At 43.3% G+C, this 575,724-nt stretch overlaps 6 protein-coding genes and 1 long non-coding RNA gene across 10 annotated transcripts; 6 read left to right on the top strand and 1 right to left on the bottom strand.

The window, feature by feature from the left end:
- Window positions 1-65,454: 65,454 nt before the first annotated feature.
- On the top strand, window positions 65,455-125,656 carry cdk4 (cyclin dependent kinase 4). Of its 2 annotated transcripts, none has more exons than XM_059956374.1 (8): window positions 65,455-65,612; window positions 108,052-108,308; window positions 109,260-109,395; window positions 114,098-114,265; window positions 117,310-117,419; window positions 118,820-118,870; window positions 123,239-123,374; window positions 124,218-125,656. In XM_059956374.1, the coding sequence occupies exons 1-8, from the start codon at window positions 65,553-65,555 to the stop codon at window positions 124,305-124,307; spliced, it is 1,008 nt and encodes a 335-aa protein (XP_059812357.1). In that variant the 5' UTR covers window positions 65,455-65,552; the 3' UTR covers window positions 124,308-125,656. The 2 variants fall into 2 exon arrangements, with proteins under 2 accessions (XP_059812357.1, XP_059812358.1); XM_059956375.1 differs by lacking the exon at window positions 65,455-65,612 and adding an exon at window positions 90,327-90,472.
- Window positions 125,519-144,501, bottom strand: LOC132384821 (tetraspanin-31-A-like). The gene is made up of 6 exons (XM_059956376.1): window positions 144,139-144,501; window positions 139,048-139,215; window positions 136,293-136,373; window positions 134,211-134,348; window positions 133,391-133,501; window positions 125,519-130,898 (listed from the first exon to the last, which is right to left on the bottom strand). The coding sequence occupies exons 1-6, from the start codon at window positions 144,334-144,336 to the stop codon at window positions 130,824-130,826; spliced, it is 771 nt and encodes a 256-aa protein (XP_059812359.1). The 5' UTR covers window positions 144,337-144,501; the 3' UTR covers window positions 125,519-130,823.
- A 38-nt stretch (window positions 144,502-144,539) lies between these two features.
- LOC132384822 (uncharacterized) lies at window positions 144,540-166,533 on the top strand. The gene is made up of 4 exons (XR_009509011.1): window positions 144,540-144,639; window positions 155,417-155,617; window positions 163,776-163,816; window positions 164,520-166,533. It is a non-coding gene; the product is annotated as an uncharacterized LOC132384822 (long non-coding RNA).
- Window positions 166,534-174,613: 8,080 nt separating this feature from the next.
- LOC132384818 (arf-GAP with GTPase, ANK repeat and PH domain-containing protein 1-like) lies at window positions 174,614-384,659 on the top strand. 2 transcript variants are annotated; one of them, XM_059956371.1, is made up of 23 exons: window positions 229,140-230,427; window positions 261,727-261,785; window positions 265,748-265,835; window positions 280,917-281,002; window positions 284,623-284,764; window positions 291,013-291,147; window positions 297,908-298,032; window positions 304,937-305,089; window positions 309,704-309,790; window positions 313,904-314,008; window positions 314,794-314,941; window positions 318,081-318,218; window positions 325,016-325,156; window positions 337,114-337,173; window positions 338,352-338,506; window positions 340,714-340,804; window positions 342,678-342,900; window positions 343,798-344,053; window positions 350,293-364,511; window positions 366,817-366,904; window positions 376,100-376,151; window positions 377,746-377,820; window positions 383,695-384,659. In XM_059956371.1, exons 1-19 carry the CDS (start codon window positions 229,140-229,142, stop codon window positions 350,488-350,490), a joined length of 3,678 nt encoding a protein of 1,225 aa, XP_059812354.1. In that variant the 3' UTR covers window positions 350,491-364,511; window positions 366,817-366,904; window positions 376,100-376,151; window positions 377,746-377,820; window positions 383,695-384,659. The 2 variants fall into 2 exon arrangements, with proteins under 2 accessions (XP_059812355.1, XP_059812354.1); XM_059956372.1 differs by lacking the exons at window positions 229,140-230,427; window positions 337,114-337,173 and adding an exon at window positions 174,614-175,024 and having other exon boundaries at window positions 350,293-366,904.
- LOC132384819 (zinc finger and BTB domain-containing protein 39-like) lies at window positions 377,847-398,024 on the top strand. Its single transcript, XM_059956373.1, has 2 exons — window positions 377,847-383,821; window positions 386,915-398,024. Exon 2 carries the CDS (start codon window positions 387,000-387,002, stop codon window positions 389,133-389,135), a length of 2,136 nt encoding a protein of 711 aa, XP_059812356.1. The 5' UTR covers window positions 377,847-383,821; window positions 386,915-386,999; the 3' UTR covers window positions 389,136-398,024.
- Window positions 398,025-417,997: 19,973 nt separating this feature from the next.
- LOC132384477 (G-protein coupled receptor 182-like) lies at window positions 417,998-423,255 on the top strand. Its single transcript, XM_059955629.1, has 3 exons — window positions 417,998-418,048; window positions 418,722-418,775; window positions 420,933-423,255. Exon 3 carries the CDS (start codon window positions 420,940-420,942, stop codon window positions 421,960-421,962), a length of 1,023 nt encoding a protein of 340 aa, XP_059811612.1. The 5' UTR covers window positions 417,998-418,048; window positions 418,722-418,775; window positions 420,933-420,939; the 3' UTR covers window positions 421,963-423,255.
- Window positions 423,256-491,437: 68,182 nt separating this feature from the next.
- LOC132384823 (transcription factor CP2-like) lies at window positions 491,438-559,867 on the top strand. 2 transcript variants are annotated; one of them, XM_059956378.1, is made up of 15 exons: window positions 491,438-491,580; window positions 502,569-502,720; window positions 509,524-509,600; window positions 511,685-511,790; window positions 527,350-527,456; window positions 530,440-530,592; window positions 534,553-534,663; window positions 534,744-534,844; window positions 537,336-537,390; window positions 542,180-542,273; window positions 545,960-546,050; window positions 551,740-551,837; window positions 553,703-553,845; window positions 558,087-558,138; window positions 559,009-559,867. In XM_059956378.1, exons 1-15 carry the CDS (start codon window positions 491,495-491,497, stop codon window positions 559,044-559,046), a joined length of 1,464 nt encoding a protein of 487 aa, XP_059812361.1. In that variant the 5' UTR covers window positions 491,438-491,494; the 3' UTR covers window positions 559,047-559,867. The 2 variants fall into 2 exon arrangements, with proteins under 2 accessions (XP_059812361.1, XP_059812362.1); XM_059956379.1 differs by lacking the exon at window positions 502,569-502,720.
- The last annotated feature ends 15,857 nt before the right edge of the window (window positions 559,868-575,724 follow it).

A 575,724-nucleotide genomic window follows, 5' to 3' on the forward strand; every position in this document is an offset into this window, starting at 1 on the left:
AGGTAGTAAGAGATTTGAAAGTAGGAGGAGGGGGAAATGCGGAATGATAGGAGAAAACCGGAGGGGTGGGATGAAGCAACCACCGACTGCGACTCCTGCCTTGAACTCCAGGCCGGGTCTTCACAAGCTGCGATTGTGTCTCCCGTCTCCCCTTCCCCCACCACCACTCTGCAATCCCCTCTCCTTCAGATCCCATCGTCAGCTCCTGGGCCCTCAGGGGCTCCATCTTCCTCTCACCCCAACCCTCCCCTCTCCACCGACAAAACCAGCCTCCCTCCCCCCTCTGATCCCATCTCTCATCCGTGCTGGGTCTTCACCATTCCCTCCGACCTTCAACTCTCTGAGGCAGAGTGCTCTGTCCTCATCAAGGGCCTCACCTTTGTCCCCCTTCACCCACACCTCAGCGAGTTCTGTGTACGCCATGACGCTGAACTCTTCTTCCGCCAGCTCCGTCTCCGAGCTTACTTCTTTGGCAAGGACTTTCCCACCCCCACCGATGACCCCCTCTCCTGTCTTCAACCCTCCTCCTCTTCACGGACACCCCGCTCTGGTCTTCTGCCTGCTCTGGATCTCTTTATTGCTAATTGCCGACAGGACATCAACCGTCTTGACTTCACCACACCCTGTTCCAATTCCAATCTCACTCCTTCCGAACGCTCTGCTCTCCGCTCCCTCCGCACCAATCCCAACCTCACTATAAAACTTGCTGATAAGGGGGGAGCTGTTGTTGTCTGGTGTACTGACCTGGCCGAGGCACAGCGACAATTCTCTGATACCTCCTCTTATTTACCCCTTGATCATGACCCCACTAAGGAGCACCAGGCCATTGTCTCCTATACCATCACCAACCTTATCAGCTCTGGGGATCTCCCATCCACTGCCACCAACCTCATAGTTCCCACACCCCGCACTTCCCATTTCTACCTCCTACCCAAGATCCACAAACCTGCCTGTCCAGGTAGACCCATTGTCTCAGCTTGCTCCTGCCCCACTGAACTCATTTCTGCATACCTTGACACTGTCTTATCCCCCCTTGTTCAATCTCTTCCCACCTATGCTCGTGACACTTCTCATGCTTTGAATTTTTTCAATGATTTTAAGTTCCCTGGCCCCCACCGCCTTATTTTCACCATGGACGTCCAGTCCCTATTTAGCTCCATCCCCCACCGAGATGGTCTCGAAGCTCTTCACTTTTTTTTGGATTCCAGACCTAATCAATTCCCCTCTACCACCACTCTCCTCAGTCTAGCGGAATTAGTTCTTATTCTCAATAATTTCTCCTTTGGCTCCTCCCACTTCCTTCAAACCAAGGGTGTAGCCATGGGCACCAGTATGGGTCCCAGTTATGCCTGCCTTTTTGTTGGCTTTGTGCAACAGTCCATGTTCCAAGTCTATACCGGTATCCATCCCCCCTCTTTTCCTTCGCTACATCGACGACTGCATTGGCGCTGCCTCCTGCACGCATGCTGTGCTCGTTGACTTCATTAACTTTGCCTTCAACTTTCACCCTGCCCTCAAATTTACCTGGTCCATTTCCGACACCTCCCTCCCCTTTCTTGATCTTTCTGTCTCCATCTCTGGAGATGGCCTATCTACTGATATCTACTATAAGCCTACAGACTCTCACAGCTACCTAGACTATTCCTCTTCCCACCCTGTCTCTTGCAAAAATGCTATCCCCTTCTCACAATTTCTCTGTCTCCGCCGCATCTGCTCTCAGGATGAGGCTTTTCATTCCAGGACGAAGGAGATGTCTTCCTTTTTTAAACAAAGGGGCTTCCCTTCCTCCACCATCAACTCTGCTCTCAAACGCATCTCTCCCATTTCCCGCACATCTGCCCTCACCCCATCCACCTTCCACCCCACTCAGGATAGGGTTCCCCTTGTCCTCACCAACCACCCCACCAGCCTCCAGGTCCAACGTATAATTCTCTGTAACTTCCGCCACCTCCAACGGGATCCCACTACCAAGCACATCTTTCCCTTCCCCCCCCCCTTTCTGCTTTTCGCAGGGATCGCTCCCTACGCGATTCCCTTGTCCACTCGTCCCCCCCATCCCTTCCCACCAATCTCCCTCCTGGCACTTATCCTTGTAAGCGGAACAAGTGCTACACCTGCCCTTACACTTCCTCCCTCACCACCATTCAGGGCCCCAGACAGTCCTTCCAGGTGAGGCGACACTTCACCTGTGAGTCGGCTGGTGTGGTATACTGTGTCTGGTGCTCCCGGTGTGGCCTTTTATATATTGGTGAGACCCGATGCAGACTGGGAGACCGTTTCACTGAACATCTGTGCTCAGTCCGCCAGAGAAAGCAGGATCTCCCAGTGGCCACACATTTTAATTCCACGTCCCATTCCCATTCCGATATGTCTATCCATGGCCTCCTCTACTGTCAAAATGAATCCAAACTCAGGTTGGAGGAACAACACTTTATATACCGGCTGGGTAGCCTCCAACCTGATGGCATGAACATTGACTTCTCTAACTTCCATTAATGCCCCTCCTCCCCTTCTTACCCCATCCCTGACATATTTAGTTGTTCGCCTGTTCTCCATCTCCCTCTGGTGCTACCCCCCACCCCTTTCTTTCTCCTGAGGCCTCCCGTCCCATGATCCTTTCCCTTCTCCAGCTCTGTATCACTTTCGCCAATCACCTTTCCAGCTCTTAGCTTCATCCCACCCCCTCCCGTCTTCTCCTATCATTTTGCATTTCCCCCTCCCACTTTCAAATCTCTTACTATCTTTCCTTTCAGTTAGTCCTGACGAAGGGTCTCGGCCTGAAACGTCGACAGCGCTTCTCCCTATAGATGCTGCCTGGCCTGCTGTGTTCCACCAGCATTTTGTGTGTGTTGTTGTTTGAATTTCCAGCATCTGCAGATTTCCTCGTGTTTGCAAACTAATATGAAAGCTACCTTGTTTTCTCGCTTTCCCAGTTTTGGTGAAGAGTCTCCAACCAGAAGCATTAACTGTATCTCCCTCTGCAGATGCTGCACGACTTGCTGTGTCTAACATTTCCATTCTTTTCCCCCCCAGTTTCCAGCTTCTGCAGGTTTTTAATTCTAACATACCAGAGAAAGATTTCCTCTCAGACTAAGGGTGTGGTCACCTCTTGAAATATCTTCTTTTTGGGTCAGTGTCAATTTTTGTCTGATTACAAATTTATTAAGCGCTTTGAACGTTTTACTGCGGTGAAGGTATGGTGAAAACTTGCATTCAAAATTCAAAGTAAATTTATTATCAAAATACATTTATTTCACCATATACAGCCCTGACATTTATCGTCTTGTGGGCATACTCAATAAATCCATAATAGATTCAATGAAAGACCGCACCAACTTGGACATTCAACCAGTGTGCAAAAGACAACCAACTGCAAATACAAAAAGAAAGAAATAATAATAGTAAATAAATAAGCAATAAATATCGAGAACATGAGATGAAGGGCCCTTGAAAGTGAGTCTATCTGTTGTGGGAACAGTTCAGTGAAGAGGTGAGTGAAGTTGAGTGAAGTTATCCCCTTTGGTTCAGGAGCCTGATGGTTGGGGGGTAATAACTGTTCCTGAACCTGGTGGTGTGAGCCCTGAGGCTCCTGTACCTTCTTCTTGAGGGCAGCAGTGAGAAGAGAGCATGGCCTGGGTGGTGGGGGTCCCTGATGATCACTGCCAGCTCCAACACATCAATACAGATTTAAAAAAAATAAACCTTACTCCCAATCCCTCCAATCTATCACCAGGTGGAATGGATTAAAATTGGCCCCTGTAATTTGTCATTTTTTGGAAAGGTTAGGAGAGATTTAAAAAACAAAATACAAAGTGCTTTACAAACTGAGTCTGTACCATATTTCACCAATTCCTTTTTGAAGAAAGGATCACCTGGATGAAAATTTGCTGGTTGTGGCTAGTGACATTTATTACAATGCATCTGTCTAACCATCTTTCTCTCAATGATATAAAAGAAAATAGAAAAATAATAAGTAATATCATTTCTCGCTTTTAATAATGGAAAACAAAGAAACAAATATCCAAAATAACTACGCATTCTCAGTGCATGCTGAAGATGCTGGAAATTGAAAACAAAAAATTGAAAATGTTGGAAACAGGTAGCGTCTGTGGAGAGAGAAATGGAGTTAAAATTTTCAGGTCAACAATCTTTCAGAATAATGCTTTATTAAAAATAACCTACCAACTGATAAGCTGTGTGGGTTCTCTTATAGAGAAGTAGGTTGGGAGATAATGTAATAGAGGTCTTTAAACCAATAGGAAGCTTTAAGAGTGGATACAGAGAGAACATACACTCAGTGGCCACTTTATTGGGCACCTCCTGTATGTTTGGGTCTTCTGTTGCTGTAGCCCAGCCATTTCAAGGTTCGATGTGCTGTCCATTCAGAGATGCTCTTCTGCACACCACAGTTGTAACATGTGGTTATTTGAGTTACTGTCACCTTCCTGTCAGCTTGAACCAGTCTGGCCAAGTTTTTTTTAAATTTTTCATACCATTCTCTATAAAATCCCAGGATATCAGGTAGTTTCTGAGATTCTCAAACCACCCTGTCAAGCACCAGCAATCATTCAACCCATGGTCAAAGCACCTACATCACATTTCTTCCTTATTCTGATGTTTCATCTGAACAGCAACTGAACCTCTTGACCATGTCTGCGTGCTTTTATGCACTGAGTTGCTACCGCATGATTAACTGATTAGATATTTGCATTAACAAGCAGATGTACAGGTGTGCCTAATAAAGTGGCCACTGAGCAGATCTACTTGTGGAAACTGTTGAAACTTTAAACAGTTTAAAGAATGGTGAGAATGTGGAACATACTCCACGCAGAGTGGATGAAGTGAAGTTAACAAGTATATCAGGGAGAAGGAATAGAGGGTCACAATGATGGATTTGAATCATGAATGAGGAGACTTGAGTGATCAGGATTGTCTGGACCAAATGGTCTGTTTTGTTGCCTATATCTCGTATAATCCAATGTAAGTAGCATGCCCTATTACCACACAGCTTCCACCACCCAAGGATTATTTACAACATGATCACATAATACAACTCTTAAAGTGATGTGCTGTGATCAATATTACCTTTGAGATTTATATTATTTCCCTCCTTTAATAATTAAAAACAAAAATAAAACAAACATCCACGATAACCATCCATTCTCTGTGCATGCCAATTTACCATAAAAATATCCAATACTTGCGATGATCTGCCCTCCTCTACCTGATGCTTTGATACGAATATATTCCTCCATCATGATCTCATATGATCCAGGCATGCTATGTGTTGAGTTACCATTAACATCTGTCAGCTCTGGCATTTATCTGATATGGTTTTATCCTCACTGTCTCCAGCCTTCAGCTGTGCCAGGGCAGAACTGTCTCTTTTGACTGCTTCCAGTTGTCTTCCTGCACCTTTATGTACTTCTGGTTTTGTCTGACCATGAATAATATCTGCGTATTCATCTGTGCCTTGCTTGTGTTAAAGCAGTCTTCATGATCTTGTCATTGTGTCTTCTGCTGTGCTGTAATGCAGTACCAGTGTGACATCTTTGTAGACCACTTGGATGAAATCCACATCATAGCTCTCCTGATTCTTGATCTAGCCAACCTTCCTTCCACAGAATTGACCTTGTTCGGTACCAAAGTAAGTTGTTTTTATCTGGTACTCTGAATCTGACCCTGTCCCAACACAGCTCACCTTGCCCACTCCACAGACTTTTGATGACCTCTTCATTATTCACTCAGGTTGCCATCCGTGATACTTGTGGCATTCAAGCAACCTTTTATTCTGTCTTTTGTCACATTGCTATATTTCCTTCCATTATTCTTCCAACATGTTTAGCCTTGCTTTGGATAGTTCTGCAGCTTTGACAGAGTGGAAGTGGTTGCCTGGAGTTAACTCTGTCCAGCACAGTAGATATTCCCTAGGGATAGACTCTTGGATTCCAGGAATAATCTCCTTCAAGTCTGCGAAACTTCTATTACTGCTGACAGTCTTCAGTTCTTTGTGAAAGTGCAAAGGATTCCCTCTGCTCCTGTTTATCCATAAAGAACAAGTAAATAGTCGGCTTTTTTCATTCCTAGGCAGATTGCAATGTGTTTGTAATGCATTAAATGCATTCTCCATGGTGTCATTTGGTACAATTCTCTTCCCTTGTTACCAATGAGATTCAGTAATATCATAACTTTGGAGACCCAGGAGACTGCAGATGCTGGAATCAGGAGTGAAAAAAACAAGCCACTGGAAGAACCTGCATCAAAGGAGGAAGGGGATGGTTGATATTTCGGGTTGAGGCTCTGGATCGGGGCTGAGAGTGTACAGAGAAAATAGAAGTGAAAGGGAGGGTAGGTGATAGGGGGAACCAGTGGGAAAGGGTAAAGGGCAGCTGGGGCCAGGTGGGGGAGGGGTGATGAGTTCAGAATGAGGCTGGTAGGTGATAGGTTGTAAATGATTAAAAAGATGGCAGATAGAGCTGGATGGGGGACAATAGGGAGAAGGGTAGAGCCAGAAGCTTGTAGGTGATAGGTGGAAACAGAAAAGGGATGGATGATGGGAAGATAGCACCAGGTAGCAGAGGGGATAGGAGAGGTGAACCAAAAGAGAAGAAATTTAAGTAGATAGTATGTAAGTGGTAGATAGACGGAGTTGGGGGTGGGGAGGTAGTAGGTGAGAGGATGACTAGCCTTGCTGATGCTGAGCCAGTGGGGGAGGGGTGGTGGGAAGCAAACGATGAAGATTGGTCCCTGTCCCTGCCACTCAGAGACTTGGACAAATATTATTCTGGGACTTTACGTGCTAGAACATAACTACATGTCCTGTGTGTGACTGTATGTATTGTGTTTTACACCTTGGTCCCAGGAATGATGTTTCATTTAGCTGTATACATGTGTATGTTGAATGACGATAAACGTGAAATTGAACTTGAAAAGCAGAACAAAGGGAACGAGACCCTGGTGGAAGTGGGTTACATGAAACTGAAAAATTTAATGTTCATACCATTGGGCTTTTGATTACGCAAACAGAACATTTCTCTAATTTGCATTTGTCTCTTCCTGGAGGTAGAGAAGGCCAAGGACTGGCAGGGCAGTGTAGGAATGGAAAGAGGAGTTGAAATGACAAGCAAGTGGAAACTCGAGATGTCTATTGCAGACAGAGAGCAGGAGCTCAGCAAAACGATCACTTGGTCTACACTTGCTCCTGTCAGTGTAGCTGGGAACCACATAGTGAGTACAGTACCAAATGCAACAGGCCACGTGGAAGGGTTGTCTGGGTCCCTGGATGGTGACGAGGAAGCTCATTGTTACACCTACCTGAGGACAGGGGAAGCGCCTGAGGACGGGTAATAGTGGAAAGGAGGAGATGAGTGGACCAGTAATGACTGGTCCCTGGATCCCTGTGAAAAGCAGAAAGGAGGGAATGGTGGAGAGAGGAAGACACAGCTGGTGCTAGGATCCTTTTGGAGCTGGTGGAAGTGACAAATCATGATATGCTGAATATGGAAGCTAGTGGAGTGAAAGGAGGGGACCAGGGAAATTCTATCCCTGTTCTGTCTGGGAGAGGGTGCATAAGAGCAGATGTGTGATAAATGGGGGAGCTTTGGGTGAGGGCTCCATCAGCTGTGGCAGAGGAGAAGCTGTGTTTCCTGAAAAAGGACATATCAGAAATCCTAGAGTGGAAGGCTGTATCCTGAGATCAAATCCAGGAGACAGAGTGGGAGGTTATGTAGTCAAGATAACTCTGGAAGGTTTATACTAGATATCAGTGGATTGTTTGTTTCTTGAGATGCAGCTGTTAAGGTAACAGAGAAAGAAACCCAGAGTAGGTTTGCAATAGGGACTGCTCCACATAGCCAATGAAAAGACAGGCATAGCTGGAAACTGTGGTTACCCTTTTGATTTGAAGGAAGTGGGAGGAGTTAAAGAAGAATTCATCTTAACTTTCCTCTGTTCTTGTTTATCTGCCATAACCAGTTCAATATATAATGTAGACTCTTCCCTCCATTGTCCCTATTCTTTTCTTTCTTGGAGATCTGGTGACAGGGGTATATTTATTTGTTCCATGGTGTACTAAATCATTTGAATCACAACTCACTGTCTGTTAGCGCACATCCATGTGTTAGCTCAATTATTCTATTCAAACACAGTCTAAATTAGATTGTTTCATCAACCAGCAATTCTGACATCATTGACTTCATTCTATCACAAAGAAACTGAACTAAGCCAAGCTAGCGACGTGCTTTATTTAAAAAAAAATTAACTTACAAAAATCTAAGCAGCATTTCTCTATTGTGTGCCTTTTACCACCCAGACAGGGAGTTCCTCCCCAGGGATAGACAAGAGACCCCTTGAGAAACATCAATGCTAAATACTGTTGCAATAATAAAGATCTGTTGGTCACGTAGGGCAATGCTAAAGGGGTACGTAAGCCACATTTGTTACTCAAATTGACTTACTGTACAAATTGACTCAATGACTTTTAAATATACACAGTACATTGTCCGAGCCTCGCCAGCAGCTCTAAGTGAAATGCAACATTTTACTTCACAGCACATATAAAAGACCTTAAGGCTTTATAAAATGATTATAAAATGTCTTATTGTCATAACAACTATTTTATTTAACAGCATTTCCAACTGAACAATACAGTCAATAATAAATAATTCAAAAGAACAATGTGCATTTCTATAGCACACTTCACTCTTGATCCAAGTAATGTAGTAACAAATCTGCACACATTAAGATCCCACAATCAGCAATGCAATAATAAAAGGTTAAAGAGAAAGAATAGCTTTAAGGTCGCGCGTAGATCGAAACATACAGTGAAATACATCATTTGTGTTAGCAACCAACACAGTCCGAGGATGTGCTGGGGGCAGCCCATAAGTGTTTCCAGCGCCAACATTAATTAATTTATTTATTGGAATACAGTACAGAATAAGCCCTTCCAGTCCTTCAAGTTGCACCACCCACAATGACCAATTATCCTACCAACCAGTACGTCTTTGGAATGTGGGAGGAAACCAGAGCACCCGGAGGAAACGCATGCGGCCACCGGGAGAACAATGTACAAGTTCCTTACAGACAGCGGCGGGAATTGAACCCTGATCCTCCAATCACCAGTGCTGTAAAATGTTACGCTAACCTCTACACTACCATGCTGTGAAGATATGATGAATTTCATATCCTCAATAATGATCAGATAGTAATGTTTAGTGGCATTGGCTGAAGGATGGATATTGCATTACCGAGTTGTACAGCAGAGAAATGGGCACTTCAGCATGTCACATCTATGCCCACTATTTTACCCATATACACTAATCTTATTTGCCCAATCTGTCCTCTGCCTTGACAATTTATGTGTCAGTCTAAATGTCTCTTAAATTTAATAATTGTATCTGATTCTATCACCTCCTCTGGCAGCAAGATCCAGATATCAACTGTTCTTTGTATATTTTTTCATCTCAGATCCTCTTTAAAACTGTTACCTTAAACTTGTAATGTCTTATTTTTGATACCCTTACCATGAGAAAGAGGTTTTGACTATCTACCCAGCTTTGCCTCAGACATTTACATATCTCAAGCTCAAGTTCAGTTCACTGTCATTCAACCATACACATGTACACTGTCAACTGAAGCAACATTCCTCCGGACCAAGGTGCACAATACCGTACATATAACTCACACACAACACATAAAGTAAGATTACCATGAATAATAAGGTGCATTTATGACATACCAGAGGTCAGTACACTTTTAATGGTGCTCCTGCAAAAATTGGTTAGGATGGTGGGGGTGGGGGGGCTCACTCACCTCAATCTCCTCAGGGATTAGAGATGCTGCTGTGGCTTTCTTGGCTAAAGAGTTGGTGTTGAGGGGCCAGGTGAGACCATCCATTACGTGCACTCCCAGAAACTTGGCATTCCTCACCCTCTCCGCGGAGGAGACATTGACGTGCAGGGAAGAGTGGTCAGCCTGCACCTTCCTAAAGTCCACTTTGAGACTCCAGTTGCTGTGCTTGCACTATTCTACCAACTGCTCTACCCCCTCTCTATATGCTGTCTCGTCGTTGTTGTTGATGAGGCCAACCACTGTTGCATCATCAGCGAGCATGATGATTTGGTTTGAGCTGGATCTAGGAGCACAGTCATGCGTCAGCAGCAGGCTGAATATGCAGCTCTGGGGGTTAGTGGGGGGAACACCGCTGCTCAGCATGATAGAGCAAGAGATGTTACTGCCAATGCGGACTGAATGTGGTCTTTCTGTCAAGATCCAGTTGCAGACAGAGCTGTTGAGACCTAATGAGGACAGTCTACCCACCAGCTTCTGAGGGATGATTGTATTCAATGCTGAGCTGAAGTTGATAAAGAACATCCTGGCGTATGAGGCACCATTTTTCAAGTGGAACTGATATCTCTGGTCTGATCACCCTCTCATCCTCCTTTGCTGTAGAGAAAATGAGCTTAGGCTTCCCGATCTTTCCCTGTAATGAAACTCCTTCAATTTAAGACTTATCTAAGACCATAAGTCCAAACGAGCAAAATTAGACCATTCTGCCCTACATTCTGCTCCACCATTCAATCATGATTGATCTATTTTCCCTCTCAACCCTGCCATCACCCAGAACCTTTGATGCCCTGCCTTATCAAGAACACATCAACCTCCGCTCTAAATATACCAAAGACTTGGCCTTCACAGCTGCCTGTGGCAACGAATCACCACCCTCTGGCTAAAGAAATTCTTCCTCATTTTTGTTCTACAGGGACATCCTTCTATGCTGAGGCTGTGCCCTCTGGTCCTAGACTCCCCATTAATCTTCTTCATGTTTACAATATCTAGCTTCTCAATACTTGGCATAGATATCTATACACAGTCATCCTTGCTATCCCACAACACCATCAACGTTCATGTCATCCAAGAACTTACTAATCATACTTTCTGCATTCACATCCAAGTTGTTATATACACATATCACAATTAGCAAACGTCCCAGTACTAATCCCTACAGCACGCCACTGGCCACAGACTTCCAATCAGACAAACATCCTTCCACCAACCCCCTCTGCTTTCTGACATCAAGCCAACTTTAGATCCAATTAGCCAGCTTATCTTGGATCCCACATGTCTTAACCTTCTGGATCTACCTATCATGCAGAATCTCGACGGGCATCCATATAAACAATGCCCTGCCTTCATCAATCTCCTCAAAAATCTCCATCAAATTTGTGTGACAAGATTTCCTCAGCAAAAAGCCATAATGATTATTCCTAATCAGACCCTGGCTTTCCAAATGTATAAATCCTGTCGCAGGAAAGCAGCATCCATCATCAGGGACCCCCATCGACCTGGTCATGCTCGCTTCTCACTGCTGCCATGAGGAAGGTGGTACAGGAATCTCACGACCCATGCCATCAGGTTCAGGAACAGTTATTACCCCTCAAACATCAGGCTCCTGAACCAGTGGGGATAACCTCACTCACCTTCACTCACCCCATCACTGAAATGTTCCCACGACCTATGGAATCACTTTCAAGGACTCCTCATCTCATGTTCTCGATATTCATTGATTATTTATTTACTATCAGTATTTCCTTCTTTTTGTATTTGCACAGTTTGTTGTCTTTAGTACACCGGTATGGTGCCGTTTTCCGTTGATCTCTTGGCCTTGATATGACTCCAGACCATGAATGTAGTCAACTCTTAACAGTCCTTTGCCACTGCCATGCATACCTGAGGAACCTAAACTCAAAACTTAATGATTAGATTATAAGGTATATACCCATTTTAAAGACTTAGTTGGTTATGTTACTACTAATGTTTCTGCCTCCAATTTTATCACAATATTTAAGGAGGAATTAGAACAATATTTTAATGAAATACAAGGAACGCAGAGTTCAGGCCAGGTCATCGTAAAGGAAGGGCAGTTTTAATGGAGCATTTTAACTTACATTGGGATCAGCAGATCAACTTAAGTCTGAAAGATATTGAAATTTTGGAGGATGGTCAGGAATATTTTTCTCATTGATGTGTCCCAGAAACAACAAGGGAACACAATGCATTAAAATTAATATGGAACAATGATAGATTTAATTAACTGCCTAACAGGAAATATTTATCTAATAGGGATCATTATATCATCAAGCTCAATACTGCAGCTCAAACGGTGAAAAGCAAAACAGCCACTAACATTTTAGATTTAGTCTGAACTATCCGAGAGAGGAAGGATTTCAGCTATGAAGTGAGATGGGAGGAACTGGAATAGGGGATTCTTCTTGGAGCAAAGAAAGCTGAGAGACTTGACTTGATGGATAAGATCAAGATTGGATTTTACAGGGTAGTAGTGCGTTCCCTCGGGTTGAGTTTGATGTTCTATCGGTGGCTGATCTGGGATCCACGTACTCTGGTACAGTGTGGGCTTTCTGCCCCCTTCCCCACATGCCGATTGCCGTGGACTTAATCCGGGATGTTAGGGTATATTCCCTTAATGGAGAACATCTGTGCGTGATTTTGTTTAGCCTGGGGAGGCAGATGCATGGCCCTTGACAGATCAGTGGCATGGAGTGCAAGATGCCTAGAAATGCCTTCACTGCTTTATGATGTGTCATCATCTTCTGTCATTGAGGTCTTGTTTGGATTGTTCTTTGTCTGGAACCTCCCTCTTGATCTTACTGCTATGGGTAACCCTTCCAGGAGCATCGCTCTCGGGATCTCAGCAGCTCTCTGCCGCGACAAGGTGACAATCCTCAGAGAAGTGTACAGAGTAAATCGAGGGAGACAATGCCCATTGGCAAGTGGTCTGAGAACCAAGGGATAAAGACTTAATGTGATGGGCTAAAGATACAGTGCAGATATGAAGAATCACTGTTAATTCCAAGAGTGCTTATGGTGTGGAAATCACCAGATCTATGGGGGGGGGGAATTTTTAAAAAACTGCACATTTTGGACATCGAATTAGAAACAGAAAATGCTAGAAAAAGCTGGTCAGAGAAATAGTTAACGTTTCAGGTGTTAGACCCTTCATCAAAGCTGGAAAAAAGAGAAAACATATTTGTTTTCATTAGCAGGTGGGGAGTGGGGGGATGGATTGGATAAAGGGAATATTCTGATTGGATGAAACCAAATGCCTTAATGTAACAGTGGAAGTTCATTATACTTATTTCTGTGTTGCAAATAGCAGTGATTCATTTCTAGACTAATGTTCTACATTCAAAGTTCACAATATGGTCTCTTTTGTATTAGAGAAACCAAATACAGATGTGCGTGATCATTTGCACAACGCAGACACAAGATTCTGCAGATGTTGGAAATCTTGAGCAACGCACACAAAATGCTTCAGGAACTCAGCAAGTCAGGCAGCATGTACAGGGGGAAATTAACAGTCAACATTTTGGGCCTAAACCCATCATTAGAACTGAAAAGTCCTTATTTTGCTAAAACATCTTAACCCAAAGGCTTAAATGTTGCTAAAATGTCTTTACCCAAATGGCTCTTTGTTCTAAACCTTTCAACCTGACCAAACATCCTCCCTGCATGCAGTCTGTTGATCCCTATTAAAATCCTGTATGTTTCAATGAGATTTCCTCTTATTCTTCTAAACTCTAGTGTATACAGGCCTAGGCAACCCATTTCCTCCTCAAAGGACAGTCCTATCATCTCAGGAATCAGTTTGATAAGCCTTCACAATGCACCCACTATGCCAAGTATAATCATTCTTAGATAGGACATAAGAACTGGACACAAAACCCTGTACAACTGTAATAAACTTTACTGCTCCTGTCCTTCTAACCTCTTGGAACAAAGGCAAATATGTCTCTATAATGAAAAGGAGGGACTGACTGGTGGCACAGGTACGATTGGACTCATTCTATGCTCAAGTGATTTAATGATCTGGGGAAAAGCTTGTTTTATATGATGAATTAGAGACTGTCCTTAGGAAACAGGAAAAACCTGCTAAACGATTAAATTAGGGTAGAGGAATAGATGCATGGTGGTGTAACAGACTAGTAAAACAACTGCAACTCGGGTTCAATTCTCACCACAGTCTGTAAGGAGTTTGTATGTTCTCCCTGTGACCATGTGGGTTTCCTCTGGGTGCTCCAGTTTTCACCCACAGTCCAAAGACATAAGGATTGGTAGATTGTGGGTATGCTATGTTGGCGGCAGAGGCACGGTGACACTTGTCGTCTGCTCCCAGTACCCTCGAACTATGTTGGTTGTGAACCAAACAAAGCGTTTCACTTAATGTTTTGATATATATATGACAAATAAAGCTAATATTTAATATTTCAAGCTTTGAATAATGGAAAATGTTCAAAGAAACTACAATGCCTATAAAAGGTATTCACCACCCGCCCCCAGAAGTTTTCCTGGTTTATTGTTTTACAAAATTGAATCACAGTAGATTGAATTTGGGTTTTTTTTTTGGCACTAAACAGTAAAAGACTCTTTCGTGTCAAAGTGAAAACAGATCTTTGCAAAGTGATCTAAGTTAATTGCAAATATAAAATACAAAATAATTGATTGCATAAGTATTTACCCCCCAAATCATCACTAGTGCAGCCAATTGGTTTTAGAAGTCACAAAATTAGTTAAATGGAGATCACCTGTGTGCAGTCAAGGTGTTTTAATTGATTGTAGTAAAATACACCTGTGTCTGAAAGGTCCAACTGCTGGTGAGTCAGTATCCTGGCAAAAACTACACCATGAAGACAAAAGAACACTCCAAGCAACTCTGCGAAAAGGTTATTGAAAAGCACAAGCCAGGAGATGGATACAAGAATATTTCCAAGTCACTGAATATCCCTTGGAGAACAATTAAGTCAGTCATATAACCATATAACAATTACAGCACGGAAACAGGCCATCTCAGCTCTTCTAGTCCATGCCGAACACTTACTCTCACCTAGTCCCACCGACCTGCATCAGCCCATAACCCTCCACTCCTTTCCTGTCCATATACCGATCCAATTTTACTTTAAATGACAATACCGAACCTGCCTCTACCACTTCTACTGGAAACTCGTTCCACACAGCTACCACTCTCTGAGTAAAGAACTACCCCTCCTGTTACCTTTAAACTTTTGCCCCCTAACTCTCAACTCATGTTCTCTTGTTTGAATCTCCCCTACTCTCAATGGAAAAAGCCTATCCACGTCAACTCTATCTATCCCCCTAATAATTTTAAATACCTCTGTCAAGTCCTCCCTCAACCTTCTACACTCCAAAGAATAAAGACCTAACTTGTTCAACCTTTCTCTGTAACTTAGGTGCTGAAACCCAGGTAACATTCTAGTAAATCTTCTCTGTACTCTCTCTATTTTGTTGACATCTTTCCTATAATTCAGTGACCAGAATTGTACACAATACTCCAAATTTGGCCTTACCAATGCTTTGTACAATTTTAACATTACATCCCAACTCCTATACTCAATACTCTGATTTATAAAGGCCACATACCAAAAGCTTTCTTCACCACCCTATCCACATGAGATTCCACCTTCAAGGAACTATGTACCATTATTCCTAGATCACTCTTTCTACTGCATTCTTCAATACCCTACCATTTACCCTGTATGTCCTATTTTGATTAGTCCTACAAAAATGTAACACCTCACACTTATCAGCATTAAACTCCATCTGCCATTTTTCAGCCCACTTTTCTAACTAGCCTAAATCTCTCTGCAAGCTTTGAAAATCTACTTCATTATCCATAATGCCACCTATCTTAGTATCATCTGCATACTTACTAATCCAATTTATCACCCCATCATCCAGATCATTAATGTATATGATAAACAACTTTGGACCCAGTACAGATCCCTGAGGCACATCACTAGTCACTGGCCTTCAACCTGACAAACAGTTATCCACCACTGCTCTTTAGCATCTCCCATCCAGCCACTGTTGAATCCATTTTACTACATTAATATTAATACCTAATGATTGAACCTTCCTAACTAACCTTCCATGTGGAACCTTGTCAAAAGCCTTACTGAAGTCCATATAGACAACATCCACCCCTTTACCCTTGTAAACTTTCCTAGTAACCTCTTCAAAAAATTCAATAAGGTTTGTCAAACATGACCTTCCATGCACAAATCCATGTTGACTGCTCTTAATCAGACCCTGTCTATCCAGGTAATTATATATACCATCTCTAAGAATACTTTCCATTAATTTACCCACCACTGACGTCAAACTTACAGGCCTATAATTGCTAGGTTTACTCTTAGAACCCTTTTTAAACAATGGAACAACATGAGCAATACGCCAATCCTCTGGCACCATCCCCGTTTCTAATGACATTTGAAATATTTCTGTCGGAGCCCCTGCTATTTCTACACTAGCCTCTCTCAAGGTCCTAGGGAATATCAAGGTCCCGGAGACTTATCCACATTTATATTCCTTAAAAGCGCCAGTATTTCCTCCTCTTTAATCATTATAGTTTCCATAACTTCCCTACTTGTTTCCCTCACCTTACACAATTCAATATCCTTCTCCTTAGTGGATACCGAAGAAAAGAAATTGTTCAAAATCTCCCCCATCTCTTTTGGCTCCACACATAGCTGTCCACTCTGATTCTCTAAGGGACCAATTTTATCCCTCACTATCCTTTTGCTATTAATATAACTGCAGAAACCCTTTGGATTTATTTTCACCTTACTTGCCAAAGCAACCTCATATCTTCTTTTAGCTTTTCTAATTTTTTTTGTGATTCTTTTTACATTCTTTATATTCCTCAAACACCTCATTTACTCCATGCTGCCTATATTTATTGTAGATATCTCTTTTTCCGAACCAAGTTTCCAATATCCCTTGTAAACCAAACTCTCAAACTTTTAACCTTTCCATTCAACCTAACAGGAACATAAAGATTCTGTACCCTCAAAATTTCACCTTTAAGTGACTGCCATTTCTCTATTACATCCTTCCCATAAAACAAATTGTCCCAATCCACTCCTTCCAAATCCTTTCACATCTCCTCAAAGTTAGCCTTTCTCCAGTCAAAAATCTGAACCTTGGGTCCAGACCTATCCTTCTCCATAATTATATAGAAACTAATGGCATTGTGATCACTGGACCCGAAGTGGTCCCCAACACATACCTCCGTCACCTGACCTATCTCATTCCCTAACAGGAGATCCAACACTGCCCCTTCTCTAGTTGGTGCCTCTATGTATTGCTGCAAAAAACTATCCTGCACACATTTTACAAACTCCAAAACATCCAGCTCTTTTACAGTATGGGCTTCCCAGTGTATGTGTGAAAAATTAAAATCTCCCACTATCACAACCCTGTGTTTACTACAAATATCTGCTATCTCCTTGCAAATTTGCTCCTCCAATTCTCGCTCCCCATTAGGTGGTCTATAATACACCCCTATAAGTGTTACTACACCTTTCCCATTCTTCAATTCCACCCAAATAGTCTCCCTAGACAAGCCCTCTAATCTATCCTGCCAGAGCACCACAGTAATATTTTCTCTGACAAGCAATGCAACACCTCCCCCTCTTGTCCCTCTAATTCTATCAAACCTGAAGCAACAAAATCCAGGAATATTTAGTTGCCAATCACACCCCTCCTGCAACCATGTTTCACTAATAGCTACAACATCATATTTCCAGGTATCAATCCATGCTCTAAACTCATCCATCTTTCTTACAATGCTCCTAGTATTAAAATAAATGCATTTAAGAAATTCTCCACCTCTTACTTTCTGTTTATCACTAACAGTGCAAACAACTTTACTATCTTCTTTTTCTTCCTTCTCCCATACACTCTGGTTCCCCTCCCCACTTGTATCTAGTTTAAATCCACTGGAGCCTCTCTAGTAAACCTTCCTGCAAGAATATTTGTCCCCCTCCAGTTCAGATGTAAACCATCCCATCAGAACAGGTCCCACCTTCCGTGGAAAATTGCACAATTATCTGTAAATCTGAAGCCCTTCCTCCTGCACCATGTCTTCAGCCACATGTTAATCTGCGCTATCTTACTATTTCTAAACCCACCTGCACGTGGCACTGGTAGCAATCCTGAGATTGCTATCCTGGAGGTCCTGTCCTTTAACTTGGCACCTAACTCCCTAAGCTCACCTTTCAGGACCTCCTCTCTCTTCCTACCCACGTCATTGGTCCCTACATGGACCATGACATCTGGCTGCTCGCCCCCCCCTTCTTGAGAATACTGAGAATTTGATCCGAGATATCGCAGACCCTGGCACCAGGAAGGCAACAGACCATCCAGGATTCTTGATCTCTTCCACAGAACCTCTTATCTGTCCCCCTAACTATCGAATCCCTTATCATTATGCTCTCCTTTTTTCCCTCCTTCCCTTCTGAGCTGAGGGTCCAGTCTCGGTGCCAGAGATGCAACCACTGCAACTTGTCCCTGGTAGGTCGTCCTCACCAACATACTTATTGGTATACTTATTGTTGATGGGAACGGCCACAGGGGTGCTCTGCTCAATCTGTCAATTCCCCTTCCCTCTCCTGACAGTCACCCAGCTCTTAGGGGTGACTATCTCCCTGTAACTCCTGTCTATTTCTGCCTCTGCCTCCCAAATGATCCGAAGTTCATCCAGCTCCAGCTCCAGTTCCCTAACTTGGTTTGTCAGGAGCTGCAGCTGGACGCACCTTTTGCAGGTGTCGTCATCAGGGACAATTGTGCTCACCCTGACTTCCCACATACTGCAAACGGAGCACTCAACTGCCCTAACTGCTGCCTCCATTACCTACTCCTAAGGTAATTAAATTAATTAAGGAGCTTACCCGGCCTTACCTCACTTGGAGTGAAACTCATCCTCAGCCTCTGCTCACCGAGGCCTCTCGAGCCAAAGCCTTCCTACTTGGTCTCCCACTGCTCCGTCGCCCGCTCTGTTAATCTGCCCGCTTTTTAAACTCTCCCGCTGCCTCACGGGCCGACTTTCATGTGCTTGCGCAGTCTTGCCCCGTTCAAACTGCTGAAGAAATGACCCTTTCAACAAGAGATGGAAAGAATATGGCACAGCTGTAAATCTACCTAGGGCAGGCTGTCCTCAGAAACTGAGTGACTGTGCAAGAAGGGGACTAGTGAGGGAGGCCACCAAGAGACCGATGAAACTCTGGAGGAGTTACAAGCTTCAGTGGCTGAGATGGGAGAGACTGCACATACAACCACTGTTGCCCGGGTGCTTCACCAGTCACAGCTTTATGGGAGAGTGGCTGTTGAAAAAAAATATTCACATGAAATCTTGGCTAGAGTTTGCCAGAAGGCATGTGAGAGACTTTGAAGTCAGCTGGAAAAATGTTCTATGGTCTGATGAAATGAAAATTGAACTTTTTGGCCATCAGACTAAACACTATATTTGGCCCTCAGCCAAACACCGCATATGATCAAAAATACACCATCCCTACCGTGAAGCATGGTGGTAGCTGCATCATGCTGTGGGGATGCTTCACTGCAGCAGACTCTGGAAGGCTTGTGAAGGTAGAGGGTAAAATGAATGCAGCAAAATACAGGGAAATCCTGGAGGAAAACTGACGCAGTCTGCAAGAGAACTCCAACTTGGAAGAAGATTTGGTTTCCAGCAAGACAATGACCCCAAGCATAAAGCCAAAGCTACACAGGAATGGCTTAAAAACAAGAAGAATAATGTCCTGAAGTGACCAAGTCAGAGTCCAGACTTCAATCCAATTGAGAATTTACGGCTGGACTTGAAAAGGACTCACAATCTTATGCAATCAATTATTTTGTGTTTTATATTTGTAATTAATTTAGATCACTTTATAGAGATCTGTTTTCACTTTGACACAGAAGTCTTTTTCTGTTGATCAGTGTTTTTTAAAAAAAAGCGAAATTAAATCCATTGTGATTCAATGTTGTAAAACAATAAAACATGAAAACTTCCAAATGGGATGAATTCTTCTTGTAGGCAATGTACAACGGGATATTGAAACAGATTATGGCCCTAAGGACTTGAGTCATCAAAATTAAACGGGGAAGTTTAAATAATAAACAGAAGAGATTCTGCAGATGCTGGAAATCCAGAGTAACATGCACAAAATGGTGGAGGAACTCAGCAGGTCAGGTCCTGATGAAGGGTCTCAGCCCAAAGTGTCGGCTCTTTACTGCTCTCCATAGATGCTGCCTGACCTGCTGAGTTCCTCCAGCGTTTTGTGTGTGTCACTCAAGTTTGAGTAAAGAGGTTAGGGACAACATAACAACAAAAAATCTACCATAAATCCTGTTGATTGAGCAACATGTAAAACAGTCAAAGTTAACAAAATGGATAGCAAATAGGAAAAATTTGCAAGAGGTATTTAAATCAACACCACATGTTATGCATTCATATTTTGATAAAAGGGTTGATCAGCATTATTGTGTGTCCTTAAAAAAGGAATAATAGTGATATAATTAATGAAAAAAGGTAACCATGGAAATGTTAAATAAGTAGAGGAAGAGGATTGCATCCTGGATGCCCCAGCAAAAGTAACACTGAAACCAAATTAACGCAAACAGAATAATAATGACGAAGCAACTAATGTCAGTAAAGAGCGATAAATCCCATGACCAGGTGATTTCCATCCTGATTTTAAATATAGTAAAGTTTTCAGATACTTGCAAACTGTATTTTTTTCAAAATTCTCTCAATTTGGGAACAAGTGATTGAACACCTTGGAAATTTCCAACTGATCAGAGAGAGTGGATTAAAGAGGATATATTGTTCCTATCCCATCCAATTATTTTTAAAGGAGGGACTAGGAAAATGTTTGGAGATAGAAAAGGAAAAATTGCAGGTGCTGAAAATCTGAAATAAAAACAGAAAGATCTGATAACGTTCCCAAGGAGAGGTTGCTAGCTAATGTTTGAGCTCAGGAAAATCAACAAGAAACAGAGCAAAGAGAATGGACAGGTACTCAGATTGGGTGGGTGTGACCAGGGCGATTTTGGAGGGACCTGTGTTAGGGCTGGAAAATTAAACTGATATAAATGTTCAGATGAAAAGCCACATTCTCACATTGCAATTTACACAAAATCTAGATTAATAGATTGAACAAATCTTTGGGAGATGGATTTCAAAACAGATGATCCAATTTGGACCCACAAATGATCAGACAGAGAATTTTTTAATGGTGACGATCCAGAGATGGTGAAAATGCAAAGAAATTTTGGTGAGGTGTATGTAGATTGTTGAAATGTCACAGACTGATACAGAATATAGATTAAAAGTTTAATAGAGTATTGGATTTTATATCCAGAATATTGGAATGCAAGATGGTAGGAATTATTTTACATTTGGACCACACTTGGAACACTGCTCCTCTCTGGGCTCCACATCTGTGGCCTCTCTAACCACAGGCATGCTCCAGGAGGGTTGGCAAGTAGCTAATGTTGTTCCATTAAATCAAGAGGGAAATGGGGTAGTCCTGGAAACTATAGATCAGTAAATCTTATGTCGGTGGTAGGGAGGTTACTGTAGGGATAGGATCAGAATCAGAATCAGATTATTATTACTAACATATGTCATGAAATTTGTTGGTTTTGTGGTAAAATACGATGCAAGACATAAAATTACTATAAATTAGAAAAATAAATAAATTCTACAAAAGAGGAATAATGAGGTAGTGTTCATAGGTTTATGAACTGTTCAGAAATCTGATGGTGGGGGGGGAAGGAGCTGTTCCTGAATCATTGAGTGTGGGTCCTCAGGCTCCTGTACCTCCTCGCTGAAGGTAGTAATGAGAAGAGGGCATGTCCTGGATGGTGAGGGTCCTTAATGATGGACACCGCCTTCCTGATGTTCTCGATGTTGGGGAGGGTTGTTCCCATGATGGAACTGGCTGGGTCTCCAACCCTCTGCAGCCTCTTTTGATCCTGTGCATTGGAACCTCCACACCAGGCAGTGATGCAACCAGTCAGCTTGTTCTCCACTGTACATCTGAAGCAGAGCTGCTGACATGCCTGCTTTGTGATGCATCAAGATATTGGGCCCAATATAGATCCTTAGAGATGTTAAACCCAGGAACCTAAAGCCACTCATCCTTTCCACTACAAACCCTTCAATGAGGACTGGTGTAGGTTCCCTTTCCTGAAATCCACTATCACCTCCTTGGTATTGTAGACATTGAGTAAGAGGTTGTTGCAAAACCATTCAAACCGCTAATCTATCTCACTCCTGTACACCTTGTTGTTGCTATCTGAGATTCTGTCAGCAACCTATGGCCTAATTAGGGACAGTCTGCATGGCTTTGCATGGGGCAAGTCATGGCTTACTAATGTGACTGTTTTTTGACGATATGACGAGAGTGATTCATGAAGTTAGAACTGTGGATGTTGCCTACATGGATTTTATTAAGGCATTTGACACAGTCCCTCATGGGAGGCTTATCCAGAAGATTAAGATGCACGGGATCCATGGTGAATTGGCCGTTTGGATTCAGAACTGGCTTGCTCTTGGAAGACAGAGGGTAGTGGTTGAAGGGACTGGAGGTCTGTCATTAGTGGTGATCCACAGGGATCTGCACTGGGACCTCAGCTGTTTGTGATGGATATGAATGACCTGGATGAAAATGTAGGTGGGTGGGTTAGTAAATTTTCAGACGATACAAAGATTGGTATGCTGTGAGTAGTGCCTGTGGATTGGCAAAGGATACAAAAGGATAAGTTGCAGACATTGACAGAGATTGACAGATGGAATTTCACCTGGCCAAATGTGAAATGTTGCACTTTGGGAGGTCAAATGTAAAGGGACAGTACATTGTTAATATCAGGACCCTTAACAGTATGGATTTGCAGAGGGTCCAAGCTCTTAGCTCCCTGAAAGTGGCTGCAAAGTGTGGTTAAGAAGGCATATGGCATGCTTGCCTTCATTAGTCAAGGAGCTGAATTCAGAAGTCGAGAAGTTATGTTACAGCTTTATAAAAGTCTAGTTAGGCTGCATCACCATCTGTTATGGGGGGCACTGCACAGGATTAAAATAAGCTGCAGAAAGTTGTAAACTCAGCCTCCCCAGCGTCCAGGACATCTTCAAAGAGCAATGCCTCAAAAAGGTGGCATCCATCATTAAGGATGCCCCATCACTCAGGACAAGCCCTTTTCTCATTGTTACCATTAGGGAGGAGATATAGGAGCCTGAAGACACACACTGAACAATTCAAGAAAGCTTCTTCCCCTCTGCCGTCAGGTTTCTGAAAGGACAATAAACCCATGAATGCTATCTCACCAATTTTCTTCCTCTTTTTGCACTACTTATTTAATTTAACTTTTCACACACACACACACACACACGTATTTACTGTAATTTACAGTTTTTATTATTATGTATAGTAATGTAGCCGTGCTGCATAAAAACACATTTCATGACATATACCAGTGATATTAACCCTGATTCTGATTCTGGAGTATTGCACTCAGTTCTAATCACTCCACTATAGGAAGGATATTGAGGCTTTGGAGAGGATGCAGAGGGGGTTCACCAGGATACAGCCTGGATTAGAGGGCATGTGCAAAAAGGAGAGGCTGGACAAACTTGTTTGTTTTCACTGGAGCGGCCGATGCATCACAACTCTCTGCTTTCTATTGGTTAACCGACCCTCTATCCATGTTGATACATCATCCCCAACTCTTTGCATCGTTATCTTATGGATAAGTCTTTTATGTGGCACCTTATCGAAAGCCTCTGGAAATCCAAGTAATTAACATCCATCTGTTCCCCTCTATCCACTGTGCTTGTTATATCCTCAAAGAACTCCAGTGTTTGTTAAACAGGACCTTTCACCCATTTCACCTTTTACCTTAAACCATGATCTCTAGTTGTAGTCTCACCTGACCTCGGTGGAAATAAAACACAAGAAAATCTGCAGATGTTAGAAATACAAGCAACACACACAAACAGCTGGAGGAACTCAGCAGATCAGGCAGCATGTATGGAAAAGAGTAAACAGTCGGCATTTCAGGCTAAGTCCCTTCATCAAGACCCGATGAAGACCTATAACTCGGGTCCTCAAGTCTAACAACATCATTGTAAATTTTCTCTGCATTCTTTCAATCTTATTTACATCTTTCCTATAGGTAGGTGAATAAAACTGCACACAACACTCCTCCAATCCTCCGGCACCTCACCCATGGCTAAGAATGTTTTAAATATCTCTGCTAGGGCCCCTAAAATTTCTGCACTAGCCTCCCACAAAGCCAGAGGGAACAGCTTCCCAGGCCCTGGGGATTTATCCACCCAAAACTGCATCATGATAGCAAACACTTCCTCCTCGGTAATCTGTCGGACACAGAGTCCATTTGGGTAGAACCCAGCAATAGGAAGGGGGCACCAAACTGATGGGATTGTACTGCAGACCTTCTAATAGCCACCGGGGCATTGAGAAACAGATATGTAAACAGATTATGGAAATGTGTAAAAATAATGGGGTCATTGTCATGGGGGATTTCAACTTCTCTAATTTAAAGCTGGGACCTTCGGAGTGCTGGGGGTTTAGATGGGCAGAATTAGGATGCATAGGGTACATGGCGAATTGGCTGTTTGGACTCAGAACTGGGTTGTGTATAGAACACAGAGAGTAGTGTTGAAGGGACTGGAGGTCTATGATTAGTGGTGTTCCACAGGGATCTGTACTGGGACCTCAGCTTGATGTTCCGTATATAAATAACCTGAATGAAAATTTAACTGGAGGGACTTATTTGAGCTGGAGGTTTGTAATTAGTGATGATCTGTGCTGGGACCTCTGCTGTTTGTGATGTATATAAATGACCTGGATGAAAATGTAGGTGGGTGGGTTAGTAAGTTTGCAGATGATATCAAGATTGGTGGAGTTGTGGATAGTGTAGAAGACTGGCAAAGAATACAAAGCAATATAGATCAGCTCCATATATGGGCAGAGAAATGGCAGATGGAGTTTAACCTAGATAAATGTGAGGTGTGGCACCTTGGTAGGGAAAATGCAAGGGCAAGATCCTTAACAGTGTTGCTGAGCAGGGAGACCTTTGGATCCAAGTTCATAGCTCCCTGAATAGCTACATGGATCGAGGTGAAAACTTAGTCAGTTCCACCATGGGTACTAGCCTTCATAGTATCCAGGACATTTTCAAGGAGTGGTGCCTCAACAGGTTGGCATCCATCATTAAGGACCCCAGTCACCGAGGACATGCACTCTTCTCACGATTCAGGACCAGCTTCTTTCCCTCTGCATCCGATTTCTGAATGGACACTGAAACTATGAACGCTGCCTCATTTTTTACTTCTGTTTTTGCACTGCTTATTTAATTTAACTATTTAATATACATATATATATATACTTACTGTATTTTCCTATATCATTATGTATTGCATTGTACTGCTGCTGCAAAATTAACAAATTCATGACATATGTCAGTGATAATAAACCTGATTCTGATACAGGTTAATAGGGTGGTTAAGGCTTATGGAATGCTTGCTTTTATTAGTCGAGGCACTGAGTTCAAAAATCAAGAGGTTATGTTGCAACTTTTATAGGGCTCTGGTTAGGCCACATTTGGAGTATTACGTACAATTCTGGTTGCCCCACTATAGGAAGGACGTTGTGGTTTTGGAGAGGGTACAGAAGGGGTTTACCAGGATGCTGCCTGGTTTAGAGGGCATGTGCTATCATCTGATAGAGGTATATAAAATTATGAGGGGCATAGACAGAGTAGATGGGCAGTATCATTTTCCAGGTTGGAAGTATCTAATACTACAGGGCATGCGTTGAAGGTGAGAAGGGGGGGGGTTGGTTCAAAGGGGATGTGAGGGGTAAGTTTTCTACTCAGAGAGTGGTGGATACCTAGAATGCGCTGTCTGGTATGGTGTAGAGGCAAATACCTTGGAGGCTTTTAAGAGACGTTTGGATAGGCACATGGATGTGAGGAAGATGGAGGGATATGGACACGGTATAGGTAGGAGGATTCGTGTTTGGGTGTTTTTGATTTGTTTTTTAGCTGGTTCAGCACAGCATTGTGGGCTGAATGGCCTGTTCCTGTGCTGTACTATTCTGTGTTCTATGTATAGGATTCATAGCCTCGCTGCTGCGTTGTCTCACATCTATAGACTCTCTGTCCATCTCTCAATAAATACAGATGCAAAATATCCATTTAAGGTTTCCCTCATCATTTTTGGCTCCATGCATAGATTACTATTCTGATCTTCCAGAGAACCAATTTTGTCCCTTGCTATCCTTTTGGTCTTAACATTTCTACGGTGCTTCATGTCTGAGGCCCTGGCCTGTGGGCAGTACACTAGTGTGGCAGTTAGCGTAACGTTTTACAATGCCAGCGATCGGAGTTCAATTCTCGCTGCTGTCTGTAAGGAGTTTGTATGTTCTTACCATACCGCATGTGTTGCTGCAGTTTCGATGTTTCTATATACATATGACAAATAAAGCTAACCTTAGCCTTAATCTTAATCCGAAACGCAACTAGGAGCAATCACAAAGGGAAGCACAAAATCCCGTTGTGTTGTCCATACACAGACTTCTGACTGGTGCTCAATCCTGAGAGTCATTGATTTGGATGCCAGAACTGATGTCCTTGTGGTCAAGTCTGCAGATGATACAAAGTCAGGTGGAGGGAAGCAGAGAGTCTGCAGAAGGGCTTGGACAGGTTAGGAGACTAGGCAAAGAAGTGACAGATGGAATACAGTGTTGGTAAATGTATGGAAATGCAATTTGACAGAGGAATTAAAGCATAGACTATTTTCTAAGGCTAATTTGCAGGTTAAGTCAATAATAGGGAAGGTCAAATGCAATGATAGCATTCATTTCAAGAGGACTGGAATATAAAAGCAAAGAGGTAATGCCAAGGCTTTAAGGCACTGGTCAGACCATATTTGGAGTATTATGAGCAGTTCTGGGCTCCTTATCCGAGAAAGGATGTGCTGGCATTGGAGAGGGTTCAGAGGAGGTTCACGAGAATAATCCCAGGATTGAAAGGGTTAACAGGTGTTGAGTGTTTGATAGCTCTGGGCCTGTACTCAATAGAGTTTAGAAGAATGAGAGGGAATCTTATGGGCAAGGCATCCCAATCTCACGGAATTGGTGGGACCAAAGTCATATACACCCTAGATGTACGAAGCCTGTGAAAGATACACAGATACCTGTTAGCAAGGGGCAAATAAGCCACATTTCCAGAGATGCCCGTAAAAGGGGGTTTCATTGGGGGTATCATCCTGGGATTGAATTCATTGGACGCTGTGTGATTGCCCTAAGAATTAATTTAGTGGTTTTGCATTTAAGCCTGTGTTAAACTATTGTTCAGGAAAGTGATTAAGACACGTGGTTATGTATGCTGCAGTGGTTAAGTGTTGGTACAGTTGAAAAAGATCACCCATAACTAATGCTTGTGTTCTGAGCAGGGTGGATATCCACAGCTCAGATGAATTGTTGATTAGGATCGAAGCACTGTTAAAGCATCCGGGAGAGTTACAACCATGGAGCGACAGCTTGACCGAAAGGAGGGGAAGAATGAAGTGTTAGTTCGGACTAGCGCTGACACAACAGGAGTGGATCTGCCTGGTACCATTGGAGTTACCCAGGGAGGTGGGGCCATGGGCCGCCCATGAGAAGAGAGGAGTGTAAGCAAGGGTGCCAGATTGGAAGCCGAGTTTACCATAGCTGAGGCAGGAGCCTTTAAAGACAAGCTGCTCTTGTTTCTGTGGAGCAAGGGGAAGGAGTGGTCTGATGTGGAAGGTCTAATGGGCCCTCCAGCCGAGGGGTGAAAATTCTGAGTTGGTATCAGCCCTTACGTCCCTGGTGGATAAATGGCAAAGTGGACCGGCAGAGATTCAGAGTTATCGTAGGCTGAGAACGTTCTTGGGAGTGCAGCCCACCCCCGAGGGGGAGGAGGAATATGAGACCTGGGGGGAGCAGATGCTGGATGAGTGGCTGTGCTCTGATAAAGTGAAAAAGCAGTGACAGGTGGACAGTCTAAAAGGTCCGGCTGCTGAGGTGGTGAGCTCCTTGAAGGCAGAGAACCCTTTGCTACTTCCTTGGGCTACATGCAAGCACTAGAAAACATTTTTTGGCACGACAGGAAGCCCATCGGAGCTCATGACAGGGTTTAGGAGCATGTTTCGGGAGAAGGCGGAGAAACTTTCTGCCTACATTTTTCAGCTAGAGAGACAGCTGAGTTGCTTGCAGTGCAGAGGGAGCATTCGGATGGCTGAGGTGAATCAGTTAAGGATGGACCAAGTGGCGAAAGGCACACAGTCACAGGACCTGATCGCTTGCAGCCTCCCAATGTCTCGTAAGACATGCCCCCCACCCTCCCTTGTTTGTTGAGCTGATCAGAGAAGTGAGAGAGGAAGCGAATGCGATGGAGGAGCAGGAGGGTACAATCTTTGGTAGTAGCCTCTTTTGAACACCTTCCAATCAATGTATCAAGGAAAACACTAAAGTGCAAATCCCTATTTCTGAAGGCTTAGTGGGACCAAGCTCCAGTGTATCGCTGCGGATAGAGAGTATTTATGCTAGAGCCAATCTGGATACCGGTTCTCAGGTTACTCTACTGTACAGATCCTTCTACAACTGGTATTTGACACATAGAACTCTGGGGCCTTAGTACTGATGATTATCCATACGATGGTTACTTGTCGTTGAAGCTGGAATTTTCGGAGGTAGATATGGAGTAGCTGAGGTCCTCGATACGTTACTGTTGGTTTACCTGGACCTGGTCGAGAAGAGTGTAGCTTCAATTTTTGTGGGAACAAATACTCCTATCGTGAGGAGGCTAGTGGAAGCATGCAAGAAGAGAGTTGGAGAGAGCTTTCTGAAAACCTTGTCCATTCACCCGATGTTCAGAGCTGATTTTGAGGAAGTGCAAGTCCATCTTAGGCCGAATGAGGAGCACAAATGAGGGACTGTGTGGTACACCCAGTCCAACCCCGTCGTGTTACAACCTGAGGAGGAAGCTAGAGTGATGGGAAACCCTAAATTTCCTGGAATGTTTGATGCCAAGGCTCTCATGGTGGATGTTCCAGAAGACCACGAAGAGAAGTCACGGTTCCCTGCTGGGGTACCGTTGAGGCCCAAACTGCAGAAGCCCTCAGTTGTGCAGGTGACCAGGGTGACAGTGATTGTCAGGAACACCTTGGAGAGGGAGGTCACCTTCAAGTGGGGGATGCCAATGGCTCACCTCTTTCCTGTGACGGTAATGTCTAGTGACCCTGTGAGACAAGCAGTGGAGAAACTGATTCCAGGAAAGGGAAAGTTGACAGCCAACTTTGGTGACTCCTCAGTACCTGGAGATTGGAAGAGGAGATTGAAAGAGAAGATATTGAAGTTCAAAGGTGTCTTTTCTACCGGCGAGTTTAATGTGGATTGCTCCAAAAGAGTACTTGCCACACCATCTGAGTGACCGAGGACACCCATTTACAAGAAAGATCTCGGCGACTGGCCCCTGCAGAGGTGGAAGATGTTTGGCAGCATTTGTGTCAGTTGAAGGAAGCTGGGATCATCACCGAGTTCAGAAGCCGCTATTCGTCTCCAGTAGTAGTGGCCAGGAAGAAGAATGGGAAGATACGGATATGTGTGGACTTTAGGACTCTGAACAGGCATGCCATCCCTGACCAGAGAATGGTCCCAAGGATCAAAGATGCACTGGCCTGCCTGAGTGGTGCGAAGTGGGCTTGAGGAGTGGATATTACCAGATCCCCATGAGTGAGGCTGACAAAGAAAATACGTCATTTATATGTCCACTGGGATTCTTCCAGTTTAATAGGATGCCCAAGAGCATATCGGGAGCCCCAGCAACCTTCCAGCGTGTCATGGAGAAGACGGTGGGGGATATGAACTTGCTTGAGGTATTGGTGTATCTGGATGACATCATAGTGTTTGGGTCCACCTTGGAGGAACATGAAGCGAGGCTACTGAAGGTTTTAGCCCACCTGAAAGCTGACGGGTTAAAACTTTTCCTGGACAAGTGCCAGTTCTGCAAGACGTCTGTCAACTATGTCTCATGGAATGGAGTAACTATTGATCCGTCAGAGTTAGAAGCGGTGACCACATGGCCAAGGCTCCAGACTGTGAGTGCCTCGTGCTCGTTCCTTGGATTCTGTGGGTACTCTCAGAGGTTCGTGAAGGACTACTCTAAAGTGAGTCATCCTTTGAATCAGCTTCTGTGCAGTTACCCTCCCTTGAGGAAGAACAGGAGGTGGGTGAAAAGAGAAGGTGGTAAAGATTATATTAGCCCTTCAGAGCCTTTTGGAGTGAGATGGGATGCAAAATGTGAAGTGGCCTTTCAATTTAATCATGAAGCCTCTTGTTGCCACTAGGATACCTTTCCAATGGTATCAAAATCCGACATAACTTTGAACACCTCTTGAAACTCTTAACTCCAATTTCTTCAGTCTGTCTTTATTGATTGAAGTCTTCTGTTCCCCTAGGACCACAGTGGTTGAACTCCTTCCCCCACCCCAACAACTCCTTCCCCAGGGCCTTGACCTTTCTGAAGAATTGAACATTAATTTGCTTGTCCGTGACAAAGATTTCACATAGCTTCCTTTATCTTGTACTTCATCTTGTACTTGATTCTTCAGATGAAGGGGAAGTCATACAAGGAGCAGATGCAATTTACAAGAGTGAGGGGTGATCTTAGTGAAAGATTTGAGCACTGACAGGATGGCTATTGAATGAATGTTTCCCCTTCTAGGGGAATCCAGAACGGGAGAGTCATAAGTCCATAAGATATAGGAGCAGAATTAGGCCATTTGGCCCATTGAGTCTGCTCCACCATTTCATCATGGCTGATCCAATTGTGGCTCAGCCACAATCTCCTGCCTTCTCCCCATATCCCTTCTTGCCCCGACCAATCAAGAATCTGTCATCCTCTGCCTTAAATGTACTTAAAGGCTTGGCTTCCACAGCTGCCTGTGGCCACAAATTCCACAGTTTCACCACATTCTGGCCAAAGAAATTCCTCCTCATCTCCATTGTAAAAGGATGCCCTTCTATTCTGAGGCAGTGTCCTCTGGTCCTAGACTCTCCATCATAGGAAACAACCTCTCCACATCCACTCTATCTAGACCTTTCACCATTTAATAGGTTTCAATTGGATCATCCCTCATTCTTCTGAAGTTTAGGGAATACAGGCCCAGAGCCATCAAACTCTCTCCATGTGCAAAGCTGTTCAAACCTGGAATCATTTTCATGAAATTCCTTTGAACCATCTCCAGTGTCAGCACATCCTTTCTAAGAAAAAGGCCCAAACTCTTGGAATGAATGCTAACATTGCATTTGCCTTCCTCACCACTCACTCAACCTGAGAATTAACCTTTAGGGAATCCTGCACAAGAACTCCCAAATCCCTTTGTGCCTCAGAATTTTGTACTTTCTCTCCATTTAGAAAATAGTCTACCCTTTTTATTCCTTCTACTAAAGCACATAACCATACACTTCCCGACACTGTATTCCATCCACCACTTCTTTGCCCTTTCTTCTAATCGGTCCACCATTTATCCCCTGTGGAATACCTCTAGTCACAAGTAGCCAACAAGAAAAGGATCCTTTTATTCCCATTCTTTGCCTCCTGCCAATCAGCCACTGCTTTATCCATGCTAGAATCTTTCCTGTAATACCATGGGCTGTTAACTTGTTAGGCAGCCTCATGGGCGGCACCTTGCCAAAGGCCTTCTGAAAATCCAAGTACACAACATCACACATCCTTTGTTTATCCTGCTTGTTATTTCTTCAAAGAATTCCAACAAACTTGTCAGACAAGATTTCCCCTTAAAGAAACCATGCTGACTTTGGCCTATTTTATCAAGTGCCTCCAAGTACCCTAAAACATCATCTTTCATAATAAACTCCAACATCTTCCCCACCACTGAGATCAGACTAACTGGCTTATAGTTTCCTCTCTTCTGCCTCTCTCCCTTCTTGAAGAGTGGGATGACATTAGCAATTTTCCAGACTTTTGGAACCATTTCAGAATTTAGTGATTCTTGAAAGATCATTACTAATGCCTCCACAATCTCTTCAGCCACCTCCTTCCGAACCCTGGCATGTGCACCTTCTGTTCCAGGTGACTTATCTACCTTCAGACCTTTCAGTTTCCCAAGCACCCTCTCTCTAGTAATGGTAACTTCACAGACCTCATGACCCCTGACACCTGGAACTTCCACCATATTGCTAGTGTCTTCCACAACGAAGGCTGATGAAAAATATTTATGAAGTTCGTCTATCATTTCCTTGCCCCCCATTACTACCCCTCCAACATTGTTTTGAAGCGGTCAAATATCAACTCTTGCCTTTCTTTTACACTTTGTGTATTTGAAGAAACTTTTGGTATCCTCTTTAATATTATTGGCTAGCTTACTTCCATATTCCATCTTTTACTTCTTATTTTAGATTAAGTGGTTGCCCATTTTAAGGCAAAGATGAGGAATTTCTTCTCTCAAAGGGTTGTCAGTTTTTGGAATTCTCTACCCCAGAGAGCTATGGAGCCTGAATCATATAAGGCTGAAATGGATATGTTTTTGGTCTCCAGGGAAGTCTAGGGTTATGTGAAGCAGACAGGAAGTGGCGTTGAGGCTAATATCAGACCAGCTAAAATATTATTGTATGGTGGAGCAGGTTCAAGGGACCGAATACTCCTATTCCTATTTCATATAGTCTATGCCTCGATTAAGAAAGCCTCATGATAATTAAGCAGCCTTTGCAACTTGCTCAGCTGGAGTGAATTAGACCTTCCCCCAGACATTCCTTCAAGACACAGGAGTTTATACATCACTCTCGACTAGGAAAGCACAGGATGACAGATGTGGGTTAGGATGAAGGGAATGTCCATGCGGAGTGAGGTCAAATGTCTGAAAGATGATCCGTTGGAGAAAGGAGGCAGGGAGAAACTAGTAAAAGCTGACAAAGTGTGTGAAACCTATCACCCCCATTGCTGGCACACGACTGATTCAGGATTGGCAGCGGTGTCAGGCCTTGACAACCAGCTATAATCTCTAGTGCCAGTATAAAGACAGAGCCAATTTGCATTTGTGAGCTGACCCTTTAATTATTCCTTATTCTGTGTATTGTGCAGAAAAAAAACAAACAGAAATCACCTGCAACTGCAGCACAATTACAGTAATTAGTTATAAAATGTTATTTGTTGCTTCTGTACATTTATTTTAAGCTCTGTAAATGAAGTGGTGATAAGTGCACTGGAGTCTAGACGTTGTACCTCTGCTGTGCATAATCTGCTTAATTACAACATGTGTTGTACAGCTGTCTCCAAGAACGTGGGTGGAAATGTATTGCTGCGTCCCTCCTTTTGAGAGTGTCCGACTCGAGATTAATGTTCAGAATGCCCATGCACCAGTTCATTAGGAAGGTGAAGGAATGGCTGCTTCAGCAGCTATCATGACCAGATGGTGGAGAATTTTAAATGCGTGCTCGATCCCTCATGGTTTAAATGGAGGGTACACTGCCTCGTCTTAAGGTGAATCACTTCCAATTACTGCCCATGTGCCCACTGAACCCTAATTCTGGCAAAGTCTCAAGTTTACCGTTTTAATCTTTTTAAATACTCTGCATGGCCTTGTTCCTAGCTGCTTCTGTAATCGTTGCCTCCATAAGCCTCCACGGTCCGTGTGTGCCTCTGACTCCAACCTCCCATTCACCTTTCTCCGTCAGGCAACCATGCCTTCAGCTGCCTGGGTCCTGAGTTCCAGGATTCTCTCCTCAAAGTCCACTGCCTCTCTTTCCCTTCATTGAAACTCCCTTTTGATCTGCCCTAAAAACCTCCTTGTGCGATTGTTTCTGTTTCTAACTCTCTCAGTGGAAGCTGCTGTTTTGGACTGGGGGCGGGGAGGAGCAAGCATGGATGGTCAAGTCAGAGCAGAACTGTCCTCAGCTACCATGCCCATTCCCTCTCTAATCAGCCACTCCGTGGCCAACTGGCCTGCCACACATCTGTGACCATTGAATTAACTGGGGGCTAAACTGGTAGGAGCCATCTGTAGTACTTCACCCCAGTTTGGGTAAATGGATGGAAGAGTGGTGGGGAAGTCGAGTGTGAGAGAGAAGAAAGCAGTAAATGGCACATTCTGACTGCAGACTTCCGACATCAGAGAGCAACATCCTGTCATTACCCTTAATTACCAAAAAGAACTGCTCCCCTATGTAATTTACATGCTGAAAGACAGGAGCTATCTATAGCACAACCTTTCCGAATCAAGGCTGCATTATTTACCATTTCTCTGGAAATGGCCTTCTGGCAGAGCACTACCTTTGATAGAAGCAGCACCTGTCTTAAAGCCGGCCTGACTGTGTGCAAACCGCACTGATCCACTTTAATAAGTTAGATGGTTATTAGTTTACATTTCCTTCTCTCCCCATGTTGTGGGAATGATGTTTCAGTGGGTCAACAACATCAATGTATTGGCTTCTTTTTACCCGTAGTTCTCCTGGCTAAATCCCATCCCGAGCAATAACCCACCAGGCAACTACAGTTGGCTCGGGAGACTGTCATCACAATGCCCCCTCACCCCTGTCGATTCCCAACCCACAAGTAGAAGCAGAGAATATTCCACCATCCATCTCTCTGGATCCATCCGTCTGCAAATACCCGGCTTTTAGCCCAGCTCCATTACCACAACTGTAACAAGGCTCACGGTCCACAGCCACCGAATACAAGAGATTCCACAGATGCGCGTAAAATGCTGGAGGAATTCAGCAGGTCAGGCAACACCCACAGGTAGAAATGAATGGCTGATGTTTCCGCTGGAGACCCTTCATCAGGATTCCTTGGTTCCTCTCGCATTTTGTGTAAGCAGTCCTGATGAAGGGACTTGGTCTGAAATGTTGACTGGTTATTCCCCTCCATAGAAGCTTTCTGACCTGCTGAGCTCCTGTGTGTGTTACACAGCCATTGGAGCAGATTTTTGAAATGTAACATTGATAGTCAGATTGCGCACAGCAAGCTTTTGCAAACGGTAAGGTGATGGTGAATAGGTGATTTAATTGCTTGAGGAATAGGATGGATAAGTCATAGGATCATAAGAGATACTGCAACAAGTCCTTTGGCCAACTATGTCTACACCAACCATCTGGCACCCAGGTTGACACTAGCCCTACCCCAGCCCATGTTATTCACCCTGCATCCCCATTAACTCTCCCCTCCCACCCAGATTCTACCACTCATCTACGTCCGAGAGGCAATTTACAATGTAACCTACCAAGCTGCACAGTTTTGGGAAACGAGAGGAAAGCGGATCGCTCAGGGGAAGTCGTACGCTCACAGGGAATCTGTGCAAGCTCCACATGGATAGCATCCAAGTTTAGGATAGAACCTGGGATTGATTGAGCTGCGAGACAGTAGCCCTATTTGCTGTGCATGTGCCATCCAAGTTTTATCCAAAACTCAGCGCTCTCAGTACCACACTGGGAGTGCTGCTTATGGATCAAAGAACAGGCAGGCTAAGTGGAGTCAGTTTGGCCCAACCTGCTCGTCCATATGTGGCTCCAGAACTACTGGTGAAATAGCTGAACAAGTCATCAAGTGTACTTTGGACTGGACTGTCATTGATGTCCATGAGTACATTCAATTCTGACAAGACTCTCCAAGATGGATGCCAAGAGACCATTTCACCTCCGCCAGAGAGTTTAGAATTGGGGACGCAGTCTCACTTGGTCCTTTACAAGTGAGATGAAGAGAAATTCCTCCACTGGAAAGTTTGTGAACCATCAAGATTCTCTCTTTCAAATGGATGTAGATATTCAGTCGTTGAGAATATTCAAGGAGGTGTTTTGAAAATTAAGGCCTTGGGTAGGAAAACAAGGTGCAGAGTCATTCATGATCTTAGTCATAGAGTCATGGAAACAGGCCTCTCAGCCCATCAAATTTGTGCTAACTATTAAGCACTCAATTACACCAATCCTGTTGTGTTCTGTTCTGCCCATATTCCCATCAACTCCCCACACATTACAGGCAACTTGCAATGGCCAATTAACCTACCGACGTGCCTACCTGGGATGTGGGAAAGCCCAGCCGTCACAAGGAGGATGTGCAAACTCCACACAAACAGTGCCCAAGGCCAGAAACAAATAAAGATCCCTGCAGCTGTCAGATGAGACCTCTACTAGCTGTGCTGCTGAGCCACGAAAAAACAAGAAACAAGAACTTGTAAATTGTAATTCATCCTCTACTTCATCACTATTTTCTTGTACTAATCTGATATGGAATCATGGAAAGATGGTCCGCCATCAGTATCAACTATCAACTCCCATCCACTCTTGCACTTTATTAATCACAATTTACTAAATAATGGACTAAGCCTTAAGGGGCTGAATGGTCTCCTCCTGCTTTTCTGTTTCTGACAGCTGAAGTACAGGACAAGGCCAGCTGTCCCCACCCTCTACCCTCATTGGCATGTTTCCCTCACATGGGAGAGAGCAGGGGCCTCTGTTGGGTGTGCTGGAACCCTTATAGGGTTGGGGCTTGCCCTTCCCATCGGTGCTGCTCTCCAGTGTTTGCTCAGTGCTGCCTTCGGTGTTCACTTAGTGGAAAAACAAGCTGGACCAGGACAATCTACAGTCATGCCACTTCAGGGGCTTGACCTTTTTTTTTCTTTGTAACTGTACGTTTTTCTGAAATTGTAACCATGTGTGCTATTTGTGCAATGTGCTGATGGTAATGCGCTTTGCACCTTGGCCCTGAAGAGACGCTGTTTCGTTTGGCTATATTCATGTATGGTTGAATGATAATTAAATTTAAACTTGAACTCAACCCAGCTCCTGTTGGCAGAATGGCCAACAACTGCTGGGACAGATGGCTTTACTCGCAGTTGATCATTACCAGAGCCTTCGAATTCCTCATGGTACCGCTCAGTGGGAGCAACCAAAAATTCCAAGACTCTGAAACCAAATCAGATCCAAAGTCAATATCCAGCTGAGCATAAGAAGGTTGGGGGGGGGGAGTGTGAGGTGATTTAAAAGTGGGCCTTCTTCTGCAAGTAACGTTTCTGTTTATATTCAATTACAACACAGTACAGGCAATTTGACCCACGATTTTGTATCGACCCTTTTGCCTACTCTAACATCAATCTAACCTGTCCCTCCTATATAACCCTCCATTTTTCTATCATCCATGTGCTTATCTAAGAGTTCACTAAATGCCCCAAATGTATCTGCCTCTACCACCAGCCGTGGATGGGCTTTCCATGCACCCACGACTCTCTGGGTAAAGAACTTTCCTTTGGCATTTGACATTCCCCCCCCCCCCCCCACCCGCTTTATATTTTCTTCCAATCACCTTAAAATTATGCTCCTTGTACTAGCTGTGTCCACCCTGGGAAAAATGTCTCTGGCTATTGTTGTGGTTTCTCATGCCCCACAAACGACCAGGAGATGCAGAAGATTCTTCAAGAAGTATTAAACTTTAATTTGCAAATCAAAGCTGAGACAGTCAGTGAGCTAGTCGCCGATTGCCCACCGATCCTTGGACATAGCATTTTTTATAGCAGTCTCCTGGTTTAGTTGCATTAGCATATGCAATCAGTCTATAGTTGCGTATCACAAGTACATCCGCCACTATTGTTTCTACCCATTGACTTAATCATGTTCTATTCTACATCTCTTAGCTACCTCTCATTAACACACCATTGTCTTCTACATTCTTAAGATTTCATTCTCCTACTAAATTGGATACATGCATAGCAAATAGGAAGCTCAAAGCTGACTACATAGTTTTGGTTACACAGCAAACAATGCAACTTTTATACTCCAATAAGTATCCACTCGATCAATGCCTCTTATCATCTATCAAGTCAACTCTCATCTCTTTCTAATCACCTAACCACTTCCTACAGACTAAATTGTTTTCCATACAACCACCTTGCATCTTTAGCCCAGAATTTCAAATCTGTGCTCCTTGGTTTGTGAACCATCTGTTAATGGGAGTAGCTTCTCTGTTTATCCCGTGTAACCCAAAACCAAAAGCTATTCTCACTCCGACAAGCACTGAGAAGGCTGGCTTTACTCACAGTTGCTCCTCACCAGAGACTTCGAGTTCCACACTGAGAGCAGACCAATTGCCAAGCTTGTTGTCTTCTCTCGAGGAACTCAAATCCCTGTTTTGGTTGTCTAGATATAGCTTCAGTGGGATCTTGTTGCTGGAAGTGCTTACGCTTTAAAAAAGAAACCCGAACAGCAACAACACGTAGAGCCTTTAACGCAGTTGAAAACCTCCCAAAACTCTAACCAATATAACATTTGAAATTCGCCCAGCATAGGAGATAGTGGAGCAGGTGACCAATATCTTGGCCCAAGAGACTGGTACCTAAAAGGTGGGAAAGAATTGTGGAGAGGCTTTATGGAGGGAATTCCCCAGCTGAAGGCTCAGCTAACTGAGAGGAACGAAATCACAGATGAGAAAGATGAGAAGCGTCAAGCTTGCCTACCTGATCCAAGCCCGATGGGACTCAACTATATAAGAATTAAGAGCAGGAGAGACCGTTTGACATTTTCAGTGTGCACCCATTCATCAAGATCACATCTGACCTCAGTGCCATCTTTCTTGTCTAATCCCATATTGGGCACTTTGCAATCCTCTGGCATTTTCCCACATATGGAACGTAAGAGAAATAAGAAAAGGATAGCCCATTTGGCCCCTCAATCTGCTTTGTTATTTGATAAGATTATGGTTGATCTACCTTAAATGCTCTTTTATTACCCCTATCCCTGTATCCCTTGATTTCATTATCAAGAAATCTATCCATAAGACCATAAGACATAGGAGCAGGATTAGGCCATTCAGCCCATTGAGTCTGCTCCGCCATTCCATCATGGCTGATTTATTTTCCCTCTAAATCCTATTCTCCCGCCCTCTCCCTGTAACATTTAACACCCTGACTAATCAAGAACCTATCAACCTCTGCTTTAAATATACCAAGTGACCTGGCCTCCACATGCGCCATGGCAATGGATTCCACAGATTCACCACACTCTGCCTAAAGAAATTCTTCTTCATCTCTGTTATAAAGAGACATCCTTCTATTCTGAGGCTGTGCCCTCAGGTCCTGGACTCCCCCACTATTGGAAACAAGGGTGAAAAGACTCTGATGGGAGTTGTTTACAAAGCCCAAACAGTAGTAAGGATGTTGCCTACAAATTATAGTGGGAGATAGAAAAGGCATGCCAAAAGGGCAATGTTACAGTAGTCACATTTCGATTTTGATATGCAGGTAGATTAGGAAAATCAGGTTGGTGCAGGATTACAGGAGGGTAGACTTCTGGAGCACCTACAAGATGGCTTTTTTGAACATCTCATGGCTGAGCCTACTAGAGGATCAACTAGTTTGGTTTGAGCATTGTACAAGGAACCAGAACTGATTAGAGAGCTTAAGGTAAGAGAACCCTTAAGGGCAAGTGATAATAATATAATTGAATCCACTCTGAAATTTGACAAGGAGAAACTGAAGTCAGATGTATCAGTATTACAGTGGAGTAAAGAGAATTACAGAGGCATGAGACAGGAGTTGGCCAGAATTTATTGGAAAAGAACACTGGCAGGGAAGACAGCAGAACAGCAATGGCTGGAATTTCTGGAAGAAATTGGGAAGGCACAGAATATATACATCCCAAAGAGGAAGAAGTGTTCTAAAGGAAAGATGACACAACCATGGCTAACAAGAGAAGTCAACACCAACATAAAAGTCAAAAGAGAGGGAATATAATAAGATTAGTGGGAAGTTAGAGGATTGGGAAGCTTTTAAAAACCAACAGAAGGTAACTAAAAAAGTCATTAAGAAGGTAAAGATGGAATACAAAAGTAAGCTAGACAATAATATTAAAGAGGATACCAATAGTTTTTTTTGGATACATAAAGTGTAAAAGAGAGGTGAGAGTGGATATCGGACCGTTGGGAAACGACGCTGGAGAGGTTGTAATGGGGGACAATGAAATAGCAGACAAACTGAATAAATATTTTTCATCAGTTTTCACTGTGGAAGACCCTAGCAGGGGACATGATGTGTGTGAAGTTACCATAACTAGAGAGTCAGTTCTTAGGAAAATAAAAGGTCTAAAGGTAGATAGGTCACTAAGACCAGATGGTGTACAGCCCAGTGTTCGGAAAGACGTGGCTGAAGAGATCGTGGAGGCATTAGTAGTGATCTTTCAAGAATGACTAGATTCTGGAATGGTTCTGGACAACTGGGAAATTGCAAATATCACTTGACTCTTTAAGAAGGTAGGGAGGCAAAAGAAAGGAAACTTTAGGCCAGTTAGTCTGACCTCAGTGGTGGGGAAGATGTTGGAGTTGATTATTATAAGGTTTCAGGGTACTTGGAGGCAAATGATAAAATAGGCTGTAGTCAGCATGGTATCCTCATGGAAAACTCTTGCCTGACAAATCTGTTGGAATTCTTTGAAGAAGTAACAAGCAGGATAGACAAAGGAGAATCAGTGGATGTTGTGTCCTTTGACAAGGTGCTACACATGAGGCTGCTTAACAAGCTACGAGCCCATGGTATTACAGGAAAGATTCTAGCCTGGATAAAGCAGTGGCTGATTGGCAGAAGGCAAAGAGTGGGAATAAAAGGAAACCTTTTCTGATTGGTTGTCAGTGACTAGTAGTGTTCCACAGGTGTCGGTGTTGGGACCAACTCTTTTTACGTTATATGTCAATGATTTGGATGACAGAATTGATGGCTTTATTGCAAAGTTTGCAGACAATATGAAGATAGGTGGAGGGACAGGCAGTTCTGAGGATGTAGAGAGGCTACAGAAGGACTTAGACAGATTAGGAGAATGGGCAAAGAAATGGCAGATGAAAAATAGCGTAGTGAAGTGTCAAGTTATGCACTTTGGTAGAAGAAATGAAAAGGTTGACTATTTTCTAAATGGAGAGAAAAAATACAAAAAATTGAGGTGCAAAGGGACTTGGAAGTCCTTGTGCAGGATTTCCTAACGGTTAATTTGAAGGTTGAGTCTGTGGTGAGGAAGGCAAATGTAGTGTTAGCATTCATATCAAGAGGACTAGAATTTAAAAGCAAGGATGTAATGTTGAAATGTAATAAAGCCTCACTTGGAGTATTGGAAGCAGGCTTGGGTCCCTTATTTTAAAAAGGAAATTGAAACTTATTGAATGGTGAAAGGCCTTGATAGAGTGGATAATGCCTCCAGAATCTCTTCAGCTACCTTTTTCAGAACCTGGGGTGTAGTCCAACTGATCCAGGCGGTTTATCCGCCTTCAGACCTTACAGAATCAGAATCAGGTTTTATACCACAGACTATATCATGAAATTTGTTGTCTTTGCAGCAGCAGTACAATGCAATACAGAATAATAGAAAAAAACGTGAATTAAAGTAAAGAACAGGGCATGTCCTGGGTGATGGATGATCCCCCCCAGCTATGTGGAGTACTTCACCATGTCTTCAACCTGAGCCTGAGTCTCCAGAGGGTTCCTGTGCTGTGGAAGACGTCCTGCCTCGTCCCTGTACCGAAGACGCCACACCCCAGTGGCTCCAATGACTACGGACCGGTGGCATTGACCTCCCACATCATGAAGACTTGTTCTAGAGCAGCTCCGGCCTATGGTTAGGCTGCACTTAGACCCCCTCCAGTTCGCCTCCCATCCCCGACTAGGAGTTGAGGATGCCATCGTTTACCTACTGAACCGTGTCTACGCCCACCTGGACAAGCCATCGAGTACCGTGAGGGTCATGTTTTTCGACTTCTCCAGTGCATTCAACACCATCCGCCCTGCTCTGACTGGCAGACCACAGTACATGCGCTTGCAACACTGTGTGTCAGACAGAGTGGTCAGCAGCACTGGGGCTCCACAGGGGACTGTCCTGTCTCCCTTTCTCTTCACCATCTACACCTCGGACTTCAACTACTGCACAGAGTCTTGCCATCTTCAGAAGTTTTCTGATGACTCTGCCATAGTTGGATGCATCAGCAAGGGAGATGAGGCTGAGTACAGGGCTACGGTGAGAAACTTTGTCACATGGTGTGAGCAGAATCATCTGCAGCTTAATGTGAAAAAGACTAAGGAGCTGGTGGTGGACCTGAGGAGGGCTAAGGCACCGGTGACCTGTTTCCATCCAAGGGGTCAGTGTGGACATGGTGGAGGATTACAAATACCTGGGGATACGAATGGACAATAAACTGGACTGGTCAAAAAACACTGAGGCTGTCTACAAGAAGGGTCAGAGTCATCTCTATTTTCTGAGGAGATTGAGGTCTTTTAACATCTGCCAGACGATGCTGAGGATGTTCTCCGAGTCTGTGGTGGCCAGTGCTATCATGTTTGCTGTTGTGTGCTGGGGCAGCAGGCTGAGGGTAGCAGACACCAACAGAATCAACAAGCTCATTTGTAAGGCCAGTGATGTTGTGGGGGTGGAACTGGACTCTCTGACGGTGGTGTCTGAAAAGAGGATGCTGTCCAAGTTGCATGCCATCTTGGACAAAGACTCCCATCCACTCCATAATGTACTGGTTAGGCACAGGAGTACATTCAGCCAGAGACTCATTCCACCGAGATGCAACACTGAGCATCATAGGAAGTCATTCCTGCCTGTGGCCATCAAACCTTACAACTCCTCCCTCGGAGTGTCAGACACCCTGAGCTAATAGGCTGGTCCTGGACTTATTTCCACTTGGCATGATTAACTTATTTTTATTTAATTATTTATGGTTTTATATTGCTATATTTCCTCACTATTCTTGGTTGGTGTGACTGTAACGAAACCCAATTTCCCTCGGGATCAATAAAGTATGTCTGTCTGTCTGTCTGTAATGATGGATGCCGCATTTTTGAGGCATCACACCTTGAAGATGTCCCAGATACTATGAAGGCTAGTGCCCATGATGGAGCTGACTGAGTTTACATGTCTCTGCGGCTTATTTCGATCCTGTGCAGTAGCCACCCCCTCCTCCCACCATACCAGGCGGTTATGCAGCCCGTTAGAACACTCTTCACGGTACATCTGTAGAAATTTGCAAGTGTCTACAGTGACATTTCAAACCTCCTCAAAATCCAAATGAAATATAGCCACTGTTGTGCCTTCTTTATAGCTGCATCGATATGTTGGGTTCAGGATAGATCCTCAGAGATATTGACACCGAAGATCTTGAAATTGCTCACCACTTCCACTTCTGATTCCCCTATGAAGACTGGCGTGTGTTCCATCATCTTACCCTTTCTGAAGTCCACAATCAGTTTTTTGGTCTTGCTGACACTGAGTGCAAGGTTGTTGCTGTGACACCACACAGCCAACTGATCTACCTCACTCCTCATCACCATCTGAAATTCTGCCAACAATAGTTGTGTCATCAGCAAATTTATAGGTCGCATTTGAGCTGTGCCTAGCCACACAGTTATGGGTGTAGAGAGAGTAGAGCAGTGGGTAAGCATACACTCTTGTGGCGCACCAGTGTTGACTAACAGCGAGTTGGTGATATTTCCAATCCGCACAGATTGTGGTCTTCCAGTTAGGAAGTCAAGGAACCAATTGCAGAGGGAGGTACAGAGGCCCAGGTTCTGGAGATTTTCATTCAGAACTGTGGGTATGATTGTGATAAACACTGAGCTGTAGTCAATAAACAGCATCCTGTATTGTCCAGGTGATGATCCAAAGCTGCATGAAAAGATGATGAGATCACTTCCACCATAGACCTATTGTGGCGATAGGCAAATTGCAGTGGGTCCAGGTCCCTGCTGAGACAGGAGTTCATTTAGCCATAGCCAACCTCTCTCTCTCAAAGCACTTAATCACTTTAGATGTGAGTACTACTGGACGATAGTCATTAAGGCAGCTCACCCTGCTCTTCTCAGACACTGATGTGACTGTTACCCTTTTGAAGCAGGTGGGAACTTTTGACTACAGCAATGGAGATTGAAAGTGTCTTCGAACACTCCTGCCAGTTGGTTGACACAGGTTTTCAGAGCCCTAGCAGGTACTGCATCGGTGCCTGGTGCCTCCAGAGGGTTCACCCTCCTGAAATACAGCCTGACATCGGCCTCCGAGGGTGTGTTGCCTTTATGGCATTTGTTTCGTTTATTATATTTTCACTTTAGTAATTCGTTTGTTATCATTTTCTAGTTAAAGTTAAGATTGTTTAAAGTAAATTTGTTGTCTGTGATATATCGCAGCATGCAATGACGTCACACCCGGTTTCGCCGCGTCTTGTGGGAAAATACTGGTTTGGAGAAACGGGAAGGAGGGGGCTCACATGTGCAGGATCAGCGCGAGAGAAGTTTTCTTTCTACGTACTAGAAACATCAGTGAAGCAACGCCGTAAGTTCATGAGATAATCGATATGTTGAATTAAAAATGTTAACGCTGATTCTGTTAAAAGTAATGACAGTTTGATAAGGTTTATGTTTTTGTTATTTAAAGAGTTGTGGATAGTTTGTGTTGAAGTGTATTTAAAGCAGTCAATGGCGTAGGTAGATTCTGACTGTATGTTGCACTTTAATGTAATATAGTTGTTGTAGTTTTACTTTTGCAAGTATTTACGATGTAAATGTGATATCAAGAAGGAAACAAATACTGTATATATTTTGTATTGTTTTATCAACAGTTTTCACCATACGTTAATGTGGAAGAGTGAACAGTAAACGGTTAATCTTACTGCGATCCTGTCTTCATTGACTACGGTTTACCTCGGTGTTTAGTTCAGAGTTCTTTTACACCTGTGCGAGAACACTACAGCCTCCTGAGGGTTCACCCTCCTGAAATACAGCCTGACATTGGCCTCCGAGACAGAGATCACAGGGTCACTGGGTGCTGCAGGGATCTTCACAGCAGTAATTTTATTCTCTCTTTCAAAGTGTGTATAAAAGGCATTGAGCTCAACTGGGAGTGAAGCATCACAGCCATTCGTAATGTTAGGTTTAGCTTTGTAGAATTACTGGCCTGAAAACTCTGCCAGAATCAACGTACATCCAATTCCATCTCCAAGCTCTTTTGGAATTGCTCTTGAGATAGCTGTCTGAAAGGCATACCTGGTTTTCTTGTATAGTCCTGGGTCTCCAGACTTGAATGCCACAGATCTAGCCCTCAGCTTCCCAAGTATTTTTTCCTTACTAATAGTGACTGCATGCACGTCTGCCCCGACTTTCTTGAATTTATCACAATGAAAACTGATGCAAAATACTTATTCGGTTTTTCTGCCAGTTCTTTGTCCCCCATCACTACCTCTCTAGTGTAACTTTTCAGCAGTCCAATATCCACTCTCACCTCTCTTTTACTCTTTATATACCTGACAAAATATTTTGGTATCTTCTTTTATATTATTGGCTAGCTTACCTTCATATTTCATCTTTCCTCTCCTTGCCGCTTTTTGATTGCCTTCTGTTGATTGTTAAAGGTTTCCCAATCATTTAGCTTCACACGATTTTTTGTTACATTATATGCCTTCTCATTTGCTTTTGTGCTATCTTTGACTTCCCTTGTCAGCCACAGTTGCCTCAAACACCCTTTAGAATGCTTCTTTTTTGATATGAAGTGATCCTGCATCTTCCAAATTGCTCCCAGAAACTCCAGCCATTGCTGCTCTGCCATCATCTCTGCTAGTGTTCCCTTCCAATCAACATTGGTTTGGTACATCTGATCATAGCTCCTCCCTCTCAGGTTGTAGGGTGAATTCTATCATATTATGATCACTACCTCTACCTTAATTTCCCTAAGAGCTCCTTCACCTTAAGCTCCCTAATCAAAACTGTTTCATTGCACTACACCAATCCGGAATTGCCATTCCCCCAGTGGTCTCAATCACAAGCTGCTCTAAAATGCCATTTTGGAGGCATTCTACTAATTGTTTCTCTTGGGATCCAGCACCAACCTGATTTTCTCGATCTATCTGCAAAGAGAAATCCCCCATAACAGTGGCATTTTGAAATGCCTTTTCTATCTCCTGTTGTAACTGTAACCCACATCCAGGTTGCTATTTGGAGGCCTATATATAACTCCTATCAGGGTCTTTTTGCCCTTATAGTTTCTTAACTCTAAGCACAAAGGACTCTTCATCTTCTGATCCTATGTCATTTCTCTCTAAGGATTTAACTTCATTTTTTACCAACACAGCCACCTCACTTCCTCTGCCCACCTATCTGTCTTTCCATTATAATTTGTATCATTGGTTGTTAATCTTCCAACTATGATTTTCTGTCAGCCACGATTCAGTGATGCCATCACATCATACCTGAGAATCTCTAGCTGTGCTACAAGATCATCTACTTTATTTTGTGTTCTGTGTATATTCAAATATAACACCTTCAGTTCTGTATTTATCACCCTTTTCAATTTTGTCTCCATGTTACCTGAAGTTAAATTCTTATCCCTTTCTAAATTGTCTGTCTTTTTCTTTACTCCAGAGACCTCTATAACTTCTCCTGCACTCCTCTTCCCTTTTCCTTTATTCTTATTTTTCCAAGCGTCGAACCCCACCTCCCTCCATTATTTAGTTTAAAGCCCTATCCACAACCGTAGTTATGTAATTGGCCCCAGTGTGTTCAGGTGAAGTCCGTCCCATTGGAACAGATTCCTCTTTCCCCAAAACTGTTGCCAAAATCCCAATAATTCAAACTGACTTCTCCCACACCCGCCTTTGAGCCATGTACTGTATTTACTAGTTCTCTGATCTTATTAACATTGTGCCAATATGCACGTGCTCAGGTAAAAATCCCAAGCTTATTACCTGCCGATCTCTATTTTGAATGCAGCCGATGGAATTTGAATACAGTCTCCACAGTGCTCTAGGACAGATAATTCCAAAGACTGACTGTCCTCAGATTTGGTCAGTAGATGTGAGCAGATGTGAGAGGCCAGAATTGAAGGAGTGCAGGGTTGTTGTTTGGAGATTATGGAGGCAAGGGTCGGAAGAATTTGAAAATAAGGACTAGAATCTCACATCCACAATATCTGACTGAATTGATATGCAGCACAGCAGTAGAATTGCTTTAGCAGCCCATGCTGGAATCTGTGCAACAGCCTTCACACCAAGCAAATGTGTCTTAACACATGGACTGTTACTTCCATGTGATGGTGAGGCACAGAGGAAATTGTTGGCAGACTTGAAGTTCCCCTGTGTCTTTTATATTTTAGTTCTGATTCTCATTAATCAACATCAAATTTCATTTGAATTTTTTTTTGTACACTGTCGAAAACACAAAGCAATGCAACTTAATAATGCGTCATGTACAAGAATTATCTGCTAAGTAATACTACTGTGGTCCTAATTAACCTTATCTCTCCAGCTCCTATCACCTACGACCCAGCAACAAGGAAGGGAGGAGAGCTTGCTGCATAGACTTGTCTCTTAAACCATCGTAGGGATGGTTTTGGGGACAGAGATGGGAGATCAGAGTTAAACTTAGGGACAGGGTTATGGAGCTGATGTAATTTAGTCAGGATCCACAGGATGAGAAGGTTGAAGACTGTTTTTCTCTCATTTTCTGAGGGGATGTCAGACAGTTGCCATTTTCGATTCAGGCTGAGCTCTAGATTTGCCGTCTCACTGGCTCTCATGCCTCCTGTTCACATGACATCCGATCCCGGGGTCCACTGACCCAAGACGGCCCGACATCCACAGAAGTCCTTTGTCACCTGTCCACATTGCTGGCCTTCGAGCAAGGAGTGGAGGCTCAGACTGTGGATGTCCTTCATCACCCATTCATGTCAAATGTGGAGCACAGAGCGGAGGCTGAGCTCTAACTCCTCCATATCCCTGTCCCTAAGCTTTACTCTGATCTCTGACTCCCGTCTCTGTCCCCAAAACCATCCCTACGATGGTTTAAGAGACAAGTCTTTATTTGCAAACTTTTGACACATAAGAGTTTTAATTTCAGTGCAAGGAGTCCCACATACCTGTGTCAATATTTACAAAAGCATTACAATGAGCATCTGAAGTGAACCCAAGTGTAGGACACAGGCACGGAGATTGAGTTTGGATGTTTTACATGGGCGTAAACACTGAGCAGTAAACAGGAGGGATCCTGACACAGAGCCGTGACTCAGAGAGACGGAGTCTCATAGGTAAACCTTGAAACTGGAGCTAAACTTAGAACAAACGGTTCTAAGCGGTCAGGAAACGTAGTTACCTCACAGGAAAAAGACCGACGATCTGGCGACTGGTGGCTGTGATGCCGGGGTTCTTGTACTGCAGTTCTTGACGGAAATCAGGTGTGCCGACATCAAAGTGAATTAGAAGCAAATGGGAAATTAACGGTCAGAACTGTGGCACAATCAACGGAAATTAGGAGCAAGATAGAGAATTAACAATCGGGACCACGACAGTATCCTCCCCCCAGGCGATCCACCAGGCTTGTCCGGATTATCTCGATGGAAATCACGGATGAGGGAAGGGTCCAGGATGAAGGAGGGGGAATCCAGGAGCGTTCCTCAAGGCCGTATTCCTCCCAATCAACCAGGTACTGGAGGCCCCTGCCTCGGCGGCGCACATCCAGTATTTGCCGGATGGTGTACGCTGGGTGGTTGTCAGTGATCCAGGCAAGTGGAAGGAGTTCAGCAGGAGGGCACAAAGGGCTGACAGATTGGCAGACGTGGAACGTGGGACCAATGTGCATGGATCGGGGCAGTTTGAGTCTGACAACCGAGGGGTTGATGATGCTCTCAATTTTGAATGGTCCGAGGTAGCGAGGGGTGAGTTTCTTGGGTTCATTCTTGAGGGGATGTCTTTAGCAGAGAGCCAAACCTTCTGCCCAGGCCGATAATTTGGTGCAGGAATTGGACAGTGATTGGCAATCCTCCGGTTGCAGTCAGCTGAGCAGAGTAGGGCGGTGTGTGCTTCCTTCCAGATCTTGAGGTACTGGCGGTGATGGGCCTGAACTGAAGGCATAGTGATGTCAGCTTCATGGGCAGGAAACCGAGGGGGTTGGAAACTGAGGGGGTTGGAAACTGAGGGGGTTGGTAACCGAGGGAGCATTTGAAGGGAGTCATTCCGGTGGCAGTGCTGACCAGAGAGTTGAGGGCATACTCTACCCAAGTGAGATGGGTGCTCCAGGATGATGGGTTGTTGGTGGATTTGCAGCACAGGAATGCTTTCAAATCATGGTTTGCTTGTTCTGTTTGACCGTTAGTCTGCAAATGGAAGCCGGAAGATGGGCTTCCTGAGGCTCCAAGGGCTTGACAAAAGGATCCCCAGACATGAGAGATGAATTGGGGACCCCGGTCAGAAATGATGTCAGAGGGTATTCCATGAAGGCAGAAGACGTGATGGACGAGAAGGTCGGATGTTTCCTGAGCTGTAGGCAGTTTGGGAAGGGCTACGAAGTGCACGGCTTTGGAGAAGCGGTCCACCGCGGTGAGTATGGCAGTGTTCCCATGTGAAGGGGTAGTCCTGTAACGTAATTGAGTGCAATGCGAGACCAAGGGTGGCTAGGGACAGGTAGAGGATGAAGTAGTCCAGCAGGTAATCGGTAGGAGGCTTTTCCACCAGCACAAACAGAACAGGCACAAAGAGGCGATTGGAGGGTCCGTTGCCTGGGTCAGGGTGGGTCTGTTGGGCCTCTTTAACTATGGCCTCAATCTCCCAGGTGAGGGCAGCCACCACACAGGAAGGCTGGTCCTGGGGTTGGGAAGGCCCTCCTCGGAAATGTATTGACGGGAGACGGCATCGGGCTTCCTGTTCTTGGACCCCAGACGGTAGGTGAGTGTAAACCTGAACCAGCCAAAAAATAATGCCCAACGGGCTTGGTAGGAATTCAGGCATTTGGCGGTTTGGATACACGCGAGGTTCTTCTGATTGGTCCAGATGATAAATGGATGTTCCACTTCCTCCAGCCAGTGCCTCCACTCCTCCAAATCGAGTTTGACCCCAGTAACTCCCAGTTCCCAACATCGTAGTTCCGTTTGGTGGGGGATAGCCGGCAAGAAAAGGAGGCACAGGGATGAAGTTTTTGGTCAGGGCCTAAACATTGGGAGAGGACTGCTCCCACCCCAGAATCAGAGGCATCGACCTCCACAATGAATTGACAAGAGGGGTCCGGTTGGACCAGGATGGCAGCAGAGGTGAAACACTCCTTCAGCTCCAAGAAGGCCGAGTCCGCCTCGGGGTCCCAGTGAAAGTGGGTCTTAGGAGAGGTGAGTCGAGTAAGGGGCGCTGCCGCCCGGCTGTAATCCCTGATGAAGCAACAATAAAAGTTTGCAAACCCTAGAAATCGCAGGTGTTGCTTGAGTGTCGTGGGTCTTGGCCACTCTGTGCCACTGCCCAGATCTTTTCGGGATCTACCTTCACTTGCCCGCTCTCGATGATGTACCCCAGGAAACTGACAGAAGGGATATGAAGCTCGCACTTCTCAGCCCTAACGAATAGTTTGTTCTCCCAAAGCCTCTGCAGAACCTGACGGACATGGTGGGTGTGTTCCTGAAAACTGCTGGAGAAGATTAAGATGTCATCCAAATAAACAAACATGAAGCGGTTAATAAAATCTCTAAGGACATCGTTTATCAGGGCTTGGAAAACAGTGGGGGCATTAGTGAGGCTGAATGGCATGACCAGGTATTCAAAGTGACCAAGAGGGGTGTTAAACGCTGTTTTCCACTCATCTCCTTCTCTTATCCTGACCAGATGACAGGCACTTCGTAGGTCCAACTCGGAGAAGATGGTGGCTTCGTGAAGTGGTTCGAAAGCAGAGTTGAGAAGGGGCAGTGGATATTTGTTTTTTACAGTTATGCTATTTAGGCCTCGGTAGTCAATGCAGGGACGCAGAGAAACATCTTTCTTCCCCACAAAGAAGAAACCTGCACCGACAGGGGAGGATGAGGGTTGGATAATGCCCGCCGCGAGAGAGTAATTTAGATAAGCCTCCATTGCTTCCTCTTCTGGCCGGGACAGGTTGTACAGCCGACTGGTGGGTAGAGGAACTCCGGGGAGAAGGTCAATAGCACAATCACAAGGGTGGCATGGAGGCAGGGAAAGAGCCCATTGTTTACTGAACACCTTCGCCAGATCGTGGCACTCTGCTGGAACCTTGGATAAGTCAGGGGTTTCAGCAGCCGACGAGGTCGCGGTGACTTCCACTGGGGAAAGGGCCGATTATGGACAAGTGGAGTCACAGAACGGACTCTAGCTGGCTGTCTTCCTGGTGGACCAGTCGATGTGGGGATAATGGCTTAACCAGGGGTACCCAAGAACTATAAGAGCTTGAGGAGAAGAAATTAGGTTAAATTGTGCTTGTTCCCGAAGGTTCCCAGAGAGAATAAGAGACAGGGGTGGTGTGCAGTGAGTGACTTGGGCCAGAAGTAAACTGTCCAGTGCCTGGGCTTCCAGAGGGGTACTCAACAGATCCCGAGGAATTCCAGCCTGGGAAGCTATGTCTTCATTCAACAGGTTTCCCTCAGCACCGGAGTCCACGAGAGCTGACAGAGGCAGGGACTGTTGGTTGTAATGTAAAGGAGCTGGGATCTACATCCGGGTTCGGGGGATGGAAGGGAATGTTGTCTGGCTCACCAGGGTCCCCCTTTCTACCGGTGAGCCTTCCCTTTTTGGCCGAAGGGGACAGGTAGCACGGAAGTGGCAGTCTGGCCGCAATAGAGACGCTCCCCCGCTCTCAGTCTCTGGAGCCGCTCTGTGGGAGAAAGACGGTTCTGTCCCAGCTGTATGGGTTCCTCTCCCGGGGCAGTGGAAATGGCCGGGCTGGGAGCTACTCCAGGAGCAGGAGGAGAAGAGAGGCTTGTTCTGGCGGGAGACAGAAATGAGTGCCCTGGAGTGGTTAAAGGGGGTGGACGACCAGTTCTCTTCCTATGGCGTTCTCGAAGGTGATTTTTCTAACCTGTTGGCTAGGGGGATCAAGGAATCCAGGCTGTTGGTGGTATCTCTTGCCACCAACTTGTCTTTCACTATGTCGCTGAAATACCCCTTGGAGTGTCTCATCGTTCCACCCCAAGTTGGCCTCTAACATCGGGAACTCCACGGAATATTCGGCGACACTGCGTGAGCCCTGACAGAGAGTGAGTAGACACTTAGCAGCATCTTCACCACGGACGGGGTGGTCAAAGACCTTTCTCATTTCCGGAATAAAGGTGGCAAAAGAAGAGCAGATATCTGGTTGATTATCCCAGACAGCTGTAGCCCACGCTAAGGCACTTCCCCGCAACAACCCCATGATGTAAGCAATCTTTGACTTCTCCGTGGAGTACGTGGGTGACTGGTGTTCGAACACCAAGGAGCACTGAAGAAGGAAGGCCCAGCACTTCCCCAAATCCCCAGCGTAGTGCTCCGGTTCCGGTATGTGGGGCTCATTTGGCGGGAGTGTTGCTGACACATAGAAGGTTGCCACTACAGACTGGTTTGACAGAGTTCCAGGAGAGGATGGAGTAAGATTAGTGGATACACAGTCCACCTGGTCACCGAGCTTCGTTACGTTAGCAGACAGGGAACGGAGGTTCTCCATGACATTCCGGAGAAGTTGATCGTGCAGACCCAGTAGGGAGCCCTGGCTGGCGAGGGCTTGTTGCAGGGTCTGCGTGTCTGCTGGGTCCATTTTTGGCCAGTTTGTTCTGTTACAATGAGCAACTGAAGTGAACCCAAGTGCAGGACACAGGCACGGAGATTGAGTTTGGATGTTTTACACGGGTGTAAACACTGAGCAGTAAACAGGAGGGATCCTGACACGGAGCCGTGACTCAGAGAGACGGAGTCTCATGGGTAAACCTTGAAACTGGAGCTAAACTTAGAACAAACGGTTCTAAGCGGTCAGGAAACGTAGTTACCTCACAGGAAAAAGACCGACGATCTGGCGACTGGTGGCTGTGATGCCGGGGTTCTTGTACTGCAGTTCTTGACGGAAATCAGGTGTGCCGACATCAAAGCGAATTAGAAGCAAATGGGAAATTAATGGTCAGAACTGTGGCACAATCAACGGAAATTAGGAGCAAGATAGAGAATTAACAATCGGGACCACGACAAAAAGAGGGAGAGAATTTCTTCAAGAGTGTATCGCTGGGAAGTTTGCTAGTACTTACAGGCAATCCCCAGGAATGTGCCAATACTACAGGGAATTGGAATTGGTTTATTATTGTCTCATGTACTGAGATACAGTGAAAAGCTTGTCTTGTGTATTGTTCATACAGATCAGTTCATTACACTGTGTATTGAGGTAGGACAAGGTCAAACAACAACAGAATGCAGAATAAAGTGTCACAGTTACAGAGGAAGTGCAATACCAGTAAACAATGAGGAGCAAAGTCATAACAAGGTAAATTATTAGGTCAAGAGTCTAACTTATCATACTAGGGAACTATCTAATCGTCTTATCACAATGTGATAGAAGCTGTCCTTGAGCCTGGTGGTGGTGTTACGTGCTTTCAGGGTTTTGTATCTTCTGCCTGACCGGAGAGGGGAGAAGAGCGGACGTCCAGTATCTATATTTTACTTGTATATCTCACCCTCTATAGATTAACGCTCAGGGTCGACCATAGATGTTGCATCCCAGCTGTCTACATGATATGCAAGCCAGAACACAAACCAGGGCAGCATGGAATAGAGAGCACATAGCAGGCTCCCCCTCTCCACGCAGCTGATGAACTGAAAGGAACTGCAGAGGCCGAGAGGCCGATACAGTTTGGCACCAGCAGCATTGCAGGAGTTGCCAGTCAGCACTGAACTCAACATAGACTGCCTTAGGGACTCCAGCTCTGGATTTTTCCTTGGGGTTTACTCACAAAGCCTTTCCCACTAGTAGGTATAGCAGCTGTCAACCACGGCTGACAAGCCCCATCTGCCCCGAGAGACTGATCTTAAGGCGCCAGTAACCCACCTTTGCCCCTTCTCCTGTCAGTAGAAACAGTTCCGGTGGGCTTAGTGGGCCAGGAGCTGGATTTGGTTGTCAGAGGCTATTTGAGATGCACACCATTGGAAGCATTTAATAGTGGGAGTTTATCCCATTGCCATTGTAATGATGCAATTTGTGGAAATGTACATAATTCACAGCCACTGACATTGAGTTTGGTTTATTTTAAGAGGCTGGTCTGACATCATGACAGGAGTTCTGTTACCACACTTTGTGTTCAGTGTTTGGTACAATAAATGAGTTGTTATGGGTTTTCTTAAACATAAAATGCCTCTGCTGTTTTTAATTTGTGGAAACCAACTTTGGTGACCCTGCTGCTCGAGGACGATTCCAGAGTTATTGAACATGTCAGCCAATGCTGTCACTTTGAAACTGCTTGGTTTGTACAAGCCGAGGCCCAGTTTGCTCTGTGAGAAATCTCTGCTGACGCCACCAAATATTTGGTGGTGGTAGTGTCACTCAGCAACTCCACGGCTGTGAGAGTGGTGAATCTACCAGGACACCCACTTGAACACGATAAATACCGATCACTGAAAACTTGCCTTTTACAGACTTTCAGAGTCTGACACGCCAAACAGTTGCTCTGCCTACGGTCTCGATGCTGGTAACCTATCGGAGCTAATGGACCGCATGCCGTCTCTTCTGGGAAATCACCATCCTTGTTTTATTTTTAAACAACTCTTCATGCAGCAAATGCCTGATCAAGTTCACATAGACTTCGCTAGTGCACCCGTGATGGACGATAGGGAGCTTGCTAAAATGGCCGACAGTCTACACTCACCCAATGCATCATTTCTCATCCTTTCTCCACCTCAATAATCCCGGTCAACAAGGCCCCCAACATAAGGACGCCTGCGGCTGTGAAACAGAGGGAGCCGGGCCAGTGTTTTCACCCTACTCGCTTTGGTACGAGCGCCAGCAAGTGCCGACCGCCTTGCAGTTTGGACAGTGCCAGCACATCGGGACATCAGAGGTCTGTGAACACCGTGGGTTCCAGCTTCCAGGGTCGTCTGCTGTTCATTACAGACACTCTCTCAGTGCATCGCTTCCTGGGTGACACGGGTGTTCAAGTGAGTGTGCGTGCTGCCAGCATCACCTGGTAGTGAGAAGGCAAAGAGTGACGAAACCTCGCTGGAGGCCACCAACGGAAACAAGATCCAGACTTATGGGACAGGATGGGTGACCCTCTGCTTCAGTGGGCAACGTTACACATTGGCCTGGCTAAAGTGGATAGACCTCTGCTCGGTGCAGATATCCTGTGTGCACAAGGACTATCAATCAACCTTAAGGCTTGTGGATATCAAGGACTTGGGGCCATTACCCTGCTGCCCCAGTAAGTTCCCACATCGACTCTGTCAAGCGCATGGACCACCACGTGTTTACTCGACTGCTGAGTGAATTCCCAAACCTCACCAAGCCCACATTCTCCACGACAGTCACAGAACAGGGGGTTGAGCACCACATTCCCACAACTGGCCCGCCAGTCCGTGCCTGTGTGCATAGACTGGACCCAGAATAGCTGGCAACTGTGAAGGCTGAGTTTGCCGCCATGGAAAGTCCTGGCTTTGTACGTCATTTTGAATAGTCCCTCGGCTTCACCCTCCATATGGTCTCTAAGTGTGATGGTGGTTGCTATCCATGTGGTGATTGCCAACGCCTTAATGGGGCTACCACACACGATCAATACCCAAACCCACACGTCCAAGTCACGGTGCGCTTAGCCAGAAAGCTAATTCTTTCTGAAGCTGATCAGGTTAGGGTCTACCATCAGGTACCTGTGTGCTCAGAGGACATTTCCAAAATGGCTGTGATAATTCTGTTTGCCCTCGGAGTTTCTGCGCATTTTCCAACGGCTGATTGACTCTGTATTAAAAGACTTAGATTGTCCTTTCGTTTACCTTGATGACACACCTGTCACCAGTGTATCCAAATCTGAACACATATTTCATCTACACACACTTTTCAAGCACTTAAGCCCAACATGGGTTGATTATTAACCCTGCTAAATGCCAGTTTAGGTTGTCAAATATTGACTTTCTCGGCCATCGCATCTCCACAGAAGGCGCGAAACCCCTTGTATCAAAAGTAGCTGCTATTATGGATATTACCCCCTTCCCCCCGCACTACTACTAAAAAACAACAGAAGTTTTTAGGCATGGTGAATTTCTATCATCATTTCATTCTGAAAGCTGCTGAACTTATACTCCCCTGTACTATTGCTTAAAGGCAATACCCCTAATCACGTGCTTGACTGGTCAGCAGACAGGACCAGGGCATTTGACGACACCAAACAAGCTCTAACTTGTCCCTACTGGTGCACCCGCTCCTCACTGATGCCTCAGACTATACACTAACAATTGGCGTGGCAGCCGCTCACCTTCTTCAGCTGCCAGCTCCGTCCCTCTGAAAGGAAGTACAGCACATTTGACTGTTAGCTTCTCGGTCTCTGTTTTCTTCTAGAGGGTCGCCATTTCTCAGCGTTTGTTGACCATAAACCCCTTGTGCACACGATGGGCAAAATATCAGACCCTTGGTCTGCATGTCAGCAAAGTCAACTGGCCTACATATCCAAGTTCACAACTGATATACAACATATCAAGGAGAAAAAATCAAGGAGTGGCTGATTGCCTCTCACAGCCAGCCGTTGAGACCATACACCTGGGGGTTGACTATGCTGTCATGGGAGCTGACCCAGAGGTCCAGGCTTACCGAATAGCTGTTGATGGCTGACATTAAGTTTGGGAAAGCTAGGGTTTTCCTCCGGTGCAATGTTTCAACCGGTTATGCCCGCAAACTGGAGATGGACTGTTTTTGACTGCATACACATCCTCATGCATCTGGGCCAAAAGGCCTCACAGAAACTTGTTACACTAAAGTTTGTTCGGCACAGCCTTAGGAAGGACGTGCGTGACTGGACTGTAGCCTTTGTGGAGCGCCAGTGGGCAAAAATTAACCATTATGTTCAGGTGCCACTGGCATGTTTTGAGGTCCCTGAGTGACGGTTTGACCACGTCACTGTGGACCTTGCTGATCCTCTTCCCCCTCCCACGGTTCCACACAGCTCCTTACCACCAGGTTCCCGCTTCGACGATGGCCACAGACGTGGCTCGGGTGTTCATCAGCACCTGCACCGCTCGGTTTGGCACCCCCTCTGATAATTCCTCTGACAGCGGTCCCCAATTCACATCAGACCTCTGGGCTGCGATGGCCCAGAACCTCGGTGTTAGGCCTCATCACACCACAGCGTATCACCCGCAGTCCAACGGACTATGTGAACGTTTTCACCATTCCTTAAAGCATCTTCTAAGGGCTTCCTTGACCGATGAGTGTTGGCATGATCGTCTCCCGTGGGTCCTGCTGGGGCTCAGAACAGCTCCAAGAGAAGACCTGCAATTGTTCATGTTGCAATGAGTGATTGAAGTGAACCCAAGTGCAGGACACAGGCACAGATACTGAGTTTGGATGTTTTACACGGGCGTAAATGCCAAACAGCAAACAGGAGGGATCTTGACACAGAGCTCTGATATGGAACCTTGACTCAGAGAGACGGAGTCTCATAGGTAACCTTTGAAACTGGAGCTAAACTTAGAACAAACAGTTCTAAGCAGTTAGGAAACATAGTTTACTCACAGGAAAAAGACCCAACAAACTGGCGACTAGTGGTTGTAATGTAGGGGTTTTTATACTGAGTCTTTGATGGAAACCAGGTGAGCCATCATCATAGAGAATTGGAAGCAATTAGGGAATTAACGATCGAAACCGTGACAGTTCACTGCTGAGTTGGCATATGGGCACCGTTACGGGTGGCAGTTGACTTCATTCCTGACTCAACGACCGTCTGGTCGGCCTCTCAACAGCGTTCCACCCTCCTCAGTAAATTCAATTCCTTTTCACCTACTCCTACCTCCTATCACAGAACTCCTGGGTTCCTGTTGGCCTACATTCTGCCCCGTTTGTTTTTGACCGCCATGATGCACATCAACGTCCCCTTAGGCCCCCTTACGATGGCCTGTCCTACATTTTGGAATGGGGAGAAAAGACTTATCGTGGATAAGCGGGGTAAACCTTCACGTATTTCAGTCGATCGCTCACCAAGATTTGGAGGATTCTGCTACCATGCCCCCACCATCGTGACCATGAGTGTGTCAACACACTCCTGGATGACCCAGAGGCACTTGCTGTTTGTTACTTCACCCATGGAACATAGAACTTGAGCCTGGCAGCTCATCTGAGCTCTGGCAGTTTTAGTGAATTCTTGGGGGTGGGGGGGCTTGTGTAGGGTAACGTAATTGGTGGAAACATTCATAATCCACAACCACCAACACTGAGTAGGGGTTCGTTTTAAGATAAGATGATGTAATATGTAAAGTACTTTTACTGCTCTTTGTGTTTAGTGTTTGGAGATCAACAAATGAGTTGTTACGGTTTTTCTTAAACATAAAATACCTCCGCAGTTTCTAATTGTGAAAACTACACCACCCCTGGCTATACAATCTTAAGGATCCCTTACTGAATTGTATCTGATTGCATCACCTCCTCTGGCAGCAAGATCCAGATATCAACCACTCTCTGTATGAGAAAATGTTACTCCACAGATCCCCTTTAAAGTTCCTACCTCTGACCTTAATCTCTCACTATTTGTTAAAGGTATTCCCAGGATTAGAAATTTTTTCTCTCCAAACTGTGGGATTCTCAACCTACTTCTGTGGTTCTCTCACCTCATTTGAAACACCCCTCAATACCTCTCTCTGTGACCAAGATTTTGAAAATCTCTTTTTTGATATTTTCTCCCGTGAGCTGTATTTCAAAAGCAAAGCTTATGCTAAGTATTGGAATGTGGAGCAGCACACTGTTGGGAGGCCAGTGCTTGGGGAACACCACAGTGAAGGAAGCTTGGTGCGGATGGAATGTGCTGACTGAGAGGCAGTGTTGAAAGAATGCTATACTGTGGCTGAGGCACCATAGCAAATCTGCACTGAGCCTGTTAGCTGAGATCTTGTCTTCAGAATGGGACTTGCACCCAGAAGCTTAAGCACTGAATTAATTTGTCACTTATTTACCAACCTGTCTCTTTTAAACTAGAAAATGCTGGAGAAACTCAGCAGGCCGGGCAGCTTCAATGGAAAAAAAGTACAGTTGACATTTTGGGCCGAGACCCTTTGGCAGGACTGGAGTAAACAAGATGAGGAGTAGAGTTAAACGGTGGCGGGGCGGTGGGGGGGGGGGGGTGCGGAGGAAGAAACACAGGATGATAGGTGAAACCAGGAGGGGGAGGGGGGTGCTGTAAAGAGCTGGGAAGTTGATAGGTGAAAGAGTACAGGGCTGGAGAAGGGGGAGTCTGATAGTAGAGAGGACAGAAGGCCATGGAAGAAAGAAAAGCGGGGAGGGGAGGAGCACCAGAGGGAGGCGATGGGCGGGCAAGGAGATAAGGTGAGAAGGAAAGGGGGATGGGGAATGGTGAAGTGTGGGGGGGGTGGGGAGGAAGCATTACCAGAAGTTTGAGAAATTGATGTTCATGCCATCAAGTTGGAGGCCACCCAAATAGAGTATAAGCTGTTGTTCCTCCAATCTCAGTGCGGCCTCATCACGACAGCAGAGGACTCTATGAATTGACATGTCGGAATGGGAATAGGAAGTGGAATTAAAATGGGTGGCCACTGGAAGATCTCGCTTCTTCTGGCGGATGGAGCGTATGTGCTCGGCGAAGAGGTCTCCCAATCTATGCTGGATCTCACCGATATGCAGAACGCCACACCAGGAGCACTGAACACAGTAGGTGACCCCAACAGACTTACAGGTGAAGTGTCGCCTCACCTGGAAGGACTGTTTGAGGCCCTGATTGGTATTGAGGGAGGAGGTGTAGGGGCAGGTGTACTTTCTGTACCTTGCAAGGAAGAAGAGTCAGGAAAGATAGTTTCTACAGACTTTGAACAAGATAAAGATTAGGAAGATGTTTTAAATTATCAGCTTTGTCACATGTACATTGAAAAATCAAAACATACAGTTCAGTGAAATGTGTTGTTTGCATCAATGACCAACATAATCCAAGGATATACTGGGGGCAGCCCATGAGTGCTTCCAGCGCCAGCAGAGCATGCCCACAAAACCTAATCCACGTGTCTTTGGACTGTGGGAGGAAACCAGAGCACGTGGAGGAAACCCATGCTATCATGGGGAGAATGCACAAATTCCTTACAAATGGCGGCAGGAATTGAGCCATGATCACTGGTGCTGTAAAGCGATTCTGCTAACCGTTACACTACCGTTGCTCCAAAGAAAGGGAAGGCTTAAACACTTACTGCATATTTTTAGATTCATTTATTTATTGCATGTACATGAAAACATGCACTGAAACGGGTTGTTTGCGTTAACAACCAACACAACTTAAGGATGTGCTGAGGGCAGCCAGCAAGTGTCCCCACACATCCTTGTTTCAGCATAGCCTGTCCACCATCTTCAGTGGAACAACACAAGGAACAACAACAGTAACAAAGCAAACCCCTTTCCCACCCGCACACTGACACATCGATATGCCTCCATTCCCCAGGACAGGCCACCTCTGCAGTCCTTGGACCCGGACTCTAAACACACAGACATTGGGCCCACAACTTCCATTCCCTGGCCCACACCCAAAGACTTGCAGACATCAGGCCACCAACATCTGGACGTGCCTGACAGGGATGTGTGCTTACAGCCCAAGTGCAGAGGGAGACACACTGAAGCAGATGAATCTTAACAACTGTGCAGAACAAAAGGGAAAAAATAAACATTAGGCCGTCTGGGACCAAAAGTTTGCAAATCCCATGAAGTGCCTCACCTGCTTGACCATAGATAGTTTGGGCCACTCTGTGACTGTTACACGGGTCTGTTTGAACACTGGAAGGGGTGAGGATATAGCCGAAGAACACACCTGCTCTTAGTGGAACTCACACTTCTCTGGCTTGGCATAAAGGTTGTTCTCGAGGAGCCATCTGAGTACTTCCCGGACATACTGGACGTGTTCCTGATGAGAACAGGTATAGATGAGAATGCAATCCAAATACATGAAAGCAAACTGATTCAACACGTCCCAGAGAACATCATTGACCAGCGCCCGAAAAACAGCAGGGGTGTTGGCCAGACCTAAAGGTAACACGAGGTATTCACAGCGGCTAGTGGAGGCGTTGAATTTTGTCTTCCACTCATCCACTTCTCGGATGCAAACCAGGTTCTAAGTATTCCACTGATCTATCTTGGAGAATATAGTTGCTCTCTGGAGGTGTTTGAATGCAGAAGCAAGCTGGGTAGCGGTTCTTCATGGTGATATTGTTTAAGGTCTGATAATCAATGCAGGGACAGGGCATGCCATCCTTCTTGTCCCCACTCTTGGAGTGTCTTTAGGGACCAATCGATCCATGGGTTGTGTTGAGAAAGCCAGGAAAGGCCAAGCACTAGCAGCATTTCAGGGGAATCAACCAGATAGGAGAGCTGTTCCCTATGATTGCCTTCCAGAACAAGCTGGAGGGGTTCTGTGGAAAGGTGGATCTTGCCGGTGGCCAGAGGCCAACCATCCAGAGCACTGATGTCAATATTTTTCTCAATTGTCGAGTCAGAACTGTCCATCTTTGATCCAGAGAGATATCCACAAGGTTGCTGGCTGCCCCAGAGTCAATAAATGCCTGAATCTCATGGGTCTGAGACCCACACAACAAGGAAGCTGGGAGCTTCACAGGATTAGAAGAAGATGGTTGCAGGGAGAATCAATCTGTCAGAATTCCCCGTCCTGCTGATGGGTAATCCTCTTTTACTGGACGCATGGCAAATGATGCCCAGAAGTGTCCTGGAGAGCCAGAGTGCTAGGCGATGAGGTAGAGGGTGAAGACGGACAGTGATCTAAAGAGTATGAAGATCGGGGCATTCTTTCCCTACACCACCTATTTGCCTGGGTGTCATTTAGAATGACCAGGTTTATCAGGTCATCCAGGCTGTCCTGCTCATCATGCTGAATGAACCCTTGTGTCCAACCCATGCTGGAAAGATCTCTGGTTCCTCCCCATCTGAACCGCAAGCATGCAGAACTTTACTGCACAGTCCCTCACTGTCCCTTTCCTTAGCGCCTCCTGACCCAGTACTAGAAGATCAAACACTCTCTTGAACTCAACCACGAATTGTTGGGAAGTTTGGGCTGCTGGGGAACCTTGTTCTCGTAGGGCATTGAACAGGCTGATCCTTACCTATCTGTCCAGACGTTCACCAAAGAAGTCAGTTTACTGAACTGACCAGGCCGGTTTTGGAAAGTCAGCACACAATGGGTGATAAAGTTCCTGCAGCCATCAGGACCACCAAAGTGTCTGCCTGGTGGAGGAATACTCATTCCTGATCCAGAAATTGCTAAGGGAATCAAGGCATTAGTGGCTGAGGCGGATGCGACTGTTACAGAGGAAGATGTGGGAGTGGGACTGTCCTGGCTGAAGGTTGCTGCAGCAGTGAGAGTGGTAGTGGCTGCCACCTGATCCTGCGGTGAGTTGGTGAGCCATTGCTTCATCTGTTTCTGACTGGGCTTGCCGCTCTGAGTGGCTGCTGCATTGCTTGAGCTGCTCTGCCATCCCAGCCTCTACTGACTTTAGCTTCTCTCTTACCTGCCGAATAAAAGTTAGGGGTGAGATCAGCTGTTCTATCTCCACTGGGTCCATTTTTGGTGGTCGAAGCTTGCTGACACAAGTGTGAGGTTATGGCCCAAGTATGGAGGACGAGACACTGAAGCAGATGAACAGTTCACTGAACTTTAATGAGAACTGTACAGAACAAATGGAAAAAAAACAATAAATGCCAGGCCAACTGTGTTGTTAACTAAACCTCTCAAAATGAAAGCTAATTCCAACGCCACGGCTCTGAAGCAGTAACTTAATACTAAATAAATACCTGCCGAAGAGTTGACTGTACTTTTTTTCCATAGATGCTGCCTGGCCTGCTGAGTTCCTCCAGAATTTTGTATGTGTTAACTAAATTAATACTGCTCCTTTTAGCAGCAATCTAAACAGAAGTCTTCTCCCCCAGGACAAGGACAAACATTGACGTTCCTGTGGTTTTGGTCAAGATGCAAGACTGAAATGAGAGGAAGGGAGTTTAACACTAATTGGTTGGAACACACTTACTCAAGAGCATGATTGCCAACTCCATTCAGCAGTCCACCTGCAAAGGCGCCCAGACTCCATGGCAGAGTCCCTGGTTGTGATAATGCTGACTCATGGGCTTCAACATTCAGGCCTCGACCTCCAGACTCACCGATTTTGGTCTTTGAACTCTGGACTGCTGCACAAGAGCAGCCATGGCCCTCATTAGTGAGGGTGTGGCATTGTCCACGAACATCAGTGTTAATTGAAGTCACTTCTTTGCTCTTCAAGAACAGATCCACAATGCTAAACATGATACAGGGACTCGTGAGTTCCTGCGCATTTCCATTTTTCAGTGCGCACGGATTCACGAGCCACTTTTCTGTCTGAATGTTGTGGTCACAATGTTCAGGTTTCCCAGCCAGGTCACTGAAGATTCATCTACTTTCGTTCACAATGTGGGGAGGGTGGTGTTAAAGCAGAAAGCTTTGGTATGGACCAGAAGACCATAAGACTTGGGAGCAGAATGAGGCCATTCAGCCCAGAGTCTGTTCAGTAATTCTATCAGGACTGATTTTTATCTCTCTCAACCCCATTCTCTGCTTTCTCACTGTAACTTCGATGCCCTTTCTAATCAAGAACCTATCAACCTCCACTTTAAATATACACAATGACTTGGCCTCCATAGCCGTCTGTGGCAGTGAATTCCACAGATTCATGCCTATTCCTACCTATCTCTGTTCTAAAGGCACACTCCACTAATCTGAGGCTGTGTCTTCTGGTCCTAGACACCCCCACTTTAGGAAACATCCTCTCTTCATACACTTTATCTCGGCCTTTCAATATTTGATAGGATTCGATGAGGTCTTCCCTCATTCTTATAAACTCCTGTGAGTACAGGCCTAGAGCCACCAAACACTCCTCATACACATGCGTATACTCAGCAGGCTAGGCAGCAACTTGGTCAACAAAACGCAGAGAATTGTTCCTGCATCATTCTGAGCTCTCTCCACTCCTTCACTTTGGATTTGAACCACTGTTGGTCCACAGGTCCATTAAACTGACGAATTATCGTTGTCAAGGGATCTGGATAACCAACAAGAAAGCTGATGGGTGTCAGAGTCTGGCTTTGACGAAAACGCAGTTGGATGTTTTAAGTTGATTAATGGTGGACTGTTTCGAGTTCTTGGAGACCCAGGAGATTGCAGATGCTGGAATCTGGAGCAACACACAGTCTGCTGGAGGAATTCTCAATGTTTTGAGTGGAAATCCTGCATCAGATGCTGCTCCACCAACTGAGTCCCTCTGGCAGATTGTGTATCTCAGATTTAAAATAATTTCTCATTTTCCTTTACTGGATGAATTGGCTAAACCTCACAACCACACAGAAAACACTTTTGTCACTGCTCCTGTTCACTTCGATATTCTCTGCTTAATAAAGTTGTTTGGCACCCAATCAATCACATTCAGTGGAGTGCTGCCTGTCCTACCCTCTCAACTGGCAAAAAGACAGGAAGTGTTCATGTGAAAGTGCTGTGTAAAATCTGGAGCCCACTGTGTACCAATCTGGTTCTCGAGTCAGAAAGGTTGTGGGTTTTAGTTCCACTCATGAAGCACAATCCCACATTCTGGCTTGATACTCCCAGTGTAATGATTCCAGGACTCCATATCTAAGAAAGGATGTCCTGGCATTGGAAAGGGTTCAGAGGAGGTTCATGAGTATAATCCTGGGAATGAAAGGATTAACATATGAATACCGTTTGATGGTTCTGGTCCTGTACTCACTTGTTGGCCAGAAGAAACTACAGTCTGATCAAGGACGGGGGAAGCAGACAAACCAGTTGTCTTTGTTTCCTCCATTTTGTGGACACTGAACTGATTCTTGCTCTGGGATAATTTAATCAGAGCAATTGAATGTGGACACAAGGAGCTTCAGATAATAACTTGCTGAACCTGAGACTATTTTCAGACAAGTATGTGTTATGTAAAGGGTGGGGACTCTGAACCGGTTCTTGCTCTGGGATAATCTAATCAGAGAAAGTGAATGTGAACAAGAGGAGCTTCAGGTAATGACCTGCTAAACCCGAGACCATTTTCAGACAAGTAGTTACTTATTATGTAAAGGGTGTGGACTCTGAACTAATTCTTGCTCTGGGATAATCTAATCAGAGAAAGTGAATGTGGACACAAGGAGCTTCAGGTAATGAATGACCTGCCAAACCCGAGATCATTTTCAGACAAGTAGCTACTGATTATGTAAAGGTGTGGACTCTGAACTGATTCTTGCTCTGGGATCATCTAAACAGAACAAGTGAATGTGAACACAAGGAGCTTCAGGTAATGAATGACCTGCCAAACCCGAGACCATTTTCAGACAAGTAGTTACTTATTATGTAAAATGCCCAACCTACCAAAGAAGCAATCTGTAATCTCATTAAACTCTGTCTGGGTTGCCTCATTTAACTGGTTTGGACCAGTCAGGGTTGAAATACACGAGGCTGGGGTGGGCAGAGCCATGAAACAATGTAGGCTGTAACCCTGTACAATGACCAGTAAGAAGGAGACCCAAGTAGGTCAGGTGACCTTGAGCCAATGGGATGGAGATCCAATGGTTCAACTGATGAGGAACAGTATAAGACTCAGGAGCTCCAAATACACAGTGACGATAACTCTCCAGCAGCCAGAGACCAACCATCACAGACAAGGAGGACCCCATGGACACGTGGAAATCGGGATCACAAGGAATGCCTGGCCAGCGTAGACTCTTTTCCCAGGTAATATCCTTTTCTCTTCATTGACTGTTAGGGAATTCTAGTAGGGTGTGTGCAGGTAGTTAGTTTGTGAACCCACGTGCTTTTTAGTTGAGACAATAAAAGTTACTTATCGGTAAATACAGATTTTTTGTGTCTCATTGATCATTATTACAAGAGGTGATTCTTGTAACACATTAGAGTTTAGAAGAATGCCTTAATTAAACCCATAGATCAGTGTCCACATGCTCAGATGAATATAAAAGAATAATGCCTCAACCCCAGTGGCCTTGCCTGTGTAGGCTGTGGTGCACCTGCTCTCACTAACCCAGGCATTATTTCAGGACGCCCCAAACTGTCCCTCGGGTCTTTTGTGGCTGTTCTGCTGTCTACAAACCGATTTAACAGTGTGAGTGAAAATAAATGAATGTCTGTGTCTGGAATCCTTATTTTTATGAGTTATAAACTAGTAGAGCACATTAACTGAAGGGATTGTTTTGATTAGCCAAAATTGTTTTACAGTTGGCATATGTAAATGGCTGGGGGAACTAGAGCAGGGACAGAACGAGGAGGGCTGACTAACTGAGCAAAGGGGCAAGGTTAGCGGGAGAATTAGCATTGCCAACCTGTTCTGTCACAGTGGTGAATCTGATAATTTGTTGGCCCAGGCAGCCGTAGAGGCCATGTCATTGGGTATATTTAAAGAGGAGGTTGATTGGTTCTTGATTAGTCAGGGTGTCAAAGGTTACAGCGAGAAAGCAGGAGATTGGGGTTGAGAAGGGTAATTAATCGGTGGTGATGGAATGGCGGAGCAGACTTGATGGACTGAATGGCCTGATTCTGTCCCTATGTCTTATGATCTGATGCTGAGGGAGGTCTGCGCTGTGGGAGTGGCAGTGCCGAACCCTTTGAAGGAGCACCACCCTGTCAGACATTGTTGGAACACTACAGTACTAGAGGGACAGTGCTAATGTAGGGCATGCAGTACCAAAGAAGCATCATACTGGGTGGCAGGCAGCTGAGGGCATGAAAGAAGACAGTGTCAACTGGCACCAGTGAGGTGCTCCAGGACCATTAGTCACCCTAGAGGATAAATTGCATCCTCGATGAGTTGGCAATGTAGCATTGACAGAGAGTGGCATTGCTGATGGACCAGAACACTGTTGGAGAGAAACCGCTAAGCGAGTGCTGTACTGTCAGAGAGGCAGCGGGAGGAGTAGTGATGAGGGAGTATGACTTTTCAGATGTGATAATCAACAGAGGCCTTGCCTTCTGTGTTAGAAAAGATCACAGACGCTCTTGAAAAAACAAAATGGGTGACTCTTCCGGGTATAAAAACAGAAAATGCAGGGAACACTCAGCTGGTACTTGTAGAAAGAGAAACAGAGTTACCGTTTCAGGCCAAAGACAGTACACCACAAGATAATTTCTCCAGTACTCTGAGGCCAATGTTTGCCCCTCAATGTGGTCACTAACACAATGCTGAGAAAGTGCCACGCTGGTGCAGGATTAGAGCTGATGGAGTGCTGGCCTTTATCACATTGTTTTGGGGGTATGTTGTGTGCAACTGTAAAATGGGGTCCTCGAGCCCTGTGGTTGATACTGAGGTTTGAAGACTGAATGAGACTGGAAATCGAGGTCCAATGGCTGAAGCCCTGGGTCTGGAGTCTGCAAGTCCACTGGGGGCTGGAGGCCTGGAGATGGCCTACCCTGGGGTTGGAGAACTGTTTGTGTGTGTGATTTGGAGGGAAATAGGGGGCTTGTTTTGATCCATCGTTGTTGCTGTTTGAGTTGTTCTATTGAACATTGTGAGTATGCTTGTAATATAAGGAGCATTTGATGGTTCTGGGCCTGTATTCACTGGAATTCAGCAATGTACCAGGGAACCCCCGAAAGCGAAAGGCCCAATTCCTGAAAGCTTTGTGGGGCCATGCCCAGTGTATCACTACAGATCGAGGGTATTTATGCTAAAGCCATACTCGACAACGGGTCACAGATCACATTGTTTTACACCCGGTATCTGAAGCATTTACCATTGACCCCATTCACAGCACTAGAGATCTGGGGGCTTAGTGCCGGTGATTATCCATACGACGGTTATTTGTCAGTGAAACTGGAGTTCTCGGAGGCCAATGTGGGGGTGTCTGAGGTCCTTGATACATTAGTGCTGGTTTGTCTGGACCCTGTTGGGATGGGCGGCGTTTCTATTCTGGTGGGGACCAACACCCCTCCTGTGCGGAGGCTCATGGGGGCCTGCAAGGAGAAGGCGGGTGAGAGCTTTTTGGGAACATTGTCCATGCACCCGGTGTTTCAAGCTGCTTCTGAGGAAGTGCGTGGCTGCACTAGGCTGGGTACCGAATTTAAATGAGAGACTGTGTGGTGCACCCAGTCAAAGCCAATGGTGGTATGGCCTGGAGAAGTAGCGAGAGTGTTGGGGACCCCCAAATTTCCTGGAGTGCTTGAGGGTGAAGCCCTCTTAGTGGACAAGGGGCACAAGGGGGAGTAGGATTTCCTGCTGGGGTACTGTGAGGCCCGAATTGCTGAAGCCCTCGGTTGTACAGGTGAGCAGGATAGCAGTAATTGTCAGGAACACTATGAAGAGGGAGGTCACATTCAAGTGGGGGATGCCCCTGGCGCACCTGATCCCGATGACGGTAAAACCTAGTGTCCCTGTGAGACAAGCCGGGGAGAAACGATCGGAAAAGCGGTAAAGTTGACTGCTGAGTCATTCAACTTCGGGGACTCCCCGGTTACTGTGGGTTGGAAGAGGAGGTTGTAGAGAAGATGTTAAAACTGGAAGGTATCTTTTCCACTGATGAGTTTGATGTGGGTTGTTCCAAGAGCACTTGTCACACTATCTGGGTGACTGAGGATACCCTGTTCAGAGCAAGGTCGCAGTTGACTGGCCCCTGCAGAGGTGAGGATGGACAACAACCCCCTAACTTATATCCTGACCTCGGCGAAATTGGATGCCATAGGCCATCAGTGGTTGGCAGCGTTGTCTGCCTATGATCTCAGCCTGATTTACCAGCCGGGAAGCAGGAACATTGATGCTGATGCTTTGTCCCGACGTGTGCATGATGAGGAGTGGGAGAGTGTTCCTGCCCCGGGGGTGAAGGCCATGTGTCAGTTTGCCATCACTGTGAAGGCAGAGGAAAAGGAGAGGCAGGTTCGAGCGGTAGATCAATTGAGGGCTTCTAATGACGCCAATCCCCAAGTTTACTGTAACCTGACTGCTCTGAAGACAAATCAGCTGCCAGAATTGAGTTCTGGGGAAGTGGCAGCTGCTCAGCGAGGTGATCCAGGCATCGGTACCATTTGGGTCGAAAGGGAGACGTGGCTCAGGCGGAGAAGATGAAACATGCGTCAGTGCCTCCATTACTGAGAGAATGGCCTCGGTTGGAGTTGTGGAACCAGATCCTATACCGGGTCACGTCACCCCCGGACCGACCCCCACATTGCCAGCTGGTTCTGGCGGAGAAGTATTGGAAGATTGCGTTGACGTCACTTCATGATGATTCTGGACATTTGGGGGTGGAGAAGACCCATAGGTTGCTCAGAGACCAGTTTTACCGGCCCCGAATGAAGCTGGAGGTTGAAGAATACTGCAAGTCGTGCATTCAATGCATACGGCGGAAGACACTGCCTACGCGGGCAGCTCCCTTGCCCCACTTGCAGAGTGTGGGGCCCCTGGACCTGGTGTGTATGGATTTCCTGTCAATAGAACCCGATGCCAGCAACACGGTGAATGTCTTAGTCATCACGGACCACTGCACCAGATATGCTCAGGCTCTTCCTACCAAGGACCAGAGGGCGTCCACGGTGGCCAAAGTGTTATGGGAGAAGTATTTTGTTTATTATGGCCTCCCCAGGTGGATACACAGTGATCAGGGACGGGATTTCGAGAGCAGACTCATCCATGAGTTACTGAGCATGCTTGGAGTCAAAAAGTCGAGGACCACGCCCTATCACCCTCAGGGCGATCCCCAGCCCGAGAAGGTCTGTATCAGGATCAGGGCACCGGGTTGGGCTCATTGCATTTGTCAGCCAGAGTCTGTCGCCCTCCAAGAGAAACTATCCCGCACACAAGTTGGAGTTTCTGGTGTAGAAATGGGCGTGGTGGATAAGCTGAGTGACTACCTCTATAGGACCAAGTTTGTGGTTAAGCCGGCCCCCACCCCTGAGAGGGATACTGATTTGGAGGATGAGGACATGGATGTGTGGTATATGCTGCCTTTCACTAACTCTCCATTGATTGAGGAAGAGACTCCTGGCCCTTCTCCCACTGTCAGGTGAAGTGGGAGGGCTACCTGTGGGCAGCCTGGGTTGCAGTGGGACTCCGCAGGGAAGAAGCAGGGCTTGGCCACAGGACAGAGGGGTCTGCTTTGCAGGTGGGCTCATGTGGTAGACTGGAAGTATCCCCAGTAATGTCTGAACCTGAAGAGCTAGGTGAGGGGGTGCGGCAGTCTCAGAGAATTAGGAGACCACATAGCACCAGGGGAATACAGTGTGACTCCCTACCATGTTGAGGAGCTATGTCACTGCCTTTTACACCTAGGTTGGACTTTGTGTTTTGCAGGAAGGGTTGGCAAATTATATCAATGTCATGAGGATATGACTGAATTTGGTGGGGGGGAGAGCGTAACACGTTGTAAGGTTTCACTGCTAATGTAATGGTTCCTCTGTAATGTTGCACTCCTGAGGTAATGACTTCTCTGTAGCAGCAGTGTCTGGGTTATGACTGGAGATAACGGGGCATGTTAGCTGATGAGCAGGGTATTGTTCTTTCTTGTATGTCTGGGGGCCAGCATTTCGCAGTCTTTTGCCGGGGAGAGGTAGGAGAGAAGACACGAATGGAGAGAGTTGGTAGACTGCCGGATGAAGTGGACCTGGAGTGAGGGTCCGAAGGTCAGCGACGATCGGAGGAAGTCAATGGAGGACGACCGGCTTATCAGTGAGCTCCAACATTGTGCATTAGACTGTTTCGTGAGAATGGGCCCTTTTTTTTTGTTTCATTACTAACCATATAGTCAAATTAAGAATTATAAAACTCAATCATTTAATCACATATTATGTACTGTTTGTTATTTCGGGGTACTGGTTTGTAACAGGGGACACATCGCGCAGCATCCACCCAAACGAGATTTCTTAAGATTGGCCAGGCCGGGGGCTATCATCCCCTATATTAAGCCGCTAGCTGAACCGAGAGTTACAAATGAATTATCTGAAATTGACTGCAGCATTTCCTACTTTACCATTGTGACTACATTTCAAAATTAGCTCATTATCTATTGAGCACATTGAGACATTTTGAGAGGGATATGAATGGAGATGTGGAAATGGAAGTCATTCTTCTCTCAGTCCCAGGACATGCTTTAGTTATACCTAAGATATCTGGACAAGACATTCATGCAGAGGGCAAATAAATACCTTATGTTATAAAGTGATTATGAAAAACTAACAGTCTGCATTGCCTACAGATTCACTCGAGACAATGTGATTAATGTCTCATTGAATTCACTTGTCACTGGAGAATGATCTATTGATAATAACAAGGGCAGCTCCACACAACATGGGAAAGATTAAAAGCGTGGTCAGATGTGAAGGATGCATCATGCAGAAGTGACCTTCCCTCCTGAACAGCTTAGACACACAGAATGCAGCTGCTCGGCTTCACTTTCCCTGTAGTGACTTGGGATGGGAAATCAATGCTGGCCTTGCCAGTAGTGACCTAGTCCCATGGAAGAATGAAAGGAAACAGGGAGGGGCACCAACAGTGAACAAAGTAGCTGCTCAGAGAAATAGGTTAGCATTTCAGCCCAATGATCTATAATGAAACCGCAACCTGAAACAGTAACGCCATTTCCTGCTTCACAGACGCTTCCTGACGAGCTGAATGCTTTGAACGTTATATTTATTTCAGATTTTCATCATCTTCAATTTGTGTATGAAATCACTGGCTAGCCCTAGAGGCATAAGGAAATACAATTTGATTAAAAGAACAACTTCAAGACGACAAAGCTGACTGCCAAACCCTGCAGTGAAAGAATGATGTATGGTCAGTTAAACTTAACGAACTATATCAACCATCAGCTTTGCTAATGTGACGCAGACTTATTAAGCCAAAATAATTTGTGAAGGATTTCCAGTGAAGGAGTAACACTGGATGAATTATTTTGCAGCAATGCACAAGGAAATTGATTTGAATGTGGATCATTGTGAGAACATGGTGAGTCATGGTTTGAAGTCACTTTACTGAAACTTCCACTGTCATGGGCATTTTGAACTCTCCCAAGAGGGGGGCTGCATCACCAACTACTTTAGAATTAAATTTTGCAGAGCTTATAAAATCAGTCTACAGAAAATCTTGGCCACATGCAGAATCTGACAGGTAGAAAAAAACACTAGTGATGTGCTGGAATTGACACGTGATATATTTTCAGTGTTTTGACTTCATTGCTTTTCAGGAATACGCTAATGATGGCACCAGCTTTAAATTTGGGTCATTTATACGCCAAGTGCTCATTAGAATTTTCCAGGCTGAAATCTCACATGATCTAGGCTGGAATAATGAAAAGATAGTTGGCAGGGGAGGGTGGTTGGGGTTGAGGTGGCTTGATTAAGATTTCATCTATTTGGTGTTTTTTTTGTGGTTTACAACAGCACCTTGCATTTTCTTTTAATGTCCCAAGGTGCTTCATTAACGAACAATAATTCACACCAGGCTTCCTACAAATAACTTATGACTGATGGGAAGAAGTTTATACAGAGGACACCTTGAAAAGTGGGAAAAGAGGCAAAGAAGGGAAATAATTTGGGGATGGGACTTTGGAGCTTAGCATGGCCACTAACGGTGATTACATTTAGAGAATGATCAAAGAGCTCAAAGCAGAAGAGTTCAAAGGTTCAAAGGTACAATTTAATGTCAGAGAAATGTATACAATATACATCCTGAAATGCTTTTTCTTCGCAAACATCCACGAAAACAGAGGAGTGCCCCAAAGAATGAATGATGTTAAATGTTAGAACCCCAAAGCCCCCCCAGCTCCCCTCCCTCCCGTGCATAGCGGCAGCGAGCAACAATCCCCCCTCACCCCACCAACAAAAAAAAAGCATCGGCACCGCCACTGAGCACTCAAGTGGGAGCAAAGCAACAGCAAAGACACAGACTTGCAGTTACCCCAAAGACTTTGCGTTTCACCCGGTATTCAATATAACACAGGCTCTCTCTCCCTAATAAGGGAGAAAGAGATGTCTCCGTTTCACAGGGAGAGGGGAGACATAACAAACAACTCACTGGTTTACGATGTTGAAAGTCCGTTGTGTTGCTTTTTCCGAGCTCTGTGCCCAACGATCTTGGGTCTCGGGGCACACAGCCTTAGATCTTCCATCTCCTCGATCTCTTGCCCGGACACCGAACTCCAATCCCCCCATCTCCAGAGCCACAAGATCTCGGTCCTCTGAAGGCAAGTGAAGCTCTTAGGCTGAGCCCTTGGTGTGCCAAATAACGGCCATTCATGAAACCCCAAGAGTGGGTCGCAAAGAACCATAGTCAGCGTGTAACTCCAGGTCAGGGTCTTCAAAAGAACCCTGAAAGGGAAAAATAGAGATATTTAAGATGGAAATAGAGCTGATTCTGAAGATGCAAGCAAAGGAGTCGCTGTTTGGCACCATTAATCCTCCTAAGCTCCTCTCCGTTAGACCATAAGACCATAGGACATAGGAACAGAATTAGGCCATTGAGACTGTTCTGCCATTCCATCATGGCTGATTTATTTAATTCCGACATCCAAATCGATGACATACAATTTGAAAAGAAGTGGTCCCAACATCAATCCCTGCAGAACACCACTAATTACTGCAGCCAACCATAAAAGACCCGCATTTATTGTCACGCTTTGCCTTCTGCTGGTCAGCCAATCTTATCATATCCATGCTAGTACCTTTCCTGTAGTACCATGGGTTTAATCTTGTTCAGCAGCCTCATGTGCGGCACCTTGTCAAAGGCTCTCTGAAAATCCAAGTACACAACATCCATTGAATCTCCTGTCAGGTATTTCCTCAAGGAATTTCAGAAAGGTCTATCATGCTGCAGACTATTTTATGACATGCATAAGGCTATTGATAAAACCATATAAGATACGTCAGACAAGATTTCCCATTAAAGAAACCATGCTGACTTTAGCCTATTTATCATGTGCCTCCTAGTACTCCAATTTGAGAGGGAGAAGATAAAGTCAGATGTGTCTCCATTTTCCCAGCAAGAAGGGAGACATAACAAACAATTCGCTGGTTTACGATGGGTCTTTGCGATCCTGGGTCTCCAGGCACACAACTGCAGATATCCCGACTCCCCTGACGACACACGGGTCTCCTGTAGTGACACCGACCCTCAATCTGCCCATCTCCAGAGCCCCAAGATCTTAGGCTTCCGAATTCGAGTTGGACTCTCAGGCCGAGCCTTTAGCGTGCTGAACAATGGCCAGTTATGGAACCCTAAGAGTGAGTCCCATTCCCGCAAAGAACTGTAGTCAGTGTGTAACTCCAGGTCAGGATCTTCAAAAGAACTCTGAAAGGGAAAAATAGAGATTTTAAAGATGGAAATAGAGCTGTTTTCAAAGATGCAAGCAAAGGAGTCGTTGTTAGGTGTGTTATGCCTGCAGCCCCCTCCTTTGTGAGAATCGCAAGGTCACTGTTGGGTTGGGTCAGGGGACCCAGGAAATGAGAGAGAGACGTGCAGAATGTCGAATGTCTCGTTTCCCCGGCAATGTAACAATGTAAAGCTACGGGACATGGCCATTGTCTCTGGAAGGAGAATTTGTTGATTGGAGACTGTACTACGTGGAAGCCCTCAGGCAAATTGGGCTGGTTGAGGGAGAGATTGCATCACCCCCAACCTGATTGACTTCTCCCTGCGAGTCAGGATAAAAGAGGGTCTGTAGGAATAGTCCCTCAGATGCACCAGAAGAAACGCTAGCACTCCCGTAATAGCAGGAAGCCATTTGAAGGAGGCCACGTGCGTTCAGTTCCATTGCCTGGGACTGGTGGCTTGTATCACGGAAAACGGCTTTTAGCTAACAACGGGGAAACCAACTCCCCGACTCAAAGGATTGGCATCATATAAGACCTGGGCAAGTTTAAACCGTCTCTCTCTAAAACCCCAAAACGCTGCCGCTTGAACGAACTAACAGTGACTTTTATATTTCCATCGGACAATACATTATCCACGAGACAACGATAGAGCTATTTCATATTGGTTATTGTGATACCCGTGCTTTTAGATTTAGTATTGATAATGTATGTTATCTGTATGTTTGCATTAATCTTATTTTTGTGCCCTTTTGTCAATAAATATTTTTAATTAACCCTCATAAGCAGAGGTTTCAAAGGGTTCTTGGATTGGACAAAAGTCAAGTGAGAGATGAAGGTGAGAGGAACTTTAAAGCAATAAGAAGTTTCAAATGGAAGCCAGTACATTGATAGAATCAGGAGCAAGAGTAGGTCATTTAGCCACTCAAGACCTCCACCACTTAATATGATCGTGGATGATCTGACTATTGTCTCAACAGTAGAGGCGACTGAATGTAGGGTAACAGCTGAATGGGACCTGGTGCTGGCTGAGTTCTGCATGACCTTTATTTTATAGAGGGCAGATCAACAGAGGCCAGCCAGCAGTGTGCTGAATCAGGAGACGACAACGGCATGAGAAAGGTGTTCCTCAGCAGATGTACTGTTGTTGGAGTCAGGCAATGTCACAGAGGGGAAAATTATGTGCTCTCTTCCTGCAGCTTGGAAACTCATCCCAGCATCGGATGTGACATCAAATTTGCAAATAGAATCAAACAAAGAATGTGGAAAATCTGTGGGCTGAGGAACAGACAATATTTCATTTTGGAGACCCTTCATCAGAACTGGGGAGGAGGCAATGTAAAACAGAAGCTGCGATGAAGGTAGTAGGGGTGGGGTAGAAAGACACTTTATTGATTCCAAAGGAAATTACAGTGTCTCAGTAGCATTACAAGTGCACATATAACCATATAACAATTACAGCAGGGAAACAGGCCACCTCGGCCCTTCTAGTCTGTGCCAAACGCTTACTCTCACCTAGTCCCACTGACCCGCACTCAGCCCATAACCCTCCATTCCTTTCCTGTCCATATACCTATCCAATTTTACTTTAAATGACAATATCGAACCTGCCTCTACCACTTCTACTGGAAGCTCGTTCCACACAGCTACCACTCTCTAAGTAAAGAAGTTTCCCCTTATGTTACCCCTAAACTTTTGCCCTTTAACTCTTAACTCATGTCCTCTTGTTTGAATCTCCCCTACTCTCAATGGAAAAAGCCTATCCACATCAACTCTATCTATCCCCCTCATTATTTTAAATACCTCTATCAAGTCCCCCCTCAACCTTCTACACTCCAAAGAATAAAGACCTAAAGATAAAGAATAAAAATAAAGACAAAGAATAAGGATATACAAATATTAGAAGAGAAGTAAGAAAGAATAAAAAAATAAGTTACTTCAAACAGTCTAACAGGAGGGGAGAGGATCATCACTTCCCTGGCTATAGGCTCACTCATTATAGAACCTAATCAATAAAGTATCTATCTATCTACCCTAAGCTCTGGAGTCCCATCCCCAAATTATTCCCCTTCCTTCCCTCTCTTGTGTAAACAAGCTTATCTGGTCAGTGAGTGAATGGAAACAGACAGTGAGAGGAATGTGAGAGTTATGAAATGTCGAGTTGGAAAACAAACCTGGCAGCTTAGGCTGAGCATGTTCTGACAGAGGGAAAAAAGGGATAGAAAACAACAAACAAGTTGAACCAATATTGGAACTGGTTTATTATTGTCACATGTACCAAGATACAGTGGAAAAGCTTGTCTTACACACTGTTCATACAGATCAAATCATTACACAGTCTATTGAGGTAGAACAAGGTAAAATAACAACTAAGTGCTGAATTAAGTGTAAATGCTACAGAAAGGATACAGTGCAAGATCATAATGAGGTATTGTAGATTGTGAGACCAAGAGGTCTTATTGTACAAGAGGTCTGTTCAAGAGGCTTATAAAAGTGGAATAGAAGGTGTCCTTGAGCCTGTTTGGCTTTTGTATCTTCTGCCCGATGGGAGAGGGGAGAAGAGCGAATGTCTGGGGGTGGGGTCTTTGATGATGCTGGCTGCTTTACTGAGACAGTGGGAAGAGTAGACAGAGTCCATGGAGGGGGGGCTGGTTTCTGTGCCATGCTGAGCTGTGTCCACAACTCTCTGCGGTTTCTACCGGTCACGGGCAGAGCTGAGCAGTTGCTATACCAAAGTCACTATGCTTCCATACAGAATGCTTTCTATGGTGAATTGATGAAAACTGGTAAGAGTCAGCAGGGACATGGTCAATTTCTTACATGTGGAACATTTTGTTTAGAAGTGTTGCTGTCTCTCCTTACTGATCACAGATGGGCAACTGATCCAGACACATATCAAGTTGCCGTAGTAGAATCCAGTATTCAGTCCAGAAGGCTGAAATGCCCCCAGACAGACAATGAGTGTCTGTTCCTCCAGCTTGCACTGGGCTTCACTGTAACAGTGCAGGAGCTCGGAGCCCGATAGGTCAGACAGGAGTGGGACAGGGAATTAACGTGGCAGACAATGGGGAGCTCAGGGTTTCCGCTGAGGACTGAGCTCCAGTGTTTTATAAAGTGATCCCCCAATCTGTGTTTGGTTTCTTCGGTGTAGAGGAGGCCACACGATGAATACTGAATGCAGTACACATGACTGGAAGAAATGTGAGAACTGCTTTGCCTGGAAAGACTTTTCTGACTCCCTGGATGGTGGGCAGAATCCTGGAAAATCTCCTCTGCACCTTCTTTATAATGTCCACACCCTTCCTATACTGAGGTGACCAGAAATGAACACAATATTCCAAGTGCGGTTTAACTAGGGTTTTACAGAGCTGCAACGTCACCTCTCGTGGCCCTTGAACTGAATCTCCCAACTCATGGAGGCCAACACAAGCATTATGTCGTCTTAACCACCCTATCAACTTGCAGAGCAACTTTGAGGGATCTATGGTTGTGGACTCCTCTGTTCCTCCACACTGCTCCAAATCCTACCCTTAATGCTGTATCCTGCCTTCAAATTCGTCCTTACAGATTGAATCACTTCACAATTTTCTGGATTAAACTCCCACTCCCATCAGGGAGGAGGCTATGTAGCATCCAAAACAGGACCACCAGACTCAAAAACAGTTACTTTCCCCAAGCAGTGAGGCTGATCAACACCTCCTCCCAGTAACCCACCCTTCCACGCACCCAACCATCACTACTTTATCACTTTGTGTAAGAATCACCTTATGTATAGGCACTCCTGTGTTTAGCATCATTTTGTGGACATACTATACATTCAATCTACAGTATGCACATAAGTTATCTTCTGTATTTATATTTATTGTGCTTTTATCATTGTTCAATGTTCAAGAGTAAATTTATTATCAAAGTACATATATGTCACCATATACAACTCTTGAGTTTCATCTTCTTCCAGGCATACTCAATAAATCCATAAACATAACAAAATCAACGAAAAACCGCACCAACTTGGGCGCCAAATCGGTGTACAAAAGCCAACAAACTGTGCAAATACAAAAAGAAGGAAATATTGATAGTAAATAATAAAGCAATAAATATCGAGAACATGAGATGAGGAGTCCTTGAAAGTGAGTCTATCTGTTGTGGGTACAGTTCAGTGATGGGGTGAGTGAAGTTGAGTGAAGTTATCCCCGCTGGTTCAAGAGCCTGATGTTTGAGGGGTAATAGCTGTTTCCGAACCTGGTGGCGTGGGTCGTGAGACTCCTGTACCACCTTTCTGATGACAGCAGCAAGAAGAGAGCATGTCCTGGGTGGTGAGAGTCCTCAGTGATAGATCCTGCTTTCCTGTGACAACGCTCCATGTAGATGTGCTCAATGGTTGGGAGGGCTTTACCCAAAGTAAGAATTATTTCATTCTCCTTTACACTTGTGTACAGAAATGACATTGAACAATTGTAAGCAATCTTGAACCTGTGACTTCACAGCCCAGGTCTGCATCCTTGACCCCTTTCAACCCTCCACACGATTCACATCTCCACTAACCTTCATGCTATATGCAAACTTACTAACCCACCTTACCACTTCCTCATCAGTTATTTATAAAAATCACAAAGAACACAGATCCTGGAATAGAACAGACTGGTTCAACACACACAAGATGCTGGAGGAACTCAGCAGGCCAGGCAGCATCCATGGAAAGGAGTAAACAGTCGACGTTTCGGGCCGAGACCCTCCCCCCCACCTTTTAAATCCATTTCTCAGCTTTTTTTCTCCATTCCTGCCAAAGGGTCTCAGCCAAGAACGTCAACTGTACTTTTTCCAATAGATGCTGCCTGGCATGCTGAGTTTCTCCAGCATTTTGCGTGCGTTGCTTGGATTTCCAGCATTTGCAGATTTCCTCTTGTTTTAGACTGGTTTAACCGTAGTTATCAGGGAGTGTCTGCTTATAAAAGGTCATCAACCTGAAATGTTAATACCGTTTCTCTCCAGATATTGTGCCAAACCTCTGGAGTATATCCAGCATTTTTCATTTCTAGTTATTGTTGAAGTTGCTGGTGAGGAATGATCTCTGGTGGCATATCTATTGACTGCTAGTGTTAGTTCTCAGGGCAACAGCATAACGTGATTTATAGATGTAGTAATCTTCAACCCAAAAGCTATTATTAAATCTCAAAGAAAACAAAATATTTTCTCTTTGTATTGCAGCAGGATTAATGAGTGAAATAGCACTGCTCAAGTCCTTGGAATGTTGCAAAACATTTCACAGTTAATTAACTCCCTTTGTGATATGGACAATCTTTGAATTCCATGAAAGTGGGGAGGGAGAGGGGAGGCGCGGGTGGGACAGTGGCTGTATTGTAGGACGGTGTTGCTTTCTGAAAGCTTCTTTGAAGAGTCAAGATTTGTCATTTGTACATTAGAACGCATCAGTGACCAACACAGTCCGAGGATGTGCTGGGGGCAGCGCGCGAGCGTCGCCAGCTTCAGCGCCGATATAGCATGCCCACAACTCACTGACCCTAAGCCGTATTTGTTTGGAATGTGAGAGGAAACCGGAACGGAGAGGATGTACAGACAGCAGTGGAAATTGAACGCAGATCACTGCCGATGTAAAGCGTTACGCTAACTGCTACGTCCTGAAGCTAGTCTTCATGAATTAAAGAGCTCTTCAGGGAGCTGAACACCTTTGTCAGTTACTTCCTTGTTCTGGGGGCTCCCCACAACACCCCTCCCCCAACCCACCGTGAGCACTCTCAAACTGCATTATGCTCCCACGCTGCACTTGAGCTCGCCAGCAATGCAACAGCCTCACGCTGAGCAACCTCACCCTGTATAGACTGCTACCGGCCACTCTGCACCCTGACCCATGCTGCAACCCCCTCACTGCTCCCTCAACGTAGTCTTCTGGCTTCGTCACCTGACACATACAGAGCATCACCCCCACACAACGTCTCTGCCGGCCGCTCTGCATTCCTCCGCCCACACAGCAGGTCGCCATGCTGCATCTCTCCAATGCAGCCCCACACAGTGAATGGTATTCTTATTGCAGCCCTGCTCCTGTACTGCATAACAACAGCACAGAAACAGGCCCTTTGGCCAATCTAATCCATGCTAACGCCAAACATCTATACTCCAAACATAAACACGTGGCAAAACTTCAGCACAGGAGATCTAATAGAGGTAGAAAAAATTGTGAGGGTCTGCTCTCCTTTCCTATCAGATTCCTTCTTCACTAGCTCGTGACCTTTTCAGCACTTGCACACTGCACCCAGCGCTGCTACCCCCTCCCACTGAAACTCCTGCATTGCAATGCCTGATACACCAATAGCCACACCGTAGTGCATCCTCCCCCCTCCCACACACACCTTGCAACTCATGCACACAGCAACGCCCCCGTACACAACGTCGTATCTTTGCACTGGAGCCCCACGCCCACCAAATGTAACATTGCCACACCACAGCCTATGCTCTCAAGTGCAATCTTTCACAGTGTAACCGTGCTCCCCTCCTCACAATGCACTTTAGTCACTGCAATGCTGCATGCACATTGGAAACAGTGCATTGAAACGCTTTCACACCGTACCCATCATCCACATTAAACCCTCTTCACACGTACTGCACCCACCATAGCTCATCGCTGCCCTGGCAACACCGGGCCTCACAGCTGGAAGCAGCCACAATGCATATACCCTCCCATCCCCACCCCCTTCGCTCCCCCATCACATTCATTCTCTTCAAGCTCCCATGCAGCCTTCCATGGCCATTGTCCTCCCCAAAACTGTTAATCATCATCTCCAGCATCGCCCCATCTACGGTAATGTATGGCTCCTCTATCAACATCCTAACCAGATAGGTCAAATCTAGTACTTAATCTTCCCTTCCACATGGGGCATAATCTTAAGGTTTTTGGAGGAAAGCATTTGGGGGATGCCAGGGGTACACAGGGAGTGGTAGGTGTGTAGGAAGCGCAGCCAGGGGTGTTGGAAGAGGCAGGCACGTTAGGTACATTTAAGAAACTCTTAGATAGGCACATGGATGAAAGCAAGACATCGAGGGAAGGGTCAGATTGATTTTAGAATAGATTACAGGGTCAGCACAATTTCATGGGATGAAGGGCCTGTACTGACTGTAATGTTCTAAAGGAATACAAAGTGAATCTGTGCAATCTGCCCTCATAATTTCTCAGGATAATTTTGATAATTTTCAAAAATAATGCAGACTTTTAATAATTTTTGGGACATTCAGTTGCCAGAGAATGACTGATAACCTCATGTGATTCAGGAAGAACTGAGCAAGAAGGAGTGTGTCTCTTTGATCAGCTGCCTCAGTTGCACCAATCAGTGCAGAAGCTGTCAGCTCCAGGTTGTATATTTTTGTACACAGTTGCTTGGCTTCCATAATACGTGCTGAGGTCCAGACTCGCTCAGTTGAAGGTTGTTGTATTTTGCATTTGCAATTGACGGATGCAAGATGTCATAATAGCAGCTAATGGCTCAGTTTACATTGAGAACAATGTGTGTTCTGACACGTCACATCTTCTATTCTGGTTGATAGATTTAAGCAGCAAGTGGTGAATTTAAATCCAGTAAAGCTTGCACTAATCAGCTTAACCCTGCGAGTTTAAGGTTCTTTTTTGAATGACATTTGATAAGAAAACAGGAGCAGCAGTTGGCCACTTGGCCCCGCCATTCAATATTATTTTTTATTAGTTCCAGTAACAGACCCTTCTGAACCAACGACCTGGCACTGCCCAATTAAACCAATTACACTAACCTGTACATCTTTGGAAAATGGGAGGGAATTGGAGCGCCTGGAGGAAAACCACGCAGTCACATGCAGAACATACAAACTCCTTAGAGACAGCAGGGGAATGAAACTCAGGTCGCTGGCACAGGAGTTACATTCAATACGATCATGGCTGACCTGTCCCAGCTCTCATCTTCCCTTCTGTACCAGATCCCCGCAGCTTTAATATGTTAAAGATGTAACATTAATGTACAAGGCATGATAGTGTGGTGACTAAATTACTGCAATACTATCCAAATGCTTGAACAAATCGTTTGAGACATTAAGATTGAATGCCACCACAGCAGCTGAAGAATTAAACACATGAAATTAAATAACTCTGGCAAAATCTGTTGGAGAGGTAGTCCCCAGGGAACGCTGCACTGTCAGAGAGGTAGTATCAGGGGAATGTTGCACTTATGAAACAAATTTTTATTTCCTTAATTGTAACAAATGTTTCATGGCAATTATTCAAAGGGATAAAAGTCGATGTATTATAATAATCATACAGTCTTGCATTTTGTTCTCTTCTTGTTTCTTTTCTACAGCCACAGAAGCAGTGTGATCTCCTCTCCTCCTCCAGCACCAGCACCAACACTAGTTAACCTTCTCCTGGGGCTTGCTAAGATTTCTATCTGTGCGTCCTGGACAGGGGAACAGAATGTTCCTCCCAAGCTGGCTGCCTGGAAATGTTTTGAGTTTCTGTCCATGCCGGACAGCTGTGGGAGAAAAAAATACATGGCCTCCATGGGTAATAGAAAAGTGCTTCGGGACTTTTGGGCACTACAGGAAATAAACTACTGTACATCTTTGATCAGGAATGATCAAAGCTGATTGTCGACTTCAGGAAGGGTAGGATGAAGGAACACATACAATCCTCATTGAGGAATCAGATGCGGAGAGAGTGAGCAGTTTCAAGTTCCTGGGTGTCAAGATCTCTGAGGATCTAACCTGGTCCCAACATATCAATGTAGTTATAAAGCAGGCAAGACAGCGGCTATACTTTATTAGGAGCTTGAAGAGATTTAGCATGTCAACAAATACTGCACACTCAAAAACTTCTATAGTTGTACCGTGGAGAGCATTCTGACAGGCTGCATCACTGTCTGGTATGGGGAGGGGGGGCTACTGCACAGGACTGAAAGAAGCCGCAGAGGGTTGTAAATTTAGTCAGCTCCATCTTGGGTACTAGCCTACAAAGTACCCAGGACATCTTAAAGGAGCAGCGTCTCAGAAAGGCAGTGTCCATTATTAAGGACCTCCAGCAGCCAGGGCATGCCCTTTTCTCACAGTTACCATCAGGTAGGAGATACAGAAGCCTGAAGGCTCACACTCAGCAATTCAGGAACAGCTTCTTCCCCTCTGCCATCCGATTCCTAAATGGAAATTGAACCTTTCGACACTACCTCACTTTTTTAATACATTATTTCTGGTTTTTTTTGCATGATTTTAGTCTATTCAATATACGTATACTATAATTGATCTATTTATTTTCACTTTTTTTCTTCTATATTATGTATTATATTGAACTGCTGCTGCTAAGTTAACAAATTTCACAGCACATGCCGGTGATAATAAACCTGATTCTGATTCTGATAGGAATGTGTTTGTTTAGTCTACATTAGTCATGATTTGTCTGTTTTTTTTTGTAATGTGATAGTATTGTTGTGGTTTGAATTTATAATAAATGTATTTTTCTTGGGAAAAAAAGCACCCACCATCACTGTTAATCAGACAATACCTGCTAAAGGGTGTCAATGTCTGTTACAGTGTTAGCAAAAAACTGGGCCAGAAAATCTCAGCAGTAATTCGCACTGTCCTGATGAGGCCTTCAGTCGCGATGACCTCATCACTGTGCAGGAGGAGAGCGCTGTAGATGTAGGTGAGCTAAGACATGGGTGCTGTGGAGGGTAGGGTGGCTTGAATGTGGCCTTAGCTTTGTCTGAAGGACTGAGCACTTTGGAACAGTACTGAGGGAATGTTGCAGCTTTGGAGAGGCTGTCCTGAGTGATTTGTTACATAAGCCTGAATTTTCTGATAGGAATATTTCTCAAATGTAAAGGAAGCCTGGGAGTATGGAACTTGCTCCTGATTCACCGTGCCTATGAAGGATGTTATTGGCTCCTGTAAATTCTAGCTTTATGACATTTTGCTTTACTATATTGCTTTTGCCGCCTTCGGGTGTAGACTAAAGATGAACCCAATTGCTTCAAGTCTCTTCTCTCAACAAAGGACTGCTGAAAACCATCAGTCCCAAGGCACATGAAGTCCATTGGGAGGTGTGTACAGCTTGTCGAAAGCCCCTGGACAGGCTATGAACAGTTTCCTATCTGACTGGCTTCCGTGGCTCAGTTTCTCTTGATCAATCAAATCAACACCACAGATATAAACGTGGTCAAAAACCTACGCAAAGTTTGCCATTTGGAGAGCCCTTGCTAATGTTCGGCGTGGAAGACCTCTTGTTCACTGCTCCACTATCTGCATCTGTGCTATTAGATTTGCAGCCTCTCTCTTCTCCTCTAAAGTGCTTCTTAAAGCCCATCTCGTCAGCTGAGCTTTGAGCCAAAACGTCATCCAGCACAGAAGCAAGTACTTCAGACCATCACAGTTCAAAGTCAATTTATTACCAAAATACTTACATGTCACCATATACTTCCTTGAAATTTATTTGCTTGTGGACATTCACGATAGGACGGAGAAATATAATAGAATCAATGAAAATCTACACTCAAGGACTGACCAATGTGCAAAAGAAGGCAAATTGTGTAAATAAATGAATGAATGAATGAATAGTATTGAGAACGTTAGTCATAGAGTCCTTGAAGGCGAGTCCATAGGTTGTGGAATCATTTTGGAGTTGAGGTGAGTGAAGTTATGTCCTTGGGTTCAGAAGCCAATCAGCCATCTACATTATCCATCAAGCACTCATTTGCACCAATTGTACATTTTCTCTGACGTCAATTTTAACTGCCTCCCACATCTTTCACCCTGTTCTCCTGCTGCCCGCTTAGACTGGGGGCAATGTGCAGTGGCTAACTAATCCAGCAATGTTCATATCTTTAGCATGTGGGAGGAAACAGGATTTCACAGAGGAAACCTACATGGTCAGAATCAGAATCAAGTTTATCATCGCTGAGATTTGTCGTGAAATTTGTTGTTTACTGGCAAGTGTACAGTGCAAGGCATAAAAAAAAACTACAAGTTACAATATAAGCAACTAAATAGCATAAAAGAAGAATAGTGAGATAATGTTTGTGAATCATTTCAGAAAGCTGTTGGTGGAGGGGAAGAAGCTTTTCTAAAAAAAAGCATTAATGTATGTCTTCAGGCTCATGTACCACTGCCCTGATGGTAGCAATGAGAACAGGGCAGGTCCCAGGTGGTGAGGTTCCTTAATGATGGACGCCACCTTCTGAAGGCATTGTCTTTTGAAAATGTCCTCGAGGATGGGGAGGGTTGTGCCTGTGATGGAGCAGGCTGAGACTACTACAACCCTCTGCAGTCTCTTGTGATCCTCTGCATTGGCAGATCAAAGGAAACCAGCATTAAGCCTATTTTTTCAGAGTGGTGAGCCACAGGCACCTGTCCTAATATTTCCTCCATAGGTGACTCAATATCAATTTTTGTCTAAGTACATTCCTGTGAAACACTTCAAACGCTTTGTTGAAGTTGCCACATAAATGGAGGTGGTTGTTGTTGTTAATGCCTCATTTGCTTGTCGAGGAAAGGCACCTCACCCCAGGAATCCGAGCTTAGGCCAAGAAGTCAGCATAGGGGGAGTTAACCAGATAAACAATCTGTCTGCCACACAGCTTGAAAGAGCCTTGCAAGCACATACCCTGCTGAAGTGATACGGTTTAATTTATCTAGCAGGAGTGTTTTATGAAGGAAAACTTCAGTATTACCACCCCCCATCCTCATCACATTCTACGGGGGTTGTATTGAGAGCATCCTGAGCAACTGCAGCACTGCCTGGTTCGGAAATTGCACTATCTCGGATCACAAGACCCTGCAGCGGATGGTGAGGTCAGCTGAGAAGATCATCGGGGTCTCTCTTCCTGCCATCACGGACATTTACACCACATGGTGCATCCGCAAAGGAAACAGCATTATGAAGGACCCCATCCACCCCTCATACAAACTCTTCTCCCTCCTGCCATCTGGGAAAAGGCTCTGAAGCATTTGGGCTCTCGCGACCAGACTATATAGCAGTTTCTTCCCCCAAGCTATCAGACTCCTCAATATCCGAAGCCTGGACTGACACCTTGCCCTACTGCCCTGTTTATTATTTATTGTAATGCCTGCACTGTTTTTGTGCACTTTATGCAGTCCAGTGTAGGTCTGTAGTCTAGTGTAGCTTTCTCTGTGTTGTTTTTATTACGTAGTTCAGTCTAGTTTTTTTGTACTGTGTCATGTAACACCATGGTCCTGAAAAACGTTGTCTCATTTTTACTATGCACTGTACCAGCAGTTATAGTTGAAATGACAATAAAAGTTGACTTGACTTGACTTGACTTGACAGAAGGAAATGTTTGAGTTTGTGTCATTAAGAAAATACCAGGTAAAATATTTGTATCAAGGGGTAAAAAAGGATTTGTGGCCTAATGACCATAAAATTATTATAAGATTGCTTGGTAGCATAGCAACTAGTGTAATGCTTTACAGCACCTGCGATTGGGGTTCAGTTCTCACACTTGTCTGTAAGGATATCAAGCAGTAGTAAATCAAGGCAACTGGACTTGCTGTGTTGTCTAAAAGATGTTTCACCACTCATCCGAGAGGCTTCTTCTGTTCTGATCCATGGTGGGTAGCTTTCTAGCTTATAAACTCTGTGAGTTGTTTAGTCTGGTACCTTTCCCAAATGTCTGAAGAACAGCTGTGCAGTGTTGATACCATATGTCTAAAGTACAATGACCTGGATGATGGAGGAACTTCATAGACATTAAGGAGTTTGTACATTCTCCCTGTGACCACATGGGTTTCCTCCGCATGCCCTGGTTTCCTCCCACATTCCAAAGTCATGTGGGCACTGGAACCGCGGCTACTCCTGTGGGCTGACCCCAGCACATATCTCAGACTCTGTTGGTCATTGATGCAAATGGTGCTTTTCACTCATTGTTTCAATGTTCTGACATACATGTGACAAAGTTAATCTTTAAGTGCAGGGATGAAATCTTTATAAAGGAGATAAATCATTAGAATTTGTTCAGACAGTAACCCTTTGTTCCAGATTCAGAATGTTGCATCTTCGAACCCAGTGACCAGGACAACACTCCAGCCCAGCACTGAGGAAGTGCTGAACGAAGCATCGAGGGAGCTCTGTACTTAGAGGGGCTCAATGTTGGAGAGATGATGCTGAGGGAGTGTTGCACTGTCAAAGAGGAAGCTCTGAAGGAACAGATTTAAGATTAATTTACTTATGAGGGGTGATTGACAAGTTTGTGGCCTAAGGTAGAAGGAGTCAATTTTAGAAAACATAGCACGTTTATTTTTCAACATAGTCCCCTCCTACATTTACACACTTAGTCCAGCGGTCGTGGAGCATACGGATCTTGGACCTCCAGAAAGTGTCCACAGATGAGTTTGTGGCCTAAGGTCGAAGGAGATGAGTTATTAACTTCAAACTTTCTGCATAATCACTCAAAGAGTTGAGCTGCATGTGCATGTGACGAGAGCTGTATAACTCATCACCTTCGACCTTGGGCCACAAACTTATCAATCACCCATCCGTGGACACTTTCTGCAGGTCCAAGATCCGTATGCTCCACGACCGCTGGACTAAGTGTGTAAATGTAGGAGGGGACTATGTTGAAAAATAAATGTGCTAGGATTTCTAAAATTGACTCCTTGTACTTTAAGCCACGAACATATCAATCACCCCTTGAATCACATGTACACTGAAACATATGGCAAAATGCGTTGTTTGCATTAGCAACCAACAGACTCTGAGGATGTGTTGGGGGCAGCCCGCAAGAGCCGCCACACATTCCAGTGGCAACAAAGCATGCCCACAACATTCAGCAGAACAACACAAACAGCAACAGCAAAACAATCCCCTCTCCTCCCGCTCACACAAACTAACAGGCCTCCAAACCCAGGACAGCCTGCCTCCAGAGCCTCAGACTCACAGACTTTGAGCCTCTGATATCTGGTCACAGCAACTCAGGGTCTTTGGGGCCTCAACTTCCAGACTTACTGTCTTTGGCCTTCGACCTCTGGTATCGACCCCAGGCCTCACAGGGTCTTGAGTTCAGACCTGTGACCTGGGGACTTGCCAATCTAGACTATTGGAGAGGCAGTGCTGCACTGACAGAGCAATTGCTGCGCAGTGCTGCATTGTTGGGATGATGCTAAGAGTGCACCATACAGTTGGGGAAGCAGTGCATAACGGAGAGGTAGTGCTAAGACAAGATTGTACTGTTAGAGGCAAGGATTGCATTGACTCAGTAGACTGAGGTCTAGTTTAACCACTTGGCAATGTTTCAAAGAACAGCAGGGACATTCTCCCTGGTATCTTGGGACCAGTGTTTATCCCAAAACCAATATGACAAAAAGAATAACAAGTGGATTAATATCGTCCTGGGACCTTGATGTGATTAGATGAGTTGATTATTCTCCATAAAATGCAATGTGAGTCAATGTATGCATTGTTTCGTGTGGCCTATTTGTCAGTCTATAAATTACATATGTTTATTTTAAAGATAAAAGAAAACTCTCTAATGCTGACAAAAATGAGATTGACAAAAATTAGAATAAAGCCAGAATATTGGAAGAACTCAGCAAGCCAAGAAGGCAAAAGGAGCAAGTTGACATTTTGGGAAAAGACCCTGCATTAGGACTGAGCGGGGACAGGAAAGATTGCACTATGAAGGTGAGGGGGACAGTACAACAGACACAAAGTGCTGGAGGAACTCAACAGATCAGGCAGCATTTACGTAATGAATAAACAGTCGACGTTTTGGGCTGGGACCCTTCTTGAGGATTGGAAAGGAAGGGGGAAGATGCCAGGATAAAGAGGTGGGTGGAGGGGAAGGAAGATAGCTGGAGGGTGATAGGTGAAGCCAGGTGAGTGAGAAAGGTCAAGGGCTGGAGAGGAAGGAATCTGATAGGAGAGTGGACCATAGGAAGAAAGGAAGGAGGAGGAGATCCAAGGGAGGTGATAGGCAGGTGAGAAGAGGAAGAAAGGAAGGAGGAGGAGATCCAAGGGAGGTGATAGGCAGGTGAGAAGAGGTAAGACGCCAGAGTAGGGAATAGATGGAGGGGAGTCAGAGGTATTTTTTTACCAGAAGGAGAAATCGATATTCTTGCTAGAATATCAATTCTGTGGGATAAAGGCTGGTAGGCAATAGATGGGACCAGAAGATGAGGGGAATGATGTGTGGATGGAACTAGGCTTGGTGAGGGGATGGGAGGGATGAACAAAGGAAGGAAAAAACAGGTGGATAAGCAGATGAAAAATTTGATATACATACCGTTGGGTTGTAAGGTACCCGAGTGGACTATGAGAGGTAATTTCTCCAATTTGAGTTTGGCGCCTCCATAGTACCAGAGAAGGCAGAGGACAGTGTGGGCGAGGGATGGAATTTTTTTTATTAACAGAATATACTTTATTCAGAGTGTGCATGGATTGCTGCTTCACCCAGAAGAGCCGTTTAACCCTTTAATTGGTGGTGAGTTATAAGTGTTGCATTTCCTAACATTGCAGGGGAAAGTGTCAGGAGATGGAAAGGTGTAGGTGGGAGGGATGAGTGGATTAGGGAGACTATCCTCTTGGGTAGCCTACATTGTAGGCCCTATGACCTAATGGTATGAGTATTGAATTTTCTAATTTCAGGTTACAACCACCCTCCCACACATACTCACCTCCCACCTAGTTCTCTCCCTTTGTTCATTCCTCCTATCCCCTACCACGCCTGGCGCCAACTGCACATAATCTCCTCCCCATATGGCTCCGTCTACCAGCTACCAGCCTCAGATACCTCCTCCTCAATTCCCATACATCTCTCCTTCCTCCTCATACATACTGACACATCTTTGCTGTTCCCTCTCAGTCCTGATGCCTTTTACCCCCACAGATGATGCTTGATCCTCTGAGTTGTTCCGGATTTCAGCCTCATGTTTTGATATTTTAAAAAATAACCCTAGAGCCAACAAAAAGCGCAGAACGAGACAGTAAAAATAGCGGCAAACTCCTTTCACCCTCCCCCAACTGGGCAGATCACCGATTGCAATCCACCAATAGGGACATGCAGAAGGGAGTCAATCATGGCAGCGGAAGGACAATACTCAGTGAATGACTTCATGTCCTAACTTGTAAACTGGTCAGTTTTTTAGTGCGAGCTTTCAACTTCACATTTAACTTCGAAATATCCAATTTAAATACTTATCAATTGCAAATCGTAACTGAAGCAATTGCTTGGAGACGGTCTCTGAGTCGGCGGAGGACAATGAGTTTGTCTCGTGTTTGATTTTCTCTCGGAAATCCAGGGATCTTCATTGAAAGTTTTGTGAGTAGTATTGTTGGCTTTTCTCGATTACCTTGCATTCGATTGCGAAGCAAAACTCTGGTGGAAAAGAAGTGGGAACAGTTTGCGATCGCGTTGGCAAATTCTCAATGGCTAAATAAACTAGCCTGCGCCTGCGAGAGGGAAGGTTGTTGGTTGATTTTCATAATGGTATATGTGTCGGTGTGTGAGTGTGAGAAACATGATTTTCATAATGGTATATGTGTCGGTGTGTGTGTGTTTGAGAAACAAGGCTTTCAATATACATATATATATATATATATATATATATAGAAGCCTTTGTGGTGCACGTGTGTGCATTTGGTTTTAGTGGGGTCTTCAGTGGAAACTTTGGCCCTGTTTGGAGGCTGATGAAATGATTACTTAATGCTGCCACGTTTAGCGTTTATTTAACCTGCATCGAAGATCTCATAGTTTTCAAAAAAAAAGTAGATATTTACAGTTTCAGTCCAATTGGCAGGAGACGAAGTGAATGTTCTTTCTTTACACCTCCTAAACATTTAAAACTTAATTGAACTGTTTAAACCTTTGCGATTAGTGTTGGGTATGGAAGAACACGAGGCCTTTCTCTTTGGGGTCTAATCATTCACCATGTAATGATTCAGAATTCGGTCATTCCAGTTATGAAGCTTAGGGATTTTAGTTTAAGAATTAAACGCTAGGGATTGATGTGATAGTGTTCTGCGTCTCCTTAGCAGATAATCCAGCCCTTCTGCTCTATACTATTGTTTCTACTGCAAAATAGCTTTCCTATCTCTCATCTTCCGTACCATTGCCACATCCCCGTACTTCCACTCCCCTTTTTGCATTTATCTAGCTTCCCATACGACATAGGAGCAGAATTAGACCATTCGGTTCATCGAGCTTGCTCCGTGGTTTGATAGTGACTGATTTTGTTTTCCCGCTCAACCCCATTCTCCTGTTTTCCATCGCTGCTGCTTACCTCAACCACTTTCTGTGGGAGCGAGTTCCACATTCTTGTATTGCAAACAAAGGCAAATGAATACAATTAAAGCTACTGGCTTTTGTCCCATTGGTACTGATGTGGGATGCAAATAATCTTCTGGTTTCTTGAGTTAATATTTTTCATTGATAATTGCCCTTTGAATCTGTCGTGATCTCAAACATCAGCAATGCTTTTGAAGGCTATAGTGGTGCATGTTATATATCTCAAAGATTGCTGCTGGTTTACTTTACTGTAGAGCTCTAGAATAATGGGCAGAAGGAGGGGGAGCAGGAAGGCAGGCCAGAGAGACTGGTCTAGGCGTGAGGTTCAGGTTGGTGAGTAACCAGTGGAATGAAGAGTGGCTGGTGGGTCTGGGTTGGAGAATGAGGATTAATGAGAGAATTCAATTGACTTTATTTCTTACATCCTTCACATGCATGAGGAGTAAAAAATCTTTACATTACGTCTCTGTCTAAATGTGCAATTTATAGTCATTTTTAATAAATAGTATATACACCAGGACAGTCAATATAACATAGAAATACAGTTGTGTCAGTGGGAGTTAATCAGTCTGATGGCCTGGTGGAAGAAGCTGTCCTGGAGCCTGTTGTTTCTGGCTTTTATGTTGCAGTACCATTTCCCAGATGGTAGCAGCTGGAATAATTTGTGGTTGGGGTGACTTGGGTCCTCAATGATCCTTGGGGCCTTTTTTACACACCTGTCTTTGTAAATGTCCTGAATAGTGGGAAGTTCACATCTACAGATGCGCCGGGCTGTCCACACCACTCCTTGCAGAGCCCTACAATTGAGGGAAGTACAGTTCCCATACCAGGCAGTGATGCAGCCGGTCAGGATGCTCTCAATTATGCCCCTGTAGAAAGTTCTTAGGATTTGGGGGCCCACACCAAACTTCAACCATCTGAGGTGAAAGAGGCGCTGTTGTGCCTTTTTCACCACACCGCTGGTGTGTACAGACCACGTGAGGTCCTCAGTGATGTGGATGCTGAGGAACTTAAAGCTGTTCACCCTCTCAACCCCAGATCCATTGATATCAATAGAGGTTAGCCCATCTCCGTTCCTCCTGTAATCCACAGCCAGTGAAGGAAGTGATATAATTTCCAAGATAATGGGACTGTTTGCAGTCAATTGGCTGGAGGTGAATGTTGGATCAGAACTATTTGGGGCCACGTGAAAGTGGCAGAAAGTTAAGTGTGTCACTGAATGGAGGAAGCAGGAGTTAGCTTTTCTCAGGGGCCATTTGTCAGTGGGAAAGGGATTTTATAAAATGTGGAGCAAAATGGTTAGAGCAGGGGTTCCCAAACTTTTTATTACATGGACCTCTACCATTAACTGAAGGGTCCATGGACCCCAGGTTGGGAACCCCTGGTTTAGAGCATGTCAGTTTTGGAGACTTGGAGTTGTGGAAAATAAGACTGAAGGTGATGAAGAGAGTGAGAAGCTGTGATTTTAGGTGGATGTTAAAATCACCAAAACACCAGTGTTGTTGCAAATAAGACATAGGAGCAGAATTAGTCCATTTGGCCCATCGAGTCTGCTCCACCATTCCATCATGGCTGATTTGTTATCCCTCTCAATCCCATTCTCCCTCCTTCTGCTCATAACCTTTGATTCCCTCACTAATCAAGAACTTAGCAATCTCTGTTTTAAATACACTCAATGAATTGGCCTCCACAGCTTTCTGTGGCAATGAATTCCACAGATTCACCATCCTCTGGCTAAAGAAATTCCTCTTTATCTCATGTTCTAAAAGGATGTCCTTCTGTTGAGGCTGTGCTCTCTGGTCCTAGACTCCCCTGTATCAGAAACATCCACTCCACATCCACTCTATCTAGGCCTTTCAATATTCAATAGGTTTCAATGAGATTCCCTTTCTTTCCTCCCCCCCCCCCCCATTCTTCTAAACTCCAGTGAGTACTGTCCAGAGCCACCAAAAGCTCCTCTTACAGTATGTTGAAGATTCAAGATTGTTTAATGTCATTTCCAGTACACAAATGTAAAGGAGAATGAAATAATTGTTACTCTGGATCCAATGTAGAACCAAAAACAATAACACTATGACAAAGAGATTAAAAAAAGATTAAATATAAATACATAAGATAGCTTATATACATTGTACAGCATGCCCACAAAGTGACACTAGGCACCTGTATATAAAGTGATTCTGGCTGGAAATGATAAAGTAATAATGATGAGATAGTGGGTGGAGGTGTTGATCATCCTTACTGCTTGGGAAATGTAACTGTTTTCAAGTCTGGTGGTCCTGGTGTGGATGCTATGCCACCTCCTGGTGGGAACAGGATCTTTTGTGTTATTGCTGGCCTTTTTCTGGCACACTTCTGTATACATGTCCTTGATGGCAGGTAGGCAGGTGTCAGTGATGATGCATTAGACTGTTTTGACTACCCATTGTAAAGTCCGCTGCAGAGCAGTTTCTGTATCATGCAGTGATGCAGCATGTTAGGAAGCTCTCCACTGCGCATCTGTGCAAGGACGTGAGTATTGATACGCATAATCCTGCTCTCTTCAGCCTTCCCAGAAAGTAGAGGCATTAGTGAACTTTCCTCATTGTGTATAGTGTGTTCTGGGGCCATGAGAGGTTGTGCAACATGTGCACTCCCAGGAGTTTGAAATTGCTCACAGTTTCCACTGCTGTTTTGCCAACGTAAAGAAGGGTGTGAGTGGTGCGAGTTCTCTTGAAGTAACTCTTTCATTCCTGGGATGATTCTCGTGAACCTATTCTGGATCTGCTGGCATTGCAGAGGATCCTTTCTTGGATAAGGAGCCAAAACTGCTTACGATACTCCAATTGCAGTCTGGCCAGTGCCTTAAAGCCTCAGCATTACATCCTTGCTTTTAAATTCTAGTCCTGTGGAAATGAATGCTAACATTGCATTTGCCTTCCTCAACATTGACTCAACTTGCAAGTTACCCTTTAGGGAATCCTGCACAAGGGCTCCCAAGTCCCTCTGATTTCTGAATTTGCTCAGTTTAGAAGGAATAAAGGTGTAGACTAGTTTCTATCAAAGTGCATAGCCACACACTGTACACCATCTGCCACTTCTTTGCCTATTCTCCTAATCTGTCTAAGTCCTTCTGCAGACTCCCTGCTTCCTCCAGACTACCTGCCCCTCCACCTATCTTTGTATCATCTGCAAACTTGGCTGACAAGCCATCAATTCCATCATTCAAGTCATTGACGTATAATGTGAAAAGTGATCCTCAGCACCGACCCCTGTGAGCACCACTAGTCATCAGCAGCAAATCTTCAAAACATGCTAGTATCTTTCCTGTAATATCATGGGCTCTTATCTTGTTAAGCAGCCTCATGTGTGGCACCTTGTCAAAGGCCTTCTGAAAATCCAAATAAACAACATCCACTGACTCTCCATTGTTTATCCTGCCTGTTATTTCCTCAAAGAATTCTAACAGATTTGTCAGGGAGGGTTTCCTGTTAAAAGCAACCATGCTGACTTTGGCCTATTTTATCATGTGCCTCCAAGTACCCCGAAACCTCTTCCCTAATAAATGAAGAGCAGATTGAAGAGGTGTTCCTCACTCTGACTCATAAGGCCATTGCTTCAACCTCTAATACTTGTAACAAATTGCTTCAAACTGACTGAAATGAACAAGTGATGTAAAATGGCCGACCTGATAACAAAAGCTAACTGCTTAATAATGGAATAATGAGCAATCAACAACAGCTGTGAATCCACAAGGAAGCAGTGAGATCTCATCATTAGATACACACCAGGGAAGACATAACACTCCTTGGCTGCTATCTGTAAAAGATACCACCAACTGAACTCATAACTTTCATGAAAAAAACATTAAACATATTACAGTCAATGCTCCTGATCAATTGAATAGCACAGTCAAATACTAAAGAATAATAAGACTATCAAAATACAGGAGTAAAATTCTGTCCTTCAAGCAGGATCAATAACCCAAACTTTAAAATAAGTCCGTTAGATTGTATCAAATATACAACAGAGAATCCATCCTATGTTCTATGGTTCAAATCTAGAATCTGTACAAACTCAAAATACTGACTTTGGTTTTACAGATTTGTAACCATAGTTCACATTTCAACCATTTTCTGACAGTCTTATTTTTCCATTCATGCTGGGTTTTTTTTCTAAGTAACTTCAGGACGTTTCTCGAGCATATGTGTAAGTGAAGAAAAGTGGCTGCTTGCTTTGGGGGTGTTGGGGACTAAGAAAGGGTCGCAGTGCCACCCAACTGTTTTGAGTTGCTATCCATCATCCTCAGGAAAGTAAGGTCATCCAGTGAAGGAGCTGGTTTGTAGACATCCTTTGTATGGACAAAGTTAGATTCACTCATGCTTAATGTGTTGCTTGTCAAACCTCTTTGTTGCGAGGTCAAGGCAGGAGAGACGGGAGGCTGGCAGGACTGGCCGAAGCTCTCCTTGAGACTGGGGTGTTCGCTTTCTCAAAAGCTAGTTCTAAAGACGTTCTTGGGTGAAGGTTTGTGTGTGCTCCCTTGGCATTTTCCTACTATGACCCAACCCAGTGCTGACCTCTGTGCAAAGGGAGAATTTGGGGGCTCAGTACATTGCTCAAGTACCTTGTGTACGTCTATGACAGTGGTCTCCAACTTCTGGGCCGCGAACCGATACTGGGCCGCAAAGCATCCAAGAGTGCAGCGGTAGGCAGAATGCACCCAGCACATTTTTAAGAAAAAAGCCGAAATAAGCTAATTAATTACGTGCTGCCCAGATAAGTGTCGGCCCAGATCAGAGACAATTGGGTGGCACCTAATTAATTAGCTTGTTTATTTCGGCTTTTCTCTTAAAGATGTGCTGGGTGTGTTCCACCTACCGCCACACCCTTGCATGCTTCGCGGCCCAGTATCAGTCCACGGCCCGGAGGTTTGGGACCACTATGATGTCTCCAGGCAGGAGTAAGATCTTGGCTTTTGGGTTGAGTGACAGTATCTAGCTGGCTAGGGACTTGAGGGTGGTGAGTCGCTGCTTCTGGAATGGGGATTTTCTTCCTTTTGTCCAGAGGTTTGTCACACTCAGTGAACGTGGGGAGAGCTAAATGAGCCTTTTCATCGACAGATTCGACAACAAAGTCTCTTGCTCTTCGCCCAACTGTCTGTGACACACCTACACATGTCTTAAGTGTGTAAAGTGAGGCATCCACCATTGGTTATGTGGAAGACTTTGAAGAAAGATGATTTGGCTGGAGATGTTCATCCGATCATTTAAGACAACATATATCCTCATCTTATTCTCACGGTGGCCTTCTGGCTAAAGACAGATCTTTGAGCATAACGTACTAGCGGAGTTTTCCCCACAGACCTCAGTATAGGAAGAGGAGGCAACTGGAAAGGGAGAGGATACATCTCCTTCCCTGCCATGCTGTAAGGAGGTACTTGTGTTGTTCTTCACAGACCAGGGAGGTGGCCAACATGAAGAGCTGCATGTGTTTGTCAGTGTTGCATTCAGAGCACTGGATGATAGCATTACAGTCCATCGCCCGGTGGCTGGTTGAAGAACAGTAGCGGAAACTTATGGAGTGCTCTTCGATGAAGGCCCTTTGCTCCTAGAGATTTGCCCCTGAAACCTCTGCACTGGAGAGGGTGTAGCTTTTGATGTAGAGGGCACTGTTTGTTAGCATCTTCCTTTTGGGCAGCGTTGCCCACCTCAGTTTTCTGCACTCTGACAGGACCTGTAACAGGTTTCTCTGATTTAAGTGGTGCTGAGCTAGAGGTGGTGATAATGGAGTTGGGGTTGTTCTTCATTTTGGCTTCTTCTTGGATGAAACTAGAAAAGAAGGAAACTGGTGGGAGCTTGAGGTCTTCAGTGGCATCGGAGAAAAAGGACTTCAAATCCCAGTAATTTTCTGGCTTATCAAATTTGGCAAGTCCGGCCATCTGCTCGTCATGATGGGCTAGGAGAATCTTGCAAGATCAGACACACTGATTAGGTTCAGTTCGTTGAGACTGCAGTGCAGCCTTAAGCATGTGAGGGAGATGGTCTCTGTTCTGTCCCGTTTGGTTAAAAGGTGTTAAGTTGTGGGATGTTATCCCCCCCCCCTTTAGTCTTGATTGGCTGGCCTGAGTCTTCAGTGTCTGCTGGTGGGAGGATATAATCATAAGCAGACTGGGCTTGAACAAACTTCATGGTCCCCTCAGCTGAATGACATGGTGAGTTTGATCTGAAATCATTATTGTCAGCTAGCTGCTCCATGCTCCCCTCAAAGACTGGTCTCAGCTAAAGCTGCCTTTTTTCATGCGGAAGGGCCTCAAATGAGGCTTCCAGGAGGGTCTCCTCTCCTTGTAATTCAGGCTGTCTCACTTTAACATCAATTTCTCTTTCTGCAAATGATGCCCTGGCTAGTGCTGCCTCGGCCCTCGCACGGGCTTCTAGCGCCACCATGCTTGCTGCAGATCTGTTAAGACTGTCTAGGTCAGGGGTCGGCAACGTTTACCACTGAAAGAGCCAATATGGACCCATTTCCCACAGAAAAGAAAACACTGGGAGCCACAAAACCCGTTTGATATTTAAAATGAAATAATATTGCATACAACGGTTTTTTTTTGCCTTTATGCTATGTATAAACAAACTATAATGTGTTGCATTTATGAAATTGATGAACTCCTGCAGAGAAAACGAAATTACATTTCTGCATGCAACAAAAACATTTTGAACTCCGAAAAAAAGACGTTGGGTTGAAGGTTACTCCATAGTTAGCCTACCTTGGATCGAAGAATTAAAAGAAAGCGCGCACTGGCGGGTGTCAGGCATTGGCAGTGGTGATGTATATTAATAGCGATAAAAAACACGTTGTAGCGGTGTAGCGCTACACGCAGCGCTAAAATAAAGACACTGCAGTCAAAGGTAGCTTTATTCGAACTAAACAGCCTTGCTTTAAAGCCTCCCTCAACCCGTCCCCGTGGGCACGGATGCTCCAAAAGACACGTACTCACAAACCCCCGTAGGCTATCTCCCTTAGCCGGAACGGTGGCTAATTGTGCGCCAGGAAATGGGGTCTCCACAAAGTTTTTAGATTGTACAAGATCACCATAATCTTCAAATTTCGAATTACATTTCAAAAACTAACAAACCACGGGGAGCCGCAGCACAGAGATGAAAGAGCCGCAGGTTGCCGACCTCTGGTCTAGTGGAGTCACCATTGAGAGTGTCTTTTTAATATTCTGCCCTCCCTCAAGAGTTTTCCCCATTTTCTCAAGCTAGACAGATAACTCCAGTCCTGGTGTAGCTGTTGTTGAGGCAGGTTTATAATTCACCAATGTGTTACCATACGCAAGGAGCTGGTGTAAAAAGACAGTATTCTTGGCGTTCTAATGAAAGGTAGTTTCAAATATTGATTGAAATTCCTTCAACTTTGAACAAAATGCTTCAAACTGACTGAAATGAACAAGTGATGTAAAATGGCCAATCTGCTAACAAAAGCTAACTGCTTAACAATGGGATAATGAGCAATCAACAACAGCTGTGAATCCACAAGGAAGCAGTGAGATCTCAACATTAGATACACACCAGGGAAGACATAGCAATCATATTGCGAGAAAGGATAATGGAAGGTACGTGGAGCGAGAGAGTAAGAGGTGTCTTCTGGGTAATGAATGAGTCTGTACCTGACTACAGCTCTGACTTTTGTGATAACTTTGTACATGATGCAACAAGAATGAGTTTGTGAGGCAAGAGTTGGCAGTGCCTCAGAATGTGATTGTGGCACAAAGTCAATGCTCACAGGCTTTATTTCCTTATTGTGGGTGAGCTTGGCATCCTTGATACATGCTAAGTAGTTGGCATTTGGGAATTCCCTGTTAGTGGTGAAGTTGTATCAATTTCAAGGAATCTGGGACACATACAAAAGTTTAAAAAAAAAGTTGTCCTGCCCAGTGCAAAGCCCTGGACTGCGATGTGGGTGGATATTGAGGTTCTGTGTTTTTGTTCACAGATTTCTTTGAAATTGGTAAATGCTTCTATGTAAGCGATTGGGTTCCTGCACATTTAAACCTCAAATTCTCTCTTCTTCCCACTGTGCTTACTTTCAACAGCATTTGAAACTGGAAAGCTCAGCTGTTTTGTTCTGTGGATTAATCCCATTGAGTACTTTGAGGGGATTGAGGACGGTATTGTTAGTGAGTGCGGTTAATTTTTTCTTTGGTCTCTTTTGAGAAGCAGCTCAGAAGAGTTGGAATCTCTCCAGAACTCTGGACACTGCCGGGTCCAAGTTGTTGCTAGATCAGGAGTTCGAGGCAAATCAGGAGTGAAGTAAACCAGACCTTAAAAGGGGTAGCTGGGTAGTAGGCATGAACCTCTGTCAAAATAAAAGGCAAACCTGGAAATGCTCAGTATTGTGGACCGCAATTGAAAGAGAGAACTGAGTGACATTTTTCAACAGAATTGCCTCCTCCACTTCCCCCTCCCTGCCTGTGTCTCTGCCTGTCCTCTCCAGCTCCCCTCCTGCATCCTGCCCCTTCCCCCTCCTACTCCCTGTCCATGCCTCCCTCTGCACCTGTGCATCCCCTCTTCCCCTGCCTGTGCCTCGTCCACACCCTCTTTTCTTTTCTGGCAGCAGTGCTGTTTTATTTTCTCGCACGTGCTCACTGGAGTGCAGACAGGGTGCAGCCATCATGTCCTGAAAACAGAACCTCCCTCCGCTCCGCTTCCTCTGACAGATCGGCGCCTCTCTGGGGTGGAATTCCACTTGTACTGGGTGATTGCCACAGCTTCTCCAGCATGATTGAACCCACGTTCTGCAGATCTGTGCGTGTGATCCCCTCCAAGTTACCAGATGTCGGAGCTTTAAGTTTCCTTGCCGTATAACCTGTGCCGTGTTTCCCCTCCTCCCTGGTTGTAAGCATTTTGCGTGTTGAATGTGGCAGTGACAGCTGGTCTATGCCTGCCTGTCTGCTTCGAGCACTTGGACTCACAGCAAGGTGCATGCAAGCTCTTAAACTGAGCTGATCTTGAGGACTAACCTATATGGGTCTGCAGTGGAATGCAATTGATTAAAAGCCCAGAGAAGTCATTGCATTTGAACAGTGCTGTTTTTTTTTAGTCTGTTTCCCTCAACTATCACTGCATCATCTTCTTCCTCTCTCCTTCATACATTTACGTAGCTTCCCCTGAAACGTGTCTCTGCTGTTCATCTCAAATACTCCCTGTGTAAACATGTCCTATGTTCCTCCACTCTGAATTCCTGATATTTCTTAGTCTTATACTGCTGATCCAAACTCTCCAGCTCTCCTGAGCCCATTGAAAGTCTTCATGAGTTTAAGGGTTCTGACGGCAGTAGCTTCTCCATTCACAGACTCTTACTAGAAGCATTATCAGACAAAGTACAACACCCACTGATGCCGGAAGATACTAGGGAGTTGACCAGCTGCCTGGTCAAAGGGAGCGGTTTGAAGGGAAGTGACTTAAAGGAGCATTGTGAGAGCTGGGATGTTTCAGAAGGAAATTTCAGAACTTAGGGCTCAGTTGCTGATGGAAGTTGGGACCAGAGTTGGAGGAAAGCAGAAATCATTGGATCTGGGTGAGGTTACAGAGACTGGGTGGAGGGATGAGGACAGAGGTAGGTTTGAGGCAAAGGGGAATTTTGAATAGAAGGATGAGAATTTTCTAGTTGACTTGCTGGAACAATTTGTTTCAGGAGAAGGAAATTATGTTGCCAAGTTTGATAAGAGTTCTTTAAGGATGGATTTAAAAATAAAGTGGATGTGTGCTTGCATTTCCAGAAGCCTCTTTATAGGGTGTCACATGAAAAAGTTACTACACAAGAGATATGGTGTTGGACCAGTATGTTGGCAAATTTGGGGATTAGCTAACTAATAGAAAACAGTTGGGATGAATGGGATATTTTAAAATTGCCTTTCAATAACAATCAAGGTGCCACATAGATCATTGCTGCAGCCTCAACTATTCTATATTAACTGGTATACACTCAGTGGCCACTTTATTAGGTACAGGGATGGAACCCAGCATAGCCACCTTCTCCTGTAGCCCAGCCACTCCAAGGTTTGATGTGTTCTGCATTCAGAGATGCTCTTCTGCACACCACTGTTGTAATGTGTGGTTATTTGAGTTACTGTCACCTTCCTGTCGGCTTGTCTCCTGACTTCTCTCATTAACAAGGCATTTTCACCCACAGAAATGTCGCTTACTGGATGGTTTCTGTTTCTCGCACCATCCTCTGTAAACTCTAGAGACTGTTGGCCGATTTCCTGGAATATTCACGCACTCAATCCACCGCATCTGGCACCAACAGTCATTCCATGGTCAAAGTCACTGAGATCACACTTTTCCATTGGCCTGAACAACAACTGAACCTCTTCTTCTGTCTTTTAATGGCAGTCCAACTTAAAGGTGCATTACTACCACCAACTGGATTGTGCCGTCCTTGTATCTTCCAAACATAAAATGAATCCAGCGTCACTAAATGCTTCAAGAACTTCTCGCACTTTAAAGTAGTGCTGAACCAAGAGGATGTCCTGTAATTCCTTGCCAGCCCAAAAACAGCAGCAATGATTGGAGTGCTCCCTCCATCTCTCCAGCCTACAGAACTCCCAGACCACGTTCCAACATAAAGCCTCCAATCACTTCCAGGATTACCGTGCACACGAGTGTTGCTCTCTAAAGCTAGCACCTGGATTCCAAACTCTTTTCATGATTAAGAAAATGGAGGGATTCATAAGGACAACAATATTCCAGCATTGATTGGCTATCACTGAGTTACTGACCAGGTCAAGATAATCCAAGTGAATAGGTTAAACAATGTCAGGAAAAAGCTCCAAGTGAATACCCTGATGTGTTGGAAGCCAGCTGTAGCCAAAAACCCTTTTCTGCCACTCACTTTAAACAAGTAGACATCACTTTCTCCTTGGTGTCCATTTCAAACCAACTAACAGGGTCATTTCAGTTACTGTATCTCTCCCTTCAACAAAACCTCTCGACTATGTCTGCATGTTTTTTATGCATTGAGTTGCTGCCCTATGATTGGCTGATTAGATATTTGCATTAGTGATCTGGTGTACCAATGAGAATGGACACTGAATTGAATTGGGGTCTAATCTCTTGCCACATTTACTGCTGCTAACCCACCTATATTTGCATCAAGTTTGAGGTGAGCCTGCAAAGGGAGATACAATAGATAGGTTAAGAAAGGATTTGGGAAGTGGAATATACACATAGAAAAATATGAAGTTATTTGCTTTAGAAGGGAAAATTGAAAAAGCAAATTGTTGTTTGCATGGAGTGAGGCTACACAATGTGTGTGAAACACTAAGCTGGAAAGGCTAATAAAATATTGGCTTTTCCTGCAAGGACTATAAGCGTAAAATGGATCTTGTCCTGACACATTGACTGTTTATTCCTTTTCACGGATACTGACTTGCTGAGTTCCTCCAGCAGTCTGTATGTGTTCAAGTATAAAAGTGGAGGAGTTTTGATATGACTGTACAGGGTGCTAATGCGAATACACCCAGCTGCAGTTTTAGTCTCTGATTAAAGAATTGTGTGCTTGCGTGGAGAAGGTTCAGGAGGTTGATTTTCTGGCATGAAGGAAGATCGTATTGGCTGAGCTGATGGTTATTAGAGTTGAGGCAACAGAGGTAATCTCATTTGAGTTGGGGGAGTGGGGTTTGACAGTGTGGATGCTCAATGGGGAATCTCGAACTGGGAGTGGGATGTAAATACAGAGCAGGAAGTTGTCCATTTAAGATAAAGGTGAGAAGGAATTTATTTTCCAAGCTCATGACTCATTAGAGTTCTATGTGGAGATGTAGTGATTGAATCCATTCTGACAGACACTTGCACAACTTGGGAGTTGAGGGGTATGAGGGCTGAGCAAGGGTAGTGGTTGAAGGGACTTAATTGAGCTGGAGGTCTGTAATTAGTGGTGTTCTGCAGGGATCTATACTGGGACCTCTGCTGTATGTGATGTATATAGATCAGTTGCAGAGAAATGGCAGATGGAGTTTAACCTAGATAAATGTGAGGTGTTTTATTTGGGGTCCAAATCCATAGCTCCTTGAAAGTGGCTACTTAGCTGGGCCGAAAGGCCTGTTCCTGTGCTGTTCTGTCTCCCATCTGTGCACTGAGTTAGCATGAGACTGTCTAACAAGGAGGATAACAGCTGATCTGTTGCTTACTGGGACTCTGGAGGATGAAGGTTGTACTTTCAAAATACAATGGGGTCTTAACTTCCTGGTTTTGCTTCAACATTTGCTTAGCAGTAGCTCAGAATACATGTTCAGCCATTTTGGAGGAATGTATGCTTTGGGTGACACAGCTGGGTGTGACCTAGGTTCAATCCCAACCTCCAACATTGCGTGGAATTTGCACTCTCTCCCTGTGACTTTTTTTTCCCCTGAATGCTCTGGTTTCCTCCTACATCCCAAAGCCCACATGTATGTTAATGAGCTACTGTAAATTGTTCCTAGTATAAGTGTGGGCAGCAGGAGAATTTGGTGGAGTTGATGATTTGGGAGGGAGAATGGGTGGAGAAGAATGGGGCCAATGGGATCGCTCAAAGCTGGCATCAATTTGATGAGCCCAGTGGCTAACTCCTGTGTTGTGTGGAAAAAAAAGAGAAATAAGGCAGTTATACAGTCAGGAGAGCTTCTGAAAATATTCACTTGCTTTTGAGGGAAGGGGAGGAAGTAAAAGAAGGGAATTAAATGGATTGCCAGAGTCTCGTTGCCTGAGGCAGTGTGCTGTGGATAGCAGCGGACAGAACTGTTGCTATGGTAATAGCATCGGCAAACAACCCATAAACCCATTTTCCCCAAAACAAACCCCTAATATGTAGTGGACTTTTAAATTTAACAAAAAGTGCTTTTTTGTGACACATTTTTCAGCAGCAAATTTTCCAACACAACTTTTACACAGCAACACACTGCATTTTGCTGTCTGAATATTCTAGCACTTGAAATGTGGAAGTTTTTCCAGGACCGCTGACTTATCACAGTTGTTTTATTTGTCACATGACTTGTTTGCAAACTATTACAGAAGTCAAAAGTTGCTGCATTTGCCTAAACTTTTTTTATGACAGAAAACACATTTTTGATGAACAGCCACTCAAGAATGGCCTTGAGCTGAAGCAGAAGTTCTGTAAAAATTGAGGTCTGACAAACAGGCCAGATGTGGCAGATGTCTTTCCCCGAAGCACATGTGCTTGGGTTTTATACAAGACTTTCAGAAGCAGGAGCAGGCCACGTGGGCCCTTGTGCCTGTTCTACCATTCAATGGGATTGCTGTGAATCTTTCTTAGTAACATTTTGTGCTTGCTTTTACTGATGCTAATTTTTAAATTCCAGGTCACTTGACTTTAAATTACTTGGCTGCCAAGGCATCAGTTGATCTTCAGTCTAGTCTTTGTCCTGAAGAACTGTTTTTTCTCTCTTCACAGATGCTGCCTGACCTGTTGATTGTTTCCAGTATTTTCAGTTTTTATTTGAAACTTCAAGCCGCTATAGTTTTTTTTTCATTTGATCAATAATTTGACGACTGCTACTTCATGGTGTTGTGAGAAGGAAAACTTTGCAGATGGGGAATGAGACTATTTTGTATTTGAGTGTTCTGACCAATCTCATGTGATCATCTAGTACAAAATTTGAGTGTAAGCTCCATTCCTGAGCTTCCAGCTTGCACCACCAGTAATGCCCTCCTTCCGACCTTGCTCCCACTTGCCTTCAAGATGGGTAGCTGTGAGATCTTTTGCATTTGCCTCAGATGGCAGTGGGAGACAACAGCTAAATGTGCTGTGAATGACGCTCGTCCTGTGGCCTGGCACTCCATTGGTGCTGACCCTCTTGTGTTATACACAACTTCCTTTGCTGGTTATTTGAAGCCTCAGCCAAGATTTCTCTGCTAGACTCGTAGGAATGTGAATTTGGGAGCTTCTGAGGGAGGTGCTAGTGCAGGCCCCCGAGCCTCTGAAGCACAGGAGGGAGAGCTGGCCAACACTTGGACATTAAGAATGAGAAAAGATGCTAGGAAATCTGGCCTTCCTTTGTACAACTTGGCCATTGCATTTACTGAGAGAATTGACTGAGAGCTGTTAACATCCTTGACAACGTGAAGCATGAAGGGACATAGAGGATGTGAGAACTGCTACTGGAAAACTTTATTTTCTTTGCTTTCTTTCTCTGTGCCTCTCCCTTCCTTTGACTCTTTCCAGAGATGGGATTTTTTTTGTTTCTGATCATTGTTTTCTGCATTACAGTAGAGGCTATGGTGCAGGAATGGGTTTGAAGCTCCCAGGGGATAGGTGCTGAGTAAACATAGTTATGGAGCACTACAGCACAGATACAGGCCATTTGGCCCATCCAGTCTGTGCCAAAATGTTGTTCTGCCTAGTCCCATCGACCTGCACATGGACCACAGCCCTCCATAACCTTCCCATCCATGTATTTATCCAAATTTCTCTTTAATGTTGAAATCGAACCCACATCCTCCAATTCCGCTGGTAGCTCATTCTACACTCACCATCCTCTGAGTGAAGAGGTTCCCCATAAACATTTCACCTTCAAACTCTGAACCTGTGACACTTGGTTCTGGCCTCACCCAACCTGAGTGGAAAAAACATTTACCCTATCTATACCCCTCATAATTTTATCAAATCTCCCCCTCATTCTCCTATGCTGTCGTCCTAACCTGTTCAACCTTTCCCTTTGACTCTTCCAATTCCTGGCAACATCTTTGTAAATTTTCTCTGTGCTCTTGCAATCTTTGAGCCAGAAAATTAGACCTCACCAACATCTTGGTACAACTTCAACATAACATCCCATCTCCTGTACTCAATATACTTGTCTTTGTTCGTTCGGCAGGGCAGTACCATGTGCTAGTATCAGTTGCAGCTGTGTATGTGGGGGTTGTTGGCACAGCAGGCATTTAATGTCTATCCCTATTTGCCCTTTCAAGATTGCGCCCAAGGTGGTGATGGTGGCTCCAGACACTAGTTGCTAGGAGGGAGATTTTACTTTATATGATTTAGAGATACAGCATCGTAAGAGGCCCTTCGGTCTACCCAGTTATACCCATGTGATCAATTAACCTGCAAACTTGTACATCTTGGCAGATGGAATTGTTTTTGGAAATGTATGATAATACATTTTGGTAAAAGGAACAATAATGCGGATTGTTATCTAAATGGGGAGAGAATTCAAACATACGAGGGTCTTGGGAGTCCTTGTGCAAAACTCCCAGAAGGTTAATTTGCAGGTTGAGTCTGTGGTAAAGAAGGCAAATGCAATGTTGGCATTCATTTCAAGGGGGATAGAATATAAAAACAAGGAGATAATGCTGAGCCTTTATAGGACACTAGTCAGGCTGCACTTGGAGTACTGTTAACAATTTTGGCCCTTATCTCAGAAAGGATATATTGCCATTGGAGAGAGTCCAGAGGAAGTTCATGAGGATGATTCTGAGAATGAAGGGATTAACATATGAGGAATGTTTAGCAGCTTCTTGCCTGTATTGACTGGAATTTAGAAGAATGCGGGGGGATCTCATTGAAACCTACCGAATATTGAAAGGACTAGATAGGGTGGATGTGGAGAGGGTGTTTCCTATTGTGGGAAAGTCCAGAACTAGAGGGCACAGTCTCAAAATTGAGGGGCAATCCTTTAGAACAGAGACAAGGAGGAATTTTTTTAGCCAGAGAGTGGTGAATCTGTGGAATGCTCTGCCACAGACTGCGGTGGAGGTCAAGTCTGTGGGTATATTCAAGGTGGAAGTTGATAATTTCCTGATCGGTCAGGACATCAAAGGTTATGGCAAGAAGGCAGGTGTGTGGGGTTGAGTGGGATCTGGGATCAGCCATGGTGGAATGGTGGAGCAGTGCCAATGGGCTGAGTGTCCTAATTCTGCTCCTATGTCTTGTGGTCTTCGGAATGTGGGAGGAAAGTAGAGCACCCGGAGGAAATGCATGAGGTCATGGACAGAATGTACAAATTCCTTACAGACAATGGCAGAATTGAGCTCTGGTCGCTGATGCTGTAATAGTGTTATGCTACCACACTACCCCAAGCTCTGGGGTTTATGTGCAGCAATGTTTACATGATGTATATGTGAGTGTGACTTAGAGAGGAAAGTCGAACTAGTGTCATTCCCATCTGCAAGCAGCCTTGTAGAAATAAAAAGCCTTCTAGCCCAATCAGTCTGTGCCGACCGACCATCACTTCTCACCCACACTCTGGGGGCAACTTACAGCAGCTGATCATCGCATGGGCCCTGCAAGCCATTGGGTCATGGGAGGGAACTGGAGCAGCTGAAGGAAGCCCACCCGGTCACAGAGAGAGTGTGTGTGAAGTTTGCACTGAGTGGGCCAGAAGTTGGAATTGAACCTGGGTCACTGGCACTGTGAGATAGCATATTTATCAGCTGTGCCACAGTGCTGCCTCCTTCCAAGTGTTAATGGATTTGTGAAGTGCGGTTGAAGCTACAATGCTCTGTGGTAAAATATGTGACCCTCAGTGTTTTGGCCCAGACACTAGTGGGGATTTTGTGCCCTTCTTTGGCGAAGGGCTGCTGGAGGTAAAGAGGAAGACCAAGAGGTGGCTCATTGCACTTTTCCTGTTGAATTCCTTCCAGGTGCCAGTCAGCAGGTTGGAGGTTTTCAGGGACTGTGAGATGGAGCAGAATCCCATGACTCAGTATGAGCCTGTGGCAGAGATTGGAGGAGGGGCCTATGGCACTGTCTACAAGGCCCGAGACTTGCGGAGTGGCAAGTTTGTAGCTCTAAAAAACGTGAGGGTGCACAGAGACGAAGAGGGCCTCCCCGCCTCCACTGTCAGGGAGGTGGCACTGCTGAAGCGGCTTGAGCAGTTTGACCACCCCAATATCGTCAGGTAATTCTGTGGGGAGGGATGTGGGGGTGGGTCTGCTGCTTGTGTACGCTAGTTTGGTGGGGGAATGTGGGGGATCCTGTTAGGGGGAGAGTGCTGCACAGGGGTTTTTTCTCCATTTGAAATCATTTTCTTTTAAGTGTTTCCTGCTCTGAGCTTGCAGCACCTTCACCATGCGGGACAAAACCAGTTCAACGCCATCTTCCTGAGCAGCCAGGGTGGGTGGTGAATGCTGTCCTTGCTAGTGGCAACATTTCACGGTTTGCATTGTCACCTGCCAGTGACTCGGCCGGCATCACGGTCACTTGATTTGGTCTCCACTCTGTCACAAACATTCCCTTTGTACGTGCTATATTCCCCACCCCCTCTCTGCAACTTAATTTTGAACTTTTCCCAGTTCTTTGACCTGAAACACTACAGCAAAGGTCCTTCAGCCCATGATAATGTGCCGACCTCTTAACCTACTCTGTCAACCTAGCCCTTCCCCCATTTCTCTCCATTTTTCTATCATCCATGTGCCTGCCTAAGAGTCTGTTAAGTGTCCCCAATGTATCTGCCTCTACCACCACCCCCTCACAGTATGTTCCATGCACCCATAGCTCACTGCATAAAAGTCCCCTTTCCCTCTCCCCCACCCCCCCATACTTTCCTCTTTATTACCTTAAAATTATTCCCTGTCGTATTAACCATTTAATTCCTGGGGTAAAAGGCTTTTGCTGTCCACTCTATCTATGCCTCTTATCTTGTACACCTGTCATCCTCCTTCACTCCAAAGAGAATGCCCGAGCTCACTCAACCTATCCTCATAAGACATGCTCTCTTACCCAGCCAGCATCCTGGTAAATCTTTGCCAGCAAGGACATGGTGGGCCGAAGGGCATGCTTTTGTATGATGTGACTCGATGACGCTGGGTCTTGTGCAGTCACGGTGATCCACCTGTGTGCATTGCTGCAGGTTGTTCGATGTGTGTGCCACCATGAGAGCAGATCGAGAAACCAAGGTCACCCTGGTGTTTGAGCATGTTGACCAGGATTTGAAAACCTACCTGGAAAAGGCCCCGGCACCTGGACTGCCACCAGAGACGATAAAGGTAATGGACAGGGTGATTGCTGGGGTCGCTTTCATTGTTCTGCTGCTGCTCGCTAATTCTTGAGCGGAAAGGAGGGTGATGTTTGTGATCCACAGCTTTAACCCACCCTCCCTCAGTAAATTCCTCTGCTTTTTTTTTTGATTGGGGTGGGGATTCCATTGACAGTGAAACCAACAATTGAGGTGCCTGCATGTGCCTTCCGTGTTCAGGCTTTGGGCTGGACTCCTGCTGGACAGGGCTGGCTTGCTGTGGAGCACAGTGAAGACTATCTATCTGATGCTCTGTTGGAGCAAGCTTCCTGCAGTGGCACACTGTTAACGGGTCAGTGTTGAGGGAGCACCACAATATTCTTGTAATTTCTTGGGATGATGCCTTAATCTGGGTGTAACATGAGTGACATGGGCTCATTGGGCCAGAAAAGATTGTTACTATGCTGTATCTCTTTTTTAAAAAAAAACATCGTCTCCGTTTGGTGTAAAAGGTCCTCTGAGCTTTTCCCATTGAATTGGGTCCAATAGTCATAGAACACCACAACACAGAATGGGACCTTTGGCCCATCTAGTCCATGCTGACCCATTAATCAAGACTAATCCCATTGATGTGCACCCGGACCATAGTCCTCCGTGTCCGTCCCTCCCATCCAATCCATGTATCTATCCAAATTTCTTTTAAATGTTGAAATCAAAGCTGCATCCACTGGCAGCTCGTTCCACACTCTCACCACCCTCTGAGGGAAAACGTTCCTCCCTCATGTTCTCCTTAAATATTCCACATCTCACCATTCACCTGTGACCTCTAGTCTCCCTCAACCTCAGGGCAAATGCAGTCAGGCTTTTTCCACTATCTACACCCCTCATAATTTTGTAAATCTCCACTTCCTCTTCTAAATTCTAGGGAATAAAGCCCTAACCTATTCGACGTTTATAACTCAGGTCAAGTTCCGGCAACATCCTTGTAAATTTTCTTGGCACTCCTTTAATCTTAATAACATTTAATGTAGGTATGCGATCAAAACAGCAGGCAGTACTCCAAATTGGGCCTCTGCAGCATCTTAACTTCAACTGGACATCTCAACTCCTGTACTCAATACATTGATTGATGAAGGCCTACGTGCCAAAAACCTCTATGTACCTGTGACACCACTTAACGAATTATGGACCTGTACCTCCAGATCCCTTTGTTCTACTCTATTCCTCAGTGGTCTACCATTCACTGCAAGTCCTACCTTGGTTTATCCTCCCAAAGTGCAACACCTCACACTTGTCTGCATTGAAGTCCATTTTTCCAGCTGGTCCAGTTCCCTCTGCAAACTCTGATAGCCTTCCTCACTGTTCACTGCACCCCTAATCTTGGTGTCATCTGCAGATTTGCTGATCCAGTTCACCACATTATCACTCGGTTAGTCATAGGCCTCCCATTAGAGAGGCAACCATCCGCTACCGCTCTCTGGCTCCTTCAGCTTGTCTGCTCTTCTTTTGGTCCTCCTGATTTCCTTGTGTCCTCTTGCATTTCTTGTACTCCTTGGGTACCTCATTCGTTCCTGCCTGCGTATACCTGCTTTTCTTAACCTGGGCTTCAATGTCTCGAAAACCAAGGCTCCATAAATCTCTTGTCCTTGCCTTTTATTGTTGATGAACGCACTAACTCAGTACTCTCAAATTTTCCCTTTTGAAAGCCTCCCACTTACCAAGTACACCTTTGCCAGAAAACAAACTGTCCCAGTTCATACATGCCAGATCCTTTCTGATACCATCAAAATTGGTCTTTCTCCAATTTAGAATCTCAACCAGAAGACCAGACCTATCCTTCCCCCTATTATGTTGCATCTAGTGACCATAATGCGATCAGTTTTAAAGGCGTTCCCCTACACAAACATCTGTCACCTGTCCTGTCTCATTCCCTAATAGATCCAGTATCACACTCTGTAGTTGGGACTTCTATGCACTGAATAAGGAAACTTTCCTTAACAAATTTCTCAAACACTTTCCTATCCAGTTTTTATACTATAGGAATCCCAGTCAATATGTGGAAAGTTAAAGTCACCTATCGCAACCTTGTGTGTTTCCGCTCTTCTAAATCTCGTGGACTGTTGGGTGGTTTATAATATAAGCCCATTAACGTTTCTTATTCCTCAGTCTACCTGTAAAGCCTCACTAGATGACCTGACTGAACACTGCCGTGACATTTTCCCTGACTAGTAACACTACCTCTCCTTTAATCACTCTGTCACGTCTAAAGCAACGGAACCCCAGAACATGGAGCTGCCAGTCCTGACCCTCCTGCAACCAAGTCTCACTAATGGCTACAGTTATAATTCCATGTGCTGATCCATGCCCGGAGCTCATTTGCCTTTCCTAGAATACTACTTGCATTGAAATATACACAGCTGAGAACATTAGTCTCATCATGCTCAACTTTTTGATTCCTGACTTTGTATGTAGGCTTAACACCATCTGTCTCCACAACCACTCCACTGTCTGTTTTGGTGCTGTGGTTCCCATTCCCCTGCAACTCTTAGTTTAAACTGCAACCCCACCCCTTCCCCCATGCCCCATGTGCAGCACCAGAACTTCCTGCTAGGATATTAGCCCCCCCTGTAGTTTAGGTACAAACTGTCCCTTCTGTACAGGTCCCACCTACCCTGGAAAAGAACCCAATGATCCAAAATTCTGAAGCCCTCCCTCTGCACCATCTCCTTCACCACATGTTAAGCTGTATGATCTTCCCATTTCTGGCCTCACTAGCAATGGCACAGGTAGGAATCCTGAGATTACAATCCCTGGAGGTCCTGTCTTTAACTTTGCACCTAGCTCCCTGAACTCCACGTTGTCATTGAACTCATTTCCTACCCATGTCATTGGTACTGACATAAGCAACCACTGGCTGCTCCCTCTCCCACATAAAGAGACTTGATCTGGGATGTCCCTGATCGAGGCAATGAGGCATTTGGCAATCTCCTTTTGGGCAGATCCTCCTTTCTGTTCCACTAACTGGTGAATACCCTGTCACTACAGCTCGCCTCTTCTCACCCCTTTCCTTCTGAGCCACAGAGCCAGACTGAGTGCCAAAGACCTGTTAGTTATGGCTTCTCCCTGGAAGGTCATCCCCCTCCAACAGTCTCCAAAGTGATGTACTTATTATTGAGCACAGAACTACTCTGGACTGACTGGCTATTCCCTTTCCTTTTCCAGACAATCACCCAGCTACCTGCCTCCTGCAACTTGAGGGTGACTACCTCCCTGTAGTTCCTGTCACCTCCTCATTTCCTCCATATGAGCTGATGGTCATTGAACTGCAGCTAAGGAGCTGCAGCTCGATGCACTTCATTTAGATATAGTTATCAAGGGATTTGGAGGTCTCCAAAAGTTCCCACATCTTACAAGGAACCTACCAGTAACTCGACCCATTCTCACCCTGCAGAACAAAAGACTTGCTGAAAACTTCTTGGAGCCTGCATCTGTGCTTGCGCAAGCCTGTTGTGCCAAAGCCAGACCACTTGCTCGAACAATGGCTGCTCTACTTGCACCTTTTTTCTTTTTATAGGCTCAAACAATGAGTCTCTCCCAGTGAGACTTGCAGTTTTCAAATGGCACCTGCCATGCAAGGTGTTGCTCTCTCACTGGCTACTTCAAACAGTAGGGATAATGGGAACAAAGGATAATGATATTTATTCTTCCTTAATTGTGGAATCTTGCTGTATGCAAGTTGACACAGTGCAACCATATCTGCACTTCAGAACCCTTTCAGTGACTGTGGACACTTGCTACAAAATTGTGAATCTAGACCATAGAACAATACAGCACAGTTCAGGCTGTTTGGCCCACAATGTTGTGCTGACCTTCTAACCTACTCCAAGATTAATCTAATCCGTCCCTCCATCCCTCCATTTTCCTATCATCCGTGTGCCTATCTAAAAATCTCTTAAGTATCCGTAATAGATCTGCGCTTACCACCACCGCTGGCAGTGCACTCTTTGGGGTGGAGAAAACTGCCTCTGATATCACCCCCCCCCTCACATATTTTCCTTCAATCACCTTAAAATTATGCCCCCTCATATTAGCCATTTCCTCCCTGGGGAAAAAAGACTTTGGCTGTTCACTCTATCTATGCCACTTGTACACCTCTATGAAGTCACCTCTCATCCTCCTTCACTCTAAAGAGCAGCATTTTCATTTATATTTATCATTATTATTGTTATGAGCAGAGAGACAACATCTGCTGGAAGTAAATTCCTTGTATGTGCACAGGTACTTGGCGATTAAAGTCTGATTCTGATTCTGATCATAGCTCACTCAACTTTTCTTAATGAGACATGCTCTCTAACCTAGGCACTATCCAGGACAAGCCCTCTTCTCATTGCTACCATCAAGGAGGAGATACAGGAACCTGAAAGCATACTTATTGTCTTAGGATCAGCTTCTTCCCCCCCCCCCCCCCATCAGATTTCTGAACAGATGGTGAACATGACCTCACTATTTTGTTCTTTACTTGCACTAATTTATTTTTTATGTATTATTATAACATGTAGTAATTTGTATTGCACCATACTGCTGCTGCTGCAAAACAACAAATTTCACAATGTTTATAAGTGATGATAAACCTGATTCTGAATGTGAGGGGATTGAGGAGGGCTTGGTGATGGGGAGAGGTAGGAGATCACCAATGACTGAAGTCTCTTGTAATAAAATTGTTGTTTGGACAGGATCTAATGAAGCAGTTGCTGAATGGCCTGGCATTCCTGCATTCTCACAATGTGGTGCACCGGGATCTGAAGCCAGAGGACATCCTAGTGACCAGCCGGGGCCAAGTGAAGCTGGCGGACTTTGGCTTGGCTCGCATCTACAGGTTCCAAATGGCTCTGACTCCGGTGGTAAGCAAGAATCGCCAGGCACTTACCGAGCTTGGTTGAGGGGTTTGCTCAGGGAAAGTATAAAATTATTACAGTTTGAGCATCCCTTATCTGAAATGCCAAAAACCTCCCCAAATCGGATTTTTTTTTGAGTGCTGACATGATGTCACAAATGGAAAATTCCACAATGCGCTGGAAAAGTTCCCACAAGTACAGCACCTATAAAAAGTATTCAACCCCCTTGGAAGTTTTCATGTTTTATTATTTTACAACATTGAATCACAGTAAATTTAATTTGGCTCTTTTTTTTGACATTGATCAACAGAAAATTACTCTTCCGTATCAAAGTGAAAATGGATCTCTACAAAGTGATTGAAATTAATTACAAAATTATATAAGCATTCCCCTTTAAAATAACACACCAAATCATCACTGATGCAGCCAATTGGTTTAAGAAGTCACATAATTAGTTAAATGGAGATCACCTGTGTGCGGTCAAGGTATTTTAATTGATTGTGGTAAAAATACTCCTGTATCTGGAAGGTCCAACTGCTGGTGAGTCAGTATCCTGGCAAAAACTACACCATAAAGACAAAAGAACAGTCCAAGCAACTCTGCAAAAAGTTTATTGAAAAGCACAAGTCAGGAGTTAGAAAATTTCCAGGTCACTGAATATCACTTTGAGTATAGTTGAGTCTAGAAGTGGAAAGAATAGGGCATAGCTGTAAATCTGCAGGGAGCAGGCTGTCCTTAAAAACTGAGTGACTATGCAAGAAGGGGACTAGTTAGGGAGGCCACCAAGAGACCATGCAGAACAGTTGCATCAGTACATATGTGTGATGAACAAGTGCAAGACGAAGACTGCTTACCAGTAGCACACAAATTCAGAGTTGTGAATGGTGGTGTTGCCAAACTCACTATCCACTTGGGCGGCCGAGGTAGTGAGAGCTTACCTTTTTAATTGTTCAATGTACACAATATTGTTTCATGCACAAAATTAGTAAAAATATTGTATAAAACTACCTTCAAGGTATATGTACGGGATGTACAAAGTTTGTATATAAGTAAAGCAAACAGATTTTGTGTTTAGACTTGTGACCCATCCCAAGCTATCTCGTTACATATATGCAAATATTCCAACATCCAAAAAAGTCTGAAACACTTCCAGCCCCAACCATTTTGGATAAGGGGTGTTCAAGTTGTATTTTAGTTTGTGTTTAAAGGTTAATATTTTAGTTTTAATGTTACAAGGTTAATGGCAGGATTCTTAACAGCTTAGAGGAACGGGGATCTTGGGGTCCACGTCCATAGGCCACTCAAAGTTGCCACACAGATTGATAAGGTTGCTAAGAAGGCCTATGGTGTATTGCCCTTTGTCCTTCATTAGTTGGGGAATTGAGTTCAAGAACTGAGTTCTATACAACCCTGATTAGGCCACTCTTGAAATATTGTGTTCAGTTTTGGTCGCCTCATTATAGGAAGGATGTGGAAGCTTTAGAGGGTGCAGACGAGATTTATCAGAATGCTGCCTGGATTAGAAGGTGTGTCTTATGAGGAAAGTTGAATGAGCTTGGGCTTTTCAGTTTGGAGTGTAGGAAGATGAGACAGAAATTGACAGCATTGAAAGAGATGTATAAAAGGCATTGATAGAGTGGACAGGCAGTGCCTTTTACTCAGGAGAGAAATGGTCAAATCGTGGGGGCATAATTTTAATGTGATTGGATGAAAGTCTAGAGGGGAATGTCAGAGGTAAGTTCTTTACAGAGAGTGGTGGGTGCATGGAACACCCTGCCAGGGTGGTGATAGAGGCAGATGCATTAGGGACATTTAAGAAACTCTTAGATAAGCACATAGATGACAGAAAAATGGAGGGCTATGCAGGAGGGCAGGGTTAGATTGATCTTGGAGTAAGTTGAGCAATTGACATATAGTGGGCAGAAGGGCTTGTACTCTGCTATTATGTTCTCTGTTATGTTTATGCTATTTTTTCATCTTCCAATATTTTGTGTATTTATTTCCACTCTGCAAAATGTTTAAAACGTCAGTTCTGCTTTTAGCTTTCCGATCAGTGACTCATGAGAAATCGTCGATATTGATTGGCTGCTCAGACTTGATTACGTCCTAACTGCTGAAGGGTGGGGAATCCCCCAGAATACACACTCACACCATAGAGATCATTAGATCAATGGCAAATGCATTGCTTGTGAATGGATTACATAATTAGAGTTTCCTATTATAGATTGACTTGCGCACTGTTGATTGATTATCTGATGTAGAATTTCATCAATTTAAACAGCATGGAAGCGGGCCCAGTTCATCCGTGCTGACAGAGGGGGCCAGTTCCATTTTCTGTATTAGACCCTTCTAAACTTTTCCTATCCATGTACCTATCCAGATTTATTTTAAAAAAATTGGTTGTAATTGTATCTGCTTCCACCACCACCACTCGCAGTTAGACCTGTTCCTTGGGTCCCCTTCTCATCTTTTTTTAAAAAAAAGCCCTCTAATTTTAGACTCCTCTAACCTGGGAAAAGGGCTGTGACTATCAACATGGTCTATATCCCTCATAATTCTATAAATCTCTTTATCAAATTACCCCTCAGTCTCTTTGCTCCCAGCCTATCCAATCTCCCCTAATAACTTGAGCCTTGCAGTCCAGGCAACAACCTTGTGACTCTTTCCTGCATCCTCTCTAACTTAATCACATCCTTATAGCATTATATGACAAATAAGCCTGGCCATGTTGGTCTTGAGCAGTCCCATTGGCTCTGAGAAGATTGGGGAAAGGCGTTCTCTTCTACCAAAGTTCCAAAGCAGTCCAACACTTTGCTTTCCATAAACAGAAGAGATTTTGCAGACGCTGGAAATCTTTAGCAATGCGTGTGTGCGCACACAACACTGGAGGAACTCAGCAAGTCTGGCAATAACTGTATGGGAATAAACGGCTGCTGGTTGAAGGGGTCTCAACCCCTCTGTAGATGCTGCCTGAACTGCTGATAGCCTCCAGCACTCTGGGTGTTACTCAACACTTTGCTTTGCCCTCATTTTGTGTTTGACCTAACCAGGTGGTGACATTGTGGTACCGTGCACCCGAAGTACTGCTTCAATCAACATATGCCACCCCTGTTGACTTGTGGAGCACAGGCTGCATCTTTGCTGAGATGATTTGCAGAAGGTCAGTGTGGGAGTACAGCTTAAAATTGCTTTTGAAAAGGGAGGAGCCAGAGCTTCCTGGGGACACTGTAAACTGTTTTGAAGGATGTGGTGGATTAGTTTGTGACTGTTTCTTATTTGATAGGACAAGTGTAGGTTGTAGCTTGGGGTTGCCCTTGCCTCTGGGGCAGATGGTCTGTGAGCTCTGTCTCACTGTAGAGACTCGAGCAGAAAATTCCAGGCTGATTCCAAATGCAGAACAACATTTGCCCATCTTCCCAAATAGTTAAAACCATATTTGTCACATGTACTTTGAAACATCAAGGATGTGCTAGGGGCAGCCTATATGTGTCACTATGCTTCCAGTGCCAACATAGCATGCCCATAACCTATTGGCATAACCTTAACCTTTGGACTGTGGGAGGAAACTGGAGCATCAGAGAGAAACCCACGCAGTCATGGGGAGTATGTCCAAACTCCTTACAGACAGTGATGGGAATTGAATTCTGATAGCTGGCGCTGTGAAGTGTTCAGTTTATGCAGACACAGACCAGGCATTCACTGAAGTTTGTGAGAATGTTACTCTTCTTTTCCCTCAAAGGCCTGTAAGAGGCAGCAGCTTCTCAATCCTCCTGGAATTTTTTATATATTTCTTTTTTCCAATGGAATTCTGAAATCGTTGAGTGTGTGTCTTCAGGCTCCTGTACCTCCCCCTCGATGGTAGTAATGAGAAGAGGGCATGCCCTGGGTGGTGAGGGTCCTTAATAATGGTTGCCACCTTCTTGAGGCCTAGTTGTTTGAACGTATCCTTGATGGTGAGGAGGCTGATGTCCACAATATCTGCAGGGGGAAAGAGACCTGATGCAGGTTCTTAGCCTGATAATTTGATAATTCCTCTCTCTCTCTCTCTCTCTCTCTCTCTCTCTCTCTCCCCCCCCTCCCCCACCTCAAGAAGATGCTGCCCAACCCACTGAGCTCCTCCAGCAGGTTGTTCCTTCCTCATTTGTGATGACTGCCATTAGGCTTGTGGGTGAGGTGGGCCACCATTGAAGCTGGTTGAGCATGATCTTGCATTGGCCTGGGAGAGAAGTGTTGACATCAGTTTGGCTGTTTCATCGTTAGCTTTGGAGGGTTTTGCAGGGATATCATTGGTGGAACCTCTCCTGTACTAACCCCGTGGGAGCAGCTTCACCATATGAAGCGCAGTGGCTTGTCACTGCTTTCTCGTGGTGTTGGGAATGGATAGTGAATATTAATGATGTTACCTGTGAACTGAAAAGTGGGAAGCAGGGAGGTGGAGCGATGAGGAGGTAGTTGGGTGGGGGACGGGCTCTTATCTCTTGGTGGTGTTGTATGTTGAGCCAATGGGCTTTCAGTATCCATTTGCGTGTAAGTGATTTGTTCTGTTTTTCTTATTTGCAGGCCCTTGTTTTGTGGGAAATCAGAAGTTGATCAATTAGGAAAAATTTTTGAGTAAGTGCAATTGATATATTCCAGCAGGGCTCAGGGCCAGGCTGAATGGGAGGCTAGTGAGTTAATTCTTTTTTTAACTGAAGTATGTTTATTGCAACTTCTACATTATTACAAAACACTAGAGGCAATAACAATGCCAACAAAAATTAAATTAAAATGTTCCTATCTCTGTCAGGAATGGCATATATTCCCAGTGGTGCCATATAACAATTACAGCACAGAAACAGGCCATCTCAGCCCTTCTAGTCCGTGCCGAATGGTCCCGGAACACCTACATTGTACCCATGGATATTGCATGTTCGCTCTCCCTGGCACAGACACCCCCTCCCCCAGAACATCGTTAGGCAGTCCTCCCAGGCGGAACCTCTGCTCGGCTTCCAGGACCATCTTCGCTAGCTCCAGGAGCAAGCTTACTGGGCATCCTCCTCCCTCCTTACTGGAAATAGGGTGGGGCTAAAGTGCAGCCAGAAGGCCAGGAGCAGCCCCTGCAGACAGGTGAATCGGGACTGCAGCCTCGCACACTCCAGCCCTCAGAAGTGACAGGCAGCTGGGGGTCCATGTATAAAATGATGAATTTGTAATGGGGCACTGCTCTGTTCAGCAATCTCTACCAGGTCCCCGATGGACATGGAAAGGACATCCTAGAAAAGGGACTTCCACCAGGGACCCCCCTCTCTCTCAACTGCCACGGTGTTAGAACATAGAGCAGTACAGCACAGCCCCTTGGCCCACAATGTTGTGCCAAACCAATTAAGTTAGTAATCAAATGGCTAACTTTGTTAGCCCATCTACTGACACAATGTCCTTATTCTTCCATTTCTTTCACAGTTGTGTGCCAGTCTAAATGTCTCTAATAAGGGAGAGGAGGTGTTGGAGTTGTTAAAATACATTAGGACAGATAAGTCCCCGGGGCCTGACAGAGTATTCCCCAGACTGCTCCACGAGGCAAGGGAAGAGATTGCTGAGCCCCTGGCTAGGATCTTTATGTCCTCGTTGTCCACAGGAATGGTACCAGAAGATTGGAGGGAGGCGAATGTTGTCCCCTTGTTCAAAAAAGGTAGCAAGTATAGTCCGGGTAATTATAGACCAGTGAGCCTTACGTCTGTGGTGGGAAAGCTGTTGGAAAAGATTCTTAGAGATAGGATCTATGGGCATTTAGAGAATCATAGTCTGATCAGGGACAGTCAGCATGGCTTTGTGAAGGGCAGATTGTGCCTAACAAGCCTGATAGAGTTCTTTGAGGAGGTGACCAGGCATATAGATGAGGGTAGTGCAGTGAATGTGATCTACATGGATTTTAGTAAGGCATTTGACAAGGTTCCACACAGTAGGCTTATTCAGAAAGTCAGAAGGCATGGGATCCAGGGAAGTTTGGCCAGGTGGATTCAGAATTGGCTTGCCTGCAGAAGGCAGAGGGTCATGGTGGAGGGAGTACATTCAGATTGGAGGGTTGTGACTAGTGGTATCCCACAAGGATCTGTTCTGGGACCTCTACTTTTTGTGATTTTTATTAAAATGGGGGGTAGAAGGGTGGGCTGGCAAGTTTGCAGACGACACGAAGATTGGTGGTGGTGTAGATAGTGTAGAGGATTGTCGAAGATTGCAGAGAGACATTGATAGGATGCAGAAGTGGGCTGAGAAGTGGCAGATGGAGTTCAACCCGGAGAAGTGTGAGGTGGTACACTTTGGAAGGACAAACTCCAAGGCAGAGTACAGAGTAAATGGCAGTATACTTGGTAGTGTGGAGGAGCAGAGGGATCTGGGGGTACATGTCCACAGATCCCTGAAAGTTGCCTCACAGGTAGATAGGGTAATTAAGAAAGCATATGGGGTGTTAGCTTTCATAAGTCAAGGGATAGAGTTTAAGAGTCGCAATGTAATGATGCAACTGTATAAAACTCTAGTTAGGCCACACTTGGAGTACTGTGTCCAGTTCTGGTCGCCTCAGTATAGGAAGGATGTGGAAGCATTGGAAAGGGTACAGAGGAGATTTACCAGGATGCTGCCTGGTTTAGAGAGTATGGATTATGATCAGAGACTAAGGGAGCTAGGGCTTTACTCTTTGGAGAGAAGGAGGATGAGAGGAGACATGATATACAAGATATTAAGAGGAATAGATAGAGTGGACAGCCAGCGCCTCTTCCCCAGGGCACCACTGCTCAGTACAAGAGGACATGGCGCTTTAAGGTAAGGGGTTCAAGGGGGATATTAGAGGAAGGTTTTTCACTCAGAGAGTGGTTGGTACGTGGAATGCACTGCCTGGGTCAGTGGTGGAAGCAGATACGCTAGTGAAGTTTAAGAGACTACTAGACAGGTATATGGAGGAATTTAAGGTGGGGGGGTTATATGGGAGGCAGGGTTTGAGGGTCGGCACAACATTGTGGGCTGAAGGGTCTGTAATGTGCTGTACTATTCTATGTTCTCTAACGTTTCTGCCTCTACCACCATTCAAGGCAGTGCATGTCAGGCACCCACAACTGTGTGGGAGGGGACAGAAACTTGCAGGGGGCAGGGCGAGAGGAGGATCTCCACCTGGACCTGGCCAAGATGGCCATTCAAGGGTCTTGGCGACGGAAGGTGGAGGGCGCTGACTGGGCTGACTGCCTGCTCCTTTTCCGAGTATACATCCATATCCGGTTGTCATTGGAGGGGGAGCATGTGGTTGCGATGGGCACATTGGGGGATTTCTGTGAGCACTGGTTCCCCTGTGGTATAGACTTTTATAGATGGTACTAACCATATAGTAATTTGAGTGTAGCTACTGTCTTTTAAATATTGTCTGTGTCTATGTGTTGTAAATAAACTTTTATACTTTTGATTTTAAAAATAGGGGGAAATCTTGTCCCTCACATCTCCTTTGAAATTGCTCCCTGTCACCTTAAATGCATGCCCTCTGGTATTAGGCATTTGAATCCTTGGGGAAAAAGATATTGTCTACCTGTCCCTCTCATAATCTTATAAACCTCTATCAGATCTCCCCTCAGTCTCTTGCCACTCCAGAGAAAACGGCCCAAGTTTGTCCAAGCTCTCCTTAAAGCTCTTGCCCTCCAGGCAGCATCCTGGTAAACCTCTTCTGCTCTCTCTCGAAAGCTTTGACATGCTTCCTACAATGGGGTGACCAGAACTGTGTGCAATACCCCAGATGAGGCCTAAATAGAGTTTTATGAAGCTGCAACGTAACTTCCTGAGTTTAGAACTCATTGCCTCGACTAATGAAGACAACCATGCCATAATCCGCCTTAACCACCCTATCAATCTGTTTAACCACTTTCAGGGAGCTATGAACTTGGACCCAAGGTCCCTCTGCTCATCAACACTGTTAAAGATCTTGCATTTAACGGTCTCTTTACATTTGGTTTACCAAAATCCAACACTTTACATTTGTCTGGGTTAAATTCCATCTGCCATTTCTCTGCCTATATCTGCAATTGATCTATATCCCACTGTATTCTTCGCCAGTCACCTACACTATCCACACCACCACCAATCTTTGTATCATCTGCAAACTTGCTAACCCACCCATCTACATTTTCATTCAGGTCATTTATATACATCACAAACAGCAGAGGTCCCAGTACAGATCCCTATGGAACACCACTAATCAGACCTCCAGCGAGAATAATTCTCTTCAACCGCTACCCTCTGTATTCGATGTGCAAGCCAGTTCTGAATCCAAATGACCAATTTAGCATGGAACCCATGCATCTTAATCTTCCGGATAAGCTTCACATGAGGGACCTTGTCAAATGCCTTACTAAGATCCATGTAGACTACATCCACAGGTCAACCTTCATCGATCTCTCTCTCGTCACCTTGCTAAAAAACTCAATTAAGTTAGTAAAATCCAACTGGGGCAACTTGGAGAGGAAATGAGAGATCCAGGTTATATTGAGCACAGCACTACCTCTGGCCTAAAGGAAGGGTTGAGATGTCTAACTGGCTTGGAGTTTACGACATTTTGGTGATTAGCGATTTTGCCCAATTACAGTTCACTAAACATCTTGCTGATGAAGGGTGTCTGACCATTGAAATCTGTGAAAACTGGCCTGTTGCTTTGTGTCATTGTACAAATATCTTGCAACTAAAACTTCAAATTGTTCCTGGTTTTAGCAAGGTGATAATCTAGTGTATTGGTCAGTATTCGTGTCTCAAACAACTTTCTGATGATCTGGGCATTGCTCCATCGCTGTCTGGAGCTTACTGCGCGCATATTGGCTGCTGTATTTTTTTTTTGCATTGCAATAGTGGCAGTGTTTCAGAAATGGCTCCCTGGCTGTGAAACACTTTGGGATGTCATGAATGGAGTGTAAGTCATGCTATGGAAATTAGTCATTTTATTTCTTTTATTGGAAACTTCTCTGCTTTCAGCATGACAGGGCTCCCAGCAGAGGAGGACTGGCCGAAGGACGTGACCCTGCCGCGAAGTGCCTTCACCAACCGGCCTCCACAGTCGGTCAAGAACTTTATACCCGAAATCGATGACTTGGGGGCAAGTCTGCTGCTGGTGAGAAGCACACTAGGAAATGGCCAGTTTAAAATGGAATGCCAGGATCTGAAGTGTGGGCACCCAAGTGATTTTTATTCTGGCTTAATATCTTAAGAAGGGCACTGTGGGAGGTGTGATATCCTTAATGGATATGATGCCTGTGAACTTAGTTGGGTGCAGGGGCTGCCCATGGCTGCTTTAGAAGCCACATGAGCAGTTAAGGGTGCATCTCTTTTGTCCCCCACATGGCACTACTTGGCTTCTGCACACAATTCTTCCTGGCAGGGATTCACTGGAACCCTGCCATCCAGTGAGCTGAATGGTAATGCAATTTTGGGTAATGCAAGTTCTAAGGCCTTTGTATGCCGGTCAACTGTACTCTCACTGCTCCCAACCCCTTTAAACCTGCCTAGAAAGTTTAGCACTTTGAGGCTGTGCTTCTGTTACCGAGGGAAGCAGAGTTCAAATATTGTAGCTGAGAAGCTTTGAAGAAGTTTTTAACTGTTTGAAGCCAGTGGCTCTATTAAAAGAAACTGAAGCTGGTTGATGTATTGTGCCAGGCTCGTATTTAGCCCTCCAGGGCTATCACTCCCAAATAGTTTATCCTGTCATTAAGACACTGCTGTTTCTGGGAGCTGGCTGCGCGCAAATCTGCTGTCACTTTTCCCGCATTTGTAACTTCAGGCTGAAATGTGCTTTAAGACATCCTGCAAGGCGCTACAGAAATGCAAGTCAGCCTTGCTGCTTGTAGCCAGAGAGCATCTGGATTATTTTGTGAAATAAAAATGAGCTGTGTTTGATTGGCGGCTGCAATGACCACGTGAGGGTGCACCTGACATATTACTTTATTCTCTGTTCCAGGAACTGCTGACATTCAGCCCGATGAAAAGAATCTCTGCCTTCAAGGCCCTGCAACATCCTTATTTCCTAGGTCAAAACCTTAAGGTTTAAGCCAACCAATTGTGCCCCATAGAAAGGAAACTGTAAAGAGCTTTGTCTGCTTGTCCACACTTGGGTGTTACAGCAGTTTACTGCTGGAGGGGGATTGGGGATGGGGTGGGTTTGGGTATAGGGGGGTGGGGGAGGATGGGGAGAAGGAAATTGAGCTTTAACCATTTGAGGATTTCCCTAGTTTCTGTTCTGCTGTTGATCTGTGAAGCTGGTTTCTTTGCCCAAAGCCACCAGGTGGCAGTGTGACACTGGTCTGAGGAGCTTGAAATTTGTCAGCTTTGCACCTGGCATTGTTCTCTTGCATTTGTCGACGTGCCAATCTTTTGGTGCTGTTCACACTGTGCATGAAGGCTGGGAATTTAGTGCTTCTTTTTCTTCCCCCCCCCCCCCAAAAAAAAACACACAAACTCCTTGAAGTTAACCCATACATTCCCACCTTGAATCAACTTTGGCCCTCTAATTGGGATGCTGAACCCTCTCCAGGAAGGTATATGGGTGCTGTAACAGTGTGACCCTGTGCTGCTGTAACCTGGCTTGGAACTGAGGGGAAAATGAAGGGAGGAGGAAAAGTAACTTTTTTCCTCTCTCCAAACAGCTAGCTGTTGCTGTATTTGAGTGTATTGAACTTTCTAAAGGAACCAAAGCCCATTTTCCTGATTAACATCGGCAGATTATTTTGCCTGGTGGCTTGTTTTTCAGGCTAAGATCCAGCTCCTTAGAATAATGTCTGGGTATCTTTATTTGACTTGGCAGCATCCATAATTTAGGGGATTAGGAGTGCAGGGAGGATAGGTTTGAGCCCTGTATGTAATCCAAACCTAATCTGGGGAGGGGAAAAGGAGGGATGACGACTTCAAGCTACAGCCCAGTTGGCTTGGACAGTAAACACCAGTGTTACTAGCACCTTCCACATTCTGTGAAGAGAAATGTAAATTTGGTCAGTATTTATCTCTCCTTGAACACATTGCAGATTACTGGGTCACTATCACAGTCCTTCTGGGATCTTGCTGTCCTTAAATTGAACGGTGCTATAGGAATGGCAAGTTGGCTTTCCAAGTACCAGTTCCCTGGCAAAAATAAATAAATGGTGGAGTCTGTCTGCTGCCAGAGACCAACTGCCTTGCATGTTGTGAAGTTGTTGGTTATTCCTCTGCCACTTTCAAACCTCAGACTTCCTAATCATACCCACCTAGAATTTTGGACTTTTCTTAAAATGGCCTCTAATTGTCTTTTGTCTCTGACAAAGAAATCCTCAAAATTCCACCTTTCCACCAGTTCTAGGATGGGTCAATATAGCTGATGGTCTTTGGACTTCCCTGGATTAAACTTGTGAATGCTGTTAAACTTCACTACCAAGTGCCTCACCTTGTGTTAGTCTGGTGCAATTTGGATCTGGCAGAGGGAAATCAGCCATTTGGGCTGTGACACCCCTCTCCAAAGGTCAGTTATCCTGTTACAAGAGGAAGCTGCTGTTCAGCCCCTCAAGCTTGTCGTGTTTTACAATTAGATCAGAATTGATCTGTACCTTGATTCCATTTATTGTGATTCTTACAAACTGTGTACATTCCAAAGTGTCTTGTCCAGTGGGTATTGTTGTATGGTCAGTGTTGTAATGACCAGTTAATCAAGTTAGTGACTGTAAGGGATAAATTATAATTGGATATTTAGGATTAAATAGCACAATAGGAGCAATACTGCAAATTCTCAGTAGGCCAGCCAATATCTGTGGTGAGAGAAACAATGTTTAGAGCTGATGCTGTAGTGTTTTGTTTCTATCTGCCAAACTCGAAAAGAGGGACTTGCTTTTAGTAGCTATGTGGAGGGAGGAAGTTGCACATCACCACCCCTCTGGTGAATGCTTTGTGGTTTGAAATTTAGTTATTCCTCTTTGATTGAGGCTAGCAATAGCTCACAGATGGGCCACTGAGGTATACCTATTGTCAGTGGATCCTTGTATCCTCACCTTCAGGAGTGGCAGAATGATGATACACTTCATGACTTGGAAGTGGATTGGTATCATGACAGCCATGCATAATAGAAAGCCACAAGTATTTTAAACCTTTAGTCAGTATTCATTGTATGTTGTCTTCTTCTTGGGCCCTTAGCTCCCAGTGGAGCATAGGCCATCCTGTCTCCATCCTATTTAGAGTCAACTTGGAGGTTGAATCAGGAGTTTTCTAATTTCAGCCTCAGGTATTCTCCATGTGTTCTTTGGATGTCTCTCTTCTTCTCTTCTCCCTCCCCCCTTGGGGATTCAATATTAAAGGCTGCCTGGACATGATATTGGTTAACTTCATTTCTGTACTTATGTATTCCTGGTTGGTTACTTTGGATCCTTCCCAGACACTGGTTGATGAAAGCCTAGTTTTTGTAGTGTCATCTTTGTTGTTCTTGCATGGTTCACATTCCAGGTACCCACAGTAGATATGGACTTTGACAAGAGTTGTAAGCTGTGTAGGATCCTGTTCTTTCAAAATTCAGTGGTATGGTTGGAGCTCAATGTTTCTGTAATCCATTGTATCCATAGTACAGGGGATTGACCTGTACAGGTTGAAACAGCATTTCTGGTAGCCTTAAGTTTGTCATTCATGTGATCCAATTCTGTATACGTGTTTCCAATAGCCTTTTGGTTAACAAATCCTTAATTTCATTGGGATGACTTGAGGTTTACAAAAACAGGTTCCAGATTTCTATCACTGTGTGCGCAGAGTTTCCTGATTTTGTTCTTGAGTTTGGGTCATGAGTGGCCCAGGAGTCCTTTTGTACTACGTGTTTGTGCTGGGTGGTACATTAAGTGGTTATTGCATACTGAAGGTCATGGGAATGAGAGGGGAAAAAAACAGGATTGCTGAGAGCATGGCTTAAGATGTCCCCTAAATCCCAATGGAAATAGTTTTATTTAAATCAAACCTATTACATAAAACTATGATCATACCCTTCTGCTGAATTAAACCACGGAATGGTAGAAATCTGGATCTGTACTGCAAACAATGGATCTTTCCTCTTTCTCTCTCCTCCCCCCCCACCCCCAAAATAACACTCATTTGTCACCCACCCTGCCCCCCCAAAGGGTTTTCACTGACTAATTCTACAAAGTACTGACAAATGTTTGAATTAGTAAAGCATTTATTACAGGAAAAGGTGTCTTTACTTATTTTGCAGTAAATTGTTATTTTCTGCATTTTTGAAATCCAAATCATGTTCACACAATATCCAGCCAACCTTTATGGAGCAAGCAATGGTCATGGACACTCAGATTCAGACAATGCTAGAAATCTTCAATAGGCCTAATTTAGCAACAAATGAATGGTTTAGCATCTCCTACATCAAGTGTTATTTCATTCCCTTGCACAGGAAAACATCGATGCCCTGGGCTGTGGAAAGCTGTGGCCAACTTGCTACTTGTTTAGTAGTAATTCTTGGGTTTGATCAAGTAGGGGAAACAAACCTGAACCTACAGCACAAGCCAAGCATCACCAAACATTACTAAACATTACTCCAGAATCTTTTTCCCAACCAAAAATATCTTAATTCTTTAACATCCACAACATGAAACAACCTCCATAATGCTCACTAGTTTAACCAGTGCCATTAAAAGGCCTCAACACTTGGAGCAGGTACACAAATGCTGTTCTGTTGGTCAAGTCTGCAGCCATTAAGTGCAAACTCCAGCATGTTACTGCAAACATTTTCATAACCACTATGCAGAGTGTAAATTAAGTTTCAAACTGTGTAGAACAAAAGCCTGTGCCTAATTCCTGTCATTGCGTCAGAAAAGCCTTGGGTCACTTTACTCAATACATAGAATGTTTATCATACACTTGCTTGAGAATGGCACCCATAAATGGCAAGCTGCCACAAGGATCTTTCCCATCTTCACATTGGGATAAACATTAACTGATTTCATTGACATCTTGGATTCTTTCTCCCCCCCCCCCCCCCCCCAATCTCAGAATAAAGGCCACAGTTCTCAAAATTCACTAATAACAATTAAATTTTGCCATCTCAAATATTGCAACCCCTGCCTTTGTGCATGCTGGATTCTCTTCAGGATCTTTGCCCCTTGTGAAAGTGTGTGTTTTATTGGGGGTGGAGGTTGAGGGGGAAAATGGGACAGCCACCTAAATAATCTACCACATTACTCTACAAAAATATCTTGATTACATGAAATACTTAATGAACATTTTTCACATTGAGGATCAAGCCATCAGGGAATATTCTCTGAAGATTGTTCAAACTTAATTTAACCCATGTAATGGTATTAAATCAATACAATTTCTAGGAAAATCAATAGTGGTGAGCACTGTAGGAATTTCATGCACAACCTCAGGAGGGGGAAAAAGTTAATTGATTTATTACCCATTCCCAAATGAGCTGAGTGGTAAAGAGCTGCTACATGTAATTTTTGCACAACAGGACCTTCTAAGCCAGTGCAAAGTCAATTTCTCAGCCTAACTGTATAATGGGGGAGGGAGGTTAGAGACCTCAAGTTATTTTACTCCATTAGGATTATGCTTAATTTAATTAATTGATTCATTCCTTTTCATTTCCATCTTAATGTTTTTCTTAATTGACAAAAAGGATCTTAGTAAGAAACTGAAAGGTTTTTAAAAATCAACATGTGGAAATGTACAATTGGCAAGCATACACCTAATTAACATACAAAATCCTTGCCTGAATCTGGCTCTCAATACAGTTGTTTACACTACTTGTGTGCTATAAGTTGTTCAGACATAATAATTAACAATTTAGGTCAGTATGCATTGACAATGTTGGCACATTACTATAGATTATGCTGTTAAATTCCTTTAATAGGTATTGTACGTTAATTCTTGGGCTGCTTTCTCACTTCACTGATAACCTGAAGAGGCCAGCAAGCCATCAGAATGCAATGTCTGAAATTATTCCCAACAAACCTTACATTCTGGTCCAAAAGCCTAGTGGAAAAGCCTTGGTTTAAAAAAAAGTAGAATTACACTTGTTAGGAAATCACACTGGTCTTGCTCTCCTCTATTTAAGTCTGTATACTACACTTAAACAAAGCAGTGACACAGTGAGTTAAAGCCATACACATCAAGATTTGACAAAACTAATTGATTGCATTTATTAGATTAACTTACAAATTCAGCCCCTAAAATACTGACATTTCACTTTGTTCTTAGCTCAAAAGACATACTTGTGGTATTCAACCTGACAAGTCTTCTGTATTAAAGATACAGTACAAAATGTTACTATACACTAAATAGCTGACAGTCTTCTAGAAAGATTACTTAATGGTGTTGTGGAGTAAGACATGGTGTTTGAGATTTGTGGAGAATACTGCTAACAGCCCTCAACTTTGTATGCAAGATACCCCAACAAATTAACTGTGGCTCCAAACACGTTTCGAATGCTCCCTCAATTACAAAGTGAGAAAACAATTTCAGTAGTATTGGTATACATTAAACATTGACATTATGACAACCAGGATTTGGAAAATAAAAGTCTTGAAGTTGGTTATTCACATTTACTCAATTTCCATTCACCACTGAGTTACAGCTGCCGGTCTGAGGGATCACAAATCAGTAATGAGAATTTGTCATACCTCTTGGGTCAGGCATCATAGAGGATGCAACAAGCTACTGAGTCAGCTTTCACTTTGAGCAACAGAATAGATCTAGATTATAGACAGGCTAAATACAAGCAGGCTTCTTCCACTGAAGTTGGGTGGGACTACAACCAGTGTGGAGTGAGCTGCCAGCACAAGTGGTCCATCTGAGCTCGATTTCAACATTTAAGAGCAGTTTGGATAAATACATGGTAGGGATATAGTCCAGGCACAGGTCATTGGGAGTAGGCAGTTTAAATAGTTTTGGCATGGACTAAAGCCAAAAGGGCCTGTTTGTGCTATACTATGACTCTGGTGTGGCTTCACTGGCATAGCCTGATAAAGCCCAAAGCTAAACCTGACCCCACAGAAGGAATTTGAAATCAGTATGGCTGGTTTTGCTGGCAAATTAAAAGTTACTGTTAAGCTTAAACTGATGTGTTGCTCATAAACATGCTGTACTATTTTAAAAAAGGCTTTGAATCAAAATGGTTATGAGAGGATAGACTGAATTCTTGCCTCCTCTCAACTCCATTGCCCTCTGTTAAAGAACTGGCCAAGCATCAATGGTAGCTGTAATTATGCCAAGTCTGTATTTATAGCTGCATTATAAAGAAACAGAAGCTCCATATCAATTTCAAAAATTTCCAACACTGTGCACTTTTTTTCAAGTCATAGTCTTGTACCATGGTATATATTGCAAGAACTTCACATCAGGGATGGTGGGTTTGGGTAACAGAGCTCAAATTTCACCAAGTCTAGTCCATGGCACCGAGATAATCCATGCAGTGTGATCATGTTCCATCCAATCATGCATTATGAAGGCTCTTCTGTTTTAAAGAATCAAAGGGTTTTGATGAAAATAATCCCTGGGAAAGATAACTTTCAGCAGCTACAAGATACAACTGTCACAAGAATAGAGAAGGATCCTACAAAAAGGCACGAGGATTTGCTCGGGGATCTTTCTGGTTCCTAAAACGCATTGCAAGCCAAACTCCAAGAATCTGGTGGAAGAGGAGAAAACAAAGCATGTTATCTTTTTCACTCTTCTGACAAGTTATTCTACAACATTTATGTGCAGGGGTGGCATGTGTGAATATGACATCATCCATAATCAAAGGTTCTGACTACATCATGACAAAAAGGACATTGACCCAAGGGCAAGTCTTCAGCTTAGAATGACACTCTGTTGTTCAGACCAAACATCAGAATGGAAAAAATGTGTGACCCAAGTGACAGATTGTGAAATGATTGTCAGTACCTGATGGAGTGGTTGGAGTATCCCAGAACTGCTGTTTCCTGAAATTTTCACTCTAGAATTAACAGAGAATGGTGTGGAAAAACATATATATACCCAATGAGCAGCAGTTCTGTGGGTGAAAACACCTTATTAATGAAGGAGGTCAGGAGAATAGACAGACTGGTTCAAGCTGACAGGAAGGAGACAGTAACTCAAATAACCACACGTCACAACAGTGGTGTGCAGAAGCGCATCTCTGAATGCATATATCAATCTTTGAGGAGGATGTGCTACAGCAAATGACTGGAGGCATATACTCAGTGGCCATTTTATTAGTTACAGGAGTTATCTAATAAAGTGACCAATGAGTGTATTGATCAGTTATTATGTTGGGCCATAGGTACAAAGCCAAAGATGCCCAAAGGCAAGAAAGAGGATTGGGAAGGCAGCATACAGTTGTCTGCCTTAGCTATGGAATAAACCAAGAGAGGATAATATAACATTGGTTAAATATTGTGTGCAATTCATAGGAAGGACAAGATTGCACTGAGGATGATGCAGTGGAAATTCACCAGGATGTTGCCAGGGATGGAATATGAAGTTGAGTAACTGTTTAGGCTGGGTTTGTTTTCTCTGGAACAGCAGAGGCTGAAGGGGGTATATAGAATTATTAAATAAGTAAATAGTAAGCGATTTCCCCAAGGAAGTCATGTCCAAGACCAGCTAATTAATACAGGTTTCTGGGTACCATAATTTGCCTTAACTGGACAGCATCTACTAGTCTTGCATTCTAACTGTGCCATCTTCAGTTTTCCAACATAACTTATCAAAACTTGTGGACATAGACCAATTCAAAATCTTTTAAAAATCATGTCACAACAAAAGCACTTATTGCCCACCCCTAACTGCCCTTGAGAAGGTGGTGGTGAGCTTCTGGTGAAGGAAAATGTTCTCCATTAGGGAGAACACTTGAAGATGTAGAACTCTTGCATTTTCATGTTAGGATAGTGTACAAGTTGGAAGCGAACCCGCAAGGGGTGGCATTTTCACACATATGACAACCCCATCCATGGTGATAGTGCTGAAGGGTTTAGGATGTTGAGAGTAGCAGAGGGGAGTGACTGCAGCGCATTTTGTAGATTACATACACCTGGAATGTCAAAGAACAGAGTCGGGGTCTGTTTTTAATTTCAGATATACTGAAAAAAAAAATCAAAACATGAGCTTTAGTAGCTCAAGTTTTGGTTTTGCACCAAAATGAAGGACTACAATGACTCAATAGCAATGTTGAGAAATTCCTTTTATAAAATTTACCTCCATACATTATAGAACAAGAATAGTACAGTACAATGCAAGTCCTTCAGCCCATGATGTTATACTGACCTTTTAACCTACTCCAAGATCATCTAGTCCTTCCCTCTTTTTTCTTAATTTCCCCTAACATATCTACCATTTACCACCAGCCTTGGCAGCACATTCCACACACCCACCACTCTCAAAACTTGTGACACACCCATATACTTTTCTCTAATTACAGTACCTTAAAATTATGATCCTCATATTAGCTATTTCCACCCCAGTAAAAGTCTGACTGTCCAGTCTATATATGGCTCCATTTTGTACATCTCTTTTCAAATCACCTCTCATCCTGCTTCGCTCCAAAGAGAAAAGCCCTAGCTCACTCAACCCATCCTCAGACATGCTCTTTAGTTCAGGCAGTACCCTGGAATCATCTTTGCACCCCCTCTAAAGCTTCCACATCCTTCCTATAATGAGGTGACTAGAAATGAAAATACTGTACTCCAAGTGTGGTCTAATCAGGATTTTAAGAGAGCTGTAACATTACCTCACAGCTCTTGAACTCAATTCCCTGACTAAGACCAACAGATCATAAACTTGAACAACACTTTCAACTTGCACGGCAACTTTGAGGGATCCAAGGATGGGGACTCCAAGATCCCATTGTTCTTCCACACTTAATACTGACAACAACCTTGTATTCTGCCCTCAAATTCAACCTTCTAAAAGTGAATCACTTCATACTTCTCCAGGCTGAAATGTATCTGCCACTTCTCAGCCCAGTTCTGCATCCTGTTGATGTCTCATTGTTATCTACAACCTTTTACACTAATCCCAACTCCACCAACCTTCTCGTCATTTGCAAACTTACTAACCCACCTTTCCACTTCACCAGTCATTTATAAAATTCAGAGCTTTGAAGAGGCAAATATAACGTTACAAGACAACAAATCTTACCTCAGTAAAGCTGAAGAAAAGGCCCACACCTCCTAGGATCCTCAAAGCCTCACCAGCATGTGTCAGCATGACATCACCACAAGTTTCACAATGTGCAGTGGATTTGCAGGACTGTTAAAGAAATATAGACATTTAAAATCTGAGCACTTCCTGCAAGGATTACACAAGTATAGTTTAAAAATAATACCTTCAGAGGTCACCATCCATCATAGATGCTCAGCAGCTAAAGAGGATTCCTTTCAATCATTTAATGCCACTATTATACTTGGTTTGTGACCATTTCACTGAACAGCATAGGGGAAGATTTACATAATGTAACTAATTTTAACTTTGGTTTCAGGCAGGGAAGATTGTGAAACTTTAATCCTCTTATTTCTCCATGTAAAAATACTTGCAGTTACTCAATCTCAAGAACCTTCTTAAGGAGGTCCTGAAGTATTTACAGGCAATTTTGAAGTGCAGTCATTTGTGACCTAAACAGTCTTATCCAATATCTGACAACAGGCCATTATCAATACCTGTGGTCAGCTGGGATTGTTCTTCCCTCCATTCTCTCACTTTCCTCAACCACCACAGCCATAAGTGCAGTTCAAACCTTCCTTCATTGCAATGAGGGAAGTGATCAGTTTATTTCCATTTCAAATAAAATAAAAGCCATTTCAGTGGATGAACAGAAGCTCAATGTGACATTTCTGATCATAAAGACTAATGGAATGGGGATGTAGTGAAAATATATTTCCTAAAACATGAATGCAAATCATATTACTCTTATCAAATCTTTACAAGAACATCAATAAAATCCAGCACGAAAAATACTCACTGCTTCACATATCAAACAATCCATCTCATATGTGGCACTTTCTGTATCATTCATAAATCCACAGCAGTTGAGTTGGTTTTCAAGATCTTTCCTGGTTGTATTTGACATTCTGTCCCAAGTCAGTCTTAGCAAATGTTCCTAGACAAAAAAAAGTTTCACTGCACACCAACTCCAAATTACAGCCATTTCTGAAGTGCATCACTACATGTCTAAAGCAAGCATCATTCTGAGTGGGCGAGGTAGTTATGTGGTTGACACAAGTTCCAGATTGAAGGTAGGATCAAAGATCACCTTTATTCACCATACACATTTACATGTATTAGGGATTTGCTATGGTGTTGGCACTAACATGCAAAAATAAACTCAATTATAAAAAATGTATAAAAATAAGTTGGAGGTTAAGGTACAGATGAGGAATAAAATGTGCATAAACACAAAACCAACATTTTACAATGCAGATACCTTTATAAAAAGTGGTTTAAAGTATTGCAGTTTGTGACTGAGTTAATAGGGGGGGTGGGGAACTAATTAAATGGTTGATCAGATTTAGTTGTGGGGGGGGGAGGAGTCACTTTTAAAATGGCACTAAGTTTTTAAAAAACCTTTAATAGCCATACAGCACTTTAAAGAAGGGAGCTTTGGGAAAAGGCAGTTTGCAGGGTGGGTAATATCTGCAGGACTAATTGCTCGCTTCTTTCCCCTGGACACATACAAGCCCTGCTGTGATAAGTAAACTGCAGCCATGACTTTTTCAACTGACCCAATAGCTCACTGTAGTTTTCATTTATTGAGAGGATGCTGCATCAAATCAGACAGTAACAGCTAATGCAAGGATACTCTCCATGCTAGCAGGTATATTCTGGAGAAGACTGAATTTTTACCAACTATGCAAGTAGTACATCCTCTGCTGAGCCTTTTTGTTAATGAAGGACATATGGTTCTTCCACATGAGGTCCTGTGAATTAATGATGCCCAGGAACCCAAATGTTGAAACAGTTATAACTGTAGAGTTGTTGATAAAGAATGTGTGGAGAGGAAACATTTCTCCTGACGTTGATAAGCATCTCATTTTTTGAAGGCATTCAGCTCCAAGTTGTGATTGCACCAGGACACTAGCTTGTTTAATACCTGATGGTACTTGGATTTGTTGCCTCTGGTGATCTGTCCAATGACAGTGGTGTCATCCATAAACTATCAATTTAACTGATGATCACTGGAGAAATTATGAGAGGGAAGAAAATACAACCCTGTGGCACACCATTGCTAAATGAGTGGGCTATGGAGACTGCAGCTCACTGGCAAGTTAAGCTTGGAGAGTTTCTCTTACCGTATCTCAAGGACAATGGTATTGAACACTGAACTGAAATCAAAGAATTTTGACATACAGAAAGATGAATGATAGTGTATACAGTATATGACACATGTAAAAAACAATTGTATACAAAATCATTCATCAGGCCGGACAGATTATTTAGAGATTAGACATTCTCCTCCTAATTCTGGTCCACATTCGATTTCATTGGATTGCAACTCTAGTTCTGTGGTTGAAAGATTTGGCTAATATGCTACCTAACACAGAATCATGCAATTTTTTCCCCACCTGGCTCACTGCATCCACTTAAAAGCAATACTTTTGATTGCACGAAAGACCAAAAGCCACAGCTTTGAAAACAGTAGTATAGCCCACATTGAGTTTAGCCATTTAACCTTAAGGTAAATCTCAACTACACGGGGACTACTCCAGAAAAGTTATGAGCATTGGATACAAGTTCAAATTAAAGAATAATTTTACTTTAAAAGAAAGTACATTTAGACGCTGAGGCATACTAGAGAATGTTTAAGAAAAACAAAATGACTGACAACATAAAGCAGGGTTTGCTGTGATTTAAGTCAATTAAAAACAGGCCACTAATAATTTGAACTATTTAGAACAATACAAAGGAAAAACTAATGATCAGATGAAGGGAGTAGACCTTTTGAGTTTCCTACACCATATGCATCTGTAAAGCTAATGTACAATCAATCATCAAAAGTGAAGCATAAAACTAAATACTTCAGAGCAATGCATAGTGTGAAACTTACCTGTTGACCTCTGTTCAGTGCCAGACATGAACAAGAAACTCCAAACTGAATCACAAAGACGAGGAATAAAATAACCATGTACTGCAATGAAAGTCAAAGAAGCATAGGAGGAATAATTGATGGAAAATAAATACTGAAAGGTCAGCCCCAAAGCTGTCAATACAAAACTAGCAAGGCCAGCTAACATTTAATAATATCAGTTGCAACTCATTAGCAATTTTCACCCCATGTCTACAGCAAGTGCCCTCATGCAAGAAAGATTACAGCTTAAATGCAAAGCTTTCATGACATTCGAGCTTAAAGGTAACTGGAAATACATTAAAGCTGCCCAAAATGAACCATCACTGCTCCCATGTAGTAGGAGCAAATTTAATGATAGATGATACCAGTGTGCAAAACCCATCAAAGTCTTTGTTATCAGAGCAATTAAATATCTAGCATTCTGTTTAGATAAACCTAACATTTTAATAGAGGCAGTTTCTCATTCTATCTACAATTTACAAGAAAAGTAGCTTTAAAATAAATACAACTATTGAGTCATTGCCTAATCCTTAAATTGGGCCAACATAGTTGCTCTCTAGACATAGATCTGCAAGATTAAATTGTTCACCCATACACTGCACCACATTGGATCTAGTGCACGTGATTATGTTGTGGGAATCCAAAGATGAACAAGCTCAAATCCCAAACTGAGTTAATGCCAAACTGGTCACATGACTACTGCTCTACTATAGTACTGCTGCTAAATTACTTTATTTGTAATTCAGAGAGTTGGACAAACAAATTAGAGGCAAGAGTTTAAATACTCTGGAATTTAAATTGTTAATAATTGGTAAAATAACAGCACTATATTGGATTGCCATAAAAGCTAACCTGGTTCCTGAAAAAAAGCTTTAAGGAAAGCCTTTTAGAAAAAGGTCTCAGCTTGACTTGTGTATGACTTCAGATTTACAGCAATGTACTCTGAAATGGCTCAGCAAGCCAGTCCATTCAAATGCAATAATGCTAGCCTGCAATGCCCACATTCCAAAAACAATTATTGTTAAAGTACCAATAACAAAACCAAGATAACTGTTGCATCACAAATATACTTTGTTCCACAGGATTTCCTTAATATTGATAGAATATCCTTGACAAGGGATTAAGTAGTGAGAGTGGCTTATTTTCTGCTGAAAGATGTGGCTTAGAAAAGCTGCAGCTAATATTGTGCCAGGGATTACTGTAATCAGTCCGATTTTAAAGAACATCTTTGCCAGAAAGTCGAAGCAAGATTCTGAGCAATATTTTTATATCTGAAGTATTTGCCCATCGCACAATAGGTCTACACCAGATACAATTGTACTAGCTCTCCACTTGCCCTTGGATCACCTGGACAATAACAATACCTACATCATGCTGCTGTTTATTGATTACAGCTCAGCGTTCAACACAATCATAACCTCCGTTCTAATCAAAAAGCTCCAAAATCTCTACCTCTGTACCTCCTTCTGCAACTGGATCCTTGACTTCCTCACCAGGAGATCACAATCAGTGCCAAATTGTAAATAACATCTCCTCCTAGCTGACAACACTGGTGCACCTCAGGGATATGAGGCTGCTTACCTCACTGCTCTAATCTCTACACCCATGACTATGTGGCTACACAGTTCAAACTCCATCTACAAATTTGCTGATGACAGCTATTGTTGGCAGAATTTCAAATGATGAGGTGGCGTACAGGAGCAAGATATGCCAGCAGGTTGAGTGGTGTTGCAACAAACAACCTTGCACTTAATGTCAGTAAGACGAAGGAATCAATTGCGGACTTCAGGAAAGGCAAATCGAGGGAACACACACCTGTCCTCATTGAGGGATTTCCAGTGGAAAGGGTGAGCAGTTTCTGGTTTCTGGGCGTCAACATTTCTGAATTGGCTACATTTCATTAAGAGTTTGAGGATGCTTGGTATGACACCAAAGACTGACAATTTAAAAAAAAAATAAAACAAATGTACCATGGAGAGCATTCTGTTTGCTTCACTGTCTGGTATGAAGGCGGGCATTGCACAGGATTGGAAAAAGTTGTGAACTCAGCCAGCTCATCACAGGTGCTAGCCTCCTCAGCAGCACAGTCACCTTCAGAAGGCAGCATCCATCACTAAGGAACCCCATCACCCAGGACATGACCTCTTCTCATTACTACTGTTGAGGAGCAGGTACAGGGGAATGAAAACAAACTAAACATTTCAGGAACAGCTTCTTTCCCTCTGCCAGATATCTATACTACCTCACTATTTTTTTTTGCTCTTTTTGCACCAATTTAAAGACATACACATACACACCACCCATCAGGGGTTTAAAAATATATATTATAATTTGTAGTTCTCTTTTAATTATGTATGGCAATGTATTGCTGCCACAAAACAAATAACGACATATGCCAGAGATATTAAACCCAATTCTAAATTATTTTCTCACACCCCTCAAACAGAAACCAAAATTGTACATTTCATCACAGCCTGGTAAGCCAGGCACTTCCATGCATATCATAAATGTCTTTGAGGATCACTTTTACTAACCTTCAGTGGGCATTTTCATATTGTCTCAAAAAGTAGAGCATCAAACATACTACACAAATATAATAGCTTGGGTGTAGAGGAAAAGAAGATTGAGAACAAGTCCAGCTCAGATCTGGTTGGGGGGTGGGGTAGGGGAAAGAAGATTAACAGCAAATACAGCAAGTATACTCAATTCAGTGTTAAGACCAATGAAAGGATACAAAGAACAGCATGACCTGATGGTGATTCAGTGCTCCAGCAAGACCCACAACAGCAATGAGAAGAAGGAACACTCCCACAGCAATGACTCCACCAATGACATTTATACTGGAAACTATGCCATAGCTTTTCCCCCATCCTGCCACTCCAATAAGCAGCAGCCCGACTAACTGAAAGAGGAAAAAAGAATAATTAAAAATCACATTCACCCACTGGCAACACACATCACACTGGGATACCAGCAACTGAAGTGCTGGCATCCTCTACATTTCCTCCAGCAATTTATGATCAGGACCAACATTTTACAGTGCATACTGGATCTGTAGACAAACTGGTAAAATAGATAGCATTTCAATAAGTTTGATAGATTTTTTTAAAGACCAGAGGCTTCCAAAGGCAGAATTTTACAAAGTATATTAATATCAAAAATATGCATCTAAATGTGAAAAGATTTTCTTCTCACTCCCTACTCTCCCACCACCAACTTTATCTGGAACAGATTAAGTGAAACTTTTTCTTTTAAAATTAAAATAATCATTGGTTCCCTGACAAGATTGCTTCCAAATTCTTTGAGACCATATTAAGAGGATGGTATACAACTGCTAACATCTGTAGAACCATAGAACACTACAGGACAGTACAGGACCTTCAGCCCTCCATGTTGTGCCGACCCATATAATCCTTAAAAAAAAGTACCAAACCCACACTACCCCGTAACACTCTATTTTTCTTTCATCCATGTGCCTGTCCAAGAGGCTCTTAAATACCCCTAATGTTTTAACCTCCACCACCAGCCCTGGCAAGTCATTCCAGGCACTCACAACCGTCTGTGTAAAAAAACTCACCCCTGATGTCTCCCCTAAACTTCCCTCCCTTAATTTTGTATATATGCCCTCTGGTGTTTGCTATTGGTGCCCTGGAAAACAGGTACTGACTATCCACCCTATCTATGCTTCTCATAATCTTGTAGACCTCAGTCAAGTCCCCTCTCATTCTTCTACGCTGCAAAGAGAAAAATCCCAGCTCTGCTAACCTTGCTTCATATGACTTGTTCTCCAATCCAGGCAACATCCTGGTAAATCTCCTCTGCACCCTCTCCATAGCTTCCATATCCTTCCTAAAATGAGGTGACCAGAATTGAACACAATACTCTAAGTGCAGTCTCACCAGAGATTTGTAGAGTGGCAACATGACCTCTCTACTCTTGAACTCAATCCCCCCCCCCCATTAATGAGGCCTAGCATCCCATAAGCCTTCTTAACTACCTGCACAGCGACCTTGAGGGATGTATGGATTTGAACCCCAAGGTCCCTTTGTTCATCCACACTCTTAAGTAACTGACCATTAATTAGTCTTCTGGTTTGTCCTTCCAAAATGCATCACCTCACACTTATCTGGATTGAACTCCATCTGCCATTTTTCTGCTCAACTCTGCAGCCTGTCTATATCCTCTTGTAGCCTTCAACAGCCTGCAGCTCCTTCCACAATTCCTTCAATCTTCGTGTCATCTGCAAACTTACTCACCCATCCTTCCACCTCTACATCCAGGTCATTTATAAAAATCTACCTATTTATAATGTCTATCTGGACATTAACATTCATTTTGCCCTTTTGTGCAATAAAACCAACATTCATCAATTCTGCTCATCTTTCCTCCATATAAAGTCATCACCTTGAGGTATTTAGGTTAAAGGCATTAACATCAATGAAGACTGCAGCATCAGAGCATGCTGTCAGCTAACAAGGTACAAACTTCAAAGATTATCACATTCTATTAAGTGATTATACAAAGGTTAATGCTTAATTTGCTGTTAAACATGTGAACTTAATAGTTGTGTTGGTACATGTTAGAGACCACTCAGAAGTTAGTTATTATTGCTAATTAGACCTACTCCCCTTCTGATTACTTTTTGATGAAGGCTTCTTTGCAAAGAATTGCAATCCCTAAGTTTGAGGGCAGAGATTGGTTGGGCCCTGAGGATGAAGGCCAGTGACCCCTGGGGGGGGGGGGAGAAGAGAGAGAAGGAGGATGGAGTTTGCTTTGCTGTTGTATGTTGGCTGTGTCTTTTTGCTGAACACTGGACATGCCATATTGGCACCAGAAGTGTAGCAACATTGTGGGGTGCCCCCAACACATCATTTTAGCGCATATGACGGATTTCACTGCGTATTTCAATGTACACGTGACTATTAAATCTAATCTACCCATAACCATGACAAACCTTCAGCAGCCTCTGCAGTATTCAGTCAACACCCCTCTCTCCTTTATCTTCTAATGATACTCCCATCTCTTCCCTAGTAACCACAACTGTCGTTGTTTCCTCATTGCCTCAACTTTGGCCTCTAAAAAGCATGGTTTGTCCACAGCAAGGCTACATTAATGTCAGTTTGCAGTGACCAATTCCTCTCCCAAATTTAAAAGAGTTCTGGAGGCCTTAACAGATTTCTTTGCATGGATCCAGTCATTCTAAACTGATGTGACAAATCTTGCCAAAGTCATTTTTCCTCAACATCACAATGCATTCTCTAAAAGTTCACAAAAGAAACAAATTTTTAAGCACATTACATTCATATGATCCACACAAACTTTTCAGTTGCCTCTCTTCTTTACCTACAACCATCTTCTCAACACAACCATCATCTTTTCTCAAATGTGAAGCAATTAAAAGAGGACATACAAAGCACATTAAGAAATCTATGCTACTTTATTTGTTTATAGGGTAATGGCAATATTATTATTTATGTTCAATCACTAATTGTTTGGGACCTTAAGGGCTCGCCTTATTGTTGAGTTTGGAATCACAGATCAAATAGGGTAGGAACAATAACATTTAGTGAATCAAATGGGCTTAAATAAACACTCACCTGATAGTTTCATGATTATTTTTGCCAAGATGAATTTAAAAAAAGGCCACTATCAGATCAGAGTGAAAATGGGATCGGGAATTAAAATGGAAGACAACAGGAAGCTCAGGGTCACTGTGTGGACTGAATCCAGATGCTCCACAAAACAACCTGTGTTTGGTTTCTCTAAAACAGAGACCACCTGGTAAACACTAAATACAGCAAATTAGATAGTAAAACCAATTAAAATCACTGCTTCACCCTGAATGGTGAGCATGGGAGAGGTGGAAGAAGTGCTTCATCACTTGTAGTTACGGGGAAAATGCTGGTGGTTGGTGTGAATCACAGAACAGACCAAGGAGTCATAAAAGATAGTACCCATGCTCTATATTCTTTAATGCTTATTGATTTCTAATTGTACAAATTTAAGCCCCAATTGCCATTTTCAGAAAACAGTTCCAAACTTCTACACCCTTTACTTGGAGAAGCACTCCCAACTTCTTTTTTATTCTCTTACAGTGGGGAGAAGTTTCTCTCTCATCATCCACACAATTCCCTTTAATATCTGGAGGGGGTGGGAGGGAAAGGAATCATAAATGTGAGAAAATCTGTAGATGCTGAAAATCTAAGGCAAAACACAAACTGCTGGAGGAACACAGCAAGCCAGGCAGCATCTATGGAAATGAATAACCAGTCAATGTCAAGACCCTTCTTCAGGACTGTTGATTTTCCTTGATTAATTCATCCAATTGCCCAAAAAGGCAAGCAGGAACCAAGCATCTAAAAGGGTGTCACATCACACTTTCACTATCAACATAAAGCAATATTTAATCTGCTTATTCAAATAAACTGAATTCAATATTTATGGGTACAGGAAATGTGAACCAGATGATGTCACAAGGCAACAATTATTACCAGCAGATTTTCTTTTTGCATTTCAAGAGCAGAGAGACTTGTTCATCTACAGCTAGAAGCATACCACCCAACAACATCTTAGAACATTTTTACTAAACCATATTACCAATGATTGATTGCAGAATAGTGGAATCACAGGCCACGCTGTAATTGCAACATAGGTTAGTAGACTAGCTACCCACTTTAGCCCTTTTTAAGGCTACGTTCAGTGTCAGACCCATGTATTCACTGTTGAAGCAACTTTTGCCCCAGTACCTCAGCACAAATCAGGGCCAGAACCATTACTCAAGAGTAATCTTTGAATTCGCTGCCCTACCCACCCCCAAGAGTCGTGGAAATCAGATCATGTGCATTTGAGATGATGCTGAATAAATTTGAAAGTAGAAATCAGCCATGATTACATTAAATGGTAGGCAAAAGGGGTTCTTTGCCTGCTCCTACTTCTATTTTCTTGCATTCTTGTGTGACAAAATCATGGAGAGCACAAGTTCCACAGATGATTAAATTATTTTCTCTACGTCAGAAGAGTCCACGATCTTTGAAATAAAAAGACACTACCCACTACTTTAGCTGGTGAACTGAAAAACTCAATTAGTCACAGAGCTGAACAGTACGAAAACAAACCCTTCAGCCCAATTAGTCCGTGCCGACCAACTAATCTTATTTCTCGACATTTCGCCCATATTCCACTAAACATTTCCTATCCATTTAACTGTAAAAATAACACTTATTAAACAAAATTGCACAATCTATCCAGAGTTATCAAGGACTCCCAGCACCCAGGGCATGTCCTTTTCTTACTGTTACTGTCAGGAAGGAAGCACTCAGGAACAGCTTCTTTCCCTCTGCCACCCGATTCCTAAATGGCCATTGAACCCTTGAACAATACCCCACTACTTTTAAACATATTAATTGTTTTTGCACGATTTGTATTTTATTCAATATACATATACCGTAATTGATTTACTTATTTATTTTTTCTTCTTTCTAGATTATGTATTGAATTGAACTGCAGCTGCTATCAAATTTCACGACATAGACCGGTGATAATAAACCTATTTCGGATTCTGAGCATAAAATGCTAAAACAAACAAGAACATAAACACGGAAAAAAGTACACTAAGTTTACAATTTGAAAAGTTAGCACTCGCAGAAACGGCTAAACGTCCTAACCAGTTCAGCAAACGGACTGGCTTCTTGCTGTCAGCTGGTAAGGAGGTGCGTGCTACGCATGCTCCGAAAGTCGGGCCCGAGATTGTCCGTTGCAACCGCTACACCGGACCCATGGTAACCCTCACTTCCATATGCTCATTCCCAGCTCCGGCCTCACTTACTATATACACCACGTTTAAAGCGATGAGAGCGTTCTTCGAGCAGGTAAAGCCACCACAAACCATTCTGACCACCCTCAAGTTCTCCTCTCTCAACAAGTCGCAATTCCTATCGGGCTGACTACAATGACAATGGCGACCGCACCCAGATTCCGTTTCTAGTAGCTGATTGGTGCTGCTGGACGCACTCTGTATATACATGTTTTCATTGGTCTATAATACTGACAGTCAATCCCCTTGTCCGGCCTTTACGTTCAAAGTCTTTCGCTGATTGGTTGAAAGGCATATGATCACTATTATGACTTCATTTTTACAGTGACAAACCCGGAAGAAGTGCAAGTCAACATGGCCTATCATTGGTTTGCCTGTCTGCCAGTCATATGATTGTCGTCCTATGATGACGTCATATCCACTCGTCAATGGTAGGCGGGACAATAAAGGAAAAGTTCTTCGCTTCTCAGAGTATCACAAATTTTAACGGGTTTTGTTAACTTACATTATCAGGTACAGTGATGTTGTCTATCGTAAGCATTAAGTTGATATTTCTCAACTCAGCAGTTTGTATTTTCTTACTTATCCTCTTCAGAAAGTACCCCTTATTCCAGCAAAAGTATCTTAAACCTTTTTTTCCCTAAATCTTTGCCCATCACCGTGAGAACTGGCAAACGTTACAAAAATGAAGGGTCTTGCCCTGAAAAATCGACTGTTCATTCACCTTCATAAATACTGCCTGACTTGCTGACTTCCTCCAGCGTTGTGTGTGTGTGTTCTAAGATTTCCAGCATCTAGAATTTCCCCTGCTTAAACCTTTCAAAGAGAATTGCAAGATAGCAGTAGTCCCTTGGACGATGTGATTGGGAAATTAGTAATGGGAAGTAGAAAAGTGGCAGCGATTCTAAATAGTAATTTTTGACCAGCCTTTGCAGTAGAATACACTAAAAATATCCACAAATAGATTATCCACTATTCATGCCACCTACATTCTTATTCAAATTGTTAATATATGTGATGAACAATAGTGGACCCAGCACCAATCCCTATGGCACATTACTGGTCACATGTCTCCAAACTGTAAAATAACCCTCCACCATTGTCCTCTGACTTCTATCACTAAACCAATTTTTGTGACCACATGCGTTCTAATCTTCCAGATCAGCCTGCCATTTGGGACCTTGTTAAAGGCTTTGCTAAAGTACTTGTAGGCAACATCTACCACCCTGTCCTCAGGATAGATGAAGGATCTTGACCCGGAACATTGACTGTTTATTCCTCTCCATAGATGCTTCCTGAACTACTGAGTTCCTCCAGCATCTGTACAATGATTTAAGAATAGCTTCATATCGTCTGCCATCAGATTTCTGAACAGTCCATGAACACTACCTCATTATTCCTCTTTTTACACCATTTACTTATTTTTATTGTAATTTATAGTAGTTTGTTCTGCCTACACTATACTGCCACAAAACAACAAATTTAGTAGGTTTAGAAGTGACCTGATTGAGGTTATTGAGCGATTTTAATAAAGTAGACGTGAGGAGACCAGAACTTGAAACTATGAAAGCAACAAGAACTTAATTTTACATTGTCCTTGAATGCAGTAAAATGTACCAAGATTGTCAGAGAATTATAAACAAAAATTGAAGCTGAGCCACTTAAGGCAGGAGGACAAAGTAGGCATTAGGGAGGAGAGATGGAGCTGTTTGGTCTAAACAAACGAAAGCATGGCAGCCAGTGGTGGACCTATCGTGTTTGCGATTCACAAGGAGCCAAACTGAGAGGAATGCAGGAATTCTTTAATGCCTGCTTGTGACTGGATTCAAATTCGAGATGCCTCATGTTATTTGCCAAAGCCAATGGTTTATACTCACTCTGGGAGTTTAAAAAATCTGTACTTTGGGAATACCTCCCAATAATTCCATTTAAAAAGGTAATCATGCTATCTGCAGCTGATGTTTCCTCCGTATACATACCACAGACATTAATATTGCCAATCCAGCAATACATTTACTGCTGTAGATGGTGCTGTTGTACTAGGTACACTCAACTTTAAGGATGCTACACATTGTGTGGGACATAGCAGTTGCTGCACTATTTTGTGGTCTAATACTGGAAGGATATAATTTAATTGTAGGGTTCCTAAAAAATACGCGAACTATTTTTTGAATTATTTTCCTGCCCACCAGTTTTGGTCAATGATTGATATTTCAGATACCCAAAATTAAGGCTAAAGCAAATAATTTTAAAGAAAGAAATATAATTAATAGATTTTGTAACAATGTGACTAAGTTTATGCTTCAAGTAGTCTTTTCACAAGAAAATAGGAGCAGAATATTTGGTGCCTCAAACCTGCCTAACCATTTAAAATTATCATGGCTGATCGAACCCAGGCTCAACTCTCAGTTCCCCATTGCCTTTAATTCTCTGATCTTTCTAAGCTATAGCTACCTCCACTTTAAGCACCTTTAATGATCCAGCCTCCACTACTCACTGGGGCAGAGATTTTCCTGAGGTTCACCACCATTCGTGAGGAAAATTTTCATACCTTGCTTTTGAATGATAGTCCCCTAATCTTGTATCTACATCTTGTTTAAGACTCTTCCACTAGTGGAAACATCCTTACATCTACCTTATCATCTTTTTCTAAACTTCAAAGAATACTGTTTAGCCTCACTTAACAGGGCAGTCTGCTCAGCCCAGGAATTAGTTGATTGAATCTCTTTTGGACTGTTTCAAATGCTGATAAAACCCTCATTGGGTGTGTCCTCAACAGAACCCTATCTGTAATTTCCTGATTTCTGAACTCCAACCCCTTTGCAATAAAGTCCAACATATCATTTGCCTTCTTAATTACTTGCTGCACCTGCATATTAGCATTTTGTGATTCATGCATGAGAACAAGATCTGTTTTATTTGCATTAGACATAATCTACCTTTTTATTCCACTTATTGAAGTGCCTCCCTCCATAAACTCCATTTTCCAAGTTTTCACCCATTCTCTCTGTCTATCTAAATCCCATTGCAGAGTCACAATAAATCCGTCATGATTTGCCCTTCCGCTCATTTTCATGCCAGCGCATCTTCATTAAGGATTATAATGAAGTTTAAATGTGGAATTTTGATTGTTCCTGAAAATCAGATGCTGGAAATGTTAATTAAAAACAGAAACTGCTAGAAAGACTCAGAAGGAGACAACATCTGCGGAGAGACAGAGGGAGGCAAAAACCTTTTCATCAGAACTGGGAAAGCATTAATTTTAAGTTGTCAACAGAATGAGGGAAAGGACATATCTGTGTTAGGATTGCCATGGAAATGAGACAATCTAGTTAATGAATTAATGAGAGGGAAAAGTCAGAGAAGAAAGGGATATGTAACTGCTGTGAAATGTGGCTCAAAGCTATGGGGAGTACTCAGCAGATCAGGAAGTATCAGTTGAGAGAGAAAAACTAACTTATTACACTCACAGCAAAGATTTTGCTTCCTGAATACTTTTGGCTGTATCTTATTTATTTGGGGCTGCTGATCATGAATGTCACCACGACATTTCCCTATCATACACCATCTTTATGTAATTGCCTATATTTGTTATTTTAATGCATAATTCAAGACAGTTAAAATGTTACCTACAATGTAAGCTGGAAAGTTTTCTATTTTGTCCAGGTGTTCCTATGCAGGGTGGATGCTGCATGGCAGGACAGGTTTTAGAAAGGCTACAAAAGCATCACACACGCACTGTTCTGTGTATTGTGTTTACATTTGAATCAGTTTGTGATCACATTGATGCACATGCTCTACGCTCATAGCATATTGCGTGGGCTCATTTTAAAAAAGTAATTGTATTTTCAGGAGTATTTGTGATAGCAAAATGTCTCACCAATGTTCCAATAGCTTCAATACTTTCTGCATATATTTGTAGTGAGCATACGCTTAACTCTCAAAGACAGTTAAGACTCCTCATATTAAGAAACCGTATGAGCTCTAACTTGGGTATAAAAATTGGGGTCCAAGACAAAGCCTGGGCTCCTCACATTTGTTGTGCAACATGTGCTGTTGATCTTAGACCTTGGCTCAAAGGTACTCGGAAATCAATGTCGTTCACTGTCCTGATGATATGACAGACTGCTACTTCTCTCTGACCAGGTGACCATGGTTCCTCTGCTAAAAACAAGAAATCCACCGAATACCCCAATCTCCCTTCATCCATGAGACCCGTGCCACATGATGATAATCTTCTAGTACCAAAGTCACCAGAGACATGGGGTCTAGAGGAGATAGACAAAGATGTCATGATGCATGAGCCAGGAATGGAAATAACAGATACTGGTACAGATTTTGAACCCTTTATGTTGAGTGAGCCTCATCTGATAACTCAATCTGAGTTAAATGACCTGGTCAGAGACTTGGGTTTGTCAAAGGCAGAAGCAGAATTACTGGGTTCAAGACTGCAACGATGGGATCTGCTGTCACCAGGCACAAAAATTTCCATGAAGGATTTTGATATTTGAGACAGACGTTTCCCAGAATAACTGATGCCAAGATTATGGAAGGCATTTTTGTTGGCCCACAAATCAAACAGGTCATCAATGGCAAGCAATTTGAAGAACTTCTAGTGGGACTGGAGAAAATTGCATGGGAGGCATTCAAGGATGTTGTTGAAAATTTTCTTGTAACTACAGAGCACCAAACTACGTGCAGCTGGTTGACAACATGCTTCAAGCATACAAAACCATGAGGTGTAACATGTCACTAAAGATTCATTTTCTGCATTCCCATTTAGATTTAAAAATCTTGGCGCTATCAGTTTCCCCAGGACATTGTGGTCATGGAGAAACAGTATCAGGGCAACAGGAATCCATCAGTGCTGGCTGATTATTGTTGGACATTTAAGCGAGAAGCCTCAGACACTGAGTACAAACAAAAATCATCAATAAGCCATTTTAACTTAGTTAAGCTATTGCAAAGCATCAGCACTGTTATGCAATTAAGCACATTATATTCAATAAAGTTAATTTCTTGTTTCTCCAAATTCCTACGTGATACAAGTAGTCTGAAATTATATTTGTGTTCAGCTTCAAACCAGTCTATCATAAACAAATAAAAAGCTCTGAGGAAGCAACACTTTTGAAAAAATTTGTTGTCCTGTGTAACCCAAGAGCAGTTCTGATACTAACAGAGAAAAGGAGTGATCCAAAGTTGTTGAATTCATATGTGCTCCAAAGATCCTGACAGAAGATGAAGTGCTGCTCCTCAAGCTTATGTTAGGGTTTGTTGGAACAGGGCTATGAGAAGGGGTGGGTATTGGCCACGTTCAAGCAACACCTTATATTCTGTCTGAGTTGTCTTCAACCTGATGATATAGAAGCATAGAAAACCTACAGCACAATACAGGCCCTTCTGCCCACAAAGTTGTGCCAAACATGTCCTTACCTCAGAAATTACTAGGGTTACCTATATGAATGTTGATTTCTCGAACTTCTGATAATTGCCACCCCCTTTTACCATTCCCCACCCCCTTTTCCCTCCCTCACCTTATCTCCTTACCTGCCCATCACCTCCCTCTGGTGCTCCTCCCCCTTCCCTTTCTACCATGGTCTTCTGTCATCTCTGATCAGTTTCTCCCTTCTCTAGCCCTGTATCCCTTTCACCAATCAACTTCCCAGCTCTTTACTTCACCCGCTCCCGGTTTCACCTATCACCTGCCACCTTGTACTTCCTCCCCTCCCCCACCTTCTTATCCTGACTTCTCCTCTTGCTTTCCAATCTTGATGATGGATTTCAGCCCAAATCATTGACTGTTTATTCTTTTCCATAGATGCTGCTTGGCCTGCTGAGGTTAGAGCCTGATACTCTGTTCCCATATCAGAGCTTAGAATAGAGTATACATTTGGGAGACAATTGGTAGTATCATTATTTGTATGGCTTCATGGAGCCAACATAAAATAGAGATTGGAAAAGGTCATTGTGCCTCTATACAATCCAAATCTATGTTTTAAAATACGGAGCAGTTCTCTGACTACTGTGACGAGGTAGATGACAGAGACCCTAGTAATAGCTTTCCCTGTAGCAAAAAGTGGGGAGACACCATGGGAAGTCTCTTTCCTTGAAGACAGTCTCTGGGGTCCTCTGGTGTAGCTTCCTCTTCTCAGATGCAGACTATGAGGTTGTGGGATTGTGACTTTGTAGAGCTTTGGGATCTCAGTGGAGAATCCATTTACTCCTGAGACCTTGTTATTTTTGATCTGGAATAAGGGTTTCTTAACTTCTTGCTGTTTAGGGTGGTGGCTCAAATAAGTTGTGGGGTGGAGTCAAGGGGTCTTACCATTAGGGACAGGGTCATGGTTGAGGAGGCGTTCATTCCAGTGGATCTTGACTGCCTATCTGGCCCTGGTGGGTTCACAAGTGTTCTTGGCTCTCAGTGATGTGGGGCATTAAGTGTTTAGGCCATTGATGTTTTTTAGAGCATGGCAATCTGTCCATCTCCATCCTGTGCTCTCTCCATCCCACCATCTGTTCTTTAGGCCCCAGGTTTTCTGCTCTGACTTCAGAGATGGTATGTGCTAGAATCAAACTAGTTCTGGCAATTTTTGAGTTTTATTTTGAAGTAAGTTGTATCCGGGATGCTAGAATGAGAAGTGGGTGTTGATTTAGTTTCTAAGCTTAAATAATTCACATAAAGGTCCACCTACCTTTAATCCAAGCCCTGAAAATCGATTATTGCTTTATAAGTAACCACGAATAAGAATTAGAAACATTCTGCTATTGGTTAGTTTGACTATCCCCTGACCTGAATAACAGTTTCAATAACATTGTGTAAATGTGGTTGCACAAAAGAATCGGAAGTCAAGCTGATGTTCCTTAAGTTTCTGAAATCTCATTTTTCCCTTTTACTTCTACCACAATCAAAGGTAAGGTTCCCACATTCTATCTCCTCCTTACAAAATGGACTTGTGGTTTTCCTTTCGCGTTAACTTTGTTTTTAAGAATAGTATGACTTTGTGCTGTAACAATGGTTTCAAGCTTCTTTATGGATTATGACTTCTTAAGGTTTGACAAGGTTTTTGTCCTTTCTCTTGGATGCTGCTTCACCATGGAAAAATTGTTAGTTGAACGTACCATACTTGGTGTCTGTTGAATGACCTAGTCTTGGCAGAAATTTCCAGTTGCCATTTAGAATAAGAAAAGCTGAAAATTGCTTTTAAATGAAAATAAAGTATGTTGAAATTCCAAATATGTAGAATCTCATCCTTTTGTGCTTAACTTTAGGAAAAAACGAGAAAAGGAAAAGTTACATGAAAGCTACTTGTTTATAGCTTGCATTTCATTCTGCTAAATTTTCCCCAAGCCCAAGCAGGATGAAGGAAGGAGGGTTCAAGGAGGACACCCTTTGAGCGCCAGGGTAGTGTAGTGGTTAGTGCAATGCTATTACAGCTCGGGGCATTCTGGAGTTTGGAGTTCAATTCCTGCGTTCTTCTGTAAGGAGTCTCTGTCCGTCCTCCCCGTGAATGCATGGGTTTCCCAGGGTGCTCTGATCTCCTCCCACAGTCCAAACACGTACCAGATCAGTTAAATGGTCTTTGGAAATTGTCCGGATTAGATTAGGGTTAGTTGAGTTTGTTGGGGGTTGTGTGACTCGAAGGGCCGGAACGGTCTACTCCGCGTAGTATTGCTAAAATTAAAAAAAATTAAAGAGGTAGGGGAGCATTGTGCTTAAGTGCTCAACTAGCATTTAGAGGATTGAACAGTTGATCTGGATATCTGAATTTGAATCCCTGCGTAAACTTAAATTCAATTAATGAGATAGATCTGGATTTTAAAAACTAATCTGTCATGATAACCATTGTTGTAAACACCTACCTGGTTTACTAATGGCCTTTGTGAAATGGCCCTGCAAGCCCTTGATAAATTTGCATTCCTTTTTATTTCTTCATTCAATATCTGGGTGTCACTTCCCATCCCTAATCGCCCTTGAGATGGTGGTGGTGAACCGTGGTAACCCTTCAGGTGAAAGTGCTCCCACATTGCTGTTGGGGCGAGAGTTCCAGAAAGGTGGGCCTAGCAATATGTTTGCAAGTCAGGAGGAGAGCTTTCAGGTGGTGGTCTTCCCATGCACCTTCTGCTCTTGTCTTTCTAGGTGGTCAAAGCTCTATGTCTAGGAGGTGTTGCTGGAATAGTTCCAAATCTGAGTTGTGAATGTGACAGCATTTTATTGGACTAGCATTTTTTTCATATTTATGGTATAACTCAGAATGATTTTGCTGAGTACGTTCTTGCCTGGTCTGAACGGCAGCATTGCAACTAAAGCAAGAATAGTAGTAGCAAGAATGTCAGCAATTCAAAGTTATAAATACTAAGACAAAGAATGATTCTATCCCCTATGGCATCCAAAGAAAGAATAGCCTTCTAGGCATACAATTTGTATATAGAATCATTATATTATTATACAGCTTGAGGCAATTTGGTCCATCCTATACGTGATTTCCCTCAAGTGCTGTCCACTTCCCTTTTTGAAAACCACAAATGACTTTATTTCCATCACCCTCATAGACAATAGGTTCTAGATCACGACCACTCTGCAAAATAAGATTTTTTTTCTCATATTTCAGTATATCATTTACCCTTCACATTAAATCAGTGTTCCCATTTCTTAATTCCCGGGATGGTGGGACTGTCATATGTTGAAAGATTGGAGCGACTGGGCTTGTATACACTGGAATTTAGAAGGATGAGAGGAGATCTGATTGAAACATATAAGATTATTAAGGGATTGGACACGCTAGAGGTAGGAAACATGTTCCCGATATTGGGGGATTCCAGAACCAGAGGCCACAGTTTAAGAATAAGGGGTAGGCCATTTAGACTGGAGGTGAGGAAAAACTTTTTCACCCAGAGAGTTGTGGATCTGTGGAATGCTCTGCCTCAGAAGGCAGTGGAGGCCATTTCTCTGGATGCTTTCAAGAAAAAGTTAGATAGAGCTCTTAAAGATAGCGGAGTCAAGGGATATGGGGAGAAGGCAGGAACGGGGTACTGATTGTGGATGATCAGCCATGATCACAGTGAATGGCGGTGCTGACTCGAAGGGCCGAATAGCCTACTCCTGCACCTATTGTCTATTAAGGCACTTACTAATGAGAACAGTTTCCCTTTCTTTATCCTAACTAAACCATCATCATGATCTTGTTCACCTTTGTCAATTTTTTTTTATTTGCTCTAAAGAATCAGGCAATATTTGCAGACAATTCTAATGATAATAGTGGGGCTTCTGCAAAGCTCTTGAGATTCTGCTTAAAAAGTCAAATCTATGCTGGTCAGAGACGTTAACCTGTCTTCTCTCTCTTCAGATGCTGACATACCTGCAGTATATGTCCCAGCACTTCCTGACATTGATCTGAAGTTTTAAGGTTTAGTTGGGCCTCATGATCTCTTTTTGAAAGAATCAGATAGTCAACATGATTTTTACCCTTACCTTTACTCTTATCCCATGTAATTTTGGCTAAAGAGGTCTGGCTGAAACTATTACTCTTTCATGTCGATTGTTCTATTTTACTGTTTTGACCTTCAATTTAGTATTAGGTTTGTCAGTTCAATAAAAACTTACAGTTGCTCTGCTCACTTTGTACCTATGACTATATGGCTAAGCACAGCTCCAATGCCATATTTAAGTTTGTTAATGACACCAGTGTTGTTAGCCAACTCAAAGGTGGTGATGAATTAGCACATAGGAGGGAGATTCAAAGTCTGGCTGAGTGATGCCACAGCAACAACCTCTCACTCAACATCAGCAAAACCAAAGAGATGATGATCAACTTCAGGAAGAAGAAATTGGAGGTCCATGAACCAGTCCTTATCAGGGGATTGGAGGTGGAAAGCGTCAGTAACTTTAAATTTCTTGGCATTATCAAATTGAGGACCTGTTCTAGATCTAGAACATAAATGCCACCACAGAAAAAGCATGACAGCACCTCTACTTTCTTAGAGATTTTTGTAGATTTGGTATAACACCAAAAACTGTCACAAACATATATAAATGAGCATGGGAGAGTATCTTAGTTAATTGCATCACAACCTGATATGGAAACACCAATGTCCAGGAATGGAAAAGTTCACAGAAAATAGTGGATACAGCCCAGTCCATCACAAGCAAAGCCCTCCCCACCAATAAGCACATTTATAAGGAGTGCTGCCATCTTCTTGCTATTACCATTGGGCAAGAGGTACAGAAGCCTGAGGTCCCACACCTCCAGCTTCAGGAACAGTTACTACCCTACACCTACCAAGCTCCTGAACTGGCAATTTGAACAGTTTGTCTTCTTTTGCACATTGGTTGTTTATTAGTCTTTGCTTATCTACAGTTTTTCATAAATTCTATTGTATTTCTTTATTTTCCTGTAAATGTAAGAAAATGAATCTTATGGTGACATATACATACTTTGACAATAGGTTTACTTTGACTTTTGAGTTTTGGTTTGTTTTTACATATAATGCACAACTAATTAAATTTAAAGGCAATCATTGCTTTGTTTTACTGTTCAATATCACTAGTTGCTTGACTTGAATTGTGTCCATGAACTCTCAGTCATGCTGTGGAACCTGTATACTCTAATTAGCTGAGAAGAACAATTTCCCAAGGCTAGTTTTTGAAGCATTTACCATCAGGGTTTATTGATATTTAGTAGCATCTCAACTTTATTCTTCCTTCCCATATTACTAAAACATATATCAGAGCAGTGATAACCACGAATTTGACAGAGCAGTAGAAGTAGGTTGTGTAGTGTCTCTCACTTATGATGAGTGGCAAAAGAAAAAAAAAGTACAATAGATTCTGGTTAATTGAAACAGCCACTTATTTGGGACAATTCTTAAAGAAAATAAATTGAGAAAGTAGCCGAGATTCCCTTTGTTTATTTGGGGCACTCTGCCACTTAATTGGGGCAGGAGATGGTCAGTCATTTGCATTTGTATGGCCATTAGATGCTACACAGTGCTTAGAGCGAATATTTTCGTCAAATAAAAACACAAAATGCTGACAGAACTCAGCAGGCCAGACAGCATCTGTGTGAGGAGGTAGTAATTATGTTTTGGGCCGAAACCCTTCATCAGGAGTGTACTGACGAATTTGACGAACTGACCAACACACAACTGACAAATATTTTTGTCAGTTGTGTGTGCTTGTGTTATGCTATCCATTCAGATTGATGGATGCTGATTTTAAAAGCAGTGAATTTTCATCATTTTGGTTTTTTAAAAATTTGACTTTAATTTTTTTTAAATCTCTCGCCATGAACAGATTTGACACTAGCTGAACAAATTACCTTTCTGGACAAAATTAAAAGCCACCCACCTAAGCCCACTGATCGTCAGCAGGCAGAGATAACTAGAGTGCCGAAATCTACAACTGCACGCTTGATACATCAGCAAGATAATTTACGAGAAGAATGGGCATTATGTGAGGGACAACAGGGGATGTCCCAAAAATGAAAGTGTGAAGGTAAGAATCCAGAGGTTGAAGAGGCCCTCAAATCAATGGTTTTCCATTGTAGCTGGACAAGGCGTGTGTGTTCAATGGACCAGTATTTAAAAAATCAAGTCAGAGAAACTAGCTAAGAAGCTAGGTCACAAAAATTTCAAAGCAACAGATGGTTGCTCCAGAGATGTTTCAAGAATTTTGTGCAGATGGTATTTACAATGCCAATGAAACAGGCCTTTTTTTTAATCATGCTACGCTGGATGGTTCCCTTTGCTACAAACACACAACATTTTCAGGTTCAGAGATAGCAATGGATCACATTCAAGTATGCCAGGAACTGATAAGAAGAAATTGTTGGTTATTGGGATCAGTGTTAAACCTCAATGTTTTAAGGGGATAGTTTACCAATCAAGTACAATGTCAGAGTACACTTGATGAATTCCTCCTTTACTAACCATTACAAACTAATACATAGTCTTATAGTAAAATTAGTAGTGTTCTAATTGGTTCTGCATTTCATTTAAATACATAATTTGTTACTCAGTTCAATGGTAGGTTGTCTTTTTTATACCTTTTTAACTATTTCCATGAAATTTTGCATAATTGGAGCAGCTGTGCTCCAATTGTCCTGATGTGTCCCAATGAACTGGAATCTGCTGTATATCCTGTTTGGAAAATAAAAGTAAAATTTTGTTCACCTTTACACTCCTGTACTGAAAAGTAACAATATACAATCTCAATCTTGAATTTTGATTGTTTATATCAGATAATGGTACTCTGCCGCCCTCTAGGGCTCAATGTTAGAAACACTAGTGTTATGATTCTCTGCCAAAATTGAGGCTCTGCATCCTCTTTCTATCCTGTTCTAGTATTCTTATTCTCCCTTCTGTACTTTTTCCTTCCAACAATCTATAAGTGTTTATTACCTACTTTTTGGTGTTCCCTAAGCCATTTCTTCTGTTTTCTTTCCTATTCTTTTCAGCCTCTGTAATGTCCTGAAATATCAGCCATGGCTCTTTCCCCATGTTTTGAATTGGCAAGGACTGCGGCTGAGTCGGCCAGAATCATCTTGTCTGTTTCTAGGATACTTGCACAAGGTCACTGAGCCAGATAGCACAACCATTACTTCATTAGCTTATCCTAAAATCAGATTTGGCACAAAATGGACAGCGAGGGGCAATTGCCATGGGTAAAAGGAAAATGAAGGAATAGTTTTGCCTTAATCAAATATTAAAATTGAATGTGGATGTAAAATTGACTATTGATGAGGATATGGTGCTTATAAATATGTGAGAAATTAAGTATATCAAAGGATAATATTCCAAGCTCTACATTATCAGAATTAGCTTTAATATCACTAGCATTATGTTGTGAAATTTGCCATTTTGCATTAGTAGTGCAGTGCAATACATAATAAAAACACTATAAATTAAATTACCTGAATAGTGCAACAAGGGAGGAAGAAATAGTGAGATGGTGTTCATTGTCCATTCAGAACTCTGATGGCAGGGGGAAGAAGCTGTTCCTAAACTGCAGAAGGTGTGTCTTCACACCTCTGTACCTCCTCCTGGATGGCAGCAATGAGAAGAAAGCTTGTCTTAGGTGATGGGGGTCCTTAATGATGGATGCCACCTTTTTAAGGCACTGCCTTTTAACAATGTCCTCGATATTGGGGAGGCTGGTGCCCATGATGGAGCTGGCTGTGTTTGACACCTTCTGCAACATTTTCTGAATCTTTGTAGTGGTCCCTCCATATGAGATGGTGATTCAACAGTTTAGAGCACTCTGCATGGAACATCAGTAGAAATTTGTGAGTGTCTTTGGTGACATAGCAAGTCTCCTCAAACTCTGAATGAAATATAGCCATTGTCGTGCCTTCTTTGTAATTCCATCAATATGTTGGGCCTAGGATAGATCTTCAGAGTTTTGACACCCAGGAACTTGAAACAGCTCACCCTTTCAACTGCTGATTCCTCAATGACGACTGGAGTGTGTTCTCATGACTCATCCTTCCTGAAGTCTGCAATCAATTCCATGTTCATACTGAACATGGAGGGTAGAGTGGTGGGCTAACCATGCATCCTTGAGTTGCGCCAGCGTTGATTGTTAGCAAGGAGGAGATGTTATTTCTGATCCACACAGATTGTGGTCTCCCGGTGTGGAAGTCAAGGATCCAGTTGCAGAAAGAGGTACGGAGGTCCAGGCTTTGGAGCTTGTTGGTTAGTACTGAGGATATGATTGTGTTGAAAGCTGAGCTATAATCAATAAACAGCATTATGACGTAGGTATTACTGTTGTCCAGGTGATCCAAGGGCAAGTGGAGAGCCGGAGAGATTGCATCCTATTGTGGCGATAGGCAAATTGCAGCAGGTCCAGGTCCTTGCTTAGGCAGGAGTTAATTCTAGCCACGACCAACCTGTCAAAGCACTTTGTCACAGTAGATGTGAGTGCAATTGGGTGATATGAGGATATACAGACACCTATTATGTCCAATGACTAAATTTTTTTATTCCATATGATCATAAGATATAGGAGCACCATTAGGCCATTTTGGCCCATTGAGTCTGCACCACCATTTCATCATGGCTAATCCAATTTTCCTCTCTGCCCCAATCTCCTGTCTTCCCCCATCTCCTGCCTTCCTCTCCGTATCCCTTCATATCCTGACCAGTCAAGAATCTTATCAACCTCTCCATTAAATATACAAAAAGACTTGGCCTCTACGGCTGCTTGTGGCAAAGAATTCCACAAATTCACTACTCTCTGAAGAAATTCCTCCTCATCTCTGTTCTGAAAGGACACCCGTCTATTCTGAGACTGCATCCTCTGGTCTTAGACTCTCCCACCATAGGAAACATCCTCTCAACATCCACTCTTTCAAGACCTTTCATCATTCTATAGGTTTCAATGAGGTCACCCCTCTTTCTTTCTGAATTCTAGTGAATACAAGCCCAGAGCCATCAAACGACAAGCCATTCAATTCTGGAATAATTTTTGTGAACATCCTTTGAACCCTCTCCAGTTTCTATACATCCTTTCTAAGATAAAGGGCCGAAAACTGCTCACAATACTCCAAGTGAGGCCTCACCAGTGCCTTATAAAGCCTCAACATTACATCCTTGCTTTTATATTCTAGTCTTCTTGAAATGAACTCTATCATCACATTTGCCTGCCTCACCACAGACTCAACCTGCAAATTAATCTTTAAGGAATCCTGCACAAGGACTCCCAAGTCCCTTTGTGCCTCAGTTTTTGTATTTTCTTCATTTAGAAAATAGTCAATCTTTTCATTTCTTCTACAAAAGTGCATGACCATACATTTCCTGAACCTGCATTCCACCTGCCACTTTTTTACCCATTCTCCCAATCTGTCTAAGTTCTTCTGTAGCCTCTACTTCCTCAAAACTACCTGATCCTCCACCTATCTTCATGTCGTCTACAAACTTTGCAAAAAAGCTATCAATTCCATCATCCAAATCACCGACATATAATGTAAAAAGAATCAGTCCGAACACAGAACCCTGTGGAAAACCATTAATCACTGGCAGCCAACCAGAAAAGGCTCCCTGTTTACCTCCTGGTGATCAGCCACTACTTTGTCCAAGCTAGAATCTTCCTTGTAATATCGTGGGATCATAGCTTGTTAAGCAGCCTCATGTGTGGCACTGTGTCTCCACCACATAAGACCATAAGATATAGGAGCAGAAGTAGGCCATTTGGCCCATCGCCCTGCTATTCAATCACGGGCTGATCCAATTCTTCCAGTCATCCCAACTCCCCTGCCTTCTCCCCATACCCTTTGATGCTCTGGCTAATCAAAAACCTATCTATCTCTGCCTTAAATGCACCCAATGACATGGCCTCCATAGCTGCTCATGGTAACAAATTCCACAGATTTACCTAAAGTAATTTCTCTGCATCTCTGTTCTAAATGGACATCTTTCAATCCTGAAGTCATGCCCTCTTGTCCTGAACTCCCCAATTGTGGGAAATAACTTTGCCATATCTAATCTGTTCAAGCCTTTTAACATTTGGAATGTTTCTATGAGATTCCCCATCATTCTCCTGAACTCCAGGGAATACAGTCCAAGAGCTGCCAGACGTTCCTCATACGGTAACCCTTTCATTCCTGGAATCATTGTCATGAATCCTGTCTGAGCCCTCTCCAATGTCAGCATATCATTTCTAAAATAAGGAGCCCAAAACTGCACACAATACTCCAAGTGTGGTCTCACGAGCGCCTTATAGAGCCTGAACATCACATCCCTGCTCTTATATTCTATATCTCTGGAAATTAATGCCAACATTACATTTGCCTTCCGCACCACCGACTCAACCTGGAAGTTAACCTTCAGGATATCTTGAACAAGGACTCCCAAATCCCTTTGCATTTCTGCATTTTCAATTTTCTCCCCATCTAAATAATAGTCTGTCAGTTTATTTCTTCCACCAAAGTGCATGACCATACACTTTCCAGCATTGTATTTCATTTGCCACTTCTTTGCCTATTCCCCTAAACTATCTAAGTCTCTCTGCAGGCTCTCTGTTTCCTCAACACTATCCGCTCCTCCACCTATCTTTGTGTCATCGGCAAACTTAGCCATAAATCCATTAATTCCGTAGTCCAAATCACTGACATACATCGTAAAAAGCAGCAGTCCCAACACCGACCCCTGTGTCAAAGGCCTTCTGAAAATCTAAATACACAGCATTAACCAATTCTCCTTTGTCTATCCTGCTTGTTATTTCTTCAAGGGATTCCAACAGATTTGTCAGTCAAGATTTTCCCTTAAGGAAACCATGCTGACCACAGCCTGTTTTATCAAGTGTCTTCAAGTTTTCTGAAACCACATCCTTAACAATTGACTCCAACATCTTTCCACCCACCGAGATCAGGGTAGCCTATATTTACCTTCCTTCTGCCTCTCTCCCTTCTTGAAGAGTGGGGTGACATTTGTGATTTTCCAGTCTTCCGGAACCATTCCAGAATCAAGTGATTCTTAAAAAATCATTACTAATGCCTCCATAATATCTTCAGCCACTTCTTTCAGAACCCTGGGGCGTAGTACATCTGGTCCATCTTATCTACTTTAAGACTTTTCAGTTTCCTTCAGTTTTCAGATCCTTCTCTCTAGTAATGGTAACTTCACACCTTCATGACCCCGACACCTGGAATTTCCATCATACTGCTAGTGCCTTCCACAGTGAGGACTGACGTAAAATACCTATTCAGTCTGTCCTCTATTACAATCTCTCCAGCATTGTTTTCCAGCAGTCCAATATCCACTTTCACCTCTCTTTTACACTTCATGTATCCGAAGAAACTATTGGTATCCTCTTTAATGTTATTGGCTAGCTTATCTTTGTATTCCATCTTTACCTTCTTAATGACTGTTTTAGTTGCCTTCTGTTGGTTTTTAAAAGCTTCCCAATCCTCTAACTTCACACTGATTTTTACTCTATTATGTGCCCTTTGTTCTGCTTTTATGTTGGCTTTGACTTCTCTTGTTAGCTATGGTTGTTTCATTTTGCCTTTAGAATACTTCTTCCTCTTTGGGATGTATCTATCCTGTGCTTTCCGAATTGCTTCCAGAAATTCCAACCATTGCTGCTCTGCCATAATTCTTGCCAGTATTCTTCTCCAATCATTTCTGGCCAACTCCTTTCTCGTGCCTTTTTGACCATAATACTGATACATCTGACTTTAGCTTCTTATCGGATTTCAGGGTGAATTTGATCATGTTATGATCACCTACCCCTAAGGGTTCTTTTACCTTATTCGCTTGTGACTAGAGAGATTAGGGGTTTGGTGCTTGACTCTTTGAGTTGTGCTTGCACACGCTCATTCACTTTCCAGCTGCACTGTCAAAAACAATAGGCTAGAGCAAAAAGTATCAATTATGGTTGACATTCAGAGAATGAACTGCATGTGGAATTAATGGGTTCTTGAAAGCTGGTTAACTGACAACTTCAAATGGAGATTGTCAGGCCCACTTAAAGTGCAGCTAAGTTCAAAATCAGGATCAGTGCCAGAGCGTGCTGGGACCTTGCACTGAAAGCATGTCAGTATCTGAAGAGAGAGAAGACAGCTTAACATTTCTGGTTAAGATTGGTATTCCATTTTTTAATTGTTTTCAGGATGCAATGTCATGTAAATCATAGCTGGGCCCGAAGTATTATTGGCAAACCACCATCATCATGTCAAGTAGCAGAAACATGGAAGGCCAGGCCAGGACTGAGTGGAACGGCAAGTCAGAAGCCTTGGCATTTATTTCATACGTTTATTAACTATCTCTGTCTAAGATGCGTAAAGTGCTTTGGAATGTAGATTATGCTACTTATCTTAACATTTTATCTTTGAAATGCACCTTTTTTGTGCAAGTTATAGTAGGCAGAATTATGTAAGCTGTAGTGCATCCATCAGTGCTGTTTTTCCACTGTGCACTGTTTCAGTGGAAAAAGGAACTTGTGGTTAAATGGTGCTTTCCTAATGCTTATCAGGAATTCCCAAAGCACCTCACATATAATGAATTACATTATATAGTTACATTGAGTAAACAGCACACCGTCCCACACAGAGACTGGACCACCTCCCTCCAGTATCCTACCTACCTTCATCCCCTTGCCACTCCGAATGGAGCTAAGCTAGCGAGAGTTTACAGTACAAGAGTTCCTATAGACGCTTCCATCAGCTGCAGAACTCAGAAAGTGAAAGCATTGAGCAGAGAAAATGGAGAAGGCACAAACTGAGAATGACACCAAGAGAAAATAGAAGTTTCCCAGGCTGCCATGTTAAGATTTGAGGTGAATAAGTGTACCAATGTTAACAGAGAAAGAGGGAGAAAGAAGAGAGTTACAGGATGAACTAGAGTGTGAGGAGAGACTGTCACTTTGGCAGACGAAGAGCACCAGTTTAAACTAAGGCGAGTGAGGCTTGGTGTAAAATTAGTATTAGTTTGAGTCATTGGTGTGGGAGCGAAGTCTGAGACTGAAATAAGAGGTAAGTGAGAATCTGTTCAGGGTGGCACATGTCCTGTGGGAAACATGGGTGGTCCTTGGGGTTTATTATCTGTTAGCTGGAAATGGTAGTACGAAGCATTCCAAAAATATTTGTCTGGGGGGAGGGGAGTAGAGAAATTCCTCATCCCAATTTTTCTGTACTCGTAGGAAGGCATCTGATCTAACAACAGAGATTATACTTACTTCTACATATTTCTACATAAATTCTACATAAAACATAACACTGTAGAGATTAGAAATTTGAAATAGAATAGAAAAACAAACAACACATTTCCAGCATCTGCAGATTTCCTCATGTTTGCTGGAGAAAGAGAGTCGCTTGACATTTCAGGATGATGAACTTTCATCACATCTGTTAAATTCAACATCTAGGCCATCAACCTGAAACATTACTCCTGTTTCTCTCTCCACAGATGCTTTCTGATTTGTTGAGAACCTAACTGTGCACAAAGTGCTGGAGGAACTCAGCAGACCAGACAGCATTTATGGAAAAGACACGACCTGATGGAGGATCTTGGCTTGAAACGTCGACTGTACTCTTTTCCATAGATGTGGCCTGACCTGCTGAGTTCCTCCATGTTGCTTGGATTTCCAGCATCTGCAGATTTTCTCACCCTTGTTGAGAATCTTCAATGTTTCCTCTTAAGTCTACCTGACTACCTGATCCATATGGCAACCTGATCCCCTGTGCAAACTGGCTATCTTTATATTTCTTTCTATGTTGCTGTTCATTTGTATCTCTTTTGAAGGCAGGCATCAAGTTCCATGTGTATTCCAATGAACCCCAATTCTACCCACCTCCCTACCCAGCTTTGGTGTTGTTAGATTGTGGAAAATCCAGTTCAATATTACTGAGAATAAACCTATTATCTTTAGCTCTCGTCACAATATCTGTTACCAAGCTATCAGTTCTATCCTCTTTCTTTGGTGTCCAAGCCCACATCCTCTCCATCCCAAAGACCATCTATTTTCATGTTTGTAAAGTGACCACACCACACCAGCGACTGAAATCCCCAATCATGTTTTAAGTGTAAGCTTGACTATACTGATCCCCTCTTGACAGACTGCTCATCTGCCTCCTTTCATGAATGTGAACCTTAATGCATGTTTTTTACTGTTTAGTGATTAGCTGTTCACTTTTTTTGTTCATGTTTTTCAGGGTGGATGAGGTGATGTCATGAAGTGGTTGAAGTGTTCCATGTAAGCATCTTGTAACTTACTTGCATTGTGAAAGAAAGGGAAAAAATCATTATCAGTGTAAAGTATCAATGGATTATGGTTGCATGGTAGCCCAGTAGGTAGAGCTGCTGTCTCACAACTCCAGTGAGCTGAGTTCAATTTTCACTTCTCATATGGTCTGTGTGTATGGAGTTGGTACATCCTCCCTGTGACCACGTGGGTTTCTTCTGGGTACTTAAGTTTCTTCTTACATGCTAAAGATGTTTAGGCTGGTAGGTAAATCAGCTACTGTAAGTTGCCTCTAGTGTGTAGAAGAGTAATAGAACATGGCAGGCATTGATAGGAATGCGGGGAGAAGAAAATAGAATTAGTGTAACTGGATTATTGATGGTCAGCATGGACTCAGTGGGCTGAAAGGTCTGTTTTTCTGTTGCATGATTCTGTAACCTTATCTATCTATGACTGAATTAATCCAAAACTCTGCTGTCTATGTCCTGACTTGCATGAATTCCCATTCACCCACCTCCACCTTTATATTAGATCCCAGATAAGCAACAGCTCAATTTTAACATTCTCCTCTGTATGTTCAGATCTGTCCAGGGAGTAGCCCCTCCCTAGCTCTACAACCTCCTCTATTCTTTTAATGCTTTGAGAACTCTGCTTTCACTTATGCCTGCCCTCTTTGAAAGGGAGAATAACAGTACACCTGTCTGAATCCCCACAGCATCTAGCAACCCTGTGATCTCTGTCTTGGAGGCCACTGTCAGAACATCTTTCAAGAGGGAGAACACTCACAAGCTGGCAAGGCATTGAAAACATGTGCCAACCAACTGGCTGGAACGTTCAAGGACATCTTCAGTTTCTCACTGCTGCTTCCAAAGGGCAGCAGTCGTTTCAGCTTCAACAGCTATTGACTGTAGCACTCACATCTACCATAATGTGGTGCTTTGATAGGTTGGTCGTAGTTGAAATTAATTCCTGCCTGAACAAGGACCTGCTGCAATTTGCCTACAGCAGACACAATGTCACTGGCTTTCCACTCTGCTTTGGAGTACCTAGACACCAACAAAACGAATGTCAGATTGCTGTTTATCAATTACAACTCAGTGTTCAATACCATCACCCCCTCAGTTTTTACATCTAGGCCTTATTACCTCCCTCGGCAACTGGATCCTTAATTTCCTTATCAGGAGACCACAGTAAGTACAGATCAGTAATAACATCTCCTCCTCATTGACAATCAATATACAGTAGATGAACCTCAGGGACGTGTGCTCAGACCACTGCTATACTCTCACTACACTCATGACTGTGTGTCTAAGCACAGCTCAAACAGCATCTATAAGTTTGCAGATGTCACCACTGGTGTTGGTAAAATCTCAGATGATGAGTGTGATAGGAGTGTGATAGATCGGCTGGTTGAGTGACGTCGCAACAACAACTTTGCACTCAACATCAGCAAGACCACGGAGTTGATTGTGGACTTCAGGAAGAGGAAATCAGGGGAACATGCAACAGTCCTCATTGAAGGGTCACCGGTGGAAAGGATGAGCACCTTCAAGATTCTAGGTGTTAACATCTCTGAAGATCTGTCCTGGGCTCAACATATTGATGCATTCAGGAAGAAGGCACACCAGCAGCTTTACTTAGGAGTATGAGGAATTTGGTATGTCACTAAGCAAGCTTGCAAGTTTCTATAGATGTAAGGTGGAGTGCATTCTGACTGCTTATATCGCAGCCCGATATGGAAGCTTCAATGCACAGGATCATAAGAAGCTGCAGAGAGTTATAGACTCAGCCAGCTCCATCACAGAACCTGTTATTGATGAGATCTTCAAAAGGCAGAGCCCCAAAGAAGACAGGGTCCATCACTAAGAACCCACACCATCCAGGACATGCCTTCTTCTTGTTACTACTGTCAGGGAAGAGGTACAGAAGCCTGAAGACCCACACTCAGTGGTTTAGAAGCAGCTTTCCCCCCTCTGCCATCAGATTTCTGAATGGTCCATGAACATTACCTCATTATTCTTTTATTTTGCATTATTTATTTTGTAATTTATTGTATTTTTTTAAGACTTTGCACTTTATTGCTGCCACACAACAAGAATTTCACATCATGTAAGACAGTGATAGTAAACCTGATTCTGATTTTTGTGTATCCTTCACTTGATTCACCCCACCATTGCCAGTTAAGCCTCCTGCTGTCTGGGTAATAAGGTCTGATTCTCTTCCCTAATTGCTTTGATTCTGCCTTATTCCCTCATAAGCTGTTTAATACCGAATCCTTTGGAATTGGGCCATGTGACTTTATATTTCCACCTATAACTTGATGTCAGTTTTTGTCTGATAAGCATATCCTGTGAAGTGCTACACTTCTGCTACATTAAAGATGTTGGATAAATGCAGGTTGTTACTCTCTATGAGTCTTAAGTCTCCCTCTCTTATATGTTTGGATTCTGATGGTATAAGTATCTGCAGATGTCAGTAAATCATAAGGTAGCTTAGTCTCCCGTCACTTTAACCTAGGGAACAGCTGATAATGGATTACAATATCTTCATATTATTTCCAAATGCTTTTGGAAGTGTTGTACCTGTTTTGACTATTAAAACCACTCCTTCCCACTCATCTATATGTGACTATTTTAATTTTGTGATTCAAATGCACTTTCTGTACTGAAGCTATGGAAATGTTGCTGCTATTTATGTGTCCATTAATCCAGAATTTTTTTTATTATATATCCAAGACATTGTGTTTAATAAAAGAAGACTTAAGACATACAGATCATGCTTTGAAGGATTAATCTCACATTATGTTGCTTGTATTTACCAGTGAAAGTGCGGTCTATAAAATAGTAAGTTGATTTTTGTAGGTAATTTTATGCAAATAGGAAGAATCTTAAATAAGTCCAAAAAAAATTGGAAATAAATACATGATATAAGAGTTGGAATGTTATGGTGAGGTTGTATAAGGCATTGGTGAGGCTGAATTTGGAGTATTGTGTTCAGTTTTTGTCACCGAATTACAGGAAGGATATTAATGAGGTTGAAAGAGTGCAGGGAAGGTTTACAAGGATGTGGCCGGGACTTGAGAAACTGAGCTACAGAGAAAGGTTGAATAGGTTAGGACTTTATTCCCTGGAGCATAGAAGAATGAGGGGAGATTTGATAGGGGTATATAAAATTATGATGGGTATAAATAGAGTGAATGCAAGCAGGCTTTTTCCACTGAGGCTAGGGGAGAAAAAAACCAGAGGACATGGGTTAAGGGTGAAGGGGGAAATGTTTAAAGGGAACATTGGGGGGGGGGGCTTCTTCACACAGAGAGTGGTGGAAGTGTGGAATGAGCTGCCAGATGAAGTGGTAAATGCTGGCTCACTTTTAACACTTAAGAAAAAATTGGACAGGTACATGGATGTGAGGGGTATGGAGGGATGGGCCAGGTGCAGGCCAGTGGGACTAGGCAGAAAAATGGTTCGGCACAGCCAAGAAGGGTCAAAGGGCCTGTTTCTGTGCTGTAATGTTCTATGGTTCTATGATAGGTTTGGCAGACTAAATTGAAAAATCAAGAAGTGAGAAGTATGACCTTCTGTGACCTGATGTGAGTTTCTGGTCAGAAGTCATGCTCTTGAAAGTGGCCAAGTTTAACTTGGGGACCAAGCAAATGCTTGTTTGCCATTATACAGCCTTCTTTGACATTTGATTTGGTACAATTTCCTGAATAGCTAGTGTACAGGGAGTAGGTTTGCATTTTGCGCCTTTCTTCCCCTATTCACTTTGGTGGCTGAGCCTTTAGTCAGAATGTCAGCAGACCAGATTGTTCTCATCAGTGAAGGCCATTACAGATCTTGTTCAAGAAAAAGTTATTCTTTGAACCTCGTGACCATATTGGTATCACCAATGGATCAGTGGACACCACACAAATGTTTCTGAATCAGCTCACGAGTCTGAGGCCCAGTCCAGGACCTTGAATACATAATGCTTGTTGACATTCTGAGTGCAGGACTGAGGGAGCGCTGCACTGCCAGGGGTGCTGGCTTTCTGATGAGATAGACCAAGTTCCAGGATGGCCTCTTGGAAATGTAATTATCTCACAATCACAGTACTGTTCAAAGAGAAGGAACAGCCTCTTGTATTTACTGTACCTTTCAACTACAGGCTCCTCTCTTTGGGGTGATTGCTATCTTAAAACTGGAAATGTGCAAAGCCATTTCAAAAGTATTGCATTATACAGCACTCTTTGAATTATCTTGAGATTGTGAAAGGTGCGATATAAAAACAAGTTCTTTCTTCTGTTCAATTTTTAAACATTTCATCTCATACTATTCCGTACTATTATTAAATGTAAAATGTATCATTTATTGTGGACTCCACTACATGGAGCATTGACATCGAGGAGAGGCACAGAACACTTTCCCCTTCTCAATGTTGAATAACTCACTGGTCAAATTCGGTTTGACAAATGAGTGATGTACCAGACAGACGCTAGTAACCATTCCAGAGCTAGCTGTGGTGGGACTGAGACCAACATAGAGTCAGAGAGCACTACCACATAGAAACAGGCCCTTCAACCCATCTAGTCTGTGCCAAATTAGTATTCTGCCTTGTCCCATTGACCTGCACCTGGACCACATCGCTCCATACCCTCTCCATTCATTTCTCTTAAATGTTGCAATCAAACCTGCATCCATCACTTCCACTGGCAGCTCATTCCATGCTTGCAGCACTCTCTGAATAAAAAAGTTTCCTCTCAGGTTCCCCTGAAATATTTAATCTTGCACTCTTAACCTATCTCCTCTAGTCTAGTCTCACCCATCCCCAGTGGAAAGAGCCTGCTCGCATTCACCCTATCTATACTCCTCATAATTTTGCATACTTCTATCAAATCTCCTCTCATTCTCCTACGCTCCAGGGAACTAAACCTTAACCTATTGTATATGTTGTCTGTACTCTTTCAATCTTACTGATGTCTTTCCTGTAGGTATCCCCCTATCTCTGGAATGTATGTTTCCTTCAAACATCTGGAAGGAAAGGTCGTGGTTCATTGTAAACAACTGTGTATCACAGGGCTCCACACAGGCTGTTCCCAGGGATACATCTTAGTGCTAACCAGCCTAGTGATCATTTATTACATTGCTTTTGGGCTGCCAGTCTGAATACTCACAGGAAAGTATGTTCTTTGTTTTAAAACGATATTCACTCATGCCTAGTGCAGACCCCTGCTCTGCCGACACTCAGCGATGAATTAATGAATTGTTCACTGATTGGTGTGGAGGGTCTGGTGTTGGGTGGTCTGGAACAAGCTATGTGTTGAGACATGGTGCTGAGGAGTGCACCCTGGTCAGCTCAAAAATCCAGTTATTGCAGGGACTGGCCGCACCTGCTCTGGGTGTTGACAGGAGGCCTGAATCCTACAGACCATAAGACATAGGAACAGAATTAGGCCATTTGACCCATTGAGTCTGCTTCACCATTCGATCATGGCTGACTTATTATCCCTCTCCACTCTATTCTCCTACCTTCTCCCTGTAACCTTTTTACAGCCTCATGAATCAAGGACCTATCAGCACCCGCTTTAAATATACCTAATGACTTGGTCTCCACCCTCTGACTAAACAAATTCCTCCTCATCTCTGTTTTAAAGATTCATCCTACTCCGAGGTAGTGCCCTCTGGTCCTAGGCTCACCCACTATAGGAAACATCCTCTCCACCTTCACACTATTAGGCCTTTTAATATTCAATAGATTTCAATAAGTTCCCCCCTCATTCTTCAAAACTTCAGTGAGTATAGGTCCAGTGCCATCAAACACTCCTCATACATATTGTACATTAGCCCATTATTCCTGGGGTCATTTTTGTGAACCTCCTCTGGACCCTCTCCAAAGGCGGCACATCCTTCTTAGATAAGTGGCCCCAAACCACACACAATACTCCTATTCACTGTCTGTTGGGCGTGATTGAAGCGTTGATTCCCCCTCTTTTGTTGGCTGCACAGCTCTCTCCAGCCCTGTGATTTCTCTGAACATTGGGCACAGAGAAATCTTTGGGCTAGAAACAGCTGAGCAGACAAACAAGGAGAAAAGGAGGCAATGAGGGAGACCGTGCAGTCAACATGAGGAGCAGGTGCAGTCATTCCTCAGCAGTGGCAACACTCACTGTGCTGTTCAGCTCTACAAATTAGCACTGAGTGTCTGCACATCTTGCTCCAGCCCACCCAACATCAGCCCTCACAGGCAGTCTCTCCATTGGGCAATTCATTGCTACATGAGCACAAGCGAGTGCAGAATTTACACTAGATCCTCTGCTAGGTAACACAGATATATTTATATTAATTGGATAATGACCTCTTTTAGTGCTGATTCCATCAGCACACCCGTTCAGTGAGCACATCATGAGCATGAAGGAAGGGAGATACCAGTGTATTAATGAAAGCTGCGATTGGGATTATCATCCATCTCCTGGACCGTGTGAAGGTCTGGACAGGGTTGCAGTAGTCTTTGTCAAGGCTAATCAGGACTTGTGCTCTGTGGGCTGTTTGCTGTACCCACAGTGAGACAAGCTTCAATTGCTGCTGAAAGGTCATCGATTCGTTGATGGGTGTGCCTGAAACTCACTGGTCTTCCAGCGCAAGGATCTGTCCGCAGCTGACTGGCACTGTCCAAGGATCAGGACTACCTGCTGGAGTAATCTGTTGAGACTTTGTTCAGCCACTGCAAAGTCTCCATGGGACAGACCACAGCATTAGGTCCTTTCACCATTTCACACTGAGGGACTGGATCCTATGTCATAAAAATACCTCTGACGTAGCTCATGGAATGTGTACTTGGGAAAAATTGACTTAACATTGCTGGAATGTAAATTTTGTATATAAATAGAATTCTCTTGTATACTGTGAATGGTAACATATGAGATGTAACTGTTATATATTGGGATGCCACGGTCACGTTCTGAGCACGACACTAGCTCAAGCATCAGAATTCAATTCTGGCATCTTCTGGGGGAAGTTTATATGTTCTCCCCCTGGGTTTCCGACAGGTGCTCCAATTTCTTCCCATAGTCCAAAGACGTACCAGTTAGTAGGTTAATTAGTCATTGTAAATTGTCTTCTGATTAGGCTGTTAAATAGGTGGGTTGCTGGGTGGTGCTTGTTGGGCCGGAAGGGCCAGCTCCACGTTGTATCTCTAAATAAATAGATACTGATAACTTTTTGAATAAAGTGCATTCATCAACTGTAGTCTTGGTGAATGACACAGCAGAGTTTGATGAGCCAAGTGACCCACTCCTACTATCCCTTTATTGTTATGTTCTTATTTGGAAAAAAAGAAAGTTGCTTTCACTTGTGTTGTTTTTCAATCTTTTCAGCACTCTGGGCCCAATCTTAACTTTCAACTTTAACAAAAAGAAAACTGCATGCTGTATTTTTATTATTACTTGTAATCCTCCTGTGGTGTTGCTTGTGGGAAGGAGCACAACTGCTGATTAGTGAAGCCCCTGCTCAGGGTATGTCCTGGGGGGAAGCAATTGATAATGGTAGCTGCCTATGTATTTTTGGCCTGAAGTCAGAAAAACTGTCTCTCTCCCTTGGGAGTGCTCCCACGAGTTAGAAGTGGGAGGAATAGAAATTTGATCTCCTTGTTTCCTTCAATGTCTAGAGCTACATAAGTACACTTTATCTTCACAAGAATAGGGAGAAAGGTTGGGGTGGGGAGGGGAGGAGAAGTCATAACTTGGAATTTAAAAAGGATCACTGGAATGTCATATGGAAACCTTGAGGGGTTTAAGGATTTCTTTCATCATGAATACGAAGTAATATATTTCTTTTCCCTGATTGTCCTTCGCTGTCAGTTTTTATATATTAACCTTTCAGTGGGTGAGCAGTTAAGAAAAAGTGACCACAACTCCTTAACTTCAAGATAGCTATAGATAGGATAGGTATGGTCCTTAAATTGGAGTAGGGAAAATTATGAGGAATTTTAGGCAGGAACTAAGAAGAGTTAACTGGGAATTCCTTTTTTCTGGCAAGTCCACATCAGACATGTGGACAGAGTACAGAGAAGATACATTCCTGTTAGAAGGAAGGATGGGGATGGAAAGATAAGAGAACTTTGGATGTCCAGAGAACTGATGAATTTAGTCAAGGTGAAAAAGGAGAAGTATGTAAAACTTTGGAAGTTAGGATCAAACAAATCTCATGAGGAAAATTAAAGGAGCGAGAAAAGAACTAAAGAAGGGAATTAGGAAAGCCAGGAAGGGCCATGAAAAGCCGTATGTAAGTACGATTATTGTGAATCCCAAGGCGTTCTATACATTCATTAAGAGCAAAAGGATAACGAGGGAGAGGGTGGGACCACTCAAGGATAAATGGGGGAACATTTGCTTGCGTGAGGAGAATGTGAGTGAAGTACTTAATGAGTACTCTGCTTCAGTATTTACAAAGGAAAAGGAGGTGGAGGACCAGGAGATCAGTGCTAAGTGTATAAATATGTTAGGGTGTTTGGAGGTTAAGAAGGAGGAAATGTTGGGCCTCCTAATGAGTATTAAGGTGAATAAGTTCCCAGGGTCTGACAGGATTTACCCCAGGTTATTGAAGGAGGCAAGAGATGAGAATGCTGGGGCCTTGACCAGGATCTTTGTGTCCTCTCTAGCTCCGGCAAGCTCCCAGAGGACTGGCAAGTGGCTAATGTTGTATCTCTATTTAAAAAGGAAACAAGGGAAAATCATGGGAACTGTAGACAGATGAGTCTCATGTTATTTGTAAGGAAATTGTGGAGAAAATTCTTAATGATAGGATATATGAGCACTTGGAAACCCATGACCTAAATAGGGAGTGCCAGCACAGCTTTGTGCGGGGCAGGTCGTTCCTTACCAACTTGATTGAGATCTTTGACAAGGTGACGAGAGATTCATGAGGGTAGAGCAGTGGATGTTGTCTACATGGATTTTAGTAAGGCGTTTGACAAAGTCTCTCATGGGAGGCTAATCCAGAAGATTAGGATACATGGGGTTTGCAGCGAATTGGCTATTTGGATTCAGAACTGAGTTGTGTATAGAACACAGAGGGGTAGTGGTGGAAGGGACCTGTTTGAGCTGGAGGTTTGTAATTAGTGATGATCTGTGCTGGGACCTCAGCTGTTTGTGATGTATATAAATGACCTGGATGAAAATGTAGGTGGGTGGGTTAGTAAGTTTGCAGATGATATCAAGATTGGTGGAGTTGTGGATAGTGTAGAAGACTGGCAAAGAATACAAAGCAATATAGATCAGCTCCATATATGGGCAGAGAAATGGCAGATGGAGTTTAAGCTAGATAAATGTTAGATGTTGCACCTTGGTAAATGCAAGGAGGCAGTACAAGACCCTTAACAGTGTTGGTGAGCAGAGAGATCTTGGAGTCCAAGTTCATAGCTCCATGAAAGTGGCAATACAGGTTAATAGGGTGGTTAAGGCTTATGGAATGCTTGCTTTTATTAGTCGAGGCACTGAGTTCAAAAATCAAGAGGTTATGTTGCAACTTTTATAGGGCTCTGGTTAGGCCACATCTGAAGTATTACATACTGTTCTGGTTGCCCCACTATAGGAAGGATGTTGAGGCTTTGGAGAGGGTGCAGAAGGGGGTTACCAGGATGCTGCCCGGTTTAGAGGGCATGTGCTATCATGAGAGGCTGGACAAACTTGGATTGCTTTCTTTGGAGCAGTGGAGGCTGAAGGGAGATCTGATAGAGGTTTATAAGATTATGAGAGGCATAAATAGAGTAGACAGGGAGTATCGTTTTCCTAGAGTAGAAATGTCTAATACCAGAGAGCATGCATTGAAGTTGAGAGGGGGTAGGTTCAAAGGGGGTGTGAGGGTTACGATTTTTACTCAGAGAGTGGTGGATGCCTGGAATGCACTGCCTGGTGTTGTAGAGGCTTTTAAGAGGTTTTTAAGAGCTGTTTAGATAGGCACATGAATATAAGCAAGATGGAGGTACATGGACATTGTGTAGGTGGGAGGGATTAGTTTTTGTTTTTTTTAAAATTTATTTTTTAACCAATGCAGCACAACATTGTGGGTTCCTGTGCTGTGCTGTACTGTTCTTTCTTCTATGTTCTATATAGTGTGCTCATATCTTACTATCCCAGTGACGTTAAAATTGTTCCCTTTGTTCTCAGATACCTCACTCTGTCACCTCCTCAGCCCCCATATCTTGCCAGCGTTAGGCCTCTTCATCCTTTCTAATCTGTGTCATTGGTGGCTTCAATTTCCTGGGCTTGGAGCTCTGAATTCTCTCTTAATATTTCCGCCTCGCTAATTAGAGGTCTATTAAACTTTGATTTGTATTTTAAACTGAAATTTTGGTTATTTGCCCAAATATCTGCACCTGAGGCTCGGTGTTATTACTTTTGGTAACACTTCTGCGAAGCGCGAGTAAAATTTCTGCTTGCTTGGATTTCCAGCATTTGCAGACTTTTCTCTTGTATATAAATACAGTTGTTGCTTCGGACTTTTACTTCAATTCAAACGCGTTAATTACATGTAAACATCAGGCAGCAACAGTAAGTAACATGACACTCCGCGCAATTCAACATTGTAGATAATGGAAAGAGTTTTTCTGTGCACAGTTGGTAAATAAAACGCAAACCCTCTCGCACGGCTGTTTCGACACTGTGCAAGCTGTTAATGCGTTTTGGGGCTGTATTTTTTTGACGGAATTGTTTGGATAATGTACAACCGACCCTGTTCAGAGATTCTAACTATTGGAGCGCAATTGAAGTTTGCTGATTTGTTGCACTCTTCAAAACTTTGTACCTAACCGACAGCCTGACGTCAGTGCATTGAATGTCAGGATCAGGTAGTGAAACTGACACAGGTTGTGAGTCGCGGAAGTGCTCTCCGCACGAGTTGCGAGCGAAGCAGAATTTTCTTGTTATTTTTGATTTTTTTTTAAAAGTCACTCTCATTCAAACGTTTTATTTATTTTTATTGGTGGGGGCTTGGGGCTGGAGCGTTTTGATGAAGCAGTACGTGGGAGATCTGTGCCCCCGCAGGGACATAAACAACGCACAGAGTAACACTGCACAGGAGAAGATGAGTTATCAAAAACAGTTGACCCACTCCATGGCCATCCGTAGCGAGATCCAGAGGTTTGAGAGCGTGCAGCCCAATGTATACAACGTCTATAAGTTGCTGCACCGCGTGGCCGATCCCTCACTACGGAACACCATCCAAGAACTTGTTACGCGTCTTGAAGGTGAGCAGGTGCATCTGCCCTTGAGATTATTTCCGAAAACATGCCGGCAGCTTCGAGTCTTGTGAGGGAAATTGTCCTTTTCAGACTTTTAACGGTCCCTATTTAGCGGAACGTGCCCTGCCTTTCGGGAAATGTTTCGAGTTATACCGTGAATGCGTGGTTAACTTGGAAAGTTTATTTGAAATTCCTTTATTCGCCTTCATATTACGAGCTGTCTCCGTAGGCTTCACCGATCAAAAGAGATTCTATCAACTGAGTGTAAATTTAATCTTGGGTACATGCTTAATTCTATTAACCGGTAGGTTATATTGGCCATTAAACGTTGCCCTGTATATTCTGTAGAAGGTGCTGTAATTTAGCGAAGAGCCCCTGTCTGTGTAAGAAACGGTTTGTCGGGAAGGTCTCCAAAAGGCGCCAGTTTTCTTTGGATTATTTGTCAGTATAATTGCGATTGTGACATTTCCCGATGCTATTTTCAAAAAGTAAAACAAGATAAAAGAACTCACTTCTTGTGTTCTGGCGAAAGTCTGCTTGGTTGTTGAGTGCTGAGATATGATCATATACAGAATATGCAGCATATGCTCACATACATGAATGTGTTATGTTTTGTATGTTTACTACTGACCCCATCGTTCTACTTAAATCTGACCACACAGCGAAACGCTACTGGCCGTGATTTTAATTAAAAAGGACATTCTGTGTTTTGACATATATTTAAAATAGAATATTATGTGTTGCTAATTTTGCTTTTTTTTGAAGTCGGAAGAAAACGGGCCTTGAATTTGGTGTCTGTAATTTGGAGGTTACTAACTTGCACGAGGTTTCGTATGAAGGGTTCACTTGAAGTCTTGAAAAGTTTAATTTCATGTTAAAATTTAAAACGCACAAAGCAGGCAAAATAAATCCGAACGCAGTAATAGGTAAAGAAAATACGTTACGAAATTAATCGAAGAATATGCAGCACGTTGATTTAAGTAACAACTCTGCAAATGCTCGGTGGAATAATGATTGCGTGCACTGAAAAGTTGGGATTGACATGGGGCGGGAGAGATAAATTCTCAATGTTTTGCCCCTTTATGAGCATAACATCAACAGAAACCCCAGAAAATGGTGAGCCTGTCAAACTTATTTTAACATTGACAGAGTGCTTTGTTCAGGAATGTCCTTTATTTATTGTGAGGTATAGTTACTTTAAAATAACTAATTTTCTCATTGTAAGGTTCTGATGAACAATAAGGTGAAGAATAATCATCAAACTATTTTTAATCATTACTTGTCTCTCAGTGCCTCCCCCTTAACTCTGCAGTCTCCCCTCTTGAGTATCCTTCCATTTCCAACAACTCACTATTGGAGCCTGTTGTTCAGTAGTCTAAGCCCCAATGTGGAATTACCTCCTCTAAATATGTCTTCAACTCTCTCTTTAGAAGTCTACCCCCCACCCAACCACCTTAAAATCTACTTCTCTCATCAAGCTTATGATATTGAAATGGGGAACTGGCACAGGAGAGTTGTTGAGGTCAATATAGGTCAGCCATGATTGTGTTAACTGGTTGTACAGCTGTCTATCAAATATTGTTTGATTACACTCTAGTGAAGCACCTTGGGATGTTAGAGTTGCTATATAAATGAAAGTTAGTGCTCTTTGATATTTCTTTATTATTATGTAATGAACATAATTTTTCTATCGACAAGACTCTGAAACCCCTTTAGTTTTAGATAGAATGAGTTGGGGAGGGAGGCAGTGAGGCATTTTCACTCCCATTGGATGTCAGTACTCAACTGAATGGCAGCACAGTACAGAAGGTCACAGGAACAGTGTGGATACTGGATCGATAAACGCTTGTACTCCATTCTACAGCTCTAACATCCTTCAGTTTGATCAGCACAATCCAACTTTCTGTGCTGAACAGGAAGCAGAGTGATATCTGATTAAAGCTTTCTCCTGAGCTGTGAACATTCTTCAGCATATACAGTACATGAAAGCATTAGATTGATGAGTTGGAATTTTCTTTATAAACCTCACAGAGCAAATAATGACAGTACACCCGTGTGGAATATTATAACGGGGAGTTATGGTCTCATAAGACCATAAGACATCAGAAGGGAATTGGGCCATTCAGCCTGTCGAGTCTGCTCCACCATTCAATTATGGCTGATTTATTTTCTCTTTTAATCCAGTTCTCCTACCGTCCCCCTGTAACCTTTGAAGACTTTACTAATCATGAACCTATCAACCTCCACTTTAAATTTACCCAATCATTTGGCTTCCACAGCCATCTGTAGCAGATTTGCCACCCTCTCAGGCAAAAGAAAAATCCTCTTTATCTCTGTTCTAAAGCGATCTCCTCCTATTCTGAGGTTGCGCTCTCTAGTCCTAGACTTACTCACTATTGGAAACATTCTCTTCGTGCCCACTCTAAATAGGCCTTTCAATATTTGGTGGGTTCCTATGAGATCTCCCCTCATTCATCTGAACTCCAGTGAAAACAGGCCTAGAGTCATCAAATGCTCCTCATATATTAACCCTTTTATGAACCTCCCCTTGACCCTCTCCAGTGCTAGCACATCCTTTCTTAGATAAGGGGCACAAAACTGCTCACAACCCTCCAAGTGTGGTCTGACAAATGCCTTATAAAGCCTCAGCATTACTGCCTGTCCTGGCAGATTGATTAGCAACATGAGACTTGTCCGTGAATTTTCTATTGGGTTCTAGAAATCCACTAGCATTCTTCGTCCTGAGCACTGATTCCTTTTGGAAGGTGTATGCATGTTTGCATGCTTAACAAGCACAGGGGTGGGCTTGGGCTTCATGCTACTGATAGTCACTGGAGTTACAGAAAATTGCAGCATTGATGAGGCTTTTCAGCCCATCATCTTCATCCTACTTGACTTATAAACCATAGTCTCAATTCTTAGCTCTTGGCCACTAGCTCTTCAAGTACACCTTTAAGCCCTTTTTAAATGTAGGGAGGGGTTTCTGCCTCCACCACTCTTTCAGTGGGGTCCAGACCCTCATCACCCTCTGGGGGAGAAATGTTTTCCCTAACTCCCTCCAAACCTATTAACTTAAGCCTATGCCCTCTAGTTAGTGACATCTCACCAATGGAAATAGTTTCTACCCATTTGCCTTGTCCAAGGGCTCTTGTAACATAATGTATCAGTTAAACTTCTCCTTCACCTCATTTGTATCAAAGCAAGCCACATCAAGTCAACCTATCTTTCCGTGTAGTTAAGATTCTTCAGCACCATAGATTTTCTCTATATCTTCTCAATGCCATCTCAGCCTTGCTATAATGTAGTGACTGTGCATTGCTTTGGCTGCAAACTGGTATTTTATACAGAAGACCAGGTATAAGGTTCTTGCTCAGGTACAGTGGCATTGGACGGTGACTAGGACCCATGCCACTGTATCTAAGTAAGAAGTCAATTTCATCACCAAGCAAGGTAGAATTGTGAAATATATAATTACTGAGTAGCCATTCTTACAGTGGTTTATGCAATGGTTTTGGCAGTGACAAATGAATGCCTTGACTTGTTTGGCCCAAGACCGGAGTCAACAATGAGGCTATCACTAAGATTTTGTACAAATATGGGTCTCTGTGCTCTGTGCCCTGTAAAATTCACCATAACAAAAACATTGCAAACAGCCATTCAAAATATTTAAAAGGAATGGCAGTGCCTGTGTTTTAATGGTTCGAGGGTGGGGAATGAGGATCAGAGTGTAGAAGAAGTATTGTTTCTTACTGTCAAAAGCCTTAAGCAGAAGCTGTACACAGGATTTTTAGAGGGGTACATGAAACAAATACACATTACAGGCAGATGTCCAAATACTTGAGCAATACACACTAAATGCTTGAGAAACTTCCTGATGAAGGGTCTCAGCCCAAAATGTCGAGGTCCTGATGAAAGGTCTCAGCCTGAAATGTCAATTGTTGATTCCCTTCCATAAATGCTGCTGAGTTTCTCCAGCATTTTGTGTGTATTGCACAATATTTACAGCATCTGTAGAATTTCTTGTGTTTGTGCAAATCCTTAATGTACTTTCAGTTCATTTGGAGGGAGAGGCTGTCTTCCCTCCCCCCCCCCCCCCCCACCTCACCTTCCTATATCCATGGTCTCAAGAATTCTTAATCTGGATCCATGACTAGTCAGTGTAAGTATCATGGGTGTGGTTTTCACCCACTTCAGTGAAGTGTACTATAAAAACCAGTGTACAACTCAATAAAATTATTGCTTTTATAAGTGCACAGAACAAGAGAGAGACAGTTAAGATATGAATTGTTACAAATATGATAGACTGCGGATGTGGCTGGTGGGCGGGGACAGGAAACAGAATAAAAGGTTGAATTTCAAACTGGGTGGTTTTGTGGTTCACTGGCATTTTTCTTTGAAAGATGGTTTTAAACAGAAGGGAGATTGGTAAAATATTTTTTCCACAAATGGAACATTATAATTTCTTCTCTGTTTAGTACTAAGGATGTGGAAGCATTTGCCAGTTTTTGTTACAAGATTTGAATTAAATGATCCTTAGGAAAGCCGCCTCGTGTAAATATTTAATCAGTATCTTGTATTCTTGTCTAAGGCTGGCATTGGTTAAAACTAGGGTGGCTGTATATACATGCAGTGGTGAATAGTACCTAGTCACTGTGTTTTGCTGAGCAGCTTGTAGCTTGTACTGAGTTGGTGGTAATATTACTTACACACTTAAGGTTTTCTTTTTCTGTGTTCACTAATGCTGCGTAATTACTATTTTTTAGAGAAGGAAAGGACAATTCCAGCATATTTGTGGAGGGGAATGGGATGAAGACTTGCTCTTTATTATCACTTTCTAATTCTTTGCTCTTATCTATTCTTCCTTTTGCTAACATCACACCCTACAGACTACATTCTAATGTACGCCTGGGTATTGAAAATTGGAACCCTATTATTAACACTGGTGTTTGCAATTTAGCACAAATATGTAGAGAATAAAACTCTTTTCCATAATGCCATCCTGCCTCAGTAGACAGCACAGTTACCTTGGATTTGAAAGCTTGTGAGTTCAATTCCCACTCCCAAAAACTTGAGCAGAAAATCTTAGGTGAATTTTTATGTGCCACTTGTGGGAGTGCTACACTGTCAGAGTTGCTTTCTTTGAATGAAATGTTGAACTGAAGCTCCATTTGCTTTCTCAAGTGGACATGAAAGGTCCCAATGATACCAAGTTGGAAATAGGAGTTATCCCCAATGTTTATGTCAATGGCCATCATTTATTACTCAACCAACATTAGTTGTTATCATATTGCTGTTGTAGGAGCTTGCTGTACACAAATTGGCTGCTGCATTTCCTGCATTGCAACTTTGACCACCCTTCATGTGAAAGCACGATGGAAAGTTACTGCACAAATGCAAGCCTTTCTTTTTAAAGTTTCTTCATGCAGACATCTAAACATGAGGCAATGGTTAGCAGAAATAAAAATCTTTACCTTCAACTCTCTTCCCCCAACCCTCACTCCCTGGTTGCTCATAAAAACAAACGTTAATGTTTCACTTGAACTGCCATCTGTTATGATTAACTAACCAAGCACAGACCATGAATCAAGCTTAGGAATGCTTTAGTCACTGTAGGATGTTAACAACATTGGATATGTATTCATTTACTATACCAGAAAGAATAGGATTACTTAAAAATCTTATCAAAAGCCTAAAGTTACTCTGTCATAATGTAAACACAGGAGGAATTGGGTATAAATGTTGAAATGTGGCTGGACTTTCATTGATCAGTGCAATCCATTACCAGTTGTCTCTTACAAGGATGGCCAAGAAGAGTAGAAGGTTGAGGTTTCCATTTCTGCTGTCTATTGGATGGCTACAAGAATGAGTATTAAAATAGGCTTCCATTTGCCTTTGCTTATGGAAATATCTACCTCATTTTGCTGCTCTCTCCCTGTCTGCATTATCTTTATATTTATGTGTTGCCCCTCCCCCACCAGACTCTCAAGATGACTTTTATCTCTGCCCTGGTTTGTTCTGGTCAGAAACTGAACACAAAGTAGTATTTATAAATTCATAAGCATTGGCATTTTGTGCAAGGAGCTCAAATCAACAATTCTGTGTTTTTAAAGAGGAATATTGGGCTTGTGTACAATCAGAAATGTGCAAACCCACTTCCTGGCCTTCACTCAGCAACCTTACAACAGGTAAGACATCTGCTGAATATATTGGCGGATGTTGAAGTACATAAGAGAGAGATCACATTCTGAAAGTACCTCATTGCAGCACTCATTTCACATCCTGTTTATTTAGCAGAAGTAATGGTAATGCTTGAACTTAATAAGCTAATGAAATGCTGGGGAAAGTCAGGCATTGACTGTGTTAGGAAAATGCTGACCCCCCCCCCCCCACCCCTTCATTGCTTGCAGCTTATCATTTGACGTTTTCACATTTATGTTTTTCTAGTGTATTACCAGTTAAGTCTTTTGAGTATTTATTGTTTTAATTCAAAATCCGGCTTACTGTATATGGAAGCAGAATCTGCATCCATTGCCTAAAGGTTTCTATTGCTGAACCTCTAATACTGTCTCCTCTCGTCTCTTGTGACGTAAACAGACAAGTATTCCTGTCATGTTTATTCATCAGATACACCATTGAATGATGAACAGCATCATATAGGCAATATGATCTTGGGCAGAGCTATACAGACAACAGTGCAGGTGTGTATTAGATTGCATAAATTGAACAATACAGACCTTCATTGACAGCACATTGATGTCAGCATTTATGCTCAATACAAGGCTTCTATTTCCCTCCTTCATCTCACCCTATCAGCACATCCTTTTAACACACACAAAATACCAGAGGAACTCAGCATATCCTTTTGTTTTTTTCCTGCTTTATTAGTTTCCCAATTAATGCATGCTTACTTTATTTTATGCCTACGTTGAGATGAGATTAATAATAATGAAGAGCTTCTCCCCCCCCCCCCCCCACCCCGTTTGCATGTCTGGTTGTATCCAAGGGAATCCGTAATGGCTGCTGGTGGAAAATGGCCAGACTGAGTGTTCTGGTCATGATGCTAAGGACTGCGATATAAACTTGTGCCCGAAAGTATAGTACTATGCCAAAGTCTTAGGCACCTTAGATTTTCCATATGGCTTTAGATGGTGTAGCTTCCACAGAGTCTTGATCACAACATCATCAAGATTGTCTGGGATTACCTGGCGAGACAGAAGCAAGCAAGGCAACCAAAATCTGTAGGAACAACCTACCAACCGATCTTATAAATTGCACACCAGTATACTTAAGAGAATTGATGCAGCTTTAAAGGAAAAGGCAGTCACGCCGAATATTGATTAATTTAGTTTTTTACTGTTTACTGCTCTTTATTATGATCTTTTTGATATTTAAAAACTTTTCCATTCATTATTCTTGAAAACTTCTTTGCTTTATGGATTTTTTTACATGTGCCTAGGACTTTTGCGTGGTACTGTACCGCCAATAACTGTTTCAGACATTAGGGGAAATCTGATTTATCTCGTCCATCTATCCTGGGTTTTTTTGAATAACCCCGGCGATAGTTTGTTGAGGGCAATAGGTGGAGGAGGGTGTATGATGTTGAAAGACCCGAAACACCCGATGATTCCAGGAACATCACTGAAGATGTGTCCAGAGGCATCAGTAGATGTATGTACTCAACAGTTTAGTTACTTCAACTAAGTTGTGGAATGTGTATCATTGAACTTTCAACTGCATTCATGTCTATTCCTAAAAGGATTCCCTATCAGTCCCATTCATTCTTATGTGAACAAAATGAAGTAATTTAGCCACCCCAAGCTTATTTAGTGACCATGGCTGATCTGTGCTCTAAGTCTATATACCTTCTTTCCCTCAGCATTGTTGATGAGCTTTTGATAACTAACCTCAGATTTAAAAGTAACAATTGACTTGGCACCTATTGCCGTTTTGTGGGAGGGAGTTACAATTTTCTATACGTTCAAGTGTTTCACTAACTTCACTCCCAGAATGCTAGCTGTCAGTGTTAGACTCTTCCTGCAGACTTTCTGACCTAGTGGGTAAATAGTTCCTCTCATCCACCCTATCTGTTTGCTTTAATCGTTCGAAAACTTAATTCAAATTGTCATGTCATCTAATTTAAATTCCAGAGAATAAAAGCCACTCCTTTGTAATTTCTCCTTGTACTTTAACATTTAATATACATGTATCATTATGGTAAATCCTCGCTCCACTCCATCCATAGCCAATGTATCTTTGTTTTTCCCTTTTTCCACCAGCATGGTCCGCATGGACTTGTTGCGCTGAAGGGCCTATATCTACGACCAATATTTGCAGCTGGGGTTTGGCCAAAGTCTCCCTTCCTCAGCCAGTGCCTCCATGCATGCTGCTTTACATGGCAGTGGGCAGCTTGCTGCAGCTTCACGCGTTATTCTACTTTGCATGAATGTGATCACCCTACTTTGGCATTTGGCTTGAGCAGTAAAAGCAATTATACCATGACCGATCTTCTTTAACAAACACAGATAACTTTTAGTGCAACTTTTTAATTAAAAAAAACTCTCACTACTTTATGGACTATGACTATTTGAAAAATGAGAGATGTTGTCATAATATCACTGCATATAACTATTGCAAGAAATATCTGCAGATCTGAAGAAGGCTGCCTGTAACTTGTTGATACATCAGCTGGTGATAGTCTTCAGTTGTAGTCCTGAATGTCAATGCTAGGGTTTGATTTTCTCACCAGTTATGTCTCTTTGGCTATCTTTTCTTCATCGATAGTGCCAGTTCCAACATGCAGCGACTCCAGAGTACTGGTAATCTGCACCCTGCTGTGTTTCAGTGGATGGCACACTCTGTTCAAGTCTGTACAATGTGCATTCTATCCTGACTTTGGAGAGCTCACATCACCTCCCTCACACTGCCTCACCCCCAGTCCGTTAGACTGCCCCTCACCCTTCCCTCACACCCACCTTTCCATCACTTCCCTCATTCTGTCACCCTCACACCCTACTAACCCCTCTTCTTCCTCTCACACCACCTCTCCCCCCACACCCCCCTCTTCACACACCCTTCTCTCACCCACACCCCTCCCTTCCCTACAATCTTCTCCCCCCCACACCCAATCTCTCCTCCCCCATCTCTCACCCCACACCCCTCCTTCCCCCGTCTCCCCAACACCCCTTCTCCCTCCATGCCCTTCCCTGCCCTGCAACCTTCTCTTCCCCAACAACTTGCCCCTCTCTCTCCATGCCCCTTTCTCCCCCTAAAGCCTCTCTCTCCCCCATGCCCCTCTCTTCCCCCACACCCACCCCTCCCCCTTCCACATCCCTCCCTCCCCCTTCCACATCCCTCCTTCCTCCCTCCCCACTCCTCTGTCACCCCTCCCCCCAAACCCACTCAGGTTCATCACCCTCTCTCTGCCTCAACACCCCTCTCCCTTTACCTCTCCCTCCCTCCCGTCTTCCCCTTTCTTGACATTTAAGCACTAATTACACATGGCTGAGGGCCGTGAAGTTGATATTTTGTTTAGCTCAAATGACTTTTCTTTAGCCAACACAAACACAACAGATGAATGCCCTCATCTACCATTACTTTCTCTGATTTATTTTTTTTCTTCTCTCAGTCTGACCTTTGTCACCAACAGCTGCAAGTGAACTGGTGCATATTTTGTACATCTTTTATTTCCTTACTGAGGACAATGGCAGGTAAAATAGTATCAGAGCTGAGCCTGCTCCAGCAGCACTGGGGTTTTATGTTTGTGCCCTTTCCATGAATCTCTCCTCCTTGCTTTCTGGGGTTTTTATCAGTGACCTTTGTGAGGACCCTGCTTCACTGGGCCTAGTGGTGTCAGCCCTTTCAACAGATTGTATTTGTTAACAGAGAGAAGCAGGAAAATGTTGGTATTTGCCTTTTTCTAATCTCCCTTCCCAGGTGCTTTGTGGATTCCCTCTGGCACAGTAACACCAGTTTAGATACTGGAATTCACGCCCTGAGCACTGTTCTAGGAAAGTAATATTTTATCTACGTTTCTTTTAAAATTCATTTACAGCATGTGTTCGTTGCTGGCAAGGACAGCATTTATTGCCAATTTTGGTTTGCCTTTGAATTGCTTGACTGTTAATTATCAACCACATGGCTGTGGAGATGCATGTAGGCCAGACCGTGAAGGATATTACTGAACCAGTGCCACTTAATGATGATCTAATAGTTTAATGGTTGCCATAACGGATACAAGCTTCTTTTCTAGATTTAGTTTATGAACTCAGTTTAAGATCTTCAGCTACAGTGCTGGGATCTGAACATATGTAATTAGTCTGAGCAGTCAGTGAACCACAAAGTTGTTTTTGCTTCTAGTACACTTGTAATACTGTGTTATGAAAGGTGCTGATTTTTTTTTCCTTCTCAAGTTGATCATCTATCACATGTTGTCTAAACTGAAGGAGGAAGTCAGCATGAAAGCATAAATGTCCATCATTTGAGCCAACATAAACATACATTAAACCCTCAAAAAACCTCCTGTTACTTGGTTAGCTTATTCTTTATTTACTAAACGGAAAGCAGGAGACAGCTGGTGAGAGATGAATTGATGCTTTCTCAACAAAAATAGCAATGAGAATTGATGCCACCTGTAATGGTACGTGTTCACCACATTGCAGGAAAAAAATCATGGCTTTTTTGCATTTTAGCTGATCTTTAGATCTCCCAGACCCTAGGCTCCACCTGTAACTCAAATTCTTTTGCACCTTTTCATAACTTAGCATCAAATATGGATAGCACTTACTTCCATTTGAAGCTGTAGTTTCAGCCACCCCTGTGAAACTGTTGACCTCTACATTCCCTCACAATAAATCTTGCCATATGTTCAAATCCATACAGCCAAGCCATAACTTGATGTGAGGAGCCAGTAGAACTGCTGTCTAACAGCACCAGGGATACAGGTTCAATCCTGACCTTCAGACTTGTATGTTCTCCCTGTGACAGCATGGGTGCTTTAGCTTCCTTCCACCTTCCAGCAACATGCATGCTGGTAGTTTAATTACAAGTAGGTAAATGTTGGAAAAGAGCATAGAGATGGATGGTAGGTTCTGGCCAATGGGAGTTGATGGGAATATATTGGTTTATTATTGTCACATGTACCAAGATACAGTGAAGAGCTTGTCTTGCCTACTGTTCTACTGTATGCCTTCTACAGATCAAAGCATTACACAGTACACAGAGCTAGAATAAGGAAAAACAACAAGAATGCAGAATAAAATATAAAAGGTACTGAAAAACTACAGTGCAGGTAAACAATAAAGTGCAAGGTCATAATGAGGTAGATTTTGAAGTCGAGTCCATCTTACAAAGGTACATCTGTTTGTCCCATTCCCATCAGGGAGGAGGCTATGTAGCATCCGTGCCAGGACTACCAGACTCAAAACCAGTGGCAAGGCTGATCAATATCGCCATACCCTCCACCTCCTACTTTATCAGTCACCTTTGGTTCAGATTCTCCTGTGCCTAGCATCACTTTATGGACATACAATCAATCTATGTTTATAAGCTATCTTATGCATTTATATTTATTGAATTTTTTAAATTATTGTGTTCTTTGTCTTACTGTTTCTTTTGTGCTTATTTTGGATCCAGCATAATGGAAATGACATTAAAGAAATTTGAATTATGAAGAGGTCTGTTCAAGAGTGTGTTAACAGTGGTATAGAGCTGTCCTTGAGCCTGGTGGTATGGGGAGGGGGAGAAGACAGAATACTTTCAATAAAAATTGAAAGATCAATAAAAATTGTAAGAGTCGACAGGGACATGACAAGTTTCTTTAGCCTCCTGAGGAAGTAGAGGTGTTGGTGAGTTTCCTGGGCCATGACTTAAATGTAGTTGGAGCAGAACAGGCTATTAGTGATGTTCACACCCAGAAAGTGAAGCTCTTAACCCTGAAAGCCTCAAAACCGTTGATGTAAACTGGAGCATGCACACTGCCCACCTTTCTGAAGTTAACGATCTCAGCTCTTTTGTTTTAGTTGATATGGAGGGAAAAGTTGTTGTCTTGACATCATGTCATTAAGCTCTTCGTCTTCTTCCTGTGATGAGAATGGGTTACAGGGAAAAATTAAATGTAGAAATGGGATTACTCTATTTATTTAGAGATACAATGTGGAATTAAGGAACAGGCCCTTCTGGTCCTTTGAGCCGCACTACCAGCAACCCACCGATTCAACCCTAGACTAATCATGGGACAACTTACAATAACCAGTTAACCTACCAACCAGTACGTCTTTGGACTGGAAGGAAACCAGAGCACTAAGAGGGAACCCATGCATTCCACGGGGAGGACATACAAACTTCTTACAGTACCAAGTACCAAGGCTTAGGGATCACCCCAAGGAAGTTCTCAGACAAAGCTTTCTGACATTACAAGTCTCATAATAAGGCTTCTCAGGATGCAGGAAGTAGAAAGCGGCTGTCATACAGAGCAGTGAGGGCCTGGGTCCCATTTCTGTTGTGAACTGAGTTAGCCAGTCTATATTAGCTGCTATTGTGGTTTAGACATGGTTCCACTTCCAGCCATGGTTAAGTAGGCTCTGACAGGAAACCTGCCCACTTGGAAGGCTTCCAGAAGTGTGCTTGGTACTAGTTGAATTATTCATGTGGTGATGTGAAAAGATCACTAAGATAAATGTTGAAGAAAGATCTTGATAGTTTATAGATTATAGGTAGTGAACTTAGTAAGATGTTTATTATCAGCCATTTTCACTGAGATGTAGCCTGCAGCTGTTTATTACAGCAAGCATTTTCCTGTATGCAGCCAGGCCCTAGAACGTAGTAGTGTTAACCAACAGGAATGGTTTATTTCAACCAAGGTCTTCTGGATGACCACGCTTTCAGTAATATTTGGTAATAGTGCCCTTGGTTCTGCTCTCCACTTACTTGAGGTCCTCACTCTTACTAAATTCTGTTCACTCATCACTTCTGTGCTTGATGGCTTGCACTGATTCCCAGTTCATTTAAAAATTCTAACCCATGTGTTCAATTCCCCCAAGGGTCCTGCCCTTCCCTGTCTGTAATTTCCTCTTCGTTCTAGCCTTGTGGTGATCCCTGAGTTTAGTTAATTCTCGTAAAAGACTTGTTTTTCCTGTGCATGCCTAGACAAGGAAGCCAACACTTTTCCAATTGGTATTATTTAGTATTTAAATGCAAGCTGTCATCCATCTATGAGAAACATTAGTTCAAACAAAATCTGGCAATTTGACTCTGAGAGGCATTGGAATGAGCCTGATACTATTTTGCCACTAGCTTCCTTGTAGCAGATTTCATTGGACTGGTTGGCTGCAAACCTTTCCATATATTTGTCTTTATCCAAGCTCAAGGATGCTTGTGGTTATTTGCAGGGTTTGTGTGAGAGAGCTCGGACTGAGCTGGGCACTTTCCTGGGCTAAATGAATTAGGGTCAGCTTCCAATTGATGATTTTAGCACCACCCACCAGTTTCATGCTGATCTTGATTTTAACAAACCGTGTAGCCGGCAGCAAAAGTACGATCTGAAGCTGACTGCATCCTTCTTCAAATCTGCAACCAGTGCTTATACTAGGCATTTGAATGTTGCCAAGAACCATCTTCACAGAACAGAGGGATATAAAATCTTTTGTTTTTGGTAAGCCAGGTTGCTGAACCATCTGTAATCAAGTCTTTAATGCAATTTTAACTCTGACCTGAATAGAGAAGTCATTCTGAGTTACCTATCAGAGCTAGATGATAGCATGTTCAAGAATGGTTGTTTTCCTTGTAGTGCCAGGGGGAGCAGGAATTTGTCTGCAGATTTTGCACAGAGAAATCTCCGAGAAGCCCCCGTTTTTGCCATTGGCACCTCCAATGATGGAAGTTCAGTTGACCGTTTGTTACTGCCTGCTCACCTTGAGTGCGAAACTGACTAGCAGAGTTTGGGCAGTGTGGGCACTTGAAACCACTTGGGCTCAAGCTGCTTATCTTAGGGATTATCTGCTCTCCCAGTCTTCCATGCCTCCACCTGCCAATCACTCCCAGTTCAAGATTAAAGACCTTAAAGATTAGCTTTAGTTGTCACACGTACATCAAAACATAAAGTGAAATGTGTCGTTTGTGTCAAATCAAATCAGTGAGGATTGCGCTGGGTCGCCTGCATGTGTCGCCATGCTTTTGGTGCCAGCATAGCTTGTCCACAACTTACAAACCCTAACCTGTACAGCTTTGGAATGTGGGAGGAAACCTGAGCATCTGGAGGAAACCCACGTTGTCGTACAAACTCCTTTCAGGCAGCGTCAGGAATTGAACTCCAAATGGCGATCACTGGCATTGTAAAGGGATGTGCTAAATGCTACACTATGAAAGCAATTTTTGATATTCCTCGCCAATAATCATCACTTCAGAGCATTCTTTAAAATTCCAAGAATTTCCCATCTGATCTCAGTGGTGGATTTCATCAATAAACAACGTCTGCTTGAACCCTAGACAAGGACAGACAGTCCAGCACAGTGTTTAATTGGATCAGTGCAGGAGGCAGTCAGCTCTACTACTGATACCCAGCATTTGAAAATCGGAGATAATCATTTCCACTGAATAGAGAGACATAAGGTCTTTTGCTTTCAGTCAACCAGGTAACTGAACCATCTGGAATACTCCCATTCCCAGACTCTCAATAAAAAGGAGCCTGTTAAACACAAGATGTAGGTTCCAGTGTTGTTTCAGATACCTGGCTGAGCAGATAAAAATAGTCTGTGATCTCATGTGCCTTAGTCTGTGCCACAAGGTGTCAGGATTTTGCACACACTGAGAAATGTCCCTCTGAATAGTTGCCAGTTTCCGTACTTGCCTTAATACAACAGTGATGAATTGAGAGTGGAGCTCAGGAAGCCCAAACATCTTCCCATTTGTATCTGTACTTTGGAGCCCTGCAGCTGCATCGAGCCTGGTGTCAGCGTGGTACAGTGAGTGGAACCTTTACCCTGGGTCCACATCCCTCTCGAGATACTTGCTACTCCCACTACCTTGTTCAGGGAATGCAACACTGAAAGAGTTGTCTTTCCAGGTGGGTCTCTGAAGTAGTCACTATTTCAACAAGTTACAGGGCAGTACCTCAGGGATTCTGCTAGTATTAGATTATTATCACATAGCCAGTTAGGAGAGCTTGGTCTTTGCCATTTTTCTTGCAGGAGGGGTAGTGGTGATGGCTTGCTATGCTTTTGGGAGGGACACAGTATTGGGAGAATCAGTGCTGCAGGAGTGTTGTAGTATTGGTGTCGAGGGGCAATCTTGGGAAGACCTGGAAGGGATGTGACAGGTGCTTTCAAGCTGCAAATCCTTCTTTTAAAAACTTGCTCAAACTTAGTTTTAAGGACAATGGCTCCTTTGCCATTTCTGCCGACTCAACACCTGTAATAAATTTGATGCTAAAAAAACATCCTGCTCTCCACAAGATGCAACTAACTGTTGAGTAACACACAAAATGCTGGAGGAGCTCAGCAAGTCAGGCAGCATCTGTGGAGGGGAATGAACATTGATTTTTCTAACTTCCAGTAATTAGGCCTCCTCACCCCTTCTCTCTTTGACCATTCCCCATTCCGACTCCCCTCTCACTCCTTCTCTGCTTCCACCTGCTTATCACCTCCCTTTGGTTCCCATCCTCCTTCCCTTTCTTCCATGGTCCACTGTCCTCTCCTATTAGACTCCTTCTTTTTCGGCACTTTAACTCTTCCACCTATCACCTCCCAGCTTCTTACTCCATCCCGCCTCACCTGGTCACATCTAGCTAAGTGATGAAATTGAGAGAGAGAGAAGATTGAGGCTCCAGGTGACTGAAGGATCAGGGGACCAGTCATCCTTCTGTTCTGACAAGCTCCAGCGGTTCTCAGTTAGTCCGTTAAGCCTCGATGCGTTGATAGATAGTTTGGTTTGGGTTCTGAAAGTAATCATGGTTCAGCATTTCATACCGCAGCATGTTTTCTGCTTTAAAGTAATATAGTCTTGAGTTTGTATGCAAGAATTATTAGATACTTCCAATGGAGATCAAAGTTAGCACTTGAGCTTTGAATATGATGTATTGTTTAGTCTGGTCATGGAGTTGAAGTAATTTTAGTGACTCGCTTTCAAAATATATTTCAAACTGCTAGAAAGAAATAACAAAGGTTATAGGTGTTGGCACAAGTACCTTTAATGGGAAGTCTGTAACAGCTAGGAAATTTGTTCTTGCGATTTAAGAATTCTAGAAGAGCAGTTTGCACAATAGAGGATCAGAATGACTGTTGGTTTAGATAAGGGGGAAATGGTTACCATAGCAGTGACAAACCAACAGAACTAATTTCTTTAAAGTGGCGCAAGACCCTTGACTAGGTCAGTGAAGGGCATGGCTGCTTTAATCTATGTTTTAACCCTTCTTTAAAATGTAGATTTCAAAGCTCTGCAAACTGAAACACTAGAATGTGCTGTCTGTTTTGTCAGGCCAACTTTCTCCAAATTCCTGCCCCTTCTTTGGTAGGTGATCATTCTTGATAGTGTATGGGTTCCACAAAATCTCATCCGGCTCATTGTGTGTGAGGTTTTCAAATTAGATAGGCCATGCCATGAAATAAACTTTCAAAAAAGCATATAACTTATTTGACTCAATTTTCATGTTTCTCTGTGATCTTGCTCTACCCACCAACCCAAAATTTCTGCAACCTCTTCCAAATCTATAGGTCGCTTCAATCTGTGGACATTTTCAGATCTGGTCTCTTGCACAATCTCCGGTTTTCTTTGCCACTGACAGCCTTGCCTTCAGTGATTTGGGCACTGGGCACTGAGCTCTGGAATTCTCTTCCTCAATCTTTCTATTTCACTCTCTCTTCCTTTAAGAAGATGCTTAAATCTACCGGTGTATTTGAGTTTTTCTATTGTGATTCATTATCAAATGTTAGATTAAAACTCTTGTAATGCACCTTGGGGTGATCCTTTTTGTGAGGGGTTTTGTGTAAGTGCTTAAGTGTTACTGTATTCTTGAAGATGCTTTTTATTTTGTCCAGTTTTGCCAGTGAACATGGGGACAAACCTTAAGCATGTTGCAGCTGCTTTCCTTCCACAAGCTTTGATATAATTTGAGAAAAAATAGTATTACCAGCAGGGAATCACTAAACAGTAAGAAGGAACGTTATTCATTAACTTTATACCCAAAGGCCACAACTCCTTGCATTTCCATACCTCCATTTTAACCCTAATTATCCAAAAATGCTTCAGAAGCATTGACAGATAGATTCAAATTCAAGATAATTTAATGTCATTTCCAGTACACAAGTGAAAGGAGAATGAAATAATTGCTTTTCTGGGTCTGATGCAGCACAGAAAAGACAGTAAGATAAAGAACACCACAATAAAAATATCACAATAAGTATAAATGCAAAAGATAACTTGTATACATAGATTGTATGTTCATAAAGTGACACTAGGCACAGGAGTGTCTGTACACAAGGTACTGACAGGAAATGATAAGGTAGTGGGGGTGGTGTGATAGAGTGGGTTACTGGGTGGAGATATTGGTCAGCCTCACTGGTTGGGGAAAGTAACTGTTTTTGAGCCTGGTGGTCCTGGTGTGGATGCTACGTAGTCTCCTCCCTGATGGGAGTGGAACAAGCAGTCCACGAGCAGGGTGGGTGGGATCCTTCATGATGTTACTGCCCTTTTCCGGCACCTTTCTGTATATATGTCCTTGATGGGGGTAGGCTGGTGCTGGAGATGTGTTGGGCAGTTTTGACTACTACCCGTTGTAGAGCCTTCGTGTCCACCGCAGAGCAGTTTCTGTACCAAACACAGATGCAGCTCATTAGAAGAATGATGCAAATATAGGTGCACATAATCCAGCTCTCTTCAGCCTCCTCAAAACATTAGATAGCAAGCAACGTATTGTATTGAGATTTTAGGCTAGTTGGGCAAAAGTATGAACAAAGCAGTTGGATTTAAGGACCACCTGAAGGGAGAGAGGGAGGCAGTGATATTTGGGAAGATTTCGGAGCTTTAGGACCTTGGAGGCTGAACCTTTGCCACCAATGAGGGGAGCAATGAAACTTGGGAATGAACAAGAGGCCAGAATTGGAGAAGAATTGGTAGAACCAGAGGTATTGGATCAGATGAGATTTGCTGAGGATAACTAGACACCTTGGCTGATTATGAAAAAAACCATGCACAAGACAGAGCTTGAACCTGGAATCTTCCTGGATGTTGTGGTGCAGTGCCATATATGATAACTAACAGGAAATTCCAAAATGTTCAAGACTCTGAACCTTTGTTGACATCCACCCTGAAGCTCCCTGGTTCCAACCCTGCTTGTTATTCGCTCTGTAAGCCCAGAGATTCTGGAAGAAGTAGAGAAAGCGAAATGCTGCCCAGCTGGTAAAGGGAGGGGTACCACCTGTTTATTTATTACTGGAACTCACTTCACAGTAACAAATTTTGATTTAACCTTACTTAAAGCACTCAGTAGATTTGTTGTTCCTTTTCACTTTTAGTACTCACCTGAGTACATTGTGTTTTATGAAGCCTCTTTTATAATAATCTGCGGCTGGCACACTAGGTTCTACACAATAAAAAGTGGAGACAGTCTTTGGTTGTATTGGAGTACCTCAGAGTCAATTATGTCTTTTCAATACATTGTCATTGTTGGAGAAAACATGGCAGTCAACTTAAGGCACAGCAAGCTCCCACAAACCATGTGAAAACGACCAGCTAATCTATTTTTCCTGTGATATTTGATTGAAATATTGGCCCAAAACAATGTATATAGCTCCCTCATTGTTCAAAGTAATGCTCTCTGTTCTTCTGGGTCCACCTGAGGACCAAATAGTTTAACCTGAGAGTTACTGACTCTCTTCAGCTTTTCTCATAGCATGCTGGTGTCATTGTCAAGGCCAGTATTTATTGGCCATAACAACAAAATGCTGGAAGCACTCAGTGGGTCAGGGGGCAGGTGTTTCCAACACTTTCTCTGTTTTACTTCTGATTTCCAGCATCTGCAGTTTTTTGGATTTTCATTTATCACCTTTGAAAAAGGCTTTGCAAATAAGTGCAGTGTGTTTTGGAGATAGTACGCACTACAGCATTCATGGGTGATGGGGATGGGGAAGTGAATGTTTGGAACAGTGCATGAGGTGCCAATCACACAGGCTTCTTGTGTGTTGTTGATGCAACTTTGCAAGTGGAGAGAAAAAATGCTTTCAATTGGCTTTACTTCTCACATGTGCATTGAAACATCGCCACATACATATTTATGTGGCTGTTCTGGTTGAATTTCTAGTCAGCGGTGGCCCCCAGGATGTTGGTGGGAGACTTGGCGATGGTAGGTGGTTAGGTGAATTTTGCAGACGGTTTTTGCTCAGCAGTTGTTTGGCATGGATGAAGTAATGTCAGGTGTCTCTCTTGTACATGTTGTCCAGATCAGGTTGCATGCACACATAGGTGACTTCATTTTCTGAAGTGTTGCAGAACATGAAACATTTTCTATCTGTTGGAAACACCTGTGCATCTTGGCCTTGTGAGGAATATGCCCGAGGGCCGAGGTCATTTAGCAAAGCTCATGATGACATGCTGTTTGTCAAAATTGTGACTGGTTTGCTGTGAGGCAGAAAGTGGGCTGGGCTTGTCAAGGGGGTATGGAACAGCAGATCAGTCTGAGCAGTTTGTCTTCCTTGTTGGTTCCTGTGCTGCACAATTGAGGTTGAGCTGTGCAGTCCCTTGCATGACTGAGGTGACAATATCGTCACCAAACCACTGCCTTCTGCTTCCCTCTTCATGCTGCTGAGTGACTTCCTTTAACTACCAGGTCTGTTTTGTCAGCCTATAAAGCCAGATGGAACTGAAGATAATGAGTGCAAATTTTCCTTCAAGCTCAACCCCCTCTCTTGCCAATCAGTCTGCAGTGAGACAGAGTTTGGGAGTGTGGGATGGGTGGTGAGGAGTCTTGGCCACTTGGGAGTTTGGTGGTGTTTATAATTTTTAAACACTATCACCAATTAGACTTGAATCTGAACCAAAAGGCATTCAAATGTTTGTAGGAACTGCCGTTCTGCAGGAGTGTTGCTGCTTGTGATCTGAGCCCCAGTGGTCTGCGCTTATGTCAAGTGCCAGAACGACTTGGGAATCCAGTGTAGAAGTGTGGGTCAGCAGTTGCCGGTAAGGAGGACAAGTGAATGGAGATCTGGCTATGTAATCAAAAACACACACACACGTCTGGCGTGACAAGTATTTCCTGTGCTAGATGGAAGTTGGTAATTTTGAGAGTTTTGATCAGCTCTTTTCATCTTGCTTGATGAACAAGAGAGGTCGAAGGGCATGTATCCCAAGAGGTTGGTTGTAACAGTAAATTTTTTATCTGTGGACTCTCCACTTAACAAGGAAAATGGGAGCCTCGAGACCAATAACCATAAAAATTGCAGGCACTCATAAAACCTCAGTCATGTTACCAGGGAGCAGTGTTCCTCATTGCTTCAGCAGAGAGAATTCAATTGAAAATGTAGTCATCTGCTTTCAATTAAACAGAAATATCAGATTGAAAGGTTCAGTCATTTTCTCACTGCAGATGTTTATTGTGAAATAACCTTTCTAATTTTTTTATTCCTGAATGTAGCCAAAGCACTGCAGCTACATTTATATTGTCTAATTCATTCTCAAAACCACTTCCCCTTTCTTCCTACTCTTCTCACCCTTAAGGTCTTCCCTAAAAATATGTCTGAGTACACACTTTTGGGTATCTGCAGGAGGTGCAGGAGCTGGAGGAAGTTAGAGACACAAGAGAAGGTCTAGAGTCTGAAGGGGGTTACAATGATAACCTAGGGTTGAGGTGGGACTACAGAGATAGGGATGGCTAAAGGGGCTGCGGAGGGTTGGGAGGGTTGTTGGAATAGATAACGGTGTGGGGGCTGGAGGAATAAGTAGAGATAGGAAAGGCTGAGATCATTCAAGGATTTATAAATAAGAATGAGTGCTAAAACGGAGACAGTGCATAATTTGATATTATCAGTAGCTCAGCATGCAGAGGCTTAATGGATAATGGATATCATTGAATTAGTGCTCAGGCAGCACAGTCTTGGCTGAGCTCGGGTTTACAAGAAAGGCAGGCCAGGTATACATGGGAATAATGAGGCCTGTATGTTCTGGATAATGGCTAAGGATTTCAGCAGCAGTGGAAGAGGCAGAGATTACTGGGTAATACTGTAGAGATGAAATTGGTGAGTCTGAGTAATGGCACAGCTGAGTGTTCCTGAACTCATCACAAGTCCAAAGATGCAAAGGATTTAGTTTAGGGTCTATCCAAGAGAGGCATTGAGACAATGATAATGGAATGGACTGTACAGGCAATGTGTTAGGTCTTGCTGTTTTAAATTAGAAGCAATATCTGGTTCCTCAGTAAAATTTTAGAGAGCATGGAGGGAGGTTATTCTGAGGCAGAGCTTGGCATTGTTAGCTTATATGTGAGAAATAGTGTTTTGTTTTCAGGTGATATTAGAAAGGTATTCTGGGGGAACTATAGGTAGGTGAGTCTTTCCTTTAAGTATTGTTATACTATAGGTCCCTCAGCACCATGCCAGTGTTTGCAATGGGGTCTCTGGGGAATGGTGGTGTCCACACTGGCTTTGCTGAGTGAGCACCAGTGTCTCCAGGACAATACCTGCATCTGCATTTGGGGCCTCTCAGCGTGTACCTGCATTGGGCTTTCCAGGTATGTGCTGGTGTCTGCACTGGAGTGTCTGTGAGTGTGCCTGTACCTGCGATTGGGCTTCTCAGGAGCGTGCTTTTATCTGCGTTAGAATTTCCAAGACTGTGCTGGTGTCTGCAACACCGTTCCACCATCAGGCACGCTCCTCCTTTCGATCTGTCAAGGACTTTTGAGAGATCCCTTCTCATTTTTCTATTATACAAGCCTAACTGGTCTACACTTTCCTCATATGTATATCAGCTCTGCCTTCCTTCCTCAGACAAGGACACCAAATCTGCACACAGTGCTCCAGATGAGGTCTTACCCAGACTCTGTTGGTGCTCCAAAGCAGCACAACATCCTTGCTCCTGTACTCAAAGCCTCTTACAGTGAAACCTAGACACCATTAACTATCCTAGCTACTTGCTGCACCTGAACACTTGTATTCAGCCGCTGGTGTACATCCAATTCTAGCAATGTGGCACCCCCTGCCTCTGCCCCACCCAGCAGTGCACCATTCTTCCAGTTCAAAGATTTCAGTTCCCATGTTTGGTGTTGCCATTCAAACTTCATTGCAATTCTTAATCAGAGTCCTGATGAAGGGCCTTGGCCCAAAATGTTGACTCTTTATTCCTCTCCATACATGCAGCCTGACCTGCTGAGTTCCTTTGGCAACTTCAAGGAGAAAACAGGCAGTTGGCACAATGGAATGATTGAGCCCCAACAAGACTTAAAATGAAATAGAGTTCATATACAAGTCTTTCATGTCCAAAGGCACTTCATAGCCGATGTACTTTTGAAGTGTAATAAAACCAGGCATCACAGCTGTGGAGAGAGAAATTGTTAATGCTTCACATCAGGACCATTTCTCAGAGCAGGTGGATGAGCAGATTAATTCTGATGTGAAAGTTGAGACATTAATTCTTTCTCTCTCCGCAGATGCTATCCCGACTGCCAATTACTTCCGGCATTCTCTGTATGTAGTTTGGGTTTCCAGCATCTGCAAGAAAGTACTTTTGAAGTGTAGTCACTGATGTGATGTAGAAAGTATGTCAAAAGTGACTTCCAATACCCTGTTTATTAATACATGGTACCACAAACATTTCTACCTGGTGAAATTACAGGGACTAACTGGAAAGTTGACCAGCTAAGCCAATGAAGAGTTATGGTTAAACTAACTTTAATCTGTCTGCCTAGAGGCAGAGATTTGTATTGTGGATCACAGGATTTTTCAGTTTCTATGTTGGTAGTGTGTGCCAAATGGGATACACCAATGACAGTCTGCTTTGACCATAATATCCTGAGCTATCTGTTGCCCTTTGTGCTTTTATCTTTCAGTGAAAGGAAAGCTTCCAGGAGAATTATTACATAGCGTAGCTACCTCAGAATGGTTTTAAAAGCAACCAGCAGTAGGAATGAAAGATCCCTTTGGAAACAAAGATGGGCAAGAAATAGCATAGTGATTGTACCTTAAGGTCTTTCCTGGCTACAGTGCACTTTGCGAATTGAACTATCACTCCATAATGTGGCCTCCTGTTACCTTAAAGTAGAGATTTTTGAAATTATAGACATTTTGAGACCAAGAGATTTTTGTCCCTCTCTACCACACCCCTCCCACTACCCCATCCTGCCATAAGTAATTTTATGTCTCCTCTTTCAATAATTTAGTTAACTTTTAGAAAGTGCTAATTTTGCTGTTCTTAAATCCATGCAATATTGCATTTAAAACATCTTCTTGAGTTACAGTAAATGATTTAGAAACCCTCTCAAAATTGCAAATGCCTCAGGTGCATAGTGAAGCTGGGACTTGAGGTGAACCATTTCTCTGTTCTCACTCCCTTTCACCCTTGCAATGCAATTACCTCTGAAACCAGCCATGCATCTTGAATGCCCAGGTATGAATTTTCAGCAGAGGCTGTGATGGCAGGTTTTATCCACCTGGCCATCAATTTGAACTTCTCTAATCTGATGCTGCTTTTAACTGTTGAATGGGTAGTGAGTTTCAATCATCAACTTTTCTGTCTTGAGTTTTTTTTAGTGCAAATAAATTATTATGAAGCCTTGAAGTGCTTGATATGTACTAAACAGGCAGCATGATGAAAATGTTATGAGTTTATCTTCTCTAACAGTTGCCGCCAACAAGCTTTCTGTACCAACCAGCCAGGAGTTATTGAGCTGGATGGTCCAGATTCATCCAGCTCCAATCCATTATCAAGGGACATGTTGTATGAATCATATCTTACTGATGTAGTAGCCCTAATTTCAATGCAGCCCCTTACATCCAATTATGTCATATTCTGATACAGTGGATTCCAGTTAACTGGGACACATTGAGACCAGTACATTTTGTCCCTATTAAACAGCTGCCCCAATTAGTGGAAGTTTCATAGAAATAGTTAAAAAGGTATAAAAATTGTGTAATAAATTATGTATTTAAATGAAATACAGAACAAAATAGAACACTATCAACACTACTGCAGTACTATAAAACTGTGAATTAGTTCCTAATAGTTATTGACGGAGGAATTAAATTTGCTGATGATACAACTATTGTTGGCAGAATTTCAGACCAAAGAGTTGATTGTGGACTTCAGAAAGGGTAAGATGAGGGAACGCAAACTAATCCTCATAGAGAGATCAGAAGTGTAGAGAGTGAGCACTTTTAAATTCCTGGGTGGCAATATCTCTGCAGATGTAACCTGGATGTAACATATTGATGCATCTATAAAGAAGGCAAGACAATGGCTATATTTCATTAGGAGTTTGAGGAGATTTGGTTTGTCAACTAAAACACTCAATAACTTCTACAAGTATGCTGTGGAAAGCATTCTGACGTGCTGCATCACCATCTGGTACGGGGAGTGGGGGTGTGGTTCTACTGCACAGGACTGAAATAAGTTACAGAAACTTGTAAATTTAGTCAGCTCTATCATGGGTACCAGCTTCCATAGTATTTAGGACATCTTCAAGTTGCGGTGTGTTAGGAAGGCAGTGTCCATCATTAAGGATCCCCACCACCCAGGACATGTCCTCTTCACAACGTTACCATTGGGAAGGAGGTGCAGAAGCCGAAGGCTCACACTCAGTGATTCAGGAACAGCTTCTTCCCTCTGCCATCCGATTCCTAAATGGACATTGAACCCATGAACACCACCTCATCACTTTTTATTTCTGTTATTTTGCACTACTCATTTTAACTTAACTATTTAATAGATATATATATATATATATATACACACACACTTAATGTAACTCAGCTTTTTTCTCTATTTTTATTTATCATGTATTTCATTGTAGTGCTGCCACGAAGTTAACAAATTTCATGACATATGCCGGTGATATTAGAATCTGATTCTGATTCTTTTGATTGACTGTAAATGAACAACATCAGTGCAGACACCTGGTGTAGATAATAGGCTGCCTTCATACAATGCTTTTGATGATTGCATCCTCCAAATCTTCATTTTCATTGTAACATTCAAGGTCTTTGTTGATACCTTTAAATTCTTCATAAGTTCTAACTTGTTGAAATAGTGGAACATAGTAGTTTCATTTTCACTCCTGGGTGTTTTTAGCAGCAGTGAGCAAAACAGTTATGAATTGTCTTACTGCTTATTTCTCAGCAACTATTAGTGACAAAAATCACATGCATGCAACTGGCACTATTTTAAAACTGTTTGCTATGGTACAGTGTAACGGCAACACATGCACATGACTGATGCTAGTTAAAAACTGTTCAGCAACCATCTACTGCCCCAATTAAGTGGTATGGTGTCCCAATAAATGAAGGGAATCCCAACTATTTTCTCGATTAGGTTTTGTTCTGTAAGAGTTGGATCAAATAAATGGCTGCCCTGATTAACTGATGGGCCAATTAACCTGTATCCACTGTACTTTATTTTAAATCAAGCTGAGGTTATAGAAACCCAAAAGCTTCCAGAGTAGGGAGAGCCAGATGGAGTACTGCACTATCAGAGCACCTGTAATACTGTGTTTGAAGGGTAGTCCTCAGAGACCACCTGACTGTCAGGGTTGTCATGTTGCTCTCTACCTTCTCAAGCCCTGTAAGAATTTCATATATTTCAATGAGATCACCTCTTCCTTCTAAAACTAAGAGAACACAGGCCCAGTCTGCTTAACCTCTCCTGATACAATGAACCCACTATCCCAGGGATCAATCTGTTGAACCTTTGCTGCATTCCTCTATTCCATTTATTTCTCTAATGCTCTTATTTTCACCACTACTAATTTCTTTGAACTGTGTGTTCACTAGAGCCCTGTAGACCTCCACACTGTTGAAGAGGTTATCTGTTTTATGCTCCACTGTGCCGTTATAGACAATAGACAGTAGGTGCAGGAGTAGGCCATTTGGCCCTTCTAGCCAGCACCGCCATTCACTGTGATCATGGCTGATCATACATAATCAGTACCCCGTTCCTGCCCTCTCCCCATATCCCTTGACCCCGCTATCTATAAGAGCTCTATCTAACTCTCTCTTGAATGCATCCAGAGACTTGGCCTCCACTGCCTTCCGGGGCAGAGCATTCCACATATCCACCACTCTCTGGGTGAAAAAGTTTTTCCTCAACTCTGTTCTAAATGGCCTACCCCTTATTCTTAAACTGTGGTCTCTGGTTCTGGACTCACCCATCAGCGGGAACATGCTTCCTGCCTCCAGTGTGTCCAATCCCTTAATAATCTTACATGTTTCAATCAGATCCCCTCTCACCCTTCTAAATTCCAGTGTATGCAAGCCCAGTCGCTCCAATCTTTCAACATATGACAGTCCCACCATTCCGGGAATTAACCTTGTGAACCTACGCTGCACTCCCTCAATAGCAAGAATGTCCTTCCTCAAATTTGGAGACCAAAACTGCACACAATACTCCAGGTGTGGTTTCACCAGGGCCCTGTACAGCTGTAGAAGGACCTCTTTACTCCTATACTCAATTCCTCTTGTTATAAAAGCCAGCATGCTATTAGCTTTCTTCACTGCATGCTGTACCTGCGTGCTTGCTTTCATTGACTGATGTACAAGAACACCTAGATCTTGTTGTACTTCCCCTTTTCCTAACTTGACTCCATTTAGATAGTAATCTGCCTTCCTGTTCTTGCCACCAAAGTGGATAACCTCACATTTATCCACATTAAACTGCATCTGCCATACATTTACCCACTCGCCCAACCTGTCCAAGTCACCCTGCATTCTTTTAACATCCTCCTGACATTTTACACTGCCACCCAGCTTTGTGTCATCAGCAAATTTGCTGATGTTACTTTTAATCCCTTCATCTAAATCATTAATGTATATTGTAAACAGCTGCGGTCCCAGCACCGAACCTTGCGGTACCCCACTGGTCACAGCCTGCCATTCCGAAAGGGACTCGTTAATCACAATTCTTTGTTTCCTGTCAGCCAGCCAATTTTCAATCCATGTCAGTACTCTGCCCCCAATACCATGTGCCCTAATTTTTCCCACTAATCTCCTATGTGGGACTTTATCAAAAGCTTTCTGGAAGTCCAGGTACACTACATCCACCGGCTCTCCCTTGTCCATTTTCATAGTTACATCCTCAAAAAACTCCAGAAGATTAGTCAAGCAGGATTTTCCCTTCGTAAATCCATGCTGACTTAGACTGATCCTTCTACTGCTATCCAAATGTGTTGTAATTTTATAATTGACTCCAGCATCTTTCCTACCACTGACGTCAGGCTAACCAGTCTATAATTCCCTGTTTTCTCTCTCCCTCCTTTCTTGAAAAGTGGGACAACATTAGCCACCCTCCAATCAGCAGGAACTGTTCCTGAATCTATAGAACATTGGAAAATGATTACCAATGTTGCCTCATTCTCCAATATAATTTGTCTAATCTTAATTTGTAAAGGATATAGATTAACTTAAGTTGATCTTTTCCTTTATACATACAGTATCTATTGAAATTCTTAGGACTTTTTATATTGCTCACTATCCTACCAGTGAATTCTCAATACCTTGGCTCTCTTGCTGAATTATGAAATCTTACCAATATTCACACTTACTGTTTCTTTTACAAGAATATACAGTACTGTAGTAATTTTATGTATTGCACTGTATTGCAGCCGTAAAACTAAAAAAAAATTCATGACATGTGAGATGATAAACCTGATTCTGATATGGGTCTCCATTGTGGACTGAGAGTGGGAAGGGAGCAGGGAGAGGGAAATCATGGTTTGGAAAACAGGAAGGGAGAAGGGAGGAAGCACCAGAGAGACATTAATCATTGATCTATAATGATTGATAAACCAATTGGTTGGAGTCATAGAAACATAGAAAATCAACAGCACAATACAAGCCCTTTGGCCCACCAAGTTGTGCCGAACATGTCCCTACCTTAGAAATTACTAGGCTTACCTTTAGCCCTCTATTTTTCTAAGCTCCATGTACCTATCCAAAAGTCTCTTAAAAGACCCTATTGTATCCGCCTCCACCACCATTGCCGGCAGCCCATTCCACACACTCACCACTGTCTGCGTAAAAAAACTTACCCCTGACATCCCCTCTGTACCTACTCCCCAGCACCTTAAACCTGTGTCCTCTTGTGGCAACCATTTCAGCCCTGGGAAAAAGCCTCTGTCAAATTACCTTGCCCAGTGTCTCAGGCTGGATGTGTTTGCTATATACATATATATAGATAGGGTGCCTTTTGCACAGTACTCTATTTGTCAATGTGGAGCAGAGAGGAAGTTTGTAAATCTGGTGGGAGCAAAGGATGTTGGGAATGGTGAGGGTGGAGCACCACAGGAGGGGTGTGGGACGGGTGGCAGAGAAGGAGTATTGTGCAAAGGTCTTAGGCATCCAGGCTGTATATATATGTGTGCCTAAGGCTTTTGCACAGTATTGTAAGCCACTTGTTTTGACCTAGTACTGTCTTTACCATCTCTTAATAGTCTCGGTCGGTCCACTTTTCTTGTAACTTGTGAACTATGTACTCTGTTTATGTTATTTACCATCACACAGCTTTAGTGTAGCTTCCCAATCTACGATGGCCAACTTGCACCTCATGCCTTCATGCTTTGCTTTTAAGACCTTGGTTTTAAGCTGCTGCTGCTGCTATTATGTTTCTGAATTTTCAATAGTAACACCACTTCGAATGATATTTTGGTATCTGTGAAGTGCTTTGGGAGATCTTGAGGTTGTGAAAGGTGTTCTTTTCCTGAAAAATAGCATGTGAAACCACAGCAGATTTAACTTCTTGTTGTGGAGACATTTTTCCTAAGGCGGAGAAAGCCCTCTATTAATGCTATTGGCAGACTCCTTCATGCGGGGTTCATATGGGTTAGGCTGTGCCTCTGTCAACTGGAATTGGAACCTGTCCTCGATTAGGAAGAAGGGCAAAGTTTAATTTGTAGGCCATGAGCTTCTTGATGAAGTCAAGAGTTCTACAACCTTGTTGGAGTTGAAGGGAAAAAAGAGGTGACCTCGTTGAAACCTGTAGGACTCTGAAAAGAATGTCAGAGCAGTTGTTGAAATACTCTTTCCTCAGGCTGGAGAATCTAGAACCAAGGATTATAGTCTCAGATTAAGGGGTTGGCAATTTAGAGCTGAGTTGAAGAATTCCTTGTCCAGGGGGTGGTAAATGTTTGGAATTCTCTTCTCTGGACTGTCCCAGTGCATCATTGTTGAGTGTGTTGGTTGTTAACACAAATGATGCATTTAACTGTATGTTTTGATGTACATTTGATAAATAAATCTGAATCTGACCAGCAGATTGTGGAGAGAAGTCTTCCCCAGCATTCTCTAAGCCTGAGAAAGCCTTCTGCAAACAATTTGCTGGAGGAACTCAACAGATCAAGCAGTATCTATGTGAGGAAAGGAATAATCGTCGTTTTAGGTTGAGACTCTCAGTTCTGATCCTGATCACAAAACATCAACAGCTGCACACACGCACACACTCACATACACCTCGACCTGTTGAGTCCTCCAGCAAATTGTTGCTCCAGGTTGCAGTAGCTGTGGTCTCTTGTGGTTCTCTTCTTCTAAAGCTGCTGCATTAAATATAACACAGTTCTCTGTGTGGGGTTAAGTTAAGCCTCTAACATCCTAGCCAGAAAGAACTTGTAATCTTCCATTGAGTATACTTAGGGCTGAACAGTATGATTTTATTGGACAGTAAGGCAATCGAGGGAAGTAGGAAATGGATGGGAAAGTGAATTTGAGACACAGGATCAATCACGATGTTGTTGAAAGACTAGACTGGATTTGCTTTTTTATACACTATATATATTCCAATGATAACTAAACTCTTATGGGTTACGTGAGGAAATCTGCAGATGCTGGAAATTCAAACAACACACACACAAAATGCTGGTGGAAGGCAGCAGGCCAGGCAGCATCTATAGGGAGAAGCACTGTCGATGTTTCGGGCCGAGACCTTGGCTTATAAGCATAGAAATGAGCCCTTTCATAGTAGGTGGCAGGCTGATCAGTCATGCATGATCTGAAGCTTTTCATCTTTCCTCTACCCTGCAAGACCCCAACCCCTAACTTCACTGCAGCTATTCCAGCAAAGGAAATCCAGTTGCTGAAATCATCTGTAAAGAGTCTGAAGGAACAAAAAGCAAGTTATAAGTGTCATGCTTTGCCAACAGTCTGATTTGTATGCTGTAAACAGCAGCAGTCCAGGTTATTAAATGGAGAATGGATTCCCATGTGGTAAATTCACCCCTTTAATATGCTTTCACTTTCTTTCATGCCACTTGCAATCTAATTACCTTTTTAAAATCTTTTGTCTTTTGCCCTAATTTTGAGACTATGTTACTCTTTCTAAAGGCCTTTCTCCAAGGCCTGAAAAAATTGTGGCTACATGATTCACTTCTTTTTGGCATCTTATGTGTTATGAACCTGATGCACCATCAATAACTCTTGAAGATGGGAGGCAAACGATAGTCTTTTATTAGCTGCAAGAGACCACCATACAACATCCTGGAAACTGAGGGGGGAGCAGTGCCTCCAACCGCCTTTATACGGGGTCTGTGGGAGGAGCCACAGGAGTAGTCAGCAGAGGGGCGTGTCCAGACAGGTATATGTAGTTCACCACAGAACCCTCCCAAAACAACTTGCTCACAAAAGGAATGAGCAAACACAAGGAAATCTGCAGATGCTGGAAATTCAAACAATACACACAAAATGCTGGTGGAACACAGCAGGCCAGGCAGCATCTATAGGGAGAAGCACTGTCAACGTTTCGGGCCGAGACCCTTCGTCAGGACTAACTGAAAGGAAAGACAGTAAGAGATTTTAAAGAAATGATACTCGTCTGTATACAAATCCCGTTAGTTTAGCAATCCTTTGTGCAGTGAATCTCACTCTAATCCAGGTTAGAGTCCATTTGGTCAGAACATCTCAAGCAAGAAAGTTATGTGAATGCTGAAGCAGAAATAAAAATACAAAGTCCCATAAAATGCTTGGCATCCATTTCCGTGTAGTAGTATTTCAGGTCAATAGGATTTTATCAGAACACACCTCCTCAATACTTTGTCTCTTTGCTTGCTCCATTGCCACCCACTTGTGCTTTGCACTGTTATCACTTGTCACTTTAATACCTTGTGCCTTCCATTCTCACACGGATTTTCCCTTTAATGCTTTCCTCTATTCCTCCATCACTTGCCTGCCCCCCACTGTTTTCTCCGCATCTGAAAACATTTGTTTTTATATCTAACTTTTTTCATTGTGCTTTTACTTTCTAAACCAGTAATGGCCCAAGAGTGACAGACAAAAAAGCTGGAAATATTCAGTAGGTTAGGTAGCATCTATGATAAGAGAAATGGACTGGATGCTTCAGTTCTGACAAAGGGTCTCTCCACAGATGCTGCTTGACCCACTCAGTTCCTCCAGCAATTTGATGTTTTGCTCCAGATTCCAGCATCTACAGTCAAAGTGGAGTTTATTGTCATAGGCACATGTACTGTACATGTATGCACAGGTGCAATGAAAACTTACTTGAAGCAGTATTGCAGGCACAGAGCATCAAATATGCAGCATTCTCTTAAGCAAGACTTACAAGAAAAGTCTCTTGTGTCTCCTTTGCTCAGAGGGTGGTAAACATTCACAGACTTTCCTTTGTCCTGTCCTCTTATTTTCCAGAAACATGACTCAAATATTCATGTGGCCATGGGGATTCTAAGTGTGTCCCACAGAGCAAATAGCAGCACCTGTTTCACCTGTTTGGAGAAAGGAGAGAAAATGAAGTTGCATATTTGCAAATTACAAATGGTCAATGTCGTATTATTTAACTAAAAGTAAAGCTTGCCTTGTTGGCACAGCTAGTATGACTAGAATTATCAAGAATATGTGCAGTTCACTTATTCCCCCCCCCCCTCCGTTTTTCCCCTTGTGTCAGATATTTGTGGCTTGCCAGTCCCCTGAGGCAGGAATGGAGAGATCCGAAAGGAAAAAATCAGGGATGGACCACATGAAAGTGAGAGCAGGGTCAAAATTGGCAGGAAAACGAATGAATTTTTTGAGTGCTGTTTGTTGTGCAGGAAGCAAGATCAAAGCAGTCATTGGAGTACCAGAAAAAGAGCTGAAGGTGGGGTCCTCAATAAGACTAGAACAAAGTTGTTCTATGTATTGGTGTTGTCACGTGTGAAAGGCTTGCCTTGCATATTGTTTATACAGATCAAATCATTACATGGTGCAGTGAGGGTACTACAAGGCAAAACAATAACAATGCTGAATAAAGTGTAAAAGCTACAGAGAAAGTGAAGTGCAAGTAAACAATGAGGTGCAAGATCTTAGGTAGATTGTGAGTCCATGTTATCGTACAAGAGGTTTGTTCAGGTGTCTGATAACAGTGGGATAGAAGCTGTCCTTGAGCCTGGTGGTACATGCTTTCTCAAGCTTTTGTAACTTCTGCCTAATGGGAGAGAGGAGAAGAGATTGTCTTTGATGATGCTGGCTGCTTTACTGAGGCAGTTAACAGAATCTATAGAGGAGAAACTGCTTCCTGTGATGTGCTGAGCAGTGTCCACAACTCTGCAGTTTCTTGCAGTCACACGCAGAGCAGTTGCCAGACCAAGCCATTGTGTATCCGGACAGAATTCTCTCTGTGGTGAATTGATAAAAATTGACAATATGCCACAAGAAGGAAGAAGGTGTGTGTAGCTTAGGCCCATGCACAGCGACTGGAGAAAGTGAATGGTGTCGTTGGTTGTTTAAGCTGACAACAAGGTCAGTCAGGTGAATGATGTGTTGGTGTAAGGAGCTGGTTGTATCTAGGGAATTGGAAACTTTCAAAGGGCATCAGTAGTGTCATGAATGTAAGTGGGAGGGGAGTGGAACAGGGGTGAAACAATGGAGTCGAGCTTGGAAGAAATGTTTGATAGGGCAAGAATAGGCTGCAATAATGGTTAAGCTTGAACAGTGGATTTTGGGCATTTTGAGTGGTTTTGGGCCCCTTATCTAAGAAGAGACATGTTGGCATTAGAGAGTGTCCAGAGGAGGTTCCCTAGTATGATTCCAAGAATGAAAGGGTTAATGTTTGAGGAGCATTTAATGGCTCTGGGCCTGTACTTTCTGGAGTAATTTTATAGAAACCTGCCGAATATTGAATGGCCTCCATAGACTGGACTTGGAGAAGATGTTTCCAGTAGTGGGGAATCTAGGACCAGAAAGTCACAGGGAGAAGGCAGGAGAATGAGGTTGAGAGTTAAAAAAAAATCAGCCATGATCAAATGGCGGAGTGAACTTCATAGGCTGAATGTCCTCATCTTGCTGCTATGTTTTGTGGTGGGAGAGGACTGTTGCCTACCTAGGAGAGTACAGCCTGACAGAGAGAGGAATGTGGAGATGCGTTTGAGCTAATAGTAGACCACTGTGAAATAGAGGTCATTTCGCCAGAGCACAGCAATGCCCCTGTCGGTAAGTTTGATGATGATATCAGGATTGGTTCTCAGTAGTGGAGTGCTGAAAGTTCAGGAGTACTTTGGTTAGAGAGAGGTGAGAGTGATGGTGGGGGGGTGGTGTGGAACGTGGGGATTCAAGGCAGCCAGTGTGGCAATGGCAGTTAGCTGTAAGTAGATCTAGAGAGGCTAAGAAGTGTGAAAGAAAGCTGTAGGTGGATTGGGAATTCTGAAGTTGGCAGCTCGCTCAACAGTGATTAATGAACCTCTGTTGAATATAACTCTGCAACACCAGGCAGTTCCTGAACCTCCTCAGCCATTAAAGAAGCTTGAGATAAAATAAACATCCTCTTTTTAATATAAAGCTGAAAAATACTGGGAACTTTAACAGTTTGGGCAACATCTACAGAAAGAGAACCTGCTGCCCAACGTGCTGAGTGTTTCATGTAGTTTCTATTTTTATTTCAGATTTCCAACATCTGCAGTTTTTTGATTTTCATGCCCTTTTCTTATTCCAATAAATATTAATTTTTATCTTTGTGCAAATGCATCTCAACCAAGCTCTTTTGTGCAGATATTTGCTCCCCACTGTGACATTTTTTGTATTGGTTGCTGCATTATATAAATATTCTTTCTTAAAAGAGCAGACAGGTGCTCCGAAGATGAAATAATTGGTTATTTGGGGAAAGAAATAAATATATATTCTAAAGTTATTACGAACTCCATGGAGCATGTGGGGATCTTCCGATATCCATGCACTCTTTCTTTCTTTTTTTTCTTTCTTTCTCTTTTTTTTCTACAGGGATGCTAGGGGGAGGGGTTAAGGGGAGGGGGGATGGGTAATATACATTTTTTTTCTCTACTTTTATTTTGTAACTACTTGAAATACAATAAAAAAAGTTAAAAAAAAAGAAAGAGCAGACAGAGATATCCCAACAACAGCTTATGGTAAATTATCTCAAAGTGCTTCACTGGAGTGCAGTTTGATTGAAAACTCACATCAAGTGATGAGAGGAGCCAATAAGCCAAAATCTTGGCAAAAGAGATAGTTTTATAATGGAAAGAGACAAGAGGAACAGACACACACAAACATTGACATGGGAAGGATGGGAAGGAGAGGCAGAGAGGTTCAGGAAAGGATACATCTTAACTGAAGTGGTGGAGTGATAGAAATTGCGGGATAATTGAGAGATGCACAGACATCTCAGTGGGCTCTAGGTTCTAGGTCAGAGTTGGAGAGAGATCCCAAAATTGCTTGCTTGGTTTTGAAGTAACAGGTGAAGAGCTCAGGATCACCATGTGAACAAAGGATATCAGGGCCTAACTAGCTGCATGGAAATGTGCCCATGAATGGCTTGCAGCATTTCTGGGGAGTCAATTTCCAGTGTGGAAATGGCTCTTGTGTGACAGTGAGTTTCCCAGAATCATCAAAGTCAAACAATTATAAGCCTGCACCCTTTTGATCCTACCCTTTATGCTTCACCTAGAGAAAACCTGCTAGTTGCTTGCAGTTGTCAAAACCTAGGATTTCCAATGCAAGTTGCAGGATGGGGTGCAGTGGCAGCAAGTGCTATTCTTCAAGCCTCTTAATTCTTTGACTCGGGAGGTAAAAGTGGCATCTGCTAAGCCACACTGGTGCTGGAATTGATTAAAACCCATAAATCAAAGCACTCAGTCATGTGTTGCTTCAGTATTGCAATGACATCTTGGCCTAATGAGGAAATTCAAATGCTGGCAAATGGCTCAAACCTGCAAAAAGTTAGCTCAAAGCCGAGGGAAAAGGGCTAATTTCAGGACATATAGACATGATGGTTGTGGGGATGGATTGGTTGGTTACAGATGGAGGAAATGTTTGACTTGTCTATCTCTGAACAAGTGTGAAGACCAGCAACTCAGGTTTGTGTTCATGCTCACTCTTCAGCATTGATTAAAATGCAAGTTCTCGTTGGACTCCTCCAGGTTCACCTATGATCTTCACCATGTAACCTTCAATCTCTTCCTCTTTAACCATCAGTTGTACTTTTTGACCTCTGGAACTTGCTCTGTATTTGTGTTTTACAGGAGTAGTGTGATAATTTGAGAACATTTATGCAGATATTTACAAATATATTTCCCTTTTTAAAACTTATTTAATAAGGTTATTTAACAACAGTTGACATCGGCATAATTTTGAAAGGGTGATGGAATTGCAATTCTGATAGTCATTGCAACACTGCCTGTGGCTCCTAAGGTTTGACTTGCTTGCAAATTGGACATTTAGCAGAGGGAGCCATGTCTGCAGAGCAAATCCTCACCCTGCAATTTAGCTCAAATTGGCTGGAAATGAGGAAGAGCTGGGAGTGCTGGTTGCATTGTAGAGAATGAGTGTGTGTGCAGACTTGGCTGCCATTATGAAGAGCACAAAGGAAGAAAGATGGCAATTACCTCCACTTGCGGTTAAGTGCAAAAGCCAGAAGTCCAGCAATCAATCGGTATCTATATATTACACCCCCCCCAACCATTCAACTAATAATGTCGCAACCTGGAATCGTGAGGAAATAGTGACTTAGAAATGTAAGTAACTCGTTGTAGAAGAATTACCAGAAGAAAGCTGCATACCTTGATTCACTTTAACTCTTTCTCAGAAGTTGGTGAAGCTAGTGGTGGGCTGATCCGAGGTCCTTGTTGCAGCTGAACAGGTTTCGTCGATTCATGCACGTGCACGAAGATTGGCCGAGAACTGCTGGGAGGAACAGAAGCAACATGGCTATCGAGCAAGATTCTCTTCACTGGTGCAACTTCGAAGCACTCAGCTGAGTGAACCATTTCAAAGTGCCAAAAGGGCAATGCTCTGTGTACAGAAGGGAGAACTTGACTCCTGATCCTGGTGTACAGATCCAGTGCCTGATTGCAAGAGCTCCATGGCTCATTCATTTTTAATTCACCATCAGAATTTGAAAAATGCTGATTTTCTTTGAAGTGTCCTGAGTCTGTTAGTTTTTCCATACGTCAATGTCCCAAATTAACTGGTGCTGATCTACAAACCAAGCACTGCAAACCAGTATTCCATTTAAAAAAAATCACATTTAAGATTGTACTTTCTATTGAATCATGCTTTGGGGTGTTTTTCTGTGTCAAAGGGGTTGCACGATTTTGCCTCTGTTATGCTAAAGGCATTGCAAACATTCCTCATTGGAGATAAAAGTTGTCATTCAAACTGCTGGTGATGCGGATGGGGTTTTTCCTCTTTGTCTCCCCCCCCCCGCTCAGTTAGCACAGTCAGAATGTCAAATCATGAATATTGCCCGTTAGGGCTGGTCTTTGTTACATCTTGCTCAATTTAGAAATATTCTAAAATAGGTTTTGATTTATATATATAAAAAAAGAAATTCTAATTACTTCAGAAAATTTATCTTATTCTCCACAATTCCACGTATGTCAGCCATCTCTCACTCTGTTGCACTCTCTCCCTGGAGTCAGAAAGTTCCTGGTTCAATTCCACCTCCAGAGACTTAACACAAGAACACAGGTGGATGTTTTCAGTGTTGAAGGTGTGCTGTTTTGTTAGTGAATCCACCTTTTAGATGCCAGGTGTACATCATAGTCAAATGCAATATAGACCCTTTTACCCATTGAATCATGGTGACCATCAAGCACCCAGCTGCACTCATTCCATTTTATTCTCCCCACATTCGTATCAACACCCCTACCCCAGATACTACCACTCACCTACATACTCAGGACAATTTAGCCCACCACTCCATACACCTTTGGGATGTGGGAGGAAACCAGAGCGCACCTGGGAAACCTATGCCATCACAGAGAAAACATGCAAACTGCACATAGGTTGGCTCTGAGGTGACTGATGAAGGTAATGTGAGAACCACACTCTTCCACAGACAGGGCAAAAGGTGCCTGACAGGAGGGTAATTTGTGAGATAGTGAACCTCCCATCTCTTGGGAACACACAGGACCTCAATGTGTTCCCGACGCATGCCCTCAAAGTTCTCACCCTGAATGCCACTGTGAGTGGTCACTGAACTGTCAGTAGTGATGTTATATTTCTTTAACGAAGCTTTGAACACATAATTGAAACTATTTCCTCTGTCCATCTGGTAGTTTCCTCCCACACAGAAGTCTGAGGCACCTGCTGTGGGTAGTCCAGGTGTCGGAAGTATATAGGAAGGGTGGGATCACTGCTGTCCGATAATTTTTGAGTTTTGTGCCAGGCTTGAGGTTCTGATCTTCAGATAGCCTTTTCACAATCAACCAAAAGTGATGGTGGTGTTGAAGGTGGCAATGAATTTCATCATCAATGTCTGTCTTTACCGAGTGGTGTGGCAGATGGTCCACGTTTTTCAGGGCCTAACTGTGAACCTTTTTTGCTGGTGCACAGTGTGGTATAGCTGGGGAAGGTCCTTTGGAGTACTTTGCCTTGTGGATGTTGAGAACCCCATCCTTGACTTCTTGACCAACAGACCGCAATCAGTATGGATCAGCATCCACCATGATTATTATCAACATCGTTGCTCCACAGGGTTGTGTCCTCAGCCCCCTACTCTACTCCCTGTACACTCATGTCTGTGTGCCCATATTCTCCTCTAACTCCATCGACAAAGTTACAGATGATACCATTGTAGTAGACTGCATCTCAAATGATGAGTTGGGGTTCAGGAAAGAGATAGAGAGCTTAGTGACAAGGTAACACACACAAAATGCTGGAGGAACTCAACAGGTCAGGCAGCATCTATGGAAATGAATAAACTGTCAACGTTTTGGGCCAAGACCCTTCTTCAGGACTGAGAAAGAAAGGGGAAGATGTCAGAATAAAAAAAAGTGGGGGGAGGGGAAGGAGGCTAGCTGGAGGATGATAGGTGAAGTCAGGTGGGTGGAAAAGGTCAAGGGCTGCAGAAGAAAGAATCTGATAGGAGAGGAAAAAGACCCATAGGAAAAAAGGAGGGAGGAGGGGACCTAGGGGGAAGTAATAGGCAGTGAGAAGAGGTAAAAGGTCAAAATAAGAACTAGAGGAAGTTGGGGGGGGGGGAGTTTGTTCACCGGAAGGCAAGATCAATAATCATTTCAGGTTAGAGGGTACCCAGACAAAATATAAGGTGTTGCTCCTCCACCCTGCGGGTGGCCTCATCTTGGCAGAAGAGAAGGCCATGGACCAACATGTTGGAATGAGAATGGGAATTAAAATGCTTGGTCACTGGGAAGTCCAACTTGCGGCAGATGGAGCAGAGGTGCTCAACAAAGCAGTCCCTCAATTTACAACAGGTTTTGTCAATGTAGAGGAGGCCGCATTGGGAGCACTGGACACAATAGTTGACCTCAGCAGATTCACAGGTGAACTGTTGCCTCACCTGGAAGGACTGTTTGGGGCCCTGAATGGAGGTGAGAGAAGAGGTGAATGGACAGGTGTAGCACTTAAACTGTTTGCAGGGATAAGTGCCGGGAAGAAGATTAGTGGGGAGGGACGAATGGACAAGGGAATCGCAGAGGAAGCGATTCCTGCGGAAAGAGAAGAGTTGGGGGGAGGTAAAGATATGTTTAGTGGTTGGGTCCCTTTGGAGATGGTGGAAATTTTAGAGGATGATGTGTTGGATACGGAGGTTGATGGGATGATAGGTAAGAACAAGAGGGACTCCACCATTGTTGAGGTGGCCAGAAGATGGGGTGAGCGTGGATGTACAGGAAATGGAGGAGATGTGGGTGAGGGCAGCATCAACAGTGGAGGGAGGGGAAACCTCGTTCTTTAAAGAAGGAGGACATCTCAGATGTCCTGGAATGGAAGTGACATAGTATCATGACAACAACCTCAATGTCAGCAAAACAAAAGAGTAATTGAATTAAGGGCCACCGTTGGGGGGGGGGGGGGGTGGCATTGGTGCTCATGCATCCTGTCTACATCAATGGTGTTGCGATTAAGCAGATTGAGTGCTTCAAATTTCTAGGTGTGAACATCACCAATAGCCTGTCCTGGCTATTGGTTGACGCCAAGAACACTCACCAACAACCCTACTTCCTTAGGAGGCTAAAGAAATCCATCACATCCCTGGTGATCCTTACCATTTTTTATCAATGCACCATAGAAAGAATTCTATCTGGGTGCATAGCAACTTTGTATTGTACACGACCACAAGAAACTGCAGAGAGTTGTGGATATGGCTCAGTACATCACAGGAACCAGCCTCTCTCTACGGACTCTGTCTATACTTCTCACTGCCTCAGTAAAGTGGCCAACATAATCAAAGACCTCGCCCACCCTGGATATTTTTTTCTCCCCCTCCCATTGGGCAGAAGATACAGAAACCTGAAAGCACGTACCACCAGGCACAGGGACAACTTTTATCAGACCCTTGAATGGACAGGAGTCTGTTCCAGGTCAGCAAGTCATTGGCAGGTTCCAGAATCGGAGTAGGAGTTCCTGGGATTAGACGACTGTGTATGTGGGTGGGTGATTGAGAGGAATGGGGTTTGTTTTCCCGTTGTTGCTTTGTCGATTGGCGTGTTCTGTATTGTTCTGCTAAGCATTGTGGGCATGCTATGCTGGCGCTGGAATGTGTGACAATAATTGCAGGCTGTCCACAGCACATCCTTAGGTGTTTTGGATATTGATGTAAATGACACATTTCACTGTATGTTTCAATGTGAATGTGATAAATATCAGAATCAGGTTTAATATCACTGGCATATGTCACAAAATTTGTGGCAGCAGTGCAATGCAATACATTATAGGACGAAAATGTACAAATTACAACCAGAAAAAAATTATAAATGTAGTGTAAAAAGAGAGCCAAAAAAGTGAAGTAGAGTACATAGGTTCATTGTCAATTCAGAAATCTGATGGCAGACAAAAAAAAACTGTTCCCAAGTGTGTATCTTCAGGCTCCTGTACCTCCTCTTCGATGGTAGCAATGAGAAGAGGACATGCCCTGGGTGATGGGGGTCCTTAATGATGGATGGAGCCTTTTTGAGGGATTTTCTGCAATTTTTTCTGTTCCTTTGCAGTTGTCTCTCCCTACCAGACAGTGATGCAACCAGTTGGAATGCTCTCCATGGTACATCTGTAGAAATTTGCTAGTCTTTGGTGACATACCAATTCTCCTCAAACTCCTAATGAAATACAGCTGCTCTTCAATTGTAATTATAATATGTTGGACCCAGGAAGGATTTTCAAAGATGTTGACCCCCGGGAACTGGAAACTGCTCACTCTTTCCATTGCTGATCTCTCAATGAGGACTGGTGTGTATTCCTTTGATTTTCCCTTCCTGAAGTCCACAATCAGCTCCTTGGTCTTACTGATGTTGACTGCAAAGTTGTAGCTGCAACACCACTCAACCAGCTTCTGTCTTGTTCCTGTACACCTCCTTGTCACCATCTGAAATTCTGCCAACAAGAGTTGTATCACTGGTAAATTTATAGAAGGCATTTGAGCTGTGCCTAGCCACACAGTCATAGGTCATAGGAGAGAGTAGAGCAGTGAGCAAAGCACTCTTCCTTGACTGTTGATTGTCAACAAGGAGGAGATATTATTTCCAATTTTGTGGTCTGTCGATGAGGAAGTCAAGGATCCATTTGTGGAGGGAGGTACAGAGGCCCAGGCTTTGGAGATTGTTGATTAGAACTAAGGGTATGATTGTGTTGAATGCTAAACTGTAATCAATAAACAGCAGCCTGGTATAGGTCATGCTATAGTCCAGGTCATCCAAAGCCACTTGGAGAGCCAGTTAGATTGCATCTGCTGTAGACCTACTGTAGTGACAGGCAAATTGCAGCGGCCCTAGGTTCTGGCTCAGGCAAGAGTTGATTCTTCAGGGTTTCACCTTGTACTAAGTAATTGCCTGCAAATCCTGCCAGAGACTCCATGCATCAGATTCCGTCTCTGACTTCAATCAGTTGTTTTTTCGCTCATAAATTAGCCTTCCATTGGTCATACTTGGACTTCTTGTTCTTGATCACTTGTCTTGAATGCCACAAATCTAGCCTTCAGTAGACCATCAATTTCCTGGTTCATCCACAGTTTTTGGTGTGGGTATGTCCAGTATGTTCTTAAAGGCACACACTCATCCACACAGGTCTTGATGAAGTCGGTGACAACTGTGACATAATTATTCAAATTCAAAAATGACTCCATGAATATTGTCCATCCACTGACTCAAAGCAGCTCTGTAAGCGCTCCTCTGCCTCCCTTCACTACTTGGTCCTCACCACTGGTGCTGCAGTCTTTAGTCTCTGCCTATAAGCTGGGAGTAGAAGTAGAGTCATGTGATTGGGCTTTCCAAAGTGTAGGTGTGGGGTGAATATGAATTTGAGTCTGACTTCTTTTACAATAAATTGACCTCACAATCTATCTCATTATGATCTTGTACTTTATCCTTTACCTGCTTTGCACTTTCTGTAACTTTTTCACTCTATTCTGTATGCTCAATGTAGTGTGTAATGATCTGATCTGTATAAACATCAGGCAAGATGAGCTTTTCACTGTACATTGGTACGTGATAATAAACTAATACCAATACCACTACCATCCTCCAGTATAACAAATGAGTTGGCATCTTGAAGCTTGGCCCCCAAGCGCATTCAAACATATATCGTCAGCATACTTCAGCTGGTTCAGGTCTCTTCACCTCATGGGTTGAACAGTTTCCTGTCACTCCTGACATTTAGCTGTAATCCCTAAAGGCATTTATAAGAACTAAGGTGAAACATTGCAGTGAGAAATATGTCATGGTGCAGATGTTCCAGTGCAGGGAGGGTTGGGCTTCATTCATGGGACCGTCCTCCATGTATGAGCTGTGGCAGAGGGTGACCGCTGTCTAGTGAGCAACGGCTGTTCAGAGAATTGCTCCCAACTTTAAGAAAAGAGCTCACCAACTCATAGGAAATGAGTTGGTGAGCTCTTGTTAGGGAGAACAGTGTTTAACAAAAAAAAGAGAGAAAACAAGTTCTCTGCTAGTCACATTTTGTAACTATTGGAACTTGTTTTCTCTCTTTTTTGTGACTATCTTAGCATTTCAAGGTAAGGAGAAAAGTTAAATGGAAGTCTCTTGATTTGGTGTCCTGATGACTGGAAGTGTGCAGTAACTCAGACAGGAAGTGGTTTTAGATTCTTTTAGACAGTTGAGTTTTATATTTTATTTATAGTAACTCTGTGTAAATCAAGCGGCATCTAGATGTCATACATTAGAAAAATTGTTAACCTCCTGGGAGAGAGCACTGCACTACGTAGGAGATAAAATGTCTTAGACTGATAAAGTATCTGGTGCAGTGTGGCCATGCCTACTTTCCAAAAGGCTTGAGGTCGGGGTTTGCATAATATAAAGCTGGAAGCACTCAGCTGGTCAGGCAGCAGCTGTGGAAAGAGAAAGTTAATATTTCAGGCTGAATGTCAGAGTTGGAACAGAAACTAGTCCAACTAACAGGAGTAGCCATATTCAGTTCAAATCTAACTGAGGACTCATTTATCACACACATGTACTCACTCTATTCATTCCTTTCTACTGCCAGCCAGAACTTGCCCTCTAGTGAATGGACCTATTGTGTGAACCTTGACATTTAAAGCATACACGTTATGAAAGTAAGGGCATTGCACTCAAACCAAGTACTGTGCACAAACATTGGCTTTGTCCTCATTCAGTCTTTGTCACCTCTAAACCTCTCCAATGCATGCCTGGCCGACCACCTGGCTCTGCTGCCTATGATGCACCTTGTCCGGTTCACCACTACCCCAATATGGGCTGACCTTTGCCATTTAAACAGCACTTACCCCTCTCTATCGCTGTAACCTCCTCCAGCTCAGTATCGCTGGGGCTATTTGTATTCCTCCAGTTCTAACTTCTTAACGGTGTCTGAATTGAATGTATTCAAGTGTCTTCAGCTGCCGGGAGCTGTGTTCTGAGATTACTACCTCAAAGGTGCTAGCCCATTCATTGTCCAAGATTTTGATCACCAGCCCAACATCCCCTTTGAGGGGTTAGTATTAATTGTTAATACTACTGCAAAGTGTCTTAGGACATTTTATTATGTTGAAGATGCTTTAAATATGAAAGTTCTTGTAGCAGGAGATAAGGGAGAATGAATTATATTTACATAGCACCATCATGTAAGGAGTTGGCCAGTGTTGGTGTGAGATCATCCACCTTTAGCATTAACTTGTTTTTGTTCTCTCCCCACAAATGCTGCCTGACCTCTTGAGTATTTCCTGTGTCCTCTTTCATTTCAGATTTCTAGCAATTGCTGTGTTCTGCATCTTAGTTTCAGCATGTTGGTTTTATTCACTCTAACTGCTGTTATGCACAGTATTCACAGTAGTGTAGCAGCTAGCATAATGCTCTATCAGGGTTCAATTCCTGCCGCTGTCTGTAAGGAGTTTGCATGTTCTCCCCGTAAGGCATACAGATTAGTAAGTTGTGAGCATGCTGTGTTGACACCAGAGGCATGTTGACATTTGTGGGCTGCACCCACTACACTCTTCAGATTGTGTTGGCCATTGATGCAAAATGACACATTTCACTCTATGTTTCAATATACAAGTAACAAATAAAGTTATTCTAACCTAATCTGCACTTTTGTCAAATAGGTCAGTTGCAATCAAGAAGGATTCATCTCTTAACTGAAGAGCACCAACAGTGTTTGTGTCACCGGACAACCTTGGTCTCTAACCTATCACAGACATCCCCTCTGTTCTCTCCACCCCTCCCTCTTTCTTTACAAGCTCACTAGTTTCTCTTGTCCAATCTTGATAAAAGGTTGTCAACCTGAAATATTAAATCTTCTAAGCACTGTCTGTTTTTGATTTCAGATGTCCAGTATCTGCATTTGTTTTGCATTTCACTCCTTGATGAGCACTTCACAGTCACTTCAGTGTAGCCACACTTGTGACGCAGGGAATACAGCAGTCACTTTGCGCACAGCAAACTCCCAAAACTGCTGCGTGCTGAAACCGCAGTCAATCTGCTTCATCAAGCAGATTGAAAAATAACCTTGGCTGGAACATACTTCTACTTGTGCAAAAATATGCTGGTGAAGTTAGATTTGCTGGTGATGCAAATGTGAGTTAGATTACAGACAGTTGAACTTCCTCAGCATGTAACAATAAGGGTTAAAAAAAGAAGTTAAATCAGTTGACACTTGCAACCAGTAGTGTGATGTCATTTTGTGCCTCCCCTCAAACCAAAAGCCAGGTGCAGCATTCATTCTGTCAGACTTCCATCCAGTGATGTGCACCCTGTAATTATTATTGCCACACGCACCAATCATTGCTTTGTTCCACAAGAGACGACAGTTGTCTGTACCTCTGCCTACATCATTAACACTGCTGAATAGAGGGGTCAGGCCAACTTGCAGAAGTAACTCAGATGCTTTGCATATTGCCAAGACTACATTGTTAACCAATCAGACCCATTCTGCTGGTGTCTTAGCATACTTCAAGCGTATTCTGTCAGTATTGGGTTTGCTGCTACATACAGGGGACCCAGGATGCTCATGGCAACAGTGAATGCTGCTCTGTGATTGGCCAATTAGAGGTACTGTTCAAGATGGCCAAGCAATCGCTGAGAGTGTTATTTAAAAGCTTGATTTGTTCATCTGCACTTTGGATTAGGAGGGTTAGGACTTGGCACTTTTATGCTCATACTACACTGTGGGTTAAAGATACTTAATGTTCATTTTGCTGATGGCAAATGAACAATTAAACAGACCCCAACCTCAAAGTTTTGTTGGTGACCAAGATTTTATTTAGAATAGGTACCAAAAGTTGTTGTTAAAACATTTATATATTCCTCAAAGCAATAATTACTGCCAACACACTGAAATGGGCAACATTAATGTCTTTTTAAATGGGGAACAGGCTTGAAGGGCCAAGTGGCCTACTACTGCTCCTGTTTCATATCTTCAAATGCATCCTCTTTACTCTTGGGGAGACTCTCCTTGGAGCCCTACCTCAGACATTCCCTACTTCAGACTTTTCTCATCTCTTTGTAAAATCAGCCAGAATTCCAAGTTCCGATTCACCATACAGACATTTGTTGGCAACAGTGCATTTGTTGATATTGGATAAGAATAGGATAAACTGACAGTGAATTATAGTCATTATTGCTTTAAGATTGACCAGAAAGTCTTCAGGAATTACAGAGCTATCTCTTGCGCACTGCTAAAGCAACCCCAGGGAAATATTCAGATAAGTGTAGGAACAATCCTTGTAGTTTGTTATAAATACTTCAATTTGTTAGTTATGATGAGGTAAAAGTTTTGCTTGACAGAGTTTGTGATGAGACTTCCAGTCTAGCTGGAGTTAGCAACAGGCTGTGATGCATTTCGCCCCTCTCCCTGCCTCCAGGTGAGGTGGCTTCTCTGTCTGGGTGGAAGAGAGGGGAAAAGAGGGATGGGGAAACTTGGTAGGGATGGTGGTGTAAAGGTATGGCAAAGGGAGCGCCTGGAAATGGCAGCAGATATCTTTCAGTGGAACTGTAACACTGGCATGAGCCAATGTGTGCAGGAGGGATGAAGGTAGACTTGAGAGACTGGGAATGGAACAAGGTAAACATGATTAAACCAGGTGAATGAATAACACAATTAGCCCAGTACTGTGACCCTTTGGTTACTTCATAGCTAAGGCTGACCAGAGTCAGCATTTCAAAAGTTCACTCCAGTGCTATGTCTCACACAACAAGCTGGATATCTTCACAGTGGACACCGTTTGATTCCAGGTCATATTTCTCAGAGATATTCAGAGATTGTAATTGAAAATCACAACCACTCATTGTTCCACAAATCTGAAGAAAGCAGTTGTTTTAAAACAATTATTTATTTATGGTGGTGCTAGAAAGTTTGTGAACCCCATAGAATTTTCTGTTTTTGCATAAATATGACCTAAAATATGATCAGATCTTAACATAAATCCTAAAACTAGATAAAGAGAACCTAATTAAATAAATAATGCAAAACATTATACTTGTTCATTTATTTATTGCGAAAACTGATCCAAGTTACATGGTCAGGATACTGATTGAGCCTACTCTTCTCAAGAAAGATCTGTTTATGTGCACCATGCTTTGATCAAAACAACTTAGAAGAAGAATTGTAAAGATGCATGAAGTTGGAAAAGGTTACAAAAGCATTTCTAAAGACCCGAGTGTCCATCAGTCTACAGTAAGAGAAGTTGTCTACAAATGGAGGAAACTCACTACTGTTGCTACTCTCCCTAGGAGTGGGTGTCCTGCAGAGATCATGCTGAGAGCTCAATGTGCAATGTGAAGGAGGTGAAAAAGAGCACAAGGGTAACAGCAAAAGACCTGCAGAAATCTCTAGAACTTTCTGAAGTCTCTGTTCATGTGTCCACTATAAGAAAAAACACTGAACAAAAATGGTGTTCATGGAAGGATGCCACAGAAGAAACCACTGCTCTCCTAAAAAACATTGCTGCATGTCTCATGTTTGCAAAAGACCACCTGGATGTTATACAACATTTCTGGGACAATGTTCTGTGGACAGATGAGACAAAAGTTGAATCTTTTGGCAGAAATGCACACCGTTATGTTTGGAGGAAAAAGGCTGTGAAGCAAGGTGGAAGGAGCATCATGGACTGAGGACTGCTTTGCAGCCTCAGGGCCTGGATAGCTTGCATTTGTTGAGGGAACAATAAATTCAAAATTGTATCAAGACATTTTACAGTAGAATGTCACGGTAGCAGTCTTTCACCTGAAGCTTAATAGAAATTGGATAATGCAACAAGACAATGATCCGAAAGATGAGAGTAAATCAGCAACAGAATTGCTTAAAAAGAAAATATGTGTTTTGGAATGGCCAAGTCAAAGTCCTGACCTTAAACCTATAGAAATGTTGTGGAAGGACCTGAAGCAAGCAGTTCATGCAAGGAAGCCTACTAATATCCCAGAGTTGAAGCACTTTTTTAAGGAGGAATGGCCCGAAATTCCTTCAAGCGGATGTGGAGGACTGGTGTACAGTTACTGGAAACGCTTGGTTCAAGATATTGCCATACAAGGCTGTCACACCAGTTACAAAGGTTCACATACTTTTTCTGACAAATACATGTAATATTGGATTTATTTTTCAATAAATAAATGAGCAAGTATAATGTTTTTGTGTTATTTATTTAATTGCGTTCTCTGTCTAGTTTTAGGACGTGTGAAGATCTGATCCCATTTTAGGTCTTATTTATGCAGAAATAGATACAATTCTACAGGGTTCACAAACTTTCTAGCACCACTGTAGAGATACAACATGGTAATAGGTCCAAAAAACCCACACCACCCAATTACACCCACATGACCAGTTCATCTACTGACCCGTACGTCTTTGGAATGTGGGAGGAAAGTGGAACACCTGCAGGAAACCCATGCAGTCACGAGGAGAATATACAATCTCTTTACAGACAGCAGTGGAATTGAACCAGGGTCGTTGGTTCTGTAATAATGTTACGCAGACCACTAGGTTACCATGCCACCTCATACCTCTGGAATTAAAACAGGAAATGTCAGGCAAATCAAGCAGCGTCACTCGAGAGGAACAAAGTTAACATTTTAGCCTATTGCCTTTTATCAGATCTATATTTTTATGGAACCTTTTGCAACCCCAAAACTTCCAAAGAACTTTGTGGTCAGTGAAACACTTCCTGAAGTGCAGTCACTGTTTCAATAGAGGAAACATGGCAGTCAATTTGTGCACTGTGTGATATTTACCAAATAATTCATTCCAGTGCTATGGATTGGGTGATGAATTTTGACCCCAGAGCAGTGGGGAGAAATCCTCTACTGGCCTTTAAAATGATGGCTGTGAGATCTTCCACAGTCATCTGAGAGAACAGAAGGGGCCGTCGTTTAACATCTCATCTGAAAGATGGTGCTCCTACAGTCTGAGCAAGGTAAATGTTCTTGTTGGTCAGACAACACAACGGTGCTGTTCATAGAAGTACTGCCTGACAGCGTCAGAGACCTGGGTTTGAATCTGACCCTTGGCAATACCTGTGTGAAATCTCCCTGTGTCCATGTGGGTTTCTACCCCTGTGCAACCGGTTTCCACCCACATCCCAAAGATAGACTAATTGGCCCTAGTGTATGGTGAGGGGTTAGAATCTGGGGGAGTTTACAGGAATGTGGGGAGAATAAAATAGGATCAGTGTAGGTTTCATATAAATAGATAGTTGTTGGTTGGCGCAGACCTGGTGGGCTGAAGGGCCTGTTTGCATGACTCCATAACTCCAGCAACATCACATAATTGTGGGATGGAGGCACTGTTCAGCACTTAATCTGATCCCATTTCAAGGAGAGCAGGCCTGTTCGCCTAAGCCACAGTATAACAGAGCACTGGCAAGCTGAAGATGCTCAGCCATATCAGGCGCATCTAGTACTATGTAAATGCACACCAGCCACATAATAGGGTGCAGCAGGTTTGGGAAGAAAATTTTATTGGAATTGTGACCCACCAGCTGGACTGGCCCTGGAGGGCTGAATCCTTCCTCCGACACTGTTGAATTGATGATTTTCTGGTTTGTAAGGCACCCTCATCTCTACCTCTTCACCACACAGCTCTTCTTAAGCGAAACATTCACCTAGTCGCACATGTCCAAAAGTCTGGAGCTGCTGTTCTGGCATCAGTTTACTAACCCCTTACCCTTCCAGACTGCTGTTGATGTCTTCACTTTGCTGTTGATATGCTGGTTTTTCCAACTTTTCTTTCAAAATTGCTGGAAATCACAGTGCGCTCAGACTCGCTCAGTTTTTACTGCTGTGAACTGCAGTGAGGCTGACACTCACTCACACTTATTTTTTATTGTGTCACTAAATTTTGACTCGTTAAAACCTCCTTACGTTTATGCTTTGTCGCTTTAAAGTAATTTGAATAATTTATGACCGGTGACCAGATGGTAAATGTCAATGTGAGAGGCAAGGGCCTGCGCCTTGTATATTGTCCACCGAATATGCAGCACTCCTGTGCATTGGTAATAGAGGGATTTATGTGTTCTGATGATTCCTTGGGGAAGAGGAGCCTGGTTTGTATTATGTATTTTAATTCATTTTCTTTTATAGGCAATGTAATTGGAATTTGCCTCCTCTATGATGGGCCACACGCTGTGCTGTTCAGCTGCAATGCGAAGAGGTTCTTGTCTGATTTCCTGCTTCAAGTGACTGTGTGGTGTGTTGAATGCAGTCCCCCGTCCCTTTGTGATGGACATGCAGTCTGTGTGTTCAATGCTATCTGCTCAGCACAGGCTCCTTCTGCTCTACTGTGTGCAGAATTCTCTACAATTTTTCATTTCAAATGAGAGGATGGGTCAGTTTTGCTGTACTCTGCACATTTTGCATAGGCAGCTTAAAGTATACACTTGCCTCAGAGGTGGTGTAGACAGACTCATTAGATTGATTTCAAAGAAAGCTTGTCCTGTGAGGAGAGAATAAGAGTGCCATTTACTCGTTGGAGTTTAGAAGAATGAGAAGCAATTAGGCAATTTGATTAAAAAGGTTCAAAGAACGATTGAAGAAGGGTGGATACTGAGTGATTGTCTCCCCCCAGCCCCCCAGGCTGAAGAGTCTCAAACCAGACAACAGTTACCAGATAATGGGTTAGCCACATTGGACCGTGTTGAGGGAGGATTTTCTTCATTTCAGAGGCCTGACTCTGGGATTTCTCCATTTTAGAGGACTGTATGTGCTCTGCGGTTGACAATATTGTAGGCTGAGACTGGTAGATTTTTTTTCGCACAGAGGGGTGATTAAGGGTTTGGGCTGTAAGGTGTTCAGAATCATCTGTGACATTATTAAAGGTCGGAACAGACTCGAGGAGCCGAGTAGCCAACCTTTCCTGTTTCATGTTTTTTTATTTCTCATATCTTCATATTTCTTATATTTCCTTACGACACAGAAAAAAGGCAATTCAGCCCATTGAGTCTTTGCCAGCTCTCAAAGTAAGACTATCAGTCCCCTTCCCACATATACGTCCATGTAAACTATTCTCTATTACATGTCAATCCACTCCACCTAAATCTCCTACCACCTGCTTTTCTTTCTCCCTTTAATTTTTGAATTTTAAGTCTCTACCCTGTTGTTTCTGGACATTGCATTTCTTCCCCCTCCTCCATCCCCCAACTCTCAAAGCAGAGGCGATTGTTTTAAACTCTGATCAAATCCTTCAAGCATAATCAACAAGATCACCCCTTAATTTGCAACTTTCAAAGGAATACAAGCCTTTCGATTTCCCCAGGTGATTGGGGTTGGACTTCACTGCCTTATGCCACTCAGGCACAATACTTCACCCCTGGTTCACTTAATAAATAATTACAAATTTGAGCATGGTTTATTAAATTTGGAAAAGGACAGAGCAGCAGAGTCCGTTCCATTAGTGCCAGCACTGCAGGTAAATTGCAAAGCTGAGCACAACTGTAAAGTGTAATGTACTGTGAATAACAAGTTGCTCACTAAACAAGGCTTCCTTTCTTTATAGCATCACTCTTGCTGCTAAACATTACACTGCATGATGCTCAAAGCAAACATTTCCAATAAATTCTCATTCGTAAAGCCTTTTCAGTGTGATTATTACAGACCTGTTTCACTGACACTCATAAATATGTGTCACTGCCTGCAGTGGTTTGGAACTCTTAACACTTCCATTTTGGCTGGGCTGTCTTGAAGGGAACAAAAGTAATTACTGCCCTGCCTTTCCACTTCTGAAGCTGCGTGAAGTATGGCTCCGTAGACTTAGCAGCAGGTCTTACTAGATACAGATCAGAAATAGGGTTCCTGGTCAAATATCCTGTCTTTACCTAAGCGTACAACTAATGCCTATAGTGTTTACTACATGCCTCCTCACTGTGACCAGCATGCACCAACAGTGAGTGCAGAGCCTTTCCACTGTGAAATTAACTAAATAGTAAAGTGGTACTGAAACAGCGAGATTCTGTGAAACCCCCATACTGAAGAGCAGTAATCAACATAGTTCGATAGATCACTGAGCCTTGTAACGGAAAAGATGCAGGACAACTTGGAAGAGGTCGTGTTCAAGCTGTAAGCAAGTTCAGGTCACAATGTAGCTAAAGCATTGCATCCAGTTCAGATCATAAGTGCTGGGCAAATATTAATGAAACTGAGGACATACAGAGGAAATCCACAAGACCAATCAACAAGGTTTAAGTTATGAGGAAATGCTAGAGAATTCCCAAATTCCTCCTGTGCTTGTCATCATGGAACTTACAGGATAAGTGGAAGGGCAGGTGCCACATTTACACAGGTCATAAGGTTCATAATGGTGTGTGCTCTAGACTATATGCCCTTGGCATATTGGCCACTATCTTCATCGTTCTCTGAGGACTGGACATTCCATGCTTCGGAGTCCTTGTGTTGTGAACCTGGCCACTCAATGGCTGGCTGGAAATTTAATGTTTCAAATCTGAAAGGAAACTCTAATATGCACAGTGTGCTGGTAGAGCTCAGCAGGTCAGGCAGCATCTATGGGTGGAAATAAAGAGTCAATGCTTCGGGTTGAGACCCTTCATCAGGACTGGGAAGGAAGGAGGAAGAAGTCAGGTTTCCAGGATCTGCAGTACCCCTTGTGTCTATGAAACTCTAATAGAAACATAGGAAACCTACAGCACAATACAGGCCCTTCGGCCCACAAAACTGTGCCAAATATGTCCCATAGCCTTTTATTTTTCTGAGTTCCATGTACCTGTCTAGGAGTCTCTTAAAAGACCCTATCATTTCTGCCTCCATCACTGTCGCCGACAGCCCATTCCACACACTCACCACTCTCTGCGTAAAAAAAAAACTTACCCCTGACATTTCCTCTGTACCTACTCCCCAGCACCTTAAACCTGTGTCCTCTTGTGGCAACCATTTCAGCCCTGAGAAAATGCCTCTGACTATCCACACGATCAATGCCTCTCATCATCTTATACACCTCTGTCAGGTCACCTCTCATCCTCCGTCACTCCAAGGAGAAAAGGCTGACCACTCAACCTATACTCATAAGGCATGCTCCCCAAACCAGGTAACATCCTTGTAAATCTCCTCTGCACCCTTTCTATAGTTTCCACATCCTTCCTGTAGTGAGGTGATATAACCAGGTTCCTTAGATCGTCTGTTTTCCTGCTGATGATGTAGCAGGAAAACTAGCCGAGCATCTTGAGAATTTATTGAGAAATAACTTCGTGTTTTACTTGGCTTTATCGTCAAGAAAAAAATTCACTTCTTCACAGGCCTGAAAATAATAAATGTTTTTAATCTGGGATATTATCTTACATTCTGGGAAAAGTAGAAAGGAAGCAAGAAATTAATGAAAGACAAATTTAGAACTGTTATAGCAAATCCTTCTGCACTCTAGAGAGGAGTCAACACTTAATATTTGCAAATCGGCTTCCCAGTACAATGATGATGATCTAAAATTGCTGCCATTAAAGGAGTTTTATTTTAATTTAAAGAAAGTGCATTAACTATTTATTTTCTTCTGTACCGGACATCTCCTGAACTTATATCTCTCTTCATTTTTGTAAATCACATGGATGTATACAGCCGATTGACTTGTTAGATTTTGATATTGAAGATGTTGTAATCCTGTCTGCTCTGTGATTTACTTAAATTGTTATTGAGATTGACAATTATAATTTTAGGAAGCTCTCTCTCTCTCCTGTCCATCAAAGTGGTATCCACCCATTTTCCTGCTGAAACTCTTAAGTGGTTTTTTGCTGTAAATTGTAGCTCACACAAGCAGCTTGTTGGCTCTCTTCCCGTTGATGTGGAATGTATCATCCTGCATCCATGTTTCTTCTCCCACAGTAATTGCCTTACTGACAAATAAGAGATGGATTTCTACCCGAGCGATTAACATTGAGCAACTTATCTTCTCTCCAACCCACTCTGTCCCACCCCCTAGCTCACCTCACTGTGAACTATGATGCTTCTGAGTATCTTAGTCTGCTGTTCTGTCATTCTGAAATCAGTCTGAAAAAAAATGTAGGGTTTTTACTGTAGGTTTCAGTGATAAGGGAAAGGGACGACCATTAAATGTAAGACACCATTTCCTTGGAGTTGGAAGGGGATTCCAGTCCAGATTTTGCAGAGGACCCTCACTAAGCGTTTCAGACCTGAATCAATGTGAATTCTCAATGTATACTCTGGTGTCTTCATTATCTCATCAAGCTGTTTGATCGGAGAAGTGTTGAAAGGATTTCAGTGGTTTATTCCACAGAACTAGGACTTGCTTATTTTTTTTGTCTTCCCCCTCCGCCAAGTCTTGTAATGATTTTGTATCATTTTTTTTCCCGTTCAGTATTTCCTCCACTTCCTTTTGGCACCTGAAATGTAAATAGGAATATGTCCGGAAACCTTGGAAAGAGCACTGCAGCTGTGGTAAGGGAGGGAGGGGGGGGGGTGGGTATCTGTATTGTGTAATGAGGATGCTTGATGCCTAGGATGATCTCTGTTCTGCAGCGCAAAACATGTATCCTTTTGTATTGCATCGTGGATTTCAAGAAGCCTAGCCCATAGAATTCTTGTCCGGATGGGTGGTCTGTGTTGGAACCATGAACCTTTCGGAGCCCTGTGCTACCTTCGTACTCTGAACTCATGAACAGAGGAGCAATCTTGCAACGAAGGACTACTTTTCATATCTCTCTCACACTCGTTAAATTAGAGCCTCTGAGCGATGGAGGCAGTGGGAGTGAGACTTGCCAGAAGGACAAAGCCACCCCATCTGAAGAGGAACCTGGCGGGGCTGAGGCTGCAGAGAAGATCTCTTTATTACACGACCAGGGTGTCACTGAAGCACCCCGAAATCCAAGCTTAAAAACCATCCGGAATGTGGAGCTATTTCAACCTGGAACAATAGACGGCAAGTTCATTAGTGAACCTGAAGAACTGGGAGATTTCAGAACAGCTCGGAGTGAAGAGGACAAATTTCCAAGCAAAGCCCATCTTCAGCCATCGCCAAAAGCTGTGAGTAAATCTGAAATTGTCGGGTTGTTGCCTCGTTTCACACCCTGTATCCAGCCGACAGACCCTCGCAGGCAGACTGATGCCAAGCGCACTAATGAGAGGAAGCAAGATGGTCAGATTCAACCGAGTCAATTGTGTGCCAGTGCTACAATCGAAGAGAAACTTGCCAATCCTTTTGTTTCTAATAGAAGCCACAGCAAACCACAGACTGAAGGGGAGCACCCTGGAAGGCCTGAAGCAGAAGGAACCTTGAAAGATCAAATTGAAAGAGTCGTGAGCTCCTGTATCCTCCCAGAGCAGAACTTGCTGAGTAAACATACAGAGATCCAAGTTGAGAAGAAGGCTGAAGTTGAAAAGGATCTGTCACTTGAGAAAATCATAACTGTCTCTCAACATACAGAGAAAGACTACGTAAAGAAGCCCCAGTCCTTGCCTGTGATTGCTGAGAAGAGCCCAGGTGTAATGAGAAGCCCCAGTGGCAAACAGGGTAAAACAGAACCAAAAACCTTAGGGAGGAAAGAGAAGCAGGTCCGGCAGACCAACCGCCTGTCTTGGCAAGAGAATGAAATGAAGACGAAAATCCAAGTCAGCAGCAAGAAGTATCCAAGAGTGGAAAGCCTGAGGAGTGCCGGAGAGATGCTGCACAGAAGAGTGAGCCAGACAGCAGCCGAGCAGGGCAAAGGAAAGAGCAGAACGTTGGATAATAGTGACATTCACACCCTGTCTGAAGAGCTCGAGCAGGGCCGAGACATCCCAAACCCTGAGAAAACTAAGTCCAGTGCACGGGATCGCAAGATGCTGAAGTTTATCAGTGGAATCTTCACAAAGAGCATTGGCTCTGTGTCTGTCTCATCTGCGAGTGGTGGATTAACTCAAAAGGATTTTGCTGCAGGTACCAGAGGCCCTTCCCCAAGTCAAAGTAAGCACAAACTTAGCTCGCATTTCTCATAAATTGGTTTATTAATGTTTGTCCTGTGCCTCAAAGAAGATTGTACTTCTTTTGAATGAAAAAAGTAACTTAACTTTCTCTCAGAGCATTTTGGGTTCCTCCAGTGCTACAACAAGTGGACCAATCTCCAATTCAAGAGAGTTGGTTCAATCCTGGGAAGCTTCACTGATTAGCCTGCTTTAGTTCCCATCAGCCATGTTCTTGCATGCTCACACTTACTAACTTAAGTTATGTTACAGCTTTGTAAAACTCTGATGAGGGCACATTTAGTGTATTGCGTTCAGTTCTGGTCATCTCGTGAAAGCTTTGGAGAGGGTGCAAAGGAGGTGTACTAGGATGCTGCCTGGTTTGAAGGATGTGCTATGAGGAGAGGCTGATCAAGCTGGGGCCATTTTCTCTGGAGAGGCAGAGGCTAAGGGGAGATTTGCTGGAGGCATAGGTAAGAAAAGATAGCCAATATATTTTCCCCATGATTGAAAGATCAATACTAGAGAGCAGGTATTTAAGGTGAGAGAGGGAAAGTACAGCAGAGTTGTGCAGGGCACATTTTTATTACACAAAGGGTGGGGGGGTCTGGAATGCACTGCCATGGATGGTGCTGGAGGCCAATCGCATTGGAGTGTTTCAGGGACATGAATTTGTACAGAAGGGAGGGATGTGGTCAATGTGCAGGAAGGAGGGACTAATTAGGAGTAATGGTTTAAGTAGTTTGGCACAATGTGGTGGCCGAATTGCTTGTCCTGTGCAGTACCGTTCCATGTTTTGTGAGTCTCTAGGCTACTCTTGGATATGTGGATCCTGCCCATAGTGACTATACTCATTGGAATTTAGAAGGTTGAGGGGGGATCTTATTAAAACGTATAAAATTCTAAAGGGATTGGACAGGCTAGATGCAGGAAGATTGTTTCCGATGTTGGGGAAGTCCAGAACGAGGGGTCACAGTTTAAGGATAAAGGGGAAGCCTTTTAGGACCAAGATGAGGAAAAACTTCTTCACACAGAGAGTGGTGAATCTGTGGAATTCTCTGCCACAGGAAACAGTTGAGGCCAGTTCATTGGCTATATTTAAGAGGAAGTTAGATATGGCCCTTGTGGCTAAAGGGATCGGGGGGTATGGAGAGAAAGCAGATACAGGGTTCTGAGTTGGATGATCAGCCATGATGATACTGAATGGCGGTGCAGGCTCGAAGGGCAGAATGACCTACTCCCGCACCTATTTTCTATGTTTCTATATGCGTATTACTTCACTGGTATTGTTTTACCCCACTTCCAAGGGATCTGAGGTCAACCGTAAAACCCTAACTGGAATCAATAGCTAACTCTGCACAACTAGGGGTCTCAGAATGAAGAGAAAATCACCCAGGACGGAGTATGAAAAATTAATATTTATGTGATGTGACAAGGAAAGCAGATTTTGAATAGAAAGCAGCTGGGAAATTTAAAATTAAGCAATCAAAGCTAGTCCTGGCAACTTTAGTCTTGGAATCACTGTACTGTTATAAATGCCTATCTGACGTATCAACAGTTTTACCTGGTACTCTCTATATGTGACTCCAGATCAACCAGTGTGGTTGACCATTAACTGCCTTCTCAGTTCAGGAACAGTTGGGAATGGGCAAGAAATGCTGACATAGCAAGTAAAGGAAAATGTGCTCTTGATGGTCAGCACAGACTCTGTGGGCTGAAGTGCCACTTTGCATGCTGTATCTCGTTATGAATCTTTGAGTAATTGAAGTAGCGATGAGTGGGTATCGGAATGGATGCACACATGCAAGATTAGGATTACCGCTCACCTGGAGGAGAAACACCATGTTTCCATGTTCTAACATTTACATGTCTGTGTTATTCCATTATTTTTCCTTAAGAACTGGGCATGGGCAAGTCGCACAGTTTCAATCTGTTGAGCCAGAGGCAAGTGTAGCTGAGGTACCAAGTTGTTGAGTTTGGTCATACCATTGAAAGTGGGTAGTAAACCTTTGATAAGGTCCCACTTAGGAGATTGGTGGGTAAAATCAGAGCTCATGGCATTGGGGGGAAGATATTGACATGGAGAGAAAACTGGTTGGCAGATAGAAAGCAAAGGGTAGTGGTGAATGGGTGTTTCTCGGAATGGCGGGTGGTGACTAGTGGGGTGCCACAGGGCTCGGTATTGGGAACACAGCTGTTTACGATTTACATCAATGATTTAGATGAAGGCATTGAGAATAACAACAGCAAGTTTGCTGATGATACTAAGCTGGGTAGCAGTGTGACGTGATGAGGATGTTAGGAGAATTCAGGGTGACTTGGATAGGCTGGGTGAGTGGGCAGATACTTGGCAGATGACGTTTAATGTTAATAAGTGTGAGGTTATCCACTTTGGGAGTAAGAACAGGAAGGCAGATTATTATCTGAACGGTGCAGAGTTAGGTAAGGGAGAAATACAAAGAGATCTAGGAGTCCTTGTTCATCAGTCACTGAAGGTGAACGAGCAAGTGCAGCAGGCAGTGAAGAAGGCTAATAGAATGTTGGCCTTTATTACAAAGGGAATTGAGTACAAGAGCAAGGAAATCCTCTTGCATTTGTACAGGGCCCTGGTGAGACCACACCTGGAGTATTGTGTACAGTTTTGGTCTCCAGGGTTAAGGAAGGACATCCTGGCTGTAGAGGAAGTGCAGCGTAGATTCACAAGGTTAATTCCTGGGATGTCCGGACTGTCTTACGCAGAGAGGTTAGAGAGACTGGGTTTGTACACACTGGAATTAAGGAGATTGAGAGGGGATCTGATTGCAACATATAAGATTATTAAGGGATTGGACAAGATAGAGGCAGGAAATATGTTCCAGATGCTGGGAGAGTCCGGTACCAGAGGGCATGGTTTGAGAATAAGGGGTAGGTCATTTAGGATAGAGTTAAGGAAAAACTTCTTCTCCCAGAGAGTTGTGGGGGTCTGGAATGCACTGCCTCGGAAGGCAGTGGAGGCCAATTCTCTGGATGCTTTCAAGAAGGAGCTAGATAGGTATCTTATGGATAGGAGAATCAAGGGATATGGGGACAAGGCAGGAACCGGGTATTGATAGTAGATGATCAGCCATGATCTCAGAATGGCGGTGCAGGCTCGAAGGGCCAAATGATCTACTTCTGCACCTATTGTCTATTGTCTATAAACACCTTGTGACTGAGATGTAAGCTCCTGAGCACTCTTTTGGGGCTCAAATAGCCCTGGATGCAGCAGTCTAGGATCAAGTTGGCAGCCTTTTCTCCTGTTGTGAGGCTTTTCTTTTATGTGACGTGGAAGCTAATTTAGGAGTATGTGTGTGGAATGGACAATCCATCCAGCTAATCTCAGTAGCAAATAAGGGTGACATTATTTAAACAGGTAACATTATCAATATAATACTCACCACAAAAGGAGAGGACTGACAGAATGGGATCAGCACTTGTTAGCCTGATACGCTTTTCTTGTCCTGCATTCCATAAATGCAAACTATGCTGCATTATCAGAGAGAACAAAGAAAATCCCAAAACCTTTCATGGCCAATGAAAATTTTTTGAAATGTATTCTCTGTTGTAATGTAAGTAACATGGCAGCCAGTATGCATGCAACAAGATCTCATAAACTGTATGCCAAAGTCAAGATACATAATCTCGGTTGAGGAGTAAATGTTGGCTAGGATACTAATTCTTCTTCAGAGACCCATGGGATCTCACCTGCAAGAGGCATTGGTTTCATCCAAAATGCAGCAGTGCTGCTCTGGGTCATAGCTTAGATCATAAACTCAAATCTCTGGAGTGGGCCTTGAACCTGCAACCAAATGAGCCTGAGGTGAGAATATTATTGACTGAGCCATGGCTAATGCATCGTAAGTCTAAAGGAAATGTATTATTGCTGCTCAGCCCCCATCTGCAATATTGTTGGCAGTTCTGGGCACCAGATCACAGTCCAGCTTGTGTCCATGTCCTTTCAAGGGCAGGAGAAGTGAATGAAGGTACAGGTGTTTTTTTGTGATTCAGATTAAGGAATTTGTTGCTTAATTTGAAAGAGAGTTTGAGATGAAGGAGCTGAAGTTTGTTCATGAAGGAAACTGATCCGGGCAATTAGTTCACAGTATTCAATGGTTAAACATTAGAAAGTTGGAAACTGGGGCAGGAAGATGAGCAGTTTCAGATCCCAATAACTACTGAGGGGGAGCCAAGCCAGATGGGATCAATAAAAGAGGATAAAATACATTGCTTTAGGGGGAAAGAGCTGATGGATATGACTGTTCCACAGCGGGATTGCTTTCCCATGAAGAGGTGGAGTTGTTGATCTGAATGGCACATCTGTTCTAAGTAGACGAAGGGGAGGAGATATTTAATATGTCACCAGAATGATGCTACTCCCTACAGTACGATGCTCTCTCAGCAGAGTCCCACTGACAGTGCAACACACCCTCAACACTGCCCACTCCAGTGCAGTACATGCTCAGTACTGCACTGGAGTGTCAGCCCCATATCGCTTGAATCTTAACTTCAGAGGGGAACTTGAGTTTGAGGTGAGAGTGCAGCCCAGTGTGCCATGACTGACTTTGTCAGGAGGGCACACAACCTGGAAAGAAGGGTCTGGTTCAAAAAATGCTGTAGCTGTCCATTTGCTGGTTGTCATTACATCAATGACACAGCTGGGCTATGCATTTGTACTGGGTGAAATTGAGACTTGGAGCAGGAAGATCCTGGGTCAGATTGTCCCCATGCCTGTGTTGAGTAAGGTAACTTTGGCAGGGGAAGCACTGCCTTGGCGGCCTTGTGTAGTGAATACAGTAATCAGGTGTATATTACAGACTTGGTTTAGGCTAGTTCTCCACCAACCATCCCCTCATCTCATATCAGTGGTACTTGATATTACTGGCACCTATGTTCTACGTACCACCACAACTAAGGGCCTGTAGAGTGCACAAGTAGAAGAAAATGGATGGATTTCTGCTTTTAATACATTTTTGGGTGGCAGTTTGGAAGCTGTCAACAACATGTGTGAACAACTCCTGTATTTCACAAATCGGCTCCTGTTCAGTGCTTGTCCTCGTGGCCAAGTCATCGAGGGGACATTTAAACAGCTGTTGACAGCTACATGCAGACTGGTATAACCAGTGGTTCAGCAAACCCCTGACTCACACCATCCCTGTTTAAACAGTGCACTTGAACATTGCAGTAAGACTGGCTTGAATTTTGTTTTTAATTACACAACAGTACCTGTTTTGTGAAGAAAGTTTTGTACAGTAACTTGTGGGAAGTTCTGATAATGAAGGAAATTGCAAATAAATGTGGGTCATGGATTTTTTCCTCTTTGCATAAAACCCTGCTAGAGATTCGATTACACAGTTATGGATAATATCCTTTGCCCATCTGATCAATGTGTTATTCCTTGTTTATCTATACTACCGGTCACTCTTAGTCAATGTTAAATATGTAATGGATGAATGTCAAATGAAGAGGTGATCAGGTTTCAGCTCTGATACCCCTACAGTTCAACAATTTACCAATCATCATCTAATCCCATTGTGGAGAATTGTCACTTGAATGAGATGCTGAAACACGAGCTTATGTCTTTTAAGCACTTGATGATGAAGTGTGCCACAGAGCAGAACCATGGGACAGTAGAGCACAGGAGGCCTCTTGGTCCATCATTCCTGTACTGGCTCTTTGAAAAAAAATCAGCATTCAGTTCCATCCACCTGTGATGCCCATTCAAAATTTTTCCTCCATCCGCTTCCAGTTTGAAAGCCCCTTTTGAAATTGTGTTTGCTATCTTTTTAGACAGTGTGTTCTTTTGCTAATTACTTTAAATCTGTGTTCCCTGGTTCCTGACCCTTCTGTCAAAGGAAACAATTTCTCCTTATTTATGCTCTCAAAAACCTTCATTATTTTGAGCGCTCCTATAAAACCTCCCCATAACCTTCACTGATCCAGCAAAACAATCCCGGCTTCTCAAAACTCTCAACATAACTAAAGTCTTTCAATCCCTGGTGGCATCCTGGTAGATCTCCTTTGTGCTCTCTTTGACAGCCTCTCTGAAACGTGGTTCCCAGTAGTGAATACAAGCTCCAACTGGAGCATAGCTAGTGATTTATAAAATCACTGATTTCACACCTGTCCATAGCAAGCTATTGCAGAATCTTTGAACAAACTGTCTGTAGTTCCTGGCAGGTTGCATGAAGACTTGCTTTTCCCACCCAGCCATCCCTGTGTTCACTGTATTAACATCTTTGAAATGCAGTTAAGGCACACTGTTTCCCTGGCGTTCCTCTCCATTCCTACCCTGACAACTTGATAATAATCTAGTCTATTTGCAATGTTGATGCCATATCCTGAACTGTGCTTCAAACCTCATCACGGAGGGTGCCCCTGTAAACTCTGCCTTTCTTCTGTACATCCACTGCTGAGACACTCACCCATATATTTATCCTGTCCAGACTCTGCTGTTTCAGTCTGGTGAGCCTGTTTCCCTCACTCCACCCTCTGTAACCCTGAGGTCAACCAAAATGTTGCTCCCATGGGTCCTCACAGTCAAATGATGCCTCAAATTAAAAACATTCAGGCTTGTTTCAATCTCCTCCCCTCCAATAGATCTGCGCTCCTCTAATTCTGGCCTCGTAATTATCCTGAGTTTCCACCAGTGGCAGCTGCCTAAGCCCTGGAATTCACTCCACCCCTGTGAAGAAACTGGAGCACCTGAGGAAAACCAACACAGTCACAGCAAGAATGTGCAAACTTTGTACACTGAGCATCAAACGTGGGTCCCTCTACTAGCAGTGTCTGTTAAGCATCTGGCCAAGCTTGGAACTCAGTGAAGTGACATGGTATTAAATACTCATTCACCCATGGCTCATCAGATAGCTCTTTAACCTCAGAGTTAGAAGGTTTGGCATCAAGCCCTTTCCAGAAACTAGAACCTTATCAATTTAGGTTCATACTCCCAGTCAGAGAATGCAACTCTTTCTGAGATGCTCTTTCAAATGAGACATTGAACTGAGGTTTTCATATGTGGGATGCAGAGGATCCCTGGTACCATTCAAAGAAATTGAGGGGAATTGGCCTCCAAGGCTATCCCTCAACCTGTATTACAAAAGTATAATCTAGCCAATTTCACATTACTCTTTGCGGGAGCTTATTGTCCATCAGAAGGTTGTCCTATATCCTATGGTACCTAAGTGACTATGCTTTAAAAAACACTTAATTAGCTGTAAAGCAAGTTGGGTTAACTTGAAAGGATTGTGGAAGGCACTGTCGAATTCCAAGTCAGTTCAGAACTGTCCTTGCTTCACCTGAATGTGCATCAGTGTCAATGACCTGAAGCTTAAATTATTAAAGAGATTCGTCTCAAGTCTGGCCTGGGCAGCTGGTGTCTGTAATTGATATAAGGAGTAGAGGAATATGTGCATTTCTACTTCTTTGTGACCTGTTGTGCCTTTTTAAAATTGCAACTATAATACTTTGTCAATTCCCCTGTCTGTTCTCAACCTTTTACCTTTTATCCAGTGATCATTTTCCACTCCCACCCTTCCTCAACCCTGTATCGTGCAAAGGTTTGGTTCAGAGACCGGGTCAGGGCTCCAACAACTTGAGTACTAACTGCTCTCCTTGACAGCAGGACAAGGGGAGAGATACTCAGAAGCTCATCAACCTCCGAGAAAATCATTGCACAGTGAGAGCGCACACCATACTTTCTTCAAGCCCAGCCTGACCCAAAGCCATTTGTAGTAGTCCTACATCCTTGTCAGTTAATTTGACGAAGATCGACAATTGAACATAGCTACTCCCTGTTCAGTCAGCTATTGTGGCCACCCATTAAGGGCAGCAAGCACCTAATGACTAAATTCTGCATATTCGGGGCAGAATCCTCACCAAGGATGACAAAGGAGAGAGCTCCACTCCTAGAAGTGGAGGTGAAGCCGAGGATCTGCTATTTGTTCTTGTATCTTCCTTTACCTGAGAACGTGCAATGCAGATTGCACAGTTCAGGGATGCAAGAAAATGAATATTTTTCTCGGCATCTGTCCAAACTGTGTTTTCATTTCCTGTTGTTACTAAGAGTAACTGAGACATCATTAAATAGGTAATGATTACATACTGTAAATAATGAAATACTTTGTTATTTTCTTCCTCCCAATTGATTGAAAACTTATATTCCTGCTCATTTGAGAACGAACAGCAAGGAAGGTGAGGTTCTTAGCAGGGTAACATTTCTTAGGCACCTTGGCTCTGCATCTCTTGGTTCTGTAAAGTGATTGACCTTGAGTATCTTTCCTATCTCTGTGTGTTTGATGTGCATTTCTTTATCACTCACCCAATTTTCTTCCAGCACCCCACCCCTATCCAGGTTTCTCTCCTAATATTTACTTGTTAGAGTGTTGGAGATGTCAAACTTCCAATTAACAAACCAATGTGCAAAAGCACTAATTCGTACCAGAATCAGATCTGGCTGAGTAAGCTGACAGCACTTGCTGTCCTGGCTGAGGCATAAAGATTGGCAATTTGGGCAAGGAACTAGGGGAGCCATATATCTGTGCATTGTGCAAGTTGGTGCTTTCAAGAGAAAAGAGAATGAAACAGCTGAGGCAGAATGAGCCATTCTCTACCTCTGCCTCCAGGCAGACTGTCCTCCGTGCACTGGGATTGGACCATAAAACATGGGAGCAGAATTAGGCCATTCAATCCATCAAGTCTGCTCCATATTAAGTATTTTCCCTCTCAACCCCATTCTCCTGCCTTCTCTCTGTAACCTTTGACACCTTTACTAATCAAGAATCTATCAACCTCTGCTTTAAATATATCCAATGACCTGGCCGCCACAGTTGTCTGTGGCAATGAATTCCACAGATTCACTTCCTTCAACTGAAAGAAATTCTTCCTCATTTCTGTTCTAAAGGGATGTCCTTCTGTTCTGAGATTGTGCCCTCTGGTCCTCGACTCTCCCACTATAGGATGTCCATGTCCTTTCCACGTCTGCTATATCCAGGTCCTTCAATATTTGATAGGTTTCAAGTTCAAAGTAAATTTGTATCAAAGTATTTATATGTCAGCATATACAACCCTGACATTCACATTCTTTGCATGCATACTTAATAAATCCAATAACCATAATAGAATCAATGAAAGGCTGCATCAACTGGGCAGGCAAGTGTGCAAAAGAACAAACTGTGCAAATACAAGAAGGAAGCAAAAATAATAATAATAATGAATGAATATCAAGAACATGAGATGAAGAGTCCTTGAAAGTGAGTCCATAGGTTGTGGGAACAGTTTAGTGATGGGGCCAGTGAAGTTATCCCCTCTTGATCAAGAGCCTGATGGTAGGGGGGTAATAACTGTTCACGAACCCGGTGGTGTGAGTCCTGAGGCTCCTGTATCTCCTTCCTGATAGCAGCAGTGAGAAGAGAGCATGACCTTGGTGGTGGGGGTCCCTGATGATGGATGCTGCTTTCCTGCCACAGCATTCCATGTAGATGTGCTCAGTGGTGGGGAGGGCTTCACCTGTGATGATCTGGGCTGTATCCGCCCTCATTGTTCTAAACTCCAGCGAGTACAGATGCAGAGCATTATAGACTCCTCGTACGTTAACCCTTTCGTAATGAACAATTCTGGCTGGGATGCATTGCCTCCCTCCTTTGTGGCATTTCGAAGGCTGAGTTTTATCGGTGCTGTCAGAATGTGACAACACATTTCCTCTCTCGGCTGCTTGTATGTGTTTTGACATTCAGTTCAATTCCTACCAATTTCCTATCTGTTTATGCCTTAGTGATTATAGAAGCCCTATAGATATATGTAGCATAGATTTCCAAGTGTAATTTCTTCTGACGTGTACCTGCCCAGCAGCAGAATCCACCATTCATTATGCCAGGTGTGTGTCTGTGTTTGAGAGAGAAAGAGCAGGGTTTCCACTGTTCACACAGGCATTAATGCCGCTAGAAATCTCGATGCAAAGAGGAGGCAAAGAAAATACTAAGTGCTTGCCTGTGTCAATCAATGCAGCACACAGAGACCCCATTCTGTCGGCCTTGCAGTTTTTTTCCTGTCAAAGCTAAATTGCAGCTATAAGGAGGGGCTTTGGACCTGTGAGAACCTCTCTTGAAAGGGAACTCTCGGTTCCCGAATGGTCAGCTCCAAGGAATTGATTTGTGTTGGAACGGCTGGGAGAGGAGTTGTTGCAGCAGCAGATGTGCTGAAGGAGAGGGCAGCAAGAGCTGGCGATGCTGTAAGGAGAGGCTCGCCGGGCGAGCTGCTGAGCCAGACAGTGCGAGCAAACTGCATTAAAGCGGTGACTCTCGCTTTGATTAATGAGATATGTGCCTTCTAAGTTCAGCTCTGCCACCCTGCAGGGGGGAGAGGGGATGCTCAGGGACTTCTTCATTGCCAACAAGTCATTTACTCTTCCTTTCCCTTCTCCCATTGTAATTAAAGCTTACTATGAACAAAATAATAGGCAATAGGCAGCTGGGTGGAGGAGGCAGAAAGAAAGGCAATGCTGAATACTGTGGGTGCTGTGCAGACAGCATTGTACTTTTGTTTGGCTGGTCTATACTTGCATACATTTTTGGCTGTGGCAGTTATTAATAAATTATCTTATTGTTTCTAATGCCAGAAATTTAAGAACACAGAACATTAAGGCACAGGAATAGGCCCTTTGGCCCATGAGGTCTGCACCAGGCACAATGCTGAATTAAACTCAATTCCTTCAGCCTGCACATGATCCATATTCTACCCATTCTCTGCATATTGTTATGTCTAACTAATAACCTCCTAAATGCCACAATCGCATTTGCTTCCACTATTATCCCTAGCAGCACATTTCAGGCGCCCACTACTGTGTAATTTAAAACATCTTCTCTTCACAGCTCCTGTAAATTTTCCCCCTTTCACCTTAAATGGATATTCTTTAGTAGTTGATATTTCTACCATGGAAAAAATATTCTGAGTGCCTCTCATAATTTTATAAACGTCTGTCAAGTCTCCCCTCAGTCTCTAATGCTTCAGAGAAAGCAACCTCTCCTTATAGCTCATATCCTTGAATCCAGGCAGTAGCCTGGTGAACCATTTCTATTCTTTCCAGTTTCCACATTCTTCCTGTAATGGGGGAACTAGAATTGCATACAGTTTCTGGGGATACTCAGCAAGTCAGAAAGCATCTGTAGATTAAGAAAAATGCAGTTAATGTTTCATGTTGGTGGCCTTCCATCAGAGCTGATTTCAGTTTCCCAGTGCACGCAGACTTTTACATTTGTTTGATATTACGTTGTTGGAACCACACTCGAGGACACTTTGAAATAGAAACCATTTTCTAAGCAGTCATCCTTTCTCCTCTCCGACTTGAAGGAGATTGCATCATTACATGAGCTAAGTGTGACCATAAGGGAAGACCCTTTTCTCTCCATAATCTATACTGAGCCAAATTTCACATTTTATTGGGCTTGGTTCACAAAGAAAAGTACATGTAATTTCTGAGATGATATATCGTGGGTGTTGCCTTCTCAAAAGGTTTGTAAACTGGCACTGATTTGAAGAGCAGGGCAGTTCTCTTTAATCTTTTGGCCAATGTTTATCCCCTTATTAAATATCACTATCTTCTCATTATCACATTTGCTGTTTGTGGGGGAACGTTGTGCTTAAATTAGTTGCCACTTCTTCTACATTTTAGCAGTGATTACAATTGAAGTTCTTGAGTAATTCTGAATTACCTTGCAACACCTTAGAGGGACAGAAAACTTAAGTTTTTCTGTCTCTTTCTCCCTTTCTACCAGGGCATTGAGTACTATTATCCAGTTGCTCAGACTGATAAATTAGAAGATAGCATTTTGCTTCAACCAGAAATTCACACCCTGGTCCTCCAGGCTTTCATTCCTGAGATTATCTTTGTGGTATCATTTGTTGGCAGTTGCTAGTTTAGAAGATCTCTTAATTCTTTTGTTTTAGATGTGGTCTTTATTAAGGCAATGTGATCACTTGTTCTGCTGAGTACTAACACAGCAAAAGAGGAACCCATTTCAGACTGGAGATTCTGATCTGCAGCAGCAGTCTGATAGGAAGACCATCCTTGTTAATTAAGGAAACAATGGAAGCCTAAGTAATTGTGCCTATTAATCAAATTTCAAAGCAATTTTTTTCCGCCTTCTCTCTTCTGCTCTAACTGCACTGGTACCAGGATAGTTATTGGGTCACTAAAAGTGTCATTTCTCTTTCCATTTGGAGACAGTCATATCAGACTGTTGGACTATGGAAGCATCACTCAAAAGTTAATCAGATGAACAACTGACCTCCCATCTATTCCTTCTTTCCAAAGTGTTATATTCTATTTGGATGAGTTAATTTTTATTGATAAAAAATCCACAATCCAACATTTATTGATCATTCTAAAATGCAGTGTTGGTTGAAGGGAAAGTATGCTTGGTTGAGCTCATGATGCAACAACCTGACAGCTTTCTTCATCACCATTATTTCCTGGTGCTAAATCACAAATTACCAGATCTAACAAGTGCAATCCCTAGCCATGGTAGGATTTGAACTCCACTCCAGAGACAGGAGCAGATTAATCTGGGCTAACACTTGTGGTACAACACTGGTGGACAAAGTGTTGTGCTGTTGGAGGTGCTGTTCTTCATTAATGTTCTGCCTGCTCATCAGCTGTGCATCAAAGGTCTGGTTTTGAAGATGAAAAGGGAGTTGTCTCTGGTGACCATTTTTCACTTAACTAGCATCAAATGATCTGACTCTAATCAAAGTGTGGTTTGTGAAGCTCGCTGTGTGCAAATTGGCTGTTACGTAGCTGACATTGCAATAGTGACTACACTAATTAGAGATTAGCAGCCAATCAAAGATCAGGACTCATCAGCAAGGGCCAATAAAAATAAGGCAGGGGTAAGTGGGAGTGGACACTGTTAGAGTGGGAGTTTGAGGCTTTAGCTCTTCAAGGCTTCAGTGGGAGAAGGTGAAAAACTGCAGGTAGACTTTTTTTCAGTTTATTTATAGTTTCCTTCTTTATAATTACACAGTTGGAACAGGAGGGGTGCCAGGCAGGGTCGTGGAATGCTTCTCTTGCGGGATGTAGGAAGGAGGAAGTCCTTCAGTATCCCTGATAAGTTCACCTGCAAGAAGAGAATCCAGTTGCAGCTTCTAACACTCCACACTAAGGATTGGAGCTGGAACTGGATGAACTCTGGATCATTCAGGAGTCTGAGGGAGTGACTGGCAGGACAGATAGAGAGGTAGTTACAGCCAAGTTGCAGGACATAAGGAAACTGGGTGACAGTCAGGAAGGTGAAAGGGGTTAAGGAGCCAGTGTAGGGTAACCCTGTGGCCATCCCCCTCAACAACAGGTGTATCAATTTGGATACTGTTGGGGGCATGACCTATCAGAGGAAAGACACAGCAGTTAGGTCTCTGGCATTGACTCTGGCTCTGTGGCTCAGAAAGTAAGCGGGGAGGAGAAGAGGAGAGCTGTGGTGATAGAGGATTTGTTAGTTAGTGGTACAGAAAGGAGGTTCTGTGGACGAGAATGAGGTTTTCAGATGGTATGTTGCCTCCCAGGTGCCAGGGTCCAGGACCATCTTGGATCGAGTCCTCAGCATTCTTAAGTGGGAGGGTGAGCAGCCAGAGGTCTGGGTCCATATAGGTACCAATGACATAGGAAGGAAGAAAGACAAGGTTCTGTAAAAGGAGCTCAGGGAATTAGGTGCTAAGTTAAAGGACAGGACCTCCAGGGTTGTGATCTCAGGATTGCTACCCGTGCCATGTGCCAATGAGGCTGGAAATGGGAAGATCATACAGTATAACACGTGGCTAAGAAGTTGCAGAAGTTGCCTGCACAGAAGAGATGGTTTATACTTAAACTGGAGGGGAACTAATATCTTGGCGGGAAGGTTTGCTAGTACTGCATACTGCAGTGGGGGCGGGGTGAGGGGTTTAAACTAGATTTGCAAGGGAATGGGAACTAGAGTGCCAGAACAGATAGTGGAGAGGTTGTGGAGAAAGATATTGCTGAGACCTCAGACAAAATCAGGAATCAAAAGGTTGAGCATGGGACTAATATTCTGAGTTCTGTATATTTTAACACAAGGAGTACTGTAGGAAAGGCAGATGAGCTCAGGGCATGGATCAATACCTGGAATTATGATATTGTAGCCATTAGTGAGACTTGTTTGTGGGTGGGGGGGCCATGACTGGAAGCTCTATATTTTGGGGTTCCTTTGTTTTAGATATGACAGAGCAGAAGGGATTAAAGGGGGAGGGGTGGCATTACTAGTCAGGGAAAATGTCACGACTGTGCACAGTCAGGACAGCCTGGAGAACTCATCTTATCATCATCATCATTATGTGCCATGTCATATGACGTGGCGATCATGGTCTTTCCACAACCATGGTTGTTTTTGGCAGATTTTTCTACAGTAGTGGTTGGCCATTGCCTTCTTCTGGGCAGTGTCTTTACAAAACAGGTGACCCCAGTCATCACCAATATTCCTGATGAAGGGTTTCGGCCCGAAACGTCATCATTACCTCCTCCCATAGACGCCGTCTGGCCTGCTGAGTTCTGCCAGCATTTTGTGTTTTTATTTATTTCCAGCATCTGCAGATTCACTCGTGTTGACTCCTCGGTGGTGGCATAACCAGGACTTGTGATATGCATCACCTGCTCCCACGGCTTCACATAAGCCTGATCGGGGGTGGGGGGGGGGCTAAGCAGGTGCTGCACCTTGCCTAACGGTGACCTGCAGGCTAGCGGAGGGAAGGAGCAACTTACACCTCCTCTAGTATCCACTCAGTTTAGTTGTTTAGTGAGGCTTTATGGATGGAACTGAGCAATAAGAAAGGCATGACCACATTATAGTACAGACCACCAAATAGTCCACAGGATTTAAAGACAAATTTGTAGAGAGATCACAGATTGCTGCAAGAAACAGAAGGTTGTGATAGTAGGTGATTTTAACTTTCCAGTAGTGAGCATATGAGCTTATGGTTTGGGGTCGATTTCAATTTCAGTGTTAGGAAGTTTGGATAGGTACATGCGCAGGAGGGGTATGGAGAGCTATGGTCCGGGTGCATGTCAGTAGGACTTGACAGTTTTGTCACAGCTCAGATTGGCCGAAGAGCCCGTTTCTGTGCTGTTATTTTCTATTACTCTGTAACTCTATGATTGCTTCATTGCTTTGAGTTATTCAGAGATCACGGAAGTCATTCCATAAAGAAAAGTTCTTTATAAGCTATATTCTCTGTATTTAGCCATTTTCATTCTTTTTAGAAAATCATGATGAAGGCAGTTCAGCTCATTAGTTCTGTGAAAGAGCAGTCATATCTTACACTTGCAACCTGTTTAATTGTTGATATCCCTGTATTTCCAAACACCTTCCTATTAAAATTAGGTACCCATACTTGTGTCAATGCTGAGCTTGATTAGATGTACATATATTTTTATGTGTGACTATCCTGCATTTTTTTTGGAGAAATTATCCTTGTTGGGAGAAGTTGCTGCAGTTTTCTAGTTTCTTTTAACAGTTTTTTTCGTTTCTTTTAACAGTTTTTTCTGAGTAAATTGATTTAATCTGCTGTATAAGACACTTTTTGGTGTCAGTCTCCAACTCATTGATTGATACATTGCTGCCAATAAACAATTTGTTCAAATTATTTATACAATTTGCCAGGGAGTGTTCCAGATGCCAATAGCTGAGTATTTTGAAAATTTGTGGGAATCGTTAATAGTAGATGAATGCATCTTTGTAAAAGGAATGATGTGGTTGGCTGTTCGGTCATTGGATACCGGTGAGTGTTAAAAGGCCACGTATTTTAGATGAAGTGGAAGGTCAGAAACAGTGTTGTTCAAGGTCATGGAAGTGACTAAGGTTAACTTGTGCTTTGTTCCTTTAGCCAATGAATTACTCTCTTTTGTTTTATGAAGCGAATGACACCCTTGAATAAGTTTTGAGCTTTCAGCTCCACTCTGATTGACTATCTGACTACCGCACTGTGTTTAGAACTGTCACCCCAGCCTGATTAAAATAAGAATCCAATGCAAACTCCATGATCCCCATGGAGTTTTTATGAGTTGTTCTCAATGTTTTCAAATAACCCTCTTCTATTCAGGAACATTTCAAAGTGTTGAAAATATTGTTGAAGTAAGCTTGGCGCCATGGCAACGTACATTATAAAGAACTGAATGCTGGCTTGGCCTGCCTTATCATTGTGTCTTGCTGTTTTGATGATGACATTTCATAATCATGCAAGTTGCCCAACTTCTGTGTAGAGAGGTGAACAATTTTTCCTCTTACTCCTTCCCAACCTTTGAAGATGTCCTTTCCGGAAGTTGAACCTTTACCTTGTTTCCCAGTAATTTAACTACTTTACTAAAATGAAACTGACAAAGTCTTGAAGTGTAATCCAGCAAAGCAAAGCATGACATGGTCCAGTCCTTCTAATTGGCTTATTATTGTTATGTGTACCAAGGTACAGTGAAAAACTTTGATTTGCATGCCGTCCAGATAGATCATCTCACTGCAGGTAGTACAAAAGGAAAAGTAATAACAGAATACAAAATATCATCTTACAGTTCCAGAAAAAGTGCAGCACAAATAGACAATAAGGTGCAAGGCCAACAATGAGGTAGATTGGGAGATCAAGAGTTTACCTTTATCATAGAACAGGTTCATTCAAGAGTCTTATAACAGCGGAATGGAAGTTGTCCTTTAACTTTCTCATAGTTACTAAATGTAGGGTGTAGATATTAGGAGGAATCACATGGTTTGCAGATGGTAATAACTTGCTAAATGGGGAGCACAAAAATAGTAGTCATGCTATTTTCAAAGTATTTCCTCTATTGTCCGAGTTTCTTTTCAGAGTATTTATTACTGACATTGTGTCAGCCAGCGGATCAAGGAGGGGGTGGTACATATGACTCAGCAGACAGTCTATTGTAGAGCAAAGTGAATTTCCCCATGAAACTACGTCTGTTTAAAAAATAAAACGAAACTGCAGCAACTTCTCCCATCAAAGGCAGGGTAATTTCTCTTGAGAGAACATGCAGTGAATGGAGGATAGTTGCATATAAATGGTGTGGATTAAAATAAGCAATTATTATTACTTACTGCAGTTTTGTTACCAAGCTTGATTGACAGTTGAACTACCCAATCATCCCCTCTCTAGCTGTCTATTGAGTCATAACTAAGCAGTTTTTTTCCTTTTGACATTTATTTTCACTCGTCTTCCTTCCCCATTATCATTTTATTGATTACATCACTTATTAGCAGACAGGAGCACATCCCTTTCTCTGTTCCATACAGATTACTTGTGTTTGCATATACTGTTGTTATTAATTGTATGCAAGAGATTAACTGGCATGTAATGTGAGGGCACATTCCTCTGTAGTTTGTGCTGAGAATTGGAGTACTGATTTGATGAAGCAATGAGGCTTTTTCTTATGCTTACATTTTATTTTTTTTTCCATGCACAACAATTTGTAGCAAAAAAAGACAGCTTCATTCTGATCAAAATACTGCCTTGGGTTCAGTGATGTACTCCAGCCTTTTCAGTGCCCTTTTCTTTGGAGCGGTGGAAACTGAGGGGATAGACATTTATAAGATTATGAGAGGCACAGATAGAGTAGACGGCCAGTATTGTTTCCCATATCTTTTCAAGATACGTACTGTATGTAATACCAGAGGGCTTGCATTTAAGATGAGAAGGGGCAGGTTTAGAGAAGATGTGCAGGCCAAGTTTTTTTACACAGAACGGTGGGTGCCTGGAATGTACTTCCCGGAGTAGTGGTGGAGGCAACTGTGATGGAGGTGCTCAACAGGCTCTTAGGCAGCCATATGAATGTGCAGGAAATAGACGATATGAATATTGTGTAGGCGGAAAGGGTTAGTTGAGTTAGGTGTTTAGGTACTAGTTTAATTAGTTTGGTGCAACATCGTGGGCAGGAGAGCCTCTTCCTGTGCTGTACTGTTCTTTGTTCCTGGTCATCATTACATGCTCCTCTCCAAGTTCACCTGTGTATGAATGTAGCAATGGAAGCGAGGCAAGTAGTTAAACTGCCTTGACAATGGCCACCTTGGTCAGGTGCACTTGAGACCTAAGAGCAGCCCCATGAAGACGGTAAATGCTGCCCTTTCCTGTGACCACTATGTTATATGCATAAACTGAAAAATGTTAATTGGGTGAATTTCCTTTTTCCATGCTATTCCCAGTTATTACATTGAATAAATTTGACTCAAGATGGGAACTCACAATGACTGGCTGGTGCATGTTGAACAAGTTCCTTGGGCACTTTAAGGAGCTGCACTTTTATGGCCTTTCCCTCAAGTGAATAAAGGAAAGAAGCGAGATGATTGTGAATGCAGAACTATTTTAAGTTAAAAACATGTAGGGTCAAAAGGTTGTGAACTCAAGCGTGATTTAATATGTGTGAATGCAACATCTAGGTTGATTCTTCATAAAGGGACCATTGCACTATGAGGGTCATCAACCCAACCAAGGAACCTTAAGAGGTCCTTACTTGGTACTTGAAGAGTCTATGTGATCACTCGGCCAATATCCTCCCCCACCCCTCACCACAACAAAGGATAGAAAGATAGTCGGGTAAGAGTTCCTGATAGTGAAGGAGATTTGATGGGTGAATACGGGAACATGTACATGGGCAGTGGAAGGAGACTCATTGGGTACATAGAGGCTGCAAACTGGTATATGCGTGGAGTGAAATGAATACGACTGAGGTATTGTGTTCTTTCCTGTGTTATAAGAGGTCTCCCTGACTTGTTCTCGTCACCTTCTGCTGACCTGGGATCAAGTCACCTGGATATTGTCATGGAAAGGGCCATTGGATTGTGAGGGAAACAATTTGAAAATAAATGTGCTCTTTTGTTTTCAAGAAGCATGGTTTTAGCTTTTCTTGCTCATTCTTATTCTCTGATGCTCCAAAGTAAAAGCATAACAATTTCCCATTGCAGTTACTGTTGAATTTTCATGAGCATGTGGGAAGGTGGGCAGCACACCACAGGAGGTTGGAAATGATGATTTTACACGGAGAAAGCTTGATCTGACTCATTGTAGGAGGAGGAAAGGAAATATTTTAACTTTGCAGAGGAGGATTACGATATGTTTGCATTTCAGAAAGGCATTTCCCAAACAAAATCTATGATATTTAATTTTCATATACAAAAGATATGCTAAGCTTTAGTCTCAATGTAAAACTCGCCATTTATCTGTTCCACAAAGACATGAGCACAGAAATCCAGAGTGGTATCAAGAGAGTTCTGTGGTGTTGGAGATATTTAGGTCTTTTAGGTGTTAAACTGAGTCTGACTGATCTCGCTGGTGGAAGTGAAGAATCTCATGGTCACTATTTTACAGGGGGTTATCTCTGGTGTCCTGGCAAATATTCATCCCTCAATCAACCTTTCAATTGTTTATAGCAGGCTGCTGAATGATAATCTGCTTCCACATTTTCTACGTTACAACAGTGACTGTACCTGCAGATATACAGTACTGAGAGTAAAATGCCTCGTGATGTCCTGAAAGGGATGTGAAAGGCACTATAGAAATGCTGGGTCAGTGCTGCTCTGTGATCCTGCACTGATTAGGAACATGGGAAAAGCCCAACACATCTTATTCCATTCTTCCTTCCCCTTCTCTCCTCCCTTGTCTCCCTTCTGCACAACACTCATAGTCAGAGAGAGATACAGAATGGAAACACACTCCTCAACTTAAGTCCCGGCCAGGCAGCAAGAACTCATTTTATACTCCTCCTACCTTAACTCATTTTATTCTCCCACATTCCCAACAACTCTTCCCCTCCAGATTCAACCACTCACTAAGGGTGATTTGCAGTGGCTAATTAACATACCAACCTGTACTTTTTTGCGATGTGGGGGGGGGGGGGGAACTGGAGAAAACCCATGCAGTCACTGTGAAGACATGCAAATTTCATGCAATTAGAGCCAGATGTCAGGATCGAACCTGGATCACTGGAGCTATGAGTCAGCTGCACCATGAGCTGCATCACCGTGCCACCCATTTAACCTTCAGCTCAGTTGAGATGGTAGATTGCAAAGAGTTGTTGTTTCCCTCCCTTCTCACATTCTACTTTTGTATGAGCCTCCTCCAGACTAGCACCCTACCCACCCACCCCTCAAAGCTATCCCAACCTAAGACCAATTGTCTCATAACCAGCTGTAACATTTCCCCTCACCAGTCATTATACCCCAGCTACCCCACTGCACATGCTCATCGGGGAAGGAGCTTTTCCCTTTATCCATGTAGAGGTACATGAAAGAATGAGAAAAACATAACTGAAACAAAAAAATGGGTTGCAAAATGGAGATGGGATTTAATACGTTCAAGCATGAGGTGTTACACTTTGGGAGGACTTGATCTTAGATTGTTAGATTGATCTTAGAGTAGGTTAAAAGATCGGCACAACATCTTGACCAAAGAGCCTTTACTGTGCTGTTATGTTCATTGTACTTCAAGATCAATCTAACCCTTCCCTCCTACATAATCCTGTAGCGGTGTGCTACAAACAGCGCTAAAATTACGACACGGAGTCGGTAACTGCAGTCGAAGGAAAAACTTTATTCGAAAACTTCAGCCTCACTTTTAAGCCTCTGTCAACCGGCCCCCCATGGCGAAGAGGCTCCAAAGCTCTGTGCTCGCAAACCCCCGTAGGCTATCTAATTGTGAGTCGGTTCGCATACGCTAGGAAATGAGCCGCCACATAACCCCCCCCCAGAACCGGCGATACACCCCCCAATGTCCACAGCCTGGGCCAGAACCTGCTTGGGAGGTCGGCCTCTGCGCCGAGGCGCCGGAAACTCGGCCGGTTGCGCCAGGTCCACATGGGCCGGCTTGAGGCGGTCCACCGTGAAAACCTCCTCCTTCCCCCCAACGTCCAGCACGAACGTGGACCCGTTGTTCCGGAGCACCGTAAACGGCCCCTCGTATGGCCGCTGCAGCGGTGGCCGATGCCCGCCCCTTCGTACAAACACAAACTTACAGTTCCGTAGGTCTTTGGGTACGCAGGTCGGGTGCCGCCCATGCTGTGAAGTGGGTATGGGGGCCAGGTTACCGAGCTTCTCGCGAAGTCTGCCCAGGACTGCAGCGGGTTCTTCCTCTTGCCCCCTCGGGGCTGGTAGGAACTCCCCGGGGACGGCCAGGGGCGCGCCGTATACCAACTCGGCCGACGAGGCGTGCAGGTCGTCCTTGGGCGCTGTGCGGATGCCGAGAAGGACCCAGGGAAGCTCGTCCGCCCAGTTGGCTCCTCGCAGGCGGGCCATGAGGGCCGACTTCAGGTGACGGTGGAAACGCTCCACTAGCCCGTTCGACTGTGGGTGGTAGGCAGTGGTGTGGTGCAGCTGAGTCCCCAAAAGGCTGGCCATAGCTGACCACAGGCTGGAGGTGAACTGGGCGCCTCTGTCGGAGGTAATGTGGGCTGGTACACCAAAGCGGGATATCCAGGTGGCGATCAGGGCTCGGGCGCAAGATTCGGAGGTGGTGTCGGTGAGCGGGACCGCCTCTGGCCATCTTGTGAACCGGTCCACGATAGTCAGGAGGTAACGCGCTCCGCGCGACACTGGCAGGGGGCCCACGATATCCACATGAATGTGGTCGAAACGCCGGTGGGTGGGATGGAACTGCTGCGGTGGGGCTTTGGTGTGCCGCTGAACCTTGGCCGTCTGGCAGTGCATGCACGTCCTGGCCCATTCACTGACCTGTTTGCGGAGTCCGTGCCAAACGAACCTGCTGGAAACCATCCGGACAGTTGTCCGGATGGAGGGATGCGCCAAGTTATGAATGGAGTCGAAAACCCGTCGCCGCCAGGCTGCGGGGACGACCGGACGGAACTGTTGGCGCTCTACCTGGCAATCCGGCATTTCAGGTACTTCCTAGAAGGTCGGCCCTTCACCGCGTTCACGGACCACAAACCGCTTACCTTTGCGTTTACGAAAGCATCCGACCCCTGGTCATCCCGCCAGCAACGCCACCTGTCCTACATCTCTGAATACACAACGGATGTCCGGCACGTCTCGGGTAAGGACAATGTCGTGGCGGATGCGCTCTCTCGCCCTACCGTTCATGCCCTTTCCCAAGGGGTAGACTTTGAGGCACTGGCAGAGGCACAGCAGGTAGATGAGGAGATTCCGAGTTACAGGACTGCAGTCTCTGGTTTGCAGCTCCAGGACTTCCCCGTGGGCCCAGGTGAGAGGACCCTACTCTGTGACGTCGCCACCAACCAGCCCCGTCCGGCTGCGAGTGTCGTAACTTGTCGGAGGTAAAACGCTGACCTCAGCCCCAGTATCGACTAAAAAGCGGCGTCCCGACCTGCTATCCCACACATACAGGAGGCTATCCCGATGGCCAGCCGCCGTAGCCATCAGCGGCGGCTGGCCCTGGCGTTTCCCGGGAACTTGCAGGGCGGGCGGCAACGGCGGGCTTCTGCGCCCCACCGCTGGTGGTAGAAGCACCAGTGGTCATTGGGCCGGGGGTTAGTGGGCTCTGCGGCCGGGCCTGGACTGGTTTGCTGCCGGGAGCGTGGCTGGGTGATCTGTGCGATGGACGCCCCGCTCACCTTTTTGGCGTTCCACAGCAAGTCCGCCCGGGCTGCCACCTTCCGGGGGTCACTGAAATCCGCGTCGGACAGCAGCAGGCGGATGTCCTCGGGCAGCTGCTCCAGGAATGCCTGCTCAAACATGAGGCCTGTGTGTCCCTCGGCCAGAGACAACATCTCATTCATTAAAGCCGATGGAGGTCTGTCTCCCAAGCCATCCAGGTGCAGTAAACGGGCAGCCCGCTCGCGCCGTGAGAGTCCGAAAGTCCTGAGGAGCAGGGCTTTGAATTCCGTGTACTTGCCGTCTGCCGGGGGCGACTGTACGAACTCCGCGACCTGGGCCGCTGTGTCCTGGTCGAGGGAGCCCACCACGTAGTAGTAGCGGGTGTCTTCTGAGGTGATCCGGCGAACGTGGAATTGGGCTTCGGCTTGCTGGAACCATAGGTCCGGGCGCTGTGTCCAGAAACCCGGCAGTTTCAACGAAACCGCATGAACAGAGGCGGCGTCGGTCATTTCTGGTCCAAAAATCGTTTGGACCGTCGGGGTCACCAATTGTAGCGGTGTGCTACAAACAGCGCTAAAATTACGACACGGAGTCGGTAACTGCAGTCGAAGGAAAAACTTTATTCGAAAACTTCAGCCTCACTTTTAAGCCTCTGTCAACCGGCCCCCCATGGCGAAGAGGCTCCAAAGCTCTGTGCTCGCAAACCCCCGTAGGCTATCTAATTGTGAGTCGGTTCGCATACGCTAGGAAATGAGCCGCCACAATCCTGTATTTTTCTATCATCTATCTGCTAAGACTACTAAGAGTACTATGTACAAAGAGTCAATAGACAATAGGTGCAGAAGTAGACCATTGGCCCTTCGAGCCTGCACCGCCATTTTGAGATCATGGCTGATCATCTACTATCAATACCCGGTTCCTGCCTTGTCCCCATATCCCTTGATTCCCCTATCCATAAGATACCTATCTAGCTCCTTCTTGAAAGCATCCAGAGAATTGGCCTCCACTACCTTCTGAGGCAGTGCATTCCAGACCCCCAAAACTCTCTGGGAGAAGAAGTTTTTCCTTAACTCTGTCCTAAATGACCTACCACTTATTCTCAAACCATGCCCTCTGGTACTGGACTCTCCCAGCATCTGGAACATATTTCCTGCCTCTATCTTGTCCAATCCCTTAATAATCTTATATGTTTCAATCAGATCCTCTCTCAATCTCCTTAATTCCAGTGTGTACAAGCCCAGTCTCTCTAACCTCTCTGCGTAAGACAGTCCAGACATCCCAGGAATTAGCCTCGTGAATCTACGCTGCACTTCCTCTACAGCCAGGATGTCCTTCCTTAACCCTGGAGACCAAAACTGTACACAATACTCCAGGTGTGGTCTCACCAGGGCTCTGTACAAATGCAAGAGGATTTCCTTGCTCTTGTACTCAATTCCCTTTGTAATAAAGGCCAACATTCTATTAGCCTTCTTCACTGCCTGCTGCATTTGCTCATTTACCTTCAGTGACTGATGAACAAGGACTCCTAGATCTCTTTGTATTTCTCCCTTACCCAACTCTGCACCGTTCAGATAATAATCTGCCTTCCTGTTCTTACTCCCAAAGTGGATAACCTCATACTTATTAACATTAAACGTCATCTGCCAAGTATCTGCCCACTCACCCAGCCTATCCAAGTCGCTCTGAATTCTCCTAACATCTTCATCACATGTCACACTGCCACCCAGCTTAGTATCATCAGCTAATTTGCTGATGTTATTCTCAATGCCTTCATTTAAATCGTTGACGTAAATTGTAAACAGCTGTGGTCCCAATACAGACACAATACTGACCCAACACAGTCCTTTAAATAGCTCTAATGTATCTGCCCCTAACACCACCCCTGGCAGCATGTTACATGCACCTACCACTCCGAGCTTAAAAAAAAACAACCTATCTCTTACATCCTCCCTATATTTTTTCTCCAATCACCTTAAAATTTTGCTCCCTTGTATTAGCCATTTTCTGGTGGAATATACGAGTTCAGGTGCACTGCTAGCTGGGCCTTGAACACACACGTCTCTCTGTAAATGCCCATATAATTGGAGTCTTTGTTATAAGCTATTTCCATACTTCATGCAAAAACAGAATACATTAGAATTTAACTGATCTGAACCATTTCTCATCATTACCCTGTGAACTCAACGTGTAATCTTTGAGAGAGGAGCTACTACAATAAAAATCCAAGATGCTTTTATTTAATCTAGGACATTCGATTTCCATTGTGAGCTCTGAATGAATTAGCAACAGTGAATTTAAAGAGCATCTTAAACATAGTGGAGCATCCCATTGGACTTCATAAGAGTGTTAGCAAACAGAATTTAATACCACATCGTGTGAAAATACCAAGCTAATGACTGAAAGCTCCATCAAAGTGAGAGTTTTGAAATGAGGAGAGAGAGCTGAAATGGTTGAGGGAAGAGACTCCTGAGCTTGAAGACTAGGTTACTGATGGTCTGACTGTCAGTGATGGAGTGATAGGAAAAGGGGGATGAATGATCAGGAGCATAATTTTTATAAATGTAAAAGCAATTATTGACAGGATGTGAATGCCACTGGGATTTATTGTCCAACTCAACTTACCCTCTATCAGAGGAGATGGTTAGGAGTCAACCACGTTGATAGGTCTGGAGTATTAGATAGGGTAAGGATGGCAGATCTCCTTCCCTGAATGACATCAATGAACCAGATTTTTTAAAATATATATGACAGTCTGATAGTAATTTTGCTTACTTTTCCTGAGACCGGCTTTAAATTCCAGATGTATTTAATTGCTTGAATTTAAATTCTCCAGTGGCCATTGTGGGACTCAAACTCATGTCACTGGATCAGCGTCCAAAGCTCTGCCTGCTATATCAGGTAACTTAACCGCTGCACAACCTACTACCAATTTAGCCACCCGACCATATTAGGAGGACAACCGGTACATGAGCGCATTCGTAGGTGCACTTGCATAAGTCAGTAGCAACAAAAGCAGCTGTGTTTCCCCCCCCCCGCTGTGGAGGAATTTACCTGCTCAGCAGGCTGCTGGCTTTATATTGAGGCCTGATCGGGAGGTGAGGTGGGATGTGTAGAGTTTGATCCTGCTCTTGTCCAATTCCTGGTGCCAAGATGGCAGTTTTACTATGCAGTCATTATGGGCAAAGAGCTTCCTTCTGTGCATTCAACATGAAACTTAAGTACCTGCTCCTCTGAGAGGTTGACCACATCTGCATTCTGGCAAGGCCCTTTCTCTGGAATTATGTTGCAGAGATGAAGAAAGCAAATTGTTTGTTTTTTGGGTCAACTCCATTCAAATTGATTGATGACTTCTGCAATTGGGACACTGCAACAAATTTCAGCTTTTCAAATAGTGAATCACTAGCAAGAGATTAATATTTGTCACTGAGCTCAGTGAATCTGTTTTGTGTGAGAATCTGAAGGTATTGATCAGTCTAAATACTCCATGGTAGTACTAAGCTTTTCCAGGTCGGATGCAGAGAGTAGCACTCCATGTAATCTGCCGTACCTCACCTCTGCAGTACATTGTCCTGGATGCTTTCTGTGCCTTAATGACTCTTTCCTTTCATCTGTCTTCACTAGTCTAAGACTCTGGTATCAGTGAAATAAATAGAATTCAACTTCACTCTGTTCCCTAAAGATTACGAAAGACTCTCTGAGATCCCTCATTGTATGCCCAAGTTATAATGGGAGCTTTTAGATGTCAATTGATTTATATGCAACTAAAAAAAACCTTATTCCTGTTTATAGTGCACTTGCTGCCCACTTACAGTGAAAATACAAGCACCAGCATCTTATCGTCTGATGCCTGAAGAACTAGAAAATAAATCTCTCTCTCTCTCTGTGCCAAGCAGAGGGTGCATAAATCTATTTTACTAAACATTACCAATCACAATTATGCTCCTCTTTGAGGGAATTGAGACTTGATTCTAGTTCAGTTACGTGAAGAACACTTGCGATTACAGTCTCTTCCTCATGGCACAATCGATGCTACAACTATGGCTCAGCGAGTAACTTTCTTGCCTGTGAAGCCAGAAGGTTGAAGCCCTACTCTGGAGACATGAGCACAGAACCTTTGGCTGATGCTCACAGTGTAACAGTGTGGATGTGCCAAAACATCAGAAACTCCATCTTCTGTCAAACTGAGTAAGGTCCCTTCTGATCTCAAGAGACAAGAAATGTTCCTGCACTTTTCCGAAAAAGAGCATGGAGTTTGGCCCTATTGGCCAAGCCAATATTAGACCTCACGCTATTTATCGAGAAAGGTGACCACTTATTGAAACCGGTGAACCGTTTCTGAGCACGGTGTTGTGTAAACTTGTGGGGTGCTAATTGGCTCCTTTTTATTGACAATACAGTAGCAATGACACTTCAGAAGTACTCCAAGTGACATGAATGGTGCAATATGTTCCTGTTCATTGGAAAATTTCAAACAGGAGCATTCTCTACATTCTTCTGTTCAAAATGAACACCTCAAACGACATCAGAATATCAGTGAAATAGATTATCTGGCCACTTACCACACTTGCGTGTGAGCGCACACACACACGCATGCACTTATTCAGATCCAATAACACTTAAAACACAACGTCTTGCAGTATAAGCTAGCCTGTTTGATCAGCACCCCATCCACCATCCATTTATTCCCTCCACCACTGGCATACAGAGTCTCCAGTGTAAACCATCTACAAAATCCATTGCAGTCACTTACCCAACAGCTCTTCCCAAACCTGTGACTTTTACTATCAAGTAAGACAAAGGCAGCAGGTGCAGGGTAGCACCTGCTGGTTCCCTCTCAAGTTCTGGGCCTGAGCCTGTATTCAAAGGTTCATCTATTCTCAAAGTATACAGCTGTAAAATTCTTCTCTAGATAGCCACAAAAGAAGGGAATGACAGCATGATCATCAACCCCCAAATTCCTCCTCCCCGCACAGAACAGGCACATAAACTCCCCTCCCCCACACACTAAAAAAAGAGAAAGATCAGGTGAAAAACACAGAATACAAAAAAACCTAAGACTGAAAAAATGTCCACAGTCCAAGTCCACATCCAAAATGCAGAAGACCTGGGCAACATTTTCCCTCTCCATAGCAGAGTGATCTCACCAGTGATAAAAAGGCAGCCTCCCCTCTCCATGGCAGATTGATCTCACCAGTGATTGAAAAGGCGGTCTCCCCTCTCTGTAGCAAAGCGATCTCATCACTGATAAAAAGGCAGTCTCTGGCAGCAGAGCAATCCCTCAGCGATAAAAAGGCAGGCAGCTGGCGTTTCATTCTCTCTCGTTGCTTTAGTAGCCAAATAATGGAAGCTTTAATCGGCAAAGTGGAGTTGAACATCGGCTCACAGCCTTCTCTCCATGAGGTTCCCGCATGCTGCCTCTGCCTCTCAGAATCCCGTTGGAGACCGCAGAGCACTGAAACACAAAAACCATCTCCAAACTGCAAATAGGCTTCAGCAGTTCCAGAATCACATTCAAGATGAAAAACAAACGTAGAAGACATAAAAGAAGTGAAATATATGGTTTCACGATTTATCTGGAAGCTATCGACTGAAGGAGCATTTTACACAGGTGGCATCTTGATGAAAAGTCCCTTGACTTTCACAGGAGTTTAGAAAAGTGAGTGGAGATCACATTGAAACTTACCAAATAGTTAGGGGGCAAAAGTTTAAAGGTAACACGAGGAGGAACTTCTTTACTCAGAGAGTGGTAGCTGTGTGGAATGAGCTCCAGTAGAAGTGGTAGAGGCAGGTTTGATATTGTCATTTAAAGTAAAATTGGATAGGTACATGGACAGGAAAGGAATGGTGGGTTATGGGCTGAGTGTGGTCAGTGGGACCAGGTGAGAGTAAGCATTTGGCACAGACTAGAAGGGCTGAGATGGCCTGTTTCTGTGCTGTAATGGTTATATGGTTACAAATATTGTAAAGCTTAAATACAGTGGATGTGAAGAGGATATTGCTTATAGTGGGAGAGTCTAGGACCAGAGTGCACAGCCTCAGAATAGAGGGATGTCCATTCAGAACAGAGATGTGGAGGAATTTCTTCAGCTAGAGTGTGGTGAATCTCTGGAATTCATTGCCACAGATAGCTGTGGAGGCCAAGTCATTGAGTATATTTAAATTGGAGATTGATAGGTTCTTGATTAGTCAGGGCATCAAAGGTTATGAAGAGATGTCAAAAGAATGGCTTTAAGAGGAATAATATATCTGCCATGATGGAATGGTGGAGCAGATTTGATGGTCTAAATGGCCCAATTCAGCTTCTATGTTTGATGGTTTTATGGTCAGGTTACACACCATCTTGACTTGGAAATTTATGACACTTCTTCACAATTGGGATACAGGATCTCTCTCAGCAGCAGCATTGCCAACATTCAAAAAAGTGGCTCACTGCCATCTTCATGAGAGCAATTAGGGACGAGAACTAATGCTGGCCTCGAAAGTAATGCCTAGATCCCGTAAAACTATAGATGAAAAGGCAAATGTCAAAGCCTTTTCCAATCTGTTCAACCAAGCATCCGTACCAGTGGCTGCTGCTTGCCAATAAACAGTGCAGTTGTGGTAAAGTTGAGTTTAGATTCTGATCAATCTAAGAATCAGTTTCTTCTAAAAACAGAGGGGTGTGTGGCATGGAGCAAACAAAAATTAAGCTAAAAGCCCTGTTGGTGACCTTGTACCCACACAACACACAGTATTAGCATTAACCTGGATTGACACTCTCTGTTCTTTATGATTTGAAGTAGCTAGTGTTAAGAAGGAGGTCATTTTTAAAAATAGTGGACAAACTAAGTAAATATTTTGTGCCAGTGTTCACTGTGGAAGACACCAGTATTATGTCAGAAATTTGAGAGTGGCAAGGCAGAAGTATGTGTAATCACTATTACTAAGGAGAATGGGCCTGGGAAACTGAAAGGTCTGAAAATAGATAAGTCACCTAGAGTCAATAGCCTACACCCTAAGTTTCTGAAAGAGGTGAAGAGATTGTGGAGCATTAGTCAAGATCTTTCAAGAATCACAAGATTCTGGAAGGGTCTGGAGGACTGGAAAATTTTAGATGCCACTGCACTCTTTAATAAGGGAGAGAGGCAAAAGGTAAGGAATTATAGGCCAGTTAGCCTGACTTCAGTGGTTGGTCCATTATTAATGATGAGGTTTTGGGTACTTAGAGACACATGACAAAATAGGCCAAAGTCAGCATGGTTTCCTTGAGGGAAAATCTTGCCTGACAAATCCATTGGAATGCTTTGAGGAAACAAAAGGCAGGATAGACAGGGGAGAGTCAGTGGGTGTTGTTTATTTGGATTTTCAGAAGGCCTTTCACAAGATGCTGCACATAAGGTTGCTAAACAAGATAAGAAGCCATGGTATGATACGAGTATGTATAGAAGATTGGCTGACTGGCAGGTGGCAAAGAGTGGGAATAACGTGACCCTTTCCTGGTTAGCTGCCAGTGTTCTGCAAGAGTTGAAGTTGTGACAACCTATTTTCATGTTATATGCCAATGATATGGATGATGGAATTGATGGCTTCTTGGCCAAATTTGCATATGAGATGAAGATAGGTGGAGGGGCAGATAGTGTTGAGGAAGAAGGGAGTCTGCAGAAGGACTTAGACAGATTAAGAGAATGGGCACAGAAGTGGCAGATGGAATACAGTGTTGGGAAGTATATCGTCATGCACTTTCATGGAAGGAAGAAAGGCATAGACTATTTTCTAAAAGGGAAAAATTGGAGGAGCAAAGGGGCTTGAAAGTCCTTGTGCAGGATTCTTAAAAGTTAACTTGCAGGTTGAGTCAGTGGTAAGGAAGGCAAATGCAATGGTCGCATTCATTTTGAGAGGATGTAATGCTGAGGCTTTATAAATCATTGGTCAGTCTGCTGTTGGAGTATTGTGAGTGGTTTTGAGCCCCTTATCAAAGCAAAGATGTGTGTCTTTGGAGAGGGTCCAGAGGAAGTTCATGAGAATGAACCTGACAGTGAAAGGGTTAGTGTATGAAGATCATTTGATGGCTCTGGGATTGAAAACGAGTATCTGGGTTGTAGATGGTGACAAATATGTACTTCGATAATAAATTTATTTTGTACTTTATACTTTGTACTCACTGGAGTTTGGAAGACTGAGGGGGATCTCGTTGAAACCTATCAAATATTGAACGGTGAATGTCTGCTATAGTGGGGGAGTCTAGGACCAGAATAGAGTGATGTCCATTTAGAATAGAGATGAGGAAGAATTTCTTTTAGCCAGAGGGTGGTGAATCTGTGGACTTCGTTGCCGTAGATGGCTGTGGAGGCCAAGTCATTGGGTATATTTAAAGCTGAGGTGGATTAGTTGGGGTATCAAAGGTTAGAGGGAGAAGGCAAAGAGAATGAGTTTAAGAGGGATAATAAATCAGTCATGATGGAATGGTGGGTGGACTTGATGGGCCAAGTAGCCTAATTCTGCTCCCATGTCTTACTATCTTATGTTTTCCCACCATTGACCTAAGGCTGATTGCCCAGTGACTGATGACTGCTTATCATTTAAAGTTTAGACAAAACTTCGAAAGATTTTTGAACTATATTTACCCCCTGACTTTTAATGGGGATATAGCAAATGTGAGCATCTCTCAAGTGTAATTTTCAGGTTGTGATTTATATCCAGTCTTTCCTGACTCTTTCAATGCTAACCTGGCCACTTTCTGTTCTCCTCAGAGGCCTTTGTGAACAGTCAGGAATGGACTTTAAGCCGCTCAGTTCCAGAGCTCCGGTTGGTAAGTTTGTCCCGTTTTCTTGCTCTTCAGTCACAGGACCTGCAGGCACTATTTAGGCTATCATGATGGCAACTGGTTTATGTTCATCTCTGCAATGTATCTGTTGTGAAATGGATGATTGAGCATGATCACTTTATGACGAAGAGTTTCCAGAATCAGAATCAGGTTTATTATCACTGACATATGTTGTTTTGCAGCAGCAGACATAAAAATCCTATAAATAAATGGTGCAAAATAACGAGGTAGTGTTCATAGGTTCATTATCTATTCAGAAATCTGATGGCAGAGGGTAAAAAGCTGTTCCTAAAATGGTGAGTGTGCATCTTCAGGCTTCTGTACCTTGTCCCTGTTGTTAGAAATGAGAAGAGGGCATGTCCTGGATGGTGAGGGTCCTTCATGACAGATGCCGCCGTCTTGAAGATTTCCTGGATGATGGGGAGCTGGCTGAATCTACAACTTTCTACAGCATTTTCAAATTCTGTGCAGTGGCCTCTCCATACCAGATGGTGATGTAACCAGTCAGAATGCTCTCCACAGTACATCTGTAGAAATTTACTAGAGTACTTGATGACAGACCAAATCTTCTCAAACTTCTAAAGGATTATAGCCACCGGTGTGTCTTCTTCAGGGGAGCAAATTTCAGCCGGTTTACACAGTCCTGTAAGCACCAGAAATTCTTGCCTTCAGCAATATTAATTTGTATTTTATTGCCCTGCAATGAGCAGTAGCTTTGTTTGACTCATCTTCTCTGCAGTGCCTAGTTCTGTTACTGCAGCCAGTATTACCACGTAGAAATAAAGGTGGCCAGACGTATCTCTCGACTGTAGATAAAGAGAGTGCACGTACTAGTTAACCTATCACTAAAATGTCACAAAAAAGAGAGAGCGGGAGCATTATCTCTTGGCCATATCCTGTTTTTCTTTCTGCAGAACTTGCACGTTTCTGCACCAGATTCACCCAGAACTGAGAAATTATTCACTGCTTTCAGAGTCATACAGCATAGAAATAGGCCCTTTGGCCCACTGTGCCCATACCAACCTTTTCTTGCCCATCTACACCATTCCCATTTGCCCATATTAGCACTATATCCTTCTATTCCTTGGGCTTTGATTACTGTATTTTGTGTTGGTTAGTTGGGAGAGGCTGCACACCCCTCTTTACACTCTGTTAAAGCATCGCATTCACCTCAAGGTACTAGGCAAGCGGAGTCGAGTTTGCAATGACTTCAGCTTCTGATTCTAAACCCAGCCCTCAAGAATCTGACCCAGCCGGTCCTGAACCAAAGTCTGCACAGAAAAGGAATTAGATAGTATTAAAAGTTACAACATTACTGTTGTGTGAAAAATGTGTCCACACTGTTTTGAAGCGATCAGAGCATATATCCCATGATGTGAACTTCATCTCATTATCGGTCCGGCAACTGGATGGTGCAGAATGATGACAGGTGCAAAGAAAAAAGCCAGAGTGAGTGAACTTACTTTCCAAACGGTTACCACTTCAGCTATGACCCTTCTGATGGCCTGAAGGCAAGTGTATGGTCCGTACTTGTGATCCAAATCACAAACTACTGGCTGATAGAAATCACTTTGAAAGTTTGCATTGGGGAAAGAAGGTGAAAAAGGCGGTCTTTAGAATGAGGTGGGGCAAGAAGTAAAGATAAACAAAAAGTAATGTTATTGCTCCATTTTCTCACTCAGCTTCCCCATAAATCTATCTCTGCTGTTTGCCAGGTACATATTCCTCAGAATTTGGGTGAAATTTCGCCTCAATTAAAATTATAGACCAGTGAGTCTCACGTCCATGGTGGCAAACTATTGGAGAAGATTCTCAGAGACAGGATTTATAAGCATTTGGAGAAGCAAGGTCTGGTTAGGGACAGTCAGCATGTCTTTGTGAATCTGAAGAACCATAAAACATAGAACACTACAGCACAGTCCAGGCCCTTCAGCCCTCCATGTTGTGCCGACCCAACAAGATTTATTATCACTGACATATGTCGTGAAATCTGCTATTTTGTGGCAGTGGTACAATGCAATACATAAAAAATGCTATGTTACAGCAAAAAAATGAATAAATAAATAGTGCGAAAGAGGAATAGCAAGATAATGTTCATGGACTGTTCAGAAATCTGATGGTGGAGGGGAAGAAGCTGTTCTTAAAATGTTGAGTGTGGGTTTTCATGCTCTTATACCTCCTCCCTGATGTTAGTAATGAGAAGAGGGCCAGTTGGTGAGGGACCTTAATGATGGATAACACTTTCTTGAGGCACCACATTTTGAAGTTGTCCTTGATGGTGGGGAGGTTCATGCCTGCAGCCTTCTTGGATCTTATGCAATGGAGCCTCGTGAGCCTGATTGGATTTTTCAAGGAGATGACAAAACACATTGATGAAGATAGAGCGGTGGATGTGGTGGTGTAAGGTGTTTGACAAGTTTCCCTTTAGTAGGTTTATCCCGAAAGTCAGGAGGCATGAGGTCCAGGGAAACTTGGCTGCATGGATTCGGACTTGGCCATAGAATGTAGAGGATGGTAGTAAATGGACTGTATTCTGCCTGGAGGTCAGTGACCAATGGTATTCGCAGGGATCTGTTCTTGGACTCCTTCCCTTTGTGATTTTTATAAATGACCTGTTGACGAAGTAGAGGGGTGGGTTCGTAAGTTTTCAGATTGCTAAGTGGTGTTGTGGACAATGTGGAAAGTTGTTGTGCATTCAACAAGATATAGACAGGATGCAGAGCTGGGCTGAGAAGTGGCAGGTGGAGTTCAATCCAGAAAAGTGTGAAGTGATTTACTCTGGAAGATCAAACGTGAAGGTGGAATACAAGGTTAATGGCTAGCTTCTTAACAGTGTGGAGGAACAGAGGGATCTTCGATCCAAATCAGTAGATTCCTTAAAGTACCATGCAAGCTGATAGGGTAGTTCACAAAGCATATGTATGTTGCCCTTCATTAGTTGAGGGATTGAGTAAATAACTGCGAGGTAAAGTGCAACTCTGTAAAACTCTGGGTAGACCACACTTGGAGTATTGCGTTCAGTTCTGGTAGCCTCATTAAAGGAACAAAGCTGTGGAAGCTTGAGAGAGAGTGCAGAGGAGATTTACCAGGATGTTGCTTAGATTAGAGAGTGCATCTTATGAAGAAAGGTTTTTCTTTTTTCTTTTTTCTTTGAAGCAAAGGAGGATGAGAGGCAAATTGATAGAGGTATACAAGATGATAAGTGGCATAGTGAATAGCCAGCACCTTTTTTCCAGGGTGGCAATGGTCAATACCAGAAGATATCCATTTAAGGTTAGTAGAAGAACGTTCAGAGGAGATGTCTGAGGTAGTTTTTTTACACAAAGGGTGGTAGGTGCCTGGAACGCACTGCCAGGGGCTGATACAATAAGGACATTTAACTCTTAAGATGAAGGCACAAGGATGTAAGCAAAATAGAGGGTTATGGGCTGTGTAGGAGGGAAGGGTTAGATTCACCATGGAGTAGGTTTATATCAGTCAGCACAACATGTCTATGTTTCATGTTCAATTTTTTATTGTGTTTATTGTTGCTAGCCCAATATTTATGGCCTTCATTTTTGGTCTTTCACAGACAGAAACATCTGTGTGTCCACCCTATTAAAACGAATAAATAATATAACACCTTTATTAGATCACCCCTCAGCCTTCTCTTTCCAAGAGAAGAGAAACCCACCCTGCACTCACATCCTCGATAGATACAACCCCTCAGCCCTGGGATAATACTTATGAGTGGAGCTACTTCCAACTAGAAGCTCTCTAATGTCACTCACACAAAATGCTGGTGGAAAGCAGCAGGCCAGGCAGCATCTACAGGAAGAAGCACTGCTTCTCCCTATAGGTGCTGCCTGGCCTGCTGCTTTCCACCAGCATTTTGTGTGTGTTGCTTGAATTTCCAGCATCTGCAGGTTTCCTCGTGTTTGCTCTCTAATGTCTTGGTTTCTTTGCAGGGGTTGGTTGGCAGCCTGCACAGTGGCAAATCCGCCCTCGTCCATCGCTACCTGACTGGCACTTACATCCAGGATGAGTCTCCAGAAGGTCAGTGCCCTAATTTTTCTGAGTTCTTTGGCATTCTCATCCTTTTAGATGCCACTGTCAAAATGGGATAATAGTGGGTGTGTTGTGATTGTCAGAAAAAAAGCTGTTACCTTGGACTTAAGATTTTGTATTTTTAAATGTGATTACATTGTTCAATACCGTATGGGTCAAAATTTGTGGAAGAAACTACGACATCTACAGAAAGCAGATAAATATTATAATGGCCCAAATCTTTCACTGCTCTTCCTTGGAGCAGGTCCCCAGGCACATTTCCCACTGGCCAGATCCCAGCTAATCCCATTCTTTAGTGGGAGGGTGAACAGCCAGAGGTTGTGGTCTCAGTACCAATGACATGGGACAGAAGAGTGACAAGGTCTGGCAAAGTGAGTACAGGGAGTTAGGTGCTGAGTTAAAGGGCAGGGCCTCCAGAGTTGCAGTCTCAGGACTGCCACCTGTGCCACATGCTAGTGAGGCCAGAAATGGGAAGATCATACAGTGTAACACATGTTTAAGGAGATGGAGCAGGTTTCAGATTTTTGGATCAATGGGCTCACTTGCAGGAAAGGTGGGACCTGTACAGAAGAGATGGTTTGCACCTGAACCGGAGGGGGACTAGTAGCCTCGATGGAAGGTTTTCTAGTGCTGCACCAGGGGTTTAAACTAGAGTTGCAGTGGGATGGGAACCAGAGCACCAGAGCAGATAGTGGAATGGTTGCGGGAAAAGATGTTAATTACTCTCTTCCCACCTTCTTATTCTGGGTTCTGCTCCCTTCCTTTCCAATTCTGATGAAGGGTCTTAACCCAAAACATTAACTGTTTATTCATTGCCATAGATACCACCTGACCTGGCTGAACTCCTCCAGCATTTTACGTGTGGTGCTCAAAATTCCCAGCATCTGCAGAACCTCCTGTGCCTATGCTGCCTAAATAAATGGAATGGTCTATTGCTGTTGATGACCTGTAGCTGAGACTACTTAAGGAGTGGGGGGGGGGGGTGGGCTGTATAAATCATGGTGTCACATCCAGTGCCCCCCATGTATTTAGTTGTGCCTACGATATTGCCCAGCGCAAGTACCCAGTTGTTTGGGAGGGAAAGAAATGCAGAGCTATTAAAGTGTGCCTCCCATTGTCTATGCATTTATGAGGAAATTCACCAGCTGATTCTCTCATCCAGGAACGGTGCTATCTTTACACAGTGGAGGTTTCTTTTATATCCACCGAATGTTCACTGGGTATAAACCCCCTAAGTGTACTTTGTGGAAGAGTTAGCCTACTGTGGAGTTGGCTGCCTTCCAGTGTGGCACCACCCTTAGTGGTGCCACTAATTTGGTCATCAACCATAAAGCAAATATGTGCTCCCCGTTGTAAATTTAACATGAAACATGCACACACGCACAGTATTAGTAATCTATTAAATTTTAATTACTTCAATATTTCTAACCTGGAGGCCTTGAGGGAATGATACATTCAGAAGAAAGATCCATTATTGTGGTTGAAATATGAGATACCAATTGAGGCCAATTAACAGCACAATGGCCTCACAAAGAATATTTTGAGACTAATTGATTAAGCATTAAGCTTGATTAGCTGTTGGCCATTATTAACAAGTTGCCACTTCACTAGCCCAAGTGCAACAACCCTGATTCAGGCTACATCCACACTATGCCGGATAAATCTGTAACCAAAGCTTTTTCTCTCCGTTTTTACCCTCCATCTACACTAAAATGGCGATTTCGTACCCCAAAAACGGAGCTTTTCAGAAATCCTTTCCAGGGTGGGTTATTTTTGAAAACGCTGCTCGAGCAGATCAGTGTGGACGGGGTAACCGGAGAAATCTGAAAACGCTGTGAGACGGCAGCGCGCCATTTCATTGTTTTCTTGAACGCAACCTAACAATTTCAGAACAGACGGCAACGAGACTGAAGCCTGAAGAGTTAGAAATGTACTCGCCAAATACTTTGACCCATAACTTACTGAATAAATAAGTATACTGTACTCACTTTGCCGTTTTCTGTCCTTGCTCGTATGAAGGTGGTTTACCTACTTATGCAAGTTCTTCCCTGACAGTAGATGTGTAACATCGTATGGAAATACAAGGTAACACTGACACAGACATGTTTTATACATTTAACAAGGTGCTTTATTAATGCAACAGAGTTAGTCAGTTTTTTCAATGTTTGCCATCAGCCGGGTCAATCTGTCCGTGAACTCAGTCAGTTGCCACCGTACGCTCCAGTATTTGTTTTTTTTTAGTTTTAAGTTCTCCTGCGCAAGAGCCAACAGCTGCCCGTCGTTTTAAGTTTTTCTAGTCTGTAGCTACACAAACGTGCACTTTCACAGCGAGATTTGACACCAAGCATGTCGCTTGTTTTCGGTAGATGTATCCTGCACATGCGCAGGAGGAGGAGATTCGCCGAAATCTCCGTTTCAGTGTGGATAGAGATTTTCAAAAACGCACAGTGTGGACGCCTATCGTTTTTACACGAAACCGGCGTTTTCAAAATTATCCAGTCTAATGTGGATGTAGCCTCAGACAACATTTCTCTGTGCCTTTAGCAAGATTTAGAAATTTACAGCTCAGTAACAGACCCTTCAGGTCCAATGCCACATAATCACGCCCATGCAGTGTTAGGTTTTAATCCCTTGATTCAAATGGACTCAGCTCTGGTGAGCAAAGTGGCCCGGAATCTCCCTCAGCCACAGAGTCAGAGGACATCCCAGAGCCACATCTGGGATGTCCTCTGTTCAGTCCTGTTTGAAGACATTTCAGCCTTGACAACCCTCCCCCACTCTGCACCACCCTGATCCCCTCTACCGATGGGCCACTCCACAATGTCCTAATCCCTTCAACCTGTGGTTAGGGAGTGGATAGAAATGGCAGGAGCTACGAATTTATTGACTCCACATTACAAATCATTTAGACCTTATCATTCGCTGAAATGGAAGAGACCAAATAAACACTTTTCAGGACACAATGAATTTGGTTGCCAGCTCTTTGAGAATGTCCCACAGTCTTGAGAAATGAAAGATTAATCTTTTGGGCCTCCAAGCAGGAAATCATCAGAATGTCAAAAAAGGACTGTTTCCTTTCCAGCTTCTTTGACAAGTTTTCTTAAAAGAGCTGGTATAGAGTCTGACTGCCAGGAGGTAGGAAGGGAGGGAGATGAAAATTTCAGGAGTTGACAACTTCGATTTGAGCCTGCTGAATACCTAATATGTTGAAAGAAGGGCAAATTTCTATAGCATCTTTTTATGCCCTTCAGACCATTGCCAAGTGCTTGACAGCAAACAGAGTACTTTTGAAATGCAGTCCCTATTGCAAAGTAGGAAAGACAGCAGCTTGTTTATGCCCAGCAAGCTCCCACAAACAGTCTGTAACCCGAAATGAGCACCATCGATAATTTTCCTGTTCTTCTTTGAAGTATTGTCAGTGAGTGCAGCTTTGTGATAACACCTCTTCTCAAGGAGAGCACCATAGGCAGGGCAGTGCTCCCTCCCTCTGACATTAGTACTTTCTTACTGTCCACAATGCCCCCGGTCTTAGTATCATCCACAAATTTGCTGATTAACCACATTATCCTCTAGATCATTAATATAGATGATAAACGACAACAGACCCAGCACCGATCCTTGTGACACTCCACTAATCACAGGTATCCAGTCAGAGAGGCAACCATCTACTACCACTCTCTGGCTTCTCCCATGAAGCCAAGTAATCCAATTTACTACCTCATCCTTAATGCCAAACCACTTGACCTCTTGTCTAACCTCCCATGTCCAAAGCCTTGCTCAAGTCCATGTAGACAACATGATTTTCCCTCATCAACTTTCCTGGTAAATTCCTCAAAAAACTCTATAGATTGATCAGACACAACTTACCATACACAAAGCCATATTAACTATCCCTAATCAGTACTTGTCTAAACAAATACTTGTATATCTGGTCCCTTATAGTAGCTCTCAATACCTCACCACTACTGAGGTCAGGCTTACTGGCCTATAATTTCTTGGCTTATTCTTAGAGCCTTTCTTAAATAATGGAACCACATTAGGTATTTTCCCATCCTCTGGCACCTCACCTGTGGCTAAGAATGTTTTAAATATCTCTGCTAGGGCCCCTAAAATTTCTGCACTAGCCTGCCACAAAGCTGGAGGGAACACCTTGTCAGATCCTAGGGATTTATCCACCTGAAACTGCTTCAAGATAGCAAAACTTCCTCCTCGGTAATCCGCATATGGTCCATAACTTCACAGCTGTTTTGCTTTGCTTTGATAGACACTATGTCCATCTCCTGAGTAAATACAGATGCAAAAAATCCATTTAAGATCTCCCTCATGTGCTTCAGCTCCATGCATAGATGACCAACTCTGATCTTGAAGAGAACCAATTTCGCCATTTGCTGTCCTTTTGTTCTTAATATACGTACCTGCAGAAGTCCTTGGGATCCTTCTTTACCTTGTCTGCTAGAGCAACCTAATACATTCTTTTAGCCCCCCCCCCCCCCCCGATTTCCTTAAGTGTTCTATTGCACTTCTTATACTCCTTAGGTACCTAATTTGTTCTTTGCTGTCTATACCTGCTACACACCACCTTCTCTTAAACAGGCTTGAAAACCAAGGCTCCCTAAACCTGCTATCCTTGCCTTTATTCTCAAAAGAACACGAGGAAATATTTATCACTGTGAAAGATAGTGGAAGCAGAAACTTCTATCTTATTAAACAGTACTTGGGAGTGTACATGAAGAGCCATAACCTCCACGTACATGAAGCTGGAGCTGGAAGGTGGCATTTAGATAACTGGTGCAATGTGATAGGCTTAGCAGCCTCTGGCTGTATTATAAGCTTTCTGTCATTCTAAAGCACTTTTAATGTGGCAAAAAATGTCCCAAGACATTTCATAGAAGCTTTAAACAACCAAACAACAAAATTGGTCTTTAACTTTGCCATGGGTTTTCCACACTGTCTTTCCCAGGGCAGGCTCACATTGTCACAAATGGTCCATAATGGAATGTGGAGAAATTCACAGCATTTGTTTCTGGCTCCTGCTGCTGCCTAGCTGATTCCCTGCACGGATGTGGAACTGTATAAATAAACTCTTGACCTAAGATGCCAAGAGCAACCTACACATTTTTTACTTTAACTAAAGAAGCTTTTTTTTCCCTCAGTACCATTTCCAGGGGTTTGCAGTAACCAGATAAATCAAATTGAGTTTACATTACCTGGGATTCTGGAATTTGAATCCTGTGTTTTAGGAAGTTGATTCTGGGCATATGGTGAACACTAGCTTGTTTATTGACCTGTCTACATAATTGAGAAAGGGTTTGAATGGTTGCAAACTTGCAAATGCATTTATTGTGTTTTCGCTTATGCTGTCACTGCCTAATTATAAGTGTGCCTCTCTGGTACAGTTTGCCACAGGACCATACGACTCAGACTTCACCCTTGACTTGTATCAAGTGCAGTAAATGGTTCTATCTCCCATCAACCCCTCCTCATCTGGTTTTACCTATCGCCTGCCTCACCCCCTCCCTCCCACCTTTTTACACTGGCTAACTCCCTTCTACACACTCAGTCCTGATGCAGAGACCCGCCCCAAAATATCGACTATCACTTTGCCTCCACAGCTGTTGTCTGACTCACTGAGTTCCTGCAGCAGCTTGTTTTATCCAAAAAGTTACCAACCCACAGAGTGCTAGTCCTGTGTCTCAGGTATATGCACAAGATCCTACAACATTTCTTGAAGAAGTTTTGGACCCTGGGTCAATACTTAGGGATTTAAAAGCAGAAGATCTAGTCATCACTTTGTGGGACTGTGCTGTGTGCAATTTGGCTGCAGTGCTTCCTGCACTACACCAGCTGCTTTGAAGTGTGCGGAGGTTGATATTGACTTTATTACCACATGTACAGGTGTCTTCTAGCCGTATCACAGGCACATAGCATTAAATAAGCAACATTCACAAGAAAAAAGTTAGTTAAACAATTTTTACAAGAAAGAACACAATTAGGACAAAAACTGCCAATTTTGGCGCAAAGTAGGCACTATATAAATGCTTAAAAAAACATCCTGCTGATGGGACTCAACAGGTCAGACAACATCTGTGTGGGGTGGTGAATGTTTTCAAAGTAAGCATGCAGGTACAGCAGGCAGTGAAGAAAGCTAATGGCATGCTGGCTTTTATAACAAGAGGAATTGAGTATAGAAGTAAAGAGGTCCTTCTGCAGCTGTACAGGGCCCTGGTGAAACCACACCTGGAGAATTGTGTGCAGTTTTGGTCTCCAAATTTGAGGAAGGACTTTCTTGCTATTGAGGGAGTGCAGCGTAGGTTCACAAGGTTAATTCCTGGAATGGTGGGACTGTCATATGTTGAAAGATTGGAGCCACTGGGCTTGTATACACTGGAATTTAGAAGGATGAGAGGGGATCTGATTGAAACATATAAGATTATTATGGGATTGGACAAGCTAGAGGCAGGAAACATGTTCCCAATGTTGGAGGAATCCAGAACTAGAGGCCACAGTTTAAGAATAAGGGGTAGGCCATTTAGAACAGAGATGTGGAAAAACTTTTTCACCCAGAGAGTGGTGGATATGTGGAATGCTCTGCCTCAGAAGGCAGTGGAGGCCAAGTCTCTGGATGCATTCAAGAGAGAGTTGGATAGAGCTCTTATAGATAGCGGGCTCAAGGGATATGGGGAGAGGGCAGGAACGGGATACTGATTGTGTATGATCAGCCATGATCACAGTGAATGGCAGTGCTGGCTTGAAGGGCCAATTGGCCTACTCCTGCATCTATTGTCTATTGTCTATTTTGGGTCAGGCTCGTTTACCTGGACGCATGAAGGGTCTCAACTAAAAACACTGACTGTCTGTTTCCTTCTACTGATGCTGCCCGACCTTCTCAGTTCTTCCAACGACTTTATCCCCCCAGATTCCAGCATCTGCGGTCTCATATGTCAGCATTATATAAATACACGGTTTTCATTTGAACATGGACCTGATGCAAATATATTAATGCTCTGAAGGGTGTGAATGAAGGCAGATACCTTGCTGTCTCTTGGATTTGAAATACACACTGTCAACGACCATTTGTTCATTATTCAGAAAGCTAGTAGCCAGTACAAAGGGTTCAAGCAAAGAAGAACCAAAATATGGGTTACTTCCTCGTTAAATGAAATTGCCTCAGGCTTTTACCTAAATAGGCATCGTGATAATTAGAATTGATTCATCTGCAACAGAAGAAGTACACCACTTTATTCAAAAGAAGATGCAAAAACCTACCAACTACCAGATGTCAGTCAGTTTACTGCTGTTGTTTGGCAGCTACTGAAAGCAATCATTAGCAGGAAAATTATCACTCGAATAAGTTTAAAAAAAAATCATCAGAGATTTGAAGTTGATGCATTTATTAAATTTGATACAATTTTTTTATGAGGTAGTAGGCTGCTGATGTGTCATTAGTCCGAAAATGTGTTAGCTGAAGTGCTACATATTATGTTAGCAAAGTTGAAGCTCTCAGTAACGCTCCCTTTTTTAAACAAAACTATAGAAGTTTATTTACAACACATATACACAAGGTACAGACAATATTTACAAGACAGCAAGTATATTCAAATTAAAATATGGTTACTACTGTATATAAAACAATCAATACCCCAGGGGCCCCACCGCTCACAGAAGTCCCCAATGTGCCCGCCGCAACCACGTGCTCCCTCTCCAAGGACAGCCGGGTACGAACGTACCCTGGGAAAAGGGGCAAGCAGTTGGCCTGGGAGGCACCCTTCACCTCCTAGACCCGCAAATGGTCATCTTGGCCAGGCTGAGGAGCAAGCCCACCAGGAGATCCACCTCACGTCCCAACCCCTTCCAAACTGGGTGCCCGTATATGAGGAGTGCGGGACTGAAGTGCAGCCAGAACCTCAGCAGCAGCCCCTTGAAAACTCAAAAGAGGGGCTGCAACCTCTCACATTCCATGTAAGCATGGTACACTGACTCCTCCCTCAATAACGCCCCTTCCACAGTATGACCCTCCCTCAGCATTGCCCTCCCACAGTACTGCCCCTCTCACAGTGTGGCCATCCCTCAGCACTGCCCCTCCACAGTGTGGCACGCCCATAGTATTGCCCCTCCACCATGGCACTCCCTCAGCGCAGTGAGAAACCCCACTGCACTGGAGTAACAATCTAGATTTCCATGCTGTGGTTTCTGGAGTGGGACCTAACCTACAACCTTCAGAATCAGAGGTGAGAATGCTACCCACTGATAACCAGATCAGGTCATTGAGCAGGGAGCTTCCTTTATGGACCTACCTCATTAGAGCTCATGCAACAATATACAAATTTGTGCCTATGGCTTGGCCCCTTTGGAGTGGGAGACTGAGCCAGGATTGTCTGTCAGCTCTCCTCTTGGAGGAGGAGTTTGAAGCATACATCGACTAGACTTGTAAAACCCCGCTGGTTTCTTTGGTTGCGCAAGTCTAGGGAATACACACTCTGGTCCCGCCAAATCTGTGAGGTTGAGACAGCTCTCCCACCCCAAACCTCGGTTTGTGTGGTTGCTGTGTAATTTGCCACCCTGCTACAACTCAGTGCCCAGAATAACAGACAGCACACATAAATACAATTCCTTTAATCATATACAGTGTGAACAAGAGACCCAGCTCACTTTCCAAAGCACCCGTTATCTTTAACCATAACCCTAACACTGCTTCTACAGAAAGGCCATTTCATTAGCAGTGAAACCTGTCCCAGGGTGTTACACTTGTATGTAAAGATCGGCTATGTGGCTGAAGTCATTACGGAAACAAAACATGAGGAAATTGGATGGGTCCTACCAACTCCAGTCTTGCATGTTTAGTTCTGCCTTTACTTCACCAGTTCCTGGCCACAGATGATGCCAGGGACTTTTCTACTTTGTGCCACTGTAGTTTCCAACACTAGTTAGATATATCCCCGCAGACACAGCATGTGAGGTCCTGATGCCCCACCCAACCCCTTTTCTGCTGATTCAATCTTTATATCCATTATAATCACCAGTGTTCAATGGAAATGGACCACCCTTCTAGTGTCAAGTTCAAGTTTATTGTCATCTGATTGTAGATATATACAAAACAACATTCCTTTGCACCATGGTGCATCCACAATACATATGTAGCATCCGTGCCCCCAGTTTACCCCCTTTCGCCTAAGGTGAACCACCGTCACCCCGCCAATAGGCAATACTTCAGTGTAAATATGGTGTAATGCCCCCCCAGTACATGCTCGCAACACAAAGTATCAGACAATACACCAAAGGCGAGTAAATAATTGCAACGTTATCGTTATTTCTTAGTGATGGGTTAGTAGAAACAGATAACATAAAGGCTCCAAATCAGTAAGTTTATCAGCTTCTGCACATAATATTTTAATACGTTGGAGCTCACGCCTCCGGTTCCATCCACAACAACCTTCCGAGCCTTTGGCCACCGTCCGAACCGCCGACGTCCAGTATCCGCTGCCCTGGAACCGCTGTCCGCTCCTCACACGTCCGTCCTCCTCGCTCGCCTCCCGAAATAGACCACGAACTCCCGCTCAGCTCACACATACAAGTTAGCATAACAACTCTCCATTGGTTAGTTCACCCCTCATCTGCAGTCATAACCCAAACATTCCAGATACAGAAACCCATTGCAGCATTAAGTAACATTACAGAGAAGCCATTTCATTATAACAATACAGAGAAGCCACTTTGTTAGCCTGATCAGTTAACACCACAGTTACCGGTACTGAAAGCCCTACACATAAATCACACTCAGCACATAAAACAAAATATTACCCCAAATAAGTTGAGAAAATATAATTCAAGATGCATGTGAAGTGCATAGCACAAGTAAATAGTAAATAGCTCACTGTCCTAGTAACAAGACCTCAGAACAGGGCATTTATTAGTCTCACAGCTTGAGGGAAGAAGCTGTTACCCAGTCTGGCAGTCCTAGTCCGGATGTTTCATTGCCTCCTTCCTGACTGTAGTGGGTCTGAGAGATTGTGGGATGGCTGGTAGGGATCCTCAACAATGCTTCATTTCATGTTCCACTGATTTTTCTCCCCAGACTGCTTTCTGTGTCTGGGAGAGTAATTCTTAGGTCTTGGAGACCTTCACATTTCTGGAGACCCACATTCAGCAGGGGTAACAAAAAATCTGCTTCTGTGAGGGCTAAGAGCAGTTGCCAAATGAAGGCAGAAAGACTAATTACTTAAAGTGGTTTGGAGTAATATAAACACTCTTATATCTGACCACCAATAGTGTTGTGCCAAGGTTTGAAATAGAGTTATTTTAAATTTTTCTTTTATTAATTTCTGGAGGGAGTGAATGAAATATTCCCCAGCTGTAAAGTGAACATTGATTTTTTCAGAAAGTTTACAGGATGCGGTTAAGAAGCTCACTTTTGAGAGGATGTGGTCCTTACACAGTCTGTTCACTTTAGCTTAGCTCTTTGATAGCTACCTAGCTGTTTTGAAGACTTTATTTTTAGCTTGGCCTTCATGCAGTCTTTCCATCAAATTTCGACAGTTTTAATGTTTTATGTAATTACCACAAAAGTTTTTTAAAGCAAGTAACCAAAACACTCTGGGCTCTCTGACTGTGGGACAGAGAGATCAATTTGTAACAGTTACTTTGAGGGGGTCAGCAGAATTATTGATATTTTTCATTATTTTACCAAATATTTTGTTTTTTCAGGTAAATGAAGTAAGCACTGAATAGTTAGACTCCCACCAATAATGGCTTTAGCATTGTCTTCCCCAAGTTCCATCATGGACAATTCTTCTGAAAACATTTCGCTGTCTAATATCTTGGGAAGGACAATATCTTGGACCCCAACAACACCCTGCCCCTTGGCACAGAAATGGAGTCAAACTCTGCATTCCTGCTCAGTCTCCTGCTCCTGCTACCACCCCCCCACCCCACTACTGTCACACCTCCAGGCTTCCTGCCTGACACAAACTCATTCAGTCTTACATGAGCTCGGGCTAAGTATCTAGATGACTCGGGTTACAATCTTTGACAATCCCCCACCACCCCAAGCACTGTGCTCCTTCCAACAATCCCATATTCTGCCTCTCACTGAACTAGATCATCCAGTCCTGAACTGAGCTTGTTGCTTGATGATCCTGCCTGAGTCCATCTGTTGCTACCGGACTGCTATTGAGTAGATACGCGTTCAAAACCCACTGAGGCAGCTAGAGAAATTAAATGTAGTGAATTAAGTAAATCTCTGACTAAAAGGTGTGTGATATTGACTATGAAACCCCTAAATTGTGGTTAAGAAGCCATCTTGTTCTTATCTAGTCTGGTCTTCATGCACCTCCAGAATGATGTCAAAATGGCTGACCCTTAAATGACTTCTGAATTGTCTCAGCTTAGAGGCAATTTGCAATAGGAAATAACTACCCTGTGTTCTACGGGCTGTTCCTAGATATGCATGCTGAGACAAACCTCAGCTGTTGCTAGAAATTCATCAACCCCTTGGAAGATGTACTTTGTTCTGCCTGAAGCACATTGGTCTTCCAGCACAAGGATCTATCTGCCAGTGAATGCTGCTGACAATACTGAACAAGTAAAAAAGTTGCAAATGATATAAATAAGTAAGTGCTAGCCTCTGAGAAATGGTGGAGAGAATGTACCCATAGAAACTCACATTATGTTGGCCAGCACTGTGTCTGGTTGTATCAAGCTATGCATATTCTCTGGAAATGCAAACTTGCAGTCAGAATCATATTTTTACAACATAAAAACAGATTCTTCAGCTCAACTCAGCCATGCCAAGCAAGTTGCCTTCCTGAGCTACTCACATTTGCCTGTGTCCCTTAATCCTACTAAAGTTTACCTATCTGTATAGGTGCCCTAATGTCTTTTAAACATAGTTGTACCCTTCTCTGCCACTTACTCTGGTAGCTTTTTTCACATACCTACCACCCTCTGTGTGAAAACCTTGCACCTCAGAAGAAGAAGAATAGCCCTTAACTAGGCAGTGGAGTTATCGGGGCACCATCATGACGGTGTTTCCGTAGCAAGCTATTCTTGTTTTTACGAGGCCGAGTTGCTAGCTTGCCGCTCAACCTGACTTGGATTTGAACTCGGGAACCTTCGCTCCGGAGTCCGGCGCTGATATTATTGCGCCACCAAGCAGGACTTGCACCTCAATTCCTCTTTATATCTTTCCACTCTAAACTTAAACCTCTGCCCTCTAGCTTTATACTTTCTTACCCTCAGAAAAAGACTGAACTCTATAAGACCATCCTTCGGCCTCCTTCACTCCAGGACAAACAGTCTCAAATGAAGGAGGCTGAGGGATGGCCTTCTAGCATCATCGTGTACTGAGGTTCTGCCTGTCCCCAGTGTTGTGAACAAGAGGGTTGGATCCAGCTTCATTGCCTTAGAAGGTTCTATTCTATCATACTACCTAGTATTCACTTGGCATTCAGGATGAGGCAGTAAATTGGATTAGACATTGGCTTGTTGGAGAAGCCAGAGAGTGGTAGTGGAGGGTTGCCTCTCTGACTGGAGGCCTGTGACTAGTGGAGTGCTGCAGGGAATCGGTGCTGGTTCCTGTGTTGTTTGTCATCCATGTTGATGATCTGGGTGATAACGTAGTTAACTAGATCAGCAAATTTGCGGATGACACCAAGAATTAGTAGACAGCAAGGAAGGCTATTGAGGCTTCGTAGGGATCTGCATCCACTGGAAAAATGGGCTGAAAAATGGCAGATGGAATTCAATGCAGACAAATGTGAGGTTTTGCACTTCAGTAGGATTAACCAGGGTAGGTCTTAGACAGTGAACTGTAAGGCACGGAGGAGTGTGGTAGAACAAAGGGATCTGGGAATACAGGTACATTCATTCATTGAAGGTGGTGCCACAGGTAGATAGGGTCGTAAAGAAAGCTTTTGGCATGTTGGCCTTCATAAATCAATGTATTGAGTACAGGAGGTGTGAGGTTATGTTGAAGTTGTACAAGGTGTTGATGAAGCTCAATTAAGAGTATTGTGTTCAGTTTTGGTTTCCTACCTACAGGAAAAATGTAAGAGGTCGAAAGAGTGTAGAGAGAATTTGCAATGATATTGCCGGGTTTGGAGGACCTGAGTTATTTAGAAGATTGAATAAGTTCGGACTGTATTCTTTAGAACATAGAAGATTGATAGGAGATTTGATAGAAATGTACAAAATTAGAGGGGTATAGATAGGGTAAATGCAAACAAGCTTTTTCCATTGAGGTTAGGTGGACTACAACCAGAGGTCATGGGCTAAGGGTGAAAGGTGAGAAGTCTCCATGGGGAAACCTTCATGCATTAGCTGAAGAACGGATTGAACATCTCCCCCAGTCGTCTGAGAGCTTGTGAGGGTTGGCCACTCAGGCAGAGGCCCACAGAACTGTACTCTCAATTTAAGTGAGAAATTTGAGTTTCTGTTTCCCCAGTAGGAGAGGGTTTACACAGGTAAACACACTGTGCAGCCAGCTCCAGGACAGTCGAACACTTTTTGGCAGAGTCAGCCCTTGGGGAAGCCCATTGTTGGGATTTAACCAGCTGTGTCATTTACTCATTGCTGGTCCAATGGGAAGGCCTCTCCATTATGCTGTTGGCTGATCTTTGAAGCATTCAAATAATAGCACAGAGTAAGTTGGTTTGTTGTACCTATACTGGGACTCTTGAAACTAACTCTAATTTGTTCTTTTCTGCCAGTTCAAAATCAAGTTCATTGTCACATGCACAAGTACACCCAGTGAAAAATTTACTTGCAGCAGCATCACAGGTGCATAGCATCAGATAAGCAGCATTATCTGAAGAACATAAATTATATTCAATTATACAATAAAAAACACAATTAGAACAGAACAAATGAAGTCCATTGTGGCACAATGTGGTCAAAGTGTTGCTGTACTAGGGTAGTGATTAAGGTTGTGCTGATTGGTTCAGGAATCAAATGGTTGAAGGGCAGCAGCTATTCTTGAACCCGGTGGTGTAGGACTTCAAGCTGCTATTCTCCTGTCCAGTGGTATCATTGAGAAGATGACATGGCCTGGATGGTGGAGATCTTTGATGGATCTTGCCTCCTTTATGCAGTGCCTCCTGTAGGTACTACCAGTGATGGAGAAGGATGTGTCTGTGATATATTGGGAAGAGTCTACTACTTTCTGCAGCTTATATTCATGTGCATTCGAATTGCCATACCAGACTGTAATACATCCAATCAGGATACATCTGTAGAAGTTTACTATAATGTTCTAAGCCGATAAGCCGAACCTCCTTAACTATCTAAGAAAGTAAATACTGGTGTGTGTTCTTTATGATTGCACCTATGTGCTGCACCAAACTTGTAATACATTTTAGATGCTTGGCTAATTTTTCTCTTCAAAGAAAGGTTGTTCAGTAGTTAGTCATCGGGAAAAAGAAAACTTGTATTTGCCTCCTTTCAAGATCTCAGCTCAACCGATGTTAGAAGTAAAAAAAAAATTGTTTTTAGTTTGCAGATAAGCTGAGCAATAGGGAACAAGTAGACAGTTAAACTGACAATACTAGTTTGGTTGAGGGATTAACATTGGCTGCAGGACACTGAGGAGAATTACATAATTCCTCTTGAAATAGTGTCCTGGGATCTCTTAAGTCCATCTAAAGGAACTGACAGAGCCTTTCCTCAATACTATCCATCTGCCAGTGTAGTGCTCCCACAGTAATGTCCTTCCTGCAGTGTGGAGCTTCCTTAGTACTGCACTGGAGCATTATCCTCAAGTTTTCCTCTCAAGTCTGTGGGGTGCAGCACAAACTCAAAAAATATTAACTCATAATCAAGAGAGTGCAGTGCACTGAGCCACAACTGAACCCATCAGAGGAGTAATGAGCTTGTCAAGTCAAGGGCTCATTCAACAGCAGTTAAACTGTGAGTTGTATCCATGGCCGTTGGATTTCTGTTGCAGCATTTCAGCAGTGGGTTTAGACGTAGCAACCAGGCTTAGCAGCAGAAGACGTGAAACAGTCATGAGAAAAAAATAATTGCTGTCTATTTGTCTTGAGCATCTTTAACATCTCTATCCCACTGTGTCTTTACCAGGTGGTCGATACAAGAAAGAAATAAATGTCAATGGTCAGAACCACTTGCTGCTGATTAGGGATGAAGGAGGTCCTCCAGATGCCCAGGTGAGTGTTTAACAAAACTTGGCCTGAAGTAGAGGCACATTGATCCAGGGGCACATCAGATGCTGAGGCCAGACTCACAAATGCCAACACCAAACTCACAAAATCCAACACCCTTTACCTTGTTGAGAATAAGAGTGGATGAGAAGATCCAAGAATAACTGGGCTGTGGTGATGGCTACATTGTGCTACAACGTTGAATGTGTTAGTGACCAGTTACTATGTTCACCAGTCAACTTCAATGTATTTGGCATTTCCGGGTAACATAACACAAGTGGGAGCAAGGGGGTGCTGTCTGGAATCAAATGCTCAGTCGGTTTATGTACTGTGAGGTTGTCTGAGGGCTTTCACATCAAAGGAAATCCTTTTCTTTATTCACTTGGATTAAAGCTCAAGTTCAGTTGAAAAGGCAATGCGAGATAAACTTTGTTTAAAAAAAACAACACAATCCAACAGCATGGATAAATGGAATCTTGAAATTTGCCTAATGAGCTCTATAACAGAAAGGAAAATGTACCCCTTTCAATTCGGCTTTCCATTCTCACTTGTCAGTCCATGGCCTCCTCTTCTGCCACAATGAGACCAAACTCAGTTTGGAGGAGCAAAATCTCATGTTCCGTCTGGGTAGCATCTGATAGCAAGAACATTGATTTCTCTAACTTCCGGTAATTACTTCACCCTTACCTCTTCTGTCTTTTTCAGCTCCCAATTCTGGTTCCTCTCTCACCTCTTCTCCTCACCTCCTTCTGATTTCCCTCCTCTTTCCCTTTCTTCCATGGTCTACTCTCCTATCAGATTCCTTCTATAACCCTTTATCTTTTCCACCCGTCATCTCCCAGCTTCCTACCTCATCCCTCCTTCTTTGCCTACCTACCTGTCCTTACCTGGTCTCACCTTTCATCTGCCAGCTTGTACTTCTTCCCCTCCACCCCCACCTTCTGGCTTCTTGCCCCTTTCCTGATGAAGGGTCTCAGCCGAAAAAGTTGACCATTTGTCAACTTGCTGCCTGATCTACTGAGTTCCTCCAGTATTTTGTGTATGTATCTCAAGGTTAACATAATCTGCAGAATCTCTTTTGTCTAGGTAAAATTACTTGCTTCCTCTTACACGCAAGAGGGAGTAGGGAGGTGACTGGCTGATGGGTCACTGAAGAATAGCCAGTAGTCTCTGTAACAAATTTCTCACTTGGCAGATTCATTAATGACAGAGTCTTAACTTGTATGTAACATCCTGAGTGGCCAAAGAGCCTGCCCGCACCCCTGATTGAAGGAAGTAACCAATTAAACATCTGAGCCATAGGGCACTGGCCTGAAGTTTGGAGGAAGCTTGCCTCCTGCATTAAATTGACCAGTGGTGAGCGCCAAAAATTTAGGGAAGTCCTTGCTGCAGTAGTGGGGGGGAGGGGGTGGGGGCGGACCAACCAATTCCTGCTGGCCCTAACACAAAGAACTGGAAGAACTTAGATCAGGCAGCAACTATGGAGGGAAACAGGCAGCATCTTGTGTGTTGTTCCAAATTCCAGCACCTGCAGTCTCTTGTATCTCCTACTGGTTCCAGCTCAGAGCCTGGAATGAGGAGGTGCTGACCTGATAAAGGTCTGCTATGTTTTGCTGGGGCTGGAATGAGCTTTGCAATGTTTCCAGTTGATGCACCAAGCCCAGTCACACTCACCAGGATCTAAGTAAGCATTTGACATTTTGTCACTGAGAGAAAACACTTTAAAACTCTTTAATTCATCCAGCATTTTGAATAGAGGAAGTATTAAAATTTTAAGTGCTGTTGAATATTTGAACTGTCTGCTTCTAACTGCCCATGGGCATAATAAACTGTTCCAATAATATGCTGATTAATGAGCTCTGCCCTAATCGTATAATGGGTCCATTTCCTACAATCTCTGCACTCTTGTCTGCCACACGTTCCTTCAACAAATGAAAACCAGAGTACACCATGATGATTAAAATACAACCATAACAGATTGGCATTAGTTATATTTAGCTGTTTGATTGATAGTGTGAAGTCTTCCTGGGCACAGTTGTCAATACACAGAGTCTGAGGCTCACTTCACTCGTAAGCCAGTGACTAGACCTAGCGAAATTACTTCTATTGCCAGCTTTGCTGCCTTCACTTTTCCTTTATCTTTTTCCCTCTGCTACTGCCACCTTGATTGATGGACCTTTTTCTTCATTGCCCTCTGTTTTAGGCTTTGACTGCGGTAGACATTTTGCTCAGTATTTGTTATTTTATCCAAAGATCAATCTTAGGTGCAAAACTGAAATGCCAAGTTTTGACCATCTCCAGCAAGCCAGAGTCTACCCTTTAACACTGAGTCACCCACCATCACCAACCTGAGGTGTGGGGAGAGAGGGTGGTGTAGGAGGATGGGTTTATCATTGACTGGAAGCACAATTGAACCAGCCCTATGCATACTAGGGCTACAGGAGCAGGTCAGAGGCTGAGGATCCTGTAGTGAGTGACCACCCCTGCCGGCACCCCAAAGCCTTTCCACCATCTACAAGGCTCAGGTCTAGAATGTGATGGAATACTCTCCATTTACCATAAAACAGAAGAGTAGAATTATGTCATTCAGCCCATCAACTCTATTCTGCCATTCTATCGTGGCCAATTTATTTTCCTTCTCAGCCCCATTCTCCTACCTTCACCCCGTAACCTTTGATGCTCTTACTAATGAAGAATCCACCAATCTCCACTTAATATACCCAATAACTTGGCCTCCACAACCATCTGTGACAGTGAATTCCACGGATCTACCCTCTGGCTCAAGAAATTCCTCTTCATCTCTGTTCCAAAAGGGACATCCTTGTGTTCTGAGGCTGTGCCTTCTGGCCCTTGACTCCCCCACTACAAGAAGCATCCTCACCACGTTCAATCTAACTAGGTCTTTCAATATTTGATAGGTTTCAATGAGATCCCCCTTTATTCTTCTGAACTCCAGTAAGTACAGGCCCAAAGCCATCAAACACTCCTCATCCATTAACCCTTTCATTCACAGGATCATTCTCAAGCTCCTGTGGACCCTCTCCAATTCCAGGATATCCTTTCTTAGATACGGGGCCCAAAACTGCTCAGAATACACAAAATGCAGTCTGACCAATGCTTTATGAAGCCTCAGTATTACATCCTTGCTTTTGCTGCAGGGTCTCAACCTGAAATGTTAACTTACAGCTTTTGTTTCCATAGATGCAAGACTCTGAGTTGAATTCTTCCAATGTTCTTTCTGTTCTTCCAGTGGTGTTTGCCTTGTGCTTGGGAGCCAGAAACTAGTCTCCTGACAGGAATTGGTACACATCACAGGAATCACAGCACAACAATGAGAACATCAACCCATTATACTTGTGCTGGTTCTGTTTGAATAACTGATCTTGTTTGTTCTCATTTTCTGTAGATACATTTTACATTTAGAAGGTTATAGGTCAAATGCTGTCAAGTAGGACTAGGCTTAAATGAGCATCTTGGTTAGAATGGACCAGTTAGGCTGAAGGGCCTATTTCTGTGCTGTATGACTCAATTTTCTTCTTTAATTTGAAGCACCTCTTAGAATGTACAGTACATACACCGATCTGGGAACAGGCCTGTGTATTTACACTGTTCCATTCTCTCCACAGTTTTCCACATGGGTCGACGCTGTTATATTTGTCTTCAGCCTGGAAAATGAGAAGAGCTTCCAGACCATCTATAATTACTACACCAGGCTAGTGAACTACAGGAATGCAGCCGAGATTCCACTGATATTGGTGGGCTCGCAGGGTAAGAATTGCTCTGTTTCTGACCACTGAACCCATCAGTCTGACTGGGCCAGCAGTAACCATCTCTGTTTCAAATGTTAGGGCATCCAAGAGCTCCCTGGATTTGTTCAGAGTTTTCATGAATAACCAGAGACTATCAAGGCTCCTGGAACTTTGAGCCAAAACTTTTCGATCCAGTACCAGAATTAGATTTATTTTCCACTGACACGTGCTGCTTTGTGGCAACAGTGCAGGCAATTCAAAAAAAAAAGCTGTAGGTTACAATAAAAAATATGTAGTGCAAAACAGGAAGATTGTAGATAAATGGAAGTTGTAGGATCATCACCCACCAGATAGTGCTGTTGAGCCATTGACAAAAGTTTTATTTGGTTCTAGTTGGCAATTTATAGTCAGGGAGAACCCAGTTCAGTTCCCAGAATAAAACCCACAAATTGCCTGACACTGCTAAGAAAAAAGTGTGCAATTTTTATGGCACCTCTTGCAACTTTGGGATTCATTGATGACTATAGCAACCTTTCACCTCTACAGGTTTCTCAAATTAAAGCAAAAAAAGTCAGAAACACAGAGCAGGTCAGGGAACCTCTGTGGAAATGGCAGAAACAGTATGGTGTGTGTGTGCCTGCGTGGTTGATTGACACGATCTCACATAATACTGATATCTACCCAATCAGATACCTCCTGGCCCATTAATGGAGAAGTCTTTGGTTGTCACGTTAGTTTCATGCATCACCTCAAAACTCTCAGAATCACACATCGCCCTTGACCCAAAGGGATTGCCTTAGTGGAATGCTTCATTCACTCAGTGCACCCCCCCCCCCAACGAGGCTCTCTTATTTTTCCCTCAACCAGTTCTGACCCCTCCACCATTTCCAAAAGGCCTTTGAACTCAGCCTGTGTGATTGGCAGTGTCACAAGGCAAGAAATAAGGCATGAACTCTCTGCTAAAATTGACCTCTGTAGCAAAGCAGCCCTCATAATCCAACCGCCCACCCACCCCATCCCCCTCCCCGCCACCTCTCCCTTATTCCATTATAGAGGTTAGGCATTTTGTAAACTCAAACTTTATGCATGCCCCATGGAAAAATCCTCGGACAGGGGCTTGGGGAAAGAGCAGTGGTAGCACTGCTGAAATGGGTGTTGTGATTGAAAGTATATGCTGATTGTTCATAAATTCTTCAAAAAATAAATTAATAATTCATGAGTGAACATATTAGAGTCTCACAAGGCTGCAGACTGGAAGCTTATAAAGCTGATCCTTAATCAACGGAGGGAAAGAGGCCCTTCGTTTTCTAGTCCGCGCTGACCTTCAGCCAGCCATTTACACTGATTCCATGTTGTTCTCCCCAGGTCCCCATCAACTCCCCTCACACGTAAGCCAGTGGCAATTTACAGCAACCAATTAACCCACGGAAACACACATCTTTGATATGTGGGAGGAAACCGGTGTGTCCAGGGGAAACCCTCTTGGTCAAAAGGAGAGCACGTAAACTCCACTCAGATAGTGTTTGAGGTCAGAATTGAACTTCAGTCGCTGGAGCTGGGAGGTAGCAGCACGATCAGCTGTTCCAGTTGTTTGTAATCAGCAATATTTATAGTGAGCATCACTGAGGAATGCTTTGCCTGTCCTGATGAGTTGGTAATGAGAAACCTATATGAATGGCCAGAATCCACTGTGTGGGGTATAAGCAAAATCGGGGAGGGCAGATGGGCAGCCAGTCCATCCTGACACCATTTGGTTTCTCTAGCCTGTTCTGTATTCAAGGGGAGAAAAAGACTTGTACTTCCAGTATACTGTCCCAAAGCTCCTGAAAGCTGATGAGGTACTTTGGAAGTGTGTTCACTGTCAATATTGTAGGAAGGGTGGGGGCCAGTTTGTACATCAGAAAATATCCGCAAGTGGAAGAGCAGATGTAACCAGGTCATCTGTGTTGATTGAGTGATAAATGTTGGCCCCAGAAAATCAGCAGGGAGTCTGCTGCTATCTTCAGGAAGAGTCTCAATGCCTTGTATGTAATCTTTCACATTCACCTGTGAGGGTAAACAGTGCTCGACTTTAAATGCCACAGAATTATACAACCTGGAAACAAGCCATTCAGCTCTACTTGCCTATGCCAACCATATTGTCCATTTGAGCCAGTCCCATTTCAATGCATTTGGCCCATAGCCTTTTTAACCTTTCTTATCCAGGTACCTGTCTAACTGTCTTCCACACCTTTACTACTTCCTCTGACAGCTCATTCCATATAACCATCACCCTCTGTGTGAAAAAGATCCCTTTTAAATGTTTCTGCTCTTACTTAAACCTGTGCTCTCTCATTTTAGGCTTCCTTATCTTGAGGAAAAAGACCTTGTCTAGGCACTTCTGATTTTATACAACTCTATAAGGTACCCCTCAGCATCCTTTGCTCCAAATTCCCAGCCTTTCTATAACTCAAGCCCTCCAGAACCATCTGAAGGATGACAGCTCCCTCAGGATAGCACTGGAGCATCAGCTTTGCTCAGCTCCCTGGAGCGGGACTCAAACTGGGAGAGTACGACCTACTGCCCTATAGCTGATACAAATTCAATGAGACCGAGTCTGATTTGTTTCTACGCTTCTCACCCTTAACCAAACCTCACTTGACTTCATCCTACCCCACACCTCGTAGGAGTTGGGAGTCCTGGTTTCTGAATATCTCTTCCATAAAGCTGAGCTCCAACTGTAAAATGATCCCCTCTTCTTTTGATTTCCAGCACACAATTCACCTACATCTCCACTTGTGAAATTCAGTTAGATAACCTGCATCTCTGTCTGAATTCAAAGGACTAGAAGACAAATTAATGTAACTGGAGTCATTGTTTAATCTCATAAGAGCTGTATTATATCTCCTCCAAGGCAATTAGCTTACCCTCGAGTTGAAGGGCAATGATCTTGGTGAAACCACACCTCGAGAATTGTGCGCTGCCCTTTCTGAGCAAAGATGTTGTTGATACAGAGGGAGTGCAGCAGAAGTTCACCTGACCGATTCCCAGAACAGTGGGACTGGTTTATGAAGAGGAATGGAGTAGATTAGATTAATATTTACTGGAATTTAGAAAATAAGAGGGGATCTCAAACAGCAACAAAATACGATCAGCATTAAACAGGCTAGACACAGGAAGGATATTCATGATGTCAGTGAGTCCAGGACCTTGGGTGACAGCCCAAGGATGAGGGGAAATTTATTTAAGATTAATTTCTTCTAAAGGATGGGTGAAACTGTAAGATTCTCCACCACAGAATGCAATTGAAGGCAAATTATTCAATATATTTGCAAAGGGACCAAATAAAGTGCCTATACAAAGTATTTACCTCCACTCCCTTTGGAAGTTTTCATGTTTTATTGTTTTACAGCATTGAATCACAGTGGAATTAATTTGGCTTTTTTGACACTAATCAACAGAAAAGACACTCATGTCAAAGTGAAAACAACTTTCTACAAACTGGTCTAAATTTATTACAGTTATCAAACACAAAATAATTGATTGCACTCCCTTCAAAGTCAGTGTTTAGTAGATGCACCTTTGGCAGCAACTACAGCTTTGAGTCTGTGTGTAGGTCTCAATCAGCTTTGCACATCTCGACACTACAATTTTTCCCCCATTCTTCTTTATAAAACTACTCAAGCTTGGTCAGATTGCATGGGGATTGTGCGTGAACAGCCCTTTTCTAGTCCAGCCACAAATTTTCAATTGGATTGAAGTCTGGACTCTGACTTGGCCACTTCTAAGCCATTCCTGTGTAGCTTTGGCTTTATGCTTGGGGTCATTGTCTTGCTGGAAGACAAATCTTCTCCCAAGTCGCAGTTCTCTTGCAGACCGCATCAGGTTTTCCTCCAGGAATTTTCTGTGTTTTGCTGCATTTATTTTACCCTCTACCTTCACAAGCCTTCCTGTGCCCACTGCACTGAAGCATCCCCACAGCATGATGCAGCCACCACCATGCTTCACGGTACGGTGTGTGTTTTTGATGATGTGCGGTGTTTGGTTTTACCAAGCATAGCATTTTGTCTGATGGCCAAAAAGTTCAGTTTTGTTTTCATCAGACCATAGAACCTTCTTCCAGCTGATTTCAGAGACTCCCACATGCCTTCTGGCAAACTCTAACCGAGATTTCGTGTGAGTTTTTTTCCCCCAACATTGGCTTTCTCTTTGCCACTTTCCCATAAAGCTGCAACTGGTGAAACACCCGGGCAACAGTTGTTGTATGCACAGACTTTCCCATCTCAGCCACTGAAGCTTCTAACTCCTCCAGGGTTGTCATAGGTCTCTTCATGGCCTCCCTCACTAGTCCCCTTCTTACACGGTCACTCAGTTTTTGAAAACAGCCTACTCCCTGCAGTTTTACAGCTGTGCCATATTCTTTCCATTTCTTGATGATTGACTTAACTGTACTCCAAGGGATATTCAGTGATTTGGAAATATTCTTGTATCCATCTCCAGACTTGTGCTTTTCAGTAACCTTTTCTCAGAGTTGCTTGGAGTGTTCTTTTGTCTTCATGGTGTAGTTTTTGCCAGGATACTGACTCACCAGTAGTTGGACCTTCCAAACACAGGTGTATTTTTACTACAATCAATTGAAACACCTTGACTGCACACAGGTCTCTATTTAACTAATTATGTGGCTTCTAAAACCAGTCGGCTACACTAGTGATGATTTGGTGTGTCATATTAAAGGGGGTGAAAACTTATGCAATCAATTATTTGTAATTAATTTAGATCACTTTGTAGAGCTCTGTTTTCACTTTGACATGGAAGAGTCTTTTTCTGTTGATCAGTGACAGAAAAAAAGCAAATTAAATCAACTGTGTTTCAATGTTATAAAACAAGAAAGCTTCCAAGAGGGATAAATACTTTTACAGGCACTGTATAGTTCTTGGGGTTAAAGGAAACAAAGAACATGGGGAGGAAACAGGAACAGGATACAGAATCTGGAAAAGGTCCTAATATAAGTGTTTGGCCCAAAACATTGACAATTCCTTCCCTCACACAGATGCTGTTCGACTCACTGAGTTCCTTCAGCAGGTTGTTTGTTGCTCCAGATTCGAGTATCAGCAGTCTCTTGTGGCTCTACTGAATCTTGATCATATTGACTGGAGGAGTAACTCAAAGGGCTGACTGGCTACCCCTACTTTTTGTGTGATGGATGAGGCCCAAGGCTCCATATCTTGAGCATCTCCCCGGGATCCTACAGCCCCCCCCCCCCACTAGCTATTTTCAAAGGAATTCCAAATTAAGTGTGCACCTCCCCTACCCAGAAGAGTCTTGCTCTCTGTAAAAACATTAGCAAGCCAAGGAAGATGGCAAACACTGTGGTGAGGTGGTGACAAATTTTAAGAGCACGAAATCTGGTGGAGGAAGGAAAGAAAGTCTGAGGGACGTAAAGAGTTCAACACAGCAGGCGTTGGAAAAGAACAAATTCAGGTCAGGAGATACAAGCATAAAAGGTGGGAGTACGAGGAGGTCTTTTAGTCCTTTGTGTCTGCTCTGACAGTCAATAAGATCATGGCAGATCCCCTGCCTTTGCTCCATTTCCTGTCAGTTCCCCCTAGCCCTTGACTCCCTGATAGCCCAAAAATCAGTATTTGCCTTGGCTTTGAATTTACGCAATAACTCTGCCTCCTTTGCTCTCTGGGCACAGTTCCTCAGCTCGGACTGAAGACATTCCTCTTCTCAGCACCAAATGGCCAATCCCCCAATTCTGAGGCAGACATTCAAGTCAGATAAAACAGCCTTTCAGCACCCATGCTGAGGAGCTCATTTGTATTTTATACATTTCAATTAGGTCACCTTGCATTCTTCTACAGAGATTATCAAACCATTCTGATCAAGAAAATCTTAATCTCAACTCTCCAGGCAGAGGTTAAAGGAAGGTTGGGTAAGAAGGCACATTTAACCAGGGCCTTTCCCTGTATTCATTTCAATACCGTGAAAGATTTAGAAGTACAAGGTCAGTCTGCGACAGGCATTCAGCATAATGACACATTACCACCCCTCTCTATTATGTGTGTCGCACTGTTTAAAGCTATAAAGAGGCCTGCTTCCTACAATTTTAATGTTCCAGTTATTTCTGGAAATAATCAAATTTGAATTGTTCTTGGGTGCATACTAATTTCAAATTCCTTATTATTGAAATTAACTTCAAGTTTATTAGCATCCAGGGCATTAGTCATAGAGCAGTTCTCAATGTCTGTTATTTGACATCTAAAAGCTTTGCCTCCTCACCTGCAGATGCAATCAGTGCCACCAATCCACGAGTCATTGATGATGCCCGGGCACGTAAACTCTGCGCTGACTTGAAGCGCTGCATGTATTATGAGACCTGCGCGACGTATGGACTCAATGTCGATCGAGTTTTTAATGAAGGTAATGGCTTTGTGTCTGGCACTCAGTATTTGCCCTTTGCAGTTTATCCAAATAATGTGGGGAAAGGATAAATATAAAACTGATCCTTTCACATTCCTTCCAGGACAAAAATGTATTTTGCCAACAAGGAGATATATTGGAATTTAGAACCTTTGTAATGTGGGAAACATAGCAACAAGTTTGCACACAGCAGGATCCCACAAACAGCAGTATAATGCAGACCTAATTGTATATTTTAGTGGTGAATATTGGTCCCAGGACACTGTGGAGAACTCTCCTGACCTTTTATTTGTGACAGGATCTGAATGTGTAGACACAGTCTGGTGTAATGTCTTATTTGGACCTCCACCCTCAGCAGATCATTAGCCTTGATTCCACCATCCAAATCCAGCTTAATGCCCCCTCCCCCACTCTCCACTTTCCACAGAGATTCCTCTCACTGTGATTATCCTGTCCATTTGGCCCTCCTCACTAACCTCCCTTCTGGCACATATCCCTGCATGTGACAAAAGGTGTCCATTCACCTTCCCTCACCACCATTCAGAGCCCTTAAGCAATCCTTTTAGGTGAGGCAACACTAGCTGAAGTCTTTCATCTACTATTTCCAGTACATCAGTGAAATGCAACGTAAATTGAGGTACACTTTGTCAAGCATCTTTGCTCCATTTGTAACAAGCAGGATTTCCCAGTGGCCAACCATTTTAATTCCAAAACCTATTCCCATTCCGACATGTTGGTCCATGGCCTCTTCTACTGCAGCGATTGAGGCTACTCTGAGGTTGGAGGAGCAACGCCTCATATTCCATTTGGGTAGCCTTCAACTTGTTGGCATGCACGTTGATTTTTGTATCTTCCCTCCCCTTCCCTCTTCTCCCATTGCCTACTCTAGCTCTCTCTTACCCCTTCTGTTTTCGCCCAACTATCACCTCCCTCTGATACTCATCCTCCTTCCCTTTCTCCCATGGTCCACTCTCGTCTCCTATCAGATTTCTCCTTCTTCAGCCCTTCACTTTTTCCACATATCACCTCCCAGCTTCTCACTTCATCCCCCCTCCACCCTCCCTACCCACCTACCTTCCCCCTCATCTGGCTTTACCTATCACCTTCTAGATTGTCTTCCTTCCCCCTCCCCCACATTTTTATTCTGGCTTTTCCCCCTTCCTTTCCAGTCCTGATGAAGGGTCTCAGCCTGAAATGCCGACTGTTTATTCCTTTCCATGGGTGCTACCTGACCTGCTGAGTTCCTTGAGCATTTTGTATGTGTTACTCGAGATTTTCAGCATCTGCACAATCTCTTGTGTTTTTGATTTGTGCAAGTCAAGACTCTGGAGGGGCCTTGAATTTGACCAGAGGAACGTTGTCCACTGTGTCATGATTCAAATGAAGGGGCCAGTAAGACCACTATAGGCTCAGTGAACTAAATAGTTTCTGTTCATGTTGCAAGTGATTCTACTCGTGGCAGTACTTCACTGTGAATTTATGACATTGTTTGGCTGTGAGCTAGTTGGCTGTGAATGGTGTTACATCCATCATTGATTGAATTTCAGCCCCTTAATGGTTAGTGGGTAATGACCAGGAATAGATGTTTTCTCCAGTCACAGTAGTCCTTTTGCTGATCATATCGGCACTGACCAGATATAACAGCTGGGACCCTTCGCTGTCTGTGGGGCTTGTAATCAGTGCTTTTCCTTCTAAACTGCCTACTTTGCACAGTATGTTCCATTGTTGTCTCATTATGCTTTGGAGGCAGGTTGGTTCTATTGGAGTGATGTCTTACCTCACTCTGGTGAAAACAGAGCATTATCTGTGACCAGTGACTGCCTCCTATTTAATTCTTACTGAATATTGTCTCTGCTCACAAAGGATATAAAGGGGTATCCAAAAATCTAAACCACACACCAGGGCAAAGGGTTCAGTCTGTAAGGTCTGAGTGTACAAAATGAGATGGGATGCTTTGTAAAACCTGAACTTCACTAAGATAATGGAGAGCAGTTGAATATCACACTAAAAGTTATTTGAATGGGCCATCCTCTTGCACTTTCTGAAATGAGGGGGGATGAATGCAAGGGTTGGTGTTCCTATAGTAGAAACAGAAATGCTGGAAGAACTTGCTTAACTGGATGAGTTGATCCCGGATCTCTGGTTTAGTTTCATATTACAGCAACTGCGGCTTTACTTACTTAGCACTTCGCACACATGAGTTTCATATCCTTGGGAATTCTGAGAGTGTTTCACAGCCAACACGCCCTTTTCAATAATCCTGATGTCCCCTAACTTGCACGGAGCCCTGTTACCCTGTGCTGCTGTCCTACCAGCTTGGCAGCACCTCAGTTTTAAAATCCTCATCCCTTCGCATCTTTTCTTGTCCTGCCCCCTTCCTAGATCTGAAACTTAGCTGACACCTCTGATCCCCTCTGTTTCCCATCTCATGATTCCTCTCACTTGGCCGCTAGCAGTTGAGACGCCCTTCCTTACACCTCTCCATCTTCATTAAGACCCTCTTCAGAACCCCTATCTTTGATCATTTTAATGGTTCTTGATGTGACTTGGTCTCATATTTTTTACAGGCTCTCTTGTGGTACCTTGGGACAATGCAGGCTCTATATAAATGGAAGTTGTAGTTTTTGTATTGAACTACAATCATTGTTGTAAAGTAGGGATAGCTAAGATGTAGAAATATCTATTTGTCAGGGAGGGTGAATTCACTGTTGAACCAGATTGTTCTGATGCATGATGGGACCACCTGTAACCTGGCCACCCAAATTGACGCATACAACTTCAGCTTTTGCTTCTGGTTCCTCGAACTGAGGAACTCTGTTAGCAGACTCTGGTCTTCAATAGTCTGCACTCTTCAGCAATTTGCAGAGTGCAGACTGTTGCTGACAGTAATTGGCTGAATGCTGGTTCGTTCTGTGGCCATGACAGGAAATCTGAAGCCTGAGAGGAAGCAGGGAAACCAAACAGCTTAGAAGAGGAAGGCTGTGCTGCAGAAACCCTCCACCAGCCAAGTGTGTGCACACACTGATCCAGAACTGTCAGCAGATTTGGATATTAAGCCAGATCAGGCTTGATTACTGGTAAACTCTTTCAAGTCTGTTTAAGAGCCAAGAGGTAATGTTACAGCTATATGGGACCCTGGTCAGACCCCACTTGGAGTATTGTGCTCTGTTCTGGTCGCCTCACTATAGGAAGGATGCAGAAACTATAGAAAGGGTGCAGAGGAGATTTACAAGGATGTTGCCTGGATTGGGGAGCATGCTGAGTGAACTCGGCCTTTTCTCCTTGGAGTGACGGAGGATGAGAGGTGACCTGATAGAGGTGTATAAGATGATGAGAGGCATTGATCGTGTGGATAGTCAGAGGCTTTTTCTCAGGGCTGAAATGGCTAAGACGAGAGGACACAGTTTTAAGGTGCTTGGAAGGAGGTACAGAGGAGATGTCAGGGTTAAGTCTTTTATGCAGAGAGTGGGGAGTGCGTGGAATGGGCTGCCAGCAATGTTGGTGGAGACTCCTAGGTGGGTATATGGAGCTTAGAAAAATAGAGGGGTATGGGTAACCCAGGTAATTTCTAAAGTAAGGACCTCCTCAGCACAGCATTGTGGGCTAAAGGGCCTGTATTGTGCTGTAGGTTTTCTATGTTTCTAAGTAACTGCTCAACTTGATGTGGCAGTTCCTCAATATTGTCAGCTTCTCCTCCCTAATATGTGCAACTTGTTTGATAATCCTGGGAGGAGTTGACCCCAATTTATATCATCGCTGACACTTCATGAGGGGGTCCATTGTGATCTCACAGGCCACAACTCAGTTAGTCTTTAATCAGGGTCTTATCAGAGGAAGCTTTGCACCAGGAATTGTGCTGAATTGTATAATCTCCTTTCCTTCCCATTTCATTTTTATTTTTTCTTCGACACTCTTAACCCATTTAAATGGTATAGGGCCTCAAGCAAGGTAGGAAATTTGGAGGCATATGTTAACAGTTTGTCTCTGATTGAGGAGTAACTTTAGGGATTGATGTTTGTTACAATATTGGCAAGAAGAATTGGAAGGAGCCCACAGAAGAATAATGGATGTGGCTTCTGGGCAGAGTGTGGCTAACGAAGTATATGTTCCCATGGACTTTCTCTTGCCAATACTTGATGTGGTATGATTGATATACACTATAAAGCATTGTGATAGCTGTTTATGCTGCTGTGTCACCCAGATTAGCTAAGCCTATTCATCCACTGCAACCAAGGAAGACCCCAGTTGTGACAACTACTCGTCCCACTGGACCCAGACTTGAGGTCAAGAGGGTGTAACTGGCGCAGAACAACCGGTTTTCCACTTTAAAAACTCTCCCGCATAGGTTTCCTGTCATTGTCAGATATGACAAACAGCCAATACTATATTGGTAGTGTTCTAATTTGTTCTGTATTTCATTTAAATACATAATTTGTTACTCAGTTAAACAGTAGTTTGACTTTTTTATACCTTATGTATTTCCATGAAACTGGCTTTTTGGGACAGTTGCTTAATTGGACCAAAGTGTACTGGTCCCTGTGAGTCCCAATTAACTGGAATCCACCGTACATAAATATACTTGCCCAGTTTTAAATTGCACCATGCAAGTGCATGAAGTAATTTGGGTGAAATGTTATTGTCTCTTGCTCCTCTTCAATTACAGCCACTGGCACCTTTTGAGACTTCACAGGTGAGAGTGAAGCTGCCAGTGATAATGATTACTGTACCTTTGATCCCATATAGGCATCCTGTTGCTTGGAGTTGCTAATTTCCTGCTTGGCAAATTTACCTTTCACCCTTTAACATCGTGGTCCATCTATGCCTTGCTACCTGGTTACAGATGATCTCTTGATCTTGATCTCTCAGTCTACCTCATCGTGGCTCTTTACTCACCTGCCTGCAGTGCACTTCCTCTGGGACTGTAACTGATAGAGGTACACGGTTAAAAGGCATAGATAGAGTGAACAACCAGCCTTTATCCCAGGGTAGAAATGGCTAATATCAGGGGATATAATTTTAAGGTGATTGGAGGAAAGTATAGGGAAGGAGTCAGAGGTAAATTTTTTACACAGAGAGTGATCAGTGCCTAGAACAGGGGTGGGCAAACTTTTTGACTTGTGGGCCACAAAGGGTTCTAAAATTTGACAGGGGGGTCGGACCAGTAGCAGATGGACGGAGTGTTTTGGTAATACACCTCATAAGAGAAAATAAAATATCATGGGATATGTAGAAAACATGTGCTTTAATTTCAATTGAAAATGAACAAATGCATTACCACAAAATATCTGTCTTTGAAGTCCCATGGTATTTAGCTATTTATTGAAATGACTTTTAAAACACTGAAAATTAAATGAATAAAATACAGCTTTTTTAATAGTAACAGTTATTATTTTAAAGCACTGAAAATTCTGTTATCCTTCAAGATATTATCATCATCACACTCCTCCTGACTGTCTTTATTTCAAAAACGGTAGGAGATGCAGGTCTACTTGTCCTGCTCCTTCTTATTCAATTGTCCCCTGTGCCAAAACTCAACAATGACCAGCACAAGGATAGAACAGTGACAGCGCGCCAGTATGCAGAGCGCGTTATTTGATCTGGAGCGCATTTTTTATTTTGAGAACATACGTGCACCTGCGCACTACTCATGTCCATCACTTAACAGAAATGACATGTAACATGTAAGGCTTATTGAAAAAATATTTTCAAATGCATTTTTTACATAACACAACGAAGAAACTTATTTTTAATTTCAGTGGGAACAGTGTTATTGGTCTCCCTTTTTAGCCAGCGCATCAAAGTCTGGATTTAGTTTTGTTGTGGCGATTCTCAGGATGGATCTGAGGTGTTGGTCAGTTAACTTGGATCTGTTGCTGGCTTTGTTGATGTTCATGACGCTGAACGCCTGTTCACACAAATAGGTCGAGCCGAACAAAGAGTAAAGCGCAAATGTGGAGTAATACGCTGCACCTCAACAAAGGTCAATGTATATAGAGTGCGTCATCTATTGGGAAAACGCCAGAATTGTGGGGAAAAAACGTTAACAAGGTTTATTAATATAATTTCATTGAGTTCTGCGGGCCGGATTAAAAAGCTTAACGGGCCGCATATGGCCCCCGGGCCGTAGTTTGCCCATGCCTGGCCTAGAACGTGCTACCAGGAGTAGTGGTATGGGCAGATACATTAGAGACTTATAAGAAAGTTTTAGATAGGCACGTGGATAAATGAAAATGAAGTGTTATGTAGGAGGGAAGGGTTAGACTGATTTCTGAGTAGGTTAAAAGGTTGGCACAACATTGTGGGCTGAAGGACCTGTGCTGTGTTGTCTTGTTCTATGTAATACTATATTCCTCATTTTTCCCCATTTGTATTACTTTGATGTACAATACTTATAATGTGAGATGTACTTATATAATGATATGTCTGGATGACATGCAGACAAAAGCTTATCACTGTATCTCTGTACATTTGACAACATTAAACCAACTACCAATTACCTCTCATCATCAACTTTATGAGAGCAACAGTCTGCTGGAGCAACTCAGTGGGCTGTGCAGTATCTGTGAGGGGAAAGGAATTGTTGGTATTTGGGTCAAAAATCTGCCTCAATGCTAAAATATTGACAATTCCTCCCTCTCCCCCCTCCCCTCCACAGATGCTGCTCAACCTGCTAAATTCCTCCAGCAGACTAGGTGTTGTTTCAAGTTCCAGCATCTCCAGACTCTTGCTATGGGAGCCCTCACTATTGTTTCTCTTTCAGTTGCCCAGAAGGTCTCAGCCATTAAGAAGCAGCAGCACCTTTTTGTCACATCATGCAAGTCTCTGCCGAGCTCTCCAAGCCATTTTTCTGGCTCCGTCCCAGTCTCTGCCTCTCACAGCAGTCAGGTGAGAATGAGAGTGTGAGAAAGTGAGAGTGAGGTGGGGTATGTTAGCTATCCACCACTGGTATTGTGCTCCAAATGTTTTGCAAATTGGCTGTAACCCAGTTATTGACTCACTTGCTGGTCTGTATCAGGGAGTCACAAGAAACTGTCCACGATGTTGAGTATGGAGAGAAATAAAGAGTTGATATCTCAAGCCGAGACCCTTCATGAGGACTGATGAAGGGTCTCCACCTGAAAACATAAACAGTTTATTTTCCTCCATAGATACTGACTGACCTGCTGAGTTCCTCCAGCATTTTGTGTGTGTTGTTTAAAATTTCCAGCATCTGCAGAATCTCTTGTGTCCACTAGGTTGTATGTGAAAGGACCTGGAGGTCTTTACATCAAAGACATACAGACATAGGATTCAGGAGCAAGCCATTCAATTCTTCAAGCCTTCTCCAACATTCAGGAAGGTTATTGTGACTTCATTGTCACCTCATCTTTGTATTGCCACCTGCCCCTGGTGACCTTTCAATCCCCTCTTGACTTTGCTTCATGAGGAAGAGCATTTTAAAGATTACCATCCTTACAGGGAGACTTTCATCTAATCTCTAGCTTAAATGGACAACCCTTTATTTTTAAACTGTGACTCCTAGTTTTGGCTTCTTCCGTGAGAAAACTTCCTCTCTACAATTTCCTGTCAGAGCTCCTTGGGATCTTATATGTTTCAGTTCAGTCCTTCTATAGGTATATTGACCTTATAGGGATGTATGAAATCATGAGGAGCTTGGATAGAGTGAATGCATGCAGTCTTTTCCCCAGGGCATAGGAGCCAAAAACTACAGGCTGTAGGGTTAAGGTGAGAATATAAAGACTTACCAGGGACCTGAGTAGGCAACTTCTTCAGACAAGTTGCCAGAGGAAGTGGTTGAGGCAGGACCAATAATGACATTTAAAAGACATTTGGACAGGTACATGAATAGGAAAGATTTAGAGGGATACAGGTCAAAAGTGCACACCTTGGTTAGCATGGATGAGTTGGGCCAAAAGACCTGTTTCCATACTGTGTGACTCTATGACTCGATGAATCACAAGTCCTTTCTCACTCTTCTAAACTCCAGTGTATATAAGCCCAACCCATCAGACCTTTCCTTAAATGATGACTCACTCATTCCAGTAACCTTTTCTGAATTGCATCCAATGCCTTAAGATCATTCCTTAAATAAGCCCCATTAGGTCTCCTGCATGGTACCAGAATGGGAGTAACTGGTAATTCAGTGTGCTGGGCCTGGGGAATATGAGAATAAAACAGAAAAGCAGCATTGAGGTTGAAGATCTGTCATGATGTTAGTCTGTGTTGGAGTGGGCTTGAAGGCCAAGTAATCTCCTGCTCCTAATTCTTCCATTCTTATATGCTAATCCACTGCACTAATATGCAATGCTATCCCTTTCAAATTCAATCTGGAACCATCTTTTGGATAAAATGTGATACCAAGACCACTGCCTGCCCTCTATGGTTGTGTGAAAATCTCCCATGGCACTATCTTGAAGAGGTGCAGAGAATTCTCCCTGGTTCCTTGACTAATATTCATCCATCAGCCAGCAATTCCAAAGACAAACAGTCTGAGCTTGCTGTGCAAAAATTGGCTACTGCATCTCCTCCAAAAAAATGTTCTTGATAAATGTTTCCTTAGTTGCTAAGTACTTTGAGGTGTCCAGAATGGAGATAAAAGGTTAATGATTAATTTGTCACATATACATCGAAATGTACAGTGAAATGTATTGTTTGCATTAACAACTAAAGAAGACCAAGCATGTGCTAGGGGCAGCCCACCAAAGTTGCCATGTTTCTGTTGCCCACATGGCACGCCCACAACTTACTAACCATAAGCTGTATGTCTTTGGAATGTGGGAGAAAACCAGGTCAGGAAATCCTTGTCTATCTTTGAATTCCAGGCCCTGCTAAACAGTGCTGGCTCAGCAAAGGTTGAGCGATGGACCCGATTCAGTATCACCGATATCACCTGTGGTTGCGTATCCATTACTTTTGTGAAAATTAACAATTTACACTTTGGAGTCAGGCATGTAATTAAGGTGTCACACACCTCTCAGCAAACGAAACGGCAATTATGTTTGATATACTCCTGGGCTGAAAATCAAGCCTGTTCTGTTTGCCATTAAGGATTAATAATGGGCTATGTAGCTCTTGGCTGCTCTGGATCAATAGAATGCAGGATATGTTCTTCAATCAATTAATCAGTGCAAGCCCTGGCAGATCAGTCCGTGTCAGCACCTTGGGACTGAATTGAATCAATGCTTGCACGATGTGTTTTGGGCAGTTGTGTGTCAAGCTGCTGTCGTTACTTGAGATCCTCCAAATGAGACGACTGAGCAGGTTCAAGTTTTGAGTTATTTATTTATTTATCACATACATCAAAACATACAGTGAAATGAGTCATTTGCATTAACAACCAACATAATGTAAAGATGTGCTGAATGATGCCACACATTTTGCTGCTAACATAGCATGCCCACAGTATTCAGCAGAGCAACACAAACAACAACAACTCAACAACACACCTCCAACCCCAGGACCCCAGTCTGCCTCTGGGCCTCCAGCCTCCAGTGGACTCGCGGGCATCAAGCCTTCAACTTTCTAGTGGACTCACAAACCCAGGGCTTTGGCCATCGATCCTTGACTTCCAGACTTGTTGAGTTTGGTCTTCAATGTTCAGGCTTCAATCTTCACTATCGACACTAGGATTCACCAGTGACGGGACCCCAAGCTCCAGGCCTTGAACTTCAGACTCAATGACTCATTGATCCAGGGGGTCACTGGCCCTTGTGTCTCCTGGCCACATAGACCTCTGAACCCAGGACACATCAACCAAGGGGTGGGGTGGGGGGGGAGTCACTAGCCTTCCTCAATGCTGAACTTTGTCCATGATGCTTGCTGACCCGATATCTGTCCATGCGCATTACTGGCCTTTAACCGTGGAGTGCTCCAACCTGGACTCTGGCCTGACCTCTGACTCTCACACATCCCTATCCCTAAGCCCTAACTCCTTGCTCTGTCTCCGAAACCATCCCTATGAACCTAAAAAACAACTAAGTCTGAACCACAGCCTCGATAGACATTGCAACTTGGTGCCTTCTTGACGAGAAGCAATTGGCACCACTCTAGGTTCTCCTTTCTCAGTGTGGATTGTGTATCCTCACTCAGATTATCCTCAGTTACCCACTGGTTGGCAGATTCTGGCCATGGGTATATCCAATGGCATGCTGGAGTACTGTTGGATTTTTGCCATACTAAGCACTGGTTTAGAGGAAGACTTGGGTTTATGTTGTGCCTGTCAGGGACCTCAAAATACTGTACAGCCAATAGCACATTCTTCAAAGTTCAAAGTAAAACTTTATTATCAGAGTACATGCATATCACCACATACAACCCTGAGATTCTTTTTCTGCAGGCAACTACAAACAGGATCAATAGATAACAAACTGTACAAATGCAATAACTAATGAGAGCATGAATTAACTTGATGGAGTCATTAAAGTGTGACCATCAGTTGTGGGAACATTGGAAATAGAATGTGTGTAGTTATCCCCTTTTGTTCAAGAGCCTGATGGTTGATGAATTGTATCTGTTCTTGAACCTGGCAGTGCGAGTCCTGAGGTACTTGTTCCTTCTACCTGATGACAGCAGCAAGAAAAGAGCATGGCCTGGGTAGCGAGTATCTTTGATAACATCTACAATTCTTGAAGTTGTAGCTGTTATGAAGTGGGAACTACAGCACAGCAAGCTCCTTCATTCAGCAATGTGATGATGACCAGGTGGCTTGTTGTGATGATGTTGCTTTTATTTATTTTATTCAGAGATAACAGCACAATAACAGGCCCTTCAGAGGCATGTGACCATGTACCCGACGTAAATTACGGACTACTTTGTTGACCACCTCAGCTCCATCTGCTAAAAGTGGAATTTCCCAGTGGCCAACCATTTTAATTCCTATCCCCATTCCCATTCTGGCATATCAGACAATGGCCTCCTCTTTTGCCACAATGAGGCCACTCTCATGGTGGAGGAGCAACACCTCATATTCTGTCTAGGTATTCTCCAGCCTGATGGCATGAACATCGATTTCTCCTTCCAGATTTTATTTTCCAATTCCCTTCCCTCTGCTTCTATTCCCCATTCTGGCCTCTTACTTCTTCTCCTCACCTGTCTATCACCTCTGCCATCCTGGTGGCCCTCCTTCTTCCCTTCCTCCCATGGTCCACTCTCCTCTCTTATTAGATTCCTCCTTCTCCAACCCCTTACCTTTCCCACCCACCTGGCTTCACCAATCACCTTCTAGCTATCCTCCTTCCCCTCTCCCCAAGCTTTTTATTCTGGCCTTCCCCATTCCTTTCCAGTCCTGAAGAAGACCCTCAGCCTGAAACATGGACTGTATATTCATTCCCATAGATACTGCCTGACTTACTGAGTTCTCCAGCATTCTGTGTGCGCCTCTCTGGATTTTCAGCATCTGCAAAATCTCTTGTGTGCATGTGACCAATTAACCTACTAACCCATATGCCTTTGGAAGCCAGGACACCAGGAGGAAACCGACACAGTTACAGAGTGAACAAACAAACTCCTTATAGACAGCAGTGGGAATTGAACCCAGGTTGCTGGCACTGTAATGGCGTTATGCTAACTGCTATGCTAGCTGCTTGATTGAGGGGTAAATATCTGCCCCAGGACACTGTGAGAAACTTCCTTCCACCAAATCAGTGATGCTGTAAGATATCTTAAATCCATTTACAAAAGATCTTGGTTTAACACCTCTGGCAAATGATGGTACCTCTGACTATACAGCATTCCCTTGGTACTGCACTGAGAGAGTCAGTGGTATCTAGTCACTAGCTCATCTCTTGAGGTGCTATAATCCAACCACATATCTGCAATGCTGGAAATCCAAACAACACACACAAAATGCTGGAGCAACTCAGCATTGAGGTGTTGTGCAGCGTTACCATCATCTTAGTGGGAAGAATTGTTTCCCTCAGACAGAAGTCTACCTGCTAATGATCCAGGCTGATTGGACATTCAGAGAGTATGGACAAACACTGGACAGGTCTCGCCACAGAGGGTTAACTCATTCCTAACTTCCAATACGAAGTGGGTCATCCCACAGATATCCTGACCTTGAAGAGGTCTCCATTGGTGGCTGCAACCAGTTGATTGTTAGTTGGTGTGGTTGGTATATATAGTAGCACAGTGGCTAAGTTGCTAGACTTGCTCCCAGAGAACTGCACTTTTCAACCCATCAGCTCGAGTTCATATCTCACCATCGCAGCTAGGAAATTTAAACCTGAATCATTAAAACAATTTCAAATATTAAAGATTAGTGTAATTATTTGTGTTTGTAAAGCACTAGATTGCTGTCCAAGTTCACCTGGTTCACCAACGTTTGTAAACTCCAGAATCTCAGCAGCATGTTAGCTGCCAATTGCTCTCTGAAATGGCCCAGCAAGCCACTGTTCAGGAGTAGCTAGGGATGTGCACATCCCTACCGCACAAGCTGTGGGCAAATAATATTTTTTTAAAGTTGAGAAGTTGTGTAGAATCCAGCAAGTGAATGAATTGTTCTTCCTCTGTGTCCCATCCCACTGGTATCAGTGATCCCCAATACAGAACTGTGGATTCTCCTCTTCGATCTCCTCTGGTCGCACCTTGTAGCGGCTGGCTTTGCCGATCTCTGGAGTTTCCTTGTGTGCTCTGTGGGCAGCCTGAGTAGTGTCAGCCCCCTTGATGCCACACTCCATGTATGAGGTTCAACTATATCTGAAGACAAAAGGGACTTCAGATGCTGTAACGTGGAGCCAACAAATCACTGGAGGAACTCAGTGGTCAGGCAGCATATGTGGAGGGAGAGGGGTGGTCAATATTTTGGATTGAGAACCTGGTCAGTTCCTCCAGAACAAATCAAATGGGTGTACATAGCTACAAGCCCATGGCTTCTCATAATATATTAACATAGAACATTACAGCACAGTATAGGCCCTCTGGCCCACAATGTTGTGCTGACCTTTTAACCTACTCCGAGATCAATCTAACCCTTGGCTTCCTCATAGCCCTCCATTTTTCTTGCATCCATGTGCCTATCTGAGAGTCTCTTAAATGTCCCTAATGTATCTGCCTCTACCAGTGCATTCCACTCACTTTTAAAGATTAGCTTTATTTGTCACATGAATATCAAAACATACAATGAAGTGCATCGTATGCATTAAAGACTAACAGTTTGTGGAAATGCTGGGGGCAGCCTGCAAGTGTCTCAATGCTTCCAGCATACCCACAACTTACTGATCCTCACCTGTATGTCTTATATGGGAGGAAACCCACGTAGCCACGGGGAGAACATACTAACTCTTTACAGAGAGTGGTGGAAATTGAACTGGGACCGTTGGCACTGTAAAGCAATTGTGCTAACCACTTCACTACCACACTATGATTGTAAATATCCTCTGCACCATCTCTAAAGCTTCCACATCCTTCCCACATTGAGACAACTAGAACTGAACACAATACTCCAAGAGTGGTCTAACAAGAGTTTTATACAGCTGCAACATTACCTCATGGTAATCCCATGACTAAAAAAGGCCAACACACCATACTCCTTCTTAACCACCATACAGGAAGGACATAGGACAAAGATCATGAATTCTTTATTAGTTTTGTATGGGTTCAGTGAACAAACCAGTGGCTAGGTGCAAAGAGGGAGTGCACATGGCACATACAATATCATGCTATGATCCATTGGTATGTGTGTTTAACTATCTTCAAATCCAGTGTTTCTTGAAGTGCTTAATATTTCTGATTGTAAAGCTGATTCCTTGTTCCTTTTCCTCTGTTTCCTGCCACACTGTATCTTTTACAGGCAAGCAACGGTGGTAACATGGGTGAGTATTCCTCATCCCTTCCTTCCACTCCAAACATCAGTCACCGGGAACTGGCAGCCGACATTTCTCAAGTTTCTGGGACCCCTGGTTCTGTCCGCAAGCACTCGAAGCGACGCCCCAGCCTTTTCACAGTAAGTACTTGCCCGGTAAGAGGCTATCAGGAAGCAGATCAGATCACGAGCAGTTTCCAAAGATCCGCTCCACCACTTGTCCGAGCATGCTCACTTGATGTGTAACTTGGTTCAAGTGCCACCTTGGGATTTGACACCATGCACTGTTGTAATTGTGAGCAATGATTGGCACTGCTCCTGATGGTACTGGTACTGGAATTGGTTTATTCTTGTCACATGTGCCGAGATAGAGTAAAAAGCTTATCTTGCACAATATTCATACAGATCAGATCATTACACACTGCACTGAACCAGAAACTATAGCAATGCAGAATAAAGTTGCCAGAAAATGCAGTGCAGGTAAACAATAAGCTGCAAGATCATAATGTGGTAGATTGTGAGGCCAAGAGTCCATCTGACCATACAAGAGTCTTTTAAAAGTCGAATAGAAGCTGTCATGAACCTGTTGGGACCTGCTATCAGGCTTTTGTATCTTCTGCCTGATGGGCGAGCGAATATCCTGGGTAGGTGGGGTCTTTGATTACACTGGCTGCTTTACATGTTGTCAAAGTCCATAGAGGAGAGTGTAGTCCTGTGATGTGCTGAGCTGCGTCCACAACTCTCTGCAGTTTTGTGTGGTCATGGGCAGAGCAGTTGCCGTACCAAGCCATTATATAACGAAACGATGAAAATCTGGGGTTTGAAGGCTCAGTGGTGGAAAAGGCACATGGGATGCCTGCTTTCATCAGTCATCGCATAGAATACAAGAGCTTTGACATTGTGGTACAACTTTACAAATCAAAGGTGGTGTATTGTGTACATTTCTGGAAGGTTATTGCACTGGAAAGAGTGCAGAGGAAATTACTGGCATGTTGCCTGAGTTGGAGCATTAGAGTTATAAGGAGAGATTGGTAGGCTAGGTTTGTTTTCCCTGGGGTGGAAGAGGACAAGGGATAACCTGATAGAGGTGTAGCCAATACAAATCTTTTTGCCTTGGTGGGGGTGTCTAAAACAAGAGAGTGCAGGTTTAAGATTCAAGATTTAAAATTGCTTAATGTCACTTCCAGTACACAAGTGTAAAGAAGAACAAAATAATTGTTACTCCAGATACAATGTAGCACAAAAAAACATAATAGGGTAAAGCACACAATAATAACAAAATACAATAAACATAAATACATAAGATAGTTTATATCCATAGATTGATTTATATCCATAAAGTGACACTAGGCACAGGAGCATCTGTACACAAGGTGACTTGATAGGAAATGATAAAGAAATGGTGGTTGGGGGTGTGGAGGGGTGGTTAGTGGGTGGACATGTTGATCAGCAGGGTGATCAGGGTGGGTAGGAATCCTTTGTGATATCATTGGCCCTTTCCTGGCACCTTTTTGTATATACTGTATGTCCTTGGTGGTGGTTAGGCTGGTACCGGTGATGTGTTGGGCAGTTTTGACTACCTGTTGTAGAGGCTTCCTGTCTGCCGCAGAGCATTGTCTGTACCATGCAGTGACACAGTGTGTTAGGATTATCTCCAGTGTGTACCTGTAGAATGACATGCGTATACAGCAGGTGCACATAATCCTGCTCTCTTCAGCCTCCTCAGAAAGTAGAGGTGTTGGTGAGCTTTCCTCATTGTGCAGTATGTGTTCTGGGACCGAGAGAGATTGTGTAAGATGTGCACTCCCAGGAGTTTGAAACTGCTCCCGGTTTCCATGGCTGTGCTGCTGATGCAAAGAGGGGCGTGAGTGGTGTGAGTTCCCCTGGAGATGATAACCATCTCCGTTGTCTTATTGACATTGAAGAAGAGGCTTTTTACATGGCACTGGGTCTCGAGTTCTTCCTCCTGCTTTTTGTAGGCCATCTCAACGTTGCTGATGAGCCCCACCACTGTTGTGTTATTGGCATGACAGATGCTATGGCATCACCATTAAGATGAGAGGTTTAGAGGGGATATGAGGGAAGAATTTTTTTTTCCGGGGTGGGGAGAAGGGGGGTGACAGGAATCTGTCTGAGAGGATGCTGAAGGCAGAGATTCAACATTTAAGAAACATCTCAACAAGTCAACAAGAATTGTCATGACATAGAAAGCTACAGATGTAATGTGGGTAAATAGGATTAATGTACATGATACAATGTGGTGGGTTAAAGGGCCTGTTTCTGTACTGTACAACTATGTAACGCAGTACTGCTCAGCTCCATTTGAGGATTGAACTTTAAGTGCGACCGTGGTTTTGGATTCCCATTCTGATGACAGCTCTCCAGGTCATTTTTGACTTTAAGCCAGGAAATACTCTGGGTCCCCCTACATGAAAAGAAATTCTTCTCATCTGAATGGCCATCCTCCTTGCTCTGAGTCTGCAATTCCTGGTTCCAGCCAAGTGAAGCACCATCTTTGTATCTATCCTGTTAAGCCCATATGTTTGAATTGAATTGACTCTATCCCGTGGAGCTGAGGGAAACCCGTTACATGCCCTATTATCAAAGCTAGGAAGAAGGCTTTATTTATTTGCTTCCTAGATTCTTATACAGGACATCATACTGTCAGTAAGGATAGTGCACCTGTTATTAGTTGCTTTGTATAATGCGAGCAGTTTGCTCTCCATAGGAGGTTTAAAGCTTTTAACTGTATTATGCTGCCAAAATATCAAAGTACATCAACTAATCCTCTTCAGTCCTGACAAGTGCTTTAACCACCAAGCCAAGAAATGTTATCCTTTGGCTCAGATGGTGTGTGAATCAGGACTTCCACAACCCGTGGATTATTACAGACAATTCTTAGATCCTTGTATTGCAATCCACACAATAATTACTGTGAGAAGGAAACATTTAACAAAGAAGAATATTTATAATTCTAGAATGTGCTGCTCTCTCTCCACTGCCTTTCTCACTGTTGCACTCTCTCTATCTCCCACTGTTGTCATCTACCTGCTTTTCCCCTTCACCTCTGTCTCCTTGCCCCTGCCTCCCTCCATGTGCCTCCCTCTCCCTCTTTATATATTTCTCTCCTCAGTCTCTCTCACTCTCTGTTTGTCTCTTTCTCTGCTTACCTCTCACTTACTTTATCTCTGCCTCCTCTATCTCCCTCCCTCCCTTCTTTCTCACCCTCTTCCCCCTCCCCCCTTACCCCTATAGGGCTAAGGGTCAAAAATGGGCAGATGAAACTAGCTAGCTAGGCAACACAATTGGCACGAGCAAGCTGGACCAAAGGGCCTATTTCTGTGCAGTATCACTCTGTGACACTATTGTTAGCAAACTTGGAATTATGACATTTGGTGCCCTGAGCTAATTTGTTGCTAGATGATGAAGGGCAAGAGTGAAACTGATCCCTGTAGTATCCCACAGTACTCTTTGCTCAGTCCAATAACCAATCCCCATCCATGTTGCCTTCAATTCCACCCTCGCCAGCTCGCTGTTACTATGACAGAAAGCATCAACAACGTCCAGTCTTTACAGCACCTTTAGTATATTGAAATGTCTGTCATTGCTTCATTAATCAGTGTTAGGGGGAGAAAGGACCACTGGGACAGAAATAAATGGAGATTTGAGAATTATTTTTCAAAAGAGAAGGAACAGCAGCTTTGGGAGGATGTCTCAGAAGGCAGGATCAGGTTGAGTGAAATCTCCACCACCAAAGCAGGGCAAAGATTTGTTGATGTAGATCCTCCTGAAGGGGGTATGTTGAGTGAAGAGATGGGCTGAGGCTGTAGGAAGGCAGCATTGGTCAACCCTAATGTGGTGATAGAGGAATGAGACCTGCTGCAGAACAGGAAGCATGCGGTGGTGTTATCAATATTCGGGGAGGACAGGAAGGATGTCTGGGAAGCAGCTGTGGTCATGCAGTGTTATAACTGTGATACACTTTTGTATGTAGTTGGCTGACGGGGTGGGGGTAGCATAGTGGCAACAGTTGTGGTTAAACTGTGGCAGTGACAATTGAAATTCAGTTAATCAAGTAATTAAATAGTTAGATTCAGTTAATCAAATAAACTGTTCCCTAGTAAGGTAAGACGGACTCATGATCTCCCAGTCTATTTCATCATGGTCCTTGCATGTTACTGTTTACTTGAACTGCACTTGCACTGTCGTAGTTACACTTTATTCTGCACTCTTTTATACTACTTCAATGTACTGCTGTAATGAAATGATCTGTACGAGTGGCATGCTAAACATGTTTTTCACTGTACTTCGGCACATGTGATAATAATAAACCAATTTTACCAATTTTCATCTGGAATTTGGGGACAAAATAAAATCTAGCATCAGTAATGGTGACCGTGAAACCATTGGATTGTCAGAAAAACTCTTGTATCACTGATGTTCTTCAGGGAAGGAAATCTGCCAGCCTTACCATGTCTGGCCTGTGCATGACTTCTGTCTCAAGAGTATGATGGACTCTTAACTGACCTCTGAAACAGTCAGCAGCACAAAACTATTATCCTCATTTCAAGGTTTGGAACAGCTTAAGGTTACGTACTGTGTGGCCCTCTTTCAGTGCTATTCTAATGATTGAGACCAGATTAACCCACTCAGGGCTGTTTTGTTCAGTTACAGTGGGACTCCAAGGAAACAGCTTTTGTTAAGAGCTGGCCCTGTAGCATTGCCTATAATACTGTGTTTTTGCTCCCTCCACAGGCTCGGCGGGGAAGCGATACGGAAAGGAGGAGTCTGGACAGTAAGGCGGATAACATTGGAAGTGGCCGTGCCATCCCAATTAAGCAGGTGGGTTTCAGCACTGATCCATACCAAATGAGTCTACTTATAGCTGCACCACAACTTAGCTACAGTCACTTTCACACAAAAGCGACTGCTGGGGCTGACTTGGGACAACTGAAGCATCTGGTAGTCATGGACCTCTACATTAAACTGGCCATGACCTCCTTCAGGCTGAGTCTTACCTACAGAAAGACCAGAAGGCAGGCAGCAGGAGTTGGAAGTTGAATGTCAAGCTGCTGATCACAGAGATTATCGAGGAGCTAAAGAAGGACTTAGCCAGGTTGGAGAATGATGAAGTCCCTCATTGATTCCCAAAGCACTAGTAGGAAGCAATTAAGGAAATCATCAAGAGATCCTTCATGTGAAAAGGTATTCAGAAACCAAGACAGGGTCAGTAAGAATTGTGTCAACTTCTGACATGCTTGCAGAATCTTCTCCTGTTGCAGTCAAGGGTGTGGATGTTAGGAAGGAACTCCAAGAGGTGGAGAGCTGGCAGGCCTTGGTCTTTGTCTTAGATCCCTCCAAGATCATCTTCTGATTGAGAATCCATTCCATGAAGTGGGATGTGATGTACTCACATTACCTCTTCCAAAAGGTTAAGGGGGAGCTCTTTGATCCACAGCTTTAAGGAAGAGGCCCAGTAGCACCTTGCAAATGGCCATACTGAGGAGCTGCAAATCCTTCTATGCCAGACTCCTTAGTTACTCCCACTGATTTCCATCGATTTGGCAAACAGGGGATTGACATCGAAATTCATGTCCTTATTTACAAATCCTTCCATGGCTTCACTCCACCTAGCCTACTTAGCCTTTTCCAGCCAAGTATCCCAAATCTTGTCTTCCCCTGTTCCAGTTCTGGATTCTAATTCTCCAGATGTTCCCACACTCTGAGACTCTCAATTTGCATTGCTATCTCTGTACCACCTTCCAGAAAATGTCAAACCACCTGCCCAATCTCCTGTTTAAGAAGTAACCATATAACCATATAACAATTACAGCACGGAAACAGGCCATCTTGGCCCTTCTAGTCCATGCCGAACACTTACTCTCACCTAGTCCCACCGACCCGCACTCAGCCCATAACCCTCCATTCCTTTCCTGTCCACATACCTATCCAATTTTACTTTAAGTGACAATATCGAACCTGCCTCTACCACTTCTACTGGAAGCTCATTCCATACAGCTACCACTCTCCGAGTAAAGAAATTCCCCCTCGTGTTACCCCTACATTTTTGCCCCCAACTCTCAACTCATGTCCTCTTGTTTGAATCTCCCCTACTCTCAATGGAAAAAGCCTATCAACATCAACTCTATCTATCCCCCTCATAATTTTAAATACCTCTATCAAATCCCCCCTCAACCTTCTACTAGGTAATGATTTAATCACCCAAAACACTGCTGCCTTGTTCTAACATGCAGTGAGACCTTTCATCCATCTCTCCTGTCCTCACCAAACAACCCAAACTCCTGGTTAAACAACATTTCAATCTTAAGACTCTTGTTTTCAATCCAGTCCCCGTCTCTGCATCCTCTCCCATTCCTACAAATCACCCCACCCCCAATCTCTGCACTTCCAATTCCAGCATCTTCTTCAACCATGATTTTCAGCACTCTGCCATTGATGACTGTGCCTTCAGCTGTCTGTGTCTCAAGCTTTGGAATCCCTTCCCAAAACCTTTCTGCCTCTCTCCCCACCTCTGTGATGCTCCTAGGACACTTCCCATTGACCAAACTCTGGTCACCTGTTCTAATATCTCCATTCACGGCCTGATCTGAAATTGTGTTTGATGCTGCTGCTACAAGTTTCTCAGGACCCTCTGCTGTGTAGCTGTCAATTCCAGTTCTGTCATAATTCACCTTTAGGCCCATAGAGTACTACACCACAGAAACAGGTCCCTTGTCCTGTCCAGTCCATATCAAACTATTATTCTGCTTAGTCCCATCTGCCTGCACCTGAACCTAGCCCTCCGTACCCCTCCCATCCATGTACTTATCCAACTTTCTCTTAAGTGTTGAAATCAAACCCTTATTCAACACTTCCTCTGGCAGCTCATTCCACATTTGCACCACTCTCTGAGTGAAGGTTCACCTTTAAATATTTCACCTTTCACCTTCAACCTTTGACCTCTAGATCTAGTCTCACCTTACCCCTGTGAGAAAACCCTGCTTGCATTTATCCTACTACATCCCTCATAATTTTGGATACCTCTACAAAATCTCCCCTTATTCCCCTACATGCCAGGGAATAGTCCTAATCTATTCAACCTTTCCCTAAAGCTCAGGTCCTCAATTCTTGGCAACGTCCTTGTAAATTTTCTGTGTACTCTTTTCTGTAAGTAGGTAAACAGAACTGCACACAGTACTCAAATTCAACTTTACCTTTGTGAAAGGTTGTTCCTTTACATTATAAACACCAATTGTGTTTTTTTAAAACCTATCTGAAAATGACTTCAGGCATATTACTATCTCTACCTGCTGATTCTTAATTATTTTGGTCAGTTTCCCATTTTGTGTTCCCATATCAGATGGGTGTCATTTAAATGTTCCTTAGGCCATGGGAAAGGAGTAAGGGTGGGGTGTGTGGAGAAGGGACGAGGGGAGGTCAAGTCAGTCAGGTGACCTCTTGCATCTGGGTTCAGTTGGCTCTTTCTTTGTGGCAAATATTCACTTGTCTCTCTCTTGAGTGCACAGATTGTTCTTATTAGTGCTTGTTGATGTGGGAATGTCTTTGGTACCATAGTATTACGGTATATGGAGTTTAATTCCAAAACAGTCCAATTGGCTCAACTAGTCTGTCTCAGTGTTTTGCCCCCCCCCCCACCCCATGCAAGAAAATAGTACTGATCATCTTTACCCAATCAGCTCCTATATGTCTTTAGACTTGTTTCCATCATGCACCTGTCCAGTCTTTCTGCTGCAACTGTGAACTGTGAAAATTAATTCCATGGCTTCTCAAATATCTCCAGACTTCTGTTTTAAGTTTCTTGCATTTACTGCTGTATCCATGGGCCTTTGTAGTGGATCCCATGACTACTACTGGTCCATCTTTGTAACATTTGAAAAAACACTGTCATTGCACCACACTGGGTTCCTTTTGTCCTTGCCTACCAGCCCACGAGCCTCTGTATTCAGCACATCATTCTCCATAACTTCTGCCATTTACAACCGGATCCTACCACTAAACACATCTTCTCTCCTCACCCCCACTCTCGCTCTCTGTTTGTCCACTCATCCCTCCCCACTGATCTCCCTCCTCCACTTATCCTTGTGAACTGCCCCTAGACCACCTCCCTCACTACCATTCAGGCCCTTAAACAGTCCTTCCACGTGAGGTGACACTTCACCAGCAGGTCTGCCAGGGTCATCTACTGTAACTTGGTGCAGCCTCCTCTACATTGGTGAGACTCAACGTAGATTGGGGTATCGTATAGTCGAGCACCTTCACTCTATATGCCACAAAAGGCAGGGTCTCCCAGTGGCTATCCATTTCAATTCAACTTCCTATTCCCAAGTTGACATGTTGGTGGTCACACTCAGATTAGTGGAGCAACACCTCATATTCCATCTGGGTAGCCTCCTGCCTAATGGCAACAACATTTGAGTTCTCCAGCTTCCAGTAATCTCTCCCCACTCCCTCTTTCTCTCTGTTTCCAGTCCTCATGCTGGCTCCCCTCTTACCCTTCTCTTCACTTCCTCTGGTTCACTCCTCCTTCTCTTTCTTCCATGGTCTACTGTCCTCTCCTATCAGATTCCTTCTTCTTCAGCCCTTTACTTCTTCCACCTATCACCTCCCAGCTTCTCACATTCCCCCTCCCCCACCCACCCACTTTCCCCCTCGCCTGGTCTCGCCTATCACTTCTAGATTGTACTCCTTCCTGTCCCTGCACCACCTTATTCTAGCTTCTGTCCCCTTCCTTTCCAGTCCTGATGAGGGGTAGTGATAATTCCTCTACATAGATGGTGCTTGACCTGCCAAGTTCCTGTGTTAGTGTGACCTGTGCTGTTACAACAAGAAAGATCCCAATTTCAAGGTCACTCAAGCTAACAGCAGTGGGGTAAGCAGGTTGTTCTCACCTGGCAGCCACTGAATCCTGGTCTTCATTGGTGTGTTTTCTCACAGGGGGTGCTGTTGAAGAGAAGTGGAAACACACTAAATAAGGAGTGGAAGAAGAAGTATGTGACGCTTTGCAACAATGGTATTTTGTCCTACCATCCTAGTTTGCATGTAAGTACACATTAAGTTTGTGAATGAAATAGAAATGATTTTAATTAATATTGCTTCTGACCTCCTCCTGACATGAAGGTGGTGCTGTTCTTGATGAACAGACATATATTAGACTGCTAGTAAAGTGCCGTTGAATGCAACTTGGTGTTCTCTAAAAGGATTCCGGGAGAACAATGGGGCAGTTCAAGACTCCCAGATGTTGTTCTGTTTAGTAGAAGACAGGGTGCTTGTATTTTCTTGCAGGTTTTCCAAATTAGAAATGATTGGCTGAAATTCTGCCCTCCCTGCATTTCCCCCAAGGGCCTCCCTCGATCTCTCCCCAAAACTGAGGTCTCCCTTGGTCTCTCCCCAAGAATTCAGGGTCTCCCTCAGTGTCTCTCCTCGACTGAAGGTCTTCCTTGAACTCTTCCCTGGACTTAGGGTCTCCCTCATTCTCTCCCAGATGAGGGTCTCCCTCAGTCTCTCCCTAGGGTTGAGGTTCTCCATCTGTGGGCTTTCAAGGTTCTCCTTCTATGTCTTTGAGAAATTCACTCTGTATCGCCTGTATCCCCCAGGGTCTCCCTGCAGCTCCCCACACCTCCTTACAGGCTTGTAGTGTCCCTGGATTTGGTCACAGCAGACAGGAGTGGTGGGAGATTCTGCAACTATCATGAGAACATGTCTAGAACAGGTGAGGGGACACTGCTAGTTTGCCACCTAGAGACAGTTGAATGTGCTCTTAGAGTCTGAGAATGAGATACCACTAAACCTGGTGAACATTGCTGAATGCTCATCTCTTGCTGCAGGATTATATGCAGAACATCCATGGAAAAGAGATTGATCTACTCAGGACCACAGTTAAGGTTCCTGGCAAGCGTCCACCGCGTGCTGTTTCAGCCAGTGGTGCCTCCACCAGCCTGAATGGACTAGTGGGCAGTGGGCAAGAAAGTGTTGGTAAGTACAAGGTGGCATGTCCTACACAACAGCCAGTGGCAGCCCCAGAGAAATCTTCAAATCTCCACTGTAAGTACTTTCCCTTTCATTGGTGGTGTTTTGGCAGTGAATTGCACTGAGATTTGAAACATTCAAGAGGAGGGGTCTGCATATATATTGATCATCATTTGGATGTCCCTCAGGCTGTTTCTGTGCTATAATTGTTATATGGTTATATATGATTACTTTGGTGAATTTTCCTTTGACCTTGATGTAACTTTGTCAATTGCCACAGACAGCTGCGGAGGCCAAATCATTGGGTATGTTTAAAGCAGAGGTTAATAGGTTCTTGATTAGTAAGAGTATCAAAGGTTATGGGGAAAATAAATCAGCCATGATTGAATGGTGGAGCAGATTCAATGGGCCGAATGGCCTGATTCTGCTCCTATATCTTTTGTTAAAATACCATTACAATCAAGTTAAATTCAGCCCTTGGTTTCCCTCTTAACTTAATCTGTATGTATGCACCTCCCAGGTATTTATTACCCTAAGGCCAAAGGAATTGAGGTTAAATACCTCAAAAATAAAGTGCCACAGATTCTGGAAATCTGAAGAAAAATAGAAACTGTTGTGAATACTCAACAGCTCAAGCAGCATCTGTGGCAAGAGGAGCAAAGTTAATGTATCAACCTTTTCATCACACCTCTTTATTTCTAGCCCACACTGTCTGAAATGTATTTATTTTACTGCAGATCATCATTTCATCTTTGGCCACAGTATAGTAAGTGGCCTCTTAGTGAGGAGTTACATTTGATGCAAATGCTCCAGAGATATAAAGGTTGAAATTTCTGCAGGTGTTCACTTTTGTTGTGGTAGGCTGGGTGTTATGATCTGTATAACATCATAAGACATAGGATCAGAATTAGACCATTCAACCCATTGTGTCTGATCTGCCATTCCATCATGGCTGATTTATTATCCCTCTCAACCCAATTCTCCTGCCTTCTCCCTGTAACCTTTGATGGCCTGACTAATCAAGAACTTATCAACTTACGCTTTAAATATACTCAATGACTTGGCTCCACAGCCGCTTGTGGGAATGAATTCCACAGATTCGCCACCGTCTGTAAGGAGACGTAGAGGAGGCTTGACCCAAAAGCAGAGCAGCAGAGATGATTTAGCAGTGAGCGAAAATTTTAATAATAAACCACAAAATAATAAGCTATAAGGGGCCACAAAACGAGAGAACAGGTACTGAACACCACAGGCATCAAGGTAATGGAAGGCTAGGAGCAACTGGTTGAGGCTGGTTAGTTCAATGAGTGAACAAGGATTGGGGCTGAGAGCTGGGTTAAAATAGGCTACTGGTAGTGAGTTCAAAATGAGTGGTAGATAATTCCTCTTACTTGGGCGGAGACTGGGAGGTGCCTGCCTGTGCATTTCTTTAACCCCTGGCTAAAGAAAGTCCTCCTCATCTCTGTTCTAAGTGGCAACCCTCTATTCTGAGGCTGTGCCCTCTGGTCGTAGATTCACCCACAATAGGAAACATCCTTTCCACATCCATTCTATCTAGGCCGTTCAATATTCAATGGGTTTCAATGTGATCTCCCATCATTCTTCTAAACTCCAGTGAATATAGGCCCAGAGCCATCAAGCACTCCTCATACTGTACGTTAATCCTTTCATTCTCAGAATCATTCTTGTGAACCTGCTCTGGATCCTTTCCAATGCCAGCACGTCTTTTCTTCGATAAGGGGCCAAAAACTGCTCACAATACTCCAAGTCTGGTCTGACCAATGTCTTATAAAGCCTCAGAATTATATCCTTGCTCATATATTTCAGTTCTCTTGAAATGAATGCTAATATTGCATTTGCCTTCATTACCACTGACTCAACCTGAAAGTTAATCTTTATGGAATCCTACACAAAGACTCCCAAGTCCCTTTGCACCTCTGATTTTTGAACTTTCTCTTCATTTAGAAAATATTTAAACCTTTATTCTTTCCACTAAATACATGACAATGCACTTTCCTACACTGTATTCCATCTGCCACTTATTTATCCATTCTTCTAATCTGTCTTAAGTCCTTCTTGAGACTCCCTGCTTCCTCAACACTACCCGTCCCTCAACTTACCTTCATATCATCTGCAAATTTGCCCACAAAGCCCTAATTTCATTACCCAAATCATTGATATATAATGTGAAAAGAAGCAGTCTCATTACCGACCCCTGTGGAACAATCACTCTTTGCCTCCTGAAAGTGAGCCAATCTTCTATGCATACTAGTCTCTCTCCCCTGTAGTACCGTGGGCTCTTGTTTAGCAGCATCATTTTTGGCGCCTTGTCAAAGGCCTTCTGAAAATCCAAGTAAGCAACATCCACTGACTTTCCTTTGCCTATCCTGCCTGTTATTTCCTCAAATAATTCTAACAGATTTGTCAGGCAAGATTTCCCTTTAAGGAAACCATGTTGACTTTGGCCTACTTTATCATGCACCTCCAGGTACCCCTAAACCTCATCTTTCATAATAGACTCCAATATCTTCCCAACCACTGAAGACAGGTTAATTGGCCCATAATTTCCTTTCTTCTGCTTCCCTCCCTTCTTAAAGAATAGTATGACATTTGCAATTTTCCAGTCCTCCAGAACCATTACAGAATCTAGTGACTCTTGAATGATCATTACTAATGTCTCCACAATCTCTTCAGCTACCTCTTTCAAAACTCTGGGGTGTACACCAACTGGTAGAGGTGACTTATCAACCTTCAGACCTTAGTAATAGCAACTACCCTCACTTTTGCCCCCTGACACTCAGTGTGTCAAACTGTGAGCATTGTTAGGCTTTGAGGTTGGAGGTTCCTCCTAAATGGAGGGCTGTGGGAAGTTTATGAGGTAACATGGGAAGGTGAGAAGAGGGAAAGAAATGATAGTAGACAGGATGGAGGCTCTTGATTTCAACATTGAGGTTGGAGGAACAAAGACTTATAAAGAGCAAGCCCATTCATGCGTTGATTGATGAGGAATGTTCTGCTCTCATCCAAAGGACAATTCCAAGTTAAGAATGTGTTTCTTGATCCTTATAGTGTGCTCAGTACTATTTGAATTACATTTAGAACATGGAAGACTGAGTAACTCCGCATGTTGCCTCCTGTCCTATAGATTCTCTGCTTTCCAGCAGTTTAGACCCTGTTGCTGAGAAGGTAATCAGCAGTGACACCAAGGCCAAAGGGACTCTCCCCAGCCTCCGCCCCATTCCCAGCAGTGACCAGTGGAATGAAAACATCTTGCGTACCCCTGGTAAGGAAAAACCTTCAGATCTGAATTGTGGTGTACTGCTTAACTTTCTAGTTAGCAGCAAAGCACATCTGGCAAACATACTGAAGATGCAATGTGCAGCTAAGTCAATTTATTCATCAACTAAGAAAGACTTTACAGTTTTTGCTTTCCTAGCTTGAGTAACATACATCTGGGGGAAAATGGTCAATTCTTCAATATCAATTTCAATACATTTAAGCTCCAACAAAATGACATTCCAGGTGACAAAGAACAGTGTGGCATAGGAACTGCCTCTTCAGCCAAGATCTTGAGCCAAGCTAACTAAACTAATCCCTTCTACTTAGTGAGGGAGAATGAGGGGAGATTTGATAGTGGTATACAAATTATGAGTGTATAGATAGGGTAAATGCAAGCAGGCATTTTCAATGAGACTAGAACTAGAGGTCAGAGATTAAAGGTGAAAGGAAAACTGAGGGGGAACAATTTCAGTCAGAGAGCCAAAATGGTGAATGTGGGTTCGACTGCAACATTTAAAAGAAATTTGGATAAGTGCGTGGACGGGAGGGTTATGAGAGGCTGTGGTCCAGTTGAGACTAGCTAATAGTTTGGCACAGACTAGATGGGCCAAAGAGCCTATTTCTGTGCTGTAATGCTGTATGACCTACACAATGTCCATCTCCCTCCATTCTCTGCACATCATGTGCCTATCTATGAAGCTCTTAAACACCTTTATCATATCTGCCTCCAACATCATCCCTGGCAATGCACTCCAGGGATCCATCAATGTGTGTGAAAAAAAATCTTGCCTCACACATGTCCTTTGAACTTACTCCTTATCACTCTAAATGCATGCCCTCTAGTATTAGACATTCTGATCCTTTGGGGGGGAAAAGGCCATCTGCTCTATCTGCACCTGTCATAATCAGATCTCCACTCAACCTTCACAACTAAGAGAAAGCAACCCAAGTTTATCCAACCTCTCCTTATAGCACATAACTGATTATTTATTTTATACTTCCTTATCCATAGCATTCCCAACCTTAATCACCCCCTGAACTGAGTGTCTTGCTGAGGCATTTAACAGTCAGCCACTCTACTATGGGTGGAGTTCCATTGGACAGCAGATTTCAGACTCAGAAGGATATTAGCTAACCTGTTGCCTTTTTAAAACAATAATGCAGTAGTTTCACTGTCAATATTCCTGATTCTAACCTTCCATCCTGGATTTATTCACTTAACTGAATAACAATGGAATTTGAAGCCAGACCATCTTCTGATGATCTTTTGATCCAAGCTTCTGGATTACCATCTCAGTATTAACCCGTCTTGTAGCTGCTTGGAGATGCTGACATGTAAAATATACATCCTGGGTCACATAAGCAGGATTAGCTTCATTGTTTTACCTTTTCCAGAACAAGAATCAGGACCAGGTTTATTGTCATTGATATATGTTGTGAAATTTATTGCTTGGCGTCAGCAGTACAGTGCAATACATAGAAAAACTTAATATGACTTAGAAAAAGAAATGTAAAAAATAAATAAGTTGTGTGAAAATAGAGCAAAATAGTGAGTTCATGAGTTCATGGACTGTTCAGAAATCTGATGTTGGAGGGGAAGAAGCTATCCCTAAATTGTTGAGTGTACGTCTTCAGGCTCCTGTACCTCCTCCCTGATGTTAGTAATGAGAAGTGGGCATATCCTTGGTGATGAGGGTCCAGCAGTAGAAACCTTTAGTTTCAGTGTTTCAAACCAGTTCCCTTTGCCAAGAGAGAATTTGCACTGATTTCTGCATATGTCTGAGTGTCCAAGACCATCAATGGTATTGCTAACCAATATTTTCCTCCGACCTTCCCTAAGCCAGACAGACTTTGATTGCATATTCTGCGACTGAACTTGTCACCTTTCTGTAGTTTGCAGTTCAGAGATGGAGACTCTCTTTCTGAGCCACCAAAGTGGACCAGACTGTTCCTATTTGGGGGTGAGAATGAGTCAATCACAATCCAGAGAAGATAACCCAATTTTACCCAACCTCTCCTTATGACATGTGAGGTTGTTCAGCGATGTAGATTTCACAGTACAGCTCAGTAGGTGACTCTCTCCTTGCAGAAAGTTTTGGGTTTAAGCCTTACTCCAGAGCTTTGAGCCCATTACCGGGCAGTACAGAGAGAGTGCCCTGCCCTTGGAAGAATCAACACTCTGATGAGACATTAAACCAAAGCCCCATGTGGATTGCTGTTGCTTATTTGTCTGTGGACCAACCAGTCAGAACATTGTCCATATAATAATAAAGGCTTCGGCCTGAGTGCCTCTGCTGCCTGGGATTGTCACCCCTCTTATACCCATGTCTTTCCTGATGGATTTGGCAGAAGGCTGTGTGCAACACAATTAAAACAGAAGAGAAGAGCAGCCTTTGCTAACTCCAGATGTGAAGGGAATCTTCCCATTTCTCACCCATTAACTTGGACTGCATTACCATATTTCATTAAACTTCATTAGGAGTTTGAGGAGATTTGGTATGTAGTCAACGACTCTAGCTAATTTCTAAAGACATATGGTGGATAACATTCTCACTCGTTGCATCACTGCCTAGTATGGAGTCACCAATGTACAGGATCGTAAGAGGCTGCAGAGAGTTGTTGGCTCCGCCAGCTCCATTACAGACACAGTCCTCCCCACCATCTTTTAACAGCGGTGCTTCAAGAAGGAGGCATCTGTCATTAAGGATCCTCTCCATCTGGGAAATGCCCTCTTCTCTTTACTACCATCAAGGACGGGGTACAGAGACTGAAGACCCACACTTAACATTTTAGGAATAGTTTGTTCTCCTCTGCCGTCGGATTTCTGAATGGTCCATGGATACGACCTCACTATTCCTCTTTTGCACAATTTATTTACTTTTATTGTAACCTAGAGTAATTCTGATTCTGATTCTGATGTCCAAGTAGGGCACTTGTATCCAATTACAGATTCCCTCCCAAAACCTCACTTTGGAGAGCATGTCTATCAAGTACATATATTATATCCTGTCCAAGCTCTTCTTCTGGCCTAAGATAATCAGGCAAGTTCCCACCCACTGTCCTGTACAGAGGCAACAGTATCCCATGAGAAGCACAATGCTGTCAGCTGTCTTATTCCTGCATGTGGCACAAGTCTGCTCTGGGTGAATCACCTTGGAGAGAATCTTGTAATTCATGTTTAGTAGTGACACTACTTCTTTCCCCTTCCCTTTCTGCATCTTCCACTGCACTAATGGTTTCTCAGCAGCAGTTGCTGTTAGACTCAGTGTGTGTGCAATCTGTTCCCATCCTCCAATCCCAAGGCAAACAGTATTTATATAACAATATGAAAGCATATCAAGGTCGTGAGCATTAATTTGACCTTTCCACATAACATTAACTCACGACATGCAACAAACTTGCCTTCACAATGTGCGCTGTGGTAATCTGAAATTGATTTTGCAGTTCTGTTCCAGCCCAGTGGGAGCAGCTGTTGGACTACAGAGGCAAATTGGTTAACTGTGACCTCTTCTGGAGAATATCAGGAAGTGCAGGGCCAAGTCATCATGATTCACAATCCCCACAGCTAGAGCAGAGTGTGTACCACAAGATACTGCGGCTTAAGTCATAATGGTCACACGTAAAGGACACCACCTCTTACAGTGCAGTTCATCTATAGAACTGGATCAGTCCAAATCATATGCTTATGGGACTCCACCACAAACTGAACATCGTACATAAAAACACAAAATGCTGGCAGAACTCAGCAGGCCAGACAGCATCTATGGGAGGAGGTAGTGATGATGTGATCCTCTGAAGGTCCAAATTGGGAGGCTTGGAAATGAATACTGAAGCCCGTTGGAGTTAGTTGGTGATCCTCCGAAGGTCCAAATCGAACATCGTACAAGCTGGTTCAAAACATATAAAATGCTGGAGGAACTCAGCAGGTCAGGCAGCGTCTATGGAGGCAAATAAACGGTTAACTTTTTGGGCCAAAACCCTATATTAAGATTTGGCCCAAAACATTTGACTGCATATTCCCCTCCATAGACGCAGCCTGACCTGCTGAGTTCCACCAGCACTTTGTGCGTGTTGCTCAAGATTTTCAGCGTCTGCAGAATCCCTTGTGTTTAAAATTGTGATTTAAAGTACTATTTTTAAAGCAGATGATAAAACAATCTGGGATACAAACACAATAGGCAGGAACAGGAGGAAGGGCACAAGGCCCTAAGATCCTGCTCTGCCATTTATGAACTGATCCAGTAGCCCATTTAACCTACATTTAAAGTCAAAGTCAAACTTACTGTCATCTGCACAAATCCATGTGTACATAGGTACAATGAAAATCCCTTGCCACAGCATCACAGTCACATGGCATCGTATAAACAGCATTCACAAGAAAAACATAAATTATATACAATTTTACACTTTGTCCCTCGATTATTTTAAGAGTATAAAGTCCATCTTGTGCTCAGCTGTTGAATAAACTACTGCAGTTCTTGTAGAAAAGATTTACCAGGATGTTGTGTGGACTTAGGGGTCTGAGTTACAAGGAGAAGTTGCATAGACTAGAATTTTATACCCTGGAACAAACAAGATTGATGAGTGACCTTATAGAGGTATATTAGATCATGAGGGCCATAGATAGGATGAACTACATAGTCTTTTTCCCAGGAAGGGGAGGCTAAGAACAGGAGGACAGAGGTTTATGATCAGAGGTGAGCAACTTAAAAGTGACATCAGGGAGGTAGCTTCTTCATGCAAAGATTTGGAATGAGCTGCAAGAAATAGAGGTGGGCACACCAGCAGTGTTTAAAAGCCATCTAGTCAAGTGCACGGATAGGAGAGGTTTAGGAGGCTATGGGCCAAACGTGGACAGATGAGAGCAGCTCACTGGATAACACTGCCAGGACTAGCCTTAGTGTCAACATCTGATTCAGAATAGATGACTGTTGGAACATCCCACCCAGAACTCCAAATTTATCATCACTCAAAGTGTGTTGATGTATGTTTTAATAATCGGATACAGTTCAGAGATTGATGACAGCGCTTCTCGTAGCTTTATAAATGTGGAGTAATAGCTTTCACTTTGAATTTCTCAGATCTGAACTTGACAGAATCTAAATGGTACGTGTTAAATTGCTACTAGTTTAATCCAACAGGTTTATGCAGCCCAGCACATGGCCATAACAAGGCCCAAGGGAGAAATTGCTTTCCACGCTGACATTTACAAGCCTGCACTTCACCATTACAAGTGAATTATTACCAGTGAAATGTGCATGTTGTAAATGTAGTACAGAATGATTGAAGGACTCTAATCTATACATCTTATTGCCAAAAAATTAGGAGGAAAACTACTTACTATGGAGGGAAAAATAGTTCTTATCTTGCTTAAATAAAGTGCTATGTAGATGGAGTCATACAGCATAGAAGCAGGTCCTTGACCCAGTTAATCTGCTCATCTACCTACAGGAAAATTAACAATAAGCTGGAAAGAGGGCAGAGAAAATTTCTAAGGATGTTGTCAGTACCTGAGGATCTGAGTTATAGGGAAAGGTTAAATAGTTAGGACTTCATTCCCTGGAGTGCAGGAGAATGAGAGGAGATCATATGGAAGTATACAAAATTATCAGGGCTATAGATAAGGTAAATATACGCAGGCTTTTTCCCCCTTGGGTTGGGTGAGACTAGAATTAGTAATAGGTTTAGAGTGAAAGGTGAAATATCTCAGAGGAATATGAATTGGAACTTATTCACTTCGAGGGTGGTGTGAGTGTGGAAGGAGCTGTTAGTGGAAGAGATAGGTGCAAGTTCAATTGTGACATTTAGGACAAGTTTGGACAGCTTCATGGATGGGGGGGTATGGAGGGCTATGGTCTGGGAGCAGGTACATGGGACTAGAAGAAGACCAGGCTAGCATGGACAAGATGGGCAGAAGGGCCTGTTTCTCTGCTTATAGTGTTGTATGACAATGACTCTACTCCGTGCCAACAAAGAGTTCCATGTAAGCTAGTCTCATTTGCCTATGTTTGGCCGTCCATATCCCTCAAAACCTTTCCTATCCAAATTTATCAGTGTTGATGTATCCACCATTTCCTTTGGCAGCTTGTTCCATGTACAGACCACTCTGTGAGTGAAGAAGTTGACCATCAGCTTCCTATTAAATATCTTCCCTTTCATCTTAAACCTAAGCCATCTCGTTCTTGATTTCCCAACCCTGTAAGAAAGACTATGGACATTCACCCTACCTATACCCCTCATGATTTCATACACCTTTATAAGGTCACTCCTTATTCTCCTACGCTCAAGTCCAAACCTGTTCAACCTCTCTCCATAACTCAAGTCGCCCAAGTTCCAGCAACATCTGCTGGATAAGCATAACGGGTGAGGCTGGTTCATTGTGGATTTGCTTTCTTGCATGTGCTGAACTGGATTAGCTTGGACAAGATAGTTGTGGAGGCAGCTCAGTTATTTTTATAATCCCAGCTGAGGCTAGGATTTCTTGATCAATATCAGTGGGAACAAGTTACAGAGCAAAGTCTTGCTTTTCCCACAAAGCGTTCCACAACCCCAGGTTATCCCAGAGCACTTTACTGCCAATGATGTACCCTTGAGCAGTTGTACACATCAAGATTCTAAATGGAGCACAAGTGACCAGACCACCCATTTCAGTGGTGTTGGCTGAAGGATAACTATTGGCCTCAGAGAAGAGGACAAAATGGGCTCCGGTAGCCCAGATGGTGCACTGGAAAAGTGAATTTCAGCATTACAGCAGTGAGGATGATTCACTTTCTACTTTTCTTCCCCCTCCCCTATTTGAAGAAGGAACTGGCACAGGGGAAGCTGCATGCAGTCCCACAGGCAGCAAGCTGGACTTGCCTCCCTCGCCCCAGATAAACCGGAAGAAGCACCGGAGGAAGAAGAGCATGAGCAAGGCTGACGGCACGGTGGGCCTAGCAGAAGGTGAGCTCAGCAGCATGCGGCAGGTCACCTGTTTCTGCCTAGCTGCTCCTTTCGTGGAGAAGTATTTTAGCCATTTCTGTGGGTGTCATTAAGGTGGTGGGAGGAGTGTGGCTGCTGTTCACTATAAACCCTAAAGCCAATGCAACCTGCTTACTGACTGTCTTCTGTCTCAGTGAAATGCTAATGCTGAAGAACTCTATGGGGTGGGGGGTTTGGAGGGAAAGTTGTCACGGTGTCATACAGTTTGACACCAAGGTGCCAGAGGGCCAATTAGGACAATGAAATTCCAGCCTCAAGCAGCTTTGAGACTCATTGAAAGCACAGTAGAAGACCACTTGCCTCTTGCTGCCCCCAGTCCAACCTTGTCTGTGATCCTGTGCTGGCTTATTGCAAGAGCATTCTGTTGAACTGTATTCCCATCAAATATTTCCCTTTTGTCGGTTCCTGTTGACTTGGCATCCCATTCAGGAAGCACATTTCAGATCATAAACCACTGTCTGAAAAGGAATCCCGGTGATGACCATTTAATTAGGTTGCTTTTGTGCCAACTTATTTCTACATAAGCATCCTTTGGGCTATACTGTAAACTATCCCAATATTTCCCATAGTTGTGGATTAATATGTACTCTGTTCAATTGAGACCTTTTCAAATGGCCCCAGAGCTTGCATTGACCAGCAAAGTTGGTCTATAATAATTCCTTCCAATGTTTAGCCTCATGAGGGTATAAAACTTCATGCTTCTACGGTGACCCAGAGGGTGTGAAGGAAATGCAAGCTTAAATTCATTCTCACACAGTTCATTGAGCTCATGTTTCATGACTGACACATTACCCTGTCATACTAATTCAACTTTCAGTCTCCCAATTTGAATTCAAAACACTGGAACATGCTCTCTTAATTGACCCATGCAGGGTCTTGTTTAAGTCTTAAAGTGACAAGCATCTCCAGTTTGGTTGAATACATGCACTTTCATTGAACATTTAAGCCAAGTATCCTGAGCTCTGTTCACTCAACAACAATCTTCTATCTTCCTCTTCCCATCCTGTCTCCTGTAAAAATGCTGTTCCTTATTCTCAGTTCTTTCATCTCTGCCGCATCTTTTCCCAGGATGTGGCTTTCCTTTCCAGGGCATCAGAAATGTCCTCCTCTTCAAAGAACAGGGTTTCCCTCCCTCCACCATTGATGCTGCCCTCACCCTTATTTCCCAGACATTCACACTCACCCAATCTCCCTGCCGCCTCAACAGGGATAGAGTTCCTCTTGTCCTCACCTACCACCCCATGAATCTCTGCATCCAACACATCATTCTCCAGAACATCCACTATCCTCAATGTAATCCTAACATCAAACAGATCTTTACCTCCCTCTCACACTCTCTACTTTCCACAGTGATTGCTCCCACCACGATTTCCTTGTCCATTTACCCTCCCCATTAATCTCCCTCTGGGCACATATCCCTGCAGGTGACAGAAATGCTACACCTGCTCATTCACCTCTATTCAGGGTCCCAAACAGTGCTTCCAATTGAGGCAACACTTCACCCACAAATCTCTTGGGGTCATTCTATCTGGTGCCTCCGATGTGGCCTCCTCTGCATTGGTGAGGCCCGATATAAAACGGGGAACCACTTCATCGAGCACCTCCATTCCATATGCCAAAAGTGGAATTTCCCAGTGGCCAGCTACTTTAATTCCTATTCCCATTCTGACATGACAATCTATGGCTTCCTCTTCTGCCATGATGAGGCAGCCCTCAGGGTGGAGCAGCAACACTTAGCATTCTGTCTAGGTAGTCTCCAACTTGATGGCATGAACATCAATTTCTCCTTCCGGTAATTTTCCTTCTTTTCCCCTTCCCCATTCCCCCCTTCCTTCTGCTTCTATTCCCCACTTTGACCGCTTACCTCTTCTCCTCAGCTACCTATCACTTCTCCCTGGCGCCTCTCCTTCTTCCCTTTCTCCCATGGTCTACTCTCCTCTCCTATCAGATTCCTCCTTCTCCAGCCCTTTACAAATCCCACCCACCTGGTTTCATGTATCACCTTCTAGCCTGTCCTCCTCCCCTCTCCCAACCTTTTTATTCGGGCATCTTCCCCCTTCCTTTCCAGTCCTAAAGAAGGGTCTTGACCCAAAACATCAACTGTTTATTCATTTCCATAGATGCTGCCTGACCTGCTGAGTTCCTCCAGCATTTCATGTGTGTTACTCTGGATTTCCAGCATCTGCAGAATCTCTTGTGTTAAAAATTAATGGGTAATTGGTTTATTATTAGACTTATTTACTTCCCTTAAAGTAATCAGACAGAATAATAAAAACACCTGTCCTTATTAAGCAGCACCTTATTCAAGTTACTTGATTAGTGTCAGGGGTTTTAGTATTATTGTATGAATCTGAAATTTCCAAGAGATTTTAGCTTGGTTGAATTCAGCAGGATGTAAGCATTTACAAACAATTGGACTTAATGCAATGAGCACAAGGCAGAATTATTACACTGAATGTCCAAATTCATGTGAGATCTAATATGTCAACATTCAGGTTCAGATAAGCTTAAGACAGACAAAAGTCTAAAATTACATTTCACTGATATGACTTCCAGGATGTGTGTTTAACATTAATTAGTTTCTAATTCTGATTTAAGCAATCTGTCTTCTCACAGTGATTAGATTTTGTGATTTATTTTTAGAGTTACAGCTTGGAATAGGCCATGCAACACACACAAAAAGAAGCTTATCTGAAGAAGTTTAAACCTTCCCTTTTGTGTGTGTTGCTTGGATTTCCAGCACCTGCAATTTTTCTCTTGTTTGTGATTGGAATAGGCCCTTTTGGCTTTTCAAGCTGCATCTCCAACAACCCCTGATTTAATCTTCGCCTAATCACAAGACAATTTACAATGACCAATTAACCTACTGACCAGTATATCGCTGGACTGTGGGAGGAAACCAGAGCATCTGGAGGAAATTCACGCATTCCGCAGGGAGGACGTACAAGTTCCTTACTGAGGACACCGGTTTGAACCCCGAATTCCGAAACCCTGAAATGTAATTGTATCTCACTAACACTATGCTACGGTGGCACCCATTATTAGAATAAATACATAGGCAGCAGAATTCATCATTGTGTGTTAAGTTGTCCATTACCATGAATAAGGTCATATTGAAGATCTGTTAGTAAGCAAATTGATCCTTGACATCCACTGGGATATATCAGTAATACAACTGGTGAGGTAATACAGTTATAAAGGGGCACATTCAAGTGTGCATTTTGGTGGCAGAACTGTGCACATTTACAAAGTATAGAAATATTATAGAACAATTTCAGAATGTATATTGTATACGTTTCTCTGACATTAAATGTACCTTTGAAGCCTTTGAAACTTTTGAAGTATTATAGAGTCATAGAAAAGTAGAGTATAGAAACAGGCCCTTCAGCCCATCTAGTCCATGCTGAAACCATTTAGACTGCCTACTCCTATCAATCTGCATGGGGATCATAGCCCTCCATAACCCAACTTCGCTTGCACTCTTTGTACTGGCAGGTCATTCCACACTCTCATGACCCTCTGAGTGAAGAAGTTTCCACTCATGTTCCCCTAAAACTTCTAACCTTGCACCCTTAACCCATGACCTCTGATTGTAGTCCCACCCAACTTAAGTGGAAAGCCTGTTTGCATTTGCCCTATCTATACCCCCCATAATGTTGTTTACCTCTATCAAATCTCCTCTCAATCTTCTACATTCTAAGGAATAAAGTCCTAACCTATTCAATCTTTCCTTATAATCTTTCCTGGCAACATCCTTGTAAATTTTCTCTTTCAACCTTGTTTACATCTTTCCTGTAGGAAGGTGACCAAATCTGCACACAATGCTCCAAATTTGACCTCACCAACATCTTACACGACTTCAACATACCATCCCATCTCCTATACTCAATACTTTGATTTATGAAGGCCATTGTGCCAAAAGCTTTCTTTCCGACCCTATCTGCCTGTGACACCACTTTTAATAAATTATGGACCTGTATTCCCAGATCCCTTTGTTCTAGCACACTCCTCCGTGCCCAGCTATCCACTGTTGGAGACCTCCTCTGGTTGGTCCTACCGAAGTGCAACACCTCTCATTTGTATGCATTAAATTCCATCTGCCATTTTTTCAGCCCATTCTTCCAGCTGATGCAGATCCCTCTGCAAACTGTCATAGCCTTCCTCGCTGTCCACTACACCCCCGATCTTGGTGTCATTCACAAATTTGCTGATCCAGTTAACCACATTATCATCTAGATCATTGATATAGATGACAAACAACACAGGACTCAGCACCGATCCCTGCAGCACTCCACAAGTCACGGGCCTCCAGTCAGAGAGGCAACCCTCCACTACCACTCTCTGGCTTCTCCCACAAAGCCAATGACTAACCCAATTTACTACCTCATCTTGAATGCCGAGCGACTGAGCCTCCTTGACCAGCCTCCCACATGGAACCTTGTCAAATGCCTTGCTAAAGTCCATGTAGACAACATCCACGTTCACAGTAACTTCCTTGAAAAACCCAATAAGATTGGTTAGACATGGCCTACCACGATGCTAAAACCATGCTAACTATCCTTAATCAGTCCATGTCTATCCAAATACTTGTATATCCAGTCCCTTAGAAGACCTTCCCGAACCTGATGTCCGGCTCACCGGCCCTTCTGTTTATGTAACGATTAGATTTAGATAGCAAGTCATCTGAGTTATTATGAATAGTGCCACACACAATCTGACATTTGTTTTTTACAGCTAGCTCCTATCATAAAGCTGTACAGTTAGGAAGGACAAAGAAGAAGGGGTGCCTTCCAAAGAGACAAGTGAGCAGAGGTGAGGTCAGTGGGAACAGTTATGGAGTAGGACGTCATACTGTAAAACAAACCACCACACCATTGGAATTGCATTGCAATGTACAACAAACCTCCTGGGCTTGACAGAGCCGATGTGGGGTTGATTTTTCCTGTGGCTGGGGTGTCTAGAACCAGGGGTCACATTCTCAGACTAAAAAGTTCTCCATTGAAGTCAGAGATGGTAAGAAATTTCTTCATGTAGAGGGTGGTGAATCCATGGACAGTTGGTGAATATAGTTAAGCAGAGCTTGATAGAATATTGGATGTTAAAGGAATCAAGGGATGAGATTAGTGCAGGAAAGTGATGCTGAGGTAAATGATCAGCCACAATCTTGTTGAATTGAAGAGCAGGCCCATCAAGCCAAATGGTGAATTCCTGCTTCTATATCTTGGGGGCAGCACAGCAGCGTAACTCTATTACAGTACCAGTGATTGGGGTTCAATTCCCATCGCTGTCTGTAAGGAGTTAGTATGTTCTCACCGTAGCTGCGTGTGTTTCCTCTGGGTGTTCCAGTTTCCTCCCATATTCAAAAGCCGTATGGGTTAGTAGGTTAGTTGGCCACATGGGTGTAATTGGGTGGCGTGGGTTCTTATGGTTGATGCTGAAACACAATACATATTTTTCCCTTGTGTACACTTCTGTAGTCACAAGATCAATAGATCTGAGTTGCCTGTAGTGACCCCACCATCCCAATGAAGCATCCACCTGGGCTGACCTGGAGTGCAAATCCAGTCTTTTATCAGATTGCTATTCGTGGCATTTGATTGAATCTGTTTGGCTGCTTGATTCCTCTGAGCATCACAGCTGACTCATTCCTTTCCTCACCCACTATCCACATACCCATGCGCTTTGTCATGGCGGTTGTTAGCTACATTGTAAGTGAGTTAACCTGATAGTTGCGGTACTAGGTTAGAAACTGACAGGTTACAAGTCCGTTTCCACTATCATTATCTAAGTACGTATATGAGATCGATTTTGTTGCAGGTATTTACAGGAAAATAAAGAAATGCAATGGAATTTATGAAAAAGTATATATAAACAAAGACTGGCAAACAACCAATGTGCAAAAAAAAGATGAACTTTGCAAGTAAAACAAACTGAGAATGAGTTGTAAAGATTCCTTGATAGTGAGTCTGTAGGTTGTGGAATCAGTTCAGAGTTGTGGTGAGTGAAGTTATCCATGCCATTTCAGGAGCCTGATGGTTGTAGGGTAATAGTAGTAGTAGTGTGATCACTCGAATCGAGTATGATGTTCTCCTTAGGGGTAGTCTCGGGTGACTGCAGAGGCTGATCTGGGATCCACATAACCTGGTGCAGTGTGGACACGAGTGAGTGGTGGCTGTGGTTAGTGATTCGGTCTTTTGGTTGCTCACCCGCTCCTTTCACAGCTGCCGCTTGTTCTTGATTTATTATTAAAGTATGTATATGCCACCGTATACAGACCTGAGATACATTTTCTTGTTTGCATACTCAATAAACTCAGTAATCATAATATAATCGATAAAAGACCGTATCTGCAGGGCAGACAACCAGTGTGCAAATACAAAAAGAAAGAAAAGGTAAGAAAGAAAGAAATAGATGAATAAATGAATGAATGAATGAATAGATAGGTAAATAAATAAACAAACCAATCAATAAATAAATAAATAAGAAAACAATCAAGCAAGCAATATTGAGGGCATCAGATGAAGAGTCCTTGAAAGTGAATCCGTAGATAGGGCAAGTGAAGTTGAGTAAAGTTGTCCTCGCTGGTTCAAAAGCCTGATGGTTGAGGGATAAGAACTTTTCCTAAACGTGGTGTGAGTCCAAAGGCCTCAGTACCTTTTTCCTGATGGCAGCAGCGAGAAGAGAGCACGGCCTAGATGGTAGAAACCATGATGATGGATGCTGCTTTCCTGTGACAACGCTGATTTTGACATTATCTTTGAAGCATTTCCTTTCCCCACCAGGGTATTGCTGATCTTTCAACTTAATCTTACATATGCATCTCTAGCACTACTCAGGCAGTGGTTGGTCTCTGTTTTGATGTCTTTTTTGAGGAGAGAATGCTGTCAAGGTAGAGAAAGTGATCTACATTTTCAGGGGTGATATTGTCATCTTTTATGGAGAGCAAGTTAGGCGGTGGCAAACATAGGACCTGTGTCTTTTTTATATTCAAAACTAGACCCAGGACTCTATATGCCTCGGCAAAGTCATTCAGCAAGCATTAGAGGTTGGCTCCAGAGTGTTCTGCGATGGCGTTGTCATCCACATACTGAAGCTCCATGATAGTGGTGGTGCTGACCTTGCTTTTGGCCTTGAACTGGTTAAGGTTGAAAAGCCTGTTTTCCATTCTATATTTGACTGAGATTCCCTGAGGCTGGACTTGGCCAATGAGGTGAAGGATGACAGCGATAAAGATGGCAAATCAGGTGGGTGCAATGATGCAGCCTAGTGTGACTCCTGTCTTGGACAGTGAAGGGTTCTGATGCAGTGCCACTATTACACTATTGCTGAGTACTGTGGCTGACATGCTATCATGCAGTAGTCGTAAGTATTTGTCAGGGCAGCTATGTCTGGACAATATGTCAGAGAGCCTGGTGGTCTACTATATCAAATCCTTTTGTCAAATCTATGAAATTCAAGTACAAGGGTTGTCTTTGTTCACAGCATTTTTCCTGTAATTGGCGCGCTGTGAAGATCATATCGGTGGTACCTCTAGGTGGACAGATTCAGGGAGTCCTTCTTCATATAGTGGAAGGAATCTGTTGACAAGGTTGAGGGTGTTGCCAGGATGCCTTGAATTTGTTTTTCTGACAAAGAGAATGTTTGTGATGATAAGATTGTGTTCAGCACATATGGTGTGAAGTAAATAAAGTCACACACAGGAGTTCTCCATTAAGGGAATCCACTCTAACGTACCGGATTAAGTCCCACAACGATCAGCAGGTGGTGAAGGGGGCAGGATTGTTAGGTCTGGAAGCCCATAGTCATGAGCTGGCACATTGGGTGGTGGGTGTTTGATTAGTTGCTAGGCTCTTGGACTGAGACAGAAGGAGCACTTCAGCAGCTGCACCCACAAATGAGCAGCCCTATTTAGGATCCACTGACTGTGGGATCTGAGGCTTCAGGACCTCCTACCCGAGGGTAGTAGCGAGATGAGAGCATGGCCTGGATGGTGTGGTCCTTGATGATGGACGCTGCTTTCTGTAGCAGCACCCCATGTAAATATACTCAATGGTGGGGAGAGCTTTGCCTGTGATGGACTGGACTGTATCCACCACTTTCTGTAGACTTTTCTGTTCCTCGGCATTGGTGCTTCCATATCTGGCCATGATCTTTAGAGGCTTGTGAAAGTTTTTGGTGACAAGCCGAATCTAAGCAAACTTCTAAGTAAGTAAAAATGTAGTTGTGCTTTCTTTGTAATGTCACTTAGTGCTGGTCCTACATTCTCCCCTATAATTCTGTGCAGTTAGTGAGGGGAAAGTTCTAGAGACCAATCCTTGATGCAAATCCAATCTGTCAGTCAGCATCAGTGGGAGAAAGGTTAAACATGATAAGTGGTAAATGTTTGTTGCTTCACAGAAGTGCCAGGCTTTGATTGTCTCTAACTAGAGAGAGAGGGAGAGAGAGAGAGAGAATCTAGCCACGTAGCATCAGTAGCATTACCAAATCCCCCCATTATCAACGTCCTGTGATTCAACTGGACCCCCCCCCCCCCCACACACACACACACACACACACACACACAGAGAAATACCATGGCTGCAAGAACAGGTCAGGAAGTGGGTATTCTGTGGTGAGTGACTCACTTCCTGACTCCCCACAGCCTTTCCACCGTCAACAAGACACATCGCAGGAAAATGATAGAATACTCTCCATTTTCCACGATAATTGCATTCCAAACAACTCAAAATTAGTTCCACACCACCAAGGGCAAAGCAGCCTACTTGACTAGCATTCCAGCCACTACCCTAAACACTCATTCCTATCATCACTGGCATGCAGAGGCTGCTGTGTGTCCCACCTGCAAAAATGCAGTGCAGTTACTTGCCCAAGTGACTCCAACAGCATCCCCCAAACTCATGACCACTCACTAAAGAAGGACCAAGGCTTCAGGCACAGGGCAACACTACCACTTGCAGACTCCTCTCTGAGACCACACTAACCACTCATGGAAGTATATCACAGTTCTTTACTGGGTCTGAATCCTGGGCCTCCCTCCCTGTTGGTATTCCTTCACCAAAGAACTGGGTGGCACAGTAGTGTAGTACTCTTACATGCCAGTGACCCAGGTTCAATTTTGCCACTGTCTGTAAGGAGTTTGTACACTCTCCCTGTGATTGAGTTAGCTTCCTCCAGGTGCTCCAGTTTTCTCCCACATTCCAAAGACATACGGGTTAATTGGTCACATGGGTGCAGGCTTCTTAAGCTGGAAGGGCCTGTTATAGTTTGTATCTCTGAATACATTAAAAATAAAATTAGTCAATGAAGAAGTATACTCAGCTTTACCAATAAGTGTTGGTTGGTGAGCATTGTTGGGAACGAGACTTCTGTGGATTGGGTTGACTGTTTACTGGGATAGCAGAAGGCGACCAATTGGTGGAGGTACAAGTGATCCTTCAGGTGCTGGAAATCTCAAGTAATACACAAAAAATGCTGGAGGAACTCAGCAGGTCAGGCAGCATCTACAGACGTTTCATTTTCCATCGAAGATGTTTCCTGACCTGCTGAATTCCTCCAGCATTTTCTCCGTGTTGCTCCAGTTGGTGGAGGCTCTTTATTTTCACCTGCTATTTGAACAAGTTCCCTCCCTACCTATCTGAACAGCAAGTGTAACTTGATGCAGGTTGCGTCAAGCAACTAGGTCCATTGCCTGTGCTGTCACACCCAACATATAGTCTGAGTGAGGTCTTCCTCCGTCCATCCTTCAGTTGAGACGATGTCAGGTCTGCCTGTTGAGATCAATACTTCACTCGTTTCTTTCTCCCGTTTCCCAGTCAGTCATTGAACAAAGAGGGAAAATTGTAATGTAAAGGTTCCTGTGCTTCCCGAAGCTGGTTACCAGGATCCCAGGATCACACCTCCTATAAAGAATCACTCTCATTAAAGAACCCTGCAGCTTCACAGAACTAACAGTTCCACAAATGTTCCATTTGAATTACACCACGTTCCTCTAATTGAGATAAGAAAGACTAAACTTGGAGGACGTTGTCATTTAATTAGCCATTAACTAGATCAGCAAAGTTATTTAGAGGAGCATTTTTATCTTCGAGCTGTCAAGTAGCAGTTCATTGTAAGGAAAGTTCAAGCGGAGGCCTTTCAGCCCTTCAAGCCTGTCCCCCATTTAATATGCCGAAGTTTCACATACTGCCAGTGCCGCATGTTAGAATGTATATCGATCTCAGATCTGAAATTAACATTTCACCTGACATTGATGACTGTTTGCAAGCTTCCTGCACCTTAATTCTTACCAAGATTAGAAATAAAGTTACTGAAACTTTATTTAAAAAAATAAAACTTAATAATTGATGAACAAGAAAAGTGTATGAGTGTGTGTATGTGTGTATGAGAGAGAGAGAGAGAGAGAAACAGATATATAATCATCTTGTACCATGGCTATCATGAGATGAGACATGATAACTATAGTAAAAAATGGTCAGCTGAGATTATGTTGTGATGAAAGACCTTTAACAGTTAATTACTGCTCTTAGTGAAGACAAACATCACTTGAGACCTGGTTTTTACCGTCTAAGTGACTTAAAAAAACTGAATTAGTATCAAGAAACTGGCAGGATGTGGGAGCCCAGTGGCGATAGATCTGGACTAATGATTCAAATCCCTATATGTCATCTGGAGAGCTTAAATGCAGTTAATTAAGTCTTTGGTATGGGTTTCAGTTTATTTTTGTCACATGTAGCAAGATACAGTGAAAAGCTTGTCTTCAATACTGTTCATACAGGCCAAATCATTAGACAATGCATCAAGGTAGAAAAAAGTAAAACAATAACAATACAGAATGAAATGTAACAGCTATCAAAATGACAAAGTGCAAGATCATAACAAGGTAGATTGTGAGGTCAAGAGTCCATCTTATCATACTAGTGAACTGTTCTACCCCACTGTCTTATAACAGTGGGGTAGAAGATGTCCTTGAGCCTGGTGGTGTGTGCTTTCAGGCTTTTGTATCTTCTGCCTGATGGGAGGAGGGAGGAGAGAGAATGTCTGGGGCGGGTAAATCTGGAATTAAAAAGGTAGCATGAAACCGCTAGATTGTTGCAAAACCTATCTGGCTAACTACAGTGAAGGAACTTTGGCATCCTTTTGTGACTTGTATATGAATTTAATCTGCAGCTGAACTGGCCATGCGTGTCATTCAGTTCAAGGACAATAAGGGATGGGCTGTAAATGCTGTAACACTCCTATTTTTAAGTTCAAATTTATTGTCATCTGACTGTAGTTATCATACAACCAAACAAAACAACATTCCTCCAGACCATGGTTCAGCCACAAATGTATATCACACACAGCACATAAAACAAAATATTGCCACAAATAAGTGAATCAAATACGTATAATTAAAATGCCTGTAGTGCGTAGTGAAGGTAAACAGTAAATAGCCCCCTGTCCTAATGATGAGGCCTTATGGGTGGCAGGGTATTCATTGGTCTCACAGCTGAAGGGAAGAAACTGTTACCCAGTCTGGAAGTCCTAGTCCTGATGCTCCTGTACCTCCTTCGTGACAGTAGTGGGTCAAGGAAATTGTGGGATAGGTGGTAGGGATCCTCAACAAAGCTTTGGCCCCTTCGTATGCAGCACTCTTGGTAAATAGAGAGGGAGAGAGACGCAGTGATCCATTCGGTGGTTTATACTATCCTCTGTAGGTCTTGTGGGTTTTGTATAACTTCAAATGCATGCTTTTGAGTGGTTAAATGGTACTGTTTTTTTCATACCCAATATGAGATAGACTGTATCGTCACTCCCAAGCCCTCTCCCTTCGGGCAGCTGTTTCCTTTTGTAGTTGTTGATGTACTCTGCAGTAATCTTCTCTCCAATGTCTTTCTCCAATTGTTTCTGCCTCTTGCTTTGCTGGATTCTGGGTGCAGCCAAACGCAGGGTGTGGAAATTAAAGCGTTTTGGTAGTTTAAGAAATATATACAGAGCAGGTAATGTATTCTGAATTGTATCCAGTGGCTAGCGCCATTGTTGGTTGTTGTGTGTGTTCTGTCTGCAGTATATCTGTGTTCAATTGTTTGTCTTGTCTCTCCTCACATTACAGTTGTCCTTTTGCATCCATGAATGTTAAATCCTTCCTCATGGCCATCTCTGGGCTGTGATTCCCATGTATTTTTTGTTCTTGTGGTTTGGGAAAGCACGTGGAAAGGTGGGGAGGAGAAGGGGCAGACAGGAGTTCAGTGTATATTTGTTTGATAACTTGAAGGAGACTTGTGTTACTGTTCACCTTGTGGGCTGTATATATGAAGAACACCGGCCAACTATTGTGCTGATTTGAAAGAAGTCTTTCCCCTCATCAAACTGCAAGTTAATTGTGGCTGGATATTTGGCTCTTGTGAAAGACTCCAGATGCTAGATCCAGTGAAAATGTGTCACAGGGAGAGGATTTTCTCTGGTTGCGACATGTCAGTGAAATTGCAAGTGAATTATGTTTCTAAAATCATTCTAAAAGAATGTGCAACTTGTGGAGCAGATTTTCAACCCATCACCCCACCCCTAAATGGTGTGGGTCAAGTTCCATTGGTTCTGGCCAAACTCTGCCACCTTTGCCTGGGGCCCTAGTTACCACCCTCCACCTCTCCACTTTGGACAGATTCCTTCTCAGCATTCTGCTCCGAGCACATGACGTACAACAGTGGCTGTGTGTTGTGATCTGCACTTCTAAAATTCGGTTCTGTTGACATAAAAATAAATTCCCCGTGAAGACCTGCCCATTTACAAGGCCACTTTCCATCCTGGGTGGGACTTTGGCTGTTTCCTCCCTCTCCCAGGGCTGGGACATTGAGGAACCAGGGATCAGTCTTGGGTTAGTCCTGGTTTGTCCAGCTGGGTATGTGATAGGATCCTTTTAAATGGATTGATTGATTGAATTAATTTTCAACCTCATGGGAGTTTTTCTTCTCATTGATTGATGTGTAACCATAACTATTGTATTTTGTGTGACTGATTTATCTGCTCCACATGAATACAGGGTTGCATTAGTAAATACATTCATGCACAGCACAATGAGCCCTCCCGTTATACCTCACACCTGATAGCAGCATCAGATTTGCAGACTTTCACATCAGTGCTGGGTTTTCCTATTTCCTTCTGATTTACTCTATCACAGAGCAAGAAGAGAACATTGAGTTCACTATCGTCTCAAGCACAGGCCAGATGTGGTACTTTGAAGCTGCAAATTTCGAAGAGAGGGATGCCTGGGTACAAGCCATTGAGAGTCAAATTCTGGCCAGCCTGCAGTCCTGCGAAAGTAGTAAAAACAAGGTAACTCAATCAGCAAAGACCTGGATGCTGGACACTGTTACTTCATAAGGGTAACACAAACAAAATGCTGTTCAGGCAGCATCTATGGAGGGGAGTAAAGTTGACGTTTCAAGCTGGGACCCTTCATCAGGACTGGAAAGGAAAGGGGAAGAAACCAGGATAAGACAGTGGGAGAGAGGAAGGAATACAAGCTTCCAGGTGATAGGTGTAACCAGGTGAAGAGAAAGGTGGGTGGCTGGAGAAGGGGTTGAAGTAAGAAGCTGGGAGGTAGAGTGCTGAAGAAGCAGGAATCTGGTTGGAGACTATGGAAAGAAGAGAAGGAGGGACATGTGAGGAGAAGAGGGGTGAGGGGGTAAACAGAATGGGGAATGGATAAAGAGAGAATTGGGGAGAGGGGAAAAATTACCAGAGGTTAGTTAAATCAACGTTCATGCAGTCAGGTTGGAAGCTACCCAGACGGAATATGAGATGTTGCTCCTCCAATCTGAGTTTGGCTTCATTACGGCAGCAGAGGATGTCATGGACCAACATGTCGGAATGGGAATGAGAAGTAGAATTGAAATGGGTGCCCACAAGGGGATTTTGCCTTTTGCATTGAATGGAGAGAAGGTGTGTGGAAAAGTAGTCCCCAATCTACGTCAGGTACCGGATACAGTAGACAGACTCATAGGTGAAGTGTTGCCTTATTTGGAAGGACTTTTTGGGATGTTGAATGGCGGTGAAGGGGTAGGTATAGCATTTGTTCTGCTTGCAGGAGTAAATGCCAGGAAGGAAATCATAGGGGAGGGATGAGTGGACAAGGGAATCGCATAAGGAGCGATCCCTGCGGAAAGTGGAGAATGGGGGAGGGAAAGATGTATTTAGTCGTAAGATCCCATTGTAGGTGGCAGAAGATATAGAGAATGACGTGCTGGATATGGAGGCTCGTAAGGTGGTAAGTAAGGACAAGGGGAACCCCATCCCTGTTATGACAGCAGAGGATGGTGTGGATGTGCAGGAGATTCAGTGAGGGCACGATGGTAGGATGCACCTGGAATGACCCCAGTGCTGATTTTTAAAATGCTGCGAATAAGTTGCCCTTATACCTGCATTTGTTCCATTCCTCTTGTTAATAGTTTTCCAGAATTGATGTTGAGCAGCACTGACAGATGGCAGTGTCAGGGCAAGCACCTTGGATGTTTATTTTAATTATCAGTCAACCCCAAGCCACATTGTTCCATTGGGCAGAACAGCACAAAAGCTCAAAAACTGAAATAGAATCTTGGAAATACACAGCAGATCAGCAGCATCTGTGGTAGCAAACAGAAAAGATTAGGATCAATGACTTTCCTGATTCTGGTGAAATGTCATTAAAATGAAATGTTAGATCTGTTTCTCCTTCCTCTCTTACTGCAGAGCATTTTCAGGAACTTATGCTTTTCTTTGAAACTTGTTTTACAGTTCAGGGTAGCCCAAGGTTGAATAAAAGAAAAATTTACTCATTTAGGTTTGACTCTGCCCAGTGGTTCAACTGGGTAACAAACTCCACCTGGAGTCCAGGAGAGACCAAGCCAACGTGGTAGCATAGTGGTTAGTGGAATGCGATTACAGTGCCAGCCAACTGGGTTGAATTCTGCCACGGTCTGTAAGGAGTTTGTATGTTCACCCCGTGGCCACGTGGGGTTGCTCCCACGTTACAAAGATGTACGAGTTTGTAGGTGAATTGGTAACATGGGCATAATTGGGTGTCATGGGCTTGTTGGGATGGAAGGGCCTGTTACTGTGCTGTATCTTTAAATAAAATGTATAAAATAAAAAGAGATTTGCCTGATAAAGAATGGCAGCATAGGGGCAAAGTTTCTAAAACCAGAGCCTGCACTGCTGATGCAGTGACAAGAGTTCAAATCCTACCATGGCAGTTGGGGATATACCTGTAAAATAAGCAGAAAACTACCACCTGGTTCACTAATATATTCAAGTAAGGAAATTTTCCATCCTTGCCCAGTCTAGTCTATATGTGACCCTAGACTCTGGGGCTCTGAAATGTAGGATGGACAATTAAATACTGACTTTGCTGGTAGCTTTCACATCCCCGGAATTAATGATAGAAAATTTCTGAATTCTGGGAGCTTGGCTTGGAACTCTGTGTATTGCGAGAGAGCAGTGCTTTTCATTTCTGTCTTTGTGTGTCCATTGAGCTCACTAAATGCAAACCCTTTGTACTTAAGGCTCGGATGGACAGCCGGAGTGAAGCTGTCGCCATTCAGGCGATAAGGAACGCGAAAGGCAACTCATTCTGTGTTGACTGCAATGCTGCAAGTAAGGACCTATAAATTTTTTAAAATCTTAAAACAGATCATCATTGTCCAATTATATGTGTCGTTTCCTTCAAGGTTGTGATGTCCATTTGAACCAGGCATGCTGTTATACTCCCTTCTAATTGGGTCGTAACTTCACGCTCAGGGGATCTCACTCCTGTTTCAGTCACCCTTCAGAGCCCAAAATCAACAGACCATTATGTTGCCACATGGACCCAGTGCCTGCACTGACTGGTCAAAGTCCAACCCACTGCTAAATTAATCTGCTTTGCATCCCATTTGCTCCTGAAACTGAGTGAACCCCAAACCCATTTCCTTCCTAACATACCTCAGGCTAGAGAACATGAGGAAAGGTTGAGTGAGCTGGGGCTTGTCACTTTGGAGCGAAGGAGGATGAGAGGTGACTTGATAGAGGTGTATAAAATGATAAGAGGAATTGAGGGGACAGCCTGAAACTTTTCCCCAGGGTGGAAATGGATAATATGAGGGGCAGAATTTTAAAGGAATTGGAGGAAAATATAGGGGGGGGATGTCAGAGGTAAGTTTTTCACACAGAGAGTGGTGGTACACATGAATGACAGGAAAATAGAGGGCTATGTTGAGGGGAAAGGTTAGATTGATCTGTAGGTTAAAAGTCGGCACAACATTAAATCTGGTGCAAAATATAAAGTGCTGGAAGAACTCAGTTGGTCATGTACCATCACAACTCCAAACATTGACCATCCCTTCTTCTCCCCAGAGTCGCTGCTCGACCTGCTGAACTCCTTCAGCAATTTTTTTGCTCCAGATTTCAGCATCTGCAGTGTCATATGGCTCCATTTAAATCTGCCGTGGTTTTCTTGCTGGCTTGTGGGAGCACTGAGTTTATGCCAATGCTTATGAGAAACAGTGTATTTATTTCAACAACTTTAGCACCAAGAGATTCTGCTGATGCTGGAAATCATAAACAGTATGCACAAAATGCTGGAGGAACTCAGCAAGTCAGGCAGCATCTGTGGAGGGGAATAACCATCGACATTTTGAGCCGAGACCCTTCATCGGGACTTACCCACCTCTGGAGACAGACTATACTGATATCTTTTATAAACCTACTGACTTTCACAGTTATCTCTTGATTATACTTCCTCCCTCCCTGTTGCTTGTAAAAAATGCTACTCCCTTCTCTTAGTTCCTCTGTCTCTGCCGCATATGTTCTTTCCATTCTAGAATATCTGAGATGCCCTCTTTTATTCAAAGAACAAGGTTTCCCTTCCACCACCATAGATGCTGTCCTCACCCGCATCTCCTCCACTCCAGCACATCTGCCCTCACCTCACACTCCTGCTGTTGTAACAAGAATGGGGTTCCCCTCATAGAAAGTCCTGATGAAGAGTCCTGGCTTGAAACGTCGGCTATTCATTCCTCTCTATTCTGCTGCCTGACTTGCTGAGATCCTCCAGCATTTTGTGTGGGTTGTTTGTTTCAGTATTTTTTAAAACATTTCTGGACAACCAATCAGGAAGATTTTCATCAGTTTAGATTGGACAACAGACTGGAAATTGCGCTCGCATTGCAAACCAGTCAGAACAAAGGTGTCTTCTGTTACTTCTATGTCTCTGTGCCTTGACGCCTCCACATGGTGACAGGCTAAATAAGGGCAACTATCGGGCCTTCTGTTCTTGTCCACTCAAACGTTCCAACCCCACTCCTCTCTGTATCAGCCTATGATCTGAGCTACTTGTAGGGGAAGGTTGGACCACCAGTCTGGTGTCACATTTTGCACTGTCTCTTTCCCATTGCCCAGGCATTTGGAGATTTCCATTATTTTCTCATATTTCATCTGCATTTGCTTAAATAATCAGTTGAGCTGAGACATTTCCTTTTCACTTTTCTAGATCCCACCTGGGCAAGTTTAAACTTAGGGGCCCTCATCTGTATTGAGTGCTCTGGAATTCATCGCAAACTTGGGACCCACCTCTCACGAGTCCGGTCCCTGGACCTCGACGACTGGCCTTTGGAGCTAACCCTCGTGTTGACATCCATCGGGAACGAGATGGCAAACAGTATGTGGGAGAAGAATACTCAGGGGCGCAACAAGCCTACCCCTGAATCTACACGGCAAGTGACTGCTTGGCACTGACCTTTGCTGTGGGCACAGAGAGAGGGATTGTACCTTTGAAAGAATGCTGCTACTTGCAGTGGGAGTTCTGTGCATGAGTGCATATGTGTGTATATGTACGTGTTTGTGTGAGCATGCGTGCATGTGCATTTGAGGTTTTGTGTGTGTATTTATGCACCCGAGGTTCCAGGTATGTATGTGTGCATGAGATCATGTGTGTGAGTGTGTGCTTGTGCTTGTGTGCATGTATTTATGAGTGAGTGTATTTGAGTGCAAGTGTGTCAGTGCATGTATACATGAGTGTTGAATATCTTGTGAATGCACACATGTGCACAGTATGCATACGTGTGTGTGTGTGTGTGTGGGAAGAGGAACTCATTAATGCCACGAACTTAGACCTCCCTACTTATGAAAGGGTATACTGACTTAGAGGCAAGAGACTGCTGCCCACTATGGGTTCAGGGTAAAACCCCCTGAATCCTTCCCTTCATCCACCATAACTCTTGAGTTTGAGAGTGTGGAAATGCAGTCACCATCACAGTCCCATTCAGAGCAAGTGCTTCCAGTGTTGAACTGATGCACCATCAATAACTCTCTGAAACGTGAGGTGAGAAATCGGCTTTTATTGACTGGAAGAAAGAACAAGCAGCAATTGACCACCATGCTACATCCTGGAGACTGAGGGCAGGGCTCAGGCCCCATTCGCCTTTCTACCGGGGTCTGTGGGGGGAGCCACAGGAGCAGTCAGCGGGGGGGGCGTGTCCAGACAGGTATATGTAGTTCACCACATGAACAAAACATTTTTTAGCCGCCATTTTGTCATAAATATCCTGCTCTCATTTTCTTTTCATTTTCTCTCCGTTACCTCTCCCACTTCACCCACTTTTCTGCTACAGGGAAGAAAGGGAAAATTGGATCAGAGCAAAGTATGAGCAGAAGCTCTTTGTTGCACCCTTGAAATGCCGCGAGATCCCCATCGGAAAGCAGCTGTTCAAAGCCGTCATGGAGAAGGACCTTCAAAACATCCTACTGTTACTTGCACACGCCAAGAAAGAGCACATCAACGAATATATTGATGACAAGGACAAGCGGACAGCTCTGCACCTCGCCTGTGAGCTCAAGGATGTGGTGATCACACAGCTCCTGGTCTGGGTAGGTTTCACCCCGGCTGGGTTTCTTTTCCCAGTGGATCAGGAGTCACGTGTTTATTCGTCCCAGAGTCCTAAGCCTAAGCCAAGGGCGGAAGTCATATAAGTGTCCTCTAGTACCCTCACTTTGAGGATCACATCACTATATTTTTGATAGAGATGTACAAGGTGATAAGAGGCAGAGACAGAGTGGGCAGCCAGCACCTTTTTCCCAGGATGGAAATGGCTGTTGTGAAGGTGCATAATTTTAAGGTAATTGGAGGAAATACAGAGGATACATCAGAGGTAGGACCCAAATTTTCTCCTATTGTGTTTAGTTCCGGTCACCTCATCATAGGAAGGATGTGGAAGCTTAGAGAGGGTGCAGAGGAGATGCTGCCTGGATTCAAAAGTATGTCTTATGAGGTTAGTTTGAGTGAGCTTGGGCTTTTCTCTTTAGAATGAAGGAGGATGAAAGGTGACTTGACAGGTGTATGAGATGATATGATGCATGGATAGAGTAGACAGACAGAGACTTTTTCCCTAATGGCTAATATGAGAGGGCAGAATTTTAAGCTGATTTGAGGAAGGTATGAGGGGGTGTCAGAGGTAGGTTTTTTTTTACATAGAGAGCGGAAAGTGTGTGTAATGTGCTGCCAGGAGTGGAGGCAGAGGCAGATACATTAGGGACATCTAAGAAACTCTTCAATAGGCACATAAATGAAAGAGAAATGGAGGGCTGTGTAGGAGGGGAGGATTTAGAATGATCTTGGAATAGGTTAAAAGGTTGGTATAACGTTGTGGGCTGAAGGATCTGTACATGTACTACTGCATGGTTTCCTTAGGGGACAATCTTGCCTTACAAACCTGTTGGATTTCTTTGAGGACAATAGACAATAGACAATAGGTGCAGAAGTAGACCATTCGGCCCCTCGAGTCTGCACCGCCATTCTGAGATCATGGCTGATCATTCACTATCAATACCCAGTCCCTGCCTTGTCCCCATATCCCTTGATTCCCCTATCCATCAGATATCTATCTAGCTCCTTCTTGAAAGGAGATTACAAGTAGAATAGATAAAGGGGATGCAGTGGATGTTGTATATTTGGACTTTCAGAAGGCCTTTGACAAGGTGCCACACATGAGTCTGCTTACCAAGTTAAGAGCCCATGGTATTACAGCAAAGCTACTGAAATAGTTAGAGCATTGGCTGATTGGCAGGAGGCAGCAAGTAGGGATAAGAGGATCCTTTTCTGGTTGGCTGCCAGTGACTAGTGGTATTCCACAGGGGTCGGTGTTGGGGCCACTTCTTTTTATGCTGTATGTCAATAATTTAGATGATGGAATAGGTGGCTTTGTTGGCAAGTTTGCAGATGACATGAAGATAGGTGGAAGGGCAGATGGTGTTGAGAAAACAGGGAGGCTGCAGAAAGACTTGGACAGATTAGGAGAATGCACAAAGTGCCAGATAGAACACAGTGTCAGGAAATATATGGTCATGCGTTTTGGTAGAAAGAATAAAGGCATAGACTGTTTTCTAAATGGGACAAAATTCAAAAATCCAAGGTGTAAAGGGACTTGGGTGACCTCGTGCAGGATTCCCTGAAGGTTAACTTGCAGATTGAGTGAGTGGTGAGGAAGGGAAATGCAATGTTAGCATTCATTTCAAGAGGTCTAGAATACAAGAGCAGGGATGTGATGTTGAGGCTTTATAAGGCACTGGTTAGGCCTCACCTTGAGTATTGTGAACAGTTTTGGGTTCCTCATCTAAGACAAGATGTGCTGACCTTGGAGAGGGTTCAGAGGAAGTTCACAAGGATGGTTCTGGGAATGAAAAGGTTATCATACGAGGAACGTTTGATGGCTCTGGGTCTGTACTCACTGGAATTTAGAAAGATGAGGGGGATCTCAATGAAACCTTTCGAATGTTGAAAGGCCTAGAGAGAGTAGATCTAGAAAGGATGTTTCCCATGGTAGGGGAATCTATGATAAGAGGGCACAGTCTCAGGATAGAGGGGTGCCCATTTAAAACAGATATGGAGAAATTTCTTTAGCCTGAGGGTGGTGAATTTGTGGAATTTATTACAACAAACAGCTATGGAAGCCAGGTCTTTGGGCGTATTTAAGGCAGAGGTTGATAGGTTCTTGTTTGGACATGGCATCAAAGGTTACGGGGAAATGACAGGGGAGTGGGGTTGAGGAGGGGAAAAATAGGATCAGCCATGATTGAATGGTGGAGCAGACTTGATGGGCCAAATGGCCTAATTCTGCTCCTATGTCTTATGGTCTTACGTATCAATTTAGATGCTCCCCTCCCCTGCCGCCTTATTCTGGCTTCTTCCCCCTCCCTTTCCAGTTCTTTGAAGGGCCTTGGTCCGAAATGTTGACAGTTTATTCCCCTCCATAGATGCTGTGTGATTTGCTGAGTTCCTCCAGCACTTTGTGTGTATTAATCTACTGGACTACTTTCATCTCTTTTCTGAAGGGGTTTAGCTCTCAATAATCACTATTTTAAGTGCTCTCCTCCTGATTAAAACAGATTAATCATGAACATGAGAAAGTCTCCAGATGTTGGAAATCCAAATCAACACACACCTCCTTGGCCTTCTGTCTCTTTCATCAATCAACTTCCCAGGTTTTTATTTCATCCCTTCCCCTCCCAATTTCACCTATCACCTTGTGTTTCTTTCTCCCCTTCCCCACCTTTTAAATTTACTCCTCAGCTTTGTTCTCCAGTTCCTCCAGCATTTTGAGAGTCAGTGGATGTTGTTTATTTGGATTTTCAGAAGGCCTTTGACAAGGTGCCACACATGAGGCTGCTTAACAAAATAAGAGCCCATGGTATTACAGGAAAGATACTAGCATGGATAGAAGATTGGCTTACTGGCAGGAGGCAAAGAGTGGAAATAAAGTGGACCATATCTAATTAGCTGCTGGTGACTAGTGGTGGGTGCTGTGGGGGGGGGGGGTCATTGTTGGGACCACTTCTTTTCACCGTCAGTGATTTGGATGAAGGAATTGTCAGCTTTGTGGCCAAGTTTGTGGACCACACGAAGATAGGTAGAGGGGCAGGCAGTGTTGACGAAGCAGCGTATCTGCAGAAGGACTTAGACACATTGGGAGAATGGGCAAAGAAGTGGCAGATGGAATAAACTGTAGGGAATTGCATGGTCATGTACTTTGGTAGAAGGAATAAAGGTGTGGATTATTTTGTAAATGGGGAGAAAATGGAAAAAATCTGAGGTGTAAAGGAACTTGGGAGTCCTGGTGCAGAATTCCCTAAAGATTAACTTGCAGGTTGAGTTGATGATGAGGAGAGTAAATGCAGTGGTAAAGAGGACTAAAAGAGAAAAGCAAGGGAGTAAAATACAATTCTGAGGCTTTATTTGGCATTGGTTAGATAGTACATGGAGTATTATGAGCAATTTTGGGCCCCTTATCCAAGAAAGGATATGTTAGCATTGGAGAGAGTCCAGAGGAGGTTTAGAAGAATGATCTCAAGAATGGAAGGGTTAATACTTGAGCAGTGTTTGATGGCTCTGGGCCTGTACTCACTGGAGCTTAGAAGAATGAGGGGAAATGTTCTGGAATTGCACAGTGCTGTAAACTAGCAGAGCAATGGTTGGACAGTTCGCTCACTATGAGTGGGATGGTTGGTACCGGCGAAGTTACACCATTTCCGATGCACATGCTGACTTTGTACCTCATCACATCCAAGGCTCAAGACAGTGGTGCAGCTAGTAGAATGTCTGCTTTGCAGCCCTAAAGATCCAAGTTCAATCCTGCCCTTGGGTGCCTTTTGTGTGGAGCCTTCATGTTCTTCGTGTGAGTGCATGTTTTCTTCTGAATTCTCCTGTTTCCTTCACATCCCTTAAGGTGTACAGGGGGTTCTGTGAGTTGCTGCTGTAAATTGTCAATAGAGAGCTGATTTGATGTGAATATGGAGAGAAGAAAATAGATTAGGTTATGATTAGTGTTTGACGTTTAATGGTCAGCACAGATTCGGTGGGTTGAAGGGCCAGTTTATCTGCTGTGTCCCTCTGACTCTTAATTTGGATTCCTAGCAGAGGGAATAAAAGAACATATAAAAGAGTACACTTGGAGCTCAGTCACGCGAAAGTAATAACTTTGATTAATTATTTATGAACATTATTTTGTATATCTCTTTGGTTGGCTGCACATCACAGAAAGAGACAAAGGCTTCACATGGTAAATTTCTTGACAACCACACAGCTGTTGCCGTGCAACCAAATGCAGTATCTATTTGGATGTAACACAAGCAAGCTGTAAAGAGACTGACAACACTCTAATCTGCGATCGGTGCTTTTAATGGAGCGATAAATGCTCCCTCCCTGCTCTTCTCTATGGGATGTATGACATTCATTCCTTGCCCTCTAACTAGCATCTTGTTTGAAGGTCCCTTGGCAATAGCAGCCCTTCCACAGTACAGCAGGGAAATAGTCATAATGTAATAACTTGATAAGAAGTAAGATTAGATCTGCCATATGCTGTGTGGCCTTGCTTGCAGCCTATACTGTCCACTTTAGTCTGGCCTAGCCTGACAGTGGACGGTAGGCTTTTAGTTTTATGAATCTCCTTCACAGTTTAATGTTCTTCCCCACTCCTGCGTTACCACTGGAATGAACTGCTTTGAGATTGTAATTATCAATGCCTCCCATTCCGTGAACTGCAAAGTGAGTTGCTCAGTTCTCTCAGATTGAAGTGTATGAACCTCAGATTACCTCTGATTGAACTGGAACTTGAGAGCACTTTCAAATGCCAGTGCTTTATTGGGCACTCAGCAAGACGTTTTCTGTGAGCAATACTCTGCTCCTCCAGCCACACTAACATTGTGGAATCAATTTCCTTAATGATTCAAATGCATAGAGCTCCTCAGATGAAGGTGTGTTCCATTATTTTTATTTAAACTTTCTGCAACTTTTTAAAACCCCTGCCTCTACTGAAAAAATTCCAATCCTCTTCTCCCACGGACCGTAAAAGCGCCCATGTAGAAGCTTACAGCAAAAAGGAGACAATTTGACCCTTTGGACCTGTACTAGCTCTTTGTGCAGGCTCTTCAGTAAGTCACATTCCTTACAGCATACGACATCCCGCCTTTTCCCTTTTGTTCTTCCCCTTCCAGTGTTTTCTTGTTTTTTTCCTTCCAAACGTTGCTGGAGTCACAAAGTCATACTGCGCAGGAATTGTCTATCGGCCCATCATGTCAATTCTGACCATCGTACTTACCCATCCTCAGATACCAGGCCCTGCATGCATGCTGTCTCTGAGATTGTGCCCCAACACATTCAGTGCCTCAGTACCTTGTGCATCATCCACGTCCCCCAACAACAGCCCAAGGATGGTACCAACATGAGAGTGCATAACATGGTTGGCTGCACCCTGCCTCCTGGCACAGGTTTACCTTCCTGGGGATGGAGAATGTTGCAGCAGCTGACATCCTGTGTAATGAGGAAAGGTTAATTTGAGGGAAAGAGGGAATATTTAATATTATTATTATTGGTTTATTATTGTTACAACCAAAGTACAGTGAAAAATTGTTTTGTGTACAGTCCATACAAATCATTTTATTACAACAGTGCATCAAGGTAGAACAAGGGAAAAGCAATAACAGAATACAAAATATAGTAGTTACAGAGAAATTGCAGTACAGGCAGACAATAAGGTGCAGGGCCATAAGTAGGTAGATTGTGAGGTCAAGGGTCCATCTTATACTAGGGGATAGTGAATAGTCTCATAACAGTGGGATAGAAGATGTCCTTGTGGTACATGCTTTCATGCTTTTGTATCTTCTCTGCGATAGAAGGGGTGAGAAGAGAGAATGTCCAGTGTGGGTGGGGTTTTGATTCTACTTGCTGCTTTACCGGGGCAGTGGGAAATGTAGACAGAGTCCAAGGAGGGGAGGCTGGTTTTTATGATGTGCTGAGCTGTGACCACAACTCTCTACAGTTTTTGCAGTCATGGGCAGAGCGGTCGTGATCCATCAGGACAGGATGTCTTCTATGGTGCATTGCTAAAATTTGGTGAAGGTCAAAGGGGACATGCCAAATTTCTTCAGCTTTCTGAGGAAGTAAAGGTGCTGATGAACTTCCTTGGGCATGGCGTCATCTTGGTTAGACCAGGGCAGGACTGGATGTTCCTTCCTAGGAAGCTGAAACTGTCCACCTCAGCACCACCCTTGATTTCTTTCTTTCTACAGAAAGCCCCAAAAATAACACACTTGTATTGGTTTTGTCTGCTTTGCAGTATGGCATTGATGTGAAGGCCAGAGACGTGAATGGAAACACAGCCCTGTACCATGCCAGGCGGGCAGGCAGCCAGGAGTGTATGGATGTCCTGTTACAACACGGTTGTCCCAGTGATGGCTGCAGCACAACGCCCAGCATCAGCAGGAAAGGTCTTGGTGCCAGTTTCGGAAGAACTGACTCCAGGTTTCCACATTAAAAAGAAGCCTTGAAGCACTCCTTTCCACACCTTGACATTCCTAAAGGGCAACCTCTAGACTTTTCCCAAACCCCTCAAACCCCCATCCCCACCTCCCCCCCCCCCCCACAGCATCCCATTTTATTGCAAGATTTGGTGATCGGGAGACGCACTTTACGGAATCCCAATGTTGATTTTACAACAAGTGACAATACCATTTGTCCCAATATCTTATGACTGAGCGATTGAAACTGCTGTTCTTCAGTGCAAGAGCTGTTCGATGTTTTAAGGCTTATTTCCTGAACTCTCCTTGGCAGGCCATACCTAAAGGTAACACAAGTGTCCCAATTTGTAGAGCAGCTTTGGGAGCAAAGAATTGATAATTCCTTCAACAAAAATTGGAAGTTGTTTACACAAATCAAAACCCATGATGTGCTGGAACCTTGCAGCAGCAGTAAGTTACAGAGGCCAGTTTTCAGCTCCAAATCTTTTATATTTAACATAATGAAGATGTTGTTGGTTTTATTTTCTAACTGTTTAAATGGTGGTCCTACAAGTATCAAATGTTCCCTTGCAGGTTTTTTTTTATTTTTCAGATGTGCAATTGTATTTAAATTTGTAAAGGAAATTTGTGTGTAATATTGGATATTACAGTATTTAGTGAAATGTGCAAAGTACAGAACCTTATTTTGTATTGTTTTCTGAAGTACAAAGGATAGTTATATGTCAGTCTACTGGGGGATAGGAAAAGCAATGTCAACACTGTCCATTTGAAGGGTTCGAAGAACAGATTTTGGGCACTGGGGTACTGTAAACAGTATCCTGTGACCTTGCAGAAGTACACTGTGTTGTGCTTAGCAATTCAAGGGAGTATTTGAAGCTGTGCATTTTGTTTCGGCACAATGTGTTGCTGGCCAACCCAGAAAGAAAAAGGGCTACACTGACATAGAGTGGCAACAGGGAAATGTGTGCAGTTCAAACTAGCCTTGTGATCTCAATAGAAGGAAGCACCATCTGACATGAAGGCAGTCAAGAGCTAAAGTAACAAGGGGAGCAAGACAATAAGCATTTTCTTTTCTATTAGGCTGTCCCAAACTCCAGACACACGAGCAGAAACATCTAGGCTAACCTTCCACACTGTCAGATGGTGCAGTGCTGAACTGTAAGAGACGCTGACTTCTGGATGCAACATTAAACCAAGGTCCTATCTGGATGTAAACAATTCCATAGCAATTTCTTTAAGATCAGGGGAGATTCCACCCCACCCCTCCCATTCCGCACATAGTGTCCTACCCAATGTCTATCCCTAAATAACATAAGATAAACATTCTTAATAACAATACTGCTAATGTGAGCTTGCTGCGCACAATTGACTGCCTTGTTTCCTGTGTCGCAAGTGTCTGCAAATGAAATATTTTATTGAATGCTTTGGGACATCCTGAGGTTGTAAAGGGCATTGTAAGAAAAGCAATATTCTCTCCTTGCTGGCATTTGGAGAACATTAATGCATACAGTCATGAGACATGGGTCTAATATGCTTTGTTCTACCATGGGGAAATTAAAAAGCAGGATTTGTTACCAGGCTGCCCAATGATGACAGAGTGACATTGGGAGGCAACTTAGACCATATATTATGGGTTAGCTAGTCTAATGAGAGTAGAATTGGGGAGAGAAAATGAAGGATTTAAATTTGTATGATGTACTGCAAATTGAGCTAAATGTGCTATGCTTAGTTTTACAGAAATTCCCCCTTCAGTCCTAATAGATTAGGTATAACTAGAATGTGATAACTCTAATCCTCTGGTAGAGTGACAGGAAATGCTTTAATATGTGCACAAGTCTAATCTATCATCTCTAGGCTTTAATTTTCATCTGGAAGTCTGAGTGAAAAGCCAGGACTAGAACAATGTGGGATGGAAGACAGTTAGTTACAAGGTAGAAAGTTTAGGTGAGACCAGACTTGGGCAGTCAAATTCTGGACTGTCGGAGGAAGTACAAAAGCAGCTGCACATTCAGTTTACAATGGTACCTACAAGTGCCGCTTGTTAAGGTTTCATTGCATCCACCATATTTTTCATATCTCAACCCCGTGAATGTAGCTTTTGCATTAGCACGTGATTTTTATTTTATGTCCCATCAATAAACCAGAGTCTCGAATATATCTGGAGTGCCAGAGAAACAATAAATGGGCAGAAAAAGCAGGCAGTGATTTCCCTCAGCTCACGTAGTGCTTACCTCTGAGCAGGAGGGTTGTGACACCCTATCCACCCCCTGACTTACATCTTCACACTGCACTATCAGAGGTATTGTTGTTCAGATAGTACTTCAAAATGAGCACAAACATGAGAAAGGCTGCAGATGCTAAAAATCCAGAGCAACACACACAAAATGCTAGAGGAACTCAGCAGGCCAAGCAGCACCTACGGAAAAGAGTACAGTCGACTCTTTTCTATAGATGCTGCCTTGCCTGGTGAGTTCCTCCAGCATTTTGTGTGTGTCACTTTAAAATGGTGGTGCATGGCCAAGTGGTTAAGGCACACAGCCGGGGCAGTGTGTTGTGTCCTTGAGCGAGGCACTTAACCACACATTGCTCCAGTCCACCCAGCTGAAAATGTGTACCGGCAAAATGCTGGGGGTTAACCTCGTGATAGACTGGCGTCCTATTCGGGGGAGTCTCGTACTCTCAGTCGCTTCACGCCACGGAAACTGGCATAAGCACTGGCCTGATGAGCCTATAAGGCTCGGGACAGACTTTAACTTCAAAATGGATCTGGTCTGCCTGCTCTGATGGTCCAGGTGGATATTACAAAGCCCCATGGCACTGCAGGGAGTTCTCCTGGTGTCCTGGCTAATGTTTTTTCCCTTAACACACGCCACTAAGAATGAATTAACTGGCCTCTGATTCAATTGCTGCTTCTGCAACCTTGCTGTATGCAAAATAATTGCTGCATTTGCCGACAAAGCAACAGACGCTGCACTCAAACATGAAGTGCTTTAGGACATTTTCTGAGAGATACAATAAGGCGCAATATAAAATGCAGGACTTTTCAAAGCAAATTTTGCGGCATGCTTGGAGATGGCGGAAGGAGTGGGCTAACATTGATAACTTAATATTTTTTTGTTAGTAAGCTTTTGCCCAGAATATCGAGCTCTGCAAACTAAGCTGAAGTAGTTCTTATAAACATTCTGGGGAGCGATTTGCTCCAGGTGCTATACCTAGCAAAATCATTAACAGAGCACATGGACAATGATTCACGCAGACATTTACTCCATTCCTCCTCCTTCATCTAGACCTCACCCCCTTTGTAGTCTAATAGTACATCTTGTAGTGTTCATTATAAATAGACAATCTGCCTGTCACAGTACAGTGAAAAAGAAATCCAAACAGAAATTCTGCTTCCTCCTAGCTTGATGGTGCAAGTTGTCTGTATGTGTGAAAGTTGTTTAGAAGTCAATGACCTTTTGATGGAGACAGTTTTGCCCAGTTTCATTCATTCCCTATTTTACTGATTTCAGATTTTTAACATCTATATCTGTGAATGTTTACTGCCTAATAAAACTCATCGCAATGTTAGCAAACAGAACTTATTTATTTTTAATTTCCTTCCTTTTCTCCCAAGGCACTGCCCAGCCTTTGCCAAATTAAACCCATCCCTCCCCCATGAAGGCATCAGAGCCTGTTCCTGCCTTCACCCCAGTGCTCACACATCTCCCACCAGAAGTCACTGCTGGTCTGCAGGAAAAGATTCACTCAGTTTTCCTCTTCCCCCTTCCTTGCCCAAGAGCCCCAGTCATATTGCTGTTTAAAATAAAAATGTGTGGCCACATATGTTAAATGCATTTTGTACTCAAAATGCTCGGCAATTAATGCTGACGGCCTCTACGCCCCACTCTGGCTGTCTTAACCAGTATGTTCATAGTTAGGGAGAAGAGGATAACCGAGATGTGCTCATTCCTGAGGGCACTCTCAATCTGATGTTCCTGTGGTAGTCCAGGATGAGGTCCTTTACCTTCCTCAGAACATGATGTGGGTTCAGTACAAACTCCAATAGCTTCTTTGGTAATAACCCATATGCATTGGCAAGGTCTAGCCATAGTACAACTAGGTCTCCCTGCCCTTCTTGCACTTCCCTGATCAGCTGGGAAAGAAACACCCATGTGTTCCAAGCACCCTGGCACTCTGTGAATCCCTCCTTTCTATACAGATGTACCAGTGTAGCCATTTTCAAGGAAAAACTCAAAAACAGGAAACAATACTGAAAAATATTTCCCCTTCTACACTGAGCAACAAGATGGAGCTAAAGTGCTTAATGTCGGAGTTCTCCTCTTTGGGGTTCTAGGTTCCCTCTGCATACCTCCACTAGTCCGTGACCTTTCCCCTACACTAGATAACCCTAAGGAATTTCCAAAGTAGCTGGAGGATCTTAGGACAGTGCTTGTACCTTGTGGGGTACTCCACCGGGACCAGGGGCAGAACTAGCTCTGACTACTTCCTAGATCTCCTTCCAACTGGGCTCCTTGCCACTGAACTCAACTGCAGGAGGTGGAGGATTTACTAGGGCACCATGGCCTTCTAGTTCCTACTCCCTCTCTTAAGTCATTGAGGGAATTCTGAAGGTGTAGATCCATGTCTTGTTTGGAGCATGCAAGGTGCCCACTATGTTTCTGTCCTAGCATTTGTTTGGTGAATCCACAGGGTTTGCAATAAAGGCAGCTCATTTCCTGGCTCTCTCTTACCCATCCTCTATGCCATTCTGCCCAAAGTAGTGTCATAAACTTGCTCCTGAGAATGTTACAGAGTTCGGCAAGTGGTGGTTTCTCTTCTTCACTTGCTGCCCTGTACTGTTCAGCCAGGAATCAGAGCTCTTGACGCAGCTGGTATATTTTGCGCCCCCCCCCCGATGTTTCACCATGTAGGGACCTTTGCTGGCTTTCTTCTGCATTAGGCTGAATCAGTAGCATGGCTGACAATGATAGTTGACATCTCCCTTAGCTATTCCCTCAATGATATGGACTATGTCCTCCTCAAACTGCAGCCACTCCCTTCGATGGCTTGCTGGAGGTCACTTAACCCACTGGTGTTGTGCTACTCTGCCTGGAGTGGAAGTTTCTGACACTTGGAGGTCACTGGGGTGACTTTGGGCCAGGCTCTTCCTATGTCTCACCAGGAGTAAGTCCTGAGCGCTGCGTTGCTCTCTCTTACTCCAGGCATTTCATCTTGAACTGATCTATTTTTAGGCCACACATATTCTTGCACACCTTTCCTCAAAAGCATCTCTCACTCATAATCGATGGTCATCCTAGTGGAGTACTCATCCTCTTGTCCTCTCGAGCTCCGCTGGAGGTATGTCTCTATATAAGTCTGTCCATAGCTTGTAGCGTGTCTTCCTCTCGGAAGATGCAGGTTGGGTTGCTAGTCCTTGCTGCCCCGGTTGCCGTCTTTCTGAGCTGTCAACTGTCTCTCAGTAGTCACCAGTCTGTTCTTGGTTGTTACCCAGACTATTACTGGGTGTCACTAGCTGAGCCAGTGCTTATAATGCCTAGGTAGATCGTAGAATGCTCTGGGACACATCATCAGTGATGTAACCTGGGGACATTGGGTGTTTTGGGCCTTTCAACATCAGACACCGTCACCCTGGTGACCCAGTCAGGGTTGATCAGGCCCCGGCTTGTGTCCCAGCAGCACTGGTCCATGGGTCACACCTCTTGATCCATAGCCATCTGGAGGCTCACTCAACAGCCTCAGTGATGGCCCTAATGGCTGTTTTCTTTGCAGCCCCTGTAATGCCAAGGAGAGAGTAGGTTCTGCACAGCGAGCAGCCAGCTAAACCTCTACACTCCACTTCTAGAGTCTCGCATCATGCTCTCCACCCGTCTCTGGCACTGCTCTACCAGCTCCTAGTATCTGGCATTCAGATGCCTCCTCAATCTCCCCTAGGAACTATTAGTTCTACCATGACCACCTACTTCGAGGGTTTCTGACAGAACGACCTTGTCAGGCCTTAGTGATGATGATGTGATGAAGTCAAGGAACTTTAATTGTTTGCTTACATCAACTTTCAGTTGCCAGTCAGATCCCATGGTGAGCAAGCCTGCTGGTGATCTGGGATGAAGCTATGGTAGGTCTTCAGATTTGACAAAAGCTATGGGCTTTCTGGGTTGGCGGGGGTGCCTACTATAGATAATGGCCAAGGAGATACTCTCTGCCACTGCCTTCAGCACCTGGTCATGGTGCCAGCAGTAGCATCCTTCTCCCAAGGCTTTTGGGCAGCTGCTAAAAAATTATTTCAGGGTCCCTCTGCCAGGGCAGAGAGGACATGATTGTACCTTGCTTTTGCTCCAGGCAAAAAGGTTCACTGAACTAGGTAGGATGTCATACACAGCCTGGATCATGAATTTGATGCACTGGAGTTCTGCCTGCCAGATGTTGGACCAGGAGATCTTCCACTTCAGCACACTCTCCCACCTTGTCCAAGCTCCCTGGTGCCCTATCCTGGTGGTCCGCACTTCCTCGGGAGCTTCTCAAACTTCTTCCTGGACAAGTTTGCATCTGTTCCTGCCCTGGGCCCTGTTGAAGCGGGTAGAAGGGAAGTTGCCCAGCTTGGCCTTTCCAGCCACCACTGTCCCTACCAGATCCCTGTGCCTCAGACATGACTCAGCCATCTCCATGGCTCCTTGGCTTTCCGTTTCCTGCTTGTACGAACTTCAGTGCCTGCTGACGAGACTTTGGAGTCACTGGGATCTGTACATGTACCCAAGGACATTTAATTGGAAACCAATGACTCTTAGTACAAAGTGAACTGGTTTTTCAAATTGAAATCTCAATAAGTGGCAAAGTAATTTTGTGTATTTGATCTGCCAAGTTATGTTGATGAATGCACCCTGTATGTCCCCATAATACAAGATTTGCCTCAGTTAACACAGTCTAAGAATGTAATTCTAATATATTGTCTGTTTGAGTCACTGAACCATTAAAGCCCATCATAAATTGCAGGCTCTACAGCAATGTTTGATCATCAAAAACTGTGGTCTTCTTCTACTCCAGTAACAAAGAATTGACAGGTTCTCCACTGTCCTCAAATATTTAAAAATGTTTATGGCTCACTCATCCACAGGAACAGGGGATGCTAAGTACGGAAGGCCATTCAGCCTTTCAAGCCTGTCCCACGATTTAGTCAGACTTGACTATGTGGCCACGCAGTTTTATTTTAAACATCTATCAAAATCTCAGATTTGAAAAGTTCAGTTAACCCCACCAATTAAAACATTTTGCAAGAGAGAAGTCCAGATTTTCGCCACCCTTTGTGTGGGAAAAAAAATTCCCAATTTCACTCCTCGTTGGATAATATCCAACTGCAAGTTTATGCTCCTTGTTCTGGATTTCACAGAAAAAAGCTTCCTTTTGAATTCTCCTTTTATCAGTTAAACACCCTGGATCAGATTGTTCCTCAGTCAGGGTAGTTCACCACGTGTTTTCTTAGAAAGTAAAATTGTCATCTTTTTCAGCATTTACCAAGTTTGCATCTTTGAATATTTCTGTCTCCAGTTGTAGGCACAAACAGACTTTGCAACATTGAAATGAACAATTCATTAAGAACTTCTATTTCTGGAACTTTTACAAAAAAAACTTTGCAAGGTGTTTCAATGATTTCAACGCTTAGAATGTAAATGCTTCTTGTGAACATTTTTTCTGTGTATTGGCCACTTTTATATCCATTTGACTTTGTTACTGGATATTTAATGCTTATAGCTAGTTTCCATTTTACTTGTTTTTACATAAATAATTGTATACAGAGTCTGTAAACTGTTTCTTAAATTGTGATTTCCCTTGTGAATTGTGATACAATTCCATTGAAGTGAATTTAATTTCAAAAGTTTAAGTTGTATTTCTGTATTTGTATAAAATTATTCAATGGGGGAGGGGAGTGTCTCTCATTCTTCTTTTTTGCTGTGGGCTGGTTGGTTACAGAATCGCATCAAAATCTGTTGAACTGCAGACTGACCTGGTTCAGTGCTTAACTGGAAACCGAAACCTTTCATTTCCTCAGCTGAGCCTTTTCCAGATCACTTGCAAACAGGGCCGTTTTAAACTTCTGCCTGCGCTATTGTGTTACTGTCATTGAGTATCAAACCATTTGGTTTACAACTTTATTCTGGCAGAGAAGTCTCAAGCGCAGTTGCCTGCTCAGTAATTTTGCACACACTCCCAGCACATCTCTCTTGCTGACCTCCACTAAACTGTGACCTAGGTCTGCAGACCTGTAGGAGGCCCTTAAAGAGAGTCGCTGGCTTTATATTTACTGTATTTATTCTGCCCAGTATTTGGACACTTTTCAATGGGAAATTACCCCCATCTGATGATCAGTGTTGAGGGGTGAGCGCTAAAAGCATAGAATGTGTACAGTTCATGGAATGTTTTTATCCTTGAGATCTCAGATTTGCTTTGAAACCAACTAGCATTGAATAATTGTTTTACTGGCTTTCTCCATGAGAATATATTATGGGCATGAACTCCCAACAGTGTAGTCACCATCAACCCCTTTCGTTAGGTGCAGCTCACTGCCAAGGTTCAACCATTAAGCACTTCTGTATTCAATCTAATGAGCTAGGCAGAGCATTATCAGTGAAATGAGGTGACTTGACCTCCATTACCATGAAATATGTATTATCAAACTCGTACACTGATTACATTGCTAATTGAGTTCTTAAGCCCAAGTTGACTCTTTGGTTTAAGAAATCAACTGCATATACAAACTACAACTTTACTTGTTCCCTGGTTTATCCCAGTATAGTGGATGGCGGTTGAGTAGTGTGAGGATTTGATTTGATTCCACTGTTATACAATAAGGCTGGTCAAACGCTAAACAAAAAATTAAAAGAAAAGCTACAAATGCTGGGAAGTTGAACTCTTGCTCTTTAACTACCTTTATTTCATAACTTTTTATCATAGAAAATAAAACATGGGAGCGGAATTAGGCTATTCGGCTCATTGAGCCTTCTCCGCCATTCAATTATGACTGGTTTATTATCCCCCTCAACCCCATTCTCCTGCCTTATTTCCATAACTTTGATGTCATTACTAATCAAGAATCTATCAACCTCCACTTTAACTATACTTAGCCTCTTCAGATTCACCACATTCGATTTAAAGACATTCTTCCTCATCTCTGTCCTATTCTGAGGCTGTGTTCTTTTGCCCTCTCCCCAACATTCACTCTATCTAGGCCTTTTAGTATTCAATAGGTTTCAATGAAACTCCCTTCATACTGCTAAAGTCCAGGGAGTACAGGCCCAGAGCCATCAAATGCTGTTCATTCCTTAAACCTTTCATTTCTGGGATCACTCTCGCAAACCACCTATGGGCCCTCTCCAGTGCCATCTTCCTTTGTTCTCCTCTCTCCTCTCTTTCTATTGCCACCAGCAATCCATCAATAGGAGTTTTAGCTATCCCCCCCCCCCCCCACCTCCACCCTCTCTGCAACTAAAGCTAACTTGTTTTCTCTCTTTCCCTGTTCTGACAAATGGTCTCTCAACTGAAACATTAACTTTGTTGCTTCCTCCAGGCACACAACCTGATCTGCTGAGTGTTCCCAACATTTTCTGCTTCTATTTCAGCTCAAAGCTGTTATGTTCTGAAAGACATTATCTCACTGTCCCCTTCAAGGTTATTCACTTGGTTTTCTCTCTGAACATTCCCCCGATTACAGTATTCACTTTTCAGTGTCCTTCAGTCAGTTGGTTCAGACATTTGTGTCTGTGCTTTGCATCACAGTTGTTCATTTTTAAAACGAAGTATTAACACGGAGTCTTGTGTATCTTAGCTAGGTGAATCTTAAATATCCTGTGGCATTTTGTGCAGGTGTCCTTGCTAACAAGTGATTGTTGTTTATGAGATGGTGGAGAACTGCTGTTGTTTTTTTGTCTTGTTGGAATCACTGTTCTGCAGAAATGCTATGGACAGCTGTAATGAACTGCCGTTCAACTGCCATGCCTCAATTAGAATGGAACTGTTTCTTTCCCCAGCTTCCCAGGTGGACTTTAATGAGAAGATATGTTGCATTTTTCATTATTTGTAGTTAGTTGCATAACATTTTCCTGCCTTCAATCATTCTTAGAGTCATACATCACTTCAACAGACCCCTTGGCTCCCAAAGTCAGTGCTGACCATCAAGCCCCCGGTTACATTAATCCAACCCAAAAGTATTTTATTCTCAACTCCCACAAGATTCTACCACTCGCCTGCATATTAAGGACAATACGCAGTGGCCAATTAACCCACCAACCCTGGACACCTTTTTCAGAATTATGTTTATTATCACTGAGATAGATCGTGAAATTTGTTGTTTTGTGACAGCAGTACAAGACATAAAATATTACTGTAAGTTAAAATAAATAAACAAATAAATAGATAGTACGGAAGATGAGTAGTGAGGGAGTGTTCATGGACCATTCTGAAATCTGATTGTGGAGGAGGAAAAGCGGTTTCTGAATCGTTCAGTGTGGGGCTTCAGTTTACCTCCTCCCCATTGGTAGTAACAAGAAGGTGGCACATCCAGGATGGTGAGGGTGTTTGAGATGGGTGCCAACGTTGATGCACCACCTTTAGAAGATGTCCTTGATGATGGAGAGGCTTGCGTCTGTGATGGAGCTGGCTGAGCCTTTGGGATATGGGAGGAAACGGGAGCAACTGGTCCAAACTCACACAGTCACAAAGAGGACACGCATACTGTGCACAGACTGCTGTGCTTTCCTTATTCTTGAAATGGCACCAGTCTACAGAACTATTCTCTGCTTTCACAGACTGGGGTCCCCATGTCCTGTGCTTGATATAAGTTTGACAGAGCCCATCACACATACAATTCCATCTCTGCCCTCTTGCAATGACCGGTTCATTCTGCTCGCACAGTTTGTTTGAACAATTTTGTTTTATTCAGTCACTAACGTCTACGGATAGTTAAATTGTTGCTGTCTTTTCCACACAATGCCACAGTGTAGAACCAGATTGTTCAAAACAGCTCACCACTGTCCTCTGTAGCCTGGCAATATTTTTCTCATCCAAGATTTATCCAATCATTTATTAAAGTAATGATTGAATTTATCTCCATCATCCTTCCAAATTGCTATAGCTCACCGCATAACTGCTTTTACTCTCATTGGTTCTTCCCGCCCTCCCTCATGATGAATGTGTACATTGAGTGGTAGTTTAGAATTCTTTTCTACAGGGAACAATGATTGTTTCTCTTTCCTCTTCCCCAATGCACAAAAAATTAATTGAAAATGTGAAATATTTTTGTAGACAGACACGTGCAAAAGGAGCATCAGTTCTACCTTGTATCCATATGCAGTCTGAGTTCCATTAAAATAATTCCTAACCATGCTTGCGAGTGACTTTCAGAAGGCTGGGACCTGCATTTGGGCATAAACAACAAATACACAAGAAGGCACTGAAATGGCAACTCAATTTGTGCTAATACATATAGTGTATGCCAATTGTAAATAAGATGAAGTATCATTATATGATGCCAGGCACACGCACAGTCCAGCAATATTTGTTTATGGATGTAGAGATGCTTAAGGAGAAAGCCTTGATTTTCCACTACAGGAATAATAAGATTCTTGGCCAATTGCAGAAGCCCTTGAAGTGCATGAGAGAAGGTCCAGTGAAATATAGATAAATTTCAACAAATTGTCTCAGACAGGGGTACAACTTGGGGTAGAGAACTTGGACTGTAGTACAATCAAATGGAGTTAGCAGATTCAGCAAAAATGCAATTCTGAAAGGGCTACAGCCTTTCCATTGGAGAGGACCTTGTGATAGGGTCAGAAAGGTGACTCAGTTTCCACACTGAAACAGCAGACACTCTTCCCTTCGTTGGTTGGTTGGAGCCTCTGCTGCAGAGGATGTTGAGGCTTGAAGAGTTGGTCTCACTGAAGGTACCAGTGCTGGCTGCATGGATCAGAGTCATTAGCACCTGCAGTGCTTTTGGGGCAAGAATAGCCAGTACTAGGAGGGAGGTGCATATGTGAAAATCAAAAAAGTATAGCTACTGGAAATCAGAAATAATAACAGAAAAAAATGGAAAATCTCAGCAGGTCAGGCAGCATCTCCAGAGAGAGAAATAGTTAATGTCAATTGCTTACACAGATGTTGCCTGACTTCCAAGTATTTATAGCATTTTTTTTGTTTTAAGGACAAATGTAAGTGTTCTCTCTTAGACTCACAGAGCGCTACATCACAGAAACAGGCCAAGATCTTCCCAGTCTCCTTCCATGCATTGATGACCACACTGATCTACAAGAGGAATAATTTTGTCCCTTGTTGTCCTTTTGCTCTTAATACATCTGCAGAAACCCTTGGGATTCTCCTTAACCTTGATTACCAGAGCAACCTCATGGCTTCTTTTAGCCCTCTTGATTTCCCTTTAAACTATTTTCTTGCATTTCTTCCACTGCTCAAGTACCCCATTTGCTCCTTGCTGCCTATACCTGCTATACACTTTCACTTGTGTTGTCCTGGGACCCTTAAAGCATATCACCTGCTGAGAACTCTTGGGGTGGGGAGTGCAGGGCATCATTTTGAGCCAAGCATAGGATAAAACTCCAATAATCTGGTCTCTTGATTGCTTGGAACAACTGACGGTCTAGTGTTTCGCTGACTCAGTGGTTCACAGTGCACCCAGAGGAAGAATTAGGGTCCAGCACACCAGCAATGGGAGTGGGTTTGTGGCTAGAGCTAGTCCAACACGCTTTTATGTTTCAATAGACAATAGGTGCAGAAGTAGACCATTCAGCCCCTCGAGTCTGCACCGCCATTCTGAGATCATAGCTGATCATTCACTATCAATATCCAGTCCCTGCCTTGTCCCCATATCCCTTGATTCCCCTATCCATCAGATATCTATCTAGCTCCTTCTTGAAAGCATCCAGAGAATTGGCCTCCACCGTCTTCTGAGGCAGTGCATTCCACACCTCCACAACTCTCTGGGAGAAGAAGCTCTTCCTCAACTCTGTTTTAAATAACTGACCTCTTATTCTCAATCCATGCCCTCTGGTACTGGACTCTCCCAACATCTGGAACATATTTCCTGCCTCAATCCTATCAAATCCTTTCCTGCTCCCTTTGAATGCACTGGGTTCACTGGAAACATTTTTATACTACTGTGTAACGTGGAAAAAAAGATAAGTGAAAATGTAATAGAAGTAATATCCAATAGTGTGGAGGCAATTTGATTGCATCAATGCTGGACATACATAATATTAGATTATATTAGCTTTATTTATCACATGTATATCAAAAAAATCAAAACCTACAGTGAAATATGTCATTTGCATCAACTACCAAAGCAGTCTAAGTATGTGCTCAAGACAGCCCGCAAGATTCACCATGCCTTGGCACTAACATAGCATACCCACAACTTACTAACCTCTATGTCTAAGAAACGTGGGAGGAAACCCATGCGGTAAAGGGCGTTTCCTTGCTTTCAAGTGCTGAACAGCAAGTGGAGTCTCAGATCTCTGAGGACAACAGGAATGCAACGGCCCCAAGACTCTTCGCAGTGTTCCGTCAATCAACTAATGTTTCATCCTTCTAAACCTGACGTCTCTGAGAACTGTCACTTACTCGTGGCACTGGGTTCACCTCCAGAACAACCTACTTCATAATTCTGTGACTATTAAGAATGTACAAATCCTTTCCAGGAAGCGGTACCCTGTTGTTAATGTGAGGAATGCTGCTCCCAAATGGATGCTGCTACTGGCAGTAAAATAAAGGAAGCTGCGAAGCTTGTTATCCTGTCCCCAGAGACCTACTTTCAACCAGGAAAATCATGAAAATGTTATCTACTTGAAGTATAATAGCAATATAGGCACGTCCTTCAAGCTGCCCGGGGCAGTACATAGACCTGAATTGCATGTGGAAGGACTGGATAGTACAACACCTACATAACAAGAGCTGTGCCTGCATGGTGGTCAGCCCAGCAGCAGATGGTGGAACTGTGACACAGCCAACCTTGCTAAGATAAGTGGTCTCACAACATCTGCAGGTTAGTATTTTATAAGACACATTTGGAGTATCGTGAGCAGTTTTGTGCCCCCATATCTAAGAAAGGATGTGCTGGCATTGGAGAGGGTCCAGAAATTTATAAAAATGATCCTGGGAATGAAAGGGGTAATGCATGAGGAACGTTTGGTGGCTCTGGGCCTGTACTCACTGAAGTTTAGAAGAATGGGAGGGAGGGGTATCTCATTGAAGCTTACTGAACATTGAAAGGCCTAAAGAGAGTGGACGTAGAGAGGATGTTTCCTATAGTGGAGGATTCTAGGACCAGAGGGCACAGCTTCAAAATGGAAGGGTATCCCTTTAGAACAAAGATAGGGAGGAATTGCTTTAGCCAAAGAGTGGTGAATCTGTGGATTCTTTGTCACAGGTGGCTGTGGAGGCCAACTCGTTGTGTGTATTTAAAGCAGAGGTTTATAGTAAGGGGGTCAAAGGTTATGGGGAGAAGTCGGGAGAATGGATTTGAGAGGGAAAATAAATCAGCCATGGCAGAGTAAACTTGATAGCCCAATTCTGCTCCTATGTCTTATGGTGAAGAGAGGGACCTAGGGTATTAATAGTCTTGGTAAAAACTTCTCCACAGGCTTGTATGTTGTCCATAAAGAACTCACTCCCACTCCACCATAATATTCAGAAGCCTGATTTGAATACTGGTGCTCCCATTGTGACTATCCGCAGGAGGTGAAAATGATGAATCACAGGCAGATGAGAGAAAAAAACAGAAATATGATGGAGCCCCCAATAGACCCAACTAATATATAATGCCAAAGAATGCAAAGTGAACAAGAATATAATACTTTAACGGGCAACAGGACATGTAGGTAACTTCTCAAAGCCCGTTCGAGTGCCTGGCATCTGCATGGCACTTTATCTGAATAAAATACAAATGCCCACTACCTTTGCAACTAGAGAATCATCATTTTACCCCCAAAAATTGGTATTAAGAAAAGTCATGCACTTTATAATTGTAGTGTATGAAATTGGAATTGTAGTTCCAAAAAAGTTGCATGTTATGGAACCCTGTGTTATCAGAACATAGAACATACAGAAGAACAATACAGCACAGTACAGGCCCTTTGGCCCACTATATAGTGCTGATCTACTTCACAATTAATCTTACCTTTCCCTCCTACACAGCCTAAACTCCTCATTTTTTTCCTTACATCCATGTGCCTATGTAAGAATCTCTTAAGTCTCCCTATTGTATCAGCCTCTGCCACCACCCCTGGCAGTGTGTTCTAGGTATCCACCACTCTCTGTAAAAAACAAACTACCTCTAACATCCCAGCCCCTCCCAAACTTTTCACCAATCACATTAAATGGATGTCCTCTGGTATTGGCCATTTTCACCCAGGGATAAAGTCTCTGGCTGTCCACTCTATATATGCCACTTATCATCTTATACACTTTAACCAAGTCACCTCTCCTTCTCCTTCATTCCAAAGATAAAAACCCTAGCTCACTCAGCCTATCCTCATAAGACATGTTCTCCAATCCAGATAACATCTTGGTAAATCTCATCCGCACCCGTTCTAAAGCTTCCACATCCTTCCTATACTGAGGCGACCAAAACTGAACACAATATTCCAAGAGTGGACTGTCCAGGGTTTTATGGACCTGCAACATCACTTTTTAGCTTCTTAGTTAAAAAACATAATCATATTAGCTTTCTAGTAAAATTCCATGATTGATGTGTGATCAGAGATGGGTTTCTATTTGTAGATTAGCATCAAGCGTCAACTTTATCCACTATATACATTTAAATCAGTTTGCTGTGGTGTGTTGGATGCTATGTGCAACAACAAAAGATAACAACATTCAACAATTACACAGAATAAAGAAATAAATAAAAATAAAATTAGAAGATTGGATATGGAGTAAAATGTGCATAAATACATGAATATCAGCATGTATTTACAATGTAAATGGCAATGTAAAATGTGGTTTAAAGTGTCTACATTGCATGTTGAATTTCCCATGGTCACTGTAATTGCTAGCACTGATTGGCAGCAACTGGCTGTGCCTATTGGAAATCATAGTTTTTTGCTTACAAAATGCTAGCTGAGACTTTAATCACATCTGTGTGCATGACCACAAGCCAGTTGTATTAATAGATTTTGAAAACTGAAGCTGGATTTATGGTGTGAATTTTACTCTGTTGGAACAGATATTGCTATGTTTGAGGTTGCTAATTACTGTTGATCCTATTAACAGATTACTTGTGATTTTTGTCATTGTTAAATTGATCCAAGTAGTTGGCTTTGTGTCTTTAACCTCTTTTGCCTCTGAAGACACACTTTGGCAGATGATTGGAATTCGAGTTTAACTCAAGGAGAAGCAAGTTTGGAAGCTTAAAGTGCCTGGCTTTCAGAGAGATAGGTAAGATGATTTTTAAAAAGAGAGCAAAGTGGTAAGATTGACTGATGAAACAGTGAAATGCAATGATTTAAGAATGTAAGGGGAAAAAAAGAGCAGGAGGAGGTCATTTGGTCCCTTGTACCGTTCTTTATTTCAGTGCCACTTACTTGCTCTAACCCTACAACTTTTGGGTGAATAAATTTCTCACTTGAATGGTCAGGCTTTATTCTGGGAGCATGTCTCCTGGTTCTAGGCACCCAACCAGGGGAAATATTCAAGATTGTTTAATGTTATTTCCAGTACAGAAGTGTAAAGGAGAACAAAATAATTGTTACTCTGGATCTGATGCAGCACCAAAAAACACAATAAATATAAACACGTAAGATAGTCTATATACATAGATTGATTGTCTGTCCATAAAGTGATGCTAGGCACAGGAGTGTCAGTACATCAGGTGACTCTGACAGGAAATGATAAAGAAATGGTGGTTGGGGGTGTGGAGGGGTGGGTTAGTGAGTGGACATGTTGATCAGCCTTACTACTTTGATCAGCCTTACTAATTGTTTTTGAGTCTGGTGATCCTGGTGTGGATGAAACGTAGCCTCCTCCCTGATTGGAGTGGAACAAACAGTACATGAGCAGGGTGTGTGGAATCCGTCTTGATGTTACTGACCCTTTTCCAGCACCTTTCTGTAAATATATCTTTGATGGGGGTAGGCTGGTGCTAGTGATGCATTGGGCAGTTTTGACTACCCATTATAGAGCCTTCTTATCTGTTGCAGTGCAGTTTCCATACCACACAGTGATGCAGCTTGTTAGGATGCTCTATACTGCACATCTGGAGAATAACTTTTGTATAGATGTCCAGCTCCCTTTAGCTTCCTCAGAAAGTGCAGTCTTTGGAAAGTTCTCCTGATTGTGTAGGATGTGTTCTGGGACCATGAAAGGTTGTGCAAGATGTGTACTTTCCCAGGAGTTTGAAACTGCTTGCAGTTTCCATGTAAAGAGAGGGGTGTGTGAGTTTTGAAGTCGATAACCATCTTGTTTGTCTTGTTGACATTGAGGAAGAGGTTATTTGCCTGGCATCAAGGCCTCGAGCTCTTCCACCTCCTCTCTGTAGGCCGTCTCATTGTTGGTGATGAGCCCCACCACTGTCATGTCAATGGTGAACTTGACAGTGTGATTTCTCAGGTGTTTGGCCATGCAGTCATGTGTGAGCAGAGTGTACTGCAATGGGTTCAGCACACAGCCCTGGGGGAGGGAGGAGCGGCTGTGCATCTTGACTATCTGAGGTCTGTTGTTTAAGAAATCCATCACCCAGTTGCACAGTGGTGTATTTAGACTGAGGAGTAGAAGTTTGTTCATCGAGGTCTGTCGGACAATAATTTTGAATGCCAAACTGAAATCCAGAAACAGTATTTTGACATACAGTAAGTGTCTTGGCTTCCTAGGTATGTCAGGGCTAGGTACATGACAGATGCTATGGCATCTGTTGTAGGGCGGTTCTATTGGTAAGTATATTGATGAGTCTACCCCAATCTACCCCAACAATTGTTCAGTGTTGCAAGTTACAATAAGATCACCTCTAATGGTTCTGAATTACAGAGGGTACAGCACAGTGTGTTTAATGCCTCCTTTTATGACAAACTGCCATCTCAGGAATCAATCCAGTGAACCTTTGCTGCATTCCTTCTGTTGCAACTATGTCCTTCCATTGATAAGGAGACCAGACCTGCACATAATATTTCAGTTGCCATCTCATAAGAGCTGTATATAATTGGAGTAAGATGCCTCTTGTAATAAAGACCAGCATACTATTTGCTTTCCTGCTTGCTTGCTGAATCTGCATGTTAGCTTTCAGTGCCTTGTGTATAGGGACACTGACATCCCTCTGAACACCTACAATTTTTCATTCTTCATTGTTTAAAAAAAATACCCCATCTTTCTATTTTTCTGTTTTGAAGTGAGTAATGTCATTATTTTCCTGGTTTTACCTGCCATATGTTCTTGCCTTTTCCTGTCCATTTCCCCTAAAATTTTTCTGCATCCTCCTAGAGCCCACATTGTCACCCAGCTTTGCGTCATAACAGATATGAATTTTACACTTGATCTAAATCATTGATATAGACTGTTAGCAGTGGGACCCCAGCATCAGTCCCTACAGCACCACATTTGTCGCAGCTTCTTAACCCTAAAAGTGACACATTTATTGTGCCAAAACTATGCACTCTAATTTTGTTTTGCAGCCTTTTGTGTGGTGCCTTACCATAATCCTAATGAAAATCAAAATACCTAATTAAACAGTTTATCCTTATCTATTCTGCTAGAAAACAATGAACAACTTTGGCAAACATGATTTCCCTTTAAAAAGTTCAATTTGATTCCACCCAGTCTAATTATTATTCGCTATGTGCCTTGTTATTACTTATTAGTAGATTCCAATATTTTCCCAACTAGTGATGTCAGACCTTCTACTTTCTCTCTCCACACTTTCTTAGATAATAGGGTGATATTTATTATCTTTCAATCTATGGGAATTGTTTGAGAATCTATGGAACTTTGGGAGACGGCACCAATGCTTCCTGTATCTCCATACACACTTCCTTCAAATCCTAGGATGCAGGTTAACAGGAGCTGATGATTGATCACCTTTGTAGAAAATAGAACAGTATAGCATAGTTTTCCTTCATCTCACAATGTTGTGATGACAGTTTAACCTACCCCAAGATCAGTCTAACTAATCCCTCCTACATACCCCTCCATTTTTCTTTCATCTGTGAACCTATCCAAGAGTCTTTTAAATGCCCCTAATGCATCTGCCTCTACCACCACTTCTGACAGTGCATTCCATGCATTTACCACTCCCTGAGTAAAAAACCTACTTCTGACACCCCCCCCCCCATACTTTCTTCCAAACATCATCAACTTATGCTCTTTTGTATTAACCATTGGTACCTTGGGAAAAAGGCACTAGCTATCCATTCTATCTATCAAGTCACCTTTCATCATCCTTCACCCCAAAGAGAAAGGCACTAACTCACTCAACCCTTCCTCATAAAATGTTCCCTAATCCAGGCAGCATCCTGGCAAATCTACTCTGCACCATCTGCAAAGAAAGCTTCTACATCCTTCCTACAATAAGGCAACCAGAACGGAACAGAAAATTCCATATGTGGTTCATGAGACATAGAAGCAGAATTAGGCTACTTGTCCCATCAAGTCTGCTCTGCCATTCCATCATGGCTGATTTATTATCCCTCTCAACCCCATTCTCCTGCCTTCTCCCCATAAACTGTGATGCCCTTATTAATCAAGAACCTATCAACTTCTGCTTTAGATGTACCCAATGATTTGGCCTCCACAGCTGTCTGTGGCAATGAATTCCAAAGATTCACCACAATCTGGCTAAAGAAGTTCCTTTTCATCTCTGTATTCTGAGCATCCTTGTATTCTGAGTTTGTGCCCTCTTTTCTTAGACTCCCCCACCATACAAAACATGCTCTCCACATCCGCTCTACGTGGGCCTTTCAATATTCAATAGGCTTTAATGAAACCCCCTTCATACTGCTAAAGTCCAGGGAGTACAGGCCCAGAGCCATCAAATGCTGCTCATACCTTAAACCTTTCATTTCTGGGATCACTCTTGCAAACCACCTATGGGCCCTCTCCAGTGCCATCTTCCTTTGTCCTCCCTCTCTCCTCTCTTTCTATTGCCACCAACAGACCATCAATAGGAGTTTTAGCTATCCCCCCCTCCACCCTCTCTGCAACTAAAGCTAACTTGTTATCTCTCTTTCCCTGTTCTGACAAATGGTCTCTCAACTGAAACATTAACTTTGTTGCTTCCTCCAGGCACACAACCTGATCTGCTGAGTGTTCCCAACATTTTCTGCTTCTATTTCAGCTCAAAGCTGTTATGTTCTGAAAGACATTATCTCACTGTCCCCTTCAAGGTTATTCACTTGGCTTTCTCTCTGAACATTCCCCCAGTTACAGTATTCACTTTTCAGTGTCCTTCAGTCAGTTGGTTGACATTTGTGTCTGTACTTTGCATCACAGTTGTTCATTTCTCAGTATTCGATAGGTTTCAGTGAGAACCCCTCTCATTCTTCTGAACTCCAGAGGGTACAGGCCCAGAGCCATCAAATGCTCCTCATATGTTAACCATTTCATTCCCAGGATCATTCTCATGAGCTTTCTCTGGATTCTCTCCAAAACCAGCATATGCTTTCTTAGATAAGGAGCCCAAAACTGCTCTTAATACTCTAAATACAGGTTTACAAAGGCCTTATAAAGCCTCAGCATTACATCCTTATTTTTATATTCTAGTCAACTCAAAATGAATGCTAACATTGCATTTCCTTTCATTACCATTGACTCAACCTCAAAGTTCACCTTCAGGGAATCCTGCATGAGGACTCCCAAGTCCCTTGCACCTCTGATTTCTGAATTCTCCCCCCATTTAGAAAATAGTCTATGTCTTCATTCCTTCTACCAAAGTGCATGACCATACACTTCCCTATACTGTATTCCATCTGCCACTTCTTGCACATTCTCCTAATCTGTCTAAGTCCTCCTGAAGACTTCCTGTTTCCTCAACAGTACTTGCCCCTACAACTAACTTCGTATCATTCACAAACTTGGCCACAAAGCTATCAATTCCATCATCCAAATCATTGCCCTATTACGTGAAAAGGAATGGCCCCAACACCGACCTCCATGGAACACTACTAGTCACCGGCAGCCAACCAGAAAAGGCCCCATTTACTCCCACTGTTTAACTCCGCCATGGACGGTCCCAAGCCTGGATGTGAAAGGAGGAGGGCTGGGCATAGGGCTAGCAATCCAATCCCATAAAAAACTGAGCTACAGAGATGCCAACAGAAGCTCCAAAGACATCATTCCTGGGCGAGGACGGATTTGACACCAAGGAGATGGGTTACACCTTGGGATAACCTGAAAGACCGGCCCAGAACAGAGACTCTGGTGAGCTGCTGTCAGCAGCCTTTTCCCCAGTAGGGATGATGGGCTTAAGAAGAAGACGAATTCCCACTCCTTGCCTCCTGCCAGTCAGCCAATCTTCTGTCCATAATAGTATCTTTCCTGTAATACCATGGGCTCTTTAGTTGTCTCATGTGGCACCTTGTCAAAGGCTTTCTAAAAATCCAAGTAAGCAACATCCACACTCTCCTTTGTTGATCCTGCCTGTTATTTCCTCAAAGAATTCCAACAGATTCATCAGACAAGATTTCCCATTAAGAAAATGGTGCTGACTTCAGCCTATTTTATCATGTGTCTCCAAGTACTCCAAAAACACATCCTCAATAATGGACTCCCAACATCTTCCCAACCACTGACATCAGGCTAACTGGCTAGTAATTTCCTTTCTTCTACCTCCCTCCCTTCTTAAAGAGTGGAGTGGAATGGAATTTTCCAGTTCTCAGGAACCATTCCAAAATCTAGTGATCCTTGAAAGATCACTACTAATGCCTCCCCAATCACTCTTTCAAGACCCTGAGGTGTAATCCATCTGATCCAGGTAACTTGTCTACCTTCAGACCTTTCAGCTTCTCAAGCACCTCCTGAGTAATAGCAACTACACTCCCTTCTGCCCCCACACACTCTCAAATTTCTGGCCTTCTGCTGGTTTGTTCCACGATGAAAACTGACAAAAAGTACTGATTAAATTAATTCACCATTTCTTTGTCCCCTCATTACTCCAGCATTATTTTGCAGCAGTCTGATATCCACTCTTCCCTCTCTTTTACATTTTATATATTTGAAATAACTTTTTGTATCCTCTTTTATATTATTGGCTAGTTGACTTTCAATTTCATCTTTTGTGACTATATTGACTTATTTTTACAATTTATGTGAAGCACTTTGAGCCTGCATCTTAATGTATGAAATGTGCTGTATAAATAAAGCTATCATCATCTTTTCTCTCTTTATTGCTTTTTTAGTTGCCTTCTGTTGGTTTTTAAAAGCTTCCCCATCATCTAATTTACCACTAATTTTTGCTATATGATATGCCCTCTTTTAGCCTAATTTTAGACTAATTAGACTACTTTTGGTTTAACCAGAGCTTTACTGAATTGCAACATTGCCTCACAGCTTTTGAACTCAACCCCGTGACTAATGGGCAATACACCATATGCCTTCTTAACCACCCTATCAACTTGCACAGCACTTTGAGGAGTTTATGGACTGGACACTAAGATTATTCTGTTCTGCTACACTCCTAAGAATCCTGCCCTTGACCTTGTATTCTGCCTTCAAATTCAACTTTCAAAAATGAATCGCTTCACACTTCTCTGCATTGAACTCAATCTGCCACTTCTCAGCCCACCTCTGCATTCTCATGATGTCCTGTTGTAACCTATGATAACCTTCTACACCATTCACAAACCTTCAACTCATTGGCCCTTCCACCTCCTCATGCAAGTCATTTACTGTTATCTTCTCTAGGACTACATTTTGCAGGCTGGTTAAAAAGTAAAGTCCACTTAGAACTTCAGAAACAAAGTTGAAAGAATGAGAGACAGAAGATGGAGATGATACAATCCGGAGCAAAGAACAGGCAACAGGAGGTGCTCAACATGTCACACAGCATCTGTGGAGAGAAATAGACAACTCAACTGAATGAACTGTCTGTTTCCCCCGCAGATCATGTCTGACCCAGTTCCTCCAGCAGTTCATTTTTTAAAGGAATTAGAAATGAGTGGAAGAAGAAAAGGCAAAGTATAGAATAATTTTTAAAAAACAAGAGTGATGAAAAAAATTGGGGAAGAACAAGGAAAAGATGTGAACTGGAGGACATGGAGCAAGGTTACAAATAAGAAGTAAACATAGGTGGATTGTATCAGTCTCCACGATTATTATCGTACAGTGAAAAAAATTTGTTTAGCATGTTAATCTTACAAACCATTTCACCACGTTAGTGCATTGAAATAGTGAAGTTGGTAAATTGATAAATAAGTTTATTATTGACCCATTTCAGTTAAAAACCTGTCTTGCATACAGACCATACAGATCAATTCATGACAACAGTGCATTGAAGTAGAACAAAGTAAAACAAAGACAGAATGCAGGAAAGAAAGTGTTACAGAGAAAGTGCAGCGTAGGAAGGCAATAAAGTGCAAGATCGTAATGAGGTTAACTAGCTGGTTGTGTAGTGGCATCAGCAGTGGACTTCAATGCAAGTGGTCTCAGGTTTGAATCTGGCCGGTTTCCATCTGTATTGGGTTGAGTATCGAGCTAGCAACTCAGTCTCATAAAAACTTTTAAATGCTAAAGAAACGGCAGGTACAGAGAGGAACAACAAATTGTAGATTGTGAAGTCAAGTGTCCATCTTATCATATTAAAGGGACAGTTCAAGAATTTGATAGCAGTGGCTAATGTAACCCCACTTTTTAAAAAAGGAGGGAGAGAAAAACCGGGGAATTATAGACCAGTTAGTCTGACATCGGTGATGGGAAAAATGCTAGGGTCGGTTATCAGAGATGTGATAACAGCACATTTGGAAGGAGGTGAAATCATCGGACAAAGTCAGCATGGATTTGTGAAAAGAAAATCATGTCTGACGAATCTTATAGAATTTTTTGAAGATGTAACTAGGAGAGTGGATAGGGGAGAGCCAGTGGATGTGGTATATTTAGATTTTCAAAAGGCTTTTGACAAGGTCCCACACAGGAGATTAGTGTGCAAACTTAAAGCACACAGTATTGGGGGTATGGTATTGATGTGGATAGTGAATTGGTTGGCAGACAGGAAGCAAAGAGTGGGAGTAAACGGGACCTTTTCAGAATGGCAGGCAGTGACTAGTGGGGTACCGCAAGGCTCAGTGCTGGGACCCCAGTCGTTTACAATATATATTAATGATTTAGACGAGGGAATTAAATGCAGCATCTCCAAGTTTGCGGATGACATGAAGCTGGGCGGCGGTGTTAGCTGTGAGGAGGATGCTAAGAGGATGCAGGGTGACTTGGATAGGTTAGGTGAGTGGGCAAATTCATGGCAGATGCAATTTAATGTGGATAAATGTGAGGTTATCCACTTTGGTTGCAAGAACAGGAAAACAGATTATTATCTGAACGGTGGCCGATTAGGAAAAGGGGAGGTGCAACAAGACCTGGGTGTCATTGTACACCAGCCATTGAAGGTGGGCATGCAGGTACAGCAGGCGGTGAAAAAGGCAAATGATATGTTGGCATTCATAGCAAAAGGATTTGAGTACAGGAGCAGGGAGGTTCTACTGCAGTTGTGCAAGGCCTTGGTGAGACCGCACCTAGAGTATTGTGTGCAGTTTTGGTCTCCTAATCTGAAGAAAGACATTCTTGCCATAGAGGGAGTACAAAGAAGGTTCACCAGATTGATTCCTGGGATGGCAGTACTTTCATATGAAGAAAGACTGGATTGACTAGGCTTATACTCACTGGAATTTAGAAGATTGAGAGGGGATCTTATTGAAATGTATAAAATTCTAAAGGGATTGGACAGGCTAGATGCAGGAAGATTGTTTCCGATGTTGGGGAAGTCCAGAACGAGGGGTCACAGTTTAAGGATAAAGGGGAAGCCTTTTAGGACCGAGATGAGGACAAACTTCTTCACACAGAGTGGTGAATCTGTGGAATTCTGTGCCACAGGAAACAGTTGAGGCCGGTTCATTGGCTATATTTAAGAGGAAGTTAGATATGGCCCTTGTGGCTAAAGGGATCAGGGGGTATGGAGAGAAAGCAGGTACAGGGTTCTGAGTTGGATGATCATACTGAATGGAGGTGCAGGCTCGAAGGGCCAAATGGCCTACTCCTGCACCTATTTTCTATGTTTCTATGTTAGAAACTCTCCTTTAGCCTGGTGATACCTGCTTTCAGGCTTTTGTTTCTTCTGACAGTAGTGGCAGAAGTAAATGAGAGCTTTGAGCTACCAGCGGTCCCAACAGTGGGGCGGGAGCAACAAAAACACATTTAGATATACAGAAGAGTAATGAATCTCCTGTCCAAAAGGATGATACCAGCACCCCTTGTATGAAATGCTGGCAGTCAGCAAGGAAACACTTGATTTGAGTAAATGAGACTTTACCAGCCAATCTTGCCACACAATTATATAAATCTTGGAGTGTTGAGTACAATGTAGTCTCTGTATCTAACAAAGGGTATACTTACTGTAGAGAGAGCACAGTTAAAGATTGAACAAACCAGTTTCTGTCATGGTAGGTCTGTTACATAAGGATTGGGAAGAGGAAGGCTCTCTTCCACAGAACCTGAGGTGAGTAGACATAGTTAAATTCTTAAAGCACTTGAGTGAAGTAGATGCTGGGAGAATGTTTCCCTTGGGATCTAGTACTGGGGGGTAGAGACTAATATAAGTTAGTCATTGAGTAAGATGGGGAGAAATATCTTCACCTCAGGATGGTGAACCTTTGACGTTACCAAACCTAGTGTGAAAACCACCCTGTGGTAAGGCCACTGGCAGTGCACTCTCAGAACGAACCCTGTGTCCCAGACCGTGCGAGCTCAGAATAAGTGCAATCTGAAATCGAGCCTGTTGTGAAGTCCGCCCGATTCTGGAGATCGCGGGTGGAGAGACCTCCCGGTCGGTAGGGCGGCACCAGCGTACCGCCGGCGCTCTGTAACAGCAGAGCGGAGCCGCTCCTGCCGGCGCTCTCTTAAAACAAACTGGTAGCGTTCGGTGGCGGCAGTTGCTACGGGTGATTAAAGGCTGTAATTGACGTTGAGCAGCTGGTGAGTGGGGAGTGAGGCCTTGATTCGGCAGTACAGGGAGGAGGGGCCGCGGCTAGACTCCGCCGGCGGACAAGGAGGGATGTCTGAGAGCGGGCTTCGGCCTTTGTTAGCGCCTGGCCTCGGACCGTCTCCGTGTATCTGCTTCCCCGGCACCCCCAGCCCGACTCCGCGGCATGGGTTTGGGGGCTGGCTATCATTGGGGAGGGCTATGGAGGGAGGAAGCCGAACAGTGTGGTTGCACAGAGTGACCGCTGCCCAACACCACCAACTAACTTTATCCTGCATTTGAGTTGTAAAGCCGGGGGGTGGGGTGGCAAGAGAACATCATTTATCGGAATACTGAATCCCCTTGGCGAAAGACTACTGCTCGTGGTCGTCGCAATGCTTGTCAAGAAGCCCCAACTGGAGCAATGCCCCAGAAACCATTTCATTTAAATGTTTGATCAGTTTTCGCTCAACCTACTTCAAGCGAACGCATTGGGTTTAAGGGATTCTTCATTTAATGTACTCGGTGAAGGTCAAAGGCTTTTTAAAAAATCGGACCGGAATGCAGCATTGTTTTTGTGGAGGTTGTTTATTTTATAATTGGGAAGCACTGTTAATGTTTTGTGGTATTTTGTATGGCCCTTCAAACAGTTCGGTTCAGTTATGGTTTTGTAGCTAGTGAGATTCTGACGAGTAAAATCTTTGAAATTACTTTAAATATTTTACATATTGCATTCCCAATGGAAAATAGTAAACAATTAATTAACCAGCTGCTGTTAAAGATTCAGTTATTGCCTTTGTAACTGCAAGTTCACATCAAAGATTGGTGATGACCAGTTTCCACAGTAACAAATAATCAAATAATGGAATGATTACACTTTGAATTAGAGTTTTTCAGCTGCCTTTTTTTGAACATGCACCCAAGCCTCTACAAGTCCAGCGATGACATCTAGATTGTGATAACCCGGACGGGAATGTTTTAATTATAAAGTATTTTATGATCAGGTCATTTAGACTAGCAAAACAGCCCATGCATGTAGGAAGTTCACTGTCTGCTATTCACTGGGGAACCAAATTCTACGACAAACCTTAAAGTATCAATACTGATTACAATTTCTACACAACCCAAACAGGTGGCTCCATGAAACATGGCATAAAGAAACCCCTTAAGCTGAATATCCTTGTGACTACAAGCAAGTTCAAATTCGGTAAGACACTGATTAAACATTTAATTTTTACTCTGCCACAATACTGTAAAAATGTTTTTCTGAAAATCAATCCATGCAAGATTAATCAAGGAAGGAAATAGAAATCTTTCCTTTCTAAAGACCTTTATCATGTTGAGAATACAGTCGGCCCTCCTTATCCGAGGGTTCTGCATGCGCGGATTCAACCAACCGTGGATTGGGAAAACCTGAAAGTTGAGCACATCATGTCTCGTTTGATCGCTACTTGTGGTGTGAGCGAGAGGAAGGAGCTTAAAGCTAGTCAGGGATGGCTGGCTAGCTATGTAAAGTACTACAGCCTCAAGGTCATGGGATCACAGGAGAATCGGGATCGGCTGATGCCGAGGCGGCATCAGTGTTCCCAGAAGAGCTACGATGGTTGCGTCTGTACTGAACATGTACAGACTTTTTTTCTTGCCATTATTCCCTAAACAATACAGTATACCAACTATTTACATAGCATTTACATTGTATTGGGTATTATAAGTAATCTAGAGATGATTTAAAGTATACAGGAGGATGTTCGTAGGTTATATGCAAATACTACGCCATTTTATACAAGGGATCCGAGCATCCACGTTTTTTTGTATCCGCGGGGGGTCCCGGAATCAATCCCCTGTGGATAAGGAGGGCGGGCTGTATTACTAGGTTGGGAATTGATTTTGTCTGATCAAAGCAATTGCTTTCTTTTAGTCTGGGGTCTAAGCCAAATATTTTCCTCAATTTATCCCTCTTCCCCCCCCCCCCCAAAGTATTTTTATTGGACCATAATTTTGTCCATTTAAAATCAAATCTACTTGTTTAAAATTAATTTGTTGTCAGTATTGTCCATTATTTGTGTTAAATGACTCCTCATTGGTCTTTGATTCTGATTGACTACTAAAGTGTTTACTTGTCAAAAACCCAGCATATTCATGAATGCCTATAGAGAAGGGCCCCTCCTGTCCATCACAAGTTCTGAAGGACCTGAACAAATTTGCTTGGTTTAGGTTTGACTCCTTAATGTCTGCTTTCTCATTGCTGTATCCTGAACTTTTTCGATTATTTTGTAAATGGTTTGAAGTATACCAATAACATAGACAGAAAAAAAGAGGAGGTCCTGAAGGAAGATTACTGGGAGCTAGGAAGAAAATTGAAAAGCCGGACCTCCAGAGTAATAATCTCAGGATTACTGCCTGAGCCATGCGCTAATGAAGGTAAGAATAGCAGAATTAAGCAGATGAATGTGTGGCTAAGTAACTGGTGCAGGGGGCAGGGCTTCAAATTCTTGGATCATTGGGACCTATTTTGGGGGAGTTATGACCTATACAAAAATGATGGGTTACACCTGAACTCAAAGGGTACTAATATCCTGGTGGGATTGTTTAATATAGCTGTTAGGGAGGTTTTAAACTAAGTTGACAGGGGGAAGGAAACCAGGGTGTGAGGGTCGAGGAAGAGGAAGATAGAAATAAGTCAAAGATACTGTACAGCAAAGATGGCAAGAAGGACAGGCAGGTGAATAGACAGGATAATTTCCTGGGCGATAGAAATATAGCAAAATCAGTAACAGATACCGATCTAAATGTACTTTACTGAAATTCACACAGCATCAGAAATAAAGTGGATGACCTTGTTGTACAGCTACACATTAAAAGATATGACATTGTGGCCATCACTGAGTCATGGGTAAATGATGGAAGTGATTGGGAGCTGAATGTTCAAAGATACACAGTGTATAGGAAAGATAGGAAGGTAGGTAAAGGGAGTGGCCTGGCCCTGATCGTAAGCAACATTATCAAATCACTAGAAAGAAGGGACATAGGATCAGAAGACGTAGAATCCCTATGGGTCGAGTTAAGAAATGGCAAGGGTAAAAAGACACTAATAGCAGTTATATACAGACCTCCAAACGGCAGCCAGGATGTGGACTACAAGTTACAGCTGGAAATAGAAAAAGCATGTCAGAAGGAAAATGTCAAGATAATTATGGGGGATTTTAATATGAAAGTGGATTGGGAAATTCAGGAAGGTACTGGATCTCGGGAGAGGGAGTTTGTAGAATGCCTACGGGATTGCTTTCTGGAGCAGCTTGTCCATAAGCCCACCAGGGGATTGGCTGTTTTGGACTGGGTGCTGTGTAATGAGCCTGAGGTGATTAGGGAGCTAGAGGTAATGGAAACCCTTGGAAGTAGTGATCATAATATGATTGAGTTCAGTTTCAAATTTGAAAAGGAGAAGCTGGTATTAGGTGTATCGATATTTCAGTGGAACAAAGGAAATTACAGTGGTATGAGAGAGGAACTGGCCCAAGTTGATTGGAAAAGAAAGCTAGATGGAGGGACGGTAGAGTAGAATTGGATGAAATTCCTACAAGAAATAAGGAAAGTGCAGGAAAAATATATTCCAAGAAAAAAGGAAATCATGAATGGAAAAATGGCACAAATGTAGCTAACTAGACAGGTTAAGGCTAAAATAAAAGCAAAAGAGAAGGCACACAAGGAAGCAAAAGAGAAGGCATACAAGGAAGCAAAAATTAGTGGGAAAACTGGATAACTTTTAAAAACTTGCAGAAGGAAACTAAAGTCATTAGGAAAGAAAAAATGAATTATGAAAGGAAGTTGGCAATTAACATAAAAAAGGATACTAAGATTTTTTAAATATATGAAGAGTAAAAGAGAGACACGGGTAGATATAGGACTGATTGAAAATGATGCTGGAGAATTACAATGGGTAACAAAGATATGGCAGAGGAATTAAATGATTATTTTGCATCAGTTTTCACAGTGGAAGACATTAGCAACATACCTGATAGCCAGAGGTCTCAGGGAATAGAATTAGGTACAGTCAAGATTATTAGAGAGAAAGTGCTTGGGAAGCTGAATGGACTAAGGATAGATGTCTCCTGGACCGGATGAGGTGCACCCACAGGTTCTGAAGGAGGTGGCTTTGGAGATTGTGGAGGCATTGGAAATGATCTTCCAGGAATCAATAGACTCTGGCATGGTTCCGGAGGACTGGAAGGTTGCAAATGTAGTTCCGCTGTTTAAGAAAGGAGGGAGGCAGCAAAAAGAAAATTACAGACCTATTAGTCTGACATAGGTAGTTGGAAAACTATTGGAGTCAATCCTCAAGGACAAGGTTATGAAATACCTCGAGGTGCATGACAAGATGGGCCCAAGCCAGCATGGTTTCATGAAGAGATGATCCTGCCTCACCAACCTATTGGAATTTTTTGAGGTAATCTCAAATAAGATTGACAAGGGAGAGGCTGTGGATGTTGTGTATTTGGATTTTGAAAAGGCCTTTAATAAGGTGCCGCATAAGAGGCTGCTTAATAAGATGAGAGCCCATGGAATTACAGGAAGGATATTGGAATGGGTGGAGCATTGGCTGATATGCAGAAAGCAAAGGGTGGGAATAAAGGGATCCTATTCTGGTTGGTTGCCGGTTACTAGTGGTGTTCCGCAGGGGTTGGTGTTGGGGCCGCTTCTTTTTACACCGTATATCGATGATTTAGATTCTGGATTAAATGGTTTTGTGGCTAAGTTTGCGGATGACACCAAGATAGGTGGAGGAGCAGGAAGTGTTGAAGAAATGGAAAGGTTGCAGAGAGACTTGGTCAGTTTAGGAGAGTGAGCAAAGAAATGGCAGATGAGATACAATGTTGAGGAATGTATGGTTGTACATTTGGAAGAAGAAATAATCGGGCAGATTATTATTTAGATGAGGAGAAAATTCAAAAATCGGAAGTGCAAAGGGACTTGGGGGTCCTCATGCAGGATACCTTAAAGGTTAACCACCAGGTTGGATTGGCAGTAAGGAAAGCAAATGCTATGTTGACATTCATTTCAAGAGGAATAGTGTATAAGACTAAGGAGGTGTTGATGAGGCTCTATGGGGCACTGGTGAGACCTCATTTAGAATACTGTATGCAGTTTTGGGCCCCCATCTTAGAAGGGATGTACTGATGTTGGAGAGAGTTCAGAGAATATTTATGAGGATGATTCCCGGAATGCAGGGGCTAACATATGAGGAGTGTTTGTCGGCTCTTGGACTGTATTCATTAAAGTATAGAAGAATGAGAGGGGATCTCACAGAAACATTTCGAATGTTGAAAGGGTTGGACAGAGTAGATGTGGAAAGGCTGTTTTTCCTTGATGGGTAAGTCCCGGACAAGAGGCCACAGTCTTAGAATTAGAGGGTACCCATTTAAAACAGATGAAGAGAAATTATTTTTTTTAGCTAGAGTGTCGTGGATTTATGGAATTCATTGCCACATACAGCTGTGGAGGCCCGATCATTGAGGATGTTTAAGGAGGAGATTGATAGGCGTCTAATTAGTCAGGGTATCGAGGGATATGGGGAAAAAGTTGGAAATTGGAACTAGATGGGAAAATAGTTTAGCTCATGGTGGAGTGGCGGAGCAGACTCGATGGGCTGAATGGTCTACTTCTGCTCCTTTGTCTTGTGATCTTGTGGATGCCAAAGGTTTATTGTTTTAATAGGTTTAATGCATCATATCTGACCATAGTAAATGAAGCAAAGCTCAGAAAGTTCAAAGTAAAATTTATTATTAGCGTACATACATGTCACCACATACAACCGTAAGATTCTTTTTCCTGCGGGCATTTTTAGCAAATCCATAGAACAGTAACTAAACAGGATCAATGAAAGAGCAAGAGTGTAGAAGACAAACTGAAATGGAAGTATAAATACATAGCAATAAATAACAAGAGCATGAAATAACAAGATAGAGTCCTTAAAGTGAGATTATTGGTTGTGGGGCAACCGATAGGTAAATTGTACAATCCCAAGACAAAGGGGGTTGTGTTCATATTGCACAATTCTGTTTATATTACACGAATATCAAGTTACAACAGGATCATTTAGCTCGGGAGTCATTCAATAAAAATGGACAGTGCACTTTTTGCCTGGATTAAATTGAAATTCCCACCCTGCAGTTCTGTCAACTTTGAGCAAAAATTCAACCACAGTATCAAAACGATCAAGGAAACTTTTTAAGCAGCAGCATTTTGATTGCAAACGCACTTCAGTGTGAAGAAGCAAGTGTTCAAACTCTTCATCGTTATCTTGGGATAACTGGCAGAATATTCTGCTATTTAATGGATCAGCTTTAATTGTGTTGATAGCATATATTACAAAAGGCATGCTTGAAAGAAGTTGCTGGCTGAAGTTTTTGACCATGAGATGTTGACGGTGAATTACACTATGGATTGCAAACAGATTTGGAATTTCTCTTTTCATAAATGCTACTAAACCAGCATGGTGACCTGTTGTATATCGTGCTCCATCTGTTGCACAAGCAATCATGTTCCTAATCGGAATACTTCTATCTTCAGTATACATTTCGTGCTCCTCGTAGATTGATTTTCCATTGATATTTATTTTTAACTTTTTACAGAAGAGAATGTCTTCATAAACTTTTATCATTTTTGATAAACCATACATGTGCCATTAGCAATGCCTTGTTGTTTTGCACAGTTGACTCATCCAGTTGTATCCCAAATTCTGATTTTTGTAGCTCTGTGTATAGTTGATGCTCAAAGTCGTCACTCATTTCGTCAATACAATGTGCTACAGAGTTATTACTCAGAGGAGTTGATTTTTTTAAAATATTGGTGTCCATTTTGAGAACAGTGGAGAGCACTTCTGATACAGCAGGCATTATTAATCTTTCACTAATTGTATGTGATTTTCCACACTTTGCTATCATTGTGGAAATGTTATAAGAAGCAATGAGACCACTATCAAGGTCATTTTTAGCTTTCTTGCCAAATGACTTGAGTGTGCAACATTTTTCAAATACTTCTTTAATCTTCTGGAACTGAGTAATAACATAAGTAGTCTTTTCAGGGTGTCTTTTACGGAAGTGTGCCTGCAATTCTGATGGTTTCATGGCTTCATTAGACAGTACAGTATTACAAATGAGAAACATAGGGTGTCGCTGATCAGACGGAAAAGGAATAAAACCGTACTCCAGGTATGTAACGTTGTGTTGACGCACTTTCTGTAGTTTCTGGTTCTTAGCAGGATTAGAATTCAAGGCTTCATCACCTTCAGAGTCATAGAGATCGTGCCCTATGTATTTATCCATCATTAACAGGGCTAAATTAAAATAAAATATGAACACTAACTGGGAATATTGATGCCGGCAGCGAGTTGGCATGGATGGAATGATGGTAGGGACATGCAAAGGAATGGTGAGGCAAAGATGAAGACAATCACAACAGTGAAAAGTACGTTGACAAGGATTCAGATTGGAATCTGAATGTTAGTTGGGATAGAGGTGGTGTTCGGCAAGCTACCTTTATACTATTCTAGTTAGTGCGATTGAACAGTCATGTAAGGTCCATAATCCCCAAAGATGGTTCTTCACTGCACATGTGAAGCTGAGGTCACTTTGAGCACCTTGAGAAATCCTCGGGGTCGGCTGATCCCTGATTGGCTCTATTTCACTGTTTGGTTCTGGCCAGCACTACCGCTACGTGACCTGTTTTCCATAGACCTGTAGAGAAAGTGAGAGGGTGTGTTTGACTTACCAACTGTTGCATGAACTTGTTTTGTGCTGCGAGTAAAGGGGAACTGTTGGGCACCCTGGTTGCTAATTTATGCTTTCCCCAATGACATCTGTTTAGTTGGTAAGGTTGGATGAGATTGCTGAGTTTCAGACGCATTGTGATGATGAGTGCTCACCACCTGCTAATCAATGGTCTGTGTTCCAGTAATTCATCCTTTTTCAGAAGTGCCTGCTCTACTAATGGTTACTCAGATCTCGTGCCTCAATTAGGGTACTGCTTCCTCTCCCCCCCCCCCCCCCCAAGAATCTTGAACATCCCCCAAAGACTTCCTTAGAACCCCTTAGAACAAGTAACTGCCCCTTTTGGGAATCACTGATAGAGTGCAAGTGTAAATATTTTTAATGATCCAACATGTGCAAGCACCTGGGTGATTTTAATAGGAGAGGGAGAAGATATAATTTAAAGAGAGATGTGGTCATGTTTGCTTTTAACTTTGTTCTTGTACTTTAATGTGTTACTGTTAGTGAAAGATGGCTGTCAGCATCAACAAATGAGGTAGGTAAACACAAGAAAATCTGCAGATGCTGGAAATTCAAACAACACACACAAAATGCTGGTGGAACGCAGCAGGCCAGGCAGCATCTATAGGGAGAAGCACTGTCGACGTTTCGGGCCGAGACTCTTCGTCAGGACTCAGATAGGTCTCAGATGGGCATTTGGTTTTAAAAAGGATCAGATTATATGCCCAAGTTAATATTTTTGGGAATATAAGGCAGGTCAGGTCCCATTTTAAGCCAAAGTAAGCTCATTATCACTGAACAACCAAAATAATTACCCTTCAAAAGTAATGGCTTGAATTTCAAAAGTTTGTTTCTTATTAAGGTGTTGTGCAAGTTCTAGGGTGGCGGGATGGAGATACATTACCAAAGGAGGTATAAGGCGCTCCTTCCCTCCACTAGCCTGCAGGTCACCCTTGGGCAAAGTGTAGTACCTGCTTAATCCTGTGATCAAGGTCATGTGAAGCCATGAGAGCAGGTGGTGGATGGTCATATGAGCAGTTGGTGCATATCACAAGTCCTGGTTCTGTGACCACTGTTGCCAGACAGACAACCTCTGAAGAGCATTGATAATGACTGGGGTCACCCATCTTGTAAAGACACTGCTCAAAAGAAGGTAATGGCAAACTACTTCTGCAGAAAAAAATTGCCTAGAACAGTATAGTCATGATCGCCTACATCATACGACACGGCTCATGATGATGATAAAAGTTTTAACTTTTTCAAATGTGTGATAACTTCAGTTTGATTGGATACAGAATCATTTGGAAAAAAAAAGTGCAAGTGCTGGAAAATTAAACTAACAACAGAAAATGCTGGAAATACTCTGCAATTCTTCGACTTTGTTTCTTCAACAAACATTAACTCTGTTCCTCTTCCCACAGATGCCTAACCTAATATGTATTTCCAGTAATTTCTGATTGGATACAGCCTGGTTGTTTACGCCAACTCTTGTGTCAAGGCGGCATTGAAAATTGGCATTAAAGTTGGGACATCACTAAGAGAAGTCACTTGCCTTCCATGGCCAATTGGGAATAAACAAAATATATTTCCTCTGTCATTGATGTACATGTACCAAGAATGCATACAACGCTTTTGCCAGTGAATCAAGATGATTTTAGTATTTGCACAGTTTACAAGTTTTAAAATTCTGATTAAGTGGAAACATTCAGATATTGAGGCAACTAATGAATATATTGTACTCTCTTGTACAATATATGTAATGGACAGTGGACCAGCTGGAAAAATGGCAGATGGTATTTAATGCAGACAGGTGGGAGGTGTTACTCTGGGAGGACAAACCAGGATAGGTCTTGCATGGTGAGTGCTAGAGCACTGAGGAGAGCAGTATAACAAGGAAGATTCATAATTCCTTGAAAGTGGTGTCACAGGTAGAGAGTCGTAAAGAAAGCTTTTGGCATGTTGGCCTTCATAAGTCATAAGTATTGAGTACAGGAATTGGGATGCTATGTTGAAGTTGTATGAGATGTTGGTGAGGCCTAATTTGGAGTATTGTGTGCAGTTTTGGTTACCTACCTACGGGAAAGATGTAAATAAGATTGAAAGAGTGCAGAGAAAATTTACAAGGATGTTGCCAAGATTTGAGGACCTGAGTTATAGGGAAACTTTGAATGGGTTAGGACTTTATTCCCCAGAGCATAGAAGGTTGAGAGGAGATTTGATAGAAGTATACAAAATTATGAGGGGTATAGATAGGGTAAAAACGCAAGTAGCCGTTTTCCACTGAAGTTGGGTAAGAAGGTTTCTTTCTTCCTTTCTAACCAAGTATTTGATTGGATGTTCTTTGGCTCAGAATCAATTATGTGTCCGTGTTGCTTTGGGGCACTTTAAAATATTAAAGATTCTGTGTAAACCCTTAATAGTTTCACTGCTTTGATTTTATGTCACAATTTGGATGAAAAGGTACACGAGTCATTTTAAGAATGTTATATTTGTAGTATCTTGCATTGTGACTGATACAGCTGTCTTCATTTGCAGGCTTTTCGGCAAGTTATCTTTGATGAAAGGTGTACAACAAAGCCTCTGGAATTGAGCTTGGAAGTTTTCAGAAACACTTGAAAGAATGGGTATGAGAATTAAACTACACAGCGCTGACCACCCGAATAATCTTCTGAAGGAACTCAATAAGTTTAGGCTCTCTGAAATCATGTGTGATGTAATCATTGTGGTCGGCAACAGAACATTTTCAGCACATAAGTCAGTGTTGGCATGTGCTGCTGGTTATTTCCAGAACCTCTTTTTGAATTCGGAAGTTAACTCTGTAAGAACGTATGTTGTAGACTTTATTACGCCAGCAAATTTTGAAAAGGTCTTGAATTTTATCTACACAGCAGAGCTTTTCACAGATCTCATCAACGTTGGTGTAATCTATGAGATGGCAGAGAAGCTGGGAATGCATGATCTTCTGAAGGCCTGTTACTGTACATTCCCTGACCTGGAGAAAACTGATACCAGCAAAGTGACAGAACAGTCAACCGAAGAGTATGCACTTCTCACTGGGACCTCAAATGAACAAAATCCCCCTGTGGGAAACTCAAGGACCACAGGGTCTCAGTTTTGTCAAAATAGAGGTTATATCATGCAGGTTGAAGTGGGAGAGGATTTTAAAAATGAAGAAAGAAACCTTGCCAATGAAAATGGTTCAGATGTGCCAGTGATGTACCAGCAGTCAACAAAAACTGAAGATAACTTGACAATGGAGTACAGCCAGTCCACATCTACCGAAAATGTTTCACTGGCCTCAAGTAAAGGTCCTTGTGAGCTGTATGAGATACAAAGTAATGGATATTATCAAACAAATTTATTGAGGGGAGGAGAATCTATCAAAGAGAGTGGTAGTTCCTCTGCTGAAAACAATGTTGACCTCCAAGGTCATGCAATGAAGGAAATGGAGTGTATGCAGTTTGAAGGTATTGAACCTGATGACCTTAATTTTGATGTGCACCAGGAGAATAGAGGTCCTTCTGAAGAAATAATAGAGCTCACAGATGACAGTGAAGATGACAGTCTTGTCTGTATTAAGGACAGCAATAGTGACGGAAAGAGCATGCCATGCCAGGTGTGTGGAAAGGAGTTACCGGCTAACATAGGTTTGATTCGACAACATGGTAAACTCCACATTGATGCGAAGGAGGGGCTGTGCAAAGTGTGTGGGGCAAAATTCACTGACAGAAGTTCTCGAATCACCCATGTTTTGTCTCATGTTGGAATCTTCCTCTTCTCGTGTGATATGTGTGAAATGAAGTTTGTAACGCAGTGGCAAGTGGCTGGACACAGGAAAGCAAAACCATATGATAGTAATATTATTGTCCAGCCGAATACCATGCTGCCACCTGAACCCAATTTTGGGAGCTCTCCAACAGAACTTTTCTGTGCAGTCTGTGGAAAGGCCATGGCTAAAAACTACCTTGCTGTGAAAGAGCACATCCTTTCTCACCTTGACATGAAAAGTCTTTCTTGTTGTGTCTGTGAACAGCCATCAAGATCTATTTGTAGCCTAATGTGGCATGTACTGTCCCATATGAGCATATGTATTTTTTCCTGTTCTGTGTGTGGTAATAGCTTTGTAGATCGAACTGCCCTAGAGCAACACATGGCCTCTCACCAGGGTATGGAGTATTTATTTGAATGTAATTTTTGCAGCAGAAAGTTCCGATTAGAAGCCTCTTACCAAAACCATGTGAAGATACACAAGAGGTACAGCTCAGACAGCACAAAGGGTCTTGCAACTCAACACCAATGGCTCAAAAAAACCTTAACAACATCACCCTCAGATGAGTCTACCAGTAATACACACGTACCTGCTCTAAAGCAAGAGACGCCTCTCACCCTTCCCTTAAACCATGGCAAGATCATTTCCAAAGGGAACTGGTATGAATGTGAGTTTTGTAGGAAGAGGTTTTCCCATTCTAGTGAGTTTCAGTATCACCTACGAATTCACTCAGGAGAGAAGCCCTATGAATGCAAGCTGTGCCACAAGTTCTTCAGAGGGCGATCAACTGTAAAAAACCATCTAAAGACTCATTCTGGTGCCCTCATGTATTGCTGCACAGTTTGCCAGAGATACTGTCCCACTTTGAATCTCATGATTAAACATGTGGAGATGCACAAAGATGGAGGTCTGCCTCCTGACTTCAATATTGCTCAGACTTTTATGTACATTGTGCATTCCAAACAGTCAGTAAAAATGATGGACTAATATTTTATTTGAAAAAGAACTAGGCTTAATGAAAAACTGTATTCAGGATTAGTATCAAAGAAAATCTTGTTTAATAAACACTAGAATCTTCAGAATTTAAAGGTTTTTCTTGAGAGGTGTTCATTGCTAGAACTTTATAAAATTGTTTCAGTTGTCACTAACTTGCTGTGCTAATGTAAGCGTGGAATAATTAGTTTACTACTTTTCTGTGTGTGAGGAGAGTGATGGGGTTGTAAAATGATAGTAGAATTATTGTGTCTGGGCAAAATAAAATGTCCAAACTGTACTGTAATTTGAGCATCAAAATCTACCCTGACACAGGACACTAGTTTCAAGTTCTCAGTGTCAAAACATGAGCTTGCATTGTACAGTTGAATGTTGCTATTACAGTCTCCTGAGAATTGAGAGAATTGTTGGAGCAGTGAGGGAAGGCCTTAAATCTTACTGAGTTTTTCACTGTTTGCTAGCCATTTAACTAGATCCAAGGGAAATTTTATTTTAATATGACTCTGGATCCTGTCGTTACATTCTGCTTGGATGTTGTCAAAATTGATTTTCTGCTACTGCTGGTAAATGTGTTACTATCAGAAATTGCATGCAGAATTTCAAAACTGCAATGATTTCTAATTTGATTAAGCTCTCACCATGGCAGAGAAGGTTTAAGTAATGCAGACTCATTACAGCGCTTACTAGCTGTGGTAGAAATTCCAATTAGCAGTAAAGTATGTGCCACGGACTTCAGACTAATCTTTCTGTAATTTATAGAATCATACAGCAAATGGCCTATTTGGCCCAACACATCTGCACTGACCAGTGGGCATCCTTTTGCATTAATCCCATCGCTCAGAGCAAAGGACCAAATGTTGTGCCTAAGTGGTTCAGCAATTCGAGGCTTATCTAAAAGCTTATTAATTGCTGTCAGTGATCCAGCTTCAGTCTCTCTACCTTGACATCTTCCCCTGTATATATCTCCCTCTGGCAATGTACTCCAGGTACTTCCCGCACTTTGGGTGAAAAAGATGCCTCTTGTGTCTCCTGTGAAGTTCTCTCTGCCCCACCTCACACACACTAAACCACGTCCTCTGGCTTTACCTCTAATAGGGCAGACTGCAGGAAACATTTCCCCATATCAATACCTCTTATAATAGGGTGGCACAGTAGTGTAACAGTTACTGTAATACTATTGCAGCACTAGTGACCTGGGTTCAATTCCACTGGTGTCTACAAGGAGTTTGTACATTCTCCCTTTGACCAGGTGAGTTTCCTCTGGGGGTGCTACAGTTTTCTCCCAAGACATAGGGATTGGTAGGTTAATTTATCACATGGGTATAACTGGGCAGCATGCACTCGTTTGGCTGGAAGGGCCTGTTATTGTGCTGTATTTCTGAATAAAAATAATTTTATAAACCTCAGTAATATCCTTTCTTAACCCCATCCGTTCCAGGGAGAGAAAATAATTCATATTAGTCAGACAGAACTTGTCCTTGCAGTGCCGTGTTAGCTATCTGATTTGTCCCTGCTCTCCAAGTGATCCAAATGTTAAAAGGCCTAAACAGATTAGATATGGCAAAGTTATTTCCTATGGTAGGGGAGTCTTGGACAAGAGGGCACAACTTCAGGATTGAAGATCGTCCAATTAGAACAGATGTGGAGAAATTGCTTTAGCCAGCGGGTGGTAAATCTGTGGAATTTGTTGGCATGCACTGCTTTGGAGGCCAAGTCATTGGGTGCATTTAAGGCAGAGATAGATAATGCATCAAAGGGTAAGGGGTGAAGGCAAGGGGAATGGGGATGACTGGAAGAATTGGATCAGCCCATGATTGAATGGCAGAGCAGACTCGATGAGCTGAATGGTTTACTTCTCCTATATCTTATGGTCTTATGATGATTAATCCTCTCCCTCAGAATTTTCCCCAGTATCTTCTCTATCAGTGATGGTGGGTTCACAGATCTATTGTTAGGTTTTGCCCTGCTGCCTTTCCTGTAAAGGGGAGCCTTGTTTGTTGTCCTTGGCTGTACTTGCTGCCTCCCCAGCTTTTACCCTGAACACATTAGTCCTAAAATCTTGCTATTTCTCCTTGGATGCTTCTCACTGTACAGATGTAGACTTGCCTGCAAGAAGATGCTCCCAATCTATGTTACGTCCTCCTTTATGGTAGTGAAATTGGTCTTTCCCCAGATTAAGACCTTTATCACTGGTCTATTGCTACTCTCTTCTATAACCACTTTAAAATGTAGTGTTTGGTCATGATCTCTAAAATAATCCTCCACTGATGCTCACTCTACTTGACCAGCCAAATTCCCCAAGATAAGGTCCAGCAATGCTTCTTCCCTGGCTATTTCCAAAAGCTCTCCTGGACACACCATGAAAAATTTTATCCTGAACCTTTTAATCTAAGGCAATCCCACTTAATATTTGGGTAAATTGTAATCCTCCGGTACAATAAATTTTTTACGGCATCTCTCTGATATCTGCTGACACATCTGTTCCTCTATCTCCTGTTGACTCTAGGGAAGTCAGTAATCAAGATGCTGACACCCTATTTATTCCTGGTCTCTACCCATTTGGCCTTGTTTGGGGAACTTTTTATAATATCTCCCTCAATGTTGCACTAATGCAATCTTCGACTAACAGTGCAATACCTCCTCTCCTCTTTCTTGCCTCAATCAGTTGACCTTTCCCCAAATTAAACCCTTTATCACTGGTACAGAGTTGCCAGACCTGCCCATCCTTCAACTATGTCTCAGTGATGGCAACAATATTGTAGACCCTCTTGTTAATTAAAGCTCTGTATCATATTTAAGACTGATTAGGCTGGATATGTGGAGAATGTAGCCAGAAGTGTTATTTCTTCAGAATCAGATTTAATATCGCTGGCATATGTTGTGAAATTTGTTAACTTTACAGCAGGAGTACAATGAAATACATGATAAATATAGAGGGAAAAAAACTGAGTTACATTAAGTATACATGTCTATTAAATAGTTAAGTTGCACTACTTATTCTAAAAAACAAAGTGAAGTAATGTTCATAGGTTCAATGTCCATTTTGAAATCAGATGGTGGAGGGAAGAAGCTAAGCCTGAATTGCTGAGTACCTTCAGGTTTCTGTACCCCCTTCCTGATGGTAACAGGGTGAAAATGGCATGTCCTGGGGCATGTATTTAGGAATACAACATAGTTACAGGCCCTTCCAGCATAACGAGCCTGTGCTGTCCCCAATTACACCCATGTGACCAATTAACCTATAAATCCATTGGGAGGAAACCCACACAGTCACAGGAAAAACATACAAACTCCTCACAGACAGCAGCGGAATTGAAACTAGATCAGCAACACTACATTGGTGTTATGCTAACTGCTATGCTACTGTACTGCCCAAATTGCTTTCGAGTACATAACTATTACAGTGGAGCAAATATATCTTGTAATGATTCTTCATTGATAATAGAAATTGGTTTGATTCTTGTCTGCCATTTTTCTAATAGAGGTGTGTGGAATCCTTTGAGGTTGTGTTTGCAAGTTTGGATTGATCTCGAAGAGCAATGGATGCTTGTGAAGACAACTTCAGCACTAAACAAACATCTGACGTCCACCATCTGGAAGAACAAATGCAGTAGGAACATGGAGGGCAACTTGAAGAAGAGCTGTTCCTAAATTGCATACCAACCAGTCATATTTTAGCATCAAAATTCTGAAGCTCCATACCCAACAGCTCCTTCTCCAGATCTGCAGCAGTTCATCACCACCTTGCAGGCAGTATCAACAGGTAGCAAATGCTGGTAGTGCCAGTGATGCTTACATCCCATAAGTGAATAAAAAGACTTTTGGTTCTAGAGATCTGTTACTGAATTGATTGAATATAATGCAAGTGATTTATATTTTTGTTGATACAATGGATTTGGTCACCGAATTACAGGAAGGATATTAATAAGGTTGAAAGAGTGCGGAGAGGGTTTACAAGGATGTTGCTGGGACTTGAGAAACGGAGTTACAGAGAAAGGTTAGGACTTTATTCCCTGGAGCATAGAAGAATGAGGGGAGATTTGATAGAGGTATATAAAATTATGATGGGTATAGATAGAGTGAATGCAAGCAGGCTTTTTCCACTGAGGCTAGGGGACAAAAAAACCAGAGGACATGGGTTAAGGGTGAAGGGGGAAAAGTTTAAAGGGAACATTAGGGGGAGCTTCTTCACACAGAGAGTGGTGGGAGTGTGGAATGAGCTGCCAGATGAAGTGGTAAATGCGGGCTCACTTTTGACATTTAAGAAAAACTTGGACAGGTACATGGATGAGAGGTGTATGGAGGGATATGGTCTAGGTGCAGGTCAGTGGGACTAGGCAGAAAAATGGTTCGGCAGGGCCAAGGGGCCTGTTTGTGCTGTAATGTTCTATGGTTCTATGGATTCACAATTTGTGTGGTGATCTGTTACACTGCAATATGAAGCATTTTCAGTTCTTTTGTCATAAAACTATTTATGAAACTATTTCTGAAATTAGATATCAAGCAGATGACCAAATCAATTTACTAGAATTCATTTAACACCACAGATTCCGCAGTTGCTGGAAATTTTACTGAACTGGCTGGAGGAAAAATATAGTCATTTTTAGGTTCATGTTAGGCCTTCCCATCTGGCATCAAGTCTTGGTTTGACTATCACCAGCATTTATTCTAACACACCCACAAATGTATTGGGTCAACTGATGCGTGGCTGGCCAAAGGCATTTTCAGATTTAAGTTGAATCTTCCAGGGAATTACATAGAACATTACAGCATAGCGCATGCATTACATTTCCAGGGCTGTGCTGTATTAACTACTGTTGGATGCAAGAAGGATATTGTGAGGAGTCTGAAGTTTGCACTAGAAGTCTGTCACCAATATAATCAATATTAAAGGGCAGATGTGTAACCTGTTGTACCGCTAAATTTGGTAAAAGTTCCCTTTGTGCAGTTAATTTGGCATTCTCTCTGGTCAGCCCGATAGTGCATCTAGTGGAGCTGTGAAGTCAGAGCCTCTGCTTTCTGTGTGAAGTTTGTACATTCTCTCTGTCACTGGGTTTTCTCCAGATGCTCTGTGTTGTGGAAAAGAAATATCTCAGGAGCAGCAGACAGGCCGACTCAAGAGAATTGTTTCAGACTAAAGGGTATTATTACATGATATCATGGAGAGCTCAGGCACCTAAAGCAGAGTTCTGAGACTCTGCTCAACAATGGATGACACTCCTATTTATACCCCAGGTGTACGTGACAAGAAGCACTTAAATCTTAAAAAGAAGGGAACTTCAACTACAACTCTTTAGAATAATGAAGTTGCACTATATGTTCTTGAGCGGTTATACATGTTCTATAGTATATCAGGCTTTCCCAAGTGCAGATGTGATGATTCTTAGAACAAGGAAGCATAGACGTAGTTATTTTCCCATCCCATCTACAAAGCACATTTCAGTCACACAGTGTACATTAGCCGCAGGTAAGTGATTAGAGACTTTGAATTCACATACTAAAAGGAGGTCATTAACCCCTTAATGTTCGTCACAATGTCTTACTGTTTTTCTTCCACACTCTGGCTTCCTCACTCCCAAAAATGGACAGACTGTAAATTGCTGTTGGTGTGTATCTTTCATCTTGCCACCTTTCACCTGTATTAATGTTGTTTATTCTCAGGATCAGAGACTTAATCAATTCTAGATGGAAACAAGAGAAATGAAGTCAGAGCACCGTAGAGCCAATTAAATACTTTTGAAGTGTAGCCACTGTTGTAATACAGCCAATCTGCGCGCACACCCATAAACAGCAATTAGATACTGATCAGTTAATCTCTATTTAGTGATACTAGTTGAGAGATAAATACTTGCCAAGATGTTAGGGATAATTCCCCTTCTGTTCTCCAAAGTGATACCATGGGATCCTTTGAGACATGTATCTTCACTGTTACTGGATCTAAATCCAGAGCTCTACCAACAGCCCTCAAGAGTACCTCACCAGAAGGACTGCATCAGCTCACCCCCACCTTCTCAGGGAATTAGTAATGCACACAGTGCTTCCACCTGTGCACCACTCTAGTGGAGTGCCAGCCTGGATTCTTGTACATAATCTCTGGTATTGATCTCAAAATTAGAACAACACAGTGAACTATATAGATTTTTCTTATTTCTGCCATGCATTGTTATGTAGTATTTGGTTTGTAATATTTACATTTGGCAAATTTATGACAGATCAATAATTTAGAATTGTTAAGGCTACTGGGTCTATTGACTGCAGTATTTTGTCTGGTAGTCTTGGGGTTGATTGCTTGTATCTGATCAAAATGACTATGGACATATTTAGATGTCCTCTTGTGTTGTTTAGGCTATCCATGACTTCAGTTGTACACTACGGTGTTGACTCTGATCCCTGAAGTGGCCTTACTAATCACTCACTCGCTGGGGCTAATTTGTGCTTTTTGGACAATATAGATGTTGGGACAAGCTGGAATGAGAAAGGAAAATGCTGGAAATAACTCCACATCTGTGGAGAGAGAAACAGTACATCTGTCTGATGACCCTGAATCAGAACCAGCTACTATAAGACCATAAGAATATAAGATATAGGAGCAGAATTAAGCCACTTGGCCCATCAACTCTGCTCCGCTATTTCATCATGGCTGATCCATTTCTGTCTCAGCCCCAATCTGCCTTCTCCTTGTACTCCTTTATGCTCCGACTAATCAAGAATCTATTAACCTCTGCCTTAAATATTCCCAAATCCTTGGCCTCCACAGCCCCCTGTGGCAACAAATTCCAAAGATTCACTGCTCTCTGGTGAAATAAATTCCTCCTCATCTCCGTTCTCAATGGCCGTCCTTCTTCTGAGGTTGTGTCCTCTGGTCTTAGAATTCCCCACCATAGGAAATGTATTCTCCACATCCACTCCTGTTTAGGCCTTTCAACATTTGATAGATTTCAATGAGATACCCGCTCATTCTTCTGAATTCCAGTGAGTATAGGCGCAGAGCCATTGAATGCTCCTCATATGATAAGCCTTTCAATCCAGGAATAATTTTGGTGAACCTCCTCTGAACCTTCTCCAATGTCAGCACATCCTTTCTTAGAGATAAGGGGCTTAAAACTGCTCACAATACTCCAAGTGAGGCCTCACTAGTGCCTTCTAAAACAACAGCATTACATTCCTGCTTTTATATTACAGTCGTCTCAAAATGAATGCTAACATTATATTTTCCTTCCTCACCACCGACTCAACTTGCAAATTAACCTTTAGGGAATACTGCGGGAGGACTCCAAAGTCCCTTTGCACCTCAGATTTTTGAATTTTCTCTCCATTTAGAAAATGGTGCTTTGACCAAAGTGCATGACCATACACTTCTGTACACTGTATTCAATCTGCAACTTCTTAGCCCATCCTAATCTCTCAAGTCCTTCCCTACTTCCTCAAATCTACCTGTTCCTCCACCTATTTTCATATTTTCCATAAACTTGGCCATAAAGACATCAATTCCATCATCTAAATTATTCACATGTAACATTAAGAAGAAGCAGTCCCAACACAGACCCCTGGTCACTGGCAGCCAACCAGAAAAGACTTACTTTATTCCTACTCTTTATCTCATGCCAATCCATCACTAGTATCCATACATATCTTTCCTGTAATACCATGGGCTCTTAACCTGTTAAGCAGCTTCATGTGTGGCAGCTTGTCGAAGACCTGAAACTACACAGCATCCACCGGTTCTCCTTAGTCTCTCTGGCTAGATATTTCTTCAAAGAATTCCAACAGATTTTTCAGGTAAGATTTTCCCTAAGGAAACCATGCTGGCTACAGCCTATTTTATCATGTGCCTTGAAGTACCCTGAGACCTCATCCTCAATAATCGACTCCAATATTTTCCCAACCACTGTGGTCAGACTAACTAGCCAATAATTTCCTTTCTTCTGCCTCTTTCCATTCTTGAAGAGTAGAGTGACATTTACAATTGTTTGGTCCTTTGGTACCATGCCAGAATCCATTGATTCTTTAATGCCTCCACAGTCCCTTCAGCAACTTTTTTAAGAACCCTCGGGTGTAGACCATCTGGTTGAGGAGACTTGTCTATCTTAGGACCTTTCAGTTTCCCCATCACTTTTTCCCTAGTAATGGCAATTTCACTCACCTCTGTGCCCCTGACACTCTCAAATTCCAGCATAACTGCTAGTGCCTTCAACAGTGAAGACTGATGCAAAATACTTATTTAGTTTGTCCGCCATTTCCTTATCTCCCATTACTACCTTTCCAGCATTATTTTCCAGTTGACCAATATCTACTCTCATCTCTCTGTCAGTATTTTTTCATTTTTCAAAACAATACTTTATAGTATTTCTCATGGTACTTTTAGGGGTGAGAATGTGGGGTATTGAGGAGCATTTTTTTGTATGGAGTTCAGCACCACACTGACTCAGAATTGAAAAGATTAAATACTATTTGTCATGAAGTGGTCCACAAGCATCGGTTGGAGGGCATTTTAGGTATGCAGAAAGCATTTCATTCCAATTTCATCACCAGATTGAGGATGGGCCTGAGTACTGGGTGGGGTCTTTACTCTGAGAAATAAAAAAAACTTAGGCACAGCAGCCTTCTGAGTGTTTTTATTATATTAGAATTTGCCACTGAATATGGTTGTTTTATTTTACTGAAGGGACTTGTTGGATGACTGGGAAATAATTGGAAGGTTTCCAGTGTAAATGGCAGTTAAGAAACCAAAGGGTCTCAATTCTAGGACATTGTTCATCTTGCACCAGTTCTTAAAGTGTCCTATTTCTATTGCCATTTCAACTACCTGTATATTGCTTCACAAAATTTGAAGCTGTACCACATTGTCTCTGGTTTAAAAATAAATCTTTATTTCCTAAATGCTGCGACGAGTCTAGTGCTGTGAATTTTCTTTAACAAGTAAGTGGGTTGGGGTTGTCATGTTGGCTGCCCTCTAAAGAAAGGTGATTGGTGATTGCGAGGGCTGTGTGATTTGTGCTTGGAAGACCAAGTGATGTCTTTCACTAAAGTGCAGTATTCTCACTGCATGAGAAATAACATGAGGTAAGTCTAGCATTGTAAACCTGATAAAATTTCATTTTGCTGTTCTAGTTTAAAACCAGCAATCTACTTACAGCTCACTGCAGAATACAGGCAAGAACATCCATGTAAGTAGTAGTAACTCTGGGCCCAAGCGTAGGAGTGCAGAGTTTGACTTGTGCTAATTACCCTGTTTACACAATAGTGTACGAAGTCCTCAGAGGGCTGGCACTTGTTCTTGAGGGTCCTGCAATAGTTTGAAGCCACATATTGTGCAGAACTCCCTAGTTTGTGGGAAGCACTTTTTTTTTTATCCTGCTTTCTGTTCAAAACATGCCAAATAGTGTGTTCACTTATCTAGAAACATTATTGTATAGTTACTGACAGCTAGACATTAAGCTTATGAACTTCTGGTCAAGATGGTGTTGAGTTGTAATGTCTGTTGAGCTTGAGGCTCAGACTTAGTTGCTTTTTCTTGTTTATAGGGATGGTTTTGGGGGCAGTGCAGGGGGTTAGAGGAGAGGTCAGAGTTTAGGGACAGGCATGAGTTGGAATTAGAGGTCAGGAGTTGGTTGGTGGGCTGCATGAACAAGGGATGGTGACCCCACCCAGGTCTGTGAGTCCCAGGATCGAAGGCCCATGGCAGAAGGTGTGAGGGCTAGTGAATCACCCCTTCCCCCCCCCCCCCACCCCACTCCATGTTGGTGAGTCCTGGGATCAGAGGTCCATGTGAGTCCAGAGTCCAAAGTCTGTGACTGAAGAGTTCTGGGGTTAATACTAAAGTTGGTAAGTCCAGAAGTCAAGGTTCAATGGTTGAACCCCTTGGGTCAACATGTCCTGAAATTGGAGACCAACGTCTGCGAGTCCGGGCCAGGGACTGGAGGCCCGAAGGGAAAGTCAGGAGAACACACACCAGTCCTCATTGAAGGGTCAGCAGTGGCAGGGGTGAGCAGCTTCAAGTTCTTGGGTACCAACATCTCAGAAGATCTATCCTGGGCTCAATATATTGATGTAATCATGAAGAAAGCATGCCAGCAGCTATATTTCATTAGCAGTTTGAGGACTTATGGTATGTCAACAAAGACTCTAAGGTATGGTATATGTGACAATTTAACCTTCAAACCATCAATTTTTTACACCATGGTAAGAGTGAGCATAGCAAAAGGACAAAAGGTGGTCATCCTGCATCAGCAAGATCTCTCCAAAACAGAAATTTTGTGGCAGACTGGAGTTTCAAGATGTGCTATCCAAGCTCTTTTGAAGAAGCATAAAGAAACTGGCAAGGTTGAGGACCAGAAATGCAATGGTCAGCCATGGAAACAATGCAGCAGATGAGAGATACATCAACTAATGTCACTTAAGTGGGAGGAAGTCCAGCACTGCTATCAGCTCTGACCTCACAGAAACCACTGGAAAGAAAGTAGACCCCTCTACAGTCTGGAGAAGTCTTGCCAAAACTGGTCTTCATTGAAGAGTTGTTGCCAAAAAGCCATTCCTCTGTTACAAGAATCACCCATTGTAATAATGATCCGTGAGGCACAGAGAATCTGTAGTTACCGACAAGTAACTTTTATTGTTTCAACTAAAAGCACGTGGGTTCACAAACTGTCTCTGTGTGCACCATACCACCTGACAGTCCATGAACAGTCTACGAAGAGAAAAGGATATTACCCGGGAAAGGAGTCTACGCTGGCCAGGCGTTCCTTGTGGTCCCGATCTCCACGTGTCCGTGGGGTCCTCCTTATCCACAATGGTTGGTCTCTGGCTGCTGGAGAGTTATCGCCCCTGCGTATTTGGAGCTCCTGAGTCTCATACTGTTCCTCATCAATTGAACTATTGGATCTCCATCTCATTGGCTCAAGGTCACCCTCTTACTGGTCATTGTACAGGGTTACAGCCAACATCGTTTCATGGCTCTGCCCACCCGAGCCTTGTGTGTTTGTGTCTTTACACCCTGACTGGTCCAAACCAGTTAAATGAGGCAACCCAGACAGAATCTAACGAGATTACCGATTGCAGGTCTGGCATTTTACATAACGAGTAGCTACTCCTCTGAGAATGGTCTCAGGTTTACCTGAAGCTTCCTGTGTCCACATTCAGTTGCTCTGATTAGATTATCCAAGAACAAGAAACTGTTCAGAGTCCACAAAATGGAGGAAAAAAAGACAACTGGCTTGTCTGCTTCCCCTGTCCTTGATCAGACTGTAGTTTCTTCTGGCCAACACCTCCTAAGTGGAAATAAAGCAGACTCACCTACGCACAAAAACACAAGGACTGGTATGCTAAACAGTGGGAGAAAGTGCTCTGGACTGACGAGTCAAAATTTGAAACAGGAGGCAGTCTGTCTGTAGAAGGGCTGGAAAGTGCTACATGAATGAGTGTCTGCAGCCAACAGCGAAGCACGGCAGAAATTCCCTGCAGGTTTGGGGCTGCATTTCTGCAAATGGAGATGATGGTCTGGTCAGAGTTAATGGAATCCTCAATGCTATACAAAGTACAAGCAGATTCTCATCCATCATGCAATACCATCAGGGAAGCGTCTGATCAGTCCCAACTTCATTCTGCAGCACTGCAATGACCCCAAACACGTGGCCAAGTTCATAAAGCGAAAAGACAAACAAGGAGTTCTGCATCAGATGGTGTGGCCTCCACCGAGCCCTGATATCAACATCATCCAGGCTGTCTGAGATTACCTGGAGAGACGGAAGCAAGTGAGGCAGCCAAAGTCTGCAGAAGAATTGTGGCAAGTTCTCCAAGATGCTTGGAACAACCTACCAGCCTATTTTCTTTTAAATCTGCACAACTGATGCAGCTTTAAAGGATGGTCACACCAAATATTGATTTGATTTAGTTTGTTACTGTTTACTGCTCTTTATAGTATTTTTGATACTTGGAAACATTCCATTTCATTATTTTTGAAAGCGTCTTCGCTTTACAGAATTAAAGTGTGCCTAAGACTTTTGCACAGTACTGTATAATCCCTGAATGCTAATCAAAATAAACAAATTCCATTTAAAATAAAATAACTGTTTAATCTGCTTTGCCAGCTGGAAGTATCTCCTGCTTGATTGGCAGGGCAGACCCAGCATTAGAAATAGATTATTGACAGCTTAAGCCCCTTCAGGAAAGAGACTAAAATAGTCTCTTTAGTAAATTAGTATTTGAAATAGAAGTTGATATGGTATAATCTCCCAAAATTGAGGGTACAAGTAGACACATATAACATATAAAATTTATGTTTAGGACTCCAGAATGGCTGCATTTAATATCATCACATTACTGTTTGAAGGATCTTCGACGCCATGGGACATGGAATATTCTGTTCATGTGGTACCATTTTTCAGCCACCAGGTGATGCTCTTTTGCAAATAGTTACAGCTCAGCATTGCAGCTGGAGCAATGTAAGGGGCTGTTTCACTAGAGGGCACCACTAACACCAAGTGAAAACTTGGATACAAAAAATGAAGGCAAAAGTGAAAATTCCTTTTGTGTTCCAGGTGATTATAACCCTCAACCCCCTGATCTTTTAAATATCTATCTATCTGCATCTTAAGTGTATCTAATGAACTCCTAATGGTGTTTTTCTTCAGCTCACTCCAGCTCTGCTTTGAATAAGCTATTCCCTAGTTCTGAGGAAGAGTTGCTGACGTCCTCTGGTTTCTCTCTCCACAGATGCTGCCTGATTTGCTGAGTTCTTCCAGCATTTCAGATTCAAGCACCTGCTGTTCTATTTCAATAAGATCACCCATGATTATGTTGAACAGTAGGGCAGGCTTTTTAGGGGTCTCCTCCTATTTCTTTGTGTGTATTTTTGTGTTTTTGTTATTGTTGGACCAAGAGTTAAGTTTTGGGGAGAAGGGAATTGGTATATTATTGTCACATGTACCGAGATACAGTGAAAAGCTTGTCTTGCATATTGTTCATACAGATCAAATCATTACATAGTGCATTGAGAAAAACTACACATGCTGGAAACCTAAGATAAATTGAAGATGACAGAAATGCTCAGACAGCATCTGTGGAAAGATAATGCTTTAGGTCTGGGACCCTTTTTATTTTTGTAGCATTAAATGAAATTGAGAGAAAAACTTTCTGCTGATCAGGGTTTTCAGACAACCTGGACAGGGCCTGTAGGGTAGTGTAGTACATGGGGTAGTAGAAGTCTGAAAATCTTGCAAACAACAGTTAAGATAAGAACAACACTAGATGATGGAGGACCTCAGTGGTACAAGTGGCATCTCTGGAGTAATGAAAGGTGTTAATCCAAAACGTTGACTGCCCATTTCCCCCCAGCACACCACTGATGCTGCCTGATCTGTTAGGTTCTTCCAGCAGTAATGGTGTTTTTTTGTCTCCACAGCTGGGAGCATGTCAAGTAGGCTCAAATATGCTACTCACCTCTGGGAGATTGCTCGCCCCAAGACCCAGTGGGGATAGGAGTGTGGGGTCACCTGCAGGCAACGCATGTGCAGTCCCAGAGGTGGGGGTGCAGTGTGTGCCCAAGTCAAGAGTGGTGACTAAGTCCTCCAAGTTGCTGGGGCTTTTGGTCAAGTGTGGAGAGTTGTCAGGTACACTGAGATGGAGGCTTTAATCACAGATACTAAAGGAAATTAGTGAGGTGGGGGTAATGGAAATTGATCAGGTCATGACAGCACATGAGGGGTTTACGTTTTCTCACTAGTAGAAACACATTTGCTAATGTGATCAACTTAAACCATTTATGTCACCACTACAGTGAGCAAACGTGGCAGTCAAGCTTAGAGAGGAAGGGAATTTTCCTCTTCCTATCCTTCCAGCCTTGAGCTCTATTTCTTTTGGACCAAGGATGCATTCTTTCAACATCATTTTAATATGTTGATCTCTGTAATGAATGAAGGAGAGACTTCCTTTTGAGTCAGTGCACTGTATTTCAGGACATGGATTTCTGGAATGACAATTTGTTCAAATGAAGAGAAATTGAGCAATATCAATGTAAGCTATAGTGTTTGAAAGAACAGAAAGAAACATAAAACCTACACAATACAGGCCCTTCGGCCCACAGAGCTGTGCTGAACATATCCCTATCTTAGAACTACCTAGGCTTTACTCATAGCCCTCTATTTTTCTAAGCTGCATGTAGCCACCCATGTCTCTCAAAAGATCCTATCATATCCACCTCCACCACTGCCACCGGCAGCCCATTCCACGCACTCACCACTGTCAGAGTTTAAAAAAAATTTTTTTTAAAGTGCCCCTGACATCTTCTCTGTACCTACTTCCAAGCACCTTGAACTAGTACCTTCTGGTGCTAGCCTCTGACTATCCACATGATCAATACCTCATTATCTTACATACCACTATCAGATCACCTCTCATCCTCCATCGCTCCAAGCAGAAAGAATGTGAGGTGATATCAGCCACAAGGCCTGAGGATTGTTAAAGGAAATAAAAGACTACAGAGTCATCAACCAGGGCTATTGTTTCAGGTACAAGACCATAAGACATAAGAGCAGAATTAGGCCATTCAACCTATTGACTTTGTTCATTTGACTTGCTCATTTATTACCCCTTCAATCCCATTCTCCTGCTATCTGGTATGGAGGAACCACTGCCCAGGATTGGGAAAAACTGCAGAGAGCTGCAGACTCAGCCATCTCTGTTTTGGGCTCCAGCCTCCTCAACATCGAGGACATCCTGAAAATGTGATGCCTCAAAACGCAGCATCCAGCATTAAGGATCCCATTACCCAGGACAAGCCCTCTTCTCATTGTTACCATCAACGAGGAGGTTCAGGAGTCTGAGGACACACACTCAACATTTCAGCAACAACTTCTTCCCCACCACCATCAGATTTCTGAATGGACAATGAACCCATGAAAACACTGTGTGTGTGTATATAAATGTATATATATGTGTGTGTGTATGTATATATATATATGTGTGTGTGTGTATGTATATATATATATACACGAGAGAGAGAGAGTTATAGTTTTTATGTATTGTAATGTACTTCTGCCACAAAACAATAAATTTCTCCACATATACCAGTGATTTTAAACCTAAACCTGATCCTGATCCTGCCTTCTTCCCATAATTTGATGCTCTTGCTAATCAAGAACCTATCAAGCTCCACTTTAGAAATACCCAGAGACTTACCCATCTGCCATCTGTGGCAATGAATTTCACAGATTCAACACCCTCTGAATAAAGAAATTCCTCCTCACCTCAGTTCTAAATGGACATCCCTGTATTCTGAGTATGTGCTCCTACTTTCCCCACCCCCATGGGAAACATCCTCTCCATAACCACTCTATCATGGCCTTTCAATATCTGAGAAGTTTCGATGAGATTACCCCTCATTCTTCTAAACTCCAGCAAGTACAGGCTCAGAGCCATCGAATGCATCTCATATGCTAACCCTCTTCAATGGCAGCAAATCCTTCCTTAGATAATGGGCCCAAAATTACCCACAATGCACCATGTGGTCTGACTAATGCCTCCGCTTTAAGCTGTTGGACCTTGAAAAGAGATGGGAAGAAACCTCTTCATGAAGAAGGTTGTGAATCTTTGATGTTCGTTCTCTACCTTCAGGAGCTGTGGATGCACGGTCATTGCGTGTATTAAAAAGATCGATGTACACACAGCTAAGAATGGGGATTGGGAGGGAAAGTGGACTTTAGGCACAGGATTAGTCATCTTGTTGAATAGCAGTGTAGATAGAAGGTACTGGATGCCAAGCCCCAGCTCCCATTTTCTTGTATTATGTTTGTTAAAATAGTTCTTTAGAATTTTGAGTGTACCACTGACATGGTAGTAAGGTTTTGTTTATTAGCTTAATTTGGTAAATATGTATGCACTCCTCAGGTATTATCTACTGGTGTCACAGTTATTTATAAAGCCAGGCAGTTACATAGAAATATCTTATGTGCCACTTCCTCTCAATTGACATCTCTCCACCGTGTTCTCCCATTTTCCTTTGTAACCTTGGCTTAATTTGGTTTATTTTGTCTTTCCAGGGCCTTCCACAGTCTAAATGAGCTTCAACTTAATCTGGTTAAATCTTTCTGGTTTTAAGATCTTTATGTTTCTTCCAGCAGTATCTGCCCTCTTTACTTTCACATTACTTGGTTCCTTGTTTTGTCCTTCGTGTTTCAGTGCTGATGAATGTAAAAAACAGTAATGTTTTCCTTCCTGCTGACTGACCCGTTTGTAGTGTTTTCACTCTTTCTTGATTTTACTTAAAATGTTCATAATTTATAATTTTCCCTTTTATTGTCATATTCATATTCTATAGTTATGAGTTCGAAATTGTGATTTAAGAAAGGACTGATTTAAGATCAAGTGGGATGGAATGTTTAATGGCTTCAGCACCGCTTTTCCCCTGCCCTTATCTGGGACGCCGTATTCAAAAGGGCCGGGTCCCTGTTCTGCTCTTTTCAGTTGAAATGTCCCCTACAATGATTAATGAATCTGTCGCTTATCACTGCTGCCAGATTAGGTCTGATGTGTATCTGCGTAATCAAGCAGTTTCCGTCTTTTGTAAATCTCCCGATTTAAAGAAATTTGTTGCCGCGAGGCATAAATATTCGATGTGTCAGCAGCGGCTGTACTTTACCCTCGCAGCTTGAACCTCTGACGACTCCTGTTCGTTCCCTGGTTTAAGAGAAATGCCTTTTTAGTGGGCAGGTTGCGTGTATGGGCAAATCGGCGCTCAATATCTTTGCTGTGTTGTCCGTTTTCTAAGTATGCGAACTTCCTTTCACTGCAGACCCATTGTCTAGATTAAGCAGTACTTCTGTCCAGAAATCACTGGAGACCCAGCATTATAAGAATAATGTACTATGCCTCTCTACTGTCAATGTGCGGACACTATTGATTCACTTGCCACTGCCTCCAATCCCCTCTCTCTTGTTCAAGTAAAATTCGGCATTTATTGTCTGTTTACTGTTGCCCTGACTAATCATTAAATCATCCTTGGTGAACCTTTGTCTACCCCCATTCTCCTTCAACCTTCTACTGAGATTGTCCCATCAAGAGTGCTGAGGAGCTTTCTTTCATCTGGAGCAATAGGGAACAAAAGGACACTGTCCACAGTTTCAATTCTGTAATAGTTAAAATGCGTAATCTTTCCTCAGCTACCTCCTCAAGTACACAATAAGGCTGAAGGGAAAATGGCTGTTAAAACTGTTCTAGATCAAATTTGAATGATTAATTAATATTAGCTGAGAAGGCAGCAATCTCACTTCTGTCCACTGGTTGTGGGTGCAAGCTCCATTTCAGTGAACATAGAAAAGTACAGCACAGGAACAGGCCCTTCGGCCCATAATGCTGTGCTGAACCTGCTTAAAAAGCCAATCAAAAACATCCAGACACTAATCCCGCCTACCTACACCATGTCCGTATCCCTCCATCTTCCTCACATCCATATGCCTATCCAAATGTCTCGTAAAAGCCTCTAAAGTATTTGTCTCTCCCACCATACCAGAAACAGACCACTCTGAGTAAAAAAAAACCTTACCCTCACATCCCCCTTGAACCTTCCTCCCCCTCACCTTCAACGCATGTCCTCTGGTATTAGAAATTCCTACCCTGGGAAACAGATTCCCAGTCTACTCTATCTAAGCCTTTCACAACCTTGTAAAACCTCTATCAGATCTCCCTTCAGCCTCTGACACTCCAGAGAAAACAACCCAAGTTTCTCATGATAGCTAATGCCCTTGAATCCAAGCAGCATCCTGGGAACACACAAAAATGTTGGAGAAGCTCAGCAAGCCAGGCGGTATCTATAGAATAGAGTAAAAAGTCAACATTTCGGCCCGATACCCTTCATGAGTCCTGATGAAAGGTGTCATCCCGAAACATTGACCGTTTACTATTTTCCATAGATGCTGCCTGGCCTGTTGCGTTCCTGCAGCATTTTGTATGTGTTGTTTTGGATTTCCAGCATCTGCAGATTTTCTCCCGTTGAACATCCTGGAACCTCTTCTGCACTCTCTTCAAAGCCTCAACATCCTTCCTATTGTTGGGCGACCAGAAATGTATGCAATAATCTAGATATGGCCTAACCAGAGTTCTATACAGCTGCAACATAAACATGGATACAAAATGTAGGCTAAGTGTGGAGCTATGCTGGGAGAGTGTTATGCTTTCAGAGGGAGACATGCAGTCAGAGCACCAGTGCCAAGGGAGAGCAGTACTAAGGGAGGCCAATGCTGAATGTAGATCCTGAAAACATTTGGTACAAAGCTGTGTGTCTGCCACCTTTACAACTCAATTTTCTTCTCACAGTAAACAATGATGCTGTTCTGAAGACGACAATCATTCCTCTGGGATCTTATATGAGTGTTCTTATCTGTAATTGACATTAATAGCAGCAATCTGGAGTTCGACGCTGGGAACTCTCATTGGCGGAGAGCCTTTGTGCAGCCGATTTATATGGGGTCGACAGCAAGCCGGGCTGGTCATTGTCCGGTCGGGAGATGGAACTGCGATGTATTGAGGTCAGACTCGGGTTGAGGCAGTCCCACTCTCGCTCTGCTAAGCGATTATTGAGGAGGATGGACTGATTGATCAGAGCCTCTAAGTTCTCTACCAGCTCTTCTAAGGCAAGGGTATCCTTCAGTTCACCCCAGAGTCCATGGCGGTCCGCAGCCTCCCTGTTCCAGCCACTCTCTTCAGCCAAAGTCCAAAACTCAATAGCGGCTGCTGACCCACTACCCCGGAGGCACCTTAGATGGTCCGAGGCTCAGTTTGCTCCACCGGGACTATGGAACACACTCCTTCTGACGGACGTGCTTTCTTCCAAACCCGAGGAAATCTCCGACCTTCGCTCCAAATGCGCAGTGGCCCAGGCCAGGAGAGAGATAATGAAGAAGGCTATCTTTCCACGCTACGTAGAGAACCGGCATGGCTGGAGTTCAAACACCAACGAGCATTGAGTGAGGAAGCCGCGGCAAGAGCGTGGGTCACTGCCAAATCTCTCCGGTGTCGGAAGATGAACTGGCTCCACAGAACGACCGACTCGCCCCAAGCGACCCTGGTTTCCTTATTGTGATACTTGGCGCACGGCGATCTGGAGATTGTGAATCTCCAGGCTCCCTCTAGGAATTTTCTTGCTGAGACTGGCCACAGCTGATGAGAGACTCTGATACCCCGCAGGGTCCATGTTGGTTCAAATGTCGTGTGATGAGAGACCTAGGCGAGGATGGTTAGGATCTAAGTACTGGAGTATCCGAGAATTGAGACATGATACGAGACTGAAACGAAGACAGGGTTCAAAACTAAACGCTGGACGAGAATCCAAAGTTGAACCGACGACTGAGCACAGAACCACCTTCTTCTTCTTTTGACTTTTAAAGGCGATTGGCAGTCCAACTTAAAGGTGCCTTATCGCCACCAACTGGACTGGGGTGTAGTGTAGAGAATTGGGAAATAAAACCCTTACTACTTTTTCAAATGAAAGCTAATTTACCCCCAAAAGGCTTCATAGATTGGCAATAGTGAAAGTAGTCAGTTAAATCCCATAACTTAATAAAGTTTTTAAATGAAAGCTCTCAACCCCCAAACATCATAATTAAGCCTGTATTTGATTTCTTTCAACCTTATACGGGTATGCTTCACACTGTAATAATATGTGTTCAACTATTTCATAACGATGGCAAAACCTAGACGACCGAGAATGATGTTTTCCAACAAGATACAAGGAATAATTATGCTCAATTCTAAATTGAGTCAATATAATTCCTTCCCTAGAAAACGTTGACTGTTTGTTCTTTTCTATAGATGCTGCCTGGCCTACTGAGTTCCTCCAGCATTTTGTGTGCGTTGCTTGAATTTCCAGCAACTGCAGATTTTCTCTTGTTTGTGATTCCTTCCCTTCTTGTTTTACCCCCATCTCGCATAAACCCAAAGGTTTTATGTATTCTGTAAAGGTCAGAATGAGAATCAGGTTCATTATCACCGGCATGTGTCGTGAAATTCGTTAACTTAGCAGCAGCAGTTCAATGAAATGCATAATATAGAAGAGAAAAAATAATAAATAAGTAAATCAATTACAGCTTACATATATTGAATAGATTTAAAATACTGCAAAAAATAGAAATGACATATATTAAAAAGGTGTCTCCCTTTTAGCCCATTATCCCACAAGTCTTGCCATAACCCCCTAATTCTTAACCCTACCAACTTCTTAGTTTCTGATTTGCTAAGTAGAAGGTCTATATCTACTGTTGAACTTTTAACAGGTTTTTTAGCTAAACAATCAACCTGCTGATTCCCCTCAACACCTCTATGTGCAGGGACCAATAAGAAGCAGACATGTGAGCCAATACTTAGAATATGAAATAAAGTTTGAAGAGCTTCCAGCAATAAATCTGACCTACTGCTGGAATGAAATGTTTTAAGATTCATGGTTAACATATAATAGTGTTCCTTAATATATTGATGGACCAACAGACTCTCAGGCATAACAGAATTCTTAGACTTTATTAAATCATGTAACCTAAAATCAACTAAAGTCATTGGGAAAAATCAAGGATGGGTTACTGAGGAAACTACAGTGGGACATATTGCATAATCCAACAAACCCATATTCCTAACGTGATAAGAACCCGGCCACCCAAAACTAAGAACACCTTTATGTTCCCAGCAGTCTTCCAACACACTTTTAACAGGGTGATCATTTTCCTGCCCCCTCAAATTAATCCAGTGTGTTAACAACAACTTCAGCCTCCACAACTGTAAGGTAATTATCCCATTTCAACCTGTAAAACCAAAACAGGAGACTACCTTATTGCATCTTAGAGCCTGTGCTTGTATCACATCCGGACATTTTAAAGTTGAAGATGAAGCTGATCCATAAGCCACACAGTCGTAATCAAGAACAATCTAAATAAATAAATATAAATGGTTAACAAGGATTTTCATGTAGCACCCCGAGAATACCCACATAGACACCTGAGAATATTTAATTCTCCTTTACATTTATTATTTTTTTACTGATATGGTTCTTCCATGTCAGCTTATTATCCATTCACTTCTTCAAGAATTTGACTGTATAATTTCAAATCAAATACAGGTCTATTAATCCTCTTTGTAAAACACATAACTTGCGTTGTGGCTTCTGAAAGCTTAAAACCCCATCCATTTGCCCTTATTAATCACTAATTGCATTCTATATACAATAAAATTGAAATTTCTACCTCTAATCCATTAAACTCCATCATCTGCATATAGCAATTTACCCACCCCAGTATCTACTTCAGAGAAAATATCATTAATAACAATACTGCCTTGTGGGGTCCCATTCTCTAACTCATAGAAGCCAGAATATACTTTACCCACAATTACCTGCATAAACTGTTCAAATAAAAAAAACTCAGAAAAATAATTATAGTCTGACCCTCACTCCCAATTTCCATAATTTAATCAAAAGTCTTTCCTTTCATATCATGTGCTTTTTCTATATCAAAAATACTGCTATTACAGCTTCTTTATTTACCTGTGCTTTCTTAATATCATCTTCCAAATGCAAATCTGAGTCCATTGTCATTGTACCCTTCTGAAATCCGCTCTAATAAAACGTTATATCACCACTTTCTTCTAAAATATAATTAAAACACTCTATTACTGTACATTCCATAAGTTTACACAAATCAGATGTTAATGACATTGGTCTATAACTAAAAGGATCAGATGAGGATCTCTCAGGTTTTAGAATAGGCACTACTACTGCCATTTTCCATGAGGAAAGAAGATGGCAGTATGATTCAAAAATGTTAATATTATTTCAAGAGAGTTGTCAACCGTATGTCTAATCATACAGTATATCATCCTTTCCTGGAGCTGTCTGACCTGTACTGTTAATAGACTTCTTAAATTCACACAAAGAAAACTGCATCAGTAATGTTTTCATTGCTACAGCTGGCTTCCAACACATCAGTTTATTCACTCAGAATCTTAACTTCTTCACTTAATTATCTTGATTACGAATTACAGGAAATGACTGAGCCAGTAACTCAACCTTCTTTATTTCAGTAACAATCATTTTAACTTCTTTAATCAATACTGGAATATTATTATCCCTACACATCTCTCCCCACTCCATTTTCTTAATCATTCTCCAAATATCTCTGAGTTTAATATCCCTTCCACGACTATCACAATATGACCTCCAGTAAACCAATTTTGCAATATTCACCACTTTCCTCACCACAGCCTGTGTCCTTTAATAGTAAATAAGGTTACTTGGAGAGTGATACTTCCTAACTTTCCTAAATGCCTTATTTCTCTCTCTAATTGTATCTGCACAGTCATCAGTCTCCCATGGTACAGCTTTTTTCCTATTAATGCCCTTTTTAATAGGAATCATTTCCACCACAGTTTGATGAATAATGTGACATAACCTTTAATCACAGAAATCCACATCATCCTCAACATTCAGCCCTGACAGACATTCATCACATAAAACCTTAAACCTCTCCCAATTTGCTTTACCAATACTCCACCTCCTAAAAGTGCCTTCCTGTCCCCTATACAAATCCAAATCCAAGCTTATAAATATAGGAAATGATCACTCCCCAATGTTTCATCTCCCATGACATCCCACTCACTCACTCCAAACAGAATGTTCAAAATTAAAATTAAATCAATAGCATTTCAGAACTACTATGAACATTATATCACATAACCCTCCATCATTAAGACACATAAGATGAGAAATACCTAAAAGTTCTTCTACAATCAAACCATTACAGCTTGATGACCTTTGATAGAGATCTAGAAGATTATAAGGCTAGCAGGAAGGAGTTTAAGAAAGAAATAATCTAGTCAAGAAGAAAAGCTTACAAAAGGTTCAGAGAGCTAGGTAATGTTGCTGCTGCTTAAAACCTGTCTATGATCTAATATTTCCTAGTTCTGATGGGAGTTATTGACCCAAACCCTTAATTTTATAGAAATATAGAAAACCTATAGCACAATACAGGCCCTTCGGCCCACAATGCTATGTCATGGTGGGAGAATTTAATTTCCCAAATATCGATTGTCAAGTCCCTACAGCGAGGGGTTTAGATGGGGTGGAGTTTGTTAGGTGTGTTCAGGAAGGTTTCTTGATACAATATGTAGATAAGCCTACATGAGGAGAGGCTGTACTTGATCTGGTATTGGGAAATGAACCTGGTCAGGTGTCAGATCTCTCAGTGGGAGAACATTTTGGAGATAGTGATCACAATTCTATCTCCTTTACCATAGCATTGGAGAGGGACAGAAACAGACAGGTTAGGAAGGTGTTTAATTGGAGTAAGGGGAAATTTGAGGCTATCGGGCAGGAACAGGGAAGCATAAATTGGGAACAAATATTCTCAAGGAAATGTACAGAAGAAATGTGGCAAATGCTCAGGGGATACTTGCATGGAGTTCTGCATAGGTACATTCCAATGAGACAGGGAAAGGATGGTAGGGTACAGGAACCATGGTGTACAAAGGCTGTTGTAAATCTAGTCAAGAAGAAAAGAAGAGCTTACGAAAGATTCAAAAGAGGTAACAATAGAGATCTAGAAGATTATAAGGCTAGCAGGAAGGAGCTTAAGAAAGAAATTAGAAGAGCCAGAAGGGGCCATGAGAAAGCCTTGGTGGACAGGATTAAGGAAAACCCCAAGGCATTCGACAAGTATTTGAAGAGGAAGAGGATAAGACGTGAGAGAATAGGACCAATCAAGTGTGATAGTGGAAAAGTGTGTATGGAACCAGAGGAGATAGCAGAGATACCTAATGAGTACTTTGCCTCAGTATTCACTATGGAAAAGGATCTTGGTGATTGTAGGGATGATGTACAGTGGACTAAAAAGCTTGAGCATATAGAGATTAAGAAAGAGGATGTGCAGGAGCTTTTGGAATACAACAAGTTGGATAAATCACCAGGACTGTGCAAGATGTACCCCAGGCTACTGTGGGAGGCAAGGGAGGAGATTGCTGAGCCTCTGGTGATGAGCTTTGCATCATCAATGGGGACGGAAGAGGTTCCCGAGAATTGGAGGGTTGCGGATGTTGTTCCCTCATTCAAGAAAGGGAGTAGAGATAGCCCAGGAAATTATAGACCAGTGAGTCTCACTTCAGTGGTTGGTAAGTTGATGGAGAAGATCTTGAGAGGCAGGATTTATGAACATTTGGAGAGGCATAATATGATTAGGAATAGTCAGCATGGCTTTGTCAAAGGCAGGTCATGCCTTACAAGCCTGATTGAATTTTTTATTAGTTTTTTTTTTGAGGATGTGACTAAACACGTTGATGAAGGAAGAGCAGTAGATGTAGTGTATATGGATTTCAGCAAGGCATTTGACAAGGTACCCCATGCAAGGCTTATTAAGAAAGTAAGGAGGCATGGGATCCAAGGGAATATTGCTTTGTGGATCCAGAACTGGCTGGCCACAGAAGACAAAGAGTGATTGTAGACAGGTCATATTCTGCATGGAGGCCAATGACCAGTGGTGTGCCTCAGGAATCTGTTCTGGGACCCCTACTATTCATGAATTTTATAAATGACCTGGATGAGGAAGTGGAGGGATGATTAATAAATTTGCTGAAGGCACAAAGGTTGGGGGTGTTGTGGATAGTGTGGAGGGCTGTCAGAGGTTACAGCGGGACTTTGATAGGATGCAAAACTGGGCTGAGAAGTGGCAGATGGAGTTCAACCCAGATAAGTGTGAGGTGGTTCATTTTGGTAGGTCAAATATGATGGTAGAATATAGTATTAATGGTAAGACTCTTGGCAGTGTGGAGGATCAGAGGGATCTTGGGGTCCGAGTCCATAGGACACTCAAAGCTGCTGTGCAGGTTGACCCTGTGGTTAAGAAGGCATATGGTGCATTGGCCTTCATCAATCGTGGGATTGAGTTTAATAGCCGAGAGGTAATGTTACAGCTATATAGGACCCTGGTCAGACCCCACTTGGAGTACTGTGCTCAGTTCTGGTCGCCTCACTACAGGAAGGACATGGAAACCATAGAAAGGAAGCAGAGGAGATTTACAAGGATGCTTTCTGGATTGGGGAGCATGCCTCATAAGAATAGGTTGAGTGAACTTGGCCTTTTCTCCTTGGAGTGACAGAGGATGAGAGGTGACCTGATAGAGGTGTACAAGATAATAAGAGGCATTGATCGTGTGGATTGTCAGAGGCTTTTTCCCAGGGCTGAAATGGCTAGCATGAAAGAGCATAATTTTAAGGTGATTGGAGGTAGGTACAGAGGAGATGTCAGGGGTAAGTTTTTTACGTAGAGTGGTGAGTGTGTGGAATGGGCTGCTGGTGACGGTGGCGGAGGCGGAAACGATAGAGTATTTTAAGAGACTCCTGGGTGGCTACACAGAGCTTAGAAAAATAGAAGGCTATGGGTAAAGCCTAGGTAGTTCTAATGTAGGGACATGTTTGGGACAGATTTGTGGGCCGAAGGGCCTGTATTGTGCTGTAGGTTTTCTGTTTCTATTTTTCATTCCAGCCTCTTCCCACCAACCCACACTCTCCCCGACCCTCAATTTCAGGTTCCTTTTCCAAATCCTCTCCATTATCCGAAACTACACTACTTCCCAACACCCCCACGTCATTCACAGTCTAGTGCCACCAACAGCCAAAGCCCAAAATGATGGGGCCTCATCACACCCGCTCCTCAGCAGCCCAAGCAAGTGCTCTTTAAATGTTAAAATTCTGATGCCAAAATATGGCCCCCAATTAGTGGGGCAGGCTGAATCTTTAAAGAGGCCACACCAGCTATCCATATTCTGGAGAGTTAGGGCATCTAACCCCTGGAGGCTGGCATGGTCAGGTGCATACATTGCCACACATTTCAAAAACATGACGTGGTAACCTTTTGTAAACAACTTTATTTCATGCATCTCATGGTGCTGAGTGTGTTGGAATCATTTTCTTGGTTCTGCAACTTAAGTTCGAGTAAACAGATCCAAATATATACAAGTATCAAAATGCCCACATAGTCAATATGAGTGTTTCCATTGAAAATGCAACTTTCTTCAAAATTACTATGTGGTAACTTGTTTTAAACAACGTTATTTAATGTATCTCATGGTATCCAATGCTTTGGAGCTACTTATTTGACCACACAGCCAAATTAATGTTTCTAGAGCAAAATGCATACAATGTCACTCAGTGACTCTCGTCCAATAGCACTCACATCTGCGGTGATGAAATGCTTTGAGAGGTCGGTCATGGCCAGAATCAACTCCTGCCTCAGCCAGGACCTGGACCCACTGTAGTTTGCCTATCACCACAATAGGTCAATGGCAGACGCAATCTCAATGGCTCTTCACACTGCCTTAGATCACCTGGACAACACCAACACCTGTGTCAGGATGCTGCTTGTTAACTATAGCTCAGCGTTTAACACCATCATTTCCACAGTCCTGATCCTTGACTTCCTAACCGGAAGACCACAATCTGTGCAGATTGGGAATAACATCTCCACCTCGCTGACAATTAACACAGGGATGTGTGCTTAGCCCACTGCTCTACTCTTTCTATACCCATGATTGTGTGGCCAGGTATAACTCAAAAGCCATCTATAAATTTGGCAGAATCTCAGATGGAGATGAGAGGGTGTACAGAAGCGAGATATGCCAACTAGTGGAGTAGTGCTGTAGCAAGAACCTTGCACTCAACGTCAGTAAGATGAAAGAGCTAACTGCGGACTTCAGGAAGGGTAAGAAGAAGGAACACACACCAGTCCTTATAGAGGGATCAGAAGTGGAGACAGTAAGCAATTTGAAGTTCCTGGGTGTCAAGATCTCTGAGGACCTAACCTGGTCCCAACATATCGATGTAGCTATAAAGAAGGCAAGAGTTGAGAAGATTTGGTTTGTCACCTAAAACACCTGTAAACTTTTACAGATGTACAGTGGAGATGATTCTGACATGCTGCATCACTGTCTGGTATGGGGGGGGGGGGGGGGGCGGGGAGGGAGCTACAGCACAGGATCCAAAGAAGCTACAGAAAGTTGTAAAATTAGTCGGCTCCATCTTGGGTACCAGCCTCTGTAGTATCCAAGACATCTTCAAGGAGCGGTACCTCAGAAAGGCAGCTTCCATTATTAAGGACCTCTAGCACCCAGGGGATGCCCTTTTCTCACTGGTACCATCAGGTAGGAGATACACAAGCCTGGAGGCACACACTCAGTGATTCAGGAATAGCTTCTTCCCCTCTGCCATCTGATTCCTAAATGGACATTGAACCCATGAACACTACCTCACTTTATTTATAATATTTCTCTTTTTGCAATATTTTAATTTAACTATTTAATGCACACATACATATATATACTTAATTTAATTTATTTACTTTTTTTTCTATATTATCATGTATTGCACTGTACTGCTGCTGTTAAGTTAACAAATTTCACGACATATGCCAGTGATAATAAACCTGATTCTGATTCTTCCAAAACACCATGTGTTAATTGTTTTAAACAACTTTATGTTACGTATCTCATGGTGCTGAGTACTTTGGAATCATGCATTTGGTTGTACAATTTAACTATAAGAAGGTAGATCCAACTGTAGAACAAAATAACCACATGTTCAAAATGAATGTTCCTCTTGCAAAATGCATGCATTGCCACTTTCTTCAAAATCACTGTGAACACTATTTGAATTCTGCAACCTTTCCAAAATCTGCCATCCAGTCTGTTCCTCAGTGTCTCTGTTGCTATTGGGGTGGGGGGGGGGGTCTATAGAATACTCACAATTGAGTGATTGCTCCCTTCCTGTTTCTTGCTTTCACCCACACTGTAGACACTCAGTAGACAATTCCCCCCCATGACATCCTCTATTTCTGCAGCTGTGATACTATCCCTGATTAGAAATGCTACTCCCCCATCTCTTTTACTTCACTCCTTATTCCTTTTGAAACATCTAAACCCTGGAACATCCAGCAGCCACTCCTATCTTTGTGACAGCCAAATATCTGTAATAGCCATAATAACATAGTTCCACGTACTGTCCCATGCTCTGTTCATCACTACTGTTCCTGATATTTTTGCATTACAATAGACACACTTCAACCTGGAGTAGGGGAGTCAAGGATTGGAGGACACCATTTAGAACAGAGCTGAGGAGGAATGTCTTTAGCAGAGGTGGTGAATCTGTGGAATTCATTACCACAGGTGGCTGTGGAGGTCAAGCCATTGGATATATCTAAAGTAGAGGTTAACAGGCTCTTGATTAGTAAGGGTGTCAAAGGTTACAGGGAGGAAGTTAGGAGAATGGGGTTGAGAGGGGTCATAAATCAGACATGATGGAATGATAGAGTGGACTTGATGGGCCAAATGGGCTAAATCTGTTCCTTATGGTCTTATAATGGCAGACTTGAGGAAAAGTTGTCGGAAAGGTGTGAGAAAATTATACAATTCTGAACAATCACCGGACATCCTGAAGAGGCTTATTCCTCCCTTCAATTTTTTCTTATGCTCCTTTGAAGTCACAGACACACGCTGGGGCACAATTCTACAGCTTCATGTTGAAAATATTCTCATTCACCGCTCCTCCTATTTTACTTCCAGAATAAAATGCCCTTCTCTGCTAATTTAGTCAATGGCTTGGTGCACTGCACCTTCAGCCAGTTGTTAGCAATTTGCCTCATTTGGGCAAGTAAAGATGCTGACCTTTCAAAGCAAAAGCCAAACAAAACATTCATTATCTCAGAACACCTTCTGGCCACTTGAGCTTAGCTTATGTTTAGCTCCAATGGTTTCCTGTTTACCACAAGATCACCCCTCAGATTCCTTCCTCCCTGCTTCAAAACTCAATAAATATCGGACCTCACAACCATTTGCAAAGATTACTTCTGTGTTGGAGCAACTCACATAGCAGATTGAAAGGAAAACTTATTCAGGTCAGTAACAACTTTAGACCACATTACTTTGAAAAGTGAACAATGTGACATTTCAAGGTTGTAATGAGTAAAAAGTCTATCAATTTAGTTATATTTTGTTTTAGTTAAGAACTGTACATTAATCTACACTGATCTCAAAAACCGAACAATCAAAGCTCAGCTTTGATAGAATTATCTGATTTGAAGGAAAGATGAAGCAGACAGCAATTGTGAAGGGCCATTGACCTGAAGTATTAACTCTATTTCTCATATGCCACAGTTGTAGCTTCACCTGTTGAGTCTTTCCAACATTTTCTGTTTTTTTCCATATTCCCGACATGGTTTAAAGATCATATTTAATACAGATAGTCGTTTATATCACACACTATTTTAAGAAATGAACCATTATACAGAGTGAGCAGTCCTTTTGCTGATAGAGGGGTGGGTGGTATCTTGCTGGAGGTAGTGGAAATTATATAGTATGATCAGCTGATTGTGGAAGCTGGTGGAGGGAAAGGTAAGAACAAGAGGAACCCTGTTTTTGCTCTTTTTGAGGGGATGGGGGCTGGTCATAGCAGAAATAGTGGAAATCTTTTTCTACTCTGATGAAAGGAAAATATGTCAAAAAAAGAGGGATGATTGTTTCTGCAAGAAATGGACTTGCCCTTTTATCTCTTCCCTTCCTTTTGTCCAGGAACCAAACAGTCCTTCCAGGTGAAGCTGTGATTTACAGTCATTCAGCACAGAAGTAAGTCCATACTTCAAATGTCACTCCACTCTTCAAGAACGAGTAGAGACAGAAGAAAGGAAACTATAGGCCAGTTAGTCTGACTCAGTGATTGGGAAGATGTTGGAGTCGATTATTGAGGATGAGGTCTCAGGGTACTTGGAAGCACTTGTAGTCAGCATGGTTTCCTTAGGGAAAATCTTGCTTGACAAATCTGTTGGAACTCGTTGAAGAAATAACAAGCAGGATAGACAAAGCAGAATGGATTGATGTTGTGTACTTGGATTTTCAGAAAGCCTTTGACAAGGCGTCACACATGAGTCTGCTAAACCATATAACCATATAACAATCACAGCACGGAAACAGGCCATCTCGGCCCTCCGAGTCCGTGCCGAACTCTTAATCTCACCTAGTCCCACCTACCTGCACTCAGCCCATAACCCTCCACTCCTTTCCTGTCCATATAACTATCCAATTTTACCTTAAATGACACAACTGAACTGGCCTCTACTACTTCTACAGGAAGCTCATTCCACACAGCTATCACTCTCTGAGTAAAGAAATACCCCCTCGTGTTTCCCTTAAACTTCTGCCCCCAACTCTCAAATCATGTCCTCTTGTTTGAATCTCCCCTACTCTCAATGGAAACAGCCTATTCACGTCAACTCTATCTATCCCTTTCAAAATTTTAAATACCTCGATCAAATCCCCCCTCAACCTTCTACGCTCCAATGAATAGAGACCTAACTTGTTCAATCTTTCTCTGTAACTTAAGTGCTGAAACAAGCTATGAGTTACAGGAAAGATTCTAGCATGGATAAAGTGGTGGCTGATTGGCAGAAGGCAAAGAGTGGGAATAAAGGGAGCCTTTTCTAGTTGGCTGCTGGTGACTAGTGGTGTTGGGATGACTTCTTTTTACATTATATGTCAATAACTTGGATAACAGAATTGATGTCTTTGTGGCAGAGTTTGCAGATAATTGGTGGAGGGGCAGACGGTTCTGAGGAAGTGGAAAAGCTACAGAAGGACCTAGGCAGATTAGGTGAATGGGCAAAGAAATGGCAGATGGAATACAGTGTCGGGAAATGTATGGTCATGCACTTTGGTAAGAGGAATAAAAAGGGTAGACTATTTACTAAATGGAGAGAAAATACAAAAAATTAAGAAAGGATATGCTGACGATGGAGAGGGTTTAAAGGAGGTTCATGAAAGTGAATCTGGGATTGAATGGCTTGTCATATGAGGAATGTTTGATGGCTTTGGGCCACTTCTCACTGGAATTCAGAAGAATGAGGGGTGACCTCATTGAAACCTATCAAATATTGAAAGGTCTTGATAAAATGGATATGGAGATGTTTCCTATGATGGGGGAGTCTAAGACCAGAGGATACAGCCTCAGAATAGAGGGCCGTCCTTTTAGAATGGAGAGGAGGAAGAATTACTTCAGCCAGAGGGTGGTGAATCTGTGGAATTCATTGCCACAGGTGGCTGTGGAGGCCAAGTCATTGGGTATGTTTCAGGCAGAGTTAGATAGATTCTTGATTAATCAGGGCATGAAGGGTTATGGGGAGAAGGTAGGATTTTGGGGCTGAGAGGGAAAACAGATCAGCCATGACAAAATGGCGGAGCAGACTCAATGGGCCACATGGCCTAATTATGCTCCTATATCTTATGGTCTTATGGTCTTATACAGCCAACAATGTTTCTACTATAATAATTATAATAATATAATGCTGAAATAAAAGACCCAGATGGAAGGCTGAGTTGCCTTTACCTGCTGAGTTGTGTGGCATGGTCTGGGACAGTTGTAAAGGGAGATCAAAGAACATTAGCAATCCTTCACATAGTTATAATGAGAATCTGAAATTCCCCTCAAAAATGGGTTGCTCTTGAATGTTCACCAGGGGACTACACAATTTAATTACTCATTTTGCCTTTGGAAGTGGTGTTCATTTGGGGACAAGTAGTAATTGGCAGAGCCTTGTTAAAAGAAAAAGTAGTTTCTGAAGATAACTTAATCATACATTAGTGAAGGAATCTCTCCGTACTTAATTCTGCTAGTGTTCTGTACTGTACTTAAAACAGGATAGTAGCAGAGCAAAGGGCTGAGCCATTTTCTGTGGCTGTGAATGAATACTTTATTCAATCTAATTCTAATAATGGTTCTCATATCCGCAGGTCCCTGATGGAGGAGTTAACTGAGATCATACCTAGTGACATCGTGCACAATGACAGCAACGGACATTGCCTTGGTGCCGAATGTTCCTGCTCCATCAATGTGGATTATAATACACTGGACAATTCATTAATAATTATATACATATTATTTTTTATAGCAGGTCTGGTAGAAAACACCCTCGTCCTTTGGATAAACTGGAAGATAAAAAAGGCCAAGAAAGCAAGCTGCTTTTATGTTTTTAATTTAGCCGTTGCTGACATGGGTGCAGTTTTAACCATCCCATTCAGGGTGATGGAGATCTCACACAATTACCAATGGTTGTGGGGCAGCTTTCTGTGTAAACTTGATTCCTTCCTGTATTGTGTTAATCTGTACAGCAGCTCTTTTTTCTTAACCTATATGACCATTGAGAGATACTTCTCACTGCGATACCCAGATCAAGCTCTAGGATCAAGGGATCAACGCGTGCGCTGGCTGGTGTGTGTGTGTTTGTGGACTCTTGCTGCAGTATTATCCACACCACATTATCTCCTTTATGATGTTTCTGAATCTTGGCATACATTCTGCTTCATAGATAGTGACACCTCTTGGCATATTGCAAATTTTTTGGTCACATTTTGTGGGTTTGTTATCCCCTTCCCCATCATCATCGTGAGTAATATCTTCACTACAAAAGCCTCCAAAGCCTCCCATAACACAGAAAATATTCGGCTCAGTAAATTAGTATCTGTTTATATCATAGTGTTTATGTTGTGTTGGTCACCTTTTTACATAACCACATTCATTTCTGCAGTGGATTGGTCATCAAGCTGTAATATGGAGACTGTAATTTTATTACTTTATGATTTGGGCAAGTGCTTCACCTTTTCTCACTGCATCGTGAATCCCATCTTCTACAACTTTATGCAAAAACGTTTCATGTATCATTTAGAAACCAATGTTGTGAAATTCTTGCCCAAAAAATATGTCAAAGAAGTTGACAATGTTTCCACCTCTTCAGACACCAAACAAATTGTGGTTATTTCATGATTTAGCCCACTGAAAGATAAATGTAGTCCATTCAGAATTATTGTAATAGAGCATTTTCTTCTCTTGATTCCTGTTCAGTGTCTGGTGAAAAAGTTACAATCATCTAATGCCAGTAAGCAATAAATAATTATTTAAAATTCTCTTATTAAAAATGTAAAGCAGCAAAGCTTGAAGGCTTACCAAAAGGAATGTCCAATTTAAAAAAAATCTAATTGTGATCCTTCATAGTATCATTAATTCACAGATATGTAAAGATGCCACTGCCAAACAAAATATTGATGGATCTCTTTTTAATTTGTTCATCCATGAATTTGCAGTGCAGTGCTCAGAACAGCTTCTCCCCAAACCACCAGCCCACAAAAGTCAAACTATAAGCACAAGTATTGCATTCTGGGGCTTTGTAGTTGGATTATTGTGGTTCATGGGTTGAAGACTGGCACCAAATGCACTGAGCACCTAGCTGGAAGGATTCTGATCTTTCAACATGATTTCCCTTTTTGTGGATCCCCAGGGCTCCACACAACAGGAGAGAAAACCATATTGGTGCTCTTCCTGGCTGCTTATGAACACCAAGTGGATGCAGCTCTTCTTTTGGCATTTTGGAACAGGAGGACATTGAGTAGGAATCGGAGGAGAAAAACAAGGAAAGTAAATACAAAATAACCCATTGATCATATTCTCTGGAAGTTTGAAGGCTGTGATATGAGCACTATGCTTAGTATTTGAACACATAATCTAGGCTGGTTCTAGAAAAGTAATGGGCAGGACATCAATCTTAGAGAAGTCAAGAGTTTTGACTGGTGGCGATTCTGGTGTCCTGGTGAACACAATTCCCTCAACCTACTATCTAAATACATTAACTGATTAGGATGCTGGCAACTGCATTTGTCTTCATGAGAAGTAATTGCACCTCCAATAGGTATAGAAAACACTGAGAAATGTGATAATGGTGCAATTTAAATGCTTATCTTTCTTCTTGGCTTCGATTCTATCAGCCCTTATTAGCCATGTTGCAATTGATCTCAGCAACCTGAATGAGTTAAGGGGCGGCAACCTATTTACAGCTTATTATCACTGAGCGCAAACGCATAGATAAGCAAGCCCCGAGATTCTTTCTCCATGGCGTCTTGAGAAAGGTGTAATAAAGCACTCTCTGAGATCTTGTGAAAGCTCGTACCTGACAAACAGGTACGTGAACAATTTCAGAATTATAATGTGCCAAATGCACCATGGGGGTGGGGTGGCAAGTGGCTCAGAATCTATACAATAAAGTATTGCCAATATCGAGCATAATCGATACAATAAAGTGTTGTGAATATCAAGACTACCGTGTGCTGTGAATTACGGTTCTTCTTTATTGAGGAAGTCTGTTTTCTCATTAATAATCAAAAGATTTATTTTCCACACTTGCTTAATTAAAACCTTTGTCAAATTTCAATAATAAAAACAATTTTATTATTGCTGTTTATATGTCTCTTATGTTTGCTATGTTTGCTAAACTCCTTCTCTGATCTGTATATTCTTTATTTGAAAATCAATAAAAAGATTGAAAAATGAAATGTAATGACATTTCAATCTCTTCCATCACATTACACAAACATCTCTCTAACTACCCACAGAATCAAGGTAAGAGATAAAAACATTCTAAGCTCCCAATGAGTCCAAATACCAGTCCAAGTATGAGTCCAAATATCAGTCCAATGAGTCCAAATGAGTTAAATTCCAGCAACACACACAAAATGCTGCAGGAACACGGTATTTATGGAAAAGAGTACAGTCGACGTTTCGGGCCGAGATCCTTCATCAGGATTACAGATGAATTCCAGGGCTACTGCCACCAACTTTGTTCTGGAGCTATTCAAGTGATAGCAGCAACCTAGAGTTCTCATGGAACTGCCGCATGGCATAGATGCTCCACATGTACGGGCAGACTCACACCAGCATGCAGTAACCAAATGATGAATAACAATGTTGGAATCGAAATTGTCATGCAGGATCCAATCAGTATTATTCTCTTCATGTGTTCAGAAAACATTTAAACTGTTGTGCCAATCTGAGGTGGCGCGGAAGATTTATGCCTCAGCAAAGTACTGTGCAGCAAAGTCAGTTTTCACAGAAAATGTATTTAACTATTTAACAAGCTGGGGAAAAAAACTATAGCAACTCCCAATAGAAGGAGGACAATTATAACAGAAAACCACCGGGAGGAATGGATATTTACATGTGAATATTGTTCAAGAAATCAATGTCAGTTACACGTAGCAGCGTAGCCACGACGAGAACTGCGCGTTCATCTATCTCCTCTTTGCCTTCTGATGGTGCAACTTTAAAATTAAGGGAGAGGACGGAGCTGTTGCAAGGACGAGGCTGAGGACGAACCCAAGTGCAGGACACAGGCGCGGAGGCAACGTCATGAGGCGTTTACACCACCGCGAACGGGGATCCCGTATCCAGGAGAATCTTTACACGCAGACAAGGTTTAGCATAGAACCATAGAACATTACAGCACAGAAACGGGCCTTTTGGCCCTTCTTAGCTGTGTCGAACCATTTTTCTGCCTAGTCCCACTGACCTGCACCTGGACCATATCCCTCCATACACCTCTCATCCATGTACCTGTCCAAGTTTTTCTTAAATGTTAAAAGTGAGCCCGCATTTACTACTTCATCTGGCAGCTCATTCCACACTCCCACCATTCTCTGTGTGAAGAAGCTCCCCCGAATGTTCCCTTTAAACTTTTCCCTCTTCATCCTTAACCCATGTCCTCTGGTTTTTTTCTCCCCTAGCCTCAGTGGAAAAAGCCTGCTTGCATTCATTCTATCTATACCCATCAGAATTTTATATACCTCTATCAAATCACCCCTCATTCTTCTATGCTCCAGGGAATAAAGTCCTAACCTATTCAACCTTTCTCTGTAACTCAGTTTCTCAAGTCCGGGCAACATCCTTGTAAACCTTCTTTGCACTCTTTCAACTTTTTAAAGGCCAATGTACCAAAAGCTCTCTTTACGACCCTATTTACCTGTGACGCCACTTTTAGGGAATTAGGGAACTAAAGGGATGGGGGTGGGTATGGAGATAAAGCAGGTACAGGGTTCTGAGTTGGATGATCAGCCATGATCATACTGATTGGTGGTGCAGGCTCAAAGGGCCGAATGGCCTACTCCTGCACCTATTTTCTATGTTTCTATGAATTTTGTATCTGTATTCCCAGATCCCTCTGTTCTACTACACTTCTCAGTGTCCCACCATTTACCTTGCATGTTCTACCTTGGTTTTTTCTTCCAAAGGGCAATACCTCACACTTGTCTGTATTAAACTCCATCTGTCATTTGTCAGCCCATTTTTTCAGCTGGTCCAAATCCCTCTGCAAGCTTTGAAAACCTTCCTCACTGTCCACTACACCTCCAATCTTTGTATCATCAGCAAATTTGCTGATCCAATTTACCACACTATCATCCAGATCATTGATATACAAACGTTTGTAGATGACAAATAACAATGGACCCAGCACTGATCCCTGTGGCACACCACTAGTCACAGACCTCCACTGAGAGAAGCAATCCTCCACTACCACTCTCTGGCTTCTCCCATTGAGCCTATATCTAATCCAATTTACTACCTTTCCATGTATATCTAGCAACTGAATCTTCCTAACTAACCTCCCATGCAGAACCTTGTCAAAGGCCTTACTGAAGTCCATGTAGACACCATACACTGCCTTCCCTTCATCCACTTTCCTGGTAACCTCCTCAAAAAACTCTTAACAGATTTGTTAAACATGACCTACCACGCACAAAGCCATGTTGACTCTCCCTAATAAGTCCCTGTCTATCCAAATACTTGTAGATCCTATCTCTTAGTATTCCTTCCAATAGCTGGCATCAAACTTACCAGCCTATAATTTCCCAGATTACTTTAGAGCCTTTTTTAAACAACGGAACAACATGAGCTATCCTCCAATCCTCCGACATCTCACCCATGGATACCAACATTTTGAATATATCTGCCAGGGCCCCTGCAATTTCAACACTAGTCTCCTTCAAGATCTGAGGGAATACTCTGTCAGGTCCTGGGGATTTATCTACTCTGATTTGCCTCAAGACAGCAAGCACCTCCTCCTCTTTAATCTGTATAGGTTCCATGACCTCAGTACTTGTTTGCCTTATTTCCACAGACTCCTTGCCAGTTTCATTAGTAAATACAGATGCAAAAAACCCATTTAAGATCTCCCCCATTTCTGCTGGTTCCATACATAGCCAACCACTCTGATCTTCACAAGGACCAATTTTATCCCTTACTATCCTTTTATTCTTACTATAACTATAGAAGCTCTTAGCATTATCCTTCACCTTGACTGCCAAAACAACCTCATGTCTTCTTTTAGCCCTCCTGATTTCCTTAAGTATTTTCTGGCACATTTTATACTCCTCAAGCACCTTATTTGCTCCTTGTTGCCTATACCTGTCATACATCTCTCTCTTCTTCTTCATCAGATTTCCAATATCCCTCAAAAACCAAGGTTCCTTACTCTTATTCACTTTGCCTTTAATCCCGACAGGAACATACAAACTCTCCACTCTCAAAATTTCTCCTTTGAAGGACTCCCACTTACCAATGACATCCTTGTCAGAAAACAACCTGTCCCAATCCACGCTTTTTAGATCCTTTCTCATTTCTTCAAATCTGGCCTTTTTCCAGTTTAGAACTTCAACCCGAGGACCAGATCCATCTTTATCCATGACAAATTTGAAACTAATGGCGTTATGATCACTGGACCCAAAGTGTTCCCCTACACACACTTCCGTCACTTGTCCTAACTCGTTTCCTAATAGGAGATCTAATATTGCATCCTCTCTAGTTTGTACCTCTAACTATTGATTTAGAAAACTTTCCTGAACACATTTTACAAACTCTAACCCATCTAGACCTTTAACAGTACGAGTCCCAATTAATATGAGGAAAATTAAAATCCTCTACTATCACAACTATGTTTCCTGCAGTTGTCAGCTATCTCTCTGCAGATATGTTCCTCCAATTCTCGCTGACTGTTGGGTGGTTTATAATACAACCCCATTAATGTGGTCATACCTTTCCTGTTTCTCAGCTCCACCCATATGGCCTCAGTAGACAAGCCCTATAAACTTTCTTGTCTGAGTACTGTTGTAACATTTTCCCTGACTAGCAATGCCACCTCTCACCCTTCATCCCTCTGCCTCTATCACAGCTGAAACATTGGAATCCTGGAACATTGAGCTGCCAGTCCTGCCCCTCCTGTAGCCAAGTTTCACTAATGGCTATAATGTCATAATTCCATGTGTCAATCCACACCCTCAGCTCATCTGCCTTCCCCACAATACCCCTGGCATTGAAACAGACACAGCTCAGAAGATTATTGCCATCACACACAACCCTTCTATTTCTGACTTTGAATGAACTTTTAACATCACTTATTTTCACCCCCACTCCACTATCTGCTCTGGCACTCTGGTTCCCATCCCCCTGCAAATCTAGTTTAAACCCTCCCCAATAGCACTAGCAAACCTCCGCGCAAGGATATTGGTCCCCCTGTAGTTCAGGTGTAACCCATCTCTGTTGTACAGGTCCCACCTGCCCCAGAAGAGGTCCCAATGATCCTGAAACCCTGCGCCCTACACCAGGTCCTCAGCCATGTATTCATCCTCCAGAGCATCCTACTCTTACCCTCACTGGCATGTGGCACAGGCAGCAATCCTGAGATTACTACCCTTGAGGTAGTAAGCTTTTTAACTTCCTACCAAGCTCTCTGTACTCATTCTTCAGGACCTCCTCACTCTTTCTTCCTATGTTATTGGTACCAATGTGTACCACGACATCTGGCTGCTCACCCTCCCTCTTCAAAATGATGTGCACGCGATCAGAGACGTCCCTGACCCTGGCACCTGGGAGGCAACAAACCATCCAGGAGTCTCTGTCATGACCACAGAACTTCCGGTCTAACTATTGAGCCCCCTATCACTACCGCTCTCCTCTTCTTGCCCCCTCCCTTCTGCATTGCAGAACCAGACTCAGTGCCAGAGATCCAGCTGCTGCAGTTTGTCCCAAGTAAGTCATCCCCCCCAACAGTATCCAAATTGGTATACTTGTTGTTGAGGGGAATGGCCACAGGGAAACCCTGCTCTGCCTGCCCTTTTCCCATCCTTCACCTGACAGTAACCCAATTACCTGTGCCCTGCTCCTTTGGCATAACTACCTCCTTGAAATTACTATCTATTGTTACGAAATCCCGTAACTGGATCACTTACCAGCAAAGATAGAGAGGTCCGTCGAAGTCTGATGGTACTATTTTTAAAAGTATTTATTGATAAAGGGCAAAAAATTAAGATTAATACAAACATACAGATAATATACGTCGTCAATACTAAATCTAAAGCGAAGGTATAAAAATAATCAATAAGAAATAAGCTCCATCGTTGTCTAGGGGATAATGTATTGTCCGATGGAAAGATAACAGTCACTATCAGTTCGTTCAAGCTGCAGCGTCGTTGGGTTTAAGAGCGAGGCGGTTTAAACTTGCCCAAGTCTTTTATGATGCCAATCCGTGGAGTCAGGGGAGTGGGTTTCCCCGTTGTTAGCTAAAAGCCGTTTTCCGTGGTTCCAGCCACCAATTCCAGCAACGGAACTGAATGCATGTGGCCTCCTTCAGATGACTTCCTGCTGTTACGTGGTCGCTTAATGTTTCTTCTGGTGCGTCTGAGGGACTGTTCCTACAGACCCTCTTTTATCCTGACTCGCAGGGTCGTAGATGTCAATCAGGTTGGGGGTGTGCACTCTCTCCCTCAACCAGCCGACTTTGCCTGAGGGCGTTCACGTAGTATAGTATCTCAATCCACAAATTGGTCTCCAAGAGACAATGGCCATGTCCCATAGCTTTACATCGCCGGGGAAACAAGACAGTCTACACATCTCTTCTCCCATTTCCTGGGCCCCTTGACCCAAACCAACAGTGATCTTGCGATTCTCACAAAGGAGGGGGCTACGGACGTAACACTATAAACTCCTCATTCTTCTAAATGATCCGGAAGCCACCCAGCTCCTGCTCCAGTTCCCTAACGCGGTTTGTTAGGAGCTGAACCTGGATGCACTTCTTACAGGTGTCATTGTCAGGGACACCGGAGGTCTCCCTGACTTCCCACATCCTGCAAGAGGAGCATTCCAACACCCTGCCTGGCATTCTCTCTAAATTTACTAGTTAAAAATGAAATCGAATGAAAGGAAAAAAATATCAACAACTTACCAGAACCTACCCTCGCCTCTGCCTGTTCACACCAAAGCCAGCTGAGCCAAAGCCATCCCACTCTGACTCAGTCCACTCCGACGAAGGCCGCTTCGCTAGACGAAACTTCTTTTATAGTGCGCTAGCTGACCGGCTGTCTTCAGCTCCTCCGTTCCCAATTGGTTGGCCGTTTAGAAAAACTGAAAAAGCCCGCGAATCCTCTCCTTCTCAAGCTCTGAGGAGGATCGCCTGGTTTACGTAGAGTATCCAGGAACTGATGCGGAGTTTAGAACTGCCAGTCCTAAGGAATCAGGAAACGAATCAGAATCACATCAGAGTCGACCAACTAACTGCGGTAATTAGTGGAACTGGGAATGATTGGAAATCAGACGAGGGGATTAAGGCCCAATTAAGGAGGTAATAGCAAGATGGGGAATTGCCAGACGGGACTATGACAGTCTTGGATGAAGGAGGGGTCCAGGATGAAGGAGCGGGGAACCCAGGAACGCTCCTCTGGGCCGTACTCTTCCCAGTCGACTAGGTATTGGAGGCCCCTGCCCCGACGGCGCACCGTGTATGCCGGATGGTTGTCGATGATCCGGGTGGGTGGAAGGGTTTCGGTCGAAGGACACAAGGGATTGACGGAAAGTGGCTTTAATTGGGAAACGTGAAGAGTAGGGTGGATCTTGGTAGTTTAAGTCGGACTGCTGTAGAGTTGATGATACTTTCGACCTCGAAAGGTCCCAGGAAACGAGGGGCGAGTTTCCTAGGCTCGTTTTTGAGAAGGATGTCTTTGGATGAAAGCCACATCATCTGCCCAGGTGAATACTCAGGCGCAGGAGTCCGGTGTCGGTCAGCAATCCTCCTATTGCGATCGGCTGATCTGAGCACGGCCGAGCGTGTGTCCTCCCAAACCTTGCGGCACCGATCGATATGGGCCTGAACAGACAGCACCGCAATCTCCTCTTCTTTAGCGGGAATCAGTGAGGTTTGGTGCCCAAGGGAGCACTCGAAGGGAGACCTTCCTATGGCAGTACTAACCAGAGAGTTGTGGGCGTACTCAACCCACGGGAGGTAATCGTTCCAGGTAGACGGGTTGTTGGCTGTTATACAATGTAGTGTCGCCTCCAAGTCCTGGTTGACCCGTTCCGTCTGCCCGTTCGTCTGGGGGTGGAAGCCGGATGACAGACTGACCGAGGCACCTAAAGCTTGACGGAAGGCCTTCCCTACCTACGAGATGAATTGGGGACCTCGATCGGAGACGACGTCCGTGGGGATTCGGTGGAGGTGGAGGACAGATCACAATGTGGCATGATATAGCTGTCTGCTGTATCAATATGATTTGACTTACCCTTTGGGAGCGGCGAGAATCCAAGACCCCTGCCCGATGATTGTAGCGGGTCAAACGTAGTCAGATGCGACGGGTTTTCCCACTCTCGGGTTTAGACGCTTTAATTTGGCTTGATGTCCGCCTCAGGCGTCTCTTCAACCTCTCTTTCGGCAGTGATGGCTCCACTGCCCCCGCGGTGCGTTGCATACAAAGCTAGAAAGGGAGTTAAACACTTTATGAAATATCACCCGAGCCGGAAGTTTTCGACAGGGTTTTTAATGAGTAACCTTTGTAAAACGCGTGTTAGACTCAATACAGAATCGTCGCGCGCCTTAATGTACTAACATTATCAATTATTCTCACGATCAACGATAAAACAAGGTAATAAACATATGTAACATTCTTTTGCTATGCCATGCACTAGAGTGAACTCGTGTCGCAACGATAGCTTAATAACAATGAACAACAATCAAAATACATCTACGGGTGTGCTGGAAACAGCAGCCCAAGGCGCTGGGCTTGAATTTACAGCGGTCTCTTGTTTTAATTCTTCTGAAGTGTTATAGATTCTTCGCTCAGTTTCATGGAGACCGCTGGAGGTTGCTGCACCATGTGTCCATCCATATTCTGCAATATTTTGTTACTGTTTCTCCAGTCCTCGCTACTCTCCCCAGATTCTCCACTACTCTCTGGATGACTGTTTTGTCCAGATTCGGACTGACTCTGCCTCAGGCCTTCTCTGGCCAGACTCAACATCCCACTCAAGATATTGTTCAATGGCGATTTATCACCACAGCCTGGTGAAGCGAGTGAGGCTTGTGTTAGCTTCTGTTGAAAGGTGAGCCACTGATGCTCTTAGTACACTGTTTAGCCCTGGAGTGCTCTTAGTTAGCGGTGAAGACCCATCTGTTTCCAAGTTGGGTGACCATGGGCATTTCTCTATCTGAAGCAGCGGATGCAAGTTCAGGAGGAGGACTGGGCAAACATTTGGTGTGAAGCATGACAGGAAGCTGCTTTGATTTCATCCTCTTGAGCAACCATGACAGATTAGAAGCCTTGCACCGTTGATCAGTTCTTCAATCATCTTCCCCAGAGACGGCCACCACCGTCTAAGTCAGCTGCTGCTTCATTCACCTTTGCCTCTGCTAAGGCAGTCTCCTTGAGCGCACTCTATTGAGAAATATACCTGAAACATAACCATTATATATATCTGAACTATAATCACTATGTATTAGCTATTTGCTATACTATGTAATCACTTATAGGTACCGAATATTAATATGTATTATTTTACTAGACACATTTTGTTATGTGTTGTTTTCACTAGATACTTTGTACTCTCTTAGCTGCATATTATGGCACTTACAGAACACCTGCTTGTTTTGCAACACTATTAGCTGCGATGTATCCCATGTATTACACTCAGCCTTTGTTTAGTACGAGATAACGGTGGCGGACAGGATGCTGCGAGCAGGAATGTAATGTGAGGGAAGTTGTCTGAAAAACATAATCTTGGCCACGAATAAAGCCCCAATGCGAACGGGTGAAAAACAATGGTGACGTACCGCGGGCTAGGCAAGAGCGATTAATTAATTCATATATAGATGATATGCAACTAAAATCGATTGGGTATGCTAATAAAACCGAAATGTAACTGAGATAAGAAATTACTATAAAGAATGCTGTACACCGGAGCTCGGCGGGCTTTCGGTGACAAGTTCATTGATTGCCTCAGCCTTTGTTTGCAAATAAAGGTTTAATTTTCTTGAAGAATTGTCTGTGTCTCCAGGTCATTTCAAGTAACCACGACAACTCCCACGTTTACGGTTGAATAGGTTAGGACTTTATTTGCTAGAGCGAAGGTGAATGAATGGAGATTTGATAAATATATACAAAATTATGAAGAGTAGAGATAGGCTAAACGGAAACAAGCATTTTCCACTGAGGTTGGGTGAATCATAGGTGAAGGCTGAAAGGTGAAGTATCTAAGGGGAGACTCAGGCGGAGCTTCTTCACTCAGAGGGTCGTTCAGTTGTGGAATGAGCTGCCAGCGGAAGTGGTGGATAGATATTCGATTGCATTTTAAGAGAATTTTGGATAAGTGCATGGATGGGAGGGATATGGTCCTGGAGCGGGTCGATGATCTAGGCAGAATGATAGCCGGCACCGTCTTGATGTGCGAAGGGCCCGTCATCCTATAACTCTATTGATGATCCAGAATTATTTTCAAAATCATTTTTGGAGTCTAACTAAGTTCATCGCTCTGCTGTTAAAGTCTGACGACTATGATTAAACAGTAAACATTCCTTCATTTAAGTTTTCTAGATTTGACTCAAATTATTTCGTTTAACTAATGACGCTGTTTGACTTCGATTTTCTGTATTTGACTAAATATATTTTTTAAACTTATGCTGGATTCGACTGAGTTACGCAGATGGCATTTGAGAGGGATCTAATAGTTATACAAGTGACATCAGATTGAGACTGCGATATCGGTTTGAACAATTTCAGCTGAGCAGATGTTTCAATTAAATGTAGGATCTTAATTTTTCATACCACCTGGAAATAACGCAAGATTCTAAGGATTTGTATTCTTTTGGTTTCAGTAATAACATTCTCTCTGCTAGTTTGAGATTACATATCAATATAATTCTTTCAAAATATGGACGTTAATCTCAAACTATCCACCTTAGAATATTGTGAAACGTGTATCCTTAAACCATTGGAACTAACTTTGCTGCGTGAGACAGACTGAGGGACTTCCCCCAAGCAATGCAAGATGTAGGGCTGGATTTAATGGTGATCAATATCATACTCCATTTAATGGAAGAATACTGCTCCCAACAGATTCTAAAATCTTTGGAGTTCCGGAGTTATATACCGAAAAAAAATCTGCACCAGCGGGGAATTCTTCGTATGTTTATCTATCTTTAATTTTCTGACTCAACAGTATCCCCTTGGAAATTTAAAAGCGTATAAGAAGCACTGCGACGTATCGGCTCGAAATTGTATTCATCAGAACTGCCTGCGTTGTAGACAGAAACGTATTTTCAAGGAGCAAATGTTGGAAATCTACTTTATTGTCGAGAAAATTTTGTATGTGATCATTGCCGTCATTGGTGTTTCCCGTAAGTGAACACAATATTCCGTGCTGTGCAACACCGTGCGTTCGATGATTTTGATTCATAGTTATTTTACCAATTTGTATCTTGCTTGCGGAAGAATCAATATTATTAATTCGTACCTTAGAATGACCAAAGTTTATTTTACAGGGAATCAAAAAATAAATTTCGGATGGAACCGTGTAAACTGCCGTTTGCCTTCAGCAGGATACAGTGACACGAAATCTTAGGATATACAACCATCCGGTGGTATCAAAGGGGTTTGGAAGAAAGTCGTTACTATTGAGTAACTCTGTGATATTGGGTTATTTATCACAAAGTTAAGCGTAAAAGGTGAAATATTTAAGGGGAACTCCCTCACTCAGGGGTAGTGCGAATGCGTACTGAGATGCCAGCGGATGTGACAGATACGGGTGCCATTTCACCATTTAAGAGAAATTTGGTTAAATACATGGACTGGACGAGTATGTCCAGGTGCAGATCGAAGGAACCAGTCAGAATTATAGTTTCTCACGGACTAGATTGGCCGAAGGTCCTGGTATTGTGCTGTAGTGCTCCTCGACTTTATGCAATAACCACTTTTATTTACTGCGTAAGAGTTTCACAGCTTGAATGCCAAAGATTCTAACCTTTGACGAATATTATTGGGGAAAGCAACGAATGTATGTTGCACCTGGTGCTGTTCCAGTATATAAATTGAAAACGTACATTTAGTTCAGTGCCAAAAGGATGTCTTTTTCTCTGCATGTAAGCCATAATATAGCTTTTGAATGAAAATAATGACTAATTTTCGTTGAATTCTAGTGTGAGATACGCTGTAACCAAATGCTGAACGTTGAGCATCTCCAATGCCATATTTAAGTCCTCCGTGCAGAAACTCGTTTCTATTCTCCATGCATTTACTTTAAATACACTAATTGCTTCTGTTTTTATTTGCACTATGTCCTTGGATTCAGAGTGTCATCCTCGCATATGCTTTATTGATCACGGTGAATATTGTACTGGTGTTACTCAATTGTTCAGGACAGCATTTGATGGAAGCTTTCCAAGTTACTATTACTACATATTTATACATAAAATCTATTTGAATTCTGTTCAAATAATGTATGTTTTACAGAATACAGGGATGATTAGTTACTATGTACAATAGTTTTGTATGACTAAGATGATGAAATGATTTGCACATTCAATAGCCAAGAATGAAGTTTCTAAGCAGCGATGTTAGGAAACAACTATTTTTCACTCAAGTTATGAGGCGTTTCCAGCAATTCAATAGGCTACCGACTAAACGGCTTGTGTCCATGTTTATGTTCTCCGTGGCATTTTTCCATCCAGAGTTTAAAAATGCTGTTATGTATAACCCTTAATGGCTTTTCCCGCATGCACTTCTCGATCCCGGACCCTGAATGTGGGTCGCTGCAGCCATTCGGCTCTGGGAAATCAAAGGATCAAATAGATGGCTTCGAGGAAACCGGGTCTGAAGAGCACAACTTTGACAGTTTTGATATCAGCAGGATGATAATTGATCGAGGCTTGCAGATTGCACATGACCACCTAGCAGAGCACCCATTCTCCGCTTTACAGTGATGACAATAATTCTTGCCAGACTAAAAGTAAACTGCTAGAGTCCCTCCCTTCCACTGTAGCATTCGCTGCCCACCCATGGGCATTATTTCAGTCCTTGGTGCACTGTTGCTTCAAAAAGGCAACAATTATACCAGTGCCTAAAAAGAATAATGTGAGCTGCCTTAATGACTATCGCCGGCCAGCGCTCACATCGACAGTGATGAAATGCTTTGAGAGGTTGGTCATGACTAGACTGAACTCCTGGACCCTTTACAATTTGCCTATGGCCACAATAGGTCAGTAGCAGACATAAACTCAATGGCTCTCAACGTGGCTTTAGACCACCTGGACAACACAAACACCTTGGTCAGGATGCTGTTTATCGACTATAGCTCAGCATGTAATACCATCATTCCCACAGTCCTGATTGAGAAGTTGCAGAACCTGGGCCTCTGTACCTCCACCTGTAATTGGATCCTCGACTTCCTAACCGGAAGACCGTCACTGACGATCAACACTAGCGCACCTCAGGGATGTGTGCTTAGCCTACTGCTCTATATACCCATGACTGTGTAAATAGGCATAGCTCAAAAGGAAAGGTAAGATGAGGGAACACATATCAATTCTCACAGAGGGATCAGAAATGGAGAGAGTGAGCAGCTTCGAGTTCTGGGTGTCAAGATATCTGCAGATCTAACCTGGTCCCAACATATCGATGTAGTTAATAAAGAAGACAAGACAGCGGCTATACTTTATTAGGAGTTTGAAGAGATTTGGCATGTCAACAAATACTATAGTGCTTCTATAGTTGTACTGTGAAGAGCGTTCTGACAGGCTGCATCACTGTCTGGTATGGACGGGCTACTACACAGGACCGAACGAAGCTGCAGAAGGTTGTAAATCTAGACAGCTCCATCTTGGGTACTAGCCTACAAAGTACCCAGGACAGCTTTTGGGAGCAGTGTCTCAGAAAGGCAGCGCCCATTATTAAGGACCTCCAGCACCCAGGACATGCCCTTTTCTCACTGTTACCATCAGGTAGGAGATACAGAAGCCTGAAGGCACACACTCAGCGATTCAGGAGCAGCTTCTTCCCCTCTGCCATCTGATTTCTAAACGGACATTGAATCTTTGGACACTACCTCACTTTTTAAAAAAAATACAGTATTTCTGTTTTTGCACGTTTTAAAAAATCTATTCAATATTCGTGATTGATTTACTTGTTTATTTATTATATTCAATTTAATTTATTTTTTTCTCTCTCTGCTAGATTACATATTGCATTGAACCGCTGCTGCTAAGTTAACAAATCTCACGTCACATACCGGTGATAATAAACCTGATTCTGATTTTATGATGCATTTATATAGTGTCCGATCAGCTTCTTGGTCCACAAACAAAGAATGTTTTACATTTCTAATAATTGAATGTAAGTATTTTTCTCAGTGACAATCCATCATCGGGTCCCCAAATTGCGTATGCATTGCGGACATTTCGGAGAACCGCTGAGCGACCTGCGTTGCCTTGTGATCGGAATCGTATAAACGTCAGGACGAATAAGAACCGCAAATTTCATTTAATCAAAGCCGGTAGCGAGTATAAGATTTTGCGAAAATTTGGTGGTTTTGCTGACACAGATTTGGGAACTATTTTTATTATACGTAGGAATTTAATTTGATAAAATTGTTTTTTCCTGGCGGCTGATGAAGATATTAGACTATTGTCTCCAAGCAAACTGCCAGGTATTTGGTCGTGGTCTGTCGGATATGACATTGCGATTTCTCTGCAGCCTTGGTCATCTACAGAAGGTTACTGAGTTTCTAGAAGCGACTGTTGCATGGCTGGTTTCAGTTATATTCGTGAATTCGGTTCCAGCAAAGCCGAGGAACGCAATTAATGAGCTAAAAGTTAAACGTACTCTTGCAAATTTCCCTCAGAACATCCTTAGTTTGTGTCGACTGTTAACGTAAATAACCCAGTTTAGTGTGTTTCCATGTACGTGTGATAACCAAATAAATCTGAATTTGGTTCAGGCAAAACCAAGCAGTGTAAAAGAATTTAAATTTCAACCCATTTGCTGGAGGTGGTATTTTATTCTTTCTATCCCCGCTGTTAACCCCACGCACCTCCATTCTCCCTTTTACCCTCAACTGGGCAGTTGTTCCATCTACTGATTCCCATTCGAACCCACGCATCACTCTGTTTAAATGCAAACGAAGAACATACAGGGAAATGTTTGCTCAGTAATATATTGTATTTCATCTTCTGTTTCTCCAGTTAATTTAGTGGCGATTGTGATCTTGTCCCGGAGAAAATGCGGCCTTTCCACCTGCACCACTCGCTACCTCGTAGCCATGGCCGTGGCAGATCTACTGGTGATTATTAAGGAGGTCTTATGTTTCCGGATCAAACAATTTTATTTCCCAAGATCGTTCCTGGACATCACCCCTGTGTGCAGCGTTATTATTGCACTAACGTATGCGGCTACAGATTGTTCTGTCTGGTTCACTGTCACTTTCACCTTTGATCGATTTGTTGCTATTAGTTGCCAGAAGCTGAAATCAAAGTATTGCACAGGGAGATGTGCGACTGGTGTACTGTTAACTATCGGGTGTCTAATAGGCATGGAAAACGTTCCCCTTTATTTCACAGAGGTACCCGGAGAGATCATTGACGAAGTGCCTTGGTTCTGTGTATGGAAAATGAGTTTCTACACTGATCCTGGGTGGGTGACATTTGACTGGTTGGATACGGTTTTAACTCCTTTGCTTCCTTTCGCTATAATTCTACTTCTCAACGCTCTGACAGTCAGGCATATTTTAGTGGCAAGTCGTATCCGTAAGGGGCTGAGGGGTCAGAGCAAGAGGGAGAACCGAAGTGACCCGGAGATGAAGAGCCGGAGGTCTGTAGTTTTACTTTACACCCTCTCCGGCAGTTTCATCCTCTTATGGTTGACGTACGTATTTGAAGTTTTTTATTATAACCTCACAGGAACAGGAGAGGGTGGTAATGCTTCGGAACTTGCATTTGAACAAATCGGATATTTGCTTAGAAATTTCAGTTGTTGCACGAACACGTTTATTTACATGGCGACACAGTCCAGGTTCAGGGAACAGGTGAAGAGCGCCGTGACATATCCCGTTACCTTGCTGCTTGAATTAATTAAACAAATCCGCCCCTGTAACGCAAGCCAAAGACCAAATTCCAGCTACTGATAAACCCGCTTCATATTGAGAGGATTAGTTTCGGAATGAACTTCGAACTAACACTATGTCTGCCCTCGCCCTTCATCTTATCCAGGCAAAAACTAGCAAAATTCTTGGCGACCATGAGCTCAGCACATAAAGCCGGCCAATTTCCTGGGATGAGAGTGTTGAGATTTCTACGTAATATTACTTTGCATCACTTGAAGTTTAAAATAATGATCTTATTCAAACATAGAAAACCCAAGGCGGACCAAGTGGAAGCTGAGAGTATTTCGGAAGTGTGATCATTGCGATCAAGGAGGGAAAGCTACCAAAACAAGGCGATTCATTTAGATCTGAAACTTCTTCCTTTAAAGAACACTGCATTCCAGAATTCTCTGTCCCGGCGGACGGTGATGGTCAGATCATTGGACAGACGTAAGGTAACAATTGGTCCGTATTTGAAAGAGCGTTGAAGTGAGGATTATGAGGAGCTGTGGCAGAAGAGAAGCCACTGCAATATAGATCAGTCATGATATATGGATAGGCCGTGTAGGCTTGAAGGGTCTAATGGACTACCCTTGCTCGTATTTTGTTGTTAACAATGGCGCGGATAACAATTACAAGGTGAAAACTTAAGATCAAAGCTGAGGTTGAACAAGCGAATCAAGTCCGGTAGCAAGAACTCCTTTAAACATTCTTGCTGGCGAGTCGACTCTACTTAATTTTATGTTTCATTTATTCAATTTTTTTCCCGTCGTGTTTAGGATTTTACAAGTTTGTCCATGATATTTGAACAGCGCGCTAATTTCAGAGAACGGGACAGTGAAAATTGGTGTGGAATAAATTGACATGTCCACTATATCATAGTTTCATGATGTACTGTAAATTACCCAAACTCATTTGCTGGTGACTTGGCTGCACACTTATTTCCTCTTTTTTGCATATCTACAGAAATGTTCTGCCTTTCGTTTAGGTATTGTAGGTGTTCTTTTCACCACAGTCAATATTCTCTTTTCTCGTGCGCTATTTTTTGTCCTTTGTTGCTAATTCCTGAAAACAAGCAGTCGTCTAGCCTATAATATCTCATTGACCTCCTTGACTGGATTTGTATGTTTAGCTCTACTGAGAAGCTTCGCGACCGCAGGTTTTCATTCCCCAGTCATTCAATATCTCCGACTCAGCCCAACATAATGCAACAAACCAACTGCTGGAAGAACTCATTGGTCCAAACAGCATCCATGAGGGGAAAGGAATGCAGATCGTTTGTTGCTCCATATTCAAGTATCTCCGCAGCACAATGTATCTCTATCGTGTCTTTCTTGAATAATAATACTATCTCATCTCCCTTCCCCCCTTTTAGCTTATTTTGCCGGGAAATTGTGTAACTTAAAATACAAAGCACCCCGCCTTCCTCATCTTGTACTATGTCAGTGCAATACCTGTTAGCTCATTCTCTTAATCCTTTTTTTATCTATGCCGTGAATTCGCCCAGCATTTTTCTAAGCGCTATGTCAATTCAAGTTAAAAACTATTAACTGTTAATCCTTGTGTTTGTAGTGTTCCGTGTTTTTAATTTAAATTTGTTCTGTGCTACACGTTGCAGACTTTTTTCTGCTTCTTCCTTTGACATTTTGATTGTCCATCCCGCTCGTTCCATCACCCACCCCCACCCCCTCTCCAGTATCAAGTCACATTTCCTCGTGATTTATCAAGCATCCTGTCCTCGGAGCCTAGGTTAAAGGAAGCCTATTTATGTGATGAACAAGTGTGTGCGTGATGTGCAAGGGAGAGGGGGAGAAAATATGACAAACGAAGGAGGAATTTGCAAGAAAAGTAAATCAAAAGATATGGTGTGAATGTGTTGTGTGAGAGACGGATGCAGACAGATAGACAGAGACGCAAGAGGGACTGAGAGAGGAGAGGAGAGAAAAGGTTCGGAGAAGATCCGCGAGAATGATTCCAGGAATGAAAGGGTTACTGTATGAGGAACATCTGGCAGCTCTTGGACTGTATTCCCTGGAGTTCAGGAGAATGGGGGGGGGGGGGGATCTCATAGAAACATCCCAAATGTTCAAAGGCCTGAACAGATTAGATATGGCAAAGTTATTTCCCACGGAAGGGAATTCTAGGACAAGAGGGCACGACTTCAGGATTGAAGGACGTCCTTTTAGAACTGAGATGTGGAGAAATTACTTTAGTCAGAGGGTGGTAAATCTGTGGAATTTGTTACCACGAGTGGCTGTGGAGGCCAAGTCATCGGGTGTATTTAAGCCAGAGATAGATAGGTTCTTGATTAGCCTGGGCTTCAAAGGGTATGGGGAGAAGGCAGGGGAGTGTGGATGACTGGAAGAATTGGATCAGACCACGATTGAATGGCAAATCAGACTCGATGGGCCGAATGGCCCACTTCTGCCCCTGTATCTTATGGTCTCATGGTCTGAAAAATGGCAAAGAAAGATAGAATAAGGAACTATTTCTGTCGGCCTGCATGGAAAAAGATCCAGAAAACCTCCCAAAAGTTGTAGAGTGATAGGTCTTGAGTGAATGTGGGGCAAACTAAAATCTGTATCAGTAAAAGGACATCACTGAAACAAAGAACAATATACAGGATGGATTGTGAGATAGTTGATCAACTGTCTTGAAATTTTGCATAAAAAAGTCATGGTTCCGGTCGGCCGTTCCCCTTTAACACTTCATTCTCCCTGATCATGCCCCAATTTCAGTCCATTGCTGCTAATTACCCAATTACCGTACATCTGGCTTTCATCAGAGACTGGGAAATAAATACGATGGCGACTCTATCACAGGTTGCCAGTTCGTTGGTCAATTCTCGTGTGATACTTCGTTCCTTGTTCCGATTAGAACTGGTGGTTCTAAGTTCTGCTCTAGTTTCTAGAGAGTCCCTGTGAATCCCATCTCCTTGTCAAGATCCCTCTGGTTTCCTGCTCTACGTTCAGGTCTACGCCAGCCTCCCCAACTGAGTCAATGTGCCAGTGTCCTGCACTTGGTTTCTCCTCCGTCGCCCCCGTGTAACATAAAAACTTTAATTTTGAACTGCTCCACTGGATTGGAAAAGAACAATTATATACTGTCTACTCAAAACAAGGCAATGGGAAGTGGGAAGCTACAAACCAGTCTGCTTTGAGGAAAAAATTTGAGAAAATAATATTGAATATATTATAAGAGAATTTTTAAGACAATTCCAGGAAAATTGAAAACATTTTTATCGATGCCAACTTATGATGATCCAGTTCATTATACTTTGTAAAATAAGTAGCATATGCCGTAGTTGAACGGGGTCAAAGCTAATGATAAGCTTGATTTATTGAGGTATTTGTTAACAGTACTTTCGAAAAATTCTCCGTATTTTGTAGGAAGTATTGTATTGAAGTGGATTCCAGCAAACATACGAGGGGTGATTGATAAGTTCGTGGCCTAGGTAGAAGGAGTCAATTTTAGAAAACCCAGCACATTTATTTTTCAACATAGTCCCCTCCTACTTTACACACTTAGTCCAGCGGTCATGGAGCATACGGATCTTGGGCCTCCAGAAAGTGTCTACAGCAGGGATGATCGATAAGTTTGTGGCCTAAGGTCGAAGGAGATGAGTTATACAGCTCTCGTTACATGCACATGCAGTTCAACTCTTTGAGTGATGATGCAGAAAGTTTGAAGTTAATAACTCATCGGGGTGATTGATAAGTTCGTGGCCTAAGGTAGAAGGAGATGAGTTATTAACTTCAAACTTTCTGCATAATCACTCAAAAAGTTGACCTGTATGTGCATGTAACAAGAGCATGAACCTTGTATCAAGGCAAGGTAGAGAACTGGGATTCTGGAGTCTCAATTTAAATTGTACAAGAATCATTACAGACTACACTATTTTGCCTCACATAATTTTTAAAAAATCGCTAACAGCCTCCGTCTCCTCCACTCTGCCTCGGACGTCCCAGAGAGAACAATCCAAGTGTGTTGAAACTTTCCTTGTAGCATATACACTCCAATCCATGAACCATCCTGGTGAATACCTTCTGCGCTATTTACGCAAGATGCTCTTTGCTCCGACAATGTGGCGACCAGTGATGTATGCAAACTCTAATGTCGTCTGAACATTTTATGTGGCTGCCCTATGACTTCCTTACACTTATACACAATGTCCCTGCCAATGAAGGCAAGCAGGTCATACTTCTTCTCTTATCAGTTTACCAATTTCCATAGCCACTTTCAGTCATCTATGAACTTGACCACATAATCCCTCTGTACTTCAATGCTACTATTGTAATGGTGCCGGTGAACCAAGGATACGTTCTGCGGGCTACATACAATACTTTAAAATATATCTCTTTTGAATTACTGTCACTGCAATCTGCAGCAAGTAATTTTCCTTTAAGCAATGTACTTTAAAAGCTACTTAATGATCTACAGATTTCACAATTTTCTGAAGGACTCGGCAGACTAAGCAGCTTTGAGTGGACGTCAGTTCATCGCCGAAGTTGGAGGCGAGGCGGTGTGGTGGGGGGGGGGGGGGAGGATTCCAAACCAGGCTGAAACGCAGAGGGATGAGGCCCTCTATACCCAGCGTCTTGTTAGCAAATGTGCATTTACTGGAGAACAAAACTGAGAAGCTGAGGGCAAGATTACCGTATTGGAGGGAAATGAGGGATTGTTGTGTTCTATGTCTGAATGAGACGTGTTTCTCTCAGCATACCAGACCCAGAGATCAAACCCATAGGCTTCTCTATTCACCGAACTGCTGATTCAGAAAAAGCAAAAGGTGGATGTGTGTGTGTTTCATGATAAACTCTTGGTGGTGCTCCAATGTGGCGGTTATGTCGAACCCATATTCCCCTGACATTGATCACCTAACGACCAAGTGCCGTCCATTCTGTTTACCTAAGGAGTTCTTCTCCACACTCCTGACCACAGTTTACATATCACCAGTGGCCGACTACAATAAAGCACTTGAGATACTTCATGATGCAGTCTCCAAACTGCAGTCCAAAGCTCCAGAGATTAGGACAGCAAAGAGGTGGTCATGGGAAGCAGAGGAACGGCTTCGACTCGGTGTGACTGGGATGTGTACAAGGACTTATCTGTGGATCTGAATGAATATACAGTGGTTGTCACGGACTTTATTGAAACAGTTGTAGACAACTATGTCCCCCAAAATCATTCACAGTCTTCACCAAACAGAATCCCTGGATGAGAAATGAGATCAGCGATCTACAAGGGACTAGGTCAGAGGTATTCAAGTCTGATGACCAAGAAAGTTACAAGAGGTCCAGGTTCGATCTCCGGAAAACCATCTCACAGGTGAAGTGGCAATTCCGGACTAAACTTCAATCAACACAGATGTGGCAGAGCTTGAATGCTATTACCTCTTACAAAGTTAAATCAAGTGAAAAAAAGGTGCTTCACTTCCAGATGAGCTCAATGCCTTCTATGCTCATTTTGACCACCAATACATGGACGAAACATCAAAGAACTCCCTCAGACACCAATGATCCTGATTTCAGTCTCTAAGGAGCCGCCTTCAGGAGGGTAAACCCAGGAAAAGCACCCCACCCATACAGGGTAATTGATCAGGTACTAAAGACCTGTGGTGATCAACTAGTTCAAGCATTCATTGAGATCATTAAACCCTCGCTTTGGCAGACTGATGTTACCCACCTGCTTCGAGCAGGCTTCAATAATACCGGTGCCTAATAAGAAGGTGGTTATGTGCCTCAACGACTATCGTCCAGTCGCACTTACATCCACAGTGATGAAGTATTTTGAGAGGTTGCTGATGAAACATATCAACTGCTGCCTGAGAAGCAACTTGAAACCGCTACAATTTGCCTACCCAAGCAACAGGTCTAAACCTTTGGTCTCAATGCTCCCTTGTTTAATTGGATACTAGATCTCCTTCTTTGTGGACACCAGTCAGTTTGGCCATCTCCCCCATGATCTCCATCGGCATAGTTGTAATCCAAGGATGTGTGCTTAGCCCCCTACTCCACTCTATGTACACTTATGACTGTGTGGCTAAGCACCTGTCCTAGGCCAAATTAAATGTGGCGACAACTCAACATATAGGAGGGAAATTGAAAATCTGGTTGAATGATGTCATAACAACGACCACTTACTCAATGTCAGCAAGACCAAGGAGCTGGTTATTCACTTCAGGAGGAGGAAACCAGAGGTCCATGAGCCAGTCCTCATCAGGGGAAATGAGAGGTGGAGAGGGTCTAAAACTTTAAATTCCTCAGTATTATTATTTCAGAGGACCTGTCCTGTGCCCAGTTCCTAAGTGCAGTTAGGAAGAAAGCACGATAGTGCACTACTTCCTTAGGAGTTTGTGGAGATTTGGCATGACATCTAAAATTATGACAAATGTCTATAGATGTGCAGTGGAGTGTAAGTGTGTATTGACTGGCTGCATCACAGCCTGGTATGGTAACACCAATGCAGTTGAATGGAAAATCCTACAAAAAGTAGTGAAGATGGCCCAGTCCTTTATGGGTAAAGCCCTCCCAATTATTGAGCACATCTACATGAAACACTGACACAGGAAAACAGCATCCATCATCAGCGACCCTCACCACCCAGGGCATGCTCTCTTCTCAATGCTGCCATCAAGAAGGTGGTAGCGGAGGCACAATACTCACACCACCGGGTGAAGCAACAGTTACTACCCCTCAACCATCAGGCTTTTGAACCAAAGCGAATAACTTCATTCAGCTTCACTTGCCCCATCACTGAACCGTTCCGACAATCAATGGACTCACTTTCAAGAATCCTTCATCTCATGTTTCCGATATTTATTGCTCATTTATTTACTATTATTATTTATTTTTTGTGTACTTGCACAGTTTGTTGTCTTTTGCGCACTAGTTGAACGCTTGAGTTAGTGCGGTCTTTCATTAATTCTATTGTGGTTATTATTCTATCATGTATTCATTCAGTGTGTCCGCAAGGACATGAATCTCAGGGTTGTAAATCGTGATATATATGTACTTGGATAATAATTTCACTTTGATCTTTGAAATTTGAACTTTTAATACCTTCTCCCTTCATTTGACCTCTCAAAGTGCAACAACCTACGCTTGCTCCCGATTAACCTCCATCCACCACTTCACTAGTCATATCTGCAACTGTTCGATAGGCCACTGTATTATTTTTTTTCCACTCTTAGCATCGTCAGCAAATTTGATAATCCACTTATACACATATTAGTTCAAATTATTGATATACATCACAAACATCAGAATCCCCGGTGCTGATTCTTGCAAAATACCAGTGACCACAGGCCTCCAGCCAATAAAATCACTTCCACCCCCATGTCTCTGCCTTCGATAGACATACCGGCTCCGATTTCCAATTTGCACTTCATCTGGCATTCCATACGTTTTCATAAACACATGGAAATTCTGCAGATGCTGGAAATCCAAAGCAGCATATACAAAATGTTGGGAGTATGTTCAAGCCCAGTCTGTTTATGATTATATCCTCCCACCAGCAGAAACTGAAGACTCAGGCCAGCCAATCAAGATTAAAGGGCTCCTCTTCCTCAAGATGACACCCCACAACTCGATACATTTTACCCAAATGGGACAGCTTAGACTTCAGAACAGAGACCACCTCCCTTACACGCTGATACTCAGATTGAGCGGGCAGATATCTCAATATGTCCAACAACCGGCCACTCACTCGCCTATCGGTATGAAAGAGACAGGCAGCTATGGAGTGGTAGACTCCAAGGGTCATACATACCATGGCAAAACACAGATGGTGACACTGCTCAGTCTCCTGGCAAGGTGAACCACAGCCCGACAACCTCAGCCTAATTATGAAGTGTCAGATGTTGCAAGATTCCCAGCCTGTTGTGACCTGCTGACAGGTCAAGTTCGATGATAAGCCGGGAAATTATTGGGCTTGGAAGTCTACATTCTCCAATGCCACTGAAGACCTCAACCTCAAGCCAAGTGAAGAACTCGACCTGCTGATGAATTGGCTTGCACTCAAACTTGCTGAGCATGCAAGAAGAATAAGATCAGTTCACATCAAACACCCCAGTGCTGCACTCAGCTTAGTCTGGCAAAGACTGGAATAATGCTACGGATCTGCTGAGGCAATGGAGACTGCTGTCTTCAACAAACTCAAACCCTTTCCCAAGATTTCTAGCAACGATAACGAGAGCTAGGAGACCTGCTATTGGAGTTGGAGGCAGCCAACATCGAAGGCTGCATTCCTGGCTTGTCTTAACTTGATTCTGCATGAGGGATTCATCCCATCTTGGAGAAACTCCCCTTTAGTCTACAGGAGAAATGGATGTCACAGGGAACTAGATACAAACTGGAAAATGAAGTCAGATTCTCACCCTTCTCCTTCTTTTCTAGTTGCATCCCGGCTGAAGGAATAACGAGTAACGACCTCAGCTTCATCGTGACCACCTCTAGCTCAGCACCTAAATCAGATAAGTTCTCTAAGAACCCTGTTAGAGGCCATGTTAATGGAACTAAACTGAGGTGGATAATGCTGCCCAAAAGGATGACTGTAAACTGTCAGAAGACCCAAACACATAGTGCCCTCTACATTCAATTTTTATGCCAGATTTTTGCTCACACAGCCACGCTTCTAGCTCCGCTTAACGATCTATTGAAGAAAGATGATTGCACTTCGGACCCGGGGTGCCAATAGTTTTGTATTTTGATGCCTTCCTGTATGGTGTTGGTGCGGTGTTAACACGGACGAATACAGATACACCCTTAACCCAGCCTAACGAAACTATGCAGAGTTGGACAAGGAAGAATTGGCGGTTGTTTTGGGGACATACGTTTTCACCATTACCTGTTACCGCCAACGGTCCAAGATTCATACGGACCACAAGCCATTGATGGGATTGCTTGGTGAGAGCAAATCCGTGCCCAAGGTGGTGTCACCAAGGTTGCAATGATACCTGTTCGCTCATCAGTACACGGCATTTTATGTTATATCTTCGGTAGAAACAACTACACCGCAGATGCCTTAAGCCGTCTTCCGTTAAATGAATACCCTCGCGAGTCAGGACTGGGTCAGTGCATCTCCAATCACCACTTCCCAGGTAAAAGAAGAAACCGAGTGAGATGCAACATTGGCACAAGTGAAACGTTACGTAGGAGATGGATGGCCAACTAGTGTCCGCAAAACTGGTCCCCTATGCTAGACTTCAAAACGAATTTGGCATCTAGGACGGTCGTGTACTGTAGGGAATTCGTATTGTAATTCCTACACGACTACGGTCCCCTATCCTGGTGGCCGAACATTGATGAAAACATTCAGCACGTTGTTCGTGCATGCGATCCATGGCAGCAGACTCAACCTTTGAAAGCTCCTGTACTTATGGTTCAATGGCATTGGCCAACCAAACCTTGGTATGTTTACACGTAGACTACGTAGGTCCATTGGACGGTCACATAATACTGGTAGTCGTCGATGCGCATTCTAAATGGATGGAGGCCAAAGCGGTCGACCAGCCAGACGACGATAAACATTTTACGCACACTATGTTGTACACACGGAATCCTGATACTGTGGTCTGTGATAATTGTTCCCCGTTTACAAGTATGGAATTCAAACTATTTTTACAAGACGATGGAGCTCGGTAGCATCATACTCCCCCTTATCACCCATAGTCAAACGGTATGGCCGAAAGAGATATCAAGCAGGGGACACAAAAGTTGAATGGTGACATACACGCCGGGATAAACTGGTTTTTGTTCCGGTACCGAATAACCCCACAGGTTTATCTCCACCTCAGGTATTGGTGGACCACAGGTAGCATTCACGATTGGATTTATTGCGCACAGAGCAGGAAGACCGAGTAAGATCAGACAAAGGACTATTAAAGTGCACTACGATTCAAATACAAAAAAAAATCGGAATTTTTGAGCTGGGAGATCTACTTTACGTTCGCCGGAACCCTGAGAGCCGAAGGTGGATGAAATGCGAAGTTGCGGTGAAAGAGCGCCAAAAAGTTAGTCGGTACTTGAGGGTGGCAGTGCACGCTGCCGACCACATCAGGAGACAGCCAAGTGAATCTCATTCCAGAACGTGCTGTGAGTAAGACGGGTTAGCACCGCAACCTCGAAGCAGAGTCTGCAGTTGACAACACTGAATCTGGATCAACATTTAGTTCTGCGGCTTCTGAATTGCGCTGATCGGAACCGACCAGAAAACTGGTGGAATATTATCAAGTGGAATGCGCCGAAAAAGTTACGGGTGGAGGGATGTCCTATCCACCGTGTGACTGTTATCTGTCTGTCATGTGACATCACGTGATTGGTTAATTTCGCGGGCTCGTCCATCTACCGATTAACGTTGATCTATTTATCCTGTGCACGTGAACGTGTTAATTGTTTCCGTGTGACTACGAGTCAAGCAGACCTATCCGGCTGCGCTGTATATGATAAACGTTCTGTTCCACCCTCCGAGATTTTCCTTAATTGCAAAGGTGGAAATCCTGCTCCTGCTGGGAAGAGACATCATAGACATGTTGAAGCAGCTCCTTCCCTGCGTAACGGCGATAAGTGTCGGTACCTGCCTATGTTCAGGGGATACCACCCTCAGAAATCCGAACAGATAAGGGTCGACTTCCATTCCAGTGCCCGGCACTATGGGGTGTCTTTGAATGACGCGCTAAGATGAAGACCAGTCTGCCGTGGGTGCTGCTGCAGTTTAGGAAGGAAGTAGTGAGTGTTGCTGCTGACGTGCAGCAAAGTGTCCCATTGCTTCTTGGTACACGAAGGCCACCGGAACTGTCTGAGCTACTTATCGCAACAACGACTTCAATGACGAAATGACGGAGATGCGGATAAGCGTGCACGTCTTTGGTAACAGCCCATCCCCTGCTGTCGCTACGTACGGCCTCAGAAGAGCTGCCCTGGAGGGTGAGAAGGACCATGGAGAAGACGCTACACTTTGAACGCCTATGTGGATGATGGCCAAGTTACTCTCCTCCGAAACACCCAAGACATGCTAGCTCTTTCCAACTTGCATCGTCTCCAACAAGATGGAAGTCATGAATGCTTTTCCTCCAGACGATCTTGTCGAAGTGTTGAAGGACCTGGACTTGGTGTCGACTTCCCTCCCATTTAGAGATGCATAGGCATAAGTTGGGATATTACCGAAGATGTGTTCACCTTCCAGGTGTCATCAGTGGAGGTGCCCTACACCAGACTTAGGGCTTTGTCTACACCGTTTGATCCGCTGGGATTCGCTACCCCAGTAATCATTCAGGGACGGTCCTTCCTTTGAGAACTTTCTTTGGTGACCACTGACTGGGATGCTCCTCTGCCAGAAGAAAAGCTTGGAGAGATTCCTTAAAGGAGCTTGAACAGGTTAAAATTCCACGCTCATATACCTCCATGTCTCTCAGATAAGAACACAGAAAGGAAACGTGCGTTTTCTGTGACGCATCCACGATTGCCATCGCTGCCATGGTTTACCTGAAGACAATTGATGGGGATGGCGGATCAGATCTTGACTTTATGCTCGGCAAAGCCAAGCTTGCGCACGTCCTGAAATTACTGCCCCGTGACTCGAACTCTGCACTGCTGTCGTAGCGGTAGAAGTGGCAGAAGTGATCGCTGATGAAATCGATGACAAACCCTGACATTCTACTTTGATTCCAAGGTGGTCCTTGGGTACCTTCACAATGCAACCAGATGTTCTATGTGTATGCGAACAACAGGATGCAGCGCAAAACGAGATCGACTCTTCCAGGGCAGAGGAAATTCGTCCTTTCTGACCCCAACCCAGCTGATCATGGCACGAGATCAATGCCAGTCAGCGATCTAGCACATGGTTAACAGGACCGACGTTCTTGTTCAGGTCAGCAGAGAGAGAGGCCGCTATTCCACAATTTGACCTGATTAATCCAGAATCTGATGCCGAACCCCGCACACAGATCACAAGTCGTCCGACTCACATCTCCAGCAACGGGTTAGACCCCAAACGCTTTGAGAGGTTCTCAAGTTGGCGATTGCTGTCACATGGCTCGCGCATATTGCTTAATCATTCGCACAAAAGAGTGACTGGAAAGGATGGCATATCTGCAAGAGACCCCGTTCCCTGGATAGCTTACATCATCATCTTGCGCAGTGTGATCTTTCTCCTCTTTTGCGAAGAGGAGGAACACGACGTGGAAGCGTCTCAATACCGGCGTCTGCGCCAAGCACGTCAACAAGCCGGACGAGATGAGCGAGGAGGAAGAGGTGGACGAGGAGGATCAGGACAACGGCAGCGGCGGCATGGGAGGTAACGGCATGCAGAGAGCCTGCAGAACATGACCAAGCAAGAGCTGATCTGGGAACGCATGGAGCTGGAGAAGTGCCTGTCCAGACTGGAGGGCGAACACAGCCGGCTGCAGGGTCGCTTGAAGGAAAGAAACTAGGCCCGGGGTAACGAGGTGATGGAAAACAAGACCACAGAACTGGAAAGAGAGATTAGGAGACTGAGAGTCGAACACATCGAGCTACGGGAAGAAAAAGAACAGTATAAACCGAAAAATAGACCGTCGGAAAATGATTGAAACATGAACTTTTTTTACAAATCTGTAAAAAAGAAATCAATATTTTCAGTCTGTACAGATTCTAGATTTCTTTTGGATTCTCTGTTGTATATTTGACATGATTGAATTGGCTGATTTTGAAGTTCGGGTTGGAACAACCGCTTTTCTTCCCCTTTTTACATTTTTAGCACCTGCCTCTGCAGAAAGTTGGAAATAACTTTAGCTTGTATTTTATACAAATCTCTCCCCAGCCACATTATGCTACGTGCATAACCTGAACCAAACTATAGGCATGTAGAGAAGGTGTATTCTCTGCACCTTTTATAAGATGGGTTTGATTTTGGCGATGTCATTTACCCCTTTTTATCAGTGTGTTGAATTGATTGCTGTCAGTTTATTGTAAACGTGATTTTCAGAAATGTTGCCAAATGTATAATGCCTATGGTACACAGTCCTCAGTTTAGAGGAAGAACTGTCCAAACCAGTACATTCTGGCTTTTTTTCTAATGCAGGAATTTTCAACAGCTGTTATAACCAGTGGGCAGTGATCCCTGGTGAAGGATAATTTTTTTCCGCCTGTATTTCAAACCTAGTTGATGGTTTTACCATTTTTAGTAATTGACTGCACTATTCAATTGATCAGGGGCATTGACTCTAGTCTTGTTTAATGATTTGTTTTGTGAAAGTCTTGAGTTCAGTTGGTGGCATCCTGTGCAGGTACCAGGCGGGGAATGTTACATCCCTCCTGATATGATTTGCTATTTTATATCTAGCCAGCAGATGTCACTGCTTACTTGTAAGTTAACAGCTGTTTTTCCTGATTTAATTCTGCGTTGCTAAGCACTTGACCTTCGACATCGGGTCGGCCTTTTTATAATAGCTTGTATATTTTATTAAATCACTAGTCATAAGCATTTTGTTACGAGTCAATGGATTTTAATCAATATTTGTAATCACCTTTCATGAGCGATAATTTAAAAGGCAAAGCTGTCCATGCTCCAAGGAACGAACTGTCCTTTAACTACAAAGCTGAATTTTGGGGAATCAGTCATTTTGTCAATGACAAAACAGAAACATTGGAATATTAGTGCTGTAGTGATTTTTCCAGCCTACATGTACAATAATGCATCCAGAGATTATTTTATGGTCTTTGCTAAACGCATTACCAATGACTCCATTCCTATTGCACGATATATCCTTACGGTCAGCCCTATGAACATCATGCAGCACCGTATTGACCTTTCCGATTCCTTATCTTAACCCAAACACATGCATGAAAAACCAATGCCAATCCCATTTAAAGTACTGATATTTTTGTTCATTACCTCGCCACTATCACGGTTTCTACAGTTATTCTATACTCAATAGGAACTATCAATGGTTTCCCTTGCAGTCTTTGTTCGGTTTCTTGAGCGCAAGTCTTCTGTTTTTATCTAATCTGCCTTAATGCGAATGTAGTGTTCAGTTTCAACTTCCAGCATATTATATTATTTGTTTCCTTGCAAATTAGCTTTACTTAGTACATTTTTTTCTTCCAGGTATGCTTCTCTGCCCAGTGGCTCTCCAAGTACGATCCAATACTGTACTGCAATATTTGATACTTAATATCAATGCACCTATTATGGTGACCGCTGATCTATCCGCCACATTTATTGATCGAGAAAATAGTTTGTTTGGACATTAGTCGCAAGAATTCGGTCGCTGAAACGACGCCTAACATTATTGTAGACGTTTTCTGAAACTATGTGCACTTGAGCCGAACAGTTTGTCATGCTTTATCTGTACATTGTTGCTCATTAGCCTTCTATGACAACTTTTGGAAAGCGAATTAATTCAAATTTTTCACCAATAATCCTGGAAGTCAAGTCAAATTCGACTCTGAAACTGTACTTAATGATCTACAATAACATAAATGTTCCTTGTACATATTCAGGTATGATCCCGGCCACCTAATATTACACCTTACAATTGAAAAAGCGAATCATTTTTATCGCCATGCTCAGCGGATAAACACCACCCGCCCTAGCGGAATAAAAGGAACTGCGTGCGGATTGGAGAAGTTTACCAATTACTTCATTTCTAATGCATGATATATCCGTATAGTTAGCCCTATGGACGTCATACAGCAGCGTATTGATCTTTCCTATTTTTAATCTCAACTCAAACACACGCTAATCCGGCACTATCGCGCCAGTATATTTCCCCGCGATATTCAGCTGCTTGCTGAATTTGGACTGAGTGGCCACGTAAATAAATATGTTCATGCAGCAGCTAATATTTCTCAGGACATATGCGGCGTCTTGTAAGAGAATTTCTGAATCAGGTACAGTTGTAAGAAAAAGTTTGTGAGCTAATGATCTGGTATTCTGCATTAGTTACCATAAAATGTGGTCTGGTCTTCATCTCAGTCACAATAATAGACAAACACAATCTGCCTAAACTAAGAACGCACAAACAATTGCACTATTCATATCTTTATTGAACGCATTGTTTAATTATTCACAGTCCAGGCTGGAAAAAGTATGTGTACTCTTGATTTAATAACTGGTAGAAACTTACACAGCAATAACCTCCACCAAAAGTTTTCTGTAGCTGCTGATCAGGCTTGCACAACGGTGAGAAGGAATGTTAGACCATTCCTCCATACAAAACTGTTTCTGTTCTTTAATATTTCTGGGACAACTCGCATGAACAGTCCTCTTCAGGTCATGCCACAGCATCTCAATTGAGTTTAGTTCTGGACTCTGACGTGGTCATTACAAAATACAAATTTTCTTCTTTTTAAACCATTCTGTTGTTGATTTACTCTTGTGCTTCGGATCATTGTTTTGTTGCATCATCCAACTTCCATTCAACTTCAAGTGACGGACTGCTACCATGACTGATAAATGAGGGGAGACTTGATAGAGGTGTTTAAAATTATGATGGATATAGACAGAGTGAATGCAAGCAGGCTTTTTCCACTGAGGCTAGGGGAGAAAAAAAAAATCAGAGGACATGGGTTAAGGGTGAAGAGGGAAAAGTTTAATGAGAACATTAGGAGGGGGGGGCTCTTCACACACAGAGTGAGGAAAGAGCTGCCAGATGAAGTGGTAAATGCGGGCTCACTTTTAACATTTAAGAAAAACTTGGACAGGTATATGGATGAGAGGCGTATGGAGGGATATGGTCTAGGTGCAGGTCAGTGGGACTGGACAGAGAAATGGTTCGGCACAACCAAGAAGGGCCAAAAGGCCTGTTTCTGTGCTGTAATGTTCTATGGTTCCATGATATTCTCCTGTAAAATGTCATGATACAATTTTGAATTCATTCTTCCCTCAACGATTACAAGCAAAGCAACCTCAAATCATAATGCTCTTTCCATCATTTTTCACAATTAGGATGAAGGTTTTGTGTTAGTGTGCAGTGCCCTTTCCCCCCCAAGCATAGCGGTGTGCATTTATACTAAAAAGTCCAACTTTTGCCTTATCTGTCCACAGAACGTGGTCCCAGATGTGTTGTAGAACATTCCGGTGCTCTTTTGCAAACTTAAGACGTGCAGCATTTTTTTTGGCGAGCAGTAGTTTCCTCTTTGGTCTCTTTCCATGGACACCATTCTTGTCCAGCGTTTTTCTTATAGTGGACACATGGACAGAAACTTTAGCATTCTAGAGATTTCTGCAGGTCTTTTGCGGTTACCTTTGGGTTTTCTTTTACCTCCTCTGCAAAGATGTGTGACCTTTGCAGGATGCACACTCCTAGGGAGAGTAGCAACAGTACTGAGTTTCCTCCATTTGTGGACAATTTCTCTTACTGTGGACTGATGAACACTCAGTCCACAGATGCTTTTGTAGCCTTTTCAGCTTCATGCATCTCTGCAATTCTTCTAAGATCCTCTTAAAGTTGTTTTGATCGAAGCAGGGTGCACATAAACAGATCTTTCTTAAGAAGAGCAGGCTCTGTCAGTAACCTGACTTTGTATGTCTTTTACATAAGGCAGGACACCTCCACAACTAACATTTCCAATCTCATCTCATTGATTGGAAGACCTGACTCCAAATAGCTTTTGGAGAAGGCATTGCCCCGGAGTTTCACATACTTTTTTGAACCTAGACTGTGATGGTTTAAATGGTGTACTCAGTATTGACGAGAAGACGTACAATTATTTGTGTGCTATCAGTTTAGGCGGATTGTGTTTGTTTATTATTGTGACTTAGATGACCAAACCATTTTTATGAGTAATTAATGCAGAAAGCCAGGCAATTGCAAAGGGTTCACAAACCTTTTTTTTTTGCAACCGTATATCTACTTTTGCTGTCATAATAGGAGACTTTTAGGGTTATAGAGTCATAGAATAGTACAGCACAGAAACAGCCCTTCGGCTCATCTAGTTTATGTCAAATCATTTAAACTGCCTACTCCAATCGACCTGAACCGGAGCCATAGCCCTCCATACCCTTGCCATCCATGTACTTATCCAAACGTCTCCTAAACGTTGAAATCGAGCTTGCATACACCACTTGTGCTGAAGTTTCCCCTCATGCTCCCCTTAACCTTTTCATCTTTCACCCTTAACCCGTCACCCCTGGTTGTAGTCCAACGTCAGTGGGAAAAGCCTACTTGCATTTACCCTGTCTATACCCCTCATAATTTTGTACACCTCTATCAAATCTCCTCTCAGTCTTCCACACTCCAAGGAATATGAAAGAAAGAAAAGTCCTAACCTAGTCAATCTTTCCATATAAGTTCCCCTGTACTCTTTCAACCTTGTTTACATATTTCCTGCAGGTAAGTGACCAAAACTGCACACAATGCTCCAAATTAGACCTCACTTCAGAAACAAACTTCGGACACAGGAGGATGGAGCTTCCCGAGGGCGTGAAGAGTAAAACTAAAGATCTCCTGCTGCTCTCCATCTCCGAATCAGTGCGACTGTTCCTATTGCTTTAACCCCTTAGGCTCTTATGGAACCGACTGACCACTAAAATATGACTCTCAATGCGATGCACAGCAGAATAACAGCAAGTGGGTGTAGAGCTGTTTTCAATCATCTACTACCCATCAATGTAATAACCTGCCTTTCATTAGCAGACGAAAATAAAGCACATCGTCCTTATTCTATCCAAGATCCTCTGTGAATAAAATAGCAACGTTTACCAAAAAGGGAAGCATTCCGGTTGTTGCTAGAGCCACACCGCAGATTTGCTGGTGCAATATTTTGTTTTCAGCTTTTTACAACAAATGACAACAAATGGTGAAAGTGACGGTGGACCAGGCAGACCACGTTGTAGTTGTATAAGTCAGAGTATCAATGCCCATGCATATCGGTGTGAAGTCTGGGTAACTCAGCGGGAAGCGTGTGTACGCATGTTATTTAATCCGTGAAGATATCACGTACGAGATCCGCCTCTGCAATAGCCACCATGTTGCGAGTGGCGCAGATCACATTTTTCCGGGTCAGGATCGCAATTGCTAATAAATTCACTTTGGACAGGGAAAGGAAAATAAAACATGTTTTATATGCATTTTTCCGATTCTATTTTAAAGAAATTATTCATATATATAAATATATGGTTGGCATCCATCTGTCTCGAAGGACAATGGGTGGTGATCATCATTATCACAAGCCTGGGCGGAAGGTATGGAGATCCTGAGATGCCCAGTCGTCAAGACCCCCCTCTCAACCTCACCAGTGTAATCCAAAAGGAAAGCTTATGAAGCAGTACGTTTGGCACCAGCTTGGCTGCAAGGAGCTGCCGGGAGGATGTTCAGTGACGACCAGCCGCCTTGGGTGCTCCACTCCGGATTTGCGGTCTGGGTTTATTCCCGTAGCCTTCGTCTCTCCCGAGGCTGCCCACAAGGCAGTGGGGCTATTTACCCAGAGCTGGGGATCTGGTTCATGAGTACCAGGGCGTGTCTACACACCGGTGGGCCTGTGTGCAACGCGTGCAGTGGCTAGGCCTTCTCCCCGTCCTCTGTAGTTCAGCCCGAGTCCGAAAGGAGTTTAGTTTCCGTGTGTCGCCAACGAGGAGGCACTACATGAGGCTTGCTGTTGGAGAGGCTACGTACTGACAGGGAGAGACTTGCACATCCAGCTCTCCGAAAGGCAAGACTGCTAGCCAGCGGTGGAAGCTGAAAATGAGAGCAACAAGCACTACCCACTACACCACCACAGTAGACACAACCACGAAAGCAGGGAAAATACAACCAAAATTGAAAATGTGCCATAGAAAGTGACGCAGATAAGGATTCCTCTGCACAGTAGTTCTTCGCTTGACTAAGCGTTTCCAACCGTATTCACAGCAATTCTTTAACTCATCAGCAACTGCTACTTGCTTCGTATTTGCGAAGGAAAGAAGGAAGGCGAAGTGTGTGACGGGAACATGACCTTTGTCAGAGATTTGGAATGAATGTAATGAACAGAAATGGATAAAGACGAGGGAACATGCAAAGCAATAAAAAGAAAACTCAGAGAGGAGGAGGAGAAGGTGGGGGATATTGTTTCAGAGAGGACTGAAGTGAAAGCAGAGAGACGTAAAGAAAGATCCAGCGCGGGAGGTAACAGAAGAATGGGACAGACAAAACGGGGACAAAATGTGACAGAGAGTGCGTAGAGCATTACTGTAGTAGAGACACACAGATCAAGTGAGGAAGTAGCAAAAAGCATTATGGATGAAATGCTGCTGACAGTCTCAGGGAAGAGTCAGTGAAATGGAGCATCAGACTTCGAAACACTGAAAGAAGTTAGAGATTGAACTCAGTGAGGGAGGTGGTGCGATATATTTGATCAACAATAAACATACGCTTAACTTGACCCAGCAATGCTTGGTCGAATTTGTATATTTTGTGTTGCATAGCCGGGACTGTATAATAGAAGGTAAAAAGCTGAAAGCTGTGTTTTATTCATGATTCGACCCGTTCTGGAGTTTGGCTGAAAGGCGTAGAGAACGGTTCTAATTTCTATCTTTACCTGCTCTGACAGAATGTTGCTGAAAAAGAAGTCGTCCATCAATTCATATAATCACTCGTACTAAGGGGTCACATCGCTCTGATCAGGGCTCTCTCCAGATGAGCTATTAACCCGCAAGCATATTTATGGCTTCGTAGGAGTGGGACATGCAGTTCAAGTCACAGACTGTAGTATAGAGAGTGAATGGCAGATGTAGCGGTTACGACCACCAAAACCGCCGTTAGACTGCAGGACGCGCTTCCAAATAACAAATTTTCAAATCAGAAAAAAGGTACGTTTGTTCCTTTATTACGAAACCAGCAAAAGCAAACGATCTTATAGCGATAAAAAAAACTAACAGAACTAAATTAGCGATATAACTAAGCGATACTAAGCATGATCAGCTTTCAAACTAAATTAGCGTTTTTAAGTGGTCAACAAAAAATATAATTTCCGGCTGCCTCTAACTCTCAAAACAACTAATTAATTCAAAGCGTGAATACGTAACTGTACTCATTTGCTTACCACGACCCCCAACCAACGTGACAGATTACCGTAATAAATGCGCCACAAAATACAACATAGACAGAAAATAGATACATGGCTCCTGCATCCCAGCCCCTAATTATTACACTATTATAATCGCAACTACATACGACTGAAATAGGAGACATGAGATCTTCAAGGATAAACATCTTAACATTTATATAAATGTTCTCTTTATTCTTTCAGGATACTGGCAGATCATCAACTCGGTGAAAGACGCTCTTTGGTCGGCCCGAAACTTGATGTCCGTGAGGAAATGTTGCCGACTGGCACATTCTCGGCTGCAGGAGTACGTGCTGAGGGACGGATGGAAACTCGGTGCAGCCACCGCAAGGGCCGGTGGGGAAGGACACAGTCTAGGGTTCCTCTCCCGCGGGAGTTGAGGGGTAGGGGGGCGGGGTGTATACCCCTCAACAAGGGAATGTAAATATGAAACACCAGAGTGCCACCTGGGTGGCTAAAAGTGTGGAAATGTAAAGACCGTAATGGAAACATTTGTAAAGCCATTGAATGGTTTATTGTAACTAATTTTATTTTTGAATAAAGTATATTTTGTGTAAAAATATATAACAGTTATCTAGGCTAGAGATTACCAGCATTTAACCTAGTACAGAGTAATATTTACCGCCAGTCTGTCAAGCCAGTACGTCAAGTCAAGGTTGTGTAGCTTCTAGAGCTACAGCTCCTCAAACCTTTGCCTCCTGTAGAAGACAGGTCTTAGTTATAGGCCTGTCAAGACAGTTGGTCTTGGTCTTGATGCACATCTACCACACAAACCCTCTGGAAAGACATGAATGATTCTTTCCACGATCCATGAGTTTCGAGTGGCTGTGTCATCAACTATAAGCACAATGTCTCCTGAGAGGAAATTTGTTTTATACCTGACCAATTATAACGTCCCTGTAACTATGGTAAATTCTCCTTGACAAGTTTGACATGTATTGTACCTGCTTCCATCCATGATGAACGCAATTGTCTTCCTTTTGGAACTCTCACGGTGGTAAGGATGGTGAGGTCTTCAGAAGCAACAGATGGTTGGATGTTGGTGCTTCCAAATCATTGGGATCAAATGATGCTTTAGTAATTGGACATCCATTGATACTAGCCTCTACTTCACAAAGGACTGTGTGGAAACCTTCTTGGTCAAGATTCTATATCTTCATGGTAGAATTGAGAACCTTTCCCTAGACCGTTCGGACAACGCTCAAGTGTGGAGACAGAGACGGAAGAAGGTCGATAGCTCACTGACTTTAATAAGAACTGTTGCAGTATTTAAAGGAAAAGAACGCAATAAACGCTAGGCCAACGGGGCCGTTAACTCTCAAACCGAAAGCTCAATGCTCACACTGCGGTTGAAAGCAATACCTAGATAGTGAATGACTAGCCCTCCTTTCTAGCGTCAGTCAAAGCATGTAGTTCTCTTTCCCAGACAAAGACGGGGGCAAGCAGGGAGCAAATCAGCCTGCCGGGAACGCTGTCTCTAAGCGCGCAGCAGAGAAGCCCTGGCTCGACTCCGCGTGCGCTTGTAGCGCTGGATCAGCTGTTCTGCAGCAGAAACTCCCACATCAGTCTCTTGGTCAGGGAAGAGCGGTGGCTAGAACCCCTTCTAGCATTCGAAAGGATTCATCCCAGTGGAGAACGACCGGCGGATACTGTGGCAACCCCTGCCTAAACCAGTTGGGAGCACCAGTACGTGGGGGGTGGAAGAGGCAAGACAGCGCAGGGTTGTCTCCAACTCCTGGTTCACTCTTTCAGTCTGGCCTTTAGACTTGGGGTGGAAACCAGACGGGAGGCTGGCCGTGGCTCCTACAAGAAAACAGAAAGCCTCCCAATCTTGTGGCCCCCGATCAGACATTGCGTCCTGCAGGACGAACGCATGTCGAACCATAAGGGTGGCAGTCTCACGAGCCGCCGAGAGCTAAAGAAGAATATTGCAGTAGGCAGTCTTGGAGTGCTTTAAGGAACCAATCAATTCGTGGGTTATGTCGGGTTAACCCGGCGAGACCAAGCACCAGTGGCTGCTCAGACGAATCAACTAAGCAGAAGGAGAGCTGTTCCTTGCGGTTGCCTTGCAGCACTTTGGATGAGTTCAGTGGGAAGGTGGATCTGGCCCAGAGGTCGACCATTCAAGGCCTTGATGTCGATCTTGGCCCTCAACTTCTGAGTTGGAACTCCCCATCTTTGGGCCAGAGAGATGTCCATGAGATTCCCGGTTGCTCCAGAGTCGAAAATGCCCGAGGTTCACGGGTCCGCGACCCCCAAGACCAGGAAGCTGGCAGTAACACAATTTTAGGGGAAGCCGATTGCTGGGACAACCGAACCGTCAGGACTTCCTTCCCCGGTGACGGGTACGCTGTTTTACTGGACGCTTGGGACATGACGCCCGTAAATTTTCTGGATCGCCACAGTAGAGCCACGACACTCTTCTCCTGCGCCGATCTCATTCCTCCTGAGATAGCTGCATGCGTCCTGCTTACGTAGGCTCCTCCGAAGACTGGGTGGTGAGAGAGAGGATGAAGATAGACAGTGATTCAAAGAATAGGATGTTCGAAACATCCCTTTTTTGCGCTACTCATTTATCCAGTCGTCAACTCGAATAGCCACGTCAATCGGGTCGTCCAGCTTGTCCGGGTCCTCACGGACGGGCGATCTCGTGCTGGACCCCTGCGTTCAGTCCGCGCTAGAAGGCAGTGATAAGGGATCTCTCGTTCCATGATATCTCTACCGCAAGCGTGCAGAATTTAATTGCATAGTCTTTCACCGTCCCTTTACCTTGGCGCAGGTCCACGAGCCATCTGACCCCGTACTGGTAGGACAAAAGCCCTCCTTAACTCGGCAACAATATGTCGGAACAAATGGACTGAGGGGTAGCCTTGCTCTGTAAAGCGTTGAACAGGCTGAGTGGAGGTCCATGCAGGAACTTTACCATATATGACAACTTCCGTGTATCATCGCTAAACCAACCAGGCTAGGAAAGTCTGCTCACACTGGGTAATGAAATTCTTGAAGTTATCGGGGTCAACAGAGTTATCGGTGGGGGAATAATCGTTTAGAGGGATACACCCCAATCATATTCCCCTTTCTACTCCCCCATTTACTCCCACATAATACTGTATACCCATACTATTCTCCCATGATACTCACCCAACATACTCCTCTCTCATGCTCTCTCATCATAACCCCCAATTATATTCCCCATCTTAATCCCATATTATTCTCCCTCACCAGAGACCCTACATCATTGTCCCCATCATACTCCTCCACAATGCACCCCAATATCTCACCTCGTTATGTTTCCCATCATACCACTATCATCTTCCCCTATCATACCATTATTTTCCCCTTTGTATTCCCCCTCACAGAACCCATCATAGTCCCCCCTCATATATCGATATCATATCCCCCCATCATAATTTCACCTTATAGCCCCTCATCATATTCGGCCATCGTATTCCCGTATCATGATCCCCCGTTATACTCTCCTAGTTTACTTTCACATTATAATTCAACACCATACTCCAGACGGAGTACCTGGCCGAGTACTGAATACCTATGCCAACTAACTGGCTGGTGTATTCACTGATATTTTCAACCTCTAGTTCTGGCTGTGTGTGGTATCCACTTGCTTCAATCGTACCAGTGCCCAAGAAGAACGTGGTAATCTCTCTAAATGACTATCACCCAGTGGCACTTACATCCACAGTGATGAGGTGTTTTGAGAGGCTGGTGTTGAAGAATACCAGTTCCTGTCTGAATGGTGACTTAGATCTGCTCCAATTCGATCTACTCCAATGTCATGGTCCGGTCCGTGAAGTCCGCATCCCGGTTCACGGTCTAATCCATCGTTCCTTATTCCAGGTTTTCCAGTTTTCCCTTGTTCTGTTGTGTGCTCTAATTGAGGCACGTGATTCTCATTTTGGGCTGGCTACATAAATAGCTTCATTTGCTGGACTGTTTCCTTCACCCTGAAGCCTTTGACTGGATTTATAGCAAGTTCTACTGCTGGAGTAAGAATGGAGCCTTGCTGTGTCTAGATAAGGAACTGTCTCTGTGTTTATACCTTTGCTTGATAGGTCTGGCTATTTGCTGCTACCTTGTGTTGGGAACTGTCTCTCTGTGTTCTGTGTATGAGTTCTGGTCCTAAGTCCTATTCCTAAGGAGGGATCCTGGCTCTGTGCTCCATGCTCCTGTGTTCCTGTCTCTCTCAAGACCAAGGCTCTGTTCAGGTGTCCTAAGATTGAGTCAAGGCTTTGGGTTCTTGTCCTGTCCATGTGCCTTGTCCTGTGCAGGAGTTACATGTCTAGTCCTGTGGGCAAGCCTCAAAGAACCCAAGCCTTGCCTAGTCTGGCAGCCAAGCCTCAAATAATCCAAACCATGTCATGTCCTTTCCTAGTTCTGGGGTCCGAGCCTGAGTCAAGACCCAGGTTCTGGGTTCTTGTCCAGTCTCTGGCTCGGAGTCCAAGCCCAGGCTCCTAGTTCCCAGATCCTTGCACTGGTCCTGCTTTCCTAGCCAAAGTCTGTGTCCAGTCCTGTCCCTAACTCTAGTCCACGCCAGTTCCTAGTACTTCAGTGTCTGTGTCTTGCATTTGGGTCTGCTCCCAGTGCCCACCTTATGGCAACCAAAGCAACAGATCCACATCAGATGCCATTTCACAACCTTGGAACATCTGGAGAGTAAAGATGCATACATAAGGATGCTTTTTATTGATTTACATGTTGCATGGAGTGACTGAGGAGAACCCAAGTGCAGGACACAGGCATGGAGCTTTGATATGAAGTCTTGACATGGAGATGGGGTTTTCACGGAATATCTTGAAACTGGAGCTGAACTTGGAACAAATGGTTCTAAGTGGTCGGGAAACAAAGTTATCACTTGGGAATAGACCAATGAACTGGCAACTAGTGGTGACTACAGCTCGGCATTCAACATAATCATCCCCTCAAAACTAATCAGTAAACTCCAAAACCAGGGCCTCAGTACTCTCTTGTGCAATTGGATCCTGGGTTTCTTCACTTTGGATTGGAACAAAATATTTCCTCTAAAATATCCACCAACAAAAACAATGACCTCTCACTCAATGTCAATAAGACCAAGGAACTTATTGTAGACTTTAAGAGAGGGAAACCAGAGGTCCATGAGCCAGTAATGATTGAAAGATCAGAGGCAGAGAGGGTCAATAACTTCATATTCCTGGGTGTCACTACCTCAGAGGACCTGTCTTGGACCCATCATATAAATATAATTACAAAGCAAATGTGACAGCACCTCTACTTCCTCAGGATTCAGCAGAGATTTGGCATGCCATTGAAAACCTTGGTTAACATCTATAGATGTGTGGTGGAAAGTGTGCTGTCCGGCAGCACTACAGCCCAGTATGGAAACACCAATGCCTTTGAGTGGAAAATCCTACAAAAGGTATTGGATTAGGCCCACTAAATCATGGGTAAAACCCTCCCATGCATTGAGCACATCTATATGAAACCTTGCTGTAAAAAAAATTAGCATCCATCATCGAAGATCCTCACTATCCAGGTCATACTCCTTTCTTGCTGTTGCCATCAGGTAGAAGGTACAGGTGCCTCAGGATTCACACCACCCAGGTTCAAGAAAAGTTATTACTACTCAACCATCAGGTTCCTGAACAAAAGAGGATAGCTGCACTCACTTAAGGACTCGGTTATATTGTTATTTCATGCTCATTATGTATTGCGGTTTATTTATATCTGCATTTGCATTTTGTTTACAGCTAACAGTTCCTGAGTTTACAGTAACTGTTTTATAGATTTTCTAAGTATGCCTGCAGAAAAAGAGCCTCGGGGTTGTATGTGGTGAAATGTATGTACTCTGATAATAAATTTTACCTTGAAATTTGAACTATGAACTCATGAAAATGTTACCGTATGAGGAATATCTGGCAGCTCTTGGCTGTATTCCCTGGAGTTCAGGAGAATGAGGGGGGATCTCATGGAAGAATTCTGAATGTTAAAAGGCCTGAACAGATTAGATATGGCAAAGTTATTTCCAATGGTAGGGGAATCTAGAACTAGAGGATCGCAGGACGTCGATTTAGAACAGAGATTTGGAGAAATTACTTTAGTCAGAAGGTGGTAAATCTGTGGAATTTGTTGCCCTAAGTGGCTGTGGAGGCCAAGACATTGGGTGTATTTAAGGTAGAGAGAGAGAGATTCTTGATTAGCCAGGGCATTAAAGGGTATGGGGAGAAGGCAGGGGAGTTGGGATGACTGGAAGAATTGGATCAGCCATGATTGAATGGCCTACTTCTGCTCCTATATCTTATGGTCTTATGATATTCCCGCATCAGCCTCCCTTACCATACTCACCCATCATATTCTCCCATTATACTTCCCGATAATGCTCACCCCATTTTCTCACCGTTATAATCTCGAATCATATTCATCCACCATAATCTCCCATTATACTCTCCCATCATACTCCACTGTTATAATTCAAGATCATACTCCTCTTGAGATCCTCTCATCATATCACCCCATCATAGTCCCACATCAGATTCACCCATCATAAACCACTTTCTACTTCCCCATTTCCTCCCACATAATACTCCCCATATTGTTCTCCCATGAGGAAGGTGTTTCATTATTCCGCTGGAGACAGCAAAGCCTCAGAGCGCCTGATGAAAATTTGACAGGGTGGAAGGTCAGCAGCCATCTATGCCATTAAATTTCGGACCTTGGCCCAAGAGAGTGGATGGAATGGGGAGGCCTTGACCACACTTTACCGCCAGGGACTCCGAGATGAACCAAAGGACGCCTTCGCCTTGGGACAACCAGCGATGACTTAGAGGTTCTGATTGACAAATCCATTCATTCTGATAATCATCTGGCAGAGCGTAAGCGGGACTACATCTGGAGGTCGAAAAGTGTTAGACTAAGCCCGGACTCAAACATCGTTGTTCTATCTCCCGATCTCCCGAGTTGAGCCATCAGCTTGGTTCCTGGCAGATCCGGCAGCAGACCTTCCACTTGTGGATGAGGATAGAAGATCATGCGGAGGACATTAATTTCCATATCATTGTCTCTTCTCATAACCCCGATAGTCGAGCACCCTTGACTGTCCCAGCGTAGCCCTGCTGTGATCTGCAAAGGAGGAGGATCATTGCATGTTGCTGTCGCTGTGTGTTTTGGGCTTGGTGTTCCGTCCCCCAGCAGCATGGCATGGCTTCCCCCGGTCTATCACTTGTGCCTACCTGCAACTCGGACTCCTCTGTCCCTTGGCTGAGCCCTGCTTCATCCCTGGCAGGGTCCCGCTGCAACCCAGTCTATCCACAGATAGTCCCGCTGGGCTTCATCGAATCATGTCCCTGCTCCGGGTTGAGTCCTACAACTTCTTCTCTCTGGTGTATTCTCCATTCGTGTCCCACCCAACAAAAGACCCAGCTCACACCAGTGTCAGGCACACAACACGAAAAACACATTCCCTTCATTGGACAGCTCACATTCCAAAGCACCCATTACCTCTAACCATAACCCAAACACTGCTTCTACAGAAAGACCATTACTTTTACAGTGAAACCTCTCCGAGATCCCCATATGTCCCCATCATACTCACAAATTATATTCCCCATCATATTTCCCCAGCACACTCCCGCATTGTATTCCGCCATCAATTTCACCCATAAGAATCAGTCATTCTGCTCCACCATTATATCCCAATTACACTGGCCCTCGATACTCCCCCATTATATCCCAATTACTCTGGCCCTCAATACTCACCCATCATATTTCCCAATCCTACTCCCCATTCATGTTCTCCCATTGTACGCTTCCAATATACTCATTATAGCCATTATGTATATTACTTCCAGAATCTTACTGTCCCATCATGTTCCCCCATAATACACCCTATCAGATTCATCTATCATACTCTCCTATTTTAATTCCACATCATAAACCCCCATCATAATCCCCAGTTCTTCTCCTGATCATACGCCCCCACCATATTCCCGCATAGTGCCTCCATCTACTCCTACCTCATACTTCCAAAATATTACTCCTGTCTTATTCCTCACCATACTACCCCATCATACTCCTTCCATCATATTCCTCATACTTATTGCCCATTATACTCTCCCAGCATACTCTCACATCATATACCCTATCATATCCCCTCTTATTCTCCTGCGTCATATTCCGCTATCTTAATCTCCCATCATACTCACCTAAAATACTCCCCTAACACATGCACCATCATACCCCAATCACATTCTTCATCATAATAAACCTTTATTCTCCCACATCATATTCCCCTGCATACTTCCCATCATTTTTCTAAATCATAACCCCCATCATATTCCACATGATAATCCATTGTACTCCCTCATAATTTCCCCCAATGTACCCCCATCATATCCCTCAATATAGCCTTCCAATGTACTTGTGCAACATGCTCCCCTAGTGTACTCTCACATCATAACACCACAACATACTTATCCCATCTTAATCCCAAATTATGCTCCAACATCAAATTCCCCCTTCATATTCCTCATCGTATTCCACATGGTAATCCAATGTACGTCTCCTTCATACTCCCCCATCTTACTCTCCCAACATATTTCCCTGAATTTTCTCACCAATTATACTGCCCCTTTATATAATCCCATTATATGCACCCAACATACTCCACTACTGTACCCCCACACCATAACACCACATCATACTCGACCATCTTAATCCCACATTATACTCTGCAACATACACTCCATCATATTCCCACCCCATCATAGTCTCCCACTGACCATTCCCATCATATTTTCCCCATCAAACTCCTTCCATCATACTCCCATCATTTCCCCCTCCATTCTCCAGATTCATGCTACTCCATTATACTTCCCCGTCATACACCACCGTCCTGTTCCCCCATCATATTCTCCATCATACTCACCAATAATACTTCCTCATTCTTCTCCCTGATTATATTCCAGCATAATACCCCATCAGAATCAGATATTATAACACCAGAATATGTAATGAAATTTGTTAACTTTATGGTAACAGTACAATGAAATACATGATAAATAAATATAGAGAAAAAACTGAGTTACATTAAGTATATATCTGATGATGAAATCATTTAAGTTGTAAGAAGTAGTGCAAAATTAACCAAATAATTAAGTAGTGAGGTAGTGTTCATGGGTTCAATTTCCTTTTAGAAATTGGATGGCAAAGGGGAAGGCGTTGGTCCTGTGTCACTAACTGTGTGCCTCCTTCCCGACAGTAACAGTGTGAAGAGGGTGTTGGGGATCTTTAATGATGGATGCCGCCTTCCTAAGGCACCACAACTTGAAGATGTCTTGGATGTGATGGAGGCTGGTACCCATGATGAAGCTGACTAACTTTACAAGTGTCTGCAATTTATTTCGATCTTGTGCAGTAGACTTTGCCCCCCTCAATACCAGACGGTGATGCAGCACGTCAGAATGCTCTCCACGGTACAGTTGTAGAAGTTTTCGGGTGTTTTAGTTGACAAACCAAATCTCCTCAAATTCCTAATGAAATATAACCATTGTCTTGCCTTCTTTATAGCTGCATCAATATGTTAGGACCAAGTTAGGTCCTCAGAGATCTTGACGCGCAGGAACTTGAAACTGCTCACTCTCTCCACTTCTGATCCCACTATGAGAATTGGTTTGTGTTCCCTCATCTTACCCTTTCTGAAGTCCACAATCAGCTCTTTGGTCTTACTGACATCGAGTACAAGGTTGTTGCTATGACACCACTCAACTACCTGGTATATATCACTCCTATGCACCCTCTCATCTCCATCATAGATTCTGCCAACAATGGTTGTATTAGCAAATTTATAATTTAATTTGAATCATATTCAGATCCAGTTGCAAAAGGAAGTATTGAGGCCTAGTTCTAGGGCTTATTAATTTTTTTTGAGTGAATGATAGTAATGAATGCAAAGCTGTAGTCAATGAAAAGCATCCTAATGTATGAATCTTCACTATCCAGATGTTCCAGGCTTGAGTGAAGAGCCAATTAAATTGCATCTCCTCTTGCCCCATTGTGCTGGTAGGCAAATTGGAGCAGATCCAAGTGCCTACCCTGGCAGGAGTTGATATGTTTCATCACCAAACACTCACAGTGGATGTAAGTGTCACTGAACAATAGTCATTGAGGCAGGCTTCATGTCTACCAGAATGCTTCAGCATCATAATAATTGAAGCCTGTTTGAAGCAGCCAGGTGAGAGGTTAAAGATCTCAAAAAAACACACCAGCCAGTTGATCAGCAAAGTCTTTAGTATTCGGCCAGGTACCCTGTCTGGCCCAAATGCTTTCCATGGGTTCACCCTCCTGAAAGATGCTCTCATGTCTGAAGTCACAGGGTCATTGGGGGCTGTGGGAGTTCATGAAGATGCCCCCATGTTTTGATAGTCAAATTGAGCATAGAAGGCATTGAGCTCATCTGGGAGCGAAGTCTTGTTGTCGCCTGTGTAGTTTGGTTTCACTTTGTATGAGGTGATAGCATTCCAGCCCTGCCACAGATGTTGAGCTTCCTTCAGTGATTCCAGTTTGGTCCGGAATTGCTACTTTGCATGTGTGATGGCTTTCTGGAGGTTGTACCTGGACTTCTTGTATTTTACTTGGTTGCCAAGTAGAATACTTGGTCCCCTTCAATATGTTCCTTCCATCATCCAGGACATCTCTGATGTTGGCCCAAGGGAGACAAATGACCATTCGTGGTCTCACTACAGGAGTGGATTTTGTGACTTTCAGATCTTAAGGATTGAAGGTGGAAGACAGGTACCACGATGATGTGTGCCACCCTCTCCAGGAGAGAAGGTGTATAGAGGGTAGCTTAACAACATCAGAACAGAGAGTTATAGAAACATATTCCAACAGAGGAGGAACTGAAATTGATGAGATTCATGAGTAGGGATAATTTAAAAGCAATACCAAAAATAAACTAAGATTTCATATAATATAACATTGAAAGAAAGCAATGTAGAAATAAAGAAACTGAATTCTGGGGGGGGTGGGGGGGGGAAGGAAAGAAGTAATAGAACAGTTAGCACTCCCCCTGATGGTTTAAAGTGAATGACTTGAAGCTATTTTAAGCTATTTTCCTCATTGATGAGAGCTACATATAAAGAGCAGTATTTGTGTGTGTTTCATTGGCTGGAGAATGAGCACAGATCCCAGTGGAATTCACAAAGAAAATCAGAATAATAATTCATCATAAGGACCATGAATATTCAATTCTTTTGACAGGAATTGCCTGGCACATGTGATATGAGGAGCGAACTTTGGATTCAGAGCACCTTCCAACTTTAGATCTACTGTAGTTAATTAAGCCCAGTTGCTAAGTGTAGGAACTAGGACTGCAGTTACCTCTTTGTTTTTGTAAATCTATTTCAGTAAAAATACACCAGGGATCTTACTGTAACTATGGCAATGCTAAATGATGCTGACTTCATCCTGAATTTTCCAGATGAAATATCTGACCTTTAATCAATTAAAAAAAAATCGACAGATCAGCTCAAGATCTGGATACCGATGAAACAAAGCTGTTTGAGAACTCAAATCATTCCACCTTCACTACGGCCAGGTGTGGTGGTAGAGGTAGATATGTTAGGGAAATTTAAGACACGCATAAGTAAGTGGATGGATGATAGAGAAATGGAGGGCTGCGTAGGAGGGAAGGGTTGAATGATCTTCGAGTAGGTGAGAGGTTGGCACAACATCATGTGCCAAAGGGCTTGCGCTGTTCTACTTTCAATGTCTTATCCCTCCAGTGGATTTGAGTTCCAGTTGGGGCTAGTATAAAAGAACTTTTTTCTCACGAGGGCTTGGAAAGTGGAGACAGTTATCCAGTGTTCCTGCCTTCTGTCATAGTGCTACAAAGTGCTGACCTGCTCTTTGTGACTGAGCGCAGTACTGAAAGGGAAGCAACGTCTCCCTTGGTCAAATGCCTACTGGAACCACAGGTGCCGTATGGCCACTTGGTTTAGGAACCAAAGGTATCAAAGCTGGTGGAATTGTACAGTACTGCAAGACTGTGCCACTCAGGATAAGGTGCAAGAAAAGGGAAAATGGAGGCAAGCAAAAAATAATATACAGGTGTAAGGGGTTTCTTCTTTTATGTTACTGCTAAGACTAATGAATTGGCTTCTTTGCTATGTTATAATAAAATGGATTCTCTGAACTGTTAACTGTTGAGACAGTGGTTCTCTATAGCAGCTTGTTTGAGTTATAATTGCTGATAACCTGAATTGTATTCATTTGCTAACCAATTGGGATAGATGTTATTCTTTCTTGTGTATCCGTGAGCTATTGTTTTCACGGGCTTTGGGGAGAAAGCGCGATGGGGACAGAGAGAGGAGACGCGATGCAGTAAGCTGGACGACGGAATGGACTCTGAGCGGGAGTTCGAGGCCCAGGGTCTTCGGCGAGGAGATGAGGACAGACTCGAGTAGAGCGTTTGGTCGATCACTGAGGGTGGTCCCATTTGTGGGTCAGCGGATTTCAGAGGACATCGACTGGAGGAAGGGGGACCCGGTTCTGTAAGAGCTCCAATGAAGTGTGCACAAACCGGTTAATAAAAATGGTGCCTTTTTCTTTTTTTTAAAAAAACAGTTAAACAGTTCTGATTTTGTTCCTTTACTATCTACATAGTCAAAGTATGAGTTATAAAGTGTAATCCTTTCTAACGAGCTGAGCGAGCATGAGTCGTACCGGGGGCTACACAGGTAGTAAGGTAAAGGGAACAAAAATGAAATGAACCATCCAAATCCAGAAGTGGCTAATACAAGGAGGCGTAATTTTAAGATGATTGGAAGAAAATGCAGGCAGGATGTGGATGTGTGGGACACGCTGCAAGTGGTGGTAGAGGAGATGCAACAGGGAGTTTTAAGAAAGTCTTACATGGATATTAGTAAAATAGAGGGATATTTAGGAGGGAACAATTAGATTGATCTTAAAGTAGGTTTAAGTGATGGACAACATCATGGGCCCAAGGGCCTGTACTGTGCTGTAATGTTCTCTGTTCTAAACAACCTGGAGATACAAGAAACTGCAGATGCTGGGATGAGGAGTGATGAGGCAAACGGCTGGAGGATGTTCAGGTACAATGAGAAACTTGCTTACAGCAGCACCAGCATGTAGATTCAGGCACCACACGGAGCATAAATTAAATATAAATTATTCAAGACGGGGAAGGAAAAGACTGTGGAATATACACAATCGGAGACAAGTCCGTTGTAGTGCAGGGCTTGTAGTGTTCTGTCGTGTTGGGCTTGTGCAGGTTAGTTTAAGAACTTGCTGTTTGCAGTAAAGTAAGTGAACCTGGAGGCTTCTGTACCTCCTGCCTGGTGGAGAGAGAAACTCCTCAGTCAGCATGTCTGGAGGTCGGAGGCTTGCAAGACTAGAGGTCCGGGCCAGGCAATGGAGGTTGGTGTTCCGATGTTTGCGAGTCTGAGAGTCTCAGGATGGAGGCACAGTCTTTTCTCTGGGGTTGGGATTCAAGAACGAGAGGGTAGGGTTAATGTGAAAGGGGAGAGGTTTAATAGGATCCTGAGGAACAATTCTTTTCACTCAATGGCTGGTCTATATATGGAATGAGCTGACGTGGAATGAGCTGTGTTTGGGGAAAGTACATTAACAACATTTAAAAGATACTTTGACATGTACATAGACAGGAAAGGTTCAGAGGGATACGAGTCAAATATGGGCAAATGCACTAGCTTAGACTGGAATCTTGGTTAACGTGGCCCAGTGGGCCTGACGGCCCTGTATCCATGTTGTACGACCCTATGACAACCGGGCGTCATCTTGAATAGATTGGTCATGGCAAAGCATTCCATTGATTCATCTCTAGGACCAGAGGGCAGAGCCTCGGAATAGAAGGATGTCCCTTTAGAAGAGAGATGAGGAGGAATTTCTTTAGCCAGAGGGTGGAATTCATTGCCATAGATGGCTGTGGAGGCCAGGTCACTGGGTATATTTGAAATGGAGGTTTATAAGTTTGATTAATAGGATATTAACAGCATGGGGAGAAGGCAGCAGAATGGAGTTGAGTGGGGTAATAAACCAGTCATGACCGAGTGGCGGAGCAGACTGGATGGGCCGAATGGCCTGAGTCTGCTCCTATGTCTTGGTGTCTTCTGGCCTCTAGTGTGTCAGCCTAGACAACCAGGCTCAGTTGTCTGGGGCAGTACATCGCCCTGTAAGCAAATTGCTGTCCTGTGCACGACGTGCAAAGTGTGAGGCCCGAAACTGGACAAATGGAGCTCTGAACATGCGGCTGAATGTCTGCATCTCCGAGTTCTGGCCGTGACTAGTCGAGATTTTGTCTGGCGTGCTCAGGCAGAGCCCAGCTTTGATCTTCACCCTGTGGATTTGCCACTGTTTATGGTGTAAACCCAGTCTCAAGCCCTTGTGTTTCCAAAACAGATCCGGAGACAGGGGACTGGCAAAAATCAGGGGACGTTACTGTAAACATTGGCTCTTATCAGAACTAATGGGAAAGCACAACATCAGGAGCACTGCAAGTGCTAAACAACCTATGACAGGACCCTGTGCCTCTCACTGGGATAAGCCGTATCTACAAGAGAAGTATGCTGTTTAGATAAGCAGGCTGGAGCCTTGGGTGGGGAAAGGAATGTACAGGACTGTCGGAGAGCAGCTGCAGAGACCAGGTGTGGATGGACAAAATAAATTAAAGGTCTTCAGTGTCATGAAATGGGTGCAGCCCACATCTCTCCCCCACCCCACCCTCAGTTCAGTATCGCCGAAGGACAGTACAAAGGGTGTTCTCACTACATTCCCCTTGCACGTACAAATGCTGGAGTAACTTGGCAGGTCAGGCAGCACCTCTGGACAGGAATAAGCAATTCGTGTTTCAGGCTGAGACCCTTCATCAGGACACGTGTTTATGATTTTCCCCTCATTCTGCAGGTTGGTGAAGAGTTGCAGTAACTACACTGGACTGGCAAAGTCAGTGCCAACGTCTGGAACATAATGAGTGGTAGATGTTCCTCTGAGACAGCCTAGTAATATTTGCTATGCATCCTACAAATGAAACACAGAAGGGCTTTGGGGCATATTTCCAGCATCTCTCTGGATAACCAAAGAGTTTTGTTCTAAACACATATAACATAGAACACTATCGTACAACCCATTCAACCGTCGATGTAATGCAGACCTTGTAGCCTTCTCTGAGATCCCTCTATTTTTCTATCATTCATACACCTATCTAAGAGTATCTTACATGTTCCTAATGTATCTACCTCTATCACCACCCCTGGCTGGGCCTTCCAAGCCCCACCACTTTCTGTTTAAAAATAAAACTACCTGCGACACCACCCCCCCATACTTTCTTCTAGTCACCTTAAAATCATGTCCCCTCATATTTGCCACTTCTGCACTTGAGAAAATTCTTTGACTACCCACTTGAACTATGCTCCTTATTATTTTGTGCACCTCTATCAAGTACTGTACCTCTCATTCTCCTTCAGCCTCGAGAAAAGCCACGGATTGCTTATTTTTTCCTCATAAGACATGCTCTCTGATCAAGGCAGCATCCTGATAAATCTCCTCTGCACCCTCTCCAAAGCTTTCACAACCTTCCAATAATAAGGTGACCAGAAATGAACACAATATTCCAAGTGTGGTCTTGCCTAGGTTTTATAAAGCTGCAAAATTACCTATAAACTACAATTAGAAATATATATGTAAATATACATATATACAGTATAAAAATTAAATAAGTAGTGAAAAAAGAGAGGAAAAATAGTGAGGTAATGTTCATGGAATCACTGGGCATTTAGAAATATGGTAGCGGAGGGGATGAAGATGTTCCTGAAATATTGAGTGTGTACCTTTAGGCTCCTGTATCACCTCCTTGATGGTAACAATGAGAAGAGGGCATGTGCTGAGTGATGGAGTCCTTAAATATAGATGCCAACTGCTTGAGGCATCGCTTTTTGAGAATGTCCTCAATGCTGGCGAAGGCTGGTGCCCATGATGGAGCTGGCTGAGTTTACAACTTGCTGCAGCTTTTTCTGATCCTGTGCAGAGGCTCCTGCATATCAGACAGTGAGGCAACCGGTTTGAATGCTCTCCATGGAGCATTTGTAGAAATTTGCTAGTGTCTTTGGTGACACACCAAGTCTCCTCAAACTTGTAATGAAATATAACAGTTGATGTGCATTAATATGTTGCATCCAGGACAGATCTTCAGAAATGTTGACACCCAGAAACCTGAAACTGCTCACCCTTCCCACTTCTGATCCCTTGACTTGACTGGTGGTTGTTTCTTCAACTTCCCCTTCCTGAAGTCCACAATCAGTTCCTTGGTCTTACTGATGTTGAGTGCAAGGTGTTGTGATGCCACTCAACCAGTTGGTCTACCTCATTCCTTTATGCCTCCCTGTCACCATCTGAAATTCTGTCAGCAATAGTTATCATTGGCAAATTCATAGCTGGTGTTTCAGCTGTGTCTAGCCATACAGTTGTGGGTGTAGAGAAAGTAGACCAGTGGGCTATGCACACAACCTTTGAGGTACACCAGTGTTCATTGTCAGCAAGGAGGAGATGCTATTTCCAATCTGCACAGACTGTGATCTCCAGGTGAGGAAGTCTAGGATCCAGTTACAGAGGGATGTACAATGGACCAGGAGCTTGTTGTTTGGAACAGGGACCAAAATATGATAGAATTTACCCTGCAATTTGAGAGGGTGAAGCTCAAGTCAGATGTATCAGTATTACAGTGGAGTAAAAGGAATAACAGGCATGAGAAGGAGCTGGCCAAAGCTGATAGCAAGGGGAAATTAGCAGGGATGATGGCAGAGCAGCAATGGCTGGAGTTTTGGAGAACAATCCAGAAGGCACAGGATCGATACATCCCGACGAAGATGAAGTATTCTAAAGACAGGATGAAACAACCTTGGCTGAAAAGGGAAGTCAAAGCCAACAAAAAAGCAAAAGAGTGATGGAGTGCAAAACAGTGCAAAAATTAATGGGAAGTCAGAAGATTGAGAAATTCCTAAAAACCACCAGAAGGCAACAAAAAAAGCATAAGGCAGGGGTGGGAGCTGGAAGATGAGATATGAAAGTAAGCTAGCCAATAACATAAAAATGATACCAAAAGCTTTTTCAGATAGATAAAGAGTAAAAGAGGGGTGAGAGTAGATATTGGACCATGTGAACATGACACTGGAGAGGGAGTAATGGGGGACAAAAAAACAACAGGCAAACTGAATAAGTATTTTACATCCATTCTTCACTGTGGAAGATGCTAGCAGTATACCAGAAGTTCGAGAGTGTCAAGGGGCAGAAGTGAGTGGAGTTGCTATTACTAGGCAGATGGTGCTTGGGAAACTGACAGGTCTAAGGTAGACAAGTCACCTGGTCCTGCTGGACTACATGCTAGGTAAAAGAGGTAGCTGAAGCAATTGTAGAGGCATTAGCAATGATCTTTCAAGAATCACTAGATTCTGGAATGGTTCCGGAGAACGGGAAAATTGCAAATGTCACTTCACTCTTCAAGAATGGAGCGAGGCAGAAGAAAGGAAATTATAGGCCAGTTAGCCTGACCTCAGTGGTTGGAAAGATGTTTGAATTGATTATTAAGGATGTGGTTTTTGGGTACTTGGAGGCACATGACAAAATAAGCCAAAGTCAGAATGGTTTCCTTCAGGGAAAACCTTGCCTGACTGATCTGTTGGAATTCTTTAAAGTAAGAACCAGGATAGACAAAGGAGAATCAGTGGATGCTGTGCACTTGGATTTTCAAAAAGCCTTTGACAAGGTGTCACACATGAGGCTGCTAAAAATATTAGAATCCATGGTATTACAGGAAAGATACTAGCGTGGATAGAGCATTGGCTGAATGGCAGGAGGCAAAGAGTCGGAATAAAGGGATCCCTTTCACATTGGCTGCTGGGCACTACTGGTTTTCCACAGGGGTCTGCAGGGAACTGCATCTTTGACGCTGTATGTCAATGATTTGGATGAAATTCATGGCTTTGAGGCCAAGTTTGGAAACAATACAAAAATTGGTGGAGGGGCAGGTAGCGTTGAAGAAGCAGAGAGGCTGCAGGAAGGCATATCGGGAGAATGGGCATTATGTAGTTAAACCATTTTTCCCAGTTTGATGATGAACTTCAATAAAAAAATAAATTACACAGGAGAATGGGCAATGAGGTGGCAAATGGAATACACTGTAGTGAAGTGTATGGTTGTCCACTTTGGTAGCAAGAATAAAAGCAGAGAACATTTCCTAAACAGGAAGGAAAATCACAAATGCGAGGTGCAATGGGGGAATAGTGTAAGGGGGATATAATGGGTGAGTATGATGGTAAAGCATGATAGGGCATTATAATGGGCAGTAATAGTGGGGGAATCTGATGTGGCAATATGATGGGGCACAATGCTAGGAGTGTAGGTCGGCTGGGTATGATGGGAGAGTATGTTGTTGGAGAATGATGGGTGAATATGATTGGACTATGATAGGGTGGATGATGGTTAAGTATAATGGGGGAGTATGATGAAGGATTTTAATAAGTGAGTACGATGAAAAATTAAAATGTAAGTATATTGGGGACATGTGAAAAGTAGTATTTTGTAGGACTATAATGGTGAGTGGAAATGTGATGCATGAATATGATAGGGAAATTTGATAATGGACTATGATGGTGGAGTATAGCATGAATATAATGGGGGATATGATGTAGGATTATAATGGTGAGTATGATATAGGTGTATGATGGGAGAGTATGATGAGAGAGTATGATAGAGGAGTATGATGGGGGAGTATGATAATCCACCCACCATTCTCTACCATAATATTCTCCCATCGTGCCTCGCCATCAGACTCCACTCATCATTGCCTCCTGTCATACACTCCCATCAGACTCTACCTTCATAATCCACCCATTAATTACTCACCCATTGTACTCCCCCTTCATACTCCCCCATCATACTTTCCTGTATTACTCTACCTTCATGCTCTCATTTTATACTCCCCATGATACTCTTCCATCCTACTCTCCCCATCATATTCCCACATCATACGCTCCCCATCATAGTCCCCCATTGTACTCTCCAATCATACTTTCCGATCATGATATCCCCATCATACTCTCTGTTCATCATGCTCTCCCCCATCATACTCCCCCATCATACCTCCCAACATACTCACAAATTACACTCTCCCATTGTCTCCCCACTATATTGCACCATCATACACCACATCCTACACTACCATTCTGCACCCATATCCTACTCCACCATCATATTTTCCCATTATATTCTGTCAGCATACCACACCAAATTTCAGATGATATGCTGAATTTTCATGATCGTCTAAGAAAGTAGAGGCAGTGCCATGCTTTCTTTCTAATGGTACTTACGTACAGTATATGCTGAACCCAGGGCAAGTCCTCTGAAATGATAATGTCAAGGAATTTAATGTTGCTGACCCTCTCCACCTCTGCTTCCCCTGTGAGGACTGGCTCATGAGCCTCCAGGTTTCTTGTCCTGTAGTCAATATTCAGCTCCTTGGTCTTGCTGACATTGAATGACAGCTTGTTGTGACACCACCCAGACAGATTTTCAATCTTCCTCCTCTATGCTGATTCATCACCACCTTTGCTACGGCTAATGACAGTGGTCCCATCAGCAAACTTCAGTATGGCATTGGAGCTGTCTTTAGCCTCACAGTCATAAGTGTAAAGCAAGTAGAGCAGGGGGCTAGTCACATTGCCTTGTGGTGCACCTTGCTGATGGAGATCATGAAGATGTTGTTACCGATCCAAACTGACTGGGGTCTCCATTTACATAAAGAGGTGTTGCGGTCTAGGTCTAGGAGCTTATTGGTTAATTCTGAGGAGATGATGATGTTGAATGCTGAGCTGTAGTCAATGAAGAGCATCCTGATGTGCACATCTTCACTGCAAAGTTGAGTGAAGAGTCAATGAAATTGCATTTGCTCTTGACCTGTTGTGACATTAGGAAAACTGGAGTGGATCTAAGTCACTTCTCAAGCAGGAGTTGATATGTTTCATCACCAACCTCTCAAAGTACCTCATCACTGTGGATGTTAGTGCTACTGGACAATAGTCATTGAGGCAGGTTACCATGTTCTTCTTAGGCACTGGTATAATTGAACCCTGCTTGAAGCAAGTGGGTATTTCAGACTGCCGAAGTGTGAGGTTAAAGATCTGGGTGAGCATTCCAGCCAGTTGATCAGCACAAGTCTTTAGTATTCAGCCAGCTACCCTTTCTGGACTGAATGCATTCTGAAATCTCAGCATCATCAGGCTGTGGGAGTTCGCGAAGGTGCCTCCATGTTATACATAGAATAGTACAGCACAGTACAGGCCCTTCGACCCACAATGTTGTGCCGACCTTTAAACTCTGCCTCCCATATAACCCCCCACCTTAAATTCTTTCATATGCCTGCCTAGAAGTCTCTTAAATTTCAAGTCAAGTCAACTTTTATTGTCATTTCAACCATAACTGCTGGTACAGTGCATAGTAAAAATGAGACAACATTTTTCAGGACCTTGGTTTACATAACACAATACAAAAACTAGACTGAACTATGTAATTTAAAAAAACACAGAGAAAGCTATACTAGACTACAGACCTACACTGGACTGCTCAAAGTGCACAAAGACAGTATCGGCATTACAATAAATAATAAACAGGACAGTAGGGCAAGGTGTCAGTCCAGGCTTTGGGTATTGAGGAGTCTGATAGCTTGGGGGAAGGAACTGTTATATAGTCTGGTCGTAAGAGCCTGAATGCTTCGGAGCCTTTTCCCAGGCGGCAGGAAGGAGAAGAGATTGTATGAGGGTTGGATGGGGTCCTTCATAATGCTGTTTCCTTTGCGGATGCAGCGTGTAGTGTAAGTGTCTGTGATGGCGGACTAGTGTATCTGCCTCCACCACTGACTCAGGCAGTACATTCCATGTACCGACCACTCTCTGAGTGAAAAACCTTCCTCTGATATCCCCCTTGAACTTTCCACCCCTTACCTTAAAGCCATGTCCTCTTGTATTGAGCAGTGGTGCCCTGGGGAAGAGGTGCTGGCTGTCCACTCTGTCTATTCTTCTTAATATCTTGTATACCTCTATCATGTCTCCTCTCATCCTCCTTCTCTCCAAAGAGTAAAGCCCTAGCTCCCTTAATCTTATGATGGTCAAAATGAGCATAAAAGGTATTGAACTTATCTGGGAGTGAGACCTTGTTGTCACCTTTGTCTCTTGATTTCATTTTGTAAAAGGTGATTGCATTCAAGCCCTGCCACAGCTGTCAAGCATCCTTCTGTGATTTCAGAGCGGTCTAGAATTGCCACTTCACATGTGAGATGGCTTTCTGAAGGTCACACTTGGATCTCTTGTGTTTTACTTGGTCACCAGACCAGAATGCCACTGATCTGGCCCTCTGCAGATTGTAGATCTCATGGTTCATCCGGGGCTGTTTTTATAAGTCCATGACAACCATGGCATGTTCAGATCCTCTGTCCTTGAAGATGGCCCAGCCTACCAAACTTGAAGCAATCCCTTATCCACTCCTCTGCTTCCTGCAGCCACCTCTTTATTGTCTTTCTCTTTAGTTTCAGGTAGGAGGAGGGCAGCCAGATGTTCAGATTTCCCATAATGCGGTCTAGGGATCAAACAGCAGGCACCCCTCGTCATAGTATAACAGTGGTTGAGTGATTTGGTGATACCTTGTGCTGCAGATGACATGCTGATGATGTTTGGGCAGAGATTTGTTCAAACAAGCCTGAATGAAGTCCCTGGCATGATGTAGGCTTTTGTTTGCTGATCATGGCACTCAATACTTCAAGTGCCTGCTTAACATTGGCCTTTGGTACACTGTGGTCAGGATCAAGGAGGAGAACTCTCTTGATAAGTAGCATGGAGAGCACTTAATCATTACGTGTCCCAGGTCAGGGGAACAAGACAACATAACAACAGGAAAACAGGCCCCTTTCCTCCATACACAACAAAAGGACAGTCCTCCAGTCTCCAGGCTTCGACTTGCAGGCTCCAATCTTTGGTATCATCTCCCGGGGTAGCTAATGATGGGACTCCAAAGTCCAGGCTCGAACTCCAGGTGTGTCGACTGACTGGCCCTCGTGCCTTCTAGTGCCTCCTGCTAACACCCAATCCTGGGACCTGGGACAGCCGAAAACCACAATGTCACTCCTCACCCCTCACCTGTGCACCTCCCCTTCAATATGTTCCTTCCATCATCCAGGACATCTCTGATGTTGGCCCAAGGGAGACAAATGACCATTCGTGGTCTCACTACAGGAGTGGATTTTGTGACTTTCAGATCTTAAGGATTGAAGGTGGAAGACAGGTACCACGATGATGTGTGTCGTCCTCTCCAGGAGAGGAGTAAAGAAGGCAGCTTAACAACATCAGAACAGAGAATTAGAGAAATATATTCCAACAGAGGAGGAACTGAAACTGATGAGTAGGGATAATTTAAAAGCAATTCCAACAAAAACTAACATTCCATACAATTATAACATTGAAAGAGATCAATATAGAAATAAAGAACCTGAACACTTGGGGGGGGGGGAAGAAATAATTAGAACAGTTACCGCTCTCCCTGATGGTTTAAAGTGATTGACTTGAAGCTATTTTACTCATTGATGAGAGCTACTTATAAAGAGCAGTATTTGTGTGTGTTTCATTGGCTGGAGAATGAGCACAGATCCCAGAGGAATTCACAAAGAAAATCAGAATAATAATTCATCATAAGGACCATGAATATTCAATTCTATTGACAGGAATTGCCTGGCACATGTGATATGAGGAGCGAACTTTGGATTCAGAGCACTTTGCAACCTTAGATCTACTGTAGTTAATTAAGTCCAGTTGCTAAGTGTAGGAACTAGGACTGCAGTTAACCTCTTTGTTTTCGCAAATCTGTTTAGTACAAATACACCAGGGATCTTACTGTAACTATGGCAATGATGCTGACTTCATCCTAAATTTTCCAGTTGAAATATCTGACCTTTAATCAATTAAAAAAAAAATCGACAGATCAGCTCAAGATCTGGATACCGATGAAACAAAGCTGTTTGAGAACTCAAATCGTTCCACCTTCACTACGGCCAGGTGTGGTGGTAGAGGTAGATATGTTAGGGAAATTTAAGACACGCATAAGTAAGTGGATGGATGATAGAGAAATGGAGGGCTGCGTAGGAGGGAAGGGTTGAATGATCTTCGAGTAGGTGAGAGGTTGGCACAACATCATGTGCCAAAGGGCTTGCGCTGTTCTACTTTCAATGTCTTATCCCTCCAGTGGATTTGAGTTCCAGTTGGGGCTAGTATAAAAGAACTTTTTTCTCACGAGGGCTTGGAAAGTGGAGACAGTTATCCAGTGTTCCTGCCTTCTGTCATAGTGCTACAAAGTGCTGACCTGCTCTTTGTGACTGAGCGCAGTACTGAAAGGGAAGCAACGTCTCCCTTGGTCAAATGCCTACTGGAACCACAGGTGCCGTATGGCCACTTGGTTTAGGAACCAAAGGTATCAAAGCTGGTGGAATTGTACAGTACTGCAAGACTGTGCCACTCAGGATAAGGTGCAAGAAAAGGGAAAATGGAGGCAAGCAAAAAATAATATACAGGTGTAAGGGGTTTCTTCTTTTATGTTACTGCTAAGACTAATGAATTGGCTTCTTTGCTATGTTATAATAAAATGGATTCTCTGAACTGTTAACTGTTGAGACAGTGGTTCTCTATAGCAGCTTGTTTGAGTTATAATTGCTGATAACCTGAATTGTATTCATTTGCTAACCAATTGGGATAGATGTTATTCTTTCTTGTGTATCCGTGAGCTATTGTTTTCACGGGCTTTGGGGAGAAAGCGCGATGGGGACAGAGAGAGGAGACGCGATGCAGTAAGCTGGACGACGGAATGGACTCTGAGCGGGAGTTCGAGGCCCAGGGTCTTCGGCGAGGAGATGAGGACAGACTCGAGTAGAGCGTTTGGTCGATCACTGAGGGTGGTCCCATTTGTGGGTCAGCGGATTTCAGAGGACATCGACTGGAGGAAGGGGGACCCGGTTCTGTAAGAGCTCCAATGAAGTGTGCACAAACCGGTTAATAAAAATGGTGCCTTTTTCTTTTTTTTAAAAAAACAGTTAAACAGTTCTGATTTTGTTCCTTTACTATCTACATAGTCAAAGTATGAGTTATAAAGTGTAATCCTTTATAACGAGCTGAGCGAGCATGAGTCGTACCGGGGGCTACACAGGTAGTAAGGTAAAGGGAACAAAAATGAAATGAACCATCCAAATCCAGAAGTGGCTAATACAAGGAGGCGTAATTTTAAGATGATTGGAAGAAAATGCAGGCAGGATGTGGATGTGTGGGACACGCTGCAAGTGGTGGTAGAGGAGATGCAACAGGGAGTTTTAAGAAAGTCTTACATGGATATTAGTAAAATAGAGGGATATTTAGGAGGGAACAATTAGATTGATCTTAAAGTAGGTTTAAGTGATGGACAACATCATGGGCCCAAGGGCCTGTACTGTGCTGTAATGTTCTCTGTTCTAAACAACCTGGAGATACAAGAAACTGCAGATGCTGGGATGAGGAGTGATGAGGCAAACGGCTGGAGGATGTTCAGGTACAATGAGAAACTTGCTTGCAACAGCATCAGCATGTAGATTCAGGCACCACACGGAGCATAAATTAAATATAAATTATTCAAGACGGGGAAGGAAAAGACTGTGGAATATACACAATCGGAGACAAGTCCGTTGTAGTGCAGGGCTTGTAGTGTTCTGTCGTGTTGGGCTTGTGCAGGTTAGTTTAAGAACTTGCTGTTTGCAGTAAAGTAAGTGAACCTGGAGGCTTCTGTACCTCCTGCCTGGTGGAGAGAGAAACTCCTCAGTCAGCATGTCTGGAGGTCGGAGGCTTGCAAGACTAGAGGTCCGGGCCAGGCAATGGAGGTTGGTGTTCCGATGTTTGCGAGTCTGAGAGTCTCAGGATGGAGGCACAGTCTTTTCTCTGGGGTTGGGATTCAAGAACGAGAGGGTAGGGTTAATGTGAAAGGGGAGAGGTTTAATAGGATCCTGAGGAACAATTCTTTTCACTCAATGGCTGGTCTATATATGGAATGAGCTGACGTGGAATGAGCTGTGTTTGGGGAAAGTACATTAACAACATTTAAAAGATACTTTGACATGTACATAGACAGGAAAGGTTCAGAGGGATACGAGTCAAATATGGGCAAATGCACTAGCTTAGACTGGAATCTTGGTTAACGTGGCCCAGTGGGCCTGACGGCCCTGTATCCATGTTGTACGACCCTATGACAACCGGGCGTCATCTTGAATAGATTGGTCATGGCAAAGCATTCCATTGATTCATCTCTAGGACCAGAGGGCAGAGCCTCGGAATAGAAGGATGTCCCTTTAGAAGAGAGATGAGGAGGAATTTCTTTAGCCAGAGGGTGGAATTCATTGCCATAGATGGCTGTGGAGGCCAGGTCACTGGGTATATTTGAAATGGAGGTTTATAAGTTTGATTAATAGGATATTAACAGCATGGGGAGAAGGCAGCAGAATGGAGTTGAGTGGGGTAATAAACCAGTCATGACCGAGTGGCGGAGCAGACTGGATGGGCCGAATGGCCTGAGTCTGCTCCTATGTCTTGGTGTCTTCTGGCCTCTAGTGTGTCAGCCTAGACAACCAGGCTCAGTTGTCTGGGGCAGTACATCGCCCTGTAAGCAAATTGCTGTCCTGTGCACGACGTGCAAAGTGTGAGGCCCGAAACTGGACAAATGGAGCTCTGAACATGCGGCTGAATGTCTGCATCTCCGAGTTCTGGCCGTGACTAGTCGAGATTTTGTCTGGCGTGCTCAGGCAGAGCCCAGCTTTGATCTTCACCCTGTGGATTTGCCACTGTTTATGGTGTAAACCCAGTCTCAAGCCCTTGTGTTTCCAAAACAGATCCGGAGACAGGGGACTGGCAAAAATCAGGGGACGTTACTGTAAACATTGGCTCTTATCAGAACTAATGGGAAAGCACAACATCAGGAGCACTGCAAGTGCTAAACAACCTATGACAGGACCCTGTGCCTCTCACTGGGATAAGCCGTATCTACAAGAGAAGTATGCTGTTTAGATAAGCAGGCTGGAGCCTTGGGTGGGGAAAGGAATGTACAGGACTGTCGGAGAGCAGCTGCAGAGACCAGGTGTGGATGGACAAAATAAATTAAAGGTCTTCAGTGTCATGAAATGGGTGCAGCCCACATCTCTCCCCCACCCCACCCTCAGTTCAGTATCGCCGAAGGACAGTACAAAGGGTGTTCTCACTACATTCCCCTTGCACGTACAAATGCTGGAGTAACTTGGCAGGTCAGGCAGCACCTCTGGACAGGAATAAGCAATTCGTGTTTCAGGCTGAGACCCTTCATCAGGACACGTGTTTATGATTTTCCCCTCATTCTGCAGGTTGGTGAAGAGTTGCAGTAACTACACTGGACTGGCAAAGTCAGTGCCAACGTCTGGAACATAATGAGTGGTAGATGTTCCTCTGAGACAGCCTAGTAATATTTGCTATGCATCCTACAAATGAAACACAGAAGGGCTGTGATTTAAGAGAGGTTAAAGCATCATTGGCCACCACTGTCTGACATCTCCCCCTACACTTTCCCCCAGTCACCTGAAAATTTTGTCTGCTTGCATTAGCATTTCCACCCTTGCGAAAATGTCTCTGACTATCCACTCAATCTATGTGTCTTACAATCTTGTACACCTCTATCAAGTACCCCTCATCATCCTCTTCTCTAAAGAAGAAAGAACTAGCTCGCTCAACATGCTTATGAGGGCATGTGCTGAGTGATAGAAATACTTAATAATGGATGCTGCCTTCATCGCCTTTTAAACGAGTCCTTGATGCTGGTGAGGGTAGTGCCTATGATAGAGCTGGCAGGGTTTTCACTTTTTGCAGCTTCTGATCCTGTACAGTGGCCCCTCCGTACCAGATGGTGATGCAACCAGTTGGAAGGCTCTCCGCGTCTAGAAATGTGTAGAAATTTAAATTCCACTTCCTATTCCCATTCTGATATGTCCATTCATGGCCTCCTCCACTGTTGCGATGAGGCCACCCTCAGGTTGGAGGAACAACATGTTACATTCCAGTTAGGTAGCTTCCAAACCTGATGGTATGAACATTGATTTCTCAAATTTCTGGTAATGCCCCCCCCCCCCCACTTCCTTCACCATTCGCCTTCTCCTTTTCCCTCTCTCACCTTATCTCCTTGCCCACCCATCACCTCCCTCTGGGGCTCCTCTGCCTTTTCCTTCTTCCATGGCCTTCTGTTTCTTTCACCAGTCAACTTCCCAGCTCTTTACTTCATCCTTCCACCCTCCACATTTCACCTATCACCTTGTGTTTCTCTCTCCCCTTCCCCACCTTTTAAATCTACTCCTCAGCTTTTTCCCTCCAGTCCTGCTGAAGGGTTTCGGCCTGGAATACCGGGTGTACTTTTTTCCCAGAAACTGCCTGGCCTGAGCTCCTCCAGCATTTTGTGTGTGTTGCTTGAATTTCTATTGTCTACCTTTACCATTCAGCACCCGTTTACACCAATCACTTTCTACACATTTTCATCAATTTCCCCAGATTCTATCATCAATCTACTAACTAAGAGCAATTCACAGTAACTGGCTAACCTACTATTTCACATATCTTTGGGACATGGAGGGAGATTGGAGCACCTGGAAGAAACTCACATGGTTACAGGGAGAACCTGCAAACTCTACACAGCAGCATCGGGGGTCAGGATTGAACCCAATTCACAGTAAGGCAGCAACTCTCCTACCCGAACCACCCTACCACTCCATACTATATTCCCACTAATCCTCTGCACACTCCTCAAAGCCTTCAGTGAAGGATAGATTATGTTCTGGGCTATCTATCTAACAAATTCTAATTGCAGCTATAAATTATGATAAGCTGTCAACCAGATCACTCCCCGCCCCTTGCTGAGGTGTACATCCAAATGAAAGGGACAGCATGGTCGCTCAGCAGTTAGCACAATCGCTTTACAGTGCCAGCGATTTTCGATCAGAGTTCAATTCCCGCTAATGTCTGCAAGGGAGTTTGTACATTCTTACTGGAGTTTGTACATTCTTCCCGTAACCATGTGGGTTTCCTCCAGTTCCCCCCCACTCTCCAATGATATTAGGGTTAGTGAGTTGTGAATATGCTCTGTTGGTACTGAAAGCCCACTTGCAGGCTGCCCCCAGCACAATCTCTGGACTGTGTTGTTTCTTGATACAAATTGGTGCATGTTTCAATGTTTCAATGTACATGTGGCAATGAGAGCTAATCTTTTACAGCTTATGGGCACCAATTATCAGCAAATGGAGCAGCAGTTCAAGTCAAGTCAAGTCACTTGTTATTGTCATTTCGACCACAACTGCTGGTACAGTACACAGTAAAAACGAGACAATGTTTTTCAGGACCATGGTAACACAGTACAAAAACTAGACTGAACTATGTAAAAACAACACAGAAAAATAAACTACGCTAGAATACAGACCTACCCAGGACTGCAATAAAGTGCACAAAACAGTGCAGACATTACAATAAATAATAAACAAGACAATAGGGCAGTAAGTTGGTGTCAGTCCAGGCTCTGGGTATTGAAGAGTCTGATAGCTTGAGGGAAGAAACTGTTACATAGTCTGGTTGTGAGAGCCCGAATGCTTCGGTGCCTTTTCCCAGACGGCAGGAGGGAGAAGAGTTTGTATGAGGGGTGCGTGGGGTCCTTCATAATGCTGTTTGCTTTGTGGATGCAGCGTGTAGTGTAAATGTCCGTAATGGCAGGAGGAGAGACCCCGATGACCTTCTCAGCTGACCTCACTATCTGCTGCAGGGCCTTGCGATCCAAGATGGTGCAATTTCTGAACCAGGCAGTGATGCAGCTGCTCAGGATGCTCTCAATACAACCCCTATAGTATGAGATGAGGATGGGGGGGGTGGGAGATGGACTTTTCTCAGCCTTCACAGAAAGTAGAGACACTGCTGGGCTTTCTTTGCAATGGAGCTGGTGTTGAGGGACCAGGTGAGATTCTCCGTCAGGTGAACCCCAAGAAATTTGGTCCTCTTAACGATCTCTACCGAGGAGCTGTCGATGTTCAGTGGGGAGTGGTCGCTCCGTGCCTCCTGAAGTCAACAACCATCTCTTTTGTTTTGTTCACATTCAGAGACAGGTTGTTGGCTCTGCACCAGTCCGTTAGCTGCTGTACCTCCTCTCTGTAAGCTGACTCGTCGTTCTTGCTGGTGAGACCCACCACAGTTGTGTCATCGGCGAACTTGATGATATGGTTCGAGCTGTGTGTTGCAGCACAGTCGTGGGTCAGCAGAGTGAACAGCAGTGGACTGAGCACGCAACCCTGAGGGGCCCCCGTGCTCAGTGTGATAGTGTTGGAGATGCTGCTCCCAATCCAGACTGACTGAAGTCTCCCAGTCAGGAAGTCTAGTTGACTTTCCTTCCAGTGACTCTCACTGATGTCTTGATACTAGGGTCACTCAGCAGGCAGTGCTTATACTCTTGTAGTTACATAGCATGGACACAGGCCCTTCAGCCCAACTTGTTGATGCTGTCAACACTTATGAGCATCGAATGTAACCTCAGACTGTGTATTAGTCCAAGGTAACACTACCTAGGACTGTGTTATTTTTCTCTCTCAACCTTGCACTAGTGTTATTTTTAATTCTGATGTTTATTTCCTATAACTTATACATCATTCATGTTAATTACATTAGTGTTAACTGATTTTTGTCCTTCAGATTCAGGTTCATTTATTTATCACATGTATATCAAAACATACAGTGAAAAGTGCTATTTGTGTTAGCAAAATTCACAACCTGAGGATATTCTGGGGCCACACATTCCATCACTGATGTAGCACGCCTACAAAGTTCAGCAGAGCAATCACAACTAAACAAGCTCCTTTCCTCCATCGTACCCACCCAGCCCCTCATTCTCATGCACGAAGAGTCCTCCAACCCCAGGATGGGATCCAGCCTCCATTGGACTCATGGACCACAGTCATTGGCCTCCAACTTTCCCAGTGGATGCTCAGACCCAGGCTGATGGCCTCTGGGCCTCGACTTCCAGACTTCCAACTGACTTTCGGACTTCGATCTTCGGTATCAACTTACTGATAATGGGACAAGTCAACTCCGGTTCTTGTATTGTAATGTACAGTGCTGCTGTGTCAAAATAGTTTTCATGGCATTCATATCCTGTGTATGTGTGCCTATGACAGCAATGAACTTGAACATACACTCAGTGGCCAGTTTATTAGGTACACTTTAACACCTGCTCATTAATGCAAGTATCTAATCAGCCAATCATGTGACAATAGCTCAACGTATAGAAGCATGCAGAAGTGGTCAAGAGGTTCAGTTGTTGTTCAGACCAAACATCAGAATGGGGGAAGAAATGTGATCTAAGTGACACATTCTACTCTGACCTCTCTTATTAACTCGGTGTTTTCACCCACAAAACTGCAGCTCACTAGATGTTTTTTTTGTTTCTTGCAATCATCCATAAACCCTGTTGTGCAGAAAATCCCAGGCGATCAGCAGTTTCTGATATACTCTAATCACCCCGCCTGAGGAAAGGTCTCCAAGCCGGAGCGCTTTCTGCTTTTGCTTTAGATTGCAGGTTTTTTTGATTTTCAAGTACACTCAGTGGCCACTTTATTAGGTACACCTGTACCCCTGCTTGTAATGCAAATCTCAAATCAGCCAATCATGTGGCAGCAACCCAATCCATAAAAGCATGCAGACATGGTCAAGAGGTTCAGTTGTTGTTCAGACCAAACATCAGAATGGGGAAGAAATGTGATCTAAGTGACTTTGACCATGAAATGTTTGTTGGTGTCAGATGGGGTGATCGGTCTGGATGGCATGCAGAACAAAAGATTTCATTGTATCTCCATACATGTGGAAACAATAAACCAATACCAACTTTGACATAGAGGCTTGCTGTTCAGTTGAGAGCTCTTTGACCCAGTGATAGGCTGACATTAGGGCAGCAGCTTACAAGATTACCAACAAATTTAGTTATACAGTATCTTTCAGATGAAGGTCTATGGGGCAATTGTCTCCAATGGGACCCACAAACTACTCCAAACCGCAAGACAAAAAAATTATTCTCTAAAAATGAAGTGTGTACAGCAACCCTGAGACTTTATAAGGCATTGGTCAGACTGCACTTGGAGTATTGTGAGCAGTTTTGGGCCTCTTATCTAAGAAAAGATGTGCTGGCATTGGAGAGGGTCCAGAGGAAGTTCACTAGAATGATCCCAGGAATGAAAGGGTTAATGTATGCGGAGTGTTTGATGTACTTGCTGGAGTTTAGAAGAGCGAAGGAGGTTCTCATTGAAACCTATCGAATATTGAGAGGCTTGGATAGAGTGGATGTGGAGAGAATGTTTCCATTAGTAGGGGAATCTAGGAACAGAGGGCACAGCCTCAGAATAGAGGGACATCCATTTAGAATAGAGTGAGAAGGAATTTCTTTAGCCAGAGAATGGTGAATCTGTGAAATTCATTTACACAGATAGCTGTCTCGGCAAGACATTAGGTACAGTATATTTAAAGTGAAGGTTAATAGGTTCTTAATTAGTAAGGGCATCACAGGTTACGGGGAGAATGTGGGAGAATGAGAGGAATAATAAATTAGCCAAGATGGAATGGTGGAGCTGACTCGATGGGGTGAATGGCCTAATTCTGCTCCTATGGCTTATGGTCTTATGATTAACTAAATGTTTAAGGCATTCTTGACATTTTTCTCTCCAATGGAGCATTACTTAACTGTTTCTAAAGAGCTTAGTTTCCTTGTCAAAATGGCTCTTCACGCTACATAGAAACATAGAAAACCTACAGCACAATACAGGCCCTTTGGCCCACAATGCTGTGCCAAACATGTACTTATTTAGAAATTACCTAGGGTTACCCATAGCCCTCTATTTTTCTAAGCTCCATGTACCTATCCAGGAGTCTCTTAAAAGACCCTATTGTATCCGCGTCCACCACTGTCGCCGGCAGCCCATTCCACACACTCACCACTCTGAGTAAAAAACTTACCCCTGACATCTCCTCTGTACCGACTCCCCAGCACCTTAAAACTGTGCCCTCTCGTGGCAGCCATTTCAGCCCTGGGAAAAAGCCTCTGACTATCCACACGATCAATGCCTCTCATCATCTTATACACCTCTATCAGGTCACCTCTCATCCTCCGTCGCTCCAAGGAGAAAAGGCCGAGTTCACTCACCTATTCTCATAAGGCATGCTCCCCAGTCCAGGCAACATCCTTGTAAATCTCCTCTGAACCCTTTCTATAGTTTCCACATCCTTCCTGTAGTGAGGCAACCAGAACTGAGCACAGTACTCCAAGTGGGGTCTGACCAGGGTCCTATATAGCTGCAACATTACCTCTCGGCTGTTGAACTCAATCCCATGGTCGATGAAAGCCAATGCACTGTATGCTTTCTTAACCACAGGGTCAACCTGCGCAGCAGCTTTGAGTGTCCTATGGACTCGGACCCCAAGATCTCTCTGATCCTCCACACTGTCAAGAGTCTTACCATTAATACTATAGTCTGCCATCATATTTGACCTAAAATAAAATTCATTTCTGCTGCTTTGCCAGTGGTCATTTGTAATCTTATGACATAAAATGAAATTAAGTCAAGTAATTCAATGAAATAAGGAAAAGCAAAGTCATGCCAGAATTTTCTTTTTTCGAGTTTGATTTAAACTATTGCAAGAATATTTTGGACTGTTTGCCAGGATTTCCCTGGGTGTGGATGGATCATTCATCTGAAGTGCCTGAGGGGTTGTGTGACTTGTATTTGCATGCAAATTGCTGCATAGAACTTTCCACCCACTCCCTCCCACTGAACCTGTCCTGAGGCAGGATATAAGGCTTGGGCTCAGGTTCTCAGTTTCCAGCTCCGGCTGACGACCTGCAGACACCTACTGGCCCCTGGAACTTTACCGCAGCAGAAAATACACAGAAGAACCATGTTATACTGGCACAACCAGGCTGAGCATTACTGGCCAGCTCAAACTGAACACTACCACCAATATGTCAATACCAGTGCAGGCAGGTGAGTAAGGGCATGTTGTATTCAGCATGATCTAATTTATTGATGTGATATTGAGAGTTCTCTTTTTAAAAGATAAATACACTTTGAGATTTGCATTATATGATTGTAAGTGTCTTCTTGCAATGTTAGACTAAGAAAGAGCCCTCTAGAGTGCCACAACACTTGTCCCAATTACAAACTACAAAGTCACAAGGTCCCACATCACAAGGTTCAAGAACAGTTATTACCCTACGACCATCAGGCTCCTGAGCCAGTGTGGATAACTTCACTCACCTCAACGCTGAAACTGACTTCATAACCTACAGACTCACTCTCAATGACACTACAACACATGTTCTCAGTGTTATTTATTTACTATTGGCACGATTGGTCCTCTTTTGTTGGTCTGTCAGCCTTTATTATGTATAGTTTTTTTATAAACTCAGTTGTATTTCTTTATTTTTCTGTAAATACTGCTAGAAAATGAACCTCAAGGTATTATGTGGTGACATATATGTACTTTGATAATAAATTCACTTTGAACTTTGAAGGTAGGAGATGCAGAAGGTGAGCTGCAGAGAGCAAGGTCCCACAGACCAATTACAGCACTGTACAGGCGTTTTGGCTGTTGATGTTGTGCTGACCTTTCAGCATACTCTAAAATCAATCTAACCCTTCCCTCCAACATAGCCCTCAATTTATCTATCATCGATGAGTCCACCTAAGAGTTTCTTAAAAGTTCCTAATGTATCTGCCTCTACCACCACTAGCAGGGTGTTCCACACACCCGCCACTCTGTGTAAAATACTTACCTCTGACATCCCCTACACTTCACTCCAGTCACCTTAAACGTATGCCCTCTCATATTAGCCATTTCCACCCTGGGAAAAAGGCTCTAGCTATCCACTCGATTAATGCCTCTTATCATCTTGTATATCTCTATCCTCCTTCATTCCAAAGAGAAAAGCCCTAGCTCGCTTAACCTGTACCCATAAGTTCTGCTTTCTCACCTGATTAAGGACAGGTGGTTTCTGTTTGCAGGGAAGCTCCCTGGCACTTTTTCAAAGTAATACCAGGATAGTATTTCACGTCTGCCTGAAAGAGCCGTTTGGCCTTTAGTTTAAAGAGTTATTCAAGCATAAAACTATCTCAGTCCCATACCTGGCCATGTTTGTAGATGATGCAAAGATACATGGGGGGTGGGGGGGGGGTGCGGCAGGTAGTGTTGAGGAAGAAGGAACAGGACAGATTAGGAGAATGGGCAAAGAGGTGGCAGATGGACCACAGTGTCGGGAAGTGTGTAGTTATGCACTTTGGTAGAAGGAATAAAGGTTTAGACTATACTTTAAACAGGGAGTAAAATTCAGAAATCAGAGGTGCAAAGGTTACAGAGTTAACCTGCAAGGTTAACTTACAGGTTGAGCCGGTGGTGAGGAAGACAAGTGCAATGTTAGCATTCATTTCGAGAGGACTAGAATATACAAGCAAGGAAGTGATGCTGAGACTTTAGAAGGCATCAGTCAAACTGCATTTGGAGTATTGCGAGCAGTTTTGGGACTCTTATCTGAGAGGAGATGTTTTAAGGCCATTGGACACAGAGAAAAATTAGGTCATTCAGCACACTGAGTCAGCTCCACTGTTTAATCATGATGGATTTATTTTCCTTTTCGATCCCATTCTCCTGCCTTCTAACCCTTACTAATCAAGAACCCACCAACCTCCACTTTATAGCCAATGGTTTGATCTTCACAACCATCTGTGGCGATGAATTCCACAGATTCATCACCCTCTGGCTAAAGAAATTCTTCCTCATTTCTCTTCTAAATGGACATCCCTCTTTTCTGAGGCTGTGCCCTCTGGTCTTAGACCCCTCTTCATATCCATTCTATCTCGGCCTTTCAATATTCGATAGGTTTCAATGAGATTTCCATCCCCCCCCCCCCCCACCATCTTCTTCTAAACATCAGTGAATACAGGCCCAGAACCATCAAATGCTCCTCATATGTTAACTCTTTCATTTCAAGGATTATTCTTGCGAACATCTTCTGAACCCTCTCCAATGCTGGCATGTCCTTTCTTATACTATAAGGAGCCAAAAACTGCTCATAAATCTCCAGAGACAGAATACTGGCAATTCTATCAGTATTTCAGTCACTGACCAATGCCTTATAAAGCCTCAGCACTATAAGGTGGATGGAGGTAAGTATGGGGATGTCAGAGATAGATTTTGAACAGAGAAAGTGGTTGAACATGTGTTGATAGTAGAACCAGATACAATAGGGGCATTTAAGAGACTCTTAGATAGGCACATACAGTAGATGAAAGAAATATGGATGGCTACATTGGAGGGATGCATTAAATTGAAGTTGGAGTAGATGAAATGGTTGGCATAACATGGTGGATTGAAAGACCTGTACTGTCCTGCAATGTTCAATGTTCTATGTATATACTCATCCCCTAGATCTTTCTAACCAGCAGAGCATGGACCTTAACATTTATTCCATTGTTGACCATGGATGTTTATCCAGTTGTCAATTCACTGGGTGTAGAGGACTGATGAAGGGTCTCAGTCCAAAATGCCAGCGGTTTCTTCCCCTCCCCAGACCTACTTAGTTACATTTTTTGTGTTGGACTGTATACACTTTCCCCTTCAGAAAGTAGCATCAGCTACAGCAAAAATTCATTAAGTAGTTCAAATATTTTGTGTAGTTGACAATGCACAGACCTGCCAATGGCTGCACAGCTCTGAAACTAGGAGGAGGAGATGCTTCTGAAGTTACTGATTCCTAATTTATACCTATGGGTGCTAAGGCAATTTGAGTGAGATTCTGCTTATCTAAGGGCAATTCTGTCAGTATTTCAGTCATTAATGGTTTTCTAAGCAGTTCTGTCTGGTATATAATGGATGTATACAGTACATGCATTTATTTTAAATGGAATAATCCTTTCAAAAAAGAGAAGCAGGTTAAAACTACCTAGATGCATGGAACATTCATGAACTCAGGCCACTAATGATAATTTCAAGTTATCTTCTGTTAGGAACCGCAGAGACTGGAGATTAAAGAAATTTATCAATGCGAGAAACAAAATGCTTTGATCTGAGCACTAGAAGTTATGAAATACTGGGGGAGCTTTGCATTGCCTGGAATCAGATGTTTAAACAAGGTTCTCGTCAATGTAAAAGGGCTATTGATACCAGCTGAAAAGCAGTAACGTTATCCCTGGTGTAATATAAAATATTTTATGAGGCATTACTTAATAAGACAAACTTGTCACTGTTATGAGAGCTCCATCTTTTGCCTCTTCGCTGCTGCCACTGATAGCATAGAATCATAGTCATGAAGTTATAGAACAATACAGCACAGATACAGGCCCTTCAGCCCAACCAGTTCATGCTGACCATGATACTCATCCAACTACTCCTTTTCTTGCATTCATCCCATATCCTTCCAAAACCCATCCCTCCATGTACTGTATCTATCCAAGTGATTATTAAGTGATATTATTCTACCTGCCTCAACCACTTCCTCTGGTAGCTCATTTTAGGTGCTCACCACCCTCTGCATGAAGATGTTGCTGACAGATCCTTTTAATTCTACCTGCTCTCACCTTAAATGTATATTTCCTATTTTTAGCTCGCCTTCGTTGGGAAAAAGACTGAGTATTCACCCTATGTACCACTCATGATTTTATTCAACTTCACTCCTAAATCTCCTAAGTCTTATCATACCCAACCTCTCTTTGTAACTCAGGGCTCAAGTCCTGACATCATCCTGGTAAATCTTCTCTGCACTGTTTCCAGTTTAATCTCATAAATTTTCCATCACCCTTGCTGGCCTTCTCTAGTCTGGTCCAGTATGACACCTACCTCACGGAAATGCCATGGTCTTTCAGCTGGTCTGTAAAATAGCCTACGACAATTAGTTCAAGACAGTAATGGCACAACCTGTGTATAAATAAAGATTAATTGTCCAAAACTTTCCTAGTTCCATATTTCTTCTATGAAATAATCATCATCCTTTTAAACCCAACCTTGTCTTAATTACGCAAAATCTCATTCCTGATAACTCTAGCCTGCCAATTGTACATCTTTCACACAACCATCAAGAGCAGCTACTTCAGAGTTAATTTCTCCTCTTAAACAATCTGCTGGAGGAGCTCAATTGGGTCAACGTTTACAGGGAGAAGGCAGGAGAATGGGATCGAGAGGGATAATAAATCAGCCATGAAGGAATGCCAGAGCAGACTCGAAGAGCCGAAAGGCCTAATTCTTCTCCTATGCTTTATGGTCCTTATAGTCTTATGGGTCGAGCAGTGTCGGTGGGTGGAAAGGATTGTTGATGTCTGAGGTTAAAATATTGCATCAGGACCTGAAACATCAGCAATTCCTGCTTCCCACAGATGCCACTCAACTCATTGAGTCCTCAGACAGATTACTTGTTGCTCCAGGTTTCAACATTTGTAGATCTCTTGTGAATGAATTTCTCTTCTCTTTGCTCTTTTGGGGCAGTACAGCAGCATAACAGTTGGCGCAGTCACTTTACAGCGCCAGCAATCATTGATTGGCTCCTGCCGCTGCGTGTAAGGAGCTTGGACTTTCTCCTTGTGATCACGTGGTTTTCCTCCGGATGCTTTGGTCTCCTCCCACATTCCAAAGATCTGTAGCTAGGATAGGGTTAGTGAGCTGTGGGCATGCTGTGTGGACACCAGAAGCAAGGTGACATGTGCAGGCTGCTCCCAGTACAATCCTTTTGTTGACACCAGATGAAGGATTTCACTGGGTGTTTTAACATACATGTGACAAATAAAGTTTATCAGCGTCCTGATGAACTTTTGTTCATTGGGATCTCTTCTGGGAAAGGTATGACCTGTATGAAAGGGATGGGTTACACCTGAACCCGAAGGGGAATCAATATTTTTGCAGGCAGATTTGTTAGAGCTGTTCTGGAGGATTTAAGCTAAGTTGGCAGGTGGGTGGGAACCAGAGTGATAGGGTTGAGGATGGAGTAGTTGGTAGTGTGTAGTGAACCTGCTAGCAAGGAGAGGCAGATGATAGGACGACATTGCAGTCAACGGGATGAGATGCAATGTAAAAGGGGACAGAACTGAAAGGTTGATGAATACTGGACTGAAGGTGTTATACTTGAATGCACACAGTACGTGGAATAAGGTAGATGAACTTGTAGCACAGTTACAGATCGGCATCACTGAATCATGGCTGGAAGAAGATTATAGCTGGGACCTTAATATCCAAGGATATGCATTGTATCAAAAGGACAGGCAGGTGGGTTGCTCTGTTGGTAAAAAAATGAAGTCAAATAATTAAAAAGAGGTGACATAGGATCAGAAGGTGTAGCATCATTGTGGGTAGAGTTAAGAAACTGCAAGGGTAAAAAGACCCTGATGGGAGTTATGTACAGACCTCCGAACAGTAGCAAAGATGTGGTCTACAAATTACAACCGGAGATAGAAAATTCATTTCAAAAGGGCAGTGTTACAATAGTCATGGGGGTTTTCAGTATGCAGGTAGATTGGGAAAATTGCATTGGTGCTGGATCCCAAACAAGAAAACTTGTAGAATGCCTACAGGATGGCTTTTTAGAGCAGCTCATGGTTGAGCCAATTAAGGGGTCAGCTATTCTGGATTTGATGTTGTGCAATGAACCGGAACTGATTAGAGGGCTTAAGGTACAGGAACCCTTAGGAGACAATGATCATAACATGATAGAATTCACCCTGTAATTTGTGAAGGAAAAACTAAAGTCAGATGTATCAGTATTATAGTGGAGTAAATGGAATTACAGAGGCATGAAAGAGGAGAAGGCCAAACTTGATTGGAAGGGAACACTAGTAGGGATGACGGTAGAGCAGCAATGGCAGGAGTTTCTGGGAGCAATTCAGAAGGTGCAGAATAGATACATCCCAAAGAAGAAGAAATATCCTAAAGGCAGGATGATGCAACAGCAGCTGACAAGAGAAGTCAAAGCCAACATAAAAGCCAGAGAGAGGCCATATAATGCAACAAAAATTAGTCAGAAGTTGGAGAGTTGGGAAGCTTTTAAAAACAAACAGAAGGCAACTAAAAATCTCATAAAGAAGGAAAGGATGCAATACGAAGGTAAGCTAGCCAATAATATTAAAGAGGATACCAGAAGTTTCTTCAGATATATGAAGTGTAAAAGAGAGGTGAGAGTGGATATCAGACCACTGGAAAATGATGCTGGAGAGGTTGTAATGTGGGATAAGAAAATAGTGGATGAACTGAATAAGTATTTTGCACCAGTCTTCACTGTGGAAGACACTAGCGGTATGCTGCAAGTTTGAGAGTGTCAGGGGGCAGGAGTGTGTGAAGTTGCCATTGTTAGGGAGAAGGTGCTTAGGAAACTGAAAGGTCTGAAGGCAGATAAATCACCTGGACCAGACAGTTCTGAAAAATGTGACTGAAGAGAATTTGGAGGCATTATTAATGACCTTTCAAGAATCATTAGATTCTGGAATGGTTCCTGAAGACAGGAAGATTGCAACTATCACTCCACTCTTCAAAAAGGGAGAGAGGCAGAAATTATGGGCCAGTCAGTGTGACCTCAGTGGTTGGGAAGGTTTTGGAGTCGATTGTTAAGGATGTGGTTTCGGGGTACTTGGAGGCACATGATAAAACTGGCCAGTCAGCATGGTTTCCTCAAGGGAAAATCTTGCCTGACAAACCTGTTGGAATTCTTTGAAGAAGTAACAAACAGGATAGACAAAGAAGAATCAGTGGATGTTGTGTAATTGGATTTTCAGGAGGCCTTTGACAAGGTGCCATACATGAGGCTGCTCAACAAGTTAAGAGTCCTTAATATTATAGGAAAGATACTAGCATGGATAGAGCATTGGCTGATTGGCAGGAGGCAAAGAGTGAGAATAAAGGGAGCCTTTTGTGGCTGGCTGCCAGTGACTAGTGGTGTTCCACAGTCGTCTGTGTTAGGACCGCTTCTTTTTACATCATATGTCAATCATTTGGATGACAAAATTGATGGTGTTGTGGCAAAGTTTGTGGACGATATGAAGATAGCTGGAGAGAAAGGTAGTGTTGAGGAAGTAGAGAGGCTACAGAAGGACTTAGACAGATTAGGAGAATGGGTAAAGAAGTGGCAGATGGAATACAGTGTCAGGAAGTGTATGGTCATCCACTTTGGTAGGAGAAGTATATGGAGAGAAAATACAAAAATCTAAGGTGCAAATGGATTTGGGAGTCCAAGTGCAGGATTCCCTATAGGGTAATTAGCAGCTTGAGTTGGTAGTGAGGAAGACAAATGTAATGTTAGCATTCATTTCAAGTGGACTAGAGTATAAAAGCAAGGATGAGTCCCTTGTTTTGCCATGTAATACTTGTTCGCTTTTCTTGCACTCTCTCTAAGTTGTTAATTTAACATGCAAGGTGCCCTTTTCCTGCTACTATCAGGCAGGAGGCACTGAAGTCTGAAGTCTCACACCACTAGATTCAGGAACAGTTTATTTCCTATGACCATTAGGTTCTTGAACCAACCTACACAACCCGAAACCTGCCTCAGCAATAGAATACTGCAGACTGCCTCCTGTTTTGCAGTCTTTTTTCTCTCTTTAGTCATGTGTAATATATTTATTATTTATGTTTTTGTGCATCATCTTCTACAAGCAAGTTTTTCATTGTGGCTGCATCTCACTGTAATTGTGCATATGACAATAATTATGTCATCTCCTCCAGAACTGCCAGAATAATCAAAGACCTTTCTCACTTGGGACATTTTCTCTTCTCCCCTCTTCTAATGGACAGAAGAACTTCTGAAAGCATGTACCACAATTCTGCTGTTAGAAGAATAACCCAGCTTTGTTTAGTTTTGTTTTAGTTTGCTTTAGTTTAGTTTAGTTTTTTTAAAATTTCAATTTGGGTTTTTTTTCCATCTTTTTATTTTTTCCTATTTTGGGTATCAAGGGTTTGGGAGGTCAACTATATTGGTGCTAATTATAGCTTTTTTCATATGTTAATTACCAACAATGTTATCCCACTCCCTTTATTATTGTCATATAATAATCCCTATGATGATGATGATTATTATTATGTATTCACTTTTGAAAAACTCAATAAAAAGATTGAAGAAGAAAAGAAAGACTACTGAACAGACCTTGTCTGTGTGTTTTCACTCACAGAACTGTTGCTCACTGGGTGTTTTTTCTCTGATTTTTTCACCATTCTCTGTAAACTCTAGAAACTGTTGTGCATGAAAATCTTGGACAAGGTGCCCATAACTGCTCACAAAACTTCAAGTGTGGTCTGACAAACACCTTATAAAGCCTTGGCATTACATCCTTGTCCTGTTGAAATGAAAGCTAACATTGCATTTGCCTTCCTTACACTGACTCAAACTGCAAGTTAACCTTCAGGGAATCCTGCATGAGGTCTCCCAAGTCCCTTTGCACCTTTGATTTTTGAATTTCCTCCCTATTTAGAAAACAGTCCACACCTTTATTCCATCTGCCAAAGCACATGACCATGCTCGTCCCTACACTATAGTCCATCTGTCACTTCTTTGCCTATTCCCCAATTTGTCTAAGTCCTTCTGCAGTCACACTGCTTCCTCAACACTACCTCGCTCTCCACCTATCTTCATATCATCCCCAGACTTAGCCACAAAGCCATCAATTTCTTCATTAAATCATTAATGTACTATACAACATGAAAAGAAGCAGTCTCACTAGTCACTGGCAGCCAACCAGAAAAGATCCCTTTATTCCCACTCTTTGTCCCCTGCCAGTTAGCTATTCTTCTATCCATGCTTGCAATACCATGGGCTCTTATCTTGTTAAGCAGCCTCATGTGCAGCACCTTGTCAAAGGCCTTCTGAAAATCCAAATTAACAACATCCACTGACTCTCCTTTGTCTATCTTGCTTGTTATTTCCTCAAAGAATTCCAACAGATTTGTCAGGCAAGATTTCCCCTGTAGAAAACCATGCTGACTTTGGCCTGTTTTATCATATTCCTCTGAGTACCCCAAAACCTCATCCTTAATAATTGGCTCCAGCATCTTCCCAACCACTGAAGTCATTGGCCTATAATGTCCTTTCTTCTGTCTATCTCCCTTCTTAAAGAGTGGAGTGTAATTTGCAAATTTCCTGTCCTCTGGAACAATTCCAGAATCTAGTGATTATTGAAGGAATGTTTCTTCAGCTACCTTTTTCAGAATCCTGGGTTGCAGTCCATCTGGTGCCGGTGACTTATCTGCCTTCAGATTTTTCAGCTTCCCAAGCACCCTCTCCTTAGTGTTAGCAACAACTCTCAATTCTGCCTGCTGACACTCTTGAATTTCTAGCACACTACTAGTGTCTTCCACAGTGAAGACTGATGCAAAATACTTATTAAGTTCGTCCGCCAATTTTTTGACCCCTGTTACTACCTCTACAGCGCTGTCTTCCAGTGGTCCGATATCCACTCTCATCTCTTCTTTTACTCTTGATACATCTACAAAAACTTTTCATGTCCTCTTTTATATTACTGGCTAGATATTTCATCTTTTCTTTCGTGTGGCTTTTTTGTTGCCTTTTGTTGTCTTTTAAAAGCTTCCCAATCCTCTACCTTCCCTGTCAACCTACCTTTGCTACATTATATGCCCTCTGTTTTGTTTTTATGCTGTCTTTAACTTCCCTTGACAGCCACACTTGCCTTATTTTCCCTTTAGAATGCTTTTTCACCTTTGGGATGTGTCTTCTGCCCCTTCCAAAATTGCTCCCAGAAACACCAGCCATTGCTGTTCTGCCATAATCCCTGCTAGTGTCTCCTTCCATTCAACCGTAAACTCACTAATCAAAGGTAGTTGATACACAACACCCAATCCAGAACTTCCATTACTCCAGTGAGCTCAACCACAAGCTGCTCTAGAAAGCAATTTTGTAGGCATTCTACAAATACCCTCTCTTGGGATCCAGTACCACCTAATTTTCCCAATCTACCTGCATATTGAAATCCCCCATAATTACTGCAACATTACCCTTTTCTATCTTCATTGTAATTTGGAGACTACACCCCTCTATCCATGACTCCCCCACCATGGGAAACATCCTTTCCATATCTAGTCTGTCTAGGCTTTTCAACATTCGAAAGGTTTCAATGAGATTCCCCCCCCCCCGTCCTTTGAAATTCCTCGTATGATAACCCTTTCATTCCCAGAATCATCCTTGTGAAACTTCTCCAATGCCAGCACGTCTTTTCTAAAATAATGAGCCCAAAACTGTTCATGATACTCAAGGTGAGGCCTAACCAGTGCCTCATAAAGCCTCAACATCACATCCCTGCTCTTGTATTCTAGACCTCTTGAAATGAACGCTAACATTGCATTTGCCTTCCTCACCACCGACTCTACCTGCAAGTTAACCTTTAGGGTGTTCTGCACCAGGACTCCCAAGTCCCTTTGCATCTCAGATTTTTGGGTTTTCTCCGCATTTAGAAAATAGTCTGCACATTTATCTCTACTACCAAAGTGCATGACCATGCATTTTCCAACATTGTGTTTCATTTGCCACTTTCTGGCCCATTCCCCTAATCTGTTTAAGTCTTTCTACAGCCCACCTGTTTCCTCAACACTACCTGCTCTCCACCGTTCTTTATATCATCTGCAAACTTGGCAACAAAGCCATCTATTCCATCATCTAAATCATTTATATCCAAATTAAGTCCCTTTCCTCCCTCCCACCTACATGTCTACACAGTCCTTTAACAAGTCTCCACCCTAATAAATTTATAAATATTTTTATATTCATAAATAGAAAGCAATAGGCGGATCTTTATCTGTCTATTCATTTTGCCATCAAACCAATATATAGTCTACTTTTACAAAGCAACAATGCTATTTATGATTTCTTCTTAAATGATACACCCAGGAAGTGTTTGCAAGGCTGTCACACAAGGATGCTGCATCCAAAATCTCACTCGAGTGATGTAACTGAAGGTTTTCCTCTGCCCTGCAACATAAAGGTCGGGTTGTCTTCTTTCAGGGACTTGCTGCCACTACCTCTTTTCAAGCAAGAGGAGACCATGCTCTCTTCTGACCACGAGGTCACTGCTGTCAACTTCCAGTACATTTTGAGTGCCGCCACCTCACCTGTCGTGAAGCTGCACGAGGAGACGCTCACCTACCTCAATCAAGGTACAGTGGTGTGCAAAGAGGATGTATGAACCAAGACAGGAGATCAACTCCTAACACGGGCATCCACAGAAAATGCTGCACTGCAGCCCCTCAATAAAGGGTAACACACACAAAATGCTGGAGGAACTCAGCAGCATCTACGGAAATGAATAGAGTTGATGTTTCCTGAGACCAGCATTTTGTGCACGTTACTCTGGATTTCCAGCATCTGCAGAATCTCTTGCGTTTATGATTTGCTACCGCTAAGATTATCTTTCCGCCAGCTGTCTTTCTATTTATTCCGTGCGGGTGCCATGGTAACATAGCAGTCAGCACGATGCTGGAGTTCAAAGTTCATTTCTGGCGCTAATCTGTAAGGAGTGCTTACATTCTCCCCATGATAGTAGTTGATCAGCCATAATCTCAAAATGGCGGTGCAGGCTCGAAGGACCAAATGGTCTACTTCTGCACCTATTGTCTATTGTCTATTGACTGTGTGCTTTTCCTCCGGGTGCTCCGGTTTCCTCCCACAGTCCAGTGACGTACCAGTTAGTGGGTTAATTGTTCATTGTAAAAGTCTGTGATTAAGCTAGTGGTAAGACCATAAGACATAAGAGCAGAATTATACCATCGAGTCTACTCTGCCATTTAATCATGGTTGATCCTTTTTTTTAATCTCCTCCTCAACCCCAGTTCCCGTCTTTCTCTCCGTAACCTTTGATGCCATGTCCAATCAAGAACCTCTCAATCTCTGCCTTAAGTACATCCAACGACCTGGCCTCCACAGCTGAATGTGGCAACAAATTCCACAAATTCACCACCCTTTGGCTAAAGAAATTCCTCCTCATCTCTGTTTTGAAAGGGCGCCCCTCTATCCTGAGGCTGTGCCCTCTTGTCCTAGACTCTCCCACCATGGGGAAATTCCTTTCGAAAGGTTTCAGTGAGATCCCCCTTAACCTTCTGAATTCCAGCGAGTACAGGCCCAGAGCCATCAAATGTTCCTCGTATGATAACCTTTCGTTGCTGGAATCATCCTTGTAAATCTCCTCTGGACCCTCTCCAATGCCAGCACATATTTTCTAAGATGAGGGGCCCAGAACTGTTCTCAATAGTCAAGGTGGGGCCTCACCAATGCCTTATAAAGCCTCAGCATCACATCCTTGTTCTTGTATTCCAGACCTCTTGAAATGAATGCTAACATTGCATTTGCCTTCCTCACCACCAACTCAACCTGCAAATTAACCTTTAGGGTGTTCTGCACAAGGACTCCCAAGTCCCTTTGCATCTCAGATTCCTGGATTTTCCCCCCATTTAGAAAATAGTCTGCACATTTATTTCTACTACCAAAGTGCACTACCATGCATTTTCATTTCATTGGCCACTTTCTTGCCCATTCTTCTGCATCCTACCTGTTTCCTCAACATTACCTGCCCCTCCACCAATCTTTGTATCATCTGCAAACTTGGCAACAAAGCCATCTATTCCATCATCTAAATCATTGATATACAGCAGTAAAAGAAGTGGTCCCAACACTGACCTCTGTGAAACACCACTAGTCACTGGCAGCCAACCAGAAAAGGATCCTTTCATTCCCACTCACTGCCTCCTACCAAACAGCCAATGCTCTAACCATGTTAGTAACTTTCCTGTAATAGCATGGGCTCTTAACTTGGTAAGCAGCCTCATGTGTGGCACCTTGTCAAAGGCCTTCTGAAAGTCCAAATATACAACATCCACTGCATCCCCTTTATCTATCCTACTTGAAATCTCTTTAAAGGATTCCAACAGGTTCGTCAGACAGGACTTTACCTGAAGGAAACCATGCTGACTTTGTCCATCTTGTCGTGAATCACCAAGTACTCCATCACCTCATCCTTAACAATTGACTTGAACTTCTTCCCAACTACTGAAGTCAGGCTAACTGGTCAAATCAACACATACAAACAAGCCGGATGAACTCAGCAGGTCGGGCAGCATCCGTTGAAAGGAGCAGTCAATGTTTCAGGCTGAGACCCTTCATCAGGACTGAAGAAGGAGGGGGCAGGGGCCCCATAAAGAAGGTGGGGGGAGGGGGAAGGTGCAGATGAAAAACCAATCAGAGGAAAAATCAAGGGGTGGGGGAGGGGAAGCAGGGAGGGGATAGGCTGGAGAGGTGAAGAAGGAATGTAGTAAGGGGAAAGCACTATGGGTAGTAGAAGAAGGCAGAATCATGAGAGAGGTGATAGGCAGCTAGAAGAGGAGGCAGAGTGAAAGTGTGATAGGGGAAGGAAGAGGAAGGGAATTACTGGAAGTTGAGAATTCGACGTTAATACCAAGGGGCTGGAGACTACCCAGATGGTATATGAGGTGTTGCTCCTCCAACCTGAGTTTGGCCTCATCACGGCAGTAGAGGAGGCCATGTATGGACATATCTGAATGGGAATGTGAAGCAGAGTTGAAGTGGGTGGCAACTGGGAGATCCTGTCTGTTGTGTTGGATGGAGCTGAGGTGCTCAATGAAGCGGTCCCCCAATCTGCGTCTGGTCTCACCAATGTAGAGGAGGCCGCACCAGGAGCACCTTTCTGCTGCCTTCCTCCTTTCTTAAAGACTGGAGTGACATTTGCAATTTTCCAGTCCTCTGGCACTATGCCCAGTCCAATGAGTTTTGAAAGGTCATTTCTAATGCTACCACAATCTCTAATGCTACCTCTTTCAGAACTCTAGGGTGCAGTTCCTCTGGTCCACGTGACTTAGGTACCTTTAGGTCTTTCAGCTTTTTGAGCATCTTCTCTCTTGTAATAGTAACTGCACCCACTTCACTACCTTCACACACTACAACATCAGGTATACTGCTAGTGTCTTCCACAGTGAAGACTGATGCAAAATAGTTCATTTAGTTCATCAGCCACCTCCTTGTTCCCCGTTATTATTTCTCCTGCCTCATTTTCTAGCAGTCCAACATCCACTCTCATTTCTCTTTTATTTTTAACATATTTGAAAAAACTTTTACTATCAACTGTGATATTATTTGCTAGCTTGCTTTCATATTTCATTTTTTCCCTTCTAATGATGTTTTAGTTGCTCTCTGTAGGTTTCTGAAAGCTTCCCAATCCTCTATCTTCACACTAATGTTTGCTTTGTTGTATGCCCTTTCTTTTGCTTTTGCAATAGCTTTGACTTCCCTTGTCAGCCACGGTTGTGCTATTTTGCCATTTGATTATTTCTTCATTTTTGGAATACACATTTCCTGCACCTTCCTCATTTTTCCCAGAAACGCATGCCATTGCTGCTCTGCTGTCATCCCTGCCAGCATCTCCTTCCAATTTGCTCTGGCCAACTCCTCTCTCACACCACTGTAATTTCCCTTACTCCACTGAAATACTGTTACATCAGACTTTACTTTCTCCCTATCAAATTTCGAGTTGAACTCAATCATATTGTGATCACTGGTTCCTGAGAGTTCTTTTATTTTAAACTCCCTAAATGCCTCCGGTTCATTACCTAACACCCAATCCAGTATAGCTGATCCCCCAGTAGGCTCAATGACAAACTGCTCTAAAAAGCCATCTCTTAGGCATTCAACAAACTCATTCTCTTGAGATCCATTACCAATCTGATTTTCCCAATGGACCCGCATGTTAAAATCTCCCATGACTACCATAACATTGCCCTTTTGACTCGCCTTTTCTATTTCCTGTTGTAACCTGTGATCCACCTCTCAGCCACTATTGGGAGGCCTGTATATAAATAAAATCAACGTCCTTTTACCCTTGCAGTTACTTAACTCAACCCACAAGGATTCAACATCTTCCGATCCTATGTCACATCTTTCTACTGATTTGATGCCATTCTTAACCAGTAGAGCCACACCTCCCCCTCTGCCTACTTTCCTATCCCTCCGATATAATCTGTAACTTTGGACATTCAGCTCCCAACTACAATCATCCTTCAGTCATGATTCAGTGATGGCCACAACATCATACCTGACAATCTGTAATATTGCAAAAAGATCATCCACCTTATTTCTTATACTACACGCATTTGGATACAAACCCTTGAGCACTGTATTTGCTAACCTTTCTGACTCTGAATCCCTAGTAATTTGATACTTACCCCATTGGCTGCAACTAAGTCCCAACACCTGCTTGCCCTTCCTGACAGTCTGACTGCACGTTATCTTTACTTTTTTACCATCTGTCCTATCCTGAGTCCCTTCACTCTGGTTCCCACCCCCCTGCCAAGTTGGTTTAAACCCTCCCCAACAGCTCTAACAAACCTGCCTGCAAGGTTGGTCCCCCTTGGGTTCAGGTGCAACCTGTCACTTTTGAACAAGCCATATCTGCCCCAGAAAAGATCCCAATTATCCAAGAGCCTGAAGCCCTGCCCCTTGCACCAGCTTCTCAGCCATACACTTATCTGCCAGATCCTCCTGTTTTTACCCTCACTGGCACGTGGTAAAGGCAGCAATCCAGAAATTACTATCCGGAAGATCCTGCTTCTCAGCTTTCTAGCAACAAACACAAAATGCTGGTGGAACGCAGCAGGCCGGGTAGCATCTATAGGAAGAAGTACAGTCGACGTTTCAGGCCGAAATGTCAACTGTACTTCTCCCTACAGATGCTGCCTGGCCTGCTGCGTTCCACCAGCATTTTGTGTGTGTTGCTTGAATTTCCAGCATCTGCAGATTTCCTCGTCTCAACTTTCTACTTAGCTCTCTAAATTCTCTTTTCAGGACCTCTTTTTTAGGTTAAATTGTTGAGTTGCTGGGCAGTACAGATCGCTGGGCCAGAAGAGCCTGTTCTATGCTATAATCTCTTAAATAAATAAAAAAATATTGATTCGTGGGATGTGAGCATCACTAGCAATGTCTAAGTTCCATTGCACTTGGCAGCCGGTGCAGAGTCAGCCCAGGCAAGGATGACCGGCTTTCTCTCCTGTCAAACATCTTCTGTATTTTGCTATCCTTTAGTTTCATGGTTACAATTGCTGCGATGAGTATTTCATTAGTTAAACTTCACTTAAGTTAATTTTGGGGGGTGGGGTGTAGCGCTGCAGACGGGAGTCGAACTTGGGCCATTGGAGCTCTGAGACTGCGGCACTGACCTCTGCATTTCTGTGCCACCGCAGGATTCCTTCGTTTTTTTAACATCTGCAAAGTCCCCTGCTTTGAATGCAACCGATGACCGAGTCTCCTCTGCTCTCCAGGGTAGAGGGTACCAAAGGCTCCACACCCTCAGAGAGAAGAATTTCTTTCTTCTGTCCTGGGCAGCCTATCATTAGTCTGACCCCTGGTATAGTATTCCTCAGCCAGGAGAAACATATTCTGAACAGAGCACTCAAAGAATGTTGTATGTTTTAATGGGGATGCTTGTCAATTTACTGAATGCTCAAGAAAAGAGTTCAAGTCTGCTCAATGGTGGCCATTTGGTGAAGAATGTCTGTGCCTTTAGAAGAGTCTGCCCATACAACAAATGCATCATCCCCAGGACCAGTTTAATTACTGCTATTGTCCTAATTCTTTATTAAGTATGCATCTTCATTAATCACACTTTTTCTGGTAAACGATCACTGCAATCAATAAGTCCTTTCAGAGTTGAGCTTTTGAACTGCCTGTGTGAACTGGTATGTCTGTGGTGTGAACTGAATTCTCGAAGGTGCAGTGTGGCATGTACGGGTGGCAGGGCCCGGGCACAGAGGTGGGGAATGAGCTAGAGTTGGAGTGGGCTTGGAGGCAATGCTATGTGGGGGAACCGAGGCGAGGTGAGCAGAGGCAAGTTGGAGTCAAGGCAGAGCCCGGGCACGAGAGTGAATGAAGACCCAAAGTTTGTTCAATTTAAGTGCCAGACCAAATTGGAAAGGTCGGGAACGGGCTGAATCGAGGCGGCAGGGCCTGTGCACTGAACTGAGACTGTGCCACTGGATCGGCTGCTGGATTCCTGGCTGTGGACGCACTTTCATGGACTTCAGTTCTGAATGCTATTAGCTTACTTTTATTGTTTGCACCATTTGTTTCTTTTTCTTTCTGCATATTGGGTGTTTGACGATCTTTTTTTAAAGGGTTTTATTGGGTTTCTTTATTTTGTGGCTGCCAGTAAGGAGACAAATCTCAAGATTGTATATATACTTTAATAATAAATGGACTTTGAACCTTGAACTTCAATCCAGTAGTAAATTGGTAGAGATTTAAGGAGAAGTGCAGAGGACCTCTAAACTCCAAAGGACTAGAGTATAAAAACAAGGATGTAATGTTAAGGCTTTATAAGTTATTGGTCAGACTACACTGGGAGTATTGTGAGAACCTTTGGGCCCCTTACCAAAGAAAGGATGTGCTGGCATTGGAGAGGGTCCTGAGGAGGTTTACCAATATGATCCCAGGAATGAGGAATATTTGATGGCTCTGAGCCTTTACACGCTGGATTTTAGACAAATGAGGGGGTATCTCATTGAAACTGACTGAATATTAGAAGGCCTAGATAGAGAGGACATAGAAGGATATTTGCAATAGTGCATTAGCCCAGGGCCAGGGGGCACAGCCTCAGAAAAGAAGGATGTCCCTTTAGAATAGAGACAAAGAAGAATTTATTCAGCTAGATGGTGGTGAATCTGTGGAATACATTGTCACAGATGGCTGTGGAGGCCAAGTCATTGGGTATATTTAAAGCAGAGGTAGGGTGTTAAAGGTTACAGGGAGAAGGCAGGAGAATGGAGTTAAAAGGGAAAACAAATCAGCAATGATAGAATGGCAAAGGAGACTCAATGGACTCATTCTGCTCCAATGTCATATGGTCTTATGGTTTTAAATTGCTCAGTCTAAACACCTCATACATTGGCTGTTTCCTCTTCAGGTCAATCATACGAGATCCGGATGCTGTGTAATCAGAATATAAGGGGACTCCTGGAGTTCAGTGGGAAGCTGCTGAAGGTGAGTCCCACACAGAGGCGGGAGGAAAGAATGACAGCAGGATTACACTGGGATTAAAGTCAGATGTTGATGGTCAACAGAGACTCGGTGGGCTGAATGGCCTGTTTCCATGTTATTTTCCCATCGAATCTGCTCCACCATTTGATCATGGCTGATTTTTTACTCCTTTCAACCCCATTCTCCTGCCTTCTCCCTGTAACTTTTGACACGCTTATTAATCAAGAAACTATGAAGTTTCGCTTTAAATATACCCATGAATTGGCCTCAACAGCTGCCTGTGGCAGTGTGGGTTTGGTAGTCCCCAGAAAGATGTGAGCTTGATATTGAGAAACAGCCCCTTAGCTAGGAAAATAGTTGTGATGACTTAATATGTTCCAACAGCTGCTGTTCTACACTACACACATAAAGGTGGCCACTGATTCTATAATTCTGCCACCATGGAAGTCAAAATATACAACAGTAGTCAAATTATATTATTATATAAAGCAATCTGTCCATTAACCTGTACAGAAATTAGGAACAGACACAAATACCAGATCACCAAAGAAGGATCTCAGGTTCATTTATTGAGTTCAAGTGCAAGTTCAAGTTTGTTGTCATCCGTCTGAATAACTAAAAGAAACTATGTCCCTCAGGACCACAGTGCACCCAAAAAACATATATCACACACAGCACATAATCAAAATATTACCACAAATAAGTTAATAAAATATAATTCAAAGTGCATGTAGTGCACAGCACAGGTACACAGTAAACAGTAAACAGCTCACTGTCCCAGTGACGAGACTTCAGTGGCGGCAGGGTTTTAATTAGTCTCACAACCTGTGGGAAGAAGCTGTTACCCAGTCTGATACCACGTGCACATCAAAACATACAGCAAATCCCATCATTTGGGTTACAACCAACACAGTCTAATGATGTGCTGTGGAGGCCACAAGTATCACCACACATTCCAGTGCCCACATCGTTCAGCAGAACAGCAACAGAAAGACAAGCTGTTTTCCCACACTCCCAGCCACCCACCCATCTCACACACACACACACACACACACACACACACACACACTGACTCCACACCTCCGACCACCAGTGCTCGCCCCAGCCTCTTGGACTCGTCGAGGTCCTTTCATTCAGAGCTCTTGCATTCATCTCGAAAGGATGATAGCTCACAGTCGAAATGTTGGTGCTGGTGCCCTGGCAGTGTAGCCGTTAGCACAATGCGTTACAACACCAGCCATGAGATCAGAGTTCATTCCTGCTGCTGTCTGTGAGGAATTTGTATGTTTTCTCCGTAACCACATAGGTTTCTTCCGAGTACTCTGAGTTCCTCCCACATTCCAAAGAGTTGGGGCTAGAAAGCTGAGGCTGCCCTCAGCACTCCTCAGACTGTGCTGGTCATTGACGTGAAAACAACACTTCCCACTGTGTGTTTCAATGTACACATAACAAATAGAGCTAATTTTGATCTGTAAACCAATTAGCCTTAGGAAAGAAATTCACCAAGAGGTTTAGGAAGGAAATTCCAGAGCATAGCCCCTAACATCCGAACTGTCAGGGCCAATGCTCTAGAATCTATTTCTTAACTCCATGACTATAACAGCAAAAGCAGCTGGCCATGGTGGAGAGAAAAGTCAGGGATCAGCAATATGCAAGAAATGGAGGAGCACGGAGTTCACAGAGTATCATCAGCTGGACTGAGTGGAAATTGAGGGTGGGGAAAACATTTAGCGTCATAGAGCATAACAGCACAGAAACAGGCCTATCAGTCTGTCTAGTTCATGTTGAACTGTTATTCTGCCTAGTCCCACCAACCCATACCTGGATTATAACCTTCTATACTGCTCTCTTTCACATACTTATCCAAACTTTTCTTGAACGTTGCAATCAACCTGCCTCCAACACTTCTGCTGGCAGCTCTTGCACCAAGCTCTGAGTGAAGAGGTCTCACCGCAGGTTCATGTTAAATATTTCACCTTTCACCCTTAACCTATGACTTCTAATTCTAGTCTTGCCCAACCTCAGGGGAAAAAGCCTTTTTCTGACTTCCTCTCTCCCGCCGCCACCTCTTCCCTTTGGTTTTGCAGAGTACAGTTCGGGTGGTCTTCCATGACAGACGGCTCCAGTACAGTGAACACCAACAGCTCCAGGGCTGGAAATGGAACAGACCAGGAGACCGGTTGCTTGATATTGGTAGGTCCTGCCCACAGACGCCAATCTTCTGTTTGTGCTGAGGGCTTTTGGATTTCTGTTCTTCACTGTGGGTGAAGGGCAGTATGGTGGCATAACGATTAGCATTTCATTGTATGTTTTGATGTTTCAATGTACATGTGACAAATAAAATTAATTTTAATCTCTCGTGGGAGGTCCTACTGAGGTAGGGTGGTATGCTGTTCTGTATAGGAAGGATGTGATTAAGTTGGAGAGGATGTAGAAAACATTTGCAAGGATGTTGCTGGGAATGGAGGGCTTACTGTATGAGAAGAGATGGGATCAGCTGAAACAGTTTTCCCTGGAGCGAAGGAGGCCGAGTGGTGACCTAAAAGCGGTTTGTAAGATTATGAGAGGCATTGATAAGTTGCATGGTCACAGTTTGTTTCCCAGGGTAGGAGAATCTAAAACTAATCGAAAACTAAAGGCCACAAGTTCAAAGTGAGACACAAAATATTTAAGGTTGTGGGGCTAAGGGGCTGGTTTATCACTCAGATGGTGGTGAGTAGATGGAATAAAGCACCAAAGGAAGTGATAGAGTTGGGTTCAATTATAATGCTTAAAAGCTACTTGGACAGGTCCATGGATCAGAAACAATTTGAGAGATGTGAGCCAAATGCAGGTAAATGGGATTAGCTCGTGGTTAGCATGGGCAAGATGGGCCAAAGGGTCTACTTTCACACTGTGTAGCTTTGTGACTTGATCACTCAATCGAAGGGCTAATTCCACGTTGCCACACTCCCAGTGAACTTGCCTGATTGTGAACATGAAGCACTAGTCTTTGTAAAACGTAACTGGGCTTTCCTTCATTGCCTCGAAAGTGAGGTTGCTTAAAGCTGTGATAGGCAGCATAAGAACATAAGAAACAAGAGCAGGGGTTGGCCATCTGGCCCATAGAGCCTGCTCTGCCTTTCAATAAAATCATAGTTTAGCTGGCTCTGGACTCAGCTCTACCTACGTTTCTTTTCCCCATAACCCCTTGATTCCCCAGCTACCTAACTGTCTTTTGCACGTGATGTAGAATGGGTCTGTTTCTGTGCTACACAGCCACCCCTCCCACCAGGACATGCCCTCTTCTCATTACTACCATCAAAGAGGAGGTCCAGAAGCCAGAAAACACATATTCAACCTTTTAGGAATTGCTTCTTCCCCTCCACTATCTGATTTCTGAATGGACAATGAATCCTGAATGCTATCTCACTCTTTTTTGCTCTGTTTTTGGCACAATTTAATTTTTATATTGTATATATTTCTTATTATAATTTATAATATATTTCATGTCTTATACTGTACTGCTGCTACAAAACAACAAATTTCACAAATACACTCTTATTGGTTTTCCAGCCGGGTACAAGTACCGATTTTAACTGACATTTCGATGATAAACTCTGCGTCTTCATCAGGGATGATGCCTGGGCGTGTATAAGTACCACTGGACTAGACACGCCCAGGCATCATCTCTGATGAAGATGGCAGAGCTTGATCAGTTAAAATAGATACCTGTACCCAGCTGGAAGCCAGAAAAGAGTTAATTCAATAAATTTCACGATATACAATAAGCCAATGAAAATAAATCTGATTCTGATTCTATGACTCTACGTGAGACTAGAATCTTAACTCTAGACAAAAAGTATGAAAGGAGAACTGGCCTCATTAAGTGCAGCAAGTGATTAGGAGGGAAAGTGATATGTTAATTTTTATTACCTCAGGGTTCAATTATAGGAGTATGAAGGTCTTATTATAGACGTTGAGATGGCACCCAAATATTATGCAGTTCTGGTATCTATTCCTTAAAAAAAGACCTACCAAGAGGGGAGCAAAACAAAGATCCACAAGACTGGCTCCACTAATGGAACCAGTCATACAGCTTTTGCTGCTTGAAGAGAGATTGTGTAGATTGGAAGTATATTCTGTAGAGTTTAGAAGAATGAGAGATCTAATTGAAACTTAATAATTCTTAAAGGACTTGAAAGGCCAGAGACCGTCAGGAAGAATAGGCATTGGATAGGGCATAAATGCAGTCAGTTGGATGGGTTGAAATGTGTCTATTTTAATGCGAGAAGTATTAGGAACAAAGGGGACGACCTTAGAACATGGGACACTACATGGAACTATGATGTTGTGGCCATAACAGAGACTTAGCTATCAGAAGGGCAGGTGTTGACTGCTGGATGTTCCCAGGGTTTAAAGGGATAGGGAGGGAGATAACAGCGGTGGGGGAGTGCTATTTCTAATCAGGGATTGTATCACAGCTGCGGAGAGGGAGGACTTCATGGAGGGATTGTCTACTGAGTGTCTACAGTGCGGGGTAAGTCAGAAGCAGGAAAGGTGCAATCACACTATTGGGGCTATTCCCCCAATAACAACAGAGACATCATGGAGCAGATCAGTAGGCATATTTTGAAAAGGTACAAAAATAACAGGGTTGTTATCATGAGTGACTTTAACTTTCCTAATATTGATTGACTCCTCCTTAGTACAAGATGCTTAGATGGGCCAGAGTTGTTAGGTGTGTCCAAGAAGGATTCCTAACTGGGGGGGGGGGGGCATTCTGGATCTAGTACTAGGCATTGAACCTGGTCACATGACAGAGAGGCTCCTTGATGAACATGAAGTCAGCATAAAACAGGATAGTGTGCTGGAACATGTCAAGGTTAAGGATGAGGATGTGCTAAACTTTTTAAAAACATTAGGATAGATAAGTCCACAAGATAGGTAGGATAGATAGGATATACCCCAGGATTCTTTGGCATCGAGGGAAGAGATTGCCACATCAGTGGTGATGATCTTTGCATCCTCACAGGCCACAGGAGTGATACCAGAAGATTAGAGGATTGCATATTTTATTCCTTTGTTGAAGAAAGATAATGAAGAAAGCACAGCAGCGCCTTTACTATCTTAGGAGTTTGCAAAGATTTTGAATGTCATCTAAAACTTTAAAAAACCTCTATAGATGTGTGGAGGAGTACATTGACTGGCTGCATCACAGTTTGGTATGGAAATACCAATGCCCTTGAATGGGAAATCCTACAAAAAGTAATGGGTACAGTCCAGTCTATCACAGGTAAAGCACTCCTGTCCATTGTGGACATCTACATAGAACATAGTCGTAGGAAAGCAGTATCTATCATTAGGTGCTCCCACCACCCATGTCATGCTCTCTTCTCACCACTGCCTTCAGGAAGAAGGTACTGGAACCTCAGGACTCACACCACCAGGTTCAGAAACAGTTATTGCCCCTCAACCAGCAGGCTCTTAAGCCAAACTTCACTCAACTTCACTCGCCCCATCACTGAACTGATCCCACAACCTATGGATTCACTTTCAAGGACTCTTCATCTCATGTTCTCAACATTTATTGCTTTTTTATTTATTATTAGTATTATTATTTATTTCTTTTTGTATTTGCACAGTTTGGTGTCATTACACTCTGGTTCTATGCCCAGTTGGTGCAGTCTTTCATTGATTCTAATAGGTTATTAGATTTATCGAGTAGGGCTGCAAGAAAATGAATCTTGGGGTTGTGTGTGGTGACCTATATGTACTTTGATAATAAATTTACTTTGAACTTTGAGAGCGAATCCTGGGAATTATACACAAGTGAGTTGACATCATTGATGGGAAAACTACTGGAGAAGATTCTTAGAGACAGGATTGATGAACATTTGGAGAAGCATAGTCTCATTAGGGGTAGCCTGGTGTGTGAGGGGTAGGTCATGCCTCACGAGCCTGATTGATGTTTTTTGACAAAGTGACAAAGCAAATTAATAAAGGTAGATTGGTGAATGTAGTGCATTTGGATTTTAGTAAGTTGTTCAACAATTTTTCCCATGGAGGACTCATTCAGAAATACAGAAACCATGGAATCCAGGGAAATTTGGCTGCAATTCTGAATTGGATTTCAAGCAGAAGGCAGAGGGTGGTAGTAGATGGAGTGTATTCTGTCTGGAAGTCCATGATTTGTGATATTCTCCAGGACTCTGTCTTAGAGTGCTAAATGCATGAAATGTCCTGCCAGGGATGGTGGTAGAATCAGAATCAGATTTTAATATCACTGCCATATGTTACGGCAGCACTGCAATAAATATAGAGAAAAAATGAATTACATTTAAGTATACTGTATATATATAAATAGTTAATTTTAAATAAGTAGTACAAAATACCAGAAATAAAAAAAGTAGTGAGGTAGTGTTCATGGGTTCAAAGTCCATTTAGGAATTGGATGGCAGAGGGGAAGAAGCTGTTCCTGAATCGCTGAGTGTGTGCCTTCAGGCTTCTGTACCTCCTACCTGATGGTAACAGTGAGAAAAGGGCATGCCCTGGGTGCTGGAGGTCCTTAATAATGGATGCCACCTTCCTAAGGTACCACTCCTTGAAGATGTCTTGGATACAATGCAGGCTGGTACCCATGATGGAGCTAACTAATTTTACAAGTTTCTGCAACTTTTTTCGATTTTGTGCAGTAGAACCCCCCCCCCCCCCCCCCCCCGCATGCCAGATGGTGATACACCAGGTCAGAATGCTCTCCATGGTACATTTGTAGATGTTTCCGAGTGTTTTAGGTGACAAACCAAACCTCCTCAAACTCCTAATGAAATATAGTCGCAGCCTTGCCTTCTTTATAGCTGCATCAATATGTTTTGTCCAGGTTAGATCCTCAGAGATATTGACACCCAGGAACTTGAAATTGTTCACTCCCTCCGCTTCTGATCCCTCTGATGATTGGTTTGTATTCCTTTGTCTTACCTTCCCTGAAGACCACAATCAGCTCTTCGGTCTTGCTGATGTTGAGTGCAAGATTGTTGCTACAACACCACTCAACTAGTTGGCATATCTCACTCCTGTACACCTTCTCATTGCCATCTGGAACTCTACCAACAATGGTTGGATCATCAGCAAATTTATAGATGGCATTTGAGCTATGCCTAGCCACACAGTCATGGGTGTAGAGAGAGTAGAGCAGTGGCTAAGCCAGTGTTAATCGTCAGTGAGGAGATGTTATTTCCAATCTGCTCGGATTGTGGTCTTCCAGTTAAGAAGTCAAGCATCCAGTTGCAGAGGGAGGTACAGAAGCCCAGGTTCTGTTGCTTTTCGATCAGGACTGGAGGAATGATGATGCTAAATGATGAGCTACAGTGAATAAACAGCATCCTGACACAGGTATTTGTGTTATCCAGGTGATCCAAGGCTGTATTGGAGAGCCATTGAGATAGTGTCTGCTGTAGACCTATTGTGGCGATAAGCAAATTGCAGTGGCTCCAGGTCCCTCCTGAGACAAGCATTGATTCCAGCCATGACCAGCCTCTCAAAGCATTTCATCACCATAGATGTGAGCGTACTGGATGACAGTCATTGAGGCAGCTCACACTACCCTTCTTGGGCACTGGTATAACTGTTGCCCTTTCGAAGCAGCCGGGAACTTCCAACCATAACAGTGAGAGATTGAAAATGTCTTTGAATACTCCTGCCAGCTGGTTGGCACAGGTTTTCAGAGACCTACCAGCTGCCTTGCAAGGGTTCACCCTCTTGAAAGACAATGTGACATCGGCCTCTGAGACAGAGATCACGGGGTCATCGGATGCTGCAGGGATCCTCACAGCTGAGGCAAATACATTAGGGACATTCAAAAACCTGTGAGATAGGCACATGGATGAAGCTAAAATGGAGGATTATGTGGGAGGGAAGGGTTAGATTGTTCTTGGAATGCGTTAAAAGATTAGCACAACATCATGGAATGAAGGGCTTGTTCTGAGCTATACTGTTCTATGCTCTAAGTTCTATGCAGGGGGGGTTTCACTGCCACCCCTCACCCGACTGAAGCAGTCCAGGAACAGTGGGAATGGGTTAAGAATAAGGGAATGGTTTGAGAATCAGGAATGAGATGAGGTGAAAGTTCTTCATTCAAAGGGTGATGGAGTCTTTGGACTTCTCTGCCTTGGAGATCTGTGGAGGCACAGCCAGTTACCTTCATAGTTAAATTTCTAGATACTAAGGGAATCAAGAGGTAAATTAAGTGAAAATGATATTGAGGTAAATGATCATCCATCATCTTGATAAATGGCAGTGCAGACTTAAGGGGTTATTTCTTCAGCAGTTTGAACGGGGCACGACTGCACAAGCGTGTGGAGGCCGGCCAATGAGAACAGTGGGAAGAGTTTAAAAGGAAACAGCTTTATAGAGCGGGCGTCGGAGGAGTGGGCGACGGAGTAGAGAGAGACAGAGTAGGAAGGCTTCGGCAATAAAGGGTTGAAGCCAGGTAGGTTATCTGTTTAAAATAAAGACAGAGCATATGTGTGTGAGGCCGGTTTTCTGTGTTCGGTGTCAGATGTGGGAGTCCTGGAGACTCCTGGACAGCCACATCGGCACCAGGTACATCGAGCTGCAGCTCCTCAGAGACCACTTTAGGGAACTGGAGATGCAGGTCAATGACCTTCATCTGGTCAGGAAGAGTGAGGAGGTGATAGGTAGGAACTATAGGCAGGTGGTCACACTGAGACCACAGGAGACAGATAAGTGGGTAACAGTCAGGAGGGGGAAGGGCAAGAGTCAGATACTAGAGAGTACCCCAGTGACTGTCCCCCTTAACAATAAGTACTCCTGTTTGAGTAGTATTGGGGGGGGGGAACCTACCTGTGGGAAGCAACATGTGGCTGTGCCTCTGGCACGGAGTCTGGCCCTGTGGCTCAGATGGGTAGGGAAAGGAAGAGGAAGGCAACAGTGACAGGGGACTCTATAGTTAGGGGGTAAGACAGGTGATTCTGTGGACGCAGGAAAGAAATGTGGTTGGTAGTTTGCCTCCCAGGTGCCAGGGTCTGGGATGTTTCTGATCACGTCCATGATATCTTGAAGTGGGAAGGAAAACAGACAGAGGTCATGATACATATTGGTACCAACGACATAGGTAGGAAAAGGGAGGAGGTCCTGAAAAAAGAGTACAGGGAGTTAGAAAGGAAGTTGAGAAGCAGGACTGCAAAGGTAGTAATCTCGGGATTACTGCCTATGCCACGTGACTGAGAATAGGAATAGAGTGAGGTGGAGGATAAATGCATGGCTGAGGGATTGGAGCGGGAGCAGGGATTCAGATTTCTGGATCATTGGGACCTCTTTTGGGGCAGAAGTGACCTGTACAAAAAGGACGGGTTGCACTTGAATCCCAGGGGGACCAATATTCTGGCAGGGAGGTTTGCAAAGGCTACTGGGGAGAGTTTAAACTAGAATTGCCTGGGGGTGGGAACCGAACTGAAGTGACGGAGGAAAGGGAGGTTGGCTCACAAATAGAGAAAGTTTGGAGACAGTGTGAAAGGGAGTACAGGCAGGTGATAGAGAAGGGACGCGCTCAGTCTGATGGTCTGAGATGTGTCTATTTTAATGCAAGGAGTATCATGAATAAAACGGATGAGTTTAGAGCATGGATCAGCACTCAGAGCTATGATGTCGTGGACGTTATGGATGGTGCAGGGGCAGGAATGGTCACTTCAAGCGCCAGGCTTTAGATGTTTCAGAAAGGACAGGGAGGGAGGCAGGAGAGGTGGGGGCGTGACACTGTTGATCAGAGATCGTGTCACAGCTGCAGAAAAGGTGGACGTCATAGAGGGGTTGTCTACGGAATCTCTGTGGGTAGAAGTTAGGAATAGGAAGGGGTCAATAACTCTACTGGGTGTTTTTTAATAGTAACAGGGACATCAAGGAGCAGATAGGGAGGCAGATTCTGGAAAGGAGTAATAATAACAGGGTTGTTGTGGTGGGAGATTTTAATTTCCCAAATATTGATTGGCATCTCCCTAGAGTGAGGGGTTTAGATGGGGTAGAGTTTGTTAGGTGTGTTCAGGAAGGTTTCTTGACACAATATGTAGATAAGCCTACAAAAGGAGAGGCTGTACTTGATCCGGTATTGGGAAATGAACCTGGTCAGGTGTCAGGTCTCAGTGGGAGATTATTTTGGAGATAGTGATCATAATTCTATCTCCTTTACCATAGCATTGGAGAGAGATAGGAACAGACAAGTTAGGAAAGCGTTTAATTGGAGTAAGGGGAATTATGAAGCTATCAAGCAGGAAATTGGAAGCTTAAATTGGGAATAGATGTTCTCAGGAAAATGTATGGAAGAAATGCGGCAAATGTTCAGGGGATATTTGTGTGGAGTTCTGAGTAGGTACATTCCAAAGGGACAGGGAAAGGATGGTAGGGTACAAGATCTGTGGTATACAAAGGCTGTTGTAAATCAAGTCAAGAAGAAAAGAAGAGCTTACGAAAGGTTCAAAAAACAAGGTAATGATAGAGATCTAGAAGATTATAAGGCTAGCAGGAAGGAGCTTAAGAATGAAATTAGAAGAGCCAAAAGGGGCCATGAGAAGGCCTTGGTGGACAGAATTAAGGAAAACCCCAAGGCATTCTACAAGTATGTGAAGAGCAAGACGATAAGCCATGAGAGAATAGGACCAATCAAGTGTGACAGTGGGAAAGTGTGTATGGAACCAGAGGAGATAGCAGAGGTATTTAATGAACACTTTGCTTCAGTATTCACTACAGAAAAGGATCTTGATGATTGTAGTGATGACTTGCAGTGGACTGAAAAGCTTGAGCATGTAGATATTAAGGAAGAGGATGTGCTGGAGCTTTTTCGACAGCGATCATAACTGTGTTGCCAAAAAAAGATAGAGATCCTTTAAAACCAACATCATATAGGCCTATCTCCTTGTTGAATACAAATTATAAAATAATAGCAAAAATTTTATCTAATAGAATATCTAAATATCTACCAAAATTAATACATATGGATCAAACAGGCTTTATTAAGAACAGACAATCAACGGACAATATAACTCGGTTACTTAGCATAATTCATTTGGCACAAAAAAGAGAGGAAATGAGTGTGACATTTGCCTTAGATGCAGAAAAAGCATTTGATAGATTGGAATGGGATTTTTTATTTAAGGTATTGGAAAAATATGAGTTAGGAAAATCTTTTATAAAATGGATTAAAACCTTAAATATTAATCCTCAAGCTAAAGTAGTTACAAATGGTCAGATTTCAACACCATTCTGCTTAACAAGGTCAACTAGACAAGGCTGTCCATTATCACCTGCCCTATTTGTATTGGCGATAGAACCATTAGCTGAAATAATTAGAACAGATTCAGATATTATGGGCTTTAGAGTTAACCAAGAAGAATATAAGATTAATTTATTTGCTGATGATGTTCTGATTTATTTAACAAACCCATTGCAATCTCTGCAAAAAACTATCTTTCAGATTGGAAGAATATGGGAAAATATCGGGGTATAAAGTAAACTGGGATAAAAGTGAAATTTTACCTCTTACCAAAGGAGATTATAGTCAATGTCGATTAGTAACTCAATTTCGATGGCCAATAAATGGGATAAAATATTTAGGTATAAGAGTCGATAATGATGTAAAGAATTTATACAAACAAAACTATTTGCCATTATTAAAAAAAATAAAAGAGGATCTTGATAAATGGATGATGTTACCAATAACATTAATAGGTAGAGTCAATGCTGTAAAAATGAATATATTTCCTAGATTGCAATATTTATTTCAAACTTTACCAATACAACTGCCTCAGAATTTTTTTCAAGAATTGAATACATATGTGAGGAAGTTTCTTTGGAAAAGAAAGATGTCAAGAATATCATTGGAAAAATTGACATGTAACTTTGAATTAGGAGGGTTACAACTTCCAAATTTTAAGAATTATTATAAAGCAAATCAATTTAGATTTATTGCATCTTTTTTTGATGAAGAAAAACTGGCATGGATTAGAATAGAACTAGATAAGATAGGAGAAAATATACCAGAAGATTTTATATATAAATGGGAATCCAAATGGATACGGGAAAAGAAAGAATCTCTTATATTAAGACATTTGATTGATTTATGGAATAAGGTAAATATGGATGATGAGATAAAGAAATCTTTATTAGCAAGAAGAACCTTAATTCAAAATAGGCTTATTCCTTTTACAATGGATAATACACTTTTATATAACTGGTTTCAAAAGGGGATTAAATATGTAGGTGACTGTTTTGAAGGAGGTGTGTTGATGTTGTCTGATCAATTAAAAAATAAATATAAAATATCAAATAACACCCTTTTCTGTTATTTTCAATTAAAGGCCTATTTACGAGATAAACTGGGTCAAACAATGTTAATGCCAAAACCTAATGAAATAGAAATATTAATTCAAAAAGGAAAAATTTTAAAAATTACATCTTGTATGCATAATTTGATTCAATAACAGGCAATTAAACCAGGAATTCATAAATCAAGATAAAAATGGGAATCTGATTTGAATATTAAAATTGATGGAAAAAATTGGTCAAGATTATGTTTTGATAGTATGATAAAAACAATAAATGTCTGACTTAGATTAGTACAATATAATTTTTTACATCAATTATATATAACACCACAGAAAATAAATAGATTAAATTCAAATCTATCTGACCAATGTTTTCGATGTAATCAAGAAATTGGTACTTTTTTACATTCTACTTGGTCTTGTTTTAAAATTCAACCATTTTGGATAAATTTAAGACTTTTATTGGAACAAATTACTGGAGTACAACTCCCACATAGCCCAATATTATTTTTACTAGGTGACATTGAAGGGACAATACCGAAACTTAAATTGAATAAGTATCAAAAAAATGTATAAAAATTGCATTGGCAGTAGCCAAAAAAGTTATTGCAGTTACTTGGAAATCTGATTTATATTTAACTATGGATCGTTGGAATAATGAAATATATAGCTGCATTCCCCTTGAAAAAATTACTTATAATCTAAGAAATGAATATGATATATTTTTGAAAATTTGGCACCGATATCTACAAAAGATAGGATTAAATATACAGGTCCTTTGAAGATAAAATTACAAAGTAATGGGGAAAATAAAAATTAAAATTAAAATTATTTTGAACTCCATGGAGCATGTGGGGATCCTCCGATATCCAGGCAATCTTTTTTTCTTTCTTTCCTTTCTTTTTTTTTCTGTTTTTTAGATAAGGGTTAAGGGGGGGAGGGTTAAGGGGAGGGGGAGGGTCAATATTAATTTTTTTTACTATTCTGTATTCCATTCATTCTATGTAATTCTCTTAAAAATGTAATAAATAAATTTAAAAAAAGAGACTCCTGGACAGGCACATGGAGCTCAGAAAAATCGAGGGCTATGGGTAAAGCCTAGGTCAGGGGTTGGCAACGTTTACCACTGAAAGAGCCAATATGGACCCATTTCCCACAGAAAAGAAAACACTGGGTGCCATAAAACCCGTTTGACATTTAAAATGAAATAACACTGCATACAATGGTTTTTTTTGCCTTTATGCTATGTATAAACAAACTATAATGTGTTGCACTTATGAAATTGATGAACTCCTGCAGAGAAAACGAAATTACATTTCTGCATGCAATAAAAACATTTTGAACTCCGAAAAAAAGACGTTGGGTTGAAGGTTACTCCATAGTTAGCCTACCTTGGATCGAAGAATTAAAAGAAAGCGCGCACTGGCGGGTGTCAGGCATTGGCAGTGGTGATGTATATTAATAGCGATAAAAAACACGTTGTAGCGGTGTGCTACACGCAGCGCTAAAATAAAGACACTGCAGTCAAAGGTAGCTTTATTCGAACTAAACAGCCTTGCTTTAAAGCCTCCCTCAACCTGTCCCCGTGGGCGCGGATGCTCCAAAAGACACGTACTCACAAACCCCCGTAGGCTATCTCCCTTAGCCGGCACGGTGGCTAATTGTGAGCCGGTTCGGATGTCCCAGGAAATGGGGTCTCCACAAAGTTTTTAGATTGTACAAGATCACCATAATCTTCAAATTTCGAATTACATTTCAAAAACTAACAAACCACGGGAAGCTGCATCACAGAGATGAAAGAGCCGCGGGTTGCTGACCTCTGGCCTAGGTAGTTCTAAGGTAGGACATGTTTGGCGCAGCTTAGTGGTCCGAAGAGCCTGTATTGTGCTGTATGTTTTCTATATTTCTAACCCCTACCCCACTCCTAAATCTGCCATTCATATATTCGTATGTTTGATGTAACTTTTCTCTATTAACAACATACATCTGGAGCAACTTCCTTATTTTTATGTTGATAAGTACAGTTCCTGTTTGTCACTCCACTTAAACCGAATTTGTTTTCCAACTCATGTTATTTGGAGTTAATCTCTTGCTGTTCCTCACATCCAACTGTCTGGTTGACTTGGTGTTGCCAATAAATATCCAGTCAGCTGATCCTCAGAGTCCACCTGGGAATGGTAATTCTTCAAAACCCAGATCTGCTTTGTTTACGCTTATCCCCGTCAGAATTTGATTCATGATCCGGGGACGTGGGACTAAAGCTCTTGTGATCACCTAATGCTTTGTTTTCACTGTACACGTTCAGCGCACTCATCCAGAATGGTTTCATCAACATCTAATAGGATCGGAGCATTCTGCTGTTTACATCAGAACACCAGGCTCTACCTCACATCATCTGAGCATTTGTACATGCATAAAAGAAGTTTATCTTCTTCTGGGCAACTTGACACAATCCAGTTAAAACAAGAAGCATTATGCAATTTTTCTTTTGATTATATAAATTTAAAAATGATTCAATGTGAAGGCTACACCTTTGGTGGGAATAAAGAAAAGAGCATACGAAAATAAGTAACTAGAGCAGGAAAAGAGCACTCCCACCCATGTCTGCTCCACCAACCAGGCCACGCTCTCTTCTCACTACTGTCATCAGGCAGGAGGTTCTGAAGCCTTAGGTCACACACCACCAGGCTCAAGAACAGTTATTAGCCTACAACCATCAGGGCTCCTGAATCAGTGTGGATAACTTCGCTCACAAGATCACAAGACAAAGGAGCAGAAGTAGGCCATTCAGCCCATCTCACCTCAGCACTAAACTGATTCCACAATCTGCAGACTCACTTTCAAGTATTCACATGTAGTTTTCATTGATTCTATTGTATTTCTTTGTTCTGCTGTGAATAACTCTAAGAAAATGAATCTCAGAGTAGTATATGGTGACATATACATACTTTGATAGTTAATTTACAGCATTTCGAACTTTGAACATTGAAATCATCACCAATCTTTTACTCAGTACCAGCTCCATACCCCTTGATTCCCTTAGTATCCAATATTCTGTTGATCCCCAATGCTGAATACACCAGGCAACTGAGGCTCCAACCCTGCTGTGCAAAACATCCCAAAGATTCACTAACCTTTGGGTGAAGAACTATCATCTTAGTCCTCAATAGACAATTTTGATGTTGAGGTTTAGTCAGAAGGACATCTATAATGTCAGACCTGTTAAGATCTGTGAAAATTTCCATGCGATCACCATTCCTTCTTCTAAACTGTGGAACAAGGGTTCCCAACCTGGGGCTCACAGACCCCTTGGTTAATAGTAGGGATCTGCAGCATAAAAAAGATTGGGAACTCTTGTTGTAGAAGATTATTGGCTCAGTCAGTTAAATCTCCCCTCAGAGGACTATCCCAAGAATCAATTGATGGAACACACTGCCAGGGGTGGTGGTAGATGCAGATACATTAGGGACATTTAAGAGACTCTTTGATAGGCACATGACTAAAGGAGATATGGAGGGCTATGAGGGAGGGAAGAGTTTGATTGATCTGAGAGTAGGTTAAAAGGTCAGCATGACTTTGCAGGCCAAAGGGCCTGTGCAAAGCTATACAGTTCTATGTTTTATGTTCTATTTTCAATCTGGTGAAATTTCACTGCACTCTCTCCACAGCGGAGATACCCTTTCTTAGGTAGGGAAATAAAACTTGTACACTATATTTCAGATATCATCTCACCAGGATCCCATATAATTTTGAAACGATGTCATTACTCTTACACTCAATTTTCTTTGTAATAAACGCCAAACTCACTACTTGTCTTCCTAACTGAGGATTCTACCAAATTAGCTGTGAGATGAGGCTACATAAATTAGCAAATAAAGGTTCTCTCTGATGAGATGTTGGTGCAATTAAAGCATTAGCATATAAAGAATCAGGAAAAATAAATTGATATTTCTCAAATTTATTACAGCAGCATAGGAGAAACGCTGCAAACAATTATGACACAACAGAGCTTGCTGAGTTTGCCCAGTGCAGTTAGCTCTAACCCATGACCCCAGTCCAATTGGGTACTTTCACAAAGGTACCAATGGTGAAAGATGGCATACACTGAGGTTATATGCACACATAACTTCCCCATAGTGGAGGTGGCTAAGACCAAAGAGCAGAGGAGTAAGAAGTTTAAAGGTGATCTGAGGAAGAACATTTCACTCAGAGGTGGCTGGAATCTGGAACACGCTGCCTAAGTGGGTGATGGAGGCAGGTACAACACGGAAGGCAAGATTTAAGAGGAATCTACACAGGACTTAAATCACCAGAGTATAGAAGACTACCAATCACATGCCAGTAAGGTGGATCAGTGTGGACAGCTAGCATGGACATGATGGGGTGAATGGCCTGCTTCTGTGCTGCATGGCACTATAATTCTATGATACGTGCCAGTGAACCCCATCATTTTCAGGGTGTGTTGTGTACTCTACATTCCTGCACACATCGTTTCTATTCTTCTTAGTGTCATAAAGCTGTAGAATATTGAAACAGGCCCTTTGGCCCATCTTACTTATGCTGACTGTCATGCCTATGTATACTAATCCCACGCTACTGCATTAATTCACATTTTGTAAATTCAGGTACTTGTCCAGATGCTTCTTAAGTGTTGTTACTACTCCTGCCTCCACCACCTCCTCTGCAAGCTCATTCCAAATACCCACTATACCTTGTGTGAAAAGTTACTCCTCAGATTCACTTTAAACCACCTCCCTCTCATCTTAAATCTAGTTTTAGGCATGCATTCCATCAAAAATTATGCCTCTCATAATTTTATATATCTTTATATGTCACCCCACAGCTTTGTCTGCTCCCGCGAAAATGCACCCAGCCTATACCAAAGTTCAAAGTTCAAAGTAAATTTACCATGTACTACCTTGAGATGATGGTTGAGGGGTAATAACTCTTCCCGAACTTGGTGGTATGGGACCTAAGTCTCCTGTATCTCCTTGCTGAAGGCAGCAGTCTTCAATATAACTCAAGTCCTCCAATCCAGGCAACATCCTTTTGAAATTATCTTGCACCTTCCCTAGCTTAACCACATCTTTCCTCTAATGAAACCTCTAGCTTTTAATCCGAAAAAGTTACACCATATGCACTTGTTATCAGCAAGATTGCAACCATATATGGAGTGCTGACAAAGTCCTTCAGGTGAAGATATGGGTCTACTAAAACAATATTACTTTTTATACTGTGCAGTCAAATGTAATGGGACACAATGGAGTCTCTATTATGGAGTCTTGGAGCATGTCCACCAATCTTCCTTTGGCCAGCGAACGACTCATTGGTCTGAAGAATTTGTATGTAATTGAGCTAATCCATCATTTACTGTGGCTTGCTTTCACGCCGTGACATTCTTTCTTTCTTTCTTTTCCTAAATGGTTTTGTTACATTAGATGTTCCCCTGTCAGTTGGAATCATCGACCCTCGAGTAAACCCCATCTTGTTGAATGCTGCGGAGTTTCTCTGGGACTCAAAGAAACAAACCTCTGTCTCCATTCAGGTTTGTGTCTTTTCCTCCTCCTTCCTCTGTTTCACTCCATTTCTCCTCTCTCCTCACTGCAGTTTATCTCAGTCTTATTTTCTTTGTTCATCCCTTATCTACCATTGCTCATCTTCATTAATTTTTCTTTCTTCTGGTGTTCCATTATATATATCTCCTGCCACACAGTTACCCCATTTTTCGGTCTCATTTGGTCTCTATATCTTTTGGGCAGTACATGAGACAGGCGGTTTACTGGAGCTACGCACTCGATGTGCTGGAGGAACTTACTGAGTCGAGTAGCGTCTGCGGGAGGAAAGAAATTGTCAATGCTTCAGGTCGAAACCCTCCGCCAGGACTGAGAGTGGAGAGGTGAGGGGGCCAGCATAGTGAAGAGAAGCTTGTCTTTACTCTTGCCAGCTTCTTTATGGTGACTCTCACACCAGTAAAGAGGTGTGCTGGCTCCAAAAAGGTGTAACATCGACAGTTTCTTTACACCCACAAATGCTGTTCTGGGGGGAAGCTTCTTTGCTCAGAGGTGGTGTGTGTGTGTGGAATTGTTAGATGTGGGTTCATTTGTAACATCTAAGAAAGATTTAGATAGACACATGGATAGGATGGGCATGGAGGTCTGTGGCCTGGATGCAGGTAGATGGATCAAGGCAGAAGACCAAGCTGGCACAGACTAGATGGGGCCATAGGACCTGTTTGTGTTTTGTAGCGCTCTGCGACTGTGACCTGCTGATTTCCTCTATTAGTTGCTCCAGATTCCAGTCCCGTGTGCTGCCAACAGTTTACTCCTGGTCAGTTTCCTCCCCCAAAACGAGATGATGATTGGATCTTTACTCCCCTTTGAGACCCCATCTCTGAACTATGGCAACAAACCACTTGGCCATTTTGATCCCTCTGCATGAGTCCATTGATGTCAGTTCCATTGTCTTAAAGAAAGCTGTGCACATTTGCTTGCTTGACAAGTGTTTGAGTTTCATTCAAACTACAATTAATTGATGTGCTTTAATATGTGTTGTGTACTCTATGTTGGAGTTGTATTTCTAAGAGCAACTTAGAGAATGTTTCCATTCCAACTGAGCCTTTTTATTAATTACATTACTGGGTATGAAGCATTCTCCATTTCAGTCAGTGCTGTCACACAAGAACAAGAGTTGAGCAGAAGTTGCAGAGATCCCCTCCCTTATGCACAAGTAGCCAAGCTCCAGCTTAAGGAGTTCCAAACAATAATCTCCAAAATGAGTACATCCTCAGCCCTCTATTTTATTCCCTGTGTGGCCAGATTCTGCTCCAAATCCATCTGGAAGTTTGCAGATGATACTATCATAGTGGAGCATATCTCAAATAATGATGAGTCTGAGAACAGAAGGAGATAGAGAGCTTAGTAACATGTGCCATGACCATAAACAAATGTCAACGGGACAGCAAGCTGGTCATTGACTTCAGGAAGTGGGGCAATGCACATGCTCCTGTCAGTGGTGCTGAAGTTAGAAGAGCTGAAAGCTTCAAATTCCTAGGAATCACCAATACCCTGTCCTTGGCTGTCGACGTAGACACCATAGACAAGAAGGCATACCAGGGCCTCTATTTTCTCAGGAGGCTGAAGAAATTTGGTGTGTCTCTGTCAGACCTTACCATGCTTTATCAATGCATTATAGAAAGCGTTTTGCCTAGATGTACAACACCAATTGCTCTGCCTGTGACTGCAGAGGGTGTGGACACAACACAGGGAAACCAAATTCCCCTCCGTGGACTCCGTCTATACGTTTCACTACCTCAATAAAGCAGCCAGCATAATCAAAGATCTCACCCCCCCCAAACATTGCCTTTTCTCCCCTCTCCCATTGGGCAAAAGATATAAAAGCTTGAAATCATAAACACCAGGCTCAAGGACAGCTTCCATCCTGCTTCTATCTAATAAGAATATTCAACGGTTCCCTAATACGATTAGATGGACTCTCACCACCATAATCCACCTAGTTACGATCTTGTACCTTACTGTCTACCTGCACTGCACTTTCTCTATAATTGTTACACTTTATTTTGCATTCTGCTACTGCTTTATCTTGTACTATCTCAGTGCACTGTGTAATGAATTAATGTGTATGGACTGCATGCCAGACAAGCTTTTCCCTGTACCTTGGTACAAATGATGATAATAAACCAATTCCAATTCCAATTCTCTAATTTTAACAATGCCATGTTTTCAATATCTGTACCAGCCACCTTTGCCATTGACGTTGCATTGCAATTAATGGCATGCTTGCCTTTATTATTCGAGGCAGTGAGTTCAAAAGTCTGGAAGTAATGTTGCAGCTTTATAAAACTCTGCTTAGCCTGCATCTGGAGTACTGCATATAGTTCTAATCACCACCCCCCCCCCCATTATCGGAAGGGTGTGGGGTCTTTGGAGAGGGTGCAGAAGAAGTTCACCAGAATGCTGCCTGGATTAGAGGCCATGAGCTATAACAAGAGGCTGGACAAACTCGAGTTGTTTTCGGTGGAGGCTGAGGCAAGATCTGATAGTGGTTTATAAAATTATGAGAGGCATAGATAGAGTAGACAGGGAGTATCGTTTTCCTAAGATAAAAATATCTAATACATGAGGGCAAATATTGAAGGTGAGAGGGTGTAAGTTGAAAGGAGATGTGAGGAGCAAGTTTTTTACTCAGAGATTGGCAGGTGTGTTGCCTGTCAGGTGGTAGAGGCAGATACACTAGGGGCTTTTAAGAGACATTTAGATAGACTCATGAATGTGAGGGAAATCGAAAGATAAGGACATTGTGTAGGTAGAAGAGATTAGTTTAGTTGGCCATTTGATTACTAATTTAATTGGTTTGACTCTTCATTGTGGGCTGAAGAGCTCGTTCCTGTGCTGTACTGTTCTATGTTCTATGTCTTATATAGTGCAAAGCACTATACTATTCAGCACGTGCCACTCAAGACTTAGCTCTGTGCCCCAAGTGATGAAAATTTTACCAACTCTGCTCCTCAGGTTCACTGCATCAGTACAGAATTCACTCCCAAGAAAAATGGTGGAGAGAAGGGGGTGCCTTTCCGAATCCAGGTCGACACGTTCAAGATGAGTGAGAATGGAGATTACACTGAGCACCTGCACTCTGCCAGTTGCCAGGTCAAAGTATTTAAGGTACCACACATTTTTGCCATAGTTGAACCAGGATGTCACCACAACCCATTTATCAATGTTAACAAGAATGTCTATAGCTTGGCAACTGGCTGTAAACACTTCACAATGTTGCAGGATTGTGGTTGTTCAGCTCTTGGCAACTTAACCCAGTCATTAGACGAGGAACTCAATGAAAAATTGTTGTTGTTCATTCTCAAAAAATACAAGAGATTTTGCAGATTCTGGAAATCCAGAATAACAAACACAAAATGCTGGAGGAACTCAGCAGGTCAGGTAGCATCTATGGAAATGAATAAAGAGTTGATGTTTTGGGCCGAGACCCATCATCAGGACTGGAAAGGAAAGAGGAAGAAGCCAGAATAATGAACAAGAGAAAATCTGCAGATGCTGGAAATTCAAACAACACACACAAAATGCTGGAGGAACTCAGCAGGCCAGGCAGCATCTATGGAGAAAAGTACAGTCGACGTTTCGGGCCAAGACTCCTATATTCCCTGACCCTGATTGCGGCATTTTCATCATGGATGTCCAATTCCTATACACTTCCATCCCCATCAAGAGGCTAGCTTGTATTCATTCCCCTTTTGCCACCTTATTCCATCTTCTTCCCCCTTTCTTATCAGTCCAGATGAATTGACTCAGCCTGAAACGTCAACTCTTTGTTCTTCTCCAAAGATATTGTTCATTCTCATCTGCCTGTACTGTATCACTTCATCAGATCCACTAAAATCCACGGTTCCTCATCTAATGACTGGGTTAAGTTGCCAAGAGCTGCCATTGTAAAGCATTGACAGCCAGTTGCCAAGCTATAAATGTTTTGTTAACGTTGATAAATGAAATGTGGTGATGTCCTGGTTCAAATATGGCCATGTTTTTGTTCTATTTATCAAAGTGTTGGCTCAGTCTGGAGAGAATTCAGTATAGCTGCCTGCATGTTGGTCTCTCACCTAATGATGTGCCTTTGTACCAAAACTCAAGACAATGAGAATCAGTCAACGATTGTAGCAAAACAGGCTACGGGGAATGAAGTGCCACCTCTTCTAAAATTAGGGGAATGCAGTGGCCAAATTGCTCACAGCAGGCTTCCAAAAATCAGCACTGAGAGAACAATCAGAGATATTCCGTATCTAGTGATATTCCTTGAGGGATCAGAACATGAGAAAATGAAGTAGGAGTTGGTCAGATGTCCCCCAGTCAAATCCTATTAGATCTGATGCAACACACAAAGGAGCTCATGGAGTTCAACAGGTCAAGCAGCATCCATGGAGAGAAATGGACAGTCAGTGTTCCGAGTCAAAATCCTTCATCAGTCCTGAAAAGAAAGGGGAGGTAGCTATTAAAAAGAAGTATGAGGAAGGTGGTGGGGGAATAAGGGCTAGCAGGTGATTGGTGGATCTGGGTAAAGAGGGTGACTGGCAGATGAAGGAGGGAAGAGAGTGGGAATGAGGTAAGAAGAGGGAAGGTGATAGGTTGAAATGACAAAGGGCTGAAGAAGATGGAATCTGATAGGAGAGGATGATGGGAGCGTGGATGGAAGGGAAGGAGGTGGGGAGAGAAACCTTTGGGAAGAGTGAGTGGGTAATGGGCAGATGGAAAGTACGGGAGAGGTGAAAGAAATCAGGGCACACACACAAAATGCTGGAGGAACTCAGCAGACCCAGCACCATCTAGGAAAAAAGTACAGTTGACATTTTGGGCCGAAACGGCGATGTTTACTCTTTTCCATTGAGTTCCTTTAGCACATATTGTGTGTTGCTCAAATTTTCCCTCGTTTGTGAAAAAAATCAGGCCTGGTTTTGTGCTGTTTAATACCCGCAGGTCAGGGCAGGTGTAGAATGAGAGACAAAAGATAATGTTTCAAGTTGAAACCGCTTGTGTGCCAAGTGTCTCCAGCATTTCTTCTTTTTTTTTAGTTTCCTACTCTTTCAGATTTTCTTCAACTGATCTCAGACCCTGTAGAAGGGTATTGAACCTTGTTTCGGTAACCATGACCAAGAATGTGGGCAAATAAATTAGCCAAAGTTCCTGACCCTGCCCACCAATTGGTGATCTCCGTCTATTGATAAATATTGTGTGAGTTTTCCTCAGTGTTCCACCAGTTTCACAGATAGAGTGACCACCAGGCTGGGGAGCCAACCTATTCTCATAAGACCATGCTTTCTAAGTCAGGATACTGACATTGTTCCATTTTTTAAGAAATAAGCATTAAAAATACATTCATGAAAAAAACTTCTAATATTCATTCCCCTTCTCCTACCCACCTACCTTCCACCTATCAGCTCATACTGCCAGCTCGTACTCCTCCTCTTCCCCACACCTTTTTGTTTTTGGCTTCTTCAGTCTAAAACATAGAACATAGAATACAGAACACAGAGCGCTAAAGCACAGCACAGGTCCTTTGGTCCACAATGTTGTGCTGACTCCTAAAAACAACTTAATCCCTCCTTCCTCCATTTCTCTATTAGCCATGTGCTTATCTAAGAGTTTTGTAAATGTCCCAATGTATCTGCATTTACCATCACCCCTGACAGGGTGTTCTATGCACTCATCAGTCTCTGTATAAACAACTTCCCCCTGACATCCACACCCCCCCCCCAGATTTTCCTCCAATCACCTTAACTTTATGCCCCCTGGTATTAGCCCTGGGATAAAGTCTCTGGCTGTCTACTCTATCTATGCCTCCTATCACCTTGTAGACCTCTATCGAGTCACCTCTCATCCTCCTTCACTCTGAAGAGAAAAGCCCTAGTTCACTCAACCTATTCTCATAAGATGACGATTTCTAATCCAGGCAGTGTGCTGGTAAATCTCGTCTGCACCCTCTAAAGCTTCCACATCCTTCCTGTAATGAGGCGACCAGAACTGAACGTAGCATTCCAAGTGGGGTCTAACCAGGGCTTTGTAGAACTGTTCATTCCCCTCCATAGAAGCTACCTAATCTGCTGAATTCCTCCAGAATTTTGTATGTTCTGTTCAAATATTGAGGTGTCTCCTAAATTGAACATTTGAATAAGCAGATTCTGGACTAATAGATGTCATTTTCACAGGCTTTGAATGGAAGTACCCAGTTGGAGTTTAAAAAAAATTGTATTTCCATTGCACCTGTCACAATTTTAGGATGTCACAAAGCAGCTTACAACCATTGAAGGCCTGTTTTGTTGACAAATGAGTACCAATGTTCCCCCTAAGGTGTGTGTATGTGCGTGCACACATCTTTTGCTACCAGCACACAAAGGAATTTAAACTGCGCACAAAAGGTTGTCACCCTCTACCTCGTTGGCATGTTAAGTATCACAATCGCACACAATCTTATTTCCTATTCTGGTTTCTGATTTGGACAGTGTTGACAACGTGGAGTTTGTGATATTTTGTCTGTAGATTTTAGAAATGGCTTATTTATACTGCTTTTATTGAAGAAATTATTGATTCACAATGTCGAATTCCAAAGAAGCAAAGGGCGTGAAGCACAAAAGAACTGCTTGTTCGTTTAAAGCTGAAGGGTTTAATGAAACAGTAGAAATTGTCGCCACTAGAAGTTGCAAGTGGGAAGAAGTGGAGTGATATTTGGAAACTAGACTTTTTAACAAGCAAATCACATGTGGATGGTATGCAAAAGCTGTAGTGAGAAAATCCTTCATTACCCAGTACAGACCTGCTACATATGTTTTGGGAGAGAGCAGATGAATGAGAGTGAAAATGATCAAACCCAGAGATCAAAATACTTAGTGTTCTCCTAGCTGTTAAAATGAATACCTCTATATATAAAATTCAATGCGCACAGGTTGTTGTCACTGGGCAAAAAATTGTACAGCGCAAGGTTTTTGCATATACTGGTCATCTCAAATTAGCAGGAACATTGATGGGTACTGCTGTAAAGCATGAAGTCCAGACATCAATTTGTACATAGCAAATAAGTGTAAAACAAAAATAATAAGAACATGATTATTTATTAAATTCCAGACCAAAGGTGCAGACAGAAAACTGAAGACTGATAAAGAGAAAATAGAGAAAATGTCCCCACAGGAGAGGTCCAAATACCAGCTAGCATACGAGGCTACAGTCCTGACTGAGGTGAGGTTGGAACAGGCTCCCAGCAAACTTTCTGATATTTTCCTGGCGTTTGACTCATCGGCTTTCTTTACTTCACACAGTGTTCTCCTTGGCCTGACACTTTGCCCTGCTCAAGCAGAATCCCAACCAGAAGTCCGAGCTACAGCCCAACCTCTCCAGTCCCAATCAACAGCACTGAGAGGTAAGTCATCCCTGACCTCAGCTCTGTGACCTGAATATCGACAGCTCCAATCTGCCAAATCTTGTCATCAGCTCATCAACCCTCCCCTTCTAATGAATCATTTGAAATGTTAGGTGTTGTTGACAAAGGCAAACATTTCTTCTAATGGAGAACGCAGAACATAGTACATAGAATATCAAACAGTACACCATAGTATGGACCCCTTCAGCCAGCAATGTTGTACCTACCCATATAAACCTACTTCATGATCAATCTAACCCTTCCTTCCTACACAGTAAATAACCTTCTACTCCATTTTCTTACCTATGAGTCTCTTAAATGTCCCTATTGTATCAGCTTCTACTACTACCCCCAGCAGAGCATTTTAGTCACCTACAACTTTCTATGGAAAACAAACTACTTATCCAACCTGATGGCATCAATGTCGATTTCTCTAACTTACAGTAACTTGGTAGCTCTGGTACCCCTCCTCCTTCCTTTCTCCCATGGCCCACTGTCTCTCCTATCAGATTTCATCTTCTTAAGCCCTTTACCTCTTCCACCTATCACCTCCCAACTTCTTACTTCACCCCCTCCCCCACTCACCTGGTCTCACCTGTCACCTGCCAACCCTTGTACTCCTTCCCTCCCCCCAACCTTCTTATCCTGGCTTCTTCACCCACCCTTTCCAGTCCTGATGAAGGGCCTCGGCCCAAACTGACAACAGTTCATTCCTCTTCATAGATGCTGCCTGAGTTGCTAAGCTCCTTTGTGTGTGCGTTGCTCAGGATTTTCAGCATCTGTACAATCTCTTATGATTCTGACATCTCCCCTAAACTTTGCTCTGTTCAGCTTAAATTATGTCACCTGCTATTGGCAACACTGATGAGACTGTTAAGAACTGTGTTGGAGACAGAGTGGAGCAGATATCTAGGCTCACAGCAAGTATCTGCAGTGCAGAAAAGGAAACAAAGTGAAGAAAGGAAGTACAATAACAGCAGAGAAGATCCACCAAAACCCTGCAGTGGTTGGAAGAAGCTCATACAGTAATTATCTCAAAGTTCAAAACCGTTTCAAAGCAAATTTATTTTTCAAGTACATATTGAAAATACTACCAAGTACTACTGAAAATATCACCAAATACTACACTGAGATTCTTTTTTGCAGGCATACACAGTTAATACAAAGAAACTCAATAGAATCACACTCATCAAAGATGGACAAACAACCAATGTGCAAAACACAACAAATTGTGCAAATAAAAAAAATTAAAGGACAAAATGATAATAATAATAATTAATAAACATTGAGAACATGAGTTGTAGAGGCCTTGAAGTGAGTCTATAGGTTGTGGAATCTGTTCAGAGATGGGTTGAGTGAAGATATTTACTCTGGTTCAGCAGACTGATGGTTGAGGGGTAATAACTGTTCCTGAACCTGTGGTGTGAGAACTGAGGCTCCTGTACCTCTTCCTGATGGCAGTAATGAGAAGAGAGCATGGTCTGGATGGTGGGATCCTTGATGATGGATGCCGCTTTCTTGTGGCAGTGCTCCCTGTAGATGTGCTCAGCGGTAGGGAGAGCTTTTCCTGTGATGAACCGGGCTTTATCCATGACTTTTACCAGGTACTTACAACAGTGCAGTCACATCCAACCAGAACATTTTGGTGTTCAGGCGTAACATTTATCCATCAAGATAACTTTGCTCCAAACAGCTGTAGAATTTTGTGAATAAAATATGTGAGGGTCATATTATGTGCTTAACAAAACCCACAGCCCTTCACTTCCATGAGGAACAAACCCAAAAACAGTCGCCTTACACTGACATCATGACATCAGGTAATCACAGGCAAAGCCCTCCCCACCATTGAGCTCGTTTACAAAGCAGCATCCATCCTCAAGGACCACACCATGCAGGCCATGCTCTCTTCTCACTGCTACCACTGGGCAGGAGGTACAGGGGCCTTAGGTCCCACACCACCAGATTCAGGAACCATAGGCTCCTGAACCAGTGTGGATAACCTCACTCACCACAACACTGAATTGACTCCTCCGCCTAGAAACTCACTTTCAAGGACTTTACAACTCAGTATTATTTATTGAGATTTTAATATATTATTTGCCAATTTGTTCTTGTTTGCACATTGGATGTTTGTCAGTATTTGTTAAGTATAGTTTTTCATAAATTCATACAGTCATAGGAAAGTACAGCACAGAACCAGGCCATTCTGGCCCTCTAGTTTGAGTCAAACCATTCTATTCTATTTCTTTATTTTCCTGTAAACACTCGCAAGGAAATGAAACCAAGGTAGTATATGGTGACATATACGTACTTTGATAATAAATTTGCTTTGAACTTTGGAAGTATATTTGTGATGATGTCACAGGATAGATTTCTGTGTCGCTGTGACTAGATTATTGGATAACATTTTCCTGCATGTGTACTTTACTGATACTAATCCTGCATCCCAAGAGGTTTGAGCTGCATCTGATGGCTGTTTCTTTTGCTGCAGAAGTTATTCACCCCCCTCTCACCGGGGAGACCGGGCAGGACAAAACACTGTGGAGGTCAGTATTCTACTTCTAACATCCGGCCAGAGGACAAAATAAACCAATAACGTAGTCTGGGATTGAACCAGACAAGGAGCAGCAATTCCTTCACCACCCATAATACAGCATAGAAATAGACCCACTGAGTCTATGTTGACCACCAAGTATACTAATTCCATTTCCCAAAACATGGTGCATCCTGAAGATTCTGGAAGTTCTGGATAGAGTGGACATGGAGAGGATGCTTCCATCAACAGCAGATTAAAGATAAAGATTTGATTTATTTGTCACATGCATATCGAAACATTGAAACATATTGCATCATTAGCATCAATGACCATCGTAGGATGTGCTGGAAATTGCCCTGGAGTGCCGCCACGCTTCCAGTACTAACATAGCATAACGTGTTAATTCAAACCCTTATGTCTTAGGAATGTGGGAGGAAACTGGAGTTTTATAAATGAGTTGTACATTTTTTTTAATGTCCTCATGTCGCTTTATTTGTGAAAACCTACATTAGTGACCCCGATGCTCTAGGACAATTCCAGAGTTATTGAACATGTTGGCCAATGCAGTCACTTTGAAACTGCATGAGTTTTGGGAGCACTTGAACACGATAAATACCGATCACTGAAAACTTGCCTTTTACAGACTTTCGGAGTCTGACACGCCAAACAGTTGCTCTGCCTATACGGTCTCGATGCTGGTAACCTATCGGAGCTAATGGACCGCATGCCGTCTCTTCTGGGAAATCACCATCCTTGTTTTATTTTTAAACAACTCTTCATGCAGCAAATGCCTGATCAAGTTCACATAGACTTCGCTAGTGCACCCGTGATGGACGATAGGGAGCTTGCTAAAATGGCCGACAGTCTACACTCACCCAATGCATCATTTCTCATCCTTTCTCCACCTCAATAATCCCGGTCAACAAGGCCCCCAACATAAGGACGCCTGCGGCTGTGAAACAGAGGGAGCCGGGCCAGTGTTTTCACCCTACGAGCGCCAGCAAGTGCCGACCGCCTTGCAGTTTGGACAGTGCCAGCACATCGGGACATCAGAGGTCTGTGAACACCGTGGGTTCCAGCTTCCAGGGTCGTCTGCTGTTCATTACAGACACTCTCTCAGTGCATCGCTTCCTGGGTGACACGGGTGTTCAAGTGAGTGTGCGTGCTGCCAGCATCACCTGGTAGTGAGAAGGCAAAGAGTGACGAAACCTCGCTGGAGGCCACCAACGGAAACAAGATCCAGACTTATGGGACAGGATGGGTGACCCTCTGCTTCAGTGGGCAACGTTACACATTGGCCTGGCTAAAGTGGATAGACCTCTGCTCGGTGCAGATATCCTGTGTGCACAAGGACTATCAATCAACCTTAAGGCTTGTGGATATCAAGGACTTGGGGCCATTACCCTGCTGCCCCAGTAAGTTCCCACATTGACTCTGTCAAGCGCATGGACCACCACGTGTTTACTCGACTGCTGAGTGAATTCCCAAACCTCACCAAGCCCACATTCTCCACGACAGTCACAGAACAGGGGGTTGAGCACCACATTCCCACAACTGGCCCGCCAGTCCGTGCCTGTGTGCATAGACTGGACCCAGAATAGCTGGCAACATGGAAAGACGTGGCATTGTACACTGGTCAAATAGACTCTGGGCTTCACCCCTTCCTAAGTCTGTTGGTGGTTGGCACCCATGTGGTGATTACCTATATGTTATCGAAGCCAACACCTCCAATCATTACCCTGTCCCATGTATCTAAGATGCTTAGTCACATGCTTAGCCAGAAAGTTCACTTTTACAAAAGTCGATCTAGTTAGGGGCTACCATGAGTTGCTTGTGTGCTCAGAGGACATTCCCAAGACAGCTGTGATAAAAGTTTGTTTGGCACAGCCTTAGGAAGGACGTGCGTGACTGGTCTGCAGCCTGTGTGGAGCGCCAGTGGGCAAAAATTAACCATTATGTTCAGGTGCCACTGGCATGTTTTGAGGTCCCTGAGTGATGGTTTGACCACGTCACTGTGGACCTTGCTGATCCTCTTCCCCCTCCCACGGTTCCACACAGCTCCTTACCACCAGGTTCCCGCTTCGACGATGGCCACAGACGTGGCTCGGGTGTTCATCAGCACCTGCACCGCTCGGTTTGGCACCCCCTCTGATAATTCCTCTGACAGCGGTCCCCAATTCACATCAGACCTCTGGGCTGTGATGGCCCAGAACCTCGGTGTTAGGCCTCATCACACCACAGCGTATCACCCGCAGTCCAACGGACTATGTCAGCGTTTTCACCACTCCTTAAAGCATCTTCTAAGGGCTTCCCTGACCGATGAGTGTTGGCATGATCGTCTCCCGTGGGTCCTGCTGGGGCTCAGAACAGCTCCAAGAGAAGACCTGCAATTGTTCATGTTGCAATGAGCGATTGAAGTGAACCCAAGTGCAGGACACAGGCACAGATACTGAATTTGGATGTTTTACACGGGCGTAAATGCCAAACAGCAAACAGGAGGGATCTTGACACAGAGCTCTGATATGGAACCTTGACTCAGAGAGACGGAGTCTCATAGGTAACCTTTGAAACTGGAGCTAAACTTAGAACAAACAGTTCTAAGCAGTTAGGAAACATAGTTTACTCACAGGAAAAAGACCCAACAAACTGGCGACTAGTGGTTGTAATGTAGGGGTTTTTATACTGAGTCTTTGATGGAAACCAGGTGAGCCATCATCATAGAGAATTGGAAGCAATTAGGGAATTAACGATCGAAACCGTGACAGTTCACTGCTGAGTTGGCATATGGGCACCGTTACGGGTGGCAGTTGACTTCATTCCTGACTCAACGACCGTCTGGTCGGCCTCTCAACAGCGTTCCACCCTCCTCAGTAAATTCAATTCCTTTTCACCTACTCCTACCTCCTATCACAGCACTCCTGGGTTCCTGTTGGCCTACATTCTGCCCCGTTTGTTTTTGACCGCCATGATGCACATCAACGTCCCCTTAGGCCCCCTTACGATGGCCTGTCCTACATTTTGGAATGGGGAGAAAAGACTTTTATCGTGGATAAGCGGGGTAAACCTTCACGTATTTCAGTCGATCGCTCACCAAGATTTGGAGGATTCTTCTGCCATGTCCCTGGAGTCACAACATGACCATGAATGTGTCAACACACCTCTGGACGAGCCAGAGGCACCTGTTGTTCCTCCACCCGTGGAACATAGGACTCGAGTCAGCTGGTTCGTTCAAGCTCCAGACAGGCTCATAATGCTGGCTTTAGTTAAATTTGGGGTGGGGGGGGGGGTTCTGTGTAGGGTAATGTAATTGGTGGAAATGTACATAATTCCACCCCTGAGTTGGGGTTTCACTTTAAGAGGTGCATCCTGATGTGATGACATAATTATGTAAAGGGTTTTTACCACACTTTCAGTTTTTTTGGAGTGCAAAAAGTGAGTTGTATGTTTTTTTTTCCATAAACATAAATTGCCTCATGTCATCTGATGTGTGAAAACCTACAACACTAAACATCACAATACCATGCTGTGGTACAGTCTATAAGAGTCTAAGACCTGGGGACACAGACTCAAAATAAAAAGGTCTTCATTTAAAACTGAGATGAGGAGGAATTCCTTAAGTCAGTGGTGAATCTGTAGAATTTATTGTCAAAGAGGGCAAGCCATTGGGTGTATTTAAGGCAGAAATTGGTTCTTGATTGATAGTTAAAGGGAGAAGGTGAGAGAATGTGGTTGAAAAAAAATCAGCCATGATGGAATGTCGGAGCAGACTCGATGGCCTGAATGGCCTCACTCTGCTCCTGTACCTTATGGCCTTGTGCTGTAATTTAGTGACCAAACATTGACATTCATGTTTCCCTAAGTGCTGCCTCAATGGGATTTCAGTTCACTGACCACTACAGTCTTTTTGCTGCCGTAAATCCAGCCACTGCACCATGAAGCTCGTAATGAAGCTCATTACAGGAGCATAAAACCCTAAATCAGAGAGGCCTCAGAGTCACTATTAATCTTCTTCAGTGCTTGGGCAAGTCTGAATTTATTGCCCATGCCCAATTACCTTCGAGAAGATCTGGGCAGCACAGTAGCAAAGTAATGTAATTACAGCAGCAGTGACCAGCGTTCAGTTTAGCCGCTGCCTGTACGTTCTCCCCATGATGGCTTGGGTATCCTCAGGGTGTTGCAGTTACGATGAAAGATCAGCTTTATTTGTCACATGTACATCCAAACATACACTGAAATTCGTTTGTGTCGAATCTGATCAGCGAGTGTTGTGGTGGGCAGCCTGCAAGCGTTGCCGTGCTTCTGGTGCCAAAAGAGCATGCCCACAACCTGCTAAGCCTCACCTGGACAACTTTGGATTGTGGGAGGAAACTCACTCAGTCACAGGGAGAGTGTACATCTCCTTATAGACAATAGAGGGAACTGAACCCCAATTGGTCATCACTGGCATTGGAAAGTGATTGCACGAACCGCTATACTACCAAAGACTTATGGCTTATTAAGTTAATTGGCCACATGGGTGTAATTGGCTGGTATGGGCTCATTGGGCTGGAGGGGCCCATTACTGTGGGAAGATGTTGGTGAACCACCTACTTGAACTGCTACATGCTCCTGGTGAAGCTGTCCCACAGTGCTTAAAGAGAGAGTCCTATGACACTGAAGGAACAGTGATATGTATACAAGTCAGAATGATGTATCACCTCCAACAACCTTCACCAAGAATAGAATGAACTTTAAATTCCCATTTGTAACTGCACAAATGTGAAGAAATGCATTTTACTCACATTTCACTCTCTTTGCAGCATCTGTCACCAAAGCTAACAATTCAGGAAACACAACAGTGGCTTCATCTCCACCATTTCACCACCTTCTGTAAGCTGTTTGCCAATTTCTCAGGTAAATGTGTGTGTGTGTGTGTCAGTCACTCTGTGGTAACAGCTCAACCAGCAATTCAAATTCCTCCCTCAGTGGTTGAGGAGCCATTAGTGTACTGAATCAGATCTGGGTTCAACAAAGGCGCTTCTTGATGGTAATTTGCATCTGCTTGGCACGTTATTGTTCATCATCAGAGTCTTCCATGTCCACCAACAGCAGTGTGGCTGGATCTGCTGGACTTACTCATTGAATGATGACATTAGGTTCCTCAAGAACTTGGACCGCCAAGCAGCTGTCACTTGAGAGGCCCTGTTCACAGTCAGTAGAGTATGCACCAACTGTGGACATCGAATATTTAAAGTCTGATCTAGAATGATTTTAGAAATCATGAACCCTATCGAATGCTATGTTGTCCAATTTGGCAGAGTGATAACCAACAGCTTGCTGCTGATCTCCATGTTCTTGAGTTAAAATTGCTGTCATGCAGCCACACTTCTTGTTGACGTACAGGGTAAATGGTCTCCCCATATCAGGGATTGCCAATGCAAGTGCAGTACTTAATATCACATTTAAAGATTGAAAAACTTCCATCTGTTCTTCATTAAGAGTCACAGGGTCGTCAGAGTGCTTGCTGCCTTTCAGCAGACTAGTGGGTGGTGAGCAATATTCATGCTCTATTGTAGTTGCAGAAATGTTGCTGGACTTTTGTAGGTGGTTTTGCGGATATAATGGCCTTCGCTTGGTCCTCAGTGACTTCTCGTTTGCCTTAGGAAACTTTCTGTCCCAAATAAATCACTTCCTCTTGTTGCAATTGTGCCTTATCCAAATTTGCTTTGTATCCCTTGGAGGCTAGATAGTCAAGCAAATAAAGTACAGTACATCACATTGCCTCCGAGACTGCAGATCAGGATGAACAATCAGGGTATCATCCACATATTGTATGATAGTTGAGTCAGTGCTTGGAGAGACCCTCAGATGTTATCTCAAAGCCATGTGGTAAACAGTAATACTATTGTGAAGTCCCTGTGGTAGCCCCATCCATTGGTATTGTTGACCATCAACTGTAAAAGCCAACCACAGTTGGCATTAAGGCGCCAGTGGTACTGACCAGGAAACTTGGGAGGGGGCCATATGTAGATTCTTCTATATTATCTTCATTTATCTCTGGAACTCTTCAGTAGCAGGTCTTCATATTTAGAAACATCCTTTGAAGCCTTTTGTTTGCAATCAACCACTTTCCTCTAATCAATCTGTGTTGTGGCTTATTCTTCCAACCATTTTTAATTGTATCCCAACCATTTCTTAATTGCATCCCAACCACCTGGTAATTCTGCTTATCCTCTCCTCTACCTTCCTAAACTCAATGTGTCATAAGACCATAAGAAATAGGAGCAGGAATATGCCATCCAGCCCATCGAGCCTGCCCTGCCACTCAATAAGATCATGGCTGATCTGTCCGTAAACTCAGCTCCATCTACTTGCCATTTCCCCATAACCCTTAGTTCCCCTACTATGTAAAAATCTGTCTAACTGTTTCTTAAATATATTTAGTGAAGAAGCCTCAACTGCTTCCCTGGGCAGAGAATTCTACAGCTTCACCACTCTCTGGGAAAAACAGTTTCTCCTCATCTCCATCCTAAAATTTCTCCCCTGAATCTTGAGACAATGTTCCCTAGTTCTAGTCTCACCTACCAATGGAAACAACTTTCCTACTTCTATCTTATCTATCCCTTTCAAAATTTTCTATGTTTCTATAAGATTCCCTCTCATTCTTCCGAATTCCAGTGAGTCCTAGGTGACTCAATCTCTCCTCATAGTCTAACCCCCCCGCCCCCCCCCCCCCCGCATCTCTGGAATCAACCTGGTGAACCTCCTCTGCACCGCCTCCAAAGCCAGTATATCCTTCCTCAAGTAAGGAGACCAGAACTGCACCCAGTACTCCAGGTGCGGCCTCACCTGTACCCTGTATTGTTGCAGCATGACCTCCAAAGTCTCCCCCGCGCTGGCTATTTATGAGCCGGTTCGCTTGTGCAGAAAGTGGGTTGCCACACTCTATCCCTCTGCAGACTCTCCACATCATCTATACAATTTGCTTTTCCACTCAGTTTAGTGTCATCAGTAAATTTTGCTACACTACACTCAGTCCCCTCTTCCAAATCATCAATGTAAATGGTAAACAGCCGCGGGCCCAGCACCGACCCCTGCGGCACCCCACTCACCACAGACTGCCAACCGGAGAAACATCCACTTATACCAACTCTCTGCCTTCTACTGGTTAACCAATCCACTATCCATGCCAATACACTTCCTCTGACTCCATGCATCCGTATCTTATTTATAAGTCTCTTATGCGGCACCTTATCGAACGCTTTCTGGAAATCCAAATATATGACATCCACCTGTTCCCCTTTATCCACTGCACTCATTATGCCCTCAAAGAACTCCAGTAAGTTTGTCAAACAGGACCTGCCCTTTCTGAATCTATGCTGCGTTTGTCTAATGGAACCATTCCTTTCTAACTGTCTTATTTGCTGCAAAGACAGCATAGTGGCTAAAATTTGGATGCCATTTTATTGATGCAATTTGTATATGTTTTTAATTTGTTTAAGTTCAGCCCAAGTCTTTGAGCTTCCTTAGTTAGGAACTAAAATTTCTTAGGACCATGTGTCAATTTTTTTATGATTCTGGTAGTTGATGGAAAACCTCCTGTCTCCATTCATAAACTCTATCTTTATTCTTGTGTGTGTTTCACCCCCATAGCTCTTTTTGGAGGGGCAAGTCATGACATGGCTGCTCGACCCATCACCCTGTCCTCATCACGTGAGTCACCAGAGGTCTCTGTTGATCTATTTTGCAATTCCTTGGAGTTTCCAAGGGGGCGCTGTTTTGGGGACTAGTCACTGAGTGACGTCACTGTAACACCATCAACTAGGTTGGCAGAACTGCCCACCGAAGGTCCCTTGCTGTGCACAACTGCTTTGACCCACTTTACCCTGCAACTCTGGATAATACCTCTCACTACAGATTTACTTTTCATGCTTTTTCCTCACTCACTCATTTAACATGGAGATTTGTTCATCATACCCTTTACTGCCTCTATCATACTGTTCTTTAAGCATATTGCATCTTTATTCCTTTTCCCCCAATTGATTAGTTAAATTATTTACTTAATCAGTCATTAAATAAATTATCTACTTGATATAGTTCACACACTTAGGCTTATCTTTGTGGACTGAACAGAGGTCTTCTGCAAAATGGTCACTTATGCTGGAATGCAGCCAACAGTGAATACTCCCCTGAGATAAGCAGTGTGCCAATTAAAAGATACATGTGCACAGTCACAGCACGTGTCACGTCCCGATGAAAAATGGAATGGGAGTAAACTGTTATGTAGCTGCAATACCGCTTTTCCTCCAATGGGTGGAGACAAACACCACCGATTGTGAAAATATACCAGTTAAAATGTTAGTAACTACAATTTTAGTCTTGCTATAAACCTTATTAATTCAACTAATACCTTATTAAAAGCAAATAAAACCAACTGCTTCCAATAGGTCCTAGACTCCACCAGTATAGGAAACATTCTCACTACGTAGATTCCATCTAGGCCTTTTAATATTTGATAGCTTTCGGTGAGATCCCCCCTCCCCCAGATAGCAGTGAGGTTGCTCTAATTTTCACTGACAGTTCCATTCTTGAACCTGCAGGTGCTGATTTACTTAAGCTCTCGCGTGACGACATCATCCAGATCTGCGGCCCAGCAGATGGCATCAGGCTCTACAACGCACTCCATCTGAGGTAAAACAGCCGCCCTTGAGCCAGGAGCTCTTGATGAACCCTCACTTCTGTACATCACCACCAAATTGGTCTTAGGTGCGCTGGAACAGGCCGGGAGCTAGGGTGTGGTGGAAATGTTTCCCAAGTGGAGGAGGCCAGAACTAGAAACAATAGATAACTGTTCAAATGGGAATAAGATATTCAACTTGGGAACAAAAAGTGTGACTGACATGTGAAACGCTCTCACGGGGGTGATTGGGGTAAATTTCTTTAGGAGTACTTCCAGCAGAACCTGGAGATGGGCGGCACAGAAGCACAATGAGTAGAGCAGCTGACCGGGGTTCAATCTTTACCTCCGGTGCTGTCTGTGGCATTTTCCCGTTCACTCTGAGAGCACATAGGTTTCCTCTGGGTGTTCCTATTTCCTCCCACATCCCAGACACAGGCGGGTTGGTAAGTTAATCTGCTGCTGTAAGTGAGTGAGTGGGTGAATCCTGGGCAAGTTTACTGGAAGGATAATTTACTGTAAGAAGAATAAAAGTAAATGAAGGATTGGTGTAAATGGGGGATTGCTGGTCAGCACAGACTCATTGGGCTGAAGGGCCTGTTTCTGTGTTCAATGACTGAACAGACTGATGGACTGATATAAGGAGGGGGTGAGGAGACATGTTGAATATAAACAATAGCCCTGTCCCGTACTGTTTGTGGACAGCACTGTGGTGAAGTTTCTGGATTAGCATCGATGAGTTCAAATCCCACCACAGGAACTGGGAATCGAATAAATCTGAACGTAAAAGGGAGCATCAATAGATATGACCATGATTATTTTAGGAAGGATGTGGAAGCTTTAGAGAGGGAGCAGAAGAGATTTACTAGGATGATGCCTGGATAGGAGAGCATGTCTTCTGACGATATTATGATTGTGTTAGGGTGGCATAAACACTTTACAGCACCAGTGATCCGAAGATCAAGATTCAAGTCCCACCACTGTCTGAGGAGTTTGTACATTCCCTCCGTGACCTCTTGGGTTTCCTCTGGCTGCTCCAGTTTCCTCCCACTTTCCAAAGATGTACAAGTTAGGGTTAGTAAGCTGTAGGCATGCTATTGAACATAGAAATCTACAGCACATTACAGGCCATTTGGCCCACAAAGTTGTGCCGACCCTGTAACCTACTCTACGTGTAGAGTTTCCCTAGCACATGGTATGTTGGTGCTGGAATCGGGCACTTGTGAGCTTCTCCCAGCACAACTGTCCTGACTGCCGACACGAGCAACACTTTTCACTCTATATTTTGAAGTACATATGACAAATAAAGCTCATCTTTAATCTATCTTCAGGATAGGTTGAGCGAGCTAGGGCTCTTTGGAACAAAGCAGGATGAGAGGTGACTTGATAGAGGTGTACAAGAGACATAGATAGAAAGCCAGAGGCTTTCCCAGGGGGGAAATGACTAATTGTAAGGTGTTTGCAGCAAATTATAGGGTGGATATCAGAGTTAGGTTACATAGAGAGTGATAGAATGGACTGCCAGGGGTGGCGGTAGAGACAGATACATTAGGAACATTTAGGAGACTCTTAGACAGACACATGGGTGAGTGAAAAATGGAGGGCTATGTGGGTTAGAAGAATGGCACCACATTGTGGGCCAAAAGGCCTGTACTATGATGTAATGTTCTATGTTTTTTTTATTGCTTGAGATACAGCATGGAACAGGCTCTTCCAAGCCTTCAAGCTGCGCCACCCAGTAACCCTCGATTTAACCCAAGCCTAATTATGGGACAATTTACAATGACCAATTAGTTATCATTTGTGACAATTGATCCACCAATTGTTGAAACTTAAACCGTAGGCCAAAAATAAATGATAAATTCTGGCTTTACAACTGAATCACATGTCATATTGATGAATAAACGTGTAAAATTTCTACTGAAGAGTCAAAGGCAGTTAACATCTATATCATGGAATATCAGTGGTCCGTAGCTGGTGACAGTAGGTGAAGACATGAATCTTTCAAACGCTACGCCGTCAATTATTCCATGCTTTTAACAAGTGTAACAGGTATCATGTTCAGTGTAGGCGTTGAATTGCAGAGGGCTCCTTGCCTCAACAGCACTGACATGCAGAGGAATTCAAGGGAAAGGTGGGAAGTTTGAAAAACAGCCAGCCGTTGCTGGTTTCCCATCCTTTTGCGCTGCAGTCAGTGTTGTAGGAAAGCATTTAATAGGTGCATACAAAGATCTCGCAAACTGAAAATTTGTAACAGACAGACTTTTTTTTCTTTTAAGTGACATGGACCGTGAGATTGGTTTTGGCTGGACCATTCTGAGAGAGTTTCACCCAATTATTCTAGGGTATCTTGCCCTTAAACACTCAAAGGAAAGAGGAATTAAAGCAGATTTCTATGCATGATTATCAGATATTAACTGAATAAAATCTGAATAAACTGTTTCAGTGATTTAAAACAATATTCCAGTGCTCAGGACTGAACAGTTGATTGTGAATATTTGGATAGAGGATGCCATCTGGTGGCGAAACTATTCATTGCTGAAGCTGCTTTCTCCCCAACTCTAGGTTGGCAACCATTTTCTTTTAGCAATTAGTTTTCTTTATTGATTGGATTAAAACACGCAAAACAGTCAACATTTCTAATGCCATTTCGGTCCCTTAAACTGGACACAAATCTTGATGTTCAGTTTAGCCCATTAAAACCATCTTAGAACATGAAATCTATGTAGCAGTTAGTGTGATACTATTACAACCCGGGCGTCGTAGTTCAGAGTTCAATTCCAGTGTCCTCTGTTCTTCCTGTGTGCTAGTAGGTTTCCTCTGGGTACTCCAGTTTTCTCCCAGTCTAAAGACATGTTAGTTAGTAGGTTAATTGGTGCTGTGATTAGGCTAGGGTTAAATGTGTGCAATTTGGCCCAAAGGCCCTGCTCCGCACTGTGTCAATCAGTGAAGAAATAAATAGATAGATAAATAAATGCTTTGAGGCAGGCCATTTATTGTTAAATTGGGAAATTGGTTTATTATTTTCACAAGGTACAGTGAAATATCTTGTTCTACATTGTATCCATGCAGATCACTTCAGCGCATTAGGGAAAAGCAATAATAAAACAAAGTGCGATAGTGAAGCAATGTTCATGGCCTAGTGAATCATCTTCCCCTCTGCCACAGGCTTCTGAATGATTCATGAACCCATGGACACTACCTTATTATACCTTCATTTGTTTATTCTTGTAAATTATTGTTTTTTTGTCTTTGCGCTGTACTGCTGCCACAAAACAACAATTTTCATGTCATACCTCAATGATAATAAACCTGATTCTGAGTGTTACAGTTACAGAGAAACATATAACAGTACAGGAACAGGCCCTTCAGCACACAATATTGTGCTGAACCAATTAAATTAGTAATCAAATAGCCAACTAAACTAGTTCCTTCTGCCTGCACAATGTCCATATCCTTCCATTTCCCTCACATTGATGTGTCCATTTAAATGTCCCTTACAAGTTCCTAATGTTTCTGTCTCTACCCACCATCCCAGACAGCACATTCCAGGCACCCGCCACTGTCAGTGTCACATCTCCTCTGAACTTACCCCCTCACCTTAAATGAAAGTGCAAAGCAGACTCGTAATGAGGAACAAGGTTCAGAGGTAGATTTTGAGATCTGTTCAATAGTCTCATAACAGCGGGATAGGAGTCAGGTGGTATGTGCTTTCAGGCTTTTGTATCATGTCCAATGGGAAAGAGGGAGAAGGGAGAGTGTCGGGTGTGGGCGGGATCTTTGATTACACGGGTTGGTTTACCGAGGGAGGAAGAAGTGCAGACAGAATCCACAAAGTGGAGTTAGTTTTCATGATGTGTTGAGCTGTGTCCTGCGGTCTCCCGCAATCCCATTCTGCCACTAGCTTCTTCATTAACTATCGTCTCCCAGTCCCTATAAGTTTTCCATCCCATCTGCACTAGGGCAATTTTACAGTGGCCATCTCACCTACTAACTTGGACATCTTTGAGACATGGGAGGAGACCAGAGCACCCAGAAGAACCAGAGAGAATGTGTGAACTCCACCCAGACATTGCCGGAGATTAGGATTGAAGCTGAGGCACTGGAGCTGCCCCACCATTATCTCCGGAGATTGCTATTCCAGCAATGATGTGAAAGGCAAAGGATAGAATGAAACAGTGTCTTTAAGTTAATAAGATATTTTGCATTGATTCAACTGATTCCAAGCAGAAGTTTAAAGAAGGTGAAAGGAAGAGACAAGGGGGATTATATTTGGTGATTTCAAGACTGCAGAATGTCCCAACTCTGCAGTAAATGAAGAGCTTCCAATCCCCTAATGGCCATAAGACACAGGAGCAGGATTAAACCATTCAGCCCAGTGTCTGCTCTGCTATTCCATCATGTCTGATTTATTATCCCTCTCAACCCCATTCTCCTTCTTTCAGCATCCTTACTAATCAAGAAGCTATCTATCAACATCACTTTAAATATGGCCTGGCCTCCACAGCCGTCTGTGGCAATGAACTCCACAGATTCACCACCCTCTGGCTGAAGAAATTCCTCCTCATCTCTGCTCTAAACATCCTTGTACTCTGAGGTTGAGCCCTCCAGTCCTAGACTCCCCCACTACCCACATCCAGTCTATCTAGGCCTTTCAATATTTGATAGTTTCATAAGACCATAAGGCATTCAAGATTCAAGTGCATTTATTATCAAAGTATGTATAAATTATACAGCCTTGAGACTTATCTGCTTACAGGCAGTCACAAAGCAAGAATCCTGAAAGAACCCAATTTAAAAAAAAGACCAACTCCTAATGTTCACAAAGATGAAAAAAAACCAAAACAACTCATGCAAACAATAGAAGTGAACAATAACAACAGCAATCCGAACTAAATTGAGTCCTGAGATCCACATCGTGGGAGCAGTCCGGAGTAGGCCCAAAGCCTTGGTCGCAGTTTATCAAATTTCTGGGGAAAACTGCTGCGAAGCTTGCAGACGTGAAGCACAGCAGCCAGGGCAGTCTTACAGCCTCAGTGCTGCAGAGCAGAATTAGGCCATTCAACCCATCGAGTCTGCTCCGCCATTCAATCATGGCTGATTTATTACCAATGAGACTCACCCTTCATTCTTCTAAACTCCAGCAAGTACAGACCCAGAGCCATCAAGTGCTTCTCATAGGTTAACCCTTTCGTTCCCCGGATCGTTCTCCTGAACCTCCACTGGACCCTCTCCAATGCCAGCACATCCTTTCTTGGATATGGGGCCCGAAACAGCTCACAATACCGCAGATATGGTCTGCCCAATGGCTTATAAAGCCTCAACTCTGTAATGTAGGACTCAGAACAACCAACTTGAACCAAATAGTAATGTCATATCGATCAGGTAATCTGCTTGTTAAAGGTTTAATAGTCTGGCGGATGAAAACCTATTCTCTAGTTAGTACAATGGAATCATCTACACCCAGCCCAAGAGGGCAGATGTATTTCGATTTAATGTCATATCCAGCTGTACCACTCCCTTGGTACTGGAGTCTTGGTTTAAATTATGAACATGAGTCTCTGAAATGGGACTTGGACCCTGGCCTCTGACAGACAGGCCAGATTGGAAAGATTTGCTGAGGGGCTTCTTGTCAGTAGCAGAGGGGACAACCCGTGGCAAGACCAGAAAACAATCCCATGATCCTACTGCTTGTGTCCACAGGTCCGTTCGACCACGGCTCACCATTTATATGTGTCAGGAACCACAGCAAGAGAAAGAGCAGGAGAATTCCCAAGACTCTCCCAATGCTTCTGTGTGTGGTACGTAGCTGCTCCAGTACCAGAAGAGCATGGTCAGGGACATAGCAGTATGGTCAGTAAGTGGCTGATTGTGAGCAGTGGGGCAGGAACGCAAGATCTGTCACAGACCAATACAATCTTAACTTTATCCAACTTATTGCAACCTCCAAGTTTGCCACAGATCTCCAGGGATTTCCCTGTCACTGTAGCCCAGGAGAAATCAACTTGCCTAACAAAATCAAAATCCTGCAGATGCTGGCAACTTGAAACAAAAAAAAACAATAAATGCTGAAAATACTCAGCAGGTCAAACAGCATCTGTGGAGAGGAGAACAGACTTAATATCCCAGGGAAAAGAAAGGTAATCAGCCTGAATCTTCAAAGTCAGTTTTTGAACTCTGTTTTTGTCTTCAAAGACAGCTCCTGATTTACTCAGCATTTCCAGACATTTCTCTTTTTATTGGCTGATTGTCAAACCTATTGTGAAGTTCTTGGAGATCAGAGAAAAGGCCTCCTAATGGTCAGAAATTATCCAGCCAGATAATTCCTTCAACTGAGTGAATGGATAAGTTGGGCAGCTAAGGGTGGATGAGCCAAAGGGAAAACTTCCATTGTAATGCTCAATTATCACTTGCCCACATTGAGAGGGCACAATTACAGGGTCAAAGTTCAAAGTAAATTTATGATCAAAGTACATATATGTTACCATATACTACCTCGAGATTCATTTTCTTGCCAGCATTTACAGGAAAAACTAAAGAAATACAATAGAATTTACAAAAAACTATATTTAAGCAACAAGCAATTAACATACACAAAAAAGACAAACTGCAAACAAAACAAAATACTGAGAACATGAGTTGTAAAGAGTCCTTGAAAATGAGTCTGTAGGTCATGGAATCAGTTCAATGTTCTGGTGACAGGAGCCTATGGATGTAGGGTAATAACTTGCTGAACCTAGTAGTGTGGGGCCTCCCTCCTGATGGCAGCAGCGAGAAGAGAGCATGGCCTGGATGGTGGGGTCCCTGATGATGGGTGCTGCTTTCTGTGGCAGTGTTCCATGTAGGTATGCTCAATAGTGATAGGGCTTTGCCTGTGATGGACTGGACTGTGTCCACCACTTTCTGTAGGCATTAGTGTTTCCATACCAGGCTGTGATGCAGCCAGTCAGGATGCTCTCCACTGTACGTCTGTAAATGGTGCATGAAATAAAAATTGAATATTATCAGCTTAAACTCCCTCAGTCGCAAAAAGGCTGAGACTCCACCCCACCTCCACCATTCACATATTGAGCCCACTTACACGAAATTGGTCACAGTGAGTGTGAGGTGAATTGTGAAGAAAAACAGAAAGTGAGGGAGAATCTGTACCCCTGTAAGTGGTAGAAAACAGACTCCAGTCTACAGACACAAGGTATTCTTCAGATGCTAGAAATCTTGGGGAACACACATAAAATGCTGGAGGAACTCAGCAGGTCAGGCAGCGTCTACAGAGAGGAAGCTTGAATAAGAAGGAGGGGGAGGGGTAGGAGTACAGGCCAGCAGACGATAGGTGAGACCAGGTGAGGGGGAGAGAGGGTGGGGTAGGTGAGGGATGATGAACTGAGAAGCTGGGAAGTGATAGGTGGAAAATGTACAGGGTTGATACCTTCCCTTTCCCTATCTTCTTATTCTAGGTTTTTTCCCCTTCCTTTCCAGTCCTGATGAAGAGTCCCGGCCCGAAACATCAGCTGTTTATTCCTCTCCATAGCTGTTATCTGACTGGCTGAGTTCTTCCAGCATTTTGTGTGTGTAATTCAAGTCCAGTAGATTTAAGTTTATGTCCGTTGCTAGGCTCGTGACATTCTTCTGATGGATTCACTCACTCTATCTTCTTCCCTCCTGGCAGCATACAAGGAAATCTACCTGGAGGACTTAACAAAAGCTGAACTAACTAAAAAGCTGGCAGCCCTGTTCAGCATCTCCCCCAACGAGATCCTGCAGATCTACCGACAGGGAGTTGCTGGAATCCACATCCTGGTCGGGGACCAGGTGAGTTGTTGAACACTGACTGAGGAGGAACGAGACATTGTCTCACAAATAAGTCATGGATGCCCATAACCAGACCCATAATTCCATTCATTTATAGGGCTTTTTTGGGATACCTTTTGAGATACTGGCATCGCTGACAAAGTCAGTATTCATTGCCAATCCCTGACTGCTCCTGAGGGGGTTGTATGAAATGTCACATTGAACCATATGACCATAAAATTTGGGAGCAGGATTAAGCCACTCTGCCCATCAAGTCTGTTCTGCCGCTCAATCACAGTAGATTAGCACAGAGTACTGCAGTACACAAATATACCATTCGACTCATCTTGCTCATGGTAACCCGATACTGGTACGGGAACTGCACCAACCTTGATCGGTTGGCACTGCAGAGAGTGGTGCGGGCAGCCCAGCACATCTGTGGATGTGAACTTCCCTCCATTGAGGACATTTACAGCAGCAGGTGCAGAAGGAAGACCTGGAAAATCATCGGGGACACCAGTCACCCACCCAACCATAGACCATTTCAGCTGCCTCCTCTGGCAAACGGTACTGCAGTATTAAAGCCAGGACCAACAGCCTACCGGATTGCTTCTTTCTACAAGCCATTAGCCTTTTAAGTTCACATGTCTGTACATTGCAACAAAGTCATAACACAAAGATTTTTACTCCCTCATGTTCTGGGATGGATGTAAGATTTAAATAAATTCTAATTCTAATTCTAAAGTTCTAATTCTAATTCTAATTCTACTGCCTTGTCCCATCTACCTGCACCTGGAACATATTCTTCCAAAACATTTTCAAGTACCTATCCAAACATTCCTTAAGTGTTACGAATGAACCCACATCATTCCACACTCTGAGTTAAGAAGTTTGCCCTTAAATATTTCACCTTTCACCCTTGGCCAATGACCTCTAATTCTTGTCTTACCCTACCTGAGGGGGAAAAGTCTGCATGCATTCACCCTAGCTATAGCCTTCATCATTTTGTATACCTCTATAAGATCTCCCCTCATTCTCCAGGGAATAAAATCTTAGCCTATTCAACCTTTCCCTGCAACTCAAGTTGTCAAGTCCAGCAACATCCTTGTAGTTTTTATGTATACTCTTTCGAGCTTATTGATACCTCTCCTGCAGGCTGGTGACCAGAGCTGCTCACAATACTCTAAATTCAGCCTCACCATCTTATACAACTTCAATACAACATCCCAATCCTGTACTCAGTGTCCTAATTAATGAAGGCCAGTGTGCCAGAAGCTCTCTTTATGACCCTATCAACACTTCCTCAGAATTACGGATCTGTATTCCCAGATCCCTTTGTTCAACCACATTCCTCAAAGTAAATTTATATCAATCTGTATAAACTCAGTGGCCTCTATATTAGGTATCTCCTGTACTCATTAATGCAAATATCTAGTCAGCCAATCATGTGGCAGCAACTCAGTGCATAAAAGCATGCTGACATGGTCAAGAGGTTTAATTGTTGTTCACACCAAAGTTCAAAGTATGTATATGTCACCATATACAACCCTGAGATACAATTTCCTGTGGGCATTCTCAGCAAATCTATAGAAAAATAACTATAACAGGATCAATGAAAGATCAACCAGAGTGCAGAAAACAACAGACTGTGCAAATGCAAAAATAAATAAATAGCAATAAATAATGAAAACATGAGATAACAAGATGAAAAATCCATAAACTGAGATCATTGGTTGTGGGAACATCTCAGTGGATGGGCAAGTAAGTGAGTGTAATTATCCCCTTTTGTTCAAGAGCCTTATGGTTGTGGGGTAATAACTGTTCTTGAACTTGGTGGTGTGAGTCCTGAGGAGACCAAACATCAGATTGGGGAGGAAATGTGATCTCAGTGACTTTGACTGTGGAATGAAGGTTGGTGCCGGACGGGGTGGCTTCAGGATCTCAGAAACTGGGATTTTCAGCACAACAGCCTCTGGTGTTTACAGAGAATAGTGTGAAAAACAAAAAAAACATCCAGTGAGGGGCAGTTCTGTGGGTGAAAGCGCCTTGTTATTGAGAGAGGTCAGAGGAGAATGGCCAGACTGGTTCAAGCTGATGGGAAGGCGACAGTAACTCAAATAACCCCGTTTAACAAGAGCATCTTGTTAAGAAGAGCCTCTCTGAATGCACAGTACATCAAACCTTGAAATGGATGGGTTACAGGAGCAGAAGACGACTAACGTACAGGAGGTACTTAATAAAGTGACCACTGGATGTATGTCACTACATACCACCTTGAGATTCATTTTCTTGCATGCATTTACAATAGAATTTATGAAAAATTATACTCAGTGCCCTACCAATCACTGTGCAAGTTTTATCCTGGTTTTTCCTTCCAAAATGCAACCCCTCGCATTTGTCTACATTAAGTAGGGTTTTTTAAGGATTTAGGCCCCACAACAATAAAGGAACAGAGATGACCTTCCATAATGATGTTATGCACGAAATGGGAGGTGAGGACCTGGATAAAATCAATGCCACTAAAGAGATAGTGATGAGCAAACTCGAGGGCCTGAAGGTAGATAAGTTCCTTGGTCCTGATGGGATGCATCCCAGGGTGCTGAGAGATTTGGCGGAGGTTATAGTAGTCGTGTTGGTAATCATTTACCAAAATTCTCTAGACTCTGGGCAGGTCCTGGCAGATTGGAAGACAGCAAATGTCGCACCACTTTTTAAAAAAGGATGTAGGCAAAAGACGGGCAACTATAGGCCAGTTACTTAACATCTGTAGTTGGGAAAATTCTTGAAGCTGTCATTAAGGAAGAAATAGCGAAACATTTAGAAGGGAGTGGTTCCATTAGACAGACACAGCATGGATTCAGAAAGGGCAGGTCCTGTTTGACAAACTTACTGGAGTTCTTTGAGGACATAATGAGTGCAATGGATAGAGGGGAACAGGTGGATGTCATATACTTGGATGTCAATAAGGTGCTGCACAAGAGATTTATAAATAAGATACGGATACATCGAGTTGGAGGAAGTGTATTGGGATGGATAGTGGATTGGTTAACCAATAGAAGGCAGAGAGTTGGTATAAATGGGTGTTTTTCCGGTTGGCAGTTATCGGTGAGTGGGGTGCTGCAGGAGTTGGTGCTGGGCCCGCAGCTGTTTACCATTTACATTGATGATTTGGAAGAGGGGACTGAGTGTAGTGTAGCAAAATTTACTGATAACACTAAACTGAGTGGAAAAGCAAATTGTACAGAGGATGTGGAGAGTCTGCAGAGGGATACAGATAGGTTAAGTGAGTGGGCCAAGGTCTGGCAGATGTTGGTAAAAGTGAGATCATCCACTTTGGAAGGAATAACAGAAGAGCAGATTATTATTTAAATGATGAAGAAATTCAGCATGCTGTTGTGCAGAGGGTCTTGGGAATGCTTGTGCATGAATCACAAAAAGTTGTCTTGCAGGTACAATGGGTTATTAAGGCAAATGGAATGTTGGCCTTCATTGCTGGAGGGATTGAATTCAAGAGCAGGGAGGTCATGCTGCAACTATACAGGGTACTGGTGGGGTCACACCTGGAGTACTGTGAGCAGTTCTGGTCTCCATACTTGAGGAAGGATATACTGGCTTTAGAGGCAGTGCAGAGGAGGTTCACCAGGTTGATTCCAGAGACGAAGGGGTTAACCTATGAGGAGAGATTGAGTCGCCTGGGACTATACTCTCTAGAATTCAGAAGAATGAGAGGGGATCTTATAGAAACATACAAAATTTTGAAAGGATAGATAAGATAGATCTAGGAAAGTTGTTTCCATTGGTAGGTGAGACTAGAACTAGGGGACATTGGCTCAAGATTCAGGGGAGAAGATTTAGGACGGAGATGAGAAGAAACTGTTCTTCCCAGAGGGTGGTGAAGCTGTGGAATTCTCTGCCCAGGGAAGCAGTTGAGGATTCTTCACTAAATATATTTAAGAAACAGTTAGACAGGTTTTTACATAGTAGGGGAATTAAGGGTTATGGGGAAAAGGCAGGTAGATAGAGATGAGTCCATGGCCAGATCAGCCATGATCTTATTGAATGGCGGAGCAGGCTCGATGGGCCGGATGGCCTACTCCTGCTCCTATTTCTTATCTTCTTATGTTGATATGATATCTGATGTGGAAGGGAACCTGCAAGAGAAACGATTCCCTTAGACCTGATGCCTTGTCTAATGTGACCAGAGAACAACATCCAGAGAACAACATGTGGGGATCTCTTCACATTTTACTTCTCTTTTACAGATGATTCAGAACCTCCCAGATGAATCCAGCTTCATAATTAACTCATTGAAAGGTAAGTGATTCAAGGCCTACATTACATTAGTGAGATCAGCTCCCTCAGCCAGAGTACATGAACAAGGTTGTATCCCATAATACTCAAAGTGTGTACTTGAAGGCCTACAATTGCACAGCGGTCAAGTTAATGGATAAGTATTCTCCAGTTTGAGAAGGGAGGGCAAGAGAAGGAAACCAGATTCAGATTTATTCACCACATGTATATCAAAACATAGAGTGAACTGCGTCATTAACTACCAGCATAAGCTAAGGATGTATCCCCACACATTCCAGCATCAACATAGCATGACCAGTGTTCAACACAACAACAGAATAAAGCAAGGCAACAACAGTAACACAAACCCCCTTCCCACCCACTTACTTACACACACACACAACAAACGGGCCTCTAGTCCTTGGGCCTGGACTCACAGATATTGGGCCTCAAACCTCCAGCCTCTGTCCGACTCCTAGATGTGCAAACATCAAGCCGCCAATCTAAAGTCCCTGATGCAGACTCACAGATATCATCTTTGGGCCACTACCTCCGGACTCGCCGACTTCGATCTTCATTTACAATCTTCTAATATACAGTAGAAAGCAAGCTAACATAACCCAGTGGAGTCACAAGGGGCTGCAGATGTTGGAAGGTGGAGCAAGAAACAATCAGCTGGAGGAAGTCAGCAGGTCAAGCAACATCTGCTGGAGGAAACAAATTGTCAACGTTTCAGGCCAGCACCCTGAATCAGGATGAACATTGACAATTTCTTATCCCACAGATGCTGCTCGACCTTCTGAGTTCCTCTAGGAGATTGTTTCTTGCTCCAGAATAACCCAGTCTCCACGGCGTCATTCTAACTCTCTGAGAGCTTTTTTGTTTCCCTTACAGTGGACAGCCTGGGTGGATACTACATGATATTAAAATAGGAGCTTTGCCTCTGAAAATGGAACCAACGGAGTGAACATATGAAGCAGCGAACAATTCTTTGAAACTCATAGCACAATCCAATATTGTAAACCAGTGCCTCCTCCTGAACAGAACACTGATTAGTACGGAATGGCTCACCTCAAACAATATTTGGGATACAAGTCTGTGCCTGATGACACCTTGGGTTCTTGCAAAATGCATTTTTAAACCCTTCACTGAATACAAGACCAAACATTTAGATTAACTTCTTAAGATGACTGGCTTTCCTCCAGCTATATTTGTTTCCATGCATTGTTTTCATTGCATTGAGGATGTTCTCATATGAGTCCTTCCTCTAGATGTTGGAACAAAATATCTCAGCACTCGTGACCCCTTCATTCCTACAACACCTTCTGGTGTCTCACTAGATTCCATCCATCCTTTGCCCTTATACCTACATCTGTGATCTGAGTTTAGCAAGACACTAGTAATGAGGCTCAATAATGATGCAAACTTCTTTGAAGGTGGGGAACAAACCCAACAATGCCAAAACGAAAAATAATTAAATAAGATTAGCATCATTGTCCTTGAATACATGCTGGATATAGGTTAAAAGGGTGTGGGAACCAACATTGCTACTGAGATCCTCCCATAGGTTTTCCTGTTACACAGGAACTGTGCAAGACCTCAGCTAGTTTCCAACATTAACATCAATGTAGTCCCTTGCAGATATTTCTCTTTTAAGCATTGTAAAATGTTTTATACAAGCAATGTGAAATGGCAGGTTTTTATACATGTGCTCAAAAATATGAATAAAGATAGTCCATGTCAAGTGTTCTGACTTTTTGACAACTGGGGTTACTGAGTCTGCACCAGTTTGTTCAGTGTAAAAAAATGCTGAGAGACTCTCATTATGTTTCACTCAGCACACACAAAATGCTGGAGGAACTCAGCAGGTCAGGCAGCATCTATACAGAGGAATAAACAGTCGACTTTTCAGGCCGAGACCCTTCTTCAGGACTGGAAAGGCGGGGGAGAAGAAGACAGAACTTTTTTCTGTTCGTTTGTTTTTTGTGTTTATGATTTGCTGTTCCATTGTGTTGCTTCTTCAAATTATAGCTACTCTGAAGAAGTTTAAAGCTTCCCTTTGATGGCATTTCAGTGAGACCCATTCTAACTGCTTCCCCTAGGATCTCTGCTGCTGTTCTGGCTTCTCCCTTCTTTCTTTCTGGTCTTGATAAAGGATCTCAACCCAAAACATTGACTTAATTCCTCCCCATAGATGCTGCCTGACTTACTGAGTTCTTACAGTGTTTTGTGTGTGTTAATCTAGATTTACAGCACGTTTATTCTTTGAAATGTAGAAAATTGAGTGGAGATTTGATAGAGGCATACAAAATCATGAGGGGTATAGATAACATGAATACATGCAGGCTTTTTCCACTGAGGTTGGATGAGACTCCAACTAGCAGTAAGTGTAAGGGGTGAAAGGTGAAATATTTAAGGGGAACATGAGGGGGAACTTCTTCAATCAGAGGAAGTGATGGTTGCAGATTTGATTTCAACACTTCAGAGAAGTTTTGTTAGGTACATGGATGGGAGGGGCATGGAAGGCTATGGTCCCACTGCAGGTCGATGGGACAAGGCAGATTAATATTCGGCATGGACTAAATGGGCCAAAAGGCCTGTTTCTGTATTTTAGTGCCCTTTGAATCTATGACTCTACTTTCAGAATGTCTTGTGTTTATCACTTGGGTGTGTTTTTTTTTCTGTAGTCCACCTCCCTCACTTACCTTCAACTGCCCTTCCTGTTGAACATCTTTATGAAAGAAGACCAGTGTGTAGTGGAACTGTATAAAACTATGGTTAGGCTACATCTAGTGTATTGCTTCCAGTCCTGGTCACCACACTTAAAGAAGGATGCAAAGATTCTTGCGAGTAATCTCAAGATTTACTTCTGTGCTGTAGTGCTCTACCACTCTAGCAAGCTTACGAGCATTGTCCCAGAGACTTTAACAACACAGTTAGGTTGGAGAAACGCACACAAAATGCTGGAGGAACTCAGCAGACCAGGCAGCATCTATGGAAAAGTGTAAACAGTCGATGTTTTGGGCCGAAACGGATGTCCTGCCGAAGGGTTTTGGCATGAAACGTCGACCGTACTCTTTTCCATAGATGGTGCCTGGCCTGCTGAGTTCCTCCAGCATTTTGTGTGTGGTGCTCTGGATTTCCAGCATCTGCAGATTTTCTCTTGTTTCTGATTAGGTTGGAGAAGCTGGGCATGTCCTCCTTACAGTGAAGGCTGAGGAGAAATTTGTTTAAGTCCACAAAAAGTTTTACACATACAGTGGTGGGTGCCTGGAATGCACGGCCTGGGGTGGTGGTACAGACTAGATACATTAGAGATTTTTAAAAATCATTTAGATAGGCAGATGAATGTGAGGGAAATGGAAGCTTATCAACATTGTGTAGGCAGAAGGGAATAGTTAGTTGGCAAACTGAATCAAAATCAGATTTAATATAGGCATGTGGCGACCCATTTCCTGGCACATCCGAACCGGCTCACAATTAGATAACCTACGGGGGTTTGCGAGCACAGAGCTTTGGAGCCTCTGCGCCACGGGGGGCAGGTTGAGGGAGGCTTAAAAGTGAGGCTGAGGATTTCGAATAAAGTTTTTTCCTTCGACTGCAGTTACCGACTCCGTGTCGTAATTTTAGCGCTGCGTGTAGCACACCGCTACAATTGGTGACCCCGACGGTCCAAACGATTTTTGGATCAGAAATGACCGACGCCGCCTCTGTTCATGCAGTTTCGTTGAAACTGCCGGGTTTCTGGACACAGCAACCTTACCTATGGTTCCAGCAAGCAGAAGCCCAATTCCACATTCGCCAGATCACCTCAGAAGACACCCGCTACTACTACGTGGTGAGCTCCCTCGACCAGGACACAGAGGCCCAGGTCGCAGAGTTTGTACAGTCGCCCCCGGCAGACGGCAAGTACATGGAATTCAAAGCCCTGCTCCTCAGGACTTTCGGACTCTCACGGCGCGAGCGGGCTGCCCGCTTACTGCACCTGGATGGCTTGGGCGACAGACCTCCATCGGCTTTAATGAATGAGATGTTGTCTCTCGCCGACGGACACACACCCTGCCTCATGTTTGAGCAGGCATTCCTGGAGCAGCTGCCTGAGGACATACGCCTGCTGCTGTCCGACGCGGATTTCAGTGACCCCTGGAAGGTGGCAGCCCGGGCGGACTTGCTGTGGAACGCACAGATCTCCCAGCCACGCTCCCAGCAGCAAACCAGTTCAGGCCCGGCCGCAGAGCCCACCAACCCCCAGCCCAAGGAACACTGGTGCTTCTACCACCAGCGGTGGGGCGCAGAAGCCCGCCGTTGTCGCCCGCTCTGCAAGTTCCCGGGAAACGCCAGGGCCAGCCGCCGCTGATGGCTACGGTGGCTGGCCATCGGGATAGCCTCCTGTATGTGTGGGATAGAAGGTTGGGACGCCAGTTTTTGGTCGATACTGGGGCTGAGATCAGCGTTTTACCTCCGACGAGTTACGACACCCGCAGCAGGGCACCGGGTCCCCCCCTGAGGGCCATGAACGGCAGCACAGTAAGGACCTATGGCACCCGTCAGGTGCAGCTACAGTTCGGCTCCAGCCGGTTCATGTGGGACTTTACACTGGCCGCTGTAACCCAACCGCTTCTGGATGCGGATTTTTTTGCGGGCTCACAGCCTACTGGTCGACCTGCCCAGGAAGAGACTGGTCCACACCGAGACCTTTCAGACGTTCTCCCTGGGTGCAGCCCAGTTGCCAGCCCCTCACCTCGGCTCCATCACGCTGTCCGACAACGACTTCACCAGGGGCCTGGCGGAGTTCCCATCGGTTCTGGCACTGCAGTTCACAGCGGCCATGCCCCGACACGGCGTACAGCACCACATCCCGACCCAGGGACCACCCCTCCACACCTGCCCTCGGCGGCTTCCCCCGGACAAGCTCCGACTGGCGAAGGAGGAGTTCAAGAGGATGGAGGAATTGGGGATCATCCGGCGGTCCGACAACCCATGGGCCTCCCCCCTGCACATGGTGCCCAAAGCATCAGGTGGCTGGAGACCATGCGGCGACTACCGCAGGCTGAACGAGGCTACCACACCGGACCGCTACCCTGTGCCGCACATTCAGGACTTTGCAGCAAACCTGCACAGCGCACGGATCTTCTCCAAGGTAGACCTCGTCCGAGGGTACCATCAAATCCCGATGCATCCTGATGACGTCCCCAAAACGGCTCTCATCACCCCGTTTGGCCTTTTCAAGTTCCTCCGCATGCCGTTCGGCCTGAAGAATGCCGCACAGACGTTCCAGCGGTTAATGGACGCGGTGGGACAGGACCTGGACTTCACGTTCATCTATTTGGATGACATCCTCATAGCCAGCAGCAGTCGTCAGGAGCATCTTACCCACCTCCGTCAACTCTGCGCCCGACTGAGTGAGTACGGTCTTACAATCAACCCCGCCAAATGCCAGTTCAGACTCGATACCATTGACTTCCTGGGCCACAGGATTACTAAAGACGGGGCAACCACACTGCCCGCTAAGGTAGATGCGGTCTGCCACTTCCCCCGACCCACCACGATCAAAGGCCTTCAGGAATTCGTAGGTATGGTCAATTTCTACCACCTCTTCCTCCCTTCAGCTGCCCGGATCATGCGCCCCCTGTTCGCCCTGATGTCGGGTCCGAGCAAGGACATTACCTGGGACGAGGAGTCCGCCGCCGCTTTCGTTCAAACGAAGGAAGCTTTGGCGGATGCCGCAATGCTAGTACATCCCAGAATGGACACCCCTACCGCCCTCACAGTGGACGCATCAAACACGGCAGTCGGTGGGGTGCTGGAGCAGCTCATCGCAGGTCGCTGGCAACCCCTGGCGTTTTTCAGCAAACACCTGCGGCCACCTGAGCTCAAGTACAGTGCTTTCGACCGGGAACTGTTGGCGCTCTACCTGGCAATCCGGCATTTCAGGTACTTCCTAGAAGGTCGGCCCTTCACCGCGTTCACGGACAACAAACTGCTTACCTTTGCGTTTACGAAAGCGTCCGACCCCTGGTCGTCCCGCCAGCAGCGCCACCTGTCCTACATCTCTGAATACACGACGGATGTCTGGCACGTCTCGGGTATGGACAATGTCGTGGCGGATGCGCTCTCTCGCCCTACCGTTCATGCCCTTTCCCAAGGGGTAGACTTTGAGGCACTGGCAGAGGCACAGCAGGCGGATGAGGAGATTCCGAGTTACAGAACCGCAGTCTCCGGTTTGCAGTTCCAGGACCTCCCTGTAGGCCCGGGTGAGAGGACCCTACTCTGTGACGTCGCCACCGGCCAGCCCCGTCCCGTCGTCCCGACAGCCTGGCGGCGCCGTGTTTTCGACTCCATTCATAACTTGGCGCATCCCTCCATCTGGACAACTGTCCGGATGGTTTCCAGCAGGTTCGTTTGGCACGGACTCCGCAAACAGGTCAGTGAATGGGCCAAAACGTGCATGCACTGCCAGACAGCCAAGGTGCAGCGGCACACCAAAGCCCCACCGCAGCAGTTCCATCCCGCCCACCGGCGTTTCGACCACATTCATGTGGATATCGTGGGCCCCCTGCCAGTGTCGCAAGGAGCGCGGCACCTCCTGACTATCGTGGACCGGTTCACAAGATAGCCAGAGGCGGTCCCGCTCACCGACAACACCTCCGAATCTTGCGCCCGGGCCCTGATCACCACCTGGATATCTCGCTTTGGTGTACCGGCCCACATTACCTCTGACAGAGGCACCCAGTTCACCTCCAGCCTGTGGTCAGCTATGGCCAGCCTTTTGGGGACTCAGCTGCACCACACAACTGCCTACCACCCACAGTCGAACGGGCTAGTGGAGCGTTTCCACCGTCACCTGAAGTCAGCCCTCATGGCCCGCCTGCGAGGAGCCAACTGGGTGGATGAGCTTCCCTGGGTCCTCCTCGGCATCTGCACAGTGCCCAAGGACGACCTGCATGCCTCGTCGGACGAGTTGGTATACGGCGCGCCCCTGGTCTCCCCGGGGAGTTCCTACCAGCCCCATGGGGGCAAAAGGAAGATCCCGCAGCAGTCCTGGGCAGACTATGTGAGAAGCTCGGTAACCTGGCCCCCATACCCACTTCACAGCATGGGCGGAACCCGACCTGCGTACCCAAAGACCTGCAGAACTGTAAGTTTGTGTTTGTACGAAGGGGCGGGCATCGGCCACCGCTGCAGCGGCCATACAAGGGGCCGTTTATGGTGCTCCAGAACAACGGGTCCACGTTCGTGCTGGACGTTGGGGGGAAAGAGAAGGTTTTCACGGTGGACCGCCTCAAACCGGCCCATGTGGACCTGGCACAACCGGCCGAGTTTCCGGCACCTCGGCGCAGAGGCCGACCTTCCAAACAGGTTCTGGCCCAGACTGTGGACATTGGGGGGTGTATCGCCGGTTCGGGGGGGGGGGGGTTATGTGGCGACCCATTCCCTGGCACATCCGAACCAGCTCACAATTAGATAGCCTACGGGGGTTTGCGAGCACAGAGCTTTGGAGCCTCTGCGCCACGGGGGGCAGGTTGAGGGAGGCTTAAAAGTGAGGCTGAGGATTTCGAATAAAGTTTTTTCCTTCGACTGCAGTTACCGACTCCGTGTCGTAATTTTAGCGCTGCGTGTAGCACACCGCTACAGGCATATGTCATGAAATTTGTTCTTTTGTGGCAGCACAATATTGCAATACATAATAAAATTACTGTAAATTAATAACTAAGTTACAATAAGAAATATATAGTGTGTGTGTTTTATTGTAAAAAGAGCAAAAATTTTAGAAAACTAAAATAGTGAGGTAGCATTCCTGGGTCATTGTCCATTCAGAAATCTGTTGGTGGAGGGGAAGAAGCTGTTCTTGAAAGGTTGAGTGTGTGTCATCAGGCTCCTGTACCTCCTCCTTGATGGTAGCAATGAGAGGAGGGCACATCCTGGATGACGGGAGTCTCCGATGCTGCTTTCTTGAAGCATTGCTTTTTGAAGATGTCCTTGATGCTGGGGAGACTGGTGCTCATGATGGAGTTGACTGTTCGCAACTTTCTGCATCCTTTTCCAACCTTGTGCAGTGGCTCCTCCATACCAGATGGTGATGCAACCAGTTAGAATACTTTCCACAGTTCATCTGTGGGAACTTGCGAGAATCTTTGATGACATACCAAATCTCCTCAAACTCCTAATGAAATATAGCCACTAATGTGCCTTCTTTGTAATTGCATCAATACGTTGGACCCAGGATAGAAATCCAATTGACGTGTATGTACTCTGATAATATATTTTACTTTGAACTTTGAAAGTTGATGAAAAGAACCAGTCCCAACACCAAACCCTGTGCAATACTTTTAGTTACCGGCAGCCGATCAGAAAAGACCCTTTACTCCCACCCCTTTTTTAATATTATTGGCCAACTTACCTTCATGTTTAATCTTCTCTCTCCTTGTGGCTTTTTAGTTGCTTTCTGTTGGTCTTTAAAAGCTTCCTAATCCTCTAACTTCCTACTAATTTTTGCTATATTATACGCTGTCTCTTTTGCTGTCTTTAACTTCCTTTGTTAACCATGGTTGCACCATCCTCCCTTTAGAATATTTCTTTATTTTTGGGATGTGTCTATCCTGTGCCTTCCAAATAGCTTCCAAAAACAAGAGCCATTGCTGTTCTGCCATCATCTCTGCTAGTGTCTCCTTCCAATCAACTTTGGCCAGTTCCTCTCTCATTCCTCTGTAATTACCTTTACTTCACTATAATACTGATATATTTTACTTTAGCTTCTCCCTCTCAAACTGCAGGGCGAATTCTATCATATTATAATCACTGTCTCCTAAGGGTTCCTCTACCATAAGCTTCCTAATCAAATCTGGCTCATTACAAAACACTCAATCCAGAATTGCTTTTCCCCTTATGGGCTCAACCACAAGCTGCTCTAAAAGTCATCTCATAGGCATTCTACAAAGTCCTTCTCTTAGGATGCAGCACCAACCCGATTTTCCCAGTCTACCTGCATATTGAAATCCCCCATGACTAGAAAGTTGACCAAAAATTGATCAAAGAAAAACCCCTGAAGAATACAGTAGGAGGTAGCTGTGAAGCATAGCAGTCAACTAATCAACAATTAAAGCTGGAGAGATATAAGAGGCCAGAATTGGACGAGTCACTGAATTCAAAGATGTCTAGGAGGAGGGAGCTTTCAGATCCAGGGAGGCCCAATAACATGAATGATTTAGGGAATAAAGTTTAAAATTTTAAAAGAAGGCTTAGTTGTATCAGCGCCATAATTGGTGAACATGAGCATGGTTGATGGCCCCCATTCTCTGTGAGGTGGGATATCAGCAGAGTTTAGAACTAAATTATTACAGAGCAGAACACTGCAAATTAGAGATCTGAAATAAAAGCAGAAATATTCAGCCAGTCTGGCAGATTCTTTAGGAGAGGACAGGTTCATGGAGCTCAGAAAAATAGAGGTAATTTCTAAATTAAGTACATGTTCAACACAGCATTAGAAACTTAGAAAACTTACAGCACAATACAGGCCCTTTGGCCCACAAAACTGTGCCAAACATGCCCTTACCTTAGAAATTACCTAGGGTTACCCATAGCCCTCTATTCTTCTGAGCTCCATGTACCTGTCCAGGAATCTCTTAAAAGACATTATCATATCTGCCTCCACTACCATCGCCGCCAGCCCATTCCACACACTGACCACTCTGCGTAAAAAACTTATCCCTGACATCTCCTCTGTACCTACTTCCAGGCACCATCAAAACTGTGCCCTCTTGTGCTAGCCATTTCAGCCCTGGGAAAAAGCCTCTGACTATCTACACAATCAATGCCTCTCATCATCTTATACAACTCTATCAGGTCGCCCCTCATCCTCCGTCGCTCCAAGGAAAAATTGCTGAGCTCACTCAACCTGTTCTCATAAGGCATGCTCCCCAATCCAGGCAACATCCTTGTAAATCTCCTCTGCACCCTTTCTATGGTTTCCACGTCCTTCCTGTAGTGAGGCGACCAGAACTGAGCACAGTACTCCAAGTGGGGTCTGACCAGGGTCCTGTATAGCTGTAACATTACCTCTCGGCTCCTAAACTCAATCCCACGATTGATGAATGCCAATGCACCGTATGCTTTCTTAGCCGCAAAGTCAACCTGATGCTCCCCACTGCCAAGAGTCTTACCGTTAATACTATATTCTGCCATCATATTTGACCTACCAAAATGAACCACCTCACACTTATCTGGGTTGAACTCCATCTGTCACTTCTCAGCCCAGTTTTGCATCCTATCAATATCCTGCTGTAACCTCTGACAGCCCTCCACACTATCCACAACACCCCCAACCTTTGTGTCATCAGCAAATTTACTAACCCATCCCTCCACTTCCTCATCCAGGTCATTTATAAAAATCACAAAGAGAAGGGGTCCCAGAACAGATCCCTGAGGCATGCCACTGGTCACCAACCTCCATGCAGAATATGATCCGTCTACAACCACTCTTTGCCTTCTGTGGGCAAGCCAGTTCTGGATCCACAAAGCAAGGTCTCCTTGGATCCCAGGCCTCCTTACTTTCTCAATAAGGATCTACCTTCATCAATGTGTATAGTCACATCCTCAAAAATTTCAATCACACTCGTAAGGCATGAACTGCCTTTCACAAAGCCATGCTGACTATTCCTAATCATATTATGCCTCTCCAAATGTTCATAAATCCTGCCTCTCAGGATCTTCTCCATCAACTTACCAGCCACTGAAGTAAGACTCACTGGTCTATAATTTCCTGGGCTATCTCTACTCCCTTTCTTGAATGAGGGAACAACATCCGCAACCCTCCAATCCTCGGGAACCTCTTCCGTCCCCATTGATGATGCAAAGCTCATCACCAGAGGCTCAGCAATCTCCTCCCTTGCCTCCCACAGTAGCCTGGGGTACATCTCGCACAGTCCTGGTGATTTATCCAACTTGTTGTATTCCAAAAGCTCCTGCACCTCCTCTTTCTTAATCTCTATATGCTCAAGCTTTTTAGTCCACTGTACATCATCTCTACAATCACCAAGATCCTTTTCCATAGTGAATACTGAGGCAAAGTACTCATTAGGTATCTCTGCTATCTCCTCTGGTTCCATACACACTTTTCCACTATCACACTTGATTGGTCCTATTCTCTCACGTCTTATCCTCTTCCTCTTCACATACTTGTCGAATGCCTTGGGGTTTTCCTTAATCCTGTCCACCGAGGCCTTTTCATGGCCCCTTTTGGCTCTTCTAATTTCTTTCTTAAGCTCCTTCCTGCTAGCCTTATAATCTTCTAGATCTCTATTGTTACCTCTTTTGAATCTTTCGTAAGCTCTTCTTTTCTTCTTGACTAGATTTACAACAGCCTTTGTACACCATGGTTCCTGTACCCTACCATCCTTTCCCTGTCTCATTGGAACGTACCTATGCAGAACTCCATGCAAGTATCCCCTGAGCATTTGCCACATTTCTTCTGTACATTTCCTTGAGAATATTTGTTCCCAATTTATGCTTCCCTGTTCCTGCCCGATAGCCTCAAATTTCCCCTTACTCCAATTAAACACCTTCCTAACCTGTCTGTTTCTGTCCCTCTCCAATGCTATGGTAAAGGAGATAGAATTGTGATCACTATCTCCAAAATGCTCACCCACTGAGAGATCTGACACCTGACCAGGTTCATTTCCCAATACCAAATCAAGTACAGCCTCTCCTCTTGTAGGCTTATCTACATATTGTATCAAGAAACCTTCCTGAACACACCGAACAAACTCCACCCCATCTAAACCCCTCGCTGTAGGGACTTGCCAATCGATATTTGGGAAATTAAATTCTCCCACCATGACATAGCATTGTGGGCCGAAGGGCCTGTATTGTGCTATAGGTTTTCTATATTTCTATAAAATTAAGGGTTTGGGTCAATAACTCCCATCAGAACTAGGAAATATTAGATCATAGACAGGTTTTAAGCAGCAGAGGAGGTGGGGAGAGCGAAAGGTGATCAGGAGGCAGGGAATGCTGCTGGCTGTGTGAATGCTGAGAATGCGTGAACGCATAAGTGAATGGAAATCCCAGGTACAGACTTCCAGATGTAAAAGGAATCAGGGGATATGGGGAAGGTGCAGGAAGACATTGAGGTAGGTCTCCTACGATCTTGTTCACAAGATGAAGTGAAGCTCACTCATAAGCTGGGCGAGGTGAAGACCACAGTGTCCTTTCCTTAAAAATAGACATCAGTGCACAAAGTAGCTTCTGTACAAGAACACCTCTCTCAGCATTCAGACGAACAGCAGCATGGCAAAGGCAGAAAATCTGCAAATGGGCAGGGTGGGAGAACGGGCAAAATGTCAGATGGAATGCAGTGTAGGGAAATATAGGGTTATGTATTCTGTTAGGAAGAATAAAATTCAAAGTAAATTTATTTACAAAGTACATATATGTCTTACTGTATGTCACTGTACATACTGTATGTCACCATATACAATCCTGAGATTCATTTTCTTGTGGGCATTCACAGTAAATCCAATAACAATTGAATGAATGAAAGTCAGGGCAGACAACCAGTGTGGAAAAAAAACAAGAAACTGCAAATACAGAAGAGAAAAAAAAGTACAAATAAATAAATAAATATCAAGAACATGAGATGAAGAGTGCTTGAAAGCGAGTCCACAGATAAGGGAATAGCTCAGTGATGGGGCAAACAAAGTTGAGTGAAGTTATTCCCTTCTATTCAAGAGCCTGATGGTTGAGGGGTAATAAATGTTCCTGAACCTGGCGATGTGAGTCCTGAGGCTCCTGTACCTTCTTCCTGATAGCAGCAGCAAGAAGAGAGCATGAACTGGGTGGTGGGGGTCCCTGATAATGGATGTTGCTTTCCTGTGACGACCCTCTATGTAGATGTGCTCAGTGGCTGGGAGAGCTTTACCCATGATGGACTGAGTTGTATCCACTACTTTTTGTCAGTTTTTCCATTCAAAGTCATTGGTGTTTTTATACCAGGCTGTGATACAGCCAGACAATATATTTTCCACCACACATCTATAGAAGTCTGTCAAAGTTTTAGATGCTATGCTGAATCTTTGCAAGCTTCTGAGGAAGTACAAGCACTGCTGAGCTTTCTTCATAATTGCACTTACGTGCTGGGCTCAGGACAGGTCCTCTGAAATGAAAACACTGAGAAACTTTAAGTTACTGACCCACTTCACCTCTAATTCCCCTGTGAAGACTGGCTCATGGATTTCCAGTTTCCTCCTCCTGCAGTCAATAATCAGCTCTTCGGTCTTCTTGACGTTGAGTAAGAGGTCGTTGTTATGGCACTGCTCAGCCAGATTTTCAATCTCCTTCCTATATACTGATTCATCACCACCTTTGATTCAGCCATCATCAGCAAACTTGAATATGGCTTTGGAACTGTGCTTACCCATAGTCATGAGCGCAAAGCAAGTAGAGCAGGGGTGGTGCACCTGTGCTGATGGAGATTGTGGAGGAGATGTTGTTGCCAATTCAAACTAACTGGGATCTGCAAGTGAGGAAATTGAGGATGCAATTGCATAAGGAAGTACTGAGGTCAAGGTCTTGGAGCTTATTGATTAGTCTTGAGGGGATGATAGTATTGAAAGCTGAACTGTAGTCAATAAACAGCATCCTGATGCATGCATCTTTGCTGTCTAGATGTTCCAGGGTTGAGTGAAAAGGTGTACACTATTTTCTAAAAGGGGTGAGAATTCAGAAATCTGTGCAATCCCCTCAAGGTTAGCTTTCAGGTTGAGTTGGTAGTAAGCAAAGTATTCATCCCAAGAGGTCTAGAATACAAAACAATGGTGTATTGATGAGGCTTTAGTCTTTTCGCATTTGGAATATTGTAAGCAATTTTGAACCCTCAAGAGGTTCACAACAATGATCCCAGGAATGAAAAGAGAGTTTGATGGCTTTGGGCTGGTACTTGATGGGAGTTCAGAAGGATGATCTCATAAAACCTATCGAATATTGAAAGGCCTGGAATAGAGTGGATCCTAGGGTCTGAGAGCACAGCTTCAGAATAATGGGACATTCCTTTAGAACTGAGATGAGGAGGAATTTCTTTACCCAGAGGGTGGTGAATTGGTGGAATTTGTTGTCACAGATTACTGTGGAGGTCAAATATTTGCAATTTGTTTTTAAAGACAGAGATTGCTAGGTTCTTGATAGGTATGGGGTTAAGGGTTATAGGGTGAAAGGATGGAGTGATTGAATGGTAAAGCAGATTTGATGGACTGAATGGCCTAATTTTGCTCCTAAATCTTATAATTAATCATCTACCATAAATAACAGGAATTAATGATTCCAATGGCTTTGTCTTCCCTACTTAAAAATATATAAGTTGATCATATTTGTTAAGGAAGGCATACGGTGCATTGGCCTTCATCAATCGTGGAATTGAATTTAAGAGCTGAGAGGTAATGTTGCAGCTATATAGGACACTGGTCAGACCCCACTTGGAGTATTGTGCTCAGTTCTGGTCACTTCACTACAGGAAGGACGTGGAAACCATAGAAAGGGTGCAGAGGAGATTTACAAGGATGTTGCCTGGATTGTGGAGAATGCCTGATGAGAATAGGTTGAATGAACTTGGCCTTTTCTCCTTGGAGCGACGGAGGATGAGAGGTGACCTGATAGAGGTGTACAAGATAATGAGAGGCATTGATCGTGTGGATAATCAGAGGCTTTTCCCCAGGACTGAAATGGCTAGCAGAAGAGGACATAGTTTTAAGGTGCTTGGAAGTAGATACAGAGGAGATGTCAGGGGTAAGTTTTTTTTTTACGCAGAGAGTGGTGAGTGTGTGGAATGGGCTGCCAGCGGCGGCAGTGGAGGCGGAAACGATAGGGTCTTTTTAAAGAGACTCCTGCACAGGTACATGGAAAAACAGAGGGCTATAGGTAACCCTAGGTAATTACTCAGGTAAGGACATGTTCGGCACAGCTTTGTGGGCCGAAGAGCCTGCATTGTGCTGTATGTTTTCTATGTTAACCTATGGTTATAAGATCCTAAGCTAGTTTATGCAGGTATTTCAAAACCCCAGCCCGTGCAGATTGATGACATTATTTACAGTTCCAGCAAGTTAATTGTCTGTGAGTTCTGTCATTCCTAGTTAAGCAAAACCCTTGAATCCAAGGAACATCCTGGTGAATCTCCTCTGTACTCTCTCCAAAACAATGTTATATTGTGGCAACCAGAACTTCACACAATGCTGTGTGGTCTAACCATTGTTTTGTCAAGTTACAACATAACCTCACAACTTTTATACTCCTGTCCTCAGACTTACAAAGGCAAGCATATCATATGCCTTCTTCAACACCCTATAGGTGTTACCACTCTGAGTACAATTAATGTGAACTCAAGGTCCTTCCATTCATTAACATTCCTTTGCACCCTTCCACTAAGTATATACCCTAACTGCATTATGCATTACCCTGCACTTGTTGGGATTAAGTTTCATCTTCCAATGCATCACCTAGCTTTCCTTCTTATCTACATCCTCCGCAGCCTTCATTAAACTTCCTCACTATCCACATCATCATCTTTCATGGCAAAGTTACTAACCACACCTGCCACTCTTATGTCCAAGTCATTCCATGTGGACATCCATCTAACTTGCTTTCTGTATCTCTGTTCTGATGAAAGGTCTTCAGCCCTAAACACCATCGCTGTTTCTGTTTCCACAGATCTTTCCCAACCCACAGGACGTTTCCAGCAATCTCTAATTTTGGATTTGGGGCATCTACATAGAATATTACAACACAGTACAGATCCTTCAGTTCATTATGTTGTACTAACCTAACTTACTCTGAAGATCAATCTAACCCTTCCCTCTTACATTTTTCTATCACCCATATGCCTACTAATTTCTTAAATGCCCCTAATAGTTTTGCCTCTATCACACCACCCCTGGCAGCATGTTCCACAAGCCACAACTCTGTGTAAAAAAAAAACTTACCTCTGACATCCCCTCTTTTACTTACTGCCAATCACTTTAAAATGATACCCCTTTGTATTAGCCATTTCTACCCCGGGAAAAAGGGACTCTAGCTATCCAGTCAATCTATGCCTCATCATCTTGTAGACCTCTATAAAGTCAGCTTTCACCTTCCTTTGCAGTAAAGAGAAAAACCCAGCACACTCAACCTATCCTCATAAGACATGCTCTCTAATCCAGGCAGCATCCTGCTAAATCTCCTCAGAAACCTCTCTAAAGCTTCCACATCCTTCCTATAATGAGTTTCTAGTTTTTTTCCTGCCAAACAATCCCACAAGTTGATACGTGCTAGGAACGAGATGTAAAAGATTAAATATAGGCTAAGAGCTGTGAAAAACATTTGATTTTTTGGAGAAGAGCTGAAGAGGCAACCCCCCTGAAGATAGAGGGGGAAGGAAACCAATGGAGAGAATAGACATTATGGAGGACACGGAATGTTACAATTGTAAGCAAAACTATTGAAAGAGCCACTTAATCTATTTCCTGTCTGTCTGTATTGTATTTTGTGTTCCCTGGTTCTTACAGGTAATTTGTCACATGGGTTGGGGTGTGGTAGAGGTGAATGAGTATACTTATGTATTCATGCTTTGTCTTTAGGCAGTTTAGTCTGGTTAGAGCCAGAAAGGCAGCCAGAATTATATTTTATTGACCACTAACGCTTAGACCATTATATTGTTATTAGACTGCTTATTTTGTTATATCGCTAGTTTTAGTTTCATTAGTTTTTAAATCGCTATAAGATTATTTGTCTTTGCTGGTTTCTTGATAAAGGATTGTAAGCATTATTTTGAATTTTGCTATTGTGGATAGTGCTTCATACGGTGTCAATCCTATGCTTAGTCTCTGAGCAGTTTTGACTACAACTGTTAACTCCGGCTTCGGACCCAACAGAGATCAGTAAACGCATCTACAAATCACTCAAATTCACCCTGGTTTCCAGTCTCTTTTATGGTGAAGAATACCATAAAAGATACAGTATATTCTTCTCAGCAACACACTCAGAATGCTGGAGGAACTCAGCAGGCTAGAGATGCTGCTTGGCCTGCTGAGTTCTTTCAGCATTTTGTGTATGTTGCCTGGATTTCCAGCATTTGCTTGTTTGTGATATTCTTCCCGGCTTTGTTATTCAACATCAAGGCAATCAACGCCAATTTTTTTCCCATACCAATAGTTCCAAAAGCATCCTGTTATTTTGGTCTATACCACATCCCTATCAGGAACTGTGTTAAAATCATCACGTCAGAGCACAGAAAGTCACCTTTCAGTCCACTAACTGACTCTCTGCTGGCTCTTGACCCTTACAACAATGGGAATAGTTAGAATTCTAAATAGAGCTCGCCTCTCTTTAGGCTCTTCATAAAGTCCAAAGGGGTTGAGAGAGAACCAAATAGATCTGAACATAATGAAATTATTGCATCAAAGTTATGTATTTTTCCAGGTCCCTGTATTCTCTGTAACACACACAAACTCAGTGGGTCAGGCAGTGTCTATGGAAGGGAATAAAGAGTCAACATTTCAGGCTGAGACCCAGTCCTGATGAAGGTTCTCGGTCCTAAATGTTGGTTCGTTATTCCTTTCTATATGTTCTGTCTGACCTGCTGAGTTC

The sequence above is a fragment of the Hypanus sabinus genome, chromosome X1 (genome assembly GCF_030144855.1).
Source record: "Hypanus sabinus isolate sHypSab1 chromosome X1, sHypSab1.hap1, whole genome shotgun sequence".
NCBI lineage: Eukaryota > Metazoa > Chordata > Chondrichthyes > Myliobatiformes > Dasyatidae > Hypanus > Hypanus sabinus.

What these genes read in the sequence shown, in the direction of transcription:
- LOC132384819 (XM_059956373.1), top strand. Translation starts at nt 387,000, where the DNA reads ATGGGTATGAGAATTAAACTACACAGCGCTGACCACCCGAATAATCTT.
- LOC132384823 (XM_059956378.1), top strand. Translation starts at nt 491,495, where the DNA reads ATGTTATACTGGCACAACCAGGCTGAGCATTACTGGCCAGCTCAAACT. An exon ending in GCCAGGTCAAAGTATTTAAG is followed by an intron (nt 530,593 to 534,552) that starts GTACCACACATT and finishes ATTAAATTCCAG; the next exon opens with ACCAAAGGTGCAGACAGAAA. An exon ending in CAGGACAAAACACTGTGGAG is followed by an intron (nt 537,391 to 542,179) that starts GTCAGTATTCTA and finishes CTCTCTTTGCAG; the next exon opens with CATCTGTCACCAAAGCTAAC.
- LOC132384818 (XM_059956371.1), top strand. Translation starts at nt 229,140, where the DNA reads ATGAACAGAGGAGCAATCTTGCAACGAAGGACTACTTTTCATATCTCT. An exon ending in GAGGTCCTCCAGATGCCCAG is followed by an intron (nt 281,003 to 284,622) that starts GTGAGTGTTTAA and finishes TTCTCTCCACAG; the next exon opens with TTTTCCACATGGGTCGACGC. An exon ending in GCGAAAGTAGTAAAAACAAG is followed by an intron (nt 338,507 to 340,713) that starts GTAACTCAATCA and finishes TTTGTACTTAAG; the next exon opens with GCTCGGATGGACAGCCGGAG.
- cdk4 (XM_059956374.1), top strand. Translation starts at nt 65,553, where the DNA reads ATGGACACGTGGAAATCGGGATCACAAGGAATGCCTGGCCAGCGTAGA. An exon ending in GACCACCCCAATATCGTCAG is followed by an intron (nt 108,309 to 109,259) that starts GTAATTCTGTGG and finishes GCATTGCTGCAG; the next exon opens with GTTGTTCGATGTGTGTGCCA. An exon ending in TGGGGGCAAGTCTGCTGCTG is followed by an intron (nt 123,375 to 124,217) that starts GTGAGAAGCACA and finishes TCTCTGTTCCAG; the next exon opens with GAACTGCTGACATTCAGCCC.
- LOC132384477 (XM_059955629.1), top strand. Translation starts at nt 420,940, where the DNA reads ATGGAGGAGTTAACTGAGATCATACCTAGTGACATCGTGCACAATGAC.
- LOC132384821 (XM_059956376.1), bottom strand. Translation starts at nt 144,336, where the DNA reads ATGTATATACAGAGTGCGTCCAGCAGCACCAATCAGCTACTAGAAACG. An exon ending in CACTGAACAGAGGTCAACAG is followed by an intron (nt 134,349 to 136,292) that starts GTAAGTTTCACA and finishes TTTTTTGTCTAG; the next exon opens with GAACATTTGCTAAGACTGAC. An exon ending in TTTTCTTCAGCTTTACTGAG is followed by an intron (nt 130,899 to 133,390) that starts GTAAGATTTGTT and finishes CTCTTCCACCAG; the next exon opens with ATTCTTGGAGTTTGGCTTGC.